Raw genomic sequence first — 504,324 nt, 5'->3', positions numbered from 1 at the left:
CTGTGTCTCAACATCCCCCCCCACCATGCCCTACCCTCTGGGAACACAGCACGCAACAGACTATGAACTCCTTCACTAGACCTAGGTTCTGAGAGCAGGCACCGCTCACCATTGTGTCATCAGACCCAAGCTCCATGCCTGACACCTCCTTCAGAGCTCAGGAAATACTGGTTGAATGAGTAAGTGATTGTGTGAACAAGCGAGTGAATGAAAGCTTAAAGGACATTACCCCTTACCGCTCACGATGTCCTGCAGGTGTGCAGTAATACTAAACATCAAGTGTAGATAGGGGCTGTCCTGCTTAGTCCTTGCAACATCTCTGTGTAAGTCCGGAATTTTCATTATGGATAAGGATGGTGAGGCTCAGGGTGATGGAGATACACACCAAAAGTCACACTATTTTGAATGGAGTTAGGCCAGCCTGACTACAAAGCATATTGGTGATAAAGGTGTGAAGAAGAGCAGGGTGGAGTTGAACCAGCTGCACTGAACTGCCTAATGAAGCTCAGGTCCACCATGAGGATTTCGCCTGGAAGCTACTGAGTGGTAAGTCATTATTAGGTGGCATGTGGAGAGCAACGGCTGTGATAATAGAATGTCCCTCTGCTGCATAGTAATTCAAAGGTAAGGAGGAAAAAATAGCATTCACTTTTAAGGTTGACATGTTTTGGAAACTGGACGTGCCTGTCTATTATTAGTCCTTTAAGAGGCCCCAACGCCAACCAGGGAGGCTTGGGAAAACATCCCGGGAGACATCGCTGCTGAAGTAGATTTCCTTTGAACCGATGAGCTGGAGGCTTGCAGCCCACATCCTGCCTTTTGAACGAAGTGCTCTGGATGACTTTGCTCTGTAACAACAAACAGTACCTCACGGGGCCTGAGCCTGGAGATGTAAGGGCTGGTGGATCCCAAAGAAACAATGGATTCCTGGAGGGGCTGCACCATCTGAGGATGAGGGAACACAGTTCCCACTGGGCCCAGATCCCTCAAACTGGTGGCCCTTGGATGTATTTTTTCTTTTTTTTTTTAGCCAGCCAAGCAAATTTGGGGGGGGAGGGGGTTTATACTTGGTAGAATTTCACCTAAAAATCCAGATTCTGACTTTTCTAGGAAACAAGGTATGGTTACATGGACCCTATCTTACTCCACTCACTCATGCATCTGTTCATTTATTGAGCAATGAATTTACTGACACCTGCTACGTGCTATTCCACACATAGTTGAATAAAACAGACAGACGGCCCGGCCTTCATGGAACTTACAGTCTAATGGGGAAGACAGACAATAACCTAATAAACTAATAAATCTTCACTAGGTGGTGTAGAGATGGATACCATAAAGAAGAATAAAGCATAGGAAAGGAATGAAAAGTGACAGAGGGCAGAGAAATCCTTTCTGATAAGGGGACATCTGAGAAAAGACGGGAATGAAGTGAGAGGGTGAGCCATGGGTCTGTCTAAGGGTAGACAGAGGAGACAAGCAAATGCAAAGGACCTGGGGAAGGAGTACTCAGCATGTTGGAGAAGTAGCAAGGAGGCCTCTGGGGCTGGACTGGAAAGAGGGGAGACAGAGGGTACAAGACAAGGTCAAGAAGGTAGCAGGACATTGTAGACTTGTAAGGAGTTTGGATTTTATTCCAGTGAACGGGGAGGCTATTTGATGGTTGAGAGCGGAGAAGTGGCCTGATGACTTGCTTGCTTTTTTTGTTTGTAACTGTTGTTGTTTTTAAGATTACTCCAGGGGCGCCTGGGTGGCGCAGTCGTTCAGCATTTGCCTTCGGCTCAGGGCGTGATCCCGGCGTTCTGGGATCGAGCCCCACATCAGGCTCCTCCGCTAGGAGCCTGCTTCTTCCTCTCACACTCTCCCTGCTGTGTTCCCTCTCTCGCTGGCTGTCTCTCTCTGTCAAATAAATAAATAAATAAAAATCTTTAAAAAAAAAAAAAAAAAGATTACTCCAGATACTATGTGGAAAACAGATTGAGGAGGGGGTAGAGTAGAAGCAGGTGAGATCACTGAAGTAGATGAGGCAAGAGATGGTGACAGGACAGCATTGTACCACATGGAGCTAAAGGGCTGTAGCTCCCTATAGATTCATCATGGGCCCTCCAGGTCACCAGAGCCCCACACGGTCCACTCTGCTAATACAGGAATGAATGCTGGCCACTTGAAAGATTTCAGAGGCAGTGGAGAGGCAGGTTTCTCTAGCCAGGAATGGAGTCCAAGATCTCTTAAGTCCAAGCTTCAACCTTGTTGTATATATTAGTTTCCTGTGGGTACCATAAGGAATTATCACAAACCAGGTGGGCTAAAAACAATAGAAATTTATTCTTTCACAATTCTGGAGGCCAGAAGGCTGAAATCAAGATGTCTACAGGGTCCCACTCCCTCTGGAGGCTTCAGAGAAGAATCCTTCCTTGTCTCTTCCAAGTTCTGGTGGCTGATGGCATTCCTTGGCTGTTGGCCACATCAGCCCCATCTTTGCCCCCATCTTCACATGAACTTCTCTTTCTGTGTCTCTCTTCACCTCTTCTGTCTAATCACCTCTGTGTATCTCTTATAAGGACACAGGTCATCGGATTTAGGGCTCAGCCAGATAATCTGGGATGATCTCTTCATCTCAAAATCCTTAACTTAATTACATTTGCAAAGAAACTTTTTTCCAAATAAGGTAACATTTGCAAGTTCTAAGAATTAGAACACGGACATATCCTTTTTGTGGGGGGTATCACTCAAGCCATGACAGTGCATAACCCTGGACAAGTGACTTCCTCCTTCTGTGTCTTGCTTTCCTTCTCTGTAAAATAGGGGCAGAGAGATATTAGTTTGCCTTCCAAATCTTTAATTCCAAGGTTGCATTCTCCACTATTAATCTCTAGCCACATGTGGCTAGTAAGCATTTGGAATGTGGCTAGTCTGAACTGAGATGTGATTGTAAGTATAAAATACATCTCAAAATATCAAGTACTTAGAATGAAAAAAAAGGGAAATATTTCACAAATAATTTTTAACTTCATTGCATGTTGAAATTATGACATTTTAGATATAGTGGGCTAAAGCAGATTTCTAAAATAAATTTCACCTGTCTCTTTTTACTTTTTTAATGTGGCTACTAGAAAATACAAAATTATATATGCGGCTCACATTACATTTCTTTAGACAGTTCTAAAGAATGGACTTTAAATAACATTAAATAAATTAATTGCTTAAACTGGGTAATATAAATGAAAGCTCATCTCTATTCTATGTGGCATCAGCAGTGATAGCCCGGCTGCAAGCTGAAGGGTCTGCTTTCAAGATGCTCACTCACATGGCTGATCAGTTGGTGCTGGCTGTCAGGTGAGAGCTCACCCAGAGCTTTGAACTGGAGGCTTGGTTCCTTTTTATGTGGGCCTCTCCATGGCAGCTTGAGCTTCCTCATCGCATGGTGGGTGAATTCCAAGAGTGAGTGTTCCAGAAGATAAGTGGAAGAAAACAGTTCTTCAAAGCCTGACCTGGAAACTGGTACAGTGTCATTTCTGACCTGTGCTAGTGGTCAAGTAATCTCAGGGCCTATATTCATGGCCCAATAAAAAGAGTGTCTCATTTAAAAAAAAAAAACCCATGTCTCACTAGAAAGAGTGTCAAAAACTGGGAAGGGGGGCACACAGGAGGAGCTCAACAAATATTTCTTGAATTGACAAAATGTCACAATTGCCATCTGACATGTGAGAAAACAGAAATTTGAAAAAGTGAAGCAATTCTCAAGGTCACCTTGGAACTGCTACTAATAATAGGGGTGCCTGGCTGGCTCAGTCAGTGGAGCATGTGACTCTTGATCTTGGGGTTGTAGGTGTGAGCCTCACATTGGGTGTAGAGATTACTTAAAAATAAAATCTTAAAAAAAAATAACTGCTACTACTAATAATTAAAAACTAATATTAAGAAACAGGAAAGTATGGCCCATTCAAAGGAAAAAAAATAAATCAACAGAAACTATCTCCACATGGGGAACCTACTAGACAAATATTTTAAAAAGGCTGTCTCAAAAATGCTCAAGGAACTAAGGAAGACATGGAGAAAGTCAAAGAAAGGATGGATGAACAAAATGGAAACCAAAAAAGAAACCAAAAGAAATTCTAGAACTGAAGAGTACAATGATTATAATTTAAAAATTCAGTAAAGGGATTCAAAGACAGATCTGAGCAGACAGATGAACTTGAAGATAGGACAACTGAAATTATCAAGGAACAGAAAGAAAAAAATTGAAAAAAAGTGAACAGAGCCTAAGGGACCTGTGGAATGCCATAAGTAAATGAACATACTCATTGTGGGAGTCCCCAAAGGGGAAATGAGACAGAAAGGGCAGAAAGATTATTTGAAGAAATAATGGCCAAAAATGTTCCAAGTTTCATGAAAGTCATGACTCTAGATATCCAAGGAGTTCAAATAACTTTAAGTGAGATAAATTCAGAGACTCACACTGAGACAGAATGTAACCAAACTGTCAAAAGACAAAGATTCTTGAAAGCAGCAAGAGAGAAGTGACTCATCACATACAAGGAATCCTCAATAAGATTACAATCAGATTTCTCATTAGAAACTTTGGAGGCCAAAGGCAGTGAAATGATATATTCAAAGTGATAAAAGGAAAAACACAAAACAAAACAAACAAAAAACCCCTGTCAACCAGGAATCCTAAAACCAGCAAATCCTTTAACCAGCAAATGGGAACAAGAACTATTGTTGCCTGGGCACTGACATCGAACCAGATCCTGTGCTAAGCCCTTCATATGCACTAATGTCTCCACTGTATGATTCCTATATTAAAAACAGATGAGACTACGTTACAAAGAGTTATGTAACTCTTCCCAGGCCCCATGTTACAAACTGGTGGCACTAAAACTTGAACCCAACTGGAGGGAGAAATTAAGACATTCCTAGATTAAAAAAAACAAAAACAAAAAAACAACTTAGGGAAATCTTCATCACTCGACTTGTGCTGCAAGAAATGCTGAAGGGAATCATGTAGATCGAAATGAAAGGACACTAGACAGCAACTCAAAGCCATAGGAAATAAAGATCTCAGTAAAAGTGAATAAATGCGCAATTTTACAAATGGTCTGTAAGTCTGTTTTTTGTTTTGTACATGATTTAAAACACTAATACATTTTGTTTACAAAAGAATTATTAGGCCTAAAAGCTAGTATCATTGTAACTCTGGTTTGTAACTTCACATTTTGTTTTTCACATAATTTAAGAGACTAATGAATCATAAAAAGCATTATTGGTTTATATTTTTGGACACAAAATGTATAATGATGTCATTTTGTGACATCAATAATTTAAGGAGGTGGGAACAGTACTGTATTATAGGAGTAGAGTTCTGTATGTTGTTGAAGTTAAACTGATAAAAATTCAAATTAGAGTGCTTTAACTTTAGGATATTAAATGTAATCCTCATAGTAGCCACAAAGAAAATACTTATAGAATATACACAAAAGGAAATGAGAAGGCAATTAAAATGTTTCACTACAAAAAACCAGCTGAACACAAGTGAAGACTGTAGTATAAGAAATGAGGAATAAGGAAGTCATAAGGCATATAGAAAACAAAAACCAAAATGACAGAAGTTAAGTCCCTCCTTATCAGTAATTACTTTAAGTGAAAGCTCTCCAGGGGCACCTGCTTTGCTTGGTCAGTCAGTGGAGTGTGGGACTCTTGATCTTGAGGTTGTAGATTCAAGCCCCACATCGGGTGTACAGATTACTTAAAAATAAAATATTTTTTAAAAAATACAAAAATAAATGTCAATTCTTCAATCAAAAAACAGAGATTGGCAGAATAGATTTTTTAAAATGTAATTCAACTTTATGCTGTAAAATGTGATCACCGACGTCACAGCAGCACCAATTCACGGGGGCTAAAATATGGAAGCAATGTAATGTCCATCAACAGATGAATGGATAAGCAAAATGTGGTCTATACATACGATGGAATATTATGCACCCTTAAAAAGGAAGAAAATTGCTACAACGTGGATGAACTTTGAGGACATTTTGCTAAGTGAAACGAGTCAGTTATGAAGAGACAAAGACCACATGATTCGACTTATATGAGGTATCTATGGTAGTCAAGATCCTAGAGACAGGAAGTAGAACGGTGATTGGAAAGAATGGGGAGTTATTGTTCAATAGGATATAGAGCTTCAGTTCTGCAAGGTGGAAAGAGTTCTGGAAATGGACGGTAGTGATAGTCGTACAATGATATGAACATACTCTGTACCACTGAACATACACCTAAGGTGGTTAAGACGACAAATGTTATTTATGTGTATTTTACCAACACAAAAAAGGGGAGGGGGAAGTGAACAGATTAATGGATACAGAATTTCAACTTGAGATGAAGATTTCTAGAGATGGATGGTGGTGATTGTTGCACAACAGCACAAATGTACTAATGCCACTGAACTGCACACTTACCAATGGGGGTTAAAATGGTCCATTTTAAATTTTGTCTACTTCGGCACAATAAAAAAGCAAATGGGAACGAGAACTATTGTTGCCTGGACACTGACATCAAACCAGATCCTGTGCTAAGCCCTTCATATGCACTGATGTCTCCACTGTATGATTCCTATATTAAAAACAGATGAAACTAAGTTACAAAGAGTTATGTAACTCTTCCCAGGCCCCATGTTACAAACAGGTGCCACTAAAACTTGAACCCAGGTCTTCTGACTCCAGAGCCCATGCTTTAACCACTATGGTCATTTTTTGACCTTTCCTGGGAAACGTATCTCATAAGAATGGGGCACTTCTGCATCGGAAAACTGTACCAGAAAAGATACCTTTTTTTTTTTTTAAGATTTTATTTATTTAGGGGGCGCCTGGGTGGCTCAGTTGGTTAGGCATCAGCCTTCGGCTCAGGTCATGATCCCAGGGTCCTGGGATTGAGCCCCACATCAAGCTCGTTGCTCAGCAGGGAGTCTGCTTCTCCCTTTCCCTGCTTCTCCCTCTCCCTGCCACTTCCCCTGCTTGTGCTCTCTCTGTCATATAAATAAAAATAAAAATATTTTTTTAAAAATTCTATTTAAGATTGTATTCATTTATGGGGCACCTGGGTGGCTCAGTCGGTTAAGCATCCAATTCTTGGCTTCAACTCAGGTCGAGATCTCATGGGTCACAGGATTGAGCCCCGTGACCACATCTGCTCTGTACTCAGCTCAGAGTCTACTTGCCCCTCTCCCTCTGCTCCTCTCCCTGCTCACACTCTCTCTCTAACTCTAAAATAAATAAATGAATAAAAACTTTAAGAAAAATAAATTCAAAAAAAAATTTTTTAAGGATTTTATTTATTTATTTGAGAGAGAGAGAATGCACACAGGCGAGGGGGGCAGGAGGAGCAGAGGGGGAGGGAGAGGAACACGCAGACTCTGCAATGAGCCTGGAGCCTACCTGGGGCTCCACCTTGTGACCCCGAGATCATCACCTGAGCCCAAACCAAGAGTTGGCCGTTTAACCAACTGCACTAAGCACTTAGAAACCCCAAGAAAAGATACCTTAAAAAAAAAAAAAGACTTTTTATTACAGTGTAGCATATATACAATGAGGTACATTAATTTTAAGCCTACAGCAGAGTATGTTTTTACTTATGTCTATACCTATGTAACCTCTACCAGGTCAAAATGCAGAAAAGTTAGCTTCCAAGAAAACTCTCTTGTGCCCTTTCTCAGGACATATTCCCTCCAGGGGAATCCAGTCTGACTTCTATCATCATAGATTAGGTTTATTTATTTTAAGAACTTTTTAAAATTGTATGTAGTTTAATACATGGAATATAAATTTACCATTTTTAGCATTTCCCTGGTTTTACTGAGATATAGTTGGCACAAAATAGTTATTAGTTAAGGTATACAACATAATGACTTAATATATATTGCAAAACGATTACCACAGTAAGTTTAGTTAACATCACTCACCTCACATAGCTACAAATTTTTTTCCTTGCAATAAGTTTTTAAGATCTACTCTCTTAGCACCTTCCAAATATACAATTTAGTACTGTTAACTACAGTCACCATGATGTATATTACATCCCCAGAATTTATTTATCTTTTAACTGGAATTTTGTACCTTTTTTTTTTTTTTTAAAGATTTTATTTATTTATTTGACAGAGAAAGACAGCCAGCGAGAGAGGGAACACAAGCAGGGGGAGTGGGAGAGGAAGAAGCAGGCTCCTAGCGGAGAAGCCTGATGTGGGGCGCGATCCCAGATCGCTGGGATCACGCCCTGAGCCGAAGGCAGACGCTTAACGACTGCGCCACCCAGGTGCCCCGGCATTTTGTACCTTTTGACCACCTACCCCCATTTCATCTACCCCCAACCCCTGCTTTTGGCAACCACCAATCCGTTCTCTGTTTCCATGAGTTTTTTTTTTTTTTAAGATTCTACATGTAAGTGAGATCATATAGTGTTTGTCTTTCTCTGTTTGACTTATTTCATTTAGCATAATGCCCTCAAGGTCCATCCAAGTTGCCACAAAGGACAGGATTTCCTTCTTTTTATGGGTGAATAATATTCCGGGGTGTGTGTGTATGTGTGTGTACTGTATGTTTTTATCCACTCATCCATATCCAGCCATTGATGGACACTTAGCTTGTTTCCATGTCCTGGATATCGTATATAATGCTGCAATGAACATGGAGATGCAGATACTTCCTTGAGACAGTGATTTTGTTTCCTTCGGATATATATCCAGAAGGAATTGCTGGATCATATGGTGGTTCTATTTTTGATTTTTTGAGAACCCCCCACACTGTTTTTCAAAATAACTACCAATTTACATGCCCACCAACAGTGCACAAGGGTGGCCTCTCTGCACATCCTTACCAATACTTGTTCCCTCTTGTCTTTGTGATGACAGCCATTCTAACAGGTGTGGGGTGGCATCTCATTGTGGTTTTGATCAACCATCTCTAAGTGTGCAGTGGTGCTAAGTACGCTCACATTGTTGTGCAACCCACCTCCAGAACTTCTTTCATCTTGCAAAACTGAAACTCTGTACCCCTTAAACAACACGCCATTCTCCCCTGCCACCGCCCCTGGCAACCACTCTTCAACTTTCTGCCTCTGATTTTGAATACTCTCAGTAACTCACAAACGTTGAATCATACAGTATTTATCCGTGTGTACCTAGCGGTCTTAGTTCAGGCTGCTATAACTTACCATCGACTGAATGGCTTAGCCAACATTTATTTCTCATGGTTCTGGAGGCCAGAAATCCAAGATGAGGATGCCAGCGTGATGAGGTTCTTGGCGAGAACTCCCTTCCTGGTCATGTCCTCATGTGGCCTTTCCTTGGTGCATGCATGTAGAGAGAGAAAGGGAGAGAGATCTCATATCTCTTCTTTTTATAAGGGCATTAATCCCATAATGGGGGCTCCATTCTCATAACCTCATCTACACCTAATTACCTCCCAGAAGACCGACCTCCACCTACCATCACACTGAGGGTTAGGGCTTCAATAGATGAATTGGGGTGGGGGACACAAACATTCAGTCCATAGCACTGGCTTATGACACTTAGCATAATGTTCTCAAGGTTGATGCTAGAGCATGGATCAGAATTTCCTTCCTTTTTCAGGCTGAGAACACAATTAGTCTTGCCTACTCTTGAATTTCCTATAAATGGGAATTTCTGGATTTATTCACTCTACATAATGCCCGTAAGATGGGGCCACGTTTCATTATGTCAGCATCCACTCACTTGTTGTTGTCATTGCTCTGCATGAATATACCAACAATTTGCTTATCCGGTCAATGTCAATGGCCATTTGGGATGTTTTCAGTCTGGGACTACTTCAGAAAACTCCATTATGAACATCTTTGTGTGTGTCTAATGTGAACATAGGCACCCACTTCTCTTGGATAAATGCCCAGAAGTGGAATTTCTACAAACAGGCTCCTTTCTGCCCTTTCGCCTGACTCCCAACAGCTGAGGCTGCTTGTAGCTGTCCTGTCATGGGGTCATGTGTTCAGCCCCACTCTCCTAGTGAAGGCCTCCTCCAGGGAGGAGGCTGTGTCTCCAGCTTCCCCTTCGCTCCTCTCAAGGCCTCCCGTACCTAGGTGGGTTCTCAGAGCACAGCAACAAACAGGAACTTGAACAGGAAGTAATTGTGGGTAAAACGCTGTGTAATAATGAACACAGCACAATGAAACCCAATTCTCAGGTCAGGGAAAGTTTTTGTTTGGTTTACTAAGTTCTAGAAAAGGAAACAGAAAATGAATCATGGGGCACAAACAGGGAGGGCAAACATGTAGACTGAGGCACAGTAATTTCAACTCAGATCCAAAGACAGACTTGCCATTGTGGGGGTCGGGCTCCGCTCCCGTCCTCATTCAAGGAGCTATGGGAAGAAAGTCAGAGGCCAGCTCATTCTTTGTTGAAAGAGGGTGGTAGCAGGTTATGGGAGAAGTGCTGGAAACCCACTAGCACCAATCTGAGAGACTTTCTCCTCATTATCTGCAGAATCGCTGAGAGCAAGTTAGATCAGGAATGAGTCTCATTGTGAGATCCAGTGTGATTTGGTGCCATGTAAAAGCAACACTAAGGTCATAACAGGGTCCTCGTTTGGGGAATCAGGATGCGGAGGGATGACTCTGTCTGAAAAGGGAGGACTTTCTCTTTCTCTTTCCTCCATGCACTGTCTGGAAAAGGGGAACTGGGAACATCTTCTGCCTGGAGAGCCTTTACTGGGTGGGGTAGACAGCCCGGTCTTACGCCTTCCTCACTTGGCACTCACTGCTCAGCAGGGCCAGCACCAGGCTGAGGTGAGAGAGGCCATGTCTTGTAAGGACAGAGCGGACCCACCAAGAAGCTGTTAGGATTAAACGCGCTGATGCCCGACATGTGCTTGGAACAAGCCGTAAATATGTTTTAATTACTGAAATGATTATTATTTCACATAGTCATGTTGAATTTCATATTACCGTAATTATTATCATCTTGACATCATTACTTATCATCATTGTTACTGGTAATAGGAGTTCGACGACTACTAGTATTTTTGCTCTGGGAGAGGGGTTTGTGTCATCACTGGGCGTAGAGGGGATCTGCTTCTCATCCCTGCCTCTAAGAAGTCTTTACTGGTTCCTGGGTTTTCAGGTAGGTGCCCCTCACCTGTGACCCTCTGCCATCCAGAACTGACCAGATCATTGCACTTACCCTGTACTGTATCCCCCACGTACCTGTCCATCTCCCCAAGTAGTCTAGGACCTCTGAGAACACAAAAGCCGTCCTGTCGTGCTTACCAATATCTCCTCCTCACGGCTGAGCACAGCACCTGCCACATCACAGCCACCGGAACTACATTCATCATCTGAGATGACCCTGAATGGTGTCCAGAGACCTTCCTCCATTTTTCTTCAATGGGATTGCACTAAAATGATCGGGGATGAGAGAATGGCAATCTTTCCATACACATCAACACTCCTATTTAGCCTGAAGTCATACAATAATAAAACTATCATTACGGTTTCTTTTAGTGCTCACATTTGCTGGGGGCTTCCTATGTGCTAAGCATTGTTGTCAACTTTTGTCACGGGTTAACTCATTTGATCCTCATAATAATGATATAGATAGGTGACCTCATTACCCCCCCCCTTTTTTTTTTTACAGAAACAGAGGCACAGAAAAGTCCAGGGCGCTCAAGATCACTCAGCCACCAAGTGAAAGAGCTATATTCCAAATCCTCAGTCTGACCTCGGAGGCTGTGCTACTGAGCTCTAAATGAGACTCAGCTCCTGGGATAACGGAACCTGCCACCCACATTTGTGAGAAGATGCCAGCTCAATCTTCCCCCCCTCCCCAGCAATCTTTACTTACTCCCTCTTGTAACAAGAGAGTGCCAACGGGGAGAACATATGAGGAAGAGAAAATAGATTTTGTCATTTCTGTTAAGAGGCCACCTGATCCCTGCAGGTTAAAAGGAAATCTTTAATATAACATCTCTCTTTGTCCTGGAATTCTTTTCTATGCTTAGCCAGTCAGCTTAATCTTGCACTGGCCAAGCAGAATGCCCGTCCATAAAACTGCTTCTAGATGCAGACAAGCCTGGAGAAGGGAGGTTTCAACAACCACCGTGCCAAATGCAGAAAGCACAAAAGAAACTACTCTGTCAAAGGGATATTTACCGCACACCTTCTCTGCTTTGGGATTTTCATCCCAGGTTTGGGTGTTTTTTTTTCTTTAAACAAGTGTCAAGGCATCCACAAAGCACGTTTTCTTCCCACCACCCTGAATTCTTCAGACGAAAGGCTAGCATAGAATAAAATAATACAGTATTTTCATTGAAAAATGACTTTTTCCTTCTGCTCATTTTGAGAACAGTTAACATGTTCACATTTTCAAACATCAAAATGATATAAAAAATTATCATTGAGGGGCGCCTGCGTGGCGCAGTCGTTAGGCATCTGCCTTCGGCTGAGGGCGTGATCCTGGCGTTATGGGATCGAGCCCCACATCAGGCTCCTCCGCTGGGAGCCTGCTTCTTCCTCTCCCACTCCCCCTGTTTGTGTTCCCTTCTCTCGCTGGCTGTCTCTATCTCTGTCAAATAAATAAATAAAATCTTAAAAAAAAAAATATCTCTGAGAAGTATACCTCCTACCCCCACTACTCCCTTCACCCCCTTAGAAATAAAATAAACACGGGTTTTTTTAAAAAGCATACTGTGGTGCCTGGCTGGTTCAGTCGGTTAAGCATCTGCCTTCAGCTCAGGTCATGATCTCAGGATCCTGGATCGAACCCTGCATCCCGCTCTCTGCTTAGCAGGGAGTCAGCTTCTCCCTCTCACTCTCCCTCTGTTCTCTCTCTAATTAAAATTAATTAAATAAATAATTTTTAAAATTTAGAAAGCATATTTCTTCATTTCTTAGTTTTTTGTTCATCTGTCCACACTTCCTTCATCCGATTTCCGTTTCAATATAACAAAATGAGAATACATATTCTTACATATTCTTCTTTCTCCCTTTCTTACACAAAAGGCATTGACCCAGGTACAATATTCTGTACTTTGTTTTTTACTTAGTAAATCTCTCTGGAGGCCTTCCTGTATTAGCGCATAGACAACTTTATTAGTTTTTGCAGCTGCATTATACTCCACGTAAGGATGCCCCTAGTTAGTCTAACCAGTCCTTCGTGGGTGAATACTTGGGCTGTTCCCAAATCTTATTACAAATGATGCTGTACTAAAGACCTTGTACAGGGGCACCTGGCTGGCTCAGTCAGAAGAACGTGGGACTCTTGATCTGGGGGTGTGAGTTTGAGCCCCATGTTGGGCATAGAGATTACTTAAAATAAATAAACTTACGAAAAATCAACGACCTTGTACAGACATCATTTCCTCCCTACGGCTGTGCATCTGCACAATAAATCCCAGAGCTAAGGATTGCTAGGTCAAAGGGTAAGTGCATTTCCCGGGTTGATGGATGCTGCCAGGTCACCCTGCATACGGGGTTACCACCTTTGGCACCCACACCAGTCATGATGACAGTGCCCATTTCCTCACAGCCTTCCCCAAAAGTGAGACCTTTCTCTTTTTGCCAATCTGATGAGTGATAAATGGTATCTGAGTGTAATTTTAATTTGCATTTATCTTACTATGAGTAAGGTTGGGCATCTTTTCATAAGAACAGCATGTTAAAAACACTTTTATTGTGAGTGACAGAAGCTCATTAGGGATAGCTCAGGCAAATGCAGGGGAAATTACTATAAGAATTACAGAGGTGTCTCATGAAGCCAAGACCAGCAATCTAGCCAGGCCCCAGGAAGGATGATTGAGAAAAATTTTTAAATGTTAACCAGATTTCTCTCTTTTCTATCTTTCAACTCCCATGTGTGAAATGTGGCCTCCTCACATCTCCGCAATGTACCCAATACCATTCCCAGGTCCTATCAATAGTCTTATTTTCAAATACCTAGACTGAGATTCAACTTGACTCAACTTTCTTCCCTAGAGCATCCCTAGTCCCATCAGCCATAGCTGGAAGTGGGGAGGATGAAAAGAATCCGAAAGCACAGTTGCTGGAGGCCTACCTCTAGTAGACGCCTACTACATGCCTCCAGAAAATCCATTGCCCCTTCTCTCACTGTCCCTCCTCCATGTGGAGCTCTGCCAAAAAGACAGAAGGCTTCTACGTTCTTTGGCAGAATCCCACTTAGAGAATGGTCTACTCTTCTCTGCATGGTCCCAGTGCTTTTCCAAGCCAATCATGGTACTTCCACTCCCATTGGTAGTAATGGGTTTAGGAGTAGAAATGGGAGGAAGTTCTAGCCAATGATACACAAGGAAACATTCATTCCTCACTGCTGAGAACAGATACAGTGTCAAGACGGTCCCCCTCCCTTGGACTGTATGTTGTTCTGCCTGTAGGTGGTTCTATCAATTAGTTTGTGCTACATAGCAAATGGCCCTCAAAGTCCAGTAACTTAATACAGAATCATTTATCATCTATCATGATTTTGTGGGTTGGTCAGCTGGCTCTTTTGGTCTGGGCTAGATCTGCTGCAGCAGGATGATCCAGAATGGCCTCACTCACATTCTGATTGTTGATAAGTTGGTCGGTCTAGAGTGCAGCAAAAGAAAAAAAAAAAGCTCTCCTATGCAAGCACTTTTCAAGTATCTTCATGTATAACATTACTATTGTCCATTAACCAAAGTAAGTCACATGGCTAAACCCTGACTGCATGAAGAAATATCTCTTGACCAGAGTAGTTAAAAAGTAGTATGGCCATTTTTGCAATTGATCACTGCAATGACCAGAACTCTAGCCATCTTGGAACCAGCAGGGGTGCTAGCCTCGGGATATGGCAAATGAGAAGATAAGGATTCGAAACCTTGACATCCAACCACTGATTTTTTTTTTTTTAACTTGGAGAGGTGCCATGGCTCAGTTTTCTCATCTCTAAAATGTAAATAATTGGGGTTGTCTGGGTGGCTCAGTTGGTTGAGTGTCCAACTCTTGATTTCGGCTTAGGTCATGGTCTTGGGTCATGGGATGGAGCCCTGCCTCAGGCTCTGTGCTCAGTGTGGAGTCTGCTTGTCCCTCCCCTCTGCTCCTCCTTCCTCCTCCATTCATATACGCTCTCTCTTTCTCTCTCTGAAATAAAGTCTTAATAAAACATATTATGTGGAGTCCAGAAATAACAAGGGTCACTCATACATAACTGGTGGGACTTTAAAATGGTACATCCACTCTGGAAAAGAGTATGGCAGTTTCTTACAAAACTAAATATGTTTGGGACAACATCAAACTTGAAAACTTTGGGGTCACCTGAGTGGCTCAGTTAGTTAAGCATCTGCTTTCAGCTCAGAACATGATCCCAGGGCCCTGGGATGGAGCCCCACCTCAGGCTCCCTGCTCAGTGGGGAGTCTGCTTCTCCTTCTCCCTCTGCCCCCTCCACCCCGGCTTGACTCTCCCTCCATGTCTCTCTTTCTCTCTCTTTCAAATGAATAAATAAAATCTTTTTTAAAAATCTTGAAAACTTTGATGCATCAAAGGGCATAATCAATAGAATGAAAAGGAAACCTACAGGATGGGAGAAGTATTTGTAAATCATGTATCTGATAAGGGGTTAATGTTCAGAATATATAAACAACTCATACAACTCAATAACAAATAAATCGCCCAATTTAAAAATGGGTGAGGGCTCTAATAGACATTTCTCCAAAAAATGATACACAAATGGCCAATAAGCATAAGAAAAGATGTTCAAATCACTAATCATCAGCCAAATGCAAATCAAAACCACAAGGAGATATTACTTTACACCCATTAGGATAGTTACTATTTAAAAAAAAAAAAAACCCAGAGGGGCACCTGGGCCACTCAGTCAGGTAAGCATCTGCCTTCGGCTCAGGTCATGATCCTGGAGTCCCAGAATCAAGCCCTATGTTGGGGAGTCTATTTCTCCCTCTCCCTCTGCCCCTCCCCCTGCTCCTTCTCTCTCTCTCAAATAAATAAATAAAATCTTTTTAAAAAATAAAATAAAAATACAAATGAACCAGAAAATAACAAGTTGGTGAGAATGTGGAGAAATTGGAACCTTTGTGCAGTTGGTGGGATTGCAAAATGGAGCAGCTGCTGTGGAGAACAGCAAGAAGCTTCCTCTAAAAATTAAAAACAGGGGCCGCCTGGGTGGCTCAGTAGGTTGAGTGTCTGCCTTCGGCTCAGGTTGTGATCTCTGGGTCCTGGGATCAAGCTCCGCATCAGGCTCCCTATTCGGCGTCAAGTCTGCTTCTCCCTCTCCCTCTGTGATCTCTCTTGCTCTCACTCTCTCAAATAAAAATCTTTTTAAAAAATTAAAAGCAAAATTACCCTATGATCCAGAAATCCCACTTGTAAGTATATCTCTGAAAGAACTGGAAGCAGGGTATCAAAGTGGTATTTCCCACACCCATATTCATAGCAGCCATATTCACTGTAGCTAAAAAGTAGAGGCAACCCAAACACAGTGGAATATTATTTAGCCTTAGAAAGGAAGGAAGTCCTGTCACATGCTACAATATGCATGAATCTCCGGGACATTAGGCTAAGTGAAATAAGCCAGCCACAAAACGATAACTGCTGTAAGATTCCACCTATAGGAGGTACCTAGAGTAATCAAATTCCTTCCCTTCCTCCATCCATACAACCCAGCATCAGGGAGCCTCTCCCTCCCTTGACACTATGCTCTGACATAGTCAAGGGACTCTCCTTGTGGTCCTTGGCTGTTTGTAGCTTCGGCTCTGAGACGGCTTTAGGATCCCTGGCACCCCTGTTCCTGATTCACTTACTGCCTGGTCTGTATCTTTGCTTGCTTGTCCTTCTTTCTATCCTTCAGACATGTCCTCTAAAATTTAGCCTCAGTAGGGGCACCTGGCTGGCTCAGTCGGAAGAGCATGTGACTCTTGATCTCAGGGTTGAGAGTTTGAGCCCTGTGCTGGGTGTAGAAATCACTAAAAATAAATAAATACACGAACTTTAAAATTCAGCCTCACCAGAGGGATCCTTTTGTAGTCACACTCCTTCGATGGGTGTCTCTCCCTCTTCCTCTTTATTCTTACCAGCCATTGTGAGCATTTCCCAATTTTCTTGAGCTAGCTTCCTTTCCAAGCCTTAGTTCATGAAATCCTGGATAACTTCTCAATTGTTTGAAATCTGAGTATTAATTAGGACTCCTTCAGTTGCAAGTTACAAAAGTTGAATTTAAACTGAATCAAGGGCTTGTTTTATTTTTTAGGACTTTTAGGCTCATGTAACTAAAACCTCCAAGGATAGAATTGTCTTCAGGCACAGTTTGATCCAGGTTTTCCAGACACGTCCTTAAGAATCACTCTCTTCTTTTGTCTCTTGGCTGTGCTTTCCTGGGTTGGTTTCATCTTCAGATAGGATCTGCCCATGTAGAGGCCCTGGCAGCTCCGAGCATAGTTCTACTGGTTTTGTAACCCCAAAGAAAAAAGAGCTTCCCTTTCCCCATGGTTTCAACAAATGTCCTGAGTGGAGCGGGCTTCACATATATATATATTAGTAGCTGCCATAACAAATGACCACAAACTGGGTTAGGCTAAACTAGAAATGTATTCCCTCACAGTCCTGGAGAAGAGAAGGCAGAAATTAAGGTGTTGGCAGGACCACTCCCTTGGAGACTGTAGGCAAGATCCTTCCCTGCCTCTCCCAGCTTCTGGTGGCTGTCAGTATTCCTTGGCTTCCTTGGTTTGTAACCACAGCACTCCCCTCTCTGTCTCCAGTCACATTTCTTCTCCTCTGTGTGTCTCCCTTCTCTTCTCTGTCTCACCAGCCTTGTGTATCTCTTATAAAAACACATGTCATTGGATTTGGGGTCTACCCAGATGATCCAGGTGGCCTTTTCATCTCAAGTTCCCCAACTTAGCTATACCTACAAAGACTCTTTTTCCAAATAGAGTCACATTCACAGGGGCCATGCATTTGCACAGGGACATACTTTTTTGAGGGCCAGCATTCAACGCACTGCAAAGCAAATGTGATCCATGCAGTCTCAAAGGACTCCGCTCTCAGAAGGGTCCGGACTTGGTTTAATGCTCCGTTGTCACCATCTTGAAGTTTGTAATCGATGAACAAGGGCCACTGCAGTTCCATCCTGCACTGGTCCCCACAAATTATGCAGCTGGTCCTGGTCCTAGGTAGAAAAGATGATGAGAAATCTTTACTGGGGATCTACCCCAGGCCACCTTCCAGACCATCAGGCCTCTGGAATGTGTGTGGGTTTCCCATCCACACCGCCTCCATCAGTCTTGGATAAAGACTAAGAAGGGATAGGAGGTACTGTGGAGTATCTCACTTAGGATATCAGGGAAGACTTCATATTGGAGGCAACCTTTATTTTTTTTTTAAAGCTTTTATTTATTTATTTGACAGAGAGAGAGACAGCCAGAGAGAGAGGGAACACAAGCAGGTGGAGTAGGAGAGGAAGAAGCAGGCTCACAGTGAAGGAGCCCGATGCGGGGCTCGATCCCATAACGCCGGGATCACTCCCTGAGCCGAAGGCAGACGCTTAACGACTGAGCCACCCAGGCGCCCCATGGAGGCAACCTTTAAACTGACACACGGAGGATAAAGAGTTAGCTAGACAAAGTGGGAGAAAGTCTTACAAATGAAGGGAAGAGCATCTGCAAAGAAATGAAGGCAAGAAAGAGCAGGGCATGTTTGGGGAACTTGCTTGTGAGACTTCCTGTTGCTAGAGATAGAACCAAGCTGTCAGGGATCCTGACCACAAGGGATGTTCCCAGCTGGGCTGGTTGGAGCTAGGGGGTTAACCAAAGTGGTGGGAGGCAGACAGAGTATCTAGAACGACACAGTCACTTTCTACCAGGGTTCCTGTCACTTCCCCTCACCAGTTTGTTCCGCCTAGTTGGCCAGAATTTGGCCCAAGTCAACGGTTCCTCTAGATACTTCCTCTACCTTCTTGAAAGACAACAAAATCAGCAAGAAAAATGAAGAACTGGCTAGCATCTTACAGTTCAGTTGACCAAGACACTCTGCTGGTATCCATATCACTGAGCCTCTATATATGATAAAAAAGGCATTTCAGGTAATTGGGGGGAAAGGTGGAATCACAAAAAATTGTTTCAGGAGATCTGGGTAGTCATCCAGATTAAAAATGGCAGCAGGTTGGCTGGGTTCCTACCTCGTTCTTTTTTTTTTTTTAAGATTTTATTTATTTATTTGAGAGAGAGAGAGGGAGAGCATGAGCAGAAAGAGGGAGAAGCAGACTCCCTGCTGAGCAGGGAGCCCGATGCAGGGCTCCATCCCAGGGCCCTGAGATCATGACCTGAGCCAAAAGCAGACGCTTAACCGACTGAGCCACCCAGGCACCCCCCCCACCTCATTCTTGATACCAAATTATTTCAAGATAGAGCAAAAATGTTGAAACTAAATAATAATAATAATAAAATTTAAAAAATTAAACTACTAGAATAGAGAAATGGGAAATTTTTTTTATAATCTTGGAAGAAAGAAGGCCTTTCTTAGAAACACACAAATCTAAGAAGAGAAAAGATGGATAAATACCACTAAGTTTAAAAAAATGTAAATTTCCACAGGACAAAAAAAGAAAGATACTGAACAAAATCAAAAAACAAACTGCAAATTAGGAAAAATATTCACAACATATGTAACAAAGCATGAGCTAATTTTCCTAATATAAAAAGGCCTTTTAAAAATGAATAGAGGGAGGGGTGCCTGGGTGGTTCAGTCAGTCAAGCATCTGACTCTTGATTTCAGCTCAGATCACGATCTCAGGGCTGCAGGATCCAGCGTTGCATTGGGCTCTGCACTTGGTGAAGAGTCTGCTTAAGATTTTGTCTGCCCTTCCCCCCAAAAAATAATAAATAATAAAAATTAATAAAGAGGAAGACCAACAACCCAACAGCAAAACAATGTTGACAAATGCCCAGAGTAGGTGGTTCACAAGAAAAGAAATCCATGTGGTTTATAAACATATAAAAAGAAGAAGGGTGCCTCGGTGGCTAAGTCAGTTAAGCATCTGACTCTTGATCTCAGCTGGGGTCTTAATCTCAGGGTCATGAGTTCAAGTCCCATGTTGGGCTCCACACTGGGCATGGAGACTACTTAAAAAAAAAAAAAATCAGCCTTGCCACTGATTAAAGAAACACAGTGAGATACCAGTGTCACCCATCAGATAGACAAGATTAAAAAGCCTGACTGGAGACTAGTTTGAAAATGAAGTATAACTGCGCACATTGCTGGTATGACCACATGTTCATACAACTTCTTTAGAAGGAAATTATAAGCTATTAAAACCTAGAAGTGTCAAAAAACAAAACAAAAACATCTTTGACCCAGGAACTCTAGTTTCAAGAATTTACCCCAGACATACTCTCAAATCTGAGAAAGGATGTTTGCTGCAAGTTATTTTTTTCGGTTATTGTTTGTAGAAGCAAAAAAAAAAGAAAAGAAAAGAAAATTGTCTTTCCTAGCCAATGGGAAGAGAGTTCATTATGCTACCAAGCTTCCATATAAGAATATTACATTTTTTAAAAAATGAATAAGTTAAAAAATGGGCTCCTGGGTGCCTTAGTCAGTTAAGCACCCAACTCTTGATCTCAGCTCAGGTCTTTTTTTTTTTTAAGATTTATTTATTTATTTGACAGAGAGAGAGAGAGAGAGACAGCCAGCGAGAGAAGGAACACAAGCAGAGGGAGTGGGAGAGGAAGAAGCAGGCTCCCAGCGGAGGAGCTGATGTGGGGCTCGATCCCAGAATGCCGGGATCATGCCCTGAGCTGAAGGCAGACGCTTAACGACTGAGCCACCCAGGCGCCCCTCAGCTCAGGTCTTAATCTCAGAGTCGTAAGTCCAAGTCCTGCCAGGGGCTCCATCCTGGGTGTAGAACCTACTTAAAAAAACAAAAAAGAAAAAGAAAAAAATATTACAAAGCCATATTTTAAAAGGCTTTATTTGTTTACTTTAGAGAGTGCTAGTGGGGGTGAGGGGCACGGGGAGAGAGAGAATCTCAGCAGACTCCCATTGAGCGCGGGCCCAATGTAAGGCTCCATCTCACGACCCTGAGATCATGACCTGAGCTGAAATCAACAGTCGAAGGTTTGACTGAGCCACCCGGGCGCCCCTACAAAGCCATTTTTTAAAATGAGGTGGATCTTTATGCCCATAAATGTTAAACAGTACACTCTGGGGGGACAAAAAAGTCTGTATGTGATTCGTGCGCTAGTGTAAATAGAGTAAAGGATGAGAGACAGAGATAGACAGACGCGGAGGAGAGAGATGGAGAGAGATTATACGCAGAATGTGTCTAGAAACTTACATAAGAAAGTGATAAAAACAGCTGCCTTTGGGGGTACAGCTAAAAGAGAAACTTCATTTTCATTATACATACTTTGTTACTCTTGGAATTTCACCATATTATTATTTTTTATAAAATATTTAAATGACATAGTAAGAGGATGGATCTCCTGAGAGGAGAGAAAAAGTAAAACTCACTCTAATTTTAGGGGCGCCTGGGTGGCTCAGTCATTAGGCGTCTGCCTTCGGCTCAGGGCGTAGTCCCAGCGTTCTGAGATCGAGCCCCACATCAGGCTCCTCCGCTAGGAGCCTGCTTCTTCCTCTCCCACTCCCCCTGCTTGTGTTCCCTCTCTCACTGGCTGTCTTCTCTCTCTCTCAAATGAATAAATAAAAAATCTTTAAAAAAAAAAAAACTCACTCTAATTTTAAAAAATAACATTACAGGGGCATCTGGGTGGCACAGTCAGTTAAGCCTTGGACTCTCGGTTTTGGCTCAGATCTGATCTCAGGGTCTTGAGATCAAGCCCCGCATCGGGCTCCTTGCTCATTGTGGAATCTGCTTGAGACTCTCTCTCCCTCTCCCTCTGCCCTTGGCCCCGCCTGCTCTCTCGCTCTCTCACTCTCTCTCTGAAATAATAAATGAATCTTTTAAAAAAGCCCAAAAAACAAAAAAAAAAAACCCACAATGTCACAAAGAAAGAAAACCCCCTCCCCCAAGGCAACCACTGACAAGTATTGGGTGCAGTTTCGTCCAGAACCATTTCTGTGTTTATACAAATACAATCGAATCTGATTTTGGCTTTTACTTACGGATTTGTGTACACTTTTCCTCTCCCCACTGTCCTTCTTCCACCCAAGCAGAGAGCCAGCTTTGGGAGTCCTGGCCCCAGAGGAGGTTTGTGGCAGAGGTAAAAAGCAGGACACCTCCACCAAGATTTTCTTGGCTTTTGCCCCAAAAAATCGAAGCCCACAGGAGAATGTAGAGGGTTTGCAGAAGCTCTAGAAGGGAGGAAAAAAGTTTTCAGAAATAAAAGGCACCGAACAAGACCAAGATGGTTATTTTGTATTTTACACTGATAGAAGGTATATTACTACCAGGGAGATGTCCCACTCGCCTCACTGGGACAGAGAACAAAGCGCAGGTGTCAGCATTATTAGCAGGCACTTACAAATTCAAATAGGTAGAGGAGGAAGAGGGGAGGAGAGGAGCAGGAGGAAGGGGAAAGGAGAACTTAAAGCAGATCTAAGATGACAAAAATAGACCACAGGAGGGAGCTGAGTAATAATGCGATCAGATAAGAAAAAGAAAGTACTGAGAGGGAGGAGACAGAATTTCCATTAGCGTGAAGGACATAATAAGGCAATTCACAGAAAAAAAGAAAAACAAATGTCTTATAAACATAGGAGAAAACATTCGCTCTCACACACGATTGAGGGAATGCAAATTAAAATAATGATGAGATGCTATTTCCCCCAATCGGACTGGCAGGCATGAGGGGCTAGGAGCCTGGAAGTCTCTGTGCAAGTTGGAGAACTGCGCCCCCTTCTGGGAAGAGGCACCTGGTAACGGGGACTGGGGAGTCCTGGATCTCAGTCCTCCCTCCCGGGAGCCTGCACCTTTTAAGCACACAGACTCCAAACATACAATAAAACATACAAAAGGTTGAGAATACACAGTGTTTAAAAGGACGTAGAAAAGCCCTTCTCACTTCTCAGATAACCTTTTCTTGTTTTAACTGTGTTAACGTTGTAATTTGAAATAATGTGATTATACCTCTGTCTTGAATTATTGACCTGAAGCTATAGGGTCTCCGTTGCTATGAAAGCTCCGTGTCACTCTCTCTCTTTCCTGTTGCCCCGGTTTTGTGTGATTTCTAGTGAATCCCTGCAGTCTGACAAAGAATATTGATGAAGAACCCACATGCAGTAGGCCCTTTTCTACGTGCTAGTTGTTCTTACAAATTTTTTATCTAGTTCTTGCCCCCGTGATTTTAAATAATAGACTTAATCCTTTATTTCTGCTAGCCACAGAAGCCATCTTGAGTCTTTTTTTTTTTTTTTAGGTTTTATTGACTTAAGTCATCTCTGCACCCAACGTCAGGCTCGAACTCACCACCCTGAGAGCAAGAGTTGCATGCTCTTCTGACCGAGCCAGCCGGGTGCCCCTTGATTCATGTTTTAATTCAGGTTTTTGGTTTTGTGCTTCTGTAAGTCATTGATGCTAGCTCTGCCTAGCTTAAAAAGAGGGGGGAACTTGTAAGAAGCAAAAGGTATTGCCTGGGGACTGGGGTGAATTACAGAATCCAAGGAAGAATTGAAAGACCAGGAAGAGCAGTGAGGACAGACTCATCGGCAAGAATGGCCAGGACTTCTCCTTACAGCTTTCACAGCACTGCTGTCAAAACCTCAAGCTCCACATGGGACAGGGATATAGGATGGTGTGGTAGAGACATGGCTGCTGACCCAATTCCAGAGAAAGGGGAACAGCTGGACCACCATCCCCCCAAATGGTACCTGTAACACAAATGTTAATTTCTTTATTCATCAGAAGGTGGTTGAGTGAGAACAGATTCAGGATCTGTTTGGAGGAGAAACAGGTGACATGTACCTTACCCCACGACAGAGCTACCTAGAGACCAGACTGCCCGTACCCACAGGTGCTTGGTTCTCCCTCCCTCAGAGAATCCAGAAGCTTCTGTGCTTCTAGGATAAGCATCCCCTTCTTTAGATGGGGTCCTTGCTTTGGTGGACCAAAGCTCTAGGCAATTCATGCAGAGGAAACTAACTGCAAGAAAGCGGGCCTCCTGCCTTCTGGGTTCTTTTCCTTTCTGTACACAAAGGTGTGGGCCTGCCCCCTAGTGGAGGCCGCCCGCTAACTCTGGGAGGAAATCCCTCAACCCCATAGTGGAGAAATCCTTACTTCAGAGAAATACATGTGAAGTGCCTCAAACAGAGCCTGGCACAGGGTCTGCACCACATGGATGTTTGCTAATAAATAAGTAAACAAACAAACAAATAAGTCCTGTATGATTAAGAGCAGTGACTTTGGGGGTCACTCCTACCTGAGTTTAAATTCCAGCTCTGCCCCATACTAGTTCTGGAAGTTTGCATGGGTTTTAGTTTTCTAGGACTGCTGTTACAAAGTGCAACAAACTGGGTGGCTTTACAGATACATATTTAAAAAAAAAAACAGAAATGTATTGTTTAACAGCTCTGGAAGCTAGAAGTCTGAAATCAAGTTGTTGGCAGGACCATGCTCCCTCTGAAATGGGGGGGGAGGGAATCCCTCCTGGCCTCTTCCTGGTTTCTAGTGGTTTTCCAGCAATCGTTGGTGTTTCTTGGCTTGTACACGCATCATAAGACTTTTCCCATTAGATCCCTTTAGTTCTGCTTGAATTGCTTTTACAGAGACACGTTTTATTTTTATAATTTAATGATAAAAAGAAAGGGGAACAAGCCACAATCATGTCTGCCTGGCAGGGCTGTTTTGGAGAATCAAATAAATGAGGGATGTGAACCACTTGGCGCAGTAAGTGCTCAATGAATGGTGACTGTGGGTATTCTCGTCGCAGCTTTCATCGAAACATTAATTTTAATAGACAGAAACTGGAAACAAGCTAATTGTCCAACTAATGGGAACAATTTATTCAGGAAATTACAGTTCAGCCGTTTGATATATTATGAAGTAGCATTAAAAAAATTACATTGACCAAAAGTCCATAATAACAAGGAAAATTGTCATATAATGGACAAGGGAAAATAAAAAGCAGGACACAAAATTCAAGCTTTGTAGCATGTTTTAAAAAATAATGTAAAATAATGGAAATAATGTAAAACCGCTTTGCTAGTGTAGTAGAATTATGAGTGATTTTTTTTTTCCTTCTGTTTTTCTTTTTCCTTGTTAGTAGTTTCCACGTTTTCTTTAAGGAACATGTTCTACTTTTGGGGGGCATTTTTAAAAATTTTTATTTATTTGGTTGTACATTTTTAATTATAATTCCAGTATAGTTAACATAGCGTTACATTAGTTTCAGGTATACAATATAGTAATTCAACGATGCTGTTATTACTCAGGAGGAACACGTCCTACTTTTACAACAAGGAAAAAAAGAATCACTGGAAGTAAAGGAAAAAAAAATGTTAAATGTGACATTTTTTTCCCTTTGGAAGGACTTCGTGTCCAGCTGAATAATCATCCTCCCCACTTTACAGAAACCATCATCTTCCAGACAGAAACATCTCCAACATCACCACTGAGAGGATACGTGATGATGCCCCAGGTTGCTAGATCTTTCTCAACATTTTCTTCTTCCCTCATTTTTGCCAGCTCTATTTTAAGCTTTTTAATTTCTCCTTTTCAACATGTTCCAGAGTCTCTTCTATCTCTCTTTGTCCCAGAAAACACTTGTATTGAGAGAAGATGAGGGACAGAATCCATTTTCCCACGCTTGGTTTTCCATCTTGATAAGAAGGCAACTGGCCAAGCAACCCTGATGTTCCCAACCACTGAAATCTTCTCTGAATAAGAACTTCTCTGCAGTTCTTATTATTTGAGATATAAATGTCCTTATTGTTGAGAGGTAAAGGGGACATTCTGCTCTTCTCTTCATAGTTTTTCTAATTCTAAAGAGTTTTGGTCCTTCCTTCAACTCCTGCTTCTTTTTTCCCTCTTCTTGGCTGCTGCCAGGAGATGGTTTTCCCAAGTGTAGTCCATCTTAGCACCCTCAAATGGGAGCTCAATTCCCAATTCTGTGTCCTTGGGATCAGGGAGAACACAGATGCCATGGCTCACTCCATTCTCCCTTTCCACCCTGCGTTCCCGCCTCCCATCTGTTATTATGACCACACTGTACTTATTAAGTCCTCATTATCCAAAACCCAAGTTCCAGCTTCCTCCCTTCCCTTTCAAGAATTATCTTCTGAAATACTGGAGTAGAGTCTTGAGACCTTATTAAAAGGATGGAAAGACAGACTGGTACCTACAGATCGAGAGAAAATATTTGCAAACCATATAGCCAATGAAGGACTAGTATCCAGAATACATAAAGAACTGTCAAAACTCAATAGTAAAAAAAGCACGCAGACAAACAAACAAAAACCAATCCAATCAGAAAATGAGCAAAAGATATGGAAGCACTTTATACGAAGAGAATATACAGATGGCAAATAAGCACATGAAAAGATGTTTAATATCATCTGCCATGGAAATGCAAATTAAAACTGCAGTAAGATATCACCACACACCTATGAGAATGACTAAAATAAACAACAGTGACAACACCAAATGTTGGCAAGGATATGAAGAAATATATATTGCTACCGAGAATGTAAAATGTTACAGCCATTCTGGAAGCATTTTGGCAGTTTCTTAAAAAACTAAATACGTACCAGCTATATGACCCCAGCAATTACACTTTTGGGCATTCATCCCAGAAAAATGAAAATTTATGCTCACACAAAAATCTCTACACGAATGTTTACAGCAGCTTTATTCATGTTAGTCAAAACCTGGAAATAACCCAAATGTCTTTCACGGGATAAATGGCTAAACAAATTCTGGAATAGCCACACCATGGAATACTATTCAGCAATAAAAAAAGAATGCACTATTGACACAGGCAACAAACTCCAAAGAATGATGCTGAGGGAAAAAAAGCCAATCCCAAAAGGTCACATACTACATGACTCCACTTATATAACATTCTTGAAATGACCAAATTATAGAAATGGCGAAGGGGTTGGTGGTTGCTCAGAATTAAGGGGGAGTGGGGAAAGATGGAAGGAAGGTAGGTGTGGCTATAAAAAGGCAACATGAGACACTGGTGTAGTTATGGGAAACTTCTTTGTCTTGACCACAGCTACCAATACTGTGGTTGTGATATTGTACAATAGTGTTGCAGGGCACCTGAGTGGCTCAGTCAGTCAAGCATCTGACTCTTGGATTCAGCTCAGGTCATGATCTCAGGGTCATGGGATCAAGCGCTAGGTGGGCTCCGCACTCACCAGGAGTCTGCTTGAGATTCTCTCCCCCTCCTCCCTCCCTCCCGACCCCCGGCCATGCATTCTCTCTCTCTCTCTCAAATAAATAAATAAATCTTTTTAAAATATATATAGTGTTGCAAGATGTTGTAATTGGGAAAACCCAATACAAGGTACTTGGGATTTCTATTTTTTCTTACAAAAGCATATAGATCTACAATTATCTCCAAATAAAAAGTTTAATTTGTTTACGAAGGGGAATTACAATGTATGAAGGGGAAAAATTGGCACTGGTTGTTAAACATTACTCATCTCATGGCTAAGACTTATGTATCACTTACCATGGGCTACGTACTGCCCACAGGCACTGCTAGGTACTTCACATTATTAATTTAATTTTCTTATATCTTATGAAGTAGTACTAGTATGCTCTTGTTTTACAGGTAAGGAAACTGACGTTAAGCAACTTGCCCAAGGTGACATGGCTAGGTAGCAGTGGAATGCAGGCACTTTGCTTCTACGGTCCATGGTTTCAGTCACTATGCTCTGCGAAAGGTCAGGCCACTCACAAGGGCTCTTCCTAGAGAAACGTTCCAGTTTCTAGCCTTACTGTTCTGGCCTCAGCCTCTCCCCTTCCTCAATGCCTCCTTCCTCAGGCGTGTATATCTCCATTTCTCTTTTTATGGAACATTCAGTAACAAGAAACAGACCCTGCCAATTCATCTGACTTTAAACTCTGAAGAACTGTTATTATCTCACATAATAAGACAAGGCAGCTTCAGAGTTCATTGATTCACCAGCTCAATTACATCAGTGAAGCCCAGCTTCTTTCTACTTTTCCATTCTGCCATGCTCGACCTATCAGCCTCCTCATGGCCACAATTTTCTCACAACAGTATCCACAGACAGTAGAGGGATTGTTTCTTCCCTCTTCTTTTTCTTTCAATCAACAAGAAAAAGCCTTTGCCAGAAGCCCCAGCACACTCTCCACTCGTGTCTCCTCTTCAGAATTTCTTAGGCCACGCATAAGCCAATCATGAAGCAAGGGGAACAAGAAAACAAGGTTGGTTTAGACCAACTATGCCACTTCTTGGGGGTAGAGACTACCTTCCTTGAAGAACATGACCACATGGAAGACAGAGGGGAGCCAGGAAATAAAAAAAGAAAAAAAAGGAAGCTCAATTACAAAAGAGAAAGAGGAAATGCTCACATGCTCATTGCCTAGCAAAAACAACGTCACACACCTCTCACAAGCACGGACCTCACCTTGGGAGTCATCCTTCTGCCTCCGTAGGCACAATCTCCTGAAGACCAGCATTACTGATCAAAAACAGGACAGTCTAGCTCAGCATTAACGTGCACAAAGAGGAGACTGGTGAAAAGGCAGCTCTATGGGAAAGCTGGAACTTGAACCCACATCTACCTCATTCTAACCCCTGGGCTCTTAACCACGGTGCTACTGAGCTCCTACTGTGTGCCCGGTATTGTCCTAGGAGCTCCCTCAATACCTAGAGTGGGGGTTAAGCCTGAGAATTTTCCTTTTACACTGTCCCTATGACCTGTTCATCTCTCTGTGCGTTTCTTCCAGTACAAGTTGTACCTGGTCCCCCATTTCCAGTCCTTCAGGCAGAGGTCCGCTCTTCTTTGAAGTTTTCATGAAGGGTTCCTGGCCCCATTGTGTGTTTCCATTCTGTCTTCAACCCATCAAGATTCCTTCTTTTCCATGAAGAAAGGGTGTTATGTGTGATAAACAGATTCTCTCCCAGCTCCTCCGATGACCAAGTTATGTGCTCCTACTTTCTTCCTGTTCTCTACCCACAGTTTTCCCCGTAAGTGATGTCCAGACCTAGAAGTTTCCACTGTCCTTCCAGCTTTGACATCCTGAAGCCCTGGGAATACAGAGGAGCTGGAGGGCTGTGTGTGTGTGTGTGTGTGTGTGTGTGTGTGTGTGTGTGTGTGAAAAAGAGTAAAAGAGATCATAGTTACTCTTGGGGAACACTGCCTTCCTCTGGGGAGAAAAGTGGCCTATCACGGAGGCCGCTGGATCTCATCAAACACTCAAGCTCTCTTGGAATGCTTATTTTAATCTACAAAACTAATGAGCAGTTGCAGAAGCTACCTTCCTGCTAATGGTGTCTCGTTGTGTTCCAGCTAATGAGCCCTGATTGGCACCACATTCAAATGCAAATTTGGGTCTTTGTTTCTTACAAATACCTTTTTTTTTCCCCCTTTTAAACCCAAGCCCTGGGAGACTGAGTTTCAGCTTGATTGCAAATCTAAAATGGGCTTGGGGATTTTATTCCTTTAATTTCCACCCCAAATATAAGTGCTCACCCCATTTTCCCAGAGTCATCAAAAATGTTCTTCGGAGTAAACCTTAAATATAAAAGAGAGGGTGGCTGGAAACTGGGTAGAAGTTGGTGCAGGTTCTAACAACCTAGTAAGAGGCAGTAGCACCTGCACCCATATTATGGAAAGATGCCCTCCTTGTCCACACCTCTGTGAATCTCAAGGTCTGACAGTCTTTCATCCCAGTCTAAATATCCATTGTTTAAAAACAAAATTCAGCTGAAAAATCATGAAGGAGCAGCACCCAATCTAGCAGATAGAAAGGGGCTCTGAAGTGGGTATACAAGCAAGAGATTGTGCAGGCAGAAGGGAGCAGGAACAATGCAAAATGCAGACTGGTTATCATTGCAAGGTTACTTTCCTTGTAGGCGAGGGCAGGGTCTGTCAGGCAAATGACCTGAACCAATGCTGATCTGGCAACTCCTGATTGGCTGGTTTAAGATTTCATTTCTGGGAGACCTAAAACTGTATTTCAGTGGCATCTTCGTTTGGCCATGTGGGCTTAGCATAAGCGACTCCAGTTTTGGTCTGTTGCCTTGTCTTCAACACCATCATCAACACCCGTCGTTGAAAATGTACTTCAGAGGGGTGCCTGGGTGGCGCAGTTGTTAAGCGTCTGCCTTTGGCTCAGGGCGTGATCCCAGCGTTCTGGGATCGATCCCCACATCAGGCTCCTCCACTGGGAGCCTGCTTCTTCCTCTCCCACTCCCCCTGCTTGTGTTTCCTCTCTCACTGGCTGTCTCTCTCTCTCTGTCAAATAAATAAATAAAATCTTAAAAAAAAAAAAAAAGAAAGAAAATGTACTTCAGAGAACAACTGTTCCCCTGCCTGTACTTCTGCTAAACAATCAGTATCTAGCTCAGACATGGTAGGTGTTTAATGACTGCCCATTGGGCTAACACATTTATGTGCGGCACGATGGCCCATTTCTGCCACCATCTTTTATTCTTTCCATCTATTTCCCACATTTCCAAGATCAGTCTGTGGGTACAGTATCCAGCACAACAGCTGAACTACTGGTCAGGTTTATGAGGATTATTTTTTCAGAGCTGGAGAGGCTGCTAAACCCAGCTGGCTAGACAGGCACCCTCCAGGCTCTACGGCTGAGAGGCCCCTGCAGGAGGCTGCTTAAGTGACTTCCTCTCTCTCTTCTCTCCGGAGCTGGTGCACTGGGACACAACGGCTCAGGTCTGAGAAAGCAGGCAGTACACATGGCATAGGACTTAAGGCACAGCCTTTGCCACCATCTGTCCAGCATCTGAGACTGAGCTCTGCCCAACAGCAGCTGTGTGACCAAGTTCCTTAGCTTCTCCAAGCATCTGTTTCTTCATCAGTAAAATGGAGGTGATAAGAGTACACAATGGGAGGGGCGCCTGGGTGGCTCAGTTGGTTAAGCATCCGCCTTCAGCTCAGGTCATGATCTCAGGATCCTAGGATTGAGCCCAGCACTGAGCCCTGCATCTGACTCCCTGCTCAGCAGGGAGTCTGCTTCTCCCTCTCCCTCTGTTCTTCTCCCCTGCTCATGTTCTATCTTAAATAAATTTTAAAAAACATTAAAAAAAATGAGTACACAGTGGGTTGTTTGCAAGATGGCTACCATAATTCTCTTCTACCCGGTGTCCATACCTTGAGTAGGTCACTTCCATACTCTGGTTTTAGCAGTGTGACTTGCTTTGACCAATGGGACATTAGCAAATGTGATGCACGCAGAGGCTGAAGATGTGTTTGTACATTAGGGCTTACTCTCTCTTGCTGCTGAGAACCTTTCCACCACCATGTTGAACAAGTATGGGCTAGTTAATGAGAAGCATGTGGCGGTCACCCCAGCTGACATTGGGCCAGTTGCCAAGTATGTGGGTGAGGCTATCCTAGATAGCCAGCTCCAGCCCAGTCAGCCCAAATCAGAATAAAATCCCATCTGCTAAAAAACACAAAATTCAACTGAGTAAAATTTAATCTTATTGGCTTTATTCAACGGTTCATGAATCAGGTAGCATCCCATTTACCAGATAAAAAGAAGCTGAGTAGCTGCACAAAATAAAGACTTTTATAGGCAGAAGGGAGCATAGGCAGAAGGGAGCAAGGGCAAGGAAGTTCTATGAACAAAAAGTAGACTGGTCGTTGCAAGGTCACTTTCCTTTAGGGGAGGGCAGAAGTCTATCAGGCCGATTACCAAATAGTGCTAACCAGGTAATTCCTGACTGACTGGTTTAAAATTCCATTTCTGGGAAAGCCAAAATGGTAATTAAATTAAGTATTAAGTCTCCATTTGGTAATGTGGGGCTTAGCATAAAAGACTCCATTTGGGGCCTACTGTCTTATTTTTAACACAGCAAAACCAAAGAACTGTGAGAAATAACAAATGTGTATTGCTTCAAGACACTACATTTTGGGGGCACTTGGGTGGCTCAGTTGGTTAAGCCTCTGACTCTCAGGTCATGATCTCAGGGTGGTGAGATAGAGCCCCACATTGGGCTCCATGCTCAGCAGGGAGTTTGCTTGAGATTCTCTCTCCCTCTCTCCCACAGCCCCTCCCCATCCCTCCCTCTCTCTCTCAAATACATAAATAAATCTTTTAAAAAAAAAAAAGACACTACATTTTGGGGAGGTTTGTTACAGAGCAAAAGCTGATTGATACATGTGGTCTCACTCCTAGTGAATTGTGAGCCTTAAATGCATATACATGTAAAATGCTTCAATCCGTACCTGACACATAATAAGCATTTAATCAACATTGGCTGCATCACTTGATCTGTGAAGCCAGGAGACTGGGAAGCTCCTGAGGCAATCTCCATTGAAACAGAGAGGATGAGGAAGGAAAATCTGCTTTATTTAGCCAATCCGTAGGGTCAGATCTAGTTCTCGCCCACAGGGAGGCTCTTCCAGACCCTGCAAAAGTACCCACCAATCACTGCTGATCTGCATGGACTGTGAGGACCTCAATCCGAGGCCATCTGGGTGAGCCACACCTGCTGCAGATGGGAAGGGGGCAAGCCCTTTTACTCCAATGCCACCAGTGGAAACCGTCACTGCCTATCCCCAACCAATAAGAAACACCCAGATGGTCTGAGGCGAGCCCTTCCCCACTCACTAGTCAGCAGGTCTGGGGAAAAACTTGGCAGAGTGGATTCACATCTGGAACATTCCCTCTTACACCCAAATGTCAATGCCTCTGAGCCTCCCACCTACACCCTATTTCTATGTCCAAAGAGCACCTCATATGTACTGACATACCAGTTTTCCGCTGCAGTCTGAAACCACAAAAGTCCCTTTTCTCTTTGTCCTCAGATCAAGGCACGACATGCCACATAAAGGGAGACTACCTGAGAGTGTCCCCTGTGAGGCCGTCTGCATGGGTATTGAGGTACTGGCATCCTGCACTCACAAAGCTGCCCGGAGAGGCAGACCCTGCACAGAAGGAACTACACCACACCCCTACATCATGGCAACCTGCTTGTTTTCCCAACAGTCACAAGGGCTCTCATAAAAGCAGTTCTGCATATTCCTAAAGCCAAACACTGGAAACAACCCACGTGTCCTTCAACGGTAGAATGGGTTAAAACAACAACAAAGTGTGGTTGATTCATGCAATGGGATGGAAGGTCATAGAACAGCAGAATGCCCAAATACCTCCTCCACAATAACATGCATGAATGTTACAAATGTAAAGTTAAGTGAAGAAAACACTCCCCCCAAAAAAGTATTTTGAATAAATCTACATAAAGTTGAACACCAGGCAAAAGCAAATGGCATGGTCCAGCGATGCATTCTAAGGTGATACACATGTGTAGGAGAGCAACGGCGTGGTTACCAAAAACTAAGGAACATGTTTCCTTTTGAGGGGTGGGGAGGAGAGGGTTTTGAAAATGAGGAAGCATCCAGGGACTCCTGGGGGGCTGGTGGTGTTCTGACTCTTCATCTGGGTGGTGGTTATTTAATGTGGGTGTTTGTTTTATAGAATTCCTTGCTGTCTACTTGCTTTATGTGTGTTATATACACCATTCACCCCTCAAAAAAAGACTTGAAAAAAAACAATTCATTAGCACCTGTCCTTTATAAACCTAATGACAAAGTCTTCATCCTATTCTAAGGGGTCCAGCAGGGATAGATGCCACGTCACCCTTGCTCCTTCTTCTCATTCCTGCTTCCCCCTCACTGCCTCAGACTCAGGCTCCTCATACTCCCTTCCCATGCCAGTTATATAACAACAGCCCCATGGTCATCCATGGACGCAATGGATATTGTAATAGTGGTGATTGGGGTGGACGATGTTTATTTCTGCAACAAGATCTGAGCTCTTTATTAGCCAACCAGAATGCCAATGGTAGTAGTGGCAGCAGTAATCCTTGGACTGGTAGTCTTCTGCACGGATTTTGACCCTGATTGGAACAAGGCTAGAATTTGCTATTGTCCAACTTCAACTTCAGGTAATGATTGGTTCCTGTTGAACTTTAACTGCGCACACATTTTAGTAGCAGGTATGGTTTGCAAGTCTGAAGAAGGGAAGATATACCCTGTGCTCCATCAACCAGAGCCCCAAAGAACATCAGCCTTTACAGAAGGGGCAGATGAGAGGATCCCAAAGGAAACAAAACGGAGCAGCCAGAAAGTGTCACCAAGAAGCCTAAGAAGAGTGAAGTTTCAACAACTATGGTCACGTTCACATGTTGCCAAGTCATACAAGATGTAGATGGAATCAGCCCAATTCCCATAGCTGTGATCTCCTTAATCCTCCATTTTCTATAAATTATGCACATTTGTACTAAAAATCCATTAGTCTGAAATGCATTTTGAAAACTAGTTCCAGAAGGATGAACACAAAACTACTCACGGTGATTACTTCTAGGGAGCAGGATGAGAGTTGAGTGAAGGAAGGGCTCTCACCTTTTGCTATAGATGCTTCTGAATTGTTTTAAATTTTTACAAAAAGCATTAACGCATCTGAAATTTTCAATGAGGAAGATAAAATAGCTATACGTTAACTCATACTAGCATAATGCTGGAAGAGGCAACGGAAGGAGGGAAGATTCAGCTGGGCATTGTTGATGGCAGATGGGGGATCCCGCAGGCTGGGGACCCAGGATGGACTGAGTGTCATGAAGAACAGACGGTGGGAGGTGACTTGTCCCAGTAACTGTGCAGGAGGTGTGGTCTTCACATGGGTGGAAATACAGCAGCAAGAGCGATGCCCATCAAGAGTTTTTAGGAGGTTCCTCCAGCGCAGCTGGTCTTGTAAAGATGGGCAGGAAATACGGGCAAAGGGAGATGGTGACGATATTTGAGTTCCCACTGGCTCCTGAGGGCCAAGGCTTGGGATGCACTTGTGTTGACCTCACTTTGGGGTACCTTCCCCAAGAGGCAATGGGAAATAAGGAGGAAGCTGCTCCCCACCTACCTGCACCCACCCCCGGCAAGACACAGAGGTCCAAGAGAGAACCCAGAGCAGAAAACAGAGGCCAGATGGAGGTAACAACAAAGGGTTAATTTAGCCAAACTGTATAAAATTTACCACCCATCAGAAATCTACATACTACCCTTCTTATCACTTCTTAACAAGCGTTGATTGTATCTTTTGTTTTGTTTTTCAGTCTTTGCTAGCTCCACTGGAAAAAAGGACTTCATAGTGACACAGGTAACATTGCATATTAATTGCTTGCTTCCTCAGGTCCTGGAGGGCAAGATTGTAACTTTCATCTTTGCATCCCAGGCAGGTCATTGGACCTAGAATTTAATGAATAAAAGTGCTGTGGCACTGTTGTCTTCTTTATATTAAAATAATATAAAGAGTTAAGCATTTTCCCCATAGGTGTAAGTAGTTTTGTGATATGTGACCCATAGTAATGTAAATTCAGGTATAACGTGATTGCCAATTGGCTCCCATCATCACAGAAGGTTAATCCAGGTTATTTCACTAACATTGCAATACACAACCCTGCGTATTATACAATTGATTTGTTGGACCCACTTAGAGCAGTGTGGAGCAGTTACGAAGTAGTCGGACTTCCTAGTCTGAGATTCGTCCACTAGGGGGCGTCTCTAGCTATGTGAGAGGGATCTAATAGAATGAGCACAAAAGAGGGAGAATAGTAATGTTTACCTTAAAAACCAAACTGTCAGTTATTTTACCAGCAAAAAATGCGTTTATTTGGGGATACCCGAGAATTACAACTGGGGACATATAAGCCGCAGCAAGACCACAGACAAGTCCAATAAGCAAAGGAGAGGAACATTATTTTATGGATGAGGAGGAGGAAGTTGGCAGGGTTTTGTTGTTGCGGTTGTTTAAGCAAGCTCCACACCCAGCATGGAGCCCAACACAGGGGTTGAACTCTCAACCTTGAGATCAAAACCTGAGCTGAAATCAGGAGTAGGATACTTAACTGACTGAGCCACCCAGGCACCTCTGGTGGGGATTCTTTTAAAATAAAGTCCAACGGATGGGGCACCTGGGTGGTTCAGTGAGTTAAGCGTCTGCCTTCGGCTCAGATCATGATCCCAGGGTCCTGGGGTCAAGCCCCACATCAGGCTCCTTGCTCAGAGGGCAGCCTGCTTCTCCCACTGCCTGCTACTCTCCCTGCTTGTGCTCTCTCCCTCTCTCTCTCTCTGACAAATAAATAAATAAATAAAATCTTTAGAAAAAAATAAAATAAATTCTAATGGAAAAAAGCAAGAATTGAGGGTGATATCAGTTTCTCGTTGGCTGAGTCGCTGGTGGTCCCTTTCTTACAGGAGATGCAATGTGCATCTTTTACCTGTTGGGGCCTGAAATTGATGATTCTTTAGGGGATATTCTTCTATTGGGGTCTATAACTGACAATTCTTCCCGTAATTGACATTAAGTGGTATGGCTCCCCCTTCTAGCCTCTTGACTGTAACAAGGTTTCCCTTTATTAATTTTTAGTGTCTTCGTCACGTCAGCCTGCGGTCAGTGGGCCAAAGCTACCTGCCACTGTGTAAATACAGTTTTAATCGAGTACATCAGTGCTCTTCATTGACATTTTGTCTGTAGTGGCTTTTGCAGCACAGTGGCTGAGCTTAGTTGTGGTAGAAACTTTATAGCCCACAAAGCCAGATTTAATATTTGTTTCTTTACAGATAAAGCTTGCTGGCTACTGTTCTAGACCCTCCTCCAGAAATGGTCTAGAGCACTAACCCATCTGAGAGGGAGTGACATCAGCGGGGTAGGGCAGTTTTACCATAACTGTATGAGGTAGGTGCTATTATTATCCCCACTTTACAGACGAGGAAACTGAGTCCTAGAGAGGTGAAACCGATTTCCCAGAGTCACAGAGGTGAACCCAGGGAGTCTGGTTCTAGAATCTGCATGCTTAATCACCACCTACAATGCCTCCTAAAAGTTCTCAGAAAGGGAAAACAAAACCAAAAACAGCCAGCTGTCCCCCGGGGGGGGGGGCGGGGGGGGATAGGCAAAATGGGTAAAGAGGAGTGGGAGGTACAGGCTTCCAAGAAAGTTACAGCATAGGGAATATATTCAATGGTTTCATAATAATGTACATTTGATAGATAGTAGCTACACTTATGAACATAACATAACCTATAGACCTGTTGAATAACTATGTTGTATTCCTGAAACTAATGTAACATTGTATGTCATTTATACTTCAATAATAATAAATTAAAAAGTGCTAAGAACTGTGTCTGGCACATGTTAATTGCAATACAAGTGTTTGATAAATAGAGGAAACTTTCCCAGGGACACTGAGCCAATAAGTGGTGAAGTGGGATTTGAATCATCACAGTCTGGGCTCTAGAACTGTCACTCTTAACCACTCACTGTGAAACCCGTGGTGGTAAAAAAAAATGTTTTTAAAGGTGTCATCTGGAAAGCAAAAGTCTCCCATCCCCTTCCCTGACCTCCATTCCCACTGCTCAGAGTCATCAGCATCAACTGTTTCTTGGGTGTTCTCCATAAAAGTAAATACATGTATCCCTTGTCCTTTTTCAAATGGCTCTTTTTAGAGCTTCAAAAATAATAATAATAACTCAATGTCCAGTCCGTACCAGATTCTCTGTTATGGGTGTGAGGAGTTTATCTAGAGAACTCAACAATGTTTCCATATGCACTAAAGGACTTATGTTTTCAACTGTGGGACAGAAACCAGTATAATTCTTGGTACCCAGAGAACTGAAATCAACCTCTTCAATGTTATCACCTTTAACTGATGCCCAAAGCATGATGCTTCAAACGTCCAAAGTTAGGAGATTACACAAAAATGAAACATTAAAAATACAAATGCTTGTTTTATATTGCTGATACATGTTGGTTAGGGTTAACTGGGCCCAAAGCAGGTTCAAAAAATATTTTTTTAATGCACTGTATTTACATGCTATGAATAACTAGTTCTAGGCACTTCTTCATTGTGCGGCTTCAGGGAGGATGGGAATTAAGGTGCAATCTTTGGAAACTCTAGGGAAATATATGTCTATAATTGGTGTAGTATCACAACGAAATTGTATTCGGCTTCTAGTAAGAGAGCCAATTACCACAGATTAAACAATTTAGGGTTCACTCTCTGACCTGAAAGGCCGGAACTGGTGTGGCACCTCCACAAAGTTATTTGAGATTCAGGCACCTTCTCCGATTCTTAGCACGTAACTTCAAACCTCAAGGTCAAGGCTGTTCAGGTTCACCTTATGACTATGGAGCTCATATCCTGAGCAGGCAGAAGAGGAAGAGTTGAGAGGGATGTTCTTCCCCACTGAATAGTCCTCTTTAAAGAGCCTGAAAGACCTGCTCATTGGCTGTCCTTAACTGCAAAGGAAACATAGCTAAGCTCTCTGCTACTCCAAATAAGATCGGTTTTCTGTGATTCAAGAAAGGGAGAATGGATGGGCTATAAGAGGCATCTAGCAGTCTCTGTCACTCTCTCCAAGAGTGGGCACTCTTTCCAAGAAAAGATATCACTTTGCACAAAAACTCTTCATTTTCCAAACTCACTGCCTCCCTAGAATCTCTCAGCTCTATAAATGGCACCATCCTCCAAACAGCTGCTCAAGCCAAAAACCTATCAACCACCTTAGATTCTTCTTTTACCTTACTACTCCCCATTCAAACCTTGAGCATGTTTTGTGGGACTCTACCTTCAAAATATGTCCCATGCATTTCTCTCTTTTTTTTAAAGTAATCCCTACACTGAACATGGGACTCAAGCTCATGACCCCGAGATGAAGAGTTGCACATTCTACCAACTGAGACAGCCAGGCGCCCAATCCCATGCCTTTCTCAACCTAACCTCCATTGTTCCCTCCTAGTCTAAGCCACCCCACTTTCTATCTGGTCTTCCTGCTTCCACTCTTTTCTTCTTTTTCTTAATGGCATGTCCCTAGGAGTCCCCAGATGTGAGGAATCATCATCTCTAGAGAAGACCTGAGAAGCTGCACTGTTCAGAAAACTTGGCGTAATTCATCACCATCATCGTCGTCGTTGTCATCATCATCATCATTGTCATCATAACTGGTGGTGGTGGTAAATTACACATAACCGACAATTTACCATTTTATCCATTTTAAAGTTAACAATTTAATGGCATTATATGCATTTGCAATGTTGTGTAACCACCACTAACTAGTTTCAGAACTTTTTTCATCGTGGAATGATGGAATGGAAATAGAAACCTCATATCCATGAAGCAGCCAAAACCCATTCCCTAGGGGCACCTGGGTGGCTCAGTCTGTTAAGTGTCTGCCTTTGGCTCAGGTTATGATCTCAGGGTCCGGGGATGGAGCCCTGTGTTGGGCTTCCTGCTCAGCGGGGAGTCTGCTTCTCCCTCTGCCCCTCCCCCTTGCTCATGCTGTCTTTCAAATGGATAAATAAAATCTTAAAAAAAAAATTCCCTCCTACCCCAGCCACATCTCTGCTTCCTTGTCCCCATGCATTTACCTATTCTGAACATTTTGTAGAAGGAATTATATAATCTATGGCCTTTTCCAATGGCTCCTTTCACTCAGCATAGTGTTTTCAAGGTCCTCCATGCTGTAGCCTATATCCATACTTCTCACCTTCAAAGCCTGGAGGCGAGAAGGGGGAGCTTTCACACGATACCACAAACCATCAATCATAGGAAGGACCGTCAGTTACAGACCCCAACAGAAGAGCCCTCACTGGGAAAGAATAATCAGTTACAGTCCCCAACAGGAAAAGATGGACAGTGCATCTCCTACAAGAAATCAACCACCCCTGCAACCCAGCCAGTGAGTAACCATCATCACCCTGTGAACTCCTGCTTTTCTCTAAGAGACCTCCTTCCAGAACAATCCCACCCAGCTTCCTCCTCCTCCTCCCTTAAAATAACATTCCTCTGCTCTGTTTGTTGGACTAGCCTATGTTTTTTGGCCAGAGATTGCTTGTCCCGAATTGTAATTCCCTCCTATACCCCAATAAACCTATTTTTGCTGGTAAAATAAGCTTTCATTATTTAAAGATTTATTCATTTATTTAAGAAATCCCCACACCCAACCTGGGGCTTGAATTCACAACCCCCAAATCAAGAGTTGCATGCTCTACAGACTGAGCCAGCCAGACGCCCCTCTATAAATTTTTATTTGCAAGGTTGATATTACCTAGGCTTGGAACTACTGGGTCATATGGCAATTCTGTTTAAGTACTAAGAAACTGTCAAATGCCACGTTCTCTGCTCCCTTCTAATCCATTCTCCACACAGCAACCAAAGTGATGAATTTAAAATTTACAACACATCATATTTCAGCCCCACTTAAACTCTCCAATGCCTTCCTGTGTTTCGTAGAATAAAATCTAAACTTTATACTGGCCTACGTAATATAGCCTCTTTCAGTATATCTCGTAACTCTCTCCTCACCTACTGAACATTCTCTGTTCCCACCTCAGGACCTTTGTACTTCCTTTTCTTTCTGGCTGGAATGTTCTTCCTCCTGACCGCTGTGTGGCAGACATGATCTCAGCCTTCAGGCCCCACCTCAAATATCACCTCCTTCACCAACCATCTTATCTAAACTAGCCCCACCCCAGCCTCAATCACTGCCTATAAAGTCACCCTGTTTTACTTTCTTTCAGCACTTATCTGTATTTGAACTTCACTTTTTGTGTATATTTACTTTTGGTTTGGTCTTCTAGAACAGGAGCTCCATGATAGTGGGCTCGTCTTGCTAATCTCTGTAACACCTGCTTGGCCTGTCAGTGTTAATGAATATTAATAGTTAATGAAGTAATCATTTGCTTGAGATGGAGTCTGAAGATACTGCTCAGTCAGGAGAGAGATTGGTAGGGGTTTCAAGAAGAAGTTAAGATTTCAGTATTACACAATTTGTGCTGGGTAGTGACAAGCAGATCTTGTAAGTATTGTAGGGGAGGATAGCTTTTCCTTTCTTCGCTTTTTTTTTTTTTAAGATTTTATTTATTTATTTGACAGAGACAGAGACAGCCAGCGAGAGAGGGAACACAAGCAGGGGGAGTGGGAGAGAAAGAGGCAGGCTTCCAGCGGAGGAGCCTGATGTGGGGCTCGAACCCAGAACGCTGGGATCACGCCCTGAGCCGAAGGCAGACGCTTAACGACTGAGCCACCCAGGCGCCCCTCCTTTCTTCGCTTCTAAGTTCTTTGGCTGGTCTAATAATTAAGCTGACGTAAGACAGATTAACAGGAGAAAAACAAATGTCATTTTGTACATACAAGAGATCATGTAATAATATGAGACTCAAAGAAATGACCAAAACAGGCAGTTTGGTACCTTTCAGACAAAGAAATAGTAAGTTTGTCAAGACGAAAACACAAAGCAAATTGGGCTCGGGGTAAGCAAATTAATGAACAAGTAACAAGAGTCGTATCTACAGCCTCACGGCCCCATCTCTGGTGATAAGGACGCCTCTCTCCTCCAGGTCCCGGGAGGGTGCTCGCCGCATGGGGGATTCACTTTTGCTCTCAGGGGAAAGGAGGGTCAGAGTGTCCTTCTGGCACTGGCTGTTTCTTAAATAACTTTAATTCAAAATAATTAATATGCCAAAGTGGCATATTTGGGGGCAGCCTGCCCTGAACCTCCTCGATATCAAACTAGTATACACTGAAGTATAATTAGGAGAATTCGTATATAAAATTGGAAGAAAATCAAGGAGAATGTTTAATTAAAAGAAACACCTACGTGATTGGAAAAAAACAATTTCTCAATAGACAGAATGGCTTCATGATTAAGGGCAAGAACCACGGATTTCACCACTTACTAGCTGTATGACCTTGAGAATAGGACTTCACATCCATAACGTGGGGTTAATAAAAATACCTAACTCATAGGTTTAGTGTAAGAATTAAATGACATGATGCTTGTGGAAGGCTTAGTCCAATAAGAAGTAGCTGTAACTATTATGCCTTCGTAGTTACAATTTAGTAAAAAAAAAAAAAATATATATATATATATATATATAAACATTTCAAAAGGTATAGTTTAAAGCAAGGTAACTATTAGAAAACTTTGGTCATCACTTTAAGAGAAATTTTAAGGGGTGCCTGGGTGGCTCAGTCCGTTAAGCATCCGGCTCTCAATTTCAGCTCAGGTCATGATCTCGGGGTCGTGAGATCGAGCCCCGAGCTGAGCTTCCTGCTCAGCAGGGTGTCTGTTTGTCCCTCTCCCCCTGCTTGCCCTCTCTCTCTCTCAAATAAAGAAACAAATCTTTTTAAAAAACAGAGAGCATTCTAAAACAATACAAAAATACTTAGACTTCATAAATTGTGGGAAACTATTTAAGAGTTTAAGGGAGAGGAGCTGACCCAATGAGACTTCTTTGTTTAAAAGTTCAACCTCTTAGAACACTTGTCTTTATATGTTTATACAGATTTTTACACATAGGATCATGCTGTACATATTGTCTTTTAACGACAGTAAGTATTCTCTACAACATTATTTTAAGCAGATAAATACCATCTTGTTTTATGAATGTATCATATTAATTTTAATCGATCACATTGTGGTGGCTTCATTCTGCTTCCATCTAGCTAAGCTGGGACTCCATTTCTAAGAATTCCCTTCCCTCGTTGGCCATGAGCAAAACGTGTGCAAGTTTTGGCAACTGGAAGTGAAGAGGCAGCCATTTGTATGCTCTGAAGGTTGGCGTATGGTACTGTTGCTAGTTGACCTGCAGCTGCCCCAGCCACTGTGGGTATCCTTTGGCCCCTCCAAATCCTGGGTCATGAGCCTGTGATGGGTGCCATCTTCTCCTGCCACTTCCCCCTATTATCAAGGTTGGAGGACCTAACAGATGCAGGTTCCAGTTTGTCCTTGTAGGTTCCACACTGTCCTCATGAGCTCCCATTCATCTTTGCATTTCCCCAATGTCCTGTGTTATCTTTCCTTCCCAATTGCTGACCTGGCTGACTTCACACCCAATACCAGATTCAGAAAAGCCACCACCTTGCCCACTGGTTACCTTCCCATCGATTCCCTGCTCCCACAATAAACCTCTTATTCCATGTCACCCTTAGTGGTTCTGCTTCTCTGATCAAACGGTACCTGAACTCTGACCCACTCACTGGGCTCTCTGGGAAGCAGACACTGAGATGGAGTTAGGACACTGGGTTAGGAGACTAGGTTTACTGGGAGTAACACCTGGGAACATGAAAATGGTGAGAAAGCACTGGCCAGAGAGAACCCCAGACTTCGATGCATCTGGCAGAGGGTCAGTCAGCCCAGTGGGGAGCACTGGAGCAAGACTTCCTGCTAAAGGAGTCCCACAGATGAGCAAAATCTGCCTGGCTAGAATCTGTCAACTCCAGCACTCCATGCAGCTGAAGGTCAAGTTCCTTCTTTAAAGGAGACCCCTAGTGCTGTAACCACCTACACAGTTCCACAGTTGGCTGACTCGGGTTTTTCCCTTTGTTATAAATAATATTTAGGTGAACAATCTGGTAGGTCAGTCTTTTTGCACATTCAAATTATTTACTGAGGATAAATTCCTAGAAATGAGAGTCTGGATCAAAGAATATGGCCATTTTTAAGGCTTTTAATTTATAAAACCAAATCTGATCCTAGAAGAATCACGGTTTCAATGAGAATTGAATCAGCATTGAGCCTGAACATCTTTACATGCTTTTGGATATTTCTTTTTAAAAATTTCTTGTTCATTTCCTTGCCTCTATGATGTTCATCTTTTTCTAATGGATTTGAAAGAGCTTTTTCTACGTAAAAGATTTTAACCCCTTGTCTGATATACTTGAGGCAAATAATTCTCCAGTTTGTCCTTTGTCTTTACATTTTTCTTCTTTTTTTTAAAGATTTGAGAGAGAGAGCGTGAGCATGCGTGTGCACAGGTGTGAGCAGGGGGAGGGGCAGAGGGAGAGGGAAGAATCCTCAGTGGACTCCCTGCTGAGTCCAGAGCCTCACCCAGCTGGATTACAGGACCCTGAGATCAGGACTTGAGCCAAAATCAAGAGTTGGAGGCTTGGGGAGCCTGGGTGGCTCAGCCGTTAAGCATCTGCCTTCAGCTGGGGTCATGATCCCAGGGTCCTGGGGTTGAGCCCCACATCGGGCTCCCTGCTCGGTGGGAAGCCTGCTTCTCCCTCTCACACTCCCCTTGCTTGTGTTCCCTCTCTCGCTGTCTCTGTCAAATAAATAAATAAAATCTAAAAAAAAAAAAAAAAGAGTTGGGAGGCTTACCCAACTGAGCCACCCAGGTGCCCCTGTCTTTACATTATTCAGTGTTGCTTTGGAGATAGAGAAATTTTAAATTTCTATATAATTAACACTATTAATATTTTCCTTGGCGATTATTCTTAGAAAAGCCTTGTTTACCTCGAGATTATATTAGCATTCATTTAGGTCTTTTTTCTAAACCGTTTATTATTTCATTTTATGACGTGATTTGGGAGTCTAATATATAAACATATAATATATTATACTCTACTGGGTGTGTGTGTGTATGTTTGTACTTTTTTTTAAAAAAAAAAAGATTTATTTAGTTAGTTTAGAGAGAGCACAGTGGGGAGGGGCAGAGGGAGAGGGAGGGAGAGTCTCAAGCTGACTCCCCGCTGAGCACAAAGCCCAAGGCAGGGCTCGATCTCACCACCCCATATCACAGAGATTAGCCTGGGCCAAAACCAAGAGTCAGAGCCTTAACATACTGGGCCACCCAGGCACCCCTGTACTTTTTTTTTTTTTTATTGTCCCATTGAACTTTCTGTAACAGTATCCAACTCTTTTGATTATTTTGGTTTCCTGATAAATATTAACTATTTAACCTATATGCTTAATATACAAGCTATATGCTTAACATACAGGTTACATGGTTATTATTTGTTAACATATGAAACCAAAATAATGAAAACATAAATAGTTCACTATTTAACATAACTATGTTTTCATTATTTTTTTTTAAGATTTTATTTATTTATTTGACAGAGAGACAGCGAGAGAGGGAACACAGCAGGGGGAGTGGGAGAGGAAGAAGCAGGCTCCCAGCGGAGGAGCCCGATGTGGGGTTTGATCCCAGAACGTCGGGATCACGCCCTGAGCCGAAGGCAGACACTTAACGACTGCGCTACCCAGGCACCCCTGTTTTCATTATTTTGACTTCGTGATAAATATTAACTAATACACAACTACTTAACAGAACTATGTTTTAATAATTTGCGTTTCATGGCAGTGTGCCCTACTGTCCCGCGGATGTGTCTTGCTTCTGCGGCGTTTGGACGGAACAGACCCCCGGACGCCCCTTCTACCGGCCCCCGACCACCCTCCAAACCTTCTTTCCAGTCGCAAGGTCCGGAGCCACGCTATGAGCCAGCCTCTGCCTCCCGGACCAGCCAACACCCCATTATTACCTCTCAACCGCGAGCTCCCCGATTCACCAGCATTAGGACACCAACGTGGCGGCTGCCGCCCCTCCACCCCCGCCCCGGCCTGGTCCACACGCATCTGCAGGCCTCCTACACCTACCTCTCTCTGGGCCTCCGTTCCCACGGCGAGGACGCGGCTCTGCAGGGCGTGGGCCCCTTCCCCACCGGAGTTGGTGAGGAGAAGCCCAAGCGTGTCTTGAAGACGCAAAACCCGCGCGACGGCCTCGTGCTCTTCCCCCGCTGCGCAGGCGCCCAGGAAGCCGCCCAGCTCTGAAGAAGAACCGGAAGCAGGTCCGTTTGGGTCTATGAGCCCCGGATTCTGCCCTTGGCATGCCCACCCAGCTCTACTTCTCGAGACCCACTTCCTGGACGAGGACTTGGTGACCCTCTGACTCACCTCCGCCGGCTGGCTGGCCCACTGGGCTGGACTCAAGCACCTCTCGAGCATGACTAGGAGCCTCTGAAGCCCAGCAGGTTTTGAGGGGCCTGTCTGGCGTCCCCCACCAGGCAGCCTTTAATGAGCCTGGAGCCCTCTCCCCAGGCGTGGACCAAAAGGAAACAAAGCTTTTTGCAGGAAAAAAAAAAATCGTTTCATGATAAATGTGAATTGCTAAGGTAAGGCCCATCTGAAAATCCTTTTTTTTTCTTTTTCAGGTTTTTATTTAAATACCCGTTAGTCAACCTACAGTGTAGTATTAGTTTCAGGTGTAGAGTTTACTGATTCATCACTTCCATGCAACACCCAGTGCTCATCCCAAGTGCCCTCCTTAGTGCCCATCACCCATTTAACCCATCCCTCGCCCACCTCCCAAAATTCCTTTTTCAAAAGATCTATTTCCCTTCCAGGGAAGATTATGCATCTGCATAATCCACGTGGCAAGTAAAAGACGATAAATTTTTTAATACTTCTCTGCTCCAGAGAGGGAGTGTGTATGCCCTCCACTTGTAGGCTCTATGACGGCTTTATCCTGACACATTTTGGCAGAAGTAATGTGCCAGTGTCAGGCCTGGGCTTTCCCACATCTTGTCTCTTGGGACACTGTCTGTGGTGGAAGCCCTGGACTGTCAAGGGAGAAGTCTTCACACTGCTGGCTGGAGAGCCCAGCCTTCCAGCTATCCCTACCCAGGTCCCAGACCTTTGAGTAAAGTCAAATCAGACCCTACAGACTATCTGCCAGCTGACTACCACAAAATAGCCTCAGTCAACACCACAGACAGCAGCAGAATTGCCCGGCTGACCCTGCCCCATTCCCTGATCCACAAAATCACCGGTGCTAATAAAATCGTGATTGCTTTAAGCTGCTAAATTTAGGGTGGTTTGCTGACGCAGCAACAGATAACCAAAGTATCATGTGATAGGCAGTGGCTCCATGTGAAAGGAGTAAACTTTCCCGCCCCATCAACCTCAGGTTGGAACGTGACCTCCTTTGGCCAGTGGTATCCAAGTAGACAAGTCATATGGCAGGTGCATGCTTATCAAACTTTTGCTGTTTCCTGTAGCAATTTTGTTTTGCATTCTGCCATGAGAATGGCATGTCCCTGACAGGGCTGCCCCTCCTGCCTGGGTCCTGCAGCATGTAGCCATGTGGAGCAGATGTCTAAAAACATATAATATAGGCACCAAATAAACTCTTGCTGTTACAAGCCATCCAGGGGTTGTTCACTCCGCAGTCACACTTAGAATCTAATACACTGCATAGCTGTTATTTCTCTCCCCTTTTATCATTGTCAGGAAAACCCATTTCCCGTGATAGAGTCTGAAAATGTCAGGTATTCATTTCTCCAGCCTCCCTTACAGCTAGAGGTGTTCTTGTTGTGATCAGTGACAAGTAAAGGGTAGTCAATGAGGGGAGTATACTTCTGGAAAAGATTGTTCTCAATGATCAAAAGAGAGGGACATGAAAGGAGTTACATTTAGCTGCCTTGGCCAACCACTCAGACACCTGTTCTAGACACTGCTCCTGTAAGGATGGGATGGCTACGGCCACAGCAGCCATCTTGTAACCATGAGGCAACAGAGTAGAGAATTAAAAGCCAATATACTGAGGAATGAAAGGATACAAGATCTTGGATCCTTGATAAAACTGTTGGACCACTCAACAATCTAGGACTGCCTACCACCAAAAACATCTAATAATGTGAGATAATTGTCTTAATTATTTAAGCCACTGTTAGTTGGTAATTCTGTTATTTGTAGCCAAAAAAAAACCCAACTCATATATAGTTTTTTGTTGATTTTGCAACTGCATTCTGATTTTCTTTTAGGGAATGGACATAAGACAACACACCCATACTGGCTACAGTGAGTAAGCTGAGGCTCCCTTCTGGGACATTGGGCAGGACAATCGGGGAAGAGAGGCTCTCTCTTCTTTGGGACTGCCGATTAGGAACTAAAGCAACACTGGGGAGAGGAGAGTTGAGGAATGGAAAGACTAATTTCTGATGGTATTATTGAGCTTTTGAGACTCTCCTTTGTCTGGTCTACCTTTGGACTTTTCTTCCAGTTATATGAACCAATAAATTCCTATTCTTTCATAAACCAGTTAATGGGAAGAATCCTGACTGATACAGACCAGAGTCCTAGTTTACAGATGGGGCCAAAGGGCCTCAGCTGAAGTAAAGCAGGGTTTGGGGGGGGGCGGCTGGGGAGGGCAGCAAGCTACAGAAAGACAAGATGTGACAACTCCACGAGGTGGCTGCTCTCATCTGTCTCACAGGTAACAGAGGCTGAGGCACTGAAGGGCAAAACGACTTACCCAACGTCATACAGTGAGTAATTAATTGGAAGGGCGCAGATTCGATCGCAGGCCTAATAAAACTCCAAAACGCAAGTCATTCCTACTGAGCCGCACTGATCTGCAGGGTAGGTCTTTAAACAGAAACCAAGCCCGTATATTGCCTCTCAGACATCAAGAGAGTTTTATTGGTATTGACTGGGTGGAGCTGAGGACAACCCAGAGTTTCCTTGTATTTGAGAGTCAAGTTCAGGATTCTATTCTTAACTGTTTTCCTGATCAGTTAAGAAGAAGCAATGATAGCCATAATTAGGTCTATCCAACATCACAACTTAGGTCCTTCTATTTGCTTCCCTTCCCAGGGCTCCCTACACACTGTCCCAGGTTCAGTCACCTTGGCGAGGAAAGGCTACTTTTCCCTGGACCTGACCTTGGGAGTTGACTCCATTTCCATGGCCAACCTCTTACCAAACCCAATCTGACCAGCAGCCAGCCTGAGGACCAGGGTGTCTAGCTCACTGATGGCTGTCTCCAAACTGTCCCAGCAGGAGGCACGCTCTGCCCAGGACTACTTCATCATAGTGCCCTTCAGCTGGGGGTTCCCACAGTGTAGGGAACGCGCAACTCAGGTACACAGGATGATGTCCAGTAGTAACCTCTGGGCTTTAAATAACATCCTCGAATCACACAGTGCAAAGGTCATTTCCTTCCCAATTCTTCCTCCATCCTTCAGGTCACCAAAGAGAAGCTCTGTTTGGTGCAGATTTGTTCTTACAACTCTTCAACACTTGCTAATCTTCCTTTTTGACACTTTTTTGAGGGGGGGGTTCTTTGTGTGTACTGCTTTTGTACATTTATTTATGGCAATTGGTACTGGTTTCTAATTTACAGGAGTGATATTCAGTTTCCTTTATAAGCTCAAATGTATCCACTTTAAATGGGTCTGTTTATAGGCAAACAGTAAGTGAATAGTAACCCAGAGCCTAGGTACTGTGGCCAGACTGAGGATGGTAAGCAAATCATTAAATTCAGCAAATGCTGCTCACAGCACAGGGGCTCCCCACAGGTGTCACCACGCTCCCCCCCCCCCCCCCCGGCCACTTCAGTGAACGTATCCACAGGTAATGCTGTCAGAGTCGCTATGGAGAGGGTAGGGTACACACAGCTTCTGCTACCCCGGCCAGACTGCTGCCCCTCCCTCCTGTGTGACAAAAGTCTCCAACCTCCTGAGCTTGGGCTGGATCAGAGGGCTTTCATGCTAATGGGGTGGCTGTGGGGGGATAGTTTGCTCCTCCATCTACCAGAATAGGGAGTAGAGTCTTGGGGATCCCCCAGTACTGGAGGGTCCAGTAGCACTGACCAGTGGCACAGAGCAGGCATGGGCAGGAATGAGTGGGAGGCCTTTCCGAGAGCCTGTGGGCCAAGGGAATGCTCTGTGTTTTATGGATGTTGGAGAACTTCCTATGGAGAGCTGTCACTAGGAGTCTGGCCAGAAGCTTTAGGTAAGTGTTTCTAAAAGTTTGGTCCTTCAACCTCCAACATCAGAATCATGTACTAAAAATATAGATTTCCCTGTAGATTCAAGAGCTCTCAAAGGGGGCCAAAGAGTCTGAACTTTTTTTTTTTTTTTAAAGTAATCTCTGTGCTCAACGTGGGGCTTGAACTCATGATCTTGAGATCAAGAGTCACATGCTCTACTGAGATAGGCAGGCAGTGTCCCTTTTTAAAAAAAATTTGAGGTCTAAACTTTAAAGAGGTATAAAATATTAGGAAAATTTGAGAGACTATAATGGAAAAAAGACTAGCTGTAAAGAAAGATATCTCCCCCTCTCTCTCCCCACTCCTCTCTCTCTTCCCTCTGTTTCCCCTCTATTTCTCTATTTCTATCCATACAGTTGGCCCTTGAACAACATGGGTTTGAACTGCGTGGATCCATTTACACGTGGATTTTTTACAGTATAGTCATGTAAATGTACTCTCTCTTCCTTATGAGTTTCTAAAAATAACCTTTTCAGGGGCGCCTGGGTGGCACAGCGGGTAAGCGTCTGCCTTCGGCTCAGGGCGTGATCCCGGCGTTACGGGATCGAGCCCCACGTCAGGTTCCTCCACTGTGAGCCTGCTTCTTCCTCTCCCACTCCCCCTGCTTGTGTTCCCTCTCTCGCTGGCTGTCTCTATCTCTGTCAAATAAATAAATAAAATCTTTAAAAAAAAAATAATAAATAAATAATAAAAATAACCTTTTCTATTGCTTACCTTATTGTAAGAATGCAGCATGAAATACATATAACATACCAATATGTGTTATTCAACTGTTTAGGTTATCAGTAAGGCTTCCGGTCAACAGTAAGCTATTAGCTAAGTCTGGGGGGGAGGTCAAAAGTTATACGTGGAAATTTGACTTGTAAAGGTCAGTACCCTGAACTCCTGTGTTGTTCAAGGGCCAACTGCATACGAATCTTCTCCCACAGTGCCTGGAAAAATTAGCCACTCAGTGAGGTTTACACCCTCCTTCCCTTACTTCTCACCTTTAATTCAGGGCCAAAGACTAAACAGACAGCCCTCAATCGAAAAGTCTTTGTTTATGTGGTAATCCTTTGACAAAAATTGCAAAACTCCCTAAGGAGTCAAATACTCTCTTTGGCCCCTGGCTCCCCTCAACTATGAGACTCGTCTGTCAGAATCATACTGCTATCAAACACGAAGTTGAAATGTGGTTAATCTGCCACTCCAGACAATTCCACACTCTGAGAGCCCCCAAAGGGGCTTGATCTTTACCTGACTTCCAGCTCCCTGAACTTGGAAAATGCCAGGAGGCATGCAGTCACTGACCTGGGCCCTGGGTGCCCACAACCACAGTGTGAATGTGTGTTCTGGACAGTCTAGTACGTCTTCAGTTGGCTTTCCTCAGAAGTGCCTGGAGACAAGGATCAGAGAGCAAGTTGTCTATCTGTGAGGTGATCCAGGAAGCAGTGGTAGGAGAGAGGGAATGAGATGGGGGGAGGGTGTTAGGGTTAGATGGGGGTTAGGGTTGGGGGTAGGGAGCAGCCTCACGCTGTGAGTAACTGGGGCTCAAACCTGCTGGAGATTTCCAGAGGAAAGAGAACATGCCTCTAAGTTGTCCAAACTTAGGGGTTGATAAACTGAGTATTTATCTACCAATCTCCATCAGTCATTGATTGACAGCTGCTCCTATGGCCATTAACTCCCCAGCACTTCAACTTGTCCTTCACACAAGCTGAATACTTGCCTATGCCAGGCAAAGCTCTTGGGCAGAGGATCGTCTGTGCTTGAAGGAAGAAGCCATTGGGGTTCCTCAAAAAATTAAAACAGAGCTACCATATGACCCAGCACCCCCACTTTTGGGTATGTATCTAAAGGAAATGAAATCACCATCTCCAAGAGATATCTGGACTCCCATGTTCACTGCAGGACTATTCACAACCCAAATGTCCATGGACACAGATGAATGGATAAAGAAAATGTGCTATCTGCATACATTGGAATATTACTCGGTCTTAAAACAGAAGGAAATTCTACCACTTGTGACAATGTGGATGGGTCTGGGAGACATGATACTAAGTGAAACACGTCAGTCACAGAAAGACAAAAACTGCATGATTCCTCTTACGTGGGGCATATAAAAAAGTCAAATGCGGGGGCGCCTGGGTAGCGCAGTCGTTAAAGCGTCTGCCTTCGGCTCAGGGCGTGATCCCGGCACGCCGGGATCGAGTCCCACATCGGGCTCCTCTGCTGTGAGCCTGCTTCTTCCTCTCCCACTCCCGCTGCTGTGTTCCCTCTCTCGCTGGCTGTCTCTCTGTCACATAAATAAATAAAATCTTTAAAAAAAAAAAAAAAGTCAAATGCGTAGAAGTAGACAATAGAACAGTCTTAAGGGGGGAGGGGGATAAGGGAAGCTGTTGTTCAAAGAGTATAAAGTTACAGTTATCCAAGATGAGTAAGTTGCAAAGATCTTCTGCACAGCAATGTGCCTGTAGTTTACGATTTGGTGTTGTACACTTAAAAATTTGTTAAGCCACGGGTGCCTGGATGGCTCAGTTGGTTAGGCATCTGCCTTTGGCTCAGGTCATGATCTCAGGGTTCTGGGATCAAGTCCCACGTTCAGCTCCCTGCTCAGCAGGGAGTCTGCTTTTCCCTCTGCCTCTGTCCCTCCCCCCCCCACTCATGATATCTCTCTCTCTCTCTCTCTCTCTCAAATAAATAAAATCCTTTAAAAAATGTGTTAAGCCAGTAGATCTCATGTTAAGTGTTCTAATGACACATATACACACACTCATGCACAAATACCAAAGTGATACAAGGAAATTTTTGGCGATGATGGATGTTTATTTCTTGATTGTGGTGATGATAACATGAGTGTATACCTACGTCCAAACTCATCACATTGTATACATCAATTATGTACAGTTATTTGTACACCTATTATGATACAATAAAGCTGGGGTAAGATGGAAGCCACTGATGTACCGGAATGGTGAATGCCAAGCAGGTGGTGTGCTGCTAAGTTTAACAAGGGGCTCTCCTAAGCAGAAAAGCCCTGGTCTATTGCATTTGCCAACGCCCATGGTGTAAATATCCCACCACAGCCAATTCAAGCTACCAACGGGACATCACTGAAAACGCAGATGGAAGCCAGAGGCACACTTGAGTCTCGTGTGTTGACGTAAGACAGCTCCAGCACAGCACTGGGAGAAGATAATGGGCAGGGCACCAACAGCATCTCCTACAGGCACAGCCAAAGCATTTTGCGGTAGACACAGGATCTCACAATTTTATGCAACTTTTACCCTCTCTTCTGCGATATAGCAATGTTTGAACACCTTACCATGAAAAAATGGAATTATTCTCCAGATCTTTGAATAATTTCATGCCCTGGGAAGGTATGTCTTGTTTATTACTTTTCTATCATCTCTGCCCCCACCTGCCCACCCCCATCACAGTGGCGTGCACCCATAGAATCCATGAAGACCCATTTAAAAAGTCAGACTTCAAGAATTCCTCCACTGGGTACCCTAATGTGGGACAAGAACCCACTCAGGACAATGGCACTCTTTGCTTGGAATTACTGAAAAAAGAAATCCCTTCCCACTGGATTACTAGGCTAGTAGGATGGAGCCCTGGAGCTGCTGGTGGCCATCCTCCACCAAGAGGAAAGAGCCCTCCTGAGAATAGAGCCAACGCAAAAGAAAACTGATTGAGAAATGAACCACTGAGTCCTGATAGCATGGTGTGAGCCCTTTGAATCTAACTGTTCCTGAAGACACTTCCAGACTTGTCCAGCATTCTGAAGATACTTTCAAACTTTTTAATTATATGGGCCCATAAAATCTCTTTTTTATTGAAGTCGCTGTAAGTTGGGTTTCCAGTCGCTTGCAACCAGAAGATTGCTGGCTGATTCACAATCTGAGATCAGATGAACCAGACTTTATTTAGTACACGCCCTTCCGCCTTTCTCTCCTTGGCCCTAAATGGAGTTTACCATAGACACAAGAATCCAGTTTATGGGGGCCCAGCCTCTGTGGGGGCTGAAGATAAATCCAAGGCTGAACTGGTTTGTGTGAGCTAGCCAAAGGCACCAAGGGGTCACTTCAGGATCCGGATGCTCATTTTCTGCTCGATGTCCATTTTCTCTAAGGACTGGTGGGGGGAGATAGGTGATAGTCAGGAGCTCAGTCCTCTAGGCTTCCAACCTCCTCTCCCATCCCCGAAGCCCCACCTTTCCTTGGCGACCCCGATCCTTCTGCCCACCTCCTTCCAACTTCCTCTCCTGCATCCATCTGTCCTAGGGACTACTGATGTCAACTCCCTAGGTCTAAGGGCATTCTGACCTTGGCGAACTCCAGGAAGGACACGGCCCCATCCCCATCTTCATCCGCTTCCTGCACTGTGCGGTCCGCAATGCTCTCCAACTGCTCTTCTGTCACCTGCACCCCAACCATCAGCCGGAGGACCTGGGAGGCATGGAGGGGGACAGCCATAAAGAGGAGGCACTAGCCCCATCCCCCAAACCTTACCCATATCATCCCAAATGGTATTACCCATTTTGTAATCAATCCTTCATCCATTTTTTTCACTCCCCACCATATTCCCCCAATAATTTCCCCCACTGCTTCTCCATTCGAACACCCACCTGCCTCTCACAGTCTCACACTCACCTCAACAGTATGCCCAAACTCATTATCCAGCCCCAAATCTTATGACCTAACCTCCCTCCGTCCTCCACCCCATCCCCCACCTCACCCTCCCACTATTCCCCCTTCCACCCCCCACTTCATCATATCTGTTGCAGTTTCTGAATCTCAACACTCTTGACATTTGGGGCCAGGTAACTCCTTGTGGGGAGAAAGGGGACTATCCTGTGTATTGAAAGATGTTTAGCAGCAATTTTGTCTTCTACCCACCAGATGCCGGTAGTACCGCCCCCTTCCCCAGCTGTGACAACCAAAAAGGTCTCTAGATATCGCCAACAGCATTCAGGAGGCAAAATCACCCCCAGTTAAGAATCACTGATCTATTTCCATCCTCACACCCTACTGCTCCCCATCCCATTTCCCAACTAAATCCCACCCAGTGCCGGATTCCCACTTAATACCTCAGTCGTCTGCACACCCATTGGCCAGTCACGCGCCCCATCCCCCCACAACCTTTCCCTTCAACCACCCACACTTCACACATCGCATCTCTTCTCCTTGCGTTCTTCTAACCTGTAGCATCTCATGCCTGGAAATCTTTCCATCTCGATCCAGGTCATAAAGCTGAAATGCAACTGGAAGAGAATGGAAGGGGAAGGGAAGGTGGGTCTTCTCTGGTTCTCTTCCAGCAGAAGGTCACCCTGGAGGTGTGGGGGAAGTCATCTAGAGGCTGGCTAAGAAAGGGAGGTGCCTGGGGCCTCTCTCTGGTGGGGTATACCTAGGGTCTCACGTGGGGAGGGGGTCCCCACAAACTCACAGCGAAGTTTGTTCATTCTGCTGTTGAGGGGTTCAGGTTCCTTGGGGTCTCGCATGCCTGGGTCCTCATCATCGACGGGTCGAAAATGAGCCAGGACTCTGACAAAGCCTGGGAAATCCACTCGCAGATTCCTGGGGGGGGGAAGGGAGCAGAGACAGTGGTCACCTTGGGCCTCCCTCTGCCTCTGTCCCCAATTCTTCCCCAAGCCCTACCCCACAAGCCCTTCCCCCCCCCCCGCCCCGTCCCCAACGAGACCTCACCCATCAGGGAAGAAGCTGTCTATAATGCGTTCTCCCAGGGGGTTCACGGCCAGCGCCCCAATCTGCTGCAGATCCATGCGGCTGTTGGGTCAAAGTTCAAAGAGGGGTAGGTAAGAAAAAGACGGAGACGGAGGGTTAGTTAAAGAGGGGAATGGAACAAGGGAGACAGAGGTGGCAGGTCCTGAAGCCAGCGCCCCCTCACCTCAGGTAGCCCTTCTTGTTCCTGTCCAGGGCCCGAAACCGGTGGTAGAGGCGGAGCAGACTGGCCTGCGAGACTACGGGACGGAAGGCGGAAGGGTAACACGGCCGCGGGCGCTGGGGACGCGCGGCGGGACCCTCCCCGGGCGACCCCGGGCCGCGGTGGGGGGACAGGAGCTCGCTGGAAGGGACGCCCGCCGGGGACCTGGGGACCGCGCCGTTGGGGCTGCAGGCGGAGTGACGACGCCCTCCCGCGGGGGAACCGAACCACCAGGCCAGCCCCCTTCCTCCTCACCCCTCTCAACCCGCCGCCCTGCCGGGCTCGAGGACACCTGGCTGCCCGGCTCCACCTGGCAGCCGGACTCGCCCCGGACCTGGACTGCAGGGAGGGAGCCCCAGATTCCCGCGCCCGCCATCCAGGACGCTCCCTGGAGCCGCCCCCGCTCCGGACCCCCCGCGTCCCCGGGTCCGAGCCCCGCGCGCCGCTCACAGCCTGTCTCCCGCCGGATGCTGTCCCCGTCGGGAATGCGCGCGGCGTGGGAGCCACGGGAGCCCATGGCTGCGCCGGCTGAGCCGCCCGGCCCCGCGTGCTCGCCTCCCGCTCCCGGGCGCGGCCGCCCCAGTGGCCCCAGGGCCGAAGGCCGCGGGCCTGGCGCAGAGCCAGGCTCGGGAACCCCTGCGTGCCTCGCCTCCCACCCGCGACCCAGGCTAACAGAGAACAATGACCAGGGTGGGGGGGTCAGAGGGGCGGCGCGAACAACGGGGCGTTTCATCCCGAGATGGGGATGGTGAGGTCGCCAGGGCCCCGCCTGCCCCACGCCCGCCCGCCCCGAGTTCTCACGCCGCTGGGCCCCCGCTCCCGGCTCCCGGTGAGTACGGCTGGGGTCCCGACCCAGAGACGGAATCCATGTCCTTCTGGGAAGGGGGCCGGGTGGTGGGGAGGGGAGCTGGACCCTTTTGTCCCAGTCCCCGAATGGCCCAATCTGGGGCTCCTTCCCCAGGCAGGAAGGCGGGGAAGAAGAAGCATTGAAGGACCCCACCCCCCCCCCAAGAAGAGTGGAGTGGGGAGGGTCGTGAGTGGTAGAGGGGAGGCTGGGTTGAGTGGAGGGATCACTGGATTTGGAAAGACGTGGATTGGAATGCCAGCTATGCCATTAACCCTGGACAAGTCGGTATGACTTGGTTTCATCTCTCTTGTTCCGTCCACATAGCGTAATTGTTGATGTTTGAGTCAGTGCTTAAAAATTAGGAGATTTAAGGAGAAATCCAGTTCCCAGCTTCTAAGAAATGGAAAGTTCAGACGCCACCAGCTGGCTGCACCTGGGAACAGGTGTCACAAGTAAATGGGCCATTGAGGCCTGTCCAGTGGCCCCAGTCCCCACCCAGCTCGGTTTCCTTCCTTATGTACCCTGTGGGGCCTCTGGTTGAAGCTCCAGGTTGGAATGCCTTGGACCTCTGGCCAGCCCTCAAGCACCATGGGAACCCACAGTCTGAGAAGGGGTTACAAACATCACTGTGACCAAGCTTAATATAATAATAATGGCAACAACAAGGGCTCTCATTTCGCACTCACCATGCACCAAGCACTTAGTGAAACAAATGTACACGATTAGCTTACACTCCTCAAAGCACCTGTTAGACTGCCTGCCTCCCCCTTTTACATGGTGGAGGCTGCCAAGGGGGTGGTTGAGAACTACTGAGATGCACATATCCTCCGTGGGAGACATATGCCCCCAAGGGGGCAAACAAATCCTATTATTCTTAAGTATAAAACACAGATATACGTATAGTACATAAATAGCATATAGTATATCTGTGGTATTAAAATGTCATAGTATTAAAATCCCATGATTAGGAAAAATAGTCTAAAAACACTCCTTAGGTGAGGGCCATAATGAAGAAAATGTGGAGAAACTCCGTTGTAAAGGAGCAGGCACCACAGGTGTCCAGTTTTAAATCTATCATTATCCCATCTTCCCCCATCATAATCACACATTCACACACATTTCCTAGGGGAAAAAATATATAAGCCATTTATTACGGGAGTTCAAGTTCATAGCCACCCTGAAGAGAGAAAAGCTGGAAGAATGGTGGGTCTCCAGTCAAATCCTCCAGGCAGAGGCTTGGATCAGATCAGCCTTGAAAATATTGATCTAAGAAGTGCTTACTTCTCTTTCAGATACCCCAAGGGCTGAACAATGGGTATAAGGAAAGCTTGATTCCCATTCAGATGCCCCCCCGAGGACTGAAGTGTTCAGGAAACCACACTGCTCCCTGATGAAGCCCAGCCAGCACTCCTGCCCTTGGCTGTGAGTCGGGCTGTGAGTGTAGTTTGGATTAGGTTCTGAACCCAGAGAGGGCGAAGAGTCCCTGGGATCAATTAATCATCACCTCAGGCCAGTTGGGGATGTTGATCTTGGAAAGAGCTACTCCGGCCTTAATCTCTGAGTTACCGCTACACTAAAGTAAATTAGGCCAGAGAGTAATTAACAGCTCCCATCCACACACCATCATCACAAGCCTAGAGGAAAACACGATGCTAAAACCCATTCCTGCTGTATGCACACAAGTAGAGGTTTTTTTTTTAAGTTTTATTTATTTGATAGAGAGAAAACAAGCCAGGGAAGGGGGCAGGCTCTCCACTGAGCAGGGAGCCTGATGCATCCCCAGACCCTGGGGTCATGACCTGAGCCAAAGGCAGATGCAAACGACTGAGCCACCCAGGCGCCCTCAAGTAGGGTTTAAATCAACTTCACAATATACCTGGCCACACCTTTTTGGGTCATTTAAAAGAGAGATGCTTTGGGGAGAATTTCATCTGTTTTGGGGAGAATCCATCTGGCCTGAATTCAGGCTGAACATTTGTTTTGTTTGCTTGCTTGCTTGCTTGCTTGTTTGTTTGTTTGCTGGTAAGCCACATAAAAATTGCTAGCCATTTTTGATGTGGCAATACTGAAGTTCAAATGGAAAAATGCAGATGTAAGAGTAGTCAGGGGGTCCCTGGCTGGCTCAGTCAGTGGAGCATGCAACTCTTGGTCTTGGGGTTCTGAGTTCAAGGCCCACTGTGGGTGTAGAGATTACTTAAAAAAAAAAAAAAAGAGTAGTCAGGAAAATATAGAACTTTTATAACTCAATAACAAAAAGACAACCCAATTTTTAAATGAGCAAAAGAACTTGAATATGCATTTCTCCAAAGAAGATATACAAATGGCCAATAAGCCCATAATAAGTTACTCACCAACATTAGCCATCAGGGAAATACAAATAAAACCACAATGAGATGATCACTTCACACTCACTAGACTGGCTAGAATTAAAACAAAAACAAAAGCAAACCCTCCCCACCCCCAAAAAACACCAAAACCAAAAACCCAAAAAACAGTACATAACAAGTCTTGGCCAGGATGTGGAGAAATTGGAATTCTCGTGCATTGCTCGTAGAAATGCAAAATGGTGCAGCTGCTGTGGGAAACGGTTTGAAGTTTTCTCAGTAAGCTAAATAGAATTACTATATGAGTAATTCCACTGCTAGGCCAGACCCTAAAGAATTGGAAACATACATTCACCACAGACACTTGAACATGAATGTTCATAGCGGCATTATTCGCAGTGGGCACCAGGCGGAAACAACCCCAATGTCCACTGATGAATGGATAAACAAAATGTGCTATGTCCATGAAATGGAATATTATTCAGCCATAAAAAGGAATAAAGTTCTAATGCATGCCACAACATGGATGAACCCTGAAAACATTACACTAAGTAAAATCAACTAGTCACAGACGACCACACATTCTACAATCCCATTTATTGTGAAACATCAAGAATAGGAACATCTACAGAGACAGAAAGTAGATTAATGGTTCCTTAAGGCCGGAGGAGCCAGGGAATAAGGGAATGAAGCTAAAGGGTATGAGGTTTATTTCTGAGGTGATGAAATTGTTTTAAAATTGATTGTGATGATGGCTGCAGATACTAAATCCATCGCATTGGGTGCTTTAAAGGGAAATTGCATGCTGTATGCGTTATATCTCAATAAAGCTATTTTAAAAAACAAAAACAAAAAACAATATCCAGGAAAGTTCTGGAAAGTAAAAGTAATGAGGGCCAACTAGCTCTAACAGATTTTTAATTAGACCATAAAAGTATAATAACCCATGTGGTAATAGTGCAGGAGTAGACAGATAAAAAACAGATAGGAAAGTCAGACATAGACCCAAATACATATGTGAATTTCACATGTGATATAAGTGGCATTTCAAATCAGTGGGGGAAATGTGGATTACTTAATAAATGTCATTTGGGACATTCGTCTTTTGGGGGGAAAATAAAGTTGTACCCCTACCTCCTTACAATAAAATTAACTGCGGATAGAATGAAGGTTTAAATGCAATATGTAATTGTACAAAACTTGAAGAAGTCTCAGATTTTGTCATAATCTTGAACTAGAGAAGGTCTTTTTAAGCATGAAACAAAGCCCAGAAACCATAGAGAAAAGACTGGCAAATTTACGACGTGAAATTAAAACTTCTATATGGTCAGAAAGACAAAGTGGGGAACACATTCACAGTTTATATCAAAGATAAAAGATAATTTCCTTTAAAGGATTTTTTTAGATTTTTTTGGTTTTTTAAAATAATAATAAATGTGTATTCCGAGCCCAGAGCACACACTCCACACTGTCAGCACTAACCACCAGGGAGAAGGGCAAAAGATAATTTCTTTTAGAATACAAAGATCTCTTTAAAAAAAAAAAAAAAGATGAAAAAACTAAAAAGGAAAAACAAAACAAAAAACCCTTACCTTTTATTCATTAGGAAAAAAAAAGATAAGATGTGAAATAAACATGATAAAGAAGCCTACAAAGATGCCTCAACTTCACAAAGTTTAAAAGTACAAATTAAAACAGGAGTTTTGGGGTGCCTGGGTGCCTCAGTTGGGTGTCTGCCTTCAGCTCAGGTCATGATCCCAGGACCTTGGAATCGAGCCCTGCATCAGGCTCCCTGCTAAACAGGGAGCCTGCTTCCCCCTCTCCCTCTGCCACTCCCCCTGCTGTGCTCGCGCGCTCTCTCTCTCTCTGTTAAATTAATAAAATCTTTAATACACGAGAAACAAATAAACAAATCAAAAAATGGGCAGAAGATAAGAACAGACACTTTTTCAATGAAGACATACAAATGGCTAACAGACACATGACAAAATGTTCAAAATCATTAGCCATCAGGGAAATTCAAATCAAAACCACACTGAGATACCACCTTACACCAGTTAGAATGGCAAAAATAGACAAGGCAAGAAACAACAATTGTTGGAGAGGATGTGGAGAAAGGGGATCCCTCCTACATTGTTGATGGGAACGCAAGTTGGTACAGCCACTCTGGAAAACAGTGTGGAGGTCCCTTAAAAAGTTAAAAATTGAGCTACCCTATGATCCAGCCATTGCACTACTGGGTGTTTACCCCAAAGATACAGACGTAGTGAAGAGAAGGGCCATATGCACCCCAATGTTCATAGCAGCATTGTCCACAATAGCTAAATCGTGGAAGGAGCCAAGATGCCCTTCAACAGATGACTGGATTAAGAAGTTGTGGTCCATATATACAATGGAATATTACTCAGCTATCAGAACGAATTCTCAACATTTGCTGCAACATGGACGGCACTGGAGGAGATAATGCTAAGTGAAATAATCAAGCAGAGAAAGACATATATCATATGATTTCTCTCATCTATGGAACATAAGAAATAGGATGATCGGTAGGAGAAGAAAGGGATAAAGAAAGGGGGGGTAATCAGAAGGGGGAATGAAACATGAGAGACTATGGACTCTGAGAAACAAACTGAGGGCTTCAGAGGGGAGGGGGGTGGGGGAATGGGATAGACTGGTGATGGGTAGTAAGGAAGGCACGTATTGCATGGTGTACTGGGTGTTATATGCAACTAATGAATCATCGAACTTTACATCGGAAACCAGGGATGTACAGTACGGTGACTAACATAATATAATAAAAAATCATTAAAAAATAATAAAATAATTTTAAAAATTTAATAAAATCTTTAAAAAAATAAAACAGGACATTTAAAAAAAAAGATGTATTTATTTATTTGAGAGAGAGAGGGAGCGGCAGGAGGGGCAGGGGGAGAGGGCAGAAGCAGGCTCCCCCACTGAGCGCGGGGCTCGATCCTACAACCCCGAGATCATGACCTGAGCCAAAACCAAGAATCGGATGCTCAACTGACTGAGCCACCCCCCCCCACAAAGCTGCTGTTGTAGCGCAAACGCAGCCATAGATCATACTCAAGCAAACAGACCCAGCTGTGTTCCAGTAACACTTTATTATCGACACTAAAATTTGAGACTCATATAATTTCCGTGGGTCACAAAGTATTATTCTTTTTTTCCCAATCATCTAAAAACGTGAAAGCTATTCTTCACTTGTGGGCCATCCAGTCACAGGCAGCTAATCTGCTCTAGAGGATGACTTCCACATTCTCTACAGGTCTGTGCTCACTAAAAAAGACCAATATGCTTTCTCTTCAGAGTTCTCCAGAAGTAGAATTTGGCATGACGGCTAGCATAAACCAGAACCCAGTGGGGCATATTGTCTAGAGTATCTTTTTTTTTTTTTTTTAAGATTTTATGTATTTATTTGACAGAGAGAGACAGCAAGAGAGGGAACACAAGCAGGGGTTGATGGAGAGTGAGAAGCAGACTCCCCTGCTGAGCAGGGAGCCCAACATGGGGCTCGATCCCAGGACTCCAGGATCATGACCTGGGCCGAAGGCAGATGCTTAACAACTGAGCCACCCAGGCACCCCTGTCAAGAGTATCTTGAAGCCAATGGACAGCAATGGGGACAACTGGCTTTCACCCAACAGTCCCAAGCCATCGTTCTGGTAGACCTTTAGGACAAGTTCCTCCATCCCAGGAGGGAATCTCAGAAGTAAAGCCAAAGTGGTTTTCTGGGGGAGAAGGCTAAAGAATCAGGTTTGGAAAAGGGCCTAGCGTAGTGTAGTTCTGGAGAGCTCGACATCAGGAGTCATCACAGGTCAGTACAAGAATGATCTGGCTGATGGTCAGCCGGATCGTGGCAGGGCCTTGTAATTCATGGTTTTGGCTTGACCAGTATTCACGTTGTCACTGCGCACAATACACTCTCCCACTGAGGCGCACCCGGATTTCAGTTCTCGTGAACGATGCTGATACGAACATCCCTGTCCATGTTCAGGAGTTTTTCTTGGGTACAAGGCGTTTTTCTTGGTGAAGAAGTCGTTCCATCACAGAATATGTGAATATTTAACCTGAGGAGATAAAGCCAAACCGGGTTCCATACACTGTGTTGCCTACACTGTTGTATATGATTTTATACTTCCATCACCAATGTATAAGTGTCCCATATATTTGTATTCCAAATGCTCAGGATTTGTTGAATGACATTAAGTAATTAAATAAAAGGAGTATTAGTGTCAGGATCAGAGGAATCTCATGAAAACATAGAGTAGGCAGCTCCCCAGCCACTCAGCTCCCTCTGGGGGCAGATCAGTTTCCATCCCTGCTTTCCTCTTTCAGGGTATTCTCTCCCTCTCCAGGTCAGCATCCTGTAAAACGCACCCAGTGCCGGTCCAGTCCATAATTTAGAACTGCCCTCAACTTTGGCTTCTACAGCATCAGCTCTAGTCCCAATCCCACGGTATCTCACAGTTCTTTGCTTCCCAAACAATCCCTCCATTGATTCAGATTTTAAGAAGAATAGATCTACTTGGCTTCACTGGGGTCAGGCATCCCTGCCTGGTCCACTCTGAGGTCAAGGAGTCTTGGTCACTTTGAGGCAAACGTGACTCCCTAGGTCCACACCTTTTGCAGGGACTCCAAGGGCTATTCCAAAGGAAGAATTTCAGGTGAGACATGATTCCCCAAAGCGTTTTCCATGCCTACCTTTGCTTTCCCTAAACTAGAGGCCACAGCACATATACATGGCCAACTGGCCTCATGCAAATAAGCTAGCAATCCCTCCCTCCGCAGTGGAGGGCACGAGGCAAAGGATTTAGCATACTGTCTCATCCTACCATGTAATTCTTACCTGGTAAGAATTAAGGCAAACAAGCAAACTTATCCAGGGCAACACAGGGCTCTTAGGCAGGAAATTGAATTCCTAAGTCAACATGTAATTCAAAAAGCAAGTGCGGGGAAAGTTACCCATTACCATGAAACACGGTATCGATTTTGTGTCTACAAACTTGTATGGTAACCCATACATCTAACTGACTAATGTTTGTCAGATAATGAGACAGTGGAGGAAAAAACACTGCACACTTTCTGATGGATAATCTTCCTCATCTCGTGACAACACAATTTAAACTATTATTTTTCCTCTTTTCTGCATGTATAATTGCATTCAAATAAGTAAACACACGTTTGATGCAAGCAGTAGGTCAAAATCGAAGCACTTACAAACATCTTCATTCTCTTGGAAAGCTCAAGAAAATGATATAAGCCAGGCAGCTGGCATGTTTCATGCCTTGAGATACTAGGTAATGAGGTTATGAAACCATCACAATTAGCAGGACATTTAAAAACTAAGCATCCAGGGGCACCTGGGTGGCTCAGTTGGTTAAGCGTCTGCTTTTGGCTCAGGTCATGATCTCAGGATCCTGGGATCGAGCCCCATGTGGGGCTCCCTGCTCAGTGGGGAGCCTGCTTCTCACTCTCCCTACCCGCTCTCCCACTCGTGCTCTCTCTCTCTCAAGAAATAAATAAAATCTTTAAAAAAAAAAACAGCTAAGCATCCGATCTAACTGTAGTCTTATGAAGACAAATGTAACTTGAAACTACACTCAGATAACCAGTTTTCATTTTTGAGATTGAAAAAATTCCAAAAGTTAGATAAACACTATTGAGACTATAGGGATATAGGTATATTCATCCATTGCAAGAGAGTGGGTTAATTGGCATAATTGGCATCCTTTCTCACATGGGCGCTATCAAAATTATAAATGTGTATACCCCTGATCCCCCAATTCAACTTCTAAGAATTCACCTTACAAATACACTTGCACACTTGTAAAATGACGAGGACACAAGGTTATTTGAAGCAGCATTTTTTTTCTAGCAAAAAAAAACTGGAAACCACCCAAGTGTCCATCAGGTTAAACAAAGTCCTGAAATGTGAAACACGAAGCTGTAAAAACAAAAACAAAAACAAAAAACCCCACTTCCTACAAACTGATATGGAGAGATCTCCAAGATATATCAAATGGAAAAAACAAAGTACAGTACAATGTGTATCACTGTGAACAAATGTGCTATTTTTTCCATAGTAAGTTGGGAGAATAAAAATATATATGTACATATGTATTCATATTTGCATAAATAAACCTTGAAGTTACCTAAGAAACCAATAAAGATGGGAGGGCACAGTGCCACTGAGGTAGATGGGTCACAGTAGGTGAAGGGGGATTTTCCACTTTATACCTTTCATCTGGGTAGGTTTCAACAGTGCGAGTGTATTCCCTATTCAAATATTGAGTTACAAAAACTGTTTAGTTTCAATGTAGAAGGAAAGCAATCTAGTACCCTGAACCTAAGGTCAAATCTCTGCAATCCGAGAGCCAAAGGTAATTTATACCATTAAATAAACAAAATCTGATTTTAAAAGTGTATTTCGGGTGCCTGGGTGGCTCGGCCAGTTGAGCATGACTTTTGATTTTGGTTCAGGTCGTGATCTCAGGGTTGTGAAATCAAGCCCCACACTGGGGTCCCAGCTGGGCATGGAGCCTGCCTAAGATTATCTTTCCCCCTCTCTCTCTGCCCCTCCTCCTCCTCTCTCCCTCTCTATAAGTAAACAAATGAATGAATAAATAAATGCATATTTCACCCCTAATGTTTTTCATCTATGACTATCTATGTATGGGTATCATAACAAAATAATTATGCTGAGTGAAAGAAGCCAGACTCTCCTCACCACCTCCCCCAAAAGTACATCCTGTCTGATGCCATTTATATAAAACTCCACAAACTGCAAACTAATTTATGGAGACAGAAAGCAGATCAGTGGTTGCTGGGGGGGTGGGGTGGGCAGGAAGTGTTGGGAGAAGCAATTACAAAGGGACACCAAGAAGCTTTTGTTTATGATGGATATGTTTGCTCTCTTGATTGCCTAATGGTTTTATGGGCGTATACATATGTCAAAACGTATTAAATTGTGCACTTTTAATATGTGCAGCTCATGGTTGATCACACCTCAACAAAGCCTTTTTTCTTTTAAACAAAGCATTTTGTAAAGTTAATGTCACCATTTCCTCTATTTTTAATTTCAATTTTGTTATATTTTATAACATATATCTATAATTTAGAATGGGAATTATGTATGTAATTTAGCAATAATTCTACACATACTTGAGGGTGCATGTTCGAAAACTTTCTGGCTCAGGGAATTGTGTAGTCACAAGTGCATGGGAAGGACTGGTTGAAGCCAGTGGCAAGTCCCACACATTTGACTGCTGCACTCTACTGCCCCCTGCTGTAAGTAGGTTTGTAGCCACCTTTACACTCAAGCTCAGGATTTTAATGATGAGGAAGGATGACTCCAGGGGCCAAGAACTTGTATTAGAGGTCTACCTAGAATCAAACTCTTCCAAACCACATGCTCACGCACGCATGCACCCTCATGCATACACACGCATACACATATGCACTCACACATATTACACATATGCACTCACACATGCATACATATACCACACACTCACACATGCACACACACCCACATACATCCTCACATGCATATACACACATACACACATGCACAGCAGGAAACAACTCTAAATCTTTTTACCACCACACAGCCTCAAGGGAGAGCAGAGGAGCAATTCAAAGCCATGAATGAGAAAAAACAAAAGCAAAATGATGAAGTCAAAGCTGCAACTTCAAAACCTTTTCACTGGGAGGACGTGGATGCAAAGGGGTCTTGGACTCCCCTCCTGGCTAGCATTCCCCTTCATCCTTTCTCACAGTCACTCAAAGACTTAAAACCAAACCTCTCATCAGCCAGCAGATGAGAAAGTTAATTGTAAGAACTGTCCTGGCCATAGTCTAAGAACGACTTCCCAGTGAGCTCTGAGAGACGCGCATGCTCAGGTGAGGACCTGACAGGTGCCCCTTCACCATTGTTTCCAAGCACTTCCAAGATGGGTGAGCCCATTGTTTCCACCTAGGTTTTGGTTTGGGGGGAAATTAAGTTTTCTTTTACAATGCACTTATATTTAATGAAGAAAACAAAACAAAACTGCTATGTATGAGACCCGTCACACTTTGACCGGAAGAGCACAGATCCATAGGTCTGCTTCTCTGCTTGTTTTTAACCTTTTATGGAAGTATAATCAGCCACAGGACCTGGTAAATTTTCAACAACCGGCTGTTCAAATGTAGTTCTGAAGTGCACATTGGTTTTGTTTTTATTTGCATTAACAACAAGGAAGTGAAAAGTAACACAGCAAAGATGCATTTTCAAACTTCCCTGTTTTTCAATGATGTGAACAATGTCTTTGCTAAACCAGATTAGAGGTTTCCAAGACCAGAAGAATATTTCCCTGATTTCTTTTATGGCATTCCCAGACACAAAGCACTTGTATTTATTTATTTTTAAATAGGCTCCATGCCCAGCATGGAGCCCAGTGGAGGGCTTGAACCTATGACCCTGAGATCAAGACCTGAGTTGAAATCAAGAGTCAGATGCTTAACCGACTGAGCCACCCAGGCGCCCCATAAAGCCCTTTTAAATTTCATCTGCATCATTAACATTTTCTGTACTCTCTCAAATCTAGGCAATCAACAAAACAAAAAATCAGATGCCTCTTTACAGCATCTGCTGACTTCTGTGGTGTAAATTCTCCTGCTACAGCTGGTTTCAAGCTGCTAATGCGATGTCGCCCAGCATGCACCGGAATGCGATGCGAAGTAGCGATCGTTCTATAGTATTTCCACCATGCAGATAGCATGGATGTGAATCATCTCAAGAGCAGAGAGGACAGCAAAATAATTAGGAAGTGATGTGTTGAGTATTTATTACATTTGTTTTAAATATATTTTAATTGTAGGTTTATGTAATTTAATTTTTTAAAGATTTTATTTATTTATTTATTTGTTTGTTTGTTTGACAGAGATAGAGACAGCCAGCGAGAGGGAACGCAAGCAGGGGGAGTGGGAGAGGAAGAAGCAGGCTCCCAGCAGAGGAGCCTGATGCGGGGCTCCATCCCAGAACGCCAGGATCACGCCGAGCCGAAGGCAGACGCTTAACTACCGAGCCACACAGGCGCCCCTATAATTTAATTTTTGACGATGCTTGTGATTAACTGACAGCTCACAAAATTCTGGAAAATGTTAACAGTTGGCTCTCAAGAACCGACTCCAGCACACCAATGAAACATACATGAAGACGGGCCATACAGTCAGCAAGCATATCAGATCCCCTCAAGCGGACCGCGAGCCTCCTCACTGTCACTAGCCTCCTCTCCTCCGCCCCATTGGTGGGTAATCAATCCGCTGACTTCAACAGCACGGAGTAGTGCACCTGCTTTTGCAGGTGACACAGGAAGAATCATAAGCCTGCAGTTTGAAGTGCCACCGCTAGAGGCCTCTCGTGAGGCAAAGACAGAATGCTCCTCCCAAACCCAGTCCCGGGAGTTCACTCACTTCCCTCCCCTTGTAAGGAGGCCGTGTGTTACTCAGGACCCAAGGTGGGAGGAGATAGACAAATAATTGAGTACTCAGTCTGAGCGTGGGTGAGTCCCTGGAGGAGATCTGGGACCACAAGTTTCCCGGGGGAGATCTGGGGACCAAGTTTGGGCAAAGGAATCCCAGCTGGGTATTTGACCTCAAACCCCAGTGTGGTCTGCTGGTGAGCTAGCTGGGCTACGAGCAATGGGGACTGCTTCTGCCAGGCTCGTAACAGGCCCGGCCGCCCCAGTGCCTCATTTATCTAGACAAGAGGAACCCCCTGAAAAACACATGGAGGGAAGAATAAAGGAAAGAAAGAGTAACACAGAGGTTAAGTTCAGGGACACAGGGGTCAAGCAGAGATAGCTTTGAAATCACTGTCTCTTCACTTACTAGATTTGTAAACTTGGGAAGTTGCTGAACTTCTCTGAGACTTAGTTTGCTCATCTGTAGAATGGCAACAGTTAAACTCTCCTGGCAAGTTGGTTAATGGATTAAGTAAGATCATATATGGGAAACAAGAAGTCATATATATATATATATATATATATATTTTTTTTTAAAGATTTTATTTATTTATTAGACAGAGAGAGACAGCCAGCGAGAGAGGGAACACAAGCAGGGGGAGGGGGAGAGGAAGAAGCAGGCTCATAGCGGAAAAGCCCAATGTGGGGCTCGATCCCGTAACGCCGGGATCACGCCCTGAGCCGAAGGCAGACGCTTAACCGCTGTGCCACCCAGGCGCCCCAGAAGTCATATATATTTTTAACAGTGATTGTTGTTATACTCAGAGGCTGAAGAGAGGACTTCCATTTTGTTTGTGAAGGTATCCTAGTGAGCTGAATTCTTACAGGCAGAACCGACCGAGTATGAGACAGGGAGATTAACATTGCTCTGTATAGTATATAAACAGGTGCTTTGTTCGGGCAAAGACTTACATGCACATGAATGCACACATACCCCACATATGTGCATTGACTTTTTAAAAAAGATTTTATTTATTTATTTGAAAGAGAGAGAGCACGAGCAGGTGGAGGGGCAGAGAGAGGGAGAAGCAGGCTCCCCTCTGGCTGAGCAGAGAGCCAAATGCGGGGCTTGATCCCACGACTCTGGGATCATGACCCAAGCCAAAGGCAAACACTTAACCGACTGAGCCACCCAGGCGCCCCAGTGCATTGACTTTTTCATAAAAAGAATAGACAGATGATTTTTTTTGGAGTAGCTTTTGATTTTTTTTTTGCCACTTTTACCTCTTTGTTAGTATAACATAGCCCTGTCAGCATATCTTAGAATCTCTGTCTACAAACCAGTAAATTGCATTCTATATTTTTATCCATGTTTGTATAAAATAATTTACACATAGGGGCACCTGGGTGGCTCACGTGGTTAAGCATCTGCCTTCAGCTCAGGTGGTGGTCTCGGGTTCCTGGGTTCGAGCCGGGCATGCAGCTCCCTGCTCAGAGGAGAGTCTGCTTCTCCTTCTCCTTCTGCCCCTCACCCTGCTTGTGCTCCCTCTCTCACTCTCGCTCTTTCTCTCAAATAAATAAAATAAAATAATTTACGTATATACATGTATGCATGGTTTTACAAAAATAGGTTCCTATCATGCTCTTTTCTGCATCTTGCTATTCTCAATATAACATAAAAATCTTCCTGAATTAACGAATCTACTCTATTCTATTTAGTGGCTGCGTAATACTCTGAGGTGCAGCTGTTCTGTAACTAGGTCAGCTGTTTCTCAGTTGAAGCGTACTTGCTTTGTTTCTCCCTGTTTGCACAAAGAACAATGCTGTGGTAAGCACCCTTATACCTCCACCACTAGAAACCTTTTAAAATATATTTTGTTTTTTAATATAAAATATTTTATTGTTATGGGAAAGATCCCCAAGCGTGGGTTTTCCACGTCAAGGGGGTTATGCGGTTTTTGTTCTAAATAAATAATTTCCAGATCGCATTCACAAAAGTCTGCAACAATTTCCATTTCTCCAGCAGCCCCATATGAGAGAATGCTTGTCCCCAGATATCTGGCAGCAAGAGGCTTAGCCTTCTTATTTTTTCTTTGTTTAGACTTTTTACATCTTTTGATTATGGACATTTTCAAACATCTTGAAAGCAAATAGAATAGTATCATGAGCCCCTGGATACTCACGACTCAGCTTCAGCAATTATCAACCTTCTGCCATTACTTAGCCTTCCTTTTAATTTTTGCAAATTTATGGGCATAAAGTGATATACTTGTTACTTTTTTAAAATCTTGTTTTTACATTTCTCTGACTGCTCGTGATTTTGAGCACATTTTCACATGTTTGGAGTTGGTCTTATATAAGTTCTTATTTCATAGCTTTTGCGTATTTTTTGGTTGTTTGTCTTTTTCTTGCCAATTTATAGGAGCAGTTTGTAGTATAGATGTTAATCCTAGTTTGTCTTCTGTCTTGCCAGTATTTTTCTAATCTGATGTTTGTTTATGGTATCTTTTGCCCTTCTAAAGTTTTTAATTTTTTAAATTTTTATTTACTTATTTATTTATTTTTAAAAGATCTTATTTTGTATTTCTTTCATTTATTTGTCAGGGGCGCTGGTTAGGTCCCTCTTCTGTGCTGTACACACACCTGTCCTCACGGTGGCTATGTCTTGTCTTCATACACAGGACTGTCTCAGCAGCCTGCGAGCGATACCTCTTGTGGCAAGCACTATGCTATGGCTTGGAACTACAAAGATAAGTAAGACATGACCGCTACCCTCAGAGAAGCTTACGGTCCAATGGAAAAGATCAAGCCAAACAGATTATTGAAGTTGTAATAAAAATGTGGCAAGAGGGGCGCCTAGGTGACTCAGTCAGTTAAGTGTCTGCCTTCAGCTCAGGTCATCATCTCAGGGTCCTGCCATCGAGCCCAGCACCCGGCTCCCTGCTCAGTGGGAGACTGCTTCTCCCTCTCCCTCTGCCTGCTGCTCCCCCTGCTTGTGCTCATGCTCTCTCTCTCTCTCTCTCAAATAAATAAATAAAATATTTTAAAAAATAAATTTCCCACTGAATTAAAGTAGCATCTTTGTCATTTATTAAATTCTCACATATACTGATATATATTTATGGATTCTCTATTTGGTCCAACCAATATATTTATCTATTTGTCAATTCCCATGCAGAAATGACATTGATATTATAGTTTTATATATATATAAAACTGTTATCTGTTATCTGGTAACACAAGTACCTACATTGATATTATAGTTTTATATATATATAAAACTGTTATCTGTTATCTGGTAACACAAGTACCCTTCCCATTATTCTTCATTTTCACACTTTTCTTGACTATTCGCAGACATTTATTCTTGCATATGATCTTTACATTAGCCAAGTTTTAAAAACCCTGGGTTAACAGCATTTCATTATACTTAAAAGTAATTTGGAGAAAATTGACATTTTAATTACGTCAGATCTTCCTACACAGGGTCACATCTTTCCATTTGTTCACATTTTGTTTTATATCCTTCATAAAACTTTATAGTTTTCCTCTAGAGGTCTTGTGCCTTTCTAGTTAAATTCATTCCTAAGCATTTTCTTTTTATTGCTATCATGCTCAGAATATTTTTCCCATTCCTGTTTCTGTTTTCTGCATTCTTCTGCTGGAATGGAGGAAGACTATTGGTTTATGTATATTTGTCTAGGAGCAGAGCACTTAAGAGCACAAATTGAGGTATGGAGAAGAAATGTAATTTTATTTCTATATAACTCAATTTCACGTTTTATTTTAAGCTCCTTTTGTGCCAGGTGGAAGAAATTCAGCCCCATCTGGTTTCTCCTGGCTTTTCTCCAGGGTGGGTTTAAGTTCCATGGAGTTTTCATAACGCTAGGAGTCAAGAGGGCACTGAAAACATCATCATCATCTATCCCAGCTGGCATCTCTTGAGATGCCATTGGGTCTTGTCTCGGCCATTGGGTCTTGTCTCTTGTCCTTGCTAGTCTCTGCTGCATTGTTCCTCTTTGTTTTTTTTTTTTTTTTTAAGATTTTTTATTTATTCATTAGAGAAAGCAAACACAAGCAGGGGGAGCGGCAGAGGGAGAGGGAGAAGCAGACTTCCCGCTGGGCAGGGAGCCTGACATGGGGCTCAATCCCAGGACCCTGAGATCACGACCTGAGCAAAAGGCAGATGCCCAGGCACCCCTGTTCCTCTTTCTTTCTAAAGAGTCTCTCTGTCTCTCCCCCCTCCCCTCTCTCCCACTCCTCCTCAGGCATCTGGAAAATATTCCCCACCTCCACATCCTACTAGACAGTGGGAAGCTCCCCAACACCCCTCTCTGCCCAGACACAGCTTACAGTGTCTCCAGGGCTCACGGCTTCCCCAGGCTGCACCCTGAAGCCAGACACAAATCCCCTTTGCTCTTGATCCCACAAAGCGACGTGGGGGCTGGTCCCTGGGTGAGGGGCCTCTACATCTTCCCACTCCCCACTCCTCGTTTTCCTTCCTCTCTGAGCCTGGGGAGCGGCTTTTCCACTTTTCCACTCTCAGTATTTATCCTCTCAGGTCTAGGTTCATGCCCTGAGGTGTTCAAAAAGAAAAGCTAAGAGCAGCTTTGTTTTCTCTCTTTCTCCGTCCTCCTCCCTTCTGGGAGGCAATGCATTCAGAGCAGCCTCGCCTGAAGAGAAGGGCTGCCAGGGGAAAAAGAAGCTCTGGAGGGGGAAAACATCATTAAAATGTAAACGTGGGAGCCCCCGAAAACATACAGGCATAGGAAAAAACAAAGCAAAACACAGGAGGAACTGTGAAAGAATGTTAACAGAGGTATTCTATTTCCAGGACGTGGAAACCATGAATGAATTTTTTTCTTCCTATTTACATTTTCCTGAATTTTACAAAGTCTCTACAATGTGTATTATTCATATCATCACACACACAAAATGACTTATTCGAGTTCATTTGTAGGTTGTCTATGCAAATCAAATGGATTTGCATGAGACATGACTATGAATCCAAGCGTAATGACCAAACGCAATGTGCATTCCAAAGCACATGTACAGTGTACAAAATATAAAGCATAAAGGAGGGTTCATTCACAGCCTCCGTAGCTTGGGCTGGTTTCTAGAATGACAAGCGATCACTTTTGTTAGGAAGTTAGGACCTCCTTGCCAATTGGGAGTATTGGAACAGCTAAGCGTGAAGGGGTAACCAAGTAACCCAAAGACTTTATGATGTACGCGTTTCTAAAAGAGGCTTCTCGCCATGGGGCAGATGGGTTTTCTAAGGCTACATTTGATGAAAACATGATAAGAGGGTGCTTAGATCAGGTAGGTTCTTAAAAACAGAGCCTGTGGCAGGGGTTCTGGCTCAAGTGATGGGAAGAACTCTCGAAGAGAAGGGGAGTGAGCCAAGGACCTCCGCAGCACAAATTGTACCTGAGAGTTAGTTCCAGCTTGAGGCAAAGGGGCCAGTCTTCTGTTCCCCCGTGTCAGCCAGTCGCGGGCAGGAGAGCACAGGATGCTTCAGTCGGTCAAGGGCGATTCTGTGGAGAAAGCAGGCACCTGTGAGCTCTCAGCAGCCCATCCTTGGAGCAGGAGAGGGATGGGGGTGCCAGCCAGGCAAGATTTAGTTGGGATTTCTTGGGCAAGCCTAGATAATTGAGAGCTGATTGCAGCATGGGTCAGGGGCAGAGTGCAGGAGCAGGTGACACTGAAAACATCACTGATGGTGGCATATTTGGGGTGGAGATGGAGGCTATGCTTCAGTGACTGTGGGGGCATGACCAGGAAGGCCAGGGATGACAGAGAGGTGGAGGCAGAGAGGGTGGCAGAGCCAAGCTGCATGATCCTGGGATCAGCAGTGATTTTTACACCAGGAAGAAAGAGAAATTAATGAGCCCAAACGTGACAATTAATGGGACCCCTGCAGGCCCTCCCTGAACCAAGTCGGGGAGGTCTGCCTGCAGCAAGGACTGGAACCACCACAGCAAGGAGTGCTGGATGCTGCACCGTCTGGTATCTAAGGCACGGAAATCTGTAAATTCTGCAAAGACGGGTACCTTATCTCTCCTGCCTCCCAGGCTGCATAATAGGTAAATATTTATTGAATGAGTGAGTCAATCAGTCCATCTATATTCCACCATTTCTCAGTGGAGGAGGCCCCTAGCACAGTAACAAAGAGCACAAGATTTGAGGGCAGACGTCTGAACTCGAATTTCAGTGCCCAGCCTTGGCTTTTCCATTGGTAGTGCTGCGAACATTGAATGAGCTGATGGGGATGGATGCAGAGGGCTTGGTAAAGTACTGGGCGAGCGGGAATGCCTGCAGGAATGGCCTTGGCTGCTAATCTCCCCGTGCTCCCTGCAGCAGGGTGACTGGGGGGTGTGGGTGTGGGTGTGATGGGAAGGGCGGGTCGGGGGAAGGAGCAGGACACCGGCTGAGGTTGTTCCCTGGCCTCTGCATATCCAAGTAGCCCAGCCTGGGGCGGAGTCTCCTCCGGGTCAGGCGGGGGCCTTGCTGTCCCCTGGAGGTGCCGAGGGACCGGCCATGGCCAGCGCAACCTGGGGGTGCGGCCTGTGGCCCCCGCTCCGCCTCGGACTCCTGCTCCTACTCCAGCTCGCGGCGCTGCTGCTCCCTACGCCTGGGCCACAGGTGAGAAGTGGGGCGGCTGTGGGACCTCCAAGGTCAGGGCCCCGGGAGGGGGTGTGGGGGGAGGGGGCGTGGCCACAGGGGGCCTCTTGCCGTCTTTTGGATCCAGAGGGTCCCAAGGCGGACCCTGACCGGGAAAAGCCTCCTAGCTTTGAGAGGTTGCCAGCTGCCCCCACGAACACCTAGCTAGAGAGATGTGCCAGCGTGGAAAGGCACCTAACAGCCACCCCCTCCTGCAGCATGGGGGTGCAGGTGGAGAGAACAGCCTGAACTGGGGGGGGGGTGCTGGCCTCCTAAAAGTCCTGGGATCCCCAGGGGGACATAGGATTGACTTAAATGTCCTCTGTCCAGAAATGTGCCCCCACAGCCAGTTTCACAAATTCATGAGGCTCACATCCTGTCTCCCTTACCCAGTCCTGTACCCTGGGTTCAGAACCTCTGGGATTAATAAGTAGGAGGTGTGGGCATACGGCCCAGCCCTGCCAGCAGGTAAGAGTCCAGTTTTACAGAAATACAGGGAGAAGGCAAAGGTGCCCAGACTAGAATCCACTCCTTCAGCCTAGAGCCCCCAGAGCGGCTAATGGGATCATGGAGGGTTGGCTGTTCATGCCATTCCCCTGCCCCGCAGCCAGCTCTGGGTCCACCCACGGCTGCCAAGAAAGAATGCGAGCCCAGTGTGGCCAGAGCAGGTGTTTCCAGAAAAATGAGAAAAAGAAGAAATGAGATAAATTAGAGATCTTGATTATTAAAAATGGAAATATTCCCAATTTTAAAATGGGTAGCTAATTAAAAACAAATGTGTAGACATGATGATGGTCAAGCCACCTCAACTGTGGGCAATCTGCCCGCAGCTTCTTCTCAAACGACAAAACAGGCTGCGTAAAGAGAGGGGCTAGGAGGCAGTTTTCTAGACTCGCCACCCAAACCATTGGCTCAGCTCCAAACCTGAGGGTCCTAGAGCAGGATGTGGCTTTTGCAGGGGTGTGGCCAGGCCACCCGGATGTTAGGGTTCCTGTTGGGCACTCAGCCTCACCCTGTTTGCTCAAGGAGGGGCTACAGCAAGTGAGTTAGCCCAGCAGGGGCCCCATGCAAGGGCAGCTCCAGCCCTCCCTCCCTTGGCCGCCCTGAGCCTTGGTCCAGAGGACCCCTGGAGCCTGGCACCAAAAGCAGCTGGGCTGGTCTGGGGAGGCAGAAGGGGTCAGCCCAAGAGAGGCAGACAGCGTGGCAAATGAGTATGGGATCAGGCACTGAAATCAGAGACATGGTGGTTCAAGGACCCGTTCTGCGTGGTTTTTAGGCTAATTACGTACCCTGTGTGAGCCTTAAGTCTCTCTCCCTCATTTGTACAGCACTGGGGACAAGAGCACCCATCTCATAGGGAGGCTGTGAAGTCCTCTAATGAAGGCCCTCAGTCTTCTTTAGAAAACCAGAAAGAATTGAGGGGTGGGGAAGAGGAGGGTTTTTAGAGAGCCCCCCAGCTCCCACTGTCACCCCTGTCTAGGGTCAAGGAGATCAACGGGGGGAGCCAGCAGCTTTCCCAATCATGCTTCTTCCTTTGTCTGTCCCCTTCTGCGAGAGGGGAGACACATCTAGCCCTGCATGGGGTGAGGACAAGGGATGGACCCGGGCTCCTCAGAGGAGGTGACTTTGTTTCCCACTTCAGGTCCAGACTCTCAGGCCAGAGAGCCTCCTGCTAGTGTCCACCCTGGATGGGAGTCTCCATGCACTGAGCAAGCAGACGGGGGACTTAAAGTGGACGCTGAAGGATGGTGAGCAAGGGGTGATCACTTGTCCTTCCTTGGACCTGTGACACAGAAGATAAGAGCCTGGGGTCTAGAATCCAACGAGCAGGTGTCTGCCGGCAGCTGCACCATGTCTCAGCTGTGTGGACTTGGGAAAGTCACTTCACCTCTCTGAGCCTCCAGGTCCTCACCCGTAAAATGGGGCCAAGGGTGATGACCCTACTTCACAGAGCTCTTGGGAAGATGAAATTACATGCATGACGCATGTTTGGCTCGGTGTCTGGCACACAGTGAAGCACACAATGAATATGAGCTGTGCTTATCAGCAGGGAGTCTGGAGGGGGTTACTCACGCTCCATGTCCCTGTGCCCACAGATCCCATCATCCAAGGGCCAATGTATGTCACCGAGTAAGTGAACCTGTGGTCTTTGAAGGAGGGGGCGTCTGGGAGATGGGGAAGGCACAGTTGTCTGGAGGGAGTTGGGTGGGGTGGGCGTGGGTCGTGTTGGAAGGAAGGGAAGAGATTGGCTCTGGAGCTCTGGGTGGGCTCCTATTAACCGGGGAGACAGAGGGAACTGGGGCCTTCATGAACCCAGAGGCCGTGCGCCTAACCCTCCCCCTGTTCTCCTCTGCCCCACAGGACAGCCTTTCTCTCAGATCCAGCTGATGGCAGCCTGTACATCTTGGGGACCCAGAAACAACAGGGATTAATGGTGTGTTTCCTACAGCTTTTGGGGTGGACAGGGCCCGGGCTTCTGTTAGCCAGAGCACGGAGGTGCTGCATGGTCAGCGCCTGCGTGTCCTGCAGGGGGCTCGGAGAGCATTACGGGAAGGCTGTCCAGAGGCACCTGTTGAAAGGGGGTGGAGGGTGGTGTTTTGGGCCGTGTGCAGAGCAGACTGTCAGGCCCCTGAGGGCATCACAGGAGCTTCTTCAGGATGCCAGGGGCTTCAAGGGGGAAACCTACATCAGTTAGCTTTTGCCAAATAGTCACCCCAAAACTCAATGGCTTAAAAACACCAGCAGTTGATTTAACTCACCATTCTGTGGGATGACAGTTTAGGCTGGACTCAGCTGGGTGGTCTTGACTGAGCTTCCTCCAGCATGTGCCGTCAGCTGCTGGTCCGCTGGATGGCTGTCTCTCTGAAAGTTGGCTGGTGGTTGGCGGGCTTCTGAGAGGAACGACCGGGCCAGGCGTCCCTCATCCTCATCAAGAGAGCCAGGGCTTGTCCATGTGGTAGCAACAAGGGAACCAGAAAGTGGACAAGGCCAGTGCACAAACACTCTGTCCAACTTTGCTTGTATCACCTTCGCTAATGACTCGCCAGCCAAAGCAAGTCCTGCAGCCAAGTGCAGAGTAAAGCGGTGAAGAAATAGATTTCACCTGGTTATGGACGTTGCTGACAGGTCGCCTTGCAAAAGGGCATGCACACGGGGGAGAGAAGGCATTTGGCTTCCACAGAGGCAGTCCGATGGGGGCTATCGAACAGCACTCTACACTTGTCACAGGGAATGGGGTGGAATGTTTGTTAGAACTTTGTGCCATAGAGCCTGCTGTGTGACAACAGCTAAGTTACTGACCCCCTCTGGGAAATGAAAACGTTACTAACTGCACCTATTGAGCAGGTTGTATGTGTTTTTCTTCTCTTCCTCCTTCCTGGAAATGTTCCTTCTCAGAGGCTGCCCTTCACCATCCCAGAGCTGGTTCACGCCTCCCCGTGTCGCAGCTCTGATGGCGTCTTCTACACGGGTAAGCATCTCTCCGGCCTGTGGGTCCAGGTCCAGCAGGGACTGGGACCTCATCATGGTGGGGCCAGCTGGGCACAGGACAGCAGGCAACACACCCTGTCCCAGGCAATCTCAAGGGCTGGTCCACTTTCCACCTCCACAGGCCGGAAGCAGGATGCCTGGTTTGTGGTGGACCCTGAGTCAGGAAAGAGGCAGATGACACTGACCACAGAGGGTCCCTCTACCCCCCGCCTCTACATCGGCAGTACGCGTGAGTCAGGCCCCAGTGGCTCCTGGCAATTGCTTTCCAAGTTGAATCCAGGCCAGTCAGTCAATCTGTCAGTCTGCAAACATTGCCCTGAGCACTAGGCAAGGAGCTGAGGAGACAGCAGTGACCCAGACAGACTGTGACACTCGCAGACTCTGGCCTCCAGGACGGGTGCATGATGACACCCCTGGGGTGGGCGTGGGAGGAGTATCACACGGGCATTCCTGGTAACCCTGCTTCTGGTGATCTGCAGAGTACACGGTCACCATGCATGACCCCAGGGCCCCGGCTCTGCGTTGGAACACCACCTACCGCCGCTACTCGGCACCCCCCATGGATGGCTTGCCTGGGAAATGTGAGTGCCGCCTTTCCCTGGCTCCAGCCTTGGAGCAAGGTCTCCAACTCAGGGAACCCTGGCATCCACAACCAAGCCTCACCACATTCTGAATGACACACCCTTGGTAGATGACCCTAAGTGTCCCCCCTCAACCCCCAGCCAGACCCTCCTTTACCCTGAGCTGTCTTTAACAGCCTCACCCCTCCATATTCCAAAGGAGCTGAGCCAGATAACCCTGGATGGCTCCCCTTGTCCTGAGTGACCCCAGGCAAGCCTCGAACACTCTGATGGGTCCTCACAGGTCCTAACTGACCCCTAAAGTTGAACGACCCCTGAGAGATGACCCTAAGTGATCTCCCCAAGAGATTACCCCCTTCATAGTATGACCGTCCCACCCAACAGCCTGAGTGACCTTACAGGGGCCCCTAAGCCACCCCTCACACCCCGACTTCATCATTGTGCATGAGAGCCCATGCAAGTAGCCCTGATACATCCCAGCTGACACTCTCAGGGCCCCTAACTCACCCCCTTTGCACTCTACATGACGCCCAAGTGACCCACATGCTTCCAGGCCACCCTGATTAACCTCTCCTGGGTGATATCAGTTAGACCATGGCTGACTACCCCACATCCTAAGTGGTCTCTCTTGGTGACCCAGACTGATTCACACATCTAGGTCACCTTTGGATGACCCTGACTGACCCCCACATCCTACACCGCTCTCCGGTTGACCCTGACTGATCCCCTGACGGATCAAAGTGACCCAGTGCACTCTGACTGACCTTCCCATGTCCTCCTAACCCTCCAGAGGATCTCACCTGACCCCCACACACCTGAGTGACTCCCTGATGGCCAACCCTCAAAGCAGCTTCCCCCACCCCACCAAAGATGCTCTGAGATGCCTCAGGTCATAGCCCCTTGCCCACACCTCCCCGGCCATCTTTCTTGGCAGACATGAGCCACCTGGCATCCTGCGGGATGGGCCTGCTGCTCACCGTGGACCCAGGAAGCGGGGCGGTGCTGTGGACACAGGACCTGGGCATGCCGGTGATGGGCATCTACACCTGGCACCAGGACAGCCTACGCCAGCTACCCCATCTCACGCTGGCTCGGGACACCCTGCATTTCCTTGCCCTCCGCTGGGGCCACATCCGACTGCCTGTCTCAGGTCCCCAGGACATGGCTACTGACTTCTCTGCCTTGGAGACTCAGCTTCTGTAGGTGCCCATCCTTGGGGACTGGGGAGGAGCCCTCTGGGTGGACGGGATGTTCAAGCATGACACACCAATACAGCTGAACCAGGGGCCAAAATACTTCAAACTGGTTTTTTATCAAACTTATTGGCAAATAACCAGTGCCCAGCACCTCCCGCCCCCCGCAGTGTCCCCAGGACCTTCCAGATAGCCCTGCTATTTGGCAACCCTAGGGTAAAATATGGCCTACAGGGGGTCTCTGGGTCTCCACTCCAGTGTATGGATGGTGCTTGTTCTGCGTGGCAGGTGCTGGGCCTTACTGACTGTTAAAGACTAATTCTTACCCTTCCTTACACTACTGAATGCCCTAGAGTCCCCATCTTAGGGGATAAATAGACAGACTGGGAAAATCAGGGATTACCCATTCATTCAATTCATTACACAAATATTAACTGAGCACTTACTGTGTACCAGTCACTCATTAGGCTCTGGAAGTACAATAATACAGCCAGTGTTCCTACAGAGATCTTAGAGTCTAGTGGGGGAGACAGGTGTGTAAGAGGGCAACTATAATAGGGTAGGATAGAGAATGATAAAAGAGAAGTATAGATTTGCCATGGGAATGTATAGGAAGGTACCTAAATTGAGACTGGGGGCAGGAGGTAGTCATGGAAAGCTTCCTGGAGGAAAGGACATCTAAATTGAAACCTGAAGGATGAATAGGAAGCAGGATGAATAGGAAGCGAAAGAGCAAGCGAGCATGGCAGCCAGGGAATGGAAATTAAATAAGGCTGGAGCATAGATCTGAGCAGGGAATAAGGTCTGAGGGTGTTAAGCAGGGATCTTGTAGGATCATTGAAATGGTTTGGACATTTTCTCCTAAGGCTAAGGAAAAGTCATTGGAGGGTTTTAAGCAAAGAAGTGATTTGATCATCTTTTCATTTAGAAAGACAACTCTGGCTGCAGTGTGGATACTATCAGAGTAGTATAGTGAGAAAGCCCACACATAGAATACAGCATTAGTTCACTCATGAGATGAAGATCCTTTGGACTAGGGTGGAAATGCTAGAAATGGAAATAAGTGGAAAGCCAGAGATATGAAGAGGGAGAAACAGTAAGGATTTGGTGATCGGGGAGTTTGGGGATTGTGGGCAAGGAATGAAGTTTTGTGGGCAAGGAATGAAGGTTTGTGAGCAAGTGCTCAGGTTTTTAGAAGCACAGGGTGCTGTCATTTTCAGAGGTAGGGAACACTAGAGGTGGAAGGGGATGAGGAGGAGGTAAGGAATGAAGTGACAAGTTCAGATTTAGAAAATTGAGCTCTCGAAAGAGGTCTGGGCTAGACACAGATTTAGAAATCATGACTCTAGAGTTTGTTTGTATCTGTTAGCTTTTGCTGCCTAACAAAGCACTCCCAAAACTTAAGGCTTAAAAACAATGAACATTTGTTATTTTTCAAGATTCTGTGGGTCAGCTGGGTGGTTTTCTGATCTCGGCAATCTGGTGGCTTGGCTGAGCCTGGATAGTTTAGGATGACCTCTTTCAGCTCCATCATATTTGGTGGACTATTTGGCCTATGGGGTGTCAGATGGTCTCTCATGCCCAGCAGGCTAGCTGAGCACTTCAAGCCTCTGCTTATGTCCCATTTGCTATTATCTCATTCTCCAAAGCAAGTCACATGGCTAAGCCCAGAGTCAATGTGGGAGGGGACAATACAAAGACACAGGTACAGTGGTAACTGAAACTACCCACCACCATCACTCATCCTTCTCCTCTTTTTCTTCTCCCTCACTAGGATGACACTGTATGTGGGGAAGGATGAAACTGGCTTCTATGTTTCTAAAGCACTGGTTCACACAGGGGTGGCCCTAGTGGTGAGAAAGGGTCTCTGAGGGGCTGGAAAGAGGGAGGGGATGGGGCAGGAGAGGAGCTCCCTCACTCATGACTATCTTTTGCCATAGCCTCGTGGACTGACCCTGGCCCCCATGGATGGCCCCACCACAGAAGAAGTGACTCTCCAAGTCTCAGGAGAGCGAGAGGGCTTACCTAGCACTGCTGTCAGATACCCTTCAGGCAGTGTAGCCCTTCCTAGCCAGTGGCTGCTCATTGGTGAGATTCTCCTGGCTCAAACTTGGAGTAGATGAAGGACCTATGAACCCAGCTTCTGAGCTTGCAGGCTGAGGTCACCTTCAGCCAGCTGACTTTTGTTCTGCCCCTTAGGACACCATGAGCCACCCCCAGTCCTGCACACCACCATGCTAAGGGTGCATCCCACCCCAAGAAGTGGGACTGCTGAGAACAGACTCTCAGAGAACACACAGGCCCCAGCCCTCTTCCTGGAGGTCAGTGCTAGAAGGGCAGAGGGCATGGGGTAGGGGAGACTTGGCAGGTTGGGAGGGCAGCTGTTGGACCTTTCCCTCAGGCTTCTAGGAATAACATCTGGGGGTGGGTCAATTGATATCACACAATTTCCTGGAAGAAAAACATACATACATGTTGTTATTGCCAGAAACATATTAGAAGTGTCAAAGGATATTGGTTATCTAAATTGTGAAATAGGGATCACAGTTTTAATTCTTCTTCAGTATAAAAATTACAAAGTATTTATCAAGTTAGAAAATGTAAACAGAAAAACTATAAGAGCATGCTCTCCTGGGAGAGGGCTGGGCAAGAATCACTAGTGGTTCAAGCCATGACCTGCTCCCTCTCCCTCTCCCCCTACCCCCCCAACCCCACTCTCTCTCAAATAAATAAATAAATCTTAAAACAAAACAAAACAAAACAAAACAAAACAAAAAAACAGTCATGACCTGGAGCAGTAATTCTCAAATCTGGTTGCTCATCAGAGTCACCTGGGAGCCCACTCAGGCCCCACTGAACTAGACACGGATAGCTGAATATTTTGGTGATTTCCCAAGAGTATTTGTATTTTTTTAGTGATGCCGCACCCCCCCCCCCCAAGAGATACTGGTCCTCAGCTAGGTTTGGAAGACCACACTCTTGGGACACCATGATGTTTCAGTATCACGGAGAGCACCATGTTTCCCACCACATGGACTAATCACTCACTGCCCCTTTAGCCAAGACCAGCAGCCCTGTACTAGGTGATGGAGAAGGGTTAGGGGTTCCATAGTAGAAGGGTTAGGGGTTCCACAGTGTGCTAAGAGTGAAAGTTCCTTTGTCCTCAGCTCCTGAGCCTGAGCCGTGAGAAACCTTGGAACCTGGAGCTGCACCCTGAAGACAAAACCCCAGACTTGTATCCAGGGCTGGGACCCCAAGATCTGTTGGCAGCTAGCCTCACTGCTGTGCTCCTGGGAGGGTGGATTATCTTCCTAATGAGGCAGGTAAGCCTACTGCCCCTGACCTCAGGTCCATCTTAGGGTCTTCCTTGGGGGAACACTGCCCCTCCCCTTCAGGACCACTCAGCAGCTTTCTCCCTCACCCAGCTCTGATTCTGTCCCCTGCCTCTCTCTAAGAAGTTCCCTGAGCCCCTGCTACTGTGTTCTCTATGTTCATGGTCCGGTGCCAGGCTATCTCAGGCACCACTCCTGGGCCTCTCATGAGACAGGAGCCGGCCAGGGCTGAGACCTCTTTGGCCCTGTATTTCAGCAACAGCAGCAGCTAGTGGAGAAGCAGCAGCAGACCGTCCTGGCACCTGCAGATCCTCCTCACATCTCACAGAAAGCTCAGCCCCTGCCATCAGGGGCCACCCTCCAGGGCCAGAAGAGCCTTCCAAGCCCCTCAGAGCAAGCCCAGCCAGTCCAAGACCCAGAAGGTGAGCTTAAGTGGACAGGAAAGGGCAGAGTCAGGTTTAGCTTCAAAGCTGGGTTATTAGAAGTCACTATAGTATGGTGCTTAAGCCTGACTTAGTAAGAAAGGATTTACAACCTCCTATGGAGGTAAGCACTCTAGAACTGTCTGCCATCATTGTTTATCATCACTTTCAAGGACTCTTGGGTGCAGATAGAACTGGGTATAGATCTAACTCCACTAGCTGTTCACTTTGACAGGTTACTTTCCTCCTCTGAGCTTTGATTTTCTCATCTATCAAATGGGAATAACAACACCCATCTCATTGTGTCACTTCATTATGAGGGGTTACTGGCGTCATTATTATTAAATCAGTCTTAGGTGACGTTAATATTTGTGTTAGTTTAACATCATATTTGGTAACAGTACTAGTAAATTACCTAGGTCTCATTTTGTTCTTTTTTCCCTCTCTTTAGTACTTTTTATTTTTAAACATTTCTCTTTTGTCAATTAGATCCTATAAGCTAGCCCTTTCAAGCTTCCCTGGTGTCTGTGGGAGGCCCCAGGGGGCCTTTCCCATGCTTTTATTGGTCAGTCCAGGCTACTTCTCCTGCTTCTTTGGCTCTGGGCCAGACTGGCCTTCAGTCCTTCCCATGCTGCTGCTGGCACCTCTGCTCAAAGCACTGCCTCATGCTGCTGTCCCCTACACTTCAGTGCTGTTCCCGGCATTCACCCCGTGTTCACCCTGCCTCTGCTGAGACAGAGCAGCTCCCCTTCCTGAGGACTGGCTCTTCTAGAAGGTATCCACTGCACCTGAGAAGGTGCCTGAGCCCTGAGGTGTTGCAGTGCTTGTCACTTTAGTGGCTCTGGGTGGGTCCACGTAATACTCACCCACTACACCCTGAAATGCTCATTTCTTCGGGTCTTCAGACTTGAGCTGGATCTTTCCCCAGATAGGTCAGACCCCCTCTTTTCCCAGGATGGCTCTTGTCAAAGGACCCTGTGGTTCTTCTTGCCATTGTCCTTCATTCATCCCTCACCACCAGAGTCTGTAAGACCCCAGCAACTCTGTCCCTGCCTTCTGAGCTGCCAGAAATGGGCCCACTCCCACCTGTGCTTCCAGACAGGCCCCGAGCCCAGCCACTCCTGAGGGGCCAGGGTACACAAATCAAGGTTACTGCCTGCATCTTGAGAGATGAGAGCGAAGTTTTACTAAAAAAATCCAGAGCAATGCCGAGGGACAGCTTGGTACTTTTCTCACTGATCCTGATGCTGATTCTCCCTTGCTTTTCCTAGAGCTAATTGCAGGGACTAAAGCGGGCAGCTCTTCCTGAGTAGAGTGTTCTCAGGGCCACTGCACTACACAACTCTTGGGGCGCCATGTACGTTTAGCTGTATGAATCGTGTCCCTTGGAACTGAGCAGGGCACAGCCTGGCCAGACATGCCTGGGTCATTGTGAGGGGTGTCTCACAAGCTAAAGGGAAGAGCAGTAACTGTCCAAGTCTACAGACCTCTGCCTGCCTGAGCCAACCCAATCCCATCCTTCTTAATAGGAAACCAAGGCATTCTGGGGACTCCCTGCTCCCCTAGAACTAACTCTGGGACAGGTTTGCATCCAAATGCTCATTGCTGTCCCCTCCCATCGGAGGGGGGCAGTCTTTCCTGGGACTGCACTCACCCTCACCATGCTGCCAGCTGCCAAGCCCACCTTTCTATTTGAAGCCAGTTTCTCAATGAAAAGGGTTTATTATAACTGGTGGAGGTGGGGAGAGTGGCACAGGAAGTAAAGAAAGAAGTCTGGGCAGAAAATGCTGGAAGAGGGAGAATGATAAGGAAGATAATTTAGCAGCCCGCACCTCCACTCTCCTTCTACACATTCACTTAGTCCATAGTAACGCTGTGTGGGATCATCAACATGAGTCCCGCTTTATAGATGAGAAAACTGAGGGCAAAGGGGTTAAGTCACTTGCCAAAGACACACAAAGAGGATGTGGCAGCCCCAGACTGGGCATGGAGGGTGGGAGTCCAGAGAAAGGTGGAGGTGGGGGGAGGGTCTAGACTGAGCAGAGGCTCCCTGAGACTGTGCCCCCCCCCCCCCCAGCTGAGCAGCTTACCGTGGTGGGCAAGATTTCCTTCAACCCCAAGGACGTGCTGGGCCGCGGGGCAAGCGGGACGTTTGTTTTCCGGTGAGTAGGTAGCCAGAAGCTGGGCTGGAAATGTGGCTCTCATGGCATTTGGGCTACTGTCCTTTGGGGGGCCATTCTTTCAAAGGCTCCCCAAGGTGGGTGAGGAGGGAGCCTCTTCCTTCTTCTTCCCTCTCTGAAACCCCCAGGGGCCAGTTGGAGGGGCGGGCAGTGGCTGTCAAGCGGCTGCTCCGAGAATGCTTTGGCTTGGTCCGGAGGGAGGTCCAGCTGCTACAGGAGTCGGACAGACACCCCAATGTGCTCCGCTACTTTTGTACGGAACGAGGACCCCAGTTCCACTACATCGCTCTGGAGCTCTGCCAGGCCTCCTTGCAGGAGGTGAGCCAGAGCTCGGAGGGGCGGTGGGGTGGTGGCGGGGGTCCCAGCTTGCACAGTGATGCTCTGTCCTCCACCTTTTCAGTACGTGGAAAACCCAGAGCTGGAGCGCTGGGGCCTGGAGCCTATGATGGTGCTGCAGCAGCTGATGTCTGGCCTGGCACACCTGCATTCCCTACATATAGGTAGGCCCCGCCCCTGCCCCGCCCTCTGCCTGCCACGCCGGCACCCCGGCCCTACCCTCCACCCTGGCACAGCCTTCCCCACCTCCGCGCTGAATTCTGCTGGTTCTGCTCTGTTCTGGTCCCAGTGCACCGGGACCTGAAGCCAGCCAACGTCCTCATCGCAGGGCCTGACGGCCCTGACAGCCATGGCAGGGTGGTACTCTCAGACTTCGGCCTCTGCAAGAAGCTGCCTGCTGGTCGCTACAGCTTTAGCCTCCGCTCGGGCATCCCCGGCACGGAAGGCTGGATGGCGCCCGAGCTCCTACAACTCCTGCCCTCTGACAGTCCTGTGAGTCCTTCCCACAGCCCCAGGCTGCACGATTCCCTCCCTGGCCCCGTGCCTCTCCTGCTGTGGCCAAGCCTGTTTCTTCACCTGTAAAGTAGCACAGTTCATCCCTTCTTACTTAGAGCAGTGGCTCTCACCCAGGGACTATTTCACTGCCCAGGGGACATTGGGCCCTGTCTAGAGACATTCTTGATTGTCACACCTGGCAGGGGAATTGGGGCTTGCAACTGGCATCTGGTGGGTAGAGGCCTGGGGTGCGGCTAAACATCCTACAACGCACAGGACAGCCCCCCGTGACAGTAATCCGACCCCAAATGTCAACAGTATCAGGGTTACAAAATCCTGAGCTAGAAAAGGGTTTTCAATCTGCACTGTGCTGCAGAATACCTGGCAAACTTAAGAACAAAGTCAGATGTCCAGGCCCCACATCTGGTGATTCTGACCAGACTAGCCCGGAGCAGGGCCCCAGGTGATTCTAATATGTAGCCAGGGAGAACCACTGGTGTCGAGGGTTTGGGGAGCACCAGAGGAGTGAATATAGTTGAAGCCCAGGGTGTCTGACCCGAGACACTTGAGTCTGAGACCCCAAGATTATGGATTTTCCAGTTGTCAGTGTGTGGGTGGAAGATGAAGTCATGTGCACAGGTGGGAGCACAGGAAAGGTCAGTTGCTAGGCAAAACCAAGCCAAAGCAAGAGAAAGCAGGAAGTGGCCACCCAGAGGCCCAAGGACTAAAGGAACTGACATTATGAGCTTGTACAGATTTTAATTAGTGGCCAATATTTTAACTTTCGGGAAATTCCACATAGCAACCTTGATTTCTGGATCCTCTTGGAAAAGCAAAGCTCTGACACCCGGGAGAGTCCCCTGGAGATCATACAGGTCTCACACCTGCTTCAGTCCCTCGCACCCGGCTAGTCTCGCTCACTTGTTACCTGCTAGGCCTGGAGGAATGCAGCTTGCACACGTGCACTAGCAGCCCAGGAGGGCCAAGATTTTGGATGAAAACCATGGGCCCCTTTCAGTGGTGCAGAGGGGAGGGGGTCTCAGGTCGAGGGGATGGCTCTCAGGAAGCATCCTTGAGTTCTAGTCTGAACCAAAGCCCTGGCTACCGTAACCCGCAGGAAAATTGAACTGTGCAGGCTTCCCGGAAGCAGGGACTGTCTCCTTATGCTGTCTCTCTGGCCCCCAGACAAGCGCAGTGGACATCTTCTCTGCAGGCTGTGTGTTCTACTACGTGCTTTCTGGCGGCAGCCACCCGTTTGGAGACAGTCTTTATCGCCAGGCAAACATCCTTGCAGGGACTCCCAGCCTGACTCACCTGGAGGAAGAGGCCCATGGTAAGGGGGGACAGGGCCTGGCAGAGAAGGGAGGAAGCAGGGCAGGGAGCTGGGCGGGCCTGAAGCCATCCCTCCCGTTTGCCCCTACAGACAAGGTGGTTGCCAGGAACCTGGTGGAGGCCATGCTGAGCCCCCTGCCGCAGGCCCGCCCTTCAGCGCCCCAGGTGCTAGCCCACCCCTTCTTCTGGAGCACAGCCAAGCAGCTCCAGTTCTTCCAGGTCAGAGGGAAATCTTGGGGATGGCCCCAGATAAGTCCCAAGTTTGGGTGCTGAGTGATAAGGGAAAGCTAGAATAGCTGGGGAAAGAGACTGTCTGCCTGTTCCAGAAAGCCCAGCTCCTTCTCTGAACCAAGCTCGGGCCTACACGCCTAGACATTGCCATGCTGGTGCTCTACAGTCTGCTCACTACCACACTTCCAGCCCCAGCCTCCATCCCTACCCCTCTCACCCCCGTGTGACACACGCCCCATACCATTCAACCCTAGTTGTCACTCAGGCTACACTGGCGCCCAGACAGCCCATCCCACTTGTGCACCTTGAGCTAGGGACTTGGTGCCTCTGAGCCTCAGTTTGGTCATCTGTAAAATGGGGACAACAGTACATACCTCATAGGTTGAAGGCCTGGCAGGTAACATGGAGACATGGCACCAAGAAGCTGTACTCGAGGGGCAACAATCTTTATCTTAAACCAAGAAGCTTTTGTCGTTTTGCTCCCCCAAGCCACAGAGGCACTCCTGGGCCTTGTGGCCTCTGAAACTGGTCATGAGGCTCAAGAGCTCTTGGGGTCCTAGGATGTCAGCGACTGGCTGGAGAAGGAGTCTGAGCAAGGACCTCTGGTGACGGCTCTGGAGGCAGGGGGCTCCACGGTGGTCCGGGGCGACTGGCAGAAGCACATCTCTGTGCCGCTGCAGACAGGTATAGGCCAGCCTCGGGGTGGGTCCGCCAGATGGAGGGAAATCCAGCAGGGGCAGCCTTGCCAAGGAGTTTCCTGCCCACAGATCTGAGACGGTTCCGGACGTATAAGGGGACGTCAGTGCGAGACCTGCTCCGTGCTATGAGGAACAAGGTGTGCTTTAGGGTTTGAGCAGGGCCTGGATCACGGGGCAGCCTGGTCATGGCTGAGCGGGGGCTCTCTCTCTACCTCCCTCCAGAAGCACCACTACAGGGAGCTCCCGACGGAGGTCCGGCAGGCACTCGGCCACGTCCCCGACAGCTTCATCCAGTACTTCACAGCCCGCTTCCCACGGCTGCTGCTCCACACGTACGGTGCCATGAGGAGCTGTGCCTCCGAAAGCCTCTTCCTGCCTTACTACCCACCGGCCTCGAGGGCCAGGGAGCCATGCCCAGCCGGGAGCTGAGGCCAACGACAAGGGGTAGGGCCCGTGGCTGAGGCCAGCCTCGGTGGCAGGAAAGACTGGCAGAGTCTTGGCAGCCTGGGGCTTCTGGAGCAAAGATGTGCCCAGAGCCCAGAAGTCAGGCACCCTCAGGGACTACAGAAGAAATAGAAGATTCACATGTGTTTAATGTATATAAAGGCAAGGAAAGGACAGTCCAGGATTCAAGAGCGGCATTCTGTACAATGCATATGGTGGGGCTGAGGGGGAAGAGGAAGGGCTGTAGAACCCACACCCGAACATGTACAAAAATAACTTACACGGTGACCCCCACCAGCAAGGATGATGGAGCTCTCCCCAGCCCCCAGGGCTGGGGGGCACATTCTAGAAAACAGCACGAGGGGAGCTAACCAGTGCGGGCCAAGGTGCTGTAAGGATGAGAAGGGGCGCCAGTCCGGAGGGGAGGAAGGCCTACGAGGAGGCCTTGAGACGGTTGGCGGCCGAGCGGGAGCTCAGCAGCTTGTCCACCATGGTGCGGGCGTAGCGGAGCCGGCTGGCCAGCTCCTTGGAGCAGCCGTACTCCTCCAGCAGGCTCAGGCGATACGTGCGGAAGTCCCGCCTCTCATCAATGTAGGTCACGGCTGCCATCAGTGGGCACAGGATGAGTTTGGTATGGTCCTAGGAGGGAAGTGAGGGAAAGAGAGACGGACAGAGTTACCAGCGGCCTGAAGGTCCCAGCTGCTAGTGCATGCCGGGGAGTAGAGGAGAGACATTCCAGCCGATGAGGGGTTCTTGCCCCCGCTCATGTGCTTCCTGCTGCCTGATGCCAAGGACAGGTGCCACGCCTCCCACTGCCCACCCCACTCTGGGGGCCTGTGGGTACCCCACCCCGACTCTCCCCACCCAGGTTCACCTGGAAAAAGTTGATCTGTACACAGCCATTGCTGAGGTGCAGGATAATGGCGCTGCGGGTGCGAAACCAGGTGCGCAGGTAGGGTAGCCGGGCGAGCTCATCGCCTTCCCGAGGTGTGATATTGGCCCCCGCCTTCAGCAAGTGTTCACTCATGTAGTTCCGGAAATACTTCAGGAGGGTGATCTGGTTGGAAAGGGAGGGAGGGAGGCCAGAGCTAGAGCCTAATACCTGGCACATGCCTCCCTCCTGGCAACACCAGGCTGCAGCCACCAGCTGGAGCTCACCTTCTTCATCAGGGAGTTGGGATGGGAGCTCACGGTGAGGTAGGACTCTGTGCCATCACGCTCTATGTACTGTAGGCTGTCGCCGTCATTGTAGAGGATCAGGCGTGTTGAGTCGTTGAAGAGCACCCCCACGCTGTTGTCGCACAGCTGGTACCCTGGGAGGTGGAGGGAGACCTCAGGAAGGGGGAGAAGGGAGCAGGAGGGGCACTGGGAGCTGGAAGTGGGAGGCCTGGGATGGAGACAGGAGACTCTAGACAGCAGAGGACCAAGGAGCCAAAAAAGGCAAGAGCCTGGAACAGCTCAAAGGGTCACTTGGCCATACCCGAGCCACCCACCCATTCTGGAAGCAACCTACCAAGGCCGTACTTGTCCGAATAGTCCACCCACTTGCTGACCCAGAAGATGGGGATGCAGGCGGGATCCTCAGCCTCCTCTGTGACAGAAACAGATAGATGGTTGGTCAGCACCAGTGTCTTCCCCTCCGGTCCACTCAGGTGGCCCATGCCAGTGAGGATTGTTGGGCGCCCCACCCAGGCTCCGTCAAGAGGCCTGGGGCCCCAGAGAAGAGCCAAGCAGAGCTTGTGTCACCACCAAGCCCTGGTAAGCAGCAGGACAGACAAGTTCCAGTTCCATACATTCATTCATTCAGTCCATCCACTGACCCACCCTGTGCCACGCACTGCCACAGGTGCAGTGAGCAATGGCATAAAACCCAGCCTTCACAAACTTACATTCTTGTTATAGGGACAGAGGCTGATCAACATAAATATGGACAAAATAAATGTTACTTCTATCATGGTGAGAGTCAGTGGCCAAGGGATTATCTAATCTTTTGGTTCTGAGTGATTAAAAAATTGTCAGAATATACACAATCCCAAATACATCAAAATGTTACGTTCAGGGGCACCTGGGAGGCTCAGTCCATTAAGTGTCTGACTTCAGCTCAGGTCATCATCTCAGGTTCATGGTATCAAGCCCAGTGTAGTGGCGAGTCTGCTTCTCCCTCTCACTCTGCCCCTCCCCCCATTCATGCTCGCTCGCTCACTCACTCTCTCTCTCTCAAATAAATAAAATCTTTAAAAAAAATATTGTGTTCAGCACATGCAATAATCCCTTATTTAAATACAGGGGGATGAGAAGTGCTAGGAGTGGGGGGCCAGGGAAATGCTCATGGAGGGGACACTGGGGCAGACATCTGAAAGAGGCGAGCATGAGCCCTGCACATATCTGGAGGAAGTACATTCCAGAAGAGAACAGTATGAGCAAGAGCCCCGAGGCTCTTGAAGACTAAGCAGGAATCCACCGAACAGCAGAAAGAGCATGTGCAGATGTGTAAGGTAGCACACGGAGGTGCTGGAAGATGGGACACTTGTGGAGGCAGAATAATCAGAAAAAGACAGGCGGGCCGTGAATGCCAGGCTAACCCATTTGGATCTTAATCTATAGGAAACCTGGGAACTAATGGTATTATGGAGACCCAGGCCTGGACAAGCCCCGGACACTGTGCAGCAGAGACTTCCCGGACCTCTTCCAGGTGCACGGGCAACCCCATCCCCAGGCCCTTCCCGTGCCCACCTTGCCTCACCAGCCCCCGCTCTGAGGGCTTGGACGCATTGACGCTGTGTAGCTGCTGCAGCATGTCGCCCAGGTGGCAGTCAACCGCCTCACTGGTCTCCCGGACCACTGGCTCCTCTTTTTCCCGGGGCCGCTCGGGCATGGGGTTCTCTGTGCCTAGGATGAAGACGACACACAGTCATTAGCTGGGCACAAAGGCAGCGGGCTGGGAGGGACATGGGACCCTCTGCCATAGCTGGTACCCTCCCCAGAGAAAAATTATTTTAGCTGCCATTGCTTTGGGTAAATTGAGTCAGTGCTGAGTTATAGAGCAGCAGCTGCCACGCTCATGTGACAGGAGCATGGTACTCATACCTCTAGAGCCAAGCCAAGCCCTTGAGGAAGGTTTCATGGCCACACACACCAAAGAGCTTCAGACGCTCCGGCCTCTGCCCCAATGCTGGGCCCTGCAGGACACCACCAGGCACTCCGGGAGATAGTGTGAAGGTACCACCAGCCCAGAGGTGCCCAGCCAAGAATTAAAATCCAGGAAAATGGGAGGGCTCAGTAAATTCACATAGCTGATCAACAAAATGGATTAAGCAGGCATTTGATGAAAACATGAGATTTTTTTCTTTCCACCCCCAAGTTTTATATAGATGTCCAAAGAGTCTGAAAAGATACACTTTGAGATCTTCTCATTGGTTATATTTGGGTTAGAAAAGCCCGGATGATTTTTATTGTGTTTATGCTCTAAAGTTTCCTTCCCCACCAACACGTGCTAGTTGTCTTATATGCAATTTGTCTTATAATATTTTCAAGATCAGAGTTTTTAAGTTAAAAAAAACTACGCTGTGGTAAGAACTGAAATGTGAACTAATAAGATATTTGGGACTTGCTTTAAAAACTCTAGCAAAGAAGGTGCCTGGGTGGCTCAGTTGGTTAAGTGTCTGCCTTCAGCTCAGGTCGTGATCCCGGGTTTCTGGGATTGAGCCCCATGTTGGGCTCTCTGCTCAGCGGAGAATCTGTTTCTCCCTCTCCCTCTGCCCCTCCCCTGTTCTCTCTCTCTCAAATAAAATAAATAAATATATAAAACCTTAAAAAAAAAGAAAAAACAAAACTAAATAAAAAAATATTATTATTTAAAAAAAAGAAAAAAGAAAAAGAAAAAACAAAACTAGCAAGGAGGGCACCTGGGTGGCTCAGTTGGTTAGGAAACCAACTCTTGATTTTGGCACAGGTCAGGACTCGGGGTAGTGAGATCAAGCCCCATGTGGGGCTGCCGAATCTGAGCAGCATCTGCTTGGGATGTTATTTCTCTCTGGCCACCCCCCTCACTTCCAGGATGTCTCTCTCTAAAATAAATAAGTAAATCTTAAAAACAAGAAGCCCAAAAAACCAATTCTAGCAGGGCACCTAGGTGGCTCAATTGGTTAAATGTCTGACTCTTGATTTCGGCTCAGGTCATGAGATCAAGTTCCATGTCAGGCTCTGCGTTGGGCGTGGAGCCTGCTTAGGATTCTCTCTCTCCCTCTGCCCACCGCCTCCCAACCCTGTGTGTGCTTTCTCTCTCTAAAAAAATTAAATAAATAAATAAAAATAAAAACTCTAGCCAAAAAAGGGGAGAAGGTAGAAACGGATAAAACTAGGTACAGGCAGGCAAATGTTGCTAACTACTGAAAATGGGTGATGAATACATGGGGATTCCTCATACAGTTAGTTCTCTCTACTTTTGCAGACATTTGAAAATTTCCAGCATAAGAATTAAAAAAAAAAAAAAAAGCTTTATGTTCAAAAATTCAAAAAGAAACATAATCTTTAAAATAGCATTATTTTATACATTATAGGCCAAAGAATAAATCCATGAGTACATGTTGATATAAGTAACCATTAAATAATGAGAGAGAAGGACCAACTCTTCCTTACAGAAGAATTCCAATGAATGAATTTAGAAGGAGTGGGGAAGAGAGAGGAATCTCCATTAGAATAACACATGAGCAACTGCCATCCCGAGATCCATGGAGATCCACCAAGGATTTAAGAGTTTGAGGAGAAACAGGATTGTCTCAAAGTAGTTCCGGCAAGGTTTTATTAATTACAAAGGGAAAAATTCTAACTCTGCAGTGGAGAAACCAATCAGACACCACCCAAACAACTGATCAAGATTAATATTACCAATGAAAAGAAATGGCAAAAACAAACAAAAAAGGAATCCTTAACAGTATTAAAAAAAAAAAAAAAGCAAAAAAGCCAAACCAAAATAAATCCCCCCAAAAACAACAAAAACCCCCCAAAAAAACCCCACAAAAATAAAAGACAGACCAAAACAGTATTAGATTACAACAGAAACAAATGATTTTATATATTAAATTGGTGCTATATCCACACGGAGGAGAAAAAGTATTTCAAATGACCTTTTTAAAAATACTATATAACCTTAGTGAAATATTCTAAGGACAAATGGAACTTCGATAAGCTAAAACACCATTAAAAAAAATAAGAGGCTAGTTCATAGATGTTGAAAAATCTATGTATATTAATGTTAAGGAAATAAGATTGATTTTATTCTTGTATTTCTTTTCAACTGACAAAGAAGTCAAAATCATATAATATTGTATATGAACTGGACACTCGTAAATTACAAAAAGTAGTAACTCCACAGCAGACAAAACAAGATTGTACCAGTGTTAAATTTCCTGAACTTGCTCGCTGTGTCATGTGCTGTGTTCCAAGCATGCCACGTGTATTAAACAAAAAATCTTTGTTTTTAGGAAAAATACACTGAAGTATTAAGTGGTCAAGGGCAGGACGTATACAACTTACTTTTAAGTGGTTCGGGGGGGAAAAGTAGATACACACACACACACACACACAACTTTATATATACTAAGAAAAGATAAAGCAAGTGTAGAAAAACATTAATTGGTGGAAAAAAGGGAGATCTGCCTACTCTTCCACCTTTTCATAAAGTTTGAAATAATACTGAAATATTGTGATGAAAAAATGTGACTCAGAAATAGCAGTACAAACTCAAGGTTTTTCCCCCACCGAAGTAGGTACTTCCTAATTCTGGCCTTTGAAGAGAACTGGACATAATGACAACCCAAGCAAGGTAAATGTCTGGGATTAACTTCAAAAATACTTCAAAGGAACAAAAAAAGAATGATGAAGCAAATGTGACAAAATCTGACTGACTGTTGAATGTGTGTGGGAGGGTGAGTCCACTGCATTATGCCCTACATATATATTTGAAATTTTTCATATTTTTTTTTCAGTGAACCAGCAAAGTGTGATGTTAGGAATTTTTTAAATGCTAAGGGTTTTTCGGGCATGGCATTCAGTCCACTCTCCTTTTTCTGGGCACGACAGATCTGATCCAGCCAGTGTTAAAGTCTGTCTTTCCCGCTAGGGCCCACCCAGGGGAAGCAGGGCATTTTGTCCTGGGGTGGGGCGGGCACTGTGGATTCAAGGACAGGGGCAGGTCCTACGGCACGCCTGGGCTCTGGGGGCCACCCATCCACACAGCTGAAGCCTAGGCTCTCTCTGGGGGTCTGCTGTTTTACCTTTATTGAGGACTGTGAGAGGCTTCCGGTTGCTGGGGTCCAGACTGCTGGGAGCAATGGAAAACCGAGGTGCAATGGTGAGACAGGTGATGGGTAGTCGGGCGGGGATGTAGCCAGACGTAAAGAACTCGTCATTGAGCAGCTCGTGAATGGTGGGGCGGGCAGTAGGATCTGTCTGAAGCATCTTCTGGATGAGGGAGGCGGCCACAGGGTTGATGTGCTGGAGCAAAAAGGAAGGGCTGTGAGCGGGACGTGATGGGGGACCCGAATGCAGTGCTGCCATAAAGGCACCATAGCCCCTGGCCCATACACGCCATGCCCAGTGGCCATAAATCTGCCAGTTCCCCATATTGGCTTTACTGAGTTGACAACTGTCAACCTATGCTATGAGAATGATCACTTCTCCTTCCTTTTGAGACTCAAGATTCACTGGATTTGCCCTGAATTTGTTCTCGAGTAACTTAAGTTGCTCACCAGTACGGTAGCACTTGAGTACATAGGCTGTGGGATCATAAAGACCTGGTTAAGTCCCAGTACTGTCCCGAAGAGCAGCTGTGGCAAGTAACCCAACTTGCTCAGGACTTTGGTGTCTTCATCTGGAAAGCAAGGACATAGCACCAAGCCTGGAGTCCTACTAGGATTCGATGGGGGATAACCCAGCACAAATCAAATGCATAGTAACAGCCTAGTATTAGCTGTACACTTACTTGTGCCAGCACAGTGTTCCAAGCACATCACGTGTATTAACTTGCTTACCCTTCACAAAAACATCTAAGGGGTGGAGGTCTCTATTACCATCTCTCTTTTGCAGAGGAGGAAACGGAGCACAGAGAGGTTAAGTGCCTTTCCTAAGAATACGCACCTAATGAGTGGTAAAGCCAGCACCCACACCAAAATACTAGGGTGCTCTCGTGCACCCACTCTGAACCCTCCAGGGTCTGTCTATCTGACAGTTAAATGACCCTTTGTGACAGATTTCGTCTGTCTGTCCTTATGGAGACAGGACCCTTGACTTCACAAGAGTCAAGGGAAGCAAACGGGAAAGCAGCCACCTGTCACAGGCTTCTGCAAAACAGACTGTTCCTTTCAATGCACTGACACCAGTGGTTGTGAAAATGTACACCACTTTGGATTCACGGTGGTTCAGGATTCTGTGAGTGCTTACTGTATACAAGGCGCCCTGCGAGCTGCACCAGAGGCAATGACTCTCTTTTATAAATGGGAAACTAGAATTCAAGAGATTCAGGCCATTTGTCCACTGTGATCTGGCTGCTATGTGACAGAGCCCAGTTAAGTCAAGAAGGACCACTTCCAGAGGTTAAACAGCACTTCTGTGTCTGCCTCCTGCTCCCTCCCCATTTTTTTCTTTATTCTCTTTTCTCTTTACACATCTTTTGGGTTATCTACACAACCTTTGAGAATCTATAAACTCTCTCCCCTTAGAAAAAATACTTCTGTGGACATACGTCAAGCTCTGTATGTAATTTCAGACACAGATCCACCAAAGCTCTGGGACTACCCTAGGGGGAGGGTTGACCTATCTCTGTCCCTAGGATATGGCTGGGCTCAGTAAACAGCTTTTGGGGGGGGGGAACCCCAAAAAAACCAAAATAAATTTAAACTTAAAGAAAAAAAAAGTGTTTTAGTCACCTTGGGAATACTGTAGTCATTCTTCTTGATCCGAAGGTAGGTCTCTTTAAGGCAAGAGGTCTCAAAAGGTGGTTTGCCCACTAACAGTGTATACCTGTAAGCACAGGGGGCTGATTTGGCTCAAGACTCCCAGCCAAAACCTACCTGCCGGGGGAATCATCTCAGGGCTGGCATCTGGAAAGTCTGACTTTGGGGCCCCTGAGGATAGTCCTCAAGCCCACAGGAGCCAGGACATGGGTAAGGCTGAGCCCTCAGGAGAAGACAGGTGTCAGCACGAGGACTCTTCAGGCCAGTAGTGACTTTTCAGCTGGAGCCTGTAGGAATCCAGGGCCCTGGAGGCTGCTGGCCAGTACAAAACAGGTCCCAGTGCGTGGGCTACCTCCCCCTACAGAGGCAGCCCCACTTTGATAGTTCTGCACTTAAGGCATGAAGTTTTCATTTGAAAAAGCTCTACTGCAAAGAAGTATGGAAGCCACTGCTACAACTCACCTCTAGCTCTCCAGTACCCCGGCCAACAATAAAAAGTGAACACCCAAAAGGGCCCAACCTTCTGCCCACCACCCACCACCTTGGAAGGCCCTGATTCAGACTTTATTATACATGGAAATCACCCAGGGATCTTGTTAAACTCCAGATTCTGAGCCAGTCAGTAGTCTGGGTCCTGAGATTCTGCATTTCTAACAAGTTCCTGGGTGATGCTGCTGCTCTGTGGACCACACTTTGAGTAGCAAGGGCCTAGAGCAGGTTTGTGAAGGCCCGCCAGCCTCCATCCCCATAGCCCAGGCTGCTGCAGGAATCCCACAGGATATACCAGTGACAAGAAAAGATATGGAAGTCAGGCTTTGTTTTTGGGCAATCTGTTCTCTGGAGCAGCCTCTCCATAGGCAGAAAGGTCCAAAGGATAAAGTCAGCTAGGTCCAAAAGGGCCAGGTGGGTCCTAAGACAACTCCCAACTTACATGATACACCCAATGGACCACACGTCCACCTCGAAACTGTGCCCTTTCTTGCTCAGCACCTCAGGAGCTATGTAATTAGGAGTCCCGCACAGGGTCTTCTTGCGTTCCCCGTCATACTCCACTTTGGTTGCCAGTCCAAAATCCCCTGGGACAGAGGGAGGAAAAGGGGGTCCTTAGCTGCTAGCCTCTGTCATCTGCCAATGCAGAAAGCTGGTACAGGTGTGACTGTCAAGAACCAAGGTCATTTGACCCCTCGGGCCCCTACTCCTTGTAGGCAGCAAGGCTTGCACAGGATTCCTCCCACCACGTTGGCCCACTGGGGGGGGGGGGTGTCTCCCCTTAGAAAGGAGGGCCAGGTTTCTAAAAGGGAACTGAAGGAAATGCCCTCAGGGATCAAGCGAGTAAGGGTCAGGACTGCTATTTGGCAAGTTTGTGAGTTAACAGGGAGAGGTGGGGATTGTGGCAAATCCCAGGGAGCCTAAGGGGAACAGTGGCTTTTTAACCCAGCAAAGAGCTGCCTGGGAGATTATTGTCTCAGAACTGCTGGAGCTTCCAACTGTTTAAAAGGAGTTCCAAACCCCAATTTTTAGGTCAAGCAACCCAACTTGTGTCAATGGAAACGAATTCAAATTCTTTTAAAAAAGTACTGTGTGGTAGCACTAAAAAATGCATCTGCAGGGTAGAGGCTTGGGGCTTTTGGTTTTAAATTTCTGTATTAAAGAGAGGATTCTAGAGGCCATCAACAGCCCAGACTTCTACCATCCTCTTCCTCCCTCGTCTCCTTCCTGTTTCCTCTCCCAGCCTCCTCCTCATTCCCGCTTCTGGAGGTGTCAAGCACCCCTGCAGGCCCAACACTCACCTATTTTCACCTCCAGATCCTCATTCAGGAAAAGGTTGCCGAGCTTGAGGTCCCGGTGAATAACCCGGTTTCGGTGCAGATACTGGCAGCCAAGGACAATCTGCCGAAGGTAGTAGCGGGCTTCGGGCTCGGTCAGTGCTTTTCTTCGCTTGTGCAGCTCCAGGAGAGACTGAGCGGGGGAAGGAGAGGAGGAATGGGGTGCCGGTACCGAGGCACAGGGCAGGCCTTGTCATTAAAAGCAGCCCAGGACGCCCCCCCCCCCCCCCCCCCCCCCCGCTCCAGGGCAGCTACGGTTTGTTCTCTCCCCTAAGCCTGGCCACTACGGGTCATAGCACCCCTTCTCCCAGTAGCTCCCTCCCAAGCCTCCTCCTACCTGGGATGCCTCTTCCAGTCCCACTCCCGGAAGCTCCAAACCCACAGTATCCCTCCCTGGGTCTTTGCGCAGCAGGAGATCCCTCTCCAGCCACCTCTCTTTCCGGACGCTCCGAGGTCTGTCTCCAACCACCCTCTCCCCGACCCAGCCCTACTCCGGAAGCTCGGACCCGCAGCACCCCTTCCCCGGGACTCCTCCCTTAGCAACTCCGGAAGCCTTAGCGTCCAGTACCAGGATTCTCCTCCTACCCGCGCCTCCCCTGCTGCGCTCAACACCTAGCGTCCAGGAGCCGCCTTCCCTAGCAGCGACAGGACTCGGGGGCCACTTAACCGGAACCCCATCCCCTAGCAGCTCCAAGTGCCAAGCACCCTCTCCTCTCTCCTCGAGACCTTTACAGTCCCTAGCTCGAGGTTCCCAGCCCCTCCAAGCCCCTGGATCCCCCCGCCAACCCCGGTCCCCAGGCAGCGACACTCACCCTCCGGCGGCAGAGCTCCAACACCACGAACACGAAGTCGTTGTCCTCGAAAAAGCCGTGGAAGCCTACGATGTGCTGGTGGGCGAGGCTGCGGTGAATGGATATCTCCATGGACATCTTCTCCTTCTGGTGCGGCTTGAGCAGCAGCGACTTAGGCACGATCTTGCCCGCGAACACCTCCTTGGTGTCGGCGTCCGAGATCTCGAAGCACTTAGCAAAGCCGCCCTTCCCCAGAAAGCGTCCCCGCAGGTAGCGCCGCCGGCTGCGCGGGTCCACTAGGACCTCCGGGATCTCTTTCGCCGGCGGTGCGGCCGCCGGGGCCCCGGGAGCTGCAACTCCCGGGCCCCCAGCTTTCCCTGGGTCGGCTGGTGCCCGCGCCAGCTTCCCTGCAGTTGCCGCCGCACTCATGTTCCCGGAGTTGCTCCGCGGACCTAGCTGGGTCTGGGCAGAGGCTTGGCACCGCTTCGCTCCTCCTCGAATTCAAACGCGGCGCCGGGAACGTTACAAGAGCCTGCGCGCCACTGATTGGCCGCGGGGATTTAAAATCCAAACCCGCCCGCCGCGCGGCACGATGGGAGCGCTCTGCACCGCGGTCTCCTTTAAACCCGTACTCAGCCCTGGGGGGTAAGACTTGATTGACAGGGACTCGCGCACAGCAGACACGTGGGATGCCTGAGAAACCGTACCGGCGTGGTGATGCCAAGACCCGCCCGAGGAGAGAGGGGAGTTCAGGGTTTCCCCCTTTCTCGGCGGCCGGGGAAGCTCCTGCAGTTCCCACGCACCTCCTCCAGGAAGTTTTTCCTAGTACCTCCTTCCACCCTCACCCGGCCTTCTAGACTATAAACTCTTGAAAATAGAGACTTTGCAGGGCAGCCTCAGGCAGCCGCCTCCGATGTCCTCAGCTCTCTTCCAAGACACCCCAATAAGCTAAAACCCAAGTAAAAACAGGGAGCTTGCCAGGCAGACGCACTTCCGTGCCAAGGTCCCTACCTTCAGAATAACAGCTGCTACTTAGCCCCTCAGGAATATAGAGCAACTCCACTCAAAGCATATATGGTTCAGGGACCACCAACATTACCATCACCTGGGAACTTGTTAGAAAGAAAATTTCAGGCCTTACCCCAGACCTCCTGATTCAGGAATCTACCTTTCAATGTGACTGCCAGGTGATTCCCACACACACTGATGTTTGAGACGCACAGTACCAGCAGCAACACCCGCCCCCCCCCCCCCCCCCCCCCGCCCCTGCTATTGAAGAAAGTTGTCTGGCTTGCTCAGCTGTATTTCCCAGGGCCTGAAATAGTGGACCCTCGAATCTCTGGTAAGAGGAAGTATGGCTGGCTGGCAGAATGCCCAGCAAACTGGTAGGCCAGGGCCATACACCCTGCAGGGGAGTGTTTTGTTTGACCACTCACTTTTGAAAATTTGGATTCATTTACAGCACTTAAAAATCAAAAGAGCTCACATAAAAATTCAGATTTGTGTTTTTTCCTAGGAAAAAACAAACAAACAAAAACTAGAAGGTCCCGCAACTCTATGCCTACATACTTCCCCGGTTTGCAATAGTTCCCAGCTATCACCCTCTGCCCATTTGCCTGATTTCCCAAAGTACCTAAGTGGTAACCCTAGAACAGCAAAATGCGCAAGTTAGAAGCCCTTCTCTTAGAAGCCCAAAAGGTGCCCCTTTGCACCCCATGATGTCTCGGCTAGAGCCCAGCAAATATCGACCATATCTTATCTCTTTACCTGCCTCCTAGTCCATGTCCCAAGCTCCCAGAGCAGTACCTAGTAAAAAGAAGTAACTGAAACGTTTGCTGAATAAAAGGAAGTTAAAAACAAAATTAAGTTGCTATTATTTTTTATCCTTGTGGTGTATAATCTCCTATCTTTTTATTGAAGTTTAAGATATGCAGGGAAAAAGCTTACATAACTTCCAGCTCAATGAATTTTCACAACTTGAACCCACCCCACGTAAACAACACCCAAATTGAGGAAAAGAACACTACCAACACCCCAGAAGTCCCCCTTGTGCCCTGTCTTGGGGGTCCCCAAAACTACCCCGCAGTTTGATGACTTGTTAGGGGACTCACAGGACTCAGCAGAGAGTCTTACTGTCAGCAGACTATAATTTATTATGGCAAAAGGCTACCAAGCAAAATCAGCAAAGGGAAAAAAGGTGCATAGAACAAAGTGCAGAGGAAACCAGGCGCAAGCTTCCGAGAGCCCTCTCCCAGTGGCGTTACACAGGACACCTTAATTCCTCCAGCAGTGAGTTACGATAACAAATGTGAAATGTTATTTGCCAGGGAAGCTCCTTAGAGACTCAATACCCAGGGCTTTTACTGGGGGCTGGTCAGGTAGGCACCCTCTGCCTAGCACATACCAAAATTCTGGATTCCTGGAAGGAAAACAGGTATTCAGCATAAATCATATTATTTGCACAGTTTAGGCCCAGTGAGCCACTTTTATCATTTAGGGAATGTTGAGAACCCTGCAGAAATCCAATTACTCAGATGTCAGCCAAGGATTAGCCTTGCAAACAAGGAGAGCAGTCTCAGGCCTACTCTGTTAACTCTCTTTTGCTCCCAACCACCACCTTGGCCGTCGGCCCAGGCTTCTATACAGCAAATTTATTATCAGTAAGACCCCATGCAAAAGGATGAGACCAAACGGCAGTACTGGTCTCAGTCATGCTCCTTAGGGATCCTGCATTTAGCCAGTTAAAATAAATCCCATTAACCATAAAAGTCTATTTTAGATATGCTATAAGTCAACTATACCTCAATGAAAAGAAAAAAAAAACCAGTCTCTTAGAAAGCCAAGTGACTTCCTCACTAAACTTCTGTATGATTCATTTTTATCTGGCCCAAGGTACCCATTCAGGTCCAGCATGGCTGTGGCCAGCAAGTTCAAGCGATCTGAAGCCTTCCAGGGTGGAGGCAGTGTGGCGAAAGGGCACAGAGACAGAAGTAGAACCCCAGAGGGCACATGGTCGCCCTAGAAACGAGTCTGCAATGTTACGGTACCTCAAGCAGGACATATGTTAGGCAGTGGAGGTTAACAGGGCCTCCAATGTAAGCCTCCTGCCATGCGGCCTCCTGCCCTGGAGTTTCCAGTCCAGTCTGAAAGATCCAACTAGCCCTTGGTTCTGCCTGTCCATGATACAAGTTTATGCACCTCGTATGTGTGCATTCTGTGTGGGAAGTGCAGGACCCTGGCCCCTCTGTTGTCAGGCAGCACTGCTAGATGTGAGCACAGGCTCAGCGGCAACTCAAAGTACTCCAGCGCGTGGAAAGGCAGCTCTGGAGTCTTATGTCAGGAAGAGGGGAAAGCTTCCAGATAGAGTTCTGAAGAACCAAGATCATAAATGCCCTCCCCGCCACTTGCCCAAGGCTCCCCAGGTGCCAGGACTTTTATCCACTGTTACAAAATCTGCAGGCCCCGAAGTTTAGCAACCCAACAACATTCTTTCAATCACCTTTTCTCCTCCTGGCCTTTTATCTGCAAGGGCTGTATGCAGGAGGCACAAACACATTTTTGCAGATAAACATTTTTATCTCACTTAACCAGAAAGACAAATTTGGGAATTGGTCAGGATGTGGGTTGAACTGTATCACTAACACCCCCCCCCCCCATTCCTAGGCTGAAGCCCTCACCCCCAGTACCTCAGAATGTGACTATGGGAGACAGGGCTTTCAAAGAGGTGATTCAATTCAAATGGACTCACTAGGGTGGGCCCTCATCTGATCTGACTGGCATCCTTGTAAGAAGAGAAGATTAGGACACAAACAACACCTAGGGGCAACTATGGACACATGAGAAGGTGGCCATCTGCAAGCCAAGGAGAGAGGACTCAAGAGAAATCAAATGTACCGACACCTTGGTCTTGGACTTCTGGCTTCCGGATCCGTGAGAACACACATTTCTATTATTTAAGCCCCCCAGTCTAAGGCATTTTGTGATGGCAGCCCTAGCTGACTAATGAGGATGAAAGCTGGAGTTTTCAAAAAAATTTCAAAATGGGTTTATAGAACCTCCCGCTCCTTTTATCCAGTGAACAGCCTCGATCGATCCCTCTCTGCAGACAGCTACATTCAGATAATGAACATACCTTACTAAGTGTGGATGGAGGTGGGTGGAGTAAGGAAGTAGAATCAGGCTGTCAGCCCACTGTGGTGAGTTGCAACTAATCTAGAAAGCCGAACACAAGTCAACAGCAGTAAGACATCCCGGTCAAGAAGGCCAAAGTCTGTCTGTCAACAGCAGGTGGAGAGGTCACAGTCCCTGTGATGTGCCATCCCCCAATGTGCGGCTGTTGGCAGGGATCACAATTAGGGTGCGGGTAGCCTCCACATTAGTGACGAAGAGCTGACCAGCAGCTTGATTTTAGATGGTCCCGTCGGAGAACAAGCCCTCTTCTGTGGGCATGCGTGTGTGGCCTGATGGTCCAGCCAGCATCCGAGATGGAGGTTTTCATCCTTTAGAGCTCCACAGGAGGGGTCCTAAATCTCCAATGGTCGCAGGGTCTGAGTCCTATTCATGGAGTCTGAGTCTGCTTCCAGGTCAGCAAGCTCCTGCTGGGACTGAAACAGCTCCCAGCAGCCTGTAGCAGTTTTTAGCTTTTTCACGTCCAGACAAGAAGAATCCGTGAATCTGGGATTCCAAGAGAGCCAGCTGCTTCTCTCTGGCTTGTTGCAGAAAGACATACTACAGTACCAGACAGCCATGGTCCAGGTCCAAGTGAGCAAGGCTTCCTCTTCCTGTAGTCAGGCTTAGAGTCCGAACTGACCAGCTCAACACCATGCGCATCAAACTGGCCAGTCATCGGCCTCCACAAGTCAGACATTTGATTTTGACTAGGGCTCACTGGCAATTTAACTGCTTTTTCCAATTCCAAATGTGCACTGCCATCCAGAAATTGCCTCTCTTTTCATGTTGTCTCCCCTTCCAGAGGCTCCAACAGACACATCATAGCAAAAATCATCAGTCCTGAAGACTTGTTCTGCCTCCAATACTCAAGGAATTTAAACTCCAACTGGTAGCTAAAAGGAGGAAGCTGTATCCCACCAACACCTTCTTAATTTAATTATTTTTGCATCTTTCTTTGATTGGGATGATTCCTCTGGCATTTGTGAAATTATAACTATGTAGCATTTTAAATCAATTTTATCGTATTTCCAGGTACAATAGCCACAAAATACAAAGTCATTTTTCAAAACTTCCCTTTTTTTCTTCTCTTTGCAAATTTACTCAAACCCCTAGCAAATTTAGCATTGGCAGAATTATAACCACAGGCCTGAAGTGCTAACTCTTTTTTGCAGAGGTAGAAACTACCCCCCATAAGATAAGACTTTGAAGCAATGGGATCAAAGGCCACTTAACACCCACTGCATGTATATTTTATTTATTCCATTTAGGAACATTTTTTACAAAATGATAAAGAATTGAAGAAACTTTCATTCTCTTCTGACCTTTAACAACGGTTTTCACGTTCCTTTCTAGTTCTTGTCAAAATGGACTTTCGATCAATACAGCTCCAATTATGCCACATTAATACCATCTATCTGCAGAATGTCCGTGAACCCTTACTGAGCCCTTACTAGATGCCGGGTATGGGGCTAAGGGCTTTACAGAGATGATCTCCCTGAATCCTCACAAAGACCTTATTCCCATTTTGGAGATGAGGAAATGAGCACTTCTGCATTAGGTTACTGCCCCAGGTCCTGTAGGCAGGAGGTGGCAGAGCAAGAATTGCAATCCAACTCTGCCAACTTCAAAGTACCCCTCATGGTGCCTCTGGGGGCCTTGTCTGTCTGTCTAGCCACCTATCCCAGACTCATTTGTTCACTCACTCCCTCCCTGCCTACCAAAAAGCAGTATGATGTATATCTTAAACTCATGGACTAGAGAATCCCGGGTTCTAATGTCAGTTCCTCCCCTTACTAGCTGTGTGACCCTGGGCAAATTACTTAACCTCTCTGTGCCTCTACTTCCACGTCTATAAAATGGGGATAATTATAGTGCCCATCTCTTAGGATTCTATGTGGGATGTGCCTATCTCCAAAGGTTCTTGTGAAGACTTCTGTGAGGACAGCACTTCAAACACACCGGGCACATGGGTCATGCCTGCTGTTGTGATTATTGAAATAAAGAGACTCTGTGGCTATTCCCAGAGAGCTCAGGGTCTCCAAGAGGCCTTGCAGTTCCTGAGTCTCAGATTTCCTTATTCTCCCCTTCCTCTGGCCCTACTGCTTCCACAGGCTCTCACTGCTCCCATGCAAAGTCAGAAAGCGTGCCCAGCAGACACCAAACGTTGAGATGAATACAGCTGAAAAGTGGTATGATGGTGCGGCCCAGAAAGACCAGGGCTGAATGTCCAGACCCAAGGTCTGAAAGCCAGAGAGGGTGTGGACTCCATTCTTGTGTCTCTTCATTTGGATGATTTTCATATACATGAACCATCTGTGTGATGGCCAATGGACTTGGAGATAAAGAACAAGCCATCTCTTCTCCTTGGGGAAGCAGAGACATCCTGTGCTAACTCTCCTCACTTCAGGGTCTGGGTCGGAGTGCATCATGAAAGTAGCTGTGGCCAACCCACCAGCAAAAACTTCAGGAAAACAAATGTTAACTGACTGGGCAGCAAGGATCCTCCCCAGAGCCAAGTGCTTTGGAGGCCCAGGATATTGGGGAACCGCATAAAACGTGGACTTTGCAGCCAGATAAGACTTGGCTTTGATTCTAGCTCAGTCGTTAATTAGCTGTGTGACATCGAACAAATTTACTTAACCTTTCTGAAGATCAGTTTCCTCCTATGTATAATGAGTTGTAAAAATTTCTACATTTGTGACAGTTGAGAGGATTAAATGTTTTTTTTTTTTTTTTTAAAGATTTTATTTATTTATTTAACACAGATAGAGACAGCCAGCGAGAGAGGGAACACAAGCAGGGGGAGTGGGAGAGGAAGAAGCAGGCTCATAGCGGAGGAGCCTGATGTGGGGCTCGATCCCACAACGCTGGGATCACGCCCTGAGCTGAAGGCAGACGCCTAACCGCTGTGCCACCCAGGCGCCCCAGGATTAAATGTTTTCTAATAAGTGCCTGGCAAGGAAGGGTGATTTCTGTTCCCCATCTCTTCTCTATGGTGGATTGATTATAAATGAACAGATGTTCTTAATTTTACTCTAAATTCAAAAATATGTCAGAATGTTGTCCCTTATACTATGAGGGATTTCACTCAAGATGTATCACTTCCTAATAATAATTGTTAAACCTACCAGTCATTGAGGCTTACCCTGAGCCAGGACTCCTGCTTTACACGTATGAATGCATTTAAATCCTCCTAACAACCCCTATGCATGTTTTCCATTTTACGGATGAGAAATCCGAGGTTCCACAAGAGGAGATAACTTGCCCAAAGTCACAAGGCTAGTAAACAACAGGGCCGGGATTTGATCTGCCTGCCTCCAGTGCCCACACTCTTCACCACTATGACCCGAAAAAAGGGCCCCCAGGCCTCCATCAGAGAACTCTGTTTCCTTGGCTTTCTCTCCTACTAATCTGTAAGATCCCTCCAGACAGGGTCTGGCTCCATCTTATTCTCCACCGTTATCTCCAGGAGCTAAGTAAGGGAGGGCCTGGCACCCAGCACTGGCTCAACAGGTAACTGTTAAATGAGTACATGAGAGATGCAGCAAGTGGGCAGGGTCACACCTTCGTAGCCCTACAGGCAGTAAATGTATGTTCTAGAAAAGCAAAAGGCCACTTCTGGGGGCTTTGGAAGAGTTCCAGTGATCATGGATTTACAGAAACTGGTCCAAGCTGGCAGGATACTTTGCTGACAGCTGTTTTGAAATAACCAAGCTTTAACACCTTGTCTCAACACTGCCAATGTCATTACAGGGGCCTTGTGGCTCCAAAGAAGGTACCCTCAGGGGACCAGCCAGCTAGATCTGATCACCCAAGGCAACCAACCGGGTACATTACTGCCAATATGCCTTGGAGATGGGCTGAGGGCAAGTAAGAAATGTCTGGGGCTCCATGTTTTAGACCCCTGTGGGCTCTCACTGGCCAGATCAATACACCAAGAAAGGCCTCCCTAGCTACCAAGATCCCTTCTTTATAGCTGAGAAACTTCCAAGGATGTACTAAATAGAAGCAATGTTTGTCTGAGTCACTTCAAGTCTGTCATTAGCCACATGGGTCAGAGCGACTAAGAAGGAACTGTGGCCTTAGGCTCTAAGTGAAATGGCCCATGCAGAAGTGACTAATTCAGAAGCCACTGCAGATCCCAACTAACCACGGGAGTGCTGTGCAACGACATGCAACAGAATCAGTCAATAGGAGGCACACGAGTCAGTCATTCAACCTTGTTGCCTGCACCAGGGATCCCGCAACATGAGACTTATCTAGGCTGGAGAGGGACTCAGTGGAGGAGGGCCTCACATCCACGCAATCACCCCATTAAGTATGTGCTGGATACCCACAGGTGCACACCTGACTCCTCAGGAGCTCACAGCTGGGTGGGCTCAGATAAGAACACAAGTACATAACTAGAATTCTATCTAGACTTTGACAAGGGACCCTCCACAAGGTGCTATGGGGTCCACGAGGAAGCAGTTCCAGGCAGAGGAGCATCCTCTAAATGGCTCTTTATTGAACATTCCACTTTCGCTAACCAGCATCTTCTCTGTGCCAGGCCCAGGTACCTCTCACGAGGCACCCCCCCCCCCATAAGACCAAGGGTAATGAGAGACTGGACAGGCGGTAAGGGTAGGCAGGGAGACTGAGGACAGTGAAGACAACCGGAGAAAAGGAACAGGCCTGAAGTGGACAGCAGGTGATTTTTCCTGCCCAGCATCCATTCATCCCCTCTTCTGGTAATATCGCACCCCTTCCCCCAACCACCAGGCGCCAGCTCTCAGTCCATGTGGGTATGTGCCCCAGGTCTAGGCAATCAGTGCATTCCCCACCTTTCTGGACACAATGATTACTTGAGGCTGGATACATCCCAGGTTTGGGCCAAAGACAGCCAAGTCCAGGGGTTTTGTCAAGGAAGGGGAGCTCCTGGGACGCCTGGGTGGCTCAGTTGGTTAAGCAGCTGCCTTCGGCTCCAGTCATGATCTCGGAGTCCTGGGATCCAGCCCTGCGTCAGGCTCCCTGATCAGTGGGGAGTCTACTTCTCTCTCTCCCTCTCCCCGTTTGTGCTCTCGCTCACTCTCAAATAAATAAATAAATAATCTAAAAAAAAAAAAAAAGGAAGGGGAGCTCTTTCTACCAATAAGTGGAGCTGCAGGGTCACTCGTGAAGCCTGAGAATGAAGCCAGCTCAGAGGGAAGCAGGGTCAAGAGCTGAAGAGACAGATCCCTGATGATGCTGTTGTGAGTCTTAGACTATGGCCTGAAGCCCCATCTGGCCCTGGCCTTATCAACTCCACAAGCCAGTGAATCACCCTTCTACCCTAAGCCAACTGGAAAGAGTCCCATCCGAGGTCTCTCCTGTCGGTCTGCTCTTCTGGGAGTATTATGAGGACAAAGAGACTTTCTTCTCTGGGGTTTTAAAGGTAATTATCTGGTGATAATTATTATTATCTGATTGTCCCTGGGGTGAGAGCCACCATGGAGACAGAGTCCAGCTGGCCTTTCCTAGGACACTTAAGACGGTCAACAGCCTTTCTAACAGTATCAGTCCATAATTATAGACGCTTTCACTGTTTGCAGTAGCTATTGTTTCTGTCTGCCCAGCACCTTGCTCTGGTGATGGACTCTGCTGTTTCTCTACCACGGCGGGGATGGAGGAAATCTCATGACCCAGATCAGATTTATTGTACGGCCTTGGCTGCAGTGATTAATCCAAGAGGGTATGGGACTCACCAGAAGCCACTGAGAACCTTTCTGTGGGACTTCCCCAAATTAGAACTGGAAGGAAGAAGCCTTTCTTTCAGGGTCATCAAGCTGGGAGGGTACAAGTCTGGAGCTATCAGCTGTCACGTGCCCCAATGCCTGGAGAAAGCCTCCTTGCAGCAGGAGAAAAGGAAGCCAACACACAGGCCTGGGAGAGCTTGCTTATTATCTCCCTATGTCCAATCTCCCCCTCTCCCTTTTACTGTTAGAATCTCCTTCCTCAGAGTTTTGGCTACCCAGCCAGTGACTAAATTTACAGCAGCCTCCCTTGTAGCTAAGTGTGGCTATGTGACAAGATAGTAGGAGCCTGGGTATTTGATGACTTCATGGGGCCCAGCCACCTACTTCCCCTGAACAACCTGCCTATCTCTGCATTGTTAGGTGAGAGAGAGATAACCTTCTAACTTGTTGCAACCGTGGTATTTCCATGGTCTTTGTTATAGCAGTCTAATCTGTACCTTTATTAATGTGCAGGTGAAAAAGATATAGAAAACAGGGGTACCTGGTGGCTCAGTCAGTTAAGTATCTGCCTTCGGCTGAGGTCATGATCCCAGGGTCCTGAGATCGAGTCCTGCATCCGGCTCCCTGCTCAGCAGGAAACCTGCTTCTCCCTCTCCCTCTGCCTGCCACTCCCCCTGCGTGTGCTCTCTCTCTTTCAAATAAATAAATAAAATCTTTAAAAATAATAAATAATAAATAAATAAACAAATAAAATCTTAAAAAAAAAAGATATAGAAAACGAAGAGCTATATGGGGTTTACATCTCTGGATGTAAACCTTCGGCTCAGGGCGTGTCCCTGCAATGATAATATTATTACTTACAGAGTGCTAGGAGCTATCTTTAATGTTTACATATGGTAGCTCATTTAATCCAAACCAATTCTGTGAGGGTACTATTGTCATTCCCGTTGTACAGCTTAGGATACAGGGCAGAGAGATTAACTTGCCCAAGGTTCTTATTGCATTGCCTCTCAAGCTAGTCTTTTCCATGATTTGTTGTGTAAGCCAATAAAACCCCGTTCTTACTTAAACTGACTCAAGCTGGATTTCTGTCACTTGCAACAAAGCAGTCTAACTGGATTTTTGTCTAATCCAGCTTGCAGTTTCCTCTATAGAGTGCCAAACATATGGTATGGAATTTTAAGACACTATTTCTTGACTGCAAGCAAGACAATTCTCCCATGAAACCTGCTCCCGTTCAGCTTCTTAAACCACAACTGCAGCTACAAGACAACAGGGCACATTGCAAGGAGACAGTCTTCTCAGAGGGAGCACTGGGCTTCCTGTCTGTGGCAGACACTGTTGGATGGTTCATCCAATACCTGTTCCCAAATCCCTTTCCCTTGCCTGCCTGAAAAAGCAAAATACTTTCTCAGTTCTCTGTACAGCGAGGGTTGGCCAGATGATACAATTTGGGGCAATGAAAGGTATTATAGCAGGGAGAAATCCCAGCATAGTGATTAAAAGCATGGGTGGCAGGGGCACCTAGGTGGCTTAGTTGGTTAAGTCTGCCTTTGGCTCAGGTCATGATCTCAGGGTCCTGGGGTCGAGCCTTGAGTTGGGCTCCCTGCTCAGAGGGGAGCCTGCTTCTTCTTCTCCCTCTGACCCTTCCCCTGCTTGTGCTCTCTCAAATCAAATCAAAAAGTATGGGTTCTAGACAGAATGCTTTGACTCACTGTCATATCAGGTATGCAAATTTGGGCACTTTACTTAACCTCCTGTTCCTTGAGGAGAGTAACTGTACCTACCTCATGGTGGTTTTATTAAAAAGTTACTAAATGTACACGGGGCGCCTGGGTGGCACAGCAGTTAGGCGCCTGCCTTCGGCTCAGGGCGTGATCCCGGCGTTCCGGGATCGAGCCCCACGTCAGGCTCCTCCTCTATGAGCCTGCTTCTTCCTCTCCCACTCCCCCTGCTTGTGCTCCCTCTCTTGCTGGCTGTCTCTATCTCTGTCAAATAAATAAATAAAAAAAATCTTAAAAAAAAAAAGTTACTAAATGTACAGAAGCCAGAAGAGTACCTGGTACATGGTAAACACTCTATAAATATTAGCAATTGCTATTTTTGTCACCTGTATGTGCCAAATATGGAACAATCTCTAAGGCACATCGTTAAGTAAAAGCAGCAAGATGAGAACAGCACATCCACCGTGTGCTCGCATTTGTATGCATGCAGAGGCTAAGGTATACGTATCTATCTGCTTGTGCCCGCAGACTCTCTGGTAGGAGAGACCCAAAACTGTTCTAGTTGCCTCTGGGAATTAGAACGTGGAACGGGGATTCTAGATCGGGAAATTCTACTGCACTGTATGTTCCCTCTTTACTAACTGGATTGGATTTTTGCAATCATGTACTTGAGTTACTTAAGGCTTTAAAAATCATGTTTAAGGGGCTTTAAACAATCCCACTTTCTCTTAATTTTCATTGTCACAATAAAATGGGCTGTCAAAAAATGATATGTCAATACCTCTCAATGAAGCTGGAAAGGATAAATTGAAAAAAAAAGTACAGTCAGTTGCATGGCGGTCAGCTTCCTTATAGAGGTATTCCTGGATGGTAATCTGTTGGACGTGCTCTGGAAGATCTCACTAGCTAACGAGAGGTTAGCTTAGACATATCAAAGCTCTGTCAATTCCAAGATTTGTCTTTATGGTGGCACACAAGGAGAAGGGAGCTGGGGGAGATGCCAGGAAATGACCAAAACAAAAAAACAAAAACAAACCCCAAAACAAAAAACAAAACAAAACAAAAAAACCTGCAACCATCACAGACTACTGGTATCAGACAGCATGCATAGCAGATGTGCTTGCTCCAAGGGCAAGCCTAGTCTCATCTTACCAGGACAGAACTGAATCACACAGCTATGCTGCCAGAAAGACATGGGTGTGACCCCTGGGTCAGCCACTTCATCACTGTAGGGACTGGACCAAGTTATCTAAGATCTTTGAGTGTCTTCTCATCTGTAAAATGGGAATAACATCCCCCTTACTGGGTTGGCATGAGCCATAAGAGACCAGTGAATGTAAAGTCTGTAGCAGGGCACCAGGCATGGAGGGAAGTGGCCGAGGATGTGACGTAGCCGTCACGGAGGGGGAGAGGGATCACCTTCACATGATTTGTTTCACGTGTCTATCTTTTAATGCATTAAAAAAAAAAAAAAAAGACAAACCGGAAAACGGTTTTACATTGACCTAGAGGAGATCATTACATATAGCCATTTTAACAAACCCCACAACCACATATTAAGTCCGGCCAGCTCCTGCTAGATCCTAACCTTCAAGGCTGAACCATATTACCCCGTTCAGAGCAGAATCAGAGCATTAAGCAAAGCCAAGGTTCTCAGACCTTCCCTTCTAAATCTCCCTCTCAGACCAAGAGGTCGGAGCAGAACCAGGCAGGGTTGTGTTATTACCCAGGAGATGGTTAAGAACAGCACTGGTAATTTCATTTACTCCTTGGGGCTCTGTGCCCACAGAATGATTTAAGAGGCCCCCATGTATATATGTGATTGGGCCCAGGAGAGATATTTTGGTCTGAACTGTGAGGTTTATGGCAAATACAGAGTGGATGAATGGCTCTAGGCCAGAGGACAAGTGTCACAAATGCTACGTCTTCAAGGAAATAAGGCATATGCTGTTGCCTCCAAATACTGTGAGGCAAGGAGTGACTGCCAGACTAGTCCATCCACATGGCAGACTCATGCCTGGGTGTTTGCAAAAATAAAATCTGGGTGCTGAGGGCCCCCCTTCTAGTGAAAGCCAAAGGCCCTAGAATAGAATGCTAGAAAGTCTTTTATGAATCACCCTGGGTTAAAATGACACTTAAGGTCATTTCAGGAAGAAGAGAAATGTTAACCACCCCTCCCTTCAAGTTTTAGTCGCCAACAGGAATCTGGGCTCTGAAAAGTCACACACACTTTTCCCCCCAAGACCATGAGCAATTGTGGCAACTGGCCAAATGTGTTAGCTCAGGAAAGCTGGGAGCGACCCATGTGAGCAGTGTTCACTGTGGGCAGCTAATGGCCGTGAGCAGACCAGTTCCATAACCTCCACGCTGGGACAGTGCTCTGCTCTGTGGACCTGTTTCAGTAGAATCCCATCATCCACAAGACCAAGGGGTGGGAGTGTTGGGAACAGATGATTCTGTGTTCTACAGATAATGGTACAAAGGGATCGTTAATAGATAAGGTTTAAGCACAGCATTTGGACACAACTCCTCCAGACATTCTGTTACTAAAGTCTTAAGAGCTTAGAACCTGGAAGGATTGAGAAATTCTAAAGAATTAAACAAAACCAGACAAACAAAAAAAGAAGGTGGAAGGTATCAAAGACACAAGAGCTCTTTGTAGATGCTGGCTGGCTCACTTTGTCCCCAAGTTCATCTTAGAGCTCAAGTGAATTCGAGACATGAGGCAGAGACATTAGACCTGTGTCAAGGGCAAAAACTTCTGGTAGTAGCTCTTGGTGACGTCAATCATCAGCTCCTGGGTACATTCTGGGAGCTCCCCTGAAAACAGTCCTGGGGAAAGAAAGACCTGGTCAACCAAATGGAGCTGGGGGAGGCCAGCAGCTCTGATTTCTGTTTAAACCCCTACAGGGCCCTTTTCTTTACTCATGAGCATTGAAATGCTAGGCCTGACAGCAGAATATTTCTACTGACCATATCTTCAAGATGGTATTTTTGTGTGGGGGGGAGACAAATAATATGATTCCCCAAATGGATAAATATCTTCCAGGTAAAAGAGGTTCGTACATTATTGCATAATCTGAAGAGTTAAGGCCTCTCTGACTACATGGGAGATTGTTCCAGACAAGGATTTGTCCATCTCCTGGGTTCTGGTGTGACACCTACTGGGCAAGCCCAGGTGAGCACCCCTTGAGGTGAGAAACTGCTCTGTTGTTCATACAATGAAACTGAATCCAATCCCCAAACCTGCTACATACAGACAAATCGTGGACCGGAGTAGAACAGAAATACCTATCGAAAGACAAAAAAACTGTATTTAAGGATTTCTGGGGGAAGAGGCACTCTCACCAACTAGGGGCGGAAGCATACGTTCGTACAACTGTTTGGAAGAGCAATTTTGGAAAAAAGTTCATACCCTGTGACATGACAATCCAACTTCTAAGAATTTATCCTACAAACAACCTTGCTCAACTGAACAATATATGCACAATATATGTACAAAGTTTCTAATAGCGAAAAACCAGGTATAATGTCTAATGATCCATTATACCAGGGAACTGATCAGTTACACTGTGGTACATTTATGTAATGAAAATCATGCAACCATGAAAAGGAGTGAGGGGAATCTCTACATACTGACAAGAAAAGATGCCCAAGATACACTGTTAAGAAAGCAAATTTTCAAACAGAATAGAAAGTGCAAATCTGTTTATACAGGTGTAAACACTTTTATGTATCTGTTACATACATAAGTACATATATATACACAGATACGTATACACACCTGCGTATTAGTATACATACAAAACAAACACATACACTTGCATATATATATATAGAGAGAAAATAATAGGTAGATAGAGAAAAAGGTCTAAAAAGTATGAAATTTTCACAGGCACCTTTTACAAACCAGCAGCCTGTGTTAGATTTGCAAACATATGTTTGGTCTGTGCAGTATTTAATCTTTTTAAAAAGTTAGCAGCCAACACTTAAAAGTTCAGAGATATCACATAGATCTTCAGACTTTCAGCTCCTCATGAACTATCGGAAGTTCTTAGAATGTTAGGTCTGTACTCTTGCCAGCCAGGATAGGCTGTCACTTCAATCACTTCTGTCTGACTCCTACAAGCAGTTTTGGCATTTTGGTTCCTGACCCAGATTCCTTCTGGATGGTTTGCCTTTCATTTTGTTCCACTACTCAGTGTCATTCAGTGGAGCCCTCCAAAAATGTGCCAGTTGTCTTACAACCTTAGGCCTCTTTCTTAAAGATGGAGACTGCCAACAGCAGTATCCAGATGGTTAGCATTAGTTTGTGAAACTACTGAAAACTAACATGGGAAGTATCTTGCCACAGTGCAGAAAGTACTGGACTCCAAATAAGGGGTCTTAAGAGCTAGTCAAGGCTTTCCCATGAACCAGTTCTGACCCTGTGCACAACCCAATCTCTCTAGGCTGTAGTTTCCCCATCTACACAATGATCTCTAAGGCCTCAGGCAGCTTGAATCCTCCATCAGAACCTCCAAACACACTGCTTATTTGGATTTCAAATACCAAGTAGTGCCTCCCTGCCTCGGCCATCAATGCCCAAAGACCAGAGTTGGTTCTAAGGACCCTGAATAAGTTAAAAGATATTAAGATATTTCTCTGGCAATATACTTCTCACTTCAGATCAGATACCGGTCTGACAATCAACCTAGAACAACTGCTGGGGTTGTTCTGATCTTCATTTGCTAAGAATGATGATACTTTCTCACAGTGGGAACCCAATATAGGGAGAATCACTCAGCAGGGCTCTCCCTCCTCTGCAAATGCAGAGGTGCACAAAACAGCAGAACAGCCTATTTTCTCCCCAAAGAATCTGAGTGGATGATTTTGTACATCTTTGAAACTCACAGTCAATGATCTGAGTGATGAGTTTTTTAATTGGAAAAACAACTAAACCACCCGGGGTACATCTCATATGTTGTCAAATCACTCGCTACATAGCATCGCCCATCTGTGAATCTCTGGTGTGCTTCTGTCCACACTGCGTTGAGTTCAATTACGTAAAACCACATAGAGAAGAAAAGAGACTGCCTTGGGGTGGGGGTGGGGACATGAGGTTTTCTTCTTCTTTCTGCTTTTCTGTGTTTTCTAAGTTTTCTAGGAGGAGCGTGTATCACTTGTTTGCTCACGTGTTTGGCCACTGGGAATGCTGAGGTCATGAGGGCTTTACCTGAGGGCATTCTGTCAGCCAAGGTCGTGAGGGGGTGTATTTGCTTCTCTCAGTTGTCCTAGAGCTATCGTTGGTCTTAGACCATGTTTTATGTCAACTTTTCAGTTTGGGCATTCCTGGGCAGTGTGGGAAGTGTAAGTTCAAAACCCCAACCAACATGAAGCCATTGTTAGAAATCTCTGGAGAGACTTTTCCTTTTCCATCCAGAGCCTAGGCCAAGAGAGTCTTGCTTCTTTGTACTTTTCCTGTATTGGTCGCAGGTTGACTCTAGATCAACTTTTACTGAGAGATCACCCTTCAAGAGGGTCTCTCTGCCATACAAGGCTTTCTCTCGCATCCCCACAGGAGTATCAAACCCTAAACCACTCTATTATGAAGATGCATAAACCTAACCAAACCTAACCATGCTTATAAAGTAGGTTTAGTTTCCTCTTTGTTTCTGACCCTTGAAATTTCCTTGTGAACCCAATTGTGCATTTAAAAAGATACTGGTTATATTTTAGATAACATTTCTAGGTAATCTGTAGCAGAATTTTTAAATTAGCTAGATCAATACATTGTCAGATAAAAATTGCATGCGTTACTTTTGTGATAGAAAATCAGCTTGAGCTTTCATAATCAACACCCAAGCTTACCTGGGCAGCCTGAGAAGACGGTGAACGGTGGCACCACAGTTTCTGGGGGTAATACTGTGTTGTCAAGAATTTTGCAGCAGTCTTTCAACACACACCGGCGCCCCTGAAATTAAAATCTTGTTACTAGGAAATAAAGCAGGAAAAGCTCGAGTAAAAGTTGCCTGATCTACTGCATGGCATGCTATTTTATATTTTCTCCATTCACGATATCATACAATAGGCAGAGACAATGACAAGAGGTTTGGCCACAATTCCCTACTTCAGGTCGCACCTGCCAAGCAGGAGGAGATAGGGGTATGGGTGTATGAGAGTGTGTGTGTGTGTGTGTATGTGTATGTGCGTGTGTGCGCACGTGTGCGCATGAACCTGGGGAAGGGGTTGTATTCTAGGAACATTTCAGGTTATCTTAGGTATTACTGACTGAAATTCAGTCTCCCAAGAGTTGTACAATTTTCTTTTTTCTTAAATTTAGTGGACATCTACTTTTTTGCTTGTCCAACATTTGATCCCCCTTCTTCTGGTAACAGAACCTGTATTGTCCTTGGTAACACCCCTCTGCCCATCACAGTCCCCTATCCTAATCCCAAACCCCAAGCCTGGCCACAAGGACTGGTTTCTGGAATGAGCCAAATCAGTCTGATGAATCTCAACATCAAGGCTTCTGCTGGGACTACCGGGAAAAGAAGCTCTTTCCAGCAGGGTTTCTAGAGGACAGGACAGACATGTGAACCAGCTGTCTTGTTTCCGTGAGGGAAGAACCTGCCTGAGAGCCTCCCAGAGGAAAGCGGGAAAGAGAAGGAGACTAGTTCTCATGACATCAACTGAACGCCTGGAGCCACCTGTGCAGAGCATTAGGATCTACTTCTGTACTCTTGGTTCATATTAGCCAATAGGCTTGTTTTGAAGGTTTAGGCCAAGCTTTATGCTTGACTTTACCCACCGCTGCCACTTTTCAATTCTCCATCACCCACAGCATTCTGAGGGCAAGAAATAGGTCTGGTAGATCCATCTGTTTCCTGGGTTAAGGGAGAGGGGAGGCTTCTTCTCTATACAGATTGAAGTTGTGCCTCAGACTACCTGCTGGGTAAGTGAAAGTTTCGGTCTTCACTGACTGCATTTACATCACCAGGGCCTGAGAGTTCACTTGTGTTCTGGTCAGAGGATCTGATAAAACATACTTGGCTGACAATGTGGAATCCCTAATAACATCAGGACAATGTTAACCTGTCCTCATCTCAGGTTTTACCAAAGAGTATGAAAGATACTTTGATTTGGTTGTATTAAAAATGTCCCCATTATTAATAAATACCCAAATTGTATGTATTTCCAGGAATTTCCAGGTAGAATGCCAAACGAACTTTTTAGAAAGCTTATACCTCGAAGGTCTGAATTTTTTAAGCGACCACTAAGCTGTCTCTCGTGAGGTGGATAAAAGCCTTGGCAATAGTTGGTACTACCTGTAGCTCAGAAACAAGTTATGACCGCAGCTTCCCGTTCATTCTGAAAGTTGTCTCCCATGAATTACCTGCTAGTGGCAATTCCTAAAATACAACAGCTGGCCAGCTCCCCTGTGACTCCCAAATTAACTCAAAGACATCCTATGACACCTAAGCTCCTAATAATTCCAACTAAGCACAAGGGGCACTGGATGGAGAGAAGCCGAATGTGCTGCATGAGGCATGACGCATTCACACAGAGGGCATCTGTAGACAAAGGGCCCTGGAAAAGAAGAACAGTGTGAATAAAACTTCCTCTATGTACCACTGGCCACCATCCAGCCTGGAGGCACCTGCTGCGTCCACTAGATAGCCATTCTGCCCACTCAGGCAAATGATGCTGAATCAGCTTCCAGAACATTCTGGGCAAGCTGATCAATTAAATAGCAGCAAAAGTCAAAACACGGGTACTTCCTAGGCATGAGTGCACTGGCAATAGATGAGGAAGTTAAAAGCTGAAACCTCTTCTTTATTCTTTCCTGGAGGACTTTCCAAGGAAGAGTGAAGAACTCCATGTTGCCAGTATTACAGCTATGCATATCTCCTGATTCAAGTTACTCAGCATCTTTGAGCCTTGGGTTCCACGTCTGGGAAACAGGACGTAAAACCAGACCCGCAGGGACTCTGTGAGGATTAGAGACAATAAATGTAAAGTTCACAGCACGGTAACAGTGCCCATGAAGATTGCCCGTGAGGCTTTCCTGCAGACATCTGGGCAACTCTGCCTGACACCTGTATCTTCACACTTCCGAACAGGAGGTAGACCACCAAATGGGTGCTATTGGAAGGATCTGCGGGTCATGGGGACGGCTGGACTCTAAAAGAGTCCCTGCTAGCTCCGAGATTCAAGAGTTCTAAAAGAATTTTTCTCCTGAGATTACTTGAGAATTTGTAAAAGGCTCAGCAAGTAGGTACGCCAATACCCAACAGTGACTATATCTGAACTGAAGGCACGAAAAAGCAGAGCACGGGACAAGAAGACTAGAGCTCCCTAAGTACTGGGAAGAGCATTTGAACTTTAACGTTTCAGACATTTAGCTCTGGGGATAAAGGACAGGGCTAACACACTAGGCTACTATGAGGATGTCATCATTTTGCTAAAGAAAATATCAGAAAAATCCAGCCATGGCTTAGAAAGCCTGCTTTTGTCACACAGAATGAGGGGACAGGATGGGTTTCACGATTTTCCCCCTTTCTTCAACATCATGCCAAACGAAAGACGCTCTGTCTCTAAGATACACGAAGGGACTCCTCTGGAGGAGAATATTTGGCAAAACCACTACTTCCTTTCATTCCGAGTAACAGGTCAGATTGGGATGTTTTCTGCAGCAATGTGGCTCTCCACTGCATGGTTCATCTTTGCTGTGCTCTCATGGCTCACAGAATGTGACCGCATAGTTTCTACAGGTATTTTATACTTGAGTATTATCCAGAACAGAAAGCTGCCTCTGTATTAATGGGAACAGCCATTTAAAAACATGAAAAGTCCTTGGTTTTTCCTAGAAGCTAGGATTTGGGTACAAATTTAAAATATAGGAAAAGTTTTCCCTAACCCTTAAGGCAGTTTAGCTCTGGTTATTAACATTCCTGCCTAGGATGTTCTCATAAACCCCATCTGCAATCAAGCTTTCATCTATGAAATACTGAGAAATTCAACTTTGTAAAGCCTTGGCCAGATGAAATGAGTAGATGTCAAGGCTCCTGTGGACCAGGGTCCCACATGTCCACTGAACAAGGGCCCACTTGTACCCTGCACACCCATCACCCTGAACTACTTGCAGTTCCCCTAATGTCATGCCTGTTGCCCCCACTAGACTGGATGATCCTGGAGGTAAAGCAACAGGTAGGCCATAGAGCAGGCATGGCTATTCATACAGTCTGGGTTCAAATCCCAGCTCTACCACTTCATAGCCCTGTCAAATCCCCTAATTTCTAAGGTCTTCAGGTTTGTTGTCTGCAAATAGGGATAACAGTAACTATTACCCTTGAATGGTTATGGGGGTCAAATGAAAAAATCAAAGGCAAGAGTTTAACATCATACAGAAGATGTTAGATAAAGTTTAGCCATGATTATTAATGCCTAGAAAATTCCAAATCCAATAATAATTCCAGTAGACCAGAAACTACTTCTACCCTGCTTGGCCACAGAAGTGGAGGCCCACTGACGTGAGGGATGGGAGCTGAAGGGGCAGTGAGGCCATTTAGCCAGCCAAGATGTCATACTCACAATCACACAGTTCTTGCCAACGTGAACGTAAGAGCCAATTTGAGCTGCGTTGACCACACAATCTTCCTCAATAAAGACATGGTCCCCGATATGTAAAGGAAAGAAGGCAACGCTAGAGAAGGAAGAGAAGATGAACAACAACAACAAAAAATGTCAAGGTGGTTTGCTTTTGATCAAGGTTTATAGAACTGCTGATCGTACTCTCAACTTCATCATCTTGTCTTAATAAGACAGCTCCCAAAAAGGAAGGAATCCTCAGGCTAGGAGAATTCTGTGTTGAAGATGAATGTGATTACTAGCTCAAAAGCAGTAATATTTAACCAAGGAGTGTGCAAGGAAACAGCAAGACAGAAGCGGTGAGACCTTCCAAGCTAAAAGAGCTGGCACCAAATGAATGCATGTCTTACTCATTCCTGCCTCCTTGGAAATGCTCGCAGGTCACAATTTCGATAATCTGCCCTACAGTGTTGTAGGGGACTGACATCAGTTCCTGGGATATATTTTCTACCATTCAACATGTCAAGAGTTTGCAATATTCACTGATTTTACTGAGTGCCTACTGTGTGCCAGACTCTGTGCTAGAAATTGGAGATATACTGGCAAGCAAAAAGGACACTATCCGGCCCACGAGGAGCTTGCAATCAAGAAAAGAGAGATTAAACAAATGATTATATAAGTAATTAATTACAACTATGATAAGTACTACAGAGTAAAAAATACCAAGTTATAAGTGGAAACTTTACCTAGATTGGAAGTTTGGTAAAAGTTTAATTGAAAGTTACAATTAAGGGGCGCCTGGGTGGCTCAGTCAGTTAAGCATCTGACTTCGGCTCAGGTCATGATCTCAGGGTCCTGGGATGGAGCCCTGTGTTGGTCTCTGCACTCAGTGGGGAGTCTGCTTCCTCTCTCCCTCTGCCCGTGGCCCTGCTCGTCTGTTCTCTTTCTCAAATGAATAAATAAAATCTTTAAAAAAAAAAGTGACATTCAAGCCAAGACTAAGGATGAGTAAGAGTCAGTAAGTTTTCTCCAGACTTCTGACATCATTGCATTCTCCATGATTCCTCAAATGTCATTAACAATGGTTTTCAATCACATTTATAAGTAACTTCAGTACTTGGGATGGAAAATATTTGGACAAGAACTAAAATAAAGTAGCTGGATGCTCACTGGCTCTATCTAGTCCTGTGCTCTATTTTGTCAGGAATATTTTGTAAGAGATGCTACCTGTCCTCCCTGGACCTACAGCTTATTTAAATCTTCCCTAATCCGTTTGTATTTTTGATCTGGGACCCTTGCGTGACAATGAATTCCTTGATCTTATCACAGTCAACAGCAGCACTGTCAGCCCTTGAATTTTATTTTATTTTATTTTTATTTTATTATTACTTTTTAAAGATTTTATTTATTTATTTGACAGAGAGAGAGACAGCCAGTGAGAGAGGGAACACAAGCAGGGGGAGTGGGAGAGGAAGAAGCAGGCTCCCAGCGGAGGAGCCCAATGTGAGGCTTGATCCCAGGACTCCGGGATCACGCCCGGAGCTGAAGGCAGACGCTTAACCAACTGAGCCACCCAGGTGTCCCTATGTAAGTGTTTCTACCACTAGGTTTTTGAGAACTTTGAGGCAGGAATGCTATTTCATCCATCTTTACGTACCCATCTTATAATCTAGTGACTGACATAAAGAAAACAATCAATGCTTCCTGAATTACTCAATGAAATGCAGACGGTGCCACAGGAAGGAGCCAGGAGGGAAAAGAGGGAGAGAGGCAAAAAACGAAAACAAAAAACCCAGCACATCAGGCATAGTGGACAGTCTTCCTGCCCTGTCCATGCCCTTCCCTGGATAATCCTTACTCCCACTGAGAGAACAGCGGGCCTGACTTGCCCCTGCCCTCTGGGTCAAAACTGTTTAGACCAGGGGTGGGCACTTAACTCCAGCTGAGCCAATCAGATTCCCTCTGCCAAGATTCTGAAAATAAAACCTAGTATTTTTGGCTGGTATCTGTTGAAGCCTAAATAGAGAACTGACATAAATAAGGGGCTGAGGCAGCACGGTTGGCTCCATGAGAAAAGGGGGAAGATGAAGCCAAAGTGACAGAGAGGAGAGGGAAGCAGAAATGCAGAGACAAAAACTGACAAGAAACAACATAGTCTTGGTGGCAGAGTGACAGACAGTTGTCTTGATTCTCGCTAGCTGTCCAGTTACAGGTTCTAGTCCCCGTGAGGCCTGGCCCCTTTCCTACCCTTATATTCCATTAAATATGCCTGAATTTCTTCATCAGAACCCCCTCTGCCTTTGCCAAGTGGATTCTGTTTCTGGCAACAACGAACAACTAGACTAAGACGACCACCACCAGAGTTGTGTCCATTACAGTGAATTCTTCCACAGTGATGCACACAATAGCACAGACCTGCTCCTTACACCACAACTCAACACACGGAATACACCACCCCGTAGCAGCATCTTGCCCAAGACCAAAACAAGGTAAGTAAATGACATACCCTTTGCTGAATTTCTTGAACGGTGGCCTTATGACACTCCGACTTTTCACAACACAATGACGTCCAACTCTTACATTTGCCAGATCCCCTCGGATAATACAGTCATTCATCACAATGGTCTACAAAATAAAGCACATTTTAACAAAACTGCCAACATAGCCTAAAACACAACAAAAAAGAGTAGGTAAGACACTGATTGAAGTTATGCTATGATCTACTGAGTCACATGTTCTGTCAAAAGGGATAACTTTAAGGTAAAGAGAACTGCCCTCATAACACTGACTCAGTTGAAGATGTTCCCAGCATATCATGAGCTTTGCCCTTAATATCCCCAAAACAGGACTCACTGAATAAACAGACCTTTACTGAGAATGCCTGTAGTTGACCTAGCTTACTCACCTCCTCAGATTCACTTGGTTCTACCTGCCCTTAAGCCTTGGCTGCTTGCTCAGTGAGAATCCAGGCTGCTCCTACCTTTGTCCAATCTCCCAACACTACTGACTCTCTCCAACTTCATGCTCCTAGAGGTAGGCCTATTGAGCTCCTGGTTCATCTCCCAAATTCTGGATTCAAATGAAGTGCTACACTGCAGGGTACGATATCCAGCTGCCCAATGATTGCCCAGATGGGCTCCGTGGTGAATAATGTAACTCAGAAGTTTGGGGGAATTAATGCCCCGTACTTGGTAAAGAGTAGGCATTCTGGAAATGTCTTTTGAATGAATGAATAAATGGGGTAAAAAAAAAAGTGCATATGGTTGGGGCTACAGCTGGAAAAGTAAGCTGGGAACAGGCCTTATGAGGCATTATGTACGCTGAGTACAGAAGTTTAGGCTTTTTCCCTAGAGGATATAAGGAATCAGTTTTTAAGCAGATTAACACATTGAATCTTCATTTTGGAAATATTACTCTGAAAGCAGTCTAGAGTCTGAGTGAAGGGGCAGGTAAGACTGGAGGGAAAGTGACACTTTAGATTACAACAGTGGATCAAGGTAAAATGAGAGGATGGGCCTTCTCTACGACAATAGTTGTGCATGAAGAAAAGAGAAATACAAGGTAGAGGAATCTGATCAAGCCTCCAGATCTACTAATTAAGAGGGAGGAGAGAGGCAGAGAGAATGCATTTGACAACCATGTAAATAGAATTGACCAAATTCAAAATTTGAAAATTCTACAGAACAATGAGCCAGTTTCTTCAACATATAAGTGGCATGGGGAGAAAAACAGGCTGGGGGCAAGAACTGTTACAGATTTAAAGGGTCCTGAGAGATACATCAACCAGATGCAATGTGTACTTGACCTTGTTTGGATCCTGATTTGAATAAACCAACTGTAAAAAGACATGTTAAGATACTAGAAAGATTGAACATCAACTGAGGATTAGATGATATTAGGAAATTACTGGCTTCTTAAAAAATATATCATGATAAGGGTACTCTACTCATTTTTTTTAAATCTTTAAATCTTAGTGATATATATTAAAGTATTTATGGGTGAAATAATACAGTTTTTGCAATTTGCTTTAAAATACCCCAACTCCCTGTCCTCCCACTGGTCAAAATAGGTATGTGTTTGTGGGGCAGCTACAGAGATAAAATAAGGATGTCAGAATATTGCTAACTGCAGAAGCTGGTGAATGAGTATATGAAGATTCATTTTATGTTATCTCTACTTTTTTTTTTTTTTAAGGATTTTATTTATTTACTTGACACAGAGAGAGAGACAGCCAGCGAGAGAGAGAACACAAGCAGGGGGAGTGGGAGAGGAAGAAGCAGGCTCATAGCAGAGGAGCCTGATGTGGGGCTCGATCCCATAACGCCAGGATCACGCCCTGAGCCGAAGGCAGACGCTCAACAACTGAGCCATCCAGGCGCCCCTGTTATCTCTACTTTTGTACATGTCTTAAAAGTTCCATAATAATACTGCTCATCTATAAAAAGTAATGAATTGTTAATCCACTACTGTACAAAACAAATGGATAAATCTCAAAAACATTATGCTGAGAGAAAGAAGGCTGACAACAAAGAGAACATGATTCCCAATATAGTCAACTCCAGAAAATGCAAAAGTAATCTCTATTAGTCTTAATACCAGTGGTTTTCTGGGGCCAAGGGTAATAGGAGGACTGACTACAGAGGGGTCCAAGGAAATGAGGGTGATGGAAATATTTTATATTTTAATTGTAGTAGTGGCTGCATAGGTGTAAGCATCAGTCAAAACCTGTCAAACTGAGGGGCGCCTGGGTGGCTCAGTTGGTTAAGTGTCTGCCTTCGGCTCAGGTCATGGTCCCAGGGTCCTGGGATCGAGCCCCAAGTCAAGCTCCCTGCTCAGCCAAGAGCCTGCTTCTCCCTCTCCCTCTGCTCCTACCCCCTGCTTGTATTCTCTCTCTCTCACTTGCTCTCTCTCAAATAAATAAATCTTAAAAAAAACCCAAAACTTGTCAAACTGCACACTTAAAATGGGTACACTTCATTGTATGTAAATTATGTCTCAATAAAGATAACTTTTAAAATGTTCCACGATAGGAGCACCCAGATGGCTCAGTAGGTTCTGCGTCTGCCTTTGGCTCACGATCCCAGGGTCGTGGGATCAAGCCCCGCATCAGGCTCCCTGCTCAGCAGGGTATCTGCTTGTCCCTTTCTCTGCCTCATGCTTTCTCTTGCCCACTCTCTCTCTCAAATAAATAAATAAAATCTTTAAAATAAATGTTCTCCTATAAAATGTTAAAAATAGAGAAAAAAAGGGAAGAGAATCTATATGACCTGGTTATTGTTTAGATATTGGGGAAAGAAAGAAAGAGAGGCGAGGATAAGAGTCTAGAATGGGGTGAGTGATTCTGGGGACTGGATGACAAATTCATTTGTGAAATGCTATTTGAGGTATCTGTGGGATGACCAACAAGCAGTTGTAAATGAAGGTCTGAGACCCAGGACAGATGATCAGGTTAGAGAGGTAGATGGGAACACCTCAAATACAGGTGAATTTAGATACGTCGTCACAAGCCTGAACACCGGGCTCTGAGAAATTACTAAAAAAGAAGTGGGCTCATACTTGGAAGAGTTTACCAATCTCACCTGCATATGTCCGGTCTATAAAACCTCTGCTAGTAAAAAGATAATTTCTCATCAGCTGCTGACTATAAAGGACTATAGTTCCTTGTGGTTTTTTAAAAACGGCCTACCTCAAGTTTAAAGAGATATCTGTTTCTAGTATGTACTCTTTCATCTGAAATCCTTCATTTACTTTAATCATTGTTTTCTGTTTATGTTTCCATCTACAATCAGAGAAAATGACTTTCTTTTCTTTGGACGAAAGCAGAATACCAAGAGTTCTGAGTATTTGGTAATGGTTGTTTTTGTTTTACTGTGTTTTAAACAAAGATAGCAATTTTAATCTGGAAATAAAGAAAATCCATAGAAGTCCCTCAGGCAGCCTAAATTACACTCCCATGTGAAGAAGCAAACATGAAAAACATAAGTAACAGATATCACAGGAGGTCAAAGAGATTAGCATGAGGGACTCACATCCTGGTTTCCTATCTCATAAAGAGTGGAGCTGAAGATGAGAAGTCAAATTCAAAAGAGAGGCAGCAGGATGTTAAAATGAAAGTGAGTGTACATAAGGACCTCACAGGGAGGAAAATGGTAGTAAAGCAGAGTTCACTGAACTTGACAAAGGATGAGGCAGAGGGGCGAGCTGGAGGTCTAAGAACTGCACCTGGAAACCTGTTTTGTTTGGCTCATGCAGCCTGTTTCATCGCTTAAATTTAATGCTATTATTTGAATAGTGGGACATTTTGCATTAAAAAAATCCAGATCTCCAGTTTCTTTTGAGAAAATATAGGCCTATATTCCCACATGGCAACAATCAGCTTGAGTTTGGCTAGGATAAGTATTCTCTAATTCATCAGGGCCCACCACTCTCTGTTGTTGGCACCCAGTCTTCCTTACTCACTTGATCCCTGCCTATCCCTACAGGCACTGTGACATCCAATATAACGGTTTAGGAAAATAGAAATCTCACAGTTCTGAAAGGGACAAAACAAAAAACTGGGAACAAAATAACCAGTTGGAGAGGGGATAAATGGAACTGTACACAGCAGTGAAAATGCACAAACCACAGTGAATATTAGAAACAGAATTCAGAATTCAGTGGTACTTAGTGTGATAGGTATTTCCTACTGTGATTATTATAAGTGAGTGTAAAAAAAGTAAGTAACAGAAAGCCAAGTAAAGCTAAACTATATATGTATATAGTTTACCTCGATGTAAACATGTATATATGTACTAGTTTACATCCTACCACAGGGATGAACTTTGAAAACATTATGCTAAGTGAAATAAGCCAGACAAAAAAGGACAAATATTATATATTTAGAACAGGCAAATTCACAGAGACAGGAAGTGGACTGAGGTTATTAGTGACTAGGCGGGATGCGGGGGGTAGGGATGGGGAGATGGGTAGGGAGATGGGGAGGAAACAGGGAGTTATTCCTTAATGAGTATAGAGCTTCTATCTGGGTGATGGAAGTTTTAAAAATAGATAGTGGTAATGACTGCACAATGGTTGTAAATAGAATTTTTTTTTAAAGATTTTATTTATTTATTTGACAGAGCTAGAGACAGCCAGCGAGAGAGGGAACACAAGCAGGGGGAGTGGGAGAGGAAGAAGCAGGCTTATAGCGGAGGAGCCTGATGTGGGGCTCGATCCCAGAATGCCGGGATCACGCCCTGAGCCGAAGGCAGACGCTTAACCGCTGTGCCACCCAGGCACCCCTAGAATTTTTTTTTTTTTAAGTAGGCTCCACATCAAGCGTGGAGCCCCATGCAGGGCTTGAACTCATGACCCTGAGATCAAGACCTGAGCTGAGATCAACAGTAGAACGCTCAACCAAATGAATCACTCGGGCACCCCAAATATATTTAAATATAATTAATGCCAATGGATTGATTGTACACTTAAAAACAGTTAAAGTGGCAAATTTTGTCACATATTTTATCATAATTTAATAAACATATGCCCTAAAAAAATCACAAAAAAGGTTTTGAAATTACCTAAGGGATTTCTAAAAAACTCACACATTTGCTAATGAGTCAGACTGGGGTTAACTGAATTTTCCAATTCTGTGCAGGAACAGTGTGTCTATAATTACTAATTATACCTAATTATTGAACTATGTTTCTTTCTATTAAATCTCATGATGAGCTAATGGAGTGTTTCTACTGAAAAAATGTATGATTGCTTGATTATAGTGAGACTGTTTTCCCTTTGGAGTTAGAGATGTAACATTTCAAAGAAAAATGTCAGGAAAAACTATGGACTTCAGTGTTCGTCAAGTTCAAGTATATCTTGATATTTTCTCTGGTTCTGAAATGTCCTAATAGTATTCCCATGTTTATACTCATCTCTCTGCTATTTCAATTTATTCAGATTACAAATCCTCAGCCTTTCATATTCCATTTTGCAAATGTTTCATAGTTTAGTGTCTTTCCCAATTCTCTCTCTCTTTTTATTTTATTTTTTATTTTTTTTAATTTTTTTTTAAAGATTTTATTTATTTATTCGACAGAGATAGAGACAGCCAGCGAGAGAGGGAACACAAGCAAGGGGAGTGGGAGAGGAAGAAGCAGGCTCCCAGCAGAGGAGCCTGATGTGCGGCTCGATCCCATAACGCCGGGATCACGCCCTGAGCCGAAGGCAGATGCTTAACCGCTGTGCCACCCAGGCACCCCATCTCTCTCTCTTTTTAAAAAGATTTTATTTATTTATCTGACACAAAGCAAGAAAGCGCACAAGCAGGAGGAGAGGCAGAGGAGAGGGAGAAGTAGGCTCCCCGCTGGGCAGGCAGCACGACTCTGGGCTCGATCCCAGGACCCCAAGATCATGGCTTGAGCCGAAGGCAGAGACTTAACGGACTGAGCCACCCAGGCGCCCCCACTATTCTCAAATTAATTTTAAGAGTTTCAGTTAATGCTGAATCATTATTACGAAACAGTTAATTACATTACTATTCTTTATAGCTTCTAAACTAAAATATTTTGTTGCCTATTTATGTTTTTGTCCAGTAGTTTAGGGCACACTACAATACTTCATAATAATTTCAGTTCTGGGTGCCATGGTATATTGTTCCTGGCATAAAGGGAAAAAGGTTTTCTGTTGCCTCCTTTTATTGAATCTTTTTTGTATTCAATAAAATTTGGAGAACGAAGAAAAGAGAATTTTTAAACATATGGCGATAAATGGGAGATGTGACAACATATTATCTGCCCTGCTAATGTGATAATTAGTGGAAAGAAAGCAAAAGTATGCATCCTGGAACTGGCTTTGTCCCTTACCTTGCCATTGAGAACGATGTTCTGACTTCCACACAGTACCGACTGGCGACTAACTTTGTTTCCAGATGCCTGAAAGCAAAGAGCAGAAAATGGGGATGAGCAAACTGACTGGATTCTGGGCTATAGGTTTTCATCAAGTAAGCTGCTACTGTAGAGGAAAGGACTTGAAACGAGGCATACATATAGTCCTCAATGGAATGAGTACAGGATATCAAAGCAAGGATGGATTAGCAAACTAGGGATTCCAGGAAGGGACCCAGAATTTGGATGTGGTAAGTCTAGAGCCTAACAACATTAGAGATGGGGAGTCAAGTTTCAGTTCTATACTTATAGCGCTAAATCCAGGATAATGACTCAACCTATAACACAGTTTCAAGAATTCATAGCAACGCTGACTGAACACTTACCCTACTTCGAACATCATGTATTGACTATAAACGACCTAACTGTCTTATAGCACACAGTAATAAAATATGACACAATAGTTTTAAAAAACCTTCTGAATGGCCTGAAGCCTGGAGTTGTTATTGATATTTGGGTGGACGAGACTTGTCCTGCTTTCTGGAAGGCATTTTATCTTTAGAAAATCAGGAATAAATAAAAAAGCCTAAACTGGCCATGCAAGGAATAAAAACAAAGCTGGGCCATTCACTAAGTGATGGTAGGTAATCTCGGACTAAACGCCAAAGGGAGCCGGGGTGTGGCAGGGACAGGATGGGGGCACCGGCCTCAAAGGGACGCAGGCTCGGAAAGGGGAGGGCAGATGTCTGGAACGCGCACCGTCTCGATGTACTCGGACTTGTTGTAAAGCAGCTCGCCCAACTCCATGGCCACCAACTCCTCACAGCTCCCGTTCCTGTCAAAGCCTGTCAGCCGGTCAGTCAGGATGCGATTCCAGACACTTCCGGCCGCTCCTCCACTTCCGCTCTCGGCTTCCTCTTCTCTCATCCGCAGCTCGGCTGTCTCCTAGGCGGCCTCGCTCCATTACTCGGCCGTCTCCTGCTGCGCGTGCGCAGGCCGAGGGATGGCTGTAATTGGCCCGGGGTGACGGCGCGCGATTACGGTTTGTGCAAGCTGGTGGCGCGCCGCGGGTAACTCGGGCGCTCGGTGGCATTCCCGGGCGCCTCCGGGGCTCAGGGCCAGCCGGGACCCTTGAGTCCGCAGGCCCGGGGCACGCGACGGCTGCTCGTTCCGTTCGGCTTCCAGCCCGATGGAAGATCCTCCCGGGAAGCCCCTCAGCTGTGAGGAGAAGGAAAAGGTGCCCTGGGTGTGCGGGAAGGGCTGACTCGGACCTGACCTAGGATTTTAGGCGCGTCTTTGTTTCCTCGACCGCCCGGGGGTGGCAGTGACCTCTGACCTACGCTTTTTGGACGCAGAGGACACCGGGAGTGAAAATATGAAGAGCCCTGTGCTCACGTGGAGTCATTTAAAAAACAAGTTTTCTTACACCAGTGATGCATAAATACGAAATGTAAAATTCTGGATAAAGCCAAAGTCCCCTTTGACATCCTCCCCACTCCCACACACTCTCTCAACTTTGGCTTCTCCCACCCACTCCCTTAAGTAGATCTCTGAACTGCCTGATGCTGCAAATCTTTTTGAGCGCGTATGTGTACGTGGGTGTGGTGGACGGAGGTGGGGGATTTGGAAGGTTGTGATTGTATTCCCTAACCACCAAAAAGTAGTGTGTATTTTTTGTTCAGAAATGGTATGATCTGAATGGTTCTGCAACTTCCGTTTCACTTCACGTTTCATCCATGTCACTTCATGTTAACCTACCATACTTTTTAAAGTTGTATATAGTGTTATGTATTACGGAAGTGCCATCTTTTCATTAGACATTACTCTGCCGAGAGAGTTTTAGGTTTCCAGCTTTTGCTTCTATGACAATGCTGCTCTGACCATCCTTACCCATGCCACCTTGGGCTCCTGCTGATGATGTTAGCCTGAATGTATCTGTGCTGGCTGTCCAGGCATTGTGCTAAACCCTTCATTCACATTAGTTCATCAGTCCTCTTATCCCAGCCTACCTTCCAGTGGAGGGTGAGTTAAGTCCAAGTCAACAAGATAGTTGTCAAATGTTGATAAGGCTGGTGCTAAATAGGACCCTGTGAGAAGCAAAATACTAGTTTGCTAAGAGCACAGATTCTAGAACCCAACTACATAGGTTTGGATCATGCCATTTATAAACTGTGTGATTTTGGACAAATTGCTTTCCCTCTGATCTTCCCAAAGCTACCTCCTTCCTTCTTCAGGTCTGGGCTCAAATAGTAGTCCTCAGAAATGCCTCTCTGGCCACTCTACCTAAAGTAGCTCAGGCACTCTCACATCTCCCTGTCCATCTGGGTTTTAAGTACCATGTGATATCATCTTATTTGTGTATTTGTTTTCTTGTTAATTATCCGTATCCCTCACTTGTGTGTAAGCTTGACAACTCTAGTTCTAGCATCAGAGATTAACAATAACTGACACGGAGTGGTTATCAGTTACTGTTCTAGGTTCTGCAGGTACCTGGACCATTAACTGACGAGATTGATTTGCTGGATGAGTGTCTGAGGATGACAGCTCCTGCCACCTTCAGGAATCTCACAGTGAGATGGAGGGAAACAAGTAAATAGACAGCATAGTATATAATAAATATTGTGATAAAGGAAGCACAGTGGAGAGGTGGAATGTCCCAGCTGGATTTCAGGAAGGACCTAGAAGTCTACCCTGGGGAAATAAAAATCTAAGTTGAGTCTTGAGGAATCAGTAGGACTTAGCAAAGTGAGTTCAGGAGGAAATGCTCCAGGTGGTAGGAACCATTGAAGTAAAGGTGCTGAGGTATTAGCTTGGTGCTTTGTGAGAACCGAAAGTAGTGTGGGCACCTGCTACTCCCTCCTCTGTCTGTTGCTGAGGGACCCGCTAAGCACTGCATACTCAGGTTTGACAGGCACTGTATCCCTTCTCTCTGACTCTTCCTTTCTACCTGCTCAGTATTGTTTGCTGTTTTTCTTCTTCCAGTTGAAGGAAAAATTAGCATTCTTGAAAAGGGAGTACAGCAAGACACTGGCCCGCCTTCAGGTGAGTGAATCTTATTCTCTCAAATTGAAGTATTGTAGTATGAACATATACAAACAATTTTTCATAATAATAAAGGTTTAAAAAAACACCTCTTTTTCTTAAGTTTGTTCCTTGAGCTGCTTTTGTTTTCTCTAGCGTGCCCAAAGAGCTGAGAAGGTTAAGAATTCTATTAAAAAAACAGTGGAAGAACATGATTGCTTGCTCCAGCAGGAAATTTCATCACAGCTAAAGCACTCAGGTAAAGCTAGCCCATTTACTTATGCCTGCTTTATTCATCTTCCAGGTGTATTTGGTCGTTTTTTTCTCACAACCAGAAGATAAGGACAAGCAATAAACTCTCTTTAAAGTGTATGTGTAATTCAGTGGTTCATTGTATACTCACAACATTGTTCAACTATCATCATCACCTAATTCCAGAATATTGTCACCACCCCAAAAAGAAGTCCTGTACCCATCCTACTGCTAACCCCTGACAACCACTAATCTACTTTCTGGCTCTGGGGATTTACCTGTTCTGGGCATTCCATATGAAGGGAGCCATATGATATGGGATCTTTTGTGATTGACTTCTTTCACTTAGCATGATGTTTTCAACAGTCATCCCTCTGTACTTACATCCAAGCATACATTAATACTTCACTTCTTTGTGCAGCTGAATACTATTCCATTGGATAGATGTTTATATAGCCACAGTTTATATATCCATTCATCAGTTGATGGACATTTGGGTTGTTTCTACTTCTTAGTTATTATGAATTTTGGCCATTATGCTGCTATGAACATTCATATGTAAGTATTTGTGGGGATGTATGTTTTTGGTTCTTTCAGGTTTATAACTAGGAGCAGAAGTGCTGGGTCATATGGTGATTCTCTGTTTAATTTTTTGAGACTGCCAAACTGTTTTCTGCAATATCAGTACCATTTTACATTCCTACCATGATACGCAAGGGTTCCGGTTTCTGCACATCCTCACCAATACTTGTCATTTTCCATTTTTTAAATTATAACCATCCTGGTGGATGTGAATTTTTATCTAATTATGGCTTGGATTTGCATTTCCTAGTGACTAATGATGTTGAGCATCTCTTCATGTGCTTGTTGGCCATTTGTATATCTTCTTCAGGGAAATATCTATTCAAGTCCTTTGCCAATATTTTAATTAGGTTACTTGCCTTTTATTGTTGAGTTGTGAGTGTTCTTATATTCTAGCTACTAGATCCTTATCAGATACTTCATAAATATTTTTTCCCATCCTATGAGAATGACCTGTTCTTTTGGTTGGATTGTTTATCAAGGTGCTCTTTCCCCTCTCAACTTTTAGAAATTACACTTATTGTGTAAACATTGGAAAGTATATACTGTATCATATACTTGAAATTTGCTAGGAGAACTGATCTTAAGTGTTCCCACCACACATATACACACACACATCATAACTATATAAAATGATGGATATATATATATATATTTTTTAAAGATTTTATTTATTTATTCGACAGAGATAGAGACAGCCAGCGAGAGAGGGAACACAAGCAGGGGGAGTGGGAGAGGAAGAAGCAGGCTCATAGTGGAGGAGCCTGATGTGGGGCTCGATCCCGGAACGCCGGGATCACGCCCTGAGCCGAAGGCAGACGCTTAACCGCTGTGCCACCCAGGCGCCCCTGGATATATTTTTTTAAAGACATTTATTTGAGAGAGAGAGAATGTGGAGAGGAGGGGCAGAGGGAGAGGGAGAAAGAGAATCCCAAGCAGACTCCTGCTGAGCACTGAGCCTAACATGGGGCTTGATCCCATACCCTGACATCATGACCCAAGCCGAAATCAAGAGTCAGATGCTTAACCAACTGAGCCACCCAGGTGCCCCGGAAATGACAGATATTTTAATTAGCTTGATTGTGGTAATATTTCACAATGTATACCTATATGAAAACATCTCATTGTATACCTTAAATATATATAATTTTTATTGTCAAGTGTAACTAAGTAAAGCTAGAGAAAAAAACTAAGAGGAAAAGATGATTGCAATAAGGAATAAATTATCTTTTAGCTTAAAATCATTTTTTCCAGCACAATTCTGTTTACATTTACTTAAAATTATTAGTGTATTAGAATATTAAAAATTTGAACTTTGAAATACCATTGACTCTTTCTTAAATAAATGTATTTTTATATAAAACTTTAAAATAAATAATGGGATTTTTTGCTTCATTTGAAAGAAGATTACTAATTATATAATTTTTTTTCTCAGAACCTAAAAATAAAGTATCTCCTTGTGACACATTACAAATCAGCACTCATCTGGATGAAGAAACTGGAGAAAAGACACCTATCACACTTGACATTGAGCCTGAGTCCTTCAACCCTGGACATGGCCCTGTGGAGGAATTACATATACAAAGAATAGGTGATATCCAAGAACATTTTCTCTACCAGGTCAGTGGCTCTGGTGATAAGAAAAGGCAGAATAAGCTGCAAGGGAGAAGAAAAAAGCAGCAGAAGAGAACATCTACTCCACGAGTGAGAGAATCTTTCTTTGATGCGAATTCACTCATACTCTCTGGAAAAACACTAAAGGATCAGGAGGAAGTCAATAGAGAAAATCCTAGGACACCTGTAAACGAAAGAACTTGTCTTTCGAGTTCTACGTCTGACATTCCTGGTTCTCCAGCACCAGTGACAGAAACTAATATAAGGGGTGTATTAATTCCACCAACTGCCAAATCACAAAGCAGCGTCGATGCGCTCGTAAGAGGAAATAATTTCCCCAGGGTGCCTCCATTTGCTACATTTACTCTGTCAAGTAGCAGTAGCGGTCAGCACCTTGAACATAAGCCTCCTAAAGGTGACTGTGAACTCACAACTCACAATTTAAAAAACATTAACCCTGCTTCACCTGTAAACCTAGAGGCACAAAGCAGGAGAGTGACAGTCTCTGCAGATAACCCAGAGGTAAATAGAGCTATAAGTGCAAGTGGGCAGCGGCCTAGAAGTCCTGACTTAGAGGCAGTTAATTTATACTCTATAAATGAACTCGCTTATAACTTACCAGCCAATGAAAGCCAAAACTTAAAAGGACAGAATCACACAGAGGAGTCTTTAACATCTCATAACACTCTTGATGGTAGAAATGAAAGTCTTCAGAAAAATGAGGTTGTAAGTCAATCTAAGCGTCTTAGCCCAGAAATAATCTCTCCTGCTTCTGCAGAAAATCAAACACATTCTTGTACAATGCTGGAAGGCCTTTTATTTCCCGCAGAATATTATGTTAGAACAACACGACGCATGTCAAATTGCCAGAGGAAAGTAGCCCTGGAGGCTGTAATTCAAAGTCATTTGGGTGTCAGTAAGAAAGGGTCTAAAAATAAAAGTAAGGAGGCAACTAAAAATGTAAACCTTTGCAGTGAAGAAACTGACCAGAATGAAATTAGGACATCTGACACATGCACAAGACAAGCAAGTTCCAAAAGACCTCAGAAACGTCTCTTGTTAACTGAAATCAGCTCTCCCCCCGAGCCCACTAAAGATAACCTTCCCAGGAAGGCAGTTACGCAGCCATCTCGTAGAAGACACGGAGGAAAAAGAAAGTCAATCTCCCCGCCTGTATCAGAGCATCATGAACTACTTTTGCCAATCCGTGGGACGACAATTGTTGATCAATCCAAGGAAGAAGTCACCTTACATGAAGATCAGAATGAAAAGGCAATTAGTCATGGTAAGAAGAGAATTAAAGGTAAATCAAGGTGTGGTTGATGATGGTAGCCAATACTTACTATGTGCTTGACTATGTGCTTGGTACTTTTTTAATTTATGAGAGAGAGAATGGGGGGAGGGGCAGAGGGAGAGGGACAAGCTGACTCCATGCTGACTGTGGAGCCTGACACAGGGCTTGATCTCAGGACCCTGATATGACCTGAGCCAAAACCAAGAGTCGGATGCTTAATTGAGCCACCCAGGTACGCTGTGCCTGCTACTTTTTAAATATTGTGCAGATACTAACTCCTTGAATCATCACAGCAACCCTACATGAGGCAGAATCTATTTTTAGCCTCACCTTATAGACTTACAGGAAACTAAGGCACAAGGAGACTGAAGTGACTAATTCATTCGAGTGACAGAGCCAGGATTCAAACCTGGCAGTGTGATACCGGAGTTCACAAGTGTGGTTGAAAAGTGGACATTGAAAAGGAAAATATATTAGATATTCACCTAAAATTAGTATTTATTCAGGTACAACGCAGTCTATTTATAGAGAAAAGTTTTATAACCTACAGAGGAAGTGTTTTTGAGGTAAAAAATGTGTGTCAGAGTGAGTCCACTCATAAACTCTTAGGAATGACCGTGTAGGGGGCACCTGGCTGGCTTAGTCCGTAGAGCATGAGACACTTGATCTCGGAGTTGTGAGTTTGAGCCCCACGTTGGGTGTAGAGATTACCTAAAAATAAAAATCTTAAAAAAAAAAAAAAGGGGGGAATAACTGTGTAGTAAAATGCAATACACCTGAGCAACTTTTTTGGGTAATCTATCTACTATAGCCCCTCTGAGGTCTGCAGGACACAAAATTTTGGAGGATAGCAAATGACATAATTTAAATGTTTTTATTCATTTACTCTGGAGTTCTCACATTTGATAAAGCAAGCATAACAACCAGATAATTCATTCTGGTTCTGTGTTAGACCTCAGCAAACTTTCTTACACTAAAGGGCCAAATAGTAAATATTGTCTTTGTGCTCCGTCACAGCTAGTCAAGTATAGTGGGAAGGTAGCCACAGACAATATCTGAATGTGTTCTACTAAAACTGTATCTACAGGAACAGGCACCGTGTGTGCTGTGTGACTGCTCTATCGCATTTGGACACAGACTTCGGCCTATGGGCTATAATTAATTAATTAAGGGTTAATTAAAAGACCATAATCATTATGACTTTTTTTTATTGTCATCTTTAAGCCAACAAGAATACAAAGCAATTAGAAAGTAGGGCACTCCAGTAATAAACTAGAAACATTTTTTGGTGTACTTTGGAATAATCTGCTGTGATTTTCTTTTTTTTTTATTTTTTATTTTTATAATAATATTTTCTTATTATATTATGTTAGTCACCATACAGTACATCCCTGGTTTTTGATGTAAAGTTCGATGATTCATTAGTTGCGTATAACACCCAGTGCACCATGCAATACGTGCCCTCCTTACTACCCATCACCAGCCTATCCCATTCCCCCACCCCCCTCCCCTCTGAAGCCCTCAGTTTGTTTCTCAGAGTCCATAGTCTCTCATGCTTCATTCCCCCTTCTGATTACCCCCCCTTTCTTTATCCCTTTCTTCTCCTACCGATCTTCCTACTTCTTATGTTCCATAAATGAGTGAAACCATATGATAATTGTCTTTCTCTGCTTGACTTATTTCACTTAGCTTTATCTCCTCCAGTGCCATCCATGTTGGAGCAAATGTTGAGAAATCGTTCTTTTTGATGGCTGAGTAATATTCCATTGTATATATGGACCACATCTTCTTAATCCAGTTATCTGTTAAAGGGCATCTCAGCTCCTTCCACGATTTAGCTATTGTGGACAATGCTGCTATGAACATTGGGGTGCATATGGCCCTTCTCTTCACTGCTATGAATATTGGGGTAAATACCCAGTAGTGCAATGGCTGGATCATAGGGTTGCTCAATTTTTAACTTTTTAAGGGACCTCCACACTGTTTTCCAGAGTGGCTGTACCAATTTGCATTCCCACCAACAATGTAGGAGGGATCCCCTTCTCCACATCCTCTCCAACAATTGTTTCTTGCCTTGTCAATTTTTGCCATTCTAACTGGTGTAAGGTGGTATCTTAGTGTGGTTTTGATTTGAATTTCCCTGATGGCTAATGATTTTGAACATTTTTTCATGTGTCTGTTAGCCGTTTGTATGTCTTCATTGGAAAAGTGTCTGTTCATATCTTCTGCCCATTTTATGATTTATTTGTTTCTCGTGTATTGAGTTTGAGAAGTTCTTTGTAGATCTTGGATACCAGTCTTTTATCTGTAGTATCATTTGCAAATATATTCTCCCATTCCGTGGGCTGCCTTTTAGTTTTTTTTACTGTTTCCTTGGCTGTGCAGAAGCTTTTTATCTTGATGAAGTCCCACAAGTTCATTTTATCTTTTGTTTCTCTTGCCTTTGGAGATGTGTCATGAAAAAGGTTGCTTTGGCCGATGTCGTAGAGGTTGCTGCCTATGTTCTCCTCTAGGATTTTGATGGATTCCTGTCTCACATCGAGATCTTTCATCCATTTAGAGTTTATCTTTGTGTATGGTGTTAATATGCTGTGATTTCAGTAACCTGCTGTTACATTAAACATTTTTTCTTGAGGTGATCTTTACATTACATAAAATTAACCATTTTGAATTGAGTGAACAATTCACTGGCATTTAGTACATTCACAGTGTTGTGCCACCAGGACCCCTACATAGTTCCAAAACATGTTCATCACTCCAGAAGGAAACCCCATGCCCCTTAAGCAGTTCCTCCCCATTTCCTTTCCGCCTCCCCCCAGACCCTGGCAACCACCAGTATGTATTCTGTCTTATGGGTTTACTTGTTTTGAATATTTGCATATGAAAGGAATTAATACAGTATGTGACTTTTTGCATCTGGCTGCTTTCCCTTAGCTTACTTTCAAGATTCATGCATGTTGCAGCACGTATCCGTACCTCCTCCTTTTTTTATGGCTGAGTAATATCCCACTGTATGTATGTGCCACAGTTTATTCATTTATTAGTTGATGGATGCAGCTTTCCCCATCTTGGGCACTACTCCAGCTTTTGGCTCCCGAGCATGCTGTGACAAAGTGTGTGCAGATGTAGTTGGGCCAACTCGGTCTACATTTCGAATGCTGTAGAACGCCAGCTGCTTTAAGGGTAGTAAATTACTCTGCTTGAAAAGGGGACTTAAGTTTTTTTCAGTGAGATGAGCCAGCATTTTGTAGACTGCTCTGGTAGCCTGTTGGAATCATAGTTTTATAGCTGGAACCATATTTTTTTTTTAGATCAGAAAGGACTTTAGAGATTCTTAGTCCAGTTCCCTTAGGAGAGACCAGGGAAGGTGAAGTGAACCGATTTGCCCAAGGTAACAGTGGATCCATGGCAGAGCTGGGACTAGACTCTGGTCTTCCTTCTCCCGGCTAATGCCGTCAGCACCGTACTGTTTTTGGTACTACGGAAGGAGAACTGCTAGTTAGCCACCAACCTGTGGCTGACTTTTGAACCATTTACGGAGGTTTCAGAGTCCTGGATGGGAAGAATAATGAACATTTTGCACTGCTTTGGCATTCAGAAGCTCACACTCTGTTGGGTATTGGAGATTTGTTGTTACTGTCGTTCCTTTCTATTTTAGGGAAGGAAGATCACTGTCATAAAGAGGACTCCCTTTCTTCCGGAAATAATGCTTATCTAGCTTTGGATTCTGCTGTGTTCAGGGCTTCATTCCAGGAGAATGAAATGCTAAGTTTAAAGCAACTGTCGTCTTTTCTCAAAATCACAGATTTTCAGTTACCTGATGAAGTCTTTGGACCTCTTAAGCTTGAAAAACTGAAGTCCTGTTCAGAAAAACCGGTTGAGCCTTTTGTAGCAAACATGTTTGGACAGAAGCATCTTAAGGAGGGAAACTGTAGTGTTCTGGAAGAACTGACTCCTCCACAAATCGATATCGAAATGGAGGACTTGGAAGAGGAAATTCGTTTTCTCCCAAGAAAAGCACAACCTAAAACGTCAAACCTAACAAGCCGGTCTCAGAAGAAGGGCCTTTCTTCATCCATACTACTTTTCACTCCTTTAAATACTGGTGCCCCCGAGGATAATAACAGGACGACAGCAAACCTGTGTTCGCCTGCTTTCCCCATCTTAGGCACTACTCCAGCTTTTGGCTCCCAAGCACACTGTGACAAAGTGTCTGCAGAGGCTGTCGGGCCAACTTGCTCTACACCCCCACTTCCTCACTTAAAAGACAGTGATCAGAAACAACGCGACGGTTGGGCCAGCCCGTCAAAATCAGATGGCAGCCTGGTTGTGTCAGGTAGGGAAGGACAGCCTTCCTGTGACTCTGATTCTCGTCCCCAGGCAGCACCTCTTCCCACTGAGTCAGTTGCTCTCAAAGACAGTCAGCTGTGTGGAAATGCACAGCCGGAGTCATGGAAACAGTCCCCTGAACAGGTACAATCCACTTTCCTGGTGAGATTTTCTATGAAGGAATGAAATATCATAGTGAATTTGGACAGCATATGACTTTCTTACCCGTTGGCTTCTCAGTGTTTAAGAATACTTGAACATGTCTCTTTGATATGACTTCACTGAAACCATTAAGTTCAGTTGGGGGAAATTAAAGTTAAGAATGTATTTTTTAGATATGGGCGATCCAATGCCCTTTGTCATTAAGGAAGCAGTTGCATATGGAACTTGGCTGCTGTTATCAGAGAAGATAACACATACCAAGTAGACATGATGATGAATGAGCAAGGCAGGCAGACATGTATAAAGCCTAGAGTAACAGTGTGACTTTTATTTCCACAGCCTGAAGCAGCAGACCTTCCTACTTGTACTAGCTTAAACCCAGGCCGCCTTCAATTGGTTTCAAAGTTAAAGGTCAGAAGACTGTTCCTTTATAATGTGTCTTGTGTCTTACATGTAAAAAAAAGTTAATGAATTGCTAGGAAAATTGGGAAGAATTTGATCTATAGCTTCTCATTCTTAATTTTTAACACTAACATCAACTTGGTGAAACAGATCCAGAAAAACATTTAAATTCTTTGTTTTTCACAATACTTAGCTGTTATTTATGTTTTGAGATCTTCTCCAGAAGTTTATATGTCAAGCCATTGCCAAGAACAACTTAAGCTAGGTAACTCAACTTTGTATCTAAATTTAAATTAGGTATTTTGACAGAGAGGGAGAAAGTCATTCATGACCCTCCTATCCAAATGGTGTAGTGTTTCTAGAAGAAAATGGTGATTTATAAGAAAATGGGTAGCAGTTCTAGATTACAATGAATGGTTAATTTTTCATATGCTACGTGACATATATTTCTGAGAAATATAAGTTACAGTATTCTGTTAATGCTATTTCAGTAAATCCCAAGAAGTGGATTGGACCTGTGACCTAGTTAACTTTTTGTACATGGTAAGAGCACGGTACAGAGCACAGTTTCCCTATCTCTGCACTCTGGACATCGGGCTGGATAATTCTTTGTGGCAGGGGCTGTCGTGTGCATTGTAGGACATTTAGCGGCAGCCCTGCCTCTACCCTCTACTGGCTAGAGCCAGTAGCGCCCCGCCCCCAATTATGATAACCCAAAATGTCTGCAGGTATTTCTAGATACCCGCCAGGGAAAGGTTGCAAACCCCCTCCCAGCCAGGGACAACTGGTTGTAAAAGAAAGAGCTTGAAACCCGCATAAACTGTTTCTGCTGCTACTGGCTGTATGACCTTGGTCAAAGTATTTACCCTCTGAGCCCCAGATTCCTTTTGTATAAAAGATACATAGTAATGGTCATTTCAAAGCTATTCTTGAATCAGTTTTAATAACTTCATTTCTTAAAAGAATCAACCTTTTCATTTGTATTTTTCTAATTTGTAGGTAAAAAAGTTACTCATTATTCTAATAGGGTTTTTTTGTCTGTGTGTATTCAATTACACCTGTCTCTCTCCCTAGTCCCCATTTTCTCAAGTATTTTTTTGCCTGCATCAAACTTAAGAGATTTTCCATTCTGTGGGTCTCCCCAAAAAAACTAGTTTTTGGTTGTATTGATCGTTAATTTTTTTGGTTTCCTATTTGATTTATTTCTGTTTTTACCCTTAATAGTTCCTTCTGGGGGGTGCCTGGGTAGCTCAGTCAGTTAAGTTTTACCTTTGGCTCAGGTCATGATCCCAGAGTCCTGGGATAGAGTCCCTCATCGGGCTCCCTGCTCAGCAGGGAGTCTGCTGCTTGCTTTCCCTCCCGTTCATGCTCTCTCGCGCTTGCACTCTCTCTCAAATACATACACACATACATACATACACAAATCTTAAAACACAAAAAAACCCGGGAAGGCATCCAAGTAAGTGATATTGAGCAATTTACAGGTCTTATACTCTTCTTGTAGCCTATGCCAGGAAGGGACTCTAATAGTTCCTTCCGTTTTTCATTGTGCTTACTTTGTTCTTTTACTAACTTCTTGAGCTGTTTTCTTACTTTATTTTTATTTTTCTTAGTTTTTTTGATCAATGCCTTTATGATTATAAATTTCTTTTGGAAATACTATTTTGGCCATGCTCTGTGTGGTTGGATACACGGTGCCACCTTGTTCATTTGGAAATACAGCTGACTCTTGAACAACATGGGTTTGACCGGCAGAGGCCCACTTACATGCAAACTTTTTCTTTTTCAGTAAACACAGTATAGAATAGCAAATGTATATTCTCTCCCTTATGATTTTCTTCAGAACATTTTCTTTTATCTATACTTTATTATATACAGTATATAATACGTGTATCGTACCAAACATGTTGATTGACTGTTTTTGTTATCAGTAAGGCTTCCTGTCAGTAAGCTATTAGTAGTTAAGTTTTGGGGAAGTCAAAAGTTACATGCAGATTTTTCACTGTGTGGGAAGTCGGCGCGCCTGACCCCCACGTTGTTCAAGGGTCAGCTGTAGTATGTTGTTTCAGTTTTATTCCCTCTTCAACCCATGGGTGGTTCATCAGGATGTTTCATTTCCAAATGGGCAAGTTCTTTTGGGCTCTGTTTTATGATTAAATCTGAATCTGTTCCATTCTGGAGCTATACGCTATACATTTTTAGATCTATCATGATAGAAGTGTGTGGGGGCAATTTTTTTAGTACATAAATTTTTTTTTTTAAGATTTTATTTTTGAGTAATTGGCTTGAACTTACAACCCCAAGATCAAGAGTCACATGCTTCACCGACTAAGCCAGCCAGGCGCCCGCTCTTTCTTTTGACCTATGGAAAACTTTAATTACATTTTACTTGGTATTTAATCCTTATAACCCTACACTTTTCATACTTATTCTTTTCATGAAACAGACCCCAAGTATGACCTTAACGTAACTGTCGTTGCTGTTTATTTCAGAATCCTTCTGGTTCCTGTTCGGTGGATGTGAGTGCCATGTGGTGGGAAATAGCGGGTTCCAAAGAGCCATGTATCATAACTGCCTGTGAATACATAGTTTCTCTTTGGAAACCTCTCGATACTAGGCAGTGGGAAAAACTTTATTCCTGGCACTTCACAGAGGTACGTCAGAATCTTAGAGCTGAGCGCGGTCTTTAAAAGCATTTCCATGGTAATGTGGACAGGCAGCTACCAAGAATGGGACCCACGACCATGCAAGACAAAACCGAGATGAGTCATTTTTTCCACCATTTCATTATGAGTTTTCAGGCACAGAGAAACGTTGAACAGTAAGCACCCATATACCCACCATTTAGACGGCAGTGAACATTGTGCTTTGTTTATTTTATCACATGTTTTTTGAGAAATGGATTTTTATGCTAGACATGTTGGAGAAGCTTGGAATTTTGTGTGTTTTCTGACTTCTAAACTTGCTGATACCCATGTTCCTTTCCCCTCACCAAAGCATTGTTCCTGCTTTTCTTTATGTATTTTCTTCTAGTCCTTGTCCACCTTCATACGTATCTTACATGCTTACAATCCTGGTGCACTTAAAATTTTTAAATCTGCCTTTTCTCACTTAACATATGAACATTTTTCCTTGTTTCTACATAGTCTTCATACTTTATCTTGAATTTTATTTTTCCACCTTTTGGAAGTATGATTGACAAAATTGTAATATATTTAAGGTGTATAATGTGATGATTTGGTATTTTAGACACTGTGAAAGGACACACACAATCAAATTCATTAACATGCATCAGCTTGGGGTGCCTGGATGGTGCAGTCGGTTAAGCCTCCGCCTCTTGGTTCCGGCTCAGTTGTGATATCAGAGTCCGTGCTCAACACAGTCTGCTTGGATTCTCTTTCCCTCTCCCTCTGCCCCTCCCCATCCCGTGCACTCTCACTCTCTCTCTCTCTAAAATAAATAAAAATAAGCAACAGCAACAACAAAAAAACATGTATCAGCTCACATAGTTCCTTCTTTTTTTTGTGAGAACACTTAACGATCTACCCTTAGTAAATTTCATTGTTCTCCATCATATCCACAGCTTCTGGCACCGTGCTTTGCATAGTAGTGCTCAATAAATATTTATTGATGGGAATAAACTTATTTTATTATTTTTTTGAATAAACTTATTTTAAGATTTTTTTTTTGAGAGAGAGAACACGAGCAGGGGGGAGGGGCAGAGAGAGAGAGAGAGAAGCAGGCTCTTAGGTCCTGAGATCAGGACCTAAGCTGAAGGCAGACACTTAACTGACTAAGCCACACAGGCACCCCTTGAATAAACTTAGTTTAAATGGCTGCACAATGTTCCATTTGTCCACATGGCAGAATTTATTTAATTATTCCTTTATTGTTAGAAGTGTAGATTGTATTAAATAAATGCTACTATATACACGGTTTTGCATATAGCTTATTTAAATTTACAGCATGTAGAAAGAGGGTGTTTGGGACACCTGGGTGACTCGGTTGAGCATCTGCCTTTGGCTCAGGTCGTGATCCCAGGGTTCTGGGATCAAGCCCTGCGTCCGGCTCTCTGCTCAGTGGGGACCCTGCTTCTCCCTCTCCCTCTGCCTGCTGCTCCGCCTGCTTGTGCTCTCTCGCTGTCTCTCTCTCTGCCAAATAAATAAATAAAATATTTAAAAAGGAAAGAAAGACGGAAAGAAAGAAAGCAAAAGAAAGGGTGTTTGCTCACATTTGTTCGATATTTGAAACTGTCCTGGTGCAGTGAGAATAGAAGAGAACGTGACAAATTTTGGAAAATGTAGATTAATTAAAAATGAAACAACCAAGTATAATTTTTGGCTTCTTTGGTTTTATTTAGGTTCCAGTATTACAGATAGTTCCAGTGCCTGATGTTTGTAATCTCGTGTGTGTGGCTTTGGGAAATTTGGAAATCAGAGAAATCAGGTATATAATTCTCAAGAAGTAGTTTTTTCTTTTCCTTTTATCTTTGTCTCTGTCAGCTTGTTTTGAGTGCAGATTATAACTTAGGGTTGAATCTGGAAAGAATCTAAATTTAGGGACACCTGGCTGGCTCAGTCGGTAGAACATGTGACTTTTGATCTCAGGGTTGTGAGTGCAAGCCCCCTGTTGGGTATAGAGATTACTTAAAAATGAAATTGTTAAAAAAAAATCTAAATTTAGATCCCAGAGATATTTGTTTTAAATATTTAAAATTAAATTTTTTTTAATTTAAATTTAATTTAAATTAAATTTTAATTTAAAATTAAAAATTTAAAAACTGATAGGGCTTTATCAGTGGAATGATATCCCTGACTGAAGTTTCCATTTAAAATTGGAACTTCGGGGTGCCTGGGTGGCTGAACTGGTTAAGCTCTGACTCTTGATTTCAGCTCAGGTCATGATCTCAGAGTCATGAGATCAAGCCCTACATCGGGCTCTGCGCTGGGTATGGAGCCTGCTTAAGACTCTCCCTTTCTTTCCCTTTGCCTCTTCCCCCTTTCTAAAAAATAAAATAAAATAAAATAAATAAATAAAAATAAAAATAAATTGGACCTTAGTCTTTTCATATTAAAGGCTTATTTCTGACTTCTCCACATTTTCCTCTATACTTGGTTTTAGGGCATTACTTTGTTCCTCTGATGGTAAACGTGAAAAGCAAGTACTACTGAGTTCTGGAAATATAAAAGCTGTGCTTGGCCTGACAGAGAGGAGGCTAGTCAGTAGCAGTGGGACCCTTTGTGACCAACAAGTAGAAATCATGAAATTTGCAGAAGATGGAGGGTAAGATGGTTGGTTTTAATTACTAAAGAATGCTTTTATCACGGGCTTTCAGAGAAAGTCGGATCACTAGCCTCCCGTTTTTCTGGGCTGTAGGTGTTGTATACCAGGTTCTGCCTCATACAGCCTCAGGCTGTATCATGGAAGCAGTTTAGAGAGGGCGAAGCTCAGTGTAGCCAGAGGGAAGCCAGTGGAGTGGAGATGCTCAGCAAACATAGTTTGTTCTTTCTTCAGTCTTCTTTGAAATCTCTGTGTACCGCTTAAATATCACAAATGTCTTAGGATCCTAGACTCCTCTTGTTCCGCACTTGGTTTCCATTGCTTCAGTTACCATCTAGATGCTGACTGCTTGCAAACGTATATTTCTAGCTCTGAGCTCTCTCTCAGCGTCTAGACCTGCTGTCTGTCTGTTAGACATCTTGTGGGTATTTCAGATTCAACATGTTGAAAATGGAACTCATAGCATCCTCTATATCTGTTATGTGCTTGTTACACTTTATTGTGATTATTTATGTCTTTCATAATAACAGAGGGCAGGGACCTTGTTTGTCTTATTTATTTCTTATCCGTTGTAGTAATCTAGGCAAGAGACAACTGCTTGCTTAAATTAGCAAAGTATTAATGGAGACAAGGAGAAACATGGATTTGAGAAAGAGGAGACTAAAATCTTTAGGGCTTGGTGATTGAGTAGGTAGGAAAGAGACAAGGGTAATATCCAGGTTTCCGCATTTGTCACCTGGGTAGACAGTGACACAGTTTGCTGATATAGGAAGGAATGCAGAAAGAAACACAAGGTTTAAAGAGAGACCTGGTGAGTTTAATTTTGGATATGATGAATTTGAGGTGCTTGCAAATATATCCAGGTAGATAATATGAAAGTAATATATGTTCATTGTAGAAAATTTAGAATATGTGTTTTCTAGTTGAAATTTTTTCTAGTATTAGATTAGTGTGTATTATGCATAGTTCAGTAATATGTACAAGGGCTGCTTAGAAACTGCTTTGGTACAAAGTGCTGATTTTTAATACTGTTTTAAATGCAGAAACAAAGAAAAACAATTTTTGATGTCCCCTGAAGAGACTGTACTAACTTTTGCTGAGGTCCAAGGGAGGCAGGAAGCTCTGCTTGGTACCACTATCATGAACAACATTGTTATTTGGTAAGCTTTCTCTCGAGGTCCTCCCATTTCCTCGTCTGTAATATACATCTAATTTCACAGGGTTGTTTAGATAAGAGACTGTAAATATGATTGTGTTTTGGGGCACCTGGGTGGCTCAGTCAGTTAAGCGCCCAACTCTTCATCTCAGCTCAGGTCTTGATCTCAGGGTCATGAGTTCAAGCCCCATGTTGGGCTCCATGCTGGGCGTGGAGCCTACTTTAAAAAAAATGATTGTGTTTTTGTTTGTTTGTTTCTCAACAAGAACATCATATTAATACAGACATTGTGGAAAAGCTCAGTCTGAGTAGATTATTTTAAAATAAGTGAAACTTTACTCTTGTCAAAAAGGTACAATTGTTTCTGCTTCTAGTTAATGGCTTTCATCAGGCCAAATCTCTTACCTCAAATAACTATAAACTCTGAACAAAGTATAAAAAACAACTATTTAAAGGCACTGGGGAGTGAGAAAAAGAAGAAAGGTACTGGAGCGGGTTCAACAGGAAATATCAGTGGGCAAGTTTCCCGTTCCTGTTCCTTTAGCTAGAGGGTGAGCCCTAGTCTGCGTACTGGGAGACAAAAAACCTGATAGAAAACCTTCTGTCCTACTGGCTTAAAGAACCAAAGGACAGAGTTGACGGTGACCACATTAGCTAGAAAGTAGGGAGAGAAATCCCCAAAAAGAGAGCCACAGAATGAGCCTCAAATTCTGGAAAGCTTTACCTAGTAATCTGGCTGGCCTTTAAGCTACATATGCACAGGGCAGACTCGAAGCAGCCCAGGTAAGGCAAAAAGGACTGAATTGGGTTTTCAGCATTTGCAATTTTAGTTGAGCCAAATTAACTGTTTACTAGGGGAAAATAATATTCTTCAGAGGAATCTAACAGAATCCAGGGTTTATGTGACATGTCGTTAATAATGTCTAGAATACAATACAAAATTATAAAATATGTGTGTTTAGAGGAACCAAATTAATGAATTTGTAATAGAAAGACTGAGTCAAGGAGTCCCCAGGCACCTGTCTTTCCTGACCCAGGGAGAACCATATCCAGCCAAAGGCATTTTCAAAGTTAATTTCTATTAAGAAGATAAGTAGTTTCTTTTTTCTTTCTTCAGAAGCCCTCTCTTTTAACTGGTTCCTTAGGGCCAGGATGGGTCTTGGTAAGAGGAAGTTGTGATATTAATGTCCCTGCTACCCCACATCTTCTGCCCTGTCCAACACTAACTCTCTAGTAGTAAACCAGGAAAGCATGGTCCTTGAGAGAATCTTTGTCCCCATCTCCCCACGAGGGAGCCTCTGAAATTTGACCATGTTCTAATCTTCCAGGAGACCCTGTTTTCAGATGGCCTACTGTCTAGAGCGCGAGATTTCCACTTCTGGCACTTTGCTCAGTGTTTGTGCATGAAGGTTATTTGAGGACAATATTCTTTACAAAAGTTGTCTTTTCTGTTCTTTCTGGTATTTCAGTAGTCCGGACCTTCATTACTTGGTTCCTGGACTATTAATATAATCTAGTAATTGGTCTCCTTGCCATCAATCAATATCGCACCTCCAGATCTTCTTTTATGCTATTACTGTATTAACATTCTTTCTCCCAGCATTAACATTCTTCCTCCCAGCCCTCCCCACTCCCCGAGAAATAAAACCTTCATGGAGGCCCACGTGTTGGTTTGCTCTCTTCAGCTTCCCTTTCCCCAACGCTTTGGTACAAGAATTTCTCTCCAGCTAGTCCATACTCCTTAGCTCCCAGTTTTCTTCCCATCCTTCAGTTCTCCCTTTTTTCTAATAGTAACCTTTTGGCATTTTATATATAATGGATCACAACAGAATTTGAGGTTGGGAGGGACCTCTCTACTTAGCTTCTAAGTCTAAGTTTAAGGGGTATCTTTAGCCCCATAGTTGCCTTGAGCTCAGTCTTCATTGACATCTCCCTCTCTGAATTCATATTGCCCTTATTTTTTTTAAGTTTTTAAATATTGTATTTTTACATATAATTTAAATACAATAAATATTGTATTTAAAAGAAGTATTTTAAATATCTTATTTTTAACTTAGCATAGGCTACTTTGTATCATGGAAGTCCTTGAAGATAGGTACATATTTTCTATCTATTCTGAGTGCCTGCCTTAGATCCTTGTCTAGGGTACTTAAAGATGTATAGGTCATATTGTCTATCAAAAGCTATCATTTGCTTTTTGGGCTCTATATACTTTATATTTACACATAGTAGTTGGTCACCTTTCCTGTTTAACTACTGATATGTTACATGTCTATAAAGTAATTCATGTTATACTCAAGGTTACAGTGGTGCTTTTAGAGGTCTAAATATTTAATCTTGGTCAAACTGTATTAACTGAACACTCATCTTTCAATCATTTAATAGATATTTGAGTCTTTACTTATATACTGCTTTCTAGGAGAGATGTAGATATGAATCCTTGTTCCAAGGCCTCTAAAGTCTAGTGAGTAAATAAGATTGCTTTATGATTCAAAGTGTACGATTCCAATCGAATTCCCTTACAATTCAGACAAGGTCAAAGTGAGAGAAATTTGGACAGAGTGCTTTGGGACTCGGGGAAAGAGCGGTTACTAAATACAGAGCGTGTACCAACTTCTGTAGGGGATAAACCCACTGTTGTCCCTGGTGAGGAGAACCTTGTGTATGTACTCGAGCATTTAGTTTTCCTTCTTCAGTTTTTATACACAGAACCTGGTCCACAGAAAGTTCGGACGTGTTTATTGAATGAATACATTACACCCTGTTACAGTATACATTACATAAAAAATGCATATGGACAGTACTGTAGGGAAATGGAGGAGCAGTGATTTCTGTGGGTTGGTGCAGACTGGGAGAAGTGAGAGAGTCTAGTTGAGCTCCTGCCGCTGGGCAGAGGCAGGACATAATCGAGGCGGTAAAGGAATAGAAGGGCATTGGTGCATAACAGGGATGGGAACTGGTCAATAATGGGGAGGGCGTTGGGAGACTAGCTTGAGCGAAGGTGCAGAGCCAGGAATATGCATAATGGGGAGCAGTGAGTAATGTAGTATCACAGCACTGGATTCATGAGGATTATAAATACCACAAAGAAGAACGTGGACTCTATCTCATGGCTAATGGGAAGCCACCTGAAGATTTTTCATCAGTAGAGTCCCAGGATAGCACAATTATCAGCGTCACAAATAACCCCAAGGAGTGGTTCCAACAGACTTTTCCTTCTTTCATTTCACGCTCTTCTCTCTTCTTTCATTTCTTACCCCACCTTAGTCTTCCCGTCACTTTTCATTACATTAATCTAGCTCTAGTATGAACATGTTATAGAGACAGAATTATAAATCTGTTGTGGGTGTAGTCTCCCATTGAACCAAATTTGGTTTCCTGACCATTGTGTCCTATAGAAAATTTAGGCATAATAAGTGTGACAGAATCATAATGCTAGAGTCATACCGTGTGCCTGATTTCAATACCTAGTCACGTGAGATAAGGGAAAACTTTTCTCATGGAGTTTGGAGAGATTGATTCCTAGTGACAAAGCAGATTCAATCTAAGGTTGAACTGTCAAGTTAAACCACTGGCAATGTTAACCAATAGCCCTTATTTTTAGCTAAATCTGTAACTAAACAAAACTAAGGTATCGTGTCCCTTAGTTTCTCCCTTGGTCACTTCCTAAAGGATGCTGTGATAAATAGAATATTATGTAAAAACCAGGTTGCTGGAAGAATTGTTATCAGCTTATTTATTTTTGGTGTCTAAGGAATTTAAAAACTGGTCAGCTCCTGAAAAAGATGCATATTGGTGATTCCTACCAAGCTTCAGTCTGTCACAAAGCCTATTCCGAAATGGTAAGTAATCTGCTGGGATTTTGTCTACTTTGTGTGTTGCAGTTGGTCTCACTGAGTAAGAGCGGTAGTTTAGTAAGAGGTAATTAACAGACCCTCTCTGTTGCCTTTTTTTTTCAAAATTGGATAACAGTGTTTGTCCTTACTTGAAATTCGTGGATGAGAATAAGCATGGGTCCAATGTGACGGCTCAGTAAATTTTCTGGCTGTATGACCTAAGAGCAACATTTATTTCTACCTGTGAATTTCTACCAAGAAATATCATGCCTGTTACCAGACTTGGCTCCCGACCACATTGCCATGAATGATGTATGATGTGACTGAGTACCTTCAGAGAGGATGATTAAATGGTCCTAGACATGTATTTCCCTTAGGCTTTAGTGTTCTCACATGGAAACAGAACACGGCTTCTCAGCCACCGTGTTAGTAGACTTGGCTCACCGTCTAGTTTGGACATCTGAATGGGCTGATGGCAGCTTCCCAGGAGTCAGGGGTAACTCTTAAGTACCCACCGTTGAGCCACAAGCAAAGGCAGTAGCAGATGGCTCCACACTTGTATGGAAACCGACTTTCCCAGCCTCAGTGGCAGCCCTGTGCACGTCAGCACCCCAGGGTTGGAATGCAGAGGACACACCTTTCCCTAGGATCTGTGGAATCGATCTCAGAAGTCCTGTGATCTTAGATAATCTGTCACATTATCTTGAGGCTAACTTTTTTTTTTTTAAGATTTATTTATTTGAGAGAGAGAGTGGGAGGGGTGGAGGGGCAAAGAGAGGGAGAGAGAAACTTAAGCACACTCCATGCTGAGCACAGAGCCTGACGCGGGGCTCGATCTCAACTCTGAGGTCACGACCTGAGCCGAAACCAAGCGTCAGATGCCTAACCTACTGCACTACCCAGGCGCCCCGAGGCTAACTTTTTTCATCCTTAAAATAAGAGGGTTGAATTCGCCTCTGGAATTGTTACATTTCCCTACTAGGCATTGAAATGACTCTATATCTTTGTTATTACAACATTAATACCCACCTGATAATAAAACATTTAACATAGGGGCGCCTGGGTGGCTCAGTCGTTAAGCGTCTGCCTTCGGCTCAGGGCGTGATCCCAGCGGTCTGGGATCGAGCCCCACATCAGGCTCCTCTGCTAGGAGCCTGCTTCTTCCTATCCCACTGGGAACACAAGCCTGCTTGTGTTCCCTCTCTCGCTGGCTGTCTCTCTCTCTGTCAAATAAATAAATAAAATCTTAAAAAAAAAAAATTTAACATAGAAATCAGCAGACTTTGTAAAAAAGACTAGGTGGTTAAAAAAAAGACCAGATGGTAAATATCTTCAGGTCTGCAGGCCACATGGTCTGTGTTGTCCCTGCTCTGCTCTGCCACTGTGGCATGAAGTCTGCCATAGATAAAATGAAAACACACGGGTGTGGCCATGCTCCGTGTAAACCTTTCTGGACAGTAAAATATTCCAGAACTTGAATTTCATATGGTTTTTTTCATGCATCACAAAATATTTTTCTTCTTTTTTCCATCCATTTCAACATGCAGAAACCATTCTTAGCTCATGGGTCATGCAGAGATAAGCACTGAGCCAGATTTGGCCTGTGAGCCATCATTTGCCAACCACTAGTTAAGTGTATGGCATCTAACCTTTTCTTGACTTGGGTTTCTAATTATAAAAGTAATTCATTCTCATTATAAAAGTACAGTCATTCTAGAAATGTATAAAGTAGAAATGAATGTTATTAATCCTAATACGGTTCTATAATTAATTTTCCACATTTTACCCCCAAAGAGAATTGCTTTCAATATCATACATATCTGTGTGATATATTTGTCTCCACACACAATAATGTTATTATTAGAACATGTAATTTGAAAGCCGGGAGAGGTCTGTAACACTTTTTCCCCCAAAGACAACCATAGATGATGGTGTCTTTTTTTGGTCACTCTTAACTCTGTAAGTGCAAATAGGCTATACACAGACTGGCCTAAAAATCCAGTCACCACTTCCAAGATGATTTTTATGGGAAAATGTGTTCCAAGTTTTCAAAAGCCAACTTACCAATGAATATCTATAGTTTGAGGACTCCCTCTGCATGCTTATATGCCCTCTTTCCCTATGACGGCGTTTTCCTAAGTGGACGGCATGAGACGTTATTTGTATCTAAGGTGGAGGAAATTAACGCGTCCGCTAGCTTCCCACCTGCAAGGCTGGCTGAGCCCTGTGCTAGAGATGCCAGAAGTCCAGCTCAGTGATAATCTCAACAGGTTTTTTGTCTGAAAAAAATATGAGCTAGTGATTAAATCCTGCATACTGAAGAGACTATTGATCATTCTTGTAATTCTTTGGTTTTGTCTCTGCCAACACATTCTTTTCCCTCTTGCTGATTTATTTGGTTATTAATTTTTCTCTTAAATTAGGGGCTCCTGTTTGTTGTTCTGAGCCATCCTTGTGCCAAAGAGAGTGAACCACTGGGAAGCCCTGTGTTTCAGCTGATCGTGATGAACCCGAAGACAGCCCTGAGTGTGGGCGTGATGCCCTACTGTCTTCCTCAAGGGCAGGCTGGAAGGCAAGTGTGTGCTGCTGTTCACGGAGTATGACATTTAAGAAGGAATTTGTGCAAATACAAAAACCAGATATTTTCATGTCCCTTAGATGAGTGGAAAACATGCAATCCTGCAGAGAGTCGTAAGAATGTTAAGCAGGAAGAAGCGTAGAGCTTAGTAGATCCAGGTCAAACCCCAGATTCCCTACATTCTGATCCCCGCCAGTACGGAGTGGGATAGGTATTTTATGTGTATTCAAACTGTGTTTTTTCCCATAACAAAACCATTGGGGATACAAACAGTAATTGGTATTCTCTACAAAAATGTCCTTTCTGTAAAACCTAAATTCAGAAAGTTTTAAGTGTTACTTTAGGAAGGCATCTTTTACTTTGAAAACAGACTGAGTCTCCATCATGTAAGCAGTTGATATTTATCTGTTGACTGATGAGAAGAGCCACTTATCAGTGATACAGTTATTGGCATCCCAGGGGTTCTCTGAGCTATCTAGAGCTGTTGGCAGTGCTGGTGTTGTTAGGCCAACCCAGCAACATCTGAACGTGTCATTCCCAGAGATCACCTTTTTAACATTTGGAATTAGCAGCAAAGACTGGAAAATAGATCCAGGAAATCGAGATCCCAAAGTCTAGCTTTAACCATTTACAAAGATAAGGAACCTTGATAGGTACAGTGTATGTTTTTGTGTTCCTTTGGGTCTTGTACAAAGCTTGCTGGATCCGTGTTCTCAAAGACAGTCTCTCTCCCTATGTGCTTAGCCAGCAGTGGCATCTCTGCAGATGTTCTTAGCTTGACAGGAAGCTCATAACTATCATCTACAGTACATGCTTACCTATGGAACCTTTTTCTTTGGATTTGAAGAGAGAACTGTAGTCACTGGCCCAGAAATTGAGGATATAGAGAACTACTCGATCGAGCATTTCCTTCATCACTTTTCAAACCCATTCGTTTATCAAGCCTTGGAACCTGTCTAGGGCCAATTCTGAGAGGGCACTACTGTGTCTCATCTCTTGGAAATAGGGGAAAACTAGAGACCACTGTTCGGTGCATGAATTGCCATGAGGCTTGCAGTGTTTGGGAGCACGAAGGATAGAGGGGTACCTTAACTGACGGTGGAGGGCTGGGGCAGACTGTCAGGGAAGACTTTATGGAGTTTCAAAAGATGGGTTAGGAGTCAGCCACACAAAGTTGGGTGGGAGCCCAGGATAAAAAATACCATGCACGTTGCGCAGAATATTCCCTGAGTGTTGACAATGTCCCAGGCCCTCTTCGAGGTGCTGGGGGTATGTCAGTGAGGAATAACAACTAATTTATATCAAACACTTCCGGTGTATTAGGTACTGTGCTGAGCTTTTTATATCAACTGATGAAGCCAAAGAACCTGCCCAGGGTCATACAGCTCTTGCTTTGTTAGAATTCAAATCCAGGCTGCTGCCTGCAGAGCCCCTGTCTTAAAAAGACAACTGGGTTTCTGCTTTATGATGTTTACATTTGGTAGGAGAGAGATCCACCAAATATGGAAATAGGATAATCTCACAAGTGAAAAGAAAACAGGAAATGCGATAGGGAACCGAATACATGTATACACTTGTGTAGACGGGAGATTGGATCTGACCCTTCTACAGAGGTGACAGGCCTGAATGCTGACAAAATTCCAGGCATGCAGGTGGTACACGGACTGGACACATGATTGGGTCCCAAACGATTTCATGCTTGCCAGCAGTCCTGGGGTGGCAAAAAAAGGTATCATATTTACAGGTATTTTTGTTCTTGGGGTTGCTTTGGGGAGCATGATTTTGGCTTAATGAAAAGAATTCTTTTGATAATGTGATTTGAACGGTTTCTTCTCTGCTTGATAATTAGGTTCCTGGAAGGGGATGTGAAAGATCATTTTGCAGCTGCAGTACTGACTTCTGGAACAATTGCCATTTGGGACTTACTTCTAGGTCATTGTACTGCTCTCCTCCCACCTGTCTCTGACCAGCATTGGTCTTTTGTTAAATGGTCAGGTACAGATTCTCATTTGCTGGCTGGACAAAAAGATGGAAATATATTTGTATACCGCTACTAATAAGATAAGAAGAAAACACAGGATTTCTTGACCAATTAGTACTTTATAGAGTTGTAACTGTAAAGACTATCTGGGTGTCATTTAAAATAATTACTTGTATTCATTCAGACACATTTTTTATTCTGATGGTAGCACACCACTGATCTTGAATGTTCATTTAGACTTATTTTTGGAGAAAGGATTTTAGGTTGATTTTTGTAATTCCTCACATCTGGACATTTGCTTTTAAAGGTGTACATAAAGCTTCAGATATTAATAAATATTTATTTTGATACATTCTGCTTAGCCTGTTTTTTTTCTATCCTTTTATGATCACTTTCAGAACAACTAGTTATTTTTCAACTAGAATACTTAGTGATGCTTGCATAATAAGTAAATTTCAGTTAACTTAGGATACTAACATGCAATATACTTTTTGTGCTATTTGTAATGCCTTATTTTTACATACCTACTAAAGGTAATATAAAGCCTGTTAAGGAATGCTGGTTTAGAAATGCCATTGTTCTTGTGTATTCTCACACGCATCCTTGAGTCAAGCGCCTGTGGTGTCACTAGAGTCACTTTGAGTCCACACGGTGGTATGCTCTGAGCCCATCATCTTCACCATTGCCTACTTGATTTGAGAGACAGAGATCCTTATGGTCCTAATCAGGTGGTGTCATTGGAAATTTTGCCCATGCAATAAGTACTTATTTGTTCAACATTCTTACTGAAGGAGTATATATTTATGATCCATATAACCTAACCATTTGCTCTGTCATTTCTCTTTTTTTTTTAAGATTTTATTTATTTGAGGGAGAGAGAGAGCGTGCAAGCAAAGGGAGAATCAGGCTCCCCGCTGAGCAGGGAGACCAACACGGGCCTCGATCCCAAGACCCGGAGACAATGACTTGAGCTGAAGGCAGATGCTTAACTGACTGAGCCACCCAGGTGCCCCTCTGTTACTTCTCAAGACACCTTTTTACAATGTTCACTAGTGTGGGTTTTGCTAACTTTATTATTTCCCTTTGATACATGTGCATAAAAGATTTAGCTTTCTCTCTTGCACTCGTTCTGTTCCCACTATCTCTACCTAAATGAAATACTTTTATTTGCTACCACATCATAGATAATAGCTTTTCACAAAGATTTCATTTACCCAGGGATCCTGAGAAACATCTCATCTATAACATTTTAGAGTTAAGAGAACAGTAGAGGTAAGCAGTAATTCCAGTTCAGTGATGGCTGAACAAACGCTGAGAACATACTTGAAGTAGTAGGTATGAAAATGATTACTGTGAGGCTGCGGCCCTTCAGAAGTACGCAGTCTAGCACCCGGGTGGCTCAGTTGGTGAAGCGTCTGCCTTCAGCTTAGGTCTTGATCCCAGGGTCCTGGGATTGAGCCCCATGCCGGGCTCTCTGCTCAGTGGGGAGTCTGCTTCTCCTTCTCCCCCTCCCTCTGTGTACTTGTTCTCTCTCTCAAATAAATAAATCTTTAAAAAAAAAAAAAAAAAAGGCCTTTCACAGTCTAGTGAGGGAGACCGTGACACAAAGCAATAAATTAAATACTGTGTTTTGAATTTAGAGGGTATGTTCAGAGTGCCCAAAAGATGGGCAGTTAGCCCAACATGGGGGAGTTCCAGAAAAGCTCCATGAAGGATGACAACTAGCCAAGTCTTGCAGGGTCTGTAGGTCAGAGCAGAAGCAAAGGATATTCTAGGCAGAAAAGACAGTATGGCATGAACTACAAACAACTCACTGTTGCAAGAAAATGGATCATGTTGTGGGGGGTAGAGTGAGGAATTGAGAAAGGTAGCCAGGGAGCTGGCAAAGCCTGTTAACAAACCTAGACTTTATTCTGCAGGTGTAGGGACTGCTGAAGGGTTTGCCCTTCAGTGATAAGCTCCCACTCTACCAACACAGTGAATAGTGAATTTCCAGCAGACAAGAGTGGAGGTGTGAAGATGACCAGAAGGGCCTTACCTGCGGCAAGGCCGTGCAATGAAAGACCTGAACTCGAGGGAGAGTTTTAGGAAGGAAAAAAATGAGCAGGGCTAAGTGAATGCATGATTTAGGTAGAGGAGGGAGTCTTAAATTTCTGGCTTAGTGGGTAATAGTGTCAGCAGCTGAAACAGAACACACAAGGGGGAAGACAGCTCATTCAAGTGCTTACAGAGCATCTGGTAATCGACAGTTGGATAAAGGACTCTGAAGCCCAGAGAAGAGACCAGGGCTGGATGCAGGTGGGAATAAAAGCCTCTGGAGTGCATCAGTTCTGAAAACTTGGGTTTTTAAAGTCAAGCATGGGTCAAAGAGGACCCTGGCGAACAAAGTTTAAAGGCTGAGCAAGGGAGATAGAGCCATGGAAAACCAAAAAAAGGAATGGCCAGAGATGTATTTACTGGATTTGATCATTTAAGATGTAGTGGTGAGCATTCTGCAAGGTGTGGAGTAGAATCTGGATTTGAGTGGATTAAAGAGCGAATAGGAAGTGAGGAATTAAAGGCTGAAAGCGCAGATTATTTTTTCAAGAAGCTTGACTAGGAAAGAAGGAGAAGTGTGATGTTGGGGATACATAAAAGATCAGTGGAGTAGGCCTCTGGCCTTGTTTTTAGACTAGCAGAAACTTTGGCATGTTTATGGGCTCAAGGGAAAGAGCCAGAAGAAAGCAGGAGGTCGAGGACATAGGAGAGAAGAGGGAAGTGGTCAGGCTCTTCTTGGGTGCTCCCTCTGCTGTTAATGCTGCACAGTCACATCACACGTCTGTCCCAAGGGTCTGGCCGGGAGTGCGACCATAAAGGAGCATCAGAAGCTAGTGTGTCACTGGTGGCTTAAGCAGATCTAATGGGCCCTGATCCTCGGACTCCAATCAGATTTTTTTTTGGTGCTGCTTTTCTGTAGAAATAGAAGTTTGGGGGCGCCTGGGTGGCACAGCGGTTAAGCGTCTGCCTTCGGCTCAGGGCGTGATCCCGGCGTTATGGGATCGAGCCCCACATCAGGCTCCTCTGCTATGAGCCTGCTTCTTCCTGCTTCTTCCTCTCCCACTCCCCCTGCTTGTGTTCCCTTTCTCGCTGGCTGTCTCTATCTCTGTCAAATAAATAAATAAAATCTTTAAAAAAAAAAAGAAAGAAAGAAAGAAATAGAAGTCTGCCACCCAAAATGGAGCTGGGCCATTTATTCACTGACCATTCCCAAAGAGGTGATACAATTATGCTTCCAATTGATTAATAAGCAGTGAAGTGATGGTGATGGAATCAGGATGCTAGCGAAGCCTGGTGTCAACTGTCACGGACACTCTGGTTGGCATCACCAGCAGCAGGGTGATTCCTGAGGCTCTGTGTTCCCTCCCCCAGATTGATGAAAACCTCAGCTCAGATATCACCTCCTAAGAGAGGCCTTTGGGGACCACCCTATCTAAAATAATGCCCCTCCTGTACTCCCTCACTATCCTCCTCCCTACTTTACTGTTCCTCATTGTATTTATCACTACTTCCCTGGATTTTTTGTCTTAGGGGAGGTGTTTATTTTAATTTGTTAATTTTCTACCCACTAGAATGTAAACTCTATGAGAATAGACTGCCTGGCTTGCCCACTGCTGTAGCAACTGGCACATAACAACTAGCATGTAACAGATACTCAATTTCTTAATGAATGCATAAACAAATAATTTTACAACAGTGGGATGGTACTATGCAGTCTATTTTACTTTTATTTACTTATTTTTTAAAGTTTGTTTGTTTATTTATTTATTCAGTAAGTAAGTAAGTAAGTAATCATTACACCCACCATGGGGCTTGAACTCATTACCTGGAGATCGAGAGTCACTGGCTCTTTGAGGCACCCATGCGACCCTTATATAATTTTAATACCTATGGAATAATCGCCGCGTCAAAACTTTTAAACAAATGTATGTCAGAACGTTCAGAGAATAAGTAAAAACAAGTTCCTTTCATGTGTCAATGATTAGTATTTAGGGAAAGACAAGACAGAACTAGGTTCTGGCGCTGGCAGCCTTTTGCCTCTGGCCCTAAATGGCTGGACCGCGCGCCCCGAGAGAGCAGTGCCACCAGGAGCCTCTAGGGGGCGCTATAGCCAGCGGCGTCCGGCTGCGCCGCTCTGTGCATCCTCTGCGCTGAGCGGAGAGGAAACCTGGCCGGAGGGCGCGGCGTAGTGCATCCTGGGTCGGCGTAGCCATGGCGGCTCGTGTCCTTTCCGCTTGTGTCCGCCGACTGCCCGCGGCCTTTGCGCCGCTGCTCCGGGTCCCCACGCTGGCCGCGGCCCGGCCGCTCAGCATCACCCTGTGCCCCGCGGGGGCCCGGACGAGGCCTGGGGCTCCGCAGCTAGCCTCGGTGCTCGCGCAGGTGACTCGCGGTGACTTTGCTGGGGCTTGGCAGGGGTCAGGGATCGGGGTGGGGGGGAGGGGCCAGGCAGCAGGGTCACGCCAGCCGCGGCAGGGGTGCTCGGGAGACATCTGGCTCTCCGCCCATTCCACTCCTTCACGGTGCTTGGTTGACCCCTGCTGGGAACCCAGGTGACCTAGTGCTTACGAGCTGGAGCGCAGACCTTCCAGTCAAACACCCCTGGGTTCGAATGCTGGCCGCCACTTTCCGAAACTTTGGGCAAGTCTCGTGACCTTGCTACTCTGGCTGAACGGCAAAGCTGGGGTACTAATCTCTACTTCGTGGGGGTGCAGCGAGGTTTTTAGAGCACCTAGTTGGGGTGCTTGGTAAACTCTCAAATATTGGTCTCCGTTAGTCGTAGTGATAACGACGAATACCGTGATAGTTTTTTAGGGGAAAACTGATGACTGGGTGCAAAAAGGAAGCCACACTGGCCTACAACCTTCTCCAGAGCAGTCTGCACCCAGGATTTCTCCCTGTATTGCCTTTGCCTGTTTACAGGCCTCCTGGAAGCAAAGATAGGAAAAAAATAGTATCTAGCTTTTCTGTCCGAGAAAACCTTTGTGAGGCAGAAATTCTCGTTAGGGCAGTGATTTTCAACCCTAGTTGCACATTCAAATCACCTGAGCATCTTAAAAGAGGGGAAGAATCCCTTGCCCACCCATTTTGATTTATTTCTCTGAGATGAGGCTCTGGCATGGGTTTTCATTTAAGTTCCCCAGGTGACTAAAGGGTTCAGCCAAGATCAAGAACTCCTGCCTTAAGGTAGAATAGACTGTCAAGGCCAATTTGAGAAACCCTCCAAACCTGTGAACTTAATATAATAGTGGTTTCAGTATTGAATATATGTTAGAATGAAACATAAGGATGCCCAGGCCAAATCAGTCATTATTTCTAGAATTGGGGTCTTGCTGTCTGTTTTTAGAAGTCACCAAGTGATTCTTTTGTGTGGCTAGGATTGAGATTTACTGACAATGCGATGTATTAATTCATAGGGCACTGGCCCTGTTGCCTGAATCAAAAGGTTAACAGCGTCACCATGAAGTTAAGAGTTAAGGGCATTATATAGAGTTGCCGAGACCGCTTTCCGCAGTAGGCTGAAATGCAAAGTGATTGTCCTTATTCAAAGAGCACTGATTCTCAGACTTGATTGTTACAGATCCCTTGGGTTAAAATACAGATTCTGAGAAGGGGCCTGGGAGGCTTTATTTCCAATGGTCTCCCAGAAGATTCAGCTGCTGGTGGTCCTTGGACCATGCCTTGAATAGCAGGGTACTCAGAGATGTTCCCACTACCTCTGCTTGGTTCATATACAGCAGAAGAACCATTTTATTTATATTTACAAAGTGGTTTTGACTAAGTGTTCCCATTTAACCACCTTATATCTTTTGCTGATTGAAGAGAGAGTAAACACTTGTTCATTCAAAGAAACTGAGGGACGGCTATGTGCCAGACCTTATTCTAGGTGTTGAAGGGTACAGAGATACATATAAAGGAAAGACACTAGGTAATATCTCATTGGACACTGCAGCCTCATGTTAAACTTGCCAGCTCATTCCCTGCTGCTGTGTTCCCAAGGCTGTTTGACACTGTCTTTGTTCGTTCTTTCCCTCTACTTCCCTGTTCCTGTCCTTTGGCACTTTCCAGTCCTTAAACGTTGGTAAGTTCCAAAGATCTCTCACCACACTCTCTTCCTTGTCTGTGTCTTTGCTCTTGGTTTCTGCTATTGCCTGTTTCCCAGTTACCCCAAACTTCCACCTCCAGCCCTTGCTCATTTCATCTGGACTATTGCTCACTCCACCCATTCTGTTCCATTAGATTTTTTCTCCTCAGATCCATCCACTTTGCTGACTCCAGGGCAACTAGTTCTTCATTTATATTCCAACCTTTTCCCCTCCCAAAAGGAGCTAAAGCAGTTCTGAATATAAAAATATGAGATAGTGTAAAATAGAAGGTAAGAAAAACAAGGGTAGTGGCCTAGAATGGAACCTGGAAGTTTTGTACTTGACCCAGGCAGGCCCCAGATCTGAACTGTCTCGAAGCAAGAGCACAAAGAGGACTTCCAAAGAGTTCTTTGGGGCATGGTACCCAGATGAAGGCAAAACGCTTGTACAGGGAGAGCTCGGCTATTTTGTCTGTTCGGGTGTCTACACCTCTGGGCCCTGCCTCTTGAGCCTCAGAGCCTGTGTCCCACCTTAACCTTCAGTCTCCAGCAACATGAACTCATTTCTTCCCACACAGACCCACTACACTCCTATGCGTCATTTTCTTGGCCTGGCCTTCCCTCCTTGAATATCCTTGTCCTTCCAGGGCTAACTCCAAGTTTGGTATCTCTTTCTTCCATGCCTGTCAAGGACTGAATGACAGCTCTTGTTCAGGAAGCAGCTTACAAATACGTCTGTCATGGCTCTTGCCACTTTTTTTTTTTTTTTAAGATTTTATTTATTTGAGCGAGCATGAGTAGGGGGAGGGGCACAGGGAGAAGGAGATGCAGACTTCCCGCTGAGCAGGGAGCCCAACTCAGGGCTCGATTCCAGGACCCTGAGATGATGACCTGAGCTAAAGGCAAACACTAACTGACTGAGCCAGGCGCCCTTCTTGCCACATTTTTATTACAACTTAAATAATCTATTTGGCTTGATCTTTTCCATTAGAGGTAGCGGTTAACGTTTTATTTATCTTTGTAGTTCTAAGCCACAGCACAGTGCTTGGCACAGGGGGTAGAGCTCGCAGGCTGCTGAGACAGTCCTGTGTACACAGACAAGACATAGCCACCGTGAGGACAGGTATGTGTACAGCACAGAAGAGGGACCTACCCAGCGCCCCTGGTGAGCACGGTCTCAAAGGCAGCAGTTTCTCACACACTCAGGGCAGGAGCATGTGCAGAGGGCAGGAGAGCCTGGCACTCCTGCGATTGACCCTCAGGGTGCCTGTGGAAAGGGGAGACCTGAGTTGAGGTAAAGACTTGGGCATGTTGTGAAGGGCGCTGTGGAATGTGGATGTTCTGTTTAGGCTGCAGGGAGTGAACATGAAACGAGGTTTGTTGAATAAGTGAGATCTTGCCTCCCAATCAGCCAGGCTGGGTGGCCCAGTAAACATGATGGTGAGAGGGTGGGAAGAGTCGAGGTGGGCTCTCAGGTCTCTGGCCAGAGCACCAGGTGGTGGACAAGGAATAGAGGTCTGTGAGCAGGCGTTTTGGAAGACAGATAAGGAATTTATTTCCAAACTGACATCAAGATGTCTGCTACCAGGGTGGAGCTGTCCAGGGGACAGCTGGTAGAGCTGGCCTTTAAAGCTGTCTCCTGAGCTTTAAACTGAGCTTTCTCCGTTTCCCTTCGTCAGAGATGTACCTGAGTGGAGACAGATGCATTTCAATGGACGAACTAGGTTATTGGTTTCTACTAGTTGAGAGGGTAGTCACTCTTTTCCTGTACATTGTGCCTTCTCTGATGACTGTGGGAAGTGACTTGTGTCACATAGAATTGTTAAGTGTAGATCTTGGGGAAAAACACCACCAGAAACATTGTTGACTGTCGGGGACCCTGCTGAGCTGCTTGCCTCTTCTGTGCCTCTTTTTTTTTTTTAAACCGCTGAGATCCAGGAGGAAGGAGGCAGTAAGGCCCTCCCCAGAGGCCAAGCTGGGAGGCCTGGCTCGGGATATTTTTCTCTGTCTCCGTTTCCCGTCTGTAAAATAGGACTGATGACAGAACTAAAGGAGGTGATGGTTTGTAAAGTGCCCAGCGCAGGCCGTAGTCTGACTGATGATAAGAAGTCCATCAAGACACCAGAAGGGGAGGCTTGAGAGGGAAGGAGTGGGATCAGGTGCTTTGGGGGCACACTACCGCCAGTCTCAGATCCCGATCCTCCTAGACGGCCCTCAGTAGCACTCACTGTGGATGTCCCTGTCAGTGTCCTGAGCCCTTTACATTCCCTCAGTGACGCCTCATGGCGGTGGTGCCCATTTTACAAAGAAGGAAACTGTGACATTGGAAGGGTAAGTAACTCGCCCAAGGCGACACAGCTAGTAAGAAAGCTAGTGCCGGGGTACAGATGTAGGCAGTCATACTCCAGAGTCTGGGCTGTCACCCACTAGACCTGCCTGCCCTGTGCTGAGCCCACTGTAGCCCCCCACTTTGGACTGGCCTGTGCTCTCCAGGTGGAGACCCCTTTAATTTCACCACGTGGTGCCCACTGGCCCAAGCGCGGGCACTTGCTGGTGCGGCTGGGGACAGTGCTGACCCCTAGTGGACCCCTTGGGTAGTTGTGTACCATGCGCCCTCCCCAGCTTCATCCTTCCTCTTGGGCTCTGCAGCAAAGCTCCCATGTTCTCTCTTTCTCCTTAGCAGTAACCCCCCCCCCAATACCACTTCTTGATGTGGCAGACAAGGCCTCTGTCAGATCCTTCCCCTCAAACTTCTGTCACCACCACTTAACTCATTGCTCCTCCCTCATCTCTTCCCCTTCTGCTTCATTTTATTTGTGGCGTGGAGACTTCTAGTGATTGTGGATAAGTATGCCTGGAGATGTTCCCATAGCAGAGTTCTCCTTAACCCACACTGCAGGTGGAAAGGAAAGGACACTATATACATTGAGACAAAAAAGAACAAGTGCTCTTAAACTCTGAAAGCACCTTGAAATACCTTTAGGATATCCATGAAGCTCTTCATCTAATCTCTTTATAGCTCGGTGATTAAACCTGATTTTTTTTTTTTGCAAGATAAATATTTCTTATACAGAGGTGTGTACAGGTTTGATTCATTTGGCAGTGTTTTTTATCATGATTTTCATAGACCTTTGTCGGTCTCAAGGACCTAAGCCCCAACACACAAAGCCACTTTCTATGGGGAGATGCTATAAGAACTCCAGCTTAACTTACTTAAGAACTCGAAATTTAACATCAACTTTAGAAGGTAAACAAACCAGTTCAGATTGAGGACTTCCACAGTGAGCAGAACTGTCAGACAGCTGTTTTGTTTCCTCTTGTTCTGCATTGTACCTTCCATGGCACTAAGCCTGCTGAGCTGTAAGTTGGAGCTCCTTCCATATTTGGCTGAAGAATCCATCCAACACCCTAATACCTAGTTGATTATCAAGTAGGCTAGTATCACAGACATTGGAGACACTACTCCCATCATGGCAAAAATCAGAAAGGCTCATGGTTTTGCTGGTGACAAGCGTACCCTGAAGAGAAACAGATTGGACCAGGAGGACTGCTGGGCTCCCTTGTCTGGGGTTTGGTAGCTGGCTCGTTTGTCCTGGCTGAAGTCAGGGGCCATATTAGACCTTCCCGTGTGCGGTCCTCCAGGGAGCTCTTTCCGAGTGGGCTGTCTTGACTCAGGTGTGCCAGTTAAAGGTGACAGAGCCTTACAGTGGCCAGGTGCTGCAGAAGGTGCCACAGGACACACACATCTGCAGACCCTGCACGATTTTCGAGGCAGCCAGTCTCCTGGGAGCCAGACTAGCGGCCAGAGCCGCAGCGCTGAACACAGGAGCCAGGGGAGCCAGTCCTGGCTCTGAGGGGATGGGAGGCCCATTTTTATGCTGCTGGACTGCTGGGGCTTCTGAAAATACCCAGTGTTGTGACTCTGGGTGGCCTAATGGCCACAGTCAGAATCCAAGGAGGTGGTTCTTGGAAGCGCTGAAAGCTCTGAAAGGTATCGGTAAGCTAGTGCGTTGACCCAGAGGCGTGTTTGGTTCAACGGCTCTTCCCTCCTGCCCTTTTCTAGGTTCCACGTACACAGCTGTGCCGCCAGTATAGTGACGCACCCCCTCTGACGTTAGAGGGGATCAAGGACCGTGTTCTTTATGTCTTGAAACTTTATGACAAGATTGACCCAGAAAAGGTAATTGACGTGCCTTAATGTTTTTTCTTTAAATGAGTATTTAATCAATGGTACGGAATTCAGAGGGTCCAAAAGGATATTCAGTAAAAAGTCTCCCTGACTCCCGGCCACCCGGTTCCCCTTCTGGGAGGCAGCCAGGGGAACCAGCTTCTCGAGTATCTTTCCAGAGGTACCAATACATATGCAAGGCGGTGTACTCACATATGTACGTATATGTATATTTTATGTACTGTGTGACCTTTAGCTCCTACCCTTTTATTTGTTTTTAAAGATTAGAGAGAGAGAGAGAGCGAGCACAGGCGGGGTAGGGGCAGAGGGAGAGGGGGAAGCAGACTCCCTTCTGAGCAGGGAGGACCCTGGGATCATGACCTGAGCTTACGGCCGATGTTTAACTGACTGAGCCACTGAGGTGCTCCACTCTCCTACCATTTTTAAAAAACACAAGTAGTAGAGTACTATAAACATTGTTCTGTACCTTGCTTTTTAAACTAAACCACTGGCATTTTTCTCACAGTGGTGCATAAATAGATTCCTTCTTTAATAATTGAATCTGCCGTATAGGTAGGTTAGTGGGGTTTTTTATTATTGAGGTCTAAATGACATATAACATTAGTTTCAGGGGTACAACATAATGATATTTGTATAATACCGTGAGTTGAAAAAAAAAGGGGGGGGTGCACCTGGGTGGCTCAGTCTGTTAAGTGTCCAACTCTTCATTTTAGCTCAGGTCATGATCTCAAGAGTTGTGAGATCAAGCCCCATGTCTGGCTCAGCGCTAGGGGTGCAGCCTCCTTAAGATTCTCTCCTCCATCCCCCCCAAAATTGTGAATTGATCGCAGTAAGTCTAGTTAACATCTGTCAGCACACATAACTACAGAAACTTTTTTCTTATGATGAAGACTTTTAAGATTATTCTCCTAGTAAATTCCAAATATGCAATGTAGTGTTAATTAGTATAGTTACCACATTGTACATTATATCCCCAGGATAGTTTTCCCAAGCAGTGATCAAAGATCTTAATAAAATATATAAAGTAAAATCCATCATTAGTTTTGTGTGTATTGTTAACCATTTCAAAACAAGCTTGAATAAGTTAACATATAAAGCACACCAAGTATATGCTGGCACAGGTTAAATGTAAAATGCTGGTTATCACTCTTCATATTTCAAATATGTCCTCTTTATATTAAGCATATTCTATGAATGATTGACATTGTACTTCTCTGTTCTCTCGGGAAGCAAATACTGTTATGGACTGAGTTTTGTGTTTGGCATTCCTTTCTTGCAGCTCTCGGTAAATTCCCACTTTATGAAAGACCTGGGCTTAGACAGTTTGGACCAAGTGGAAATTATCATGGCCATGGAGGATGAATTTGGTAACAGGCTAAGTCTGGGGTCTGCACAGTGTGATTCCTGATTTAGGTGGAAGAAATGCTGGGGGTCACAACTGGGATTTGAATCAAGTATATAACTAGAAATAGCACCCCTGCCCCCACGTGCTTACTGTCAGGTGAAGTCAACACTAGGGATGGTGCGCTCACCTAGAACGCACTCGGCGTGGGGCCGGCAGAGCGCCCAGTGTGGTGCCGAGGGCCGAGTGACCAGAAAAGGCCTGAGGGAGGATGGGATTTGGATGCTCTGGGTGGGGGCTCCAAGATGGGAGGCAGAACCTCACCTGTGGAGAAGCTGAGCACACCAGAGCACCCCGAATGGCCGTGCCCAGAGAAGTAACTGGGAGTGCCTGGGACACACGCACACGCACGGTTCCTGCCATGCCTCCCATGCACACTGCCAGGTTATGCTTGCTTCTCAGACAGTTGTGCACAGGAGACCTTTTAAGGGTCCATGGCTCAGTTTTTAGGTAAGTTGCCTGAAGGAAAGCCAAGGGGCTTCTGTGCTATCACTAGACAGATGAATGTGGTCATGAAAATGTTCTGGAATTAGATGATGGTGATGGTTACACAACCTGTGAATGCACTAAAAACCACTGAATTTTATACTTTAAATGGGTGAATTTTCTATCCTATGAATTACAGCTTTGAAAAAAAGAACCAGCTGTTATTAACTGTTGTCTAGAACATAACTGGCCCATAACTTAACAAATGGGATTCAGGGTTGCTGGAAAATTCTGATGTACTTGTGGGTGGTAAGGAAGCGTGAGAGGTGTTTAATTTTAAAGAATTTGTTTTTTCTATACTCATGCATTGTATACATTTTTACTTTTAGGGTTTGAAATTCCTGATACAGATGCAGAGAAGTTAATGTGTCCACAAGAAATTGTAGATTACATTGCAGATAAGAAGGATGTATATGAATAAAATATCAGGTAAGTAATTTGACTTACAGAATAATGTCCTCCCATAGAATTAACCTGTCTGTAGTTCTTCCAGTAAAGTAAGACTCTGGAAGAAATGGAAACATTGGAAATGCCTGACAGATTTTCACTGGTTATAAAACACAGGTCCTCTCTGGTTATCTGCCACTCAGAGGGGGCTGGCTTTAGTGACCATCTTTACCCTTGAGACAGGTCATGAACAGTTCATTCTTAGGTAGGACTTCCTTGATTGTCAGCACTCCTCATAAAAGCAGTCTTGTACAAAACACTGAGCAGGGTAACCCAAAAGCGGAGACCTCTACCGCCCTCGGTTTCACACCTGAAGCCAGCCCAGCCTGCTGTCCTGGAAGCTGAGATGGCCTGACTCTTAATCAGGCAGGAGAGGCCTCCTGGGTTAAAAGGCTGTACTCTAGAGTCAGCACACTTTATTCTCAGCTCTGGCCGGGTCTGTAAGTCTGGTGGTCTTGGGCAGGCCGCCTAGCCTTTAAGCCTGTTTCCTCAGTTGTAAAATGGGGATAATGATAGGACCTACCTGAGGCTTGCCTGAAGGTAAAATTCAGTAGTGTGTGCAGATTATTTAATGCAGTGCATGGTAAAGGAGCCTATCACTTCAACATTAGCTGTTGTTTTTCAGGCTCCAGTATGATCAAGTGGTTGACTTTTTTAAAATAAACATTGTATTAAGTGTCTGTAATTTTGATTACCCTGAATTGATCACCTCAGAGTCATTGAAAGTCAGTGCACCAAAAAGAAACACTGAACTAACTTTGTCTTTGCCAGATCCCCTTTTTTCACTGGAAGAAGAGTTGGAAGATGCTGACAAGTGTCTGGAAGTGAGGACGTGTTTTGGCATTATTGCTGCCTTTGAGAGAGTAATTCTGTTTAGACTCGTATTTAAATTGTCTGTTTTTTCCTTTGAAAATAAATCTATAAAGCCAAGATTTTTCTCAGTCTTCAGTTTTTCAGTGCCTATAAAGAGCTTGTTTATACTGACTTTGCTTAGTATTTTATTAAGTAGGTTCCTGCTGGGCGTGTAGCCCAGCGTAGAACTTGAACTCATGATCCCGAGATCAAGACCTGAGCCATGATCAAGAGTCAGCTGCTTAACCAACTGAGCCACCCAGGTGCCCCGAGTCTTAACTTTAATATTTTTAAAGATCTGTCTGATTAGTCATTGGTATTCATGCATATAAAAAAATGACTTTTCTAGCAGTGTATCTGAAATAAGTTTCTCTCCCATTGCCTTCAGTGTAAGGAATGAGTATTAGTGAAAAAAGAACTTTTTGCCTGAAAAAAAAATTTTGTCTTAAGTTTATCGGATGTATCAGCTGACACCAGCATATATGACTAATTTTTCCTCCCTGTCCTATGATCTCTTTCCAAATTAATAGAATTTAATACTTTTGGAGGATAGAAAAGTTCTCTTTGCTCCTGGAAGGTCAGTTGGACATGGGTCCCTTTGTCCTACATCAGTAAGTAGCCGCACTGCTCCTTTTATTCTTTTTTTTTTTTAAGATTTTATTTATTTATTTGATAGAGAGACAGCCAGCGAGAGAGGGAACACAAGCAGGAGGAGTGGGAGAGGAAGAAGCAGGCTCCCAGCAGAGCAGGGAGCCCGATGTGGGGCTCGATCCCAGGACCTGACTGAGCCACCCAGGCACCCCTGCTCCTTTTATTCTTAGCACTGCGGGAGGTCCTGTGTGAGGGCTGGAGCAGGCAGTTACCCGGCTCTTAAGATTTCCTTTGAGACCTGTCAAAATAATGGCTCTACTTTTACCGAAACTTCTAGTTTGTAGGAGGGAGGGAATCAAGGGCTTGTGGTAAATAGGAAGTAGTGACACAGAAGTGCAGAGACTGAGTGACCCTCAGCTGGCAGAGAATCCCAGGGCTGCGGGATGGGGTGGTAGGAGGGCTTGACTCCATCTGGGCCTGGGTTCCTTTCTGGGGACACCCGATGCTGCCAGGTCCTGCTGTGTCGCTCGAGGCATATCAGGCAGACGTACCTCCTTTTTCAGTAACAGGAAGCACTCATTGTTATACTGCACCTGATATATGTATCTTAAGACAAGTTCTTAGAAGATGCCAAACTGGTGCATAAGGAGCATCCTTAATCTTTTACAGCAGCATTTAATCCGCAAATAGCTTGAGTGCTTCCTGGGCGCTGCAGAGCCACGAGGGAACAAAACAGGCCCCGGTGGCTGTGATCAGGATGAACGTCTGGGGTAAGCTGTTCTTCTGGTCCTTTCAACCCCTTGGCAGCTGCACATTTTGCTGAAAAACTCATCCGTGGTTGTTTGCGCTGAAGGTCCTGCAGTTCAGCCGTGCTGGCCCTGAACTGACTGCTTTGCTGCCGTCTTAACCACACACCTGCAGAGATACCCACTCACATCCTCTGTAGCTGTGGGAAGTCCCAAAGGAGCCAGAATAAGGGGAACAACTCACCGAGTACGCCGACAAAGACACCCTGACAGATAACTTGCTGGAGATGCTACTTTAGGATCTGGGTATTAAGCAACCGCAAAGATCTTTCTATCTTTCTATTCTAAGAACTTGCTGGAAAAATCTTTGACAGACTTGTGTGCCACCACAGATAAGCAGTGAACTAACCAATGTAGCATTCCAAAGGGTGTATGAATTAAAACAATAAATGAGATTATGTGCATTTGTTGGTTTTTTTTTTTTTTTTTTGGTAAGAATTATATTTGAGAGCGAGCACGAGTTGGGGGGAGGGGCAAAGGGAGAGAGAGCAGCAGACTCTGCACTGAGCACAGAGCCCGACGCAGGGTTCGATCCCAGGACCACGAGATCGTGACCTGAGTCAATGTCAAATGTTTAACCAACACCTTGGTTTTAATGGCCTCCTACTGATGCCTTTGAGGATCTGTGCCTCTGTCGCAGGCCCTTCCCTTGGTACCTGGAGTAGCTGTGAGGCCAGTCACAACTGGCTTCCTGTCCCGTCTCCAGTTCTGCCACACCACTCGTCGTCTTCTGTGTCCCCCCAAGGGCAAGCACGCTCATTCAGTGTGTGCAGCCATTCCACGCCCACCGCAGAGCGGGCACACATCTCCGCTTGCCAGGAGCTCACAGTGTGTGAGGGAGACTTACAGTCCGTGTGCTGCGTCCTACCGGCGTCAGAGGCAACGCAGGAAGCACCACTCCTCCCCGACCTCATGGACTGAGACGGACGTCACCGCCGGGTGTGGCTGCAATTGTTCAACCTGAATCTGACTGTAGGAAATGAATCCAGAGGGTGGGACTTTACGACCATGTCTGTCATGGGGAAAAAAGGACAGGGCAACTATTCTAAATTACAAGGGACCAGAGGTATGTCAACTTCATGGTATGTGAAAGGACTGGGGGAAAGGAATGTTTTGAGAACTGGACTGTATGTAGGTGACATAACAAGCTGGATTTCTCAGGTCTGATAACAGCATTATGGAGCAGACCTTATTCTCAGGGGACAAAGACACCCTGACATCTTGGAGTAAAGCATCAAGATGTCTCTGGCTAACTTTCAGATGGTTCAGCAAAAGAAAAGAAAAAAGAACAGTGGAAACAACACAATGTTAACAACTGGCGGCCAGGTGACAGGCATGTGCACACATATGCGTGTTCCCTGAATATTCCTTCCAGCGTTTGGTTTAAAAGTTGCCAGACTAGGGGCGCCTGGGTGGCACAGCGGTTAAGCGTCTGCCTTCAGCTCAGGGCGTGATCCTGGCGTTATGGGATCGAGCCCCACATCAGGCTCCTCTGCTATGAGCCTGCTTCTTCCTCTCCCACTTCCCCTGCTTGTGTTCCCTCTCTCGCTGGCTGTCTCTCTCTGTCAAATAAATAAATAAATTCTTAAAAAAAAAAAAAAAAAATACTGAGTTTAAAAAAAAAAAAAAAAATTAAAAAAAGTTGCCAGACTAAAAAGGGATAAACTTCATGATGCACGTAACAAAGAGTATACTGATGGCATACAGGTGGATAGCCAAACATGAGATTGGCTAAATAGAAACAATTTTACACAGTGACATGTAAAGATCAGTGTTTAAATAAAAACCTTATAAACAGCATGATCCCATCTTTCTATAAAACACATACCAAAATGTTAGTGATGAGTGCCATGATACGGCAGAAATACACTGGCTTATTTTTGTTAATCAGTATTTTTAAAATAAATACTGGGGTCCCTGGGTGGCTCAGTCAGTTAAGCGTCCAACCTTTGATTTTGGCTCAGGTCATGATCTCAGGGTCCTGGGATCAAGCCCCATGTGGGGTTCTATGCTCAGCGGGGAGTATGCTTGACATTCTCTCCTTCTCCCTCTGCCCCTCCTCACCGCTCGCTCGCTCTAAAATAAATCTGCAAAAAAAAATTAAGGGGTACCTGGGTGGCTCAGCCGGTTAAGTGTCTGCGTTCAGCTCAGGTCATGATCCCAGGAGGGTCCTGGGATCGAGCTCTGCATTGGGCTTCCTGCTCAGCAGGGAGCCTGCTTCTCCCTCTCCTGCTCCCCGCTTGTACATGCATGCGATTGCATGTGTGCCCTCTTTCAAATCTTAAAAAAAAATTTTAAAAATATATTAAAAATTTTTATAAGTATGTGAAAACTGAGCAGAGGCGCTCGCATTTGGGAAAGACACTGGCAGGGAGTGAGGCCTGAGCAGAGTTCCTAAGGTTCTGCAGGAGCTAGCCAGGCAGGCCCGAGAGTGACGTACACCAAGACAGGAGGTGGGTCGTCAGTTTGCTCAGTGTGCACGCTGCTACAGCATGAACTCACAGGCTGGGATCAAGTCACAAAGGAGGGCTTTAGTCTGCTTCAGGAATGTGTCAGCAGCTTCTACAGGGGAGACACAGATATATTTGGCCTCAGACACTGGTAGGTATGCAAAGGGTGGGCTGAGGAGATGGATTTGGTGGTTACTGGAAAAGCCCGTGAGAAAAATGCAGATTTGGGAGTTGGGATGAGGAGGGATGGACTGGAAAGATATTCTGGGAATAAAAATGGCAGCACTTAGTCAGATGAAGAAGGCAGTGAGCCTAGGATCTCAAGTGTATGGCTTGGGTGCTGCCCAAGGTGCTGTCTGAAGTAGGGAATGGAGGAGGATCAGACTGAAAGGCGACAGAATTTCAGTTGGGGACTGTCTTGGATTTGTTTGTGGGATACCCAAGCAAATGTCAGATAACCAGCAAGAGCTCAAGAAAAACACCAGACTGGAGCCACAGGGCTGGAGTCCGTTTGCGAGGTGCTTCCTGCTGGTTCCCTCCAGCTGCGAAGTCCCCACTGAGTTAAGCTTTCAGCCTTTAGGACTTGAAGTGAGAATGACTGACCCTCAGTTCCTGGGATGGATCCTTACATGTGTGAATTTTGCCTTCGTCAAGGATGGATCAGAGCGGAGAAGTGAGTGAGAGAATTAACCACCACCTGAAATTTTTTTAGTAAGTACATGTGTTAGTTTTCATTTTTTAACATAGTAACCAATTAATAAACAAAGGTCAGGGTTCAAAGTTTAAAAATAGAACTTATACACAAGTTAGTGCCCTTAACACACACAGTTAAACCAGGGAAAGAAGACATCTACGAAACAAAACAAAGTAGCCAAGTTTTTTTCCCAGTTCTCAACAATAAGTTGCTATCTAGAGCGCAGGCTAGCTACAGGCAAAATCTCTGAACGGTTAGACTCTGGCAGGCACGCAACCCTGGCTCTGCGCCCTTTTCCTCTGACAGGTAGAGCGGGGGCAACGAGGGATGTGGTGAAGGGCTGGCAACAACGCACGAGCATAATTTGACCCCGCGCCTGGCACACGGTTAGGACTTGATGAAGGAGCTGACGTCACAGCACCTGAAGGCAGTGTGTGCAGCAAGTCCCTCACCAGGTAGCACTGGCTTGGCATCTAGCAAGAGGTCACAACCCTGCGGGTGTCTGCCAAAGCTGCTCTGTTTTCTACTTTGGAGTGGCAAGTCCCGTACTCAACAACGAATGGAAGTCAACTAGGACATGCCTTAGACGCTAAGGTTACCATGCTTGTGCGTTTGGGGAGGGCAGGGGCAGCAAGGCAATTAGGAGCTCAATGTGGCAAAGCCGAGTCAGGAGTGAGCTGACTGGAGCACCTGCGCTGGGTTAGGTCTGAAACTCTTGATTTTCCGGTTACACGAGCCAAATCACTTTGCCCACGTCATGTGAATCAAGATTGTCACCAAAAACCAAGAGTTCTGAGTCCTGAAGCCCTGGAGTCCGTAAGTCCTAGACGTAGATGTGAGAAGGGAGCCAGAGTGATCAGTGGGTAAGAGGATTCTGCCCCATGAGGTGCTAGTTCCCTGACTATGCCTCCTCTAGAACCATGGCTCTGACCAACCATGACACGCCCACGACATAAAGAGCAAGACTCAGGACAAGAAAGGAAGACGAGATCAGGGGGTCACAGTGAAAATTTAAGATAAAAGATATGTATGGGGGAAATTACTTTCCAGTGGGAGAGAAAAACCAAGATTAGCAACAACAGAAAAGCTGAAACGGTATTGAAAAACCACAAGATTGGGATAAAGATTTAAAAACAGGGTCGCCTGGGTGGCTTAGTTGGTTAAGCATCTTGATTGTGGCTCAGATCATGATCTCAGGGTCCTGGGATCAAGCCCCACGTTGGGCTCCATACTCAGCAGGGAGTCTGCTTAAGAGTCTCCCTCTCCGGGCGCCTGGGTGGCGTAGTCGTTAAGTGTCTGCCTTCGGCTCAGGGCGTGATCCCGGTGTTATGGGATCAAGCCCCACATCAGGCTCCTCTGCTGGAAGCCTGCGTCTCCCTCTCCCACTCCCCCTGCTTGTGTTCCCTCTCTTGCTGGCTGTCTCTCTGTCAAATAAATAAATAAAATCTTTAAAAAAAAAAAAAAAAGAGTCTCCCTCTCCGTCTGGCTCATCCTTTCAAATCAATCAATCAATCAATCTTTAAAAACATAAGGACTACAAGCTGGGAAAAACTAGCTCTAGAAGATATTTTGGTCTGTGTATCAGGTATTACTGAATCAACAGGAGTCTTCTTGGGTGAGACAATGCTGTTGTGATAAGGTATGACAGTCTCATTCTGAGATGAGTGCTCAGTACCACAATGTCTACATGTCCGTCAAATGTTCTGGTAAAATAAAGTGCATTGTGTCTGGGGAAGAAACTAGGCATGTGTGGTTAATATTTTAACTGGTGAAAGGTAGGTAAAAGTATGCGGTGGTCACTGTAGCATATTCCAACTGTAGGTCTGAAAATGTCCAAAACAAAAAAGGGAAAACAGCGAGGGATTAAAATTAGATAAGGGGGAGAGGGGTAAAACAGAAGCAAGAAACTTGAGACTTCAGAGTTATAAAATGGGGTGAACAGGAGGAAAGTTTCTATCAGGAGAGTAAGGCTAACAAGGCTTAGGATCAAAATTAGCCTTGATAAGCTAGGGAAAGCCAAAGGGGTTAATTCTGGCTCAAAGGAGCCAAGTAGCGTTGGCAGAGGGCTCATGGGTGGGAAGCATGTCATCTTCCCACAGCACGGATGGGCTGACCAGAGCACCTCTTGAGCAAGAGTAGGAGGAAGTCATTGCCTCCTGCACTAATGACTGTCTGGTTTGTGGGATCCCCACCGTAGAAAGGGTTCTGTTAGCTGGCATTCTCTCCACAGTAGTAACTATCTGCCCAGAAGGTACGGTAAGAAATTCAGGCTGGAGTTTATCTCATTCTCCATCTGAGGACAGACGATCATCCTATTGGTTTGAAGGTGCCTGAAATAACTCTTCAAAACGGGGATAAAATCCAGCAGCACACTCTGTAAGAAAGAAGATTCTCCACGTGGGCATCAGCCCCTGTACAGCACATGGCACAGTCCACCCCTCTCTCCCATAGAACAGATCCTCAAGGACCTGACAGCATCGCTTTGGGATTGAGATACTAGGAAAATGGCGGGGGGGGGGGGGGGAGAGCCAGGGAAGGGCAAGGAGACCAGAACCTTCAGGAACATTTACGAAGTGGGCAGAGAAGGAGAGGGCCCCGTGGGTAGTACTGGATCAAACCAGTTGTTGACAAACTGGTTGACAAACATGACTCTTCATGCCAAGGACTGTTTTTGTCCGTTTTGTGAAATAGATCCCCCCTCCCCACCGCCCTGGGTCTTGCCGCAGGAGCTGCGCCTCCATCTCAGGGGTTTACTAAACATGTCCTCGAAGGCTGAGTGGCCAGGAGAAGTCACACAAGGCATAAGGACAGGGAGGCAGCTTTCCTCTGATGCCTGGAGGCCAGAGCATGCAAGGAGGGCTGCCCTAACCCGAGCGTGTCCGACCAGTTGGTCATTTTCGCTAACACAGGAAATAAACCAAAATCGCTGTATCAATTGTTTTACACAGGAACACATTTGGATATACTTAAAGCCAAATAAGTAAGACAGTAGTAATACAGCAGACCAGAGCTGGCAAAAGAAAAACAGAACAAACAAAACAGCCCCAGGCCCAGTCCCAGTCCCAAATATTGGTCAATCCCCAGTATGGATCAGGCGCATGAAAAACTGGAAGGAAAAAGAGACGCAATTAATTATCAAACTTTAATTGATAGACTAATCTTACAGGATAAACAATAAGACAGCTAGTCAAGGTTACACTTTAAAAAAAAAATCCAGCAGCGCAGATCTAATAGACTAAATACGTTCATCTCCTCCCAAACAGGCATTTGATTTAAAAACAAACCAGAACAGAGCGCACACCACAAGGAAACAGGGTACTTACGTATATTGTCAAATAATTCTGCAGAACTCTTTAAGAAAGAAAAGGAAAGAGGTTTTCAGAAGTTGAGAAAGCAGTAGAACCACCCAGCCTGGCAGGTCGAGGTGCCAGATGTTCCGCACTTCGGAGGGCTCCTGACCACCTGTAACTTCAGAGAGGCCATCCGGCCCTATTAGGAAGGAAACAGGTGCCAATCCTCACTGGAGAGGACTTCCTCACAAAGCCTTCAGACAAAGGGACAATTGTTTTCCAAGACAACAGGCATGAAGAGAGCAGCAAGGAGCAAGAGAAAGGTCTCCCTCAGAAGATGGGGTGGAAAGAAAGCCTGCCCTTGCACGGCCCTGGCACGTGGAGTCTATCCCTTCCCCTTCGCTGCCCCAGCAAAGAAAGGGTGGGCCAAGTGCAAGAGCCCAGGACAGCTCCTCCAGGCACATGGTTAAAGTAAAAAAAAGAGGAAAGCAAGTCCTTTCTGGCTGAAATATGGCAACTCCTCTGAGACATGGCAAAGTGGCAGAGCTGGTCTCTTTGGCCCTCGTAAGACAGAACAGCAACTAAGGAGCCTACCAAGGCCTCACCGGCCCCCACTGCGTCGAGAGCATTCTTAGCTCAGTTCAATCTCATCTACAAAGAGCGAACGCTACTTGCAAAAGGCCCAGCTTCAATTAAAATACTTCATACTAGAGAGTTCTAGCAGCTCGCATGTTGGCTTTTCAGAGGACCAGACTGACAGAAACAGAGTTGTGAGGGCCTCGGGCCTGGCCAGCGTGACCCTGTCACTGCTCTGCCAAGTGGTCTCAGTGAGGGAAGAAAAGCCTGCCGTCTGTGAGCAAAGCCCCGCGGAGGACGGCCAGCATAAAGCCTGGAGGAGAAGGCAGCCCCTTGGGAGGCTCCAAGAAGCGCCCCACAGGGAAGAGATGACGAGCCTGGCTCCCTGCACGCCGCGCCCCTCCTTGGGACCAGCTCCTCCTGATGCCGCCTCTGCCACAGTGAAGGAACTGCACAGAAACAATCCTGAGGACAAATGAACACTGTGATGCCACTGAGGGGGACGAGGACTTCAATGTGCTAACACAGATTTTAGTCAGAACATTCTAGACCGTAAACAAGGTTAAGAAGAGACTGCTCACGGGACCGAGGGAAAAACCGTGAATACTGCTGTGACCCAGACATGGACCTAAGTCAAATACTTTTCCCAGTGGCTTCTGGTGCTATTCACCTCTGCTCTCCCGAGGGCTCCCAGCAAGGTCTCCATGCAGACAGGGTCCGGAGCCAGAGCTCGAGATCGTTCTAGCAAATTTACTGAGCTCTGTAAAGCAATACTCCAACGGCTCTGTACGAAAAGATGTCGTTGACATTATTATTTATATATAGTATCTTGAAGTAAGGAAAAAAGCACCATTTTACGTAAAATAAAAAGGCTCACGCAGGCTTTGGTCCTGTCTAGAAATGACAGCAGCCTGAGTGAGAAGCGGTTTGGCCCTTGGGGAGCAGGGAGACAAGGGGACACAACGCTCTCACTGGGATGAAGGGGGGGCAGACAGCGAGGGCAGCCACTGAAGAGGGCAAACGAGGGGACCTGGTGGGAAGGGCCTCTGAGAGCAGCACTGTGAGGCCAGTCTGGGGACGGAGACACCTGCTTTGCGAGAACAAAGGTGGGTGTGTGGCACTGTCAGGACACGTCTCCAGGACAGGGGCGCTGGCCAACAAGGGCAGTGTTCAGACCGAGAGGACCCTCTGCTTGCTACAGCATTGTTTCCTCCACAGACCCGTCCACTGCAGAGGGAGGCTCTGACAAGTAGCAAAGAAGCCCTTTTTCTCCAGGAACTGCAGGCCAACGAGGACAGAAAAGCTGCAGTGACTACTCCTTCTTCAAGGGATGACAAACAGGCAGTTTCTTGGGTGCTACACTTCACACAGGTACATATGCCCCCCACAAAAGCAAGAGTAGAGTTCCCAGCCCAGATGCATAACTGGGCAAGGGCTACACCGTGAAAAGCACAAGTCTGTCTACATGGGCTGGATTCCTGAACTACAGCTTGGAAGGGAAGGGCGGAGAGTATCATCAACTGGCTCACAAGGAATAGTCATCTTAGGCGAACACATGCTAATTACATTTCACAGAATGAGGGGGAACAGCCTAGAATCATCCAGAATGTGAAGTTTGGAAAATCTCTCGCCAAACCTTACTATGAGAGCCTGCAGCCAGGGAGAGGAGAATTGCAAAGACAGCCAGCAGAGTAACAGCAAAGAGCACAAAGGGCATCATTCACCAAGAGACTCGCCCTCGTGTCCGAGTCGATCGAGCCATAAGGAGACAACAGAAGCTCACGTGTACCAAGAACATAAGGGCTAAAACCAGAAGAGGGTGAGCTAATCACAAAAGCAATTTATCCCATTTTTCGATGTTTAAGTACATCGGCCAACCCACTAGGTCAACATGTCTTTTTATTGAGAAAGGCAGCATCTCTGAACCTGGGATGAAGGACACTTGAACATAATGCATGAGCAGAAAGACCAAATGGAGAAGCATAATTGAAATAATCGTTGGACTGCTTAAGAATTTCTCGGAACTTCAAAAGAAAGAAGGATCTGGGCCTGTGGCTATATGGCTGTAGAAACGGTCTTCCATCCAGCTCCTCCTCGAAGAGGCCTTTGTCGGCCTGGGAGCTGTGGCTTTTGGGCAGTGCAGCCCAGGCACACCCAGGCCAGGCTGGGCCTCGAAGCCAAATCAGCGAGGGTGCCGGAAAACCAGGACACCAGCAGTGTGGAACTCCCCAGAGACCGGGGCCCAAGGGGCAAGACGTTTAGACGGGAGTCAATGTGAGATACTCCGCTGCTCGACACACAGCACAGCAAGCGCGAGAGCTCCCTGCCCTAGACCAAACAGCTCGTCCTCTCCCGCCACGCATTCTCCAGCAGCAGCAATGGCGGGAGGGAGGCCAGGAGAGGAAGCACTGATGAGGTACAAAAACAGGAACTGACATCTTTGGGTTTTTAAAACAAAAATTCAAATCTAGGAAGTGAGAACATAAAAAAGGGAAAAAGAATTAAATCTGAATCCATGGACAGAAAAATATGGCTTACTAACCCCCCCTCATTTTGCATACAATTTTATATGAGAAAAACCAAAACCCAGTTCATCACAACGCAGTCCAAATGTTTGCAACCGAAGATTTATGAAAATATTTGTTGAAATCGCTTTAAAAAAAAATTAAAAAGGAAACCAGCAAGCTTTTGATCATTCCTTTCTAAACAAAATTGGTAGATCTACTCTCAAACGCACTGAAGAGTATTCCACACAACGTGCTCGGAACTCAGATTTATTGATTTCCACCGTATGGACTTTAAAAATGGTATGAAGCTGACTGCCAGAAAAGGGAACCGGTGATTTTAAGTTAAAATTAAGCTAATGGTGAAAGTACATCACCTCTGGCTTCAGTCACCACATCACCTTAGAGTGGATATAGGTTTTTTGTTTGTTTGCTTTTGAACAAAGTCCCAGAACTCTGAAATCCAGGGATGCTGCAGGCCTCTCCCAGCAATGTCCTTCACTTTGGGTCAGTCTCCTGGGCCAGAGGTGAAAGTGCTTTCAAAAATACTGCCACTTCCCCAGCACAGTGTCTTTGATTGCATCCACATATTGAGTTGGGACCCAGTACACCCAGTAGTAAGAGGCTTCCGTGGGGCCCAACTGAAACGCCTGGAAGGGAAAAAGGAAAACCAAGCGGTACTTCAGAGGTCGGGCGACTGAGCAGGCAGCACGACAAACAAGGGGGAGGGCTGAGATGTGAATTAACTAAGGGAAGGGGAAACACTGTGCACACGGGGAGCATTCTCCATCCCACCTCCCCCCCCCAAAAGGTGGTGGGAGAGTTAAGCATAGCCGACCCTAAAGCAGTGGCTCCCAAACTTGCGTGTGCATCAGAACCATCTGGAAGTCTTGTTAGAACAGGCTAGTTGGGCTCCATCCCCGAGAGCGTCTGATCTGGGAGGGCTGGGGCCTGAGAATCTGCGTTTCTAACAAGATCCCAGGCGATGTCGTACTACTGATCCAGAGAGCAGGTTGAGAACCACTGCCCTAGAAACACTGTCACACATGCACAAAGAAACAGATCTGAATGTTCACAGCAGCACCGTCACAACTGGTAACAACCTGGAAACAACCTACATATCCATCAGTAAGGGAACGCGAAATTAAAAGTGACGTGGCCTATTCGTACGAATGCGGGATTATTTTTCAAAGGTATGAACTGAATCTACGGTTAATACAGACAGATCACAATGTCGAACCAAAAACAGTAGGTTGCAGAACGATACATACCATGGTACCGTTTATGAAAACTGAAAAACACAGAACAGTACTGCATCTTGTTCATGGATTTATACGAACACAAAAGCAGAGAGCTGGGAAGGAGCCACATGAGAAATCATGGTAATGGGGGAGGGGAAGACAATGGGGACGTATTCACTGTTGGTAGATTTTCTTTTATTAAAAAGAAAAAAAGGTTTAAAGCAATTCACAAAGTATTTACAACAGTCATTTCTTGGTGATGGATATATGGGTTTGCTATAGTCTTCTCTGTTCTCTTCTGCATAAACATTTCCCTAAGAATGAAAAGCACAGTCATCCCTCTCTAATGTGAACTATGACACCATTAACCTAGCAACTGAAATGGCATCTGCAAAATGAGCGGAGTACTTTCACTTAGAGGTCAAGGTGCCACTTTGTGGCGTTTAGCGGAGAGAAGGGACTAGCAGCATTCCTCTGCCAGAAATGACCCGAGAAAGAAAGAAACATTTGAACTGAATATTAAAGCATTAGCCATCCATTTTGTAAAGGATGTCTGAAATGGCCCCCTCAACTTGCCAGGAATCCCACTCACTGGGCTGCTTGAAAAGTGGGGCTGAGAATGCGACAGAGCAACACGGGTAAGATGAATGTTTCAAAGGGAGTGAAGGGGCCCAGCTGAAAACATCTAGAAGCCGACTTCGTAAATGGGAAAAATTAACCAACTAGGCAGAACAAATCCGTCTGCAATCCTTTAAGGACGAGGGGTGGAAAGGCCGCCAAAGGGCCTACAAGCAGCCCCAGTGACGTCGTCACTCCCAGGACACCCGGGAGCCCTGCGGCCCCAGGACTGCAACCCCAACCCAGGGACCTGGCTTCAGTGCCTCTGAGCGGACAGACACCAACAGGGCAAGAGACGGGACATGCCTGACTTTCCCTCGAGCCAGGGGACCTGCCATCTACCCAGAGAGAACTTCCATAACACCAGACCCCCTTTTCCCTGGGATCTTCCAATGCCTCCCTCTCTGCAGGGGACCTCTGAAACCCCGATATACAGGCCAACCACTAGCTGTTCCTCATCCCAGGAATGGGGCTGGCACAGCTACCGCGCTGTTGGCTGGATGCTAAAGAATCTGCCTCCTCGGATGGAGAATGGCAGGCAGCCCTGCCTCCGCCCCACCACGGTCAGGTTCCTGTCAGAGTAACGCACTTTAGGCAACTAAACTTGACTTCTAAAGCGGCCCCTCCTAACAGTGCTGGGAGAATTCAGGGGTCTGCCTGAGCACTGCACTTTGCTCCGTGGCCCGCATCACTGAATTCTCGCCTTTGTTCTGCACAAAGCTGGGGAATGCCTCCGAACGTTCTCTCTCGGGAAAGACCAGCCTGCTCTCTTGAGAGTGAACCTCCATGTGGAATGAGGACCACAGACCCTGTCCTCCCCACGGCGTCCTCGGCCACTCAATGGCTGCTGCCCACCACAGAAGGGACCGCCTGTGTCCTCACAAATGCCAGGGCTAGTGGGAGATTTTGTTTTACACACAGGACAAGTTAAAATGAAAACCCACAAGCCAATCCTCCTCTTTGTGTTTATTTTCCTGATCTAAAGACAAAAATATTACAAATAAGAGGAAGGTAAAGATATAAAAACATATCCCCTTTAAACTTATGGGGGGGTGGGCACTGCAAAAATAAACTTAGGAATAGGTCATGGATTGAGTTCTAAGGAGATAAAGAAAACGTGAAGGTCTTAAAACTGTGCGTCTTCTGAATATCGAGTTTGCTTCTTCGGTTAAGAAAGCTCAGTTAAAACTCCGTTCCCTGCCAGATGAGCAGAAGCAGGAGTGCAGTGAGAGGCTAAACCACGCCAGGCTACTTACCATCATGTGGTAGTCTTCGTGTCCTTCGATAGGTTCACTGACCACATTTTTAATGGAGCCCATGGGCAATTTCTCAGTCCGCTCTAGTTGAGAGGGATTACAGTGATTACTCAAAGGCCCTCCTGTCCACTCCTGTGACTCAGCAGTCCCTCATCAGGGCTGGTGGCTCTGGGATCTACTGTAATCTGAAGTCTCCCACGCTCTAAGGACAATGGGACAGGGTCTTCTGACCAGTGCACTCAGAGCTCTGCTTGGCAGTTGGGACCTTCTTGGGAGCAAACGGGGAACGGGACTTGCCATGGCATATATTAAAGGTCTCTGAGAGCAGAGATAGCGCTTTCCTGGTGTTATTTTTTTTTAAGTCTGGCAACTTATAAACACCCAAGGATTTCCACTGCAGCCTTCGTGCCCGAGCCCAGCACTGGCTAAGGTCTTTGGCACCTGGGGGAGGGGCAGTCAAGAAGACCAAGAATAGAGGCAACAGTATGCCCCTCTGGTTCCCACAGGCAGGGAGTGCTTGGGGGTTTCAACTAGTTTCTATCCCATCCTCCTCCTCACTTGCCCAACCCCCCACCCCTTCCCTCTCCCAGCCCCCAAACCCTCCACATACACACACCTGAGGAAGTGCTCTTAAAACATTTACAACCTCTTGTGATCAACCTTCAAGGTCTCACTTATCACAGGGGTCAGAAGACATTTTGCAGCAAGTTCAAGGGTGGCAGGTAAGAAAGAGGCGGCAGTGAGGGATGGCAGGAGTGAGAGGAGCCTGCAGGAAGTGAGGCCAGTGCCACAGGGCAGGGCATGAAGGCGGGAGGGGGCGCAGTGCCTGCGCAACAAGGACCCACCCTCCAGGAGCAGCAGACACAGCGGGGACGGGGAAGTTCCCAGCAAGGTTAAATCAAGTCGGAAAAAACCCATGACAGCCTTTGCAGAAGGAAAAATCGGGAAAAGAGAGAATATGCCAATGGATGAGTTGACAAAACAGACCCAGAATTTAGAGGCCTGGGTTCTACTCCAGCTAGTGACTGGAGACATTTTAATTCCATTCCGTGGGCCTTGGTGTCTGAAATATTGGGGGTGGGGAGAACGGACGTGAAGGTGTCCATTTGGGTTGTGACTTCCAGTGGCTCTAAAACAGTGACCCACAGGCAGGACCTGACCGGCAGCTGTTTTTAAGATCGGAACTTTTTAAAACACCAGCCACCTTGAAACGTCCCGAGATTTCACACAAAAAGATACATTTCTGGCTTCTCTTGAAAACTCGATCCTGGGCCCACATTCCTGACTGACAGCAATGAGCTCGATCAGGCTGGACGCCCCTACGCACAGGGCACGCGCTCCCCCTGGCGGCTTTGCCCATCCACATTTCCTGCCTGAAGCTGGTTCTGCTCGCTGCTGGGCCTGAGGCTGCGAGGGCCACCTCCTCCACACGCTACCACGGAGACAGCTGAAGCTGCAAGCAGGAGCCCTTGAGTGTCACTCCGTGAAACACCCCACCAAGCAAGAGGCCAACCAGCTGCCGAGATGGTCAGCCCGCAGCAGCCTCACGCCAGCAGAAAGATGAAGCCAATGGCTGGTGGCCAACTCCCAGAACAGGCTGTCCTGCTGGGAGGGTGCTCAGGACACTCAGATGACAAGACTCCTGGGCCAGTGGGAACACTGCCTGACACACATCGCTACAGTGGTCTGCGTGAGAATGAAAATCTCAGCCCTGCCGCCCGTACAGACAGGACTCTTGGCCACACTTTCATAAGGCTGCTGAGAGAGGCTTCCGCTAGCTCTGAAACCCCCACCCATCAAGATTCTTTCGAGGACTGCCTTCGTGCCAAATCGGGAAAGCAACAGCTCCTCTGAGCTGAGAGAAAAACCTCCACCCCGGGTACAGGAGGTTCCACTTCGGGCCTGCGGTGAGGACGTGCTTCCTATACGACCTCCTAACACGGAAACGTTCCCCGAGGAACCAGCAAGCACTTACAGACGTAGCCCTTGCCGGCCTCCCCCTATCCTCCCGGCCCGCAGGTGACTTCTGCCTTCCATAAGACTGCCCAGAAGAGAAAGCGCAAGTGGAAGAGGTAGGAATTAGGGAAGTCAGCGCAACGACAGAGAACTAAGCAAAATCGCCCGCAAAGTCGCGGCCAAGGAAGGGTCCAACAGAGGCAGGGCAGCTCATGGTGGATAAGCGCTGACCGTGTGACCCAAGAAACGGTCCGAAGGCCCGTGGGAAGACCAGGGAAGCCCTTCCGAGTTCTGTAACGCTTGCTCTAACCATGCAGTTAGCGTCGAGGGGGAAAGGAAGCAGATAGAGCAAGTTATCATAAAATCATGAGAAAACTCCTGCACTTTTGGCATTTCAGTCTTTGTTCACTTTAAGGACCAGCACAGAGTGACAGACAGGAACGCCTGTGTTGGCATTTGGAATGAGAAAATGCCTCACGCCCCATCGCCCCGCTGATTACTTCCCGTAACTCTGTGGTCCCGCTTGAAGCAGAGTCCTACCGAATGGCCTGTCCCTGAAACCAGTCAAACTCACGTGATGGGACCCTCTATACCTCTCTTTAGCATTTACCTCGAACACTGAATACCTACAGTGCTGGCCAGAACCAGATGAATTAGGCATGTTCGGTTCCCTCCGGGAATCTAACGGGGACAGACAAGTCAGAGAGTAATGAGTGCTCTGAGGATGTAAACGGAGCGCTCTATGAACAGAAGCGGCAGCAATTCATTTGGAGGGTGGGGGAGGCATTGGGGAAGGCTTCGTTAGGAGAGGACATTTAAGTAGGGCCTTGGGAGATTTTATTAACAACGAGAAATGGGAAGAAGGCATTCCAGGTAAGGGCCCGGCAGGAGCAAAGACGTGGGGCTGTGCAGAGCACGGTGGAAATTGCAGGCTGGTGCAGCTGAAGCCCACAGCGTGTAACGGGGCAAGCTGGACAGGAGGCTAGGTCCAAAATGTGACAACACTGGACACTACGTTTAGCCATCTGAACTTGGCTCTTCCAGGCCAAAGGTTTCTGAGCATGGGAACCAGGGAGGAAGATGGGTAGGACGGAACAGAACACAGACAGGGCAGGGAAATAAGTTAACTTGCTTTAACAAACAAGTTTAAAGATGCTAGGAGTCTTAACTGGCACAACAGAGTGGCAAAAAAAGGGACACAGATAATTCTGGAGTGTAACTGACAAGACTTTGAACCATCCGGGGGAACAGAGGGGGAGGAGAGTCAGAGACAATTTCCAGCCAACAGCAAGCAGCAAGCCTGCCCCACCAGGCACAGGCAGGGGTAGGTAGAGGCAGGCAGAGCACAAACAGGGAGGGAGGGGCGGGTCCACGGTACTAGGAAAACACACCCAGTACAGGGACAAGCTCTGACCTCCAGGGGCCAGACAGGTGACATTACATGAACAAAGCTGGCTCCATAAGAGGTACACGGACAGTGAGGACTGTGGCATGGCTCATCTGAACCTACTACCTGGTTCCAGCTGATTGCTGCCATGTGAGAATGCAGGTCCAGAATGCCTAGATCTTTTGATTTTTATTAATTTTTTTTTCAAGAGAAGCCCAAAAACCCCCACATCGGATCAAGTGAAATCTCTTTGATTTTTACAGAACCTGTATAAATCCAAAAAACCCTGGTCTGGGGGCCAGACCTGGCCCTCAGGCTACACATCTGGGACCTCTGGTTTTCGGTGCAAGGGAAGAGCCACTGTTGAGGGACTGGCCCTGACATAAAGACTAAAAAGAATGAGGGGAAAGGGTCCAAACAGAAGGTGAGCATCTAAAAGCAAAGACAAAAAGCCAGGGGCACGCAAAGCACAGTGAAGAGAGAGATTTCAGGAGGAGCACAGTCGCGCCCAAGACCGAGCGCTGGGTGCCCGGGGCAGCGAGCAGGGAAGGGTCCGAGAGCAGGAGCCCACCTTTAGTGCCGATCCACAGCTGATCTTGTTCCAGCTTGAAGGTGAGTCTCACTTTGCCTCCGGATTTGTTGTACATGCCGGATAAGGGTACTGATGGCAGGCGCTCCTGGAGGCACAGGAGCACAGTGAGAGACGGGGACCAGGAACAAAGACAGACAAGGAAGGACAAGGGTCAGGATGTGAGGACGCGATCACAGGAAGCTCAGGAAGGCAGAAGGTGGGCCTGGCGCGTTTTTGGAACCCTCACAAAGGAGTCTGGCTTACCTGGGCACCCTTAACAGATGGCATCACATCTTCGGGTTTTCCTTTATCCAACACTTTCCTGTGTTGCTAGAACGTAAGTCAGAAGAGATGATAAATGAAACACCTGACCGCGTTTTAGTCATGTTACTACCTTCCCGAAAAACAGGAAAAAAGCCTTCATTTGGTTCAAAACCTTTCAGTGTGTACAGATTATGGGTCCTTTGACATTTAAAAGCAGTGCTGTCCAGCAGCGATATCTCTGATGACAGACATGTCCTACAACTGTGCTGTCTGAAACAGCAGCCATGAGACACTTGGGTCCAGGAAGCACTTGAAAGGTGGCTAATATAACTGAGGAACTAAATTCTTAATTTTACTGAATTTTAATAAACTTTATGTGGCTGCTGTGTTAGACATCAAAGTTCTAGAGCAATTAAGGTTTCCAGACTGCTAATTCGAATAAACTATCCCCTCCTCTGACCAAAAAAATCGCCACTAAAAGGAATAAACATTGCGCTGAAGAGAACCGCGAAGGGTCTTGTTCTCCCGGTAGCTATGAAATGACAGCCATGTCTGTCAACTTAAACTCCCAAGGAAACTTATGACGATGCTGGTGATCAGCTAACTCCCTACAAGGGGCATTTTTTCAACAAATGGAAACTCAGACTACTGTAGATGTCTTCCCCCATTGTCCCACCCTCAACCCCAGCTACACAGAAGGCCACGAGAGACATATTTCCAAAACAAAAGCCGATTACTCCACAGCCTGATATTAACAAGTCTCTGAGGCTGCACCCCCCACCCTGGGTTTGAGGCAGCTTGTTAAGGGTTCTCATTAGGCTCATGGCTCCCTAAAACAGCTCTTGAACAGCCCAAATGCCCCAGCTTGTCTGCTCTCCACCTGTGGCTTTATAGGCCACTCTTTGGTCACTATTTGGTAAAGCTGAAACTACGGAGCAGCAAGTGGTTGAAGGGAAACAACGCCACCAAATTTAAGCACCACGTGGTCATGAGCCACTTTAAACCCTCCCTGGCATGGCAGAAACCCTCTGGCAGGGATAAACTCAATACTGCCAGACTGCTAGCAAAGGGTCCCCATATGGATCAGCCCCAGACTCCCAAGCAAGCTGATAAAAAGCCAGGAGAACGGGTCCCTCCCATTAGGCCACATTAAGACCTCAAAACTAGCATCAATGAAAAACAAAACAAAACAAAACAGCAGAGATTAACAGCTTAATTCGACTCATACCTCACAAAACCATCTTTTGGAAGAATTTTCCCTGTACTGTGGAAGACAGTTTTAAGGCTGTTAAACTACCATTGGTAACTCAAAACCTATGTTTAAGAAGCGTGTAATGCTCCAAGGGTGTGACCAGTGGGAATACTCACTCACTTCTGACATGCTCACATTTGACAATTTCATATATGTGGCAGAGGTAACAGGTAAATGGAAGTCAATTGGTTACATTTTGACCCCATATTTGGGGATGAAAATGTCCAAATAAATACCTTTTAGATGTTAATATAGATTTACAATTCCCCCTCTAAAACCCTATAAGCAGGTGTTTTAGACTTTTATAAAACCCAAGTCTTACGGATTTTATAAAAGCAATATGCTTTAAAAACACGTTACACATTATCCTCTGTAAGATCTAGAGCAATACCTTGTCATTCAAACATATGAATGTTTCTATACCAAAACATGGACATTCACACTAATTCTGACCAAGTTTTGATGCCTGGTCAGGTATTGGAAGCACACATAGAAGGTTATGGACCTGTAACACAAAACTGTATCCTTCTCACACTATCAGCCATATGCCTTAGTGCCTTAGGTCACTAAAACTGACCTTGGTTCAAACTGGTCTACTCTAAAAAAACAAAAGAAAAAAACAAGAAAAACAAAACAAAACAACAAGCCAAAAAACCCCCAAATTGGTCTACTCTACTCGGGACACAGGTTAAGTTGAGAATATCTATTTTCCTGGAAAGCTGCTAGCCATGGTCAAGAGGCTCCATGACAATGAGTGGGGCTTGCTGGGTGGTAAGGTTGCAAGTGATGGTTCTTCCAACCAATTCCCTCTGTAGTGAAATCCTCTCACTTTTCCTAATTACAGAAAGAATTTTAATGGCTACAATGAGCACAAGACAAGCCTGGATCTCTTCCATCCAAAATGAGCAACAGGACATAAAAAATCAGGCCATTTCACGGACCAGGAGGGAAAAAAAAAACCCCAAAGCTGGTGTAGTTATGTTCCTAGTCAGCTTCATTTGGCTTCCTGAAAAAGTCAGTTTTAGAGGAACCTCTGAAAGCTGCTGAGTTCTATGGCTATCCAGAAATGGCTTGTTGACTTGGGGGAAGCCACAAACCAAAAACAAATGTACAAACACTTGTACAAAATGGGGGGTTAATTCTGCTGGTGGCATTTTTCTCTGGCACTAAATAGAGGAGAGAAACGCACATCTGATTCAATACCTGGTCTGAAGTCTGCCCTTACAAAGGCCTTATCCTTAAGTAAATAGACTTGAGACACACTGACCCGCCAGATGAGACAAAGTTGCAAATCTCAGGTAGTTGTCACCTCCACTCAACAGCCAGCCGCACCCAACTGCTGCCATAAATTTCCATCATGGGCCCTGTCCGAAAAGGAGCTTATTCTAGGGAGAATATAACCAGCCGAGGCTCCAGAGGACAAAGCCTCAAACTTCCCAGGACTAGCAATGACACGACGGACTCACTTTCTGCCTGCAGAGTGGCTCCTTCTTGTTCTCTTCGGCCTTTGCATCCTGCTGGGCAGCATCTTTGGGTGTGTTTACGGCTAAAACATCATTTATCGTGGAGCCAACCACCATGATCTTGGCTCCACTGGTCACTTTTATTTCTCTCAACGTCTTATCCTCAGGAACAAGTCCCTTATACATGACTTTCTGCATGGCAGGAGGGAGACCTTGGGAAAAGGAGACAGTGAAAGGAAGCGATGAAAAATGTACCTGGACCAGAGCCGTTGGCAACAGACCCAGAAATGAATACTGCTCTAGCACCTTTGTGCGCTCAGGCAACTCACAACCTCTCTAAGCCTGTTTCCAAAATTTTATAATTATGATGGTAGCATTTCCTTCTGCATAGACTTCTTTGAAGGATTAAGGAATAAAACAAACAGAACATTTAGGGCAGTATCTGGCATTAATGGTAATCGTTCAATAACGTTAGCTCTCATTCATTCCAAGTTGTTCCTCAAACCCCCGGTCACGCAAATACTGAGAATCCACAGGCCTCAGTGATACAGAAACCAATAAGGATAAAGTTCTTGTTTTTACCATGCGCTCACAGGCTACATGGAGAAAGCTTTAAAAAAAAAAATCATTTCGGTTGGTGAACTGCTGTAAACAAGACAAGACTAAAAACTAAATATAAGGACCTGTGAAGGGGCCAGCATGATAGTCAACAGCAACGTTTCCTAAATTTCCCTTATGAGGATTACCCAAGATATTTGCTAAAAATAAATTCCTGGCCACATTCCAGATCCAGGGAATCAAACTCTGCAGGGAAAAGAGCTTAGGAGCCCTAAATTTAACACGTGCCTCAGATGATTTTCATTAGAGATGTCTGGGACAGCACTGATTAGAAGCCTGGGCCTAAGAGTCAGACCTGGGCCTGAATCTCAGCTCAACCACTTTCTAGCTCTATCATCTTGGGTCTCATTTTCCCCATCTGAATAATGGGCATACTAGTACTTACTCCGGAAAACTATTCTAAGCCCTGAGGGAGCGGATGCAAAGAGTGGCCAGTGCGGTGCCTGGCACTGTGCGAGCACCAGGGATCTGCAGGCGGGGTGGGGAAGGCTGCCTGTCGCTGACAGTACCACGGCGATTACCTGTAATCGAGTGAATCTTCTGTTTTAGCTCGGAGCCTGTGCTATCCAGGGGGAACTTCACGTCGTGCTTAGTCTTATTCCAGATGATCTTCAGGTCCACCAGCTCCCTGCCCGCGCCGCCGCCCGCGTCCTCGCCGTTGCTAACCGAGGCCTGGGCCGCAGGGTCCCCAGGGGGCTGGGCCGGGGCCGGCTGCAGGCTACCTCGCTCCGCGCAGGAGTCCTCGGCCGCCGCTCCCGCCGCGGCTTCGGCCTCCACGCAGTTCAGGGGCCGCGCGGGGCCCTCGGTCGCCACCGTCTCGGCCTCCGTGTCCATGCCAGGTTCCTCCATGCCTGCAAGGGGGTTACGGGGTGGGCGCTCGCCGCAGACTGGGCCTGGGACCGAACCCTGCTCGGGTGCCGCCGGACCCCCGCTCCCGTACCAGGCTACTCCCCATCGAACCGGGCCGCATCCCTCCCGGAGGCCAGCTTCACCTGGGCCCAACCCGGGCACTCGCCACCCCCGCCACACTCACCATCCGGGGCCCCGGCCGCCGCCATGATGATTGTGTACAACACCCACCGCTCCCGCAGAGGCCGCCGGGAAAAAGCGAGTTAGCTGAGATTGGCCCCCGCAGCAGCCCCTAATCTCTCACAGCCTGGCCGGAAACAGGTGGACGTTTCTATGGAGACCCGCCTCCTCCTCTTCCCCGGCCCGGCCCCTGCCACGCTTTAGCTTTCGGGAGCCGAAGGGGGCGGGTCCGGGAAATCGGCCGCTCAGTAGGCTCTGCCCCCTAGAGGCCGAGTGGGGCCGCAGCCGCTCGGGGGGGAGGGGGGAGCGTGGGCTTGCTAGTTAGGAGGCCTGCGCCTTTAAGGGGCGGGGCTTTGCCCTCTGTGGCAGAAACGGATTGGCTGGGAGAGGCCCCCCGGAAGTGATGCACGGGGAAGCCCACGTGTGCGCTTCCATCCCACATGGCGGTGCTCCTGAAGAGGCTGCTGCAGTCGGCGAGGCGCCCTGCGGCCTTGGGCCGCCCCGTGGGACGGCGCGAGGCTAGCCTGGGCACCGATCCCGGGGCTGCGGTGCGAGTGCGGTTCGCCCCCAGTCCCACAGGTAACCTTGGCGGACGTGACGCTGCAGGTCGATGTCCACCGTCCCGTGCCCGCCCCCCGAATGTTCCCGAACGAATCCCTTCCGGTGGAGTCAGCCTGGGCGGGCAGCGCGACCCCATTTTACAGAGGCAGAAGCAGGTCCACGAGCGGAAATTATTCACATAGCCAGGAAGTTCTTTGTGTACCATCTCTTTAGGTCTCTGATTCGTGTATTCAATAAATTATCGAATACAAACTGTGTACTAGATACCGTTCTAGGCGTTGGGATATAGTGGTCATCGGGAACGTATGGCTCCTATTCTCAAGAAGCATACACTGTAGTGGCCGCGACAAACAACGTGTAAAAGTAACGGTACCTTTAGACAGTCACATGTGTCATGTGAGAAATGAAGCGGAGTAGGGAGCTGGGGTTTAGGTAGGAAGCTCTAGAAGATCTTATTTAGGACGTATCGTTTGAGCTGAGAACCAAAAGACAAGCTAGCCACCCTGAAGCCTGTAGGAGGAACCTTAAGGGCACAAGAACTTGCAGGTACAAAGGAAAGGCCGTGTGGTTAGTGGTATTGGCGCTCAGCAAGCCAGAGAGTGAGGCAGGGGCTCATTGTTTACCCTAGTGGAGATCTTGTCATGGCCTTCCCCCTAGTTCCCCAGGTTTTTTTTCTCAGGGAGACCACCTTCTGCCCTCTCCACACCGAGCATGCCTCTCTCATTCTGAACCTTAGGGTCCACATGTAAGACTTCCTTTGTGGCAAGATCCCAGCTACACAGAGTGACAGGATCTTTCCTGGCAGGCAGTAGAGTGCAGAGTGGGCTTCTCAAACCATTGTGACAGGACTGGTTTTTAATTCCCAATTGATTATAAATATTTTTTTAGAACCAATATAAATGAGTTAGTAAAAAGGAAAAATATTAAAAGCATACAAAACGTGAGCTTATTTTTATTAGATTCATCAGATAAAAAATTGTCAAATTGCTGTTAAGTTTCTAAACATTTATTCTCGATTTCTGTACTTGTTGTGAACTGGCAACATTTTGCAGACCAGTACTGGCCTGCACCTTGCTTTGCAGAGCACTCTTAGTATGCAGGTGCCAAGGCCTGAGATTGGCTTGGTCCAGATTATGGGCTTTGCCACTTCTCAGCGGTTTGACATGGGCAAATTGCATAACATTTCTGAGCTTCAGAGTTTTACCCTCTGTCAAACAGGGCTAGTGATGGTACCTGCCTCATGGGTTTGAGCTAATGCAGCTGAGGCACTTAGCAAGGTCTGGTACTCCTAGAGCTTAATAAACAATATTCTCTATTATGATTATAGTTCTCATTTTCCTTGCTGATTTGCATGTGGAAAAGGCTGTTGAGTATAGACAGACAAAAGAATTACCAAGCAACTGAGATCACTAATTGCTAAAATTAATGGAAAGCTGTAGTTTGATCAACATTTAGTCTCCAAACAACTCTGTAAGGGAGGTTTCTATTTTTTGTTTTTAATCTCTCACAATGAAATTGAAGCTCAGACAAGTGAAGTAGAGTGCCCAAGGGATAGATAGCAACCAGTAAATGGATGCAGAATTTAAATCCAGATTTATTTGATTTAAGAGATCTTGCTTTCAATTACTGGACCCCCGTCTTCCATCTTGGGGACTACTGGTTTTGTGGTGGCCTTGCGATAACTAGCAGAAAGTCACAGTCAGTGTTGAACGGGAGTCTGCCTGACTACAGAAGAGCTTTTTGTGTCCTGTGCTGCGTCCTGTTCCTGTAGATGTAGAGAAGCTTATCGTGGGGACAGGGCCGTGGCCTGGACCAAAGAAGACAGGATAAGCGGAAATGGGAAAATGCTTCATTTTAAGCTGTTAGGAATGATGGAAAGGTAAAATCTTAGGAGTTTGAACTCAGGTGAAGAGAAATATAGTGGAATCAAGTATTACTTTTGGGTAGTGTTTAAAGCCAAAACTTCAGGTGAAAATCAGAGAGTATATGCAAAATGTAATTGTATGGTATCTTCAGTTTGTAATACCTTTTTTTTCTACCCAAGCACATCCCTGAATTTGCACCCATTAAGTGCATGTGTGATATGGCTTGCGTGGATAATCCTCTGCTTGGCCTCATTTGGGTGAAAACTTGGCCTTGAGGCAAATCTCAAAATAGAACAGTGGGTGCAGCTGGGGAGAGTTGGAGTCTTTTTTACAACATTACACGCTCTAAAACGTGGGTGGTCTTCTGCTTCCAGGATAAGGGGCTAAATGAACGGACCATTCCCATCCTCTGTGGCCGTCTCTCTGGGTCCTGGCTGGAAAGAGGGGACGGGGTAGCTGTTTCTTGAGCTTTGATACTCCCTGGGGCATCCTGTTACAAGCAGGGCTTGTTTGCCTCTTGGCCAAGGCATGTCCATTCATCTTCCTTGTCTTGTCTGAGCTGTTCTCTTCTTTTCCCAGGCTTCTTGCACCTGGGCGGTCTCCGCACTGCCTTGTACAACTATATCTTTGCCAAGAAGCACCAAGGGAGCTTTATCCTCAGGCTGGAGGACACGGATCAGACCCGCCTTGTGCCTGGGGCAGCGGACAATATTGAGGACATGCTGGAGTGGGCAGGTGAGGCAGGCCAGGGAAGGACCCTTCTCCAACGGGAAAGAGGGAGCAGGGAAAGGAACCTGTAGGTCTTCTCATGGGCCCCAAGATGGAGAACGAGGACTTTGTGGAGAGATGGGTACATTTGTGCTGCCTCTGGTGGCACGTGCCTTCCCAAAACATGATGAAGCTCCCTGAGGAAAGGCTCCAAGGCCGTTTTGAGGTTCCTGTTCTTACCTTAGAATCTCAGGTCAGGTCCTCTTGGGAGCAGACGGGAAACACAGGCCAAAAATAAGAGGGAACTGGAGAGACTAGGCCTGTAGTGAGCAGGAGAAAGCTCCAGCCCCCAGTTCCCATGTGGGAACCCATGTTCAATCTCACTTCCCATAGGAGCCAGAAATCCAGGTTTTCATTACTATTTTTTTTTTATGAATACTTCCCATTGTTAAATTTGAGCCCAGATTTTTTTTTTTTAAACCACATTGTGTGAGCCAAACAAAATGTGTGTAGCCTCTAAAGTCAGTCTTGTGGGACGTTTAATCCAGAGGCCTCCTAAACTCCTCAAAGACAAGGAGGAATGCGTGTTCCCTGGGTCAACAGTCGCCTACCTGTCAGGACAGGTATAACCAGTTAAGCTCCCCAAGGAAAAATACCAAAATACCAAGACTTTTATGAGATGTGTATCTTAATCTCAGGTAAGTTATTAACGAGACTTTGGGTTCCCAAAGGGCAAAAACTGATTTCATTTGTACCTTCTGTCATGGAACATTATAGCAGATGCTTAGTCAAGATTAGTTGGATAAAGGAAGTGATTCACGAAGATCACTTACTGTAATGAAGGTCCTGTTCCAGCATTGAACAGAGACCCAGTGCCCAGTAAGTAGGGGAGGACAGATGAACAGATTCGTTCATTCTCCCTGTAAGCATTGATGAGTGCTGTGGAGACAAGGGTGACAGGTTAGAGAACTGGCAGGGAAGGATCCTCTCTCAGACAAGGTGGTCTTCTCAGAGGAGGTGACCTGAAAGCAGATTGCACAGTGAAGGGCCAGCCCCGTGGTTACCTGGGCGAAGGCTGTTCAAAAGCAGAGGGAAGAGGAGATAGGAAGGCCCTGCTGCAGGAAAGTGTAGGATGTGTTAGAGAAGCAGCGAAGATGCCGGCGTGTCCCAAGCACAGTGACCCAAAGCAGAGGGACTGCAGATGTGAAGACGGGTTGGCCAGAGCTAAACCACATAGTGCCAGGCAGGCCAGGCTGAGCACTTGGATTTCCGGGAGGGCCTGCTACTGTCAGGCACTGGACTAGGCACGAGCGGTACAGTGATGAAGAAGTCCCACCGTCGGAGCCCCTGTTGAGGCCGTGTGAATGCGGCCTGCGGCCCCTTAGCAGAATTCCCCCCACCAGCTCTGTGGTGAGGCAGAGGGGCAGCTGACTTCTATAGCTTCCTGCTTCAGGAGTCATCCTGTGTGTTTTGGTTTTTGGTTTTGTGGGTGTTTTTTTTTTTTTTTTTTTTTTTTTTTGGTAATTGACATATAATTCACCTGATAGGTAATTCACCATTTCAAAGTGTACAAATCAGTGGTTTTTAGTGTATTCACTATGATGCCAGCCATCACCACCATCCAATTTCAGAACATTTCTGTTCTCCCGAAACAAAACCCTGTACCTATCCGCAGTTACTTCCTATTCCTGCTTCCTTCTAGCCCCTGGCAGTTGCTAGTCTACTTTCTGCCTGTGTGGTGTGCCTACTGCAGACATCTCAGATAAATGGAATCGGATAATATGTACCTTTAGTGACTGTCTTTTACTTAGCAGAGGGGTTCTGTGCTGTAGCATGTGTCAATAGTCCATCCCATTTTGTGACCAAATACTGTTCACTAGATGGAGATACCACCTTCCGTTCATCAGTGGATGGGCGTTTGGATTCTTTCCACTTTTTTGAGTCTTTTTTTTTTTTTTTTAAAGATTTATTTATTTTAGGGAGGGGCAGAGGGAAAGAGAGAATCTCAAGCAGACTCCCTGCTGAGCATGGACCCTGATGTGGGGCTTGATTTCAGGACCCTGAGATCATGACCTGAGCCGAAATGAAGAGTCGGACGCGTCACTGACTGAGCTACCCGGGTGCCCCACTTTTTTGACTCCAGTGAATGGAACTGCTATGAACACTTCTATACTAGCTTATACGTGAACATACATTTTCAGTTCCCCTAGTGGGATCACCCTTAAACCCTGGGGTGTTTCAAGTGCTGAACGTGTTAAGGTTTGGCCAGGAAGGGGCTCCCAAATGTACCTGAGCCACTGTCTTTTCTGACAAATGAAGAAATAGAGACCCAGTGGGAGAGGGAGCTGAAGGATCATGATCACAGCCCAAACTGGCTGAGGGCCTAGCACTTAGGGGACAGTGCACTGAGCACTTCACCTGTGTCGTATCGTGCTGACGTCATGGTGACGCCCAGGAGAGTTCTTACTTGCAACAAAGAAATGGAAGCTCTGAAAGGTGACTTGCTCAAGGCCTCGGAGCAGGCCAGTGCGTGCGAACCCAGGCCTGTCTGCCTGCAGAGCCTGTATTAATGTTGGGTATGCAGGATTAATCATGTCCCTACCTTCCTAACTCACTGGAAAGCGATTTGAGGGCAGAAACACCACCATCCGGCTCACCTGTGTCCCTTCTGTCTGTAGGGGAAGTGTTTATTGGTTACATCTGTCCTTTGTGACCTGAGGAAAAGGGACCTTGGGTTGGGGCTGTGACTTAGAACAGGTCACATTTCATTTCACAGCACCCAGTGTGGCGGTTCTGCCGGTGAGCCTCACGCTGAGTGCTGTGTAAGTGCTGATGTGTCCAGTTCTCGCTGCCGCCCCGCACGTGGACCGTCAGCTCCGCTTCGCAGGGGCGGATGCTGAGGCAGTACGATGAGTGGTTAAAGGCTGGATTCTGGGGCCTGCTAGCCTGGGTTCCAATGCAGTTGCACCCCTTGTCCTTGGCCAAGTGAGGGAACGGAGCCCGTCTGTGCCTCAGTGTCCTTACTGAATGGGCGTCAGGATGACATCTGCGTGGTAGGGCAGTTCTGAGGCTTAGTGGAGATCACAGAACGTAAAAACAGCCTGGCAGGTGCTTGGCCCTGCAGCTCTCACACATCTTCAGGATCCCGTGTCACAGCTACCCAGGCGCAGGACCCGGAGTCCAGCCAGGGCCTGACAGACTGTGCCCTGAACCATGCTTTGTTCTCCTGAGCCAGCTGTTCCAGACCTGGGCTCCCCCCCACTCGCCGGGGAAGGGGTGGGTGGAGAGGAAGTGCCGTCGAGAGCGTGGACTGCAGAGGCAGCACACCTCCCTGACTCTTTCTCCGTCAGGCCCCATGACCTTGGGCCCTTAGCCTCTCTTTCAACTTACTTGTAAAAGGGAGATCGAAATAGTAATGAGCTTGAGGAATGTTGTGAGGATTACAAACTTTACTGTGTACCAACAGCACATAAACAGTGCCCGGGAACCAGTGTTGTGATTATCTTCGTTTTTAATATTTGGTGATCATGGTCTCTTGCTGTGTCGCAGGTATCCCGCCTGATGAGAGCCCCCGCCGGGGAGGTCCTGCTGGGCCCTACCAGCAATCCCAGCGGCTCGAGCTCTACGCCCAGGCCACAGAAGCGCTGCTGGAGTCCGGCGCCGCTTACCCCTGCTTCTGTTCACCACAGCGGCTGGAGCTCCTGAAGAAGGAGGCCCTGAGGAACCACCAGACGCCCCGGTGAGAGCCCCGGCCTATCGAGGCTGCATCCCTAAAGTTACATGTGTCCCTGGGCTGTTGCTCCATAACAAATCACCCCCAGACTGTGGTCACCGCACGGCCTCTGTGGGTCAGCAGCCTGGACATGGCCTAGCCGGCTCCCTCGGCTCAGGGCCTCACGCAAAGCTGCAGTCAAGGTTTTGGCCAGGTTTGTGGTTTTCTTCAGGCTTGGTTTGTGGAAGATCGGCTTCCATTTCTCTCATGAGGCTGTTGGCAGACCTCGGGCCACACTGGCTGTCGCCTGGAGACACCAGCTCCTTGCCACGCGGGCCTGGGCACAGGGCAGCTCCCAGCACAGCAGCTGTCTTCGCTGTGAGTGAGCCGGACGGAGAGCAGAAGCAAACAAGCAAGGCAGAAGCCAGAGTCTTTTCATAACCGAATCGAGGAAGTGACATCTCGTCACTTCTGCTGCATTCTGTTCATAAGAAGGAAGCCGCTGGGTCCAGCCCACGCTCCAGGGAGGGGATGCCCTGGGGGCAGAAACCCCGGAGGCAGGGTCACTGGGGCCACGTCGGAGCTGCCTGGCACAATGGCTCTGGGGCAGTACTAACATGTCATTTCAATTATTGGTTGTTCTGATGAAGTAAAATGTTTTTAGGTCCAGAGAGATATATATAGAAAGATCTTTCCTAACCTTGACTCTGGCCACTCGATTTCCCTCATCATAGATAAATGCTGTTAGAATCTTCTTAGGTCTCCTCCAGAGACATTCAGCGCAGACCCCGAGAAATGTGTATTGTTTCTCTTCTCCACCATTCCAGCAGCCCCACGCAATATGCAGACTACGCAACCTACCGTTCCCACTTACCGTCTTGAGGAGACCAAGTCTGTACTGGCCCATAGATTTTTCTTAGACTTGCACAATATTCCACGGTACAAATGGACCAGCCCTTAACCAGTTTCTTACTAATGAATCTTTCTGCCATTTCTAATCTGTAGTTACAGCAAAAGAGCTGGGGTGGATCACATTGACATACCTCATTGTACACATGTGCGGGGCGTTTGTTGGAGACCTTCCTAGATGTGGAAATGCAGGGCCAGTTTGGAGCTTTGATAGACACTGCCCTGTGGCCCTGACCACCTTGCTTCTTATCAGCAGTGGTGTTAGGACGTCTGGGTTCCAGTTATTTATTTATTTATTTTTAAAGAATTTTATTTATTTTTTTTTTTTTTTTGTTTTTTTGGGTTTTTTTGAGAGAGAGAGCGCGGGTGTGTGAACATGGGGGCTGGGTGAACGGGCAGTGGGGGAGAGAGAATCCCAAGCAGGCTCCACGATGAGCACGAAGCCCAGTGTGGGGCTCAGTCTCATGACCTTGAGATCACGACCTGAGCCGAAATCGAGAGATGCTTAACCAGCTGAGCCATACAGGTGCCCCTATTTTTAAAGAATTTTAAAAACTTTTTAAAAGTTTATTTAAACAATCTGTATGCCCAACGTGGGGCTTGAATTCACAACCTCGAGATCAAGAGTCATATGGTCTTCTGACCGAGCCAGCCAAGTGCCACCCTGAGTTCCAGTTTAAACGAACTGTTTGGACAAGGGCTGGATGTTTGTATGAGGTCTTGACATTCATTGCAGAATTGTTCTTTTATTATAAACAGTCCACTTGTCTGTTGGCAGAAGGTTCTTTTTTTAAAATTTGGTCAAGTTCTGTCGTGGAATCCACCCAGCCATTTACTAATTGAACACTTAGCTCTGTGTTAAGGAGTATGTTTTCAAGCTTTACATTTGGTATCAGGATGCTTTGGGGAGCAAGTAATGGAATGCCCTGTGGGAAAGGGCCAAACCAGGGGCTGGCTTAGTCGGTGGAGCATGCGACTCTTCATCTCAGGGTTGTGAGTTCAAGCCCCATGTTGAGGGTAGAGTTTACTTAAAAAAAAATAAAGAATTTCAAAAATGGGGGACAAGCCAGAGCTTCTCGTACTTTCATGTGCAGGCAGCTCACCTGGGGATCTAGTTAACATGCAGATTCAGATCCACCAGGTCTGGGGTGGGGCCTGAGATGGCGCATTTCGGACCGGCTCCCTGGTGGGGCTGCTGCTGGGCGGTGGGGGGGTGGTTAACAGACCATATTTGGAGTAGCCAGGGCATAATCCCAGAGACATTTACCATGTACTCTGCAGAAATCTGGAGGTGAGGCAGCAGCTCTTTCTGCCCATGGGTCCTGTCTCCATGCTTAGTAAAACCCATCTTATTGCAAAAAAAAAAAAAAAAAAGGAAAGAAAGTCTGGGGATGAGAGACCCAAGGATAAAACCAGCAGCTTCAAGACATCAGGGCTCTGTTTTGGCTCCTCCCTGCCTCCCTTGCCCCACCCCACATCCATTGCAAGTGGCTGCGGTGGCTTCAAGCATTCTGTCCTCCTAGGACAACAGCTGAAGAGCACAGAAGGAGAAGGCAGGGTATAAAACGGGGGGTTTTCCTCTGGTGGCTCTTTCACTCTCAATTGGAGAGAAAATCTTTCCCAGGACCCTAACTCTCCCCTGCCCCCAAGCAGACTTTTCTTTGAGTCTCAGTGAGGAGAGTGGTCCTACCTGGGCCAGTTGCTGGCATAAGGTAAAGAGATTGCATGATCGGCTATACCAGCTGTGATTCAACCCCTGGGACTCGGCATTTTGCCATTTCCTTGCTAACGAAGAAGAGGGACAGGCTGGCAGGTAGGCATTAAGTGTCTTGCCATGCTGTTATCTCACTTGGTTTATTGATATATCCCTCTTCTTATCCCTGGTCGAGACTGGAAAAAGAGCTAGAGAAGTAAATGACTTGCCAAGGTCATCTAATTATCAGAGATGAAGACGGAACCCATCTGTCTTTGGTACCCCAGTTGCTATGCTGCTCTGTTTCCCAACAGGTATGACAATCGGTGCCGGAACTTGAGCCATGGGCAGGTGGCCCAGAAGCTAGCCAAAGGCCCCAAACCTGCCATCCGCTTCCGCCTGGAGGGGGAAGCGCCGGCCTTCCAGGACCTGGTGTATGGCTGGAATCGGCATGAGGTGGCGCATGTGGAGGGGGACCCGGTCATCCTGAAGAGCGATGGCTTCCCCACCTACCACCTGGCCTGCGTGGTGGACGACCACCACATGGGCATCAGCCACGTGTTGCGGGGCTCCGAGTGGCTGGTCTCCACCTCCAAGCATCTGCTCCTCTACCAGGCCCTGGGCTGGCAGCCACCTCACTTTGCCCACCTGCCCCTGCTCCTCAACAGGGATGGCAGCAAGCTGTCCAAGAGGCAAGGGGACATTTTCCTGGAGCATTTTGCAGCTGCTGACTTCCTGCCAGATGCCTTGCTTGATATCATCACTAACTGTGGCTCCGGGTTTGCAGGTACCCACCCACCTGGGAGGTCCCCGTGGGACCATAGCAGTGAGGAGCAGGGCTTTGGTTCAGGCCCACCCAGTCTTCAGCCCCGGCTGTGCCACCTGCAGTCTTGCCCAAGTTCATTCTTGTGTTTATTGAGCCAGAAATTGTGTCCAAGGCTGGGACTACAACAGTGCTCTTAAGGAGCTTATTATGGTCTTTGAGCCTCACCCTCCTCGTCTGTAAAATGGAGATAAGCGTTTTCCTCTTAGGGTTAGGATGCACTGAGCTCATGAGTATGAGGCACCCAGCAAAGTATCTGCCCTGCAGTAAGCATGGAAATTATAGACCTTATAATCATGACAATTATGTGACTACCACTGTGGCAAGTATGGGTTCCAACAATATTACTGAGATTACTATGAGCCTAGTTTATTCCAGCTGTGCCTTTATCCTTGGCCCAAGACTTAGAGCCCAAAGGTTAAAGAAGTACCAGATTAGGATGACCTCTTGGTGGAGGGGATTTCTGAAAATGTGGCAGTGACCGTCTGCTTACTGTTTATTCTGCTTTTACCTGGTTTACTCTTTAAAGTATCCTTAAGAGGTATTTATTGTCCCTGCTGTTTCTAAGATGATGGAGAGGCTCGGAGGGGTTTGAGTGACTTAACAAAGTCACACAGCCTGTAAGAGACATGGCAGAGGCTCCCTTGAGGCCCAGGCCTGACCACAATGCCCACTGACTGTATGGGACGGGGCTGCTGCTCAGGAGGAGGGGCTCCCAACACAGCAGTTCTTAGCACTGCCTGCGCCTTGGAATCACCCGGGAGGCTCGTAAAACGTACTGATGCTCAGGCCGCGTCCCAAACCAGTGGAATCAGAATCTCTGGGCACAGCCAGACTGTGAGCATGCTATTCCTGCAGCTCGAGTCATTGTGAGGGTCATTTAGCCTGATTGTTTTCAAACTTGTTTTTTCTGAGTGCAGAATCCTTTCTGCAAATGAAGGCTCATTCGGGCCCTTGATCTATGAAAGAGCTAGAAGTTGAATCCTGTTGGTTGGTATGGAATGGGGAACCCAGGACGTGCTCATCCAGCCTCTGTTGTGATTGAAAGGAGAGGCAGGGGCTGAGGCTGGGCATGCCTACTTGCAGAGAACCAGATGGGCAGGACCTTGCCAGAGTTGATAACACAGTTTGACCTGACCCGGATCACCTGCCACTCAGCCCTGTTGGACCTGGAGAAGCTCCCAGAATTCAACAGGTGAGTGGGGAGCCTGGGGGTGTGGGGCACTGGTAGAAAAGGGCTTTCTTGCTGAAGATGCGTCCCCAGGGCGGAGGGTCACACGGACCTGATTTGACTGTGGGCTCAGGCGTCTAAGGTTCTGTGACCTGACACAGAGCATGTAAGTCACCTAACCTCCTGGAGCCTCTATTTCCTCTTCTCGAACATGGGGCTAATAACAGTACCCACCTTGTGCAATTGTCTTCAGAGTTCAATGAAATTAAATGTTGCATCAGAGTACTTTGCACAGCCCCTGGCATGTAGAAAGTGTTCAGTAAATGGTAGGTGCTGTTTTTGTCATTATTGTCCCGGCATCCCTGGCTTGGATTCTGTTAACCACGGCCTGGAGAAGGGGCATCTTCATCTCGGAATCATCCCCTACTTCTGCAGCCAACAGTGAATGAGCACTGTCTCGTGGCGCCTGTTGTACATTTCATGCACTTCTTCATCACGCCTCTAAATCCAGTTAGGTTCAGATCACTGTTGAGATATACACCTAAGGGCCTCAGTGGTAAAGCCAGTGGACAGATGTGTACTTAAGGGACAAGGGACTCCTTGATGCCATCTCCTGAGCCCCGGTCTGGGGACAGGCTCCTTTCTGTGCTTTACTTGTGTGAGCCCAGAGTTCACATTGACTGCAGGTGTCTTAAACACGTTACTTCATTTATTTCTCCCATAGACCTCTGAGGTCAGTGGCCTGACTCCATTCTGTTTTGCATACACAGAAACCCAGACAGTTCCATAGCTAGCCCAAGTTCACACAGTAAACAGCAGGCATCTCTCGAATGGGGCATTCAAGAGCAAATGCAACTTGTACCCTACCTTACTGAGTGTAGGGAAACCAGTATCTCAGGGAAATGGGGACAGGATGTGGAGATATTTGGTGACCCGTTCCAGTCCCCCCTGAAGCATGAGGGCAGCCAGAAGAAGGTAGAGGTGGGCTTTGCTCACCGTGAATCAGGGAGGAGATGCAGTGTTGGAACTGACACCCACGGGTTTAATGCAGCCCAAGCTATCATGTTTAGATGTTTCTAGTATCCAGCCACTGCTGATTATTTCCGTGCTAGTAGTAAAGGTAGTAATAGGAGTTGTCACAGCAGTACTAGAGGTGTGACGCGAGTAGTAACAGTAATTACCGTCTGTCTAGCACTTACTGCCTCCCAGGCCCTGGACCTGACACGTGTATCTCAAGCTTGGCCACTAGGGTCTCTTGATTGCTTTCTTTCTACTGTCTCATCTCACTGCTGCGGCAGTCCTAGGAACAGTTTCAGCATGTGGTATTAATTCCTTTTTAAGAAAATCATTATGTTTTTTGGACAGTTGTGTGCTGTAGATAGCTTCCCAGAGGGTCTCCTCCTTCCACTGCTGATGTATGGGAGGCTTTGTTCTGACTCCCTGCCCGTCTCCAGCTACCTTGTGCTCTGTGCTCTACAGATGGTCCCTCGTTTAACCTGCACAGCACCCTGTGATGGAGGCCCCCCCCCACCCCCCATCATCCCCGCATGATCAATGAGCATCCCGAGGCTCTGACTGTTCATGTAACTTGCTGCAGACATCTCACAGGGCTGGTCTGATCTGCAGGCCTGTCCGGTTCCAGAGCCCAGGAGATACTCACCCACCGCTGCTGCCTGCCTTCCACGCCAGGGACAAGGGCCAAGCCCCTACAGATTGGTCCTCGGCCCTGTACCTCTCCTTCTTGGGTCCCTCTGACATTGCTGGGGACAGGGTAAGGGCAGCCTAGGGAGGGGACTGAGGACTGACAGGGCCTACTTCGAGGCTATGCTGCTTCCAAAGAGAGGGAACAGGGCAGTTAGAAGAATTCTGGAAAGGAGAACAGTTGAACTGATAAGAAAACCTGAACTTCTTAACTGTGAGCCCTGAATTCAAGCAGCTCTGTCCTCTGAGCTGTCCCCTGGCTTCAAATCCTAGAAATCCGTATTCTTAACCTCAGCCTCTTTGTGCCAGAGCCCCATGCTTTAAGCTGTGTCAGTAGGCAGACCCTTGCAGAGTCTGCCTTGTAAACTCAGGTGTCTGTAGAGGCCAGGCCGGCAGCACAGGGGAGGGTGGCAGGCCAGGAGAGGCACTGGGGAGCAGAGGGCCTGGCAGACTGGAGCATACTGTGCCTGTAAGCTGGGTGGCCTCCACTCTGTGCTAGCCATCAAAGCCTGTGGAATGCAGGCCCTTTGCAGCCAGATCTTCAGATTTCCCGAGAGAAGCCAGAAATCTCTATTTTTATGTGATCTCTTCTTAGTTTAAAATGTTAGCTACAATTTTAGAAACACTGAAAACAGGATATCTCTCTGGGTTGCTTAGGGGCTCTCAGGCTGCTGCAGACCTTGGCTAGATCCCTTTCCTGTATATTCTGTTTCTAGGCTGTGGGGGGGGGGGGGGGCAGCTCACATAATGTGTCATTCTTCCACCCCCGCCCCCACTTCCCTGGGGAGAGAGGGTTTGGGTGGGCTGGCAATGCCACGTCAGGACGGTCCCTTGGCTTCTCTTACAGGCTGCACCTCTGTCGTCTGGTGAGCAGCGAGACCCAGAGGCGTCGGCTGGTGGGGAAGCTGCAGGCCCTGGTGGAAGAGACATTCGGGAGCCAGCTGCAAGACAAGGAGGTGCTGGACCCAGCCTACGTGGAGAGGATCATCCTGCTGAGACAGGTGTGGCCTCAGGGGGCTCCGGGAGACTGCGGGAGTGGATGGCGCCGCCATTACTCCCTGTCCTGGTGTGTCCGAGCCCTGTCCACAGCCCATCCAGTGACTGCCTCTTCCCCCCCCCGCCCAGGGTCACGTTTGCCGCCTGCAGGATCTGGTCTCCCCAGCACACTCGTACCTGTGGACTCGCCCTGCAGTGAGCCGAGCGCAGCTGGGCACCATCTCGGAGGAGGTGGATGTGATTGCAAAGCGCGTGCTGGGGTGAGTTCCTACAGGCCAAGCTCAAGGCTCCGCACCTGACTTCCCTCTCCCTCCTGGGACCCTCTTCCCCCAGGGCTGGCTGTGGGAACCCTGCACCACCCCATGGCTGGCAAGAGGGTCTGGGTAAAATGAGCGCTGACTGGTTTTGTTTGGCAGGGGCCTTCCCCAGAGGAGCCCAGACCTTCCCCAGAAGGGGGAGCATATTTAGGCTTTGGGGTTGGGTCCCCCAGGGTTCCCTCCCAATACTGCCACTTACCCAGTTGTTCTGCCCACACCGCGTCGCTGTGGCCAACTTCAGCTCTTTGAACTCCCGTTTCCTCGTCTCTAAGGTAGAGATGACGCTCTAGTTCTTACCGTGACAGGAACAGAAAAACAACCAAAGCTGGCGTAGGCCCAGCCTCATGCAGGAGCCAAAAATGTGTCACCAAGATCTACTTTATCTCTCTGTTCCTTTGACTTTCTGAGCCACACTTCTCCACGCCGGCTCCTTTTTCTGCAGGGACCCCACATTGGGTGGGTGGAGGGTGGGACTCTCTACCAGACAACAGAAGCCACAGTACTTACCCACATGGGAGTGGCTGTCCAGGGCTGAAGAGCTTTTCCCAGTTCTCAAGGGTTTTGCTGTCCCTCGACTTTGCTCTTGTCCACACAGTGCAGAGTGGCTCACAGATTATCCACAATTTAGCCAGAAGAGGAAGGAGGAAAGAGGGACGGGTAGGAAGCTCCTTCCCCTTATGGACCTGACTTAAGAGTTACACATTCGTTTCCACCTGTATCCTGATGGCTAGAATACCTGTCTTGGTGGCCACACCAAGCTACAGGGGAGTCTGGAAAATGTAAATTTTTTTTAACTTGGTAGCCATGAGACTGGCTAAAAATTTTATCCAGAAAGGGAGAAAGAATAAGAAGGGACTGCTGACAGCCTCTCTCATAATCTGTGCTCTGGTTGTAAGACTGCCCCAACCCCACAAAGCCTCAGCTGTGTCTTGAGATGAGCTCCGACAGAGCTCCGTTAGCCTCGTTTTCTGAACCAGTCATCAAAGCCTGCGGAGTGTGACGTGCCAACCAGCATGGTTAGCTTATCTCCTGGGCTCTAAATGGACCCCCAGCTGGGGCACATGGGCTGAAACTGGGAGCCAGGGGATTCCCCAAGGAGATTTGGGGTATCAGGAGAAAGGCCGATGGACGCTGGGCAGCAAAACCCACAATGTCCTTTTTACTTACCTCCTCCCACCTTTATTTGAAGATTAAAGTAGGTAATAAGTATTTGCTGTGCACATGCCTGCAGTGGGCTGTTTTGTATATTCTGTACGTTAGGTATGTATACATCGTACGTGTGTGTGTGGGGTGTGTGTGTGTGTGTGTGTATACACACTTAAATTCACAGCAACCTAATGAAGTATCAGGTTAAAATGTTATATCCCCATTTTGTAGATGAGAAAATCGAGACACAGAGAGGCTAAGTAACTTGTCTAAAATCATTAGTTAGAGGAGCGGGGATTCAAACCCAGGCAGGCTGGGCCTACAAGGCCATATGTTCCTCTGTACAAAGTGCTTGGACAGTGGCTGATACTTAGAAACCTCAATATATTGTTATAATACACATTTGGAAGTGATAAGAAAACAAGTACATGGCAAATGATACAGTATCATACAAATGGTACAAGAAGGTCTCTCGCAAAAAAGTGTGTTTTCTGTTCTACTCCAGCCCCCAACAGAAATGCACCACACTTAGCAGTTTCCTTTGTATAATGTCAGAGTATTCAACAGTATGTGTATATGGCGCCATTCTGAGGAGTTCTTAAATTTTGAATTTAACATTTTGATTATAAACACATTCAAGTCTCTCAAACCTGGGTTTAGAGCCTCGAAAGTATTTAAAAAGTAGATAATTGGCTGGGGCGCCTGGGTGGCTCAGTCGTTAAGCGTCTACCTTCGGCTCAGGGTGTGATCCCGGGGTTCTGGGATCGAGCCCCACATCAGGCTCCTCCGCTGGGAGCCTGCTTCTTCCTCTCCCACTCCCCCTGCTTGTGTTCCCTCTCTCGCTGGCTGTCTCTCTCTCTGTCAAATAAATAAATAAAATCTTTAAAAAAAAAAAAAATAAAAAGGTAGATAATTGGGAAACCCATTTTTATCCTGTTCCCCATCCGCCCAGTTGTAGAACACTCCGTACGTTACTACTGTTCCTAATTAAATCTAAATGGTCCTTTTTTTTTTTTTTTTTTTACACAAAAATCAGTAACACTGTTCCGTGTCTTTGGTTTGTTTGTCTGTCTCACTTAAGATAGCTGCGGATCTGCCCAGTGCCTAGAGAGCGTTCTCATTCTCTTCTACAGCTGCACCTATCCCATTATGAAACCACTTTACCGTAACTTATTTAATTCATCTCCAATTGATAGACATTTGGACTGCTTCCAAATTTTGCCGTTACAAACAATGCCACAGTGAATAGCCAAGTATAGACATCATTAAGCAGGTTTGCAAGTGTATCTCCAGGGTAAATTCCCAAGAGCCATTATTATCAATACTCCCTTAATTTAGGGCATTCCAACATAGGGGCTCTTAGTTCTGATTCACCGGGGCTATTGCCTTAACTTCCCATACCTGCCACGGGGTTAGATTTCAGAGACAGTCTGGGGCTCCCATTCAAGGCAGGAAAATCGACACCCAAGCGTTCTGGAGACGCCAGATTTCTCGAAGTCCCTTCTGTGCCCACGCCAAGCTCTGGGCCAGCTCTAATGTGTCCTGAGCTGCCATTGTTGGCCACCTGGGGCCTGTCACTTCCACCAGATCCTTGGCAGCCTGCTTCCCCACAGTGACGTGGAGGAGAGTACCTGTTTTTTCCCACATTGCATTTTATATTTTCTGGATTTTGGAAACAACAGTCATCATGTGGCCCAGGTAACGCTGCAATAAGAATGGTTACTTTTGCCTCCCATTGAAACTCGGTTGCTCAAATACTAGGGTTAGAGAGGGAATCTGTCAGTACAAAGAGGCAGTCTCTTCACATTACTTCTAAATGCCCTGGGGCCAATAGCCCTCTCACAAAGCGCCCAGGCAGCATCACAGTCGGCATCGTGGCTCATCCACGCCGGTGAAGTTCTCCAGCCCCAGCCCCTCTGCAGCATTTCTGGTTTGGAGTCTCCATAGTAGCTGAAGGGAACTGGGAAGGGGCGGTAAAATAGACCGACCCCACCCTGCTCCTGTCCTTTGCTCCAACTCAGAGTTGTTATTACTATTTTTTGGCAAGTCCAGCTCTAACTGACTGGGGAGTCTCTTGAAACTCGAGCGCACTTGTGAGAGAGAATCTCAGCTGGCCTGCCAGGAAAGCAGCGAGCAGTGGCTGGCTTGTTGGATTTTAGGTCTTAAGTGCTTCAACTTATGAGCAAAGAATGGTTGTAACAAGAAGGGGCCCCCAGGCCGGCTAACACCAAGACCTGTGCTCTGGTGGCCCCGGGCAGCGGGCACTGTGACCCTCTTCCACTTTGGGAACTGCTTCACCCTGGCCTCCTTCCCCTACTTCATCATGTCCAAGTGCAGCAGCCTGCTGAGTACAAGGCCTTCTGGGAGTGCATGCAAGCCGGGGTCACCTACCTCTTCATGCAGCTGTGCAAGATGCGGTTCCCGGCCACTGGGAAGGTGGCATCTGTGACTTCACTGGGGAGTTCATAAAGGCCAGCATGGATGTGCCGACCTGATAGGCCTAAATCTTGCTGTGTCCCAGAATGGAGGCAAGGGGGAGTGCAAGAGCGTGGTTGCTGCCCTAAAAATTGAAAAAAAAAAAAAAAGAATGTTGGTAGCAAGTTGGTGGCAGTGCTATTATGGGAGCTGGGGTCTCCTGATATCTTTCTTCCTGTCCTGTGCTACATTTCCCCCCACCCCCCAAACAGTCTTCTGTCCACTGCATTTCAGGTAATTTCCCAGAGGGCTTCCTTCTTCCATCCTATGTCTAACCTGTTCCTAAGTTGTTTTTAGATTCTCTTGCAGTGTCTTTGAGCTCTTGGATATGATAAATGTCAGCTAATATTTAATCTTTTAATGAAATACGAGATCTACTACTTTGGAGTACTGACTGTTCAGGCAGTGTACTCAGTGCCTGACAAGTTTTAAGTTAGCCCCAGCAGAGCCCTGTGAGGTGGAGACTGTGTTATTATCCCTGCTTTACAGATGAGAAAACTGAGGCATAGAGATCACATAACACTGAGAAAGAAATTTGTAAATACTCTTATTATGAAGTCTTCCAAGGTTGTGCTTGGGTTATCTGTGTATGTGGTCTCTTGGTGGTTTTTCTTCCTTAACTTGGATGGGAAGGGGGTAGTAGATCTTCCTTCCCTCCCTTCTCCCCTAAGCAGGCTTGAATACTGGCTTAAACAGTCACAGCTGACCATTAATCTTCTCAAATTCTCCATCTCACCTACTTGCCACTTGCCCCCATAGACTGGCTCTCTTTTAGGCTTTTGTTTATTTTTTTAAGCTTATGTATTTATTTTATTATTATTATTTTTAATTAATTAATTAATTTATTTATTTTTAAGTAGGCTTCATGCCCAGCGTGGAGCCCAATGTGGGGATTGAACTCACAACCCCAAGATCAAAACCTGAGCTGAGATCAAGTGTCGGATGTTTAACCGACTAAGATACCCAGGCGCCACTATTTATTTTCTTTTTTAGTCATCTCTGCACCCAACATGGGGCTTGAACTCACGACCCTGAGATTAAGAGTCACGTGCTCTTCCAGCTGAGCCAGCCAGGTGCCCCTCTTTCCTAGGCTTTTAGGAGGACCCAGTACGACCTTAACTCGGGATATGCTGAATAGAGAACTGAAGAAGGTATCCGAAGGTCTGGAAGGGACCAAACACAGTACTGTGATGCGGCTCCTCCGAATGGCCCTCAGCGGACAGGTGGTAAGTGGGCAGATGGGCCGGACTGTTCCCTGGAGCCCCTTATTCATCCATTCAGCTGACATTCACTGGCCAGCACTAAGCTCTGGTTTGGGGGTACAAAGACAAATGAAACACGATTGTTCCCTTCATTCAGTCATTCAGCAAATAGTAGTTATGGAATACCTACTGTGTGCAGGCACCATGTCGGGTACAGTGGGCACAGCAGTGAATGAAACACACTCCCTACCTGCATGGAGCTGGCGGTTGATGGGGGCGGTTGATGGATCAGCACGGGAACACGGCTCCTGGCAGCCAGCCTCAGCCACAGAAAGTAAAGACAATAGAAGGCTAACTGTGCCCCTTGGGCTGCAGGCGGCAGCACTGGGGTTGGCTGGGGCAAAGCGCCTGCGGACCAAGGCTAGACGTTCGCTCTTTAGGCAGCTCAAGGCGATGAGGCAATGTTTTCTCTTTTTATTCTTAGCAAGGCCCCCCTGTAGCTGAGATGATGGTGTCCTTGGGAGCGAAGGAAGTGCGGGAACGAATACAGAAGGTGCTTTCCAGCTAGAGAGAAGATGTACAGGACAGTGGAGGTGTCCCTAGGAACCTGGACGGTCCTGGAAACTGCCTTCAGAAGGAAGCAGAGGGGCCTAGAGCCCACCGGTGGAAGGAACCCGAGTGGAAAGTCTCCAGATGCACACAGTACATTTATGGCTTCTTCTCACCTCGTGTCTGGTTCGGACAGCACGTTACATGGCGCAGGTTAGGGGCTGGTTTGCGTTCAGCTCAGACTGCCAGACAGGTGGCTGAAACAACAGAAGATTGTTTTCTCAAAATTCGGGAGTCTGGAAGTCCAAGCTCAAGGTATCAGCAGATGCGGCTTCCCAAAGGCTTCTCTCCTTGCCTTGCCCACGGCCACCTTCTCTCTGTGTCCTCACATGGTCTTTCTTCGGTGTGTGTCCTTGGCATCTCTCTGGGTGTTCACATCTCCTCTTATAAGGACATGGGTCAGGTTGGAGTAAGGCCCACCCTAATGGCCCAGTTGTAACTTTATCAAACCCCTTTAGGGGTCCTGTCTCCACATCCAGTCCCCTTCTGAGGTCCTGGGGGTTAGGGCTTCAGCATGAGTGTTGAGGGGATGCAGGTCAGCCCCTAACAGCATGGCAGCTCCCTGGACACATGGGTCTTGGTCCTTGGGCCCCATTGGGATGTGGAGCAGGGAAGAATGGCTGGCGCACGCAGGGCTGAACTGGACAGCACACCTTCTGGGGCTTGTAAGAGGAGAAGTGACCGTCTGCCAAGGGTGAGCACTGCATTTCATACTGTTCTATGTCCTTGCACTTGGGGCATCTTATGTCACCTTCTCTAAAGGTCATCTCTTTCTCTTTTCCAGTTCTCCAGGCCTTGTCCTTGGACTGGAGACCTTCGCCCTGCCTGTTTTACACCTTTTTCTTCATATCCATCTCTTCTTCTGTCCATTTTTGTAAGTCTTTGTGTACAGGTTTCTGAAATAAGACGCTCTTTTTATTTATTTTTTTATTTAATTTCTGTGCCCAAAATGGGGCTCGAATTCACAAGATCAAGAGTCGCATGCTCTTCCAACTGAGCCAGCCAGGCGCCCCGAAATAGATGTTCTTAATGGGGTAAACAGGAATGGCTAAAGTGGAAGGAAGATGGTGGCTGTCTATAAAGACTGGAAAGAGAATAAATAAAATAAACATTTTTTTTTTTTAAAGACCCTACTGGGGCTTCTAGACTTTCCCCATGTGGCAGCCAGCCTCCAAATGAGAAACATTGTAGTGGTCCATCCCCATTCGATTTGCACAACCCCATGAGAGAGGTGTTCTTATTTGTGTTATAAGTAGGGAAACTGAGGCTCAGAAGAGTTAATGAACTGTCCTGAGGTTGTAGTATGAGGCAAAGCAAGAATTTAAACTCAGGCTTATGACAACCCAGAGTCCAAGCCACCTCTTAGCTACAGAGTGACATCAGGGTCTCTGCTTCTACAGCACAAAGCACGGTTATGAGAAACTGGCTCGTGAGTTGATAAAGCTGCTGCCACTTCCTCAGTTGGAGGGAGCTGTGTCTTCAGACTGGGGGCTTTGCTCAGTACCGTGGGTGTGTGTGAAGGGACTCCACGCATTGGAAATAACCTCAAGTCCATCCCCCAGCACTTCTTTTTTTTTTTTTTTTTTTAAGATTTTATTTATATATTTGATAGAGATAGAGACAGTCAGTGAGAGAGGGAACACAAGCAGGGGGAGTGGGAGAGGAAGAAGCAGGCTCACAGCAGAGGAGCCTGACGTGGGGCTCGATCCCAGGACTCCAGGATCACGCCCTGAGCCGAAGGCAGACGCTTAACCGCTGTGCCACCCAGGCGCCCCATCCCCCAGCACTTCTGAGAGCACAGTGAAGTGGTAAAGGCCGTGGAGGCCAGCTAGCTAGACTCAAAAGCCAGTTCTACCACCTACTCAGCATGTGACTTCAGTACTTCAGTTACCTCATCTGTAAAATGGGGCTGGCAAGGGTTCCTGTCTCAAAGATTGTATAAGGATTAAAATAGATATTATGTGGAAAATTTTTAAAACAATGCCTGGCACTTAACCAGTGTTATCTCTTACCATCATCATCACCACCAGTATTTTCATTCTTAGAAGGGTGATCTTGATTGCAAAGCATAGAAACACTGAGACTAACTTTTTTTTTTTTTTTAAGATTTCATTTATTTATTTGAGAGAGAGAAGGAGCAGGGTGAGAGGGAGAAGCAGACTCCCTGCTGAGCTGGGAGCCCAACACAAAGCTCGATCCCAGGACCTGAGCTGAAGGCAGATGCTTAACTGAGCCACCCAGGTGCCCGCACACTCAGACTAATTTGAACTGCAAAAGGAATTTATTGGAAGAGGTAGGACTCTGACTGATCCAAACAGGAGGACTTCCAGCTGGACCTTTCAAGAGACTGGAATCAGTACCTGCAAACCCACTGGAACCCAAGAACCCCACTTTTATCCCTCTGAGACCACAGTCTCTAGCATTTAGCTGGGTCCACTCCCCTCGTCTTCCCTCTCCAGGCCGGCTTTCTCTTTCTCTCTATACTTGGCCAACAACTGCCCCAGCCTTAAATCCAAATCCTTTCTCTTATCCTACACTACCAGTTAGATAACCAGTATTCCATGTCCAGATTCCCAGAAGGAATCTGATGGGCCTCACTTGGGTCAGCTGTCTACCGTGGTCCAGTCGACTGTGGCCAGTGGGACAGAGTCACGCAATAGGATCGTGGCTGCAGGGGGGCCCACTGTACTGAGTAGGGAGAGTGGTTCCTTCCCCTCAGCGCATTCTCTGTTAGTGTCAGAGAGGATCTTTTCTAGAAATGATCGTTCTTGTAACAAAGTTTGGAATTTCATTCCCATTGCCTTTATCCTACTTTATTTGTTTCTACATAATACTACTATACGAGTTATACAGCATGCTTGTACGTATTTCCTGCCTCCCTTACTCTAAAGAATGTAAGATTAAGACAGGTAGTTTGTCTCATTCTTGGTTATAACCATGGTGCCTGGTCTATTGCCTGACACATAGTAGGGAATCAAGTGAAGATCTTATGGAAGAAATAAGGGCCCCATCAGTCAGACCAGTGAATTCAGAAGTGGCAGTCATCAGCTGGTCTAACTGCCAAATTCTAATAGTTTCCCAGCATCGCTTTGCAAGATTTGCAATTGTGGTTAGCAGGCTGGTCCGCGGCCTGTAATTTGCTTTGAATCCAGCTATCTGTGACACATAGCCCTTTTTTTTTTTTTTTTTAAGATTTTATTTCTAAGTAATCTCTATACCCTGTGTGGGGTCTGAGCCCACAACCCCAAGATTAAGAGTCACATGCTGTACTGACTGAGCCAGCCAGGCGTCCCTCTGTGAGACAGACTTTGGACAAAGACTCTAAAGTGGACAGTGGGGACAAATGGAAGTCATCTATTCATCAGTTAATATATTTGTCATATGACAAAATTCCTACCTTCCCAGGGACCAAGAGTGATGAATACTTAGAAAGTGAGGATCCTCTGGGTGATAGGGTCCAGAGAGGGAGGCTTTCAATCTGTTCAGGGGTACCAGAAGGCTTTACAGATGAAGTGACCTTTGAACAGGGTTCTAAGGGATGAGTAGGAGTTTCCCAGGTCTGTGGGGGTTGGAAGGGTATTCCAAGTAGAAAGAGGAAAGGAGAACTTCACAAAGGTGAGCATGATTGGAACTAAGGGTAGGAGTTGGGGGAGTGTAAAAGTGGCTGAGAAACCAGGCAGAGGGAAATTCCAAATGGCCCTTCTTTTTTTTTTTAAGCTTTTTATTTATTTGACAGAGAAAGTGTATGAGCTGGGGGAGGGGCAGAGGGAGAGGCAGGCTCCCCGCTGAACAGGGACCACCACCACCACCCACCCGCACCCCCCTCCCCAAATGGGGCTCAATGCCAGGACCCTGGGATCGTGACCTGAGCCGAAGGCAGACATTTAACCAACTGAGCCACCCAGGTGCCTGCCCAAATGGCCCTTCTTTGCCAGGTTAAGGATATCAGGGTGCCATCTGATGCAAATAACAACAACAAAACAACCCAGATTCAAAACCAGCTTAAAATAAGATTTAGTATTTCACGGTAACAGGAAGTTCAGGGGGTAAGGCAGGCTCTCAGGTTGGTTAATTAAACGTTCAGTGACGTCAGTAAGGACCCCGGGTCTTCCCATTTCCATCTCTACCGTATTGGCCCCAGCCAATGGCCTTAAGTTGGTTTCCTGTGCTGACAATTGGCTTGGCTAAAGTGGTTGGGCCTCTCTGCACTTCCTCCTTCATGTGCTGTCAGAGATAGTGGCTTTTTGCAGCTCTCTCCCTAAATGCAAAGAAACATTTCTCCAAGCACCCTTCCCTGGTTCACTTCCCCATTCTTGAACTTTTGGGGAAGTGGGGGAGGCATCCTCATAGATCAGTCAAAGCTCAGGCAGAGCCAGCTCTTCCCTGAGGTACATGGCTGGGTAGGGGAGCCTTGGGCACTTGAACAAACTGCGGTTCCGTCAGTGAAGACAGGAGTTAAGTCTTCAGGAGGTGGAAGGTGAGGAGCCATTGAAATGTTTTGAGCAGGGAAGCATCATGATCGGATTTGTGGATGATTTGAAAGCTCGTCCTGGTAGCTTTGCTGCTGAGAGATTTGAGCAGAACCGGACGAGAAGCAGGGAGCCCTGATAGGAGATGATCGGAAAATGAGGCATGAAGGAGGCTTGTTGTCCGGATGAAGCCACGCTTCCTCATCACAGCCTGACCCTGGTCTGTCTCCCCAGCTGCACTTCACGCTTTACAGCCCCTCACGTGCCCTCTTGCCTGGCCTCCAACCACATACGCCTTCCTGAGGTCCCCAGGCACGTCTCCTTCCTGCCTTCATACTACTGTTCTCTGTGACTGGAAGACCTGTCCACCCGCTCTTCTCTGGCTTTGCCTGGGCACCTCCTTCCTAGCCGTCAGATCTCAAGCTCCACTCTCACGTCAGGGAAGCCTCTGACTTCTTCCCAGGAGGTCTTCCTGTTGTCTTTCATCATCAGCACCCTCTTGTCCTGAGCACACAATTGGAATTGATTGCATAAGTAATTGTGTATGGAAGGAGTTCGGCAGTTACTTGCTGGTGTCAGATAGTAAAGTCCAGGAGAATGGGGGCTCCTGTCTTCAGCGTCGTACCTCTGGTGCTGAGAACAGCTCTGCTACACATAGTGGCTGCCCAGAGACACTGGAGTCGAAGACCAGATCCACCTCCGATTGGATTGGATGGTCAGGGTGAGCAGTCAAGCGCACGGGTGCTGGCCTCACCGAAGTCACTATGTTTAGCGAGAATGCTGCTCTGCAGTGTTCAGGAACTTCACATCACTGGTGGTAACTATTTTCATTAGTGAATCACCGGATATGAACGTGTTTTTTTAATTTAGAAGGCAGTATACGTTTTTCTTGGCACTCATGCTCATTATCATGGCCTGGGGGATCTCCCAACTTATCCTTCATAGCTGGGCCAAATGTTAGGGTCATGGCCTTTCCCTCTAGGCCAGAGCCCCCCTTAGCTCTGCCCCCTCCCACCACTCCCCCAATCCTGATGGCAGTAGGACAGCCCAGCCAAGGAGGGGAGGCTTTCATCACCTGGAGAACCCTTCTAAACTGAGACCATTCAGTCCTGTCTTTATTCATTCATTTGACAAATACCTATTATGTGCCAGGCCCTCTGAGGCCTGGGGATGTGCAGAGGAATAATAAAGGCTCATTAATCATAGACACTCAGGGGCACCTGGGGGGCTCAGTCGGTTAAGCATCTGCCTTTGGCTCAGGTCGTGATCCCAGGGTCCTGGGACGGAGTCCCACATCGGGCTCCCTGCTCAGAGGGGAGTTTGCTTCTCCCTCTGCCCCCCTTTTCACCTGCTCATGCGCGCTCTCACTCTGTTTCTTTTGCTCACTCTCTGAAATAAATAAAATCTTTAAAAAATTATAGACGCTCAATCCACAGGTGTTTCTCACCCTCATTTATATATTTATGTATGTATTTACATTTATTTTTTTTAAAAAGATTTTTATTTATTTTTACTTGAGACAGAGATAGCTAGAGGGAGAGCATGAGCAGGGGGAGAGAGAGAAGCAGGCTACTCGCTGAGTAGGGAGCCTGATGTGGGGCTTGATCCCAGGACCCTGGGATCATGACCTAGCCAAAGGCAGGTGCTTAACCGACTGAGCCACCCAGGTGCCCCGTGTATTTACATTTATTTGTTAAACTTTAAAAAAAAGAGAAGGTCCCCCACCTCAAAGAGATGAGAGTCCCACGTGAGACTGACAATTACAGTAATACAGGTGTGGAGCTGATGGTGGAGAGGCAATGAAATTGCTACAGGGATATGGAATCCCTGGGTGGTGGGCGGGGGGAGCCAGTCGGGGAACACTTTCTTTAGAAGGCGTTGGGTTTTGCCTTTTGATTTCAATTTCAGATAAATAGTAATTGTTTTAGTATAAGTATGTCCCAGACAATATTTGGGATATACTTGTGTTAAGAAATTATTTGTGTGTCTGAAATTCAGATTTAACTGGGCTTCCTCTATTTTTATTGGCTAAATCTGGCAGCCCCACACTGAGGTAGTTTGACAGCAGAGGGAGGTCCTTCCAGGCTGAGGTAACAGGGCATACAAAAGAAAGGACTCAAGGTACAATTAGCTCCCATTTGGTGCTTAGAGCTAGATAGGGAGAGCCAGAAGATTCTGGTTCCACCAATAATTATTTTTCATCTATAAAGTGCCAGAAGTTCGATGGTGTTTGAACCCACTGGCTGCCCTGAACTCCCAATCCACTTCCTTACTGCCCACTTATCTTTGTATCTTTCTGTTGTGGTCCCTAGGCCAGCGGCCTCAGCATTGCCTGGAGACTAATGAGAAAGACATATTCTTGGGCTTCCCCCAGTCCTACAGAATTAGGAACTGTGTGGGTTGGGCCCTGCATGATGCGTTTTAACAAGCCCTCCAGGTGATCCTAACAAAGGCCCATTGGAAAACTACTGATCCGCAAGTCAAAATGTTGAATGAGTGTGGTTGCTTAAAATCAGTAAGGTAAGCCAGGTGTAAGAATTATCTAGGAAGTGATGGACGGTCCCTGGTCAATGGAGAGCTTATACCGCTCTATAGGGTGCAGTCTCCAGTCTCCTCCAGACATTTGTTGCAATGAGGAAACCCAGCTCTAGTAACCCAGCTGTTTAGAATTTTCAAGAGATGAACATGTGTTACAGATTTTATTTGACTCATTAGTGAAGACACTGAGGAGATGTTACAACCAGTTCAAAGGAGAATCCACAGTACAGACACATTTATAGATCAGGAATATTGAAATGAACGTGCAAATGGAGACAAACTGGTTTTTCCACATGGAGCCAGTTGTATCCTCCCAGGAAAATTCATTTGCGTGCCTGTAGACAAGAATAATTTTTAATTGCTTTCAGTTATCTACAGTTAACAGAGATGTAGCATAATTCCCAAAGAACCAAAAAAAGAGAACACAAAAGGGTACGCTATAGATGATGCAGTTTCTTTGAAAAACAAAATTACCCCTATATGAATAATGTTCTGGGTGGAAGCTGTCTGCTGAAGTTCATATGTTGAAGCTCTAAGCCCCTATGCGATGGTATTTGGAGGTGGGACTTTGGGAGTTAATTCGGTTCAGATGTGGCCACAAGGGTGGCGCCCTCATGAAGAGATTAGTATCTTTATAAGAGAAGAGACCACAGCGCATGCTCTCTTTCTCCCTACCTACCAGCCCCCTTGGAAGCACACAGCAAGATGGCAGTCCTCTGCAAACCAGGAATTGGGGTCTTACCAGGGACCCAATCTGCAACACTTTATCTTGGACTTCCCAGCTTCCAGACCTGTGGGAAAATGTCTTGTTGTTTAGGCCACCAAGTCTGGGTATTCTGTTACAGCAGCGCAAGTTGACCAAGACGGGTAACAACCGTGAAAGGTTTGTTGCAGAGGCTGGCAGACAGTAAGCACTTCAGTCACTTGTGGTTCAGAACCCTTTCATGACAGTTTCTATGTAGAAGGGTGCTTTGGGCAGCAGTCTGTCAGACGGAGACGTCTGTGGCTAGACTTATTTTGAAACTGAGATAGCCACAATCGTGGTTACTTCACTTCGATTGTGTGTTTACTTGGGGCAGGGATGTTACTCGTGCAAGAGCCCCTGGCTCTGAGGGTCGCAAACAGATCAGGTTTGGTTCCTCACAACTGACAGTATCCAAAGGCAGAGAGACAGTGGTGGTGAAGCAAGAAAAGGATTTATTTCAGTGACGCCAGCACAGGAAGGAGAGCAGACTAACATCTCAAAGCCCGTCTCCAAAGTGCTGAAAATGCTTCCAGATTTATATAAGGAACATGTGGGATAAAGATGGGCAGTGAAGGTCAGGTCATCAGTGTCTTAGGGTCAATCACAGGCAGGGTCTTGCTGGCTCAGGACAGTCCTTACATCGTGAGGGGGTAGTTTCAGTTCCCATCACAGGCTGCTTTCCCCATGTAGCCTTTTGCCACAGTTAAGAGATAAGCTGGAAGGAACTTAACTAGAAAGTACAGACTGAGGTCGAGATGAAACTGGTTGAAGTCCTCGTTCAGAGGTGAGACCTAAAGCCCTATAGCTACCTCTAATTGCTGGTAGGGTTTGTTTGGCCATTCAACAATTAATTAGTGGCTCTAGTGTGCCAGGCACTATTCTAGGTACTGAGGATATAGAGGTGTACAGAGCAAAGTTTTTGCTTTTATTAGTGGGGGGAAACAGGCAATGGAATATAGACGATTCGTGCTTTGAAGGAAAATTATGTATTGTCAGGATAGCATGGCCTTTTCATTGTCTCACAGACCTCCTTCCAAGTGGTTACTCATAGATGGCTGATAGTTATGCAAATTATTCTGCAAGTTGGATGGACAGCCCCCACTGCTGTTGGATAAGCTAGTTTTGTGTCCATTTGTCCATGTGTTCCAACGTTTCTTTATATATATACATTTGCCTTTTCCCTTTTTTTAAGATTTTGAAAAATCTCTATATGCAGTGTGGGGCTTGAACTTCCAACTCCAAGATCAAGAATCTCCTGCCCTACTGGCTGAGAGTGCCTGGTGCCCCCAACCTTTTTTTTTCTTTTGAATGACTTATCACGTCTGCTCAATTCTCCTCATTTAATTAACGAGTTAAAATATTTAACACGTCTTCATTTCAATATGTATATAGAGAATCATGACTTTTTTTGGGGAAAAATTTTCCTTTAACACAATAAGCAATATTTAGTAAATCGATGGTGTAATGTGTAACGGAGAAAATAAGGCAGTAATCATGGAAAGCGGGTGTGTCACTTCAGAGAAGGGGGGAAGACCCTCCTGGATAAAAATACCCACCCCCAAAACCATTCCTAGTTTATCTGAAATTCAAATTTAACTGGGCATCCTGAGCCTACTCCAGAAGGACAAGAACACGCAGGCCTCGGGAAGTTGGCTTGATGGGCTTTGACCCAGTTGCTGGTCTAGAAGTAGGCTGGGCAAAGCCAGGCTCCGCGGAGGCGAGGCGACTCTGCGAGGCAGAGCCCCTATGCCTCAGGGCCCGCACGGAGGCGGGGCCTGGCTGCTGGGCGGAGCCGCACCAGGCTCCGCCCCGTCACGTGCCAACCCTCGCCTGCCGCGTCGGCAGCCCCGGAGCGCGCCGGACGGCGGCGGCTAGAGGGCAGGGGCGGCTGCAGCTTGAGCAGCGGGGGCCGGGGTCATGGCGGCGGCGACAGTGGCAGCGGGGGCCGGGGCCGCAGCGGGGGCTGAGTCAGCCGAGGGGCCCCCGGGGCCGGCAGCGGCGCTGGAGCTGTGGCTCAGTGAGTAGCGGGGCGCCCCTCGGCGGGGGCCCAGCGCCACACGTGAGGCCTGGCTTCCCGCCTCCCCAGGCCTTTCTTCTGACGCGGCGGCGGCGGGCAGGTGGCCGCGGGGTGGGGGCTGGGCCGGGCGTGGGTGCGGGGATCCCCCTGGGCTCCACCGAGGAGCCCCAGGAGTTTGCCGGGCGGCGGACCCGAGCCTCGGTGCTCTGCGCCCCGGCACTGCCCACCTCCACTGTCGTCGTAGCACACAAATTTGATTCACGTAATGGCTCGCGTTTGTGGAGCTTTTGTTTTGTGTCAAGCACTGTGCTAGGAGCATTTCAGCCATTGTTAATCCTCATTACGACCCCAAGAGGCAGCTTCTATTATTAACCCCGTTTTGGAGAAAAGGACATTTACACTGAAGGAGGCTCGTGCAAGCCAGGCAGCCTCTTGCGGTCTCTCTGGAGCTGGCACAGATCTCTGTCAGGCTGCTGTTGTTAATGTCAAAACAAGCCTTTTATACCTTTTGTGTATGTTTACTCTGGCCGTACTTAGGTGTAAGGTAAGCTTCACGACAGTCCTAGCGGGTAGGGGTAACTGATGAGGAATTGAAATTCAAGGAGGGTACAGACTATGCGCCTTGTATTGGGCTCTGCTAGGTGTTGGATATCCCGAGATGCATAACACAGGGTCCTTGATCACAAAGACCTTGTTTAGTGGGTCCAAGGGCACCTTGCTATAATTAAGGCAAATTGGGGGTGAGGGCCATGTTTCCTTAACATGTGATAGGAGTTGATCGGTTTACCTGGGGCTTGTCACAGCAGACATAGCATTTGAGTGGACAGTGGAGGTGACAACATCTTAGGCACAGGAAACCATGTGCAAAAAACTGGGAGCGTTCTGGGAACCAGTAGTGGGTACTGCTGGAGTGTAAAGCGTAGAGAACAAAGAGGCTGGAAAAGAGGCTGCAGGGCTAATTGGGGCTTGGATGCTGCAGATCTTTGAGGGGCTTGGATGCTGCAGAAAAGAATTTATATTTTATCATGTGGAGGGGTGGGGGTGGAGTTTTCAGCGGGAGCATCTGATCAAGTACACCTATTAAAAGCCTCACCTGCAGCCATATGGAGCCAAATTGGTTAGGGAGGGGAGGCCAGGCAGGGAGAGTAAATAAAAAACTGTTTTGGTAGTGCTTAGGGGCTGACAGTAAAAAATAATTAGCAGGCACAATCAGCAGCCTTGATGCATTCGAATGGAGACTAGGAGGAACCTAGGATGGATCCCAGGTTTCGGACTCGGGTAACTGGTTGGTTAGAAATGCCTCACCTGTGAGGAGGACTTAGTTTACGAAGGAAGAGATGGTTGAGTTGTGGAGTTTGAGGTACAAATGGCACAGCCAAAAAGACCCTCTCTAGGCAGGTGGTCAGCTGCAGAAAGGGTGGGAGCTGGAGGTCAGTGTGGGAATCTTCAGTTCGCTGGCAGAGAGCTTGTCCAGGCAGGCGGTGGATATTAAGAAGAGTGGAGGTTTGCAGATAGAGCATGGAGAACCTCAGCATTTAGGAAGCAGGTGGGAAAAGCCCCCTGACACGGAAGGCAGAGCTGACACGGGCAGGAGAAAGCTGGGAGGGTGGGAGCCACCCATCTCAAAGGAGGAGCGTAGTTGGTGGGCAGCTTTGCTGCAGAAAGATGGAGTAGGGTGAGGCAGGAGAAGGGGGAACTTTGAATTTGGCAACTAAAAGGTTACTGATGAGGTATCTTTGAGTGAAGTGGTGGGGACGGAAGGCGGTTGATTAGATGGTGGAGAACAGGCCTAGACTGGAGTTGCCAAGAAGAGTCAGGTGGACTGGGTGAGAGGACAGCTGTCAGCTGACCGGGTGCAGGAGATAACAGGGAACCTGACTGCCCAAGGAGGGGGGTTCTTCAGCCCCCACTGTTTTAGGTGGTTGTGGTCCCAAAGGTGCTAGATCTTTGTTTTTCAGGTAAAGCGAGAACCTATATTTTTATGTGAAATCTCTTGAGTTTTGAAGAGTTGGCAACAATTACTCTGAAACAAAGTTTGGTGTAGGGAGCATGTAGCCCGTGGTCACCAGTCTTTGTGTGTGTGTGTGTGTGTGTGTGTGTTTGTGAAAGGAAGGAGGGAGGGTAGCTAGAGGGAATTTAGGTGTAAAGGAGATCTCATCAGGAGAGGGGCACCTGTAAGCCCCTCTTTCTGTTGCTGTTCCTTTGGGGAACTATCCTTAAATTTCAAGCCCAATGCTGGAGCCATTGGCAAGGGGCTTGAAGAGGCTGAAGGTCAGAGCCAGAGCAGAAAGGGGTGACTTGGCTTCGCAGAGAGGAAGGGCACCTTTTGTTTCTCCGAATGTTTGGGGAAGGAGATAAAGATGATTACACATGCAAATGAGGGTCCATGTGACTGCCACCATTCCCTCCTGAGTGTCAGGGGCTGAGGTGGAACTGGGGGCTTGAGGAAGGAAGTGGGGAAGTTTGGGAACGGCTGGTAGGAGAGACAAAAGGGAGCCCACCTGGAAGCTTGAGAGTAAGAACTCTCAACCTTGACGCTGTTGACATATTGGTCTGATAATTCTGTGTTGTGAGGGGGTCTGTCTTGTGCATTACAGGATGTTTAGTAGAATCCCTGGCTTCAACCCACTAGATGCCAATAGCACACACCAAAATGCCCACATAAAACTAAAAGCGTGTCCAGATATTGCCAAATGTCCCCTTGGGGAAAACGGCAGGATCACTTTCCCCTTCACACTTGTGATCCTCTGAGTTTGAACTTCGGAGTGTTGACTGGACATCAGAATTGTTTCTTGTAGTCTTTGTGGTTGTGTGATTCTCCATCCCTAGTAGGATCAGAGGAGGCGAACTACAGTTTAAACTGGATTTGCTGGGATGTGGGGCACAGTGGAGTTGGTACAATGGAAGGCCAAGGAGGTAGAGGGGTTGATGGTGTGGCAAGAACAGGAGTGTAGCTGAAGGAACCGAAGTGATGAATCACTGAACTCTCCTGAAACCAATATTATGCTATATGTTAACTACCTAGAATTTAATAATATTTTGGGGGGAAGGAAGTTATTACCAGAAGTTCATGCTTTAAAAAATGCAAATAGCAGCTCCTGTGCACTCTGCAACCCCTCACCCCCAAACTCAATTGTGGTTTCTCAGGACTGAGTAGAGAGCTGCCTCGTTCTTGTTACTGAGAACCTATGTCCACTGTATGGGTATACTATAATTGATGTAACCAGTTCCCTGTTGGTGAGCCTTTGAGGTCGTTGCCAGTCCTGTGCTGTTAAAAGCAGTGCTGGGTCCCCTTGGTCCCTGGGACTGTAGCCATGGTAGTGCTGCCAGGGGCTCTGGGCCATCTTACATGCTTACACTGGGGTGCTCGGCAAAGCCCTGTCTTCCTTCCACCTGGACCTACTCCCAGGTGATATGTCCTGTCTTCCTTCCAGCCCCACTTTTGTGCCTCTGTCGGGGATCGGGGGTGGTCAAATTGCAATCTATTTATACGCTCCCGGCTTCTTGAGGGCTGAGCTCATTCATCTTGGAGCCTAGCATAGGACATTCCTATGGTGGGTCTTGGGCTTCCATCGTGGACTTAATTGAAGGACTGCTGGACTGTAGGGGTCAGTGGGTACTTCCCGAAGGATTGAATTCTAAATGTTCCTTGCGATGACTGTTTCCCCACAGGCTCAGGGTTCCCTCTGACCAGCGTAGGCTGCTCCTGGTGCCAGAGTCAGGACTCTCGTGGTTCTTTGGCAGCTGGTGTGAGATGATTTGGCTTTGGATTTAGTCACTCTTAGATAAGCCATGTCACTTGCTGCTGGAGGTCTCAGCTGTTTTCTTAATACCTCTCACCCTGTAGCAGGCTTGAAATGCATAGGAACGCTGCTTTTATAAAGCAGATACATGACCGGGGTGTTATTTGTCCTGCTCAAGTGCCAGCTAAAGAAAGCACCTTAATGCCTGGGGCAGCCCCTAGTAGCGGAGAAGGGCTTCTTTGAGTCTTTCCCTGGCCATGCCCTGCTGGCCGCCCACCACTCCTTGGGGCACATGGGTGTCCTGCACCCTGGGTCCATGCTACGGCGTGATCAGATCCAGCTGCTGGACCTTTGGGAGTTATTTTCCCTGGAGCCACAGGAGGCCTCTGAAACAGCCTGGCAGGCTGGCATTATGTTGTGGGAGACCCAGTTATTTCTGAACTGGGCTAGCCCTCTCCTGGAGTCAGAAATAGGTCCAACCAACTGGCCAGGCTCTGCATAGCAAAAGGTGAATCATTCATTCATTTAATAGATATTTGTGCCAGTGACATTCTGGAGGATGTGAAGGTGAACCAGACTGGTCTTCCTACTTTGGGAGCTGGGTGGAGAGAAAGGCAAAGAAACTAGTTCCCTTGTCTCTGTCAAGGAACTGAGAGAAATGTTTGGGCCCTGACTTGGGGCAGACCTGGGATTGCAGTTTTGTTGCTGTTTTCTAGCTTTTGTGGCTGGGCAGGTTTCTTTGCCTCTAAAATGATGAGAGGATAGTGGCAATCTCCCTTCTGAGGACTGGACGGAAGGGAGGCTTGGGAAACACTCAGCCTGGTGGCTGGTACATAGTAACGTCTTTACCAAAAAAAAAAAAAAAAAAAGGGCAGATAATACTATTATTGCTTTATGGGGGCTTGGATAAGCTTTGAGGAAATCCTCATGATACAAATAACTTTATAGCTCTTGCTGCTTTGCCTTGGTTAAGGGTTTGGAACATGGCCTGACCTCATAAAGTGTCTTCTTCCTTTCTTTGGAAAAGCTGGTGCCTGTCTTACTCTTTTCATTTGGTGTCGGGGGAAAGGGGTGCAGGAGGAGAAGGCTGGATTCTGCCCATCTTGGCTCTAGGTCCAGTCATGGATTGAGTTTCTGAATACCCAGAGGCATCAACCTTGACCTGGTAGTGAACTAAAACTTCAGGAAGCTGAAATCGGGCAGAATTATTTTAGATGAGTCAGACCTTCTTAGGATCTCTGAGAATCACTGCTTTAAATAATGTATTTCATGAGTAATTATTTTGTGCCTTTGAGGAAGGCATTGTACTAAGCACTGCAGGGAATATATGGCTTTTGCCTTCTAGAGTTTTATTCCCTTTAGGTGCAATAAGTCACATGTGTGTGTTTTTAAAGTAAAAGGCAGAGACTGTGTATTATAATGAACAATAAGATTAATTGTCCTTTATTGACTACTTTAATATTTGCTGCTGTATCAGGCACTTTAGACACTATCTTACAAACCTTAGGAGTGTCCTGTGAAGAAGGTACTGTTTTCCTTTATAGTGGAGGGAACTGAGGTGCTGAGAGCCCAAGGACATGTAGCTAGTCAGGATTGGAGCTAGCGGTCTCCATCATAAGAGAGAGGGGCAGGTAGAATGTGGGCCTTCTGAGAAGGAAGAGAGGCTTCTGTTTTGCGGGGGTGGGAGACAGATCAAGGAAGTCTTTATGAAGAAGTGGCATTTGAATTGGGGCTCAAAGGATGGATAGGATTTTCGAGATCAGCATAGAAAATAGCTTTGAGGAGGAACAGGTGAGGGAATGTGGGCAGTGATGGTCTGATTCCTTTGTTCTCCCTTGTCTTTTTTCACTTAGAATGGAGTTGGCTTTTTGAATCTCACTGTTGAGCTGGGGAGACACATGACTTCCACATGACAGAAGTGTGACTGCAGTCAGGAAAGGTTAAACTCCGTTTGACCTTGTACTCTTCAGTAATCCGAAGAGAGGAGAATCGCAGGGGCTGGAGCAGTGGGAGGAGGTTTTGGGAGAAGGTGGAAATTCAGATGGGCCTTGAAGAATGGGTAGGATTTTGAGAGGAGAGGAGTAGATGTGCAGGCATAAGGAATAATATCAGAAACAGGACCCTAGAATCGGCCTGTTGCAGACCTTGAACAAGCTTCTCTGTCAGGACCCTTCAGGAAGGTCTTTCACTAGAGGAGAGTAGGTAGGCCCCCAAAAGCTGGACAGCAAGGAGTTGGGGATGGGGTTTAGGAAAGCGTAGGACAGAAGCCTCCCAGCAGCTCCTTTGTGAGAGAGCAGGGCCTGGTTTAGTCTGGGGCAGGACATGTAGGATGGACACCCTTCTTGGATGGCTGGACAGGAATTCTAGGCAGCAGCAGTAGGAGAGGAAGCTCCTGTCATCTAGCACCAGGAAGGTCAAAGATCACCCCTCCCCTCAGTGGAGCATGGTCTTATGTTAGGCTTTCTGATAATCCCCCTTCTGCTGGTATCTCTAGCTGTGCTCCCATCCTTTCAATGCTTAGTGTCCTCAGATTTCATGGGGGGACCATAGCATGATTGGATCTGGGGTCCCCAGGAATGTGGAAGTTGATGGAAAGGAACAGCATTTTGAGGAGTGAACGCAAGGAGGTCCTTTTGTTAGAGCTCACAAGCCATGATACATGGAGAAGCTTCATATATAGAACGGTCAGAGAGGATCTCAGTAAGCTGAGGGTTAGACTTAAGGGTATTGTTTTTGAGGAGATGGTGAGATGACCAAGTGGAGCCACCTAGAGCCTTGTGGTACGTTCTAATCTTACCATCACATAGCTAAGAAAGTTAGAAGTAGCCTCCCGGATGCTGTCCCCCTCTCATCCTCACTGCAGCGGCCAAGTGGGGAAGTCCCGACAGGGCATGAAGGAGGCGCACGTGGGCCAACCGCTGCTCTGGAAGGGGAGTCTCCTGCAGGACAAAGCTTGCTTGTTCGTTCAGTCAGTAAATCTTCACGGAGGCCATAGCATGTGCCAGATGCTGTCCTGTCCCTTTCAGCTGTCTGCTTGCTGGGTCTGATCCCCTGGAGCTGTGCTAGCACTGTCCTTGGCTGCCACTTTATTTGTGAAGGGGGGGGGTGTATATTTCTTTTCATTCTTTATTTTTATTTCCTTAACAGATAAAGCCACAGACCCAAGCGTGTCAGAACAGGATTGGTCCGCTATCCAGAATTTCTGTGACCAGGTGAACACTGATCCCAATGGGTAAGGTGACCTTCACACACTTGACTCGGGATATCTCAAGTGCATGCTTCTGTCTCTTGCGTCTCTTTTACCTAAGAGAAAGAAAGCCTCACTTTCTTTCTTTCTTTCTTTCTTTTTTTTTTTTTTCCTCCATGATCTGAGAACATTATTTTTCTGGAAATAGCAAACGGGAAAAAATTGCAGTGTTCTAAGCAACTAATGCCGAGGAGACCCCTAAATGTTAGGGATAGAATGTAGCTAGGTTATGTAGCAATGCAAAAGAGATTAGTGTATTCTCCATAATTTAAATGTGATCTTTCTTAAGAAAATGCAGGAAAAGGGTGAGACTTTGTGGGTTTCTGGTTCTGTTTTTGTTTTGTCTTTTTGTTTGGTTTCTGTTTCCAAAGCATCTGGATAGGAACTAAAGAATCATCATCCACATGTTTAATCTACATGATGCTGCATAGTCAGCATCTTGAAATGAGTGAAAAGTTTGATCACACTTCCTACTCCAGTGTTTACTAAGCATTTGTCATCCGACAGACAGGGTCTGCTGCTCATGACCTGGATGCACACAGGTCTGGGCCTGAGTGCTCAGCTTGGAGTTCTAGGGGTGGGTTGGCTGCGGGGAGGAGGATGTCAGGTGCTGTGGCTGCGACAAGGGTGGGTGGGGGTTGCCTCCTTCAAGGCAGGTGTGTGGGCCATGTGCCTGTCACTCCACCTCTGCTTTGGTACCCGTGCTTCTGGAAGAGTGGCGACTTGACGGAGTGTACTCAGCCACACCAGTTGGTTTCTTCCTCTCCACCCACAGCCCGGGTCTCTCTGTTTTCCCTTAGCCCAACCCACGCGCCTTGGCTGCTGGCCCACAAGATCCAGTCTCCACAAGAGAAAGAAGCTCTTTATGCCTTAACGGTGAGTTTGGCTCGCCCCTTCGCTTGAGCTTTCCTGCCGTGCAGCTAGAGACGCTGAACCCCAGGCCCATTTCACGTGGTGGAGATCGTTCGATAGTGAGTTCTGTTCTTAGGTTGCCCCATCCTAGGTCTGTTTCAAGAGAGCAGCATTGAGTCTGCTTTGGGGGAAGGAAAAGGTTTTCTTTCCCTTCATCTTCCTGAGATCAGGGCTGACGAGTTCAGGTGCCACGTGTAGCGGGGCTGACTGGTCCCATAAACAAGCGAGCTGCTGGCTGAAGACGGAAACCCCCGAGAGCGCAAGGCCGGTGTGCAGAGAGCAGCTGTGGCACAGGACCAGCTGGCTACGCCAGGCATGAGGTTGGGCCCGGTTTTGCTAGAACTTTTTTCCAGGAGAAATCAGAAATCCAGATTTTTATGTCCATTCTCTGAGTTTTTTGATGTTTGTGACTAATTTGAAATGTTAAACAATAGCGTGGACCGAATGTGTGGAGGCCCATCTTGCCCCTTGAGTGCCAGCAAGTATCCTGTGGCTTAACAGTCCTTGTGTGGTACATATCAGGTCTCTGCCTCTGAGGAGGACAGGATTCTCTAGCCAGTGTCTCCTGCCCACTTGGTCTCCTTAAAAGGTGGGTGACGTCAGGGTACACCCCACTGAACTTTCTCCTGGTACGAACCTGGCAGTTACAGCAAGATCAGGCAGGTAGCCTTTTTTCTTAATCTGAAAATGTCACCCTTCCTCAAACTTTAGTGTCTTTGTCGTCCTGAGGAAACACGAGCCATGGTTCCAGCAGATGCTCATCAGCTGTGAGATGAGCCCTGAAGCCCACGGTTTTCCTTTTCTCATGGGCTCCCGTGTCCGTGCAGGTGCTGGAGATGTGTGTGAACCACTGTGGGGAGAAGTTCCACAACGAGGTGGCCAAATTTCGCTTCCTGAATGAGCTGATCAAAGTGTTGTCCCCGAAGGTGAGCAGCCTGGGCTTGTCTACTGTACCTACCCCCAGCCTTCAAACCCTGTGCCCCTTCTTGGTTCAGAAGTAGGCCTGCTCCCAACAGAGCCTGCCGGCTGGTGTCTACTTTACAACAGAGCTGAGAAGGGATGTCCTGCATGTGAAGCTTTCCTCTTTGTTGGTTCGTAACCTTTTTAGGAGCTTCCCAGGTATGATCTGAAATTTAACTTAGATGTGATGCTTGTCCTGAGTGACAGCAAAGCTAGTAGATCTCCACCCCTGCCACATCTTCAGAGTTTATATAGAGGTCTTAAGGGGGTTCAGTGAGAGGTACTGTGTAGGTGTTCTCCACACCATATCACTGTTCTCATGGCTGTGTCCACATTCCAAGGACGGTGGAGGGGGTGAGACACCTTAGTTCGCCCAAGTCCAGCTCACAGGTCAGCTGGTGGTCACATCTTTTTCGATGTGGTCAGCACTCTCCAAGGTCGGGGATGCTGGTTGTGTTCATCACTGAGCCCTGCCTTTGGTTATCAGCATTTTCACATTCTCCTTTTAAAGATGGCCAAGGGGTGAGGAACTCAAGCCTGAGGACATGTTTTTTTGGTGGCAATGGCAAGAGATACCAGGTGTGGCTTTAAGTTTTATGTCCCTTCTTGCCTGTCCTCTGCACCTTTTCTCCTGACCCCTGTCTTAGCAACACTGTTCTTGGGTACCTAACATGGATGGAGCCCTTCTTTGCTACTTCTCAGCAATTCTCTGATATCAACTGTAGGTCCTACAGTTTAATTCATTTCAGTTCTGCCACTAACCACCCAGAGTTATTACAGACCCTACACGTGAAGGGCTCAGTCCTACCTAGACTGTGCCTACATCAGATGCCAGCCAGGGTCTCAGATGTCCCCAGGCTACTTCCTGCTCTCTGACCAACTACAAATTCAGGGATTCCTCTGACTCCCTCCACCAGGTTTCGTAATTCAATAGAAAGACTCACAAAAGATAGGAAAGCACTATATTTGCTTTATCCTTTTGTTATAAAGGATGTAGATGGAAGAGATCCATAGACCAGGGTCTTGGGGGAAATGGGGACAGAGCTTCCACACCACCCTCCCAGGACATCCATACGTTCTAACCAGGAAGCACTCTGAAGCTCCTTGAGAGTTTTTATCTGAAGTTAAGTAGCATTTTGATTAAATCAGTAGCTAGGATTGAACTCCATCTCTAGTCCCCGCCCCTCCTGGGAATTGGGCTGAAAGTTCCAGCCCTGTCATCTCATGGTGGGTTTTTCTGAAGTGGTCAGTCTCTCCCTTGGAACTAAGTGCCCACCATGAATGGTGAATGTAAACTTACATGTGGTCCGAGGGGGCTCATGGTGAATAACAAAAGATATTCTTACAACTCAGGAAATTCCAAGGGTTTTTTGAAACTGTGCCAGGAACTAGGGACAGAGACCAAATATATCTTAGTAATCGTTGTGTCATTCAAAAAATGAGTGTCCCCTGTGGCTCTAACGTAGCACAGTAGATGGTGGGCTTCATTGAGTAGCTGTGAAGGTTGACCCCTGGAAGCCCAAAAGGCACCCTGGGGCTGAGGGCCAGATGATTTGGCCTCTATTGCCTCTTGTGCCCACCAGCCTTGGGCAGCTCACTTCCTGGTACCTCGGTGGCCATCTCTTCCGTGGTAGCGTGTGCTGGCTAAGTCCTTTCCAGCTCTATAATTCTTTCCTTTCTTTTTTCAGTACCTAGGGTCCTGGACCACAGAAAAAGTCAAAGGAAGAGTCATCGAAATACTCTTTAGTTGGACCGTCTGGTTTCCAGAGGATATCAAGATCCGAGATGCTTACCAGATGCTGAAGAAACAAGGTCGGACTCCATGGCTTACATTGCATTTTGTCTTCACGGCAGCTGTTCTTGTTTTTTTTGTGTGCTTTGTGTTTTTTTCGGTGAAAGCTGGACACCTTGTGTAGGACAGTAGAGACTGAGACAAATGATTTTTTAAAGATTTTGTTTTTTGTGTTTTTTTTTTTTTATTTTATTCACTTATTTGAGAGAGAGAGTGCGTGCGCATGAGTGAGTGGGAGGGGGAGAGGGAGAAGCAGACTCCCCGCTGAGCAGGGAGCCCAGCGTGGGGTTTGAGCCCAGGACCCTGGGATCGTGACTTTGAGCTGAAGGCGGACGCTTAACTGACTGAGCCACCAATGCGCCCCTGAGACAAATAATTTCTGATCCTTGGAAATGGGCAGACCTTCCCTTCTTGTAGCAGGAGTTGAGCTGGGTTTGGGAATGCTGTCGCTATAGTTACCCTCACTCACTGTACCAGATTTTAAATTCCTGCGGTATTGGTTTGTATTGAGTGTGGGAGCTGATTTGCTAGAGGTTTTCTCAGTGTCCGCTCCTTCTCAGCGTTAGGTCTTCCTTTTTTGCCCTGCACCTCAGATAGGGTCTTATTCCGGATTCTTTCCTAAATAGTTGATTGTTACGAGTTGTTACCCAGTGCCAGTTAGTCTGGTGGGGGCAGGGAGCCGTTGTTCTCTGTTCTAAGCCTCAGTTATTGGTGGGCACTGTGTCTCTGGGTGTCAGGGGCACAAGGCTTTCTTTTCTGTTCCAAAGCTGCAGTCGGTTTCCACTGCTGCTCGCTGCTTGGAGGACTGCAGGGTTTGTTGGCCTTTCCCAGCAGTTGAAGGTGTCTGTTCTGGAAGGGGAAAGAAGGATGGAAGTGGGATGTCAGGCCTTTCCCGTGTCTCTCCGTGAGTGCCTGGTGAGGCCCTGTGAAGAGCCTGTTCCTCTTGCGATGTGGGCCTCGGAGGTTCTATGTTCCCTCACTAGCTCACACTGGCCTGTAAACAATTTAGAAACAAGTTTATCTGAATTATTCGCCTTGGTGTTGCCTTCCATCTTTCCTTGGAGGCCCTGCCTCTCCTTAGATTTCAGGTGGTTCTTGCCCTGTGATCTCCACTCTCTGATGGATTCTGGAAAAGTTGTAGCTTTGTAGGTTGTCCAGTGTCATGTTGTCGGGGTTGGAGTGATGCAGTTCATGCCTCTCTGGGTCCTGTGTGGAGCTGGGTGCCTGTAGAGCTCTGTAGAAGAAGGAACCTGGATTCAGGATGCACTATTTCCGCCATCACATGCACTCATTGTTATTGGGAGGGTCGTGGATCCTATAGTAATTTCTGGGCCCTGGGAGGTTACATACCTGCATGCGATGATCAGTGTTTTTATAGCGCAAGGCCCATGGCCCACGAGCCCTAGGGTCTGGTGCTGATCTCAGTTGGTTCTGATGTCCCTGTCTTTGTGCTGGTTCCTTGGAGTCTCCTGAGGGAGGATGCAGAGCCTTGGTCATACCCTGGGTCTATCCCTTTAAGGTCATTGATAGTGTTTTCCCAGTGGGACATCAGAAACTGGGAGTTCCTGGACTTGATGCTGCATCCTACTGAAGACAATGGGTACCCAGAACTGTATCTTAACTTCACGAATTGTGTGTTTCAGGAATTGTCAAGCAAGACCCTAAACTACCAGTGGATAAAATTTTGCCTCCACCTTCTCCCTGGCCCAAGAGCTCTATCTTCGATGCCGATGAAGAAAAGTCCAAGGTAAGAAGCACCTCCCTGACCTTGGTGGCTGACCTGGAATCTCATCAGACCCCTTCTTTTAGGGACTCTCCTGAAGTATCCCCTGGAATGTGCTCTGATCCCTGAACCAAAGTGTGGGGGATTGTGGAGAGGTGTGTTAGTGAGTTCTCTCTGGAGCAGGCTCTTGGAGTCAGGTAGCATAAGGTGTGGATGTTCTCTTCATGGATAGGCCAAATAGTAAATGCCATGTTCTTTGTACCCTCCACCTTATCTGACAAGCGTTCCCGAGGGAAAGAAGGTGCAAAAGAATAACCCAAGTGGGCAAGATGGGTGGTCGGTCGTTATCCAGCATATGTGTGGTAATAAGGGAAGATGGTGGAAAGAATTGGTTGTATATTGGCTCAGATTTTTTTTTTTTTTTTTTAGTTCCAATAAGCTTGATCCTACCTGTATTCCATCTGCCACTGTCTCCCATAATTATTGCTCCTCAGACATCAGGAAGGAGAGGGACAAAGACCTAGAGGTAGCTGTAGAGTGCCTCTGAATGGGGACAGGGCCCTTGAGCACTGGTGGTGGCCGTGCTTTTGGATGTTGCTGTTCTCAGTCACTCACAGGGTCTGAGAAATGAGTACCAGGGAAGCTCCAAGTGGTATAGGAGTCTGGCTTGGGGGCCCTCTGCCTCTAACTGCACCCCTCGGCTGCACCCTTCTCTCGGACCCAGAGCTGCAGTGGCCCAGTGGTTAGAACAAGCAGGACTGCGTTAGGTTCTGGGCTGCCTTTCTCTCAGGCTCCTCTCCTGCTGGTGCCTTACAGTGGCAAAGGGTGGGAAGAGGAGGGTTGGCATGGTCTTTGGAGAAAGAGAGAATCCTGTCACCTGGGGCAAGCTACCGAGACACTCTGGGCTTCAGTATAGCCATCTTTACTGCCATCAGTGGAGACTGAGTGACTCCCACGTGCACGGCGTTGTGCTAGATCACCGAGATGTGTCACATCGGAGGGTGCCTGGCATTATGAGGACAGCCTCAGCATTAGTGACATTTTGAGCCAGATAATTTTCTTGTTGGGGGCTGTCCTATTGACTGTAGGGAGTTTATAGTATCCCGGCCTCTACCCACTAGATGCCGGTAGCACTCCCCGTTGTGACAACCAGAAACGTCTCCAGTCTTTGCCAGATGTCTGCTGGGGGATGTCTCCTCCACCTTCCTACCCCATTGAAAACCAGTGGTATATGGGGAGAGTCCTAATACCTCCATGGCCTCAGTGTGAGGACTTGGTAAGAGAAGGCATAAAAAGTGAGGAGCTGTTACCCGTATTCTGTTATCACTGCTGCTGCCGCCACCACCGCTCTGGGCCATTTGACACAGTGGGGAGGTAGTCTCACCTGCTCTTCTTGTTCACTCTGCAGCTTCTGACGAGGCTTCTGAAGAGCAACCACCCGGAGGACCTTCAGGCTGCAAATAGGCTGATCAAGAACTTGGTCAAGGAGGTGGGCATTTTTCTCCTGGGCTCTGCAGAACAAGCATTTGACATGTGTATGTGCTTGCGGGCGTGGGTGCACAGTTGGCCGGGGAAGGGATGGCCTCTAGGCCGAGAACGGGGGCACAGCCGCGGGCTCCCTGAAGGGCAGCAGGATGGTGACTGGAAGCAGAAATCATGCTGTGTATTTCCCAAGTACTTTATGCAGGACCCCAAAGCATTTCATAGGCCCCAGTTTCTGTCACAGTGACAGAGTCCAGTGTGGGAATCTGGTTTTCAGAGGGATTAAAGCTGGTAGTAGGAAGCAGTGGATCGCCTGGTCCCTGGACTGCTTTGCCTTTGTCAGGAATTCTGGACTCAGAGCGTTTTCTTCGCCCACTGAGTGAACACTCAGGCCCACTCGGTGTTGCGGCGACTTCCCTGAGCTCGCCAGCGCAGTGTGTCTTTCCCGTCCCTCGCTCAGGCATTCTCCAGGGCTTCTGCTCCCTCACCTCCATCCCCTCTCTTCCGAAAGGAACAAGAAAAGTCAGAGAAGGTGTCCAAGAGAGTCAGTGCCGTGGAGGAGGTGCGGAGCCACGTGAAGGTGCTGCGGGAGATGCTGAGCGTGTACCGCCGGCCGGGGCACGCCCCACCAGACCAGGAGGCCTTGCAGGTACTGGTTTTAGAAAATAAGTGAATTCAAGTAGAATTGAGTGTACTTGACACATTAGAAATTGCACACATTTCAAGCGTATTTGATGTGTTTTGACATGTGTGTCCATGAAGCCAACATCACAATCCAGATAGTAAACCTGTCCCTCTTCCCTCAGAATTTCCTCATGCCCCTAGGTTATCCCTCCGCTCCTTTCCTCCCTGTCCCCCCTTCCCCAAGCAACCATTGCCTTACTCTCTGTTCTTTTTTTTTTTCTTTTTTTTTTAAGATTTTATGTATTTGACACACAGAGGGAGAGAACAAGCAGGGGGAGCAGGAGAGGGAGAAACAGGCTTCCCGCTGAGCAGGGAGCCCAATGTGGGGCTTGATCCCCACGACCATGGGATCATGACCTGAGCCGAAAGCAGTTGCTTAACCAACTGAGCCATGCAGGCGCCCTGCCTTGCTCTCTGTTCTGATTAGTTGATACTTCCTAGACTTTTGTATGAATGGAATAATTCCGTTTTGTTTCCTTCTTTCTGGCTTCTCCCTCTTGGCATAATTGAGGTCCATTCATGGCATGTGTGTCAATAGTTTCCTTTTTATTGCTGAGTGGTGTTCGTTGTGTGTATTACAATATGTATATCCATCTTTTGATAGATCGTGGGTTGTTTCCGGCTTTGGGTGATTGTGAATTAAGCTGTTATAAACAGTTGTCTAGTTCTGTACAGGATTTTGTGTGAACATACACTTTTCTTGGGTACATGCCTAGGTGTGGGATTGCTGGGTCACATGCTAAGTGTATAGTTTACTTTGGGAAATAGTTGGCCAGTTTCTTAAAAGTGGTTGTGTCATTTTATGTACCTAACAGCATTACACGAGAATTCCAATTCCCCCACAGCCTACATATCTCAAGATCTTTTTTTTAACACCTTTAGTGAGAATTTACATAGCCTAAAAGCAGCCATCAACACTAACTAGAAGAATTTAATCAGGCCTTAAAGAATTCCCGTGCCCATTAACAGGCACTCTGTACCACCACCTCTCCCACCAGCTCCTGGCGACCACTGATCTATGTTCTGTATCTGCAGATTTGCCTCTTCGGACACCGTGTTAATTGAATCCTACAACATGTGGTCTTGAGTCTGGCTGCTTTCACTTAATCTTTGGAAGATTTCTCCATCTTGTAGCGTGTATCAAAACTTCATTCCTTTTTTCTGGCTGAGTAACCTTCCATTGTATGGCTGCCTCATGTTTTGTTGGTTCATCAGTTGGGCATTTGGGTTTCCACTTTGGCTATTATAAATGATTCCATGAACCTTCGTATGCAAGTTTTTTGTGTGTGAAACGTAAGCTTTTGATTTTCTTGAGTGTAGATACCTAGAACTGGAGTTGCTGGATCATCTGGTGGCTCCATTTAACTTCCTGAGCAACTGCCAAGCTGTTTGCCAAATCATTGTGCCATTTTACAGTCCCACCAGCAATATGTGAGGGTTCCAGTTTCCCATGTCCTGCCAACACTGGTTACTGCCTGCCTGTTTGATAATAGCTATCGTAGTGGGTGTAAAGTGGTATCTCACTGTGGTTTTGAAATGTATTTCCCTGGTGACTTAAGTTGAGCTTTCTTTCCTGTGTGTCTTGGCCTCTTGTCTGAAGAAATGTCTGTTCAGATCCTTAGCCCAGTTTTAAATTGGGTTGTCTCTTAGTTTTTGAGTTGTGAAGGGTTCTTTATATATCCCAGATACCAGTCCTTTGTCAGACTTTCTCCTTAAATTTTGAAGTTCAGTTTACCTATTTTCTTCTGTTGCGGTTGCTTTCGGCGTCCTAGCTGTGCTACTGCCACCCGGTGCAGACAGATGGTGGTGGGACTGGAATGCTGTCAGAGCCAACCTCTCTGAGTCCGTCCTCGGAGCTCTGCTGTTCTCCCTCCTTCTGCCAGCTGCATTTGTCTTCTCTGTCTGCATTCCAGCTTTTCTGCTTCTCTACACAGGAGAGACGGCCTTAGTTTCTTAGTTTAGCTCCTTAGTTTCCCTGTCCTTCCATTTCACAGGGTTAGCAGAAGCAAGTAGCTTTCCTAAGTCCAAATTCCTGAGAAAAAAATCTGTCCAGCGAGGCTCCTGTATAGCTAGGATTGGGTAGAGTTCCAGAGAGTGTGCTGGCCTTCTGCAGCCGGAGGGGACAGTACTCAGAAGGGTTAGTGGGCTTGGGCCAGGCAGACGCTCCAACGCCAGTTCCCTGTGGTGAGTTTGTGCCAGAGCCCCTGGGCAAGGTTGGCCTGCTGGGCTTCTAAATAGCACGACTTTCCCTCACCCCAGAGGATAACCAGCTAAGAGACCGGAGAGACATGGCAGGAAGTAAAACTTCATCTTTATAATGGCGAATCAGTATTAACAAGTGGCTTCCTAAGACTGAAGCTGAATCAGGCAGGTTTACCTTCTTCAAAATAGTGCTGGCACCCCATTGTTCTCCCCAAAAGGGGCTTCCTTCTCTAAAACTTAGAGCCAGTAGGAGCAGAGCCGAATGTGGGCTTCCGTATAGGCAGGTAGCTCTCAAGAGCAAAGTGGCAGGAAGGGGCTCTTTCCTGCTTCCTCTCCCGGACTCCCCTATCAGATATGTCATTTCACCAGCCCTGCAGAAGCGGGCAGGGAGCACTGTCGTCAGGGAGGACCGGAGTATTCAGCTAATTGGGCTTCCTTGCAAGGAAGGAAGCCTAAGAGGTGCAGAAGCTATGTGTCCTCCTCAACACCTAGTATGTGGAGGGTGAAGTTGTCCAGAGCACTCCCTGGGATGAGGACAGTGAGATTTCCTGGATGTTACTGTGCGGACTGAGGTTCAGTCCTGGGAGAACCTGCAGTGGGAATCAGGGAGTGTTGCTGGAAAAGGACGACTGGCATCAGACAACAGTTGGATGGAGAGTTTGGCTGTTAGTTTTAAAGCAGGGCAGTCGCTTCAGGCTTCCATGTGGGGTTACCCCATTATTAAAGCTCTTCCAGGGAGCAAGGAGAGGAGCGTGGAGAAGAGAAAATACCGTACACACTCAGAAGATGGATTCTTAGGCGTTCTGTCACTTTTTTAACTATTTTAAAAGTTCAGGTAACTGTAGCCCAAACTTTTTCTGACACTGTAATGGCCGTATCATTTCAAACCTGCAGTCATGCATTTGGGATGGACTAAGGAGAATTCCAGAAGCCCCAGACTCTGCTGTATGCTTATTGGAGGCACCTGGGGCCTTGCTGTGAAACCAGGCTCTGTGTTCCTAGGTTGTGTACGAGCGCTGTGAGAAGCTGCGGCCCACCCTGTTCCGGCTGGCAAGCGACACCACGGACGACGACGACGCGCTCGGTAAGGCAGTTCTTCTCCAGGCACAGCCACAACATCGGAAGGCAGAACACGTGCCGCTTCCTGCTGGGCTATGGTGGTGTCAGAGACCAGACAGCATGGCTTTAGATTTTGTGGCAATTGAGCTTCGGAGGGGCGTGCCCCATGTTGGCTTAGAATGGATTCCCAGGACAGTTTGGGCTTGAGCAAGCAATCATCAGCAGGTCTGAAAGCGTAGAGAGGGGTGGAAATGTGCCGTGGAGGTTGGGTGCGAGGGAGATGCTGACAGGAAGACTAATGTCCACAGAAGTCTGGGGAACTGTTGCATCTCGAAGGTTTCACCAAGCTAAGTGCCGTCAGGGGCTGGGTCACCAACCTGAGTGAGGCAGGCTGAGGAGGAACGGCGGGGATTATGGTAGCGACAGTGGGGGATTTTAATACCTGTGCACAGGGATTAAAACATTTTATACTTTTTGTTATGGAAAATTTCAGGACATGTTCAGGGAAAGAGTGGGATAAATCCTATGTGCCCTTCACCTGTTGGTAACAATTACCAGCTCATGGCCCATCTTTCTTCCTCTTGTTGCATGTGTACTGCTGTCTACCCCCGTTGTTCATTCCCTTTGAAGCAAATTCCATACATTTCAAGGTAATCAAATAGTCAGTTTAGATATTCCTGGGCATTTCTCTTCTCTAAACATCTCTTGCTAATCCTCCTCCGCCCTTTTTTTAAGTTCTGAATCAGACTCAGAAAAGCCATACTTTGTAATTGGTGGTATTTTGTAGTCTTTTTTTTTAATGGTTAGCTTCTCTAAGATAGTTTCTCTAGGCCTCAAGGTTCTGATGGCATGCCCCTTGGTATTTAATGTGTTTCCGTATCTGATACTACTTATAAATTCCTGCTATTTCTTATAAATTGCATCATGGACTTTATCAGATTCAGGATCAGTTGGGGTACAGATGGGGGGAGCAAGAACACTTCATGGGTGGTGTTCAAGAGGCCCCTGGGTTCTGATCTCCTTGTGATTACTGTCTGGACCCATCATTTTCTCTGATTGCAGTGAGCTCAAAAACAATCAAATTAAAATTTTGAAGCAACTCGTCATGCCAAATAAAATTTTGCCAGGTGAATTCAACCCCATGTTGCAACTTCTGTCCACAGTTAAGAAAATTGGCAGGGGGTGCCTGGTGGCTCAGTCGGTTAAGAGTCTGCCTTCAGCTCAGGTCATGATCCTAGAGTCCTGGGATTGAGCCCTGCATTGGGCTCCCTGCTCAGTGGGGAGCTTGCTTCTCCCTCTCCCTCTGCCGCTTCCCCTGCTTGTGCTCTTTCTCTCAAATAAATAAAATCTTTAAAAAAAAAAAAAATTGGCAGGAAGTATTTGGTCTTTCCTGAGAAGCAATCTAGCACTTTGGCCTGATATTCTATATAGCCCCAGCCCCGTTGCCAGTTCTGTGTCTTTCTCTCCTAGCTCTGTCTCAGGGGATACTGTTTTGCAGATAAACCAGACTGAAATGCTTGTGACATTTTTGAAATCCAGTGTGTATTTTATACTTACATAACATTTCAATTTGGATGCCAAGTTTTCATCAGGAATACCTATCTATATTTAGATTTTATGAAATTTACAGGTGAAAATGTACATTCATGTACCAATTTGTTCCCTGCACACTTAAAGGCTTTGCAATAAGTGACTAAAGTACCAAAAAGCTTTTTTCCCCAAAGATTTTATTTATTTATTTGAGGGAGAGTGAGCATAAGTGGGGCAGAGGTGAGAGGGAGAGGGAGAAGCAGGCTCCCTACTGAGCAGGGAAGCCCGACGTGGGGGTCGGTCCCAGGACCCTGGGATCGTGACCTGAGACAAAGGCAGATGCTTAACTGCCTGAGCCACCCAGGTGCCTCCCCCGCTACCCCCTGCAAAAAAACTCTTAATATTCACATCCACATTGACAAAACTGTTTTTATTTTAAGTTAATTAATATTAAAGTAGTTAATTAATATTAAAGTTTTAGTTCCTTAGTTGAAGGAGCCGTGTTTCAAGTGTTGGCCGTTATGTTGGAAGGTACTGGGAACAAAGGTGAAGAAATTTGGTTCCTCCTGCATCTTGAGAACTAGACGTGTTGGGGTTCTGGGACTGAATAACGAGTTCTGCTAGGGGCCTGATCACATGATCTGGGGGCAGGAGGCATGGGTATACTGAACCTGGTAGAGCCGTGTGACCGCTGCTTTCTGGAATGGCTTAAAAAAAACTAGATTGTTGGTAGCTAAACCAGGGCGGTTCTCATTTTTCTCTCCTTCAGCGGAGATTCTCCAGGCAAATGACCTCCTCACCCAGGGAGTTCTGCTGTATAAACAGGTGATGGAGGGCCGAGTCATCTTTGGGAACACAGTGACCAGCTCAGTAGGAGACCTACCTGTCTCCAGAGGTATGTGGAAAGAAGCGTCTCCTTGCTTTCTGCCTGGACATCCTACAAATCCCGGAGAAGAAATGGATCTTCAGAATATTCTGTGTTATGGTGTGGAAATAAGAGGCCTTTCCCTCTGTTCCCTTCCCCATGAGGGTTGGATTTCTGTAGCTGGCCTCTGCCACATGTGCCATCACGATCTGACTGGCAGGCGGGACCCCAGCTCTGGCTATCCACAGGAGCAGATGGCTGTATTGCACCCAGGTTTTTTTTTTTATTTATTTTTTATTTTTTTTAAAGATTTTATTTATTTATCCGACAGAGATAGAGACAGCCAGCAAGAGAGGGAACACAGGCAGGGGGAGTGGGAGAGGAAGAAGCAGGCTCCCAGCAGAGGAGCCTGACGTGGGGCTCGATCCCAGAATACCGGGATCACGCCCTGAGCCGAAGGCAGACGCTTAACCGCTGTGCCACCCAGGCGCCCCTGCACCCAGGTTTTGATTCCTCTTCTGATGAATTCTTACTTGGAGGAGCTAGAGACCAAAAAAAAACCAAAAAAAACAACAAAAAAACCACAAAACTGTTTTGGTGGTGCCTAGCAGGCTAACTGCATCAGAATCATCTGGAATACTAGTTGAAATGCAGATTCTTAGGTCCCTAGCTTGGACCTTTTGAATCAAGACTGCTTAGAGCTTGGCCTGGGGGTTAGTGTTTTTATCAAGTGCTCCAGCGATTGCGATGAGCCGTTGTCAGAAGGTCAGCCATGTTGCTGGGCCAGGCTGAGTGGGCCCCTCGCGGAGGATACTGATTGCTGGGGTAGGAAGGCAGTCCTCTGGCTGCCTCCTATTCCAGATGCCAGCTCAGGCTATACATCAAGGTGTTCAGCGGAGGTGCATCGAGGGGGTGATGTGAGGTCTTCTGATTGGGAGGTGGCCTGTGGGAAGCTGACAGGCATTAAGTGGAGATTTTGCTCGTATCCTGACTTATTTTCCTGACTGTTCTCTAGTCTTTCAGCAACCAGCAGGCTGCATGAAGAGCTGCCCTCTGATTGACTTGGAGGTGGACAATGGATCTGAGCAGGCCGGGACTGTAGCACCGTCTTTGCTTCACCAGGACCTGGCAGCCTTAGGTGAGGGTGGGCGTTTAGGGGGAGCAGGCACAGAATGGCCCTGACTCCCAGGGAGAGCGAGTAAGCTGGTTCCGCTTGGGGAGAATATGCCTGTTTTCAGAGGGAGCTGGGTATACAGTAGTCTCCCCTCGTCCGCGGTTTCAGTGAATTGCGGTCCAGAAGCAGATGATCCTCCTTCTGACCTATGGTCAGAAAGTCAGTAGTAGCCCAGGGCTGTGTCCCATGCCTACGTCATTCACCTCACTTCATCTCATCACGTAGGCATTTTATCATCTCCCATCACAAGAAGACAAAGGGTGAGTATAGTATAATATATTTTGAGAGAGAGACCACATTCACGTAACTCTTACTATAATATATTGTTATTTTTATTATCTGTTATTGTGTCTAATTTATAAAGTAAACTTAATTATAGATATGTACGTGTGGGGGGAAAGACATAGTATATGGAGGGATTGCTACTATCTGCCTTTTCAGTCATCCGCCAGGGGTCTTAGAACATATCCCCTAATGGATAAGGGGCACTACTGTCCTGGGAAGTTCAGAGAAGTCCTCTTTGCATTCAGTCTCTCAGATTTGCCATGGATGAGTTGAAGGACTTTGGGTAATTTGCTGTGCCTAGGCTTTCTAAATGTTCTAGAAAGGGTGAACATGGTATCGATCTCCGGCTCATGTCAGGTAGAGTTACTGGTGTGCATCTTTCTGTTTCTTCCTTATAGGACTCACTGATGCTCCAGTTACCAACAAGGTAAGGAAGCCCTTCCTAGGTCCTGGAAGGGAGGTCCCTCAAACCTACATTCATGAGGGCAGCGCTGCCTGGGTGGGGGAAGGGGCTGTAGCATAGCCTGGTGGTGACTGTGGACTTGAAGAGCCAAAGCCTCTTCCTTATCTGTACTGTCTGGCTTGAACTCCCAGAGAAGACATTTTTCCCTCTCGTTGTACCCCTCCTCTCTTCAGTGGTATCCAGGCTCCCGCTTACTGAAGGTCAGATCAGGAGTCCTGTGTTCTCTTGCCCTTTTTCTCCTCCTGCCCCAGGAAATGCAGTAAGCCTGTGTCAGTCATGGTGTCACCATGGCTCCTGGTCATTCATACCCTGGCCTTATTTTAGCCATTCCTGGTTTGACAGGTTGCCAGTCAGAATTGCTGTAAGGAAAAGAGGACTCCCCCCGCCAGCACGCTGCCAGGTGGTGGTGTTCAGAGCCCTTCTGCAGAAAGGAACTTGCTGGATCTGCTCTCCCCACAGCCATGTCCAGGGCCTCTGTGAGTCTTGTGGGCAAGGAAAGTGGAAAAGGGGCTCATGTGCGTGCTTCCTGCTCCTTGCGTGGTGGCCGGGCGGAGGGGCCGTGTTAGTGTGCAGGAACACGGGGCGACACTTGGAGACAGCCAGAGACCTCTCTCCCTGGAGGGGCTTCTTCCTTCCTACCAGAGGTTCCATATGTGCTTCTCTTCTTCTCCTTTGACTCCTCCTCCTAAGTCAGAGGAAAAGACCTGCTTTGGTTAGGAGTTCTGCAAACGGGTTGGTTTAAGGAATAGCAGCAGTAGGTGATGATTTTGGTGTTCACAGGCTTTTTTTTTTTCCCTTTCTTGATTACAATGAAGTTAAGCAAAATTTGATCACTAGAGAAATAGAGAATATATAAAGGCCCAGTTATCACTTCCTAAAGATAATGTTGAATGTTCTTTCTTTGCTTTTCTCTCTGTGTGTAGTAATGTGTTTATTTTTTTACACACGTGGGTGTCATAATTTACAGACGGGGGTTTTTTCCAGTGGGGTTTTTTCATATCGCATCTTTGATACACGTGCATATCGGTTCACATAAATTTGTCTCATTCTGATAGTTGTATAGTAACCCATGTGCGTGTGATACTTGTATATTTAGTCATTGCCTTTTTCTCGGTATTTATATAGCTTTCCGTTCAGAGGCACTTGGAGCGTTTTTGTAGTACAGATTCCTAAAAGTAGAAGTGCTCTAGGGTGTGAATCTGAACATGTATGGAGATCTGCTTTGCCTCTGGAAAGGGTGGAGTGGTTTGCCTTCCCGTAGACGGCCCGAGTGTCTCCATGGCTGTGGAGGAGACACAGGGCTCTGGTGGACTCGGAGACGCGCTGGGAGGTCATTCTTGTTTGCACCCAGGGGAGGTGTCTTTCCATTTACTCTTCCTAACCACTCAGTAGGGGGCTGGTAATCTTCCTGATCTGGGTGGGTTTCTCTGTCTGCAACACAGTTTGCAGTTTGTATTGAAAATGGTTTTGGAGCGCCTGGGTGGCTCAGTTGGTTAAGCATCCGACTCTTGGTCTCAGCTCAGGTCTTGATCTCAGGGTTGTGAGTTCACGCCCCGAGTTAGGCTCCTTGCTGGGTGTGGCACCTACTTAAAAAATGTTTTCAATTTACATTCCAAATGGACAAAATCATGAAGTGTGAATGAAGTGGTCCTGTAATTGGTGTTATCATCTTCCTAACTCCTGCCACTCTGGTGACCATGACGGGAAACTTAACCTGACTGAGCAACTTGTCAGAGGCTGCCTGACAACTACAACCTTGATTACCTTAATAATAGCTCTAGTTTATTAGGTTTTTATGTGTGCACAGTTCCCTCAATGCTTTTCATACATTTTCTCATTTAATTCTAATAACAACCCCATGAGGTAGATGCTAGATGATTTCCATTTTACAGATGAGAAAACTGAGGCACAGGTGAAATTACCCATCTGAAGTCCTATACCTCTAAAATACACGCACACGTGCACATGTATGTATTTGTTTTTCTCCCCCTTCTTCATCTCATTCTTCAGAAAGTCTAATCAGATTTCTGGAATTGTCTATAAACTTTTCTAGTCTTGATGTTTTTTTCATTTCTCTGCAGGAATTATGTTCCACAGAAGAGCATCCCTAAGGAAGTGCCCCCCGGCACTAAGTCCTCTCCAGGTTGGTCCTGGGAAGCTGGGCCATTGGCTTCTTCCCCATCCTCCCAGAATACACCTCTGGCTCAAGTGTTTGTCCCTTTGGAGTCTGTTAAGCCCAGTAAGTACAGTTTTACCTCCCCCCTCCCCCCGCCTTGCTGTTAAATACCCAGCTTTATCTGCTCTGGATTGGTAGGGGATGGCTCTTAAATTGGGGAAGCTGAGTGGTAGAGACTTTGCCTGGGGGCAGAGGGTAAGGAGGTGGCTTCACAGTCTCTACCTACTATTTATAAGGCTTTCTGTCTTGGGGTTGACACTAAACGTGAAGGATATTGGCAGGCAGACTTTAATTAGGGGTTTGAGTCTGTTTATGGATGTGATGCTCACTCGTTTGGAATTCAAGAAGGGAATGTCCAGTGTGGCAGAAATAACTCTGAAGAGGTGGGGTTAGATGGAAAGGAAGAACTTGGCTGGTGGCCGTCTTCCGTTGGGGGTCCTCATTAGAGCAGGAGAGCAGAGGTTCCCTCCTTAGGAAGGAAGGTGACCACATACGGTCGGCACACTGGCATGTGAGCAGGAGACACCTGGGGTCCTTAGATGTATGGTGCAGGCCCTTTTCTCTGGGCACATGGCTCTCCTGTGGCTTGGTGTGCTGATGTCATGTTGCAAGGAGCCCTGGAGCCAGGCAGAGGAATTTAAACAGTAAGTACGCAGTAGGAGCCGTTTGTGACAATTACTTGAACTTAAAAATAATACATGTTCAGTGTTAATTTCCTGGTTTTGATCATCGTACTGTGGTTATGTAAAATGTTAACGTTTGAGGAAGCTGGGTGAAGGGTATATGGGACTTGTGTTTTTGTAACATTTTATAAATCTGAAATTATCACAAAAGTACAATATTGAAAAAATTTAACGTAGAAATTTTATTTTTTTTCTTAAAGATTTTATTTGAGAGAGAGAGTGTGTGGGCACAGGGGCAGAGGGAGTAGGGAGAGAGAATCCCAAGCAGACCCCATGCTCAGCACAGAGCCTGTTGCTGGTCTCAATCCCATAACTCTGAGATCATGACCCGTGCCGAAATCAAGAGTGGGGTGCTTAACTGACTGAGGAACCCAGGTGCCCCTCAAAGTAGAAATTTTAGGAAAAAAGCAGAAAATTAAAATCATCTATATCATTCACCCAGAGATGGAAGTTCTATAATGTCTTAATGTGTTTTCTTGTCTTAGCCATGTGCATATATATATTTTTTTAATAAATTGGCACCGTAGTATATTTAGAATATTTTGCATTTTTATTGCATTAATTTTATGCATTTATTGCATTATTAGTATAAGCCATAGCATTTTTTCATGCTGTGAATTGTTCTTCAAAACCTATACTTTTTAAATGTCTCTATATGTCATGTAATCATGGTACTGTCATTCATTTATTCAATTCCTTTCTTTTTTTTTTATTTTTTATTTTTTTAAAGATTTTATTTATTTATTTGACAGAGAGAGAGACAGCCAGAGAGAGAGGGAACACAAGCAGGGGAAGTGGGAGAGGAAGAAGCAGGTTTCCCACCGGAGTAGGGAGTCCGATGTGGGGCTCGATCCCAGGACCCTGGGATCATGCCCTGAGCCGAAGGCAGATGCTTAACAACTGAGCCACCCAGGCGCCCCGTCCTTTCTTTATTTTTTATTTTTTTAATTAAAAAAAATTTTTTTGGGGGTGGTGCGTGCTTTAGTGGGGGAGGGGCCCCGGGGAGAAGGAAGGGGAGACTCTTAAGCGAGCTCCACACTCAGTATGGAACCCAACACTGGGCTTGATCTCACGACCCCAAGATTATGACCTGAGCTGAAATCAAGTCACTTAACTGACTGAGCCACCCAGGTGCCTCAATTCAATTCTTTTCTGAAGGATAATTTGTTTCTAGTTGTTTGCTGTTAAAAAACTGCTATGGTGAACATCTCTGGACACTCGTGTTTTTAAACTTTCCTGATATTTCATCAGGATATATTCTTAGAAATGCTGGGTGTAGACATTTAAAATTTTGTTCTGGCTTACCAGGATCCCTTCAGAAAGGTTGCCTGTTTCCCCATAACCTCACCACTGTACCTCAAGAGTGTTTTCTGACTTTTAAATCTTTGACAGTCTCATTGTTAAACTATTGAACGTACATTTTGCTAAGTGATGTTTGGCATGAGCTGAGGATCTGCATTAAAAATTTTTTGACAGATGAGATAGTTTTCTGCCGCTTATTGAATCAGTCACTGATTTTGAAATAGATGTTCTAACCTATTGAATTCTCCTATTAGGTCTTTTCTGCATGCTTTGTTTTCTACCTCTTTGCTCAGTTGTGTACTTATGAGTATTTATTGATGCAGGTAGCTCGTCTTCCTCCTTCTAAAATGGATAGTCTCCTACCCCTCGACCCCCCCATTTGCCTTAAAATCATTTCTTAGCTGAATTAAAACAATTCTTTTAGGATTTCCATTGGAATGTCATTAAACCTGTTGACTTGAAGAGATCTGTGTCTTTATAATTTTGTAAAATTAAATGCTATAGAGGTATGTGTGTATGTAGTCATATAAAAGAGACCAGAAGGAAATAGGCCCAAATGTTAGCAGTGCTTATTTCTGGATAGAATTAATGGTGTCTCTTATTTCATTCTTTATGATATCCTGATATCCTGCTCCCTCAAAAAAAAAAAATTCTTTTTTTAACTGGTAATGTGCTGGGACGCCTGGGTGGCTCAGTCAGTTAATTGTCTTTTTCAACTCAGGTCATGATCTCAGGGTCCTGGGATCGAGCCCCGAGTTGGGCTCTCTGCTGAGTGGAGAGCTGCTTACTTCCCCCGCTCCCTCTGTTCCCCGCCCTCGTGTTCCATCTCTCTCTCTCTCTTGCTTTCGCTCTGTCTCAAATAAATAGAATCCTTAAAAGAACAAAGAACTGGTGATGTGCATCGGATGGTTGGTGGTGAGGGAGCGATCAGTCTGAGGGGCCTTAGGAGTCCAGCTAGAAGTAGTGAGGGCTGGATTATGGCGGCGCCGAAAGGTTGGGTCCGAGGTGGTTAGTCCGGGAGCCGTGCTGGCTGGAGAAGAAGCAGTGTCGGATGATAACACACACGTCTCTTTCAGACGTGGCTGCTGGCGGCCTTGTGGTCATGCTAACCCTTTTGGTTGGGTTCTTCTCTTCCAGGCAGCTTGCCACCTCTTATCGTGTATGACCGGAATGGATTCCGAATTCTGCTCCACTTTTCCCAGACGGGGGCCCCTGGCCACCCCGAGGTGCAGGTGTTGCTGTTGACCATGATGAGCACTGCCACCCAGCCTGTCTGGGACATCATGTTTCAAGTGGCTGTGCCGAAGGTGAGTCGTCTGCTGGCCAGCTCCTTCGAATTTTTCAGTAAAGCTAGCATTTTTGAGCACCAGGTCCTTTACCAGGACGTGACCTTTTAGTTAGGTATAAGAGACACACTCTTCAAAGGAGTTTAAGATCAAATGGGAATTTTATTGGCTTGTTGAACTGGGGATTTCTGAATATCTGACTTCAAATGTGGCTGGATGCAGATAAGTTCTTAAAATGTTTCCTTAAGAATCTGTCTCTTTCCACCTGTTGACTTTGCTTTCTTCTTTGGAGCCTGTTCTCCAGCAGACTCCACAGAGCATGGAAATGGCTACCAGCAGCTCCAGAGTTACATAGTCCTTACCCTCCCGAACCCTGTTTTCTCTCAGAAGGAAGCTTCCGCCTGGCATGAGGCATGCATACTGATTTGGCCCTGTTGGCATTATTTGGATATCTGGGACCAGTAACTTATGTCCAGGGATAATGTGGTGCTCTGACCAATATAGATATTACGTCCATTCCTTTTCAAGGGAAGTAGGGCCCACTAATTAACAGCCTTATCAGCATCACAATGAACAGGGAAAGGATGTCCTGAAAGGAAAGATTCAAAGTAGGCATAAGTAAAAATATGCATTCTCTCATCCTCATGGTAGTCTTGTGGGACATGTGTTATTGTTATCTCTACTTTGTAAACTTCTAGTCCAAGGCTCAGAAAGGTTAAGTATTTTGCCTAAGATCTGAGAGCTGGTAAGAAGCGAATTAAAATTCAGCCCAAGGTAGGCTCTAGCTTTTCATGCTGCCTCTCAGAACTCAACCTCTATTTATGGAAGGGAAGGACTTTTGGACCCTTTAATTATTTGGTGGGTGGAGGTCAAGTTTTCCTGTTTACCTAAACTCCCTCTTCAAAGCTGTACTTTATTAGGAACAAGTTAGATACTGGATTTTTCTACCCTGCCCCCTCCATAGTCCATGAGAGTGAAGCTGCAGCCGGCGTCCAGCTCCAAGCTCCCTGCGTTCAGTCCGTTGACGCCTCCGGCTGTGATCTCCCAGATGCTGTTGCTTGACAATCCACACAAAGTATGTTCTGGTAACTTTGATAGCAGGGGAATGGGTGGCCCCTCGACTGTAGGGAGGCAACGTGGTAGGTTGCAAGAGGTTTATTTAGGTCTTGCTCTAAAGTATGTGGTTGGGAGTGGTGGTGGGATATTCCTTGCTGAGTCTGTTTTCTTCAGGGCTCATTGGAAGATCTGTGACTGGGTTGCCATAGCTGGGAACTAAGAGAGTGACAGAAACTCCCCCTAGTACCATGAGTCCTCTGAAAGGGTGAGGTCTGCCTGTCCTCCTTAGCCGGTCTCTGAGTTGTGGTCCACCTCAGGACTGCAAAAGTGTGGGAGTTCTCTCAGGATGTATGGCTGGCTTCCTTGATTTTTTTTGTCCCAGAGGGTCCTGGCCAGGTGTTCCTGTCATACAGTTGTTTCAAGCCCTTGCTGGCATGGAGTTAACATGATATGCTATTCCTTGGTGACTACAGGGTGGGTAAAAGCTCTTACACTGCGTTCGCTGGTCTGTGTCTCTCCCCACTAATTTAATGTTTTCTGTCTTTGCCCAGGAGCCCATCAGGTTACGGTATAAGCTGACATTCAACCAGGGTGGACAGCCTTTCAGCGAAGTAGGAGAAGTGAAAGACTTTCCAGATCTGGCAGTCTTGGGTGCAGCCTAATTTTTCACAGGACAGACCCTGCCATTCAAGCTTAGGCCAATGTGAATTTTGCTGTCTAGATAGGACTAATCATGGTGATTTAGTGCGGAGTGCCAAGAGTTCTATCCTGACGTCAGGCTCTGGATCCCAACCTCTGACTTACTCTGCAGATACTATTTGTGTGTGTGTGTGTGTGTGTGTGTGTGTGTGTGTGTGTGTTATAGGGGGTTGTGGGGGAGGGTAGAGCAGGGCTTGGGGTGTGGACAGTGTGGGAAATGCTAAAGCATTTCTGACAACCATCTGCTACAATCATCTGTTTCTGCATGTTGGTGGACACGGATGTCCCCACCTCAGGTTGGAGGTTTTATAAGCCAAAGTTGTGTTGTGTTTTGTTTTTTCCATGTATTGTTATCTTTTCATTCATCCACTCTGTGCCTTGTCAGCCTTTGAAAGTCTTGGTTGCTCCCAGGCTGCTGTTCTCAGGGACCTTAAAAGGGACCTGGTTGGTCTTGGGGCGGAGAGTATCTTCTGGGGCACTCTCTTCCAAGAAAGACCTTGTCTCCGTTTCCATTAGAGAATGCTGCTTGCATGTGTTTGAGAAGCTCTTCTAAATGGAATGCTTGTTGCACTGTTTGCCAAGCGAGGGGGCTGCCACTAGAGCAGAGGACCACACTGGGTGGGCCAATCATGTCCTTCACCACTGTGCCTTAGAATCACCCAGAGAGGACCTTCCAGGGCAGAGGGGAAAGCAGATCCCAGGCCCATGCAGGCCTCAGGTTCTGTGGGTGGGGCAGCCTGTCTGGGCCCTTCCTCAGGACCCTCCTCTCCATTCTCATCCTCCTCCACGAGCATCTACTCTCAGAGCTCTTTGATGGTGACGCCATGCCAGTCATTATCAATCATAACTGACAGGCTCTCCCTGGCCTGCCGACTTCACCGTCCAACATGAAGAACTGTGACACAAATAGATATGAAAAGAGCTTAGCAGTGGTTTCAGTGGTGACTGAATATAGAAAGTCCTTGAATAAATACCCGTGTAGCAAATACGCTTTGTGGAGTCTTGAGTAAGCAGGAGATGCAGAGCCTGGTGCATTCAGAGGCGCTAAGCCGGAAGGGCCCTGTTGCCTGTTGAGGAAGACTTCTTGCTGTGGAAGCTGAAGAGTGGCTTCAGTGAGGGCGAGGCCCTGCGGGTCTGACAAAGCTGGAAGAGAGGTGGATTCTTGTTACATGTGTGGTGTGAGGGGAGAACTCAGGTTCATCACCCATTCTTAGCGCCTGCTGTGTGAGGAGTCTTCTGTGGTCCTGCTTTGCTGGTCAGTGGGGGAAGCAAGCTGAGCCTTGTGTTAGGACCTGATTAGGACTTCAGAATCCGAGCCGCTCACCTGTTGGGGCGAGATTCTACCTCAGGAACCACAAGACTCTGTTTGGGGCTCTTTATCACAAAATCTGGTACTTTGCAGGTTGATCTTTGAACTTCTATGTATAGTTAGAGCTCCACCAACACTGATTGGTGGGGATGGGAGCTGTAAAGGATCATCTGGCTATGCTAATTTTTAAGCAAATGTGAAAGCTCGTAAAACCGAGAAGTGATGGGTAACTTCTTTGTTTGGCATAATTCCCATAAGGTTCATTTTAATTTAAAATTTCTTGCATGTTCAACTGCTCTGTATAGCTTTTATGGGCTCTAGCTAATCTCATAAAGTCTTCTAGAGGAACCCATCATAATGATAATGTCTGCCTGTGCAGAACTTCGATCAAAGTGGGTGAATGAGAGTTACGAGATTTTTACCGCCTGGTTCAATGGTGAACTTGTGTGTGTCTCAATCTTCTGTCTTCCAGGCTCCCAGTGGTGCTTTGGTGGAGTTGGACAGGGTAGGGGTGTAGGGTGGGGGTCCCTAAAAGTGGCCCTGGTGTCTGTCATCAATGCCTTCTAATCAAGTTCAATGGCTACTGAAGGCCTGACCCGTATCATTCCATTCCTTCCACAAGCAGTTATGGAGCAGCTACTAGGAACTCCGCACTTCTGTAAGCACTGCAGATACAACAGCAGAAAGTTCCTGCCCTCGTGGACTTCTGTTCTAGTGGGGAGACAAATCCGTGATGTTACTGGGTGGGGATCTGGCACTGATGATCAGTATTTGTCCCTTATCCTGAATTCCTCTTCCAGGATCCTGCTCAGCCCTATCTCTTGACTTAGCTCTGTGACTGTTCTCTTCCTCTATCCCTTAAATGTGGCATTGCCCCAGGGTTTAGTCCTTAGGACTCTTCTAAGCACATCTGGGCAGCTAACAACTAGATGGGTCCTAGACCTCTATCTCAAGCTTCTACCTCCAGATCCATATTCGTCAGTCGTTATCTGTAGGTTTCACTATTGTCTCAGCTCTGAAAGCTTAGAATGGAACCCAGCCTCCTCCTCCTCCCCCACCCCCCGCCCCTTCTCCTTACATTTTCTTTTATTGAAAGCACCTGCCTGAGCTGTCATGGATCCTTGATTCCTGTTCCTTCTAGAGCCACTCATTTGTTTTTGTCTCATCTAGTCTATTTCTAAATGATGACATCTCGCCCTTCCCTGCATTCACATGGTTACTGCCCTGGTTTGGGGAGGGGAGGCAGGATGGTGCAGTAAATCTGCCTCTCAGTTTTCTAAACCATTATACTTGCCACCACCAGAATTATCTAACAGATCTGGCCCCTTGACCATTTGAGAAATCCTGAATGGCTTCCTAATCCCCTAAAAGTTGATGCAATCAAGTTGAATGCTTAATTATTCATTGCCCTTTTCCAACTTTGTGTGCTCTCTACCCTTCTGGCAACCACCAAGAACAAGCAGTTTGCTACAGCCACAAGAAAGTCCTTTCATGTCTTGATGACGCCATGTTTTTTCATGACATTAGGAGGCAGCTCGTCTCCCTTTATCTCTTCAATGAATTTAAGACCAGGCTAGAACCCTGATTTTATTTGTGAGCCACTGTGAGCATAAATGCGCTATGAAGATGGTAGATGTTGAAAACAGGGTAAATGACTTAATGACCAAAAGAACACGAACCAAATAAACCAAAAGAACACGAACGTTATTAAAAATGGTGGGGAAAAAAATTGTGTAGGGACGCCGGGGGGCTCAGCGTTCAACTCTTGATCTCAGCTCGGTCTTCATCTCAGGATCGTGAGTTCAAAACGACTAGATTGAGAGAACAAACATTCAGGGTAGAAAGCAAAGGTGATATTCTAAAATATAAGTAGTGCTTGATTACTACAGTGTTTACAAATCAAAATCTTCATATCCAAGGTAGACGATGCCGACCCAGCCCCAAAATATAAAATTCTATCGACTAGGTGTTTTGTTTTTTCTTTTGAAGAAAACAGGAAAGTGTCCTGGAATGGTAGCCATGGTTTTGGGGGGGAGGGTTTGTGGGGTTTTTTTGTTTGTTTGTTTTAAATAAAGATATGGCCTGGCATTTTCCATCTGTGAAGAGGTGAAGCCAGGTAGGACAAAGGAAATGTCCTCACGTGAGATGAGCCAAGCCTTGATATAGTTGAGGCACATAAGGTCCAGAGTTCTCATCACATTTCATGTCAGCTGGAATGAGAAAAACCTGGGCCTTTTTTCCCCTTGCCCTATGCATTCCCGGTACACCACGTTCATTCTGAAAAAGCTTGCATTTTAAAAAATGAACATTCTGTTCCTTCTGATTTTTATTCTTGAATACCTCATCCCACTTCTAGAGGTAACACTTTGATTTTAAAAGTTAAAATTGTAAAATCACACTGCAGTGTTACAGGCCCCAGATACATAGGATTTTAACGTTTGCAGTCGTATGAAGCCCCAAACAGTTGGAAATAATTAAGTCACAGCCCTTAGTTGTAATTCAGCTCTTTAGCTTCACTACTGCCTCCAAGAAGCTGTGTGACCTTGGGTAAGTAACTTACCTTCTTTAGATTCCTCCTCTGTGAAGTGGATAACAAATTTTTTTTGAGAATTGAAAAGTTAATACATGTAAAGTGATTATAATACTGCATGGCACTCAATTAGCTAAGACTTATTTCATTCACTGTTTGCTGTTAGCCTGTCCACAGGTTTCCTTCCAGCACATGAACAGAGTTGACTTGCCCATAACTATAAAGTTTATCTCCTAAAATAAAAAGCAAATATTTAAAATTTTGGTGAGTCTCAAATTAATACTGAGACAGTAAACATGAAGGATAGAAAGGTAACAAAAAGTTAATAGTAATTAGAAACTATACTCCTAAATGTAGTCACTAGAATTCTAGCCATTTTGAAACACATCCCCAAGCCTAGTCAAAAGATGAAGTCTGTAACAGAACACTTAGAAACTAAGATTGAACACATTTCCTATAAGACAGTTAATTTTGTACAAAGCTGTGCATTCTAAAATTTATAACCCTGACATCAAAATCTGAAGCAGATAACTTGGTCTGTTCTCGTTTTTGAATGCACATGCAAAATATTAGCTTTAAAGCCAGTGACATATTGAAAGAATACATTGTACAAAGCATTTTCTGGAAATGCAGTTAACCACATGAGTAGCTCATCTGGACTACTTCGTCATCTCAACAGATGTAGAAAAAGACATTCTAGATTATTCGTTGTTTATTCCTAATAACAATAAATGACCATGGGTACCTGGGAGGCTGAGTCAAGTGTCTGCCTTTGGCTCACGTCATAATCCCGGAGTCCTGGGGTTGAGCCCCGTGTCGGTCTCCCTGCTCAGCAGGGAGCCTGCTTCTTCCGCTCCCTCTGCCCCCCCCCCAACTTATGCTGGTTGTCTTTCAAATATTGAAAAGGCCAGCAGCATGTCTAATAAGGAAATATTAACAGTGGCCTAAACGCAAAGGTTTATTTTCTACTTAAAAAGGCCAGACTTAGTCCAGAACCATTGCTGATAAAAGCATCACAAAGTCATTAGGGATCCAGGCTCCAGCTGGCCCTAAGTCATCACCCAAGGATATGCATGTTACATGGTAATGGCTTGAGATGCTGACATTCTAAGCCATAGGAAGGAAGGGGAGGAAGGAATAAAGGAAAACTGACATTCTTAAGGTTTCCCATAAGTTTCATGTGTTACTTGGATTCACATCTTATTGGCTGTTCAGTGACATTGCCACTGGGCAAAGAAGGCTGAGAAATTGTCATATTTGCATACAGTGCCACACTGTATGAAATTGGGGTTTGGCCAAGGAAGAAAACTGGATTTGTAGTAAATTAGCTATCATAAGATACTCTGGCAACCAATTGGAGAAAAACTGCCCTTGAACTATTGCTAAATGGGAAAAAACAAAAACATGCTTTTATATCATGACCCTAATTTTAAAACCAAGCAATCTAGGTGTATGTGTGCATATATAATAACTGCTAATCTTTGGATCCTAGATTTGCAAATGAATTTTTTAAAGACTTATTTTAGAGAAAGAACATGGTGGGGGAGAGGGAGAAGAGAGGCTTAAGCAGACTCCACACTGGAGCTTGATGCAGGGCTCAGTCTCACAACCCTGAGATTGTGACCTGAGCCAAAACCAAAAGAGTTGGACGCTTAGCTGACTGTGCCACCCAGGTGCCCTGTAAATGGGTTTTCTTTAAATTTTATCTGCATTTTCGGAAGTTTCTAGGCTGAAAAAAAAAACACTTTTATGCTTAATGTTTTTTTTACTAATTAAAAGGTAGAAAGTCTTCCATCTGATTACTCTTCTAGGAGACAGTGTTACTAGTTCTCATCTGTCCTTGGAGATATTCTGGGCGTGTTCAGATGAACTGGAGTGTTTTTCTTTTAAGGTTATGATGTAGCTTGGAGATAATGCCATGCCACTGTTCGGTAGGAAAAAGAATAGCCCCTGCTCTCCACTCTCCTGACAGCAGATGGGATCAATCAGTTATATGTTAAAAGTCCTGTGTATTAAAACCGGCACATGAATTTCCTGGTAGTTTGTGTATTTCCAGTCTCTCCCTCCCACTGGCTCCATTTCCATGGGCCCAGATACGCTTACATCTTCTCTAGCAACCCACTCCCTCCTGCCCTACTTCTGTCAGCCCAGCATTGTAGAGTGCAACAAGTATAGGCTTTGGAGTCAGGTTCGGTTTCTAGTTTTTTGCCATCTGTGCATCTTGGGCTGGACACTCAACACATCTGGGCCTCAGTTTTTATATTCTCAAATTGTAAAGACATTAAAAATCTACCTCATAGGTTTAGATGCAGGTTTAATGAGGTCAAGAAAATACCAGACTCAATAGGGACTCTATAAATGTAGGTGCTATTGTTTCTCAAATCACCTTATCTGAGATTTATTTATTACTGTAACTGTGGTGACTTCCATTTTGTCACTTAATTCATTTCACGACCTTTCCTGTTCTCATGGAAACCAGTAAAATTTTGCTAACAATACTAAAAACCTAATGTTTGTCAAGGCTACAAAAAAGGTTGATGGTTTTGATAGAATCTGACCATCCCCTCCATAAGTCAAGATTAGTATCAGCTGTAAGAAATGGATAAGTTCAAAGTAACAGTTGCTTAAACAGAAAATATTTATGTCTCTGTATTGGCTTCTTGGGACGACTGCAACAATGTATAGTAAATTGGGTGACTTAAGACAACAGAAATCTGGCAGTTCTGGAGAAGTCTGAAATCAGGCCATGTTCACTCCGAAACCTGTCAGATAATTTTGGTGATTTGCAATGATCTTTGGCATTCTTAGGCTTGCAGCTGCGTAACTCCTATCTCTACTTTTGTAGTCATGTGGTGGTCTCCCTGTGTGTCTTCACGTGACCATCTTGCATTGGTCATATTGGATTAAGGGCCAGTCCTACTTCAGTATGACAACTAGTTGCATCTACAGTGATGCTATTGATAAAGTCACATTCTGAGGGACTAGGGATTAGGAGGATTTCATGCCTAACTCATGGAGAGACAAGTCAACCATAATTCTCTCAAATTCAAGAACCTTGGAGGTAGTGAGATCAGGGTTTGTATGCAGTCCATATGATGTCAGGTACCTAGATGACTTCAGTCTTATTGCTCTGCCATGAGTGATTTCCATTACTAGGAACATTTTATGGTTCAAGATAGGAGACTGACCAACAAAAGACAAATTACCAAACTCAGGAAAGAGGACACATCACTACTGATTCTACAGAAATTGGAAAGGATTATAAAGGAATATTATGAACAGTTTTATGCCAACTTAGGTGAAATGGACATGTTTCTAGAAAGGCCCGAATTACCAACTGATTTAAGAAGAAATAGAACATCTGAATAGGTCTATAACAAGAAGTTGAATTAATACTTCTCAAGAAGAAATGTCCAGGCCCAGATTGCTTCACATTACATTCTGCCAAATATTTAAAGAAGAGGCTTTCCCAATTCTTCTCAAACGCCAAAGCTAGAGAAGGAAGGATCACTTCCCAAATGATTCTAAAACCAGCATTGCCCTTAAACCAAAATTAGAGAAAGATCACAAAAACAGTATTACGGACCAGTTTTCCCCCATGGACATTGACACAAAAGTCCTGAACAAAATAGTATCAAAGCAAATCTGGTAACATTCTACACCATGACCAAGTAGAATTTATCCTAGGAATGCAAGATCAGTTTACATCCAAATGTTAATTACTATATAACATCATATGAGTAGAATAAAAGGCAAAACCACATAATATAGGTACAAAATATGTAAAATCCAACATTTTAACAAACTAGGAATAGAAAAAGATTGGACTGAAAAAGATGCTGAAGATCTGGAGCAAGTCAGGATGGCTGCTCTTGCCATTTCGGCTCAATACTGCACTGGGTCTAAGCAGTGCAGTTAGTAGAGGGAAGAAAAAAACATTCACAGATGTTATGAACTTGTACATAGACAAATTCCAGGACATGCACACATAAATAGAACTGATAAATGTTCAAAAGTTACAAGATATGCAAAAATCAACTGTATTCCTATAACAAGAACATGTGAAATGAAATTAATTCACAATAGCATTAAAATGAATGCAATACTTTGGAATAAATTTAACAAAAGTACAAGATATTTACAATGTACAAAAAAAAGGTATTGCTGAGAGGAATTAAGATCTAAATTAGAGGTTCTCAACCAGGGCTGGTGGTTCCCACTGAGGGATACTTGACAATGTGTGAAGGCATTTTTATTTTATTTTATTTTATTTTTAAAGATTTTATTTGACAGAGCCAGCGAGAGAGGGAACACAAGCAGGGGGAGTGGGAGAGGAAGAAGCAGGCTCCCAGCAGAGGAGCCTGATGTGGGACTCAATCCCAGAACGCCGGGATCACGCCCTGAGCCGAAGGCAGACGCTTAATGACTGCGCCACCCAGGCGCCCCCGAAGGCATTTTTAGTTGTCACAACTTAGAGGAAGGGATGCTTTTGGCATCTAGTGGGTGGAGGCCAGCGATGCAGCCAAACACTGTACAATGCATAGGGACAGCCTGAACAATAAAAAATTATCTGGCCACAAATGTGAATAACACCAAGGTTGAAAATCCTGATCTAAATAAACAGAAAGGCATTTCACAGTCATGGATTGGAAGACTCCATATTGTCAAGATGCCAATTTTCAAAATGATCTGTAAGTTCAATAAAATCCCTATTCCAGCAGCATTTTTGTGTAGAAATTGATAAGCGGGTCATAAGAGGTATATAGACACGCAAAGGGTCTGGAGTAGCAAAACAATTTTTTATTTTTAATATTTTATGTATTTGAGAGAGCTTATTGGAGGAGGGGGGAGCAGAGGGAGAAGAATATTCCCCGAGGGGCAGGGAGCCCTACACGAGGCTGGATCCCAGGACCCTGGGATCATGACCTGAGCTGAAGGCAGATGCTTAACTGACTGAGCCACCCAGGCACCCTACAGAACAATTTTTTAAGATAACAAAGTGGGAGGACTGACACTATCAGACTTCCAAACTTACTATACAGTTATCAAGACAATTTGGTATTGGTGCAATAGGAGTATAGATAACGGAACAGAATTAAGAGTCCAGAAATCCTTACATCTATGTCACTTGATTTTTGACAAAGATCTTAAGGCAATTCAGTGGAGAAAGGAAAGTCTAAATCATCCTGGGATAAATGTATATGTGCATATAAAAAAATTAGATGGCTGGCTGGCTCGTCAGAGCATGTGGTGCTTGATCTTGGGGTTGTAACTTTGAGCCCCACGTTGGGTATAGAGGTTATTAAATCTTTAAAAAATAAACTTAGGCCTTTACCTCACACCATACACAAAAAATGAACTCAAACTGGATCATGGACATAGATGTATGAGTGAATACTTTAAAACTTCTAGAAGAAAATTTAGGAGAAATTCTTCATGATTTTGGGTTAGGCAAAGATTTCTTAGATACAAGACCAAAAGTAGGATCCATAAAAAAGAACAAGTGATAATAGAATTTATCAAAATTAAAAACTTGCACCTCAAAAGACACCATTAAAATGAACAGATACAGATTGGGAGAAAATAGTTGTGAACCATTTTAAAAAGGGAATTCAGAATATGTAAAGAATTTAACAGCTCAATAATATGAAGACAACCCCATTTGAAATTGTGTGAAATATTTGAATAGATGTTTCACCAAAGAAGATGTAACAATGGCTAATAAGAACAGGAAAAGATGTTCAAAATCATTGGTTATTAGGGAAATGCAGACTAAAGCAACAGTGACTATTACATACCAGATACTGGTGAGGGTATAGAGAAGCTGGAGCCCTCACACATTATTGATGGTAATGTAAAATGGTATAGGCACTCTGTAAGTTTGACAGTTTTCTTAAAAAGTTTAACATAAATGTATCTTGTAACTTAGCAATTCCACTCCTAGGAATATATCCAAAAGTAATGAAAACTTGTCTACACAAAGGCATGTGGCGAACATTTATAGCAGCATTATTCATGACTTTAAAGTAGAAACAGCGTAAATGTCCATCAGTTGGTGAATGGCATATCCACACAATGGAATACTATTCAGCAACATAAAGGAACAAACGGATACAGGTACGACACAAATGGACCTCAAAAACATGCTCAGCGAAAGAAGTCAGATGGAACACTACATGTTTATGATTCCATGTACCTGAAATGTCCAGAAAAGATAAATTTATAGAGACAGTAGACTAATGATTTCCTAGGGCCTGGTGTGGGAGCAGAGATTAAGTGCAAATGAGGAGGAAGGCACTTTTTTGGCTGATGGAAGTGTTCTGTGGAGATAGACCAACTCGATAAATTTACTAAGAATCATTGAATCGTATACTTAAAATGCGCGAATTTTATATCCTGTAAATTATTAGTGAAGCTATTTTTTAAATGTTCATCGGGGAGGGCAGGGGCATTTTGTAGAGGAACTTAAGGCTTCCAATGCTCCTACCAAGAATAGTATAATAGCTTTCCTGATTTGTGGATTTACGTTTAGATATAGTCTTCAAGAACTACCGTATGCATTGAGTCAGAGTATGCCTGAGGTGAGAAGGGTAAATGGCAAAATTATACACAAAGGATTTTTTTAAAAATTTTGGTTCCCATGACACTATGAAAAAGGAGGCCCTGCCTTTTCCGAGGCGTCACGAGGCTAGAGAAAACAGGTGCAACCGGTGAGTTCCAATCCCCGCGCGGTGTGTTTCTGGAAAGGACAGGAGGCCAATGTGGCTATAGGAAGGGCTGAGGCCAGATCACGTAGATTCATGTGCTCTCTGTAGGAAGGCAGTAAAGCGTCGTAAAGAGTTCAGGCTCCAGTGGCCCGCTTGCCCGAGTTTAAAACCCCACAGTCCCACTTTCTAGAGACACGACTCTGAACCAGTTGCTCAGCTGCCTCTAATTCTTCATCTTTACCTTGGGGAGAATAACGGCACTCGTAGGACTGTAAAGTCTAAGTGCGCTAATGCACGTAAGGGCTTTAGAGTAAGCACATACTTAAGCGCTCGGCACGCACTTAAGTTAGCAAAAGCAGCAGGACGCTCGCACCCGCCCGCTGCTCTCCGCCCGGGGCCTTTCTCCAGGGCCCAGCTCTCCAGAGCGACCGGAACGCCGGCAATTGCTATGGTAACGGCCACCTACTTCCGGAAGAAGTACGGCGCGCGGCGAGGGCCATTCCGAGCCTTCTGCCTCAGGGAGTTGACAGTGGGGCCGCAGAGGGGCGAATTTAGTGGGTGCTGTGGGTTCCGCCTGCCTCCCTCCAGGCCAGCCCCGGTGCTCTCGCAGGGCCGCCCGCCTCCGCAGCCTCGTTTTCGCCCGAGCCAGCTCTTCAGGCCTGGACGCCGGGGCTGAGAGGCGGTGCGGCCATGGACTTCTCCAAGTTCCTGGCGGAAGACTTCGACGTGAAGGAGTGGATCAACGCGGCCTTCAGGACCGGCTCCAAGGAGGCGGCGGCCGGGAAGGCGGATGGCCACGCGGCCACTCTGGTGATGAAGCTGCAGCTGTTCATCCAGGAGGTGAACCACGCCGTGGAGGGTGAGGCCGAGCTGCCGGGACGGGCGTGGGACGGCGGACGTCCGCGGCGGGAAGGCGAGCCCGGCCCGACCCTCCTTGCAGCCCTTTCGGGGGCAGCCGGCGGCCGGTCTCAGCTCAATGCCTCTTGTCTAACGCTTGCCGAGGCTGGGGCTTGCTCTTCCACCCCTGGCCGTGCCATCAAGTTTCCTTTTAAAACTTAAGTCCCAGAGTGAATGTCAACAATAGTAACTAATCGTCACCTGGTCCTTATATTTGGCAAAAGCATATCAAAGGCGTGTGGGAATGACACAAATCCGGGAAACATTGTTTTAGCGGACCTTCACGTCCGTGAGGAAGATGGGCTGGCCCGAATGCAGACTTGAACCATCTTTTAAAGATAGTTAATTATAAAAAAAAGAATACACACCAGCAACCTTTTCATTAACTCCTCGACTCGATTTGTATCCACCGTATGTTCATTAGATGCATACTGCACGCCAATCTCTTTGCTAGGCTCCGTGGGAGAGACGGGTCCCACAGGGAAGCTTATGACCCAGAAAATAGAACTTCATTTTATAGATGGGTCCAGTGTTTAAGAAAAGGCTGATGTTGGGGGGAGGGGAGCTTTATATCGCTGCAGGTTCTTTTTTTTGCATCTACTACTCATTATTGAGCATCTGCTATACCTGTGCAGAGAAATGGTCCATGGGCAAAAAGTTTACCTTTCAGGAGCCTGCTGCCTTGTGGGGAAGATACTAAACAGTTAAATTACAATGAGGGGTGGCTTTCTTGCAAGTAGGACCAAGAACTATGAGAGCTGGAAGAAGTGTGCAATTACCTCTAGTCTGGGAGAATCATAAAGGGTTTTCCCTGTATCAGGTCTTGAAGGAAGACCATAGGGCAAAGAGGGGGTGGACGTTAATAATAATATGATAGCAATATTGGAGTCCTTGATATGTGTCAGCCACTCTTTTAAATGCTTTATGTGTATTGACTAAGTGGTTCTCAAACCAGGGGTGGTAATGTTGCCTCTTTCCACCCTCACCATCCCCTGAGTATCTGGAAGTTGTTGGGAGTGTTTTTTGTCTTTGCAATGGAGGAATGTCACAATGGTGGACGGTTAGTGGAAATACCCAGAGATGCTTAGTGTCCTGCATGCTTGGGATAGTCCTACACAATGAAGAACTGTCCTGGCTAAAATGTTACTGTTGCCCCTTTTCAGCCTACTTATCCAATTTAAACCTGGCATTAATCCTTAGATGTGGGCACAGTTATGATTCGCACTTTATAGTTGTAGAGACTCCGGCTGAGTGAAGTAACTAAGAGCTCAGGCTCTTAGTCATTATACCTTGCTACCTCTCTGGTATGAAAGGGAGAGAAAACAGCACATGCAGAAGCATGTGGGTATAAAAAGGCCTAGCCAGTCCACAGCAGAGTGAGAAGTTCAAACAGAGCTCCATCAGTAACATCAACAAACACTAGTCATTAATTAGTATTATTATTATGACAGGATCACTTTTAGGGGGGAACTTCTGGAGATAAGACAGAAAAGTAGAGTAGGATCAAACTGTGAAAGGCCTTTTTGGCTTTTATTTTATTTTATTCTTTACACACATGCACACACGCGCGCGCACGCGTGCCTGCGCGTTCCCGGAGAAAAGGAGGGACAGAGGGAGAGAGAGAGAATCTTAAACAGGCCCGATCCCACTACCCTGAGATCATGACCTGAGCCGAAATCAAGAGTGGAACACTTAACCGACTGAGCCACCCAGGTGTTCCCTTTTTGGTCATCCTAAGGAGTTGGGATTTTGTCCCTTAGGCAGTAGGAAGCCTTTAGATGTTTAAAGCTTTATTTTTATGGAAGGTGAGACAAGGGCTCAAGTCTGCAGTGAAGAGAGGTTATTGCAGAGGCTCAAGGAGGGGATGTTGAGGGCTCCAAATTGGAGGATTGATTTGTTCATTCATTCAGTCAATAAATATTTATTGGGCACAAACTATTTTCCAGGTGCCAGGGATACGGTGTCAAACAAGACCCAGCCCTAGGTTGGATAGGTTAACAAGCCAAGTGGGGGGCGGGGGGAAAAAAACCCAAAACAGGGACCAGATCATACAGGAATTTTAATGTCACATTAAAGAATTTGGTTTTGATTTAAAATGAGCGTAAAGGGAAGGTACCAGAGGATTTTTAAGCAGGGGAGGGACATGGTTTGATTTTTGTCTCCATTCGGAGGGCACCTGTCCAGAACAGTGGACTGTCGGCATGGTGGCTTCAGCTGGAGTTATGGCAGTGGGCATGGCGAGAAATGGGTAGATTTAAGATATTTTTAGGAGGAAGAATGGGAAGAACTTGCTGATGGATTGGAACGTTGGATGAGAGGGGGAGGACATCAAGAATTATTGCAGGTTCTTGAAGTGAACAGATATGGTTGGAGGTCCCAAACATACAGTAACATCAAGGGAATTTGTAATGAACATCCATATGCCCACTACCTAGATTCTACAATTAACACTTTACTATTCCTGCTCTGTCACAAATCTATCCATTTACCTGTCCCTCTCTCCATTCATCCATCTTATTTTTTTATTTATTTTAAAATGAGTTGTAGACATCGGTATACTTTACCCGTGTACATTTCAGTTGGTACCCTAAACATAATAGAATTCAGTGCTTGTTTACAGCTCTCTCTCTCTCTTTTTTTTTTTTACGAAATAAAATTTACATAAGTTGAAATGCACAGATCTTATCTGATGAGTGTAATGAGCTTTGACAAATGTATACAGCTGGGATAGCTCAAACCTCTGTCAAGGAGAATGTTAGAAAAAAAAAAAAAAGAATGTTACAGTCACCCAAGAAAGTGCCCCCATTCCCCTTCACAGTGAACTCTGGCCCTTACCCTCCCAGAGGCAACCACTCCAAGTCATAGTTTTAAAATGGAAAAAAGAGTGGACAAAATAGGGGGGTGAGGAGAGGGTTGTGGAGAAGGAAAAAGAGGTACACAAGAGCCGAAGAGTGACTTTGAGGTTTAGCAAGCGGAAGGCTGGGGCCATAACAATGTTGTTGAAAGTCAGCATTGTTTAAAGTCAGTGTTTGTGCAGAAGAAATCCCTGTTCTGTCTTTGTTTTCTTAGTCTTAGAACTACCTGGGGTCAGTGCTGGAAACAGATTGTTATTTAATGGCACAGCTGGACGAACAGGTTCCTGAAATACTTCTTCAAGATGTTAAGGTTCTATTCATCGCACTGGTAGAGCAGAAGACGCTGGGCTTATTGATTCCCAGATGAATTGCCCTTGAAAGGGTTAGAGGGGTATGCTATGAACTCTCCCAATTCCACGTAACACATTACAGTGTGCAAAGATGTGCAAGTAGTATTCTACGTTTGGGATGTCTGTTAAAACATGCAGCTTTCTTAATGTCATCCGATCTCCTACCAGACTGGTTAAATGAGAAACCCTGGCAGGTGCCTGAGGACCTGCATTTAACTGTGGCCCAGTTGACGCAGGTCATCTGTGGACTCTATTTTGAAAAGACCATGGAATGCAGACACTGGGGCCAGACACATGATTCCTGGAGACATAAAGAGATAGAATGTTTGTAGATCACCTGGGACGTAGCTGGCATTTACCCGGTGCCAGATTCTTTCATTTTCTCTCCTCACAAAGGGAGTTTCAATTTAACTCAGTGGTGGAAAAGTGTTGATGTTGGGTCAGGTTGATGGTTCATTTCTTGTCAAATCACATGGCCCACACCAATCAGACTGGGGAGGACATGGTCCTGACAGAGCCCACCTCCCAGCCCACCTCCTCTCCACTCCCCATCTTCCACAGGCTCAGAAAACTGCGTGGTTGGGGGTGCTTTGGGGGAAATTCCCTTCCTGTCCTCTGATCTATTCATCTTGTTCACTGGTGACTGGTCCAGTTTTCACCTTTTGTTCTTGGGTTCTTGCTACAGAAACAAGTCACCAGGCGCTTCAGAACATGCCCAAAGTGCTCCGCGATGTGGAAGCCCTCAAACAGGAGGCGTCTTTTCTGAAAGAACAAATGATTCTTGTCAAGGAGGACATTAAGAAGTTTGAACAGGATACATCTCAATCGATGCAGGTATTTTAGCTCCTGTCCCAAATGCTGATTCTTGCTTTTGGAAGACATTCCTGGAAGCTCCCCTAAAGACAGGAGTGTGCCATGGTGCTTATGTTTCAAGTCACCGGTGGAGGGTTGAGATAAAGGAACTGCCACTTCCTTAGTTTTTGACCTCTCATTTCTCTTCTAGGTATTGGTGGAAATCGACCAGGTCAAGTCCAGAATGCAGCTTGCAGCGGAGTCTCTCCAGGAGGCAGACAAGTGGAGCACGCTGAGTGCCGATATCGAGGAGACCTTTAAGACTCAGGTAGGTCTTCAGTTTCGGGGAGGTCTGCAGGTGGGTGGGCAGGCGCTTGAGGTTTGGGGAAACAAATGAGAAAGTCGTTTCCTTGAAACCCCAAGGGTTGGGAAGAAGCAGTGCGTGGAAGCGTAAATGCACAGGCAAAGGGTGAGAAGACCTGCAATTTCTCTGGGTCTTTCCAACTTCTGGAGTTGGTATCTCCCGCTTGACTGAAGGTCTTCTCATCACAGAGAGTTCGGGAGAAACTTCAGTGAAAAAGGCAGAGAAAATGGATGGCATGAGTGTGGAACACAGGCAGGAAGCCTTCCACGCCCTGGGACCCTCTGGGGCTGCCAACTCTGGGAAATTGCAATGCTTTTGATACCTGGTTATCAGGATGAGGTTAGGTGATGTCTCATGAAAAACTCTTTTTCAGTTGTTAAGTACAATGAATTCTTTTATTGTCTCTTTTGCTGGTTTTCCTTTCTTTTGTTCCTTTTTTTTTTAAGATTTTATTTATTTATTTGAGAGAGAGAGAGAGATAGTGAGAGCATGAGCAGGGAGTGGGAGAAGAAGACTCCCGGCTGAGCAGGGAGCCCAATGTGGGGCTTGATCCCGGGACCCCGGGATCATGATCTGAGCTGAAGGCAGGTGCTTAACCAACTAAGCCACCCAGGTGCCCCCCTTTTTGCTAGTTTTCAAAACTCTCACAGGTTTTTTAAAAAGTGCTTATTGCACGAGGGGAAAAAATTAGTAAACAGGAATAAACGGTGAAGAATGTTTTTCTTGTAACCCTGACACCCCTGATCCCCTCATTGCCCTTCCACGTACAGACTCTCTTCACACCTTTATGCCTGTCCTTCCAGATACACACACATACATAGATATGATCCCTGCCCTTTTGTGCCCCTACATGGTAGTATGTTGTGAATGCTGCTCTGCACTTTTTGCACTCCACAATCTATTATTTTCTATCGGTTATCTTTATCTTGAAGTACAGGAGAGCCATACTTCTTCCCATTCCATTTCAGAGCCCCCTCTGGGCTCATGACAAGGTAATCAATGTGGGCCTCACAGATGTGAGTTGCAAATCTTCCTGGATTCCTGGCACATGCCTGAGAGGGAATGGACTTAAATAGTCTGTGATTGCAGTCAGCACACTACTAGTATTCACTAGCTAAATGTTAGAAAGCTTTTGCCCTTCCCAACTATCCTGATATTCAGAACCAGCTGCCCACAAGACCACATGCATCCTGCTGGACTCCCCCTAGGCACCGTGAACTGAATTCATTATTTCTATCTAGAACCACTCCCCATTTGCTCTTCCCTTTGGTCTCCCTGTCTTGGTTCATGGCGGCACTTCCAAGCAAGGTTCTAGGCTAGAAACCTCAGCAGTCCTTAACCGCTCCCTCTTCCCCATCTCTCCCATCTTTCTCTGTAGTTGTTTGTTCTTTGGATGCCTCTGCCACCACTCTGGTCACACTTCCCATTGTCTTTCTCCTAGACCATTGCAGCAGCCACCCATCCCTGCTGGCTCCTGGCCTCTCACAGGCAAACTCAGTTGCTCCCTCCCCTGTGCCCTGGTAGCACCTGAGCCGTGCTCCTTACAATGTGTCCTGATCTTTCTGTCCCTATGTGTTGTGAATTCAGGGGCTGCAGTGTGATCTTCTTTGTGTCTCAAACATCTAATACAGTGTCTGACACGTCGTAGACACCTATTGAGTACTGAAATGAGACATAATTACTGCATTCTTAATTCTTTTAAAAAACGTTTCTTTTTCTTTTTCTTCCTTTTAAGATTTTATTTATTTATTCGAGAGAAAGAGAGGGAGAGTACAAGCAGGGAAAAGGGAGAAGCAGGCTCCCCACTGAGTAGGGAGCCTGATGTGGGGCTCAATCCTAGGACCCTGAGATCATGACCTGAGCTGAAGGCAGATGCTTAACTGACTGAGCCACCCAGGCGCCCCTGGAGGACCTGTGGTCTTTTAAAATAAATATCCTCTATTCTGGTCTTTTATAGGACATAGCTGTGATTTCTGCCAAGCTGACAGGTATGCAGAACAGCTTAATGATGCTTGTTGATACACCAGACTACTCGGAAAAATGTGTGCACTTGGAGGCACTGAAGAACAGGCTGGAGGCCCTGGCCTCTCCGCAGATTGTAGCGGCGTTCACCTCTCAGTCTGTAGGTAAGTGTGGGCCCTCTCTCATCTCTGTGCACACCTCCTCACAAAGGTAAGGCTTTCCAAGTCTTCAACCTTTTGAGTGTCTTACTGTGGATTAAATTATGTAGTTTGGCAGTTAAGTTGTAACTTTATGGGGGTTTCCTTTTTGCAATAATTTATATAAATGTTTTTGAGCATATAGAATAGTTGAGCTAAGCACACGACAAACACACCATCTAGATCCTAGTTTAGCGTTTTACCACATTTGTTTTGTCACATATCTACCCACCCATCCATCTCTGTCCATCCAGGTTCTGTTTGGGATGCATTGCAGAATAACTTACAGATGTCGGCATACTTCACCCTTAAATGCTTCTGCATTCATATCAATAACTAGAGTTCAGGATTGGTTTATGATTCCCTTTTTTGGAGGTAAAATTTACTTTTAGAGAAATGCACACATCTTAGGCATACTGTTTGATGAGTTTTGACCCTTGTCAAATATGATTTTTATTTCCTCTGACCTACTAACGTGGGAAATCCTATTGATAGCATTTCTAATACTGTATTATTCTTGCAACTCACGAACAAGCCCCACATGTTTATGGGATGTCTCTGTGGGTGCACACACATGTGTGTGCATGTTAAAGTCTTACTGGATATTTGCTGGCATTTTATATAGAACTTTTTCATAGAGATCCATTTAGTAAATATCTGTGTGAGGTTTTGCTATCAGGGTTGTGTTGGCCTCATAGAAATGGTTGGGAAGCTTCAGGCTTCCTTATTACTCTGTTAGGTTTTGTTTTTAAAGATTTTATTTATTCATTTGAGAGAGGCACAGAGACAGAGAGAGAACGAGGGGGTTAGGAGAGGCAGGGGGAGAAGCAGGCTCCCGGCCGAGCAGGGAGCCCAACGTGAGGCTCAGTCCCAGGACCCTGGGATCATGACCTAAGCCGAAGGCAGACGCTTAATGACTGAGCCACCCAGGTGCCCTTTTAAGGAACATTTTTATCAAATATTGCCATAGCTCAGATAGAATGCTTTCTATTTGTAGTTCAACTTGGGTGTGAATATTATAACTTCTGCCTTTTTCGTTTGTACTTGCTTTAATATGGCTTTACCCATTTTTTTTTAACCTTCAAACTTTCTGAGATGTTTTATTTTAGACTTGGCTATTGGAGATGGCACATTGTTGAATTTTGATTTTTGATCTAATCCTTGTGCTTTTTAATAAATGACTTTATCCCATTTAGGTTTTTATTTTATTCCAGAAATTCTCAGTCTTTTATGTCTCTATATTTTCTACCTTATGTTTCTCTTTTCTTTGTGTTTTTTCCTCACAGATGATTTGAAAGATATATATAAGTTTTGAGTTTTTCTAGTGATTTAGGATTTCAAATTATACTAAACTAAATTTCTTTTTCAATTTATCAGCCTCCTGAATGAAACACTATCTTCCTCCCCCAGGTCGTGTGCTTTAACTCTTTGTGCTTTCCATTGTCCCTCTTCCCTGCCCAGTCTAGAACATTGCAAGTCATGCTATACTATCTAATTATTCATTATTAATTTTGAAATTATTCATTGTTTTATCATGTGGCTTTTCTCTAAACTTTTAAATATTAGAAAATTTTCATATTTGATATTTTATCTTTACGTAACTGTTTTCTTTTTTCTTTTCTTTTTTTTTTTTTTTAAAGATTTTATTTATTATTAATTTGACAGAGAGACACAGCCAGAGAGAGAGAGGGAACACAAGCAGGGGGAGTGGGAGAGGAAGAAGCAGGCTCCTAGCCGAGGAGCCTGATGTGGGGCTCGATCCCATAACGCTGGGATCACGCCCTGAGCCGAAGGCAGACGCTTAACAACTGTGCCACCCAGGCGCCCCTACATAACTGTTTTCTAACTAATAATTGGTTATTTATGCTCAGGGTCTTGTTTAAATGGATTCAGTGCTCACTTTTTAGACTTTTCAGCCCACGTGTTCCCCATTTATTAATTTTTTGAGGCTTCTCTTCATGACCAGCATTTTGTTTTCAAGTAGATTTTTTTTTGCCTCAGGAAGGGCATAGGGATTATATGTACAGCCTCAGTGTTTATGTAGGAAAGAATGTCTTTCTGTTGCTTTTACACATAGAAGAAAATGGCTGCATTTGGAATTTTTGGATCACACTGTTTTTCCTTTAGAATTCTGGAAACCTTGCTTCTGCGTCTTCTGCCAACTGTATTTGGCTGATAAACATGAGACTGGCTTCCTTCCTTCCTTCCTTCCTTCCTTCCTTCTTTTTTTTTTTTTTTTGTTGTTTGTTTGTTTCTTTTCCTTGAATAGTTAAAACAGGTGTTAGCAAGCACTTTCTGTAAAGGGCCGGGTAGTAAATATTTTGGGCTGTCTGGGCCATGTGCTCTCTGTCACCAATACTTAACTCTGCAGTTGTAGTGTGAAAGCCTGTGTGTAAATGAGTGGGCTTCTCTGTGTTCCAGTAAAATTTTATGACAAAACCAGGTGGTGATTTGGCCTGCTGGCTCATCATTTGCTGACTTCTGGCTTAAAAGATTCTTTCTTTTACCGTATGGTTTAGTTACTTCACTAGATTATTTTTCAGTTTGGGAAAAATATTTTTATGGAACATAATGTGAGCTCTTTTTATTTGCTGATTCATGTCTTTCTCCATTTCTAGAAAATTTCTTTCTTAAAAATTTTTTTTCTATTCCATTTGTTTTCCATTTTTGAGAACATCAACTGTCTGTCCATCAGGTCTCTGTTTCCCCCTCCCTTTATGTCGTGTTCTCTCTGGTCTATTTTAGCTCTTTATTGACTCTCACCGTAGTCTTTTTTTATTTTTCCAAAAGATTGTTTTCCGTTTCACCAATAGCATCCTTTTTCTTTCCTTCCTCCTTCCCTCCCTCCCTCCCTTCCTTTCTTCCTAAAGATTTTATTTATTTATTTGAGAGAGAGATAGCAAGAGAGAGCACGAGTTGGGTGGAGGGGCACAGGGAGAGGGAGAAGCAGGTGCCCCACTGAGCAGGGAACCCGATGCGGGGCTCGATCGCAGGACGCTGGGATCGTGACCAGAGCCGAAGACAGATGCTTAACTGACTGAGCCACCCAGGTGTCCCAAGTCCTTTGCCCTTTTTAAAATCAGGTTATTTATTTTTTATTGTTGAATTATAGGAGTTTGTTATATAGTCCAGATATTAATCCCTGATCAGATATATGATTTGTATACTTGCATTCTGTGGGTTGTCTTTTCATTCTATTTATAGTGTCCTTTGATGCACAAGTCTTAAATTTTGATGTAGTCTAATATATCTGTGTTTAATTTTATTGCTTGTGTTTTTGGGGTCGTAAGTAAGAAACTATTGCCAAATCCAATGTCATGAAACTTATCCCATTTTCTTCTAAGAGTTGATAGTTTTAGCTCTTACATGTAGCTCTTTGATCCATTTTAAGTTAATTTTTGTATATGGTGTAAGGGTCCAGCTTCTTACTTTTGCATGTGGATATCCAGTTTTCTGAGCATCATTTGTTGTCCTTTCCCCATTGAATGGCCTTGACACCCTTGTTGAAAGTCATGTGACTGTATATGCGAAGGTTTATTTCTGGGCTCTCTATTCTCTTCTGTTGGTCATGTCTATCCTTATGCCAGTACCACACTGTTACCCCCCCCCCCCACACACACATTGTTTTGATTATTGTAGCTTTGTTTTGAAATCATGTAGTATGTTTTGAAATCATGAAGTGTGAGACCACCAATGTTACTCTTCTTTTTCAAGATTGTTTTGTCTATTTGGGGGTCCCTTGAAATGCCATATAAATTCTAGGATGGGTTTTTCTGTTTCTCCAGCAGACACCATTGGGATTTTGATAGGGATTGCATTGAATCTGTAGATGGCTTTGGGTAGTTTTGCCATCTTAACAGTATTAAGTATTCCAGTCGATGAACATGGGATGTTTTTTCATTTATTTGTGTCTTCTTTAATTTCTTTCAGCAGTGTTTTTTTGTTTTCAGAGTACAAGTCTTTCAGGTCCTTGTTACATTTATTCCTAAGTATTTTATCTTTTTGATGCTACTGTAAATGAAAATTTTTAAAAATTTCCTCCTCAGATTGTTCATTGTCAGTATATAGAAAAACAACTGATTTTTTTTTTTAAAGATTTTATTTATTCATTTGAGAGAGAGAGAGACAGAGACAGAGAGCACAAGCAGGGGGAGAAGCGGAGGGAGAGGAAGAAGCAGACTCCATGCTGAGCTGGGAGCCCGATGTGGGGCTTGATCCCAGGACCTGGAGATCATGACCTGAACTGAAGGCAGACACCCAACCATCTGAGCCACCCAGGCACCCCAACACAACTGATTTTTGTGTGTTGATTTTGTATCCTACAACTTTGCCAAATTCACTTATTAGTTCTAATAGGTATTTTTGTGGAATCTTTAGGGTTTTCTGATTATAATATCATATCATCTGCAAGCAAAGATAATTTTACTTCTTGCTTTTCTCTTAGAATGCTTTTAATTTCTCTTTCATGCCTCATTGGTCTGGCTAAGACTTCCAGCACTAAGGTGAATAAAGGTGGCAAAAGCAGGCATTTTTGTCTTGTTCCTGATCTCAGAGGAAGAGTTTGAAATAGCTTTTCACCATTGAGTATTAATTATGTCAGCTGGGGGCTTTTCATGTACGGCCTCTATTACATTGACATAGTTTGCTTCTATTCCTAGTTTGTTGAGTTATATCATGAAAAGTGTTGAATTTTATCAAATTCTTTTCTTCATTATTTGAGATGATCATGTGAATTTTGTCCATCAGTCTGTTAATATGGTATATTACATTGACTGATTTTCATATCTTGAACCATCCTTGCATCTCAGCAATAGATTCTACTTGGCTGTAGAGTATTATCCTTTTAATGTGCTGCTGATTTTAGTTTGCTAGTATTTCGTCAAGGATTTTTGCATCAGTATTCATTAGGGATGTGGCACCTGGGTGGCTCAGTTGGTTAAGTGTGTGACTTTTGATTTCTGCTCTGGTCATGATCTCAGGATCATGAGATTGAGCCCTGTGTTGGGCTCTGTGCTGGGTGTGGAGTCTGCTTGAGCACTCCACCGCTGCTTGAGTGCACGTGTGCTCTCTCTCTCTCTCTCAAAAAAAAAAAAACCATCAGGGATATTGATCTGTAGGTTTCTTGTATTGTCTTTGTCTGGCTTTGGATTGGCGTAATGCTGGCCTCATAGAATGAGTTAGAAAGTGTTTCCCTCCCTTCAGTGTTTTGGAAGAGTTTGAGAAGTATTGGTAATAATTTTTCTTTAAATGTCTAGTATATTCACCAGCCATTTGGTGTGCTTTTCTTTGTTGAAAGGTTTTGGATACTGATTCAATCTCCTTACTAGTTTTAGATCCATTTAGATTTCTTATTTCTTCATGATTCAGTCTTGGTAGATTGTGTGTGTCTAAGAATTTGTTCATTACATCTAGTTAATCCAATTTGTTGGTGTATAATTGTCCATAGTATTTATTTATTTTATTTTTAATTTATTTACTTAAAAAATATTTATTTATTTGAGAGAGAAAGAGAGTAGGAGCACAAGCTTTGGGAGAGGGAGAGGGAGAAGCAGACACCCTGCTGAGCACAGAGCCTGACATGGGGCTCGCTCCCAGGACATGGAGGCCATAATGTGAGCTGAAGTCACACGTTTAACCAACTGAGCCACCCAGGCACCCCTATTTTTTTTTTTTAAGATTTTATTTATTTATTTGACAGAGACAGCCAGCGAGAGAGGGAACACAAGCAGGGGGAGTGGGAGAGGAAGAAGCAGGCTCCCAGCAGAGGAGCCTGATGTGGGGCTCGATCCCAGAACGCTGGGATCACGCCCTGAGCCGAAGGCAGACGCTTAACGACTGCGCCACCCAGGCGCCCCTATTTTTTTTTTTTTAAGTAGGTTCCATGCCCAACACAGGACTTGAACTCAGAACTCTGAGATCAAGACCTGAGATCAGGAGTTTGACACTCCACCAACTGAGCAATTCAGGCGCCCCCCCCTCCCGTAGTATTTTCTTACAATCCTTTTTATTTCTGTAAGATCAGTAGTAGTGTCCTTCCTTTCATTTCTGACTTTATTTGAAATACCTTCTCTCTTTTTCGTAGTGAATCTAAGTAAAAGTTTGCCAATTTTGTTCATCTTTTCAAAGAACAAACTCTTGGTTTTGTTGGTTTTTCTTTTTCTTTTGCTCTATTACATTGATCTCTGCTCTGATCTTTATTATTTCTTCCCTTCTGCTACCTTTTGGTTTAGTTTGTTCTTTTTTTTTTTCCTAGTTCTTGAGGATATAGAGTTTAGGTTGTTGGCTTGAGATCTTTCTTCTTTTTTAAGGTAGGTATTTACAGCTATAAATGAGCCCTTAGTGCTGCTTGTGTGGCATCCTGGACATTTTGGTATGTTGTGTTTTTATTTTCATTTGTCTCAAGATAATTCCTCATTTCCCTTATGGTATCTTCTTTGACCCATTGGTTGTTTAAGACTGTTGTTTAATCTCCATATATTTGTGAATTTTCCCATAGTTTTTTCTTCTTTTGATTTCTAGTTTTATTTCATTATGATTGGAAAGGATATATGATTTCCGTCTTAGTTATACTTGTCTTCTGGCCTCAGATATGATCTATCCTGGAGAATGTTTCATGGGCACTTGAGAAAAATATGTATTCTGCTGTTGTTGGGTGGAGTGTTCTCTGTGTGTGCGTGTGTGTGTGTGTGTGTGTGTGTGTGTGTGTGTGTATGTGTTGGGTCTAATTGGTTTATGGTGGTGGTAAAGTCCTCGACTTCCTTATTATCCTCTCTCTGCTTGTTCTTGAAGTGCTCTCATGATGGACCTTCTGCACGCTCTGTTCCTTCTCTTTTTTCCCCTCCCTGTGTTACTTTTGCACAGGTCCTATTGTGGGGTTTTCTTGGTTTGTTTTTGTTTCTGCTTAGTCATATTTATACGTGGCTGCTTTTTTCTGGGCTTGCTCTTTACTGGAAACTAACGTGCGATCTCCAAAGAAGCCCCTCCTTGTTTACCTGGGCTTTGTTGAGAACTCTCCTCTTGCCCTTGAATTAAAGGCTGCGTTCTGTGTTGTGCTCTTCAGTGGCCTAAAGAGAACGGATTCAGGACTCATTTCCAGCTTTTTCACTCCATAACATACCCATTTGTCAGTCGTCTGTTTGGAGATGGGATCCAGGACTGGAGTTGGGCTGCGGAAAGTCACCATCTGGCAGCTTTGTTCCTCCCATTTTCTCATGAATGTGTTGCAGCTACAGACCCACGGAGCTCGTGGATGTGGTTGGGGTGCACCTCTGGTTAGGTGGTGTTGGAGAAGAAATTAGCAATGGAGGTGGGGAGGTGGTGCCTCTGTGAATTTGAGTGCTTTTCCTTTCCTTCTGGAGGGGTTCGCTACTGAAATCAGGTTTGAATGATGCCCTTTGGGTCAAGATTATGGGCCTTGGTGGTGAGGGCAAACTATATTTGACTGCTTTTGTTCACAGATTTAAATCAGGCTTGATTCTAGACTCACTCTCTGTAGGCAGGATGGATTCGGAAGGGGGAAATTGCTTTTTTTAGCTGCTGCTGGGCTGAAGCGGAGATAAGCCTTCTCCCCTTGCCTGGACCAGACCTCCTCTTTGCTCCCTGTCTCCACCTTGTCCTGCCATGCTCAGCCGCTCCCTGCCGGTAGTCCCAGTGCTCCTGTCATCCCCACTCAGCTTGGGCCAAAGTGACTGGGTATCTGATTACTTTCTCTGAAGTTCTGTAGTACAGATATTTCCCCGGCTTCAGCACGGACGAAATGGTATTGTATTTTTCTCCTGGTGGTGATTTTTGGTGAGCATCAGGAAGCTTTCCCCCCCACCCAAAATAATGTGCTCTTTCATCAGATATATTTCCTGGAAGGCCAAGGTGCTTTTTTATCTAACAGTTTTTATTTTTATTTTTTTTAAGGTTATTTATTTATTTGACAGAGAGAGAGAGCGTGTGAGCACAAACAGGGGGAGCGGGAGAGGGTGAGGGAGAAGCAGGCTCCCCACTGAGCAGAGAGTCCGATGCAGGGCTTGATCCCAGGACTCTGGGATCATGACCTGAGCTGAAGGCGGACACTTAACCGACTGAGCCACCCAGGTGCCCCTATCAAACAGTTTTTAAAGGGAAATCTCTGGAAGTGCCTGGGTGGCTCAGTTGGCTAAGCATCCAGCTCTTTATCTCAGGGTCTTAAGTTCCGTGGACCTACTTAAAAAAGGGGGGGAGGGGTGCCTGGGTGGCACAGCGGTTAAGCGTCTGCCTTCGGCTCAGGGCGTGATCCTGGCGTTATGGGATCGAGCCCCACATCAGGCTCCTCTGCTATGAGCCTGCTTCTTCCTCTCCCACTCCCCCTGCTTGTGCTCCCTCTCTCGCTGGCTGTCTCTCTGTCGAATAAATAAATAAAATCTTAAAAAAAAAGGGGGGGGGGAATCACCGCTAAATTAGTACCTCCCCAACACCTTATCCCTTTCCATCTCTCTGCTTATAGTGACAGTCTCCAAGCTCACATGCCTATTTTAGTCTACACAACCAACCAATAATTTGGTTACATTGAAGTAACTTTTTAAAAAAAGGTTTTATTTATTTATTTGAGAGAGAGAGAGAGAGAGAGAGAGAACAAGCAGGGGGAGTGGCAGGCAGAGGGAGAAGCAGACTCCCTGTTGAGCAGGGAGCCTGATGCGGGACTCGATCCTAGGACCCTGGGATCATGAACTGAGCCGAAGGCAGATGCTTAACCGACTGAGCCATCCAGGCGTCCCTGAAGCAACTTTTTGTAGCAGTTTTACATGTAGCAGGAAGATTCCTTCATCTAAGGGATCATGGGAAAATAATAAGCATCTTAGGACAAATAGACATCTTCCAGCTCATGGATTCCTGCCCATCAAAGTGAGATCTGCCAACAGATTTCCAAAGCCTAGCTGGGTTATCATCGCAGTAGTTGCGCTCACAGATTTTCCTTCTCAACAGGTATAAAAAGTTGGGTACCTGTTTGTGCAGTTAAAAATTTTTTTTCTTCTCTTTTAACGTCTTTCTGAGATGGTAGCATCTGAGTTTTGGCCACAAGGGGGCAGATGAGTGCCAGAGATGGTGCAGCTGAACGACTGTCCTAAGGCTGTCGCCCTGGCTTCTCAGCTGTGAGCCTGGAAGCAGGTGCTCCCATTCAGTCCTTTCTTCTGCTCTTGGGAAAATATGTAAGAAACTACTTGATATTAATACCAGAATTTGGCTCTTAGAGTACATTGCTATGTGTGGCATGCTGATGTTTACCAAATTATTTACTTATTCCTCAAGCCACCAAATATGGGAACATTTAAGGGGTTGAGTTTGTTTGCTTTTGTACAATTCCTATCTGGTGTAATTCAAAGTAGGCATTCCGAAAGGATAACTCCCTTTTAAATATTATTTTAAAATACTGATTATGTGAGGAAAAGCAGGGAATGCAAGGATGAATAAGATAAGGTTGCCGTCCTTCAGGGACCTTACAGCTTGGTGAGGGTGAGGCCAGGAAAGAACAAGTACACAAATAATAAAATGATTTACAAGATGGAATGTGAAAGCTGCCTTAGCCGTCCCCAGGATGAAGGGAAACGATGATAGAAAATCAAGGAAGCTTTTCTGAAAGAGCTAATATATGTGCAGATCTTTGAAAGAGAGATGAATTTTTAAAAAATGTTTAATTGTTTCTGATTATAAAAGTAATACAGGTTATTGAGAATTAGAAAGATATACACAAATATAAAAATGAAGATGATTTACCAGTGAACTCAGCACCCAGAGATGACTTAATATTTTCTTCTAGTTTTTTCCTGTGAGTGTGCACCTGTATCTTTTAAGGCAGGACTATCCATTGAGTATATACAATTTTGTACCTTGTTTTTCCCCCCTGTGAGCACTGCAGCATGAGCATTTTCTCATGGGCATAGGATTTTGATAGGTGGGGAGGAATGTTTTCCGGCAAAGGAACAACATACATAGGAGTGGTATAGAAATGGGAAAACGCAGGGGCAGTTGTGGGAGTAACAGGTAAGCCCATTTCAATGGAGTGAACATTGGGAAATGGTCAGATGAGGCTGGACAGGAGAGCTGGGGACAGAGCATAGTTTGCCTTGAACAGACTGAGGAGTTTCTATCCGGGGAAGAATTTCATGGCTATTAGCAGTTTATTAGTAAATCTGCTGAGGGCTGTGGCCGAGTGGAAGGAGTGTGGACCTGGGAGATGGACAAGCCAATTTTGAAATCTTTGGGCTGCTGCCTCTGAGCAATGAGACCTCAGTTTCCTTCATAGTAAAAGGAGTACGGAAATTGCACCAACGAGTCCTACGCTCCTGGTTCCAAGGGAGGCACTCCGTGAACATTACTCCTTTCTCTTGGACCCCCATTCAAGTTTTCCTGGCTCTCACAGTAACCCAAATGGAATAAGTCCTAAGAGATCAGTCGGGAACTCTCGAAGGTTCTGTTTGAATGAGAGCAGCAGCCGCGTTTCTAAAAAGCCATCTAGCTCACCGGATGGAGCTACACTACAAATTGGAAGTCCAGACCAACAAGTGACTTCATCGGTTTCATTTTTCCATTTCTTGAATTCAGTTAAAATTTGTTCCCCTCACCAACCGTGATGAAAAAGTTAAACAGTACTGGAGGTCTTACTGGGGAGAAGAACATTTTTTCCCTCTACCACTTTATTCCCCAGTCCTGATCCCAGGAGAGCACTTTTAATTCTCAGAGCTGTTTTCTCCGGCATTTGACTTTATATTTTTGCATAATACATTTATTAACTTATTTTTATTTTTTTTTAAAAGATTTTATTTATTTATTTGACAGAGATAGAGGCAGCCAGCGAGAGAGGGAACACAAGCAGGGGGAGTGGGAGAGGAAGAAGCAGGCTCATAGCGGAAGAGCCTGATGTGGGGCTCGATCCCATAACACCAGGATCACGCCCTGAGCCAAAGGCAGACGCTTAACCGCTGTGCCACCCAGGCGCCCCCTATTAACTTATTTTTAAAGATTTATTTCCAAGAGAGAGAAAACACGCACATGCGTGCATGGTTGGGGGCGAGAGGGGGGCAGCTGTGCAGAGGAAGAGGGTGAGAGAGAATCTAAAGCAAACTCCCCGCTGAGCACAGAGCCCAACGCAGGGCTTGATCCCATGACCCTAAGATCATGACCTGAGCCAAAATCAAGAGTCGGGTGCTTAACCGACTGAGCCACCCAGGTGCCCCTTTGCATAATACATTTATTATTTTATTTCCTTGTATATTAATTTTAGGCATTGTCTATTGACTTCCTATTGTTATAGCTAGGGATTTCGCTTTCGTACCACTCCTCTCTCCCCTCTCCATTCTCCTTGTATACCATTGTTTTTAATTGAACTAATAAATAGTGTTTATGTTATCACAACTTTATAAGCTCCGTTCATTTTTGCAGAGTCAGGTTCGGCACTATGATTTTAATTCCTTTCCTCTTCAGCTTCACTTCATCTTTAAGTTTCTGGCTGCCTTTTTAATTCCCTCTCATTCTTGCTACCATCCACTGGCCTTCATTTTTTTCCAAAATGGGAGTAAGGCATTCGGAGTTCCTTTCCCCTTTTCCCCGGAGACGTTCCTTCTGTAACTGTCCCCTCTTCTCTGAACTGGATCAGGACAGCTCCTGGAATTCTTGGCTGGGTCTGAGGTTTAAACTGTTGCATCTGTCAGTTGTCATTTTGGACAAGTCACGGGAGTTAGATGATGGAACCTGACCGAGAGACGGTCTTGGCACATCTGGTTGTATGATCTTGACAGGCTTATTTATTCTGTTGCCAATTTCTCCATCTTCTGGCCTCGTAGGGTTGCACTGAGGTTGAAGTGAGGTTATATAAGTGGAGATGCTTTGGAAGAAGTGTGAATGTAAAAGGGTGACAGCTAGCTTCTCCACAGTGCAATTTTCTTATGTTGTTACCTATGTTGTATATCGAAGGCCTTTGATAGTATCCTCACCTCTGTTTATATTTATTGATACATTCAAGCAGGTATTCTCTTTCTTCAGGAAAAATGAATGACAGAGAGTGGGGGAAGGGTGAGGGGTAGCCCTCTCAGTCACATGCCTGGGGGTGTTGTCCGTGTCTATACCTAGATGGAACCAGGGTGAAGTGGTACAGATGGGTGCAGTGGGGGAAATATTTTAGGATGAGATTTAAGAGCATTTCTTCCCATATATTTATTTCATTTCACAGATAATTATGACATACTTCCTATGTGCAGGGCACTGTGTGAGAAGTACTTCCTTATGTCCAAATAGAATATGAAATCATGTGCAGAAGCAATGTAAACGAAATTTCCCATCAGCGCTGTTATATTGTCTTACTTATAATCCAAAATCAGTTGTTAATTTGAAATAATAACAATCCATTGGCCCTATGTTAACACTGTGGGTGGATGGCATAGAGACTAGGGACCCCATCTTATTCACATGAGGCCTGTATCAGTTTGGGATTCTTTTGTTGCAAGTGACAGAAACCCAATTCAAACAGGCCTAAATGAAAGAGAGAGAGAGAGACAGAATATATTGCTTATGGAACTGAGAAGTTCCAGAGTAGGTCTCGTTAATCCAGGCACAAACTGTGTGATTATTAGGACCCAGTCTCTCTTGTCATTTCTTGGCTCTGTCTCTCTATATGTTGGCGTTAGTTACTTCCAGGTGCACTTTTCATGTGGTGGCCCATGCACTTCCACGCTTCTATCCTCACAGCTTAAGAGACTGAGCCTGGGTGGCTCAGTCATTAAGCGTCTGCCTTCGGCTCAGGGCGTGATCCCAGAGTCCTGGGATCGAGCCCCACATCAGGCTTCTCCGCTATGAGCCTGCTTCTTCCTCTCCCACTCCTCCTGCTTGTGTTCCCTCTCTCGCTGGCTATCTCTCTCTCTGTCAAATAAATAAATAAAATCTTAAAAAAAAAAAAAAAGAAGAGATCCCAGGATTAATCTTGATTGCATTGATGGGCAGGCCTTTGCACCTCAGAACCAATTACTTTGATGAGGTGGATTTGAGGCTCTGGCTGGCCATTCTCTGGATCCTGGAGTAGAGTCAGCTTCACTAGAAACATTTAAATGGAAAATGGTCAAAAGGTACAAACTTCAGTTGTAAAAAGTACCAGGGATGTAATGTACAACATGGTTGTAGCTAATGTTTCTTTTTTTTAAAGATTTTATTTATTTATTTGACAGAGATAGAGACAGCAAGCGAGAGAGGGAACACAAGCAGGGGGAGTGGGAGAGGAAGAAGCAGGCTCACAGCGGAGGAGCCTGATGTGGGGCTCGATCCCAGAACTCCGGGATCACGCCCTGAGCCGAAGGCAGACGCTTAACCGCTGTGCCACCCAGGCGCCCCTGTAGCTAATGTTTCTATAGGATATACCAAGGCAGGTGTTAAGAGAATAAATCCTGACAGATATTCATCACTAGAAGAATTTTTTTCCCTTTATTCTTCTTTCTTTTCTTTTCACCGTGTCTGTATGAGAAAATGGATGTTAGCTGAATCTGTTGTTATCATTTTACAATATGTGTAGCATGATGTATGCCTTAAACTCATACACTGATGTCATTTCAGTAAAACTGGAAACAAAACCAAACAAAGTAATAGATGATACTGTTCTTTGATTAAGACAATTGACATTTGCTCTGTCTTATGTATATGCAATCACTAGCAGCTGTAGGAAAGTGCTAATGGTATTATTAGGTAATATAAACTAAATGTGTTGCTTTGCCAAAAAAAAAAATGGGAGAATGGGAGGCAGGTCCCTGATCTCCCGAACAACCAGAGCTGTCAGAAGAAGGGCAGTGGGGTGTGGTTGTGAAACAGCGTGTCTACGCCCAGACCCCACAGCACCCAGCAGGTGGCTGTTCACCAGGCAGGGGCTCAGCAGTGCCTTTGCATTGAGTCCGTGGTATTGTTTGGAGCCTGGAAGTCTTTATTGTAGTTGCCAAAGTAGGTTTCCTGTTTCTTTCTCTCTCGTCTGAATCGGGAACTCCTCCCAGTTTTACAAATTTGTGTTTAATTGAATGTATTAACCTTGAAAAACTTGAAATCCTCTGTAAGGGCAGAGACTCCCATGTCACCTTTAAGTTTTCCAGCGCTTTTACTAACTGGGTTGGCTGTATCGCCAAATTCTGCTTTATTATTTGTTTCAAGAAATAACAAGTTCTCTGTGGGGTTGAAATTTTTTAAGTTGTGATTATATTTTTAGACTAGTAAACGTTATAGCAGTTTCTATCAAAAAGCGTTCTTTGAATATACACCAAAATGTTGACAGTGTTTAACAGAGTGTGATAGGCAGTTTTTTCTTCTTGTTTTCCATACGAATATGCTATTTATATTGCTGAAAAACAGTGCTATTTAAAGCAGTCATTAATTGGGACACCTGGGTAGCTCAGTCAGTTAAGCATTTGCCTTCGGCTCAGGTCATGATCTCAGGGTCCTGGGATCAAGCCCCAGGTCAGGCTCTGTGCTCAGTGGGGAGACTGCTTCTCCCTCTCACGCTGTCTGCTGCTCTGCCTGCTTCAGCTCTCTCTCTGTCAAATAAATAAAAATCTTAAAAAACCAGTCATAAATTTACTACATTTTTTTGAGTGTCTGCCATGTGCTGTGCTAATTTGGAATAGTGAGACAAGACAGGAAAGATCACAACCTCATAGAGCTTGTATTTCCGAGGGTGAGAAAGATAATAAACTGTTTTACAAGTAACTAAATAGAATAATTCAGATTTTAATTAGTTCTACAAAGGGAAAGCTGTGATAGGGAATAAATAACAGGAGGAACCTAATTTAGGCAGGCTGATTGGGAAAGGCCCTCGTGATAAGAGGAGAGCCACACAGAGAGCCAGAAAGATCATCCCAGACCTAGTAAGTGCAAAGGCCCTGGGGCAGTAAAGAGCATGATTTGTTCTCGGCAGCTGGCAGAAGGTCTGCTGTGTCAGGATTTTTTAGTTCATATAAATATTACATTGAGTCATATGAGATTGCTGCTTTTGTAGGGTCAGAATGGTTAAAGAGCAGTAGTTGCATGTGGTTCAATCTGTGCTGTGGTTGAGTAGTCCTGCCGTTGGCCTGCAAGTGACTAAAGCTCTCTGGGCTGCACTTTCCTCCCCTGTGAAATGAGTTCAGTTGATGGTTTTTCAGATACCTTTCTGTCGCTGACATTTTATGATTCTAGTCTGGGCCAGGAGGAGGTGAGTCAGGTGAATTGCCTAAAGCACAAAATGTAAGGAGGCTCTCGCCCTGCCCTTGCACAACCCTGAAAGTGAGAGTCTCCTTCAGTTTTGCAGCCCAGGCTTAGCTCCTACCCACCGACCACCTCCCACCCCCACCCCCGTCCCATCCCTGATTCGAACTCATTTCAGTGTTCCCGTGGAACAATGACTTTGCTGATGTATAATCTGAGCTCCGTCGCTGATGGTTATTGATGCACTAGCTAAACAAGCCAAGGCTTGCAGGGTCTGAGTCACATATTCTGCCCTTATGCTTGACTTATTTTTCGTATCTGTAGTTTCTATGCCTGAGTTAATTCATTGTGTAGGTAGGCAGTTTGGAAGGCGAGCTTACATATATCCACATTGAGCCAGGTGAATTCTTTCTCTGGTCTACAACAGGAAGCCTGGTACCAAGGTGGACTTGTTTGATGTTGTTCTCCTTTAGATCAGTCCAGAGTGTTTGTGAAGGTGTTTACTGAAATCGACCGGATGCCCCAGCTGCTCGCCTACTACTACAAATGCCACAAGGTGAGGAGCTGGGGGTGCTTAAGTTTGTGGAATGCTCCGAGGCCCTGCAGAGCTCCAATTGCCTGCTCCAGGGGGGAAACACCTGCCTCCTTCCTTGCCCTCTGGCCTTTTTCTTCTGATTTGCCAGTAGGGGGCGTTCTAAGTCCAGCCTGTTTATTCATTTGCTTGCCACTTGGAAAACACAAGCCTTCTGTTTTCCGCCTCTTGTGGGTTGATAGCTGGATTTCACTTACAGACTGACAAGTTGTTTCAATTTCTCCCATTTTTGTCTTTCAAGGGAGAGTCGTGTCTTAGGCCTTATTATGCCCTCAGCAAGCGTGAAGAATTTTTTGTTTTCTAGAGTTGTTGACATGAGGTGAAACCTGACTGCTTTCCGGGCTGACTGAATTCCTCCAGGTCCAGCACTCGTGTGCTTTAAGCAGCGGTGTTAGGCCATGCAGCTCAAGTGCACATGCACTCACACCTTAAGGTCTTTCCCGAAGACTGTAGTATGCCCGGTGGAAGGACCTTGCAGGCTTTGGGGGCGAGGGGAAAGGAGAAGGGAGCACTTGGAGGGCAATGGATTCACATTCTGGTTGATGATCCGAGCAGGTGATGGTGAAGTCTTGTTTCCCCGCCTTTGTTTGCAGCGAATGGTCATCAGGGGGTGCCCGGTGACCCCGGGAGCAGGCAGCAGGGCATGGCTTGCCTCGCTGGGGTGGCAGGGCGGCTTTAGCAGGCGGCATGTCGTGTTTACTCAGTGAAGTCCCCTCTGTTCTGTCTCTGCAGGCGCAGCTTTTAGCAGCCTGGCAAGAACTGTGCCAGAGTGACCTCCCCCTGGACCGACAGCTCACTGGGTTCTATGACGCCTTGCTCGGGGCTTGGCACACACAAATCCAGTGGGCAATGCAGGTAACAGCTCGCTTGGGTCCCAGGGAATGGGCGACTGCCCTGGGAGTGGTGTCTCCCCTGCTTCAAGCACTGCTTTGAACATCTTCCTATTTGCTGCCCTCACCAAAGGAGTTAAAGATAAGTCTTGAAACGCAAGGCAGTAAAATCTTTAGGTCTCCTTAAAACTCTTATCGTGCTTCTCTGTATCTTAAATAGAATCTAATGTGACAGCATTGCACGTTATTCAGCCAGGGAGCCTGTGGCATTCCTGAAGGCCATTATCTCTTGATCTAGAAGCGGGAGGCCCTTGGTCAGGTGGTGTTTGACTGAACAAGATTGTTTTTATCTTAGCTTCAGGTAAAACGTACCTGGCCTAGGATTAGTTTCCCTTGTTCACACAGTACGCCCAGAGTTGGAGGAAGAGTACAGTTTGAAAGGTGCCCTCTGACTTAGGGGACCGACGAGACGGAGGAACTTCATTTCCATTGGACACTTGCCATCACTGATTTTCCCAAAGCCTCTCGGCATGGCATTTTCCACCATCCAGGGTACGAACCGCCATTCCTGTGTCTTGATGCCGGGACGTGCCCCAGATCGTCTTTCCTTCTTTGAGGACAGAAGAGGCTGTGACTTACTGGGCCTGTTGATGGTGTGGCTTGTTTTTGGCTGTTTGCCTTCACAATGAGTTGTGAGTTCCTCTTGCGGTGTGCATCTGTCCCCCATTGGAATGAGCTCGACTGTAGCTGGAGAGAATCCCCCGTACAGGGTCACATCACCCCCGGTGGTTAAAATGCTCTGCTCCATCCTCGTTGCTTTCTCCCAGAGTCCACCGAACTCAGAGTTGGGTCACGACAAGATAAAACCCAGCCTCTTGCAGACGTTCTGCGGCTTTTATGTAATCGTCGCTTCTGCGCAATCCTGTCGATGCCCATTCATTTCTGTGTCCTTGCCTCTTCTGCTGTCTCTCGTGTTGTGAGGACAAAACCAGTTCATGGCCACGTGCAAATGCCCTTCATCATCTCAGAAAAAAGGATTTAGATTTCTCAGACTTCTGTTCGGGCCTCATTCTAATTTTGTAAGATGTGAGTTTGTGCTGGTGTTTACTTTTGGTCCATGGCCCATTTCCTTTTGGGCTGTAAGCATGATAAGAGGCCATCATCTCCTGAAGCTCAGTATAGTGCAAAAGAAAACCAAAGACACCACAGTAAATATGTCCCCTTCCGATTTACCCCCTCCCAGTATTTTAATATGAAAAATTTCCAACATATAAAAGAGTTGAAAGAATCGTATGGTGAATGCCCGCCCGTGTACCCACTTCGTGTGCTCTGCGATGAATATTTTGCTGTGTTTGCTTTATCATAAATCTATCCATCTTCCCATGTATCTGTCCATTTATTGGTCTTATTATTTTTTTTTTAGAGATTTTATTTATTTATTTGACAGAGAGAGACAGCCAGCGAGAGAGGGAACACAAGCAGGGGGAGTGGGAGAGGAAGAAGCAGGCTCATAGCAGCGGAGCCTGATGTGGGGCTCGATCCCATAACGCCGGGATCACGCCCTGAGCCGAAGGCAGACACTTAACCGCTGTGCCACCAGGCGCCCCGTATTGGTCTTATTTTTTGATTCATTTCAAAGGAAGTTGCGAACATCATTTACTTCTAAACGTGTATTCGTAACTAGAGTTCAATATTTATTTGCCTTGTTTTTTTGAGGTAAAATTGTGAAACACGATCGTCTTAAATAGGCCAATTGATTGATTTTTTGACAAATTCTGTGTAGCCTAATCTCTGTTAAGATACAGAGAACCCTAGAAAGTTCTCTCTTGCTCCTTCCTAGTCAGTCTTTATACCAACACCCCTGAAGGCAACCACTGTTCTGATTTTTTCCTACCATAAATTAGTTTAGCCTGTTTTTGAATTTTCTGTAGATGGAATTATACGGTGTATGTCCTTTCCGTAAGGCTTCTTTGATTCAGCGTGTTTGTGAGATTTATTCACGTTGTGTGAATCAGTACTTTGTTCCTTTTTATTGCTAAATACTGTTACGTGGCATGAATAGACCACAGTTTGTTTATTCATTCTTATATTGAGGGACACTTGGGATATTTCCAGTTTGGAGTTATTATGAATAAAGCTGCTAATGAGCATTGTTCTCTAAGTCTTTTTGTGGACACACGTGTTCATATCTCTTGGGTAAATACCTAGGAGTGGAATTGCTGGGTCATCGGGCAGGTGTATGTTTAGATTTATAAGAAACTGCCAGACATTTTTTCAAAGTGGTTGTACTTTTTATACTTCCACAACAAGGGTGCAAGAGTCCTGATTGCCCCACATCTTTGCCAACGTTAGGTGATGTCAGTCTTTCTTAAGTTAGCCATTCTGGTTGGGTGTGTTGTAGTATCTCATTGTGGTTTTAGTTTGTACTTTCCTGATGACTAAGGATGGTGAGCACCTTTTCAGTGTGCTTATATCTTCCTTTGTGAGGTGTCTGTTCAGATCTTCTGCCCATTACAGAAAATTGGTTTATTTGCCTTTTTATTATTGAGTTGTCAGAGTTCTTTGCATAGTTCAGATAAAAGTCCTTTGCCAGACATATTTTGTAGATACTTCCTTCTGGTCTGTGGCCTAAACAGAGGTATTGATTTTGATGAGGCCTAATTTACCCGTTTTTTCTTTCATGGTTATTGTTTTATAAGTAAACCCCAAATTGCAAAGATGCTCGTCTGTGTTTTCTTCCAGAAACTTGTTTAGTTTTTATAGTAAGGCCTGTGGTCCCTTTTGAATTGGTCTTTGTCTATAGTATAAGGTCAGGTCAGATTGTTTTCAGGTGGACTCTTTAGGCTGATTCTGTAGCCCTAGTTGATAAGTTCCTTTTTCCAGTCTATGAACTTTGTGGTCGTTCTTTGGCCGATGGCCAGAGAATCCTTTTGCCACATCACTTCAAAGGACTGGGGGACACCTCTGAGTTTAAGAGAACCAGTGTGTTTTAATTGAAACACTTCAAAAAAAGGCCACTGAAGGTCTAGGACCTGCCTTTATAGTTTCAGCTGACCTACTGGTTAGAGCTCCTTAGAACAGTTACTTAGTTTAATTCTTCCCCTGCCCCGGGTCACTGGAGCAGGAGATAAGAGTGAAGGGTATCCTCACTGCGTAGTCCTTCCTCACAAGACATGGTGAGGAGTCAGGATTCCTTTTTCTAGACAAGGCTCATTTTCCTTTCCTCCTTGGGTCCTTTCCTTTTTTGCAGCAAAAGGTTTCTTCTGTCAGATGAAGACGTTGGCTGAGTGGTATCTGAAGGTCTTGATGCTTCTCTGACATTAGCATGTTTGGTGATAGTGAAGGGACTGTGTTGGCCGGAGACCGGAGGGTTATGTGTGTGGCTAGTGGAACCATACAGTGGAGGAACTGTGAATTCGAGACAGGAGCATGGCTTTCACTGGAAGATAGTGAGAGTCTGGAGCTACAGACTGAATGCTGACATTGCTGTTTTAAGAATGATTTTGGTGTCAGAACGTCACCTATGTAGTTTCCCTGCCCGGAAGGCTTAACTCTAATGCTATCATGAGGAAATAGGCAGACAAATTCAAATGCAAGGCCATTTTGTGAAACACTTGTTCCAGATTCTTCAAAATTGTCAGTGTGGTGAAAGAAAAAAAGTTGAGTTGATTTTAGATTAAAGGAGACCAAAAAAGAATGACAACTAAATGTAACTGCATGATCCTTGATTGGAGTCTGCATGATAACAAAAAAGCCATCAGGGACGTTATAGGGATGGTTGGGGAAATTTGAACTTGGACCATAAAGGTATTATTTCAAGATTAAGTTTGATGAGTTGTAGTGTTGTGATGTAAGAGGATGCCCCCGTTTTTGTTGTGGTGGTTGTTGTTTTTAAAGAATTTATTTTTAAGTAATCTGTACACCTAACATGGGGCTTGAATCTGCAGCCCCGAGATAAGGAGTTGCGTGCTCCACCGACTGAGCCAGCCAGGTGCCCCAGGATGGTCCCCTTTTTAAGAGGCACATGCTGAGGTGCCTACCATGAGACCTGTGTCAGAGAAATAAAGCAGATGTAGCAGGATGCTAATAATTGATGAATCTTGCAATATTTAAATACTTAAAATGTAAATAAGTCTTTAAAATTACGTTTAAGAAATAACGAATTTGGAGGTGGTGTGGGGAGTGATCTGATGAGGAAAGATTGGCGACGAGGCAGGGGGCTTTTTCTGGCCTCGCACGGTGATGGTAATGCCGTAAAAGGCATCTGGTTCAAGAAGAGCGGACGGTTGTTAAGGCCTAGTTACTGATAACGGAAAAGTCAGAGGGGAGATTTTCGTTGTGCCGGAGGGGGGATGCTACTGTCAGACATATGGAAGTTGACGGAAGCAGGTCTGGGAAGGTCAGGGGGACAGTAATGAATTCCAGTTTGGGACATTTAAATGCCCTGTTGGAAGACTGTTGCTCAAGGAATGCACATCGGGGAGGTTTCTATAGTTTGGTTGTTTCATTCTTCGTTGGCTTGTTTGGTTCTTTCCTCTGTTCCTTTCTCTCAGACTCTAGCAGGGATGTTTATCAAAGTAAACAGGTGTTCACTGAAGTTTTGTCAATTCTCTATTATTTTGGTAATCTAAAAAAAAATACCCACCACATATTTTAGATTATGTGCATGACTGCCGTAGGACCAATGACTGCTGTGTGATTGAGTGGGTGCATTCATATTGATAACCACGTCGATGTCCCTGTTCTGTTGGGGACAAACTCAGTACTTACGTGATGTATGCAGTGGAACCAGGTGCATTCTGTTTCATGCCGTAGCCAACTTGATATTTCCCTAGTAGTCGGTAGTTTGCCTAGAGATAGAAGCAGGGCAAGAATCCTCATCACACACCGCAAAGCAGTAGAGGCACGCTGAGCTCAAAAGAACCTGTGCCTTTAGATCAAATTAATGATGAAAAAGTTTAGTTGCAGGGCGTCATCTTCATCTGTCCTATTATTTTGAATTTTACTGGTTTTAATGTTGAAATGACTTTTTTTTATTGTGAAATATACATAACATAAAATTTACCATTTTTAAGTGTACAGTTAAGCAGCATTGAGTATATTCACAGTGTTGATTAACTCCGACCACTTTCTGTTTCTAGAACTTTTTAATCATCCCAAACAGAGACCGTGTGCCCGTTAAGCAGTAACTCCCCAGTCCCTTCTCCCCCATGCCCTGGAGTCTGTTCTGTCTCTCTATATTTTCCTTTTCTAGATCCCTCTTAGAAGCGGAATCATACAGTATCTGTCCTTTGTGTCTGGCTTATTCCACTTAACAAAATGTTTTCAAGGATTATCTATGTTGTAGCAGATACTGGAATTTCCCATTCCTCTTTTATGGCTGAATAATATTCCATTATATGTAGCTACCACATTCTGTTTATCCGTTCATCTGTTGATAAACACTTGGATTGCTCCCACCTTTTGGCTGTTGTGAATAATGCTGCCGTCAACATGGGTGTGCAAATACCTGTTTGTGTCCCTGTTTTCAGTTCTTCAGGGATGTACACCTAGGAATGGAATTGCTGGATCATATCATCTTGTTTAACCTTTTGAGGAACAGCCAGAGTGTTTTCCACAGCAGCTGTACCCTTTTACCCTCCCACCAGCAAATGTGTGAAGGTTCCAGTTTCTCCACATCTGCGCTACTACTTCTTATTTTCTTTTCCTTTTATTCGTTTATTTATCTTTTTATTAAACATTTTATTTGAGGGAGAGAGAGAGTGTGAGAGCACTTGTTTGGGGTTGAGGGGCAGAGGGAGAGGGAGAAGCAGACTTCCTGCTGAGCAGGGAGCCTAACGCAAGGCTCGATCCCAGGACCCTGATATCATGGCCTGAGCTAAAGGCAGACCTTAACCAACTGAGCCACCCGGGCGCCCCTCCTTTCTTTTCTTTTTTCTTTTTTTTTTTTTTTTTTAATAATAGCCATCCTAATGGATGTGAAGTGGTACCTCATTGTGGTTTTGATTTGTGTTTTCCTAATGACTAATGACGCTGAGCATCTTTTCATTTGTTTATCAGCCATTTGTATTATCTTCTTTGGAGAAACATCTGTTAAAGTCCTTTGCCCAGTTTTGAGTTGGGTTTTTGGCTTTATGTTTTGAATTCGATCTGTATTCGGGATATTAATCCCTTATTAGATATATGATCCGTAAGTATTTCCTCCCATCCCATGGGTTGTCTTTTCAGTCTGTTTGCAGAGTTCCTTGATGCACAGGTTTTTAACTGTGATGTAGCCCAATTTTTCTGTTTTTCTCTTGTTGCCTGTGCTTTTGGTGTCACTCGTAGAAACTGTTGCCACAGCCAAGGTCACAATTTTCCCCACTGTTTTTTTCTTTTCTTTTCCCTTTTTTTTGAAAATTTTATTTATTTATTTTGGAGAGATAAAGCAGGCAGGCGAGGGACAGATGGAGAGGGAGAGAATCTCAAGCAGAATCTCTGCTGAGTGCAGAGCCCAATGCGGGGCTCAGAGTCACAACCCTGAAATAATGTCCTGAGCCAAAACCAAGAGCATGTGCTTAACTGACTGAGCCAACCAGGCAGCCGAACAAATGTTTTTTCTAAGATTTTTATACTTCACTCTTAATGTTTGGGTCTGATTAATTTTTAGTTAATGTTTTGTAATGGTGCAAAGTAAGGTTCCAGTGTTTTTCTTTTGCGTATGGACATCCAGTTTTCAGAGCACCATTTGTTGAAAAGTCTGTCCCTTACCCGTTGAATGGCACTCCTGTTGAAAATTATTTGACCATGTATGTGACGGTTTATTTCTAGGCTCTCTGTCCCATTGAACTATGTGTCTATCCTTATGCCTGTGCCACGCTGTTTTGATTAGAGTACCTTTGTAGTAAGTTTTGAAATCTGGAAGTGTGAGTTAGCCAGTGTCATTCTTCTTTTTCTTTTTTCTTAAGATTTTATTTATTTATTTGTTAGAGAGCACAAGCAGGGGGAGTGGCAGGCAGAGGGAGAGGGAGAAGCAGGCTCGCCCCTGAGCGAGGAGCCTGATGTGGGACTCAGTCCCAGGACCCTGGGATCATAACCTGAGCTGAAGGCAGACGTTTAACCAACTGAGCCATCCGGGTGCTCCAACAGAATTAAGTCTTCCAATCCATGAACACAGGATGGTCTTGCCATTTATTTGTGTCTTCTTTAATTTCTTCAGTAGTTTTTCAGTTGTTTTCAGCATAAAGGTCCTTTAGTTATGTTTATTGGTTATGTTTATTCCTAAGTATTTTATTCTTTTTGATGCTGTTATAAATGGTATTGTTTTCTTAATTTCCTTTTTGGGTTGTTCGTTGCTAGTGTATGGAAATGCAACTGAGTTTTGCTTGTTGATTTTATATCCTGTAGCTTTGCTAAATTTGTTTATTAATGCTGTGTGTGTGTGTGTGTGTGTGTGTGTGGAGAGAGAGAGAGAGAAAGAGAATTCTTTAGGGTTTTCTATATATAAGATCATATATAGTTTATGAACACAGGTCGTTTTTTTCTTCCTTTTTAATTTAGATGCCTTTTATTTCTTTTTCTTGTCCTGTTGTTCTGGTTAGAACTTCCAATGCTATTTTGAATAAAATAGCATACTTGTCTTGTTCCTGGCCTTAGGGGGAAAGCTTTCAGTCTTTCACCATTGAGTATGATAGCTGTTTTTCTTATGTGACCTTTATCATGTTGAGGAAGTTCTTTTCTATTCCTAGCTTACTGAGTTTTTTGTTTTATTTTATTTTTTTAACATAAAGGGTGTTGAATTTTATCAAATGCTTTTTTCTGCATTAACCGAAATGGTCATGTGTTTTCTTCCCTTCATTCTGTTAATGTAGTGTATTACATTGATTAATTTCTGTACATTGAACCACTCTTCATTTTGGAAATCCACCCCACTTGGTTATGGTGTATAATCCTCTTAATATGGTTGCTGAACTTAGTTTACTATTATTTTGTTGGGTATTGTTGATTGTGTATTTGTAAGGGAAATGGTCTGTTATTTTCTTTTAGTATCTGGTTGGCTTTGGTATCAGGTTAATGCTGGCTTCATAGAATGAGTTAGAAGCGTTTTGTATTAGTTTGCCAGGACTGCCATAACTAAATATCACAGACTGGATGGTTTAAACAATAGGAGTTCATTTTCTTATGGTTCCAGGGGCTAGAAGTCCAAGGTCAAGGTATTGGCAGGGTTGGTTTCTTCTGAGACCTCTCTTGGCTTGCTGGTGGCAGTCTTCTACCTATGTCTTCTTTCTATGGATGTCTGTGTCCTGATCTCCTCTTGTTATGAAGACACTAGTCAGATTGGATAAGGGTCCACCCAGATGACCCATTTTACCATAATTGCCTCTTTAAAGCTCCTAGGTCCAAAGATAGTCACATTCTGGGATACTGGGGGTTTGGACTTCAACATATGAATTTTGAATAGCAACACTGTTTTTTTTTTTTTTTTTTAAAGATTTTACTTATTTATTCGACAGAGATAGAGACAGCCAGCGAGAGAGGGAACACAAGCGGGGGGACTGGGAGAGGAAGAAGCAGGCTCACAGCGGAAGAGCCTGATGTGGGGCTCGATCCCATAACGCCGGGATCACGCCCTGAGCCGAAGGCAGACGCTTAACCGCTGTGCCACCCAGGCGCCCCAACACTGTTTTTGATTACTAATTCTTCCTCCTTCCTAGTTAGTTATAGGACTATTCAGATTTTCTGTTTCTTCTTCAGCCAGTTTTGGTAAATTGTGTTTCTAGGAATTTGTCTGTTTTGGTAAATTGTGTTTCTAGGAATTTGTCTGTTTCATATAAGTTATTTAATTTGTTGGCATTTAATTGTTCATCAAATCCTCTTATAATCCCTTTTATTTTTGTGACATTGGTAATAAATATACCTCCCTTTGTATCTGATTTTAGTAATTCAAGTCTTCTCTTTTTTTGTCAGTCTAGATAACAGGTTTGTCAATTTTGTTGATCTTTTCAAAGAACCAACTAGTTTTGTTGATTTTTAAAATTAACTTTCTATTCTTTATTTCATTTACCTCTGCTCTAATCTTTATTATTCCCTTCCTTCTGCTTGCTTTGGGTTTAGTTTCTTCTTTTTCTTATTCCTTAATGTGTACAGTTAGGATTGATTTGAGATATTTCTTCCTTTTTAATGTATGGGTTTGAAGCTATAAATTTCCCTCTTAGTGTTGCTTTTGCTATATCCTGTTGCTTTTGGGAAAGTTGTGTTTTCATTTTCATTCTCTCAGGATATTTTCTCATAAAAATTTGAGTTTATTGATTTTATAGTTTTTAAACTTTTACACTTTTTTTGGCCTTAGAGTTACCTAAGAATGGCCTTATATCTTGTTTTCATGTTTGTGCATATTTAAGTTATGTTATGATAAAAAAAGCATTTGATCAATGCAGGGGTGTCTGTGAGAACCCCTTTCTAAATGTACTGTGTACATTTTTCCAGTTTTGTCCAAGAGATCAGTAGTATATGAAACAGAAAAAAAAAAAAGACTCTTAGTGAATAAGTGGATCTATAATCTAAAAGGCCCTGGATACACTCTTCCTGGTGGTCCTTAGAATAAAAGAAAAATCCATCTCTACCGAAGATCTGTGTCAAGGGGAGAGATGGCTGTGGGCTGGTCTGCAAATCTGCCTAAATGTTCTCCAACCCTGACTTGGTGAATTGCTCTTCTTTAATTCCATTTTGTTCCCCACCTCCCACACACTCTCAGTTTCTGCACTGTCATCCTTACAGTCCTCGCCGGCCAGTTTTCGGTGGCCATCTAAATAAATACTACGTGTGATAGATTTGGGGCCAGTAACAGACGTGAAGTAGCCGATTGTTCTAGACAAGTTGTGAGTTCTGCCAGTTACTTGGCTTTCTGAGCTTGTTTGAGTTTGGGGTAAGGACCACTTGGGGCTTACAGCTCTTGACCAGGCCACTTTCCAGCTGTTGGAAGGATTCCTCTGAGAGCAGTCCAGGAGACTGCTTTTCTAAAAGGTATGCTCCTCTTTGGTCCTGTGTGCTAACGCAGATACCTCTCTCCCACTGCAGGTTTTCAAGAACCCCCACGAGGTGGTAACCGTGCTGCTGATTCAGACTCTGGGGGCCTTGCTTCCCCCTCTGCCCGACTGCCTCAGCTCCAGCGTGGAGAGGGCAGGGCCTGAGCTGGAGCTCCTCAAGCTGCTAGAGTTCTATGACGCCACTGCCCACTTTGCCAAGGGGTTGGAGATGGCGCAGCTCCCCCACCCACGTAAACATTCCTTCTGGCTTGTCTTCACTTGCTCTTTTTGAAGCTTCTGGGGCCTGGGTTTGTCTGTCTTTTCAGATGACTGATTTTACAGAATTGGAAGGGGTCCTCGTTTTCCTTCTCAGCAAATATAGAAGCCTTTTCCGTGAAAACATTGCCATTATGGAAATGGTCATTGCCTAATGTATTGACCAAGCCCAGTGCTACCTAGGGGCTTTGCATGCTCTGGGGAAGTGATGGGCACTTCGGTCGGGGCTTAGAATATAAAAGAGGTAGCTGGACATCGGTGGCCTTGAATTGGCAGCAGCTTACTTTGGGAGGGTAGAGTCCTCTACCCTTTGAGGCATCATAAAACCTCAGACAGCTCAACCCAAAAAGTAAGTTGAAGAGAACAAATAGGTTAGAGGAGCTTTTTGATGGGGCTTCAGCAAGTTTTTAAGGGCAGGGAGGCTGGGTGGTTATGGGGGAAACTGGCATTCCCCAGCTGTATCTGGGAGCAAAGCACTCCTAATTCCCATTTAGGAACACAGCAGTGGTATGTTACCTGTGTCCCCTGTACGTTAAAAAGCGTCATAAACTTTTAAGTAGCACAGATCTCGTGACGCATGCTGCTGTCAAATCAGGAAATCGCTTCAGGAAGCTTTGTTCTGCCATTTGGCTGCTATGTGTCACTAACTTGGTTTATTTAATAGTTATTCTCTTTAATTACATTTGCGTATAATTACTTTGTACATTCCAGGGAGTGTGTTTATTGTTCGAGTTCCGGATGATTCATAGGTGTTTTGGCTCACTCACTCGGCAGGTCTCGGTTGTGGGAGAGGCTGGGGGATGTGGATAGCTTCCAGGGGACCAGGATGCGGTGTCCAAGTGGCTAGAGTGTAGGACATGCTACCTGCTAGAGCAGAGTAGAATGAAGGTAGGGCAAAGGGCAGAAGGGCAGGTTGCCTTCCTCCCACTGGTGAAGAACATTCTTGAAGAAGAGAGAACCACCCTCCAAAGAGTCAGACGTAGAAGTGTTTTGTTAGCCAGACACAGAAATTTAGATTTTTAAGGATTCCTATTGAGGCTTTCAAAAAAGTATTTTTTGTAAATCTAAAAATACTTCGAAAACACACAAAAATAAAAATAACAGAAGAATAAAAATGATTCACCACCTCAGCACTCAGAGCCTTTGGCAGCCTTCTGTTATATTTTCTCCCGGTAATTCAGATATAAATACACATATTCCACAAATGGAAATACATATATACATATGTATGTATATATATAACCACTGTTAAAAATTTGGTATCTTTTCCCAAAATATCCTTATGTAGTAAGGATTTTTTTCCCCATTGTTTGCTAAGTATGTTGCAGATATATTTTCTAACTTTATATTTTACCTTTAACATTGTTTCTGTTTTAGTAATTAATGCGTTTTAGTAATTAATGCATGTACATGGCATAATTAGAAATATATAAAAGATTATTCAATAGAAAACCTAAATTTTTAAGGTAATTTAAGTTGATTTTATAAGTAATAAACAATAGGTATTCATTATAGAAAAACCCAGAAAACACAAAGAAGGAAGAAGATCATTCTCCATCTTCTGTCTAGAAACAGTATTTTGTGTTATATACTTGTGTGGATTCTGTATGAATGAGAGCGTCTTTAAGTATCCTTAAATATATTTTTTAAAGATTTTATTTATTTATTTGAGACAGAGCGAGAGCGAGAGAGAGCCGAGCTGGGGGGGCAGTGGGGAAGGGACAGAGGGAAAGGGGGAAGCAGACACCCTGCTGAGCAGGGAGCCTGACCTGGGATTTGATCTTAGGACCCTGGAATCATGACAGCCCGAGGTAGACGCTTAACCGCCTGAGCCATGCAGCTGCCCCTTAAATTTTTTTAAAAAGATTTTATTTATCGGGGCACATGGGTGGCTCGGCTAAGCGTCGGAGTCTTGATTTTGGCTCGGGCCGTGATCTCGGGGTCATGAGACTGAGCCCCACGTCAGGCTCTCTGCTCATCAGGGAATCTGCTTGTCCCTCCCCCTGTGCTCCTTCCGCCTTTCTCCCTCTCCTTCTCTCTCTATCTCTAAAAGAAATAAAATCTTTAAAAAAAATTTATCTATTTGAGAGAGAGCACGAGCTGTGGGGGGAGGTCAGAGGGAGAAGCAGACTCTCCGCTGAGGAGGGAGCCTGACCTGGGGCTTGATCCCAGGACCCTGGGATCATGACCCAAGCAAAGGCAGGCACTTAACTGACTGAGTCACCCAGGTGCCCCTCCTTAAATATGTTTTTAATAGAATATTTTGTTACTGTTATCAACCCTGCAAATTTAACATGGACTCAATAATGTCACCTAATATATGAATTTTTCCATTTGTTCCACAAGTTGTTTTTTTTTCCACAAAAGTCTTTATAGCTGCCTCCCCACCTCTGCCTCCCATTAAGATCAGTTGATGCACATTGTATCTTGTCGTCTTGTCTCTTTAATCTCTTAATCTGTAACAGTCATCTCATCTCAGTGTCTTTCATGACACTGACCTCTTTGAAGAATACAGGGTAATTTTCTAATAGAATGTCCCATATTCCGGAACTGTCCGATTGATTCCTCAAGATTAAATTTAAATGAAATATTTTGGAAAGAATGCTACCCTGATGATGGTGCATATTTCCTGTGGCATCACATCAGGAGACACATAATGTCCAATCACTGGTGATGGTTGGATTAATCACTTGGTAGATGTATCCACTAGATCTCTCCCTTATAAAGGTACCTCTTCCTCTTCGTAATTAATAAGTAATCCTTGGGGCGCCTGGGTTAAGTGTCTGCCTTTGGCTCAGGTCATGATTCCAGGGTCCCAGGATAGAGCCCCACATCTGGCTTCTTGTTCAGCAGGGAGTCTGCTTCTCCCTCTGTTCCTCACTGCTCGTGCTCTCTCTCTCACTCTCTGTCTCTCAAATAAATAGATAAACAAAATCTTTTAAAAAATAAGTAATCCATGGGGTGATGCTTTGAGCCCATAGGAATATACTGATCCTCAAAAAGCATTTACCCAGTGACTTTACATGGGTTGATAATCCTTACCTGAATAAACTTTTACACCGCTGATTATAAAATGTTGATTTCCTAATTCTCTCACTCCTTCTACATCTATTTGCAGGCCTTTTATGAAGAAGAGATTTCCCTTTCTTTCCTCCCTTTTTAAAAAAAGTTTTATTTATTTAAGTCATCTCTACACCCCATGTGGTGCTCGAACTCACAACCCTGAGATCAAGAGTCTCATGCTCCTCTGACTGAGCCGGCCTGGTGCCCCCTGTCCTCACTTTCCTATCACTCTGAATTCATGGATTCTTTTTTTACTCATTGTGTTATGATTTATTATTGCCACTATTCATTTTGATGCTTGAATTATCTCAAATTTGGTCAGTGGTTTCCCCTTCAGGCTGCCTCCTGGATCTTTTTGACATGTCCCCATCAGTCTTTGAGCGCTTTCTGGCTGTTTGGCACAAACTATACCAGGAACACATACCTTCCCTGCCTCAGACCTGTGTTTTCCCCAGGAGCCTGGTTTCTTCTAGCGGGAAATGGTATTTAGAGCAAGGTCTGGACACCGAGGGTACTTGTTGTTGCTGGGCTTCCAGGCCCTTTTGTTGGACACAGGTAGGAAATACGTATTTCCAGTTTATACATATTGTTCCAAATCAGATCCACCACCACGGATTTTTTACCTTCTTCCTTCCTAGTTGCATCTCTGGTTCCCAACTGTGTGTGTGTTTTGTATATGTAGACGTGTAGTTCTTTTTCATGACTGCTTTATGGATAGGTCACGATGTGTTTAATTTATTCATTTGACTACAAATGGACGAGTACTGGAATGCTGGATGCTAAGGTTACTATGCCGAGCAAAACCAGACACAGCCCCTGCTGTCACACGACGTCTGTTCCGATGGGAGATAACCTAATGATCCTAGTAATGGGTGTATAATTACAAAATGAGATGAGTCCTTTGAAGAAAAGCAGAGTGGTTCTAGGAGCATATATGAGCAAACAAAGCTGATCAAGCCCGGTGAATTGAGCTGAGTGAGTCCTGGAAGAAAAATGGGAGGTGACCAGATGCAGGAAGATAAGGGAGAACAGGGTCCTTCCAGACAGAAGCATGGGCACGTGACCAGAAGGGAGCCTGGTGCTTCTGAGGAACTGAGAGAAAGCTAGAGGCCAAGGGAATTATGAAGGAGGAAAGGCTGGGGCAGTAATAAGTAAAAAGAGCTGGCTTTTATTAAGTGTTACCACATGCTAGCCACAGATTTTATGTAATCTCCACTAAGGCCTTATAAAGATTGATGCCACTATTAAGCTCAATTTATAGTTGAGGAAACAGGCATCCAAAATTCTGTCATTGCACACAGTCACGTAAGTAGGAGGCAGGGGAGCTTGGATAGAAGAGGCTTCGCTCTTCACTGCCTCCCTCTTTCGCCTGAGGTCAGCCCGCGTGGGTCCTTGCAGGCTGAAGAAAAGATTTTGGATTCCAGCTGACGCACTCAAAGACTGATTAGGGATGTGTCAGAAAGATTACAGGAGGCAGCCTGAAGGGCACCCACTGACCAAATTCAAAGCACTTTGAGCATCAGAATGAATAATGACAATAACGGATCATAACACAATGAATGTAAAAAGAACACAAGTTCTCAGGGATTATTATATTAAAGAGAACAAGAAAAGAAAATCTCTTCTTTATAAGAGAAGGCCTGCAAATAGATGTAGAAGGAACGAGAGGATTAGGATATCACCATTTTATGGTCAGCAGTGTAAACATTTATTCAGACAAGGATTATCAATGGATGCTGAAATCACTTGGCTGTAAGTGTTCAGCCTAGAAGCTGAATTGCTGTGTCCTAGAGTATGCCCATGTCGATTTCTGATACAAACATGCTTTGTGTTTTTTCTATGTAGTCGAATATTGGAATTTTTGGAATGCCTAGTAGGTGAGATGTCCTTGGAATGCCTAGTAGGTGAGATGTCCTATCTCTAAAGTCCTGGAAAAGTGTTCTTCCTGCAGAGCCTTTTCACTGTAGCACTTCTGGAACTTGGCCTTGACCAGAGTTCTCAGTTGAAGGGGTTCTTCGCCATGGTGGGTTGTGGGACGAAGGGAGTTGGCGTCTTTAACAGTGCTCTAGACAAATTATACACAGAGCCCAGATTCATCAGAATATTTACTGAAGTGATTGCTGAGCTTCCACGAGCAACCAAAGCAGATTAACAAAATGCAGTCACCCCTAAGGTGACACCGGAGAAGTTCCAGTAGAGTACCATTCCCCTTTGTTTTCCAGCCATTTTGGCCTCTTTTGTTCATTATCGATTTTAATTTTTGATTCCTTCAAGGTGAGCACAACCTGGTGAAGGTCACGGAACTGGTGGAGGCTGTGTATGGTCCGTACAAACCCTACCAGCTGAAATATGGTGACCTGGAAGAGAAGAACGTCCTCATCCAGATCAGTGCGGTGCCGTTGGTAATGTCCCAGTACCGCCATTGCCAGCCACGGAGGGGGGGTGGGGGCGCACCAGAGAAGGTGCAAAGAGTGGGAACAGGTCTGCAAAAAACAGGCTCTAAGTACCTCGTGGACTCTCGCAATCCAAGTGTAAAACGAGACCAGAGATATGCTACCGATTTTCTATTTAAAATCTCAAATAAAGGTCTAGCAGAATGAGAGACTTCAATCTTTGAGGGATAAGTTGATGGTCTCCCTGACTTAATGAATTCTTATTATGGCAGCCTTCTGTCTAAGGAACACATGCAGATGGGCACAGGAGCCGAGCCTTCAGGGGCGGTGCTCCAGCGGCAGGTTCACTTGGGCAGGCCCCCGAGGGCAAGGGAAGGCATTCCCGTTGCCAATATTAAGGTGATCTAGCGTGACGCGAGTTGACATTCAAGAGCAGATCTCACACTAGTTAAACTCTGCTGCCTCCTGCCATTTGTCCGTTTTCTAGGGATGTGCCTAGAAAGTCCGTTATGCTTCACTTACATTCTTGCCCCTAAGGAAGCATTTTCATTTCCCTACATTCTTATGGAGTGTTTGATACAGAGAATTTGAATTCTAGCTTTAGAGCCAGCGGGGAGATGGCATATTAATCACAGAAAAAGAGGAAAGAGATAAAAAATGGGAGGCTTTTGTGCCAGGGGTTGGTGTGTGTGATCTCACTGGCCATGTAGGTGTCCTCCCATTGGGTCAGGCTCTGGAAGGGCTCTCCAAGCTTGGGGCTGCATTTCGCCGCCTGACCAAAGGCAAAGAGGTTTGGAGGTCTTGCCCATCTTAACGTCTGTTCATCTGTTCTCGAGTCTGAGGCGGCTCTCGTTTGTCCATATTTGCTTATCAGGAACATGGCGAAGTCATTGACTGTGTGCAGGAACTGAGCCACTCTGTGAACAAGCTTTTTGGTCTGGCTTCTGCAGCCGTGGACAGATGCGTCCGATTCACCAACGGCCTGGGGACCTGTGGCTTGCTGGCAGCACTGAAATCCCTCTTTGCCAAGTAAGGCTGGGGTGTGGGGATGGGGCTGGTCCCACGGGAAGGTGCTCTCTGCCCCAGTTAAAAATGCATGTGTTCTGTGTTCCTCCTGTGAGTCCTGGAGAAGCATGTGTACCTGAGCCTGAGGGGGGGTAATCTTTTTTTTTCCTTTCAATTTTTAAAAAAGATTTTTTTTATTTTGAGAGAGAGACAGAGATAGCAAGAGAGAGCACGAGCCGGGAGGAGAGGGACAAGCACGCTCACCACTGAGCAGGAAGCCCGAAGCGGGGCTCGATCTCAGGACCCTGGGATCATGACTTCACCCGAAGGCAGACGCTTAACTGACTGAGCCACCCAGGCGCCCCCCCCCCAAGGGGGCAATCTTAAGGATATTCCTTGCAGCATCGTTAGTGATAGTGGAACATTTGAAGCAACCTGAATGTCCGTGAATTTGACAATGGCTGCATAAGATACGGTATATTCATACAAGGGAACTCTATTTGGCAGTTACAGCCTTAATTAGACCTACACATATCCACATTGATGGATCTCAAAAACATAGCATGTGAAAAAAAGGAAAAGAAATTGCAGAATATTATGTAGAGTCTAATACAATATGTAAAAAGAACATACAAAAAATAGGGTATGTTTTCCATTGCAGGGTTCAGCAAGCTTTTTCTGCAGAGGGCCAGATGGTAAGCATTTTAGGCTTAGTGGGCCTTGTGGTCAATAGAGACTTTTGTAGATGACACATAAATGAATGGGTGTGGCTGTATCCCGGGAAAACTTTATTTACAAAAAAGCCAGAAGTACCAATCCCTGTTCTGGATCTTTTTTTATGCTCTAACATGCGTTATATATTCCTGTAGAATAGAGGTCGACAAACTCTAGCTCGTGAGCCAGATCTGGCCTGCTCTCAGTTTTTGTAAATCAAGTTTTATTGGAATGCAGTCATGCCCCTTCACTTACCTATGGTCTATGAAGGTAGAATTCAATAGTTAGGACAGATCTTGGGCTTCATGAAGCCTAAAATATCTGGACCTTAACAGAAAAAGTGCTGAGCCCTGATATGTGGAAGGTTAGGCCACAAACTCAAAACAGCGGTTATCTCTGGGGAGATGGGGAAGGACTAGGGTGGTGTTCATAGGGAATTGAGCTTTATTTGTTGTCTTCTGACTTTTAAAAAAGGAGCATACGTTCACACATTCCTTAGGTAATGAAAAATATAAAATGAGAAAAATATACACTTGCTAAATAAGTGAAGGAAGTCAGTCGTAAAAGACCCCGTGTTACATGATTCTATGTCTATGAAGTGTCCAAAACAGGCAAATCGGTAGAAAATAGACTGATGGTTGCCTAGGGCTGAGGAGAGGTGGGCATTTGGAGGAGACGGGGGATGACTACCAAAAGGTACAGGGCTTTTCGTACATCATGAAAATGTTCTAAAGTTGATTGTGGTGAAGGTCACACAGCTCTGTGACTACACGAAAAACCATTGAATTGTGCTTTTTAAATGGGTGAATTGTGTGGTGTGTAAATTACATCGCAACAGAGCTGTTGAAAGAAAGACAGGAAAGAAGAGGACACAAAGTTACATTTAGTTAAAAAAGGGAAGAGCGAGCAAGCAGCCTAAGGCTGGAGTTTCCGACCTGTGAAGTTGGGCGCCACAGCCCTCGGGAGGTCCGAGCTCCAGTTGCCAGCTTATAGACGGATACAAGCTTAGGCTCTCCAGAGACCTTCCCTTGGTAGCTTGTTCTAGATTGGAGTTGCCCTCAGTCTCAAGAAATTTGTTTTTATTTTGTATTTTGTTTTAGAGAGAGAGTGTGTGCGAGCTTGGGGTGGGGTGAGGGGCAGCAGAGGGAAAGAGAGAGAGAATCTTAAGCAGGCTCCACACTCAGCATGGAGCCTAACGTGGGGCTTGATCTCATGACCCTGAGATCATGACCTGAGCTGAAATCAAGAGTCAGACGCTTAACCAACTGAGCCACCCAGGTGCCCTACAAGAATTTTTTTTTTTTTTAAGTGAACAGAATGTTGTTTTTCTATAGTAAGTTTAGGGAGCTCTTGTCATTCCAGAAATACTGGGCACGCCCTTGCGAGCTCTGAGGTCCATGGAGCCAGAGCTCTCGGTCACCGCAGCAGGCAGTCAGTACCATCAGAGGGCAGCTCACAGTGTAGGCAGTAGGGCCGCCAAGGACACAGGCGCTGCTCTCAGACGGGGGTGTGACCAGATGCGTTCCCGTAGAAAGAGAAGTATGAGCAACAAGTCTCAGAATGGGCCACTTCTGTCTCCGCCACCAACCAGGAAATTTTGTGGATGGAAAGAATTTTTTTATTGAGATCTAAAAATTTTATTATGAAATAACAAAAATAATGCATTAATTTTTTAAAAATACATAAAGGTATAAAAAAGTGAAAGTCTTCCTCCCTTCCTGCCCACCCTTAGTCCTTCCGCTCAGAAATACCCACTTTTGAACATTTTGCTTTCAGTCCTTCAAAAGAAGACATTAAGCTCTTCCCTCTGTACTTTAAAGATTTTTTATCAACCTTAACTATTGTATCTTGAGGAACCAGTGTATATAAGGCTGTACCTCTCTTGTCCCCTGCCCTTCTCAGCTCTTTTGAGTGATATTTTTACTTCTAGTTCTTCTCTTGGTTATTTTGATTACTTCATTTAAAAAAATAACACAGATCTATATTAAGAATTCAAACTGTACAGAGGGGATGTGGTGAAAGTAGGTCACCTCGCGAAGGGAAGATTTGGAAGCTACCCCAGCAGCTGCTGTCTGTAAAATGAGGGCAATCAGTGTGAAGCTCACCCGAGCGGGGTTGAGATGGGACACCGTTCAGTCATGGGGAGGGCATGAGGGACGGCAGCACGGAACACGCAGGGAGGCAGGAGGGGACTGGCCTAACTTGAACTAGTGTGAGCCCGTAGGGTATGGCAGGTGAGAAGGGATTTCAGAATCGGGCTTTCCAGCTATGCTGGGAGTGTGGGCTCTGGGGTTGGAGCCCCCTGGGCTCAGTCCCGGCTCTGATGCTTACTGCTTGGGACCTCTTGGCGTCCTGGTGTCTTTTGGAGTCAAGTGATGAGGATCTCCCCATGGCAGTCATGGCTATTACGTGAAAGCAGGTAACTAAAGCCCCCAACACAGTGACTCTTACGTGGTAGAGACACACAGAAATGGTTATCATGAGAGAGAATTGGAAGGTCTGGGGACAAATGTGATGAAAATGTGACTGATACACACTGTGGCTGGACAGGCCCCTCCCACCTCCCGTGCTCTGCCGCCTGCCCCGAGTCCCGGGAGCGCTTTCGTGAGCTGCTGCAGAGCAGGTGCACAGCTGGGGCGCACACTCTTCTCAGACACATTTGTCATAGTTGCAGGGTGGTGGCCCTGTTGTTTAATGTGACGCTGAACCATGATTACATTCCCCAACATCCCCGTCAGGTGGTCCTTGAGGCCCCTGCCCCTCCCCCAAGGACCGATTCCCCCAAGAAAGCTGTCACCTCTCTTGGTGCAAAGGGATGGTACCATTAGTGGGATTTGGGTTTCGTAGTTCTCAGCTATCAAGCCGGAGGCCCGTGTCAGGGGAGCAGCAGTGTCATTTGTAGTTAGCGGAGCAGAGCAGTCTGAAGCCGTTTCTGCTGCTTGGTTCTTTGGCCTTCCTTTCCATGCACAAGCTTACTCTTGAGGGCTGTGTCCTGGGGGGCACATCCTACTTTCCTCACTTAGAGCTAGTGATTTGGGAAGGGAGAGAGGTCAGGCTTCTTGTGTTGCACACAGATGTCCTAGGTTTTCAGGGAGCCTCTTGGTTTCCAGAGAACACGACCCCTGCTCACCCGTGTCCTCCTCACCATATCCTCCCAAGGACGTGCGATATTCGTTCATGTTCCAAGAACTGTACATCCTTAGAAACAACACCATCTCACATCAGCTTTCATTTTATACTTTTCAGAGAACTTTTGTATATATTCGTTCATTTAGTTTTTAAAGATTTTATTTATTTATTTGCAAGCAAGAGCGAGCATGCACGAAAGGAGGGAGAGGGAAACCAAGCCCACACTGCGCACAGAGCCTGACTCGAGGCTTAACCTCATGACCCTGAGATTATGGCCTGGGTCAAAACCAAGAGTCCGACGCTTAACCGACTGAGCCACCCAGAAATCCCTATGTCATTTATTTGATCATGGCAACTCCTTGAGGCAGTATAGAAGACACCATTAATTAAGTCCATTTTAAAGATGAGGAAACAGGCCCAAAGACATCCAGACACTGTCTCAGGGCCCCAGTGCAAGTCTTGGATTCATCCAGAAACTGTTTGCTGGTGTCTCTTTTGTGCCTAGCTCTGTGCTAATTCCTGGGGACACTGTTATGAGTTGCAAGGAGGTAGACCCTGTGCTCCCGTAGCTTCTAACCTAGTGACAGCACATACATTAAACACATACATGAAAGAAGCGATGGGCTTGTACTTGTGCTGGGTGCTGTGGAGGAAAGCAGCTGGGGAACTGGGGGAACAAACAGCAGCCTGAGGGGGAGGGGCTTCAGCTTCAAATCCAGTTTCACATCCTGTGCCATTCAAGTCGGGCACCTGCCTGCCATGGAGCTTGGCTGTTTAATCTAAATTGGTGAGGGAGGGTCAAGAATCCTGCAATAGTACCCTGGGTATCGGCGAGCTGCCTTACTGTGTGCTAGGTGACGGTCGGGTATCATAGTGGGACTGTGACGTGTCATGACAGTTCTTTGGGCCAGGGAGTCATTTACTAGCACCACCTCTCACCTGGTAGGTCACCAGAGCCTTCCTCTTAGTGGCTTTCCCCTTCTCTCTCATCTTGAGCATCTCTTAAAGCCGCCCTTCCAGGTAAGAAAGATGGTCCTGCCATACAGAAAAGACCCTTCTGAGGTCAGAGTTTACAAGTCGTCTGACTCCTCGGTGGGAGACTCTAAAGACGCTCTTGAGGTCCTTAGCCTTTGTCCAAAGCCGTGTAATTCCAGGTGTCTTTAGAGCCGAGGAGTTTATGATCACATCCCTGTTGTTTTTTTCTTTCCCCGTAGGTATGTGTCTGATTTCACCAGTACTCTCCAGTCAATACGAAAGAAGTGCAAGCTCGATGATATTCCTCCCAACTCGCTTTTTCAGGAAGATTGGACAGCTTTTCAGAACTCCATCAGGTAAAAACGAGGGCTGTAACTTAAATGTGTGCCCCCCATGTAGTAAGCAGAAACATGCATCATATAATATGTAAAAATGATAAATGTGTTTGTAAGGGGTTCATTATTATTTTCTCACTGCTTTTTTTTTTTTAAAGCAAAAACTCTAAACTCTAAAAACAAGCCAGTTAAAAACAACAATAGCAGCAACCCAGAAAGACCCCTCTCACTGTTAAAGCATTTTAAAGTCTTTGTGCACTCCTCATCTCCTTTGGTGACTTACATTTTTTTTTATATTTGGTTTGAGATTTTTTTTCCCCCTTAGCCTGTAATTTTTCAGGCCTAAAATAACTTAGAGCTTATATTTTAGAAAATACACAGCTGACTGAATCCAATTTTTACTATTTTTTAAAATTTTTAAATTTTTAAAAGATTTTTTTCTTTCTTTTTTTTTTTTTTTTAAGTAATCTGTACACCCAACATGGGTCTCGAACCCATAAGCCTGCGATTAAGAGTCACACGTTCCACTGACTGAGCCAGCCAGGGACCCCAGATCCTATTTTTAGATCTAAGCACCATACCACTACACTTAGTGGTAGGTGTAGTAAGGCAACATTATCTGGCCTGAAAAGGACCATGTTAGAGTTCCATAACAGGTGTGGAGGTCACTCTCCCAAGTGGTGGTTGACGGCCAGATTCTGGGGTAGGCCCTGTGACCTGTAGGCCAATAGAGAGACCCCTGTTGCCCCAAGCCCTGAGCCCTGGTGGGTTTGTAATCAGCAGTGGCCTGAGAAGGTTTGGCCCTTGAAAAGGTCCAGCCAGAAAGCGCAGACCTCTGGCCTGGCCAGATCTGACCTAGGGACGTGGTTTTTTGATCACATCATTTATAAAATTTGGGGTTAGTTGTCAACATTTATAAACCAGATTTAACATAATCCAGATTTCTCACATCACCTAAACATTGGAAGCCCTAGAAGCAGTGGGTTCGCATCGTCTCCCTGGGGCTGGTCGCTGAAGCCCCCGCCAGACTGGCCATACGTTTTCTTGTGCCACTGTTCTCCTGCTACCATGTGGGGTAGCCACTCTACTCTTAGGCTGAGGTAAAAAAACAACTCAGAATTTCTTTTCCTTAAAACCACTCTTCATGGTAGTACATTCTGAAGCCAAGGTTGCCCTTCACGCGCTTGCCTGATCCCTGGTCTAGGTTGTGTGCTCAGGGTGCCCGTGACACTTGGGGTTCTCAATGTGGTGGTCCACTCCAGAGCGCATCCAGACCTGCTGAGAGCTTTCTCTCTCTCTCTCTCTCTCTCTCTTTTTTTAAGGATTATATTTATTTGTTTGTAGAGAGAGTGAGAGAGAGAGGGAAGGGACAGAGGGGAAGGGGGAAGGACAAGCACATTCCACACTGAGCACGGAGTCTGACTCCAGGCTCGATCCCACGACCCCGAGATCATGACTTGGGCCGAAATCAAGAGTCAGACGCCCAACTGACTGAGCCACCCAGGCACCCATGAAAGCTGTCTTTAATCAGAGCAGATCCAGTTCCTCCCAGGGCCATTTGGATAATCTCCTCATGGGCTCTGATCTGGACTTTTATTTTTTATTTTTGGATGAAATTTAATGTTCTAGATGCTGACTGTATCCCCTCTCATCTGTGGTGGCTTGGTATACCAGAAAATATTATGTACCAGGTTATTCTGTTTCACCTGAGGCAAGTGAAAAGTGGAATATTTCATTTTCTCATAAACCTTTCTTATGATGGAATGCCCAGATACCCTGGTTATGGATAGGCACTTTTAGAGAAGTTAAAAATTAACTAAAGTTAAGATGTTTTTAATCCTTGGATTTGTCCTGACATTTATAGTTTGGTGTTGAAGGACTTCGTCACTGAAGTTTGAGGCCTAGCATAAAATTACTTGAAAATTAAAAGATTATTAAATTCAGGTATGATGGTCATTCGGGTTTATCTCTGAGGAGCCAAATGGATTACTCTTCATCTGCCTTTCATGGGATCAGAGAGAGATACTTATAGTATAAAAACAGTTTTCTTTGCCTTGGGGATAGTAGACATCTAACAAATACTAAGTAATGAATTTTGGTTTTTAAATTTTAATTTAATTTTTTTTAAAGATTTTGTTTATTTGACGGAGAGAGACACACCGAGAGAGGGAACACAAGCAAGGGGAGTGGGAGAGGGAGAAGCAGGCTTCCCGCTGAGCAGGGAGCCCGATGCGGGGCTCGATCCCAGGACCCTGAGATCATAACTTGAGCTGAAGGCAGATGCTTAACAACTGAGCCACCCAGGCACCCCTAATTTAATTTTTTTAATCGCCTTTATCTATTTCATCCATCCCTCCACCCACCTCCCCCTGGCAATCATCAGTTTGTTCTTTGTAGTTAAATAAGTCTGTCTCTTTTTTGTTTCTTAAATTCTACACATGAATGAAATCGTATGGTGTGTGTCTTTCTCTGACTTATTTCACTAAGAATAATATCCTCTAGGTCCATCCATGTGCTCGCAAATGACAAGATCTCATTCTTTTTTATGGCTGAATAATAGTCCGTCGTATATATATACCACATACTCTATCCATTCATTTACGGATGGACATATGGTTGCTTCCATATCTTGGCTGTTGTAAATAATAATGTTGCAATCAACATAGGGGTGGGTATTTGAATTAGTGTTTTTGTTTTCTTTGGATAAATAGCCAGTAGGACATTACTAGAGCATATGGTAATTCTGTTTTTAATTTTTTGAGGAAGCTCCGTACTGTTTTCCACAGTGGCTGCACCAGTTTGCATTCCCACCAACAGTGCACAAGGGTTCCTTTTTCTCCACATCCTCACCAATATTTCTCCCTTCCTTCCTTCCTTCCTTCCTTCCTTCCTTCCTTCCTTCTTTCCTTCCTTCCTTCCTTCCTTCTTTCCTTCCTTCCTTCCTTCCTTCCTTCCTTCCTTCCTTCCTTCCTTCCTTCCTTCTTTCCGAGAGGGAGAGAGAATGAGCATGAGTGGGAGGAAAGGGGCAGAAGGAGAGGGAGAGAGATAATCTTAAGCAGGCTCCATGCTCAGCACAGAGCTCAATGTGGGGCTCTATTTCACGACCCTGAGATCATGACCTGAGCCAAAATCAAGAGTTGGATGCTTAACTGACTGAGCCACCCTGGTGCCCCAATACTTATTATTTCTTATATTTTTGATTATAGCCATTCTGACAGGTGTGAGGTGATAGCTCATTGTGGTTTTGATTCGCATTTCCCTGATGATGAGTGATGTTGATCATCTTTTCATGAACCTATTGACCATTTGTCTGCCTTTTTTTTTTTTTTTTTAAGATTTTATTTATTTATTTGACAGAGACAGCCAGCGAGAGAGGGAACACAAGCAGGGGGAGTGGGAGAGGAAGAAGCAGGCTCCTAGCAGAGGAGCCTGATGTGGGGCTCGATCCCATAACGCCGGGATCACGCCCTGAGCCGAAGGCAGACACTTAACGACTGCGCCACTCAGGTGCCCCAGTCTGTCTTTGGAAAAATGTCTGCTAAGTCCTCTGCTCATTTTTTAATTGGATTATTTCATTTTTTTTTGGTGTTGAGTTGTATATGTTCTTTATATATTCTGGATGTTAACCCCTTATCGGATATATCATTTGGAAACATCTTCTCCCATTCAGTAGATTGCCGTTTTGTTTTGTTGATGGTTTCCTTTGCAAAAAACAAAAGCTTTTTATTTTGGTGGTGTAGTCCCAATAGTTTAATTTCACTTTTGTTTCCCTTGCCTGAGGAGACATATTTAGAAAAATGTTTTTATGGCCAATGTCAAAGAAATACTGCATATTTTTCCTCCTGGAAGTTTTATGATTTCGGGTCTCACATTTAAGCTTTAATCCATTTTGAGTTTATTTTTGTGTATGGTGGAAGGAAGTGGTCTGGTTTCGTTGTTTTGCATGTGGCTGTCCAGTTTTCCCAACACCATTTGTTGAAGAGGCTTATTTATTCTGTCTTTTCCCCGTTGTATATTCTTGCCTCCTTTGTCATAGATTAATTGACCATATATGTGTGGGTTTATTTCTGAGCTCTCTTATTCTGTTCTGTTGATTGTTACTGTTATTGTGCCAGTACCATACTGTTTTGATTACTCCGGTATATCTTGAAATCTGGGATTGCGATCCCTCCAGCTTTATTCATCTTTCTCAGGATTGCTTTGGCTATTTTCAGGGTGTTTTGTGGTTCCATACAGATTTTAAGATTATTTGTTCTAGTTCTATCAAAAATGCTGTTGGTATTTTGATAGGGGTTGCATTAAATCTGTAGATTGCTTTGGGTAGTGTGGACAATTTAACAATATTGGTTCCTCCAACCATGAGCATAGAACATCTTTCCATTTGTATCATCTTCAGTTTCTTTCATCAGTGTTTTATAGTTTTCAGAGTACAGGTCTTTCCTTCTCTTTGGTTAAGTTTATTCCTAGGTGTTTTATTTTTGGTGCAGTTGTAAATGGGATTGTTTTCTTAATTTCTCTTTCTGCTTCTTCATTATTAGTGTAAAAACTGCAACAGAGTTCTGTACATTGATTTTGTATCCTATGACTTTATTGAATTCATTGATCAGTTCTAGTAGTTTTTTTGGTGGAGTCTTTAGGGCTTTCTCTGTATTGTATCATGTCATCTGCAAATAGTGAAAGGTTTACCTTTTCCTTACCAGTTTGGATGCCTTCTGTTTGCTTTTGTTGTCTGATTGCTATGGCTGGATTTCCAGTGCTATGTTGAATAAAAGTGGTGAGAGTGGTCATCCTTGTCTTGATCCTTATGGGAAAAGCTCTCAGTTTTTCCCCATTGAGGATGATATTAGCTGTGGGTTTTTCATATATGGCCTTTATTATGTTGAGGTATGTTCCCTTTACACCTACTTTGTTGAGAGTTTTTGTCATGAATGGTGTTGTACTTTGTCAGATGCTTTTTCTGCATCTATTGAGATGATCATATGATTTTTATCCTTTCTCTTGTTGATGCAGTGTATCAGGTTGACTGATTTGCAAATATTGAACCACTGTTGCATCCCTGGAATAAATCCCACTTGATCGTGGTGGATGATTTTTTAAATGTATTGTTGGTATCTAAATTTTATTTTATTTTTTTAAGTTTTTAAATTTATTTTACTTATCTCTACACCCCTTGTGGGGCTCGAACTCATGACCCCAAGATCAAGAGTCAGCGTGCTCTTCCGACTGAGCCAGCCAGGTGCCCTGGTTTTTAATTTTAGATATGAAGTATTTCCAACCCATTTTCTTAAGGACAAAAGCCCAAAGCACCTCAGTATTTAGGAAATGTAAGATTATCTGAGACCTGTGGGACAGAACTGTGATTCCCAGCAGAGAGGCCTGTGACTTGAGGATGTTAGAAGAGAGTCGCGTTTACCTTCTCCGTGAATTACTGATTAGGTAGACTGTCCAATGGTTAACCGCTTCTCCAGAACCCAGCACCCCCAAAAGGAGTGAATACTTAGAATGTTTATGAATGAGACAATGTTTGTCCTGTAAATGTCAACATTCCAGCTACTTGAACTTGAAGTGCTTTTTGTTTTGTTTAGGATAATAGCCACCTGTGGCGAGCTCTTGCGGCAATGTGGGGACTTCGAGCAGCAGCTAGCAAACAGGTAGGCCAGAGCTTTGGGTGAGTCCCTGGGATCCTGGCTGGGGAAGAACCGGATACAGTGCACAGCACAGCGATGACAACATACAGTCAAATCTGAAAGTCATACGGGCTCGAGGACTGTCTGTACCTAGATACAAAGTGTCATTACTGTCATCATTAAACATTTACTGAGCACCTAGAAAGGGCAAGGCTCTGAGCTGCTTGGCAGTGGTCACAAAGTTTTCGTTAGATACGGAAGTTGCAGCCCAAATGAGGAGACAGTACATGTTGTCTCCAAATTATAAATGGGCTGGGTTCCTCCTGCTTGTTAGTAAGTTAATTATCGGGACTCTGAGTTTCTCCATACAAACAGCATTATAGGAGGTGGCGAAGGCCCCTGGGGCTTCTTCTTGCCCCTTTCTGTCTTCTTTCATTTCTGTGCCCACGGACTGTCTTCAAGTTCATGATCTCCCACAGTGGTTCTCGTTCTGGGCAGTGTCTCGCCATGGGGTAGAACGGGCAGCTGCGGAAATCCCAAGCAGTCCAGCACAGAAATGATGTGACTTCCTGGACCGAATAGAACCCAAGCACCACAGGCACATAGTGGAGTGTGTGTAAATAGTATAAACGCCGTGAACATAGACCACCCCCCGCCCCCCGCACACACTAATGCTGACATGCACACCCGCACACTGGGTGAGGGGAGCGTGAGGTGGAGGGCGAGTGGGTCTGAGTTTTCAGAGGACTCCTGGGAAGAGCTGAAGGTGTAACATCTATGTGTTTAAAAGATAGGCATGCAGCTTCTTATTTTCTTTTCTTTTTTTTTTTTTTTTTTAAAGATTTTATTTATTTATTTGACAGAGATAGAGACAGCCAGCGAGAGAGGGAACACAAGCAGGGGGAGCGGGAGAGGAAGAAGCAGGCTCATTGCAGAGGAGCCTGATATGGGGCTTGATCCCATATCGCCGGGATCATGCCCTGAGCCGAAGGCAGACGCTTAACTGCTGTGCCACCCAGGTGCCCCGAAGCTTCTTATTTTCTTAATTTCGGTAGTAATTATAGCCTGGCCCCAGCTCATTGCAAAAATGAAAACAGTTCATGAGTATACGAAATAAAAATGGAAACCACTCACCCTCAAAATCCTCTCTAGAAGAAACATTATTAACATCTGTCCCCACCATTATATTTATTGAGCTCTGATATTAAGGACTTCACAGGAATTAAGTCATTAATCCTCCCAGCGGCCAAAGAGGTAAGTACTATTCGTCTGCATTTCTACAGACGAAGGGACATTGAGGCATCAAGGCATTGAGGCACAGGTAGTAACTTAAGTAAAAGAAATGATCTGTGGAAATAGCTGCGTCTGAGGTCACAGGACCACCAGGCAGTGATTTGAACATGGACATCAGCTGAGCCATCCAGAGTGTGTCACCCACACACTACCCATACTCTCTATCTCACAAATTATTGTTCCACCCTGGACCTGGGTTTCTCTGCATGTGTACAGCAGACACCTTTCGTATCAGGACATACAGGCTTTCCTTCATCTTTTAATGAAGGCAAAATTTACATTCTAAAAGGAAAAGCGGGATCTGGTTAGGAAGCTGAACAGGGCCGTGGTAGATAGAGGATGCGCCTCTCCATCTGCATGTTGCAGCCCAGAGAAGCTGAAAGTTCTGACCCGAGCTTTGGCGTGAGATGAGAGCTGGGCGTATCCAGGGGAGCCTCTTTAAGAGGTGACATCATTCTGGAAGCCCTGAGCCTGGAAAGGGAAAAGAGCGACAGTCACCATCTGTGTTCCCATCAGGGAGGCCACGGGTGTGGCAGCTGCCTATAAAGCTTATCTTATCTGCCTGTCAATCTCCCCTTAATCTCCCCTGTGGAAGCCAGACTTGGCCCAAGGACCACACCTCCTCCCCCACCACTGCCACCCCCTAAGGTCGCAAAGGCAGTAGTTCAGAACACTCCTGATTGCTTCAGCAACAAGAGTGACTTTGGCTTTGGGACTGTTAAGATCACCTTGCAGAAAGGGATCATTTTGTGACTTATGGGCTGAGTGCTACTGGAGGGCTTTCTGGTGCACTGGGCAGGTCGGGCGAGATACAGGGAGATAGGCACGGCCCCTCTATACTTTCACGGCACCCATCACTGATTTTTGGCGCAGCGGAGTTTTCAGTGGGATAAGGTCTTAGCGGGACAGTTCAGTGGGAAAATCAGGTTTGGGGGATCCAATATAAATTTGCAAGTTTCCATGGCTTGTAAAGAAGCGGGTGACAACCTTCCATGAAAGGAGATAGTTAAGGAAGTGGATGGAAGTGTGACGTTAGTCTCTCCCTCCTCTGTGCGTACTCACTGCTGTCTCCCCGTACAGCCATTAGCACACTGGTGCAGGTCGGACTCCCCCATTAATTTCTGAGCTTCTTGAGGGTGAGAACTGTTTAATTATCTGCCATCCCCAAGACCTACTTACGGTCCATTCCAGTGATGAGAAAACGTTTCTTTGTGGGTGAGAAGAAATCAGCTGTTCATTTCAGTAAGGTTCAGTTCACAGTACTAGTAGACGCACATCCTAAGAGATCTGAGTCTGATGATTAGTTCATCTCATGGTGTCTGCCTGGATGAAGAGGAGGCTGGGGAGGAAAAGATACGGTTCTTTCCTTGGGGTTAGAGCTGTATTCTGACTTTTTTTTTTTTTTTAGAATTGGTTCTTATTTTGTTTATTTTTTAAAAGATTTTATTTAAGAGAGAGAGAGCGAGGGAGAGAGCAGAAGCGGGGGGAGAGGGAGAAGCAGACTCCCTGCTGAGCAGGGAGCCCAACATGAGGCTGGATCCCAGGGCCCTGGGATCATGGCCTGAGCTGAAGGCAGATGCTTATCCGACTGAGCCGCCAGGGGCCCTGGTTCTTATTTTAGAGCACACTATTCTGACATTTTAAACGGTAATCTCTAATACTTGAAACATTCCTGACATACCTGTTTTTCTTCTGTGTGGATGGCAGACTGGTGCTAGTCTCCCCCTAGCTGACAGAGTGGAGGCACGTATGGCCATGACTTGCCGGGGGAGCTGATTTCCCAGAAGACAGCTCTCAATTTCCTGCTCGACAAACCCAGGGTCACCCGCCATGGGCCAGACCCTATGCTCGGTACTAGGAATTCAGAGGGGAAGAACACCCTATTTGGTCCTCACAAATAGTGAAGACTTGGAAGTAAGGGTGGCAGGGACAGGCCACAGGTTGGCAGACAAAAGACCCAGCCGAAGTCACCTGGAGGCTTACACAGTGGGGAAAACTGTAACTTAGTGGCAGAGGCAGGTGGCTGCTTGTGTCTGCAGTGGTTCCCGAGGAAGGCGCTGGCCCCACCGTTTGTTTGCAGGTACACACGTTCCTTGACAGGCTCACTGGACTTGTTTTTTTAAAAAGTGAGTTCAATCTAAAAGCTGCCAGGTCCAAGGCGATTCTTTTTCATGGGCAGTTATGGTCAAGGAGGGGTCAGGGAGTCAGCCACACTTGGGATGTAATAGAATGTCTGTCCCCCTGGTTGCATATGTTCCTATGGTTCTGTGCACATTCAAACGTGGACGCTGGACGGTCAAGCTGGACTCAGAGAAAACAGCGGAGCATTTGCAGCGTGCGCCAGGGAAGGCCTTCCTTGTTGGAGAAAGAAGATAGAGATTCAAGCCCTAGAGATTGGTCGTCACCTAGAACCTCCTCCAGGCATTTTTCTTCCCCAGAGAAATGGGACAGTTCTTGCTTCTCTCAGTAGATCTCCCTGTGGCGCCTGAACCACAAAAGTAAACTTCATGGGGTGGGTGAGCACAAACACCACACCGGCCCAGTTGTGTGACGGTGAGTCCTGTGGTGAGAGGCGTGCTTTGAGCTGCTGCCGCCACTCTCCCGGGACCAGCTCTCGCCCCGTGTCTAGTGCCATTGTGGCTGAGGCGCTGGTGGCTCCCCATGGCTTTGTTCCAAACAGGGATGCTCACAGAGCGAGAAAGGGCCGCACAGAAAATGCACAGTATCCCAGGTCGTAGGAAACTGATGACTGCCCCGTTGTAGGCTGTATGTCATGTTAGGACGGTGGCAGATTCTGTCAGACTGTTAAATAGGAACTAAAAACACCTGGTGTCTCTTGTGCCCCCCAAGGTCTGGCTCGTTCCTTAGCGATGAAGGATGTCTTCATTTTCTTAGAAAGTGGACCCAAAATCACTCTGCCTCATAAGGATATCCTGGGATTTAGGAAGGAGCAAACTGAATGCTCCCAGAGGAAAGTTCTGTACAAATAGCTCGGGGCATAATGGTCATCACTTTCATTTCAGGATTTTGTCTACAGCTGGCAAGTATCTCTCTGACTCCTACAGTCCTCGGAGCCTGGCTGGGTTTCAGGATAGCATCTTGACAGACAAGAAGAGCTCTGCCAAGAACCCATGGCAAGAATATAATTACCTCCAGAAAGATAATCCTGCTGAATATGCCAGTTTAATGGAAATACTTTATACCCTCAAGGTATGAGACCAGACTGATGGCATTCTTGTCATCCTTTCCCCAATCCAGGCTTCTCTGTGCTGTGGGCCGCAGTCTGCAATGCGCCCCACTGGCTCTTCTCATTTATGTCGCGTTTTAAGGAGCTAATAAACTGAACTGGGTTGGAACAAATAGACATATAGGAGTAGGAGTTGGAGAAGTGGAGCTTTATTACTGATGAAAGCCAGGTTGGAGAGCATGACTTTAGATGTGTGGCCGGATGGGCTTGCTGTACTTCCCTCCAGAGTCAGGTTTGCCGGGAGGATGGGTGGGGCTCGGTAGCCCCTGGCCCCAGTGCAAGTACAGGGCCCTGTTACGGAATGGCAGAGAAGGGACCAGAATGTGGACTGCCCGCTAGAGGGCAGAACCCATAGGTGAGCCCCCAACCCTGCCATGGGGGAAGTCGATCCTCCTCATGGCAGCAGGAGGATCTGGGAATAAGCGTTCCCTTCTGGCTTAAGCTCTTAGCATGCCTATCACAATGCTGCCCTTGACTTTGAGCTTTGGACTTCTTGGGGGTCCAGGGACTCTCCCAACACATGGAATGAACCACACAACAACCTGTGAGTGGCGTCAGGATCCTAAGAGGGCTGCAGCGTCCTTTCCAGAACCGTCCCCCCGCCTGTCTTGGTGATAGGCAGAGGAGACATTGCCGTTCCATGGCACCGAATGCAATCTCAGGGTGTCCTGATGGGCCTCGAGCTCTGGGGGTGACGGCACAGTGAGCCTCTGGACGTGTCTGAGGCTTCACCCTTGCCCTCACACGGTCTCCCCATCGCTGTGCACTTTGGCCCGCCAACTGGCTGCATTGGAGCTTGACAAACACTTCTTAAAACGGTTGTGCAGCTTCATTCATCCATGCTTCCGTGATTAGGTTAAAGCAACTCTGTTTATCTTTATTGCTGATCTGGTTTAGTTTGTTGTAATCGGTTCGTTTATAATAGCAAAACTAAGGTTACATTTTCCATGTCTGTATTTTCTCAGGCTGTTTGGAATTCCTTGGGGCTCATACAGGTTGTGTGCACTGTGCTGTACAGCCAAGTGTAACTGAGCTGACCTCGTTGGGAGTCGGGCTCCTGTCCCTCACTCTTGTTATACCTGACACTTCTGATCATTTTCTCACTCTGCCTGTATCCCTGAGGGATAGTCACCAGTTAATTTTTCCTAAACTGCCAGTCCATGAGCTTGTGTTAGCAGATGCATCAGAATTACATGGAAAAGTGAGTTAAGAACATCACTTCCCAAGGTCCAGAACCCTGCTGGACTCTGGTTCAGTAGCTCTAAGGCAGAGCGTGTGCACCTGTAATCCAGCATGTTCTGCCGGGGGTGCTGGGGCACAGCCAGGCTTGGGAACCACTACTATACGGACCCACCCCTTCACTGTCTTCCAGTGGCTTTTCAAAATGTTGAACTAGCTGATAACCTTGGTTAGAGCCAGGCCTTAACAGCCTTTTGCATTTTCTCGTCTTAGGAGAAAGGGTCAAGTAACCATAACCTGCTGTCTGCATCTCGCACGGCCCTGACTCGGCTTAACCAGCAGGCCCACCAGCTGGCTTTCGATTCCGTTTTCCTACGCATCAAACAGCAGCTGCTACTCGTTTCCAAGATGGACGTGAGTTTCCCACCGACCGCAGACATCTCCCTGGGCGCTGCCTCCTTCCTGAGCACTTTTGAGTATTGGGCACTCCGCCCCCCCCCCCCCCCAGGAGCTTTAGGAGGAAGCACTCTAACTCTCCTGGCTGAAAGTCCCACCGTACAGACTCACTGTTCCCTTGCAACTCACTGCTTAGCAAGAATTTCTTATCTTAATTGGAGTCACTGTGATGCCTTATTTTCCTCCTGCTTCCTGGGATGATTATTATTGCTTGATTAACTTTCACCATTCAGCACAGTGTAGCTGTGCCCTCTCAGGGAGAAGCAAGGGAGATTATGTGCCACTAGATAGGTTGGGGCAGGTCAGAGGAGCTAATTGTCCTGTGAGATTGCATTCTTTTCCTGAGCATTGGTTCTGGAAGTTCGCCCAGGAGAGTGTCTTACCACATCTGATCTGGTGATCTTGACGGGGGTTTGAGGGGTTTTGCTGTTTTCTGTCCTTGATGCCTTTTCTCTCTGGCTATTCCTGGAGTGCCTCCCTTCCCTCACCTTGCACCCTTTTCTCTTGTCCTGACTCTTTTCAAGGGGTTACCCATCACTCACTTCTCTACGGGCTCTGACTTACGCGGGTCTGGTCTCTTCACTGCCGTTTGGATTTCTGGGACAAGATTTTGAGAAAGATCTAGTTATGGGCCTTTAATAACCAGGAGATCCTTTGAGGAAGCAACAAGAGCTCGAAGGGCATGATTACAAGTTCTTTGCTTCCTGTTGCCTTTGGGAAAGCATACGAGACCGGGACTTAGGGGCTGCTCACTTCTTTACTGTATGACCTGGGTCGAGTCTGTGGATCTCTCTGGATCTCAGAACCCCCATCCATGAAACAATGGGGTTAGATTACATGATTTCAAAGTTCTTTCTACCCCTGAAATTCGTGATTTTCATTTTTTATGATTTTCCCGCAGAATGCCGTGGGATCCACCACAGTTAGATTCTGTGTTTCTGGTGGGGGGGGTGGTGGAAGAGGGGGGTGAAACTGGAGGAGAGCCGCCCTGTCACAGCGCAGCAGAAGCAATGTCCCTGACATGGTCCCATCTGATCACGCGGCTTCCTGCGTAAGCCTCATCTCATTAGATGGGGACACACTGATTCTGACCGTGAAGGTTGTGAGGATTACATGGCATTTCGCAGATGATAGAACTTAGCCCTGCAGCTGCCACAGAGTAGATGCTTAATGAGTGCTGGTTTTCTTCTTCTCTGTGATTCTCATTTTTTAAGAGGAATGACAGGTTTTTTAAAAATTTTATTTATTTGAGAGAGTGAGAGAGAGGGAGTAGGGGCAGAGGGAGAGGGAGAAGAGGGAGAAGCAGACTCCCCACTGAGTGGGGAGCCTGATGTGGGCCTCGATCCCGTGACTCTGGGATCATGATCTGAGCCGAAGGCAGACGCTTCAGTGACTAAGCCACCCAGGCGCCTGGAATGACAGTTTTTTAAAGTAAAAATTGCACATATTCATTTTCAGAAATTCAGGCAGTACAAGAAAGTACAATGAAAAAAGCAATAAATCCCTTCAGAATCCCACACGTAGAAATCCATGCGAACGCGTGGTGCTCATCCCCCAGACACCTCTTCCTGCCCTGCATCGGAGGCTGGACAGGCACCAAAAGACAGATAGATCCATAGAGGAAATGGAACTGGGCTACACGTGCTGTTTTTTAAAAACCCCCCATGTATACAATATAACATGGATTTGATCTTGACTAGAAAAGAGAGAGAAAGGAAGTGAAACGAAAGGAACCGTGGAACCTGAGATAATAGGTTCTTCCACAGAAAAGGTATCGGCACCCAGAAGATCTCTGCAAAGTCACACAAAAAGGATCATGAAAACCACGAAGAGACCGGGGTCACTGTTTTTGGTCAGTCACACTTCCATTTTCCATAGCTGCTGCTCCTAATGGAGCTGCTCTGGAAGATGAGGGGTTAGCATTCTTTTTACTCCCCCCCACAAACCTCCAGAGCTGGTTGCTTTATTATTTTTCTTTTCTTAGAGCTTAAAAAAAATTTTTTTTAACTTCGTCCATTTTATTGCTAGTAGTAACGTCACTGTAGTTGTTTTGAAACGATTTCATGTGTATTGTGAGATAAAACAAGTGATTCATGGAGATGTTAAGAAACAGGATCTTTTTTTTTTTTAACCTCTTTTTTACTTCAGTATAATTAACATACAGTGTTATGTGTCAGGTGTACAATATAGTGATTCAACAATTCTGTACCCGACTTAGTGCTCCTCACGAGAAGTGTGCCCTTGATCACCTTCACCTGTCTCACCCATGCCCCTCCCCCCCCCCCCCAGATCCTAACATCTGGATCTTCTGTCTGGAAGCTCAGCTCTTCTCGCTGCTCTTCCACCCCCACCTTCCCTCTGTGGCTGGGCTCTTGGTTGCTTGAATCTCGCCTCCTCACTCAGGCCTCGCCGTGACCCAGGGACTGGAGACAAGCAGCCCAGAGATTAGGAGGAGCTCTCCCAGAGTTGCCAGGAGGAAAGCATACAACACAAAGGCAAACACTTTGGCCGTAAGGATTTGAAAATTAAACCCTGGTCATTCAGTGTTTGCTTTTAATGTTTGCCAGTAAATTGTATTACCCTTTCACATTTGAAGAATATAAACCAACACTATATTCCATTTCAGAATCGCCTGTTGATGTTTGCCCATATTATCTGGTGACAGATGGGAGAGAAAAGCCCTTAGGAAGGAACTTTTCAATAAATTTTGAACAATTAAAAAATACCCTGCAGCATTTCCCTGTCGCCCTACTTGCTAAGTGCCTCCCTAGTTTGTCCACTGTCCACCCACCCTTCTTGCAAACCACGTTCCACTGTGGCTGTTCTGCCCCTCCGCCCTCTGCCTCACCACTCTCCTCCTGCCTCCCCATGGAGCCTTTCCAGGGCCTCCGGCCTGCAGTGCTCGTCCCCTGCTGGGGACGCTGCCATTTCCCTGCAGCCCAGCCCTGAAGTGTCGCTCCTGTTCTCACAGGCACCATCCCTTTCCCACCCCTCTGCCTCCCCGGCCTTCACGTCCCTACCCCTTCACCATAGCTCTCTTTGCCAATGACTTCACCACCTTGTGGCATTTTCCCTTCATTTTAAAGAGGTCTCCCGTCCATTTCCATGGCCCTGTCCTCGTTGGGCTTCTCCTCCTCTCCCAGCCGTTCCTTCAGCTTTTTATCTGCCTCCCCACCCTCAGTCCTCCCGAGTTGCTGCGTCAGTCTTCGTAAAGCACCACTCTGATTTTGTCTGCCCCACTTAGCCCCCTTGCCTGGCCCCCCAGGCCCAGTAGAATAGTCTGTCTTTAAAAAGTTTATTAGGGAAGTTTTGGCACATATGCAAGAGTGGAGAGATGAGTATAATGAACCCCATGTCGTCATCACCTCTCTTTGACACGATCAGCTCCTGTCTGTCTCGTATATATATCCCTTGTCTAAAGTTTAACAACGTTAAAAATAATCACAGGACCCAAATCACTTCTAAGTTAGAAATGATTCCTTAATATCATTAATCAGTGTTCAAATTTCCAGTTGTCATAAAAGTTATAATTTTACTGTTTGAATCAGGATCCGGGTTTATTCTGCACATTGGGATTGGGCAATGTGTCTTCTATGAGCTACAGGTTACCTTTCCATTCCCTTCCTTCCGTCTCCCTCCCTTCCTCCGCTCCCTTCCCCTCCCCTCCCCTCCCCTCCTCTTTCTCACTCTCTTGCAATTTATTTGTTTTTGTTTTTTAAGATTTTATTTATTTATTTGACAGAGGGAGCGAGAGAGCACAAGCAGGGGAAACAGGGGGAACAGTAGGGGAGAGGGAGAAGCAGGTTCCCCGCTGAGCAGGGAACCCAATGCAAGGCTCGGTCCCAGGACCCTGGGATCATGACCTGAGCCGAAGGCAGACGCTTGACCATCTGAGCCACCCAGATGCCCCTTGCAATTTATTTGTTGAAAATAAAGCCCCTTCTTAGCCCACTGTCTGAAAGCTATGCATTCTCATTCCGGTCTTCCCACTCTGTACCTCAGGCATCCTGCAGCCCACTCCTCCTGTAATCACCCTGAGCCCTTGCTCATCTGAACTCTTATGGTATCAAATCTTGCCTCTGCCATGGAGAACTCCCAAGTGGAAGCCTGTGCACATGTGCGTGGGGACCATGTTGGGGTAGATGGCATGGGAGTGTGTCATGGGGTCTTGGTTTCCCAAGGTGCTTCTGGAGAGCAAGGACCAAGTCTTGCATTTCTTTGCTCTCCACCAAGCAGGGCACAAGGCTCTGCACATCATGGGCACTCAATACACGTGGGTGGTCCCATGGGGTGGGAGTTAATGGATGAAAAGCAGGCTATTTTGAAACAGAGGAGGATCCTCAAGCAAGAACAAGGAGTTTAGAAAACTAGGGGCAGAGGTGGGGAAGGAAAGAACTTGTCTCAAGCAAAGAAAATTAGAATTGAGCTGGTGCTGGGGAACATGGGGAGGGCAGCTGAGGCTTAGGCTGGGCTGGGAGCCCAGGGGTGGACGTGGTCATTACGTTTCCAGAACGTTGCTTAAAGGATCAAGGCATCGGGTGGCTGCAGAGAGCTGCTACAGCATGACCTGGGAGTCACTCCAGGAGTGCAGCCAGAAAGGGCCTTGTTTTCCAGGCTGGCTTTAGGGTGACTCAGGTTGGAATTAAGAAACTAGATTTCTGTGTGAAGGTGTGCCAGGCTGAACTCTGTAACCGTGTACATGCTGACAGTTTACCTGACTCTGCAGAGACCGTTGGGAAAGCTCACACAGTGGTACCATAGATATTCACATTTTATTTTTTACTTTTTTTTTTAAAGATTTTGTGTATTTATTTGTCAGAGAAAGAGAGAGTGAGCACAAGCATGGGGAGTGGCAGGCAGAGGGAGAAGCAGACTCCCCGCTGAGCAGGGAGTCCGATGTGGGACTCGATCCCTGGACCCCAGGATCATGACCTGAGCCGAAGGCAGACTCTTAACTGACTGAGCCACCCAGGCGTCCTGACATTCCTATTTTAAATGTTGGAAGGCAGAGTATCTCCCAAGACAGAGGGATCGCAGAGAGGACAAAGGGGCAGCTGGTGGGGTTTGGAGGTTCCTTCCCATCTCTTTCCCTCTGAGCTCTCAGTTGAGAAATAGATCCAGAAGGCAGATAGAAATAAAAGCAGTAAAGTAGTATGGGTGAATATGAAAGTAGTACGGATGAACGTGGTTTAGATATTTCTGCAGCCAGAAAGGGCTTCCCAGTGCTCCCTCCCAAGATAGGGGTTTACGTGAGGTCTCTGTGGAGGATTTGGGGCAGTCCTACTCTCTTCAGAGTGCTGAAGACCCAGGACTTAGTGGGGCTGGCTGCACCCAGGAGCTCTTAACCCGGTGTGCCCACCCGAGCAGAGAAACTCAGACCACAGGGTATCCAGCTCTTCGCTTCATAGTCTGAGCAGGAGCAATAGACGGGATCCGTTCACACCAAACAGTTCTGTTGAGAAGGCGGGAGCTCCCGTTTGATGGGTCTGCGGGAATGTGGAGGGAGAGGGGATGATTTTCTCGGTAGCAGGCTTCAGGGTGATGACTTGAAGAGCAATCCCTGGTCTGTGGAATAGTCACGATTTCCAGAGCCATCTCTGAGCAAAGATACCTCTAGGAAGGCTGTATTTTTCGAGTATTTTCCCGTGTGGGGTGCTTTCCTGGGCCTCCTGGCTTCTGTGGCCTTGATCGCTTTCTCTCCTTCCCGCCCTAGAGCTGGAACACGGCAGGCATTGGCGAGACCCTGACCGACGACCTGCCCACCTTCAGCCTCACGCCTCTGGAGTACATCAGCAATGTAAGAGCTTCTGGGTGCTTTTCTCCGGGGCAGTTGTAGCCTTGCAGACACTGCCTTGTCTTTGGATTCTGGCCCTTCGGGGAAAGTAATCATTACCATGTTGGTGCGGCCTGAACCTTTGCTTTTGGGTAGTTTCCTTCCATGTCCAGGACTTAAGGAAAGGCTTATTCAATCAGCTGACAAAACACAATCTGAGTTCAAAACCTAACACGTCCGTAGCCCTCTCCCTCTCTTCCGATGGGAGGTGTGGCCGGTACCTAAGGGCATCCCAGCGTGAGTGCACGTAGGAGATTCTGACTTGGGAGGGCAGGAAGCAGGCAGCCAAATTCTTCTCTACGACTTTTCAGAGGAACGGTGTGTATGCAGTTCTGAATTCAAATTCAGCGAACGTTTTAGTGACTCCTGCTCTGCACCAGGCCCTGCGTGGAGTGCTTTCACATGTAATTTCACAGCAGGCAAGAAATCTCTTAAGAATTGTAGTTCTAGAGGCTCCATGTTAACAAAGAACAGAATAAACCCTATGGGGGAGCAGGGCACCTGGAGTCCTTTCCTCCTTCTCTGCTCACCCCTGCGAGTCGACAGTCCCCTGCACTGTCGCTCCTTCCTGCAGTCTAGCTCGCCTGCTCTTAAGCACCAGGCAGGAGCAATGTACTGCAGGCACGGGTACCTCCCGTTGCGGGAGATTTCGGGCATTCTCTGGGGGGACTCTGAGATAAGCAATTTCTTCTGCCTAAGGCTGTCACTTTAGAGCCCACTGCTTCGTAAGTTATGACTCTATTATAAGAGAAACAAAGGAATTTTAACAGTAACTATTGGACAGTCGGGAGTGTCTGGTGATCCCATTGGCAGTGGCATGAGGGATGGCATTGTTCTCTCTGTTCTTTGGGAGCAGTGTGGAATTCGAAATGGCAATCACTTTCCTCCTGTTTCCCGGGGCATTACCTCATACACCTGTACTGATGAAACTATTAAGATGTGGGTTGGTTCTTACAACCAAGGGGAATCATCTTATTTTAAAACTGAGACACTATGTGTTACAGTCTAAGTGGATTGAGGAAATGATGTTGCTGGAAGGGACTTGAGAAGTTATTGAATGATTTTACAGTTGAGGAAATGGAGATGTTGGAGGAATAGGGGGGGCCCAGTTTTGTTTCCAGGCCAGGGCCCTTTTCCACCTGCCGTGACCCCCCATGAGTTAAGGATTGTACCTGGGGGCTGAGGACCTGAACTCAGGGAATGAGCACTTACAGGATACACACTGTGTTCAAGGACAGTGCAAGGCTTTTTCAGTGCCGTGACATCGTGCGTGGTCTACACAGGATGTTTTCTTGACAACAACATGAGCTGGTTGGCGGTAGCATTTCACGGGCAGGCAATGAGGTTCTGGGCAATGCGAGAGGGGCCGTTTTTTCCGCGGCCGCTCTGTTAGGATGCCAGGCACTTTATGTGTGTGTCACACAGCATTAATTTCATCCTTAGCACAGCCCTTTGAAGTAAGTATGAGATCATCCTCCTGTCAGAGATGATGGCACCAGGAAGGTCACACAGCAGTAGAGCCAGAACTCAAACCCAAGTCCATCTGGCCACAAAGCTCTTCATTTTTCCTGTGTCACTGAGCTTACCCAAACCGGCCATCAAGGAGAATTTACCGAATATGTGGGAATAGTAGGCAGATATCCTCAGGTGCGCTTTTAAGCATCCCTTTCCACATTGCCGAAAGTTGAATGTGGACAGAACTCTCGAGGGAGACCTGGAGTCGTGGAACTTGTCTAGAAACCACAGCATTCTGCACAAACTCAACCAGCCAGTTGAAATTCGAGATGTCAGATTATTGAAATTTTGCACCTAAATGACACTTTGCCTCATCTGCGAATGCCATCCTAACAGAGCTGCATGGGCATTACAGAGGGGCGCAATAGGAGAAAATGCTTGGAAAAATGAAGAACAACGTAGATGCAAGGTATATTGGTCCTGACGCTTCATTGCAGGTAAAACTAGGTGTGTGGATTTAGCCAGAAGGTTATGGCCCCAGATATGAAAGCTGTACCAAACACAGGAGTGTGCCCAGGGTCCTTGCACATAGTAGGTGTTCAGGAATTAGAATGGAGAGATCCTGAGCCCAGAACCCAGCATCCTTTTCTTCCTCCAGCCTTCTGGGAAAATGATGCGTTCGTTGCCATTTTCAAGCTGCAGTGTATGGTGGCAGTTGTTACTAGTGAGGAAAATGGCCCATGTGCCTAATTTGACTAAGAGGTTATACTGAGTAAGTGCAAAGAAAAAATCCTGGTTTAATTTATCTTACCATCCGTGTGCTTCCTTAAAAGGAGAGCAGACTAACCCTATTTCGTTAGCATGATGGACCAGAGGATGTTGGGACTTTCCTACAGTCAGCCCACATTCAGTGTTTGGAAATGTTTGGAATCTCCCTCTGGGCTGGGAGCTTTTGGGGAGTCTGCCACCATGTAGGTGTGTGTGAGGCCAAGAGGGGAAGATCTTACTTGGATAATCCTTGGACTTTTAGTTTACAGAATCAGTATCAACTCTAAGTTTAAACGTATAGAATAATAAGAACCAAAACAACAACAACAGGCTCAAAGACCTTTTTTTAACAAAAACAAAAACAAAAGCAATATATTGTCATAGTCTGAAAATCAACCTTATTTTAAAGCAAAAACATGTACTTACCTTAAAACACAAAACAGGAGTTTTAATAGAAATTGGCATCTGAAATATACCCGTGATGACAGTCCTGCGCATCCGACAAACACGTGACAAACGTTGTAGTATTTGTGGGCTCATCCCAAATGTCTTGTAATCTCGTCTTTCGTGATTCCCCACCAGCCAAGAAGGCATTGTCTGTCTTTATTTCTAGAGTTTGTATTATGAAAACAGTACAGTTTTCCCTCCAAATTAATTTATAATTATAAATGGCGTTTCTTCCCAACAAAATTCGTTGCTTCTCTTAGTTAGATCACTTCTAAAGGCGAGACCCACAGCCAAGTTCAGAAGACAGCATTCGGATTCTTGCTTGGCCGTGCACCTGTTGACAGCATCTTCGTGGTTTTGCATCCATGAATAGTCATAATTTATATTTATTTGCACAATTGCTTGTTGGTGTCCATGACCTCACCTGAGGTAGAGATTGCCTTGAGTGCATTCCAGGAGTAGTGGGGCCATTACCGTGCGGATGAGTCTGCGATGTACATGCACATCGCCATTGATTTTTGTAAGGTCCCGTCATGGCAGTATTAGCACATGCTGGAAAGATCAGAGTTGCGGTTGCCCCAGGCCTTGTGCTTTTTTGTCTGTCCCGCTTGCCTTCACACGAACGTATTGCAGAAATAATGACCTGTATGTGGCAATGTAGGGCTGAAAGTGCTTTCTTCTGTTTCAGATCGGGCAGTATATCATGTCCCTCCCCCTGAATCTTGAGCCTTTTGTGACTCAGGAGGACTCTGCCTTGGAGCTGGCCCTGCACGCTGGGAAGCTGCCCTTTCCTCCTGAGCAAGGTGAGAGAGGCCTGCCTGAGAGCCTGGAGGGGGCTCGCTGTAGCCCTGTGCAAACGTGGGGTCCACCTGTTATATCCTCTGAAGAACTTCTGCAGGGCAGAGTGGATTAGGGAAGGGGCGTCCTGCCTGTCTCACTGTGTGCGGAGCGTCACTGGGGAGAAACTCCACCAGTGCCCCTCAGCTGGGGAGGCAGGGGCAGGAGGGCCCAGGGTCACACATACTCACTGGAGCTGGAAGCGAGCTCTCGGGGCAAGGGTCCCACCGGGCGAGTGTGAGTCCCCTCTCTGTGGACTACATGCCGAGTAAAGCGGCACCCCTAAGAACAGTTTTGCTCGTTAGGACAAACATAAACTCTTCACCATAGAGGTGACATTTCCTGTCCACATGCCTCTGGCCATAGCTTGTTCCCAGCTCTCCCAAGGCTCCTGGATCTCTAAACTGACAAGGTGAAAATACAGTAATTAAAACTATTCCTTTTTCCCATTATCTGGGCCCTGACAGGTTTGAACAGGAACCACATACTTTCTGATAAAAAATCCTCTTATTCCTAATATGGGATATTATAGGCCTCCCTTTGTAAGGCTGAGCAAACAGAAAAATCACGTGGTTTAGAAAAGATTTCAGAAGCTTACGAGAAGGTACCACATTGAGAATAAAATCACATCAAAAAGTGAAAAATAGAGGGATGCTAAAAGGCATCCCATGTAATCATTCAAACAAGAAGAAAGCTGGACAATGACGTTGCATCAGAGCGAAAGATAACGAATGGGGCCAAAGAGACTCGTTACGTTGATAAAAGGCAGATCCCACGGTGAGCCTGTGACAGGAACACTCGCATGTCAGATAACGCAGCACTGCGGGGTATGAACGGGAAGCTGCCAGACATAGAATGAGAGGTTTTTTGTTGTTTTTTTTTGGCTAGATCATCCAAACATATTTTATTACATTTGATAAGCATTTGAAATCCAAGTTGTAATTAAAGCTGGATTACTGCTTTTGTTTTTAAATGTAAAATAAAAATCAATTTTATATTTAGGTATATATTACATTTTATTGGTTATGTTGTCCGTATGACAAAAGTTTTTATTATTAGGATATATGAACTATAAAAATTGAAATTAAAATAAACTGAAATATGGAAAATTAAACAAAACTAAATACGGAAATTACACAAAAGGAAAGTGATTTATTGATATATTTTTTGCCAACTTGGTTATCCTATCCCATTAAACTGTTTGGTGTTGTAATCCTAAAATTTTATAATTTTGAGAGGCAGAACATCGTGCACCTCTCTTTTAGGCTTTGACAAATCAAAAAGGAAAATTAATGAGGATAAAAGAGGAATTGTTCGGTATAATCAACGCACTTGATCGAATCAATATATTGGGCTTTTTATCCCACAGAGAATAGGCATGGTTGTCAAATTTCCATAAATCATTTGTGAAGATGATACAAATAAAATCTCTGTGAGTTTCATAGGGTTATACGCATTAAGGGAACTCATAATTTTTGGAAGAAAGGATAAGTCTCTACAAATTTCCCATTTAGCATGTAAAGCCTGCTAAGCTACAGTACGAGTGAATAGGAACTCAGGGGGTAGGGAAGGGAAGACTCTTTGAAATGAAAGCCAGAAACTAAAGGAAATTGAAAGATGAATATGACAGACTGGAACAAAATAGCAACACGGCTGATAGGTGGTAGTTAATATTCTTGTTTTATTGAGGTGCCCACAAATCAGTAAGAAAAAGACGACACCCCATGGAAAAATAAGTAAATAACATGAAGGCATTCAAATAACCTTAAAAACAGGAAGAAATGTGTAACTTTAGTAATCCTCAAATGGCTCCAAAGCAAAGTAGTATATGCCTTTTTTTTTTTTTTTTTTTTTTTAAAATAGGCTCCACACCCATCGTGGAGCCCAGCACAGGGCTTGAACTCATGACCCTGAGATCAAGAGTCATACGCTTAACTGCCGGAGCCACCGAGCCGCCCTGACCGTATGCCATTTTATAACCTATCACACTGACTATATGGAAAATATATACAGATTTATATATATATATACACATATATGTATGTTTACACTTAATATTGGCAAGCACAGAGGAAAGCAGCTTAAATTATACAGTTTGGATTTTTGGAGTTTGACGCACATGTGCACACGCACACACATGCCTGCACGCACACACATGCACACACGTGCACACACACTCATGCCTGCACACAGACACACGCACACCCGGGGCGTGAGACCAGTACAATGGAGTCCCAGATACTCCTCGTCTGGCTTCCAGAATGGCTTCTTGTTTCTTATGTTCCTCTCATTTTTTTCGAGAGTATTTAAGTCAAATCCCAGGCATCATATTATTCCACAAAAAAATAACACCATCACGTGTCCAAGAGTTGGACACCCAACTGACTGAGCCAGCCAGGCTCCCCATCAGGTATCTCTTATCGATGCGGATTATGTTCAAATTCAAATTCTTGGGCAAGAAGACGGTCTGTGTGTGTCTGTTACAGCACACCAGGGAGAGCGTAAAGCCTATTGTCCCACTACTAATAAATACATGCAGGTTTAAACTGCCATTGTTTTCAGTCATTCATTCACTTGCAAAAGTGTTAGTTGCTTACTCTGTGCTGGGCCGTTGCTTTGGGCATTGTCAGAAGGGAAAACTTCCAGCCATAAAGTAATATTGTAATGGTGGAAAGCAACAAGCCCATCTAGGTGTTTCCTTTTTTTTTTTTTTTTTTAACCCCCTCCCTTTCAACATCATATTATGAAAAATTTCAAACATACAGAAAATTGGGAAGAATTACCCAGGGGATTTCTAGCATGTTAACATTTGCCTATTTTAAGAATTAGATGGTGAGCGGCCAGTAGGAACTTTGGGACTTAGATAAATGGCTTTTCTTAAGCAGTGTGATTAGAAGGGAGTTTTAAAAATCTTTGCGAGTCTTTTTCCCACAAGGAAATGGAATGTTGAGGAACTTTGAAGTGATGTGTCCAGAGGTCACCCACACAGCGGGTGTGACAGCAGGGGCATTTGCAGGAAAACTGCGATCTCTTTGCCTACCACGTCCCCTCCCTCGGTGGGGTGCTGAGTTTGGGCCTCAGTGGTGCGGGGTCCCCCGGGGGTGGCTAGCACCTGCTGGATGCAGGGCGGAGGTGCTGCCTAGGTGTGGTGCTGGGCCCTGTGGAGGCTCCCTTCTCTGTGGCTGGGGTTACGGGCAGAGGGGGCAGCCTGGTGGACCCTGGCACAGAGTGGCCCTGTGGGGAGGCACAGGAAGGTTGGGGCGAGACCATTCCCACAATCAGACGCAAAAGCTGAGCCCCACACTTCATCTTCCTGGCCTTTCAACACCCCTCCTTCTTGAGATTTCTTTTCTCTCCTGCATTTTGTGTAGTTTGCTCCCATCTCTTGCTTCTTGTCCTCGCCCTCTGACTAATTATTCCTGGCTGCTTAAAAACCCCCCGGAGCCCCTGGAACCTACGAATGAGATCCAGCTCCTCCCTGGCCTGGGGTTGGAGACCCTTCTTAATCCCACCCAGTCAAGGCGCACAGCCCCGTCTCCTGCCCCCACGTGCTGTCACTCCAGCCACTCAGAAGGATTTTTTTTTTCTTAATTTTCAAAAATTAAGAACTTTTCTGAGTAAGAATCTCCTGCCCGGAGAGTCCGGCTAGCGTCCATGGCACGGTTGTCCGGTGCACCTCTCTCTGCAGATCTGTGTGCACATGTACATCGGAAGCAGGACCGTCTCCCACATGCCCTGTTTTTTCTGGGTGCTTCTGTAAACCAGTGTTTGTGCTGTCTGCCGGACTGCCCTTTCTCCTCCTGTGTGTCCGGCAAACTGTCCCTCGTGCTCGGGAAGCCCGGGTAAGAGCTCCCGCTTCTGGGCTCCTGTCAGTCTTTGGTGATGCCCTGGCTGCAGCACTGATGTGGCCATGTGGAGGGGCCTTGTCTGTCCCCCAGCCGGAGGGTGCCGTTAGGGTAGGACCTCCCAGACCGGCACTGGCACCGGTGCCCAGGGCAGCGCGGACCCGGCAGGGCCTTGGTAGATGGGACTCGTGCGGTTAACAAGCAAGTGCCCACCGCCCTCGGTCCCCCACCCTGCAGTGCCACCCCAGCCTCAGCCCCTTGCTCACTGTCCTGTTCCTTTCATCCCGCCTCCTGCCGTCTGCTTTCACTTCTGTCTGACAGCCCTTGAGGCTGGGGGTTTTGTGCTCCGGCCTGGTACGTTCATCTTTTTCTGGGCCAAGGTCTCGGGGAAGGAGGTTTATCCCCCGGACCAGCCGCCCTGCCTGGCCGCATTTCTGGGCACTGGACCGCCAGGTCAGTGGTCCATTTCCAGGGTGGAGGCCCTAGACTACGCGTTCTTAGCCTTGGGCTCAGTTATGTTCATCCTGTTTTTGGTTTTTAACTTTCTAGTTTGTGTTTGTTGTACAGATGCTACATGTAAAACAAGGTCACAATTTTAAAAAGAATAAATGGTGGCATCCCATCGTTGAACACGATGGATTTCCATTGCGCCTGTGCGGACGGTATTTGCCGTGTAGCTGTGTGTTGGATGATGATGATTGGTAGTGCTAGAGTAGCATTTTGCTTGTTTCCTCTTAAATGCATTCTTTTTCACTGCTCATCCCCATACTTTTGTTGTTGTTTTAATGTCAGGCGACTCCCTTGCCCCCAGAGTTCAAGGCCTGTCTGGCCAGGATGGCGGCCCCATCTCCCTGCATCACCCCGCCCCAGCCTGACTGGCTCTCGCAACCTTGCTGGGGACCTACAGTCATTGCTTATTTGCTCCGACATGGGTCCCCATGATTCTCAGGGCACCCTCTGCGACCCAGCCCTGATCCCCCAGTCCTGCTCTGTATACGGACTCCTCCCCCCCACAGGTGATGTGACACTGAGAGTTACCATGCATGCGGCACTAAGAGTGTGTCACACGCTTCATGCTTGAGGCCCAGGCCGAGGCCTCCCATGGTTCCCACTGCAGCCCTGCAGAGTCGGGCTCTGAGAGGCCGGGTAGCACCCAGCTTGTCCATGGTGGGTGGCCCTGGGCTGGGTTTCACTTCTGACGTGCAGCTTGGGTGTTGACCATTACCATCTGTCTGTCCCCTGTAGGCTGTGCCAGCTTGCCCACCTTCTCAGCTGGCATGGGCCGCCTGCCCTCTCATGGGGTCCCCTCCTGCCCTCCCTCCCAGGCTACGAATCCCCCTGCTTTGGGCACGCAGAGATCGCTCTCCCTCACCTGACTGCCTCCACTCCTGAATCCTTGTCGTACTCCATCGATACCAGTTGGCCTATGGCGTGATTGTTCTCTGTCTCTGTGTTGCCCACCAGGACCTTGGCTCCCTGGCGTGTGTGGGCATACGGCACCCGTCATGGGCCTGGCCGCCTGAAGGGTAAAAGCTGCTGGAGGTGGGATTTTCCTGAGCACATTTGTTGTCTCTGGTTACCTTCTCTCCCTTTCCAGGGGATGAATTGCCTGAGCTGGACAACATGGCTGACAACTGGCTAGGCTCCATCGCCAGAGCCACGATGCAGACCTACTGTGACGTGATCCTGCAGATCCCCGAGCTGACCCCGCACTCCACCAAGCAGCTGGCCACCGACATCGGTGGGTGCCCCAGGACAGGCGGTGGTAGGGACGGCTGTGGCCCATTGCATCTGTCGGTGCCCCCCACCCTCCAGCTCTGGGCGTGGCTACGGAGCTTGTTAAACATGCAGATTCTCTAGGCCTCGCCCCCAGAGATTCTGACCTGGAAGTTCGGGTTGAAGGCTGGACATCTGTATTTTGAAAAACATCTTGGGGGATTCCGATTGGCTGCCGCAGCCGAGAGCCACTAAGGGGGGCTTCCATGAGGTGGGTTGAAGTGCATGATACAGACTCGCCTTTGCTGCCTTGCCTTCTGCATCTGTATAACCACCCGAACCAACGCTGATTAAGCTGCCACAGTGCACCAGGTATGCCAGGCACTGAGCCAAGCCCTCGTACCCACATCTTAGGCCACCTTCAGAGCCCCTGTGAGGTTGGTGCATGATGGAGGTCCCCCCCACCCCCATGCTGGTAAGGACACGGAGGCCCAGGGTAGCTGAATAACAAGGCCACACATGGTAACTGCGTGCCTCCCAGGTCAGAGGGCTGCGTGCCCACCTGCTCCTGCCGGCACCCGCCCCACTGATGGGGCTCTGAAGTTGTGGGTGCTGTGGGCAGGTGGCAGGGGAGTCTCCCCAGTGTCTTGGTATCATTCTATTGACCTGCCTGCTCTTTACCTGAAGCAGCTCTTGAGGTGACCAGGGGAGAAGGTGGTAGGAGCCTCAGAAATCAGCTCCCTGGGGACCCAAACAGCTCTGTGACCTGGACGACCACAGGGCCAAACCAGGCTTTTATTTTGCTGCAGAAGAAATAGAAGTGAGGTGCTTTCCTCCAGGCCTCAGGACCACTAGTGACGGAGCCAGGCCTGGAATCCAGGGGTCCTGACTTCACTCCACAGTCAGCTCTCAGCAGTCACAGAGGAAAGCCAGCTTTTCACCACGTCACTGGGCCATGTTCAGGGAGGAAGAATGAGGAGATTCGGGGCTCAGAGGTGGTGTCTGTTAGTATAGGCAGGAGCACTGAGGACAGAACCAATCGGAAGGAGCAAGATGAGGGCATTGCCCTTAGATTCCGGTTGTCCATATTATTTCTCCCTCTCTGTTCAGCTCCCCCTGAACATCCAGTCCCCGTTCAGCACTGACCGAGCAGCCGTTATGTGCCAGCCATGGCCCTTGGAGCTTTAGCCGGTCCCTGGGCTTACTGATCTTCCACGGTGGGGAGTGTGGCCAGGAGCGGGGAAGGTGCCAGGTGGTCACACCATAGAGAGTGGGGAGGTTGTTGCCACCTTAATGACAAATGAAACATTAAAACAAAACCCAAAAGCACTGTGCTAGCCAAACAGAAAATGTCATAGAAGACCGTGGGCTGTCAGTTTGCAGCTCCCAGCTCCTAGTTGAGCAAAGCTCAGTTTTATGGATAAACCCGTGCAGGCGACAAGTGCCTGGCCACCTGCTGGCACCCTTCCTGGGAAGCCATTCAGCCTGAGTTGGACGTGAGTCAGCCAGCCCGCCAGGGCAGAGTAGGCACCTCCTGTGGGCCCTGCCCTGAGCCGGGCCTCCAGAAGACACGAGGGAAGATGCCAGCCTTGTCCGGAGCCACAGTGCCATCTGCCAGGAGAGATTAACTGGGCCGTGGACAGAGGTCAGCAGGGGCCTGCTGTGGGGCACCGTCTGCCGCCCTTGAGGGCAGGATGAAGGCGGAGCCAGAGGATGCTGTGGAGCGTTCCCCTCAGGTCTGGCTTGGACCTGCCCAGGAAGGAGGAAGTCAGGGCAACACTCATTTATCACCTGTGACACATCGGGTGCTCCCGTGGCCTTTGGCCCATTTCATCCTCTTGACAATGCAGCATCAACGGACGGACGCAGGGACTCAGAGAGGAGGGGTTCACCAAGTCCACCCTGACCTTGGACACCAGTTTTCGCCTTCTGTACTCTGCCGGTGTCGCCCAGGCTTGCCTGGTGGCTAGAGTCGTGGGGCTGACAGGGTCACCTGAACCCTCTCTCGGAGATTCTCACCGATGTGGTCTGGGGTGGGCTCGGGAATCTGTGTCTAACTAGGACCCCAAGGGGTGAAATGGGAAATGTGGGGACCTGCTCAAACACCGTCCTTGTCTTCATGGGGGGGTTGTGCTGGGAGGTCTTAGCTGCTGCTCATGTAAGCCCATGTGTCCCCTGACTCCTTGCAGTCTCCACGTGGTCAGTGGGGCCCACTGGGGAGTGTGGCCAATAACTCAGGAGTCCCAGTGTAGAGCTTTGGGTGGGGTGAGCTGGTCCAGCTGCAGAGCTGAGTGTGCAGTGGGTGGTGGGGGACGGCTAGTCCTTTATTCAATTAGAATTCCTAGATTTGGGCCAAGCTGACAGGTGTTTCTTTTTCTGTCTTTCTTTTTTTTAGATTTTGTTTATTAATTAATTAATTAATTTGAGAGAGAGAGAGCACGCATGTGAGCAGGGAGTAGGGGCAGAGGGAGAGGGAGAAAGAATCCCAGGCAGACTCTGTGCTGAGCGTGGAGTCTGATGCAGGGCTTGATCTCATGACCCTGAGATCATGACCTGAGCTGAAATCAAGAGTCAGACGCTCAGCCCGTTGAGCCACCCAGGTGCTCCCAAGCCAGTAGTAGGTTTAATCCTTTTGGAAAACCCCTCAGAGTAGAGCCCTGGCTGCTTGGGGCAGAACAGAAACCCGGCATTTTGGGGGCTCGGGGTGCATGTCTCTCTTTCTCTGTCGTGCTTGGTGCTCAGTCTGTTGAGCTGTGTCTGTCTGCTCCCTGTCCCTACAGACTACCTGATCAACGTGATGGATGCCCTGGGCCTGCAGCCATCCCGCACCCTTCAGAACATCGTGACACTCTTGAAGACCAAACCTGAGGATTACAGGCAAGTCAGCAAAGGCCTGCCCCGCCGCCTGGCCACCACAGTGGCTAACATGCGCAACGTGGACTACTGACCGCCCCCCCCACCCCCGCACCTGGTTGAGAAGAGGCCCAGGGCTGGGGCTCGGGGGGTCACAGCAGCTCTCCAGAATGGATTTGCTCAAAAATTCTGCCAGGGATTGGGCAGGATTCATTTCAAAAAGACTTGGTTTATTTGTATAATCGAAAAAAGGGGAGGGGTGTAAATTAGAGGCATATTATTTATTAGAGCAGAATTTTCAGATGATTTTTAAATGATCTGATCTTGAAAATGGAACTGATAAATACCGTGAAATGAAAGAAGGCTGTTTTCTTTCCTTTGCTCAGTGAATATTTGGGTGCCTCCCATGATCTGTGCTCCACGCACTGGGACATGGGCCCGGAAGGAGGGGGAGAATCACCAGAGAAACCAACAAAGAAGATGATGTCGGATGGTGGTATCAGGGTGGAGGGCAGCCCCTAGATCCACAGATCAGAGCTGTGCATGGCAGTGAGGGGCCAGTGTGGACCAGGCCCTGGGGCACGTCCAAGGTCAGCAGCATGGAAGTAGGAAATGAGGTCAGAGGGGAGTTGGGGGCCAGATCACAGACCAGCCTGTCAGCTGTGATGAGGACTTGGGCTTTTACTTTGTCTTATTTGAAAACTCACGGGATGATGTGGACTCTTACCAGGTTTTTTGCCAGTAGCTTCTCTATCTGTTAAGGTGAACAGAATAATGTAATTCGAGTGACTCAAGCAAATAGGAGTTGAGCTTTCTCCAGATGAAGAAGTCCCATGGTCCCAGCTGTGGGCACTGACTCAGTGGCTGGAGGAGTCAGGACCAGGACCCGCCTCCCTGTGATCTTGACCTTTTCCGCGTGTGCTGGCTGCTTCCTCCCGGTGGGGCGACTCTTGCAGCTGCAGGCATCACACGGCATTCGGGGGGACAAAGCAGAGGGGGCACCGTCCCCTCCACCCTGGAGGCAAAGGCCTCCCCAAAGGCCTCCGTGGCTTTCTCCTCGGTCTCCCTGGCCAGTTCTTGGTCACCAGGCATCCTCCCAGCTGCAAGCAAGGCTGGGAGCGTAGGGAACAGGACTGCCTCCAGCCAGGGTTCTCAACCTCTGCACTCCTATCGTCTTGGGCAGGATGGTTGTAGGACATTCAGCAGCATCCCTGACCTCTGTCCACTAGATGCTGGTGGCATTCCCCCGCTGGGACAGCCAGAAAATTGGGCAAGCCAGACCTTGCCCGAGGGCCAGACTCCCCTCCAGCATGGAAACCCTGGCATAGACCAGGCAGGATTTATTGCCTGGGCTGGGTGCACTGGTGCCATGAACAGGCTGGGTTTCCGTTAGCAACAGAGAAGGGGGGCGCACCCGTCTGTCAGAGTCCTTTATTGGAACTGATGTGTCGTGTGTTCCCGTTGCTGCGTAAGCCTTATTTCTCTCTCTGGTGCCTCTCAACGACCTCAGGGATTATCCCCATCTTATACACAAAGGAACTGAGGTGTGGCAGGTTTAGGGGCTTGCCTGGAGTCACTGGTGCCCATGGCACCCATGCTTCTGACCGCAGGGCTGGAGGCGAGCACACGACACCTAATCCCGGCCAGGACAGCCGGCTCATGCTGGCCCCCCAGAGTGGCACCGCAGCACCCATGGCCTCTCGGGAACCAGCCCCTGCAGGCTGCCGGGGCCAGTGTCATGCTGGCCCTGTCATCGAGGGGTTCCCACACGTTCTGTCCCCACATCCTTGGAACCAGTTTTGCTGACCCTGAAAGAACCCGCACCAAGAAAAATATTTTGGTTTCTCATGTGGTGAATCACGGACTGTCCCTGGCAGGGATTGAGCCTGGATCCTGTCTTGAAGAAGTGAGAGCTGGAAACCTGGAAGGCAGAATGTGCTATGGAAAGTGGAAACCTTTTTGGGGTGACCTTTGTGCCAGTGTCCAGGAGACCTGTCCGATTCCTGGCTTCGCCACCTCCCAACTGTGTGACCTTGGGGAAGTCGCCTCACCTCTCTGAGCCTAATTTCCTCTTGTGAAAACCAGGAGCCTAATCAGGGTTAGTTGAAGAGCTGGTGAGGTACAGCGGGGGTAAGGCAAATAACAAGTGTACAATGTTCATCTCTTGGTCTCCAGCGTCTGTAACCTACCTTTCCTTTTGCAGTAAAACATGGGCACTCCAGAATGCTATTTTCTGGGCAACCTGGGTCCTACCAGTCTAATTCTTCAGCCCTAACAGGCTCTAATGGCCCTAGGGTAGAAACAGGACAGAGCTCCTCTCTTCCGTATCTGGAGGGATGAGGGGAACCTGTCTGTCTGACTCAGAGCCTGCTTTCAGAGATCTTCACACTGGTCCTCAGTGTTCCTCTTACAGCAGGGATGGCAGCCAATGCTTCCTGTCAGCCTGGAACTGGTCTCACATGTCCACACGCAGCTTTGGGGGCAGAGAGCCCCCTTCCCACTCCTGCTTCAAGATGTCTCTGAACAGAACCTCTCAGAGTTCAGGATGAATGTGTGGGCCAGGCTGATTCAATGACCCTCATTCTCAGGGCTTTTGCTGGGACACTGTGAGGGAGGAGCTTTCTTCTCAATAGATGGTTGCTAAGCTGAGAGAATGGAGCCTGCAACTGTGAGGGGAAGAGCAGCACTAGGAGGGAACCTGTTAGAGAGGACACCAACATGGAAGAAAAGAAAGCCAGGAGCTGGAGAAATCACCAGATCTGGGTGAACCCCTGGATACAGCCCTACCTGAAATCCCTGGACTTTCATCACAAGAATCAGTAGATTCCCTTTTTTAGCTTAGAACAGCTGGAATTAGTGTGACCAAAGAGCGGGCAAAAGGAGCTTGAGAATAATCATTGCTCTGCCTGCCCCGAAGCTTCCGATGAGACCGTGGATGTGAAAGCTCCGGGCTTCTGTAAGGGACAGGTATTCTTATGACCACCAGCAGCAAGGGGATGAGGCTGGAGTTTTACCTTTGTCACTTACTGGAAGAATGATCTGGAGCATCTGACTTCACTTCTCTGAGTCTCAATTTACTTACCCTGAAGATGGGATGGTAATACTTCCCAGTCATTCTGAGAATTAATTGGAAAAAGACTTTCAAAGTACTTGGCCTGGTGCCTGGCGTGTGGTAAGTGTTTGATACAATGTAGCCATTGTTTGATAACAACAACAAATAATAATAGTGTGATGACAACTATCGCTAATAATAAAAGTAGTAGTCATGGGAGTTAGTGTGGTAACCACCAAGAGTGGGACTCCAGCCTGCAGACCCGCCTGGCCCCGAGCTGGGAAACCCTCTTCCCCCAGGCCCTCCCCACCAATCCCTCCCCATGCTGCCTTTGCCTGGAGTGGCACCAAGTCTGTGGCACCACCTTCCTCCACAGGTGCCACTGTGGGCACTTAATGGGAGGCCGCTTGTTTGCCTTCCCACCCAAGGACCCAGGTGTTCTCCACCGGCAGGGCTGGGCCCTCAGAGGTCCAGGCTGTACAGCCAGAGCTCCTTCTAGACCAGGGCAGGCACGTGGTCAGCTCTCTGTACCTGACAGGCCCCATTCTTTGGTAACAGCTCCCTGGTCTCTCTTTGGAGAGCCATCAGGGTTCCCATACTTAGCAATTAAAAATACAGGACACTCAGTTAAATTTGAATTTCAGAAAAACAACAAATGATTTTATTAGTATAATATGTCCCAAATATATATATATATATTTTTAAAGATTTTATTAATTTATTTAACAGAGATAGAGACAGCCAGCGAGAGAGGGAACACAAGCAGGGGGAGTGGGAGAGGAAGAAGCAGGCTCATAGTGGAGGAGCCTGATGTGGGGCTCGATCCCATAACGCCAGGATCACGCCCTGAGCTGAAGGCAGACGCTTAACGACTGCGCCACCCAGGCGCCCCCCAAATATATTTTTTAATTTTTAAAACATTTTTATTTCTTTAGAGAGAGCACGCAGGTATGCACAGACAGGGGAAGGGCAGAGGGAGAAGCAGAGAGAATCTGAAGCAGACTCCACACCGAGCATGGAGCCTCTCATGGGGCTGGATCTCACGACCCTGAGATCATGACCTGAGCCAAAATCAAGAGTAGGACACTTAACCGACAGAGCCACCCGGGCGCCCCTGTCCCAAATATTACGCAGATGTACTTATACTAAAAAAATCAATTCCTTGTTTACTGAAATCCATATTTAACTTGGGGGCCCGTATTTTACCTGGCAATCCTTGGAGCCATGTCCCCACCATGTGATTCTGCTGGGGGCCACCTGGCCTCAGGTATGGGCAGGGTCTGACCAATCCAAGCAGCCAGTCACACTGATTGGTTCAGAGATAAGTATGTGACCCAGTCAGTGACCAAGGAGAGTCAGCCCGTGAACTTGCTGAGACAACTGGGAAAGAGGTCTGTTCTAGCTGTTTGCTAGGGAGACACAGGGAGTTTGGACTCGCAGACGGCGTTTCATTGTGAGGGGAGCCTGCTTGGGAAACAGAGACCGAGAGACACCATTTGAGCTGCTTGAGATCTTTCACTTAAGCCAGCTTGAGCCGTACTCTCTTTCTCTCTATCCTTGTAACCCAAAGAAGTCCGGTGGATGGCACTGAATAAGTCGCAAGTCCACTGCTTCGGGGAACAACGCAAAAAGGACTTTAAAAATCACCTGCGTGTGGGGCGCCTGGGTGGCATAGTGGTTAAGCGTCTGCCTTCGGCTCAGGGCGTGATCCCGGCGTTATGGGATCGAGCCCCACATCAGGCTCCTCTGCTATGAGCCTGCTTCTTCCTCTCTCACTCCCCCTGCTTGTGTTCCCTCTCTCGCTGTCTCTATCTCTGTTGAATAAATTAAAAAAAAAAAAAAATCACCTGCATGGGAGCCTTTCTTTGGCCAGGCCCTCACTTTCAAGCCAGTACAGTTGCCCTCCAACTCCTGGAGATGCACCAGCGTATTCCAACTGCCCATCCGACAAAGAACAAAGCTCAGCTCTATGTGTTCTACTTTTATTTTCTAGAACAAAACACAGGTCACCTGGCAGCAGGTCCCCCCACCCCCCACCCCGCCCCTGGGCCTGATGCTCTTCCTGCTCTCCACAGTTGCTGCCCTCACTAAACCCATTCGCAGAGGTCAGCCAAGGTCAGGACGGCAAAGAGTCTGGGGGCAGACAGCACGGCATGCCCGGCTGTTTGTCTCTGGAGCAGACGGTGACTGGCACTCTCACTGGGACAGTGATGCAGGGTCTCTGGAGTCAGGCTGGAGACGTCCCAGCCAAGGATCAGGTCATGTTGGGGGTGTGGGCAGGAACCAAATGAGTACACATTTCCCACATCTGTACCCACAGCGTGACCCTACAGAGCCCTCGGCCTGGGACTGTCCAGGAGCTGCTGGTGTCTCTGTAGAGGAACACAGACTCTGGCCTCGGATACCCATTGTCCTCGCCCTTTGGAGAGAGCACCCTGAAGTGAAGCCCGGGGCCATGATCTCGGCTTCTTGGGTCTGAGTTTCAGGCTCCCCGGGTCTAGATGGCATCGCCCTCACTGTCAGACTCGATGACGTCCAGTGGTTGCAGACGGAGGGAGTCATAGTTGGGAGGTGGGGTGCCCGGGATGGGCAGGGTCTGCTCATCAGGGTAGGTCCCGGGCTCGGGGCCAGGCCTGGCCACATCGGGCTGGAAGCCAAAGTTGGTGTGAGCCTCCACGAGCTCAGCCACGGTGGGCGGTGGGCCAGCATAGCGAGCCTGGACCCGCTTCTGCCGCAGGCTCTTGGCAAAGGCCACCAGCTTGATGATGGTGATCCACACAAAATCGATGACAATCTCTCCGAATTCGATGAGGCACAGCACCGAGCCCCCCATCCAGAAGCCAAACTGGCCGCCCAGGTTTGAGAGCAGCCAAACGATCTGTGGGGAATAAGGGGTAGACAGCCTGGTGGGGGTGAGGGTCAGGCCACAGATTCCTGCCTTGAGCCCTACCTCACGGCTTTGTGGGAGGGGGGCCTGTTGGCCAGGAAGGGGGACAGGGTGGCCATCTCAACCCAGGGAAACCATGTGGGACTCAGGGACCCTCCTAATTCCCCTGTTGGGCTCCGGACCCTCCCCACCCTCAGGGTGCAGGGTGGAGGGACAGCAGGGCAGGAGTGTCAGGAATCCCCAGACTAACGTTATTGGCTGCCGACTCCTCAATGGTGCGATAGTTGAATTCTTGGAAGTAGATGTTGAGCTTGACAACTCCCTTCCTGTAGGAGCAGTAAGAAGGGCTGGTGCCCCCTTCCCAGGACACACACATACATACACACACACACACTCACAGGAAAGGCAGCCAAGGGGCTTCCCCAGTCCTCTGGCTTGAGCTTCTCACATGTCCACTCCCAGGAGGGGTGAGGTCCAAGCAAAAGCCCAAAGTGTGGCCCTCCCTGGCCCCTCTGGGCCTTGGGGCCACAAAGAGCATTTCTGCCCAGCATCCTTTCTGGGGGCCCCGAGGACTGGTTCTGAGCTCCCCTCTCCCACCTCTGGGGAGCCCAGCCCATACACAGTAGGCTCTGTATAAAGTCCTAAGCCTTGCTCCTTTATTACGGGACCTGGGGCACAGAGAGTTGGGCAAGTGGGCTTTCCCTTTGCACCCAATAGTCCTCAGAAAAGCTATGCTCTCTCACACCTCCAGTCTTCTGCCTGGACATCTTTGCCTCTTCTTATTTGAACAGTTCCTGCTCCTCCTTGGAGAGTTAGCTCAAGTGTCACCTCTCTTTACAGAACTCCCTTATCTCTCAGGTAGATAGCTTCTTCCCTGCTGTGCTCCCAAAGAAGGGCCTTATACAGACTCTCATCACCATAAGTTAGCATATTTCTGTCCTCCAAACTGGAGCTTCCCAAGAGTATGGCCTGTGTCTTTTCTGTGCTCCATTTGTGTTTGTGTTTGATGGATGGAGAGATGGAGGAATGGGTGGAGGATAAGTGGATGGATGGATGAGTGGAAGAATGGATGAGTGGACGATGTGGGGGATGAATGGCTGGATGGGTGAATGGATATAGATGGATGGGAGGAAAATTAGAGGGCTGAAGGATGGATGGATGGATGGATGGATGGATGGATGGATGGATGGATAGATTGTGGGTGGGTGAATGGGTGGGTGGGTGGATGGATGGACGGATAGGTGGGTGGGTGGATGGATAGATGGGTAGAAGGTTGATGGATGGGTGGGTGGGTGGATGGGTAGATGGGTGGATGGACAGGTGACATATGGAAGAATAGGCTCTCCTTTGGGAAGTGGTAGACCCTGAATTCCATTTGCTGGCTTCTCTCTCATTCCCAGTGCCTCCTCCTTTAGGCCTCCTCCTGGATCTGACCAGTGTGAGGTGTCTGAGTACCTGTCCTATATCCAAACCCCTCCCTTGAGGCTCTGGTTCCTCCCATTTTCTGCATTCCCCAGCCCCACCCAGACTCTGGGCTCACCTGCTCAAGGTGATATTGGTGCTTTGGTCCCGCTCCTGAGACAGGACGTGGAAAATCCAATCCTGGAATCCAAGAAGGCAGCTGAAAAACATGGCACCTGCAGCACCCCCTCCTAATCCTGGGCTCTGCTACCAGCTGGGGACAGACCACAGCCCTGAAGCTTCCCGAAGCCCCCGGGACTGACCGTGTGTTGGCACAGAGAGGAGGAAGGTAATAGTGCACACTGGGTGCTGCTGTGGGGAGAAGGCACTCTGGGCTCCAGGCACTTCCCCCAGAGGCCCAGCCATCCTGTGCCGGGTCTTTCCCACCTCTGGCCCTTGCATGTGCTCTTCCTCTGCCCAGACCCTCTCCCCAGCCCTGCCCAGGCTGGCTCAGCTCATCCTGCAGCTTTCACTCAGATGTCCCCTCTGCAAGGAGGTCTTTTCTGACCACTCTGTCTAGAGTGGTTTTCCCTGGTTACTCTCCACTCATCCTACCATTATCACACTTTAAAATGATCTAACTTCTGTATATTGTCTGTCTCCCCCACTAGAATGTAAGCTCCCCAAGAGCAAAGGGCTGTGCCTGTCTCCTTCACTGCTGTGTCCCCAGCATAGCGCCTTGGGAGACACGGGTGGAGGGACAAACAGACTGCAGACCTGTGCCCAGACCTGTCCCCCAGCCCAAAGGTGGGTGGCCAGGAGCTTGGCTACTCCACCACCTCACCTCAGAGGCCTCAGAAGGCCAGTCGGCCATGGAGATGGTCATCTTGTACTGGGTGTCACTGGAAGAGAGATGACAGCTCTGTGGCTGTCGCTGTCGCTGCCAGCACCACCCCCCACCCCTGCCCCCCAAGTGTCTGTGCCCCCACCCCTGCCCCCCAGTCTCTACACCCTTCACCCCTGCTCTCCAGTCCCCATGCCCCCATCCCCCTACCCCTGCCCCCCCGAGTTTCTGTGCCCCTCTAGTCCCCCCGAGTCCCCACTCCCCCCACCCCTGCCCCTCAAGTCTCCTTGCCTCCCCACCCCTGCCCCCAGTCTCATTGCCCCCCACTTACTTGCAGGACTCCTTGCACATGTTGATGCAGGTCTCCCTCTGGGCCACGCTCATGCTCAGGTGTGAGTAACAGTAGGCTGAACGGGACGGGGGTGGGAGGGAGAGGGGGAGAGACTTGGAGACGGGGTTTCTAGATGTTTTCCTCTCTCCCTTTGAGCCTCAGGCTGCCCCCTGCCCTCCTGGCCATGGCCCCCCAAGGCTGGTGGTTCGGTGGGTGGGGGCGCTGTCTCTGTCCCACCTCTCCTGCCATGGAGGGTCATCCCTTCCCACCCTGCCCCCCACGTCCAGCCATTTCGCCCCAGTCTGGCCTGGGGGAGCCTTGCCCCAAACATCCTAGATTCAGCAGGATGAGAGCAGCTTTCCTTCTGTCATCTCCCCTCAGGGCCGACGGGCAGGGTGATGGGGTCATGCATGAAGGGATGGGTGGTCGAAAGGGATAGTTTTCTTGGCTACATATTTCATTGTTTTTACGAGGTGATGGGACTCTCTCTGCTTCCGACAACATCCATCATGTTTGGACGCCGGGGCTCCTCCTCCTGTGGCTTCAGGCCTCAGACTCTTGGAGGCCACCTCAGTCTCCCTTCCCACCCAGCACCCCACAGGGAGACCCTGTTAGCTTACACACACACACGGACACGCATGCTGAGGCTCCTACGTGTAGCATTGTGGGTGCATGCAGACACACACATATGTGGGCACACGAGCCAGGATGCACAGATGCAAACACTGGAAGCAATCCATGCCCATGTGTGAACACAAGTGCAGACTCGGTCCCAGTGCTCCTGTGCATTAAGACACGAACATACAAATGCCCTCTCCCGTGCGCGCACACACACACACACACACACACACACACAAGTGCCCTCGTCAGCAGCTGCATGCCAAGCTCACACATGGGCAGGCATTTACGTGGCACACATACACAGGAGGGAGGGGAGCCTGGGGGAGGAGGGGAGCTGCGGACTGCGGAGGCTCAGGCCTGACCACATCCCCGGCCCTGCTGAGGACATGGAGCTGTGCCCCGGGCTTTGCAGTCAGAGCCCCAGCTAGCCGGGGCACCAGTGCCCACCCGGGATCCACGCTCACCCCAGTCTGGGAACTCCCGGTTGTTGCAGTATCTCTCCCCATGGGGCAGCGGGTACAGGTAGTGGCCACAGCTGCAGTTCTGGATCATGTGCTCTTGGAAGCAGGAGCGAATACAGGCCTGTAGTAGGAGGGCAGGAGAAGACGGCTGTGACTTCCATGCCCCAGCCCAGCTCCAGGGGTAGGGGTCTGGGGGGAGGTAATGCCGAGGCCCAGGGAGCTGGGGAGTCAGGGGAGGGGTCCCTCCTGCTAAGGAGCTGCGCCTCCTGACACCCACAGCCAGGGTGTGGCTGTCCTTCTCAGTCCCTGGTCCCCGTGGAGGGACTTCCGCCAGACCCAGCTCTCTGAAGATGGCCCTGCCACCTTGCAGGGGCCCTACACAGGATGTGGGGAGGGCTGGCTTGGTCCAAATACTACAGCCACTCTTCGATAGTTCTCATTAACAGGGCTGGCAGTTCTCATTAATGGGTCAGGGTGTAGGGTGCACAGGTCAGCTGGACAGAGTGGCAGGAGGGTGGGCACAGGGGGGAGGGTCGGATTTCTAGGAACGGAGACAAAAGGGAAGCCCACACCATGCTCAGGGCTCACAGGCACAGAGGCGGGCCCTAGACTTCCCCCTCGTCGTGCCTCAGTTGCCATATCTGCAAAGGCCTCCTGGGCTGGGGAAGAAGTGTCAGCCAGGGGTCGTTTGTCACCTGCGCGGAGGCTTTAGACAGTCCTCTCCACTGCGGCTGGGTCTTGGGACGGGCCCCCCGGGCTGCCCTGGAGGTCATGGTAAGAGGGAAGCCCCAGTTGCAGCAAGGGGGTTCGAGGCCGGATACAAAGAGGGACTTCTCAGGTAAGTTGATGAGGCCTTTGTACTGGGGACTATACACCCCGATTTCCTCATTCCTAGTAATATTATCTACATCTTAGCATCATTGTGAGGATTAAATGAATCAGTGTATGTAAAGCACCTGCAACGGTGCCTGCCTAGCACATAATGAGCCTGCTCCTCTCCGTATATTAGTACTTAAATAAGTTAATAATAATAACATGCTATTATTAGTATATTAATAAATGCTATTATTGCCCCTTGAGGTGTAGACAGGATCGAAGGATGATATAACACGTGCCAGCCCTTAGCACAGCATCTCTCCCACACAAGGGTTCTTTTTGGGAGACCCCAGAGTGAGATCCAAGGGCATAGCTGCCGAGCGGGGATGCGCAGTGGCCGGCCCCAGGCCCTGGTGGGCATCCATGCATGGGACTGGCTCTATAGCTCCAAAGGCCACAAAACCCACAAACCACCCTGCGGTCACCCACAAAAATCCAGTACAGCCAGTCCTGCCAGGATCAGTTCCACCAGAGCCCTGAGGCCTTGGGCCTGGTAGATGTGGACTGCCAGGGTCTCCAGTTCCCGAGGCCCGCACTGTCTTCCTACCTGGATAGAGTAAGTCGTGTTGTAGTCGCTGTAGAGGTTTTGCACGGGAACGTCGGAGCCGTTCATGGTGCACTGGCTGTAGGGCTCTCCCTTGCGCTCCAGCTTGTCCTGTGTCCAGAGAGGTTGCTCCTGGAGGCCCTGGTCCCCCCTAGGAAGCCCCTTTGTACCTCCCTCCCAGCAAGCACAGGGGTTAGTGGGGATGCCATAGGCCCCAGTAGGTGTCAGAGTGTGCCCTTCTTTCCCCCACAGCATGGTGGCCCTGCTGGAGGTTCCAGCCAGAAGACGAGGTGGGAATGGACCACGAGGGAGGGCCAGGTCAGCCCTGGGTAGGTGGGCTTCCACCCTTAGCCCCCTCAGGCTGCCCTTGGGCTGCGGCCATACCACCAGCACCCCGATGGATGTCTCTGTCCCTGACATGGCGTAGATGCCCTCATCTTTGATGAAGGGGTAGGACCTCTGCTCGTGGAGCAGCAGCCGGGCACCAGCCGTGGACGTGAGGAAGGGCACATAGTCTTCCTGGCCTATGTCCAGGATCAGCTTCAGGCCTGTGGGAAGGTGGGGCCAAGGGCTGCCTGAATTCGTTCCCGCTTATCCACCTGTCCAGGCCCTCTCCCCACCCAGCCAAGGAGACCTCTAGGGCCCACCCAGGAAGCTGGCTCCACCTTGAGAAAATTGAGACTTCTTGCCTTCTCCAAGGCCCCCTTCCTAGCCCAAGCCACCCTGTATTCCCCAGCCCCAAAATTGCTTTTCCATGTGGCAGGGGTGCAGGACTGCCCCACCCAAATCACATGGGTCCTCACTCTCTTCATTCAATCTTTGCTGGCTTCCATGCTCCTTCCTGCTGCTGGGCCTTCGCAAATGCTGTTCCCTCAAGAATGCTATTCCCCTACTCTGGAATTATGTGACTGCCTTCACCCCTCACCTAGAACCTCCTGCTGTTCCTTCCAGAAGCCTTTCCTGACTACCAAGACTAGGTCTCCTAGCTCTGGAAATTTTCTCCCAAGTACGTGCCTCACTTATATGACTCTTATTGTCTGTCTTCCTTCCCCACTGGGTGGTTTCCTTCTTGAAGGCAGAGACTAGACCCTGTATCTTATGTACCATAGGGCTATGCTGAGTGGCTAGGACAACAGGCTGGCATCGATCAGGCACCCGCTATGTGCTGAGTGCTGGGCCAAGTGCTTTATTATACATGATCTCACTGGTGCTCACGAGAGCAAAGGTATTATTATAATCCCCATTTTACAGGTGAGCAAACAGGCACAGAGAGGTGGAAGGACTTATCCAGGGTCACCCAGCAAGGAAGGAGCATTGTCGGGGTTCTAACACAGGCAGCTGAGCTCCTTGGTCCTAATCATCTGCCCCTGTGAAGTGAGTTCACTGGCACCTCTGTGATACACGGTGATCTCAGGGGCACAGGGGCTGGGTGAGGGGCGGTCAGCATCCTCTCTGGGCCTCTCTTGACTAATAGCCCTGAGACTTAGAATGACAGCCTGCCTCCTGGAGGCTGGGAAGGTCAGAAGCTGATGGGGAAGTGGAGGAAGGATCTCCGAAGCCATCCGAGGCCACCATGAGTCTTTCCCCAGAGATAGGCCAACACAGTGGCCTCTGTCATCAACCGCTTCCAGCTTCTGTTTACTCCTTCACCCCCTCTCTGTCTCGCTCAAGAACCATGTTGCAATGAGGCTCAGTAAGAGTATGAGCTCTGCCACAGGTCAGCTATGTGCTCTTGGGGAAGTTCTTTAAGCCTTCCAAGAATATTTGGCATATACTGAGCACGTATGACTTGCTAACCACGGTGCTAAGCGGGTGATGGAATTATGTCACAGTGATCCGTGAGGAGTACGTGATAGGCTGTCTTAGGCTCCCGTATACTGTCTTTGAACGGGGAAACCAAGGCTTCCGGAAGTTCAGTCTTGAGCTCAGGCTCACCGGGGGGTCTGTGGTGGAGCTGGGGTTTCCCCCCGGGCCCAGGAGCTTGGGCTTCGATCCCTGAGCTGTACTGCTTCTGAATCCTCACCTTGCTCAGCAGCATAATGGGAGCACTGGTCCCTAGCCCAGGTGTTTACGGGAGCTCTGGAAGGGTGCTAGAGGAGATTTTCAACTTCTAACATTCATGGGCCCTGCTTCTGGGCTCCCAGAGAAACTGTAGTTTAATATTTACCACGGTCAAAATGACTCCGTCAAAACCTCAGAGGCTCTATTTCCACCCCGAGCAGCACACACTGTACATCTCCTTTGTTAAAACAAATAACCAAAAAGGAGCATTCCAAACATAAGGAAAAAACAAACAAACCCTGGTTCCTATAAAATTAAAGTCATACAGCCCTGCACGTACTAAAAACATAAGATAAAGTCTGTAACTTTCCAGAACGGCCTTGGTCATGATGATTTGTAATCCTTTCTGTAAAAACCATACATAATCCTGCTCCAAACATTCCATTCCTGGAGCACTTTCTTCCTTGTGAAGACTGTGTATCCCCAGCAGCTCTCCTAACTTGGGCTCAAATAAAACTCTTCCTTTCTTTTTAAATTTTTAAGAGGGGTCGTTCATTTTGCAGGGACAATGGAATGGCTCCCCGCACACAGACCCAACAGTGGCCGCCCCTCCTTGGGCCACCTCCTGTCTAACCCCAGACCTGCCCCCCCACAGCTCATGGTTACCGGGTCTTTTAGCCCCACGTGGTGGGGATTTCAAGCCCCATGGCTCTGGCCCCAGGATGAACCGAGACTTACCGAACTCAGCTCCAGGGTTGGCCGAAGGGAGTGCCTTCTCTGTCATGCCCCAGTTGAAGATGTAGCAGTTGCCATAATCCGGTTGGAAGATGGATGTGAAGTTCCTAAAAGAAACACCATCAGCCAGAGAGCAGGCCCACCCCAGCCGGTGCCTCCCTGACAGACTGCTGTCCAGGACGCAGGGTGGAGGGGAGCCACAGAACCCAGCCAGGTGCACTGGGCAAGCCAGGAACACACACAGAGAGGGAAGTGGCTGACATGGCAGGTCAGAGAGGGGATGAATCAGGAGAGGGTCCCCCCAGAGGCCGAGGAAAGACACAGCTTTATAACAAGGAGTGTGGGACCCTATGCAGGGTCCTCTCTTATGTCCTGTAAATGTTTCCTAAGGAAATAAGTTAACCACCACAAGAAATGCTTCCATAAAGATGCTCGTGATGGGAGCAATGGTATCCTGTAGTTTCAAAGAATTCAGTTTAAAAAAGGACTTTTTTGGATATGGAACATTTCAAACACAAAAAAGTCAAGACAGTGAACTCCACCACCAGCTTCAAGAATCATCACGGCAGGGCCACTACGAATGCTTCATCTCTACCCGGTCCCATCTCCCTTCCATGTTATTCTCCAGCAAATCTCAGACTTCATGATTTTGTTTGTAAACATTTCCAGGTGTATCTTGAAAAGTAAGAACTCTTTTTTAAATACTGCTATTACCATGTTAAACATAACTAACAAGAATTTCTTAATATTGTTAAATATTCAGTTCAAAGTTCTAACCGTCTCTTACATTTACAATTTATTTGTTTAAATTGGGATCCAAATGAGGTTAATATGTGATTGGTTGATAGGTCTTCCAAGTTTCTTCTAATCTATGGCTCCCTCCATCTGACTTTGTTTTTTTTCTTGTCATATAGCTGTTAAAACAGTTCTGGTTTGACCCAGCTAATCCTTGGAGAGGCACTGAATTGATCAACATTTCGCACCCCGGATGAATGAATGGCTTTGGGCAACACCCACTGGTGGTGGCCAATGCTGCTTGTCTCCTGATGGAAAACCACAGGCTGCCGAGGAGGTGGCTTTGCTAATAAAACATAAAAATCCTCCCCGAACAGGACCAAGCATCTGTCTGTAACCAGCATTTACAGGAAATACTGGAGACAGAGGAACAGGTTCAAAGACACCAAAGAAAAGTCATCCTGCAAAATCCAGACCTTGGGGAATGCAACAGAATAAACACCCCAGTTCCTTCAACAAACACCCCGTGAGAGAGGAAAGGGGAGACAACCTACAGATGAACAGAAACTTTAAAGACTTGGGTCGCAATCACAACATGCTGCCTTTAATTGGATCCTGATTCACACACGCATACGAGCAAAAAGGTAGGACATGAATGAGTATGGACATGATTGGAATTAGTTGATGGTATTGAAGAATTATTGTTAATTTTTTTTTAGGTGGAATAATGGCATTGCGGTTTGGTTTTTTTTTTAAAAAAAGTCTTTCTCTCTTGAGGATACATTCTGAGCTCTTTACAGGTGAAAGACCCTGGAGTCTGGGCTTTGCTTGCAGTATGGACAGAGGGGAAGAGAGTCGTGGCTGTGGGATTGGGATGGCACGTCCACGGGAGCTCATCGTGCTCTATTCTGCCTATAGGTGTGTCCTCGGGTCTCTGTAAGGAATAGCTTTACAAAGTCTTCGCATGGTTTTATTTTGTTTTTCTTGTTTTATTAAAAACATAAAGGAAGGGGGCTGAGTGCAGAAACACCCACTGAAATGCAATATTGTCTTCTAAACCCTGGATTTCGAAACATTGACCATGCAACTTTTAGGGGCCCACCTGGTGCTGCATAGTTCTGCGTACATTCTCTCATTTGGTCCTCAGAGGAACCCGGCGAGGTCAGTTGTTATTTGCCCCAATGTTGAGATTAGGAAGCCATTCCCTCCACCTTTGCCCCCCATTCCCCTGCATTGGCAGAATGAGGTGGATCCCTGGGGGGCAGGCTGTGACATCCAAGCTGGGAGCTGACCCTGGGCAGATATGAGTGGCTTACTCCATGTCTGGCTTTCGGTGTCCTCAATAATGAAAGGGAAATCAGGAAGAAATCACATTTCTTCACCAGTGTTTACTGAGGCAGGTGCTGGGTGGGGGACAACTGAGGTGAACAAGAGAGTCCTGCCCTGGATATTCACCGTGTGGCAGCGGGACCTGGTGTGGTGAGGCACGCGGAGCAGCGTTCTGTCAATGCTCCCCTTCCAGAATGTGCCTCTGGCTTGTCTACCTCTCTCCGTCACTGAGGATCCCCCTGTAACAGGGTTCAAGCCACCAGTGCCCGGCCCTGCGTACTTCCTGAAGGGGCCTCTACTTCCCCTCTGCACAGTGGTAAGGGCGATGGTTTGAACTGTGATTCCAGGGTACACCCCTGCTCGAACCCTCCAGAGGCTCCTTGCTGCTCACAGAAGAAAATGCAAACGCCCTACGTTGCTCTTCTCCCCCTTGTCTGTTACACTCCAGCAGCACTCCGAGATGTTTCCAAATTCAAGGCCCCTGGGTGCCCGGAATATTCTCTGACCAGCTGGCCAAGTAAGGGGCTTCTCCTCATCCTTCAGGATTCACCTGCTGTGAGACCCCCCCCCCCTCACCCCTGCACTCTGCAGGCAAAATCACTTCCCTACCCGGTTACTTGATCAGTTCTGCCTGCTTATTCCCTGATAGCATGTGTCAAAATCGGAAATTATCTTCCTTAGTTAACTGCTTGCTTATCAGCTGCCTGCTGCTTTAGAAGGTAAGCCGAGGGAGGGCCGCTGTCTGTCTTGAGGAAGGAAGCATTTAGAGGCTAAGATCCCACGCCTGGGAGCCAGCCTGCCTAGATTCTAATTTCGGCTTTGTCACTGAGTAGCTGGTGAGCTTGGGCTCTCTGAGCCTGGCCGGGCCCCACCTGTAACGTCGGGATGGTAAGAGCACCTGCCCTACAGGACGACAGGACGAAGGCGACGGTTGGATGGCGAGCATATTGAAATACTCAGCAAGTGCTGGCAGCCACGCTCCCCATGCTGTCCTCTGAGCCTGGCCCGCAGTAGACAGACACTCAGTAAATATTTGTTGGGTAAATTATAATATGTGATAAGTGGATCAACAGAGATAAGCTTGGAGGAGTGACACCTCATTCTCCCAGAGGTGTGTGTGGGGGGGAGTGTGGGTCATGGAAGAGTTCTTGAAGGAGGGGAGGCCTGAGCTGAGACTTTTAAGGGTGGCTAAGAGGCAGGCGAGCAGCCTAGGGGCCAGAAAGGAGAAAGGGCACAGGAGGCCGGGAGCACAGTGCAGGCAAAGGCCCGGAGGGAAGAAATAGCTCTGGGCGGGTGCTCGGGAGTCTACATCCGTGGAGAATCAGGGCTGTGGCCAGAGCAGGGCAAACCAGCTAAAGCCGGGCACTGTTCTGGAGGGAGAGACCCCGCCCCAGGCATATGGGGACACACTGTTCCCAAGAAACCTTCTCGGACATCTGCAGCCCAGCAGGAGGAGGCCGTTCAGGGCGCGGCCCGATCCTCTCCTGCCCAGGGCTGTGCTCTCTCTCTGTCTTGCGTGTGTGCCAACTGTTTGCTTGTTGATCACGCTCTTTACCTGGAGAGGCTGCTCCCAGCACCCGCCGACTCTTGCTCCAGAGCCAGGCATTTTCCCAAAGCACCTTCCCCAGATGGGCGTAAGGCCTCTGGCCCAAGACCGGCGCAAACCTCTGGAAAAGACAGGCAGAGCATCCTGGCAGGAAGCAGTATAACAGCGGTGGTACTGTGTGGCAGGGGTCGGGAAAGGCTTCCCAGGGAGGAAGCTAGCGAGCCGGTCCCTGAAGCAATAATAATAAGCTGCTGCTGGCTTATATGTGCCTAGATCTTGGTTTCTAAATCCCATTCTCCAATAAAAGGAACCAGAGCTCCTCAGAGAAACGGCTGCTTCTAAGGCTGGGGCATCTTACAGTGCCAGAAAGTAAAGAAGTAGTCAAAAAAAAAAGAGAGAGAGAGAGAGAGATGGGGATGTGTCCAAGAGACACAGGAGCCCCACATGAGGAGCTGCTACTGGCCAAAGCTGGAAGAATTTGAGTAAGAAAATAAATAACGTGGGATGGGGTTACAACACAAATATACACAAGCTGGTGCTGGTATAAATGACTGAGTAACATGAACGAACAGAGAAAAGGGAACTCTTCCCCACATAATTCTAAATGGTCTATATTCCTGTCTCCAGGACATCAGGGCTCAACTTCGCGACTTGTTCCGCAAGGAAGGGAAGGCAGGCATCTTGCAATAAAGAGGCCTGCCCCCCTCAGTCCCTTAACCAAGTGAGGAAGGTCAACATGCTGGGTGGTGTCCCTCCCGACATATGCTGTGATGAGGAGGACACCTCACCTTTGTGCCATTCTTCCCCCAAATCCATCTTATATGTATAAGCCCAAATCAAGGACTTTCTGTAACACACCATCTATGTCCTTCCATCCCCACAATAGCCCTATGAGGCCATGTCACAATCCCCATTTTCCAGATGAGAATACTGAGGCCCAGAGAGGACAAGAAGCGTGACCCACGCAGAGCTGGCATTCAAATCCAGGATGTTTGTCATCAGGGTCCAAATGTGGCTTCTTTTTTTCCTAATTACAGTGGCTGTTTCTTGAGCATGTGCCACATTTGAGGGAGAGAGGATGGAGCCAGAAGGACAGTGAGGAAGCGGGGACATAGTGTTTGGAGCCTGGCGTCGGGAGGGCAGAGAGAGGCACGTGTCCTCTGGCACCGCGTCTGACGCTGACTCAGGGAAGCAGGTGACAAAGAACAGGCTTGGGAAAGGTGGGTGGGGAGGGAAGATGATGATCTGGTTTTCTGATGGCCCAGACTGCCAGCTCTGCCACTCACTAGCTGTGTGACCTCAGAGACGTTGCTTAACCTCTCTGGGCCTTGGTTGCATCCTGTGAAATGCAGTGACATAAGAGTACCTTTCTCATGGGCTTGCGGCCAGGGTTAAATTAATTTTATACCTGTGAAGTACTAATCTGACACACCAGCAGGGCTCAATAAATGTTAGCATTATTATTGAATAATGAGTTCCTGATCAAATGTGGGTTTAATGACAATAATAACTATTATTTATTGAGGCCAGCACTACTGTCACATATCACCTCATCCAATACTCAAAATAGCCCCGCAGAGTAGGCATGTTATTACCCCATTTCACAGAAGAGGAAAACCGAGGCCCATTGAGGTTAAACTTGTTTAGGGTCACGCGGCTTGTAAGATAGAGCAAGGATTTGAACCCAGTGGTCTAACCTTGACCCCCTCACTATAGTTACTGCCCAGCCACAGCCACACCACAGAAGTGGCATGGCCGATGCTGGGTGTTTTGCCTGCCCCAGAGCCATCTGTTGCCCCTTCTCTGCTAACAGCTCCTCTGCTTCTCTTTAGGGGACCACTCATTCCTCACTCTCAGTCCCGGTGACCCAGTGGGACCTGCTTTGTGGAGGGTGCCAGCGTGGGAGCTGCCCACGATGAAGCCATGCTCTGTGCACAACACTGATCTTGCAACACCAGGACCCCGCTCAAGGCCCAGGGACCTGACGGTAGATCCCCGCAGACCCTAACAGACCCCTCCCCTTTCCCACCTCACCCACCGCCCAAGGCTCTTCTCACTGAGCAGATGGGCCCCATGCTTGAAGGCAGAGTCTGACCTCTCTCTCTAGTGAGAAGGCAAAGGTGACCGTGCGGATGCGACACGCCAGTCCACCGGCTACCTGCAGCCTTCTGGGAGGGCTGCCAGGAGTGGCGGGCCAGGGGTGCGCTGAGCAAAGGCCACTGGCTGAGAGTGAGGGGTTGGCATGCAGCCAGCAGCCAGCCACGCCAATGCCATGGGCTGGACGCGTCCTGTCAGCAGGAGCACCGGCCTGTACTCTTCCGCCTGCGGGCCACACCTTTCCAGTTCACACCACACGGCGGGGTGTGCACCTCTGCCGGCTCAGGGGGCCCTGGATTCCCTGAAACTGCCTGCAGAATGCCTGCCGCTGTGCCTTTGGGGGGACAGAGGGTCCCCGTGGCGTTAAGCAGACTCAGTAGAGCTTCCTGAAGGCTCATGGGTAGAGAGAGCGCAGGGCTCAGGCACCGTCCCCTGGAGGGTGACACCGGAAGCCTGTTACTCATGAGAAGTGGCAGGACCCCGTGGACATCTCCAGGGCCCCAAAGTGCGAGACCGTGGAGCCCCGGACTAACAGGATGCCAGCACATGTGGGCCCTGCACACCCAGAGCTCTGGCCACGAGTCCTGGAGGCCCTGCGGCCGGAGCAGCTTTGCCTGGGCCCAGCTTCCAGGCCGTGGTCCTGCGCCAGAGACGCTAGGGCCCGGGGCTGGGTGTGACAGCAGCAAGGGTGGTGAAGGGGTGGGGGAGAGGCTGGCGACCTGTCGTAAGAGCTGCACAGGCTTTTGGGGTGAACGTTATTCTCACTCTGCCATCCTCTCAACCTTGGGGGTTGTCAGGGATGCCAGAGAACGCTCCCTTCTAAGCTCTGAGCTGAGCCAACTCAGCTCTCCTCCCGGGAAGCCGAGGCGGTGGACGGTCCGGGATGAGAACCAGGGCCGGAGGTGCCGGGGTGCCCGCCCAGACCCCTCAGCCACTGGGTGTTGGAGGCGAACAGCTCACAGCTGCCCCCTCTGCAGCCCCCTTGCCTGGGAAGTGAGGGGACCTCAGCCCATCCTCCTAGGGTGGCCCATGGCCCGTGAGGCACTGATGCTGCAGGGACAAAAGGCTGGCCCCTCAGGAGGACAATCCTGTGGTGTGGCTGATGCTCCCGATGCCCCAGGGATCATGCCTAGACGTCGCCAGAGACCACGGCCTCATTGAGCTCTTTCCTCCTTCCTCATCCCGCTTTCCTTTACAGACGTGTCCTAAAGTGATTCCCTCGTTTGTCATGGGCCCTCCACACATCCCTTCTCAGGCTCTGCCTCCAGGAAATCTGCCTGGAGACACCGAGGCACAGGTCTGTGGCGGCTCAGGGCTGTGACGGTGGGGGTGGGGGGCAGGCCAGGCTGGCCCGGAGCGGCTCTCACCTGTAGCTGCAGGGCTCGGGCCCAAACAGGCAGGCCAGGATCAGCCGCTCGGCGGGGTAGCCCATCTCCACCAGTTCGTGAGTGGGCACCTGAGAGAAGATGTTGGTGGCCTGCAGGAGGTACCACTCTGTCACGGCCTGGGTGGCGCTGGTGAAGTTCCGGAAAGTGCACACGGTCCCGTTGAGGCTGCACTGCGGAGGCCGAGAGGGGTTCTGGTGGGCGCAGGACATGCTGGCAGGGCCCCCTGCCACCGTCCCCAAGGGCCAGCTGCCCTTCCCTGGGCTGCACCTCGGTGCGGTGGAGAATGTGTTCACACTCACGCTTGCAGGGCTCAGGGGCTGTCCCCTCATACACGGCTGCTCGGTCACAAGGTCTCACACACGGTCGCTGGCCACCCCTGTACTAGCCTTATGCATGAGCAAATACACACACGCACACACGTACACATAGACATGCCCACTTCCTGACATCCACAGCCATACGATGTCATGGTCACAGCCACACACACTCATATCCAGACCTTCTTCCCCGCCCACATACCTAGCTGATCCATATTCATGCTCCTGTGGCCACACAGACAGACAGACGCACCCGGACCCTCCAACTTCCCTGACTCCTTTGCTGGCCTCCTCACAGACTTCCAGAGGCAGCTCCCTGGAGGCTGTGTGGACCATGAAGGACTCAAGGCTCAAGGCTCCCTCCCCCTCAGCAGGGGAAGGACCTGGGCCTTGTCAGCCTCGCCCCTGTGAGGGGTGCAGGGCCCCCCTCCACTTTACCACAGCCGGCCTACCACGATGCCCAGGTCACCATGCAGACAGCCCTACCGCAGCCCTGGGAATCTGGCCTCAGCCACTCTGCCTCTTTCAGCCCTCTAGTGGGCCTTCCTTCTGGAACCCAGGAGGCCGGGAGGAGCTTCTCCACATTCTGAGACTGCCCTCCCCAGGGCCGGCCTGGGGCACTGTCCTCAGGCCCATTTCTGGAGTTCTCTTCCTCTCTCCTTAGGGAGATGACGATAACACTTAACACTCACTCTGTCCCAGGCTCTGTTCTGAGGATTTTCTATTACTGCATTCGATTTGTACAGTAATCCTACTCCATCATCATGAGGAAACTGAGGCCAGCAGACCCTCCTCTCCACTACACACGCATGCACCCGAATACACACACACACACACACACACACACACACACACACACAGCATGCACCGGGCATGCACACACACCCACACAGCATGCACCGAGTGTGTGCACACACACACCCATGCAGCATGCACCGCGCGTGCACACACAGGGCCTGACCCCGAGAGCTGGGACAGCCAGCGGGAACAAGCCTGCTTCACAGGTGAGGAGCCGGACACAGGAAGCCGGGTAACTGCACCAAAAACCAGTAGGGCACTGGGTCAGAGCTGGCACGGGGCCTCTGGAGCCTCAGACTGTTTGCTGGTTTTGCGGAGACATAGGGGGAGCCCTGACTCAGTGGAAGTCAGGGGCTTCCTCCTGGGGAGTGTATGGCCGCAGCCCGGGTCCCCAGCCAAGGGTAACCATCCAAATCTAGGGAGGCTGTTAACTATACAGATTTCTAGGCCTGTTCAGCTTCCCCAGGAGTGGGGGCCAGGGATCTGTAAGTTAGGGAGCTCCCTAGACTTAGAGGCACAGACAAGGAAGCCTCTTCCCACTGGCCGGCTGGCGGGCATCCCAGCATCCTGGTGCAGGGCAGTTATGCTCTGGCATCAGATGGCATTGCACACCTGTGGGTTTTCACCTGCCTGATATTTATGCCCCTCGTCTTTTGATAGTAACACTAAATTCCTTCTTCAGGAAAGCACCCTTTCCGCCCTCACTGGGTCCACGTGGTATAGACTGACATCACCCCAGCTCTAGGACACATGACCGAGGACTGGCCAATCATGAGAGCCCATTCTCCAGTGCACGGTGATTGGCTGAGAGGTGAGCATGTGACCCAGGACTTTTGCTGGGGCTATGGGAGAACAGGAGTTCTGTTTCTCAGGGGAGAGTGCTGAGCTGATGGGGTGTATGTCTGGCATAGCCAAGACCCTCTGACCCTCTGCTTGGAGAGAGGCTACCAGAGAGTGAGGTCAACTGGGAGAAAAACTGAACAAAAATAGAGAGCGGTAGAGTCCTGATGAGAACATTTGAATGCCTGGATCCAGCCATACCTGAACCCATTCTACCCCTGGAGTTCTCAGTATATGAGCCAGTGAATTCCTTGTTTTGCTTAAGCTAGTGTGACCTGGGTCACTGGCATCCAATAGTGTCTTGACTAATGGACCAGCTCTTTCTATTTAAAAAAGAAAGCTTTCTAAACAGACAAAATGGGCACTGGCTTCCAGCCTGCCTTTCCCCCCAGCAAGACCCAGATTATTAAAGGAAAGGAACTCCCATCAGCCTCCCTGGGTAGGGCCCATTGCTCGATGCCTGCCTGGAGCCCACTTACTAGTCTCATGGCCACTTTGCACCCCTGGGCAGTGCAGGTCCTTCCTGGAGCTGGGCTGCTGCTTGCTGAGCCATTGTGGACGTCCCCAAAGAGATCAAGGACCACCGGGTGGTGTGGGTTCCGCTCATCAATCAGAACCAGCGGCGTGTCGTTCCAGATGGTGAAGTTCAGAGTCCTTGTGGCATTGCTGTAGCTCTGCTCTGGAGCCAGGATTCTCTCCAGGACCGCTTCCATGAGCTCATCCAGATCCTGCAGCAAATGCTTGACTTTGGAATACCTGGGTGGGGAGGGGGCCAGTCAGGGGGGCAAGGGCAGCTGAGGGGCAGAGGGCAGGCGCAGTCGGGGACACCCCTCCCTGCCCCAGCGTGGCTGCCAGCCACCACGTGCGAGGAGAGTGTTCCGCCCAAGCCCCTCTCTACCCACCCACCCAGGCATCCATGCCTCCTTCCACCTACCCACTCACTTCTTTATCCACCGAGTATGCAGTGAGCGCCTACTAAGTGCTGGACACTGTGCAAAGCACAGAGGATATAATAGTGAACAAGACACGTGGGCTCCCTATCCTTATGAAGTTCATATTGTAATGAGGAAGACTCTTAACAGCTCCCGGTTCCAACTCTCCAATAGCGACTTTGGGAACAGGAGCTAGTTTCAGGAGGGAGAAGGTGGGTGGGAGTGTGGGGCTGGGCTCCAGCAGCTTCTCTCAGCCCCTGGAGGCCCCCGTATTGGAAATGGTGACTGGTCAGTCTGGCAGAAATGTGTCCATACCAAGGAGTGTCCCCACCAGGCCCTGTACCCCCGTCGCTCCGGACCTGATTTATCCAAGGCCCTGCCACACAGGACGGTCACCAGGGCCATGTGCATCAGCTCTGGCTGGAGGACAGCCTACAGGAGTGAGTGTCAAAGCCAGGCCACAGACCCATGTCCTGGTACAAAGGGGTAGAGCGGCCCGAGCTGATGTTGGCTTCAGCTGTGGACACCTCCTGTCCCCAGACCATGAAACCAGCCACCTGTGTGTACGCAGCAAGAGGAGGGCTCAGGGAGGGCGGTGGGCTGTGGGGTGGGGGCCGCTAGGATAGCCCAGATCTCCACAGCTGCTGTCAAGCGAGGTGGGTCATGGCCTGCAGTCTGGGTTCGAATCCTGGGATGCTACTTGCTATCCGTGTGACCTTGGGGCAAGTTACCGTCTCCGAGGCTCTGTTCTCTCATCTACAAGATGGGGGGATTAAACTATTTACCCTGGAGGGCTGTCGGGAGGATTCAGTGAGGTAAGGTGGCCACAGTAGCAAGAACTGTGCCTGGCCAGGGTGATGTACTGTGATGACTACGGGTTCTCTGGAGCCCGATAACTAGAAAGAAGGGACTTTCTGATCCCTGGAAATATAATCAGGAAGTATGAATTCCCTTCCAGGACTTTCTTTTGGACAAGAATGTTCCCTGTGACTCACCCACACCGGCCCTCCCTGCAGTTCCTTGAAAGCACCAGACTCTGTCTCGTCCCCTCGTCACAGGGCCTCAGCAGCTGTCCTGCACTTGGGCCACTCTGCATCCCGCCTAGCTCTCTTCTGCTCATGCCTTGGGGTGTTCTCCTCTAACCCCCTGCCTCTCCTCAACTCTGGCTAGGTCGGGTCCCCAACGTGTCCCTTTCAGGGGCCGTGCCATTATGTGGTTGAACGGTGGCAATTCTGGAGTCAGATCAGGTCTGGGTTCCGATGCCACAGTTGTTCGCTGTGTGTCTCTGGGCAAGTTCCTCACTTATCTGAATCTCCATAAATTGGAGTTAATACAGTCGTGCCCACCCCTAGGGTGGTTGTGTGGATTAGAATTACGTAAATTAACCGAAAAGCACTCCACATACTGCCTGGCAGTTCATCAGCACTTGATGTACCATTCCTATATATTTTTTTATCATCATGATTATAATTAATTCAAACTTACAACTCCGTGATCAAGAGTTTCATGCTCTAGACTGAGCCAGCTGGGCGTCCCTAGTCCTCTTTAAGCCTAAGAAGTTTATGAATTGTGAATGGTACTTGCTACAAAGGGATGATGCAAACAGGGAAAGAAAGAGAGAAGGAGAAAAAAGAGGGAAGGGGAGGAAGGAAGGAAAGAAAAGGAATACGGAGAGAAGGGAAGGAAGGAGAGAGTGAAGGGGAGAAGGAGGGAGAGCGACAAAAAAGGGGGAGGCAGGAAGGGGGAGAGAAGGAGGGAGGGAAAGATGGGGCAGGAAGGGAGAGGGGGGATGGAGGGAGGGAGGGGCAGGGAAAGAGGGAGGGAGGGAGTGTAGGAGAGGTGAGAGGAAGTGGGGGGAGTTAGGAAGGGGGTGGGAGAGAGGGAGGGAGGCAGGGAGAGCCAGCCTAGCACTCCAGGGACCACCTACTGGAAAGGGCTGGCATTGCAGATGGTGACAGCGGGGAAGTCCATGGTCTTGAAGCCGACGGAGAGGGACACGCTGACCTCCCAGCTCAAGTAGGTCTTGATGAAGACGCTCCACTGCCAGCAGACCAGGGAGGTGAAGAGCAGCGTGATCAGGAACCACATGGCCTTCTTCTTGGGCCCCTCGCAGATGATGCGCTTGGGGCCATGGGTGTTGGTGTTGTTACAGTACCACACCAGCAGCTCCTTGTACGTGTAGCCCGGGCCCTTCTGCAGCCGGTGCAGGCACTTTACCAGGTACTTCTTCATGTGCATCGTGGCGCCTGTGCGGAGACACCCGCAAGTCAGATCCAGCACCGGTCCTGGTCCTGCTGCTCATCCTTCCCTCCCCTGCTTGCTCCCTGCTCCTTTCCCTTCCTCCCCCCCACTTTCCTAGCCCTCCCTCCCCTCCCGTCCCTCCCTGCTTCTCCCCCTTCTCTCCCTGTCCTCCTTCCCCATCCCTTCCTTCCATCCTTCCCTCCCTCTCCCCCTTCTCTCCCTCCTTCCCTTCCTGCCATCTATCCTCCACCCATCCAACCAACCAAAAAGCATTTACTGAATGCCTACTGTATGCCAGCTACTGAATTAGTCCCTCTGGACTCAATGATGGGCAAAACAAACAAGGGTTCTGCGCTCTGGGAATTTTTAGCCTAGTGGACAATTTCCTTAAATTCTCAACTCCTTAGGTATTCCATCTGTAGAATGGGGATCACTGTACCTCAGTTACAGAATTGCTGAGAGGGTGAAACGAGGTGATGTGCAAACATGCTAAACACAGTGCCTAGCTCAGACTACATGCCCACTACGTCAGCTCCCTTTGTCTAATTTTATTTTATTATTTTTTATCTATTTTATTATTTATTTATTTATTTATTTATTTATTTATTTAAACGATTTTATTTATTTATTTGACAGAGAGAGAGAGACAGCCAGCGAGCGGGAACACAAGCAGGGGGAGTGGGAAAGGAAGAAGCAGGCTCCCAGTGGAGGATGGAGCCGGATGTGGGGCTCGATCCCAGGACTCTGGGATCACGCCCTCAGCTGAAGGCAGATGCTTAACGACTGAGCCACCCAGGTGCCCCTCTATTTTATTTTTAATTAATTTTTTAGAGAGAGAGGGCATGGGGGAGTGGGAGAGAGAATCTCAAGCAGGCTTCAGATCGACGTGGAGCTCGATCTCACAACCCTGAGACCATGACCTGAGCCGAAATCAAGAGTCCAACGCTTAATCGACAGAGCTACCCAGGCGCCCCATCAGGTACCTTTATTACAAGCTATTGGCAGGCGAGACAGATGTTCATCAAATAATCCATCCAAAACGCGTAGTTACGAAACATGGTAGGAAGGGTTGGGACCCTGGGCTCTGAGGTCGCAGAGGCAGTAAAGGGCGGTGGGGAAAAGCCAGGACTCTGGAGCTGAAATGGCTGCTTTGAATCTCAGCCCCGCCACTTTCTAACTGTGTGACTTTGAGCCCATCACTGACCCGGTGCCTCAGTGCCCTGGTCTGTAAGTGGGGATTATAACGCCTCTCTCTCACAGGTTGTTGTGAAGACCGAATGAAAATATGTAGCGTGTGGATGAATGCCTGGCACCCCCCACCCCCACCCCAGTTCTGAGACTCCCCGGAGAAGCTGAGTTAAAGAACACAGAGTTAACTAGGTAAAGAGGAGTGGAGGGGGGCTGGGGGGGGGATGGCAGGAGCAGGGGCTCTGGGTGGGAGGAGGGAGCCTGGAGAGGTGAGCAGGACCTTGTGGGCCATGTTCAGGATTGGGAGGCATGGAGGCATGATGCCGTCCGATCAGCCATCTGGAAAGACATGGGCTGGAAGGGGCGAGGCTGGGTCCAGACGCCTTGGGGGCTAGCTGTGGGTTGTTGAGGAATGTCTCACCCTTCTTTCTGAGACTCTGTTTCTCACCTGCATGAGGAGACAGGGTCCTTTTGAAGAGGAGCCCAGATACGTGTCACAGAGCCTGGCCCATGCTGGCTTCTCGACAGTACCTGTTTCTTCTCCCCTTCTCCTGAGACAGAGAAAGAACTTGCTGCTGGAGCACCCCAGCTCCATCCCGGGAGCCACAGTTGGCCAAAGGCCACCTCCTTCTTGCAGCTGTCCTGACTCCCTGGCTGGAGGGACCCTCACCCTCCTCTCAGGGTGGCTCTGTGTGTCCTCAGGGGAACTGACCCTCCCCCAGTCTCAGTTGGTTTGAGCTGCCAGGTTGACTCAGCCCCTAGTCTGAGGGGTACTCGCATTAACCCCAGCGGGGATTGTTGAGATTCAATTCCGTGACTTTATGCTGGTATAATTGAGGCAGAGACCCCTTTTTTAACAAAGACCCCTAAGCCGGTGGTATTTGGTACCACAAGTAGGGAGACTGCCTGAGAATTAAAGCCAACACAGAGGAAAGCAGGGCCGCAAGATGGAGAGAGTGATTTCTGACAACCTTGAACACCTGGATCCAGCCACTTCCTGAAGCCATTTATTCCTGGACTCAGCAGATACAAGAACCAATACATTTTCTTTCTTTCTTATGCTGATGCAAATTGGGTGTCTGTCATTTGCAACCATTGGAATCTGAACAAAGAAAGAAATTCACCTCATTCTACTCTGTGTCATACCTACTTCGGCCTATGGCCTCTCATTCCTAAGAGATCATAAGCCCTCTGAGAGTAGCAGCTCTGTATTCCTGACAAGCCCAGCACAGTGCCTGGAAACTCCACCGAATGGCCAAATGGATAATGCCAGACCTTCATATCTAAACAGAGATCTTAAACTTGCTCAAGCATGTTCACTGCTGACCTAGTTTTCTGACACAATAATATCTCCCACCTTCCTGGCCAAAGCATTAAAGGCTTTCCCCTCCAATGCCTCTGCTCTCTGATGGAAATCAAGCTCCGTGTGCCTGCTCAGGCCATCATGGCTCTAAGATGGACGTTCACAGATTAACCCAACCCCCATCTTTCCCTAGAGGGCCCATTCCCTACTCTGGGAAAATAAAGTTATAGTGATCATAGTAATAACTACTCTAAGGGCACCATCAAAGTACTACCATGACCGGGAAACTGCAAGGTGGTGCGTCTGTTATTTCATTCTTAGACATTATTATCCACAACTATAAATTTGGGAAGAACTGGGGCTTTGTCTGTCTTTATAGTCTAGCACCCCAAGGCCTAATAGGTGAGCAGCACATGAGACATCAATAAACTGCCACAGAAGAACCAGACAAAGGGCCTTTCTGATGTCTCCCCTTTGCCATTCTCATTTAATCATTCTGGTTCAGCCAAGGAAAAAGTCGGCTTGGTACAGACAGGTCCTAAGCATCTATTTAACCCCTGCTAATTTCCCAGACTAACAATGAGGCCCCAGGCTCAGAATTTACCAGGCAATAGTATCTAGATGGAATTCACATCATTCTGTTTTCACTGGGTTTCTTTTTTTGTAAAGATTTTATTTATTTATTTATTTGAGAGAGAGAGAGAGCACGAGCAGGGGGGGAGGGGCAGAGGGAGAAACAGGCTCCCTGCTCAGCAGGGAGCTGAGCTCAGCTCATTATGTCTTTCAGGTTCATCTGACGCGGGACTCAACCCCAGGATCCCAGGACCCTGAGATCATGACCTGAGCTGAAGGCAGATACTTAACCGACTGGGCCACCCAGGCGCCCTGATGGGGTTTCTTTTTAAGAAGGATCTCCTATTCATGGTAAGAGATACTGGCCTTCGCTTTCCGCTCACAAATACACTTAAGTTAAAAAACAAAACGGGAAATGTGTTTAAGGAAAAAGATCCAGTGAACAATAGTACGCCACGCAGCAAACACTGTGAGAGAAGTAATGAACGACAGAAGTCTGTGGAATATACCGGCTTATCTCCTACCTCGTTTGGTCCTTTGGGCCATTAACCAAGTAAAACTCAATCAGTGCTGCAAACAATTTTATGTTGTTCCCATCAGATTTCACCCCCAAGGTGATAGATGGTCTGTGTTTGGAATGTATACACAGCTTGTGCAGAAAGCTTTAACTCCGCTTATGGCTCAAACCAATCCGAACAAGCCAAGGGGAGATCGGGTCCGCTCATGGACTCGGAAGCGGCGGTCATGCTTCAGAGAGTCCCAGACTGCGTCAACACCTTGGCCCGAACTGTTGGTAAACGTTCCTGGCCTCAAATACAACAATGAATGTTGTGTACAACCGATTTCTTATAAGGGGAAACACACACTTGCTTTCGGAGACAAGTTTGTCCTGAGATTTGACTGAGTCTCTTGGTGAGAGGACAACTGGGAACACAGGTGCATGTCTTTACCTATTATCTTGACAAAGGGACACACAAATGCTCTTCCTATGGTCCGTTCTTCTGAACCTTCTGAATGAAACGTTGCAACTCGTGCGACCTAGGAGCTGTCTTGGGTTTGCAAAAGTGGTTTTTATTGTGGGCACAGTATTCATTTTTATTATTCTCATTTAGAAATAACAACTTTGTGGAGCTATAATTCACATACCCTATCACTCATCCATTTAGAGTGTAGAATTCGGTGGATTTTAGTATATTCACAGAGTTGCTCCACCATCCCAATACATTTTAAAGCATTTTCATCTCCCTCCCCCCAAGAAAAACTCTGTATCCATTAGGGTCACTCCTCATTTCTCCCTCCACCCTTCCCAGCCCCAGGGTCAGTCTGTGTCGATAGATTTGCCTCTTCAGGACATTTCATATAAATGGAACCAAACCTAACGTGGTCTTTTGTGACTGGTCTTTTTCTCTTAGCATTATGCCTTTCAGGTTCATCCATGTTGTAGCATGGATCCGTACTTCATTTCTTTTTATTGCCAAAGAATATCCATATTATGGAATATACCACATTTTATTTATCCATGCATCAGTTGATGATCATCAATATTGTTTTAAGTTTTTGGCTATTTGGAGTAATACTGCTATAAGCAATCCTGTACATGTCTTTGTGTGGACATACGTTTTCATGTCTCTTGGGTAGATACCTACAAGTGGATATACCTACTGAATAGTATGGTAATTCTTTGTTTTCACCTTTTGAAGAACTGACACACTGTTTTCGGAAGTGCCTGCACTATTTTCAGATTCCACTAGCAGTGTACGAGGATTCCAATTTCTCCACATCCTCTTCCAACATTTGTTATCATTCACTAAAAAAAAAAAAAAAATCATTCTAGCCATCCTAGTGGGGGTGAAGGGACATCTTATTCTAGTTTTATTTGCATTTTCCTGACAGCCAATGATGTTGCCCATCTTTTCACGTGCTCTTGGCCAATATAGCCACTATATGGCCAATATATCTTTGGAAAAATATCTATTCAGGTGCTTTGATCATATTTTAATTGGGTTGTGTTTTTATTATTAGGTGGTATGAATTATTTATATATTCCATGGAAGTCCTCTAGTGGATATAGGATTTGCAAAAATATTCAATTCTGAGGCTATCTTTTTACCTCCTTTAAAGCACAAAAGTTTTTAATTTTGATGCTGCCCAATTTGTCTGTTTCTTTGATTGCTCATGCTTTGGTGTCATCTCTAAGAATCCACTGCATAATCCAAGGTCATAAAGATTTATTCCTTTGATTTATTCTAAGGGTTTTATAATTTTACCTCTTCTATTTAGGTCTTTGATCCAATTTGAATTAATTTTTTAAAAGTTTTATTTATTTAAGTAATCTCTACACCCAATGTGGGGCTCAAACTCACAACCCAGAGATCATGAGTCACACACTCCTCCAACTGAGCCAGTCAGGTGCCCCTAGTTTGAATTAATTTTTGTCAGTGGGGTGAGGTTCAAATTCATTCTTTGGCATGTGGATACCCACTTGTCCCAACAGCAAGACTATTCTTTTCCCCCATTTAATTGTCTTGTCATCCTTAGTGGTTTTTAAAAAATATTACTCAAATTAAGGGGCGCTTGAGGGGCTCATTCAGTTAAGGGTCCGACTCTTGATTTCAGCTCAGGTCATGATCTCAGGGTTGTGAGATCAAGCCCCATGTCAGGCTCTCAGCTGGCTGTGGAGCCTGCTTACAATTCTCTCTCTCCCTCTGCTCTTCCCCACCCCCTCTCTCAAAAAAAAGAAAAAGAAAAAAAATATTACTCAAATTAAAGAAAACCTAATGGAAAGGTATACCATGTTCATGGGTCATAAGACTCAATATTGTTAAGATGTCAACCCTAAATTAATCTCTGGAATTGATTCAATCCTAATCAAAATACCATCGACTTTCTGCAGAAATTGACAAGCTGATTCTCCACTTTATATGAAAAAGCAAAAGAACTACGATAGGGAAAAAAACCCAGTTTTGAAAAGGAAGAACAAAGTTGAAGGGCATACACTATCTGATATCAAGACGTAGCATAAAGTACAATAATCAGAACAGTGTGATATTGGTGTCATGATGGACATCTTGATCAATGGAATAGAAGAGAGAGTAAGGACATAGATTTACAGAGTGCCAAGCTGACTCAATGCAGAAAGGATTGTCTTTTCAACAAGAGATGCTGGAGTGAATGGAGGTCCATGTAAGAAAAAGTGAACCTCAACTCCTACCCCACATCATACAAAAATTAACTTGAAATGGATCAGAGACCTCAACACGAGAGCTAAAACTATAAAACATCCAAAGTGTAGGAGAAAATCTGTGCAATCTTAGGGTAGGCAAAGCTCTTATAGATAGGACACTGACATCATGAATCATGAAAGAAAAAAAAAACCCTGTAAGTTGTATTTTATTAAAACAGTAAAATAATCTGCTCTTCAAAACACACTGTTAAAAAAACGAAAGAGCAGGACTCTAGGAGAAAACACTTGAAGTAGTATGTCTGACAAAGAATTTGTACGCAGAATAAAGAATTCTTAACAACGAATAAGAAGACAAACAACCTAACAAAGTAATGCACAAAACATTTGAAAAGACGCTTCGTACAAGAAGATACATGAATGGCCCATAAGCACATGAAAAGATGGTTAACATAATTAGTCATGGGGAAATGTAAATCAAAACCGCAGGGAGACCCCATTTCCCACCTCCTAGAAGGACGGACAATTCCCAGTGTTAGCGAGAACATGGAGCCATTTAGACCTCTCCTCCCCAACTGGTTGGGATGCAAAATGGTACAGTTCGGCAGTTTCTCAGAAAGCTAAATGGACATTTATCGTATGACCCACCAATTCCACTTTTAATTATCCAAGAGAATGTAAACACGTTCACACAAAGACTTGCACATATTTATTCATAGCAGGCTTTTTCATTAATAACCCCAAACTGGAAAGAAGTCAAACAGCCACCGGCAGGTGAATAAATAAATTGTGGCACATCCATACAATGGGATACTAGTCACCAGTAAAAAGGAACTGACTATTGATCCATACACCAACACGGGTGGATAGAAAAAAAGGAAATATGCTGAGTTTAAAAAGCACGACATAGAAGAGTACATACCATCTGATTCCATTTTTATGAAGCCCTAGAAAAGACATACTAATCTCTAGGGACAGAAAGCAGATCGGTGATTCCTGGGTCTGGGGTAAATACTGGATTGACTAGAAAAGCACACAAGCGAACTTTTGGGAATTGAAACTATTCTCTGTCCTGGGTGAGAAGGTGGTGAGTTGGATGTATACATTTGTAAAAACTCACCAAACATTGCTTTTTTTTCAAACACTATGTATATATATATTTAAAGATTTTATTTATTTATTTGACAGAGAGAGAAAGAGAGCACAAGCAGGGGGAGCGGCAGGCAGAGGGAGAAGCAGACTCCCCGCTGAGCAAGAAGCCTGATATGGGACTTGATCCCAGGACCCCGGGATCATGACCTGAGCAGAAGGCAGATGCTTAACTGACTGAGCCACCCAGGTGTCCCTCAAACACTATATTTAAAATGGAGGTGAGGTACTGTATATAACATATTTAAAGTTCTAATGAAACACTTAAATCCATTGCTGTTTCACAATTATGAGAGTTCATATCTTAAAAAATCTAGATTTTTATGTTTTGAAAAATCACAAATATCTGACTGTTGTCCCCATGTGGCAACATTTTACCCGAACTGAATAGTGGCAGCCCTTCCCTCCTTAAGATGGAGCATGTGCTTCCTGGCCCACCCCATATCCCCCCCTATTCTCTATTTTCTTTTCCTCAGCTCATCTTTACTCATTTTTAAAATTCCCTGCTTTGGCTTATGTGGACATCTGACTTTATGACCCCTGTAAATTGTAGGTCAGATGCTCTTATTAAAATCCCCTGCACTTATTTTTTGCAGTAAAACCTCAATTATCCAAGGTTATCAGGGAATAAGAGTTCTGGGTAGCTGGATTTTCATTGTTAATTGCAGGTTGGCCTGAAAATGGATTTGACTCTGGTTATTGAAATCTTTCATGTTTCTGCCTCCGCTAGGGCAGGCAGCCCCAGAACATGACTGACTCATTGTTCTTGAACACCTGGCCAGGATTGGAGTCATGGATGGGGTTCAATGTACCGGGCTGGAGACGGTGAAAAGGGTCTTTTAGGGGAGCAGTTGGAATCTCTCCAGGGGCCAGGACATACCCTGGGCATCGTTTCTATTTATAAATGCAAATATTAGGTGCATTCCAGGCGCCCAGATTTTGGTCTCTAAATACCATTCCGACGAAAAGGAACCAGGGCTTCTGGGAGAAATGGCTGATGGCAGTTTTGGTGCAGCAAACGTACAGGCTGAGCCTGGGATATTTTATACCAGAAAGCAAAGGAAGGTCTCAGAGACTACTGGGGTCAGTCAAAAGGACTCCTTGAAGGGGTCCTTACTGGCAAAGATGGGAGAATTTGAGCACCTTCTAAAAAATGCAATTAATTGAAACATATTAAATGCATAAAAATCCATGAGTTCATTACAACACTGGAAAAGGGGGAAGGTAAGTAGAACATTAATGTTATTAATAAATAAGAGTCAGGGTGCCTGGCTGGCTCAGTCGGTAAAGTGTCTGCCTTTGGCTCAGGTCATGATCTCAGGGTTGTGGGCTCGAGCCCTGTGTCAGGCTTCATGCTCAGCAGGGAGTCTGTTTGTCCTTCTGCTCCTCCCCCTGCTCACACACTCTCTCAAATAAGTAAAATCTTAAAATAAATGAATAAACAAGAGTCACTAATACGTGGGTCCCATTCAGGTTGTTTTACCTGTATTGGGGGCCCTAGCAGCTATGATGTTCCATAAGCTCCTTAATTTACTGCAAGAATCTGCAAATTTCAGCTCAAAATCTAGCCCAAGGCCCGTTTTTATATGGAACCTGAGGCTAAGAATGGTTTTTATGTTTCTGAAGAGTTGTTAAAAAAAAAAAAAAGACTATATATAGGGCCAGCAAAACGTAAACTATTAACTAGTAGGCCCTTTACAGAAAAAGTTTATTGGCACCTGATTTACTGTGTCCTATATGTTTGTATTAAGTAGAAAGACATCCTTAAAACAGGCTCCATATAAGTATCTGTAAGTTTGATTTTATTTCTCCCCCCACTTGTTAATTCAGTATTTCCCGAACATCAGCCATTTGCATCCCACCCTCACACTGTTTGCTAACTTGCTGGAGCACTAGGATCATTATTCACTTAACGTATAACATCACCCGAACTCACTTTTTTTTGCTTAAAAACATTCAGCCTTGTCCTAAGCAATACTATGAGTCCACTGCAATGCCGTATTTGTGAAATAAGTTTGATGTGTTAGCTGTATCTTCCTAATACCTATTAAAATAATTTCGCTCTTTAAAAAAGAGTCCCTCTCAAAAGAGGAACTTAAAATCATCTTGCATATCACCCTTTAGAAAATTCTCTGTGGTTTTCTACCTGGCTGAAGGATTTTGTCGTATATCCTCATGCCCTCCTTTTAAGTGTGTTGGGACAGGCATAATTATGCCCATTTCACAGAGAGGGTAACTAGAGCCAGAGGGACTTACCCACCGTCAAAGCCAGTCAGAGGCAGAGCTGGATACAGAAACCAGGTCACCTGGCTTCCAGCCACTTCTACCGACAGGGTTGATGGGACACCTGACTTCTTGCCCCCGCTCTGGCAGGTGCTGAGGAAGTTTGCAACGTAGCAGTGGGGCCGGCCGCCTCCTCCACGAGTACATATGCACCCCATTTGCCCTAGGCTACGGCACACCGACATCTAGGGGTCCTCCCATAAAATCACACCAGCGTGACTGATGGAGGGGATAAGAAAGTGGCCCCTCCAGGAGGGGAGACACAATGGTCTTATTTGAGCTGATCAGAGACAGAGAATACTCCCAAGGTGTATCGTTAAGTGAGAAAGAGAGGGCAGAACAGTAGATAAAGCCTATGTGCATTTGTGTTAAAAAAAAAAAAAAAAAGAAGAAGGGAAATAGAAGTATAGAGACATTTACTGGGGTGGACATAGCCTATGCTGGAGAGGCTACAGAAGAAAGCAGTAACATGAATTGCCTTCAAGAAGGGGAACTGGGTGGCGGGGTGGGGGGGCACAGAAAGGGAAAGGAGGCTTTTGAAATCAGAGTTACTCCTTCTGCATCTTTTGTATTTTGGATCGCGTCAATGTTTCACCTGTTTGTTTGTTTATTCAGTCCATAAATATTTACTAAGCCCCTACTGTGTGCTCAGCACTGTTCTAGCAATAAACAACGAGTAAAGAAATCAATTAATCCCTGCCTCTATACAGCCTACGTGCCCAGAGGGACAGAACCAAAAAAATTAAAAAGAGCAATTACATTTGAGAATTTATGCTGATTAGAGTTTGGTCAAAAAAATTCTGTATGGCAGCATTAGATACACAGAGATTAAAGTGTTTTGTAACACCAGGTGTATCAGCCAAGCTTTGGGGAAAAGCACACCTTTGCATGTCACTGGGGTTGGAGCTGGTGTAGTCATTTGGAGAGTATTTGGTAGTCTCTAGAACATTTAAAATGTGACAGCCTGGACCCAGTGGTTCTACTCTTGGTGCATGCAGGTGTGCATGCCTGCAATGTGTGGGTATGCGTGTGCTCACGCGTGCGTGCGTGCGCGCGTGTGTGTGTGTGTACGTGCGTGCTCACTGTAATGATAGTGCTTGCAACCCTATAATCCCCCCAAACTGGAAACGACCCCCTGGGCCCAGTGACAGGCTGCTGGGGAGTGGGTGGGGTGCAAACCCTTGGGTCACTGCTCCACATTGTGGGGTGGCATCTGGGGGTGACACGGGGGCAGGTTGGTAGGTATCCCGTAGTTTCACTCTGTGATGGGGTGATGGATTCCACAGGGCAGGGAGCACCCTCAAAGGGCAGTGAGGAATCCCCATTGACGGCACAGATAAGCGCATCCCACAGCCCTGGGGAGGCCAGCAAACGCTGGATGTTAAGGACCCAGAAGTGACTTAGATTCCCATCAGGGGGTGGATGGCATAGGGTTTGGCCTATGTTAGGGCAGTCAGACCCCAGCTAGGGCCTGGTTCTGCTGTCTCTCAAGGGAGGGCCTCGATCCATGACAATAATTAGGTTGGCCCTCGAAGTCTTAATTTTCTCATCTGTAAAATGGGGATAACAGTACCTGTGCCTACTAGGTTGTTGTCAGAATTCAATGAGATAATGCGTGGGAAGTACATGTGCTTGGCACATAGTGAGTCTTGAAACATGGTGACTGTAATTACTATCGTTATCGTTGTTTTAAGGAGCAGAATTATTATTGCTGTCCTGGGTTGCTAGGCCTGTCATTTGTAGAGAAATGGCCCACTGGAAAAGTGGCACTCAGACGGCTTCTTGCGGGCCTGGGTCCTTCCCTGGCAGGAAATCCCACAGTCCCCAGATTTCCAGTGGTCCCCACAGTCTCCAACGGCTGGCAAGTGGCTTTCCAGACAACTTCTGTAACAGCTGCACCTACATCCAGCCTGGCCAGCACCAGCAGCCGTGTACACAGCCACTGACGAGGCCACGTTCCACACTTGTCCCATATGAAGGAAGATCCAGGGGGCTGGGGGCCCCTCCTCTGGACCAGAGCCCTCCCTACCTCAGCAGGCGCCTTGGCCCTGGCATGCCTCCCTGCAGGATGGTGGGGAACCTCAGGATCATAAACATTTCTGCTCTGCTGACTTTGGCCTTGTGGGTTTCCCCATAAATCCCTTTGCTTAACCCAGACCTTGTGGTGGTGTAGATTCATTCCAACCCTCCACGGAGCCAGTGCCTGCCCTCAAGGATGCAGGCGGAGAGGCCGAACCTGGACCTGGAATACAGCATCCCTTCCTGCTTGCTAATTCTGAGCCACCTTGGGAAAGAATGGCTGCGGCTCCCTGTGGAAGGCCAGCTGCGTCAAACTGGGGGACAGGGGACCCCACCCCATGCAGTTTCCTCCCCACACCTTCTGGGATGTGTGTCCTGCAGATGACACTCTCCCTGTGTCCCCAAGCAAAATGAAACCATCTTTCCTGAAGAGACCAATTAGGACATGAACCTTGTGCTCTGGGGTGTTAGGAAAGGAGAGGAGCCCAGTGGGCCGATGTTGCAGGCACTGAACACAGCCCAGGAGAGCTCAGAACGGAGCAGTGACCCTGGATGGAAGCCAGCGTTGGGGAGTGGGCAAAGCGTGTGGGGCAAGGGCCTGCCACCTTCTCCACCCTAACCCTATGCCAGCCTCCATCCTGTCTACCCGCCAGCTCCGAGTGGCCTTGCTGTGCCAGTCTGGCTGGTCCTGGGATGAAAGATGAGTCATGGCGTCAGATAAGCACTTCGAGCTGCTGCTGGTACAGAACACGGACCACGCCTTGCAAGGAGCAGAGTCCTTAGAAAACCTGGTCTGGTCTCCAGACCCGAAGCCATCACTGAGGTCCTCCCTGCACCCCTCACCCCCATCAGCTCTGTGGAGGCCTAGGGCGCCAGAGACCCCACCGCTCAGAGCTCACACACCATACACCCGTGCCTCTTAGGCACCACACAGAAACCAATCACAGCCTCCAAAAGAAAGAGGCATTTGGGAGGAAATGCTTTGTCCACACTCATGGTGGTAACAAGGCATCCAGGGCCCCAAGAACGGCTGCTTACACCTGCTTTCCTCCCCAACCATCAGTGAACCTGGGATGATTGTACAGGCTGCTGGCTCAGGACATAGGTGCTGGAGCCAAGCTTTGGGTTTGAGTCCAGCTGCACTGTGCAAACTTGGGCAAGCTACATGGCATGTCTGTGCCTCCCTTTTCTCGTCTGAATACTGGGGACAGTATGACACCTACCTCCAAGGGTGCCTAGAACCATGCCTGGTTCACAGCAACTTAAATGCACCAGCTCTTACAAGCTTCTATTCTTTCAAGGGCCCATGCAACTGAAAAAAATATGATTGCTTTCCAAATATGGGAAGAAAATGGCAGCCATTAAGTAAATGTATGCCCTGTGATGCCAACCACACAAACGGCATTCCACTTTTCATGGTGATATGCAAATGATATGGGAACTCATATTTTTGATGGTGAAAGTTATAAAGGTCACAGAGGAAAATGGCCCCAAGGATGAGGAACCTTGAACTTCAGTACATCCTGAGGGCACAGACCAGTCCTGGAGACCTTCTTCCTGGTGACCATCTGTCACCCACTTCCCAAGAGTCCCCTTTAGCAGCTCCAGCCAAGAGCTTAGAGTCAAAAGCCTAGAAACATTCCTTTTTTTTTTTTTTAAAGACTCCCACATACATAAATAAGATCGTCAACAATGGTCGGGAGACCCCTGGGACCCCTTCACATGGCAACGTGATAATGCGAAGTCCAAAGAAATCTCCAATACACAGATCCATTTAAAAATCTCACTTCCAAAAGAAACGCTCGACTTATAGTGCGGATGACAAAACCATCAGAGGCAGTTACCATGAGGTTGCAGGACAGGACTTCCATGTTCCAAAGTGACCAGACCAGACCAGACTAGCTTGCGGGTTTTAGGGACTCGGATGATGCGTCTGTGCTGACTATTTGTTTCCAGTACCTTCCAGGTTCTCGATCCAGCTTACACTGGAGGAATGAAAAAGCTCTGAAAAGCTGTCTCTGAAGACAGAAGGCTCTAGCAGCAAAGGCAGGTCAAGAACTGGACCTGAGGAAGGCTGGCTGGCTCTCTGTTCCCAGGAAGAACTCCTCAAAGCACAAGGGCTCAAGCGTTGAGTGCCGCCTTTGTACCTGGGCACCATCTTTCTTAGCATTGACTCACTCTTGTTTTTACTTAAACACTTACTTTAGCTTTGTCCTAAGCCAGAGTGTCCACAAAATCACAGGTCTGATGTCACTAATTATATATGTTTTCTAATACACCTCAACATAAACAATTACTGCTGAGATGAAAGATGTTCGTGGGCACACCATCTGAAAACCATCTCCACACGCCACACTGCACAGGGAGGCGGACTCAGCAAGGCTCTTCCTTTGCCTGGAAACTCACCAGATTAGATAAAATACCTCACAGTTTGCAACTCAAAGACAGCCCCCCAGCTGTGGTGCAAGGCGGTGGGTGTTCTTACAAAACCCGTTCTGTAGGTTTCTCCTACAAGGTCTCTATCCCAGGAGAAGCTTGACACTTGTCCTGCCGTTCCAACCAGAAGACCATAAACTCTAAGACAGTAGATGGGGGAGCCCAATGCAGGACTCGATCCCAGGACCTGGGATCCTGGGATCCTAGGATCATGACCTGAGCTGAAGGCAGACCCTTAACCGACTGAGCCACCCACGCGCCCCCTTGAATGGCCTTTTAAAGGAGAAACAAGCATTCATCTGGCCTTTGGCCAATATGCTAAATCTTGGAGGACCTGCTGATCCTCCTTTGTCATTTCCTTGCTCACCTGGTGACCTGGTGCCACAGGTGGGCTTCAAAGGGGATTACCCTTTGTAATGACAAAACTCTCACTGCCTGGCTTCTCTGTGTGGACACAGATGCCCACAGCAAGGAAACCTAAATGTACAACAGAGCAGAAGGATGGAACAGACTACCGTACAGGCACGCAATGAAAGACTAGAGAGCTGTTAAGGATGGTTAATTATGGTAACTATGTGTACAGGAAAAAAAAGTTTGGATAAGATTAACCAAAATGTTTTCAGTGATTATGTTTGGGTGGAAGGAGCCCGGGTTATTAAAAAAGAATGTTTTTAGTTTAATCTGCTTTGCAATGTTTTTATAATGAACATATATTGCTTGTATAATAAATGAGAACATGATTTTTTTTTTTGTAGCAACATGGGAAAAGGCTTGTGAGAGAATGTTACTTGATAAAGGCGACATGATAACTACAGATCTTTCTCGACTTACACTGGGGATACGTCTTGATAAGCCCGTGGTAAGTTGAAAATATTCTAAGTCAAAAATTCATTTAATACACTTCGGGGGGCCTGGGTGGTTCAGTGGGTTAAGTGTCTGCCTTCAGCTAGGGTCGTGACCTCGGGGTCCTGGGACTGAGCCCCATGTTGGTCTCCGTGCTCAGTGGAGAGCCTGCCTCTCCCTCTCCCTCTGGCCCCAACAGCCGCTCGTGCTCGCTCTCTCTCGTGCTGTTTCTCTCTCTCTCAAATAAATAAATACATAAAATCTTTAAAAAAATAAAGCAAAACAAAAAGGTTTAAAAAAATGCATTTCATACTCCTAACCTCCTGAATATCACAGTCCAGCCTAGCCTGCCTTACTGGTACTCGGAACACCGACATGAGCCTGCAATTCGGCAAAGCCGTTTAACACAGAGCCTGGTTTATGACAAAGTGTTGAATATCTTGTGTACTTGATTGGATACCATGCTGAAATTGAGAAACAGGCTGGTCGTGGGGGTGTAGATGGTTGAAGCATATTGACTCTTTGCTCTCGGGATCTCGTGGTTGACGGGAAGCTGCGGCTACCGCCCCGGCCCAGCCCCACGAGAGACCATCGCACTGCGGATCACCAGCCCGGCACAAGGTCCACACTCAAAATTCCAAGTACGGGTTCTACCGAATGTGTCTGACTCTTGCACCCTTGTGAAGGTGAAAAATGAGAAGCCGGACCCTTGTGTATGTGGAAAGATCGATTGTCAGGAAAAGTGGTAATTAGGGCATTGGGAATTAGGGAAGGTTTTTTTTTTCTTTTCTTTTTTTTCTTTTTTTAATGTGGGCTTCCTAGAATGTAGATGGAACTCTAGGAGAGGGGGATTCTGGATTGGTTGGGATCACTGCAGGCTTGCTAGGAAGTTCAGATTGGATGTACACTTGAGCTTATGTTCTAATATTTGTAACTATTCTCCAAAATTGTTTCTTATAGTTTTTTTTTTAATTCAAGAATATTGAATAAACCCCCAAAGGGAGGGCTGTTCTATCCATTAGGAAAATCTGCCCAGGGTCTCTGGCAGCCTGACCCTTTCTTCCCCAAGTTCTACAGGAAGACCTTTCCTTTCCTCCTGGGGAGGGGGTGAGCGAAAGATGGGTTTTAGAGGAGGTGGCAGCCTCAGAACCTGCATATCCTGGATGGCTCCTGTCTTCCAAACTCTTGTTGACAGAGTCTTAATGCTATGTTTGCTTTCCTTATTGCTGAGGACTTGGCTACACCAGCCTTTATCCTGTACGATCACAGTTACATGAGAAAACACCTCTCCCACCAGGCCGGCTGCCAGGAGCTGTGTCACCTCGTCCCAAGGGGTGGATGACTTGGGGGTGCCAATGGTGAGGCCACGAGCCCACAGCCCCGCCCCTCCACAGCCAAGCCGGTGGCCACTTGCCCGGGGTGGGTGGTGTGTGTTGACAGCTGGCAGGGAAGAATGTGGTCAGTTTCATGTGCTCCCTACTTCTCTCCCTGCCAAGGCTGGAGGCAACTTGGAGTGGGCAGTCCCCGCCCAGCCCTGGAAGGTGCTAGGGGTGCGGGGAGTAGAGGTGGAGGTGGGGGTTCCTTATTCCACTGGGAATAAAATGCAGTGTTCCCAACTATAGTCCCCAAAGTAATGTCAATATGATAATATTTTGAGGCTCACATAGTAGGTCCTGCTCTATAGCTGCTCTCTCTCGTTCCCTTTGGGACACATAAATTATTCTATTATTATCAAAATGGTGGGCTTTGGAGTGAGCCTGCCGTGGACTTGGGTGGTGTCTTGGACACATCCTATCACCTCTCTGAGCCTCTGTTGTCTCATCTGTAAATGGGGCCAGCGGCGGTGTTGCCTTCACTGGGCTTTTTTTTCCGTGGGGATTACAATGAGATTAATGCTGGTAAAGCCCTTGGTATGGTGTTGACTAAATGTTGGCTATTATGAGGGGAAAGAAAGATGAAAACGTGGGGTTGGCTGCTAAGGTTACATTCTTATTTGCGAGGCTGCTTTAGAAAGAACAGGGGCTAGAAGGGGAGTTTCCCTCGCTTGGTAAATGAATGATTCCATTTTGGGACCGCACTTCCTGGAGGCTCAGCTGTCTGTGTCCCATTCCTGTCAGAAACTGTCAAGGGCTCCAGGTGTCTGTGCAAGGAGGGCTAAACTCTCCGCCGGCTTTGACGATGACTTACGATATGGCCCCGACCTACATGTCTCCTTTTATTCCCCTTGCTTCCCTTTTATTCCCCTCGCTTCCCTCCAGCATGGGGTCATTAAGAGCCTGGGTTTGAATCCCAGCTCTGTCACTTTCTTGCTGCGGGACCCTGTAGCACTGACTTCTCTCTGTGCCCTGACTGTCCCAACTGTAAAACAAGCAGAGACTAGTACTACATCATTGGGTTTGGCGTGCAGATTAAATCATAAAAATGAGGGGCGCCTGTGTGGCTCGGTTAAGTCTGCCTTTGGCTCAGCTCATGATCCCAGGGTCCAGGGATCAAGCCCCACACTGGGCTCTCTGCTCAGTCGGGAGCCTTCTTCTCCCTCTGCCTGCCCCCCTCTCTCTCTGTGTCAAATAAATAAATAAAATCTCAAAAAAATTTTTTTAAATTAAAAATCTCATTAGTAATTCTAAATACAGATGACATGTTCATGTTGACAATACTTGGAATATATGGGCTTGATAAAATATAGAAATTAATTTCACCTGTGTCTTTTTTCTTTTTTAAAAAAGTATGGCTCTCAGAAAATTTTTAAGTTGTTTATGTAGCTCAGATTTTGTGGCTTGTGTTATATTTATACTGGACAGCACCCACCTGGAACCGTGGCCGCACACAGGAGGCACTTAAATAGGAAATGAATGTAAAAATGAATACAGTTGCTGCCAAATGGGTGCTTTTTTTGTTTGTTTGAGCATAAGCAAGGTTCTGTCTGCCAGGCTGCAGGAAAATGGGAGGGAGACGGTGGCAGAACGGTTTACATAACTAAATGATCACAACTAACATCTACTATTATGTTGATGATAGCAGCTCCCCTTGGTTGAGCACCTAACGTGTGCCAGGAATGGTCACTGGACTTTACCCACACCTTCTCCTGTAATCCTCAAGTCAGTCCTGCAAGGAATCGCAGCATCCTTAGCACAGCCAACTGCCCCAGGTTGCCGGGCTGGTGAGTGGAGAGCTGGAGTTTGCACAGCGGCTGTCTGAGGCTCCCCAGTGCACCTGCCCTCTGCAGGGGCCACTCTGGGTGCTGTCCTGTCCTATGGGACTTGAAGGCTCTGCGTGGGCCTGACAGCAGGCAGGGGTTTCTGGCTCCTGGAGGCAAAGAGCTCCTGCAGTCAGTGAGTCCCTGTTCTCGAGGGTCCAGGAAGCGAGTGAAATAATTCATAATCTCTCATCCTCTTAAGCTCACCCATCCAGATCTGGCTGCCTGCCCTCTCAAGTTCAAGGACTTCAGGGAACTGGCCCTGGCCTGGGTGGTCATTCTCGTTCAAGGCAGTCGTGGCGGATGGCACTGGGTCCAGCCTGACCAGAGAGAGGGCCCTGCCCATGTCCCTGAAGCAACAGCAGCCACAGCCTGTGGCTAGAGGCCTGGAGCTAAAGGCCTGGGCCCACCCAATACCCCATATCTGGGGCTCCGATCTGCTTGAGCAGGGCTCCCCCTCCCGTGGTATCTAATTCAAGACCTCCCTGAAGGCGGCCTTTGTGGTAAGATGCACAGATCAGAACGCCTTGGAATGGGGAAGAGGTTTGCAACACATGGACAGAAAGTTCTCCCGTCTCCAGGTCCCCCACTATGTCTTTAAATAGTGGGTTTGAACTTGAGGAAGCCACTTGGGTCTGGTCAACGAGACAATTGACTAAAGAAGTCAGCAAAGACCTTATTCCCTTGGCAACAGCTGAGTGTCAAGGAGTCTGACCTCAGAGGGAACAAACATCCGGTCGGGGGGACCTCGGAGTACCCTCACCCCAGGTGAGAACCAATGGGTCACCACACAGTGCACAGCTGAGAACAATGGCTCCTAGAGTCTGGTCCCAGACCAGGGGCGGCCGAATCACCTGGGAACTGGTTAGAAAGGCAAGTCCTCACGCCCCACCCCAGACCTCCTGAATCAGAATCTCTGGGTTTGATCAGCCGCCCAGGAGACTCTGGGCCATGCTGAAGTCTGAGACTGGAGGCCTTCAGCCTCCTACTCAAAGTACAGCGCCAGGACCCCCGATCAGCGTTCTTCACAGCTTGTTAGAGATGAACATTCCAGCCCCACTTGCTGTACCGGATCAGAATCTGCACTTGCCAAGACCCCAGGGCACGTGCGTGCGTGTTAAAATTTGAGACGCGCTGGCCAGAGTCCCCCACCGGTAAGCCAAGGAATCTCATGCTCAAATGCTTTCAGGGGCCAAGCAGGTGACGCCCCAAAAAATGAAGTCACATCAGCTCCAGCTGATTATTGCCATTGGGAAATGTGAGCTCAGGAGGCCCAGATCTTCCCATTTTCCAAGAGCGTCTGGAAACCCAGATGCCTAAGTGAAACTGCCTAATTTAAAAATTACTGTGTGGGTCACACAGCCTGAGACCCATGGTGCGCCAGCGTGCAAACGTGCTCACAGGCCTCCCAGGCATGGCAAAGGGCGCACACACAGTAGGGACTCAAGAAGGGCTGGGACAGAGGTTCTCAAACGTGGCTGCATAACAGAATCACCTGTAGATCTTTGAGACACGCTGACACCTGATTCCCATCCCCAGACTGCCTGAGAGCCTTGGTCTGGGGCATGAGCCCAGCGCTCTTAAAAAGCTCCCCAGGTAATTCCAGTGTGCAGCAAGAGTTAGGGAATGGTCAGGCTGCAGCAGTAAAGGGCCAGGCAGTACTAGCTCAAGCTCTCACGGTCTGTCACAATTACCCCGCGCAGCCACGATAATGCAAAAGCAGCCAGAGGTAAGAGGAAACAGTTGAGCGCGGCTGTGTTTCGACACACTTTATTTATGAATGCTGCACTTTCAATTTCATTTAATTTGCACGTTGATAGAATATTACTTTTCTCTTGATTTTTTTCTTTTTTAAAGATTTTATTTATTTGAGAGAGAGAGCATGCATAAGCAGGGGGAGGAACGGAGGGAGAGAGACAAGCAGACTCCCTGCTGAGCACGGACCCTAATGTGGGGCGCGATCCCACGACCCCGAGATCATGACCTGAGCCGAAATCAGGAGACAGCCACTTAACTGACTGAGCCACCCAGGTGCCCCTCTCTTGGTTTTTTCAACCACAAAAAAACCATTCTTAGGTCACGGGCTGCACAGAGACAGATGGTGGGCCGAGCCAGGTCTTGGGACCATAGTTGGCTGACCCCTGGGCTAGAGGAATGAATGGAGGGCATGAAGGCCGGGAGTGCAGGCCTTCTCCTTCCCGGCATTTTCCCACACGATCTCCCCGACGACACAATCTCTGCAACCTTAGGAGCACTTGATTATGAAAAGGTGGTGTTGACAAGGCCCAGTCAAGTATTGGCTTGGTCTGGCTCTGGGCCATAGACTTCAGATCGGGCCCCCAATCCTTCATCACCCTGGCAAGATTTCAGGGAGCTGCCTTCCAATGGGCGACTCCAAGCCCCACCCCCCGGCTGGTGCCATCACTGAGTTTTAACATGTAGTGACCAACTTAACTGCATGGCAGGCACCGTGCGGAGAGCTTGGCCCACGTCATCTTGTGTCCTCACAGCAGCTCTGTGCCAGAGAACTAGTACATGCCTATGTATGTTATTAGACACCCGTTTTTTATTTTTTTTATATATCTGTTTTTTAGATGAGGAGACTGAGGCACAGAGAAGTCAGATGATTCACCCAAAGTCACACAGTGAGAGTAGCAGAGCAGAACTGAACCCATGTCTGTCTGACTCCAGAGCCTGCTTTCATAACCACTTTGCTTTACGGGCTCCCAATAATCTATGTTAAGGACAATCAATAACCATCACCATCGGGGCGCCTGGGTGGCACAGCGGTTGAGCATCTGCCTTCTGCTCAGGACGTGATCCCAGCGTTATGGGATCGAGCCCCACATCAGGCTCCTCTGCTATGAGCCTGCTTCTTCCTCTCCCACTCCCCCTGCTTGTGTTCCCTCTCCCACTGGCTGTCTCTATCTCTGTCGAATAAATAAATAAAATCTTTTAAAAAGAAATAACCATCACCATCACCAGTCACCACAATGCCAGACACAATCGTATCAAGGACAAGCCTTAGGCAGCACATGTGGTCTCTCTGTATCTCAAATGGCATCTAGATACCACTCAATCTTCTCTGCCTTGAATTGCAGCCAGACCTGGGGCACCCAAGAGAGATTCTGCACCCTCTCCAGGAAGAAGGAGGCTCAGAGAGCTGCCCCCAGACAGCTGTGCAGGTTGTGTACTGCACAACTCTAGGTGGCATCAATCATAGTAGTCTACGTGAATGATACCCATGGAGTTGTGGAGCACACAGCCCACATAGCTGTTCACAGCAGCCTTGGAAATGCTCACGGTTGCTTGGCACAGGACTGACCTTGGATGCTCACTATTACTGCAGTCTAGAACTACATCTTCAAAAAGGGATTAGGGCCCAGCAGGATATGCCACCATGGATGGTAGGGGCCAGGCTGGCAGCTTTGGGGAAGGCTTTGGGTCAGAAGCAGGAAGTGGCTGGTTCCTCCTAGGACCTCCTTTCTCCATTCTCCTCCAGTTCTGCCTCCAGGTTGCCCTGAGCTGGCCCTCCACTGCCCGTTCTCACGCTGGGTAGCACCTGCCCCTCACCATCCAGGGCTGCTGGGAACTCCTAGCCAAACACTCAAGCTCTCTCCTTACCAGAGTGTTTCCCTATGTTTGCTTTGCTTTTATGATCTGAGCCAGGACCTGTGCCAAGGCTTACCTGCACCAGCTCATGTGACATTCATCACAACCCCATGAGGCAGGAACTGTGATCACCCTCGTTTTACAGACAAGGACTCTGAGGTTCAGAGAGGTTAGATATCTGGCTCAAAGTCACACAACTAGGTGTCAGAACTAGGAATCAAATTTGGGTCTTTCAGACTTTGGAGCCCAAACTCTTAACCGTCTTTCTAGGAGATGGATATGTCATGTCTTCTGGGTCTGTTTCCCCATCTGCATATTGGGCCTTGGGTCTGGGAAGCCGTGTGGGTGACCATGATGTTGCTGCTGGTGATGATGGGGATGATGATGATGGTAATGAAGGTGATGTTGATGGTCATGAAGGTGTTGAAGGTGATGATGGGGATGATGATGATGGTGATGATGGGGATGATGGGGATGATGATGATGATGGAGATGATGGTGATGAAGGTGATGGTGACAGTGATGAAGGTGATAATGGTGGCAGGGATGACGATGAAGGAGGTGATGACAGTGATGACAATGGTGACAACAATGATATACTTACTGGATAGTGGTACTGTGCAGATTAAATGAGTTAAGTCAGGCCAAACGTGGCTCGCTGTACCTGTCCTATGTCAGCACTCTATGAGTGCTGGGTCAGCTGAGCTCCCTGTGCCCTGAATCCACAAAGTAGGGTCCACTGCACTGGAGTTTATGAAGTGAGCATCTTCCTCCTCAAATACTAAGTGAAAGGCATGAATCAAAGACAAGAAAGGGGGAAAGGGCCCTTGGCCCCCTTTCTCCAGCTAAGTCTTCATTTCCTGCAAACCTCTAAAATCCAGCGTGCTGTTCTGGGCCTTGGGCCCAAGCTTTGGAACTGAGTCATTGGGACATAGGCCCAGCCCCTGGGCAGGAGGAAGCCAGGACTCCAGGGAAATTTAGAGGCTATGAATTGGGTGCCCAGGAAGGTAAGGGGCTGCTTCTCCAAGAGTCAAAGCCACACGCAAGCTAGGCTCTGGGCGGCCCCTCTCTGCTGGGAGGGATTTGAATCCTTACCCGCACGGTGACCCAGGGTAGTTCCTGGGAAGCAAACAGCTGAAACCTTACACTTGGCTGCAGGTGAGCCAAGGGCTTCAAGAACCAAGTCATGGAGTAAAAATTTCCACTCCTCCTCCGCACCCACTTCTCAAATAACACCTGGAAGCCCAGGAGAGGCAGGATAGGGAAAGCGGAGTGGGCTCTGTGGTCAGATCGTTTGTTTCGGTTTGAATCCCAGCCCCACCATTTGCTAGTTCTGTGTGACCTTGGGCAAGTTACTTAACCTCTCTGAGCCCATTTTCTTATCTGCAAAATACAGACAACGATACATCCTGTTTCACTGGATTGTGGCAAAGATAGAATGAGATCATGCAGTGAGAGACCTGGTGTCTCCAGGGGTCAAATGGGAAGAAGATGTGTACCTACCCTTTATGGCTGCTCAAAGAATTCTGTGAAATAATGCATGAGCCTGGCATGGAATGTACACATGTTGGAAGAGAAACTGAAGCCAGTTCATCCCCGTGTGTAAGGCAAGCAAAGCAACATGGTTCCTGGATGGAGTGGCAACACCTCGAGGGAACAACAAGCTCTGGAGAGCTGTCTGACTTTGGGGAGCGGTCTTTAGGCTGGGGTGTTCAGCCAACTAGATCATAAGATCGACAAGAAGTCGGCCCCACCCGTCGAGCCAATGGTGGGCCCCAGTGGGAGTTTGGGAGTCGGCACGAGGATGGAGAGGGAGTCTCAGAGGAGGGTCCTGGGAGCTGGGAGATGTAGCTTGCTCAGCACTGTAGGTCCAATGCCTGGCCCGCCGCGGCAGTGGCGAAGCAGTAAAGAAAACAGACAAAACCTTGCGCTCTAGGAGTTTAAATCCCTGTGGATGAATGTAGTAGCATTCAGGAAACACTCCTTAAATGCTGGGAGATGTTGTTCTCCCACTGCCCCCCAACCACCACGCTACTCCTCCAGGTTCTGCCCTCTGTATGTGTGTTGGGGGGAGACCTGCTCACCAGGCCCAGCATCCCGGGGCAGGCTGCCACCCATGTCATCTAGCGTCAGAGGCGTCAGACCAGCTTCTGTTCCAACAGCCTGCGAGTTGCAACGAACCAGTCTGCTCTCCACTTGAACATCACCCCTCCCTGGATACACACAGCCAGGCCCAGTTCTGATCTTTCAACTTTCCCTGAGTTCTCCAGCTGAAGGTGCTCCTCCTGGCCTCTCAGGGCTGGCCTCTCCTCCCACAGCCCCACCCTCCTCCACTCTCGAAGCCCCGCAGAATGGTGCAGCCTTTCTGGAGTTCACTGGAGCAGTGAGAAGGGTGAGGCGGGTGACGGGGGGACCCGAAGGCCCTGAGCTAAGGTGCTGTGCACTTAGCTTACAGAGAGCCCTCACGGGAGCTGCTACTGTCCCCAGTCCACAGGCCAGTACTGGGGCTCAGGGGCTAAGTATCAAGCTCAAGGTCACACACAGCCCAGCTCCAATGCCAAACTGTCTGACTTCCAAACTCAACCCTTAAACAAACTGCCTCTCGAGGACTCTGGGTAAACCTCAGTGGTCACGCTTCGAGGACCTTTGAGGACAGGAACTGTCTCCCCAAACAGCCTGGCGTAAACCAGGACTCCTCTGGCCCAGTACACGGCCCCTCCTTCCATTAGGGAGCACCTCCCATGTGCCAAGCTCCCCCATGCCCCATCTCTAAAGCCTTGAAAGGCAGCCTTCGGGCCCACAGACGCAGACCGCAAAGGTTCTTTGTGGTCTCTCTCACCAAACTAAACAAAGCCCTCATCCAGCTCCTCAGTGCAGCACAGACCATGAGGAGGGACAAAGGTGATCCTACCTGGGGTGGGGAGTGGTGCCTTTCAACCAGGAAAATCAACAAACGCCACACGGAGACAGAGGTGAGAGACCCACAGTGGAATTTCAGGAATCAGCCTGCAGAGGGCGGGGGAGCTGGTCTGGGGAGGTTGTCTTGTAGCCCCAATGTCCGCAGAGCCAGATGCTGCAGGAGGGTGCACCAGACTTCCCTGATCTTAGTCTTCCTTCCAGACCTGGGCTCAGGAATGAGCTCCCTGGCACATCAGGAGGAAGCAAGGCTGCCTGGGTTGTTCCAGAAGTCTGCAAGGAAAGGGCTCTGTTTGTTGCAGGGGCACCAGAGGCGCCCGACTCCCCAGCCCCCACAATCCTTATTATCATCTCCAGTTTCCAGTTGAGAAAACTGAAGCACAGAGAGGTTAAGTAACTTGCCTGAGATCACACAGTGGAGAAGCACAGAGCCGGGATTCTGCTCTCTGGAGGTTAGCAGGCCCAGGCTAAGAATCACTGCATCTTTTGTGTATTCCCACCAGCTAAGAAGATTTCTTCTGCATTTATATTTTGTAATTTACCTTATGGAAACACAGGATTTTTTAGCTTTGCAAATACAAAGCAAAATAAAAATATGGATGATGCTTTTACACACTCCTTAGACACTGTCCCCATCTGAACCTGCTGGTCTTGATATTTGGTCCAGTGGCTGATTCTAGCCTCCCTATTCTCCCCATCCTGACCTCCTATGATAGTCCCTGAGATGAAGAACAAGCACTTTGTGTGGACAAAGTCATTTAATCCTTGCAGGATTCCTGTGAACCATGACTCCTGGACAGCCCCATTTGCAGGTGGAAAACTCAGGCTCAGAGAAGTACACACACTTGATTATTCACAGCTCAGAAGTGGTGGAACCACGGACTAGAACCCAAGCAATCTGATATCAAAGCCCTGACTTATTTTTTTTTTTGAGTCATCTATAAATTTTTCTATTGGGGCAAACTACACAACATAAAATTTGCCATTTTAATCATTTTCTCTTAAGTTTTTATTTATTTAAGTAATCTCTACACCCAACGTGGGGCTTGAACTCAAGACCCCGAGATCAAGAGTCACACGCTCTTCTGACTGAGCCACCCAGGTGCCCCTGCCATTTTAACCACTTTTAAGTGTACATTTCAGTGGCATTAAGTAGGTTGCTGTCAGGCAACCGTCACCACTATCCATCTCCAGAACTTTTGCACCATCCCAGACCCAATGAAACACTAGCGCCCACTCCCCCTGCCCCTCAGCCCTGGTAACCTCTAATCTGTCTCCAAATACTTAGAATTTGCCTCTTCTAAGTATCTTATGTACGTGCAATCATACAATACTTGCTCTTTTGTGATCAAAGACCCTACTTTTAAAAACAGTAATTCATTTTTTATTTGGAAACATACAGAATTTGGGGAGTGGTCAAAAAGGGAGTTCACCTTCTCTCTAATGTTATGCTTGTTTTAAATAAGGATGAAGAAGACCTGTGTGGCTGGAGTTTATCGCTCTAATATAATGGAAGTTTGGGGGGAAAACTAAAGAGTACCAAATGTATGCAATGAAAAGTTACGTCTTGCTTCCCTCCCCAAAGTCTACCACTATCACAGGCTTCCCAAGTGTCCCCAGGGTTTAATGCGCATATACAAATACCTACATATATATGCTTATCTTGTCCTTTTGTAAAGGGACTCTATGTACAGAGATGGTAGAATACTATATACTGTTCCATATCCTGCATTTTCCTTTTCACAATATATCTGGGAGATGATTCCACATCCATTCATAAAGAGCTACTGCTTTCTTCTGAATGGCTACATCATATTCTCTTTCTTGTGTGGTGTTCCCACTGATGGGTGTTTACTTTCCAATTGTTTCCTCTTACGCACAACACTCACGATCTTTGTTCTAACATGCGGTGCCCAACGCGAAGATATCCACTGGGTAAATTCCTGCAGGTGAAATCGCAGAGCCCTGGGGTATGGGCCTATTCAGTATCGACAGTTTTCCTAACTCCGCCCACCGAGGGTGCCCCAATTTGTGCTCCCACCGACAGAACTGAAGCGTGCTGGTTACCCACACCCCCATTTCCAACACCGAGTATTTCCCAGGGATCTGGCAGGTGGAAAACAGAATCAGGGTGGTCTGGCTCTGCAGTTCTTTTTTTTTGAACACTGGTTGAGCACCTTCTCATCTGTTTGAATTTATGCTTCTTTTTACGTACTTCCTTTTATGTGAACAGCCAAATCATATCCTTTACTCTTTTCTTTTTTTCATTTTTGGATGGGGTGCTTGGTCTTTGATTTGCAAGAGCTCTTTATCCAGGAAATTAACTCTTTGCCATAGAAGGGACAGATATTTTTTTTAACTAATTTGATATGTAGGCTTATGGGTGCTTTTGGTTTGGGTCATACAGGAAATACTAATTTTTTTTTAAGATTTTATTTATTTATTTTGACAGAGAAAGAGACAGCCAGCGAGAGAGGGAACACAAGCAGGGGGAGTGGGAGAGGAAGAACCAGGCTCAAAGCGGAGGAGCCTGATGTGGGGCTCGATCCCATAACGCCAGGATCACGCCCTGAGCCGAAGGCAGCCGCTCAACCGCTGTGCCACCCAGGTGCCCCAGGAAATACTAATTTTTAAGTAGGCAGACCTAGCAACTTCGATCTTTAAGGCAAGACCACACTTTCACCCATTAGGCTATACTGCCTCCCACTTTTTTAAAAATAGTTTATTTATTTGAGAGAGAGAGAACGTGCACGAGTAGGGGGAGGGGCAGAAGAAAAGGGAGAAGAAGACTGCCCACTGAGCAGGGAGCCTGACATGGGGCTTGATCCCAGGACCCTGAGAGCATGACCTGAGGTGAAGGCAGACGCTTAACTGACTGAGCCACCCAGGTGCCCCAGTACTGCCTTCCACTCTTTTTTTTTTTTAATGTTTTTTTATTATATTATGTTAGTCACCATACAGTACATCCCCGGTTTCCGATGTAAAGTTCGATGATTCATTAGTTGCGTATAACTCTTAATCAGGGCTTCGAAAAGGACACATGGAGGGGGCCTACTTCTCTACTGGAGGTCCTCTGCAGTATATTACTGTCCCCAGCCTGGACTTACTTCCTTGTCACTTGACCTGGGACCTCCTTAATGGTTCTTTCTGCTGAGTCTTGAGATCATTCCCTATTGCTCAGGACCTCAGGACTCTTGCCTGGGCGTATGTTCTCATGGGGGCCCAGGGGGAAGGGACGGCCCACCAAGGCCCCCAGGCACAGAAGGGTGTCTAATAACAGGCTTTTTATGGGGAGGGGGTGGGTCCTCAGCTGCCTGGGGTATCCTTCACTTTCAGTTCCTCTGAAAGTCAAATCTTGCCCCAGACCCTCAAGGTGGTCAGACTAGAGGCTGCAAGACAAGAAAGGAGAGCAAGTTCCAAAGAATAAAAACCCCGGAAACTCCACTAGGCCCCTCAGGAACTGGCTGGCGCGGAGGGGGACACGCTTCTGTCTTAGGACACATCCGGCAGCTTTGGCCTTTCCGGCGGAGAAAATTTTCACCATCTAGCGGGAGGTGGATGCATCTGGCTGAAGGGTGTCATTTGAAGTTTTTCTCTAGGCCAGTGATCCTGAATTTTTTCAGCACACATAGAATCACCTGCAGATCTTGTAAAAATACAGGGCCCCAGCCCCAGTCTCTGGTTCAGTAGGTCTAGGGTGGGTCTGAGAATCTGAGTTTCTTACCAGCTCCCGCTGATGCCAATGCCCATGTCTGTGGTCCACGGGCCACACTTTGAGATTCGCTGGCCCAGGTCATTCATTCGCTCCCTGGGCTCCCCCATCTGGTATGAGTGAGGCTGAGAGGTCTGGAGAAACACAGGCTCTGTTCCAACGAAAATAACAGAGCAACTGCTCTCTGCCAGGTCGCATGCTGAGGTCTGTGCATTAATTTTCTCATCTAATCCTCGCAAGAAACCCGTGCAGTAGGTTTTGGTAGGACTATCTCCACTTTACGAGGAGAAACCAGGCTCAGAGAGGGTGCACGGGCTTTAGGATCAGACAGATCTGGGGTCTGACCCCAGCTCTGCCACTGACCCACCCTCTCTGAGTGCTCACCCTCCCTGAGCCTCTGACTCATCAGTAAATGGGGATCACAGACCTGGTTCCTGGGCGCATTGTGAGGCCCCCAGGGGTGGTGATTTTAAGAGCACCTGCACATAATAGGTATGCAAAAAATGTTCATCCCTTTTCGTGCCATAAGCCTCATCGTGATCTCAAGGTCCTCTTCTGTCTCCTCTGTAGGGCAAAGCCTTCTTCATCTATGGCTCCACAGAAGCTCCTATCTATCCTTCCAAACCCACCTTAGAATCCCCTCGTCTTTGTATCTTTCCCTGAAAACCTGTCCTCTTCCTGTCTTTGGGAAGAAAAAATATCTAGGATGGCAGCATCTTATTTGCAAAAGGGGCTCAAAGCATTCCTTTCCTTTCTTTCTTCCTCCCTCCCTTTGTTTCCACAGCATTTATTTATGGCAGGTGCACTTCGGAGTACAAGTTATGCTATCACGGGGACCGGGCAGCTAACATCACCATTACCAGCACGAGCACCAGCATCATCAACACTGCGGACCACACGCCACAACACTGTTTTAAGAGGCTTAGGTTGTTGACTCATTTAATGCCTAAAATAACCTTTTGAGGAAAGGGAGTCACAAAAAATGCTAAATAATTTTCCCGAGACCACACCACTGATCCGTGGCAGAGCTGAGATGTAGAAGCCGGCTGTGAGTCTAGGTTATTAAGTTTCGTGGTATCCTGTTCTTTACAAATGAGGATGGGCCAGGTGGGGACTGTGGGGAGGGTGCCCATCCCATCGAAGAGGGCAGCCGAATGTTGGGTCCAGAGTTGTCTGCTTTTCTGATTTCTCAAGAGGATCCAGAGATACGGAGTTTTATGTGGCATCGCCCACTTTTTAAAATTTGATAGTAATCTAAAATGTAAAACAGAGAGTGGGCCTCTGCAACTTCTGCTGTCTCTGATATCTCAAAGGTGGGGACCTTGACTCACTTCACGGCTGCACCCTTGCTCCAGGCCAGGAACACAGTTCACCTGTTGCAGATGCCCTGATGCTTCTGGATGCCTCTGAGCTGAGCTTGGCGCTCAACACCCAGGAATCTCATCCTCCAGCCCACTCAGCTCTCGGGATCATCAGCCTGGAATTGGGGTGTGCACAAGGTATGACGGACCCAGTGGTGACTCGGAGTGTCACCTCCACCCAGGGACCATCTCCAGGTCTCCCCTGTCCAGGATGAGACTTCCTGCTTACCGAGGGCTGACGTGCTCTGAGTGAGTGTTTTGTTTCATCATCCCATTGATGCCCTCCACAGTTTTGGGTGGTTGCCACTGTCCTCATCCCCCCTGGTGCAGATGAGAAAGCTGTGGCTCACACAGGGCGAGGGAACTGCCCCAGCTAGGAAGCGGTGGACCTGGGCTGGTAATGCAAGCACCACCTGATTCCAGCCTCTCCCCAGCTGGCTGTTTTCAGGCTTTCCACCAAAGTGTTGATGGTCTTGGCACGTGTTCCAGCACACGCACACACTCATCCCCCAGACTGGACCTGGAAAGTGTGTGGGACACAAATAGGACCCAGGACACTCCCGTCTGCCAGCCACGTTTCCTAATTACCCTGGCTCCTACTAGAAGGGGAGGGCGGCACTGGGGGCATCCAGAGAGGATCCCTGGAGGCTGTCCCTTTTGGGAACTCTGCCCACCAGAGCCTGGACAGGCAGAGCTTGTGGTGTGGCTCAGCAGAGACGGCAGGTAGAGGGGGTGCGTGTTTGTCCTTGCCCACAGACAGAAGTGTGCATATGTGCACCTGTGCATTGTGTGCTTGTGTGTGTGGTACACACACGTGTGAACATGTGCGCGTGTATATGTGTGGACCTGTACGGAAGCACGTACACGTGTGCATGCATGTACACGAGTGTGTGTGCACGTGTGCATTCGTGCATGTGTGCAATGGAGAAGAGAGGACATTGTCCCACAAATTCAGATCCTGTGAAGTTAGTTTAGGACAAAGAACAAAAATCTTACTTAACCCAGAGATGTCAATTTACAGAAAAAGCTGAAATAAAAAACAGCCCCCCCCCCAGGGGGAGTATCTGGGTGGTGCAGTCGGTTAAGCATCAGGCTCTTGCTTTTGGCTGGGAGTGGAATCAGGCCCCACTTCTGGGCTTCAGCTCAGCGCTGAGTCTGCTGAAGTTTCTCCCTCTGCACTCCCTCTCCCGTGGGGTGGGGCTGTCCCCCCACTCTCTCTCTCTAAAATTAATAAATCTTAAAAAACAGCCCCTGAATTTTTATGACCAAGTTAGATTTATATGCACAACATGGATAACAAAGGAATGATAGCCGGAGACTGGGGGTGTGGGTGCAGGATATGGATGGATTATACCATTTCTGTTAAATATCTGCCCACAACGTCACTATGCATTTTACGTATGTTCTGTGGGTATGCATATATGTGACTGCATAGGTGTGGGAAAGGTCTAGAAGGAACATCCCAAGTTATGAAGGTGGTTACCTTCGGTGAGCAGGGAGGGCAGGGGTTGGAAGGTTATATATAGCCAAAGGGGGTGTGGATGGATCCCTGTGTCCTCCTGAAATCACAGTTCAGTGGGTAGGTAGGTTGAGTCACTGGTGGATGCCAGGTGGGGGCCACAGGGATGCTTAGGCCTCAGGGAACATTTCTACAAGTCCCCCAGTAGACTCTTGGAGGGCTCTGCTGTCAGAGACAAATGTGGGCATTGGCTGTCCTGACCTGGCTCCCTGGTGGGGGTGAGGTGAGGGAGCTGTTGTGCCTCTCATGGATGGGAGAAGCTCTGCTGCTTCCTGCCTAAACTTGTCTGTGCCTCAGTTTCTCCCTCCACACTGCAGTGGGGAGGGCCTGCTCCATGCCACTGCACACACTCACTGTTCCCAACTGTCCCCTGCCAGGGGTCACGCCTCCAGGCCAGAGCCCCTCTGAGGGAGAGGCAGCAGGGCACTGGGATCTGGCCTCCTCCCCAGCAGGGGGCCACTAAGGGGGGGCCAACCCACCCCCGGGGTCCCCTCTGGTGGCTGACAGGAGAGGCCAGGACGCAGGCTCTGGGTTCAGACTTCTGGGCTCGTAATTGTCACCCGGACGCAGGCAAGCTCCCCCCCCCCCCTTCAGTTTCCCCGTCTATGAAATGGGAGCCCAACGGAGGCCCACCGTCCCGGGATGCTGTGTGGCTCAAGTCGGGCCGTTCTGCTCGGCGACACCGGGCCAGAGTTGGCGCTTTCGAGTTTCGCGGGTGTCACCCTCCTGGACGACAGCTCACCCCGCCCCTCCGCGCTCAGGACACCGCGGCCCTCTCCACCGCCGCGACCCTCCCGGGACTTGCCCCTCCCCCGCCTCCGGCTCCGGGGGCTTTTGTCATCCCGCAGTCCTCCCCTTGCACCCCGAGGCCGGGTCCCCACGGAGCCGCCGCCAGCGCCCAGGCGCCCCCGCGAGGGAAACTGAGGCGCGGCCGACGGAGCGCGGGGGAAGGCGCCACGGCAGGGCGGCCCCTGTGCTCGCCCGGGGTCGCCGTCATACCTGTTTCCCGCGGTGTCTCCGGACGGTGACGGCGGCGGCTGCCGGGTGGCTGTGGCGCTGGGGCTGGGAGCGCGCGCGGCCACGGGGACTGGGAGGGAGCAGGCCGAGGGGGCGGGAAGCCCGGGAGCGCCCGCAGGCGGAGCTTGGCGGCGCCGACCGCGGGCCAAGGCACCGGCACCGTCCAGGGACCCAGCCACCCAGCTCCGGTCCTGCACACTTACGCGTACTCACGTGCCACACCCACGTACCCGCAGCACCCTGCGCCCCGTGTTCCCCCTCCGTACGTCCGGACCCCCAAGGCACCCACATATACCACAATATGTGCAGGTGGACCCCCACCCCCGCGTGTCCCCCACACAGACCACTGTCATTGCCCTGTCCCGGTGCACATCACATGCCGCATACACCCTAACCACTCGGTCCTACCCCGCGGTGTACCTAGACGCAGCACACGCGTGCAAATTGCACGCCTGTCACTTCCACAACCCCCTCCAGGGCAGATTGCCCTCTGGGCAAGGTGGGGATTTTAGGCCTTTTGCTGGGATAGGCTTCTGCAGTTGATTTCCCCGAACTGTTCCTGAACCTCAGCTGACCTATGAGATGGAATTAGCTCGCCTCTTTTTTCCCACTGACCTTCTCCTTCTCTCTGACTCAGCCTCTCCCTCCAAGGTCACTCTTAGATCCCAGTCATTCCCTGAAGGCCCCGCCTCTGCGTTAGAAATTCGAACTGCCTACCAAGCCGGTGGGGCCTCGGGGCTTCCTCCCTTGACTCCCACTACACCCCTGCGTTAGCCTTTGCTCACTGCCAGGCCCTCCCCTTTTCTCCAGTCCTCACGTCTTCTCCTCCTCTCTTCTCTTTAACAGGTCAAGGTTCCAAGGCTGATCCTCTCAGCCACTTTCCTACCGATATCCTCCACGCGCGGCTTTTCATTTCACACACCCATTGCAAACTCCAAAAATCAGCCTTCTCCATCCCACCATTGAGAGAGACTGGATTCTTTTTCTCTCGCTGTAACAAACCACGACAAACGTATCAGCTTAATACACACAAATTATCTTACAGTTCTGGAGGTCAGAGATCCAACACCCCTAAAATCAAGAACTGGGAAGACTGTGTTCCTTCTAGAGGCTCTAGGGGAGAATCTATTTCCTTGCCTTTTCTAGCTTGTAAATACTGCCTGCATTCCTTAGCCTGCGGCCCCTCCCTCTATTTTAAGAACCAGCAATATGGGGCTGCCTCCTTCTCCCATACCATCTGTCTAGTTCTCTCCTTCCTTCCTTCTTTTCTTTTCTTCTTTCTTTCTTCCTTCCTTTCTTTCTTTCTTTCTTTCTTTCTTTCTTTCTTTCTTTCTTTCTTTCTTCCTTCCTTCCTTCCCTCCCTCCCTCCCTTCCTTCCTTCCTTCCTTCCTTCCTTCCTTCTAGATTTTATTTATTTACTTGAGAGAGAGAGGACAGAGGGAGAGTGAGAAGGAGAAGCAGTCTCCTGCTAAGTGAAGAGCCTGAGGGGCTCTATCCCAGGACCCTGAGATCATGACCTGAGCCGAAGGCAGATGCTTAACCAACTGAGCCACCCAGGCGCCCCTAGTTCTCTCCTTTCTGCATCCCTCTTCCATTTCTAGAGACCCTTGTGATTGCATTTGGCCTCCCTGAATAACATAGGACAATCTCTCCATTTCTAGGCCAGCTGATTGCCAAACTTAATTCAGTCTGCAATCTTACTTCCCCTTTGCCATGTAACTTAACAGATTTACAATTCTGGGAATGAGGACATAGGCATCTTTGGGAGAGCTTTGTTCTGTCTATCAGAGAGACCGAGCTTTCTAGAGGTTGAGCCCTGCTGAAGAAATTGTCAACCAAGAAGATTTTTGACACTATAAATCTGTGAACCTCTACAAGTAGAAAGAAGTATATTATTGCCATTATTTGTAGTAGAGAAAAAATAAAATAAAATGTGGCATGTTCATTCGATGGATTACTATACAGCACTTAACAAGGACATAGTCTCTCTATGTATATGGATGTTCATAGACTTCAAAATCGGGAGTGGAAAAAAGCAAGAAAACTGGAATAATAGAGAGTAAACACTTTCATAGTGTTAATTCTGTGCCAGGTGTGGTTCCAGGCACTTCTATGAAAACTCGCAAAAACCTCATGGGGTAGGTACCCGTATCATCCCTGTTTTACAGACGAGGAAAGTGGTACAGACAGGTACAGTAAGTGCTCGAGGTCACACGAGTAGGAAGCATCAGAGCTGAACCCAGACAGTCTTAACCCAGAGCCTGCGCACTTAGCTGCCACAGATTAATGTGTACTGTCTGAGTTATTTCAAGTAAATTTTAAAAAATACTGTAAGGAATTTATAACTGTATATACTGGAAGAAAACCACTGGAATTCATGATAGTGGTTCCCTTAGAGTTCAGAAATGGAATGGGGACCAAAGGAATTCTCCTTGAGCTGGGAAGTTTAATTAATTTTTTTTTAAAGACTGAAAGCAAATAGTACAAAATGTTAACTTTTAGTTATGGGTGGTGAGACCCTGGGTGATTGGTTCATTATTCTTTGTACTTTGCTGTATTAAAAAATTGGTCTCTCTTACAAATACTGTGGTCTCTGAACTCGGTGCTCTCTCCACAGTTGTATGTGTTTTCTTATTATGCTGATTGTTTCCACTTCGTTTCATGCATGTTTTTCTGTAAATTATCCTCATATAGGAATTTTCAAAGATTTTGGTCTCAGGAATCCTTCACACTTTTAAAAATTATTGAAGACCCCAGAGAGTTTTTGCTCACAAAGTTTACATCTATTGATACTTACCCCATTAGAAATTAAAACAGATACTTAAAAAATATTTTAATCATTGAAATATAAAGATACTAAACCCACTACATGTGAACATAATTAAAATGCCCTTATGAAAAATATTTTCCATAACAAAAAAAAATATTAGTGGGGAGAATGGCATCGGTTAACAGTTTTGCAAATCTCTTTTAATATCTGGATTAATAAAGGACAGCTGGATTCTGGTTTGTTCTGTTGCATTATGTTTTTTAGTTGAAATAAATGAAGGAAATATAGTTTCACATAATTTTACCCACCAATGCTTTTGTCAAACACAGCTTTTTGTCCATGCAAATGTCAACATGGAGAAAAAGGCAAATAACACCTTAGCATTATGATGAAAATAATTTCAACCTCATGTTTCTCTTGACAGGGTCTTTGCCCCAAACCTATATGTCAGGGGACCACACTTTGAAAACCATTGCCCTAGTATATTCAGTTGTGACCATATGAAATTGTTAATATTTTACTTTCTTTGACCTACAAAATGGCAATTTCATATGGTTCAACCCAATCCAGGTCATTTGGGAGGGTTTTTCTTTTGGTTCACACCCTGGGTTTTCCTGGCCAGTTTCTGGTGTTGGACATTATTGGGGTGTGTCTTCTCCAGGACTGTATTGCTGTGGGCGGCTTTGTACAGATGACATGTGTTCGTCTGAGTCATGATGTCCAGTGTGGGAGGAGATGGCATTGGGGGTGTCTAAGAACTATGGACTGGTTGATGTTAGGCTAACCAATTTTAAGATATGTATTATAAGCAATTGTGGACAAAGAGAGTTATGCTCTCAGAGTTGCCTTGAATTTGTGAAGACTGAACTTGCTTCTTTCCCTTTCTTGATTGGAGCTCTGGTCTTAAGGATGTCAGAGAATGTCTACATGGGCTTTTGCCAGGTGTTTAGAACTGTGGATCACTTGGCCAAATTAAAAAACACACACACACCCTTTTTTCTTTTCTTTTCCTGTCTTTTTAAAAGATTTTATATATTTATTTGACAGAGAGAGAAAGCCAGTGAGAGAGGGAACACAAGCAGGGGGAGTGGGAGAGGAAGAGTCAGGCTCCCAGCGGAGGAACCCGATGTGGGGCTCGATCCCAGAATGCCGGGATCACGCCCTGAGCCGAAGGCAGACGCTTAATGACTGAGCCACCCAGGCGCCCCCCCACACAACTTTTTTCTAGTTGAAGACCTGTGGGCTGAATTATGGCACAGTTAGATGAATTCATGTCTGGATGGATTCATCACTGGTTTGGGAGGTCTCTAAGTACCAATACCCCCCATTATATAAAATATTTATATACTATTGTGGGAGAACAGTCTTTCTGCTTTCTTTAATCAGGTTAATGCACTTCTAGGAGATGATAAGATAGGAAAGGTGATCCAAGATCAGTCAAACCAGCCCTGGTGATCAATGGGGTGTTAGATGTTGTGCTTTATAACCACTATTTAAACAATACTTTGCATAAAAAATAAGGTAATTTTTTTTTTTCTTTTCAGAAGGAGTGAGGCACTGATCATCCACTCCTTCTACTTCAGGCAGCTGCACCTGATTTAACTCTAGGGTCATCACCCCTTCCTCATCCCTAGTCTGTATTTTGAGATATTTTGAGATGTTCATTTCATTCATCACCACCCCGTTGGGGATTGATATAACCCCAGCCCAGTGATCAGCACATTATATTCCTCTTGGGATGTTGATTGATTCATGGGAGGAAACATGACCCAAGTCAGATTAACCATAGCCAATGAAAATCTATATGGGGACTTTTCCTTTGGAGGACCACTGGCTTCTGAGTTGTTCAGATGTGGGGTTGCTGCTGTGAAGAGGCTGAAGAAGAATGAATCCCAGCTGGAAAGATGACAGGTCATCTAGGTCCATCATGTGACCCACATCAAGTTTCATCTTGTGACCCACATCAAACATAACCTGAAGCTAGCCCTACCCTTGGACATTGCACGTGCCTGAAGCTATAGATTTCCCTTTTTTTCTCAAGCCGTCTTGGGTTGGGGTTTCTGTTACTCGCAACCAAAAGACTGCTGATTCTGGTGAAAATGTTTTCCAAACTACAAAAGGTACCAGGAGGGACAGTTAATACATCTTTTTTACTGAATCCTGACAGTCTGGAATGTCTAGCCCCAAGCTAAGAAGATAAGCTAAGACAAGCACAGATGTAAAGTCCTACAGTTGGGCTCAAACAGACAAGCACCATATTTAAGTACAGAATGCCAAGTGGCGGCTTGGGACTTGTATCACCCTCTGAGACAGAGAGCTTCTAAGAGGTGCAGCGCCACCTGCAGGTCTGGAGGCCCTGAGCACAGGAGCTCTGACTTGGTTGGCATAATCTTTATCAGAAGCCATGGATCAAAGGTGAGTCTCTGGATCTCCAGTCTCTTTCCCACAGGCCATAGCATGCTTCGGTGCCCCCCTGCCTCTGACCACAACACACAGCTGACACCATGCTGTCCTTTTTGTTGTTCCTCTATCTCTCCCCAATATTCCCCCAGGCCCTCTGTCCCCCCAACCCAATTACTGTAACCAGCATTATTGAACTGTGGTACAACCTGCCAGGCATATGTAGGCTAAGTTTCCTTCATCCTCCCAAACCATCTTATGAAATAGGTTCTATTTTCGTTCCCATTTTACAGATAAAGAAACAGATTTGCAGATGTTGAGGAATTTGTCCAAACTGTGGAAAAACCAGGCCCCTCTGCAACCAAAGTCCATGTTCTCATACCTTTTGCTAAACTGTGGAGTTGTGAACTGGTAGTCCTAGACTGGGGTGTGTGGGGAATGGGGGAGATCCAGTTTTCAAACATGTTTTGTCAGACCACATGGCGTTAAAACAATTTTGAGCCAATGTTTAAAAGTCAGGAAATAGCACATAAAAATCAACTTCCTGATTCTCAGGAAAATAAGCAGTCAGGAGGACTGGTGGCACAGGTCTTCCATTGCTGCTTGGCCTGGGCCACCGGCAGCTGCATGGCAGTCGAATGGGCCCTGGTTCCCCGTGGAACCACTCCCATGGTGCCCAATGTTGGCACAGCCAGCCTGCCCACTTGTCTCTGCCCTGTGGGCATATGAGTGCGGCTGTCCCTGCTTGGCCTCGCCCTCCATCCAGCCTCAAAAGCCTCTGGTCACTGCCAAGCCTGGCAGTTTTCATTTAGTTCCCAGAAATCTAACCACAGAGACCAGATCCCACGGGGCACAGCCAGACTGGCGCTCAGGGCTCACCTGGTCGCTTGGAGCACATACTTTTCCATTTTTCTCTCTGTACTGGCCCAGAGAAAAAATTTAATCAGCTCCCGGGAGGCCTTGACCTAAGGAAGAAGATCTGGGAACAAACTTCACAACTTTGCCATTGAGGTTTTCAGTTGCATCCAGGAATCCTGAGAAAGGTCAGGTTGTTTGGAGACTTGAAAACACTCTAATACTCTTACATGCTAGTGAGGGAAGACAGACAATAAATAAGATAAAGTTTTTTTCTACATGGTAATAACTGCTCTGGAGAGAAAAATGCAGGCCAAAGGAGAGTGGATGGAGGTTGAATTTTAAATAGGATGGTTAGCCTACAGGAAGTGAGGGAGCTAACCCTGCAGATATCTGGGAGAATGTATCAGGCAGAAGGAACAGTAAGTGCAATGGCCCTGAGGCAGAGAAAAAGCCTGATGTGTCTGAGGAGCAGTAAGGAGGTCAGTCTGCAGTGGAAGTGAACTAGGAGAAGAGGGGCTTTGAGGAAGCTAGGAGGGGGGACAAAACATGGAGGAGGGCCAGTGTAGGGACTTCAGTCTTGAATCGTTGAGGTGGAGGGCCTTTGGAGGGCTCGGGGTGATATAACTTAAGTGAAAAATTTTTAACGTATTTTTTTTCACTGTGATAAAATATATGTACATGAAATTTGCCACTTTAAGCATTTTTAAGTGTACAGTTCAGTGACACCAAGAACGTTCATGTTGTTGCTTGACCGTTATCACTACCCACCTCCAGAATATTTTCATCTTCCAAAACTGAAACTCATTAAACAATAATGTACCCATGAAACAATACCTATTAAACAATAATGAGCCAGGCCCCTGTCCCTCCAGCCCTGGTAAGCAATATTCTACTCTCTCTATGAATGTGACCACTCAAAGTACCTCATGTGTGTGGGATCATACACTATGTGTGCTTTTATGTCTGGCTTATTTCACATAACATAATGTCTTCAAGGTTCATCCATGCTGTAGCACGTGACAGAACTTTCTTCCTTTTCTTAAAAAATATTTTATTTATTTACCTTAGAGAGAGAGTGAGAGAGCATGGGAGAAGCAAAGGGAGAGAGAGAGAAGCAGACTGCCACTGAGCATGGAGCCTGACATGGGGCTTGATCCCACGACCCTGAGATCATGACCTGAGCCAAAATCAAGAGTTGGCCACTTAACCAACTGAGCCACTCAGGTGCTCCAGAACTTTCTTCCTTCTGAAGACTGAGTAATATTCCATTGTATGTATATATGACGTATTTTGCTTATCCATTCATCTGCTAATGGACATTTGGATTGTTTCCACCTTTTGGCTATTGTGAATAATGCTACAATGAACATGGGTGTACAAATATCTGCTCAAGTACCTTGCTTGGTAATTTTGGCTGTATCTGACCAGAATTTGAAAAGACTCACTCTATAAGAATTGTCGAGAATGGATCATAGGAAGGCAAGAGCTGAAGCAAGGACTAGGGTGAGTGACATGGAGGTAGTGAGAAGTAGTTAAGTTCTGGGTGTATTTTTCAGGAGTAGCTGACATAATGTGCTGGGTGTGAGAGAATTTAGGACCAAGTCTTCCCCAACAATTGGGTGTTTAATGAGTCAGAGTCACTTTTTTTTGTTATATGCTCTTTTATTTTTTTAATGATTATTTTTTTTATTGAAGTGTAATTGACACACGTTACATTAGTTTCAGGTGTACAATATAGCGATTTGAAAACCATATACGTTATGCTGTGCTCACCACTACCGTCTGTCACCATACAATGCTATTCCAGTATCATTGATTATATTCCCTGTCCTGTGCCTGTCCTCCCCAGACACACTCACTTTTGAAGATATTGAAGCAAGTTGCAGAACACTGCCTGAAATATAACATTATTTACATAGAAACCATATAAAACAACAGAATTCATTTTAACAAGTACGTATATGTTTATGTAAATGCAAGACAAAGTTCTACAAGAATACATGCCGAAATGTTTGTTTTTTTTTAATAATATTTTTTTAATTATATTATGTTAGTCACCATACAGTACATCATGATTACCTCTAGAATGAAAGGGAGGAAACACTGCTACTGAGTGGCGCAGTCGGTTGAGGATCCGACTCTTGGTTTCAGCTCAGGTAGTGACCTTGGGGTCATGGGATCAAGTCCTGGGTTGGGCTCTGGAGGGGGGGTGGTGGTACAGAGTCTGCTTGAGGTTCTCTCCCCCTCTCCCTGCTGTTCCTGCTTCCGCTTTCTCTCTATAAAGTAAGTAAATCTTTAAAAAAGTATTTCATATGTCACTCATGTAATTAAAAACTTGAAAAGCCCTAAAAAATAAATAAAAACTTGAAAAACCCTAATAAACATTGTTTACACTTAAAAAAAAAAAAAAGGATAGGAGGTACGCCTAGGTGGCTCAGGGGGTGGGTTAAGCATCTGTCTGTGGCTCAGGTCATGATCCCAGGGTCCTGGGATGGAATCCCGCATAGGGCTCCTTGCTCAGCGGGGAGCCCCCTTCTCCCTCTGCCTGCCACTCCCTCTGCCCACAGCTCTCCCTGCTTGTGCCTTCTCCCTGACAAATAAATAAAGAAAATCTTTTTTAAAAAAATAAAAAAAAGAATAGGAGAGGCGGGTTCAATTTAGGACCAAGTCCTCTCAGACAACTGAGTGTTTAATGAGTCAGATTCACTTTTGAAGCTACTTAATTGCTACTGAAGTGGCCTGAACTCACAGTTCATGCTGGGAAAGAATACAGGAGACCTTCATTTGGTTCAGTCTACTGACAGACAAAACCCTTCTGGCTAGTGTGGGGCCACAGGCGGCAACAGGCCGGGCAGCTTTTAAAAAGTCAGCAATTATGTAGCCTTAAAAATTAAGAGTTTAATCACATATGGAACAATAACCATTTCAACAACAATAAAATGGCAGCAGCCAAATGTCTACTCTTACATAGTACTGTTACTGGAGTCAGATTTGGGGACCCCACAATGACGGAAACGAGACCAGACCCCAAAATCAAAGACACAGGCTTTACTGGGGCTCCAGCTGGAAGAAGACGCAGCACCAACAGCATGGAGTCCCCGCTTATTTAGAGAAAGTTCCCGCTCAGAATCCCACTCCCCGCCAATATGCTAATGAGGGGAAGGGGGGAATGCCTCCTTCTGATTGGTTGGAAGAGCCTTGTCCTGATTGGTTGGAAGGGCCTCGTTCTTGATTGGTCGATATTGGCAGGTAAGTCAGGCAGCTCGTTGGTGCTTTTTGGAGCCAGGGTCCCTTGTTTTAAGTCCCGCTTGGCCACGGGGCCGCATCATGGCCGCATCCTGGTTCTGCTCCGTCGGAGATGCGGTTTTACAATAACAGCCAACAGAAAGTGCTCCAGGTGCGTAATGTTTTTCACTTGGGGCTTGTTCTCACAGTCTCTGTCTCATTATGATGTTTAAAACATATTATTTAATATTGGGGTAGCAAACGATGAAGCTGTGGGGATTCCTATGGCATGCTCCCCTGCCCTGTAGTTTCCACATAGCAGCAAGGAATAATCCTTTTATGCTTTAATAATCGAGGTCATACTGGGGCGCCTGGCTGGCTAAGTCAGTAGAGCATGAGACTCTTAACCTCAGGGTCACGAGTTCAAGTCCCATGTTGGGCGTGGAGCCTACTTAAAAAAAAAAAAAAGATTTAAGTAATCCAGGTCATACTAAGCAAACAAAAGAAACTCAGCAGTCACCTCTGGAGGATGCTGGGTGTGGCAGGACAACCGTAGGGTGGCCCCCACAGGTCGCCTCTTAGTGTTAACACCCTTGTGTAATCCCCTCCCCAACCAAGTCCGTGAGCTCAGAACCAAATCTTTACACCAGTCAAGACTTTCTGTGAGACCACAGAACCCACCAACATCTTGATTACAGTCTGGTGAGAGACTGCAGCAGAGGACCCAGCTAACCAGGCTGGGATTCCTCAGCCACGGAAACCGTGAGATAATAAATGTGCATTGTTTTAAGCCACTATGTTGGCAATTTGTTACCCGGCAATAGAGAAGGAATGGACTAGGGAATTAATTCATTATTTTGAAAATTTATAAAGGGAAAGAGCCAGGCATGTATTCTGCCTGTCCTATGCAGGGTAATCAAATAGCTGATGTAGGAAACTTTTCATATATATATATGTATATGAATATATACATATATATATATGAATAGGTATGTGAATATATATATATTCCAGCTAATGAAAGAAGGAAAAAATGAAATGTCAACACTTTGAAACTTCTAAAGAATTAATAGATGTAGGCAAAAATCATTTTTGGTTGCTTATATAATGACACGAGGGGCAATCAAACATTACGCATCTTCTAGCAAAAGTGCCCAACATTATCAATGAAATAATTTTGCCCCCTCCCCCCCAAAAAAGTAAATTTGAATCTGATCAGGTCTCTGGATATAACTACCAATTTATGAAAAAATCCAGAGGAACATGTTAAATAGTACCATGGGGATATAAGCAACGAAATTCAGATGGTAGGAAACTCTACAGGACAAATGACCCAGTTTTTTCAATAGAAAAATAAAACAGAAAAATAGATTTGAAGGAGAATCCTGGATCCTCAAAAAATTAAAAGTAGAACTACCATGTGATCCAGAAATTTCACTACTGGGTATAAATCCAAAGGAAATGAAATCATTATATCAAAGGGACATCTGCACCCCTATGTTCATAGAAGCATCATTTTCAGTAGCCAGGACATGAAAACAACCTAAGTGTCCATTGACAGATGAATGGATAAAGAAGTTGTGCAATGGAATATTATTCAGCTGTGAAAAAAGAAGGAAATCCTGCCATTTGCAACAACATGGATGGACTTTGAGAGCATTAGGCTAAGTAAATAAGTCAGACAGAGAAAGACAAAAACTGTATGATTTCACTTATATGTGGAATCTAAAAACAAACAAAAATAAAACAAACTCCTAGAAAAAGAGATCAGATTTGTGATTACAAGGCAGGGGGTGGAGGGTAGGGGAAATAGAGGAAGGTAGTCATAAGGTACAAACTTCCAATTATAAGATAAAGAAATACCAGAGATGTAATGTACAATGTGATGATTATAGTTATCACTGCCATAGGTATATTTAAAAGGTGCTAAGAGAGTAAATCTTAAAAGTTCTTATCACAAGAAAATAAAAACTTTCTTTCTTTCTTTCTTTCTTTCTTTCTTTCTTTCTTTCTTTCGGTATCTGTCTATATGAGGTGATGGATGTTAACTAATTTACTGTGGTAAGTATTTCACGATTTATATAAGTCAATCGCTGTGCTGTGATTACACTTTAAACTTACACAGTGCTGTATGTCGTTGTATCTCAATAAAAGTGAAACCGAAGAAGGAGAATCCTAGAGAGTAAAATAGATTCAAGAGTTCTTTTAACAATTGTGATTCTTTATTCTTATTTGGATGCTGATTCATATAAACTCTATGAAAATTATTGGTAAGACAGTTGGGACAATTGAACGCCAGATAGTTTACAAAATTCAGGATTTATTGCTCATTTTTTTAGGTGTGATGATGGTTTTGTTGTGGGTTTTCTAAAAGGAACCTTATGTTTTAAAGATATATATATATACTTATATATATATATATATGTACAAATGAAATTACAAGATGTCGGGGATTTACTTCAAAATAATCTATTCGGGTGGAGAGGAAGATATGGATGACTCAGCATGAATCAGTGATGAAACTGTGTGATGGGTATATGAGTGTTCATATACTATTCTCTCTACTTTTGTATGTTTAGATGTTCCATAAAAAAAAAAAATAAAACCCCTAAGTCCAGTCATGTCCCTCCTTCCATGTTTTCCATCTTGCTCAGAGTAAGAGCTGGAATGGCCTGTAAGTTTCCCCATTATTTCGACCCTCCTTCCTCGTCACTACTTCTCTGAGCTCATCTCCTACTATTCTCACTCTTTTCATTCCACGTGACGCTCATTGGCCTCCTTGTTGCTTCCTGAATACCCCGAAGCGTGCTCCTACCTTAGGGCCTATGTACTTGCTATTACTACGGCTTTTAAACCTTTGCTCCTCGACCAGGTACCCCAGTGGCTCTCTTTCTCAGTTCTTTTAGGTCTCTGCTCAAATGTCAACCCCTCAGACAGGTCTTCTAGATTATCCCACATAAAATAGTGATATCTACCCAATATCGATGTTCTTCTTGTCCTTATTTTCTTGCCCTTGTTTTTCTCTGTAGAACTTGTCATACATTCTACTTTGACATACGTTATAGTTTGCCTGCTTGATTTCTTGATTGTCTTTCTTCTCCAACTGGATATAATCCCAGGAAGGCAAGCAAGGACTTAAAACATTTTTCAATCACTATAGCCCCAATGCCTAGATCAGTGCTTGTTACATAGTAGGTGCTCAATAAATATTTGTGAGATAAATGAATGCTTGTTCAGCCTACACTTGTCTTTTGTTCTTTATTGTGAATAATTTCAAACATACAGAAAAGCAGAGAGATTCATATAATGAGCATCCTTATATACGTCACTTAGATAAAGCAACTGTGAACATTCTGCCATATTGGCTTTATCTCCTTTTTCTTTTTTGGCTAAAGTATTTTAAAGTATTTATAGTCAACATGCCATTTCATCCCTGAATATTTCAATATGCGTCCTTTAAAAAAAATCACACCCTTCTTTACTGAGCCACGATACCACTGTAACACCTAACAAAACAAACCCCAAATCTGTGCTCTCGTCGAATCCCTCCATATCCACATTTCCCCCAAATGTCTTTTACACTTGATTCAAACCAGGCCCAATGAAAGTCCACAAATTATGTCTGACCATATCTCATAAGTCTCCTTAAGCCTAGAATCGCCGCTCCTCTCTCTCCTCCTCCCTTTTTTCCAGGTCATTGACTTGTTGGAGAAACGAAGTCCATTGTCTTACTGGTAGAACGCCCTCCCTTCTTGGCTTTGTCTGATTGCTTTCTTGCGATGTACTTAACTTGACCCTCTTGCTCCTGTATTTCCAGTACACTAGAAGCTAGATCTAAAGATCTGATCAGATTTTGGCCAGACATTTTTGGCAAGAATTCTTCCTAGGTGGTGCTGTGTGTGTCCTGTTGCATCACCCCAGAAGGCTCAGAGTCACCAGCTGTCGCATTAGCGAAGCTAAGATTGATTAGTGGGTTCAGGCGGTGAAAAGCCGATCCCTGCATTGTAAAGTTATTTCTTCACTTGTAACCAGTAAGAGCTCTGTGGGCCGAGGATTTGGCACCACGTGACTATTCAGCCTTCCTTGAACCTTTCACCTCATGGTTTCAGCATCTAATGATAATGTTGCCTGAGTCAATTATTTCATCCGCGGTTATAAAACTCTAGTGCTATTCTCCCTTCATCATTTATGAGGAGGCATCATTCTGTCAAGAAGAGCTTCCTCCCCTCACTGACTAGGGCAGAATAAAGTCTTTCCCTTCAGGGGCACCTGGGTGGCTCTGTCAGTGGAGCTTTCAACTTTTGATCTCAGGTCTTGATCTCAGGCTGTGAGTTAAAGCCCCGTATTGGGTGTGGAGCCCACTTAAAAAAATTTTTCTTCCCCTTTAATACCTGTTTTTCAGAGTAAAGATTTGATCTAACAGCCACCTAACAAATTCTTTCTTGTTCTCTCTCAGTATCATGAACTCAGTGATCTTTGAAAAGACCATCAAGGTGTTTCATTCAGTTGCGTTCATTATTTTTTTTAAATAAATTTGAGTTGTGGAATAATTTTAGATTTATAGAAAAGTTGCAGAGACAGTACAGAGAGTTCCCATATGCTCTTATGCAGGTACCCTAACAATATCTTAATGTTACATGGTTCCTTTGAAAAAACTGAGAAATCAATATTGACATATTACTGTTACCTTTTTAAAAAAAAAGATTTTATTTTTTCAGTAATCTCTGCTTCCAACATGGGGCTCAGACTCACAGCCCCGAGATCAAGAGTCACATGCTCTATTGACGGAGGCACCCAGGTGCCCCGATACATTACTATTATCCTAACACCAGAGTTTTATTTAGGCTTCGGTTTTTCCACTAATGTCCTTTTTCTGTTCCGGGATCCATTCTAGGGTCACTCATTCATTCTTTCTTTTTGATGCTTAAAAATGACCCAATTCAATCAAGTGGGAGCCCTGGCAGGCTGGCCCTGTGTCCTCTTGACTTGACCATGACCCTAAATAGTTTTTGATAAGCTCCCCTTTCCTTTCTGGCCCAATGAGATGTCCCAGGCTCACCTGGATTTGATTTCTTTGCCGACATTTACAAAAATCTACTAAGTGCATTTAACTGGCAGGTGAGGATTTTCAGTTTTTCCTGAAAAGTCAGCCAATCTGGCAACACCGACCCTGCGTGCCAGCTTTCAGCCTTGTAGGGCCGTCTTATTTAGAAAGGGTGTGCACGCCCCCCCGGTTTGACACAATCCTATAATCCTATAACCAGTTTGCACCATGCCTTTATGTAAGCTGCCTGGATTCTGCAGGCATCTGAGGTTGCTGCCTCCGGGTTCAGAGCAATCCGCTTTCCCCCCTCCCTACCGTCTTTCCGTCGTATATAGGAAGTGTCTCCTATGTGCCGACCGCCATGCGAGGCGCTGCGGTTCGAATGGCAAACAAGACAATATGCGGGTCATCGACCTGTTTGATCTTAGATCCATTCCCTGATCTTTCGCAAACGACATTTCCGAGGTGCCACCACCAGCTGGCCAGCTGACTTCCAGCTACGTTGAGGCAGAAGGAGGGACTGGCAGGAGACGGGATGGTGGGACAAAGGGAGGAGCTAGGCCTTTCCCCTCTTCCCAGGTTCGGTGAGTCTCTTCTATGGCTTAGCCTCTCACCTGGCAGCCCCTGCTGTGGTTTTAGTGCCTCTTCTTCAGTGGCCCCAGAGAGGGACGCCACCTGCTCCCCGTGCCCCTGCTGTGAAGACAGGCACCATCCCCTCCTTGGCTTCTCAGCTGTTGGCTCATTTGTGTAATCCATTCCTTGTGTGAACTTCCCTCTGATTGAAAGCCTTGGTTCGTTTCTGTTTTTCCGGTACCATAGACCTGGCTCCTAGCCTTACGGAGCATATACCAATTTCTTAATCTACATTTACTTGCTTTGTGACTCTTGCGCCAATAATTGAATCTCTCCCAGCCTCCGTCTTCCTTATCAGGAGTGCAGGATAATAATAGTACCCATCTTGTATTCCTGTTGTAAGGATTAAATGCAATGCTGCATATAAGGTGCTTAGCTCAGTCCCTGGAACATAATACACCTTCAGAAATGCTACTTACTCTAGGCTACAGGGTTCAAACTGTACCTGTCCCCAGCAGGGGACAACCAGGGACTTCTTTCTGTCTGGCATCTCAGACACACATCTGATGTTTATTGAGCACCTTACTATTACCAAGGTCTTGTTTAATCTTGATAAATATCTTTAAGGTATAGGTATTACTAATCTCCCCATTTTCCAGAGGAGGAAATAAAAGCACGGAGAGGTTGACTAAGTTGCTCAAGGTTTCACAGCGAGTATAGAAGAGGGGGCATGGTTGGCAACTGAGCGAGCTGCCTTCAGAGTCCAGGGCTTTAACTGTATATAAACTCCACCCAGTAGGTTTGACGCCGTTTGTTAAAATATGTACAAATGTGTCTGTTCCGTCCAGTAGCTCACAGCCTAGCTGGAGAGACAGGCTTGCTGATTGCTAAGCACGATGCAATGTGGTGATGCTAATCATTCTTTTGTGTGCTTGTTCATTCAATCATTCATTCATTCAGCAAGCTCTGGACACCAGTGATATGCCAGTCACTGGGCTAAGGGCCAGTGAGGAGGCTGGTGTTGTGGGACCCAGACCTGCATACCTTCTCTAGCCACTGCATGCAGAGTGGTGGAATGGGAGGCTTCTGATATTTCCTGTTTTTATTCCTCCAAAGCACAGGACTTTGGAGTCAGACACATTTGAGTTTGCCTCCTCCTTCTTGATTTACTTGCTGTGTGACCTCATGCAAATCACTTAACCTTTCTGTGCTTATTTATATATGTAAAACTGGGGATATAATAATACTTCCCAGGTTTAATGTTAGAATGCGACGATGAATACAAAGCTCTTAGCAGAGTGCTGGGCCCATAGCTTGGGCTTAATTATTAGTTGTTAGTATTATTTGTTGATGACGTAGTTGATTACCCATGACCCCCAACAATGGAAAACTTGTTCTAAATACCCTTAGTTTGGCAATGTTTTGCTCCTCTAACAGCCAGATGCGTTCTTTTTGGCTTTTCAACTGACAAGTCTCAGCAGGGCGAAAACAATGCTAGCAGGCATGACAGACAAATCATTATTGAAGATACAAAGTGGGCTGTTGATTTCCAGGTGCTACACAGAAGGCCTGGAGAGAGCTGGAAGCTCTGCAGCCTTCCTCCGCCCTCCCAGCAAGCCTAACCCTGCTTGGCTCCAGCTCGGTCATGCCTGGATGGGTTTAGAGAACCGCAACCAGTTCTAATGGAGAAGTTATGAACTTCATTCCACAAGCTTGGATGGGAAACAGGTAAGATTGTTTACTTTCCTGTAACAATGTAATTTCTTTTTCTGGCTTCTTCTTCCAGGAAGCAGAAACTTATATATCAACCAATCCCAAGTCTAAAGATGAGCTAGCTATATGCTGAAGACTCCCAAATAAATATCTCCAGCATCTTCCCTGAAATCTAAGCACACATTTCTCTGTCTGCTTGACAGCCTCGCATGGATGTTTAATAATCATCAAATGAATAATCACCCAAAACTGAACACCAGATTTTTCTTCCCAACCCTGCTCCTATGTCCTCTCCATCACTGGAATTTCCAGTGTGATGGGGTGAGAAGAGTGTTTTTTCTTATTCATAATTAGCCTTTTCCAACCAGACCTGAGTTTATGCTAATGAGGTGACTCTTGGTGGGCAAACAGGGCTGGTTGCCAGGGGAAACCAACCAGGGAATTAGAGGATTGGAACTCTCTGCCCTATTCCCTCCCTCCACCTGGTGGGAGGAGACAAGGGCTGGGGATTGAATTAATCTTCAATGGCCAATGATTTAATCAACCATGCCTAAATAATGGGACCTCCATAAAAACCCCCAAAAGATGGGGTTTGGAGAGCTTCCGGGCTGGTGAACACATAGAGATGCTGGGGTGGGGGGGTGGCACATTCTGAGAGGACGTGGAAGCTCCGAGTGTTCTCCCCCAATGCCTTGCCCTAATCAGAGTTGTATCCTTTATAAAAAACTAGGAAATGGAAATAAAATGTTTCCCTGAGTTTTGTGAGCTGTTCCAGGATGTTATCAAACCTGACAGATAGTTGTAGGAATCCCCAACTTTGTAGCCAAATTGGACAGAAATGTGGGCACTGTGGACACCCATCACTTATGACAGGCATCTGAAGTGGGGCAGTCTTGTGGAACTGAGTCCTTAACCTGTGGGGTCTGTGCTAATTCCAGGTAGCTAGTGCCCAAGTCGAGTTAAATGATAGGACAGCCAGCAGGTGTCCAGAGACTTGGAAAATGGGTTGATGTAGGGGAAAAAACTCCCGTCCATTTGGTGTCAGAAGTGTTGTGAGTAGAAACAGATCTTAGGAGTACTGCCCCATTAGAATGCAAGTTCAGTAGGACAGGGATCTGGGGATGCTGGGGACACCGCTGTAATTCCGTTTGCCTAACCCCCAGCAGGTGCTTGCCTGTCACACAGTAAGTGTTTAATAGTTATTTGTTAAATTAATGAATTTGGGGTTCACCACTCTTTTCTCCAGAATAGTGTTTTAGTTCCAAAGAACTTACAAAGGGCCAAGATAGTCAAGGAAAGGTGTCTTCCTTCCTTCCTTCTCAAAATGAAGAACACCTGCTGGCTAACATATCAAAGACCCATCAGACACTGTCCTGAATCCCTTCCCTCCTCAGCCATGCCCCGACTGAGCTGCCCACACATCTGCCTCCCACTCCCCACCTTCTCATCAGTCCTCTGCAGTCTGCTGTCGTGAATGTCACTGACTTCCCTGACGGATGGATGGTTTTCAGCTCTTCCTTTATCCTGTGGACCACTCACACCTTCATGAAACTAGTTCTTTTCTTGATTTTCATGATGCAGTGTGCTCATTTCTTCCACTGGGCCTGAAGACCCAATGATAATTGCCTGCAAGGGATCCCTCTGTACATGTCCCCTAAGCACAAAAATTCAACAAGCCCAATGTTTAGAAACCCTCCAAACAGCCAGGGTTGCCCTTCTTGGGCAAATGGAATCATGGAATCACTGACCATTCACTTGTCCGAGATGCAAATCCAGCCCTTGTCCTCAATTCCAGTCTTCTGCTTAGTTGCACATCTAATCCATCATGAATTCTAATAGTCTCACTTCCTCATGTCTGGAACCATCTCCTTCTTCCTACAGCCACTCCCGTAGCTCACATTGCCATCTTTCCTCAGACCGCTGCTCTTCTGGTATCTTTTCTGGTCCCCTTCCAATCTCTTCTCCACACAGAAGCCAGAGAGATTTTTCTAGAATGCCACCTTGATCCTCAGTTGAGAAACCTTCCCTGGCTTTGATTACTCTTAGGGTAAATTCCTTAACCCTACTTATGATGACCTGCCTGGTTCAGCCCCACCATGGCTTGCCTTCTGCCCTCTAGACAAGCAGAACTTTCTTTCCTTCCACCTGCCATGATTGTCAATGCTATGCATTCTTAAAGGAAGATAAGAATTATGCCTGCCTGCCTTCCTTCCTTTCGAAAGTTTGTTTGTTTATTTATTTATAATTTCTGCACCCGGTGTGGGGCGCAAACTCACGACCCTGAGATCAAGAGTTTCATGCTCCTCTGACTGAGCCGGCCAGGCTCTGCATTCTTGCTGACAGTGATACTGGTCTGCAACACAGCCCTTCTCAATTTCTCCTTCATCTCCTTCATTTCTTCCCTTCATCTTGTAGCTCTTATGTAACATCCCGCCAGGTATCAGCTTAAAAACCAGCCCTGCAGGAGTTTTCCCTATCTTCCCAAGTCTGGTGCAGCACAGAATGCTATGTGTTCACTCAACTGGGGGGTTCTTACTTATTGGGCTCATTGCTGGACTGTATCTCCCAGGCTCCCGTGCGGACAGTGGGGCCTTGTGACTCATGGCCACGGCTTGAACACCTATTCAAATCCTAATCAATAAAAACCTCCTAGGTCACCCTCCTCCCTTCAGTCTTTCTTTTCCTCCTCTGCCAGGTGGATGCAGGCGACCCCATGGAGAACTCTGACACCCCATGGGAGGGCAGTGGAGCCTGGATCCCTGAATGACTGTGTGGAGCAGAGCCCCACCTGCCCTCTCCCCAACCAGCACTTAATTGTAACATGAGTGAGAAATCAACTTGATCGTACTGAGTCACTGAGACTTAGGGGTTGTTTATTATCGCAGTTAGCCTAGCCTGATAAATGCAGTTGGGTGAATTGTTCTGCCCTCCCCACCCCCATTCTGCCATAGAATTCTTTCCCTCCCACCACAGCACTTAGCAGAGTGAAAAGCAACAGCCTCTCACCTGGCCGTCTCTTCACCTAACCAGGAGCTGTGGGAAGATGGGGATGGCCCATGCCTGTCTCGTCCTCGGTGTAAGCTGCCATTCAGCTCCGCACCTGGCTTGTTGCAGCCACTAAATAAATATTTGTGGAATTGCTTTATGGTTGTTGAGTTCTCTGTTCCTGAATGCCTATTTTGGTCACTTGCCCAGGACTGGGATTCCTCCTGCATCTTGCCAGGCTCCTCTCCCGACACCCCGGACCCGCCTCTGGACCAGTCCCGTAGCTGGGGCTCCCAGATGACACAGCCCCTGAAGCCAGTCTGCCTCCTGGAATTCCCCGTATTGCCACTGTTCCCAGGCCTGGGCCTCCACCCACCTGTCAGAATCCCTGACGCGGCCTGGTTTTCTCATGCCTGCTGTCTGCCTCGTGGCTGTCACATCCCATTCTGCCGGACTGGATTTCCTCTCCAGTCTTATAACTCTCAACTCTCCCAGTTGCATGCTGAGGCTCTGGCAACAGGGACAATCACCAGGATATGTTGTTAGCAGAAAGAAATTGGGGTATGTAAAGGGGTATATGTTGTGCAAACATTTGCGAAAAAATAATCAAAACACATCAGAAAACTGGAAACAGGACAGGGGTAGAGGGGTGGGGAGTAGAGACCTGGGAGTTGGGTAGAGGGGAGTTATCTTTTACCGGTTTATTCTGTGTGGTGGACTGAATAAGGGCTCCCCCTCCCCAGGATGCCTACATCCTAATTCCCAGAATCTATTACCTTACATGGCAAAAAGGACTTTAGAGATGTGATTCAGTTAAGGACCTTAACTTGAAAGATTATCTTGGATTATCTGGGGGGGAGCTCAATGTAAGCACAAGAGTCCTTGTAAGTGGAAGGCGGGAGAGTCAGGATGAGGGAAGTAGAGGTGCCGTTGGAAACGGGGTGGTGGGGTTAGGGGGTGTGCGCGTGTGTGCACGTGTATGTGAAAAGAGAGAGAGAAGGATTATATAAGAATGAAGAAAACTCTAGAAGGTCACACAGCTGATTTTTATAGATTACCAGGGAGGGGCCAGAGGGAAGAGGAGGATGAGAGAGGGTGGGTGCACCAAGAAAATAAGAATAGAAAAGACTGCACTAAAAATGCACAACACGATTCCGTTTATGACCCCCATGTAAAATCACCCCGCGAACGTGGGTAAACATAGAAGGGGAGAAAGTTCATGCAAGAGAACCTACCAAACACAACAAGTCCACAATGATCACAAGATGTTTACCAGGGGTGGAAGATAAGGAAAAACGTAAAAGACCGCAACAGTGTGGAAACTCGGGCTCTAGCAGAACTGATCTGGACGATTATCCTGGTTCCACCCCTTCCTACCGTGAGATTCTGGACAAGTTCCTTAATCCCTCTGAACCTCAACTTCTTCCTCCTCTGGTGAACATGGGTACTAACAGAATCTTCCTCAAAGGGCGTGAACATGGAACGAGGTCATGTCCGGAAGGCACCTAGCGCCCATGCCTGATATGCCATAAGGGTTTAATAACTGGAGGTCACGAACCTTCCAGGGCCAGCCTGCCACGAAGCTCTGGCCGTCCTGTAGTTCTCCCAGGCTTTGCAGCCTGGCCAAGAGCAGGGGCCCAGACGTGTCCCCCCGATGACGACAGACCTGCCAGCCTCAACACCACCTCCTGTGGTAGGAAGGACAGACTCCGGGGCAAGACTGCTGCCCCCATTACTAACTGTGGGAACTTGGATCAGGTTTCTTTCGTTCTCCTGGCTGAATAAGATGCCGTGGCGTGTATACCCCATGTTCTTGTTGTCTGAGTCTTCACATCAACTTGATTGTAGGATAAATCCCTAAATCTACTTGTGTCTGTTTCTGGGCCATCTGCTCTCTTACTCTGACTTTTATTTCTGTGCTAATACTGCACCATTTAATTATTGTCGTTAATAATAGGTTTTTACTAGAGGGCAAAGCCCCTTTCACAACTTTTATTCTTTGGACTGTTCTAGTCCATGCTTATCTTTTTGGTCTTCCAGATGAATTTTGGATTCTTGGTCAAATCTGCATCCTTACTGCTCTGAAATAAGAATTCTTTTGGAGTTTTGTTTGGCATATCTTTGTACAGTGGGGATGTTTTGACAATTCTTGTGTTCTATTTAGCAAGATGGACTGATTCTCCATCAAGCATTATTTGATCCTTCTCAGGGGCACCTGGCTGGCTCAGTCAGTAGAGCATACTGTTCTTGATCTCAGGGTTGTGAGTTCAAGCCCCACATTGGGTGTAGAGCGTACTTAAAAAAAAAAAATCTTGGGGCACCTGGGTGGCTCAGTTGTTAGGCATCTGCCTTCGGCTCAGGGCGTGATCCTGGAGTCCTGGGATCGAGTCCCACATCGGGCTCCTCTGCTGGGAAGCCTGCTTCTTCCTCTCCCACTCCCCCTGTTGTGTTCCCTCTCTCACTGGCTATCTTTCTCTCTGTCAAATAAATTAAATCTTTAAAAAAACAACAACAACTTGATCCTTCTCAATAAAATTTCTTAGTTAAAAAAGATTTCCTGTACATTTTTGCTAGTAAGCCATAAAAAATATCCATGTGGACATTTGTGGGAAATACTGATAGATTTGTTTACATAAAATTACAAGCCCTCCTCATGGGAAAAAGTACCACTATTGCAATTAAGTGGCTATTGAAAAACTGGGGGAAATACCTGCAGCATAAATGATAGAAAAGGGTTAATATCTTTCCATTACTCTCTGTAAGAGCTCTTATAAATAGGAGAAGAGGCATACTCTGATAGAAAAACCGGGAAAGTATGTGAACCAGTAATTCACAAAGGTAATTCACAAAGCAGACTATAAACATATGAAAAAAAAATCAACCTCCAAAGTGTAAATTAAAGCATCAAAGACACATTTTTCATCTAGCATAGGTTTTAAAGGACGATGCCACCTTTTATTGTCAAGTATTTGGGAAAAAATACACAATAAACCAGTGGTATTGTTCAACCTTTCTGGGTGGCAATTTAGCAAGATAGACAGAAAGCCTTAAACACATTCATGTGCTAGTAAAGGAAATGATAGGTGTGTCCAAACATTAATCTAGAAGGATATTTATCTATAATAGCAATACATTGGAAACAACCTATTTGTCAAATAGTAGGGTATTGTTTAGACAAACTCTGGTACATGCTGAAATGCAATGCTGCCAGTAAAAATTATGGGATAGAAATATCTGACCTAGAAAAATATTGATCACGTGTCATTAAATCAGTGGCTCTCAGTCCTGGCTGTATATTAGAATCACCTGAGAAACTTAAAAAAAAAAAAATGTCGATGCCTAGGACCCATAGCCACAGACTGTAATTCCACTGGTCTGAGCTAGGACCCAGGTACTAGTATTTTTTAGAGTTAAGTTAAAATTTTAACTTGGAAATCATTGTAGATTCACATGTAGTTGTAATCAATGAGACAGAGAAACCTTGGTTTCCCTTGATGGTAATATCTTGCAAAACTATATTACACTATCTCAACTAGGATATTGACCACCAAGATAGAGAACATTTCCATCACCACAAAAATCCCTTGTGTTACCCTTAGAGATCTATTTCCTTTTCTTGCCCTATTGCACTGTCTACAACGTACTATGTTGAACAACAGCGATGATTCTGACATCCTTGCCTGGTCTCAGGGGGAAAGCATTCAGCATTTCACCATTAAGTTTAATGAGAGCTGTAGGTTTTTATAGATGTCTTTTATCGAGTTAAGAAATTTCCCCTGTATACCTCGTTTTCTGAGATTTTTTTAAAATCATGAATGGGTGTTGAATTTTGCAAATGCTTTTTCCACATCAATTCCACAAATCATGTGATTTTTTAATCTTCTTCAACCTGTTTGTACGGTAGGTTACTTGGATTTTTGAATATTGAACCAGGACTGCATCTCTGGAACAAGCCCCAGTTGTTCATAGCGTGTATCTATTTTTACATATTGTTGAAGTCTTTTGCTGGTCTTTTGTTGCATTCTTTTGGCATCTGTATTCATGAGGGGTAGTTGTCTTTCATTGTGCTGTCTCTCTCTGGTTTTGGTATCAGGGTAATACTAACTTCATAAAATAATCGGGAAGCATTCCCTCCTCTTTTACTTTTTGGAAGAGATTATGTAGAATTGGTGTTAATTCTCCTTTAAGTGCTGGAGCTCTGCCCATTTTTTTTTTCCAGTCTGTTTTCTCTCTCTTGTTCAGATTGAGTAATTTCTGTCTTTTGTTTATCTGAAATATCACCTGTATAAGAGCAAAAATTTTCGAAAAATTTGTCCTCCTGGTCTCTCTCCCCTCTGCCTCCTGAGGTCTTTCCCATGTATTTCCTTCTGATTCCATTTCTCCACCCAGATCATCAATACCCTTCACAGGAGAGCCACGGGAAGGAAGTTACATGGATTAGACCTTTTACTGTCCTGGAAATTCATTCATTCAACACATATTTTTTTGCATGGCTACCATGGGCCAAATATCAATGAAGAGTAACCCCCAATACAGCTTTGTATTACATATATATATATATATATATATATATATATATATATATATATATATTGGGGGGGTATATTATAATGGTTTGATATCTTGAAAGCCTTTCTGGCTGGGGATAACTGCCCTTCGTGGAGCTAGACAATTCTTAGACATAGCAAAGGGCTCAGCCCCAAGCATGCCTTTGAGATACAAACTAATGAATCTGAAGCCATATCTGCTCTATCCGGCCCATATAGCCCAGGAAGCAGTATTCCTCGGCCTTAATCACCCCAGGGCCAGATACATGCAACTAGGAATCAAGCCTACAGTTAAGGGCCACTCAAACTAGCCACTCCTGGCCGGACTTGCCCTTGCTCCTATGTCTCCTGACCATGCTGAGCCTTCCCCATTTAGCCTTTCGAGGCATGGCATGCCTGCTCTTTCTGGGACTGTGACAGAATAAAATCTGTTTTCCCAAGCCTCTCCTGTGTTCCCTCTTAGGGCCACAGTGGACTGCCCCTCACGTAAGAGCTTCCTCCAGGGGAGTGCACACTCCAGTGCATGAGACCGACGTGGATAAGATAGTGCTGTTTCTATGAATGTGAAGTGATGCCATAGGAAACCTGTGAGGGAGTTCGTGGTGCTCAGAGCAGCTCCACAGGGAGATTTGGCCTGGGTGGCCATCAGAGAAGGTCTCCTTGGGGGGATGACATGTGCGGGAGACCTGAAAGGATGATGGGTAGAAATGAACCAGAGACGTGGAGGAAGTTTTTTCAGGCAGAGGGAACAGCATGTGCAAAGGCATCACAATGGGAGCCAGGGCGTGGGGTGACCGGCCATTCTGCTTATCAGAGGCTGAGTGGGTCGGTGGGAGGGAGGGTTGTGGGCACCAGATTTCCAGTTTGGAGAGTGGGACAGTTCATGGGCAAAGCATTCTAGTTATCCAGGGATGGGGGGCATGGGTGGAGGAGGGAAGGTACTTCCTGGGACACAGGACCCTCATAACTAATACTGGGAAACCCGTGGGCAAACTGGGATGGGTTGGTCACCCTGCATGGCACCTTCGGGAAACTGAAGAAGGTTCTTAGAGTGATTGCCCTCAGAAGCAGACCCTGGGAAGAGGATTCAGGTGCAAGTAGTTTATTTGGGAGGTGGAAGAGTAGGGGAATGGGGAAATGAGACAGAGGAGGGAAGGCAGCCAATCGAGGTACGCTCTTGTATCGGTTTTTATTCTCCAGATAAATACAACCCATAGGAGAGAGATAGATGACAGATGATAGACAGATAGACGATAGATAGATAGATAGATAGATAGATAGATAGAGATGGATAGAGATGTAAAGATATTCATGTGAAGGAATTAACTCACACGAATATGGGGCTAGCGAGTCCTAACTCTGTATGGTGGGCTGGCAGGCTGGAGACTCAGGCAGGAGTTCCCGCGGGCTCGAGGCAGAATTTCTTTTTTGGGATACCTCAGTTTTTGCATTTTAGGCTGTCAACTGATTGGGGCACCTGGGTGGCTCAGTTGGTTAAGCATCTGCTCAGGTCATGATCCCGGGGTCCTAGGGTCGAGCCCCAAGTTGGGCTTGCTGCTCAGTGGGGAGTCTGCTTCCCCCCTGCCCCTACTGCCACCTGTGCTCTCTTTCTCTGTCTCTCTCTCTCTCAAATAAATAAACAAATGAAATCTTAAAAAAAAAAAGTCAACTGTTAATCACATCTACCAAACACCTTCACAGCCACACTTCGATTGGTAGTTAATTGAATAACTGGGTACCACTGGCTGGCCATAATAGACACGTGAAGTTAATCATCACAACTCTCAAGCTGGGGATCACTGTGGGGCATGGGTTTAATCCTGCTGGGACACACTGGGGGCACACACACCTCAGAACAATCCACCCAGGTGACGATCCTGGGCATGTACACCCCGCTCTCATCAGCCATTATCTGGGGGCCGCTGAGGGTGGGAGACAGGTAGGCAAGCAGTTTCAGAGACCAGAGGAGGCACTCAGGCAAAAAGCAAGCCGGAGCTGGAAGCCAGCAGATGCACGCTGGAGTGGGGGGCGTGACGGGAAGCGTGGAGCGTGCACCCCCAGATGGCCTCCATGAGTGGAGCAATGAGAAGAAGAAAGCGAGAAAGAAACTCAACCATAAAGGGTCTTGCAGGCCCTGTGAGGACTGAAGTCTTAGATTAAGAACAGTGGAAAAACATTATACTGGGGGAGGGGGAGGTCCATAAGCAGCTTTGTGTTTTCAAAAGATCTTTAGGCTGCTGTGAACACGACAGGTCGGGAAGGGGCAGAAAGGATGCGGAGCCACTGGCTGGGAGGATCTTGCTGGAGTCCAGGTAGGATGGTGGCATCTGGGAGTAGGTGGTAACAGGGAGGGTGGAGAGAGGACAGATACTAGGGCCGTTTAGGGAACTAAAGCGACAGGTCTTGATTATGGATCTGGGGTATTGGCAGTGGGGTAAAGGAGTGTATCAAAGTTTTTTTTTTTTTAATCTACCTTTTTTTTTATTTTTTCATAAAATCTCTAAAAACTTTTATTTGTTTATTTCTTTATTTTGATAGCTGGGGCTCTGGTGTGGACCAAATAGCCCAGAAGTTGCCTGCAACCAGCTTAAATGACCTTAAGCTGACCTTACCTGCTGCCTGACCTGTTTCTACATCCTAAGATGCTTATTGCACAACCAGAAACCTCCTGTTGAAAATACAGCTGGAAGCCGGCGTAAATGGATGGTAAGAGTGGAAAACATTCCTCTGGTCCCTCGGCGGGAGGGCACATCTCATCATGAGACCAGTGGTGACATGAGGATGAGAAATCAGACACCCAGGACCTGTCACCTTGAAACAGGCACCCCCTAACCCTCTCACCTTAGTTGTCCCAAACATTGGATGTTCCTTAAAAACCACCTGTTTTCTGTGTCCTATTTTGTTTTGTCCACTGTGCAGAACAAAGGATAGATTTACCCACTCTGGGGTGGGGGAGAGGGATGGGAAGAGCAATGTCACATTAGGACTCTCCCAGTTGTCCTGGGTTTTAAGAAGCCAGGTGTAATGAGAAAGCACCAGATGGTGGTGGTGTAGTTGCCCAAAACCGAAACCTCCCCACCCCTATGCCCAGCACCATGAGAATCTTACTCTGGAGGGGACCTTGGCGTAGCTGGCAAACAAGAAGATGGAAACAAAGCATCGTGAGCAGACCATAGAAATGACTAGAAAACCAACTTGAGCTTTACTTTCCACTGGCATCTGAGCCAAGGCGGTAGTGTTTCTCCCATCAACTCCAACCAAGGGGCTCGAGCTGGAAATCTAAGGGTGTGTGTGTCGAAGGCCCCCTGTGATCCACACGTTCTGCTATCCATGTCCTTGGTTGGTCCTCTTCCACAGCGTCCCATGACTGGTCTGCGTGGCAGACAGAATTACGGCTTCCAAAGATCTCACGTCTTAATCCCTGGGACCGGTGAATATGTTATGTCACGTCGCAGGGGGGAATTAAGGTTGAGAACGGAATTAAAGTTGCTAATCAATGGACCTTGAGATGGGGGCGATTATCCTGGATTCCCTGGGTGGGCCCAGTGTAATTATGAGTGGCCTCGAATGGGGAAGAGGGTAACAGAAGAGTCCAGAACCAGAGAGATCGCCTCATTAGAAAGACTCTGCTGGGCGTTGCTGGCTTTGAACATGGAAGAAGGCACGAACCAAGAAACTCAGGCAGCCTCCAGAAGCTGGAGGCAAGGAAACGAATTCTCCTGTATACCTCCGGAACCCTGCCCACGGCCTGGCTTTAGCCCATGGAGACCCATTTCAGACTTCTGGCATCCAGAACTGTAAAATAATAAATCTGTGTCGCTTTAAGCCACCAAGTTTGTGGCGGTTTGTTACAGGAGCAACAGAACACTTGGGAAAAGGGATAATAATACAGGAGGCAGTCAATAAATATTTGGAAATGGAATGAACGAAAGGTGTCTCTGCACCAATAAATCCCAGGCTTTGTTTCACCGTAGGGTGAATCAAAACCCCTCGAAGACCCTCACAACCCTCACCCCACCATTCTAGCCCCGTCGGCTCCCCTACTCCTGGAAGAATCCATTTGGATGTCTTGCTTCTCCCCAACTTGGCCATGCTCTCCTGTGCCTGTGTGCGTTTTCATATGCTGTTTCCTCTTCCGGGACCCTCCCTCCCCACCCCCACCCCTACTTGGGAACACCTCCTCACCCTTCAAGAGTGAATTCAAATGTCACCTCTAGGCGACCTTCCCTAGTTACTCAGGTAGTAACTTTCTATACTCCCCTGCATCCTGCCACTCATTACCTGGTGCGCTATCAAGCTGCCGGCCCCTCTGTCTCCGACACCTCATAGAGGAGACCTCCGCAGACGGGGCAGGTACCCTACTCATCCCTACATGCACCTGGGATAAGGAATCCGGGGAGGGAACCATACTCCCAAAGACTACAAACTAGCCCAAGCATCCTGGTTTTTTCCTTCTTTGAACTCTCTTCCAGACATTCAGTTCATCTCTGAGTCACCTCTTTAAAAACAAAAACAAAAACAAAACCAAGTGTAAGTAACATTTTCTTGATTATAATAGTCATCCTCATCATTGTCTAGTGCGAATCACAGAAATCGACACAGAAGAAAATAAATTCCCACCGGGACCACCACCGTCATCCATAAACCCATATGCCACCCATCGAAATGCATAGCTAATGTTTCTCTAATTCTGACCCTGCTGCGGGCCACCAGGCAGAGCAGGCTCCATCATCAGCCCCATGTACAGATGGACAAACTGAGGCGTGGGACGTTCCTTGGGAGAGCCCCAGTATACACACTTTTATTCTTCTGGGTCTGCACCTGACGTCATTAACAGCAACAGGGGTGTCTCCCTCCATTCTTCATGTGCTACATTTGGGGGTTTTCATCCCTAATTATCATGAGCTCCTATCTCTCAGATTAGGGGCTTGAAAAGCAAAGGTAAAGACTTGAACAGAAGATTTTTGCCACAGGAAGCAAACTCAGAAACCTCTAGGGGCCAGGCACAGTCCGTAATTGGTGACGGGGCCTCGGGGAAGTAGTTTTTCCCAGTTTACAGCTGAGCTTTTAATAACACGTTGGTGTTGACGGTGTTTTAACCATACGTAAGCTTGAATTGTTGTCACCAAATCCATCACTTTTTCCTCTTTTATGTTTTCTGGGTTTCCTTCTAGGCTTTATAAGTCCTTCCTCCCTCCCAGGTCACATGACTGCCCCCTCCCGCTGCCCTCCAGTTGTTTTCATGGTTTTATTTTTCCTATGTAAAAAATTTTAAAGCTAACTGATCTTTTTTTCCCACTGATTTTATTTTATTTCATTTTTATATGTGTTTATTTTACAGAGAGAAAGAGGACGAGCAGGAAGGGCAGAGGGAGAGGGAGACAGAACCCCACACAGACTCCCTGCCAAGCACAGAGCCCAGTGGGGGGCTGCACGTGGAGCTGGATCCCACCACCCAACCACGACCTGAGCCGAAATCAGGAGTCAGACACTCAACTAACTACAACACCCAGGAGCCCCAGAAGCTGACCAATCTTTTAAAATATTTGAGGTGAGATCTTACTTTTCCTAAACAAAAAGTCAATGTCTCTGTGCTTTTTTAATGCATTTCACCACCGATCTGAAAAGCCATGTTTTTAAAGAAAAAAACTTTTTATTGTGGAAAATATCAAATTACGCAAAAGTAGTATAATGGTATCATGATCCCCCCAATACCTGTCTCCCGACTTTAACACTTGTCAATGTAAGGCCACCTATTAAAAAATTGTGGCAAAATACACGTAACATAAAATCTAGCATCTTAACCGTTCTGAAGTGTACAGGTCAGTCGTGTTAAGTGCGTTCACACTGTGGTGCAAGCCGTCTCCCGGGAGGCCATGTTTTTGTATTTTTACAGCCTTGTGTATCTGGACTGGTTCCAGTTCCATTCATCTCTTCGTTTAGAACTGCACTACCCACTCTACTGCTTTGCTTATTTATTTTAAAAATTATATAAGTAAAGTTTATAAAATTTATAAAAAGGGACTCTTGAGTGGCTCAGTTGGTTGGATGTCCAACGCTTGGTTCCAGCTTGGGTCATGGTCTTGGGGTTCTGGGATCAAGCCCCATGTTGGGCTCCACGCTCAATGCAGAGTCTGCTTGAGAGATTCTCTCTTTCCCTTTCCCTGTGCTTGCTTGCTCTTTCTCTCTAAAAATGAATGAACAAATCTTTAAAACATTTTGAAAGTACATCTCTTTGGGCACACAGATCTATGAATTGTAACACACACACACACACACACACACACACATATATATATACACACACACATACATATATACACATCTTCATGTGACCATTACCACAAATAAAACACTTCTGTCACGCAAACTCCCTCAGAAGCCCCTCTCTAGTCTTTCCCCTCCACTCACGAAGTGGCCACCGATTTGTTCTTCATCAACGTAGTTTTGTCTTTTCTAGAATGTCATATACAGGGAATCATACAGTTAGGAAGCTCTTGAGATTGGCTTTAGTCACTCAGCATACTCTCTTTGAAATTCATCCAAGTTGTCGCGTTTTTCAACAGTGTGCTCCCCACTGTTGCGGAGGGTGTCCCCTCGGGTAGGTCAGAGAGAAGGAGTTTGTGCCCACGCACACTCGCATCATTTTATTGACTAGTCCTTTTAGATAAACAGCTCTTCCGATTTTACCAATTCTGTTCTATTCCTTTTCCTTTCCCCAACTTCCGTAATTTTGTACATTTTTTCCTTCTGCTTTCTTTTGATTTTTGTTTTACTTTCCCTAATGTCTTGAGTTGAATGCATAGTTCGGTTATTTTAGAATTGCTTGTTTATCAATAAAAGCATTTAAGGCTAGATGGCTTCCTCTGAACACCATCTTGGTGACATTCTCCAAAGCTGTGGATGGCTTCATGGGCATTTGGGTGGCAAAGTCCCCTGTATTTAGAAAATCATCTGGGGGCGCCTGGGTGGCTTAGTTGATTGAGCATCCAACTCTTTTTTTTTTTTTAATATTCTATTTATTTTTAGAGGGGGGAGGGGCTGAGCGAGAGGGAGAAAGTCTCAGGCATGCAGAGCCCAACGTGGGGCTCGGTCCCAAGACCCTAAGATGGTGACATGAGCCGAAACCAAGAGTCAGCTGCTTAACAGACTGTGCCACCCAGGTGCCCCAATCCAACTCTTGATCTAAGCTCAAATCTTGATCTCAGTGTCATGAGTTCAAGCCCTGCGTTGGGCTCCACGCTGGGTATGGAGCCTGTAGCCTACTTTACAAAAAAAGAAAAGAAAAAGAAGAAGAAAACCATCTGTTTTCTGAATCACACCCCTCAAGTGCCCAGAGTGTTGTTCTGCACCCCCCTTTAGGGAGATATGAGGTAGGGGACCTGGAACCACTTTGCAGGGACTTCCTCTTCTAATCCAAACGCCACTGATGAGTGTCGCAGGGACCAGATATCAAGTGGGATGTTTCTGTCCTTCTCAAAGCCTCTCTGAGCATCTGCTCTCTTCCCCAACAAGCAAGTGACAGGACTTTCGGACGTTAATCCATTTATGGGAAGCTCAGGAGTGGGGAAGAAGGGCTGTGTGTGGCATTCCTTTCAGCTTGGTCCAAACTGTCCAATATTTTTCAGAGTTTTATGTCATGAGGTTGAGACCTCTTTAAATTCAACATAAATGGTAGAGTCCCCCCGCCGTAAAAAAGAACTTTACGAAGTTCTTTTGGTTGTGTATCTGGAAGGGTTTGTCTGTTCGTATTTTGGTTTATAAAACATACATTCTGTCTTAGTAGGGACTCTTAATGTGACAAAAACCTGACTCAAACTGGCTTAAGCCAGAAAAAGGGAATTTACTGAAATTAACCAATATTCATAAACAGAGAATATTCATAAACAGAGAATATTCATATTTACGTGTCCTGCTGGATTAGAGGTGCTGATGTCCTCAGAAACCCTTCTTTGTGTCTTCATATCCTGGCTCTTTCTTGTGTGTCTGTTGTTCCAGTCCCCTCTTCCCCCGACACACAGCTCCAGACCCGACTCATTCACCCACCTAGTCTGGTGCGGCTAGTCCTGGACCAGTACGAAACGGAATCCTCTGCATGGAGTCATGGATGCTGGGCTGTTAGAACACCCTGTGTCCCGAATGTGGTTTATACACCCACCCTCTTCCTAAAACACCTCTCTAATCATAGCCAGACATCTTAAAATCTCACTGTCCACCTTGCACGGTGAAAAAACTCTTCCCCCTCAGCTTGGCTCTCTTGAACAACCCCAGCCCCCAGAGTGCTCCCTTTCTCCCACACCCTGTGTTCCAGCCATGGCAAACTACTCCCCCTTTCCAAACAAACGTGTCCTTTTGCTTCTCTGCTTTGGACACGCTGTTCCTTTTGCTAGGAATACCCTCTTCTCTCCTTACTGATTCTTTAGGATCTGAAGTCAGGCCCGGGAATCAAGGGGTAGTTCGTCTACCTCCTCTCTGGGCTCCTGCCTGCCTCTGCGCTCACACTTCTCCAGAACCCAGACAGGACTGATTCATGTGTGACAGTCGCCCCTTCAGGACCTCCAGACTTGACTCCTGAGGGCTAAGGCTTTGTCTCACCAACTTCCGTACAGTGTCTAGAGTGTAAATAGCTATTCTCTTGATGTCTGTTGGCACAATGTGGGGATGTGGTCTGCCGTCCATGCCCCTTGGATGATTTTATGTTTTTGTGCATTATAGGTTCCTATGTCTTTTCAGTCCCAACAGCCAGTACCTTTTTCTCTTTGTTGGAGGGCTGCCCTAAGGCTGCCAGAACTGGCTTTTCCTGCATACTCTAGAGAACCAGAAATGCTTAAAAGTTTTCATGCCCCAGGGACAGCCCTTAATCAAAGACCAAAGGGGGGGTGGATACTCCAGCTCCTTTGTCCTGAAGTGACAATTGTAGCTGTGACCCACACTGTCCCCAGAGCTCCCCTGGAGGGTTGAGCCACCTTTCAGCTCTGTGTGACTTTACTTGATTATACACCCTTGCCTGACCCCCTTCCCCTCCCCATCCTACTCCTCTACTCTCTTACACATTCCCCCAACCCCCTGGGGACACGTCCTAATAAATCACCTTCACACAAATCCTAATCTCAGGTCCCAAGATCTGCTTCTGGGGAATCCAGCCTAAGACGGTCAATGATTCAATGAATAGAAGGAGACAAATAATGAATTCAGGAATCAATCACTATTTGTTGAACCCTAACTGGGTGGGAGGAAGGAAGCAGGAGAGGACTCTCCCCACCCTCGCCCCCCACCCCCCGGGATGTATCTTCTTAGGAAGACAAGATTTACACGTATAGAAAAAGACCCGAGACAGAAGATGAGTGTGATGAAGAGTAAGCTGGTATATGGCTCAAGGAAGGAGGGGTGGCTGTAGGCAGGGGGGGCAAGGGATGTCTGAGGCTGGTCAGACTTCCAGGCAGAAGTGGGAGTCAGTCTGAGCCTGGAGAGTAGCCTCAGACGGCACAGGAAGGACCCAGTGCATACAGCAGAGTGGCAAGACTAGAATGATGAGACTTCAAAGCCAGGATGTGAAGACTTGGAATCCATTCAAATGAGTCTGGACTTTATCTCATAAGGTGATTGGGAAGGGGGGGGGAAATCAACATTAATTTATTCATTCAACAAACATTTATTGAGGGTAACATGCGGCACACCCAGACAGGAACGAGGCGTGCTCTAGGAGGGGTGTTCTTCGACTGAACTGTCTGTTCTGGCCATCAGAATCGTGACTGTGTTTATTAGTTGGATCCACCTATAATTTCTGGATAGATTTTTTTTTCTTATGCCATTTTATCATGTGTGTATATGTTTTTCTGATCGTAAAGCAGAACGTTGTCATCATAAAACAAATCAAGCATTTGAAGGACTGTGCATGGTAGGAAAAGAAGTATCTTCTGTTCAAGAGAGAGGAGTGGAAATCTGTTTGAAGGGGGTTGGGCTGCGCCTCACCCCATGGAAGTTTGTTGGACCTAGAAAACACCCACGTTGGGTTTGGGCTTGGGGTCCCCAGGAACAATTATGTGGAGGGGCTGTGTCAGGCACCTTCTGGGCTGTGTTTCTGCTTTTCTGCAAGCATTCAGTTAAGTTTGGTTCAAACATCTTTGTTGGGCTTTGAAAGGAGGTTAGAGTTAAGGTGAAGCCTGTGTCTGTAATTAAAATGGTGTGGGGACCACAGAACAGACAGCTGAAGATGAACGGCAAAGTGCTGGGTAGACAGTAGTTCAGAGCAAGAGACGAGCTGGTGGAAGTGGCAGGGGATGTGGGAGTGAAGCTTCCAAGCATTCCTTGGAGAGCCCAGGATGGAAGTGAGGGAAAACTGCACTTTCTGCTATCTGGGAAAGCTGGGGATTGTAGTCATCGTATTATGAACGTTTAAAAAATGTGATTTTTAAAAATTATTTATTTATTTATTTATTTCTGAGAGAGAGAGAGAAAGAGAGCAACCTGAGCTGAAGACAGATGCTTAACGAACTGAGCCACCCAGGTACCCTAAAAATGTCATTTTCTTTGATGGGCACGGGCTGGTGATGTCTGAAGCGCTTTTCTTTGCATGTTCTATATTTTATTAGAGAATGTGCAGAGTGGTCCACAAAGGTCATGCCCATTTATGGAACCACCAACAGCCGATCATGCTGCTCATTCCTCTACATCCTCACAAACACTGGGTTTACCCGATTTTATTCTTTGCCAATTCAATAGGTGACATTGAACAAAAATTATTGCTTGTTTTAACTTAAACTTATTTATTAATAAGGTTGAACATCTTTGGTATATGTTTTAGTCTTTTTTTTTTTTTTCTGGAATGTCCTCGTTTGTTTATATATTTCTTATTGATTTGTAAGAACTCTTTGTATATGAAATATATTATCTGTTTTGTTTGACATATCTTAGGAGTGATATTCCCAGTTGAATACAATTAAATAATTACCATGGGGATGTTTCTTTCTTTGTAACAGTTACTGCACTGTTTTTGGTAGTAGACTTAGTTCTGTGTTCATTGGAGTATAGTGTTATACCAGTCCTTTCACACTAGACGTTCTCCCATGCATCTGTTCTTCATTTTGGTTTATCTTCCAGTTGGCTGCATTGTGTGTCCTCAAGTAAATTTTTCCAGAATGAGTCACAGTATTCTAATACCTGAGTTCTTCCATATTTGAAAATGTCTCTTGGTTCTCTTTACATATGAATAATATTCCAGTGGGTTATAGAATTTAGCACTCTTTGATGTTGCTCTTGGCATTCCAGGCAGAGGAGAAAAAGTGGGATTGAGTAAGGAGAATAAAGAATAGAAGTAGTGAATTGTGTGAATCAGAAATGAATGGAGAGGTGACTGGGTAGCTCAGTCCATTAAGCATCTGCCTTCAGCTCAGGTCATGATCTTGGGGTCCTGGGATCGAGTCCCGCATTGGGCTCCCTGCTCACTGAGAAGTTTGCTTCTCCCTCTCCCTCTGCCTCTGCTCCCCACTCATGCTCTCTCTCTCTAATAAATAAAATCTTTTAAAAAATTAAGAAAGAAAGAAAGAAAGAAAGAAAGAAAGAAAGAAAGAAAGAAAAGAAAAGAAAAGAAAAGAAAAGAAAAGAAAAGAAGACAGAGTTCAAGATAGAGGCTGTGGTCAGCTTTTGAAGGTCCTTAAAAGCCAGGATAAAGAGCGCTAAAGGCATCTGATTGGAGGGAGAACAGCCACACAGCCAGATTTTTAAAAGATCAGCTGGGCAGAGGTAATGGGAAGGCTTAGAGGGAGAGATAGAGAACTGTGTTGTTATCAGTTAGGAATAAATGTGGCTACAATTCCCAGAAAGTGATTAAGTAGGAGTTTATTTATGTCACATAACAAGAGGTCCAGAAAAGCAGGGACTAGTGTTGGTTTAGCTGCTCATTGATGTTGGGTTGATGTCATTACCATTCTCTCGGCCTTTTCCTCATGGTGGCAAGATGGCTGCTCCAGCTCCATACATCCTATTTGCATTCAAGGCACAAGATGGAGGGACGGGGAGGTATAGTCACAGCTGACTCATTTTATTAGGAGAGCATAAACTTCCCAGAACTCTCCCCCTCCCAGAAGATATTTATATCTCAGTGGTTAGAGCTGTGTCATCTGTTCATTTTATCTGTAAGGGAGGCAGGGAACTGGGCTCATCTCAACAGAAAAATGACATATTTACATATTTAAATGCCACATTTACATATTCACATGACACATTTGGCTCTGTGTGTATTTACATATTCAAATAACATACACCCACATATTTAAGTGACAGACCTACATATTTAAATGACATAATCACACATTTAAATGCCTACTTACATATTTAAATGAAATATTTACATATTTTTAAATGGATATTTACAGACAATTGAAAGGGTCTGCCAGAACACAAAAAGTACCACCACCACCACCCCAAGATTTAAAAAGCCAAATAAATAAATTGAACCACATTGAAACTAAAAACTTTTGTCCATCAAATAACACCATAAAGAGAGTGAAAAGGCAAACAGTACTGGGAAAAAAAATGTTGACAAAGGAATTGTAGTCAGAAGATCTACACATTAATAATAAAAAGATGGATAACCCAATAGAGAAGAATAAGGCAACAGAAAAATAGTCACTCCACAAAAGAGAGTGTCTGCATGGTCTATGGACATGTAAAAATGTGCTCCCTATCTTTAGTCGTCAGGGAAATATCCATTAAAACCACAGCGAGTTATCATTATAGAGCCTCCAGCCTGGCTTAAGTGAAAGATACGAATTACCAGCTGTGGGTGAGGATGTGGAGCAGCGAGGACTCTCGTACCCTGCTGGCAGGAGTAAAATTGGTACAGTCGCTTGGAAAATCACATTAGTCTACTGGCCTTATGCACAGTCTGTGACCCAGCAATTCCACTTTCGGCAGAAATACCCAGCAAAGGAAAAAACATACGTACAAATATAGGTGTGTGTATTTACTTCTGTATTTAATGAGTGCCATGTGTTAGAATATTCATAGCAGCACCATTTGTAATTACTCCAAAGTGGAGTTTACCAAATGCCTATTAACAGAACACATAAAAAAAATTGTGGTATATTCATCCATGGAAATACTATCAACAATGAAAATGACCCCCCTCCAAATGCACGCAACAACACGTATGACCTTAAACCTGATGTTGAGCAAAGAGGTCGTGTAGTATACACTCTATGTTTACATATACGTAAAATACAGAAACAGCCTATGCCTTTAAAGAAAGAAGCCAAATAGAAACCAGTCTATGGCTTTAAAAGTCAAGGTAGTAGTTACTCTTGGTGGGGAAAGGGTGGGGAGGAGGGGTGTTAGTGACTGAAAGGGGACAGAAAGGCAGACTTCTGGTGGGTACTGGTGATGTTCTCTTTCTTGAGCTGGGTGTTACTCATACAGTTGTGTTTGTCTGTGGCAATCCATCACGTCGCATAGTTATGCTGTGCGTGCTTTTCTTTTTCTAGGTTATTATACTTCAATGAAGAAAACTAAAAGTTCTTTTTTTAAATTTTTAATTTCTTTGGGGGGATGGAGGGGCAGAGGGAGAGAGAGAATCTTAAACACAGCTTAAAACAGCGCAGAGCCCGTTGAGGGGCTCGATCTCACCACCCTGAGATCATGACCTGAGCTGAAATCAAAAGTTAGACGCTTAGGGGCGCCTGGGTGGCTCAGTCGTTAAGCGTCTGCCTTCGGCTCAGGGCGTGATCCCGGTGTTATGGGATCAAGCCCCACATCAGGCTCCTCCGCTATGAGCCTGCTTCTTCCTCTCCCACTCCCCCTGCTTGTGTTCTCTCTCTCTCTCACTGGCTGTCTCTAATAAATAAAAATAATAAAAAAATCTTTAAAAAAAAAAAACGCACAAAGCCCATTGAGGGGCTCTATCTCATCACCCTGAGATCATGACCTGAGCTGAAATCAAAAGTTAGACTCTTGGGGGCGCCTAGGTGGCTCAGTCGTTAAGCATCTGCCTTTGGCTCAGGGTGTGATCCCGGCGTTCTGGGATCGAGCCCCACATCAGGCTCCTCCGCTGGGAGCCTGCTTCTTCCTCTCCCACTCCCCCTGCTTGTGTTCCCTCTCTCGCTGGCTGTCTCTCTCTGTCAAATAAATAAATAAAATCTTAAAAAAAAAAAAAAAGACGCTTAACCGACTGAGCTGCCCAGGTGCCCCCAAAACCAAGCTTTTTTAAAAGGGACTGCCACACCAGTCGTGCGATTAAGAAAACAGGTCCTCTTCATCATCTCCCCTAACAATGGAAGGCTCTGCCCGCTGTATCTGGACTCTTCAGGTCTATTACACTGAATCAAGTATTCAGCAGCACCAATGCTGCCCCCGCCCCAAGTCAACCAAGCTGGCGAAAGAACAGATGTCAGTCCCTCAATAACTGCTATTTATCGCAGGGGTCCCACAGTCAAATGCCAGCAGGAGCCAAGTGGGGTACCTAAATAAATGAGATGGCCAGTTATCACGTAAGAAGTGGTGGGTACTGCGGGGAATTGGCTTCTGATCAATGCGTTCCAGAATGTGGCCCAGTGAAGTCAGATTTTCCGGAATTGTTTTTAAAAAGAATTCAGAAATCCAGTTTGCTCTGTGAAACCTTTCCATTTTCACAGCTCAGCAATTTTTTCAAATGAAATGGGCCAATCAAAACACACCCTTGGGCCAGATTTGGTGGACAGGCCTCCTGTTTGCAACCTCTGGGTTAATGGTCAAATGAATCATTCTGGAAGCACTGTCTGGTGGATATGTAAGAATAAAAAACAATAGCTACTCTTTATTGGACACTTATTGGGACCTTTATTTACCATATTTCCTTGCTTCCAAGATGCCACCCACACCGTTTATATAACAACTGCTTTCTAGGAAAAGAAGGGGGGGAACAAAGGAAAAGGAAAACGTTATCATACTAGATGTGTTCATCCATTAGAGGACACCTAGAAACCTTAAAATGTACAAACAGAGCAGAACGGAGGTACGCTGAAGAAATAAAATACATGAGACACTTTCTCACTTAATTCTTACAAAAACTTTATGTGAGAGACATGATTGTTAGATCCATTTTATTTACTGATTGATTGATTGTAAAGATTTTATTTATTTATTTGTCAGAGAGCACAAGCAGGGGGAGCGGGAGGCAGAGAGAGAAGCAGGCTCACTGAACAAGGAGCCCGATGCAGGGCCCAATCCCAGGACCATGGGATCATAACCTGAGCCGAAGGCAGACACTTAACTGACTGAGCCACCCAGACGTCCCTGTTCAATCCATTTTACAGCATAAGGCTCAGTGAGGCTAGTTGACCATGCTGAAATCACACATCTGTAAGAAGCAGGGCCAGCTGTTAAACCCAGATGTGACCTACATCCAATGCCATGCTCTTTTTTTTTTTCCTTTTTAAGTAGTCTCCATGCCTAACGTGGGGCTTGTACTCGTGACCCTGAGATCAAGACCTGAGCTGAGATCAAGAGTCGGACACTTAACTGGCTGAGCCACCCAGACGCCCCATCCAGTGCCACACCCTTAATCATTGTAATACGCTGCTTCCTTTTGTGGAATGAGTGTCACTGAGAGCAGAGGTTGTAGGTTTCGGGGTTGTAGCAGGCTAAATGGCCAACAAACAGACCCGATGAAAGAAAAATGCATTTCTTGCTCAGTTGATTTCTTTGATGGCCGTGCAGGGATGGAGGCAGCTCTTCCCCGAGGTCCTTCAGAGCAGTGACTCTGTCGTCTTCCACATGTGACTTCACCAGCCTGGTGAGCTGGAAGGGGGAAGGAGCAAGAAAGAGGCACCTAAAGACCCAGAAATCTTTGGTAGAAAGCGGCATCTGCTCACATTCTCCTCAGAAGAGCCCAGGCCACCCTAAACCACAAGACGGGCCAGGACAGCCACTACCCTATTGCTGTAGAAGATAGAAATAAATTCTGATGAGAAGCTACCGGTTGCTCTCACAGAGTGGCTTGGAGACATCAAACAATTTTGAATCACCGAGAAAGATCTCGATTTGATGCTAGTGGGTCGGTAACATTTCTCCGGTTTTCCAGAGAGCAGATGATGGTGTTAATAGAGCTTACTAACATTGTTTATTCTTGTTATAGTCTACAGTTGCCTTTTCTTTTTGGCAACGGATGCTGGGTAGGGATATAAAGCTTCCTCTTACAATTAATATGTTTAAATTGGAAATCGCCAGTGGGTGGTAAATAATTGTGCAGGGGCACGTGGGTGCGAAAATTGTGAAGGTTCTTGCTGATGACTTTATGCTGATAAAGAGTGTATCTTCCTGCAGACGCCGAACAGTGTTCCTGAAGCTGTGGAAAGAACTAGCACGGTGGGGGGCCATCTTGGGTAGCTAGTGTAGTGTGCACCAGGCTGAGGGCAGACAGGGTTCTGGGGCCCCAGAAAGACAGCCCAACTCTGAGGGAAATCTGAGGCCAGGTCCCTGTTCCTCTGTTCCCACTGGCCAGGTCCTCAGGGTATAAGCAGGGGCACGCGGGCCCTGGCAGGTGCCTGATGCTTGCCCTGGGAAGCTTGCTGTTGTCTCTTCCCTCCCTGGTCCCCTTTGCACTACTGGGCCACCCTCCAGAGGGCAGAATTCTTGGGTGTTTTTTTGTGGAAGGCTCTGTACTCTGGCTCAGTGCCTGGCTGACTGCTGCCCCTTGCCATTGGCTGCCACGCTTCCTGAGGGGAAGAGGGGGCGTGCACCAGCCCCCAGTCCAGGAACTGGGTGAGTCCAGAGCACTATCTGAAGTCTGCTTCTTTCCTGGAAATGGCTGGTTGACTGAGGCACTTCTAGGTATTCCATCAGGCCAGTGACAAAGAAGAGAATTTGCCCAGGAAATGGAGGCTCATGAGAGATCCCTTGGGAGCTGAAGGTCCCTGAGGGTGATTTGATGAGCTCTCTGCCCAGAGCTGGAGAGGACTCTGGTCCCAGGTGTGCTTCCCGAACGCCGGGAGAGGGTGGCCAAATAGCGTGAGACTCTGAGCGGGCATGCTCACTGCTTATGAGAGAAATGCAAATTCAAACAGTGGGATTCTTTTCCCTCCTCAGAGTGGCAAAGCCAAGTTCAACAGTCTGACGTATCAGTGCGATGTGGGGGGAAATGGAGCTCTCACCCACTGCGAGTGGGAGACTGTCTGGGGATATTGACTTTGGAAAACAGATGAGCACTCTCCAGAAAAATTTTAGTGCCTGTTGCCTAAAAAGCTTTTCCACATGTGCACAAGGAAGCATGTACAGGTTTGTTCATTGGGGCATGGTTCGTAATGGCAGAAAACGCTGGAAACAACCTAGACATCCAGTGGCAGGAGAAGGGCTGATTAAGATGTGGTTGCGGCCGTCAAGATAACTCACCTGCACTGTACGCATCCATGTGGCTGGCACTGAAAACACAGTATGGAGGGGAAGAGCATGTCGCACTCACCTGCACTGTACGCGTCCATGTGGCTGGCACTGAAAACACAGTATGGAGGGGAAGAGCATGTCGCACTCACCTGCACTGTACGCACCCATGTGGCTGGCACTGAAAACACAGTATGGAGGGGAAGAGCATGTCGCACTCACCTGCACTGTACGCGTCCATGTGGCTGGCACTGAAAACACAGTATGGAGGGGAAGAGCATGTCGCACTCACCTGCACTGTACGCGTCCATGTGGCTGGCACTGAAAACACAGTATGGAGGGGAAGAGCATGTCGCACTCACCTGCACTGTACGCGTCCATGTGGCTGGCACTGAAAACACAGTATGGAGGGGAAGAGCATGTCGCACTCACCTGCACTGTACGCGTCCATGTGGCTGGCACTGAAAACACAGTATGGAGGGGAAGAGCATGTCGCACTCACCTGCACTGTACGCGTCCATGTGGCTGGCACTGAAAACACAGTATGGAGGGGAAGAGCATGTCGCAGGGTGATAAGAGTGTTAGCTAGCTATTGTCATGTGACAAATTATCCCCAAACTCAGTGGCTTTAAACCACCACAAACATTGATCGTATTCCTAGGTTGCATGAATCGTGAATTTAAGTGGGCGGTTCCAGGGCGGGGCTCCTCACAAAGTTGAAGTCAAGATGTCAGCTGGGGCTGCAGTCATCTGAAGACTTGGTTGGGGCTGGAGGATCCATCTCTGGGCTGGTTTATTCATATGGCTGTCACCTTCATGCCGACTGTTTGTGAGGGGCCTGAGCCCTCCCCGTGTGGACGTCTCCCCGGGGCTGCTTGAATCTCCATACAACATAGCAGCTGACTAGCCCCCAGTGCAAGCCATCCAGGAAAGCACAAGGCAGAAGCAGCAACGTCTTTTATAATGTAACTTTCGGGATCATATGCCATCACTTCTGCCACATTCTGTTCATTAGGAATAAGTTACTGGGGCTCCTGGAGGCTCAGTCGGTTAAGCATCTGCCTTCAGCTCAGGTCATGATCTTGGGATCCTGGGATCGAGCCCCACATCAGGCTCTTTGCTCAGTGGGGAGTCTGCTTCTCCCTCTCCCTCTGCCCCTCCCCCCTACCCATGTGTGCTCTCTCTCTCTCTGATGTATTGATATATATATATGTATATAAATATATATTATATATATGATATATATGTATATAAATATATGTATATATATATCACATGGTGTCAGTCCCAGTCCAAGCCCAGGAGAAGATCAATGTCCAATGTTCCAGATCAACAGAGAGTCAGACAGAGTGATTGGATTCTCCTTCCTCTGTTCTGTTCTGGCCCTCAGTGGATTGGATGATGTCCCCTCATATTTGGGAAGGGCCATCTACCAATTCAAATGCTGCTAAGTCACTAAGTTCTAGGGTAATTTGTTAAGTGGCATTAGATAACAAATAAAGGTTTTGAATCCTGATCAGTATTGTTTAAATTCCCTGACTTTTTCTTAGATCCACATTCTGTATCTCTCTTTTCCTAATGTGCTTTTTTGTTGTCACTCCTGTTCCTGGGAGTTTTATTTGGTATTGTTTCCCAGGCAAGAGAAATTCGTTATGAAACTTGTTTTGGAAAGGTATATACAGGTGATATCTTTTCTGAACTCTTGTATGCCGGATTTTTTTTTCTTTTTTTCTTTTTAAGTTTATTTATTTATTTGCAAGAGAGAGAGAGTGAGTGAGGGGAGGGGCAGAAGGAGAGGAAGAGAGAAACCTCAGCAGACTCCGCACTGAGCACAGAGCCCGACATGGGGCTCAATCTCAGGACCCCAAGATCATAAACCGAGCTGAAGCCAAGAATTGGAGGCTTAACTGACTGAGACACCCAGGTGCCCCTAGATTTTTTTTTTCTGTTTCACAAGTATATAAATGGATCACAATCTTGCATGTTTCTGTAGCATGACTGTGGTGTCTAAATCTTAGAAGTCTGTTGACAACCTTACTCATATGTAACTTGCTTTTTCTGCCTGGGATCTTGCAGGAATTTCTCTGTATGTTTCAAATTTTAAAAATTTCACCAAAAATTTTTTTAAAAGATATAGATTTTGGAGATTTTTCATTAATTTTTTCACCGATTTTAATTAATAGTCAAGGAATCATTTTACTCCCTGGATTCAAATATTTCCCCTGTTCAGTGACAATTTCTGTCACTCCCTTGAATCTTTTTCCTCTGTTCTGTTCTTCTGGGGATTCAATTATATGCACATTTATTCCTTGAATCTCTTCTCCTATCTGCTTATCTTTTGTTTTTCCTTCATTTTTTTCCCTCTGAGTTTTAGAGCCCTCTAATCTGTTCTTCAGAGTCATTGACTTGATTTTGTGCAATGTCCAATCTTCCATTAACTGCCTCTAGGTCCTTTTAAAACTCAGTAGGGGGGCGCCTGGGTGGCACAGCGGTTAAGCGTCTGCCTTCGGCTCAGGGTGTGATCCCGGCGTTGTGGGATCAAGCCCCACGTCAGGCTCCTCCGCTATGAGCCTGCTTCTTCCTCTCCCACTCCTCCTGCTTGTGTTCCCTCTCTCGCTGGCTGTCTCTATCTCTGTCTAATAAATAAATAAAATATTTAAAAAAAAAAAAAACAACAACTCAGTAGGGATATTCTTCATCTCCAGAATAGTTTTATGCCCTAGGGTTATTTTCTTATTAAGAATTGTTTGAGGGACGCCTGAGTGGCTAAGTCAGTTAAGCATCTGACTCTTGATCTCTGCTCAGGTCTTGATCTCAGGGTCGTGAGTTCAAGCCCCACATAGGGCATGGAGCCTACTTAAAAAAGCAATTATTTGAGAGATTCAACAGCTTCTAATCTTAAGAGTACAAATTAGCAAGTTTTCTCCCTTCCATTTTGTCCTCTGGGCCATCCGGTTGACTTATCCTGGGACATTTGCCCTAATCCCTCATACCAGCATCCTTTTGACCTGCTTGATCTCTGTAGACGGAAAGTCATGATCCCCTGTTTGCTCATTCTTATAGAAGGCCTATGTTTGTTCAACACTGGGCGTCAAGATGGGTTACAAGGTCTGTTTGAATATTTTGGGCCTGGACAAAGAGAGGAGGGAAAAGTTTATATTTACTGTAGCTTTACTTTGTCCTGTTAAAGCATTAGCAACCTGTGGAGATAGGGAGGGAGCTTCAGCCCAGGACAGATGCCCTGTGGATTTCGCTTTTGTGCCAAGTGGCCTCTTTGATCTTCAGATTTAACTGGAACAATGACAATTTCTTAAATAAGCCCAGCTGGTCTTAGTGGGGGCCATGTACGGCGGTAACCCGGTTTTTCTAGCACATCTCTTGGGCATTGCTGGACGTGTTAGCAGAATCAAATTCTGTCCCCCCCCCCCCGACCCCATCATCATCAGAGACTGCACCCACCGCTGTCCCCAGCTGGTGAACTTGGAGCTAGCAGGGATCATGGGGATCTTTTGGCCCCTTCCACCTGCTCCTTGAATGGGCTTTTCAACTGCCTAGAATGAATCGTAGCTTGACAGTCCTTACCCTCCATCTGGCTGAAGCTCAGTGTATGTTACAGAAATTCCTGAATACTTCTGGCCTGCCATAAATGGCGTCCTTCCCTATATTCCATCTGTGGGGTGGAGTTTTTCCTCATTATAAACCTCATGCTCCCTTTGCCTCATCCTCCTTCACTTGGCTCACCAAGCCATGCCTCAGGCCTCTGTTTAAACCCCGCTTCCTCCAGGAAATGTTCCCGGAAGTCTTCCCAAGTAGATACTCTATGCCGTGCTCTTAGAAATTCTTGTATTCTGCCTGTCATAGAACTCACCACTGGGGTTCTAACTCTGTTTACTGATCTGTCTTCCCCTGTAGCCTGTTGTCTATGGAGCATGGCAGTGCCTATTCATTCATTTAAAAAAAATTTTTATGGGGAGCCAAGTACATAAGGAGCCACGGTGCTAGGCACTGTTCTTGTCTCCTGCCCAGTGCCTGTCACAGATCATTTAGTAAATATTCACTGAAAGGATGAATGGCCAGCTTCAGGGAACCAGGCCAAAGATGGTGGCCGGTGATCAGCAGGAATGTTGGAACACTGGTGGGTGGGGCTGCATTGCAGCTCCAGGGAGCAAAGTAACTCCTAGGGTAGAGAGAACTGAGCTCTCCTAGCCTGGCTGGTGCCCTGAGGTCTAGAGATCTGCAAGGGGAACTGCCTGACAGTGGCAAGGAGTGCGCAGGGGCTGAAAACTGGGCAGACCCTCCGATGATGTACAAGAAACACCAGGCCAAAGGAAAGCAGCATGTCTGTGGCTGAGTTTCCCATGGCTGGGGCCTGCACCCATGAGCCACTACCTAGAGTGTAGGAAGTGTCTAAACCTGTGGACTTCTCAGTCAAAGAAACTTACTTAAGCTCTCAGAGCCTGTTTCCTTTTCTGTAAAATGGGGGTACGACTGGTTTCGTACGTCCCTGTGGGGATTAAACGAGGTTGTTATGAGTGTGGCCCAGCAGCGCTGGCGTCTGGCATATAGTAAAAGTTTTATTGATGTTAACGATTCCTATCTAGGCTTGCTTTTATTATCTGGAGTGCATTTGGAGAAGATAGGAGAAGCAAAACTTTTGCCCCAGTCTGGAGGCATAGCTTCAGCTATCTGTTAGAGTCCCGGGTATGCATCAGCCTGGAGCAAGTGAAGGGCCCCCTCCTGGGCCTGGGCCTTCCCAGACTTCTGTGGGTTGTGGCGCAGAATAACTGGGTTTTCCCTGGCGTGCGGCCTCTGTAGGTTAAGGCCTGGCCTAAGGCTGCTGTGAGAAGGTAAAAATCGGAGCACTCGGCAGCTCTACCTAATCACAGTAAAACGTCCCAAATAAAAGGTGTTACCCAGATATTGAGAAAAAGGCTAAATAGCAGGGCTATCCCAGGACCAAGTAAAGAGGAACGTAGGCTAAAGGAGGTTTGAAAGAGACTCTGATGAAGACCTCTGTCCCCAGGTTCAGAAGCGTAAGTTTTGGCTCTGGTCCAATGCATTGAGGCAACTGTCTTTTTAAGCCTGCTGATAATTTAGGGCTTGGTAACTGATTGGATCGGGTGGGGGTGGGGGTGGGGCAAAGTGACTTCCAGGTAGTGTCGCCTGACTAACTGGGTAGATGAAAGTGCCGCCAGATGACATTTTGGGAAGATGAACATATTTGGGGGCGGGGGAGGGGACTAAGTTGAGTTTGAACATAGAGGGTTTTGTTTGCTTGTTTGTTGTTTTTAGACAGGGAGAGTGTGCACACGTGAGTGTAGGGAGGGGAAGGTGAAGAGGCGCAGAGGGAGAGAGAGAATCTCAAGCAGACTCCACACTGAGCGCTGAGCCCGAGGCAGGGCTCCATCCCAAGACCCTGAGATCCTGACCTGAACCAAAACCAAGAGTTGGACGCTCAACTGACTAAGCCACCCAGATGCCCCTGAACATAAAGACTTTTGAGGTGTTTGAAGGGTGTTGATGTAGAAATGGCTAGAAGGCAACCAGAAGTGTGCATCTGGAGCTCCCAAAGAATTATATAAAGATACAGAATTAGACCAGCAAATAAGGAGGGGATGACGGCTGCTACAATGGAGCGAGAACGGGATAGTCCAGAAGCATGAAGTGAAATGAGAAGAGAAGCAAAGAGAAAACCATGGAGAACTGCCACTTGGAGAGGGGAAAATGGCAGAAGGGAAGCCAGGAATGAAAATGGGGAAGAAGGAAAGATTGGAGAAATAAGAGCAAAACCAGGAACTGGATGGGATGCCATCAGGCATTTTGTAGTTGTTTTTTTAATTTTATTTATTTATTTGAGAGAGAGAGTGTGCATGCACATGAGAGAGCACAAGCAGGGGCAGCAGCAGAGGGAGAGGGAGAAGCAGAGAGCCCAGCCTGAGCTGAAGTTAGATGCTTAACCAACTGAGCCACCCAGGTGCCCCCAACCAGGTATTTTAAGAAGACTTCTGATTCAGTGGAAAAGAAATACGACTGAATTTTCGAGACATGGAAACATACTTGGCTTCACTCATAAAGAAAGAAATGGGCACCAAAAACAAATGATGTACGGTATGGTGACTAACGTCACATAATGAAAAAAATAATAAAAGAAAATAAGAGAAAGAAATGGGCAATAAAACAATGAGGAGCCATTTTGAAAAAAAAAAATCTACCAGTTCGGAGAACGGGAAAGTTTCACTCTGTGTTGAGAGAGGATGTGGGAAAATAGGCACTCTAAAGGAGTAAAGACATACACCACTTGGCCCAGTAATTCCATTGCCTGGCCTAGGAATCCATTGGATAGATAGGCTTACACATGCTCTCAGAGAGGTGTGTACAAGGATATTCACTGCAGCATTATTTGTTGTAGCAAAGGACTGGAAACAACCTAAGAGTCTATCAGTGGGGGAGTCACCAAATAGTATTTCAGTGGAGTGTATGGGGTTGTTAAAACAAATAAGGGAGATCAGTAAGTACGAATGTGGAACAATATCCAAGATATTTGAAGTGAAAAAAGTCAGAAGCAGAAGACGACAGGATGGGCTATGATTTATGCAAAAAATGGAGAAGGTTGTGGCTTTGGAGCCAGACTGCCTTGGTTTATACCGCAGAGCCACCATTTTCAGCTTTGTAACTGGAGGACAGTTACCTGTGTCTGTTTCCTCAGCTGCCGCCTTCATAGCGTGACCAGTGATATGGGGGGGGGGGGGTTACTCTTCCATTTTATACTTTTTGAGTTTTTTAAAACCCTGGGCGTGTCTTGCCAATTTTTTATTTTAATTTTAACTGAAGAAGATACATGAGTAGCAAATAAGCATGTGGAAAAGATGCTCAAATTCTTTAGTCATTAGGGAAATGCACATTCAAACCACAATGAGATATCTCTTTATTAGATGGCTGAAGTTATAAAGCTGGACAATTCTAAGTGCTGTGAAGATGTGGAGTGATGGGAAGTCACGTGCGCCGCTGGTGGGAATGTAAAACGGTACGACCACTTTGGGAAACAGATTGGCAGTTTCTTATTAAGCTAAGTATAGAGGCGCCTGGGTGGTTCTGTCAGTTGGCCATCTGCCTTTGGCTCAGGCCATGATCTCGGGGTCCTGGGGTCAAGCAGGTGTCAGGCTGTCTGCTTGGTGGGGAGCCTGCTTCTCCTTCTCACTCTGTCTGCTGCGCCCCCTGCTCATGCTCTGTCTCTGCCTTTCTGTTAAATAAATAATTTTAAAAAATCTAAAAAAAAAAAAAAAAGTGAAGTATATATACCAAAAAGTGTTCCACTCCTAGGAATTTGTCCAAGAGAAATGAAAAACTTATGTTCACAGAAAAACATGTGTTTGATTTTTCTTAGAGGCTTTATTCAAAATAGCCCCAGGGGTGCCTGGTTGACTCAGTCAAAAGAGCATGTAACTCTTGATCTCGGGGTGGTGAGGTTGAGCCCCATGTTGGGTGTAGAGATTACTAAAAAATAAAATAAAATAAAATAAACTTAAAAAAAATAGCCCCCAGTTGGAAACAGTCCAAAGGCCCATCAGGCTGGGAATGGATAAACAAGGGTGGTATGTGCTGCACCTTGAACGGAATGAACTACTGACATACACTACAGCATTGATGAATCTTAAAAGCATTCTGCTAAGTGAAAAAAGAAATCCAGAAACAAAAACCCAAATAGTATTTGATTCTACTTATATATCAATTCAAGAAAAGGCAAAACTATGTAATAAAAAACAAATTTTTGGTTGCCAGGGACTGCAGATGGGGAGGAATTGATTAGAAAGAAGCACAAGGTAACTTTTTGAAATGATGGAAGTATTCTAACATGATGGTGGTGGTGATGGCATGACCGTATGTTTGTCAAAACTTGAATTAGATACATAGAATTGTGAATTCTATAGACAAAGCTGGATTAAAAAAAACAGGCTGAATCTAACAACCATAATTCTTTTTTTATTTTTATTTTTTTTTAAGGTTTTATTTATTTAATTGACAGAGAGAGAGACAGCCAGCGAGAGAGGGAACCCAGGCAGGGGAGTGGGAGGGGAAGAAGCAGGCTCCCAGCAGAGGAGCCTGATGTGGGGCTCGATCCCAGGACTCCAGGATCATGCCCTGAGCCGAAGGCAGACGCTTAACGACTGAGCCACCCAGGCGCCCCCATAATTCTTTTTTTTTTTTTTAGAGGCAGGTACATGACAGTATGTATCATCGCGTGGATTCTATTTTTTTTTTTTTTTTTTAGATTTTATCCATTTACTTGATAGAGAGAAAGAGAGAGTGAGAGAGCACAAGCGGGGGGAGCAGCAGGCAGAGGGAGAAGCAGGCTCCCAGCTGAGCCGGGAGCCCAATGTGGGGCATGATCCCAGGATCATGACCTGAGCTGAAGGAAGACGCTTAACCGACTGAGCTACTCAGGCACCCCCACATTTTTTTTAAAGGATGGCTGAGTCTGTACTATTCAGTGACAAAGGGAAAATAAACAGGATGAGGCTGAGAAGGGCCCATTTGGTTGGATGCTTCTGTGGCAGCCTTTGCTGGAGCATCTTGGTGAGGGAGGGATGAAGTTGGGTCCCAGATTATAAGGACTTTGAGAGTCACGGGGGAGTGAAGAAGTGGAGGCGGCCATCTGAGGTCATCTTCCAAGAAATTTATCTGTACCTAGATATCCAATAGACACAACCCAACCTGTCTGCTTACAAAAGAAATGCGGATTAAAACAACACTGCTGTGGCCCATCTGATAGCCTGGGCGAGCCTCGGTGTAGTTAAGTGGTGTGTAGTCTTTGTAGAAGGCAATTTGAAATCAAAAGACCTCACCACCCCCCACCCCCACCCCTGAAATGTTGACTATCAACTTGGCCACTCCACTAGGAATTTATCCTAAGGAAATAATTGGACAACTGGGCATAGGTGGAGTCATCAGGTTGTTAAATCTAAGTGTCATTTACTTTTTTAAAAGATTTGAAAGAGAGAGAGCACAAGCAGGGGGAGCAGCAGACAGAGGGAGAGGGAGAAGCAGGCTCCCGTCTGAGCAGAGAGTCCTACGTGGGGCTCGATCCCAGGACCCCAGGATCATGACCTGAGCTGAAGGCAGACACTTAACCAACTGAGCCACCCAGGCACCCCCAAAGTGTCATTTATGATATAAACCAGTGGAAACAGCCTATGTATCAAGCCAGAAGGGACTAAGTAAAATAATGCTGTATTCAACACAGAATTTACTTCCAGCCTTCGACATTTTGCGAGCTACGCAATGATCTGGGAGAGGAAAGGATTGGGTGAGTGGGAAATAGGAGATCTTTATTTTTGCTAAGTACTCTTTTCTACCTTCTGAATTTTGAACCATGAGAATTAACTACCTATCAAAAAGTTAAAAGAAAAATTTCAATAAAACAAAAATTATGATCTGGAGCTATAATTACTAACATGGAGGGCCATTTGTAATACAGTATTTAGGGGGAAAAGTACACTGAAGAGGAGCGTGAGCATATTTAAAAAAGAAAAAGATTTGGGGTGCTGAGTGGCTCAGTCAGTTAAGTTTCTGACTCTTGACTTCAGCTCAGGTCATAATCTCGGGGTTGTGAGATCAAGCCCTGTGTTGGGCTCTGTGTTCAGCATGGAGTCTGCTTGAGATGTGCTCTCTCCCTCTCCCTTTGCCCCCTCCCTGCTCTATAAATAAATAAATAAACAAATAAATAAATTTAATTAAAATAAAATAAAATCTTAAAGATTTATGTTGATAAAACATGGCAGGGGAAGAATGTAATGTTAGATATATCTGTGTCTAGATGTTGGCTTTGGTCACCATGATTTTTCTGTTCATATTTGTGCCACCTAATTTTTAAAAGAATGAGAGGCCTTGTCTGACTAAAAATATACTGGTTTTGGATGCCAGAGGAAAAACTGGAGAAATAGGATACAGTTTGTAGTTTAGCTCACAGCATGGTAACAATGTCCATTTCTTCGTTTTGACAAATGTGCCATGGCTCTGCAAGACACTAACATTAGGGGAAGCTGGATGAAGGGTGTCTTGTAACTCTGTACTATTTTTTTGACTTATCTATAAATCTAAAATGATTTAGAAATAAAAATTCTCTTTAAAATGTGTTAAAAAATAAGTTTACTGGCAAAAATATCACTTTTAAAATTACTGCACTGTAGGATATAGATAGATGTGACCCCCCCCACACACACAAAGAGCTTGGTGGTAAAGGGAGGAGGAAGATAGGGTGTGAATAGAGAGGGGTTTTAGGACAATACCATTTCCACAGGCAGCGAAGGGGTCAGGAGAACCGCGGAGAAGCAAGAAAGGGAGCTGCAGTAGAGCAAGGTGGCTGAGGCAGGCAGGTGGGATGGGCTGAGGTGGACAAGGTGCCTCTTTCTCCAAGACTGGAGAGAAAAGACAAAGAGAGAAAGGGGTATAACTCAAGCTTATTGGCAGAAGAGCTGATGCCAACGCACCTGGGTTTTCGTTGGGAGGTAGGGGACAACTCACCTGTTGAAAGTGAGGGGAGTGGGGAAGGTGTGGACCTTGTAGAGGCCAGAGAAGTCACGGAAGCCAAAATGTACGTTCAACCCAAATGACTGTGAGACAGCAGTCTTTCCCAATCACCCAAGGAGATAAGAGTCACTTGGAATGTGTTAAAATCATGAAGTCCCTAGGCCTTCAATTCATGCCTACTTAATCAGAAATTCCTAGGGAGAGACCTGATAATCTCTATATTTAACAAGTGCCCGGGGAGGTTCTTCCCCAGAGGGAAGTAGGAAGAACACCAAAGTAAAGAAAGAATTGTTAAAAGCTGTCTGCTCAAAGTGTGCTTTGAGGACCAGCAGCAGGTGGCCTCACTTGGGAGCTGCTTAGAACTGGGAGCCGCTTAGAACTGCACACTCCAGACCCAAGAAATCAGCAGCTGCGTTTTAAATGTGATCCCTAAGTGAACCATGGGCACATCAAAGTTGTAGAAGTGTTATGCTAAGTAATCCCCATTGCCATCCATATGTACAATGGACAGCAATTACATGACTGTCGCCGGTGATGAGCTCACTAGCCTGAAGGAAGAACTCCTATTTGGACTGAACAGGGTAGAGAGGGTGGAAAGAGTAAGATGATGGCGGTTGAAACGTTTGAGCATGGGGTCTAGGATGGAAAGAAGGTGAGGAGGAGGACTGATGAGCTGGGAGTCTAGGGAAGGCTGAAGGGGGTCAAGAAAGCTGGATTGGGTCAAGAAGCTGGGATGGAGGGAATACAGAGTAGGAAGGGTAGACGGATGGGAGGGAAGTTCATGTCCAAGGCGTCATCTTGGGCGTGGGCTGCTATAGCGGAATGGAGATGGAAGCAATCGGAGTGGAGGCGCTCGTGGAGTTGGGAGGCCTCCCGATGGAGTGGGTCATTCCTAGTTCCAGTTCCAGTTGCTCAAGGTGAGGATTTGTGCGTGTCTGTTCAGCCACCATTCTTCGGGGATCCCTGTGTTTCGGTGGAACTCACCCTAATCAGGGATGGGTATGTGAGCCAGAGGCCGCTAGCAAGAGCGCTTCATCTTCCGGCCACAGTGATTGGCTCAGAACTGAGCATGTGACCTATGCAGGACCAATCAAAATCTCTTGGTGAATTTGATCTATGTAAGTTGGGCAAGGAGAATCTCATTTTTTTAGATGTGAATGAGTCAAAGCAATATAGGCAATATAGGCTTGCAGGGGTGGGGGGTGAATGTCAGAGGCCATCTTCCTGCTGTACGGAGAGAAGTGGTCTTGAGAATAAAGGTAAGGAGATCAGGGCAACGGGGGAGAGGGATGGAGGAAGCCCCAATGACTGGGTACATCCGTGCCCAAGGCTGGTCGCATCCACAGGGCTCATTTCAGTAAGTGCAAATATTCGGCTCCTTTGCTGAAGCCAGTGGAGTATCTGTCACAACTGAGAAAGCATAACTACAAGAAGAAAACAAGGCAGCAGGTACTGACATTGTCAGGGAAAGGCAACAGGGCCCTGGGTGATGGCGGGTGATGTGGACAAGGATGAAGGAGGGCGGTGAGTCAGGGGCCTGGAGCCTCAGAGGAGGAGGGCAATAAGGAAAGGCATGGACCTAGCAGAGAGGGTCCAGGAGAACGTCAGGAGCACCTCCAGAAATGCCTGCCAGTAAGGGAGCAGCCTCCACCAAGAGCCTGATAAGCAAAGGCTGGTCACTAGCTGGGCCTGGCCTTACTGTGGGTTGAACCCTGATCCTGACCACAGATTGACTCCTGACTCTGACTATGGGCTGGGCCCTCCTCTGGCCCTGAGGTGACCCTTGACTCGGGGCCCTTGCCAAGTCCTGATCCTGTTCTTTTCCCCTCTTTTCAGACTCAGTGTCAAGTCTCCAGAGGAGGCTGGCTGTCTCAGGGCCTCCGCGACCTCCCCCTATTTCCTGAGCTGCAGCCATCACTCGTGAGGGCCTAGGACATTGTTTCAAGATCTCAAGTATTGGCCCAGAAATCCAAATGCAGTTTTCCATCTGGAGAACCAGCTAGTGACCTCCCAAATCTGCCCCTCTCTCTGGACATCTCTACCCCAGGGGGAGGAAGTGATGAGGACACTCTCTTGGTTCCCAAGGTGTTCTGTAAGCCTGTCCATTTCCATAAACTGTCCACCAAGGATATGAAGGGGGGGGTGGCAGTTGTCTGTCCCTCTCCCCAGATCTGCATTAAAATGGGATTCTCCGATGGTCCAATTTGGTGATTTCTCAGGTGTCCAGCTATAAGCCAGGAAGTGTAAGTCAGCAATAGCTGATCCCGGGGCTGGACAACTGCCTTGAGAACCTTCAGGAGTTGCAAAGCCTGAGCTGCCTTTTTTTTTTTTTTTTTTTTTAAGGATACAACAGCTTTTGGGCGCCTTGGTGGCTCAGTCAGTTAAGTGTCCAAGTCTTGATTTTGGCTTGGATCATGATCTCAGGGCCCTGAGATTGAGCCTGGTGTTAGGCTCTGTGCTGGACGTGGAGCCCACTAAGGATTCTCTTTCCCTCTCCCTTTGTTCCTCTTGACCCCCGCCCCCAATGCATGCACTCCCTCTCTCTCTAAGAAAAAAAGAAAAGAAAAGAAAAAAAGGTAGGCAGCTTCTTTTATCAGTAAGTCCCGGAGGACATTTTCCGGTGGCCCTCACAGTTCTTTGTAGCCAGAACCTGCCCCTAGGGCAGCAAAGAGGGAAAAGTTGTAGTTGGCAGTGCTTGGTCGACCTTAGCCCATTCAGCTACCTGTGGGCAGCCTGGAGAATGTTCGTGGTAAACACCAAATGTTGTGAAAACAACAGAAACCCAACCCTAGAAAACCCTACTGGGAATCTTCGGTGAGCCAGTCCTCAGCTAAGCACTTAGTATCTGCCTTATCTCATTTTCTCCTCAAGAATGTCAGAGAGTAGAAACTGTTATTAGCCCCTCCTTACAAACGAGGAGAGTGAGGCAGGGATTGGTTATGTACTTGCCCAGAGTCACCCAGCTGGTAATTGTTGGGACCTGGATTTGAACCAGTCCCAGGACCAGGCAGTCTGACCTCGGAGCTTATTGAATGGCTGGGTGGTGGATGGACGAATGAGTTGACAATGGATAGATGGGTAACTGGAGGTATTCTAGGAGGCAGAGATTTGTTCTGGGGTTGGTGGGGACCTGGGGACTGCCTGCCTGTGGGAGGTTGGCAAGGAACCATGGGGTAGCTAGTCCCACCGTCTCACCAAAGACCCCTTTGCTTTTCTTCTCTTTCTCACATTCTTGCTGAAATAGCGGTCATGTTGCTGGTTTGGAGCACCTTCTGAGCTTGACTGAGTTCCCTTACGTCTGAAAGGAGAACCCAGAAGATCTATTGAGGCAGCCTGTCAATGTGATGTAGAGGCTGGTCTTTATTTTCTTCTGTGCGCTCTTCTGAGATTTTCTGATTTGCTGCAGTGTGTAGCAGGTTTCTGTTGTTTGTGCAGAACGAGCATATTGCTCCTTTTGTGGTAGCAATCCTCTGGTGGCTTGTGGGCAATCACTCCTTACCCCGCTATCAACGTAGGGGTTTCTTTCGGAGGGGAGGCGGCTCCCCCAATGCAGAAATAAGCACATGGTCCTGATCTGGCCAGATCTGTTTTATCCCTTTGGCCACGGCTATTGTTTCAAGAAAAGACACTTAACCCAAGTATGTCCAATGCGAGCCCATGAGATAACTTTTTTTAGAAAAACAGTTGTAAAAGAGAAGCTCTCTTTCTTTTGGGGGTGCTGAGCGATGGGATATATGTGTGGGGCTCCCAGCATCCGTTAGCCCCGTGTAAGGGGGGTTGTGCCCGAGAAGGGAGTTAACACAGAGGACAGCACAGGGGAGAGGCTGGAGGTGAGAGTTATGATCTTATCACTTCAGTCTCTGGATCCAGCCATCCCTGAAGCATTGCTGGTTATTGGAGCTGAAATTTATTTCTTTTTTCCCAGTCCAACCTGAGTTAGTTTTTCGGCACTTGCAGACAAGGTTTCTACCACAACATGTATCACTCCTGTACAAACACAAATGCAAATTTGTATTTTGAATAATGTTACTTAAACAGAACAATAGGCAACCACCAGATTCCTGAGTACACACAGTCAGTCCACAAATAGAGCCATCACACAAGCATTTGTCAAACAAACACCTGCAGGTCCGGCCAGAGAGATGGGAACAGGCGGCTGGGAAGATTCCACCAGGAATGTTCCTGGAGGAGGGTGAGGGAACATTTGAACAATCAGCTCTGTTTCACCTTCTCCTGCTCTGTCCAGTTTCCAGCTGGGCACAATGAGACTCCTTCAGTCTGTAGCCTGCAATTAAAGCACATGTCTCAGGAATCTTGCTGATCCAGGCCCCTTCTCCACCCTGGGCCGGTCCTGCCCCGGGAGAGAAGCTGAAAGGATTCCTGAGCTGGCTGGGAGGTGGCAGCAGCTGCGTGGGGAGACAGGGCCTGGCCAGGGGAACTTCCCAGGACACCCATCCTGAGGGATGCCTGGCCGGCCAGCTCCTGGGGCTGCCTCGGTGGAGGAGGAAAGGGACAGAGCTGGGGCGATATTGGACTCTTCAGGGACATTTCCTGCAACACCATGTAGCTTTTCAGATGCTGTTAATGTCCGCACTGTACCTGTCCTACTACCCACTCATTATTTTCTCCCTTTTCTGAGATGTTTAAAAATTGAGCAAAATCATGCACCATAGAGAATTGCATAAAACACCAATGTTTGGTTAAAAAAAAAACCACAAAAAACAAAGAGGAAAGCAAACAGCTGTGCTTGCACTGCTGTTGAAGATGAGAACGAGATCACCGCCAGCCAGTCCTTCACCTGCCTTGAGTACCTCTGACCACCTCCACTCCCGCCCCCTAGAAGTTTCTGCTCTCCTATGCTCAGTGCTTCTTGCTTTCTTCATAGTTTCACGTCACCATTTTTAAGTAGATTTATTTTTCGACTCTTTTATTGAGGCAGAATTCATATAACATGAAGTTAACCCATTCCAAGGGTACAGGTCTGTGGCATTTCGTACGTTCACCTCTATCTAGTTTTGGAACATTTTCATCGTCCCCCCAAGGAGACCCCATACCCATGAAACAGCCACGCCCTTTCTCCCCTTCCCCCAACCCCGGCAACCATGAATCCACTTTGTCTCTATGCAGGCACTTATGTGGAGTATTTCATAGAAATGGAACCATACAGCATGTGGTCTTTTGTCTTTGACTTCTTTCACTCAGCATCATGGTTTCCAGCTTCGTCCATATTATAGTAAATATTAGTACTTCATTTCTTTTCAAGGCTGAGTGATATTTTACTAAGGACTAATAATTATATTAAATCAGATAATAATTATAATATAAATAATACAGAAACAAATGTAGAAAATACATTCTATAAATATATATTTTATAAATAATTATCAATAAATAATATAATAATTAATAAAATAAGTATTTAATTATTTTAAGAGGAAACTCTTTTATTACCCTTTTCCCCTCTGCCCGCAACATTGTTCTCCCTCAAGCTGTTCAGATGACGCGTTTGAAGGTCTCCCCTGACTAATAACACTGCAAATGGCCCCCTGTAAATTCCCAGCCCCCCCTTATCCTGCCCCACATTTTCTTTCTTCTATAGCACTTCTCGCTTTCTTACGTGCTATGTAATCTATTTACTTCTTTTATTGTTTGTTTTTGTGTATGTCTCTCCACCCAGGAGTGTGTAGGTTCCACGAGCTCAGGGAGTTTTGTCTGCTCAACTCAGAGATGCACCCTACACCCATCAGTGCTTGCCCCCAAAACATCCACGTCCCGATCTCTGGAATCTGTGAAAGTTCCCTTCTAGGGCACGAATGGAGGCTTTGCAGATGGGATGACGCTAAGGATCTGGCGATGGGGAGATTATCCTGGGTTACCTGGGTGCACCCCAGGTGTAATCACAAGTGTCCTTATAAAAAGGAGGCAGCTGAGAGTTGGTGCATCCAGAGAAGTTGATGTGACAACTGAAGCAAGACGCTAGTCCGCCAGCTTTGAAGGCGGAGGAAGGGGCCAGGAGCCAAGGAATGCAGTTTGGGAAGCCGGAAAAGGCAAGGAAATGGGTTCTTCCCTAGAGGATCCAGAGGGAGTGCAAGCCTTCCTCACACCTTGCTTCTAGCCCCGTGAAACTCTTTTCAACGTTCCGGCTTCCAGAACCGTAAGGCCATACGATTCTGTGGTTTCAAGGCACTGACTTTGTGGCAGTTTGTCGGAAACTAAGGCTGTGCTCTGTAAACAGTTGTTGAATGAATAAATGCTTGTTGAACCATTAAGTGAAGGAGACACCAATATTGCTTGTAATGAGTAGAAAGTAAGAGAAACAGAAACACGGGCAGTGCAGACACAACGGTGCTGTTACAGTCGGGCCCCGCAGGCTCCCACACAGCTCGCTGTTAGACAAGAGAGTGCGAGAGACCCAAGAGCACACAGCGGGGACTTGATGTCTTTGCACAGTGGAAAATGGAATGGTTTTCCTATTCTGTCAGTCAAGGATGCTTGACACGTCAGTCTGCAGGCCCAGGGAGGGGATCAGGACCGACTTTATGGAGATGATGATATTTGTACCTGGTCTGGGAGGATGAGTGGAGAAAGAGAGAGGATAGCATGTGGCGTGGCCATTAAGTGTGCGTGCTGCCTAAAGTTGGCACAACAGGCTAAGTCCTGTGACTTGAGAAGTGTAGCCAAGGTGACGGGGAGCCTCCAGAGGCTTCTAAGCAGGAAGTGCCATGGTCCAGCCTGCCCTTTGGGGACATCCTCCTTGCATAGCCTGGAGTAGGGATGGGAGGAAGGAGAGCTGGGAGACAGGGGGATCTGGGGTGGGGGGGGCTCATGCTGCCCCATCTTTTGTCCGGGCTCCTTCTCATGCTCCAGATGCTTCCATATTTGATCTGTTTCTCCCCCACGGTGACCTAATTCAGACCCTTGACAAGGACCACACGGCTCTGTCTGGCGCGGGTCTCTCTCCTGAGTTTGCAGCCCCAGCAGAGGTTGGCGTCTCATTCTGCTCTCCCCTTGGGGTGCAGGTTGTTGAGTGTGAGGTGTCTCTGTCCTTAGGGAGATGTTCTGTGGGCTGTGGCACACTTGGGTCTGGAACTCAGGGGCCCAGGAGGGAGGTCAGAAGAGCAGTGAGGTGACCGTTTGAGAACAATGGCCCATCAAGAACAAATAAATATTCCTGTGATTGGCAAATGGAGTCATTGTTCCTTGAGGTCAGGAACTTGTGGCCACAGTGGCTGCTTATCCCAGGGGTCTGGGAATGAGGTGATTCTCCCCCACCCTCACCTCTGTCCTGGCACGAGAGGGCCCTTCGTCTGTGCAGGCTGGACAGGAAGGAAGACAGGACTGGCGGGGGCCTCCTCCCGGGCAAGTGGACTTGGTGTCTGAGGAAGAGCTTCCCTCTGAAAGACAGTGTACCTGGCGGGTACGCACACAAGCTCTGGGGGCAGCCCGGGGCCATCAGTTACTACTGGTGGGGGCAGGAGGAGAACTCTGTGCCTCAGTTTCCCTATTTGCAAGATCACCTGGACTGTGTGTGAAGTGCTTCACAGAAACCCTGGCAAACAGTAAGTGCTCGACAAATATTAGCCATTATTATGATTATTGTTATTTTTATTAGCTCTATAAACTTTTCCTAAATGCCATCCCTGTCCTCAGTCCTGTCCCCATCTAAGGACAAAGAGATAAGACATCCTGCCCTCAGAGTGTTCACCGTTCAGTGAGAGAGACAGACAAATGGATAAAAATTCTATCAGAGGATGAAAATTCTAGAATAGAGGATCTCCAACTTCCTGGGGCAAGGGAGGGTATAGGAAGGCTTGACAGAGATGGCGACATTGGTGCCTGGCCTGGGACAATGGGTGGAGGAAGAGAGAGGGCAGCATTTGGCATTGCAGGAACACAAGCCCTGGGTTGGGTGCCAGGCAGGAAGGAGGTGGCTGGAGCCCTAGCGTGTGAGAATGTTCTCCCTGGGGTGGGGGGGAGGGATGGGTGGCTGTTCACTCCAGATGCTCCTGGCCTCACCTTTGACAAAGCCAGCAGCAACCCCAGCCTCGCCAGAGGTATTCCTGCCCGTGACATCATGCTGAGGCCGATCAGTTCCATGAATTGGAGGACACAGCCCCCACGCCTCTTGCCTCGGCCCAGGAGGAGGAGGAAGCTCGCTCTCGGCCATGCCCGGGCAGGCGTGCTCCACAAGTTCCTGTCCTCGCTGGCTGCAGCCACCCCAGCCCAGTAAGGACAGGAGCCAGGCTTGCACCCTCTGTAACCTGATGCTCGCCTGCATCAGCCCTGACTTCTGAGCCCACTCCTCAGGGGCACCACAACCAGCCCGCGGTCACGGTGACCTCCTCCCTGCTGGCTGCCAGGCCTGCTCATAGCACCCCACCCAGTGAGGTCCAGTGGAACCACTGCATGGGGCAGAGACGGCTGTTGCAGCCATTGGCCTGGAGTCAGGTTAGACAGGTGTCCCTGGGCCCAGGGAGGGACCCACAGCCCCTGCTCTTTTGCCAAAACTTCTGCCTCTACTAGCAAGCATCCTTGTGCTGGAAGCAGGCCTGAAATGCAGGCCTCTCTGCACCCGTGGGTGAAAGACTTCCTTCTGCCCTCTTGCCAAATGTTGAACCTTCCCTCTTCCCATCTGAACTGACCTGAGCCTCACCTTTAAAAGGCACAGACACTGCTTGAATGCGAAGTGATGGAGTGATAAAGTGCACAGGCTCCGGGGTCAGACTGCCTGGGTTCAAATCCCAGCCCTGCAACTTCCTAGCCGTGGCACCTGGGGTGAGTAACTTAGCCTTTCTGTGCCTCGGTTTCTTCATCCATACAATGGGATAAACAGACTCGCTTAATGTGCCAATCCAGGGATTGGAAGATTTTACTCTGTGAAGGGCCAGAGAGTACATATGTTAGGCTTTGCGCACTTAGGGTCTCTGTTGCAGTTACGTGGATGGCGGCCGTTGTAGCACAAACACAGGTGCGGATAATACGTAAATGAATGGTCATGGCTGTGTGCCAATAAAACTTTATTTGTGGACACTGAAGATGGAATCTTATATAATTTCCATGAGTCACAAAAGAGTTATCTTCTGATCTTTTTAATCATTGAGAAAAGTGCAATAAAAAAATATTCCTAGGTCATGAGCAAAACCACGATCTGGCCTGTGGGTTGCAGTTTGCTGTCCCCAACGCTCATCTCTGTAAGTGCTTAGAACAGCACCCAGCACACCGTTGCTGAGCTAACATTGAACACCTCCTGTGTGCTTCCCACATGTTAGGTATTATCATGTTGGAAAGTGTGAGTCCAAAAACGGTTGTCTGCGGTGGTTGGCTTGCTGGGGGGGAAGTAGGGGTGCTCCTGGGAGGAAGAGAGGCTGAGGTGAGTTATCAGATGATCCTTTGTGCCTTGGGCCACCACTGGACAGGGGTGTCCAGCAAGGCCCTTTCACGGGCCTTTCTGTGCTTGGGTAAGGGGCCCAGGGCACTGGCTTAGCTGCCCAGAACATGGCCCCACCCCTGCCTTGAGGACCTCCTGTCACACCCCCAGACCTCCCTTTATTGCATTCTCTCCCCCTACACGCTCCAAGGACCTCAGGCCAGCTCCCTGCCTGAGGGCACAGAGGAGAGACCTTGCCCCAATGTCAAAAACTAAGAACAGTTTATTCACAAACAGCCCCAGCTCCAGGGCTGGTGCTTCTTCCTGGCTTTGGCACTAGGCAGTGGTTGTCTGCCCTTGATCCCTCACGTCATACCCTTGGGCCCTAGCCCAGGCTGGAGGAGTGGGTGAAACTTCCAGCTTGGGGCTTTGAAGGAGTCTTTCTCTCTCTCAGGATCTGGTGAAAGCTCTGTCAGGCTTCCCTTCTGGCCTTCAGCCGGCCGGGCACCATTTCCTCAGCCCCCATCTCTCTCTGGAGCAGATGTGGGGCGGGGGTTGGGTGGCCGGATCTTTCTCACCCTGGACGGCTATGAGGGTGGCTGGGCAGGGTCCAATGGGTCCCCTGCACACACCCAAGTCCCATGTTGTTGGTCAAAGCCGACTTTTAGTAAATGTCTCTGAAAAGCCCAGAGGGGGTACCAAGGGTCCCCTCCATGTGCAGGAGACAAGGTCTAAGTTCTCAGACCGTGGCTGGGGTTCCTAGCTACGTCTCTCTTCACCTCCCTGCCTCAGGACTCAGGTGGTACCTGGGTGTCTGTGAGCTGGCTGGAGAAAGCCCTCTCTAAACGCAAGGTATTGTATCTGGGAGGTGGTGTGCCAGGCACCTGGGTCCCTGGGGCTGGAGGCAGGCGCAACGCGGAGGTGAAAGTGGGCAGGTCATCGTCTATATCGAGGCCCGGGTTGTCCTGGCCCTGAGGGCCAGGGGGAGCATGCCTCCGGGCCCACCACTCCTTGGCCTTCTGCCACTGGCGGCGGGCGATGATAGAGAAGAAGTCGATGAAGAAGACCTCAAAGATCTCAATGACACAGACGACAGAGCAGCTCATCCACAGGCCCAGCTGGCCACCAAAGTTGGATAGAAGCATCTCGATCTGCAAGGGAGGTCAAGCCACACCGTGAAGAAGGCCCCTCCTCCCAAGTTGGTCTCACACAGGGACCTCCAATTCCCAAGGGAGCCCCTGGCAAGTCCTAGCCCTAATGGGTTTGGAGGGCTTCCTATCCCCTCTTCCTCTGCCTACGCTGATTCCAGGCCTGGTTGGCCTATGGTGGCCCTACCAGCTCAGACTGGATTGCCAGCATCTGACTTTGCTCCCTGAGGCTGGGCAGATAGGCACATGTACAGACCCTGGGCAGGTCCCAGAAGGAAGCTACTCACGCTGTTGGCAGGGCTCTCCATGATGGATCTCTGGTTCAGGTCTTTGTAGAATATCAAGAGTTTGGCCAAGTCTGTCCTGCAGAAATTCCAACAGGGCGAAGGTGAGTTGGGCACCTTTGCATTCTACCAGATGACCAATCTTCAGCGTGATTGTCTCCCTCCTGCCCAGCCCCCAGCATGGCCCAGGCCCAGAGCTCCCCAGGGGTCCTAGAACCTGACCCCCGGGGCTCCTTTTGTGCCCTAGAGCACATCCCCAGCCTGGGCCTGGTTGTTCAGGCCATTCATTCCCTCCAAAACCATTTCCCACCCTCCAGACTAAGTCAGTCCACCCAGCTATACTCCCCTAGCACCCTGTTCTTCATTAAACCTTGACATTGCGGTTATTTGATTGCAATCTCAAACATGTACAGGACACACGCAGGTAATGTACACGAGCGAGGTAGGCTGGGTATGCAGAAGTGATAATGACCATACTAACAGTCAGCATTTATTGGACACTTGCTGTGTTGCCACCCACTCTTCCAAGTGCCTTATGTGAACTCACTCGTTTGATGCTCACAACAACCCTAGGTAGCTATGTTTTCATTGTCCCCATTTTACAGATGTGGAAACCAAGACCCAGGTTGGTTAAATCACTTGCTCAAGAACGCACGCTCATAATTGGCAGATCCAGTATTCAGACCTGGATAAATCATGGCCTAGGCCATGACCAGTACCTTTGACAAAGCAAAACAGGGTAGGAAATTCCAGATTACAGCCACGGAGATGTTCAAACTCTTTGTCAACTGATAGGGGCACTAATCATTCATAGTAGTGCCGTGATCACTGGAATGAATGTAAACGGTTGCTTTGGCTAAACCGGCTTGCGGCGTCCGAGGATCAGCCTGAGTGCTTCATGCATCGTAAGAAAGTGCTGTTACATGAGACTTTTATCTCATTATATATATATATATATATATATATATATATATATATATATATATATATATAATCTCAATGGAAAATCATTTTCATCCTGAGGGTTATGGTCAAAACATTTGAGAGCCCCAGGCCTAGTGCAGGGCCTGGCTCCCGACACGAGCTCGATTCAATAGTTGTTGAATAAGGAAAGAGTGAACCAACAAGGTTTGGCAGCGAGGAAGCAGGCGAGGAGGCTGAGGCCCAGGGCCAGCGGAGGCAGAGGAAACAAGGCAGGGGTCTGCTTACTTGTTGAGTTTTTTCTTTATTTGCTGGCCTTGGTCCCATGTGAGAATGGGCAGCAACCATTTCTGTGTTGGAGAAAGAAGGAATGACCTGGGGATACCTAGAGAGCCCAGGCCCAGCCCGTGTGCCTCCCTTTTAGCCTCTGCCCCCCCGCCGCCCTGGCCTCCCCTGTGCATCTCCCCCGAGGTCAGAGGACCCATGTGGGACATCAGGCTGCGGGCCGAAGACGTGAGGGGAAAGACGGGGCAGGGTAACTTACCTCGGAAACCACAGATGGCCACTGTGCCAGACTGGTGGTCAGTGTCCACTCCTTAAAGCTAAGGGGGGAAGGGCACAGAGTGAGTGCGGGTGGCCCAGCCCAGCCCGGCCCTGTGTGCTCTGTCCCGCCAGGCCCACTCACCTGCAGGCTTCCCGGCACACTGCCTGGCAGCCCAGCTCCTCCCGGACAAAGGCCTGGTGCAGCTCATAATAGCAGTACACTGGGGGACAAGGCAGAGGGCAGCGTGAGCTTTGGGGCCACAGTGCTCTTCCGGGGGGGGGGGTCAGCCATGGGGCCCCCAGAGTCTCCTTGTAATGATTTCTCCTCCCCTTTTCTACAAACACTGGTTCTCTGGAAACAAACGCTGCTCTGTCATGTTGAGAGACGGAATACCATGGAGGTTAAGGACGTACGTTGGGGGGTCAGCTGCACTGGCTTTGAGTCTAGCTCTGTTACGCCCTGGCTATGCGACCCTGGACAAGTTGCTTCTCTGTTCTGAGCCTCAGTTATCTGTTCTGTGAAAGGGTACCACCCGTGGCTCCTGCCTCCTGCAGCTGAGAGAGGTGGTCAGCTTCTCAGCACAGGGTGGGGTTCAGCATTTGGTCCTTAGAAAGTGGAAGGGCGCCTGGGTGGCACAGTCGTTAAGTGTCTGCCTTCGGCTCAGGGCGTGATCCCGGCGTTATGGGATCGAGCCCCACATCAGGCTCCTCCGCTATGAGCCTGCTTCTTCCTCTCCCACTCCCCCTGCTTGTGTTCCCTCTCTCGCTGGCTGTCTCTATCTCTGTCGAATAAATAAATAAATAAAATCTTTAAAAAAAAAAAAAAAAAAGAAAGCGTAATTCAAGCCAGGCTTGAGGACAGGAGTAAAACTGCTTCACCTCTCTCTACCGACACCTCCCTCCTGCAAAAGGCCCTAGCACAGGCTGGTGGTGGGGCTGGGCTGACCCCACTGCTGGGGCGGGTCTCACTCACTCCAGTTGGGGTGCTGCTGATAGTTGCAGTAGTTGGCTGCTGGAGGCAGAGGCTGGTTATACTGGGCACACCCACATTTCTCCACCATCTTTGTCTGGAAGCACGAGTGAAGGCAGATCTGAAAGATGAAACCCAGGGGTTCCCTTAACCTCCTTGCGCGTGGATGCCAGAGAGCTCCCTCCCTCCACAGACTGCATCCAGGGGGCCGGCTCCCCACAGCTTTGGCGGACCGCATAAACGTGCCCCTCGTGGCACAGCGGACTGGGCCAGGAGTGGCCCTGGCGCCAAAGGCACCGAGGTAGAAAAGTGATTGAGAATTCAGATTAACTGAGAGGTGGAGAACAGGCTGAGCTGGGACTGGACCTGGGGCTGGCCTTTCTCAACCACGTGACTGCTGACATGGGTCGGGGGGGGGGGGACACTGGAGCAGATGCCAAGAAACAGAGAGAAACATAGTTCCCAACTTTTCTGTTCTCAGGTCCAGTTCCTCCACACTGGATCCTTGGGGACCGTCAGTTACCACCATAGCCACAAATCTTATAGCATACGAGCTCATGGCAAGGGCTCTGAAGGCAGGTGACTCCAGTACAAATCCCAGGTTTGCCACGCCCCAGCTGTGTGACCTCAGGTAAGTTCCTTAACTTCTCTGATGCGCTTGGTTTCTTCACCGTTTGAAATAAGTATACCAGGACCTCCTTCATGAGGTTGTTGTGAGCAGGAAATGAATTGTTATAGGTAAGGTGTGTGTCCATGGTAGCCTCTCACTAAATACTATTCATGAGTGTCTTTCCACGAAGATGACCTTTTCTTTTCTTCTGGTCTTGAAGTCAGTTCGATTGTATCTCTATTGTAAGTAGACATTCTTCGACTAACAGTCTCTTTTCACTTAGCGGCCCTACCACCTCTCAGCTCAGCTCCAACGTAAGCTAGACGACGCAGTGTGTAGAAACACCTGCTCTTTTTTATTCTACTGGGAGGATTTTCATGAACTCTGAGCATCTCGGGAGGAGGGGAATTGCAGTCTCCCAGAATGGAAGAGAAGGCATAACGGATGATCGCACTCAAGGGTTGCCAATTCAAATGCTTTCGGGGGGCAGTGATAGAGGTAATACGCTAGGGGCTGGTGGGAACTCTGGGGAATGAGAACACATGCCTCCTTGAACAGGGCAATTCCACCTGCTCTTTACACTGCAGGGCTTTGGGCCCGAGGTTGCCAGATCTTATTTTTCAAGAGAAGCTTGAAATCTGGGTTTTCTTATGAAATTCCCTGACTTTTAGACCCCATTCTGGCCAGAAAAAAACTAGGTGTGCAGCCTGCAAGAGGCCTGGGGGCTGCCAGTTAGCAGCCCCTGATCCAAACCTACCTCCCCCTGTGATTGCTGAGGATGACATCACTTGCCCAAGGACATCAGTGAGCAAGGGGCATGAGGGGGCCCAGAGGCCGGGCTCCCATACCTCAGCCAGCGCCTCCCCCAGACTGCTGCTCTCCTGTCCCTCACTTGCCAAGGCCTATTTAGGAAGCTGGCCTGTCTCGGCTGTACATTGTGTTCCAAGCAAACCTCAATCAATCAATTCAGCTCTGGTTACAGACGGATTGAAGAAGACTGGAACCAGCTGGTGTTGTTTGTTCTTGAGGTCTTTGGATGAACCCCAGGAATTATCACCGGAGTTCCTGGTCCCAGACACACCCCAGCCTATAGATAACTGTCTCCTGTGTCCGGGCCACAACCCAGGGCTGAGTGCCCCCTCCCGCCCATACCTGGAGGGAATATGCAGCGTTGTAGATATTACTGATCGGCACGTCGCTCCCGTCCTCTGTGCACTGGCTGTAGGGCTCGCTCAGCTTGAAGGACTCCGTCTGTAATCACAGCAGCACCGTTCAGCCCTACCCCGCCCCAGGACCCAGACGGGACCACCGCTGGGAGCTGAGCATTAAGTCATTCATTCAACAAATATTTCTTGAGCACCTACTAGGTGGCTGGTGCTATTCTAGGCACTGTGGACTCAACAATGATCAATAGAGACAAGCTCCCTGCTCTCGTGGAGCTTACTTTCCAGTGGGGTTAGATAGATGGCCAAAAGGCAAATAAATGCCCAAGATAATTGGATAATTATGGCTAGTGATCAGTGAAACTGGGAAGAGGGACTGAGGACTTGGGGGGGAGGGGCGCAGTCTTTCCAAGAGTGATTGAGGAAGATGCCTTTGAGAAAGGGACATGTTGGCTCAACAAGGAATGGCAAGAAAGAGCTGGATTTGCTAAGAAGTGGAGGAAGGGGGTAAGGCAGAAGCAGCAGCAAAGGCTGATGTGGGGTAGGACCAGGCTGGCTGGAAAGGCAGCACGAGAAAGATGAAGCCAGAGAGGGAGGCCGAGGCCAAGCCTCCTATACCACGCTGAGAAATCTGGATTTGGATTTTGAAATGGTAGTACGTCATCGGAGAAGCCACTGGGAGGGCGCAGGTGGGGAAAAAAGACCAGCAGTGTCTGTGTGCTTGGTGGGATTCTCCTCCCAGGGAAGGAGCCTTTTCCTACCCTCTTGTCTTCTTTTTTTTTTTTTTAAGATTTTGTTTATTTATTCGACAGAGATAGAGACAGCCAGCGAGAGAGGGAACACAAGCAGGGGGAGTGGGAGAGGAAGAAGCAGGCTCCTAGCGGAGGAGCCTGATGTGGGGCTCGATCCCAGAACGCCGGGATCACACCCTGAGCGGAAGGCAGACGCTTAACCGCTGTGCCACCCAGGCGCCCCTCCTACCCTCTTGTCTTCTGATCTCAGAAGCTGACTTGGAAAAATTGACTTTCTTAGAGAGGGCCAAGGAATGCCCAATAGAGTAGAATGATACGCTGATCAGAGGCGATGAGAGAATCGTAACTCACAGTTCAAAAACCTTATGAAATGATGTTTTATTGTGGTTTAGTAAGTGGCTCTAGCTTAATATTTGTCACTGCAAATAAACAATCCAGACAAGCAGATTTAAAAAAGAAGAAGAAGAAGAATGTCTCCCAGGGGCAATGATAATTGAATATAAACTGTGACCAGCTTATAGCCCGGTTCCTTGTTTTTTTGTTTTTGTTTTGTTTTGTTTTCTGAGAGTGGGAGAAAAGGGGAAATTGATGGCAGATTTGCGGGGCGGAAGAAAGTCTTTTTTTCCGTTGAAGAGTGGACAGACAGACAGAAAGATAATGGGGGGGGGGAGTGGGGGCGGGTGGACTCAAGGAGTTTGACCTAGGTGGAAAATGTAGACATCTCAAGTAGCTGTAATCTCCTTCTATTTGTATTGTAATCCATCTGCTGACCATTAGTCGCCCTCAATTAACCTGCAGGAACCTCAAGGGCAATTAACAATGCCCATTTTAAAACATTTAAACAACAGAGGCAAAGGGGAAATAACCACGTGGGCTCCTCTGTTTCTTAGGAGAGGAGCAGATCTGATCTCAGATATACAGACAGACAGACAAGCGGACGGGCAAATACATACTCACACATTCCCTTTGCCCCGCCATCTCCCCTTCTCACTGACAGTGAAGAGTGAGCATCTTTCTGTGTCAGCACAAAATAAACAGACTTACTTCATTCCTCCGATAGCTGGGTAGCTAACAGATTTAGAGTCTTTAGAACATGCCAGGGCTGGCTGGGCACTGGGGCACAAAGATGCCGACAGTGGCTTCCCTGGAAGGCACTTCACCTCAGCACCAGCCTCTCAGCTTCCCCGAGGCTGCAGGCTCCCTGGGCAGATGTTCCTTCAAGCCTGTGGGTCCTGCTGAGCTGTCCACAGAGCCCAGCGTGTGGCAGCTACAGGCCCAGCCTGCCTGGGGTGTGTTGGGCAGGGGGGAGTACAAGATCCCAGCATCTAGGTGACAGGGTCCGTCTACTTGGATAAGCCTGTGCAGCTGGCAAAGGTGGCTGGACCTCCTTCTACTTTGAGGACCAACCCATGGGCCACTTCCAGAAGACACATGGTGATAAATCATCTTTTGACTTTTATGCTTCTGAGTCCTCAATGGCCCAGTCCTCCGTAACAACGCTGATTGAACTCAGAGCCCCTGGGTTATTCAGGTCGCTTCCTAAAGCAATGAGAGTAGGGTGGGGTGGGGGGTTGGGGGTGGGGAGGTAGGGCAGATGGGGCAGGTACTCTAGTGCTCCCTCTCTGGCTTGCTCTCTTTTTCTCTCCCTCCCTTTCTCTCTCCCTTCCACCATCAGTTTTTCAGAACTGCTGGTCTGTTCCTGACCCCTAGGGACACAAAAATGAGAGCGGGTATATGTGTATGCGAATGGATGCAAGTTTTGTGTATATATGTGTGAGCACACATGCATGTCAGTGCATACATGTGTATGTGTGAGGTGTGTGTGTGTGCATGCATGTGTGTGTGCATGCATGCATGGGTATATGTAGGCGTGATTAAGTCTATGCGAGTATATGTGTGGGCAACAGGGCCCATTTTTATCAAACCAGATCTTACGGGCTTCCTTCTTAGAATCTTGGGGGAGGCCAGCATTTGCACAGGAATCCTCAGCTTCTTAGATTTCATTTATTTATTTGAGAGAGAAAGAAAGAGAACATAAGGGGGCAAGGGGAGCGGGGGGTGGGGTGGCAGAGGGACAAGCAGACCCCCTGCTCAGTGGGGAGCCTGAGGCAGGGTTGATCCCAGAACCCTGAGATCATGACCTGGGCAAAAGTCAGATGCTTTGACTCACTGGGCTACCCAGGTGCCCCTCTGCTCACCTCTTTAAAGGTATAAACTGTGCCAGGGAAAAGCCCAGGTGGAAGCATGATGCCCTAGATGGAATTACGGGTGGTTTAACTCTCTTTTTGCTTCTGTTCTGTTTTTATATTGTAATATATAAAATTATACTAGAATATTTATAAATATTTATAAATATAATAAAATATTATAAAAATTTATAAATATTATAAAATTTATTTGTGTATGGAGAAAAGAAAAAGAATTAATATATGAAGTTAGGACTAGTGCTGACTCTTTAGAGGAAGTAGTGAAATCTATCTCTACTTCACATTCTGCAGAGAAAACATTCTAGTGAGTTAAAGTATTAATTGAAATAATAAAATAACTTGAAGGTAGCTCAATATCTGATCTCAAGGAAGGAAAATCTTCAATAAGCATGATAACTAAAGAAGAAAAATATTTTGACTCTGTAAACATTTGAAGTGTTTGCAAGTGAAACAGTAGCATAAAGAAAACTAAAAGGAAAGCACAAACCGGAAAAGATATTTACAACACATATGGCAAATAACTAGTACTCTTTCTATATATATAGAAGAGATCAATGTCTCATAAAGGAGGAAAGTGTCACCAAGGACAAGAAAAATTTTGCTAACCTCTCTTTTAGCTTCAAACCTATTTTTTCCTTTCCTTCACATCTCTTCTCTTAGAAATAAAAGTACAGTAACAGCCAATATTTTTGGAAGCACTGTTCTACATGCTTCACATGAATCAACTCACTGAATTCTCATCAGCCTATAAAGGCACATTATTATCAGCATCCCCATTTCACAGATGAGGTAACTGAGACATTGAGATTACACAACCAAATTGCAAAGCTGGGCACTTAATCCGTCATGCATATGCTTGTGAAAAGAGGTGTGCATGTGTTTTAAGATAAAAATGCACAGTAGGGTTTGCAATGACAGTGAAGTCTCCCCTCTCTCCAAGACTTGGTTCCACACTACCACTTCCTCATCTCCCATTCATGATCCAGCTCATTGTACTTAGGTTTCTATTCCACTCCTTCTGTGGAAAACTGCTCTGCCAAAAACCACCGGTGATCTCTTGGTTGTCAAACCCAGAGAGCACCTTTTGCCCTTTCTCTTGACTGACCTCTCATCTGCATTTGGCACTTTGGTCCATACCTTCCTTTAAACTCTCTTCTTTGATTTATCTGACACCAATTCTTTCTGGGTGCTGCTCCTCATTCTCTGCCTCTATTTCTCCATTTTCTCTCTGCTCAGCCCTTACACATTTGCATTCTGTCTCAGGTCTTGGGTGATGGCATTTATTTCCAAGTCTAGAATTATGCTAGATGCCCACCCCAACCCCCACCTCCATTTTTCTCCTGAGCTCCAGGTTCATAGCATCTCTGGACATTTTCCCCATGATTCCCCAAAGGCACAACAACTTGGGTATGTTCTGAACCGAAGTGATCATCCTCCCCCACAAACTTATCCCTCTTCTTGCATTCCCTAATTCTGAGCCTGGGACCTCCATCCACCCCACTGCCCAAGCCAAAACCTAAATATCAGTCTAACTTCCCTTATAGCAAGGTCTTTCCTCACTGACCTTGGTTGTCAAGCCCTGCTGCTTCCGTGCAATAGTACCTCTCAAATCCATTCACTTACACTCATCCCTACAGCCATTGCCTCAGCTAAGGGCCCCATTCTTTCTTCCTGGAATTGCTTTAAGTACACTGTCTCCAGTATCTTGATTACTTTATCTTAATTACTTTATCTTGACTACACTTCGCCAAAGACATTTCTCAAAAACTTTCACTACTCAGCTTAAAATCCTTCCTGTGACCCCTTTGTAATTGCTTTGCCCTTTGTTTGGACTAGCCCTTCCTGAAACTCTTTGCCTGACACTTGCCCTTCAAGAATCTATCAGCTAGGAAGCCTTCACCAACAGTTGTTCCCAAACATCTGTACATCCATCCATACAGCCATCTAGCCATCCAACATTATTTATTGAGCATCTACTATGTTCTAAGAACTGAGCCTGGTAACAAGACAGAATGTCTCTGTTCCCATGGAGCTGGGAACTGTATCACAAAGCTGTGTGGTCTTAAAGATAAGATCTTTAAAGGTAGGTGTGCTGTTGTATTCATCTCTGAACTTCCAGTGCTTTGGACACACAATCCCTCACTGAATGAAGGAAAATTTTTTAACCAACTGAGTCTACCAGCTTTACGTGCCTATCGAGAAAAATAAGTAAACAAAAAAATAAGAAAGGAAGGAAGTCTAGTTTGTTTGGACTTATTCTTGGTAACCCCATGTTGACCTCTTAATAATCCCTAAGATTACTTTTTGTTGTTCCAAATGGTCATAAATCAGAAAGAGAGCTGACTGACCCTGCTCTGTCACTTTGGTTTTATACATCTCAAATTAGGTATAGCAGAAAACCCACCCATGTCTTTGTTTACCCACCACTGTTAAAGAAAACATCTGCTTAACAAAACGGTGGGTATTCCTAAGCTCAGAGAAGGAAATCAGAGGGCAAAATTCCTTAGTTCTTGCACTTCTCCAAGCTTTTGATCCCCTCCTCCAAGCCTGCAGACACTGTGAGGGGTGGAAGGGAAGGATAGGGCAGAAGGATAGATAATAAAAATTTCTTAAAGGATAGGATGTACTGCAAATCCCAAGTCCTTATTCAGGGTGCAGATAAAACTGCATGGGCAATGTTGAGTGAAAATGTTCCCTATTCCGATTTGGGAGCTTTGCAGTCCTGGTGAATAGAAGAATCAATGACCCAGATCCTTAAGTGGTACCCTAAAGTCTTTCCAAGCCACGGTTTCATAGCTTGGGGCTCAAAATTATTTGTGGGGGGAGGAACAATCTATATTCACACAGTCCAAGTTGGTACACAACACTTCTCATGTTGAAACAAACTTCCCACATTGGAACATGCCTCCCCAGCATACCCAGGTTCCAGGCAACCATCTTGATTGTTTCTCTTGTCCAGAGTTGCCCATCTGATGTGGGCACGGAAGCCACAGATTTCCTCTGGAATGTCACCATGTACTCAGTTCATCATCTCGGCTGTCTCAGCTTAAATATTGCTTCCTTAGGAAAGCACTCCTTGAACTCCCCATTTCACCCCATTAAAAAAAGCCCTAGGTCAGCCATCCCCTGATAGGTTCTCATCCATCCTGCATTTCTCCTTGGTAGCACTGATGATGATTATAATTAATCATTTGTGCAATTTTTTGTTTGTCATTGATCCTCTCTGCCAGACTCTAAGCTCCAACAGGACAGCGACCGTGTCTTATGCTCTGATACGGTCCCAGTGTCCAGCACATAAAGACGCTCAGGAAATGCTTGTTGAATGGATAAGTAATGGATGGATATACAAGCCCCAATGCTCACGATATCACTTTATAACCCAATACGAGGCCATCACTTATAGCTGTACTAAAGCTGATGTCATTCTAGCCTTACTTTTGCTTAGGAAGACACACTTTGCTTCTCCTCTCATGTTGAACTACTCAGCTTTCTAAAGCTGAGGTTCCTGGGTTTTCTGCCTCTTGGGATAATAACCAGAGTTTGGTAAAAACAAAGATCTTGGGCTCATCTCTCAGAGATTCTGACAGTGGATCTGAGTCCAATGATCAGTCAGGTTTGAAAACCACTGCTCTGGAGAACAGATTTGCAAGGAATGAAGACGAAAGGTGGAGAGTTACTGGCATAAAAAGACCTCAGTCCTGCAAACAAGAAGATTGCATAAGTAGTGGAATGTCTGGGGCACGCCCCTCACCTTGCCCTTCTGCCTCTGTTGGGCATAGTTGACTCAGGGCTTGGAGTCTGCAGCCCGAATGTGCTTCTGGTGACAGGTATGAGTGTTTTGAGCACCCGGTGAGATCAGAGAAGGTCAAAGAGTTGAGGGAGAAGGAGGTTTTTGATGAATGAAGTAAAATTGATGGAAGTATGATTGTGTAAATAGAGCTCCGATGGCCCAGTGACTTCCCATTAGCCATTAAGGAGTGGTTTACATGCCTCATCGACATTTAGGTGGCCCAGAAAGAAAGGTGTTAATCTGCTCTATTTATATTAGTGACAACTATAGTTAATGTCTGACGCTTTGCTCCTCACACAGTTTCCATAAATGCTAGTGTCTGTCTTTACAACAAGCAAGGTTCCTTCAGTTCTTCCCCAAAATGGCATCCTGTGTCCTCGTTCATCCATACAGAAGATACAAAGACAGCCTTTAGTAGAACTGCTGGACTGAGCACTGCAGTAACTGTTAGCAAATCCAGGACTCTGCTTCCTTTTGAAACGAACACACTTTTCCATAAGCTGCATCTGATTGGTTATCCTTGGGGGGAAAATCTGTTCTCCTTGCCACCCCTAGAGAAATCAGAACATTCTCTTACCAGGTGCATCCCTATGGAGGTGGCCATGGCAGGCTCGATCTCTGTTCCCACGTCCTCGATGAAGGGGTATTCATCCTGCCGATGGACAATCACCTTGGCCCCGCTGGAGGACACCAGGAAAGGGTTGTACTCCTCTTCGTTTATGTACAAGATGACCTGCAGCCCTGGGAAGAGAAAAGGCTACTGCGGTCAAAGGCCCGTTAAGCATTCCCTGGTGTAAGCCTACCTCTCCTGGTGCTCTGGGAGGCTCCAAACCAAGACTCAGGCATTTCCAACAAGTAAAAGGTGGGCAGGGCTAGACTAGAAGCTTCGTGGAGGAGAGGGGGTGAGGGATGGTGCCCGACTTGCTCACTGCTGTGTCCCCCAAAACAGCATCACTGCCACAGTTCTGCTGAGCAATAAAGGAACTGCTACCCTGCCTGAGACATCCATCTCTACATGGTCCTTTGAGATGGGCGTTCTACAGAGCATCCAAAGGGACTTGCAGTGCTGTGGTTGCTTAAACCCTTATAGAAAAGCACCAATGGGATATCTGATCACTGGTCTAACTTCTCTCCATACTCCAGCTCCTACCCTTGCAGGGTATTCTGCGCCCAGCAGCCAGAGAGACTTTGAAAACTGGAAGTCAGGGGCACCTGGGTGGCCCAGTCAGTTGAGCATCCGACTCTTGGTTTTGGCTCCAGTTGTGATCTCAGGGTCAGGAGATCGAGCCCAGTGTCGGGCTCTGCACTCAGCGTGGAGTCTGCTTAAGACTCTCTCTCTCCCTCTGCCCCTCGGCTCCTCTGCTTCTCTGCCTCTCTCTCTCAGACAAATAAATCTTTATAAAAATTTGAAAATAAAATTGGAAATCAGAGCAGGTCTCTCCCTTGCCTGAAGCCCTTCAGTGGCATCTCATTGGATACATGGGAACTCCATGGAATAAAATCCGTAAACCTGACCGTGGCTGTCACACCTGCAGCGATGCAGCCCTGCCTCCGTTTCCCTCCTCGTCCCCCTGCCTGCTCCCTCAAGAAGCTCCGGACACACAGGACTGCTTTCTGTTTCCGGAGCACATCGAATTCATTTCCTTCTCCGTGTTTTTGTACTTGTTAGTGCCCTGAATGCTGTTCTGCGGGTCTTTTCACCCCTAACTAACTGTTCCCACAGATGCCTCCTTATTTGAAATAAAAGCCCCATCCTGACCCCAGCACCCCCTTCCCTTTCACTACTTGATTTTCCTCATAGCCCTCATTAGGATTTATAAGCAGAAAATGTCTATAAGTTTGTTCATTCATTTGTTATCTGCCTCTCCCCACTGTAGTTCAAGCTCCCTTGAAGCAGAGATGGCATCTGTTTACCGCAGGGTCTCTGACACCTGGAAGAGGACCTGGCATACCGCAGGTACTCAATAAATGTTTGGCGAATGGCTGAGCAAATGAGCAGGGCCTCTATGGATTGAAGGAACAAAACTTCGAGAGTTCGGGGGCGCCTGGGTGGCTCAGTTGGTTAAGCGACTGCCTTTGGCTCAGGTCATGATCCCGGGGTCCTGGGATAGAGCCCTGAATGGGGCTCCCTGCTCAGTGGGGAGCCTGCTTCTCCCTCTCCCTCTGCCGCTCCCCCTGCTTGTGCTCTCTCTCTCTCAAATGAATAAACAAAATCTTTAAAAAAAAGAAAAAAAAAAGGAAAAAAGAAAACTTTGAGAGTTCATTCTGACTTCTTCCATTTACAAGTAAAGGAACTGAAGCCCAGAGCAGGCAAGTGATTTGCTCAAGGTCACACAGCACATAGGTAGCAAAGCCAGGACTCTGCAACTCTTAGCTCCCAGTTCCCAGACTACTTCTTCCCACCAAAGAACGTGCCCTGATTTATGGTTTCTTGCAGACTTGGTGAGAATACAGACCACACAGTAGCAAAGGCTAGGTGTCCAACATGCTGTTTTCCTCTACGACAAGAACTTGCCTTTCCTTATGGGAACATATCTGTATATCAAATCTTGTTCAATGTACTCAGGACTTTGCACAAATTCCTTTTGTGGGTAAGTCAGGCCCATCTGTTCCTGCCTGCCCTACAAAGGTCACAGTAGTAGAGCAGTGGTAGTAGTAGGGTCGGAGGTCGTATCGGTATTATTGGTGCTGGTGATAGTAGTGGAATTGCTACTAACAGTAGGAATGCAACCACAACCAGCATTTATTGTGTGTTTCATGTGTGTTGAGGACTGAATTGTGTTCCCCTCCCTCTAAATTTGTATGTTGAAATCCTACCCCGTAATGCGACAGTATTGGAGGTAGAGCCTTTAGAGAGGTAATTAAGGTTAAATGAAGTCATAAGGCGAGCCCTGATCCCATAGGACTGGTGTCCTTATGAGAACAGGAGGCAATAACAGCGCTTGCTGTCTCGCTCGCGTGCTCTCTCTCTCTGCCTGTCACAGAGGAAAGGCCAGGTGAGGACACAGCAGGAAGGCAGCCACCTGCAAGCCAGGAAGAAAGGTCTCACCAGAAACCAAATTCACCAGCATCTTGACCCTGGGCCCCTCGCCTCAAGAACTGAGAGAACGTGGGGCGCCTGGGTGGCACATCGGTTAAGCGCCTGCCTTCGGCTCAGGGCGTGATCCCGGCGTTATGGGATCGAGCCCTACATCAGGCTCCTCCGCTATGAGCCTGCTTCTTCCTCTCCCACTCCCCCTGCTTGTGTTCCCTCTCTCACTGGCTGTCTCTATCTCTGTCGAATAAATAAATAAAATCTTAAAAAAAAAAAAAAAAGAACTAAGAGAACATAAATGTCTGTTTTTCCGGCTGCTCGGTCTGTGATACTTTGTTATGCAGACTGATCCAGTGTGTGCCAGGACTTACTCAAAACACTGTACGTACACTAAGTCCTCTCAGTAACCTTAGAGCACACATATTATTATGATTCCCACTTTGCACGGGGTCACACGGTGAGCAGCAGAGCCGGGTTTTGGCTCCAGAATGCGTTATCTCAACCAAGATAAAGGTATGTTTGCCTCCCTAATCTCCTGTTCCGCATATCTGGGTTCAAGTCCGTCTGAAAGCTGCCTGCCCGGTGTTACTCATTCCAGCTACAAGCTCAAACCAGAGTGGTTTTCCAGAACAAGAAACCCCAGTGATGTCACCATTGCGCTCTCTCTCTCTCAAAAGTGAAGAGGAGACGTCACAGAAAGGAAAACAGACACCGAAAAAGAAGGAGCCAGCACGGATGATGTAAATGCTGCACCGAAAGGGGAAATGGTGTCCCTGGTTTCTGGCCAGATGGAGAGGTCCTGCATTTCTGGAAGTCTCAGCACCCCAACTGTCCTGCTTCCAACATGCTCACTGTTGGTGCGGATTTCCTTACCATATTCGCTTCCCCCCATGGACGTGCTGAGGATGGTCTCGTTCTTTCGGTTGTTGAATGTGTAGCAATTCCCATACATTGGATGGTGGAAAAGCGTGAAGTTTCTATGAGGAAGAATACGGTCAGAAGGAGCTCTGGTGGGAACTCTGCTCATGCATCTGAGCTGAAGACTGGATGGGCTGTGCTTAGGGGGCCCACTCTCTTTTATGGACAATGGATAATAGATATGACTTACTTCCTCTACCTTTCGTCTGATAAGCCACAAACAAAGCTGCTCGCCCAGGCTGACACATGCATGATGTAGGACTATTCTCTGCTTTGCTCCCCCTCTCAACCCTTTCATCTCTGCCTCCATCCCGACGTGGCACTCCTTGTGCCATATGCCTGCCCCCAAATTCCTCTACTTGTGAATTGCTCAGCCAACACTTGACATTTTTTCCATTCCAACACCAGAAAATGGTCCCCAGAGAAGGAACCACATCACACGCATCCTTACATTGACTTTAGAACCCAACCCTCAAGCAGACATGATTCCAATCACTCCGCTTCCTCAGGACCAATATATCTACTTACATATAGAAAGGCTTAGTGTTTAAAAAGAATGAAGTAAGCCTTTTGGTTAGGCAGGAACACTCTAGAATGTCCCATCACTGCTCAGTCACCACCAGGGGTCTGAGTGTTAACTTAAAGGCAGAAAGAGAGCTCACCCATCTGTACATAGGTCTTTCTTCCTTTCTCTTTCCCACCTTACCTTCCTTCCTTCGTCTCTTCCTCTGTGCTAGGCTGGCGGTTCTGAATTATCGGTGTGCACGATGGTGGGGTCCAAGGTTATACATACACCATCAACCGCTCTGTTTTTATGAGTAACTTAATGAGTTCAAGGCTATTTAGACTCCACACCATCTCTATCTTCCTCACTGACTCTCGAGCCTAGCTCCCGTGTAAGCTGTTTTCCAAAAGGCGGCGTCAGTGAGAAGAGCACCTTTCCCTCCCAAGCCCTGCCAAGCTGAGCTGCAGGTGCAGGCAAGGGGCTCAGAGCTAAGAGAGCAGACTCCTGTCCTGACCTGGCATCGCAGGACACCCCGTCAAAGAGGCAAGTAACCAGCAGCTCCTCCGCGGAGTAGCTCATGTTGATCTTCTTCTCCAGAGGGACCTGGGCCATGATGTTCATGTAGTGCAGCTGGTACCACTCCTGGATGGCATTGACCCCCGAGCTGAAGGTGTAGAGGGCACAGTGGGACGTGTCATTTGAACACTGCGAATAAGAGGAGACAGGAGGCTGAAGCCATCGGCACCAGCACCGGCCTTCAGAAGGACGGTGAGGATGACGAACTGGCATCTAGACCAGACACTCCGGGGGAACAGGAGGGACACCCGAAGCAAGGATGGGCTTCCTCTTACTTCCAGGGGCTCAGAGAGATCAGCCTCAAGGACCAAGAAGGGGCTGAGAGGAGAACAGTCCCCCTGAATGACTCCCTGTGGCTGTTTACCGGATAAGAAGAAAAACCAGTTTCTTTAGCATCTCCAGATATCCAGGCTATGGTTGATTATTGCTACTGACTTCCCACACACCTCTAGCCATTTCCTATTCGTGCAGCAGTCTAGAAATCTGGACGCTTGCCCAGACTCCGGCATGATTTCTCTGCAGGATCTTGGGCAAGGTGTTACAGCTCCATTATTTCACCCACCAAATGTTGGCTAAAATGCCACCCTTCCCAACCTCAGAGAGCAGTTGGGAGGACCAGCATTTAAAATGTATAATAATGAGAGCCTTATAGGGAGACTGTAGTATGTTTCAGATGTTCTATCACACAGAGTTTAGAAACTTTCAAATGGACAGACATTGAAGGGCTGATTTTGCTCTCAAGGGTTACGGAGCGGCTATCTCATGAAAATACCCGGGAAGACTTTGAAAAGTCTCAGTGAATAAGAGAAAGGGCCATTTTTTTTTTTTCTGGATTTGTAGCTGGTGTTCTGAGGTCTCACAATTGGCAAGCCAGGCATTAGGTATAGAAGAGGTGTCTCATCCTACAGAGGTGTCTGGGGCACAGAGAAGTAGGGTGATTGATTGACTTTGCCCAGGACACTAATGGAATTCAATTTTGGTGAATGGCTGTCTGTTCAGAGCCCCTCACACGGGACCAAGAAGGAGAGCTTGAAGGTCAGGTTACGGCACCTCACAAAGGCACATACTGCAGGGAATGTCGGGTATTTCTGCTGCTTATTATCTATTTTATTCCTTCGGGGGTCTGCACCCTAATTTTGCTTTGGTGGAGTGTCCTTTCCCCTGTTGGATACAGTCTGATGAGGCTGTCCACCATGATGCCTCGCCCTCTGTTAGCCATTAGGTGACCCAAACTTGGTCAATCAGATGGTCCCAAGATAGGATTTGAATCGTCTTTATGGATGGATTAGCAAAAAGCCTAAAAATAGTTGAAGTTTATTTAATACAGCAGCCATACGTGAGATGACTCCACCATTTCTTGCCACCTAGATCCCTGGATCCTCCCTAATTTCTGTCTTTTGAGAGGCCTCCATGAACTACTGGTCCCTTTGTAAGACGTTTTGTTTTCCTCTTAATATTGCCTGAATCAGGGTCCTGGGATCGAGCCCCTCATCAGGCTCCCTGCTCCTCTGGGAGCCTGTTTCTTCCTCTCCCACTCCTCCTGCTTGTGTCCCCTCTCTCGCTGGCTGTCTCTGTCAAATAAATAAATAAATAAAATCTTAAAAAAAAATGGCCTGAGTCTGTTTTAGTTGCTTGCAGACCCTTAACTGGGTGTATTTCTTTGGGCAGGACCATGGGGATGGTGGCAAAGAAGAAACCTCCCTGGACCCACCCCCTCCGGCCCATCTCATGCCCCCCAGCTGTGAGGACGTGCATCTCACCAGTTGGAATCCCACCACCTCCTTAGACGCGTGCACATCCATGGCATCCGACGCCTTGTGAATGATGCGCCCACTGAATTTCCGCTTCCGCCCTGTGAGGAAGTCCCTGACCTCGCCGGTCTCATCCTGACTGAAAGCCATCAGTGGGACCAGTTTGAGGAATTTGGGCCGTGTGCCCTCCCAAGCCGAATTCCAGGACTCTGCCTCTCGGCGTTTTCGAGACGTATTCTCCGGAAAGCCATACAGGGTCTTCAGAGCCACTCTGGTCTCCTGTTCCAAGTCAGCTAGAAGGTCCCGCACCACACTGTACCTGCCAAGGTGGGAAGGAGGAGTCAGGGAAAGGGGAAGCCCCTTTGACAGAGTGCTGGCACTTCTCCCCTCTGCTTTCCATCAGTGGATGTCAGCCCTGGGCCCACTTCTACCCTGCTTCCTTGGCCAAGGAGACCAAGCCTTTTACGATTTGCCCCATCCAAAGTGACTGTTGGCTTAAGTAAACGGTGACCCTTGCGTGACTTCTCATGGCTTCATTTCTGCCACTACCATCTGCTTGCTCTCGGGGTGTGTTGGTGAGTTTGCCCCAACCAGCATTTCTGGAGTGGTGACTATCAGGTGCCTCCCATAAACCAGCCCCGGTGAGGACAATTACAGTGCAGACAATACCTGCTAACTAGAAGTCTGTCCAGGGGACAGGCTCCGTCTCCACCAAGCTCACTTGGCCCTGCCCTCGGATTCCCCTTGAATCAGTGCTGGGAGGGAAGAGGTAGAACCGTCACCTTGACAGCCCCCAAGAACACAGGAGAAGGATACAAAACGTAACCACATGAAGCACAACACCATCTTTAAATTCTCATAATGCAAGTAGTTCTGGTCTCCGTCCTAACTGCCCCCCTCTCTCCTCTCTCTGTCCCTTGCTCCGTGACTAGGCGGCACAGAATGGTGACTGAGTGTATAAATTCCAGGGCCAAACTACCTGGGGTCCAGTTCCCCATGCTGGTTCTGGATTTGTGACCTTGGACAAGTCATTTTAGCCTTTTGGTGCCTCGGTTTTCTCACCTGTGAAATGGGATTGCTGCAGAGATTCCATGAGTTTATCTTGTGTGTGTGTGTGTGTGTGTGTGTGTGTGTGTGTGTGTAAACATTCACTATTAATTTTATTAGTGGAATTAACATTTGTTAATATTTCACTCCTCCACCACAACTCAGCTCCACTAGGACAAAGACTGTTGGGTTGTTCAGTTCTATGCCCCAGACTCTCACACACTGCATGACAACTTATCTGATTATGGAATAAGCGATGGATGGAAGAGAGGGAGGGAGGGACAAAAAGACTCTGGGGTGGAGAATGAGTCTTAGACTTGATTTTGATTTTGACCAGTTGGTTTCCTTTGATACTCTTCCTCCCCTGCTCCCCCTTCTCTCCACACCCACACCTGCTCAGACAAATTCTGCCAGATTCTGACCAGCCTCACAGATCAGTTTTCAATAATCCTGAGCAGGACTCCAGTGACCCATTTAGAACAGGCCCCGTGGCAGACAATAGAGCAGGACCAAGGGTTGATCCTGCCCAGAGCCCGGTGATCTCAATTAGTGGGGCAGGGTTCACTCAGATGAGGGTTTAGGGCAGCTGAGATGCTTCCGGAAGTCACCTGGGTGTCACTTCTGAGTCAGCCTCCAGCTCACATTTTGGGGAGAGTGAGGTGTAAGCTTACAGGGCTCAGGGGAAATGGCTAAGCTGGGCTGTGTGTAGGGGGGTGGTGTGGGTGGGTGTGGGTGTGCTCATGTGCAGGTGCCGGGGGGGGGGGGCTAGCCCATTCCAGGCCCAACCTCCAAGTGAAACTGACCCCTACGCCCTCCCCCTCCTGCACATCTTGAACTAGCCCATCCTCAGGAGCAGCTGATAGACAGAAAACTTGGTACAGATTTAGGACCTGGGAGAGGGAGTTTACCAAGGTTGGCAACGAATTCAGATTTCTAAAAAGCATGTCTGTGGGCTGGCCCGTGGCACCTTGGAGAGGGGCTGCGGCCCCCACCCCGTAGCCCTGCTCCTGCCTCTTACTTGTAAGGGTTGATGTTGCAGATGGTGACAGCAGGAAAATCCAGCTTCTGGAAGTGGACTTTGATGGAGACAGAGACGGTGTAGAAGGAGGCCACGAGGAGCGCACACTGCCAGAAGATCAGGGCCACGGCGGTGAGCGTGAACAGAATCCAGAGCAGGCGGCGCAGGCGGCCACGGGACACGACGATGCGGCGGCAGCCGTGGGTGTTGGTGTTCAGGCAGTACCACCGCATCAGCTCTTTGATTGTAGGCGCCTGGGGCCCCCTCACCGGCAGATTCTTCTTGATTTTGGCTTTGATCTTCTCTCCAGGAGCCATGGCGAGGCTGGGACGTGGACACTGGGCAGGGGTGGAGAAGAAAAGCAGGTGAGCTCACAGCTCCCTCCTCCCCGCCGGGCTGGCCGGTCCCTGGAGGCCAGACTCTGGGAAACGCCAGCCCATGTGCCCTCAGAGGCCACCTTCCTTTTTCCCTCTGGGGTCTGGACAAGTCTGCATTCTGAGGTCCCGGCCCCTTTTCCAGGGAATTTGGTTTTTTGGTCACAGTAGCTGCCAAAGGGTGGCCTCCTCTTGCGGGCCCCAGGCCCAGCCCTGCGTGGGGGCTGGGTGGGGTTTAACCCATGAATCACTGGACAGGTTTGAAGAGCCTTTCCCCTGGGTGCCTGGAGCAGGAGCCCTCCACACCACTTTTATCACGCTCTGCCCTATTTAGAGCATGGCCACCCGCCCCTTTGCACTTCCCTCAACCTGCCCCCTCGAGGGCAGCATTCCTATCTCGCTTAAACCCCCCATGCCTAGCTCAGTGTCTCCCCGAGCAAGTGCCCTACACTTCTCTTCCGACAGATACGGCCTGCTAAGAGAATTGCTCGGCAGCCAACTGAGATCCTGGTCGGTCCGCTCCCAGCCGCGTTTTCCAGACTCTCCCCCCTCTGCTTTCCCTGCAAGTAGAGTTTCTGTTTCATTTCTGTTTAACTCCATCTCTTTACAGTCAAGCATTAGGTGTTTCTAGAGCAACTTCTAAACAATAGCCCACAACTCTTGGCCACTTAATATTTGCCAGGCATTGTGCCATATTTCCTTGATTCTAAGATATCACTAATTAGGGGAATACGCTTTGATTCAATAACAGCTTTGTTTGGGGGAAAGCGTTGGAAAGCAAATTACCACATTCATCAACGTACACGATGCATTTCAGTTACAGAAACTTTACAACCTGGAACAACTTTCTTTTTTGAAATGAACTAATATGCGTGTATTGTATATTATATATATTGTCTATACACAGGGAGAGTCGTCTCATGGTTATAATATATAAACTCTCATTAGTCTCATAAATATATAGTCTCTCTCTATATATATACACATATAATCTACATATTCTGTGTTTCAAGAAGTCCAGAGACATAGAGTAGTTTGTGCAAGACCACACTGCTAGCACGGGGAGGAACTGGATTAGAACCGTGCAGCCTTCTCCACCATGATATATCACGGGGCCTGGTGTTGTGCTGGGTGCTGCCCCCTCCCCAAGGAAGAGGGAAAAAGGGGATCCTGAGCTGTTTAATTTCCAGACTTGGATAGTCAATGTAACCACCTCCCAACAGTTGTGAGTACTGGTAAAGGGGGAGGGGAGGTATATGGAAACTCTTCCTCCTATGCCTACCATTGGTGACAGAGGCAAAGGAGGGTATACCTTAATTTGGAGTAGGATATACAGGGTGGTCCCCACGCCCCCAGAGGGCCTATGTCTGGGACAAGGACTTTAGTTTGCCCCATCACGTTCTTCGGGTAGGAATCTGGACTTCAGGAGTTATATTTTCTCCACCCTGACCCCATGGGATATTGTCCAAATTTGGGAACTGGGGCAAAGTTGGGAGGCTTTCAAGTTTATGGTGCTAGTGGGTTTCAGGTTTATGATGTAAAGGAAATAAGTGCTGGGGGAGAAGGGGGGCAAGGGAGATGTCCAGAGGCAGCCACCTCTCACCAACAGCGCCCCCTCCCAGACACATATGACTTTACTGGGACGGAGAAAACCCTCTGGGCCCTCAAAATTACGCTGTTAGCCTCTTGGCAAGAGGAATGTACATTATTTTATCATTGAAAATATTTCTCATCCCCACCTCTTCTCTCTCTACAATCTAAAAGCAAAAAAGTTAACAAGTTTGTTTGTTTGTTTGTTTGTTTGTTTGTTTTAAAAACCTGGGTCCAGGGGCGCCTGGGTGGCTCAGTTGGTTAAACATCTGACGTTGGCTCAGGTCGTGTTCTTGGGGTCCTGGGATCAAGCCCCACCTTGGGCTCCGTGCTCAGCAGGGAGTCTGCTTGTCCCTCTGTCCCTCCCCCCATTTGTGCTCTCTCTCTCAAATAAATAAATAAAATCTTTTAAAAAATAAAAAATGAAAACCTGGGTCCAGGTTCAATTTCCTGTCAAATAAAACTGCAACCCAAGGGAGGATTTCTTCTCTGGCAACGTTTAGAATCACAGATTCTGGGCTCTCCTGTCTCTAACTCTCCTCACTGAAGACAACCCCTGGGGTCCCTCTGACCCATCAGGTCCTTCTCCAGGACTGACCTTGAACCCAGTGGGTCAGCCACCCAGGTCAGTGAAGCTACAAGTGAAAGAAGGGAACCCATCTTGCTCATCACAAAACAGATAAATGTTCACACAAACAGTGTTTCAACTTCAAAGCAAAGCAAGGTTGTGGTTACTATTAGGTTGTGCTGCTTGATTAAACATGATGCCTTTTGGAAGAAGTGGTAGCTGACACCAAACACTCACTCTTTAAAGTACTTTACAGCTATTAACTCAGTTCATTTCCACCATCGATTTCTGAGGTAGGCATCCTTATTCCCCCATTATACAAGTGAAATGGAGACCCTGAGAAGTTAAGTGGTTTGTCCAAGGTCACACTAGAAAGTGGCTGAGCTGGGATTTGAACTCAGGAGTCCACTCTCAACTACTAGCTGTGCTGCTCCTCCAGTAGTAATAGTAATGACAACAATAGCAACAGCAAGAATAGAGGCTATTATTTATTGTTCCCTTGGTACTTCCAGCCCACCTATGCAGCTCTTTTCACACAGTACCTATTTAATGCTCATAATTGTATGAAGTACTAGTACTGTGCCCATTTCACAGAGGCTGGAAACTGAGGTGCAGAGTGATTAGATAACTTGCCCTAAGCCACACAGATAGCAAGATTCAAAGGATTTTTTTTCCTTCAAATTCCAGGACTGCTCCTGACCGCGATTCTCTATTGCGTCCCGCTGGCTCACCCCCGACCTCGCCTATCTCCCAGGCCCCAGGAAGGGACCCTAAGCCTCAGGCTCTGGGCGCGGGACCCGAGCTCCTACCCGGCGACTCCGGGCCCCCTGCACACCCCGCACAGAGCAACCGCACGCTGTGCTGCGGCAGAAGTCAGCCTGCTGAAGCCGCGGGAGAGAATCCAACCCGATTCAAGTGTTTGCTTCTCTCTGCAACCACAGTCACCCCAGAGAAAACATTCCAGAAGGTAAAGGCAACAATCGCGGTCGAGTCTAACCAAGGCCAAGAAAGGGGGCTGAACAGGGGGCTGGGCGGCTAGACAAGGCAAGGCGCGGCCCCAGATCCCGGGAGTCTCGGACCTTGTTCCTGAGTAGCCCAGAAATGCCTATCGCCCCAACTCCGTGTCCCGGGCCATGGCGTGGGCGACGCCAGAGAGCTGGCTGGACCGGGATTGACCTGGGAAGGTGTCCCAGCATCCCAGCCACCGGGAAGCAGCCCCGGGCTGATGCCAGCACCGCCGCCGACCGCGCGGATCGTGTCCGGGAAGCCACCCGGCCCCGCGGCCGCTCCGGTGCCTGAAAGCCCCAGACTCGTGCCACCCGACCTTACTCTAGGCTCACCTCGCTCAGTTTCGAAGAGTCTGAGGCTCTCGTGCGCGCGATCCGTCTGCGATCTGTTCGGCTCCGCGTACAGCTAGAGCATCCCGCAGCCGCCGCAGCCTCGGGCTCTTGTGGGCAGGACCTGGGCCCCGCCCCTGGAGCCCCACCCCCTCGGGGCCGCCCTCACCTGCCCAGGTGTGTTCCACAGGAGGCCCAGGATGCGCCAGCCGCGACTCCGCAGCGCCCCCTGCCACCCTGAGGCCGCTCTGCGCCCCGGTGCGTCCAGCCAGGTGCCTTGCGCGGGCGCAGCGCAGTACCTGCTGCCTCCCTGAGGCCACCCAGCACCCTGCATTTCCTCTGGGTCTGCGCGGCACCTTCCACCAGCACTTCACAGCGCCTCCTGCCGCCCTGTTAGTGCCCGACACCTTCCGCTCTGGTCCAGTTGGGCGCCCTTCCACCCCAGCACCAGGAGAAATCCCAGGCGGCCTCTTACCCCGGGCTCCCTACTGACCTGGATCATGAAACTGCTTCAGTGCCCACCTGCGTCTGGCTGTGGGCAGCAGGGTCTTTGCAGACAGGTCGCTTATCCTTTGGTCTCTTCAGCTGCCTTTTCATAACGACTCACAGATAGCTGTTAAGAAAGCTTAGAAAATTGCAGCTGGGGGGTGCCTGGGTGGCTCAGTCGATTAGGCATCTGCCTTTAGCCCAGGTCATGATCTCAGGGTCCTGGGATCGAGCCCTGCATTGGGCTCCCTGCTTATCAGGGAGTCTGCTTCTCCCCCCCCCCTTCTCTCGCTCTCTCTCAAATAAATAAATAACATCTTTAAAAAAAAAAAAAAGGAATGAAAGAAAAGAAAATTGCAACTGGAAGGGATCATAGAGACATCTCGGTCACAGCCCTTTAGAGTAGGGAAGAAACAGGCCCAGAGAAAGGAAGCGTTCTGTTCTCACGCAGAACTTCTCAGACTTCAACGTGCATACAGTCACTGTGGATCGTGTTAAAATGCAGATTCTACCTCTGTGGGCATGGGGTGGGTCTTGAGAATCTGCATGTCTAACTTTCCAGGTGACGCCTCTGTTGCTGGTCTGTCACCATGTCCCACCTGGATCATTGCCATGTGCCCCTAACTAGCCCCTCTACAGCCTATGCTCAATATACTAGCCAAAGGGATACTATTAAATTAGAGTCAGATCATGTCGCTCTGTTTAAGCCTATTCATTGGCTTCTTTGCTTCATCCTTAGCAAAAGCTTAAGTCCTATGGTCACCTACAAGGTCCTCCGTGTCTGACCCCTGCTATCACCCTTCCTCATCTCCCACCACTCTGACGCATTTTGCTTCTTTCTCTTTGGCCTCTGTGTTGTTCCTTGGATATGATGACACTCCTGCCGCAGGGTTTGTTACTGCTCTTCATTCTCCCAGCACCACTCTTCATGCACACACACACACAGACATACACTCATGCACCCAGATAATCATGTGGATCATCCCCTTGCCTCCTTCTAGGCTTTGCTTTATTGTTATTCTATCAGTTAGAATTTCCCTGGCTACCCTATCTAAAAGCTCAATGTTTCCCACCTTCCCAGTACTCCTTATCCATATGATCCCTTCTATGCTGTTTTTCTGTATAGCAAGACCAACCAGCAGGATTGCCTATAGCCATCCCCCCAGTTGATTCCGGGCACTCCAGTCATGCAAATGCTGTGGCAATGGAAAATGGATAGAGCTTCACTCAAAAAGAAGCCTTGAAAGACCCTGCATGTCAAGGCTATTGGGACTAGTGAGAGGCCCAGCATCAAGCCACTGATAGAAGAGCTCAGAGCCTGGGAAATGCAACCACCAGGGGCCGAGTTCAGAGAACATTAAAATCACTTACATTCAACATCAGCTGCTCTTTCCTCGGCGCTACTGGAATCGTATGACTGGAATTAGTCTTGGTGAAGTCAGTTGGCTTCAAGTAACAGAAACCAATTCAAATTAATGTAAGCAAGATCAAAACCCCTCTCAGCCTCATTGGATCCCCAGGAAGAATTTGATTGGCCATGAGATTGGCAATAACTAGCTTCTTCGGGTCAGGTGTCTTCATCCCTGGTCCATTCAGCCAGCACCATGAGGATAGAAACACATAAACAAATATGGCCGTAGAGGTCCACCACTATAGGTAGGTGGGCATTTCTCTAAGTATGTGGTGAGAGTGAGTGAGAAAGGAAATTTAAAAGGAACCAACACATCCCTTTGTTATCAATAGTACCACTTCTGGGCCACTTAGGAAAAATCAATATGAGATGAGACTTACACTGTCCCCTAAGTACATAGACTTATTGCCAAAAGCAGTGGTGTGGCAGTCATGTTTTCTTTTCTTCTCTTTTTTTCTACCAGCATCTTTTCCCTCTTTTTTTGGAGACATCTCTTACTTTCCTTTGGAGAACCATTCATCCACGTTTCCCGGTCTACGTGGTTTGAGTTGGGGTGATCCCACTTCTTGCTCTAGGTCTAGCCAAACAGCTTATATTATCACTCAGGTCTTAGTGTTTTGTTCAGGAATAGGCATGGGCCCCAATTAAATCCAATGAAAGTCAGGCCCACCCAGGATGTTTTCTGGAAGATTGCAAAGAAAACTTCTCTTTTGGCTGGGGGGCTACTAGCAGAAAGCACTGTGTGATCCAAGAGCTGCAGGGAGTATCACGTGGGGCTTGGGAGTGAAGCCAACACAAAGGAAAACAGAGCAGAGAGATGGAAAGGATTCCAGCCCTAATGATAAAATGTCTCTGGACCAAGGACTACCTTAAGCTGGGTCTACATCCTGGACTTTTTAGTCATTTGGGCTAATAAATTTGCTATTGTGCTTGTGACATTTTGAGTTCAATTTCTTTCACTAGAAGCCAAAAGACTCCCAAATAATATAGAGGATAAAAGTCCTACCTTCCCACTTGAATGGAATGATGCCATTTTTGTTTCCTTTTTTAAAATGATTTATTTATTTATTTAGAGAGAGAGTGAGCCTGTGAGCAGGGGGAGGGGCAGAGGGAGAGAGAGAGAAAGAAGCAGACTCCCTGCAGAGTGCAGAGCCCGGATGCAGGGCTTGATCTCACAACCCTAAGATCCTGACCTGAGCCAAAATCAAGAGTGGGACACACAACCAACTGAACCACCCAGGTGTCCTGCCATTTTTGTTTCTTAAAGTGAGTGTATCCCATATCCAGTTCCAGATGAAGAAAATGCAAATCTTCTGGGGAACATTTTTCTATGCTGGATGACACCAGTGAGAACCCTGTGCTACTAAAGGGGAAAAAGAGAATTTGAATTCTGACAAGAAAATAGACTGTCCTTGGGGCGCCTGGGTGGCACAGCGGTTAAGCGTCTGCCTTCAGCTCAGGGCGTGATCCCGGCGTTATGGGATCGAGCCCCACATCAGGCTCCTCCACTATGAGCCTGCTTCTTCCTCTCCCACTCCCCCTGCTTGTGTTCCCTCTCTTGCTGGCTGTCTCTATCTCTGTCAGATAAATAAATAAAATCTTAAAAAAAAAAAAAAAGAAAATAGACCGTCCTTGATTCCAGACCTCTTTAGCTATCTCAGTAAGGCCCAAAGTTTACCAAATTACCTCCACAGATCCTTCAGCATGATATGAATCAGGTAGAGTCAGTGGTATTCAAACTTCCAGGCTCGTATGTATACTATGTAATAGGATGGTAGGATTCTGGGATTTCTGTGACTTGCTGGGCTGATGAGGAGTGGTGGCATAATAAGAGATCATTCTTATTTATTAATCAGACCCTAGTTTCCAATGACCAAGTTGATATTTCTGTGTGTAGTCTTAGCCAGGGGCGATAACATCAGTTGTTGCAATATTAGAGAAATGCAAATTTGGTTACATCCATTTTCTAGGACAATTTCTTTCTCCAAAGAAACTTCAAACTTTCTCCCTGCTTCTGACAAAAGTTAGCATCATTTTCCTAGTGTAAAAAACATTCTTTCATCAGAATCAGATTCTTTAAAGATCAAGAGACATACACAGATAACCCGTAATGATGGGGGAGGGGTGTTGAAAGCACACAGATGACTATCACAGATTGATGAAATCTGTTTCTCTTGCCTATGTGGAATCTGTTCCACTTTCTACTGGCAACAGAGCCTACATTTTTCTTTTGGGGAAACATCAATTCCTACCCTAGCCTTGTGATAGTGGTAGGAACCCTAACCTCAACACCAATCATAGCATTTCTCTCTCTGGCCACATTTGGTTCAGGGAATGGCAGGCTTCCCAAGCCAGCCAATGAAAACCTTCCCCTGGAGAGAGTTGAGCCAGCATTTTGGCTAACAGATGAAAAGTCTTGCGGGAAGCTGACTTTGTGTGATCAGCACCGCGGACAGCAGCACCTGTAGCTTCTCCCTTTATGCGGGAGGTCTCCCCTGGGATATTGCTCTCCCAAACACTATTCACAGCTTTGAGATGGATATAACAAGAAGAATGAACTAGTGAAAGTGACCTCCTTCAATCAGGTTATTCAGTTGATATGGGTAAGAGATGTCACTGTCAGATTGCCTTTAAAACTAGAAATGTCCTGTCAATTCTTGATGTTTGTTCTTGTGATAGTTATGAAATTGCCTATAAAATTGTGATAGTCTATAAAATTGCCACAAACATTGAATTAGCAGATACTGAACTATCACTCCTAAGCAAAACATAGAGTTAGGTTCTTGCAAGTTCCTGATCATAACATATTCATCAACTGATCAATACATAACTTTTAAAAATGTGTTTCTGTTTGAAGATACCTTATTTAGGGCCGTCTGGGTGGCTCAGTTGGTTGAGCATCTGACTCTTGACTTCAGCTCAGGTCGTGATCTCAGGGTCATGGGATAGAGCCCCATGATAGGCTTCTCGCTGAGATTCTGCCTAAGATTCTCTCTCTCCCTCTCTCCCCCTCACATGTGCTTGCGTGCTCTCTCTCTAAGAAAAAAATTAAAAATTAAAAAATAAAGATACTTTATTTAATATACATGATTGAATAATCCACATTGAACTTATGGCCAATGGCACTATAACTCATGCATAAATGGAACTTATCTAACACGTATATTTTCTCCGAAAGGCGTATCACAGCTTTTTTTGCTTACGAATACCAGGCAGCATGTCAGCACTATGCTCAGGTGCTGTTTTAAACAACAACATTACCAACAAAAAGTATGAACGTGAAAAATGGGGCGCGAAATAGGCTGCAAAAAGAACACTTGTTTACAGGGTGGGAGCTTAAACAAGCAGGCAGAGAAGATGGACATCCCAGCTCAAGATGAAGAAAGAAAATGTGCCCTTTCTCTGCCTTTTTCTTCTATTGTGGTTCTCAATAGATTAGATGATGCCTACCCACATTGGTGAGGGTGATCTTTACTCACTCCACCAATTCAAATGCTAATCTTTTCCAGAAACACCTTCACAGAAGTACTCAGAAATAACGTTTTCCCAACTGTGTGGGCATCCCTTACCCCAGTGAAGTTGACACATAAAATTAACCACCATTCTCCATCTCAGGATACAAAACATACTCAGAGGTTAAAGAAGCCAAATCCCATAGGGCCCTACTTAATTCAGTTTGCTCTTCCTTTCCTTGTGTCTCAGGGTGGATGATTAGGTTATTGTCTTATGACCTTTCTTCTTTCTTTATTTTTTAATTTTTAAATTTTTAAAATTTTTTATTTGTAAGTAGGCTCCACACCCAGCCTGGAGCCCAATGCAGGGCTTGAACTCATGACCCCGAGATCAAGACCTGAGCTGAAATCAAGAGTCAGACGCTTAACCGACTAAGCCACCCAGGTGCCCCTGTTCTTTCTTTATATGAATATTTTCAGCTATAAATTTCCCTCTAAAAACTGCTTGAGCTACATCCCATAAATTTTGATATGTTGTATCTTCATTTTCACTCATCTCAAAGTATTTCCTTTGCTTTTTTTTTTTTTTCATCTCAACATATTTTCTAATTTCCCTTGGGGTTTCTTCTTTAACCATTGGTTAGTTAGGAGTATCTTCTTTAATATCCACATATTGGTGAATTTCCCACATTTCTTTCTGTTACTGATTTCTGATTTCCCTCAACTGTGCTCAGAGAACATACAATGTATAATTGCAACCCTTTAAACATATTGGGGGTTGTTTTATGCCCCACCGTGTGGTCTGTCCTAGAGCCCGACAGGATTGAGAGCCACTACACTGGCTACCACTTTAACCATCATATCTTATACTTTCCCCTCATTACTCACCCCATGCTGGCCTCCTTGCTGTTTCTGAAACACTCCCAGGCATGTTCCCGTCTCAAGGTCTTTGCATTGCAATTTCCTCTGCCTGGAACACTCTTTTTCCTAATTTTTGCCTAGCTCACTATTTCACATCCTTCAGATCTTTGCTCAAAAGTCACCTTCCCAGCAAGACTTTGATGATCACTCTATTTAATTTGCAACCTCCAATGTTCTGTTCCCCTTTCCTGCTTTATTTTTCTCCATAGCACCAATTTTCGTTGGTTACATGTGTATGTTACTTGTTTGTGTCTTTCTCCATTAGGATGTAAGCTCCTATTCTTTTTAATAGCTGCAGAGTATTTCCAATACTTCTTGGTCTATAGGTATTTTTCCTTATCCCATTTAGCCAGAAAGTTTTCATTAAAATATGTTGTAAGTAAGGACAAATTTAAAAACATCTCTAAAGTTAAAAAACATATTTGAAGAGATACCAGGTATTCTCCAGATAATCCCAGTTAGGTATATTCCCCCTGGCTGAATTCAAGATACCCAATAGGAGCTTTTAAATTTTGTTTTCTGAAACTCTAGACCATGATGTCAACAGTGCCCCCGGAACTGTGTGGTGTGCAACTAATTATGGTTTCATTCTGCTCTGAGTATCAGAAACCCTGATTAACAGTGACTTAAACATGCGGCGTCTGGGTGACTCAGTCATTTAAGCATCTGCCTGTGGCTCAGGTTGTGATCTCAGGGTACTGGGATCGAGCCCTGCATCAGGCTCCCTGCTCAGTGAGGAGACTGCTTCTCCCTCTGCCTGCTGCTCCTCCTGCTTGTGCTCTCTCTCTCTCTCTCTCTCTGATAAATAAATAAATAAAATCTTAAAAAAAGAAAATCATAAGATAAAATACATTTCACAGTACTGCACTGGATTTATTGAAAAAAAAAATCCACGTGTAAGTGGACCCAAGCAGTTCAACTGTGTGTTGTTCAAGCGTCAACTGTATAGACTTTCAAGTGGGTTCCCTATGTTGAGCCCCATGCCTTACCCCATCTTTTGCTGGAGCTGATGCTTCTAATTCCTGACTGCGTTAGTTTGCTGGGACTGCTATAACATACTAACATAGACTGGCGGTTTCAACAACAGAAATTCGTTTTCTCATAGTTTTGGAGGCTCAAAATCCAAGGTCAAAATGTTGGCAGAGTTGGTTTCTTCTGAGTCCTCTGGAGAGTGTAAAGGGTCATCTTTTCCCTTTGTCTCCATGGTCCTCTTTCTGCACGTGTGTATCTATATCCTAATCTCTTCTTTGTATAAGGGCATGAGCCTTTTGGATTAAGGGTCCACTGTAAATGACTTCTTTTAAACTGAATCACCTCTTTATTTATTTTTTAAAGTTTTATTTATTTGAGAGAGCAAGTGGGGGAGGGGTAGAGGGAGAGAGAGAATCCTGAAGCAGACTTCCTGCTGTGCAGGGAGCGAGATGCGCTGGGCTGGATCCCAGGACCACGAGATCTTGATCTGAGCGGAAATCAAGAGTTGGATGCATAACTACTAGAGCCACACAGGCGCCCCCTGAATCACCTCTTTATTTTTTTTAAGATTTTATTTATTTATTCGACAGAGATAGAGACAGCCAGCGAGAGAGGGAACACAAGCAGGGGGAGTGGGAGAGGAAGAAGCAGGCTCACAGCAAAGGAGCCTGATGTGGGGCTCGATCCCATAACGCCAGGAGCACGCCCTGAGCCAAAGGCAGACGCTTAACCGCTGTGCCACCCAGGCGCCCCTGAATCACCTCTTTAAAGACTACCTCCAAATACAGTCACATTCCGAAGTACTGAAGGTTAGGACTTTAACATATGAATTAGGGGGGGGGGGACAAAATCCAGCCCATAACACTGACATATTCGAGATGCTACAAATTGGTTTGCTTGTTGTTTTCTTACTCCTTGCAAATATTTGATATTATATTTCTCAGTTCTGTTACTATCTTTACCTAATTTCCAGCTTTTGAAATTTCTTAGCATCTCTCTGCGGGATTAGCTGTTACTAACTTGACAGCCTTACCTCCCTCTTCTATAGTTCCCTTGGCATCACAGGGAGCAAGCCTAGAATTACACTTCTAAGAATCTCTTTCTTACTGTTTGCTAATGCGATGTGCCTGTAAAGAATTTGGAAGATAAAAGAGACGTCTTATTTTCTGGTGTCAGTTGTGGGCAGACAGAGGAGCAAAGAGCGGGACCTGAAGTTCTCATTAGCTTCCAGGCGCGTTACTACGTGTCACTTCTTTTAATGCTGAGGGTAGATGAGGAGACAGTGGGTCCTCCCAGAGCTCTTGAGCAGGGCTGGGATTTAGGGTGAGGTAAGTGAGGCAGGGTCATCCAAGGGCAGGGTCAGTGTCTGTTTTTTTACTTAAAATGTTGACATTTTGTTCATCATGCATTCTTTTCCATAAGTTTGTTTTTTTCTAAATATTGCCTTAAAATGTTCTTTATTTGAATAAGTGAATTGGGATGGTTTATGTATGTGTCAACTCGACTGGGCTCTGGGATGCCCAGGTAGCTGGGAAAATATTATTTCTGGATGTGTATTTGAGGGTGTTTCTAGAAGAGATTTGAACTGGCGGACTAAGTAATGATCACCCTCATCAGTGCAGGTGGGCATCATCCAGTCCCCAAGGGCCCGAATAGAATGACAATGCAGAGGAAGGGCGAGTTTGATTTTTTTTTAAAGATTGTATTTGTTTATTTGATGGAGAGAGAGACAGCCAGCGAGAGAGGGAACACAAGCAGGGGGAGTGGGAGAGGAAGAGGCAGGCTCCCAGCGGAGCAGGGAGCCCAACATGGGGCTGGATCCCAGGATCCCAGGATCACGCCCTGAGCTGAAGGCAGATGCTTAACGACTGAGCCACCCAGGCGCCCCTGATTTTTTTTTTTTTTTAACTTGAACTAAGACATTCATCTTCTCCTGGCCCTGGACATTGGCACTCTTGGTTCTTAGTCTTTCAGACTCAGACTGGGAGTGACACTATTGGCTCTGTGATTCTGAGGCCTTTGGACTGAATTATATCACCAGATTTCCTGCTTGTCTAGCTTGCAGACAGCAGACTGTGGAAATTCTCGGCCTCCATAACCACATGAGCCAATTCCTAGAATAAATCTCCTTTTATATCTGTCTATATCTATATCTATATCTATATCTATATCTATATCTATATCTATATCTATCTATTCCATTGGTTTGTTTCTCTGGAGAACCCTAATACATAGTGCTTTGGTGCTCTCTTAAAGTTTGTGTCCAAGGCGACTGCCTCACTTGCCTTACCCTATCCCTGGTCTTGACCTTGGAGAGGCACAGAGCTTCTGGGTTGCTCCTGGGATTCACTCACTTTGGTGATGCAGGCTGAGATTGGTGACAGTGGCTTGCTTGCCCTGCATTCCCCATCCTTCCAATGATGGAGTAAGCCTCGACATCCCCCTTCCTACCCAAAATACACAGAATGACTTCTGTTCTTCTGATGGAACCTTGATTCATACAATCTTTCATCAACTGTATTCACTTTTTTCTGACCTCTTTTATGGATTTACATCTGTTTTATTCTTTTAATCTCATCTGAGTAATGTTTTGGTATGGAACAGAGGAAAATTTAAATGTTTAATCTGCACATTTTTCTAGAAATCTCTCTATCCTCAAATTCCCAGAGTTCTGAATCTTTTGAACAATTACTCATCACCCATTGCATCATATCAAATTATAACCAATTGCATGTTCTCTATTTTTGTGGAAATTTAACTCTTCAGTGCTCCTCCTCGCGGCCACAACGTCTTACATTATCTGACCTTTTCCTGACCTCCTTAACCGCATCTTTGGCCAGTTCCTGCTTTGCTCAATTTGTTGTGGCCACCCTGACCTGCTGCTCTTCTTCGGACGTGCCAAACTCATCCTCAACTCAGAGATTTTGCACTACCTTGTCCTTCCATCTGGAACAGACTTCCCCAGATTTGTCCCCTACCTTCATTCACTTCTCTGTTCAAATCTTTCCCCAGAGAGGCTTTCAATGTTCTATGTTAAAGACTGTCTCCCCTTACTCCCCATCTCTTTCCTAGGTTTTCATTTCCTTCAAAGCAGCAATCCGTAGCTGAGATTACATAATATATTTGTTCATTTGCTTATTTTCCCTCTTGAATGGAAAACATTTTGTATTTTGACTGCTGCATCCCCAGAATCTTGTATAGGTGCCTACCACATAGTGAGCTTTCCAATATATTTTTTAAAGATATTATTTATTTATTTGAGAGAGAGAGAGAGAGAGAGAGCACACATGTGCACGAGTGGAGGAAGGGGCAGAGGGAGAGAGAGAGAATCCCAAGCAGATCCCATGCTGAGCACAGAGCCCACTCGGGGCTTGATCACACGACCCTGAGATCATGACTCTATCTGATACCAAGAGTCGGATGCTTAACCAACTGAGCCACCCAGACACCCCACTCCAATATTTTTTGAGAGTTTACATTGGAATGGATCTCACAATTCTCTGATTTTGGCAAATAAGTTCGATGTTTTATTTTTTTATTTTCCATGGTATTCTGGTGTCACGGGCATCCACAACTCCTCCAGGGTCTCCATTCCTTGTTCCTGACTCCTGTCTGTGATGGTCTTACAATTCCCAGGAGGATCTCTGGCCTCTGGCCTCTGTCACATGAGTAAGGGGCAGAATCCCCCTCCATTTGGACATGCCTGATCTCGGAGACCTGGAAGCTGAGAGCCCCTGTGGGAGCCCCTCATACCAAGCAAGTGTGTAAGTTGCCTCTTATGATGCCCAGATGTGACTTCTCCCACAAAGGGATTTTTATTTCCTCTATCATTCTCAAGTCTTCCTTACAAAAAAATATTGATTATTCGATATTATTTTTTTAATCTACCCTATCTTTTAACTTAAATGTATTTTAATACTTTTTTATGTTGGAATAATTTAGGTGTGCAGAGAGTTGCGAGGAGAGTACAGAGTTCCTGTATAAAATTACCCAGTGCCCCCCAAGGTTGATGCAACCATGGTACATTGTCGAAACTAAGAAATTAGCCTTGGTATAGCTCAAGTCCAGGTTTTACCTGGATTTTATCAACTTTTCCAGGAAAACCCTTTTCATGTTCCAGGATCCAGTCCCGGATACCTTGCTACATTTAGGCTTCATATCTTGTTAGTCTTCTTTGGTCTTTGACAGTTCCTCAGTCTTTGATTTTCCTGACCTTGGCATTTTTGAAGAGTGCTGGTCAGTGATTTTGTGGAAAGCCCCTAAGTTTGGGTTTATATGAAGTATTTCCTTATGATTCGACCAGAGTTATGGGTTTTGGTGAAGAATATGATAGAAGTTAAGTGCCTTCTTCATCACATTGTATACTGGGGTTCAATGTTTAATTTTATATGTCAACTTGACAGGGCCATGGGGTGCCCAAATATTTGATCAAACATTATTCTGAGTGGGTGTTTTTTTTTTTTTTTTTTATGAAAGTAACATTTAAATTGTTAGCCTGAGTGAAGCAGATTGCTCTCTCCAGTTGGGTGGGCCTCATCCAATCAGTTGAAAGCCTGTCTAGAACAAAAAGACCAACCCTCCCTCAATTAAGAGGGAATTCCTCCTGCCTGACTGTATGAGCTGGGTCATTGTTTTTTCTTTTTTGGCGGTTTTTTGGTTTTTTTTTTTCTTTCCTGCCTTTGGACTTGAACTGAAGTATTGGCTTTTCCTGCTGGCCTTAGGACTAGAAGTAGACCATTGGCTCTCTTAGGCTTGATAACTGCAAATCTTGGGATTTGTCAACTTCCATAATGATGTGAGCCAATTCCTTATAATATATCTCTCTTTCTGTTTTCCCCCAATCTCTGCCCCACCCCATCTCTTGTTCTCTTTCTCTCTATATATACATATGTATGTATATACACACGTCCTATTAGTTCTGTTTCTCTGGAGAACCCTGGTTACAACAAGGGGTTACTTAATATCGACAAGGGGTTACTTAATATCAACCTGTCTTATCCCTGGGTGATGTTAACTTGATCACTTGGTTAAGTTAGTGGCTGCTAGGTCTCTCCACTGCAAAGTTACTATTTTTCCCTTTCCATACTTTGTTCTTTGGAAGTGAGTCACTAAGATCACATTCAATGAATAAATGTATTTTGAAACTTCATATCACTGTAGCAAGAGTATAATCAGTGTTGCTATAAATAGAGGGCAAATGTAAAAATGAGTAGAGGAAAACAAAACAATGTAATTAAAATCTATCTAGATACTTGTTTGGTTATCCCACTGTAGGTAACAAATTACCCCATAGTAATGAGTTAAAACAATACGATAATTTATTTTGTCCTTGAGTCTGCAACCTGGGCAGGGCTTGGCAGGGAAGTCTTGTGCCTGCTGTAGGGCATCATTGGGCGGATTGACCCACATCCAGGATCGCTCACTCACATGGCTGGCAAGTTGGTGCTGGTTGTCAGCCAGAGCTCAGCCAAGGCCTGGGGCTCAGGGCTTTGGGCTTGGTTCCATGTGGGCCTCTCAGTGTAGCCTGGCTCCCTCACAGCATGGATTCCAAGGGGGAACATCCTAAGAGAGAGCAAGGGAGACAAATAAAAGGTACATCGTGTTTTATGATCTGGCCTCAGAAGTCACATTGTGTCACTTCTGCTGAATTCTACTAGTCAAGATAGCCATGAAAGCCCACCAAGTTTCCAAGGGGAGGGGGCAAAGACTCTCCCTCTCACTGGGGAGTGGCAAGGTTCTCAAAAAGCATGTGGGAGGTAAGCTACAAACTGTCCCAATAGTGTTGCCTGCTGAAGGCTCTGAACTGAAGCCTACTCCATTGGTGTTTAAGAGAGAGAAAGAAAGATATTAGCAAGTGTCGGAGCAATTTACAAAACATGCTAGCCCCACACTGAGATTGTTCCTTTTAAAAGGAAATGAATGGAAAGGACATATTTTTCCTTTATTTTTTTAAGATTTATTTATTTATTTATTTAGGAGAGAGCAAGAGAGACCACAAGCAGGGAGAGCAGCAGGCAGAAGGAGAGGGAGAAGCAGACTCCCTGCTAAGCAGGGAGTCTGATGTGGAACTCGATCCCAGAACCCTGGGATCATGACCTGAGCCGAAGGCAGGCACTTAACTGACTGAGGCACCCAGGTGTCCCAAAAGGACATATTTTTCTTATCATGTGTTTCAGAGTCTATAGAGCTACTTTGAACTGGAGCCTCCTTGGCATCCAAACCTTTTCATGTCCCTGCATCTTTACACATGTGATTCTCTCTTCTTCAGGTTCCCTTACTCCCTTCTCTGCCTAGAAAACTCATTTTCACTCTTCCAAACCCAGCTCATTCTCTGAGGCAAGAACAACAACATCCTGTTTATTCTACCCCTTATTTATCCCTAGCATTATAATTTCTCTGAGACCTGTTTGGCTTCCCACGTTCACTAACTACATTTTGAATTCCTAAAACATAGGAACCACATGTTATTTGTAGTTAGACATGTTTGCCCATTTTACCTCTTCTTGCCACACCCCACCCCCACACTATATTTCCTACCTGGCCAACTCCTATTCATCCTTAAAAACCCAGATTGACTAATACTTTCTAAATGAAGTGCTTGCTACCTCCACCCAACTGAATTATTAACATCATCTTCTATAATCTCTCAGGATCTCATTTGTATCTCTAGGACGATGTCTGGTTGGCACAGTGCAATTCTATTGATGGTATACCAGTCTTTCAGGGCTGGGAATGAGTTAAATCATCCTTGTCCTAGACCAGTTCCCCAGCACCAGACCATGAGATGAGAATTCATGTGAAGCAATTTATTCAGGAAGAGCTCTTGCAAGAAATTCCCAAGAGGGAAGGGAAGAGGTCATGGAAAAGGAAGAAGTCGAGCAAGGATGGGATAAGGGGCAAGGTCTCAGAAAGAGTATCTCTAGCCTAACCCTGCAGGGAACTCTGCAATGTTACAGCTCACAATTTGTCCTGACTGGAGGCCAGGAAGCTGGCTTCCATACTCCGGCACCCAACTGTCATTGGCTAAGGGCCACCCCAGAATGCATAAACCCTAGGTACTTCCAGCTTTCTGTGTGAGCAGACAAGGCAGTGGCAATAGCCCAAAAACAGTCAGAGGTGCCGCCATTTGTAGCAAAGCACACAGCTGGGGACAGGCACACAGAAAAGGCAAAAGGATCCCACAGGATCTGGGTAGGGCCCCAACAGTGTCAGCTACAACCCTGGATCTTAGTGAATGTCCTTGGAAAGAAGCAATGACTAGCAAATAGGGGAGGCCATCACCACACTGATGACAACAGAGTCACAGATTGAGGAACGGATTTAACTTGCATCCATGGCCCTGAGCTAAAAATGAAAATAAAACCTGAGGGGCGCCTGGGTGGCACAGCGGTTAAGCGTCTGCCTTCGGCTCAGGGCGTGATCCTGGCGTTATGGGATCGAGCCCCACATCAGGCTCTTCCGCTATGAGCCTGCTTCTTCCTCTCCCACTCCCCCTGCTTGTGTTCCCTCTCTCGCTGGCTGTCTCTATCTCTGTCAAATAAATAAATAAAATCTTTAAAAAAAAAAAAAAACCTGAAGATAATTCTGTGTAAGATTTCACCAGCAAACTGGAAAATACGGATGATTTTTCTAATGAGATAAAAATGGCTGAAATTAATTCAAGAGCAGAAAGAAAATTTAGACAGACCAGTATTAATGGATGAAAGTAATGGATGAAAAGTGTCACAAAGAACGGCCTGCTCCGCCAGAGCTAGAGAGTAAATTGGGTGAATTCTATAACCTTTGAAAACACATCATTTAAATTGTTCCAGACCTAAAGAAAATAGGGACACTTCACTGTTGTTTTTAAAAAGCTGGTAAAACTGAACCCTGACAAGAATACTGAGCACACACACAGCCTGCAAGCTGGCTTTCTTATAAAAATAGATGCGAATTTCTCTATGAAATGTTAGCAAGTAGACGAAGTGATACACTTGATGCTATCAATATGGCCTATCACATGGTTAGGTTACAGTGGACATTTGTCATTTCAGGCTGCCTGGCATTCCGTGGTCCTCCTTTCAGAGGGAATCTCAAGACAGATGGGAGGCAGCTCCGTCTCCCTGTAGGGAGATATGGTCCTGTCCCTATATCCCAGCAGCCTGTGACCAGAAGTAGGATCTAGCCCAACCAATGGGTGCTTCCACTTTGGGCTTAGGATTTTGAAAGCTGGGACAGCAAAAGCTCGGGACAATCAAATTATTCAAGTTATTCAGAGCGGCTATGGCAGAACCAAGAGTCCAACAATGTGGCTGCCACTGTCAAATGGTGATGCCAATCTTGGGGGCAAGGGCGCATCCAGCTTCACTGATGGTGCCATTTTAAGTAGAATTTTCTGGAACAGGTCCCTGGCTGTGTACTTTCTTCTTTGATTTCCCATATCTGATTCTGGAGCTTTTCTGACAGTTCTGTGAGCTGCTCTATATCCACCCTTCCAATAAGCCCCTTTTCGGCTTAAGTTAGTTAAAAGTAGTTTATGTTGTTTGTTACCCAAAACCCATGATGGGTATATAGTTAAAGATAAATAATAATAATAATAATAAAATTAAAATTAAAAAAAGCATAAGCTCATCACTGTTCATGCCCAGAAGGCATTTGATAAAATTCAAGATCCATTTCTGATAATAACCCTTTCTGAAGGAGGAATAAATGGACACCACTTTAATGCAATAAATAATATATATCTCAAACCAAGAGCAAGCATCATGCTTAATGGTGAGGCATTGGAAGCATTGCTGTGAATGTCAGGAACAATGCAGGCTTTCCCACTCTCAATAATATTACTTGACAGAATTCTGGATGGGCAATTAGACAAGAAAAAAATAATGGTGGGGTACAAATATTATAAAGGAAGAGGCCAAGTTATTATCTCATGCATTGATATGAGTTCCTGAAAAACCCAAGAGCATCAACAGAAAATTAAAAGAAAGAACTAGAGTATATCAAGGTGGCTGGTTACAAAAATAATTTTGTCCTAGGGACAAACAACAGAAAATACAATGGCATAAAAATATCCCATTCATAATAGCAACAGAGAGGAAAAAACTCATTAATGTTACACAGACCTACAGAAGGGAACTGTAATATTTTGAGAGACATTGAAAATCCTTGTGTAGGGGTGCCTGGGTGGCTCAGTCAGTTAAGTGTCTGCCTTCAGCTCAGGTCATGATTCCAGGGTCCTGGGATTGAGTCCCAGGTCCCAGCTCCCTGCTTGGTGGGGAGTCTGCTTCTCTCTCTCCCTCTGCCCCTCCCCCTACTCGTGTGCTCTCTCTCTCTCTCTCTCTCAAATAAATAAGTGAAATCTTTAGAAAAACCTCCTTCTGTAATTTTTAAAAGAAATACTTTATTCTCAGATACGAAGGTAAATATTGTGATGATGTCAATTTTCCCTATATTAACCTATATAAATTAATCCCCCCTAAGGATTAAATTCATCTGAGAGAAAAAGGAAACAGCCAGTCAAATACTAAGAGGTATTGTCCTACCAAACATTGCAATATATTCGAAACCTATATTATCATGGAATATAGAAACACAACAGCGAGGTAGAACAGAATGTTTAAGAACTCTAAATGTATGTGGCATTTAATAAGTGATAAAAAGTGACATCATAAAGCAGTGGAAAAAAGTTAGATAATTTTTTTTAATGGCTCTGGGACAGCTGGCTAGCCATGGAAGGTGGGTGAAAGTCAAAATCCCTACCTCATTTCTCACCCGAAAATAAATTCCAGATGGAGCCAACATTAAAAGTAAGGCAAAAGAAAAAAAAATAGGAACCATAATAGCACTAAATGAAAACAGAGCGAGTATTCTTATGATTTTGGAGTGGGGAAAGGCTGTTTCTTAGTCATGTTTATAAAAAAAAAAATCAGCCTTTTTGAAAAAAAAAAAAACTGATCAATCTGACCATATAAAATAACTACAATTTTCTCTTTAATATCAAAACATTGTAAATATGGTGAAAGGTAAATAAATGGTATAGACCAAGGAATAATGTAATTCACATACAAAGTGCTTTTATTAGCCAGACATTTATAAAAGGAACACATCAAAGAAAAAATGGGCAAATGATGTGGGTAGGTAAATCACACCAGTAAAAATACAAATTGCAAAAAAAAAAAAAAGCATTACTAGTCATTTTCTTGCTTGCAAACAACAGAAACTGACATGGGTTAATTTCAGCAGTAAAGGAATTTATAGGAAAACTATCAGGCTAGCTCCCTAATAAACAGAGCCAGAGAAACAGGCTTGGGCAGAAACCCAGGGAGGCAGAAACCAGTAAGAACTTCCACTCGAGCAGCCAGCTGGACCCTCACTGCCACCATCGTTGGCACTGCCACCACTTCATGTCTACTGAATATAGAGCCCCTAGATTCACTGATTTGCTGTGTTGTCTCCAACTAACCTTGCATCAATGCTTCCAGAGCCAAGGCCCAGGTGGAAGCATCTGATTGCCCTTGCTTAGGTCACTTTCCTGGGCTCTGGCATCCTGGGGTTGGAAGGGGGAATACCTGCTCCCCTGCTCCTGCCCATGCGTCACAGTGGGAGCTTGAGCTGTCCTGTCTAATTCGGGATCCTTTCCAAACAGGAAGTCTGTTTAGATGCTAGATAGCTAAAGAAACAGCACATGAAGTTCAGCTTCATTCTTACAAATATGAGCACATAACATGACATCTTCGGGTCATTGAATTTGCTAGTGTAAAAAAGCCTGAAAAACTCAATGCTGTCTCCATAGTGGAAAATGTGCGCGCGCCATTCACTGTTGGCAGGATAAAGCCTTTCTGGAGGTCAGCTTGACAATAGGTGTCAAAAAATGAAATGTGCATACCCTTTGAGCCGAGGTGTCAGTTTAAGGCAATAGTTGCAGGGATGGACCAATTATGGATCGCGATGATTATTCACTGCATTGCTCCTTCTAATTTGTGTTTCCCTGGTGCAGCAGGGGTAAGGGCTGGGTACAGAGAGGGATGATGGAAGATTTACTATAGAATGTTGTTTGGGGTGGCTCTTAAAAGACCATCTGGGTGCTCCAGTTAGGAATTCTTTTCCAACCCTGTTCTGGCCAAGATAGGGTAGGTTGGTTTTGGGGCCCTGTGGGGACCGGTAAACCCGGAATGGTGAGAGGGGCCAGATTGGGAAGGGGGTCATGTGTCCAACTAAGGAGGTCCCATGTTGTTTGGATATATTTCTGCCAAAGAAGCAATATGCTATAATGATGGCTACCTTACTAGGGATCCAATAATGAATAAGATGAGCCCCTGCTGGATTGAAGCCTACACTTCAGGGCAGGTGACGGGTTGCAAGCTAACTTCTACTATGGTAACATTAGTGTCGTGACTGAGAGGTGCCAAGAGAGCCTGCAGAAGGGACAAGGAGAGGTTAGCTAAGTGAAGAGGCTCAAGGAAAGTTGTTTGGGACAGAGGAAACAGCTTGAGCAATGGCCCACTGTCTAGATCAAATTGCCTGAGGGTATGGAGGGAAGACCAAGACTTTCCATGGTGGGGGTGGTGGTGGCTGGAGGGCAACGCTAGTGTGAGAAGATTGGACTCACTGGAAACCACCCTCAGGATTACAGCTAAAATACAGTGATTACATTTTGGATTTCAGCTGCATGCTGGTGGGAAAAGGTAGAGGTGGAAACGGGGCGAGGGCAGGGGCAATGTTCAATAGGGATGAGCCTGAGCCCCTGTCTGGTGATGCTAAGGCAAGGAAGTCAGATCTGTGATGGGTTCAGCCGTAATTTTTTGAAGCACACGATGAACTGGGATTCCACATGGCTCGCTTGGACTAGAGAGGAGGGCCTGGGCATTGGGGTCATATTCAGGCTAAGGCTCTAGTATAAAGAGAAGCAGCATGGTAAACTTCCACTGGTCTTTGACTTTCAGTTTAATAAATTTTAAAAAGTAGGATTTGTTACCATCTGCTGTGTGCCAGCCATGTAGGACAGTAAAAGTAAAGAATGATGTTCTGGAAAGCAGTCAGCAGGACAGTCATGTGGACAAGTCCTATTGGTAGATAAGATCAAAGATTATTTACAGCAGCTAGGAGAATACCTGATCTTGACCAAATCTGGATCTGTCTCGGGTTAAACACCCAGCCCTAATCAAAGTGGCTCAGTGTCTTAGTTTGGGTTGTTCTTAGACCAGAGCTTGAGACAAAGACCTGGGTGCAGGTAGTACATTTGGGAGGTGACCCCGGTAGTAGGAGTGAGGGAGTAGTGGGAAGAGGGAGACAGGGAAGTAGAAAAATCCAGAAAAGCGTTCATTATTGAACTGGTTATGGAGGGCAAATGGGGCTGCCTTCCTCTGGGGACTCTCTGAAGAACCCTATTAAGTGCACCTTAGAGTTGTCTCTCCAAAGGATGAGAGGTCTGTGAGTTTATCCGGTGGCTGGTATTTCCCACTGGTTGAAGGTTGCCCCTGTTGGGGGAGAAGGAGTTGTTAATTCAAACTCCACTCTGGTGAGAGTTTTTTGGCTTTGGAGAAAACCCTCAGGCAGAAAAGCAAAAGGGGTAAACAGCAGGCATTTGAAGCGGGGGACTGTCACGGTGCAGTGGCTTACACAGTTTATAGTGGTGGTTGAAATTGGAGATGGGCTCCAGGCATAAAATGTGGGTAGCAAAAAGCTTTTGTTATGCTTGATTTCTTTCTAAAGCTGTTTATTCACTTAACCAAACATTAGAACCATGGTCAATGCTGGGCATCTATGGTCAGCAAAACAGATCTAGTCTCTGCCTTTAGAGTTGATAGTCTTTTGCAGATTTTGAGCAAGCAGGATGGTGCTATGAACATCCAGGTCCAAAACGGAAAAGTGCAAAACAAACAAACAAAAGAACGAAAGAAGCAGCGTGGGAAAACTAATTGAGGGACAACTTCTAAGGTCACTTGACATTTAGGGAGACCACACCCCCAAGACCCTTCCCACCACCTAAAAACAAGCAAGCAAGCAAACTTTTAACTTAATGGCTGGGTATTGTGATAAAGGTGTTGTCAGAGTGCTTGAAATTCCACTAAAAGCTATTCCTTTCTTTTGTCTCTCCCTCACCCATGATTTTCATATTTGAAAAAAACTCAAATATGTCTGCAAAGGTTGAGGGCCATTGCATTCACACTAATGTATGAATGATCAGATTGCTTTCTTCCTGGTGTCTAGATGAGCTCAAGATGAAGTGAAGTATGGATATTTTGACTAGGAGGTGGGAATGTAGGTGATTTGGAGGCAAATGTAGAGCACCCTGGGTGGGGGAGTTAGTCACCATAAAGGCCGTGTTTACTTGGCGTGGGAGGCTCTGGCAAAAACCATTTACTCTGAAATGTGGTGTAAGGTGGGGTTTATGTTTTAAAAAGTCGAAGGGCTCTCCCTTCTCTGATTTCTCCCTTATGCAGTAACCAGGATTCAGGCTAAAGGTTAGCAAAGGACAATCTACAGAGAGGAGGTCACAAACCAGTTGATTCTGAGCTAAAGGCAGCCAAAAGATGTACTTTTTTTTCTGCACTATTTCTTTTTCAGTTGAACCAACATTTAAAAACAGGATTCCCAACTTCTCTTTAAAAAGTCAGATGATCTGAGCCCTCAATTTTGCATGGGAACAATTGGATCAGCTGAGTGGCAGCCACCCCCTTTAGATAGATGTTGATTTGCAGTTTGCCATGGTCCCCACCATTCTTTATATTCTCCCCAACACAGAGTTAAGTCTTTTGAAGTATTAATTGGTCAATACGATGATTGAAACACCATGATTCTTTACTCACTGATATGACCTATCTTGGTCCCTGTGATATTTGTGGGTCTGTGACCTTTCGTTTAGAGGTCAAGTCTAGGGGCTTTGAAACAAACTTGGGTTTGAAATGGATACATTGTACCAATCTCAAAGGCACTTTTTGAAAATTAAAGAAAATATTGCATGCTTTGCACAATGCCTGAAACATAGCAGCTGTTATCAGCATCCGCGAGTGGAAAATTCAAGAGGGTAGGCAAAAACCGTGTTAATTTCATACTTTGTCATATTCCCAGCGCCTAGCAGTGCCTGGCATACAGGAGTAACTATTTGTTGAATGAATGAATGAATGAATGATGGTAGAGCTCAGCGTGGATTTAAAGGTAGGTCTGAAAAGGAAGGTAATTCTGATTATACCGTTTCACTGCAAGTCCAAGGTGCCACCTGGAAGACAAGCCTGCCGGGACGTGCCAGACTCTGTGATGGCGTTCCGGTATGCACGCAGGCAGTCCGGGTCCCTCGGGAGCCTGGCAGAGCTGGATTGCTCAGGACTGGTCAGGGCCATGTCCATCACTTCTTCCAGGGTCTGGTAAGGGGCGGCAACCTGATCTCCGCACTTTCCCAAGGCCTCCGCCTTCAGATCAGAAGACGGAGACCCACACCTGGGGTCCATCCCCGGGCACGAGCTCAGCGCAGTCCACGGCGCCAGGACTGTGCCCACACTAGACATGGCCTCCCT

General features: G+C 46.5%; 12 protein-coding genes and 2 long non-coding RNA genes across 23 annotated transcripts; 8 read left to right on the top strand and 6 right to left on the bottom strand.

Moving 5' to 3' along the window:
- Positions 1-52,528: 52,528 nt before the first annotated feature.
- On the bottom strand, positions 52,529-56,280 carry CHP2 (calcineurin like EF-hand protein 2). Its single transcript, XM_026516361.4, has 7 exons — positions 56,109-56,280; positions 55,623-55,695; positions 55,421-55,501; positions 55,161-55,291; positions 54,917-54,978; positions 54,041-54,163; positions 52,529-53,849 (listed from the first exon to the last, which is right to left on the bottom strand). Exons 1-7 carry the CDS (start codon positions 56,173-56,175, stop codon positions 53,796-53,798), a joined length of 591 nt encoding a protein of 196 aa, XP_026372146.1. The 5' UTR covers positions 56,176-56,280; the 3' UTR covers positions 52,529-53,795.
- Positions 56,281-74,521: 18,241 nt separating this feature from the next.
- Positions 74,522-89,847, top strand: ERN2 (endoplasmic reticulum to nucleus signaling 2). Of its 2 annotated transcripts, XM_026515517.3 has the most exons (23): positions 74,522-74,588; positions 74,763-74,944; positions 76,605-76,710; positions 77,059-77,092; positions 77,324-77,396; positions 78,359-78,431; positions 78,573-78,680; positions 78,931-79,032; positions 79,967-80,231; positions 82,000-82,078; positions 82,166-82,313; positions 82,425-82,546; positions 83,393-83,548; positions 83,814-83,979; positions 86,057-86,141; positions 86,288-86,477; positions 86,560-86,659; positions 86,785-86,987; positions 88,176-88,323; positions 88,414-88,541; positions 89,114-89,237; positions 89,321-89,388; positions 89,474-89,847. In XM_026515517.3, exons 2-23 carry the CDS (start codon positions 74,840-74,842, stop codon positions 89,678-89,680), a joined length of 2,790 nt encoding a protein of 929 aa, XP_026371302.3. In that variant the 5' UTR covers positions 74,522-74,588; positions 74,763-74,839; the 3' UTR covers positions 89,681-89,847. The 2 variants fall into 2 exon arrangements, with proteins under 2 accessions (XP_026371302.3, XP_057171145.1); XM_057315162.1 differs by lacking the exon at positions 78,573-78,680.
- PLK1 (polo like kinase 1) lies at positions 89,827-101,473 on the bottom strand. Its single transcript, XM_026515614.4, has 10 exons — positions 100,286-101,473; positions 99,438-99,606; positions 98,579-98,723; positions 97,621-97,714; positions 95,971-96,190; positions 92,429-92,584; positions 91,209-91,286; positions 90,854-91,008; positions 90,570-90,752; positions 89,827-90,334 (listed from the first exon to the last, which is right to left on the bottom strand). Exons 1-10 carry the CDS (start codon positions 100,691-100,693, stop codon positions 90,128-90,130), a joined length of 1,815 nt encoding a protein of 604 aa, XP_026371399.1. The 5' UTR covers positions 100,694-101,473; the 3' UTR covers positions 89,827-90,127.
- Positions 101,474-113,301: 11,828 nt separating this feature from the next.
- DCTN5 (dynactin subunit 5) lies at positions 113,302-131,229 on the bottom strand. Its single transcript, XM_026515613.4, has 6 exons — positions 131,063-131,229; positions 130,283-130,351; positions 123,949-124,067; positions 121,446-121,557; positions 117,723-117,825; positions 113,302-114,704 (listed from the first exon to the last, which is right to left on the bottom strand). Exons 1-6 carry the CDS (start codon positions 131,108-131,110, stop codon positions 114,607-114,609), a joined length of 549 nt encoding a protein of 182 aa, XP_026371398.1. The 5' UTR covers positions 131,111-131,229; the 3' UTR covers positions 113,302-114,606.
- A 144-nt stretch (positions 131,230-131,373) lies between these two features.
- On the top strand, positions 131,374-157,071 carry PALB2 (partner and localizer of BRCA2). Its single transcript, XM_057315517.1, has 13 exons — positions 131,374-131,540; positions 133,286-133,345; positions 133,481-133,583; positions 135,594-137,057; positions 140,725-141,539; positions 141,897-141,968; positions 144,452-144,613; positions 146,320-146,405; positions 147,081-147,242; positions 148,283-148,399; positions 152,150-152,237; positions 154,655-154,803; positions 156,659-157,071. Exons 1-13 carry the CDS (start codon positions 131,493-131,495, stop codon positions 156,864-156,866), a joined length of 3,534 nt encoding a protein of 1,177 aa, XP_057171500.1. The 5' UTR covers positions 131,374-131,492; the 3' UTR covers positions 156,867-157,071.
- A 3,925-nt stretch (positions 157,072-160,996) lies between these two features.
- On the top strand, positions 160,997-170,362 carry NDUFAB1 (NADH:ubiquinone oxidoreductase subunit AB1). Its single transcript, XM_026515610.4, has 5 exons — positions 160,997-161,206; positions 166,972-167,088; positions 168,377-168,464; positions 169,315-169,414; positions 170,204-170,362. Exons 1-4 carry the CDS (start codon positions 161,039-161,041, stop codon positions 169,404-169,406), a joined length of 465 nt encoding a protein of 154 aa, XP_026371395.1. The 5' UTR covers positions 160,997-161,038; the 3' UTR covers positions 169,407-169,414; positions 170,204-170,362.
- A 7,591-nt stretch (positions 170,363-177,953) lies between these two features.
- On the bottom strand, positions 177,954-193,056 carry UBFD1 (ubiquitin family domain containing 1). Of its 5 annotated transcripts, none has more exons than XM_026515608.4 (8): positions 192,855-193,054; positions 192,343-192,672; positions 191,207-191,415; positions 188,489-188,554; positions 188,225-188,330; positions 186,877-186,947; positions 184,311-184,393; positions 181,816-181,845 (listed from the first exon to the last, which is right to left on the bottom strand). In XM_026515608.4, exons 1-7 carry the CDS (start codon positions 192,877-192,879, stop codon positions 184,313-184,315), a joined length of 888 nt encoding a protein of 295 aa, XP_026371393.1. In that variant the 5' UTR covers positions 192,880-193,054; the 3' UTR covers positions 181,816-181,845; positions 184,311-184,312. The 5 variants fall into 5 exon arrangements, with proteins under 5 accessions (XP_026371392.1, XP_057171114.1, XP_026371393.1 ...); XM_026515609.4 differs by lacking the exon at positions 181,816-181,845 and adding an exon at positions 182,617-182,750; XM_026515607.4 differs by lacking the exon at positions 186,877-186,947 and having other exon boundaries at positions 177,954-181,845; positions 192,855-193,048.
- Positions 193,057-193,246: 190 nt separating this feature from the next.
- Positions 193,247-215,642, top strand: EARS2 (glutamyl-tRNA synthetase 2, mitochondrial). Of its 2 annotated transcripts, XR_008960269.1 has the most exons (10): positions 193,265-193,429; positions 195,856-196,011; positions 199,534-199,723; positions 202,613-203,085; positions 204,208-204,316; positions 206,841-206,994; positions 207,119-207,249; positions 212,018-212,153; positions 212,614-213,432; positions 213,523-215,642. XR_008960269.1 is itself a non-coding variant. In XM_026515605.4 (9 exons), the coding sequence occupies exons 1-9, from the start codon at positions 193,291-193,293 to the stop codon at positions 212,695-212,697; spliced, it is 1,572 nt and encodes a 523-aa protein (XP_026371390.1). In that variant the 5' UTR covers positions 193,247-193,290; the 3' UTR covers positions 212,698-215,642. The 2 variants fall into 2 exon arrangements, 1 of the variants encoding a protein (XP_026371390.1); XM_026515605.4 differs by having other exon boundaries at positions 193,247-193,429; positions 212,614-215,642.
- On the top strand, positions 212,910-255,928 carry GGA2 (golgi associated, gamma adaptin ear containing, ARF binding protein 2). 3 transcript variants are annotated; one of them, XM_026515604.4, is made up of 17 exons: positions 222,373-222,507; positions 229,398-229,482; positions 230,298-230,373; positions 231,237-231,335; positions 233,058-233,181; positions 234,805-234,908; positions 236,293-236,373; positions 236,878-237,015; positions 240,255-240,336; positions 242,611-242,736; positions 243,722-243,844; positions 244,564-244,592; positions 244,971-245,104; positions 246,710-246,867; positions 249,927-250,096; positions 251,040-251,150; positions 251,683-255,928. In XM_026515604.4, exons 1-17 carry the CDS (start codon positions 222,408-222,410, stop codon positions 251,791-251,793), a joined length of 1,851 nt encoding a protein of 616 aa, XP_026371389.1. In that variant the 5' UTR covers positions 222,373-222,407; the 3' UTR covers positions 251,794-255,928. The 3 variants fall into 3 exon arrangements, with proteins under 3 accessions (XP_057170767.1, XP_057170766.1, XP_026371389.1); XM_057314784.1 differs by lacking the exon at positions 222,373-222,507 and adding an exon at positions 212,910-212,993 and having other exon boundaries at positions 251,040-255,928; XM_057314783.1 differs by having other exon boundaries at positions 222,358-222,507; positions 251,040-255,928.
- Positions 255,929-262,847: 6,919 nt separating this feature from the next.
- On the top strand, positions 262,848-338,198 carry COG7 (component of oligomeric golgi complex 7). Its single transcript, XM_026515603.4, has 17 exons — positions 262,848-263,235; positions 267,164-267,312; positions 267,482-267,598; positions 269,592-269,760; positions 285,441-285,523; positions 286,292-286,414; positions 296,446-296,644; positions 302,007-302,134; positions 303,000-303,154; positions 308,188-308,304; positions 313,869-313,934; positions 318,227-318,413; positions 319,903-320,043; positions 325,799-325,882; positions 329,277-329,391; positions 334,868-335,011; positions 337,767-338,198. Exons 1-17 carry the CDS (start codon positions 263,067-263,069, stop codon positions 337,931-337,933), a joined length of 2,313 nt encoding a protein of 770 aa, XP_026371388.1. The 5' UTR covers positions 262,848-263,066; the 3' UTR covers positions 337,934-338,198.
- A 4,548-nt stretch (positions 338,199-342,746) lies between these two features.
- On the bottom strand, positions 342,747-396,183 carry SCNN1B (sodium channel epithelial 1 subunit beta). Its single transcript, XM_026515602.4, has 13 exons — positions 396,106-396,183; positions 363,502-363,820; positions 361,122-361,398; positions 358,667-358,857; positions 351,596-351,699; positions 349,241-349,404; positions 348,860-348,967; positions 347,440-347,557; positions 346,355-346,430; positions 346,024-346,081; positions 345,319-345,380; positions 344,029-344,104; positions 342,747-343,769 (listed from the first exon to the last, which is right to left on the bottom strand). The coding sequence occupies exons 2-13, from the start codon at positions 363,810-363,812 to the stop codon at positions 343,389-343,391; spliced, it is 1,926 nt and encodes a 641-aa protein (XP_026371387.1). The 5' UTR covers positions 363,813-363,820; positions 396,106-396,183; the 3' UTR covers positions 342,747-343,388.
- On the top strand, positions 345,099-361,400 carry LOC123001973 (uncharacterized). Of its 2 annotated transcripts, XR_008960267.1 has the most exons (8): positions 345,099-345,528; positions 352,507-352,971; positions 353,128-353,245; positions 356,240-356,397; positions 357,035-357,189; positions 358,498-358,596; positions 360,485-360,613; positions 361,154-361,400. It is a non-coding gene; the product is annotated as an uncharacterized LOC123001973 (long non-coding RNA). The 2 variants fall into 2 exon arrangements; XR_008960268.1 differs by lacking the exon at positions 353,128-353,245 and having other exon boundaries at positions 361,159-361,400.
- On the top strand, positions 363,491-471,819 carry LOC113267572 (uncharacterized). Its single transcript, XR_008960266.1, has 12 exons — positions 363,491-364,611; positions 365,076-365,195; positions 367,094-367,230; positions 371,249-371,430; positions 378,703-378,806; positions 393,540-393,725; positions 400,438-401,308; positions 412,547-412,721; positions 422,777-422,944; positions 425,580-425,789; positions 461,829-461,978; positions 471,747-471,819. It is a non-coding gene; the product is annotated as an uncharacterized LOC113267572 (long non-coding RNA).
- Positions 457,114-482,686, bottom strand: SCNN1G (sodium channel epithelial 1 subunit gamma). The gene is made up of 13 exons (XM_048224502.2): positions 482,591-482,686; positions 478,719-479,056; positions 476,663-476,972; positions 474,841-475,031; positions 473,777-473,880; positions 470,447-470,610; positions 463,110-463,208; positions 461,351-461,468; positions 460,520-460,598; positions 460,379-460,436; positions 460,123-460,184; positions 458,917-458,992; positions 457,114-458,632 (listed from the first exon to the last, which is right to left on the bottom strand). The coding sequence occupies exons 2-13, from the start codon at positions 479,033-479,035 to the stop codon at positions 458,270-458,272; spliced, it is 1,941 nt and encodes a 646-aa protein (XP_048080459.2). The 5' UTR covers positions 479,036-479,056; positions 482,591-482,686; the 3' UTR covers positions 457,114-458,269.
- Positions 482,687-504,324: the final 21,638 nt, after the last annotated feature.

The sequence above is a fragment of the Ursus arctos genome, unplaced genomic scaffold, assembly GCF_023065955.2.
Source record: "Ursus arctos isolate Adak ecotype North America unplaced genomic scaffold, UrsArc2.0 scaffold_2, whole genome shotgun sequence".
In the NCBI taxonomy this organism is placed as follows: Eukaryota; Metazoa; Chordata; class Mammalia; order Carnivora; family Ursidae; genus Ursus; species Ursus arctos.
The sequence above is the reverse complement of the archived record's forward strand: the minus strand, read 5'-3'. Positions and strand labels throughout refer to the sequence as shown.

What these genes read in the sequence shown, in the direction of transcription:
- EARS2 (XM_026515605.4), top strand. Translation starts at nt 193,291, where the DNA reads ATGGCGGTGCTCCTGAAGAGGCTGCTGCAGTCGGCGAGGCGCCCTGCG. An exon ending in CTGTGGCTCCGGGTTTGCAG is followed by an intron (nt 203,086 to 204,207) that starts GTACCCACCCAC and finishes GCCTACTTGCAG; the next exon opens with AGAACCAGATGGGCAGGACC. An exon ending in GGATCATCCTGCTGAGACAG is followed by an intron (nt 206,995 to 207,118) that starts GTGTGGCCTCAG and finishes CCCCCCGCCCAG; the next exon opens with GGTCACGTTTGCCGCCTGCA.
- COG7 (XM_026515603.4), top strand. Translation starts at nt 263,067, where the DNA reads ATGGACTTCTCCAAGTTCCTGGCGGAAGACTTCGACGTGAAGGAGTGG. An exon ending in AAATCCAGTGGGCAATGCAG is followed by an intron (nt 286,415 to 296,445) that starts GTAACAGCTCGC and finishes CTCCCACTGCAG; the next exon opens with GTTTTCAAGAACCCCCACGA. An exon ending in GCCCTTTCCTCCTGAGCAAG is followed by an intron (nt 329,392 to 334,867) that starts GTGAGAGAGGCC and finishes CTCCCTTTCCAG; the next exon opens with GGGATGAATTGCCTGAGCTG.
- DCTN5 (XM_026515613.4), bottom strand. Translation starts at nt 131,110, where the DNA reads ATGGAGTTGGGCGAGCTGCTTTACAACAAGTCCGAGTACATCGAGACG. An exon ending in ACATCGTTCTCAATGGCAAG is followed by an intron (nt 124,068 to 130,282) that starts GTAAGGGACAAA and finishes TTTATTTTGTAG; the next exon opens with ACCATTGTGATGAATGACTG. An exon ending in TTCAAGAAATTCAGCAAAGG is followed by an intron (nt 121,558 to 123,948) that starts GTATGTCATTTA and finishes TTCCTTCTCTAG; the next exon opens with CGTTGCCTTCTTTCCTTTAC.
- PLK1 (XM_026515614.4), bottom strand. Translation starts at nt 100,693, where the DNA reads ATGAGTGCGGCGGCAACTGCAGGGAAGCTGGCGCGGGCACCAGCCGAC. An exon ending in ATGACTACAGTATTCCCAAG is followed by an intron (nt 96,191 to 97,620) that starts GTGACTAAAACA and finishes TTTTTGCTCCAG; the next exon opens with CACATCAACCCTGTGGCCGC. An exon ending in GCGGGGGCTGGTGAGGCAAG is followed by an intron (nt 91,287 to 92,428) that starts GTGGGCACGGGA and finishes TTTCTGTCACAG; the next exon opens with AGGAGGCTGAGGATCCCGCC.
- UBFD1 (XM_026515606.4), bottom strand. Translation starts at nt 192,879, where the DNA reads ATGGCGGCGGCCGGGGCCCCGGATG. An exon ending in GAAGATTCACTCGATTACAG is followed by an intron (nt 191,416 to 192,342) that starts GTAATCGCCGTG and finishes CCTTTTCCCAAG; the next exon opens with GTCTCCCTCCTGCCATGCAG. An exon ending in AGCCACTCTGCAGGCAGAAA is followed by an intron (nt 188,555 to 191,206) that starts GTGAGTCCGTCG and finishes CTTACGTTCTAG; the next exon opens with CAACACAGGAAAGTGTTGGA.
- SCNN1G (XM_048224502.2), bottom strand. Translation starts at nt 479,035, where the DNA reads ATGGCTCCTGGAGAGAAGATCAAAGCCAAAATCAAGAAGAATCTGCCG. An exon ending in CCTCCATAGGGATGCACCTG is followed by an intron (nt 463,209 to 470,446) that starts GTAAGAGAATGT and finishes CTGTGATTACAG; the next exon opens with ACGGAGTCCTTCAAGCTGAG. An exon ending in TGGAGAGCCCTGCCAACAGC is followed by an intron (nt 458,633 to 458,916) that starts GTGAGTAGCTTC and finishes CCTCCCTTGCAG; the next exon opens with ATCGAGATGCTTCTATCCAA.
- SCNN1B (XM_026515602.4), bottom strand. Translation starts at nt 363,812, where the DNA reads ATGCACATGAAGAAGTACCTGGTAAAGTGCCTGCACCGGCTGCAGAAG. An exon ending in TGCAATGCCAGCCCTTTCCA is followed by an intron (nt 361,399 to 363,501) that starts GTAGGTGGTCCC and finishes CTCCCCACCCAG; the next exon opens with GTATTCCAAAGTCAAGCATT. An exon ending in ACACGACTTACTCTATCCAG is followed by an intron (nt 347,558 to 348,859) that starts GTAGGAAGACAG and finishes CTCCTACTACAG; the next exon opens with GCCTGTATTCGCTCCTGCTT.
- ERN2 (XM_026515517.3), top strand. Translation starts at nt 74,840, where the DNA reads ATGGCCAGCGCAACCTGGGGGTGCGGCCTGTGGCCCCCGCTCCGCCTC. An exon ending in GCCAGGCCTCCTTGCAGGAG is followed by an intron (nt 86,478 to 86,559) that starts GTGAGCCAGAGC and finishes CCACCTTTTCAG; the next exon opens with TACGTGGAAAACCCAGAGCT. An exon ending in TCCTGCCCTCTGACAGTCCT is followed by an intron (nt 86,988 to 88,175) that starts GTGAGTCCTTCC and finishes TCTGGCCCCCAG; the next exon opens with ACAAGCGCAGTGGACATCTT.
- PALB2 (XM_057315517.1), top strand. Translation starts at nt 131,493, where the DNA reads ATGGAAGATCCTCCCGGGAAGCCCCTCAGCTGTGAGGAGAAGGAAAAG. An exon ending in GCTGTGAGGAGAAGGAAAAG is followed by an intron (nt 131,541 to 133,285) that starts GTGCCCTGGGTG and finishes TTCTTCTTCCAG; the next exon opens with TTGAAGGAAAAATTAGCATT. An exon ending in GGAAACAGTCCCCTGAACAG is followed by an intron (nt 141,540 to 141,896) that starts GTACAATCCACT and finishes TTATTTCCACAG; the next exon opens with CCTGAAGCAGCAGACCTTCC.
- GGA2 (XM_057314783.1), top strand. Translation starts at nt 222,408, where the DNA reads ATGGCGGCGGCGACAGTGGCAGCGGGGGCCGGGGCCGCAGCGGGGGCT. An exon ending in GTGAACACTGATCCCAATGG is followed by an intron (nt 229,483 to 230,297) that starts GTAAGGTGACCT and finishes GTTTTCCCTTAG; the next exon opens with CCCAACCCACGCGCCTTGGC. An exon ending in CCGATGAAGAAAAGTCCAAG is followed by an intron (nt 234,909 to 236,292) that starts GTAAGAAGCACC and finishes TTCACTCTGCAG; the next exon opens with CTTCTGACGAGGCTTCTGAA.
- CHP2 (XM_026516361.4), bottom strand. Translation starts at nt 56,175, where the DNA reads ATGGGCTCCCGTGGCTCCCACGCCGCGCGCATTCCCGACGGGGACAGC. An exon ending in CATCCGGCGGGAGACAGGCT is followed by an intron (nt 55,696 to 56,108) that starts GTGAGCGGCGCG and finishes TCCGTCCCGTAG; the next exon opens with TCTCGCAGGCCAGTCTGCTC. An exon ending in GACAGCTTCTTCCCTGATGG is followed by an intron (nt 55,292 to 55,420) that starts GTGAGGTCTCGT and finishes TCCCCCCCCCAG; the next exon opens with GAATCTGCGAGTGGATTTCC.
- NDUFAB1 (XM_026515610.4), top strand. Translation starts at nt 161,039, where the DNA reads ATGGCGGCTCGTGTCCTTTCCGCTTGTGTCCGCCGACTGCCCGCGGCC. An exon ending in TAGCCTCGGTGCTCGCGCAG is followed by an intron (nt 161,207 to 166,971) that starts GTGACTCGCGGT and finishes GCCCTTTTCTAG; the next exon opens with GTTCCACGTACACAGCTGTG. An exon ending in GGCCATGGAGGATGAATTTG is followed by an intron (nt 168,465 to 169,314) that starts GTAACAGGCTAA and finishes TTTTACTTTTAG; the next exon opens with GGTTTGAAATTCCTGATACA.